The 505,096-nt window shown below is 47.0% G+C and overlaps 8 protein-coding genes, 3 long non-coding RNA genes and 1 other non-coding gene across 38 annotated transcripts; 9 read left to right on the forward strand and 3 right to left on the reverse strand.

Moving 5' to 3' along the window:
* The first annotated feature begins 5,787 nt into the window (after nt 1-5,787).
* On the forward strand, nt 5,788-115,490 carry TRAF3 (TNF receptor associated factor 3). Of its 3 annotated transcripts, XM_023627716.2 has the most exons (13): nt 5,788-6,079; nt 45,371-45,502; nt 57,345-57,469; nt 80,867-81,128; nt 83,240-83,291; nt 85,795-85,899; nt 86,960-87,127; nt 94,211-94,291; nt 97,092-97,166; nt 98,792-98,884; nt 103,053-103,193; nt 108,186-108,360; nt 109,295-115,490. In XM_023627716.2, exons 4-13 carry the CDS (start codon nt 80,884-80,886, stop codon nt 109,864-109,866), a joined length of 1,707 nt encoding a protein of 568 aa, XP_023483484.1. In that variant the 5' UTR covers nt 5,788-6,079; nt 45,371-45,502; nt 57,345-57,469; nt 80,867-80,883; the 3' UTR covers nt 109,867-115,490.
* A 7,358-nt stretch (nt 115,491-122,848) lies between these two features.
* Nucleotides 122,849-132,862, forward strand: AMN (amnion associated transmembrane protein). 2 transcript variants are annotated; one of them, XM_023628444.2, is made up of 12 exons: nt 122,849-122,941; nt 123,748-123,866; nt 123,936-123,980; nt 130,042-130,129; nt 130,685-130,902; nt 131,063-131,200; nt 131,369-131,477; nt 131,603-131,685; nt 131,887-132,064; nt 132,154-132,340; nt 132,488-132,581; nt 132,660-132,862. In XM_023628444.2, exons 1-12 carry the CDS (start codon nt 122,899-122,901, stop codon nt 132,735-132,737), a joined length of 1,380 nt encoding a protein of 459 aa, XP_023484212.1. In that variant the 5' UTR covers nt 122,849-122,898; the 3' UTR covers nt 132,738-132,862. The 2 variants fall into 2 exon arrangements, with proteins under 2 accessions (XP_023484212.1, XP_023484213.1); XM_023628445.2 differs by lacking the exon at nt 132,154-132,340.
* A 2,482-nt stretch (nt 132,863-135,344) lies between these two features.
* CDC42BPB (CDC42 binding protein kinase beta) lies at nt 135,345-268,870 on the reverse strand. 4 transcript variants are annotated; one of them, XR_002803706.2, is made up of 38 exons: nt 268,155-268,870; nt 221,270-221,361; nt 215,076-215,159; nt 211,330-211,425; nt 199,298-199,446; nt 190,342-190,435; nt 187,837-188,037; nt 185,708-185,956; nt 184,164-184,243; nt 181,901-182,067; nt 181,697-181,816; nt 180,676-180,809; nt 178,686-178,928; nt 177,016-177,126; nt 175,254-175,498; nt 175,034-175,139; nt 174,530-174,654; nt 173,938-174,043; nt 170,845-170,993; nt 169,062-169,156; nt 167,138-167,217; nt 164,919-164,966; nt 163,568-163,657; nt 163,111-163,188; nt 161,415-161,520; nt 160,194-160,330; nt 159,352-159,491; nt 157,862-157,943; nt 156,385-156,601; nt 156,103-156,165; nt 154,580-154,992; nt 151,125-151,222; nt 150,955-151,039; nt 150,664-150,781; nt 150,446-150,563; nt 149,770-149,875; nt 149,595-149,665; nt 135,345-136,830 (listed from the first exon to the last, which is right to left on the reverse strand). XR_002803706.2 is itself a non-coding variant. In XM_023628441.2 (38 exons), the coding sequence occupies exons 1-38, from the start codon at nt 268,327-268,329 to the stop codon at nt 136,699-136,701; spliced, it is 5,187 nt and encodes a 1,728-aa protein (XP_023484209.2). In that variant the 5' UTR covers nt 268,330-268,870; the 3' UTR covers nt 135,345-136,698. The 4 variants fall into 4 exon arrangements, 2 of the variants coding, with proteins under 2 accessions (XP_023484209.2, XP_023484210.2); XM_023628441.2 differs by having other exon boundaries at nt 154,396-154,992; XR_011431894.1 differs by lacking the exon at nt 164,919-164,966.
* Nucleotides 268,871-287,550: 18,680 nt separating this feature from the next.
* LBHD2 (LBH domain containing 2) lies at nt 287,551-292,954 on the forward strand. The gene is made up of 4 exons (XM_023628446.2): nt 287,551-287,676; nt 289,507-289,593; nt 291,244-291,400; nt 292,574-292,954. Exons 2-4 carry the CDS (start codon nt 289,525-289,527, stop codon nt 292,669-292,671), a joined length of 324 nt encoding a protein of 107 aa, XP_023484214.1. The 5' UTR covers nt 287,551-287,676; nt 289,507-289,524; the 3' UTR covers nt 292,672-292,954.
* Nucleotides 292,955-297,567: 4,613 nt separating this feature from the next.
* On the forward strand, nt 297,568-311,815 carry EXOC3L4 (exocyst complex component 3 like 4). Of its 7 annotated transcripts, none has more exons than XR_011431826.1 (12): nt 297,568-297,706; nt 302,357-302,787; nt 303,706-304,357; nt 305,358-305,469; nt 305,741-306,067; nt 306,249-306,349; nt 306,585-306,665; nt 306,850-308,369; nt 308,934-309,053; nt 309,146-309,298; nt 309,997-310,118; nt 311,306-311,815. XR_011431826.1 is itself a non-coding variant. In XM_070249189.1 (12 exons), exons 2-12 carry the CDS (start codon nt 302,373-302,375, stop codon nt 311,496-311,498), a joined length of 2,391 nt encoding a protein of 796 aa, XP_070105290.1. In that variant the 5' UTR covers nt 297,568-297,706; nt 302,357-302,372; the 3' UTR covers nt 311,499-311,815. The 7 variants fall into 7 exon arrangements, 5 of the variants coding, with proteins under 5 accessions (XP_070105290.1, XP_014591269.2, XP_070105292.1 ...); XR_011431827.1 differs by having other exon boundaries at nt 305,741-305,863; XM_070249189.1 differs by having other exon boundaries at nt 308,255-308,369.
* Nucleotides 311,816-318,583: 6,768 nt separating this feature from the next.
* TNFAIP2 (TNF alpha induced protein 2) lies at nt 318,584-333,061 on the forward strand. 4 transcript variants are annotated; one of them, XM_070249302.1, is made up of 12 exons: nt 318,584-318,687; nt 322,497-322,870; nt 323,230-323,869; nt 326,109-326,223; nt 326,382-326,504; nt 326,708-326,808; nt 327,450-327,548; nt 328,105-328,228; nt 329,135-329,257; nt 329,472-329,627; nt 329,795-329,916; nt 331,297-333,061. In XM_070249302.1, the coding sequence occupies exons 2-12, from the start codon at nt 322,510-322,512 to the stop codon at nt 331,436-331,438; spliced, it is 2,106 nt and encodes a 701-aa protein (XP_070105403.1). In that variant the 5' UTR covers nt 318,584-318,687; nt 322,497-322,509; the 3' UTR covers nt 331,439-333,061. The 4 variants fall into 4 exon arrangements, with proteins under 4 accessions (XP_070105403.1, XP_023484220.2, XP_023484222.2 ...); XM_023628452.2 differs by lacking the exon at nt 318,584-318,687 and adding an exon at nt 320,289-320,789; XM_023628454.2 differs by lacking the exon at nt 318,584-318,687 and adding an exon at nt 320,289-320,609.
* Nucleotides 333,062-366,871: 33,810 nt separating this feature from the next.
* Nucleotides 366,872-369,309, reverse strand: LOC138920533 (uncharacterized). Its single transcript, XR_011431896.1, has 2 exons — nt 369,170-369,309; nt 366,872-367,222 (listed from the first exon to the last, which is right to left on the reverse strand). It is a non-coding gene; the product is annotated as an uncharacterized lncRNA (long non-coding RNA).
* Nucleotides 368,412-383,345, forward strand: LOC138920532 (uncharacterized). Its single transcript, XR_011431895.1, has 2 exons — nt 368,412-368,768; nt 382,306-383,345. It is a non-coding gene; the product is annotated as an uncharacterized lncRNA (long non-coding RNA).
* Nucleotides 383,346-424,796: 41,451 nt separating this feature from the next.
* On the reverse strand, nt 424,797-452,079 carry LOC102148440 (uncharacterized). 12 transcript variants are annotated; one of them, XR_011431899.1, is made up of 13 exons: nt 451,745-452,079; nt 444,367-444,707; nt 438,099-438,660; nt 437,463-437,586; nt 435,624-435,716; nt 434,553-434,653; nt 432,720-432,812; nt 431,887-432,019; nt 430,060-430,173; nt 429,458-429,613; nt 429,254-429,397; nt 428,574-428,657; nt 424,797-426,223 (listed from the first exon to the last, which is right to left on the reverse strand). XR_011431899.1 is itself a non-coding variant. In XM_070249308.1 (13 exons), the coding sequence occupies exons 2-13, from the start codon at nt 444,563-444,565 to the stop codon at nt 426,175-426,177; spliced, it is 1,824 nt and encodes a 607-aa protein (XP_070105409.1). In that variant the 5' UTR covers nt 444,566-444,707; nt 451,745-452,079; the 3' UTR covers nt 424,797-426,174. The 12 variants fall into 12 exon arrangements, 8 of the variants coding, with proteins under 8 accessions (XP_070105409.1, XP_070105405.1, XP_070105408.1 ...); XR_011431897.1 differs by having other exon boundaries at nt 428,565-428,657; XR_011431898.1 differs by having other exon boundaries at nt 428,565-428,660.
* Nucleotides 452,080-466,290: 14,211 nt separating this feature from the next.
* On the forward strand, nt 466,291-471,470 carry LOC138920535 (uncharacterized). Its single transcript, XR_011431901.1, has 4 exons — nt 466,291-466,467; nt 466,672-466,953; nt 467,058-467,129; nt 471,376-471,470. It is a non-coding gene; the product is annotated as an uncharacterized lncRNA (long non-coding RNA).
* A 328-nt stretch (nt 471,471-471,798) lies between these two features.
* On the forward strand, nt 471,799-481,476 carry EIF5 (eukaryotic translation initiation factor 5). The gene is made up of 12 exons (XM_023628458.2): nt 471,799-472,481; nt 472,616-472,823; nt 473,980-474,259; nt 474,359-474,440; nt 474,723-474,895; nt 475,460-475,571; nt 476,423-476,565; nt 477,312-477,470; nt 477,636-477,797; nt 478,119-478,283; nt 478,635-478,769; nt 479,206-481,476. Exons 3-12 carry the CDS (start codon nt 474,188-474,190, stop codon nt 479,293-479,295), a joined length of 1,293 nt encoding a protein of 430 aa, XP_023484226.1. The 5' UTR covers nt 471,799-472,481; nt 472,616-472,823; nt 473,980-474,187; the 3' UTR covers nt 479,296-481,476.
* On the forward strand, nt 475,918-476,043 carry LOC111770504 (small nucleolar RNA SNORA28). The gene has a single exon (XR_002803776.1). It is a non-coding gene; the product is annotated as a small nucleolar RNA SNORA28 (small nucleolar RNA).
* Nucleotides 481,477-505,096: the final 23,620 nt, after the last annotated feature.

The following is a 505,096-nucleotide window of genomic DNA, read 5'->3' on the forward strand; positions in this document are numbered from 1 at the left end:
CTCTAGTGAATTCCTTACAGTTCAGCTTCCCAAGGGAACTCATCACCGTCGTAGTTTGGGGGCCCCTTGGCAAGAAGAGCTGGGAGCTTGTCCCCTGGCATCCTTCATGCTTGAGGCATGAAGCCACCATGTCAAGGCCAGGGGCCCATTTGGAGGAGGATATAGTGAGTCCTGGAAACTCATCTTTTATCTGGAGTCACCCTGTCTGGCTATGCCCCAAAGCAAGAGAGCTAGTGAAGCATATAAAAGCCTGGGGAAGAGTATCTAGGCCAAGGGGTCTGCGTGGACACAGGCCTTGAGGTCCCCCGAGGGTCCCTGGAGGCCAGGGTGGGTGGAGCAGGTGAGCAAGGGGAGCCATGGGACTCGAGGTGACAACCACAGCCCCTTGGTTCCTCCTGGGGACTCGGTCACTGAGAGCAGCTCGGCAAAGGCTGCTCTGGGGGGACAGCGCTGCTGTGGCCAGAGCCACCTTGGTCTACAGGCCATGTGCTATGGGTTCTCACCCCATCCAATAGCAAGTTCTGAATGTCTGCTGTGTTTAGAACACCACCACGATGGCCACCAGATAAAAAATGACACTCTTTCTCTTTCTTTGGTTTTGAAGGTGGGAGGTACCTAATGGTTTTCCATTGTTTGGTATTATTTCTTTGGAAGACAGTCCTAGATTTGGGTCACTGGGTCAAGAGGCATTCACTTCCCTTTTTAACACTTGGGAGGTTTGTGTTTCTAGCTGCTGGCCCTCACCTGTGCGCTTGTTTGTCAGAGCCGAGCGTCATTGACTGTGATCTCGTTCATTACCTAACAAGATCATGTCCCATTGGTGTTTGAATTTGCCTGGTGCTCAGCATATGTTTACTGGCTGACGGACCATGGAGTAAGATCAAATACAGAGTTAGTATGGATAGAACACAAGCTATCAAACTTTACAGTGGCTCCCATCTCAGAGTAAAACCAGAGTCCTGTTGATGACCTGCAAGGCCCTGTATCTCCAGCCACCCCTACTCTCACCTCCATCCTCTGTGACTCTCTCCTGCTCACCAGCTCCAGCCATACTGGCCTCCCAAATGCTCACTGACCGCAAGGCCTTTGCCCATGCTGTTCCTCTGCCTGGATGCTTTTCCCACTGATATCCACATGTCCTCTCTTCCTTCAGGTCTACAGTCAAATGACACCTTATCAGCCACCTTCCGTGACCATGCACTCCATGCCTCCCTCTTTCCCTTCTCTGCTCTAATTAGCTCTTGTTATAGATTCACCTGTAATTTGTGTATTTCGTCTCCCCTCCCCCCTAAAGAAGGTAGGCCCCAAAAGGGCAAGCATTTAATTAGTTTCATGCTGGTAGAGAGCTGGGCAGGGGGTGTGCTTAGCCAGCAGGTCTTGACTAAATGACCTAATGAACCAGGGGAAGATGCTTCATTAGTTCGTTATTCAGGGGAAAGGAATGAGTTGCTTTGATCTGGCATCATGTGACAATTCAGGCTTGTCATCATCAGCCTTGAGAGAGTGGCAAGGGCACCACATTCCCCTTTCTTCATAGTGACATGGCATATTGCAATTTTGACCAATTAGAACGATTCTTCTACTTAACCCAAGGCTTAATTTGGACCCAATAACCTCCTCCCTTCTCATTTCTAATGTGTAGGGAGGAGCAGAGCTCACTTTCTTGGGTGCTGCTGGGGTAGGATGAGCTGGGCTCTCCAAAGGGGCTGCTCCACCAGCCACTGGCTTTTGGGGTTTTTTTTGGTGAGGAAGATTGGCCCTAAGGTAACATCTGCTGCCAATCTTCTTCTTTCTGCTTGAGGAAGATTGGCCCTGAGCTAACATTTGTGCCACTCTTCCTCTATTTTGTATGTGGGATGCCGCCTCAGCATGGCTTGATGAGCGGTGGGTAGGTCCATGCCCAGGATCCAGGCCCACGAACCCTGAACCGCCTAAGCAGAGTGTGCGAACTTAACCACTAACCACCAGGCCGGCCTCTGGCTTTTGTTTTTCAGTGGAGTCTACCAGCTGAGGCTGGAGCTGAATTGCTTGGGAGAAACAAAGAGACCGTAACTATGAGCCTACAGGTTGGCGGAAAGGATCAGTGACCGCACAGAGCAGGTGGACAAAGCCTCGGAGTGGGATTTTAAGGCAGGCGCCTGGATTCTCACAGTGGGCTTCAGGAGTGTGCTGTGTGGTGCTCGAGGCAAACCCTCTTCCTGGTCTCCCATGGCCTCTTCAGTAAAATATTCCTTTTTCTTGGTGGAGTTGAATCTATTTTTCAGAAAGTGTTAAAGTTCAAGGAGGGTGTGGCGCTCCAGTCAAGACTGCCCTTGGGAGGCTGGCCTCTCCCAGGACTCATGTTCTTCTGAAGGATTGGGGGAAAGTGCCAGAGATGGTGTGGTGTGGGGATGTGTGTGTCTCCCTAAAATAAGGATACCTTCTTCTCTCCGAAGGGGCCCACAGAAATGAGAGAAAATTAAAACTTTGTGTGGCTAGGTACCCAAACCTCTCACCTTCCCTTCCCTTGCCTCATTACTTGCACAAACCCCGTGGCTATACTTACACATCCACCCTTAGGCCTCCGGTGTCTCTCCATGCCCCATTTCCTCTGCATTTGTTTCTGGCCATCCTTGTCCAGAGAAGGGGCACCAGCAGCCTGCTTCTTTGTTCGTGCACCTCTGCTGTTAGCCAGGCTTCACTTGAAGGACAGGACTGGGTAGGGATGGGGGGACTGAGTAGCTTCCTAGCCCAGTCACTGCAGTGCACACTCACAATGAAGCAGGAGGGAGAGGGGTGCTTTCCCATGATGACCACCCCAACCCCCCAGGCCCCTTCCACCATCTTCAACGGCTCTTTTAAGATGGTGTTTTCAAACTTCAGGTCATGAACCAACAGTGAGTTGAGAGGGTCACGACCAGCATTAAAAAAATAAGTAGAATGGAATAGAAACTATCAGAGTACATCACATGTTTGAGATTAAGTATTGTTACATACGTGTGTATACACACGTTATACACAACTGGGTTGTGATGTAAAATGTATTCAAAAAGTTTGGAAGCCACTTGTCTGAACAATTAGTGTAACTGTTTTAGATTTTGCCATGTGTTGAGGTCCCTCCTGAGTGATATTTAATATGTTTTAGTGGGAGAAGTTGCCAGCAGATTTCAGCCCAAGTTAGACTTGTGGAGGCTGATGGTCTTTGTGTGGGGAGGTGTCACTTGAGGGCCTGATCCTTATACTCAGGGAGAGGCCTGATGAAACCCCTTTCATAGGCCTGTAGCCCCTAACAGTGTACAATGAATACTTCTTCCTCCTCTCTGGAAAACAAACAGATTGGCTTCTGAGCCTTTGGATTTATATGATTCACTCTAATATCTGTGCACTTCTCCCATAAATGCAGCAAACGGAACATGTAATGCTACATAAATTCCTATGAGAAATTTCTTTGTCCAGAAATGGTGTCAGCTTGTTGTTCCACGTTGCCATAGAGAACAGAAAGCGCTGCCTTTGAAATTCAGCGAGGAGAGCTGTGATTGGCTCTCCTTGCTGCCCATCACTGCTGCCCAGCGGCTGTAACTGCAGAGGACAGAAGGCCCGCCCTCGAAGCAGTTGCCCGGTTTGGGGCAAACTTCTTTGTGCGTTCTCCTCCCATCCTCCAAAGCAGGGGATCCAGAACCGCTCAGACAGTTGGAGAAGAAAAAGGAGGAGGAGGAGGAAGAGGGAGGAGAGGAGAAGGAGCAGGCCTCGCCAGCAGAGGGCTCAGCTGCGGGTTGTACCTGACTGGTGCTTGATACTGCTTTGGTAGAGAATAAAAGGAGTTGTAGAAAACCCCTCTGACGGTCTCTGAAACTTCTACCTTGTTGCTTATTTTAAAAGAACCAAAAATAGTCCGGCGTAGAGAATTTCTAGTAAAGTCTGATTTTGGCAAAAACTTAAAAAGATCCTTTGCAATATAGCGTGAGATAGTAGGCGGGAATGGACACCTGGCTGGCAGTGTACCAGGACTGTGGCCTGAGCAGGCCTGGGGAACTGGGGTATGGGACGAAGTCGGGACCCTGATCCTTTGAAGTCAATGTCATTACAACTTCTGACAGGCAGGAAAGGACAATCAAGTCTCTAGAGGGGAACCCACCATGACGGAGTGAGGAGCCCATCTGGAGACCTAGGTTCAACTCAGAGCCCAGGGGTCTGTGTGCGAGGGCTGGCTGAGGCTGGCCTGTCACCCTGACATGGTTGCTTGGGGAACAGCAGCCATCTCGGGTTCTCTGGTCTGAGCTCCTAAGAGCTGTGCCCTTTTAGTGGCCCAAGTGGGGGCGCCACTGTGGCCTGGCTGAGTCTAGGTAGCAATGCCACGCTGCTGTGGCTGGAGAATAAGCACCTGTTGCACTGATGGAGCCAGAGCCATGGCTCTAGCAGTCTGGTCAGACTGTCCAGGGTTCTGGAATGTTCCACAGGGGAAGCTGCAGGAGAGATGCTGGACTTCCTGCCTCTACTCACATGAGTCATTGGAGAAATACAAGAAGACTGGCTTAAGCTGGTCACACTAGTCTCAACTCTCGTCTAGGGATCTTTATAAGCCTTCTTGAGAAAAATGAAAAGTCTATTCTGTCTCCTCAGTGTTGACTTGTCCACTTGAGTAGAGATGATCATGCTCCTCGGTTGGCCCGGAATCTCCCAGAGACAGGCCCAGCCAGGCTGGGTGCAGTCTTAGAAGACTTGGGGAATCACTGAGGACTTGGGGGGCAGAGGGCCAAGGCAAGGGGCAATGACTGCCCCTGGCTCTGGAGGCTATACATGCCCCAGAAGACTTGAGGTCGAGGGAGGAGAGGGGTGCACGGGGCGGCAGAATCTCTGCCCTGGGACCCTTAGGTCAGCTGAGAACTCTGGGAGCTTATGGCAAAGTGGCCACCCTGTTCACACTTGACCAGGACACAACTTCCTGGCTGTGGGAGGAGCCCAGGAAGGAAGGAAAGGAAACTCCAACCAAACAAATGTTTAGACATCCCCCTCTCAATATAAAAGAGCAGTGGCCCAGATGGCTTGAGTCACCTTTGGCCTCACCCACTACTTGTGTGTATGAGAGGGAATGTGTGTAGGAGCAAGTGTGAGTGTGTGTGTATATATGTACATGTGGGTCAGGGAGCATGAGTGTTGGCAAGTGTGTGCACGTGTGCATGTGTGAGAGCATGTGAACATGTCTGTGACCAAGTATGTCTGAGAGTGTGAGTGTCTTGTGAGCATGTGTCTGAGTGAGTGTGGAAGTTATGTTGGATGTGTATGTCGGTGAGCCTATGTCTGAGAGTGTGAGAGACCTGAGAATGTATGTTGAATGTGCCTGTGACTCAGTGTAGGTGATTGTGTGTCTATGAGTGCAGTGTAGGTGTGATTGTGAGTGTGAGTGAGAGTGAGGGTGGCTGCCCCGATGAACCGGGTGACGCCATCGCTCCCGACCGCGAGGAAACCTGCACCTTTCGGGCCCCCACGCGGCTTGCGTGGCTTTTTGACCCGGAAAGGAGGGGGCCGCGCGGCGGCCGGTGTCGGGGACCGCGGCGGGGGCTGCGAGGAGCGAGTGGGGCGGGCGGGCGGGCGCGCGGCGGCCGGGGAGGGCGCGAGGGGCACCGGAGGCCGCCCCCGCCCGCCCGCGGCGCCGTTGCTAAGGCCGGCCGGCGGGCGCGGAGCGGGAGGGCCTTAGCAACGGGCCTCGGGCGCGCGCGGGCCGGGCGGGGGCGCGCGGGGGCCGCGGGCGCGTGGGGCCGGCCGCTCTCGCCTGCTCCTGCCGCTCCCACGCGCGCGGGCGGCGGGGGCGGGGCGGGCGCGCGCCGGGGCGCGCTCCGGCGGCCGGCGGGGATTTCCAGCGCGCGAGAGGAAGTGCCTGCGAGAGGGTGCGTGAGGGCGCGAGAGAGCGCAGCGCGGCGCGGCCGCCGCGTGCGCGAGCCGGGGTTGCAGCCCAGCAGGGACTTTCCAGCCGGCGGCGGCGGCGGCCGCCGGCCCTTCCCCGCCCCCCGACATGGGGCTGCCCGGGGAGCAGGACGCTGCGGACCGCGGCGGAGGACGCGTCCGGCGCCCCTGAGCCGGCCGAGCGGCGGCAGACCGCGGGGTAAGGGGCCGCGGCGGGCGGCGGGCAGGGGCCGCGGGCGGGGGGTGGCGGGCGGCTCCATCCTCGGCGGCTCCATCCCGCGCAGTCGGCGGCGGGCGGGCCCTGGGCTGGCCGGCGCGGGGCAGGAGCGACGCAGGCCCAGCGCCCGGCGGCGAGTGCCCGGTGCGGCGCCGCCTCCCCCCGCCCCAGCCCGGGCCCGCCCGCCCCCCGGACGCCTCAACTTCGGAAAACTTTGTCCTCGAGGCCGGGCCCCGGGCCCGTGGGGCCGGGGTTCCCGCAGCTTTTCAGGAAACGGGGAGCCAAGGCCTCTTTAAAACGTGACCCCCCCACGGGGTGGCGAGAAATCAGCATCTCCTGGAAGGCTGTGGATTTTTACGGGGTGAGAAACGCACTGATTCAGGGTGCCTACAGAGACGAACGTGCTCACCCTGCGCTGGCTTAGGCTTTTTTTTTTTTTAAGCCATTATTTAAAAGTTTATACTGAGTCATTCCTCTGCAGATGAACCTCTGACTGATTCATAATCGGAGAGCTGCAGTGGCCTCGAAGGCAGGAGGGTATTGGGATCCAGTTTTGGACATAATGCACACATTCCACCTTTGATTAATACGAAAGGCCAGAATGGGCTCCCCGAGGTGCAAAAATTGAAATGATCCGTGCCACGGTATTTAAAATTTAATCTTGAGGCGCCAGGCTGTTGCTCATGTACGCTTTGCCACGTTTTCACACTGTCACCCCATTTGGGGACGTGTATTTAATATTTAGGCCTTTAGGGAGAATTGTGTGTGGAAAATTCTTTACCATTAACTTGAAAACAGCAACAAAATGGAAATGGATGAAGTGTTGTGGACGTGCTTTGAAATTTAAGAAGCCTTCAAATAATGGTCCGTTGAAGGAAACAGTTTTTTTCCATGTTTTTCATATTAAGCTCTGAATCCGTTTTCAGAATGAGGTAGATGTGTGTGTGTATATTATTTATTCATTTATTTTTGAGGAGTCATAAAGGCTGTATTGAGTAGTGTTGTTGCCGCTTCTTAATTTACATTCACAGCATACAACTGAGGAGGAGCCATAATTTTTTTTTTTCCTAGCATTTGCTGTGGATGCACGCTGGTGAAGCTTTTGGAAATGTTCCCTGTAATCTTATATATGTTTATAAAATCCATATCTAAAGAAATGACCGGGTGGACCGTCACTTGGTGCTAAAATCTTTTTATATGTCTTTCACATCTTTGAAAATGGCCTGTTAAAAAGACTGCATCGTGTGTAGGCTGTCTGGCAAAGTAGTGTGTAGCCATTCGTTTTTCAAATGAAAGGAAATATTTGCCTTTTCACTGTTGTGACTATATATATGTATTGAGAATTAGTCTACTGATGAAAAATTCTTTGGCCAATACAAAATAAGCGTTATTAGTGTGAAAACTGGAAAATATCGCATGAGGTTGGAAATCCTTGTGAGTAGGTGCTCGTGACAGAAACCCTGACAGACCTGGGATTCCAGCATCGCTGGCTAAAATCATACCTTATCACGGAGGAGGTTTAAGATGTAAGGTGTCTCACCCAGACGCCATCTGTTCCAGCTGTCACAATGCAGAAGCCAGGAAAGCAGAGAGAGCTAGTAGAGAGAATTCCAGCATTTTTTTTTTTTGAGACATTCATGTGAATTTTTCTGTGAGGGGGAAAAAGATCAATTATTTTCCTTGGATGCTATCCATTCATTTTGGAATTAATAAGATGGCCTCACTCAGAAGGCTGTAAAGGCATGCCACTGGAAACAGGCAATAGTGGTGGCCAGTTGTTTCTGTTAATACTATCAAAATATTTCTACTCTTGTTTATGATGGGAAGAAAGTCCTTCATTCATCTGAAACATCTGAGCTGCTTCTTTCTGTTTTCCCCCATGCTTTGGATTTTAATTCTGTAAACACCTCTGTTAGAATCCCTTTAATTTTTCACTGTGCAAAGCAAGAAGGTTCTTTCTAGGGTATTGTCAGGATAGATATGCTGGTGACCTGATGGATGAGAATGATTGATCACTCTCTTAAAGTCCTCTTTTGTGATGTGAAAGCTGTACTTCAAGAAGGATAAAACTGTCACAGTGGTGTTGCAAGTCTGGGCTAGCTCAAGCAAACAAAGGAAATTGCGTTAAATTTGCCCGTCTCTGTTTTCTGCTCTTCCTATAGCAAGAGTCTCCAAACAGCAAGTGATCTAACCTATCAAATATTACGCAATAGCTGAGTTTCCTTGCAATGGTCAGTTTAAGAACTATTAAGTTAGCAGAGGAGACGTCTTATGACCAAGGCCCTCTGTCGATTCCATGGTATCAGGACCCCTTCTGTGCTTCTTTACAAGTGTTCATGGAGGAAGAAAAATTATTTGGGTTTTTTTTGTGTGGAGGGGAGGAGAGTCATAATATTGACTTCAGATGCAGAGAGAAACTGGGAAGAGAGCTACAGAGTGAGAAAGGAGGAGGTGAGGCCAGTGGATTTGGAAGGCGACCAGAGAGAGGCAGTCGAGGCCTAAGTGTAGAGGTGATGCTTAGACTTGTTCTGAGCGGGAGGAATGAAGCCAGGGTGAGAGTGCCAGATGCCTTCGGGCAGGAGGGCAGTAGAGACAGGTGAAAGGGGTGAGGTGCAGCTTGTAGCATAGCAGTAGACTTTGGGTCGGAAGGAAGTAATGGAAATAGAAGAAAATGCAGTTTTAAACAGAAAAGGAAAAAATGTAAGAAAACATTATGTGTGCTTGTGTAGCACCTTTTTTTCATAATTAGCTAAAGAATACAAAATGGCCTTTTCGTTTTAGCAAGCCATTATTGGCTGTCTCTGTTGTGTGTAATATTCTAGACGTGGTGCAGGGTAGAGAACTGACCTGCTTAGGTTGGAGAAGGTAAAGTTTTTATCATTAAGCATTAAAAGCTTTTTTTGGCCAAAATTTTTTGTCTCCCTGTGCAGACACCTTGAAGTGAGACTGGTGGGTTGTGAGATGTCATAAATACAGGTGACTGTTGGTTTCTGTCAACTCCAGAAATTAGGTTGCAATCTCTTGCTGAATTCTATGTTTCTCAAGATAAGTGGATCATTAACTGAGACTTGGGAGTCTTTTTCTCATTTAATTTAATATTCAATTAATGTACCTTGAGTTCCCATAATGTTCTAGTTACAGTGCTAGGAAGAATGAGATACAGAACCTGCCTTCTGCATGGTCTGCAGAAGTCTGGGGCATCTTGGCCGTATGCACGGTGAGGAGATGCCAGAAACCAAGGGGTATTTGAGACAGCACCAGGACTGAAGCTTGTGGCAGAAAGGGTGAGGAAAAATGAAAATTCACTACCCTGTCCTCAGGGAGCTGGCTGCTCAGCTAGAGAGTGAAGACCCACCAGGAAGAATTTAGGAAGTCATAAAATGTAGGCTAAAGTGAATTAGTGATTTGTATAGAAGACTGGAAGTATGGTGGAAATTCAGAAACGGGAAAGCTCTTGGCTGTGGGGTAGTCCGAAAAGCCTTCCAGGAAGTGGGCGTTGAGCCTCAGTGTCAGGAATGCAGGTACAGTGGAGCCATCTGGGGCCTCTTGCACGGCCTGAAGGATGGCAGTAGAGGATTTCTCCCCTCCCTCCTGTTTTGGCAAGATGGGACCTGACATTTTGGTATCCTGTTGCTTCTTGCCAATAGATACAGTGCTGGTGATGCTGCTGGTCAGTGGGTTTCCAGTTATGCTGTTTTCTGTGCTGTCCTGTAGCTCTTCCTGGGCCCTTTGTGACCAGGAGCTCAAGTGGGTCAGGCCGTCTGCCACTGTGAAGGGCCCAGTCTGTGATGGGAAACAGAGCAGGGGGCCCCAACCTGGGCAGCAGCTCATTGCTGTCCCTATTGTTTCTCATTGTGGGTAAGAAAGTCTCAAAAAATGGCGGTAAGGGAAGGGGTGTAAATGTTAAAAAACTTCTTCCTCTGGGATTCCCCCCAAACCTGCTCTATCATCCGTGCTGAAATGACCTAAGTCTCTATAATTCTGAAGAAATAAAAAATTTGGCCCTATAATTTCATGATTTACTTTTTCTAAGTTTCCCTCTATGCCGATTTTGACTCCATATATTTTTTTTAAATGAAGGTTATTTGATAACTTCTCATGAGCCCATTCTACCAAGAAAGATATCAGGGCTGCCGTTCTGATAGTCTCATTTCCTTTCCAATTTAAACACTGATTCTATGGGAAAACCCAAAATCACATTTATTGGAACTTGGTTTCTTTAAGTGGAGGGAAAAGCTTAATTGGTTAACCAAGTGGGATAGTATAATCTGTAGGACAACAGTAGCATCAAAGTGGTAATACATGAGTTTCCAGGAGTCATGACGATTGTAGTGAAGGTTTTCAGAGACTGAGTTTGTACTCAGGAGGGTTAATGATGCCCAGTAGGAGGTCTGTATACACTTGAGGTAATGAGGTACGGGTTAGGCCTGCCGTTCTTCCCCCAAGGGCCAGGAGCATGGTAGACCCTTGCACAGTGTTTGTGTCCAGGACCTGCAAGTTGCGGGGAGACGAGGGATGTGGCATGTGCCCACATGGTGGTTCCATGTGGTTTGGTGTATGTGTCTACAGTTGGGCATGCATTGTAACTGCCTCCCTTGACTGTGCTCCCCAAACCCCCACCACCCCCGCCTTCTGATAGCACTTAAACTCCCTGGTTTGTTGCATTAGGTGGCTTTTGTGATGGGAGATTTCGTTTGACATTGTAGCTTTCTTGGGTGCTTTTAATGACTTAAAAAGGAAGAATGGGAAACCAGTTCCCTTGAGTCCTTCCCTGACCAGTAATGTCCAGAAATCGCAACTTTATTCTAGAAATTAAATTTTCTTCTTTTTTGGATTAACATAGCCTGATGTTTGAAACGTTGTTATAGGGTAAATTGACTGTTCTGGTTTCAGAAGGCTTTTCTGTGTGAGAAAGGGCGTGGCATGGCTTTAGTACAGTATGTTTCAAACCCTTAATAGGAGTCCAAGCCCATGAGGTTTTCTCTTAAAATTTAGTATGATTTACATTGTACTTAGTTAATACGTCTGACTTTTTAAATATAAACATACTTTGTCCCCTAAATATTTGAGTACAGTTGTTCTCCAAAAGATTAATTATGTTTCCTTGGCTTCCTTAGGATCCCTGAGGGATCCCCTGACATCCCACCGTGTGTCCCTGGGGCTGTCCACCCTCCACCTTGAGAAGTGTGGGCACGTTGGAAGGCACCAGCCTTAAAGATCTGAATCCCAGTTCTGCCCTATGTACCTACCAGCAGAATGACCTTGAGCAGGCTGTCAGGCCTCCCTGAGTTTGTTTCCTCGTCTGTTAATCGGGCTACTAGCACCACACACATCACTTGCTTGTTATGAGTAAATATGGACAATAAAGCATTCTACTGATGTTAATTTTCGTAGTAATAGAGGATTGTGATATAGCAGAACAAGAGTGTTAAGATCTTAGAATGTAAACATATTATGTCAGATCTCGTTGATGGGAACCATAGAGATCTTCTGGTTGAGTTCCCTCATTTTGTATGGGAGGCACCTGAGGCTCAGAGTGTTTGGGTAAGTAACTCTCCCAAGCCAGATGATGGCAAAGCAGGGACTATTCGCCCAGAGTAGAGTTTTTTCCCCTACGTTCTTCATTTTTCCAAGATTTGCCCCTGGGAAGCTGCTAGGTCTCTAACTTCAACTTGGGATAATTGAGAATTATTCAATCAACACACGTTTTCTGAGAGTTTAGGAGCTATGCTAGCTGCCAAAACTAAAAAGTCAAGTAAGATGCTATATGATCTCTATCTTCAAGGAGCATTTCTTTAAGATGGGTGAGCCAGAAGAATCATTTGTTTATGGCACAATGTGGAAGGTGCCATGACTGGAGGACAGAGGCACTGTGGGAGTGTGGGGGCGCCGTATAATTTGGACGGGGGGTGGGGTGGTTAGGAGGTGTTTTCTGGGGAGAACGAGCATGAACAAGCTAGCAGAAGAGGAGGGGAAGCACGAGCTGGCTGAGTCGCAGGTCTGAGGGCCCATGAGTCTGAAGGGGTTCCCTGTGCTCTTGTTCAGGGGAGTGGGCTTGGGAAAAGGGAATTGGCTGCCTTTGTGCCGGCCTAGCTTTTGAGGTAAGAATTATCCCCATTTTACAGACAAGGAAAATGAAGAGCAGTAGGCCTTTTGAACTCCAGAGTTCGTGTTTTCATCACTGTGCTCTGTGGTCAGTTTAAACTGAATTACAATCCAGTTTTAGATTTTGTTCATGTTACGGACTTTTTAGTTTTACTTTCGGATTCTAGACATTTTAGTTTTGCTGCTATATAGTGCTTTTTAAAGAATTGTGAATTTTTCCAGCATATGTTTTTCACGTAGTCTTTCCCTTCCTCCAACATCTGTTTTGCCTGTAGTATTGACTTATTTTTGCAGCCTGTACTCCCTTCCTTCTCTCTGTTTTATTTTCTTAGAGCAGCCTTCAGTATCCTTTGGCAAATTCAGTTAAGACATTCTTTACTCCTGTGGTTCAAATGTTGCTTACATTTTGCTGAGTAGCAGTCCTAAACCTGGTTTGCTAGTGTGTGTTCTTTCCCCTTTCTCTCTCTTAATTTACATTTAAACCAGTAGTCTAGTAATAATGATAGTATGTAGTCATTATGTCTTTACAGAGTTTTACAAACATTAGCTTGTTAGTGGTGAACAAGTCCCCAAAGCCTGGTCACTCTGTAGAGAGCATGATGGTGACAGCCCAGCACAGTCAGATTTCCACCCATTCATCTGGAATTGAATTATAACTATAGATTGCTTATGGGAATATAAATTAAAGGCGAAGAAACCTCCACAATTAGCAAGGAAATAATGCTGTTGGCTATTTTAGAGAGGATTTTATATGGCTCTTCTTCTGGAAGCACTGTAAAGTTTTGAGCACAGAACCAGGAAGGGCCAGTGACGGCTGGACTGAGGTGAGGGAGCTTGCCTCATAGCTGTTTGCAGCTGTCCCAGGGATGGCTGTGAATAATGGACACAGCTGGATGCCGAGGCCCCAAGTCAGGTTCCTGGAGTGACAGAGGGGAGATTTCTTTGTTCTCACACAAGGTGGACCTTTTAGGGTGGAGGCAGTGGCATGGGATAACAAGGGCTTCATGTTTCTGGAGCCTGCCCTGCCTTCTCCAGATGGAGGGATGTTCCGGTAGTCTAGTAATAATGATAGTATGTAGTCATTATGTCTTTACAGAGTTTTACAAACATTAGCTTGTTAGTGGTGAACAAGTCCCCAAAGCCTGGTCACTCTGTAGAGAGCATGATGGTGACATGGAGAGATGGGTCTCTCATGTTGAGATGACAAGCTTCTTAAGGACGGGGTCATTTCGTCATATTTTCATAGTTTAGCCTAAGATGGTGTGCAGTAAAAATGAGGTGAATTTATGTATGGAAGGAATGTGGGTTTGAAGTCAGACCTGGTTTGAATTCTGGTCCTTCCTTTAGCTAACTATGATAGTTACTTATCCTTTCTGAACCTAGATTTTCTCATCTATGAAAAGGTAATTGTGAGGATTAAAAGTGAGAATGTGAGTGAATGTGAGAACCCAGCATGTCGTAAGTGGTATTTCCTCTCCCTGTTTCCTTTCCTGAGTGATTTCCTAAAGGGAAAACATTCGAGGTGAAGAAAAAGCACTTTTGGGAGTCTAACCTGGCCCTGGAAGACTATCCTGCAGGTGGGGTAGCAGAAGCACGTTATTGGACTGTAAAGAAATTATTTGTAACAAAGAGTAAAATGTCTGGAAACTAAAAAATCACTTTATTTGTACAAAAAGGAATGCCTGTATTTAGATTACCCCTCCATTTTTTTAGACAAGCAGTTTTGGCATATAATGATGTTTTTATTGAAGTTGTATTGGTTTATAACATTGTATAATTTCAGGTGTGCATTATTATATATCAGTTTCTGTATAGACTGCATTGTGCTCACTACCACTAGTCTAGTTTTCATCTGTCACCATACATGTGTGCCTCTTTTCGTCTTTCGCCCACCCCCTCCACCCCCTTCCTCTCTAGTAACCACTAATCTATTCTCTTTATCCATGTGTTTGTTTATCTTCCACGTGTGAGTGAAGTCATATGGTATTTGTCTTTCTCTGTCTGGCTTATCTCACTTAACATAATACCCTTAAGGTCCATCCATGTTGTTGCAAATGGGACAATTTTGTCTTTTTTTTGCATATGGTGATTTTTGATAAATTTATATTTTAGTACATTATTTTCTTCCTTTATTATTATTATTATTATTGTTATCTTTTTAGTGAGGAAGATTGGCCCTGAGCTAACATTTGTTGCCAGTCTTCCTCTTTTTGTTTGAGGAAGATTGTCGCTGAGCTAACGTCTGTGCCAATCTTCCTCTGTTTTTTATGTGGGATGCTGCCACAGCATGGCTTGATGAGCAGCGGCTGTGTCTGTGCCAGGGATCTGAACCTGTGAACTGTGGGCTGCTGAAGCGGAGCGTGGGGACTTAACCGTTATGCCACCAGGCCAGCCCCTTTCTTCCATTTAGCAGTATAATATTCTTCGATTCATTCCTGTTGCTGTTCAAGTGTCACCTCTTGGAGGAGATCTTTCCTCAACACCCTAATTAAAACAGCCCATGCTGTCACTCTCTAGTCTCTTACCTTGCTTTTTTACTTTGCAGCAGAACATTTTTGTCCATCACCTTAAACCATTTTCTAGGAGAGTGCCTGGCCTGTGGTAGGTACTCAAGTATTTGTACGAATGAACCAATAAACTATAGTCGAACCCCATTTTCTTCTATTGAGGCAAAATTTACATAACATACAATTAACTTTTAAAGTGTACACTTCGGTAGTGTTTAGTGTATTCACAGTGTTGTGCAACTACCACTCTCTCTAGTTTCAAAACTTTTTCGTTACCCCATGAAAAAGCCCTGTACCTGGGGCTGGCCCGGTGGCATCAGGGTTAAGTTTGTGTGTTCCACTTCAGTGGCCCAAGGTTTGCCAGTTCAGATGCCAGGTGTGGACCTATATGCTGCTTGTCAAGCCATGCTGCGGGGGTATCCCACATACAAAATGGAGGAAGATTCGCACAGATGTTAGCTCAGGGGCAGTCTCGTCAAGCAAAAAGAGGAGGATTGGTAACAGATATTAGCTCAGGGCCAATCTTTCTCACCAAAAAACCAAAAGCCAAACCAAAAACCAAAACCCTGTACCCATTAAGTAATTATTCCCATTCTGCCTTCCTCCCAACCCCTGGTAACCTCTACTCTGCTTTCTGTCTCTCTGGATTTGCCTAATCTGCATATATCATATAAAAGGAATCAGACGATGTATGACCTTTTGTATCTAGTTTGTTTTACTTAGCGTAATTTTTTTAGGTTCATCCAAGTTGTAGCATATATCAGTGTTTTGTTCATTTTCATAGATGAGTAATATACCGTTGTGTGTATCTACCACAGTTTGTTTATCCATTCATCCATTGATGGACATTGGATTATTTTCACGTTTCTGGCTATTGTGAGTAATGTATGTAAGTTTCTGTGTAGACATGTGTTTTCCTTTCTCTTGAGTAATATAGCTAGGAGTGAGGTTGCTGGGTCATACATTAATTCTGTGTTTAAGTTATTCCTGCCAGCAGTGTACTAGGGTTCTCGTTTCTGCACGTGTTGGCCAATATTTATTTTGTTTGTTGTTTTTTCGTTTTTTGCTGAGGAAGATTCGCCCTGAGCTAACATCTGGTGCCAGTCTTCCTCTATTTTTTTGTACGTGGGTCGCCATGACAGCATGGCTGCCGATGAGTGGTGCAAGTCTGGGCCCAGGAACTGAACTCCGGCCACCAAAGTGGAACACGCCAAATTCAACCACTAGGCCATAGAGCTGTCCCCTATTTTTTTTTGTAGTTCCATATTAATTTGAGGATGTTTTTCTCTTTCTGCAAAAAAAGTTCATTGAAATTTTCATAGGGATTGCGTTGAATCTGCTTTGGGGAGTTGTCATCTTCACAATGCTAAGTCTTTCAATCCATGACCATGGACTGTCTTTCTGTTTATTTATATCTTTATTTTTTTCAGCAAGATTTTGTAGTTTCAGTGTATAAATCTTTCACCTCCTTGGTTAAATTTATTCCTAGATGTTTTATTCTTTTGGCTGCTGTTGTAAATGGGATTGTTTCCTTAATTTTCTTTTCAGATTGTTCATTGCTTGTGTATAAAAACACAACTGATTTTTATGTGTTGATCATATTCCCTGCAACTTTGCTGAATTTGGTGATAACCTCTACTAGGTTTTTTTTTTTTGGTTCTATGGGGTTTTCTATATATAGAATCATGTCATAAGCAAATAGAGATAGTTTCTCTCTTTTTGATTTGGATACCTTTATTTCTTTTTCTTGCCTAATTGCTCTGGCTAGGACTTCTACTACAGTGTTGAATAGTAGTAATGAAAGCAGACCTCCTTGTCTTGTTCCTTATTTTAGGGGAAAGGTTTTAGTCTTTCACCATTTTTCACCATTTCACCATTGAGTATCAAGTTAGGTTTGCGTTGTTTTTTTTAATAAATGCCCTTTTTCATGTTAAGGAAGTTCCCTTCAATTCCTAGTTTACTGAGTCTTTTATCATGAAAGGTTTTTGAATTTTGTCAAATGCTTTCTGTGCATCTATTGATATGATCATGTGTTTTTTCCTTTCATTCTGTTAATGTGGTATATTCCATTAATTGATTTTCATACGTTGAACCTCTCTTGCTTTTCTGGGATAAATCTCACTTTGTCATGGTGTATAATCCTTTTAATGTGTTGTTGCATTTGGTTTGCTACTATTCTGTTGAGAATTTTTGCGTCCATGTTCATAAGGGATATTGGTCTTTAGGTTTCTTGTGGTATCTATCTGGCTTTGGTATCAGAGTACCAACAGCCTTTTGACTGTACATCATGTTTCTTCAGAATTTTGAAACCTGTGCTCCCCTAACTCAGTAGTGTATAGAAAATTCTAGGAGGGTTTTGAAGCAGACAGGAGAACTCTTTGGTGATGATCATACCTTGTCCCTCTCTGCTTCCAAGCACAAGGCTGCCCCAATGGCTGATAGCTGAGAAAATCCTGGCTGATGCTAACACCATAACTCTGTGTCTACCAGTGGAGAATGGAGGAAGGAACTCTTTTCCTGAAAAAGCCACAGATTGTTCCAGATAATGATTGCTGAGTAACAAACCACCCTAAGCATCAGTGACCTAAAACAGTAGTCTGTTGTTAGATCTCATGGTTCTGTGGGTTGATCAGGTAGGGCTCAGCTGGGCGATTCTTCGGCTCTATGTCGCATTAACTGAGGTCACTCACTGGTATTTTTCTGGTGTCTGGTCTGGAGGATCCAAGAGGGCTGTACACACATGGCTGGATGGTTGGAAGGCCCTTTCCCTGCAGAGTCAGGGCCTCTGCACATGGCCTTTCTGCTAGGGTAGTTGGACTTATTACATGGCAGCTCAGGACTCTAGAGTGATTGTTCTAGGAGAGGAAGTGGAGGCTGACAAATCAGTGTAGCATCACTCCTGCTATGTTCTATTGATTGAAGACCCTATGGAGTACTCCCAGATTTAAGGAGACGGAATGTAGAGCCTACCTCTTGATGAGAGGAGTGTCAAGGAATTTGTGACCATCTTTAATTCACTACATGTATGGGGGTTAGATTCCATAGTGCTGTCAGCAATATTTATTATATACACTTTTTGAGACAGGCTGTGGTGGGTGAAAATGGAAACCCCAGCTGTTGTACATTACTGATTTTCTGTGAGAAAATGCATTTTGTGTTCTCAACCAAGAATTCATGAATAAACTCTTGAAATATACCCATTCGTAAAATAACAATTGCCTCTATAAAATGTCTGTTTTATTTACTTAATCAGCAGATATCCTTGATCATCTATTTGTCAGGAATTTTTCAAGTATGACTTTAGGTCCATAAATTTTCCCTTCCTTTTGGTTCATTTTAAAAATTATTTGAAACCTTCACTTTCATTTTGAAGAGTATTGTGGAGTTTAAGCTTATATTTCTCTCTGTTCTTAAAAAAGCTTCGTTCAGAAAATTTTAGTAAGCCTACATAGCCTAAATTTCCTGTTCTTCACCCTAGATCATTTTAGTAAATCCCCTAGAGACTTATGAGGCTAAAGGTATGGCTGTTTATGTATAAAAGTGTGGGGTAACTTGACAACATGTGCAGAGGTGTGTACGCATTAGCTCCAACATAGAAATCTCATTTTCTGTAAAGCCTGCCTTCTCAGCCTGTCTCAGCTGATTGTTGCAACACTGTTTGAGCAGGAGCAAATGTGATGCGGTCACAGGGGAGGGAGGGAGTGGATTTAAATAATGAAATAAAAGGTCTGTGTCTGTGGCGCTAGTGGAGCCACAAGGTATCAAGACTGGGATTGATGAGGGTGGAAGGGAGGGAGCTGTGTCTGTGTTCCGTGTGTGGCCTTTGCTCGTACCTGCACAGAGAGCCCTGCCTGATGTGGTGCTGCGGTTTTAACATCCCCGGCCTGGAGGCCAGCCACACTGTGAGCTGCCCAGTGCTGTGTTTCCCAAGCATACCCTGCCTTTGTTCCCAAATACTCATCACTTCTGGGCGTCTGACCTGTCCAAAGTAGGCATGAATGAAGAAAGTCAGCCGCTTTAAGTGGTTGATATGCTGGAGTGACTGACTGATGCATGGAATTTCAGGGAGTTCTGGGAGCTCCTGAGTTTCCTCCTGTCATACCTGAGTTCAGGAACCGCTGGTATAGGTGGTCTGAGGTCTCTTACAGCAGGAAACTTTTAGACATATGTATATAAGTTTATATGTGTCTAAAAACTTTACATATGTGTGTGTATGTCTGTGTGTGTGTGTGTGTGTGTGTGTGTGTATATATATATATTTTTTTTTTTTTGGTGTAGGAGTTCCTGTTCCTCATTCTGTCCTTTTTATGAATTCCAAAAGTTTGTGGCCTTTGGCATTTCATCTGGGAGAAAATAATTGCTCTCCGCAAGTCTTTGAGGATGCTTCTTTTGGTACTGCTTACCTTTTTCATTCACCATTACCTTCAGGATTTTCATATCAGAATATGGTGACTGTTGCCCGGGGATGACCAGTAAAGGGGCTGAATAAGGGTAACGAGACTTGAAGAAGGGGCTGGTACCTGAGGCAGCGAGGATGTAAGCCAGGCTGGCAGCGGCATTTCACACAGTCATGACGTGCCCTTTGCCTGTCTCTTCACTGTGTTCTAGTTCATGTAAAAAAGGTATTGCCTTGTGTTAAGATGAATTAAGACAGTTACCTTTGGTTTTTATTTTGTCCTAGGGTCCTTGGGAACTGTGTCAGATTTTAGTCACTTAGACTTGGAGTGAAATATGTAAGATATGGTTTAACCTGAAAAAAATTGCGAAGCATCTTTATAGAGGTCCCAATTCTGCATATGAAAGATAAGGGCTCTTAAAGCTTTGACGTTGTGTTCTTCTAAGTATAACACCACAAATATAAAAGTTTCTAAATTATGTTGAGTGGTGGAAAGCATGGAGAGTATCTGTTGGTGAGCCAGGGCCTGGAGAGGTTGGGGTAGAGGGACTGGTGGCCTCCTGCCACTGAAGGCCTGTGGTGGAGGGACAAGACTTAAGCAGGAGTCGGGAATCACTGGGCTGGGCCTCACCAGTCTTTGTGACTTTGGGCAAGCTACTTAACCTTTGAAACCCTTATCTCCTTTCATGGTAGATGGAGATAATAGAGTCAGTAGTTGTGAAGATAAAATAGTAAGCTTTAAAAAATGAATTCACCAGAAAAATGAAAAATGGTATTTAATGTTAAAGAAATGTAGATTTTTCAGTCCAGAAAAGAGAAGATAGAGGATATGTCCACCAAACATTCACCATTTTGGCATTTATTTATCTGCTGTATGCCTGGCTAAGTTTAGGTGCTCAGTATTTTTTGGTGTATTTATATTGAGTATAAAAGGAAAAACAGTATTTAAATGAACACTGACCAAATTCACTTTAGCTCATCAAACTTCTGTAAAACACTCCGTGAATGCCAGTCATGCTGTTATGTTCTGGGCCTGTGTGTGTGTGTGCAAATATATGTATAAAATATGAAGTGAGACACACTTTGTTCTCAAGAAATTCAGACTGCTCACTTGAATCTAGAACATTATACTTTACGAAAGAGGCATGTATTAGTCAGCTCAGGCTGTCATAACAAAATATCATAGACTGGGTGGCTTAAACAACAGGAATTTATTTCTCATAGTTCCAGAAGCTGAAAGTTCAAGATTAAGGTGCCAGCCAGTTCAGTTTCCTGGTGACGGTTCTCTTCCTGGCTTGTAGATGGTCCACCTTTTCACTGTGTCCTCACGTGGTGGAGAGAGAGAGAGACAGGAAACAAGCTCTCTGGTGTCTTTTATTAGGGTCCCCGATTACCTCTCCAATGCCGTCACATTGGGAGTTAGAGTTCCAAAAGATGAATTTTGAGGGGGCACAATTCAGACCGTAGCGTTCTGCCCTGGACCTTCAAAATTCATGTCCTTCTCCCATGCAAAATACATTCATTCTATTCCAGCAGCCCCCAAGTTCTTAAGTCCAGTATCACCTCTGAAGTCGAAAGTCCAAAGTCTCATCTAAGTGTCAGCTAAATCAGATGTGGATGAGACTCGAGGTATGGTTCACCTTGAGGCAGAATTCCTCACAGTGAACCTGTGAAACCGCCTAAGTTATGTGCTTCCAAAATACAGTGGTGGGAAAGGCATAGGGTAGATACTCCCATTCTAAACGAGAGAAATCGGAAAGAAGGAAGGGGCGACAGATCCCAAGCATGTCACAACTCAGCAAGGCAGACTCCATTAGATCTTAAGGATTGAGAATAATCCTCTTTTGTTTGATGCTTTGCCTTCTTGACCCACTGGGGTGGAGGTCCCACCTCTGCTGGGTGGGGGGTTGTGCCCCCAAGGCTCTGGGCAGCTGCTCTCTGGCCTATTGAAACCTAGGTGATGGCCTCCCCATTTTGAAACTAGGAGACAACCCTAATGATCTCTGTATGGCCTGAAAAACAATAGAATCAAAATAAAAGGGGGCAAATTACAGGATGAGTGAGTTAGCAAGCTAATATTCAGATCAGAATAGGACTCTTCTCAGTTTCCATGAGGAATTTTACCAAATGAGTCTCTCCAGAGAACTGACGTTAGGGAGATGACTGGGCTGAAATACGCACACATAGCATATCAGAAATGACCAGAGACTGAGTGTGGAAGATGATGCTAATTTGGAATTTTGGAAGCAGAATTGGAGTTTAGGTGGCTTTAGGCGGCAGATTAGCGTTGTGGAAGGCCTGTTCAGGATCCTTCCTGTGATGGATGTGTTCAGTAGAAGCTGACAGTGTTAAGGGAACTGCAGAGTTTACACAGTGGGAGGAACAGGCTGCATAACCACTAATGTCCCTTTCAGTCTTAGGATTTATGAGCATAATTTAAAATCCACAATTTCACTGGTGTTTGCAGATCCCGCTCAGTTCATGAATTCATACCCATAGTGTAGCAACTGCCTAGGTGTTATCATGGTGTTCTACTAAATATTTGTTTCTGTCACCTGGCAGGCAGCACTACTGCTTGATTTTGCATTTGTGTGTGCTTGTCCAATAGGACTTGGCCTTTCGTGTGGTATGTCTAGGATTTCGTTGGTTTCAAGGGAGTGAAAAATGCTTATTATCCACAGAGCCTGGGATGGCTACGGTATTCCATCTCTAAGGAATTTAAAAACATTTCCTGGTCATTTTGGAAGCTTCCCAGATTCCTTTGATGGAATGTAGGGACACTGAGTGGAACTCCTGACTGGGCTTGCAAGCTGCCTTCTCAGAGTCTTACTTTATTAGTGATTTATTTCTTTTCTTTTAGTGGTTTCGTGTCAGTGTTTCTAGATCCTGGCTGCACAGTAGAATTATTAGAAAGAACCACAAAAGTTGAGGGCCCTACTTCAGACTATTTGAATCAGTTAAGATCCCAGAAATCAGATTTAATGGTTATCTTTAAAGAGTTCCTAAGGGGATGCTGATGCTCAACCAGGGCTGAGAGCCTGTGGTATAGTGGAAGGAGCACACCTCTTTCTGCCTCAGAGAATGATTCCTGGTCCATCAGCATCACCTTAGGTGCCTGAGAAATGCAGGATCACAGACCATCTCTCAGACCTGCTGATGCCAAGTCTCCATCTCAGCTGCGTTTCCAGGTGATGGACGTGCTCAAGTGTGGAAAGCCTTAGGGCTTTGAGCCAGAGAGACAGGATTCAAACCCTGCCTCTCTTCGCTCTCAGTTTGCATGAACTTGAGCAAGTTACTTGACCTTCCTGAGCCTCGGGCCCCTCCACATAAAAAGAGGACAGTAATGCAGGCACCCAGTCCTTCAGCCACAATTCTGGAGCCCCCGAGCCTCTGAAAATGGAATGGTTTTGTCATAGGTTTGGTGCCAAAACCTGACCTGAACTGTGATGTTATTTATAATCTCTATTCCACTTAATATGAATATTCCTGTATTTCACTGCAGACTGTTAATATGTTTTCTTATAGATGCTGTCCCAGACTTGGCTGGGAGAGTTATGTAATATATAATATATATACACGATGTTTCCTTTCTAAAATCCAAAAAACTCTGAACTCTAAACACATCTGGCTTTGATTTTGGATAAGGAATTGTGATACTGTAGAGACTCAGCTTATAGGTAACTGTATGTTAGTGTGTATATAAAACTCCTGGCAGTTAGCAGGCATCCAATAAATGCAACTATTAATCCTCTTGTAATTCCTCCATCTGTGTGTTTATACTTTCCCCATTGTTGCCTTTGTTTTCCCAGCACCTTTATATTTGATATGCCAGACTTTATTTTTCAGATAATTCTTTTTTTTTCTATAAATCAGAAGTAAATTGAATCTGCGACTGGGTGTCCATAATCTACTCTGTGCACATATCTGGGCTGGATGTCACAGGAGAGTAAAATGTGCATACGACATGGTCCCTGCTGGTGAGGAGCTTAGAATTAGTCCTAGAAAGAGAAAGTGTTGAAAGTTTTTTTTTAAAGAACCTATTTAATAACATTGCAAGCCAGAAGGAGAGGGTGTGTTAGAAGGCAGCTTATCCTCCTGGCCTGGCCTCCTGGCAAGCAGTCTTAGAGCATGAAAGACCCCTGTGCTTCAGAATGATAGAATCTTGGAAAGTTCACACTCAGTCTCCTGTTTGTCTCTTCAGCCAGGTGATGCAGGCGGAGGAGGCCCCGGGGGCAGTGCTGTGAGGGGGAGGGGGTTCAGGGTGTGGACCCTGGAGGCCAGTCTCTGATCTCTCTCCACCTCTGTCCCGTCATTTGTCAGTTTGATAACCGACTGCTGCGTGTACTGCAGAAATGTGCACAGATATAATTCTTGACTTGGATGAGGTGACCCTATGATGTTGGCTAAAAAAAATTGGCTAAAGATTCAGAGAATTAGTATGTTTACTTTTGTGCCTTTACAGACAGCTCCCCCATCCCTGTTTTACTGATTTTTCTCTGTAGAGACTTAGAATCTTGGGTTCTGTCAAGTGTTCTTCAGAATTCCTTTGATCCATGACCGACCTTGGTTAGGAAAATAATTGGGCCGTTTTCGGTATGCACTATTGGATGATGATCAACGTGTCCCAAACCTTCCACTGTGAGGCCCCTCTAGCAACAGAAGAGTGGATGTGGGACTCTTGGCACCCTTTTAGAGGGCCAAGGGTGCAGCATTCTGAAGCAGCCTGTTCTTAACACAGGGTTTTTGTAGTCTGTTTTGTCTGACATTCCTATGAATTGCATTTTGCTATATAATATGTGTTGTAATATTACAGACCACTAAAAATCTTCTGTGAATCAAAATTGACCCTCTAGGACAAGAAAGTGTGCCGATTATTCCCATGGCTCCCTTACATACTATTGTACTCTTGAGAAGCACAAGGAAAGGTTTTTTTTTGTTTTTTTTTTTAGGAAAATGAGTCCTGAGCTAATTACTGCCAGTCCTCCTCTTTTTGCTGAGGAAGACTGGCCCTGAGCTAACATCCATGCCTATTCCTCTACTTTATATGTGGGATGCCTACCACAGCATGGCTTTTGCCAAGTGGTGCCATGTCCGCACCTGGGATCTGAATCGGCGAACCCCAGGCCGCCGAAGCGGAACGTGCGCACTTAACCGCTGCGCCACCAGGTGGGCCCCAAGGAAAGGTTTTGACCTTCCTTGGGCAGAGCAGAATCTGTATTGAGATTGACATATCTTTAATCCCTTGATTACTTGTCTCCAGTTTTCTTTCCTTTTGGCCGTTATGGGAGTATTTGCTTTACATATATATTGAGTGCCTTTTGGTTTAGATAATTTAGGTAATTGGCAACTAGTTTTGATCTTATTATCAAGAATTTTGATCTGGATACCATCACCAGTCCTATCGGGGGCATTTGGAAGGCTAAGAGACTCACTGGATGCTTGTTTTGTGTGTGAATGCTCTTCTGAGATGGGGAGGAAAAACTTAAAACCTCAAAAACTCTGTGGTAAACTGATGTGGGAATTTGATACTTCAGATGTCTCAAGTGATTTAAAGTGTGTGAGATGTATTAACTTTTTTGTAGAGAGCAGTGTGCATGAAAACAATGACAGGTAGAGGAGAATGCCCAAATGAGACTGCCACTGCTCGTGGTCCGTGACTTCCGGGGTGCTGGAGGTCCCTTGAGTAGGGATTCACCACTGGACTGCAGACAAGCCCTCCTCAGGATGCTGTGGGGCCTTGAGCCATAACTGCCTGAGACTCCTGTTGGCTGCTTCTCCTGGCTGATGAACAGGGAAGGTGGAGGTACCAGGGAGCCACCTCTGTGATTGCACTGTTTTACATGCCTAAGAACAGCTTCACAAGGCCACATTTCCATGTGTGCCTTAAAGGGCCTTGGTCACCCCAGGCATTTTACTTGGGGAGTCTTCACCTGTAGAAGTGGAGAGGCTTGGTGGTGAGTTCCCCCACCTAGAGTGGGAGGCAGTCCTTCCAAAGATGCTCAGATTTAGACTTAGACTCTCTCCAAAGGAAATGTCAGCATTTCTTGATGTCATGGTTCCAAACCTCACCAGGATGGTTTGTGTAAGCACCTGTTTTGCTTTCAGTTTCACTAGAGGATGTAATTGGGGCCAGTTGTTTCTAAGTGAGCATTTCAAACCTAACAGAATGTGATCCCTGTTTCCTTGGTCACGTTGATAATAAGCACAGACCACTTGGTCTAGGATAGTTGTTCTCATTGAGGGGAGGTGGTACTTTTGTCCCCTAGGGGACATTTGGCAATGCCTGGAAACTTGCTGGGAGTGGGTGGGTGGGGAGTGCTACTGGCGTCTAGTGAGCACAGGCCAGGGATGCTGTAAACATCCTACAGTGCCTAGAACATCCCCCCACAACAAAGAATTATCTGCCCCAAAATGTCAGTAGTGCCAAGGTTGAGAAACCCTGGTGTAGAAGTTGTTCAAAGATGTTCTTTTCTTGATTTCCAGTGAATGTGTGACTATTAAGATATAGTATTTTTGTAAGGTAAGGTACTTTCTACAAAAATTCGGTCTTTAGCCATTAAATGAGATCTTAAGAATTAAATCTTTTTTTATTTTTTTATTTTTTTTTTAAGATTGGCACCTGAGCTAACATCCGTTGCCGATCTTTTTTTTTTCTTCCTCTCTCCAAAGTCCCCCAGTACATAGTTGTATATTCTGGTTGTAGGTCCTTCTGGTTGTGCTCCGTGGGATGGCGCTTCAGCATGATTTGATGAGTGGTGCCATGGCTGCGCCCAGGATCTGAGCTGGCAAAACCCTGGGCTGCTGAAGCGGAGCGCGTGAACTTACCCACTTGGCCACAGGGCCGGCCCCACAAAAAATCTTTTTAATGTAGTGAGATTGTACTAGAAGTGTGTATTAAAATTAGCAGAGGGAACTGGGAGGTCAGAGTGCCAGGGACAGAAGCCCACATGTCCATCAAGTTGATTTGGATAGACCCTTCCTAAGATACTGTAATTTACATTGAAACTTTCATTGACAGAGTTGGAATTTTTGAGTAAGTGCCATTAGAAAAATAAAATAATTTTCCAGCTGTGGTTCCCAAGTTCCCCAAATTTATATCTTTAACCCATAACTCTCTTTGAGCTTTAGCTTTAGCTCCATATGTTTATTTAACAACTATTGAGTGAGTCCTCAGTGTGTGCCAGGCCTCATCCTAAATCCCAGGGACGTGGCAAGAAACAGTGCAGGCAGCTCCTTGTTGTGATGAATCCTGTGTTGTGAGGCAGAGTTCGAGGACAGATAGGGAAGTTTACATGCTGATTCCAGAGTAGAGCGGGATTGGCAGGGCCGGGGAAGGTTGAGAGTGGGGCATGTCTCGTAGCTGGTCTGGGAGGAGCTTGCTGACCAGGACCTGCAGGAGGAGGCATCATTTTGTCCATGAGCCCTGGACAGGGAGTGACCAGACACAACTGGAGGCTACCTGGTGTTTTCACTTGGTTGTCCCCAATAGAACTCTTGATTCCTTCCTATCCCCCTCCAGTTCCTTAAGCCAGAAGATGGGGGAGCATTCCTTGATCCCTCTCCTTCCCTCCCGTTTGGTCCCTGGTGCTCAGTCTTGCATCCTGCTTTTTCCTCACCTGTCTGGTCCCCAGCCTAGGCCAGGCCTCTTGCCTGATGCCTGTGGCTCCTGACCAGTCTCTCCACTTTACTCCAGGCCCTTCTCCACACAGCTGTGGGAGAGGTCTTTTAGACACATAGATCGCCTCCCGCCCTTCATGGAAAACCCTTTAGTGGCTTCCCACTGCACTCAGGAAGTAGAACGTTTCTCCTCGCCAGGCCCTGCACCACCTTTCCTGACCCACCTCGAGACACTCTGGCCTCTCTCTGGGCTTCTTCCCAAAGAACCTGCCTGCCCAGGGGCTGCATCCATTCTCCTCTGGACTCCTGCCTGCCCTGCCTGCTGCCTTTGGGGGCCTGGAGCCTGCCTTCCCGCCCCTCTGCCCTGGATTCTTGTCACCAGTTTCCTGCAGGTGCCCTCAGCCCTCCTGGCAGTGCTGTGTCCTTTTATGTTGGCCATCTTTAGATGAGAAATCACTCACCTGGCTGCATTTCACTTGGAGGAGGAGCGGATGATTCACAGGGACCCACCCTTCTTCCCGCAGAGTTGGGGTTTTTGCATAGGGGATTTTTCTGTCAGTTATTTTTTCCTCACCTTTTGGAGTATTAAAAGAGCCGAGGCAGTGGTGGTGGTAGGGGGAGGGGCAGTGACTGCGCCTCCTGGGGTGTTCTCTGATCCCTACAGCTGGCTTGTATTCTACCATGTTTTCATAGAGCAAAGAAAGGTAGCTGTGTGTTGATTTTGTTAGTAAGCTTTTGAAGCAAAGCATGGTGAATTAGTAGGTCTTTTTTACTACAAAAAAGGAAATGGAAAACTAGTGCCACGGTTTTGGCATAGTTACTCCAGCATGCAAATTGGTGCTGGAAGGAAGTCGAGGTAGTGTACTTATATGCTCTGTTGGTCCTTAAGACGTGTCTGAAATAAACAAAGTCGTGTTTCATTAGATATGAAAGAATGTATACTCCAGGTGTTCATAATTGAGTAATAGTGTATTTATTTGGCCCAGTTTATTGGATGAGCGGGATATGGAAAGTGAGTACAAAAGGTCTGTTCGGCCTTGTCCCTTATTTGCCACAGGCTGATGCTGGAAAATTCTTAAGTTTCCAAATAGAAAATGAATATAAAAGAAGGCCCGTACTAGTCAGGAGTTAGAAGGATTCCCAGGTGGCCTCTGAGAGGAGGAAATAGCTGAGAAGTTATTTAAGATGATTTTTGGTGACAGAGAAACTTCTGAATCTGTCTAGCAGGTGGATCCCAGACATAGAGCCATTTTATAAGTAATAAGCTGGAAGTACTGAAGGTACATTTTACTAATGAGGGAAAAATACATACTCTAATGGTGGATTGTTGTTTCTAGAAAAACTTGAGTTCTAGTCTCAATTTTTATTGTTTTGAGCCTGTTGATAAGATTGAGGGTTTATTTTAAGCTTACACATCCCCTAGAAACTGAATGTATACCACCTGAGGATTATTTTTAGGTTTTACCATAAAATCTTTTACAGCATAGAATTTTAAAGACCTGTGTGGACAGCAAGATCTTTGAAGGGAAAACTTGGTTTGGCTTGGAAGTTCATCTAATTGAAATTAAACTAAGGAGATTCACCCCATCTAACTCCAGACAATCTTCATGCGTTCAAGAAGCTCATTGGAAGTCTCTACCAAAATAAGTGCTTTAGCTACTTGTGATGGAAAACGCTTAAATAAGCAATTTAAAATTCAGTACACCCTACTTAAAATAGATCAGTTTACAAGATTCATGGACAGAGCTCTTTATATGTATTAGTATTATTTGGTAAGTGATGTGGGGGATGGAAATAGATTTTTCTTCCCTTCAAAGAACATGTAATCTGAGGAGGGGCAGACGTGCAGACAGTATGAACTGTTAGACAAGACAGAAAAGTGCAGAAGGTATAATAGAGTAGTAGTAGTAGTAATCATGATAGAAATAGAGGCAGAAGCATCATAGAATGGGACGTCCAGAGTACAGTGTGGGAGTAATGGTGTTTAAAACAGAGGTTGGCAAACTACGGTCTAAAAATGGTTTTTATGTTTTTAAAAGGTTGTAAAAATAAGCAAAGAGGAATATGTAAGAAAGACCGTCAGTGGCCCATGAAGCCTAAAATATTTATTATCTGGCCCATCACAAAAGAAAATTCTCTGACTCTTGGCTTAAGGGGTCAGGAGATGCTTTACAAAAACTAAAATTTAAGCAGGCATTTTACCGGATAAATAACATTTGATTTTCAGGGTAGCAGGGGTGAGGGTGGGGGTGTTGCTGTGGCAGGGCCAAAGACGAGAGAGAGGACAGGAGGGGAGCACTGGTCTGTAAATCACAGTGCAGTGGCTAGGCCTGGAGCTTAGGGTGAGCTGGGCCTGTAGGGGGGAGTGGAGAAGGGGAGGGCAAAGATCATGTCTCCTCTTAAATACCAACGTTTGAACTCAGTTCTGAAGTGGGTCATGAACTGTCATAAGCTTTTGAGTAGGAGAATGTCAATGTTATAATTAGAGTTAATTGTGAGAAATTGACATAAGTATTCCATTTTTTTCTGAAAGATGCTCTCCTGAACTGTGAAGTATTCCCTCAGAAGTGATTGTATGGTTTAACAGACCACTGACACTATGGTGTTTGATGTGCAGATGAGTCCAGAATTCTTGGTTTAAGGCTGAAGGTTGGTTGATGTCCTTTTCATAACTTGTTTACATTTTCTGATCAGCAGCAGACATTTGTGAAGTTTCAGTGATCCCATAAATTGAGGAACTTGAGAGAATCTCTAGAAAGGCAGAAAAATTCTTGTTGAAGCCAATAACTGTATTTCCACTGTTAAACTTCTGCATGGAGAATTTCAGTTTTGTGTACTATATCAAAATCTGCCTACCCAGGTGTGGTTGTATTCTTTGAGAGAGAAAATGTAGAACAGGTGCCCTGAGACCTGTAGATGTTCTGGATTCCCAGTGACATAATGTCTCTGAACACAGAACCTTCACACTCATCTCTTTCCAGAAGGGGGTCACACAGGAGAAAGCTGGGTAAAGGTATCCTAACTTTATAAGTGTGTATACCCAGAGAAGATGCATGAAGATAAAAATAAAATAAATTTTCCCATTACCCCCCCCACTATTAACATTTTGGTATGTGGTCCTTGAGTCTTTTTTTCAGTAAGTATGCACTTAGATCCTTTTGTTGAGAATCAGGTTCTGTCATTATGCACTTGGTACCTTGCAGTGGAGTGAAGTATGGCCTGATAGTTAAGGGGGTGCTGAGTTGCTGAGTCCGCATGGTTCTCACTGGAGCCTCCTTGCTCCTTTCTCTCTGTATTGGTTCTCTTCTGAGCAAATGAGGGCACTCTTGACTGATCCTGAAGCCTCACTAACAGGGAACCATTGGTATGTGGACTGTTTTTTGCAGAAGTCAGACCCTTGGTCTCAGTAGGAAGGTGATGAAGGCCTTCATTCAAAACTCTTGATTCGATTCTTGGTTTCATCCAGAGTTGATGAGATGGGCTAACATTTTGAAGAGGATACTGCTCCAGCCAAATAGCAGTTGTCTTTCTGAACTGAGCCCTTCAGAAAGATCTTGTTTGCACCAGGGTCATCCTTGAGGAGTCCTGACCAGTCCTGGGAGGTCAGGGCCCCACCCCCCAACCCCCACCTGGGCTTGTCCAACTGGAGCCTCCCTCCTTCCTTTGCCTCTGAGAGTTGCCGTGGTCTCAGGGCGCAGCCACCACCCTTAGCTGGGCTTTGTGACTCTCCCAGGACACCTTGTCTGGGAGATTGGTCCCCTCAGTGTTAGCAACAAACACATGGGTCCCTGTGACTTCATTTCAGAGAAGGATCATCCTCGTGACTGACATCTGCTTACCTTCACTCTCTCTTGCTGAGCTTCCCAAGAACCACACTGCCCCCTACCAGAATTTTAGTGTCCCCAAAAGACAGGCGTGTGTGTGTGTGTGTGTGTGTGTGTGTGTGTGTGAATGTCTTTTGTTTAAGAAAAAAAAAACGCCAGTGTGTTCATGCTTAGAATGTTTAGAAAATGCAAATATTGCCCATTGCCCGCCCTACCACTGTTAATATTTTGGTATATGTCATTCATCACTGGGGGCAAAATCTTACACATTTTTACAAAAATAGGAACATACTTAAATAATTTTTAGTTTAAAAAACACCCTTAAAATTTTTTAAAAGCCCTTTTTATTCAAAAAAGAATACCCATTCAGTTACAGGCAAATTGTTTTAATAGGTAAATAAAAAGATAAAAAATATAAATACAATCCTGCCCACTCAGATCACTACTATATGGGCTCTTCTAAGCTGTCTTTGAGGCATACATATATTTTCTTTTTATAAAAATAGAATTGTTCTGTATAATACTGTTTTATAATTTGATTTTTTAAATAATAGCTTTATTGAGATATGATTCAGATATAATATTCACAATTTTAAAGTGTACAATTCAGTCATTTTTAGTATGTTCAAGAATCTCATGATTGCCACTTTGTAATTTTAGAACATTTTTATCTTCCCACAAAGAAACCTTGTACTGATTAGCTACATTTCCCATTCTCCACCTCCGCTAGCCGTAGGCAGTCATTAATCTATTTTGTCTCTATTGATTTGCCATTTCTGGAATTTCATACAATATATTGTCTTTTGAGATCGATTTTGGTCACGTAGTGTAATGTTTTTAAGGTTCATCTATATTGTAGCATGTATCAGTAATTCCTTTTATAGGCAAATAATATTCCGTTATATGGATATGCTACATTTTGTTTATATATTCCTCAGTTGATGGATATTGGGTTGTTTTCCCTTTTTGGATATTATGAATAATTTTCCTATGAACAATCTTGTACAAGTTTTTGTGAGAACTTAAGTTTTTGTATCTGTTGTATACGTAACTGGATCATATGATAAATCTATGTTTAACATTTTGAGGGACTACCCGACTGTTTCTCAAAGCAGCTGGGACATTACATTTTACATTCTTATCAGCAAGGTGTGAGAGTTTCAATTTCTCCAGATCTTCACCAACACTTATTATTGTGTTTTTTATTTTAGACAACCCAGTAGATATGAAGTGGTATCTCATTGTGGTTTTGATTTGCATATCCCTAATGACTAATGATGTTAAACATCCTTTCATGTGCTTATTGACCATTTAGATATCTTCCTTGGAAAAATGTCTGTTCTATCCTTTGTCCATTTTTAAAGTTGGGTTATGTGTCTCTTTGTTATTGAGTTATAAGAGTTCTTTGCATATTCTGGATACAATTCCTTTATCAGATATATGGTTTGTAAATATTTTCTCCCATTCTGTGGGGTGTCTTTTTCATTTTCTTGATGGTGGCCTTTGGTGCACAAAAGTTTTTAACTTTGACGAATTCCAGTTTATCTACTTTTTCTTTGGTTGCTTGTGCTTTTGGTATCATATCTAAGAAACTATTGCCTAATCCAAGGTCATAAAGATTTACACCTGTTTTAATCTGAGTTACATTGTGTTAGCTCTTACCTTTAGCCTATGATCCATTTTGAGTTAACTTTTGTGTATGGTGTGAGGTAAGGGTCTAATTTCATTCTTGTGTGTGGATATCCAGTTGTTTAGTTGAAGAGACTATTCTTTCCCCCATTGAATGGTCTTGGTCCCTTGTCAAAAATTAATTGACCACAAATGTAAGGGTTTATTTTTTGGATTCTAAGTTCTCTTTTGTCGATCTATATATCTGTCCTTATGCCAGTATTGTCTTGGTTACTTAGCTTTGTAGTAAGTTTTGAAGTCAGGAATTGTGAATCTTCCAAATTTGTTCTTCTCTTTCAAGATTGTTTTGTCTATTTTGAGTCCCTTACATTCATTCGCTTCTGTGTTTTAGGATCACTTGGTCAATTTCTGCAAACTATAACTTTCTGTCTTTCATTTATCATATCATGAATGTTTTCCTTTTTCTCAGTCTGTAATTGTGCTGTCCAGTAGAGTAGCCATGAGCCACATGTGGCTAGTGAGCATGTGAAATGTGGCCAGTCCAGATTGAGATTGGCTGTAAGTGTAAACTAACAACAGATTTCAAAGAGTTAGTGTGGGAAAAAAAGAGCACAAAATATCTCATCAATAATTTTTTATATTGATTACACATTGAAATGATAACATTTCCTATTGGGTTAGATAATATACATTACATAAGTTTACCTATTTCTTTTAACCTTTTTAATGTGGCTACTAGAAGATTTCAAATTACTTATCTGATTCTCATGTTGGACAGAAGTATTTTTTTAATAGCTTGGTATTTTATTATTTGTTTGATTATGTGATGATTATATGATTGCGTCAAAGTTTCTTGATTCAGTTCTCTATTATTGGACACTTAGGTTGTTTCCAATTTTCTCTATTTTATACAGTGTTATGATGAGAACCTTGTTGCCAGGTCTTCCTGTGCTCCTGTGATGCTGCCGGGATAGAGTGAAATGTGTTTGCTGTGTACTTCTAGGTCTAGGGCATGCAAACTCTTGTGTTAATAGTGTTGAGTAAGTGGATGCATGGTTTCGTGTTAACAAAAAATGTTTCAAAATAAGGCTGTACACAGATTCAGCAAATATTTATTGAGCCCCCACTGTGAGTCTGGTTCTTTTCCAAGAGTTGGGAACACAGTGGTGAATGAGTCCAAATTCTAGCCCTCGTGAAGTTTATGTTCTAATGGGAGAGAGGGATAGTCCACAAACCTGTATCAGTTAATGCTAAAGAGCGGCTTTAGGAAGGACAAGGAAACAGGCTTTGCGAGGTAGTGTGTGCTGGAGGTACTCTCCCAGTAGCGTCAGGAAAGGCCTTTTTGAGCAGGTAGCATTCTGAGTAGGGACTGAAAGAAGCAAAGCGGCAGAGCCATGTGAAGATTTGGGAGAAGAATGTTTTTAGGTAGAGGGGTCAGGAAGTACAAAGATTTTGAAATGGGAATATGCTTGACTTGTTTTAGAAACAGCAAGGAGGCCAGTGTGCTTGGAGTTTGGTGAGAAGTGGTTGGATTTGGGATACATTTTGAATATGGAACTGGCAGTCTTTGCTAGGGAGTTGTGTGGGGCGTGTGAGGAGGGGGAGGCCTTGATAACTTACGCAGTTGTATTGTGCCATTTACTGAGCCAGGCATTGCTAGAGGGGGATCACAGGAGGGGGGCACCGAGGGTTCAGTGTTAGACCTGTTAACTTTAAAATCCCTTTTGGGTGCTCAAGTGGAGATGTTGAGTTGGTAGTTAGATGTGCCAGTCTGGAAATCACAAGGGAGGTAGGGCTGGAGATACGTATTTGGAGTTAGGAAAAGCTACTTGGATATTAAGCAGGTTGAGTGAGAGTTGACCCCTGGGTTTTGGAACATGGAGGCGTTTGGGGCCTTCAGCAAGAGTGGTGTTGGTAAGGCTGTGGTGGGGTGGTGGGTGAAAGTTTTCAGGGGAGAATGGGATGTGTGTGTTGCCAACTCCTTGAGCTCACTCTGAATTGGACAGAATGATGGGGGTCGGGGAGCTGGGGACAGACTACCTCTTCCGTCTGCTCTGGTGGGAGTGTTCCTGGAGAGAGGCTAAGAGGGGGTGGGCTGGGATCCAGTGCCAGAGGGGAGGGTAGGCATCTCTCATAGGATCAGGAGAGAGGACAGAGTAGACTGGCAGGCCTTCCGTTCTGCAGTGGGAGGATGAGAAAATTTCAGATTGCCTCTGTTCCAAAAGCTAAGAGTGACAAGGAGGGAAGGGGTGTTGTAGGGTTTGTTATGTAATTAAAAGTAAAATTTGCGTGAATTTTTAATATTTTTGAAACCTAAGACTTCACATAAATTGAGTTCCTTCAAAATGCTTACCCTCAGGGTTCTCTCGCTTGTGCCTTTGAGGGTATTTTGGTGGAAAAGTTTGAGAAGCCACTTCATTATTGTATTCTATTGTTATGTTGTTAAATCTCACCCAAGTGAGTGTTTAACCTTAAAGAGTTTGAGATTCCCTCACCCATTTTGTTATCCTTAATAGAGCTTTTGCAGCTGCTCCAAATATCCCTCCATTTGTGCATCTTAATAGTTGCTTGGCAGGCCACTTCATTCTGCACTGGGGAGGCCAGTGTGGGAAGCTGCGGGTGTCTGTAGGTAGAATGGGAGTCCTCTCGATTCCCACCCCTTCCTGAGGTAAGAATATGGAGGAAGGCAGGGCCCCTGAAATGCAGCACCCTCCAAGGACATTTTATTGAACCTTTTTCCTGTTCTCTCAAAACACTGAACAAATACGCTGCACATCTTTTATTCTGGCAAGGTGGTTTGGTAAGCTGAGTGTAGTCCTATTAGTCAACCTTTTACAGTACTTAACAGTCAGTAGTGATTAAAAGTTATTCGGCTTCTTTCGTATTTATTGCATTGCCTGCTTGTTTTCTACTCAATTTTAGTATGATTAAGTCCAGGGGCTCCCCTACCCCCCATTTAGGTTCAACCTTCTTGGTTGAAAGTGCTGTGAACAGTTTGATTCATCTCACAGAGTTGCTTCTTGGAATGGAGCACGTGAGAAATCAGAGGTCTGGGCCCTCTTCTTGTTGACAGATGACGTGGCTAAGGCCTGCAGGGAGCTTGATTTGTAATTGGTTTATTTGTGTGACTGGGTCATGTGCCCCTTACTTCCCAGTCAACCTTGTGGACTGACCTGTACTGTGTGGCTCCTGCTCCTTCCCTCACCTGTCTTGAATACCTAGAGTCAGGGCATACCTGTTTGGGCCCGCAGCACTCCTCATTCCTAAAGGCTGACTTCCTCGGTCCCTAGGTACAGAGGCCTTCCCTGACCACCCGCTGTGCCGCCCCTCTGTAAGTGTCTGCATAGGTACCTTCTTTGCCTTTATTGCCCGACCACAGCTTGTATTTGCCAAGGAGCGCTCGTTTATTACTTCTTGGTCTTCCCTTCCAGTTGACAAGTTCCACGAAGGCAGGGGCTGTAGTCTTGTTTTCAACCTAGTATATCCAGCATCTGGTGAGGGTTATGATGCCCTCATGCTCAGAAAGTTTATAGAATGAACAAATTGTGTAAATCTAGGCTTTTAATCCAGACTGCTATCGTTGCCTGGCCGTTAAATGGGGCTCATGTGTCACCATTTCAGCCAATGCTTGTCGTATTGTCATTTAACCATCCTTCATAACTCTTGGGGCCAGAGGTGTTTTGGATTTTGGAATTTTTGAGATTTTAGAATGGAATTAGTGAATACGCCATATATCGTGAAACATCCTAGCCAGCACCTTATAGTCAAACGCTAAGATTTTTGCAGCAGAGGAAATGACTATTCACACTAAGTGGGAAAGAGACTGCCCAGTGAGTTATGAATATATTCTCAGAGCCTTTGAGATTTCAGAATCACAGATAAGGGATCGTGGACCTGTTTTAGTGAATGTCTGTTAGGCATTATGCCACGTGCTGGAAATGCAGAGGAAGAAAATATGTGCCTGTCCTCCCATATGAGGTGGGCGGCCACCATAATGTGTGTGACCAGCACACACTGAGAAAGTGCTGTGGTGCATACTGGTGTCTGCTGTCACCCCTCATTTGCTTTTGAGAAGTGTTCAGGTCAGGTGCTGACTGCTTCGGGTGTGCACACAGGGCTCTGGCAGAAAGAGCACTGCACTGAGAGGCAGGGAGTGTAGGAAGGGCTGTTCTGGATCATCCTGGATCCCCTTCCCTTGGGTCTAGCTGTGGGGCTTCAAGGAGTAGAGAGTGAGGCTCTCAATGTGTGTGACATTGTCTCCCATTTCTGCCCCTTTGTACCTCTGTCCCCTTCATTGGTATGGAATCACTCCTGGAGGCTGGGCGAGGAGCATGTCTGAGCCCCTCATCGCTGGGACTGACCTGTCTGCAGTCTCACACTCTGCCCTCTCGGCTGGGCCAGGAGTTTTCAACAATAGATGGATTTAATGTACATTTCCCGACTTTTAAAATATGAGTATAGTTTTATTTTAATCTGTTTAAGATGCATTTTTGATGTAGGTAGAAATCTTTAATTTAAAAAAATTACCTGCTTTCTGAAATGGTGCTTGCATTTTGAAAAAATGTTTAGTTGCCAGGCTGCAGGAAAACCTGCCCTTTTTTATTAGAAAATGAAGAGCCAATACTGAAATATGTCTAAATATGCATATTTCAAGCATTTAAAAAGGATATAGGACTAAATAGTTTGTTTCTGAAGCACATGTCACTCTATATTATTTCTAAAGTTTTTCTGTGACCTTTGATAAATTACATGGAATGTATTAACTCTCAGATGAACACGTATATTAAAAATTATTCTTCCATTTTAAAATTATTTGTCCAAGGTACTGGACTTAAGATTTAATGAGCCATGACACTGAATTAGAAACACACTTTCAGTCTTTAAGATTTTATAAAAGATATTATAGTTTTCAAAGAGACTTAGCAGAATGGTCTTTTGCGATATATTTGAGGATGATTAAGAATAGAGTTTGTATTGTAAAAACTTCTTTCAAGACACATTCTGGGGTTTTATGAGTGAATAATGCTGGCAGGACAAAGTGGCATCACCCAGAATTTTGTGGTTAATATTTGCAAATAGTTTACTTAATGGTTTAAAAGAGATTCCTTCTGTATTTTATAATTATCCTTTTTTGGGGAACAACCTGTAACATGAAAAATATCCAGTGGTATTATCTTTGCTACAGATGTATTATATTTATGAATTGGAAATGTTTGATTTCTTAGAGTGTGTGTGTATTGATAGATTATGTAGTTTAAAATCTTGGCATCTGTGTTGCATGTATAAACATGACGGTTTGCAAGTGTAGCTTTTAGAGTATTATAGAAGACTGAGGGCTTTTTAAAAGGTCATAATAGAAAAGTTTTGTATGTTTTAATTGCTTAAATATTTTCTTTCACTGGGATTATTTAAAAAAACACTGAATGTAATATGTGGGAAAATGTTAAATGGATACATCACTATAAGATTTTCCACACACGTTTTTTATTCACCATGAGGCACAATGGGAAGGCTCCATTAACACTTTAGATGGTATCATAATTTTGGAAAAACCATTTCACCATAGGGATGTTTACAAAAACTGAAGCTGTCTCTGCCAGGTTATGACATTGCTAGCAAGTGACGCAGTGTCAAAACCAATTTATAATTACCTGTGTTGTCAACATGCAGATTTTCTGTATTCAGTATTTAAACTACAATTTTACCATTCTGAGTAATTTGAAATACAGTAGTATAAAAGAATTAGATCTGCCAAACCGAAAATGTGTGCATATCTAAAGTAGTTTCTTTTCTTGATTTTGGTTAAGTTAGCAGAAGTATCTTCACATCTGTAATTTCTGGTAACTTAATGAGAACGCACTGAACTTTTGGGTCACAATAAATTTTCCCATTATGTAAAATATTTTACACACTGGTTGACTCATTGTGAATTGTGAGTAGACATGATTCTCTTCCTGCGGAAAATAGAAACACATATTGTAATGACGATATTAGCCAATAACAAAATTGTGCTTAGGTTACCACATTGCTGTCTGTTAGTTGGATTGTTGAAGACTGAGATAGACAGACAGCTATGGGAATGAGTTGAAAGCTCTTTTGTTAGGTTTAGAGGATGTAGCCTTTCTATAAGTCAGTTAGTTGTTTATTTTATACCTAGGCTTATTTTTGTTCTTACGAGTTTCATGTTCAGTTAATGAATGTGTTTTCTTTGACTGTATTGATTTGAAGTCTTGTAAATATATCTGGGTCTTAAAAACTCAAGTGCTCATCTTTCTTTCACAGTGGGAAGAACTCAGCAGATGAGCACTGTGTGGGGGGTGGGAGTTGATAGTTTCTCTAGCGCTGCTCCTCCCTCGTGTTTCAAAGTGCTATATTTGAACATGTATGTGATTTATATTTTACATTAAAGTTGAAATGAGTTTTCTTCTTGAAAAATTGTTGAACTCTGAGATTTTGGGGAGAAAAAGTTACCAAGAACAGTTATGAGTTGTGTTTGCTGAGGAAGTTTCACCCTGAGCTGACATCCATTGCCAGTCTTCCTCTTTTTGTATGTGAGCCGCTACCACGGCATGGCCACTGACAGAGAATGGTGTAGGTCTGTGCCCGGGAACAGAACCTGGGCCGCCGAAGTGGAGCACACTGAACTTAGCCACTAGGCCACCAGGGCTGGCCCAGTTATGAGTTATTTTGAACAGTGAGAAGTTTATTTAAAATTATTTGGAAGAGACACCCCCAAAATAATGCATTTTGGGGGGGCATAATGAAGACTCTTGTATTAACATCTTCCTTTTTTGTTTCTTTGAGATGGTGATCTGCATCTCGTTAAGTGATGTTAGTTATCAGATGTTTGGCCTTTGGCTTGATTGTGTCAACTTTTTAAAAAATAACTTTATTGAAATAGTCACATTCTATATAATTTACCTATTTTAAGTGTCTGGTTCAGTGGTTTTTAGTATGTTCACAGAGTTATGCAACCATTATCTATTTTGGACGTTTCGCGTAAGTGGAATCATACAGTATATGGCTTTTTGTGTCTGGCTTCTTTCACTTAGCATGATGTTTTCAAGATTCATCTATGTTGCAACAGGTTATTCCTTTTTGTTGCTGAATAATACTCCATTGTATGATTGTACCACATTTCATGTATTCATTAGTCCATTGATAGACATTTGAGTTGTTTCCCTCTTTTGCCTGTTGTGAATAATGCTGCTAGGAACATTTGTGCACAGGTTCTTGTACACAGCTTTTCATTTCTCTTGGGTGTATACCTAGGAGTTTGCATTGGCATTGATATGTCTTTGACCTACACTGTTCAGATTCCCGTTTATGTTTGTCAGGAGGCTTTGCTACTTGTAACTGGGTCTTCTTTGACCTTTGTTGGTGACCTGGTGACTCTTCTTTCATGCTTGAAGCCCCTGGACTCCCTGTTGCCGGAGAAACAGCTAGAATTGTAATATCCTTCTTTCCTAAGACCAGATCACATCTAATGATCACCACAGGATCTTATCAAATAAGTATCCTGTTGGATTTTTGGTAGATAATTAAGTCTGTTCTATATCCAAGCCAACTAACTCCTGTCTGTATTTTATATTTTTCTCATGTTCTTCTCCCTGCTTCTCCTTGGGGACACCCTTTGCACTTTAGCCCCAGCAGCACGGGGAGTGACTATGAATGATTTGCCTGTGTATTTTCCCTTTAGGCTGTATACCTCTCACTCCTGTGGCTTTTTCCATGGTAATTTTTGTAACTAGGTTGCCTGTTTTTGAAGTAATAAACACCTTAAGATAGAGTGATACTCTGGAGTATTTTGTTAAATGTCCAGATGAGACCTATAGGAATGTATCCATAATTTGTATCAAATTCATGTAAATGTACATTAATGATGTTAGCTAATTGCCAGCCTAAGTTAGATTATGAATTTCATTACTGCTGTTTAATAGAGGAGCAGGTTCTGCCATGGTCATTCCAATTAATGGTGAGAGCCCTTTAGGTCTCTCGTCATGTATTTAAACTGAATTAAGCTTGGAAAAATTATTGAGTACTTTGTGAATACTGGCTGTATTTTGTAACATTTATGCCTTACATTTTGAGAAGCTTGTAATTGCAGGAACCTTTCACATGCATTATTATCAGTTAAAAATCAAGTCAACTCTTTAAGGTTTATAAGATAGGTCTTACTCCTTTCCTATAGACAAGAAATCCCAGATGCAGAGAGAGCGAGTGATTGGTTGGGAGAAGTCAGTGTCAGAGGGAGACAGAGTGCCCCTTCTGCTCTGCCCCATGCTGTGGGCTGAGAGGAGGCAGGATGTGAGGAGACCAGGCCCTACCCTCTCCAGGAATTGTTGCGCTGAGTCCAAAGCACCAAACAGCTAACAGCCAAGCTGCGTTACTTGATCACCTAGTGGTGCACTTGAAAAGTTAGTTCTCTGTTTCAGCCTTACTGCTTCCTCATCTGTAAAGTGGAGATATCAGGAAGCCACTCCACAGGTGAGTGGGGACCTGGTCTGTTACAGTCCCTGGACCTGGCTCCCATGCACTGAACATTGTCTCTGCCCTTAGTTTTCAGGTGGTTGACCTGGAAGGCAGTTTGAATGCTCCTGCAGCATGCTCCTTCTCCCGCTCTGATCTTCCACCACTGGCCGTGGTGGCCCCTCATCAGTCTCTTCCCCAGTGCACACTACCCTAAAAGTAGTTCTCGTTGCTAGGGGGTGTGCGGAAGGTCTCAGCCCCAGGCCAGCTGTTGGCCCCTCCTCTCTAGGCATTATCTGTTCCAAGAGTCACAAGAATCGTGATTAAGACCCCTGCTAGCGCCTCTAGACCTTCCTGGCAATGCCCACAGGCCAGAGTGTAGGATTCTGGCTGCACTGGCCCACGGGCCCACGGGCCCTGGACGGACAGATCAGTAGGGGAGGAGTCGTACTACAAAAACTGCAGCTGTCGGGCTGGCGGGGGTGAGACTGCCACAGAGAACCAGCCTTGATGCCTGATTTGAAAGGCAGAGTTCTGTGAGGACTCTTCTGTGGAGAGTGCCCAGACTGGCACCTAAATGTGGCCAGGGGCGTTTGATAAAAGTTCCTGTGAGTCTGTTAAACCACTCTGGTGAGTCTCTATAAAGCACAATGATGGCAAAGAGAAATTTCTTCCTGCTGCCTCTTTCTACCTTTCTTTCTGATCATCCATCTCATGCTGTGAGATTATCCAGTCAGACAGGGGTTTGCACATGAGGTGCATGTGGTTTGATCTAAAATACTCATTTATTCATATCTCACCTTTTTGAGGGGAGATCAGGGTAGGAGGGCGGCAGCATTTCCATCAATCTGATCCATCCCGTTCCCATTAGTAAAGCCCCAGGGAAGCATCATCTTTTCCAGTTGGTGGTAATGAACTTTTGCTAGGTACCTAAAACAGCAGTATAGCAGGTGGTTAGTGTGTGGCCTATGGAGCCTGGGTGCCTGGGTTTGAGTCCTGGCTCTCCCACCTGCACTGTAACTTATTTTCTCTGTGCCTCAGTCTCCTCAGCTGTCAGATGGAGATGATGCTGGTAGTTACCTCATAGAGGGACAAGTGAGTTCCATGTGTGGAACAATGGTGGCCGACCTATGGGGAGCCCTCCACAAGCACCAGCTACCGCAGTGGTGTGCTGCAGATACTAAAGTGACTGCCCCTGAGGGGCTTTGGCAGGGATCAGATGCAGAAATGTCACTTCCATGTAGCATGGTAACTACTAGGAATGACAGGAGTCCAGAGGAAGGGTCCTTGCTGTTAGGGATCAGAAGGGAGTCACTGCAGACTTCCCAGAGAGAAGATTCTGGAGCCTGAGGTATAAAGGGAGTTAGGCAGATAGAGGGAAGGCAAAGCAGAAGATTCTCATCAGAGAGAACAGTATAATGTTTGCACGGATACTGCAGGTCATTTTGGACTACTAGAATGAGGGAGTGACCAGTAGATTCCTTAATTGATTTTTTCATTCACTCAGTCCTTGACTGAGCACCTGTTCATTGTCAGGCTGGGTACTAAGTGTAGAGTAGAGCAAAACACATCTGAATGGAGGCTACTTAGTCATTTCTGTCAGGAGGTAGTCACCAGAATCGCAAGAAGACTGCTGTTATTTATTGAGGGCAGTGTAGTGGTATAGCACAATACAGAGCTGTCCTGCTAGGGTCAGATTCTGCCACCTCCACTTGGTCCCCTGTGGCTTGGGCAACTGGATGCCTCAGGTACTGGATGCTCAGGTATCTGTCAGTTGTGGTGGTGGCAGTGCCTGCTCAGGGCTGCTCTGAGGATTAGATGGGCTTCAGAACAGAGCCTGCACACACGCTTGCTGAGGACTCACTGGGACATGCCAAGGAACGTGTACACTACTTTGAGCCTCTTCTCCCCTCATCTCTTCTTTTTCCCAGCTGAGTGCATATCCTTTAGCTCCTGTTAAATGTTCCTTCCTCATAGAACTTTGTCCTGGATCCCCCAACCAGCTCCACTTCTGCCTCCCTTGGTGTCCTGGCCCTCTTTGTCATACAAGTCCTCGCGCTTGGGAGGACTGTTCTCCCTTTGTTTTCCCCACTGGAGTGCCTGTAACTATCAGGACGGTGAGGTCTGGCTTACTCATGTCCTTTCACAGACAGCATGTGGTTAATGCTCACTAAATGTATTGAATGAACAGATGAAAATTAAAGATCACTTAGTAAGCATGCTACTATTTTAAGTCTCTTTTTCTGAATTTGGTTATATGGTCAATGGTTTAATATTTCAAGTGTTCTGACCACATAATGGTTTTTACTTTACTCTGAAGGTAGCTGGGTGTTCAAGGTGATTGCTGCCCACAGAGGAACTAGAAGTGCTTACTGCACTTGCGTTTTCTGGAATGAAAGTTATAGTTCGTTCCCAGTAGCTCCTCAGTAGGGGCTTTAAAGCTGATGTTAAGCAGCAGATGTGCAGGATTCTCACAGGGAGTACTTGAGCATTAAAGATGGTGTGTCATCATGCACATTTCATTAATTTCAGCATTCTTACCCAGCACAATAAATTGTCAGAGCCATCCTCCAGTAAAATCCACAAACCAGTCAGCCTGTAGGAAACAGGTTGGAGATCTAGAAGTGCCCCTCCAGGTGTTTGCAACATTTTTTAAGAGATCCTTACAAAATCTTTGTGATTTAAAAGGCAGCTTCCTCTGCCGTGGAGTCTCTCTCCAGCGCTCTTGCTTCTGAGGTTGGTAGCTTTCAGAAAGACTGCAATGCAGCGGTTACCAAAGTCTCTGTTAACATGGAAACAACTGGTGGTGAAATCTTTTGCTCCCCTTCACAGCCGCCGACTGTGGCCTGCAATCTGAAGGAGGAGATATTGAAGGTAATACTCCCCTGGACTTAGCTGTTTAGTGATAGGAACGGAAGCGATTTTTGTGAAAGCTGTGGCTAGCACAGGCATGTCCTGCAGCAGCTCTCTTAAGTTACTGATGCAGTGGGCTTCCTGGGAATGTGAGATTGAAGATGCCTTTGCAGTTTATGCACGGTAATTTTGTTTTCTTCTCTGTGTTCAGATGATGGATTATGAGAAGGTAAGGGACTTTAAAAATCATGCTTAATATGTATTAAATGTTTAAGAATATCCCTAGTGAAGATGAAGCATTATGATTGACTAGCTCTTTTCTGAACCTAAGAAATAAAAGTTTAATTTCTTGTTAAGGACAGTTTGGACATTTGAACAGTTATCTTATTTAGTGTTGACAAATGCCTTCTAAATAAATTATTGATTAAAGAGATCTGCTTTTTCTTTGGCTTGCTAAACATAGATTCCAGAGATGTAGATATGGACGTAATATATTTGTTTCTTTAACTTAAGCAATGACAGTTTTATTAATCTGGCATGGAACATTTTGTTTTACAAAATCTCCACCACATGGTGGTGGGTGATGAAATCTGATTTCCTTAGTTCTTATTTGCCTTCAGATGAGCGTTCTCGGATGTGTGGAGTGCTGTGCCGATCCTGGGGTGAGTTGGGTACTACCTCCAGCTGCTCCTCTTTGTTGATCAAAGAGGGAGGCTGAGAGTCAGAACTCAGATTTATTTTGCTATGAATTGGTGGCCTCAAACGGTATTAAATGCATTATGGGTGGTAATTTATATGTCCAACGCCGAGAAATATAATGTCAGGGTTACCGTGGCAACTGCATGCTTTCTGAAAAGCTTATGAATGGGTTCTGAACCTTGTGGCGTTTTAAGGGAGATGTTCCAGCTGAGAGCCTGCATTCATGATTAGTGTAAATAAATTCAGCTTTCCGTGTGCAGTACATCCTTTCTCTTCATTTACCAGAGTTGTCCATTCAGCTCAGTTCTTTCTCTTGTGACATCTGCCTTGGTCTCTTGGTTCCTTGCAACAGACTATGGTTGAGAGAGAGTTTTGTACTTCAGGTTGGGGAACTAGCCTGTGTGTGTGCAATATCCCAATACCTCAGTCTGTGGGTGGTGTAGACTGGGCTGGCACGTCCATGCCTCCTGAGGGCTGGCAGTCCTCGACATCCCCAAAGCATAGTTTCAGCCCTTTGTGCTGGTGTGGTTTTGGCAGAGCTTTCTATCCATCTGAAGAGCTTCTTTCCAGTAACATACCTCAGAGCTCTCTAAGAGAGCTTGACTTCAGGGAGGCAGCTCTGCCCATTTCTGTTTCCAGGATATCATGATGGTTGGTTTTGGAGAGGGAGGCCCAAGTTAGAAAGACCCACGTTCAAAATGCCACACTTGTGGAAATAATAAACAAAGGTGTTATCTTCATTACCAAAGGATTGTTTGCTGTTTGTTAGAAATGTATGTAGCATAGTTTCTTTGAAAACCAGTTGCCCTTGTGCATTTAAACTATATCAATATCTTGATTCCATAGGTCTGAAATATCTGCTTGTTAATATTTTGTAAAAGGCATCTAGACAGCCTGGCTGCCTGGGGAGCCTGTGGTCTGAGCTGCCCTGGGGACAATGATGGCTGCTGAGGCGAGAGCTCCTAAGGGAGGGCCCGGCCAGCTTCCTCGAGAACATTTCACATTTGTGTAGAATTCATTCTCTTTGTTAATAAACATTCTGATCATATAGTGTAGACTTTAAACTTGAAGGTAGAGTTAACTTTTCAGGCTCACAAGAGTGGGCATATCACCGTGACTCACCTACAGGCCTCTGTTAAGAATCTTCATCTAATTTATTCCCTTTATTTTACAGATGATGAAACTGAGGCCCAAAGAAGTTATGCCACTTGGTTAAGGTTCCAAAGCAGATCAGAACGAGATCTAGGATCAGCAACCTGGCTCCTGGCTCTCTATTCTCCTAAGGATCGCTTTCCTGACAGAAGAGGTTTGCTCTCAGTTAATTGTTTTTGCTTTCCTTTTATCAAATAGAAGCCTATCATGGGCTGGCCCAGTGGCATAGTCATTAAGTTCTAGAGCTCTGCTTTGGCAGCCTGGGGTTCGCAGGTTTGGATCCTGGGCGCAGACCTAGCACTGCTCATCAAGCCACGCTGTGGTGGCATCCCACATAAAGTAGCGGAAGATTGGCACAGATGTTAGCTCAGGACCAATCTTCTTCACACACACAAAGAGAGAAGCCTATCATAATAATGGGCATAGAGCTTTCTAACTCGTATTTTAAAAAATTCCTACGTTTTCTTTCTTCTTTCTTCCATCATTTATTGAACTTCTACTCAGTGTGCTGGAGACTTCCACAGAGGAGGGGAAGGCATGCCCTCTGCCCCTCGGGCCACGCACATGCTGCAATGAGAGATCGGTGCCCTGGGCACCAGAGCACACAGCCTGAGTGTCGAGATAAATTCTGGCTCGACAGCTACACTTCTACCTGTTTGTGGTATTTTTCAGAGGAGCTAAGTGCCCCGTGGACACCGGGGGTGAACCTGAATCATCGCCTATTAAATCAAGGTCACAATACTGTATTTACTAAGGCAAAACAACATAATGCTGTTAGGTGCAACCTACAGGTTACAACTTACTTATTACAAGTAGTAAGAGGTTCGGCTTACAAGGCTTGAAATACAATATTTTTAGCCAGATGCCAGTTAACCTAGATTTTTAATTTGCCACTCTTCAAGAATATTGAGATTTTATTGTCGAACTTACTCAGGGTAACAGATTGTATTTTCCTAAATGGCCTCAATGGTATCTCCCATCCTGTGTATCCTTCTCACAATGGGACTTTGACCAGGAGGTAGGAATCTCTGTTCCTTCCCTGTGAACCTCGGCCAGATCTGTGACCTGCTTCATCCGGTAGTATGGCAGAAGTGATGCTTGTGACTTCCAAGCTAGGTCTTAAAAAGGGTACAGTTTTTGCCTGGCTTCTCTCTTTTGGATACTTGCTCTGGGCCAAGACATCTACTTTGCTGTGAAGAAGCCCAACTAGCTCATGCAGGAAGACCACATGGCAAGGCCCTCAAGGAGCCATTCTGAGCAGCCGCCTGGCATGTGAGTAAATGGCTTGTCAAATGATTCTGGCTTTGCACTTTTCTCGCCTTCCAACTGAGACCCCAGACACTGTGGAGCAGAGATGTGCTGTCAACACTGTACCCTGTCCAGAGCCCCAACCCACAGAAGCTGTGAACATGACAAGTGGTGGTTTATGTCACTCCATTTTGGGGTAATTTATCATGAAGACTAGAATCCTTAGTGTATTCATTCACCATTATTAGATATGGCATTTTATTACATGTCAGAGATAGAAAGCATAAGAAATTCGTGGGTTTTTTCATAATTAACCTTAAAACATTTTTTTTAATAATAGATTTTTTGAGGTAATTTTCATACCATAGACTCCACCCTGTTATAGAGTACAATTCAGTAATTTTTAGTGTATTCCCAGTTGTGCATCCAGAACATTTTAGTCACCGAAATTGTGATCAGACTCTTATCTAAGTTACTCAATAGACAAATACAAATGAAAGATTAGGATTACTGTACGTTACGTTAAACTGTGGTGCTGTGTGTCTCGGATTTAGTAGGCACATGGGCCATGTTTGTTCAAATACATTAATTCAGATTGAAGAGCGATGATGGTAACCTGACAGGTTGAAGTTGGGTTTGGCTGAGCACTTCTGAAGCACCTGTTACGTGTGTGGGAGTTCATGTTGAATCTTTGATGAGAGGTGGGCTTTAAACTGGGTTTTCATGCAAAGGGAAGTAAGGAAAGGGTTTGAGGGACAGAGACCATGCTACAAGTAGGAAGAACATCTCTAGACAGGTCTCCCTGTTGGATGATAATGGAACACAAGGGTGTTTGGTGAACAGTAGACAAATTCAGGTGCTTGACAAGCCTATGCATTCTCCCCTTGCCATGCATTCCTGCTTACACTCTGCCTGCCCTCCTGCAGCACATGCCGTTTCATTTCTATACACACACATGCAGAAGTGGACATCATGGGCAGAAGCAAAGGCATGGCACAAAGAGGAAGGGACTGCTAGCAACCTAGATCGGGGTCAGCACACTTCTTCTGTAAAGGGCTATATAGTAAATGTTTTAGGCTTTGTGGGCCAATCTTGTGTCTCCTCTATTGTAGACAATATGTAAACCAGTGAGCATGACTGTGTTCCACTAAAACTAGTTACAAAATGGTGGGCCGTAGTTTGCCAGCCCTTGGCCTGGATGAGGACATCTGTGCCAGCTGCCTGGTCTTTGGTCCTGACACAGATGCGGCTTGTGCTGCCTGTGTCCTGCTCAGGTTATGAGGCAGTTAGGACATTCTTATAGTATTGAGCCCCTGCCCACTCCCCTACACTGGATGCTCCATGAGGGCAAGAGGCACATTTCTCGTTCGTTGGAGCTCCAACTCAGTACGTAACAGGAGCCTAGTAAATGTCTGAATAACTTGGAGCCCCTGAAAAGTGATAGGGCCATTGCCGATTTGGGGATGGTGGGCAAAGGTGACAGAAGGAATAAGGCCAGTAGGCAGGTCTAGTAGCATCTGGTTCCTGTTGCTCAGTAGACATGATAAAGTATGGGGAAATCTTGAAGTGTGAGCACGAGATGGAGATGACAGTCTTTTGGCCCTATATAAAGTTTCCCTTTGGCTCTGTATAAAGAGCCCAGGACAAATGTGGTGTTAATACTTAGGTTAGAGAGAATTAAATTACCTCTCTCAAAGGAGAACTGCATCAAGAGTCTTGGAAGTAACCTTTCAGGTTGCAAAAGATTTCTGCTTTTAGATCTTGGGGGACACTGATTTTTCTTGATATGAGAAATCATGTAACCTAGGTGCTCTGCCTAAGAGTCTAACTTAATCAGGCCTGTAAAGCAAGTGCCGTAGCAAACTGCATGGTGTTGAGTTCCCTAGGTAGTTTAGATGAGATGAAACCCCAAAGGGAAAAAACAACACCTTCTTTGCCTGTTCCCTACTGTTCAAGTCCAGATGAAGGAGCGTTCACTAATTTATGGTAAGTGAATCAGGTATTGGTATTAGAAGCATGTGATAAACTAAAATTGAGTTCAACAGTATAATCTCATTAAAATTGTTCTTTGGGTTAGAAGAATAAAGATTACTTTAATTGAAGGAGGACAGTATCTTGACTTGTCAAAAAAATAATATTCAATTAAAAATGACCAATTTTCATGCTTAGATAAGTCCTGTATATGTTACAAAATGGCATTTCACAGACAAATTCATTAATTAGGATTATTTTGCAGGGGTCTTCAGACCCTCAGGTTGGAGTAAGCATGCTTCCCTGGCAGCTTGTGCTCAGCCATAAGACATCTACATCATGAGGTGACTTCTGTTTTCTGAGCGACTCTCTATTGCATTGAAACTGTCCCTGAATGCAGCAGATGGAGTTGGAACATTTTACAAAGAAGGGGTTAGGATGGGGTTTGCCACACCATGAGGAGATACCTCTTCGATATTCTAGACTGTTGAAGACATAGATTGTGAAATGTTAAAACCTCGGGAAATAATCTTGCTCAGTTCCCTGTACCCAGCCCTCTGATTCACTGAAACGCAACCCCAGGGCGTGGAGGGGAGTGTCAGAGCCTAGGGCCAGGGACTCCTCTGCAGCTCTCCTGGGTGCACCTGGCCTGCCTTGTCTTTCTTATTGGCATGGGGCTGTCTGCTGCCCTTTGCTGGGATGACCACCTTCCTCTGACCTCAGCCAAGGGTCTTGTTGCCCAGAGTCAGGGAGTCTTTCTTTAACTCACAACCCACTGTCTCTAGAACATTGTTTCCCTTTTTATTCTGCCTAGGATTTTGAAAGTGTCTAGTAGTACTAGACAGTGTTGTCATTCATCCTTATGAGCTGTATGGTTTATTATAGCTTGTAGCTACAAATCTTGTAAAACAAATTCATTTCCTACATCCAGATTTGCTCATCTAAAAATTCTATTTATAATATTAGTTTAGAACAAGGCTTCTATTATGAGTCGTTGAGAAACAGCTCCTGTATCCCCTTTGGTAAAGATATTTTGAAATGTAATTTAATGCCTGGAAGTGAATTACTATGGAGGTTTAGTTTGTTGCTTAGAAAAGAAGTGTGAGGAGAAAAGTATCTTTTTTTTTTTTTTTTGAGGAAGATTAGCCCTGAGCTAACATCTGCTGCCAATCTTCCTCTTTTTGCTGAGGAACATTGGCCCTGAGCTAACATTCGTGCCCATTTTCCTCTATTTTATATGTGGGATGCCTGCCACAGCATGGCTTGGTGAGTGATGCGTAGGTCCATGCCCATGATCCGAACCGGGAAACCCCAGGCTGCTGAAGTGGAACCTGCAGACTTAACTGCTGAGCCACCAGGCTGGCCCTAAAAAGTATCTTTTTAACAAATACATTTTCTAATCTCTGGCCAGCAACCCAGTCATTTAATTAATATTTATCAAGCACTAATATTTATCAATGTAATATATTATAGTTATTTTATATGTATATCCTTGTGCTTGATGTATGTATGCCTGTATATATATACACTAATTAATATCAAGCAGGAGTATAGCAAAAAGTTTGGTAGGATTATAATGGGATTTTTTTCCTATATAACCTATAAAATGAGATATTGATGTTCAGTACTGAGCCACTTTTTAAACACTTGATTTTTCTTGTTGTATTTACCTATGTTTATAATTTTGAAATCGGAGAATTCTAGAAATAGTTAATTTCTACTGATCCTTTAGATCATGACTTAAACATCCTCTTCTCAGGGAGACCTTCTCTGTACCAACATACATGTTGTCACTGATGTGTTCGTCATGTGCTTCCCTTCTGTAGTTTTCATATCACACACATGTGCGTGCGCACACACACACACACACACACACACACAGTTACTTGTGCTGTGTCCCCTTCCCCATAGGCACTCAGCTCTGTAAGGCAGGGCCTGTCTTTTTTGTTCCTTTCTCCTTACAGGTGCCTGCCTCTCCCTAGGCACTTGAATACATGTTGAATGAATAAATGAGCACTGGGTACTAGAGTTTTCCTCTAAGTTGGTTGTGACAATCTATGTCAACCCCCTCCTTTACAAGACTGTCAGAAGTTTTCAAGTGTTTTATGATTCAACAAGAAATCTTTTTTCCTTTACTAACTTAGTATTTTTTTTAATTATTGGATACTTCTGTTTTCTCCCTCCTCCAAGAAATAGGAAACAGCTAAGAATAGATGACTTTGTGTCCCCTAAATGGATCCTTCCTTCTTTTCCCCTTCTCTGAAGTTCTTTTTCATGTAAGTGATCAAATATATTGTGAGGGGTAGCAAATTTAGATCGGTCTTTCTAATTCACATATAGAGATTTTTGAGGACAATGAGGTAGTTTTGAGAAACCAGTAAAACCTGCCCTGGTGCTTTTGATATTTTAGTTTATAGGAAATTCTCTTTCATTTTCCTCATGACAGATGCAAGACTAGGGGAAGCGTGCTGTCATTTGAAAATGAAAATATTTATTGGGCACTTGTGAGAGTGGAAAGAGATGGACCCTGGGATCAGACAAGCCTAGCTTTGGTCCCAACTGCCCTGAACCATCTCGGACTGAGCCAGGTGTTGTGTGCAAGGTGTGGTGTTGGGCACTACGGGGCCCACAGTGCGGGAAGGTGCTTGTTCCCTGCCCTTCTCCTGGGCTCTCCTGGCTTGCTGAGTCTGTCCTGGAATTGTCTAGCAGCACTACTCTAACCTGCAAATAAAGATTTATTTTCGTGTTATTCCAGTAGAAAATTTTATTAATGTGACCATTTTATTCATATACAACGCGCTAACAGTAGATTTTTTTTTTTTTTGAGGAAGATTAGCCCTCAGCTAACATCTGCTGCCAATCCTCCTCTTTTTCCTGAGGAAGACTGGCCCTGAGCTAACATCCATGCCCATCTTCCTCTACTTTATATTTGGGACATCTACCACAGCATGGCTTGCCAAGAGCTGCCATGTCTTCACCCGGGATCCGAACTGGTGAACCCCGGGCCGCCAAAGTGGAAAGTGCGAACTTAACTGCTGCACCACCCAGCCGGCCCCATAGAATATTTTATGTTCAAAATATTGATTAATTTTGGGGGAAACCTAAGAGGTTTGATGTTGCATAACAAATCTCTATTTAAATTCACTGAGTAAACTGCAGTGAGTCATAACTATATTAAGCAAAAGCCAACATTGCAGAATAGAATTTATTTGAAAGGCCGATTAAATGAAAATTTCAGGGTGACCTGGAAAGGTTTCACACTCTCGTGTGACTCTAAGTTAAAATAATATGATCAGTTGGACGCCGTTTAGGAAACTCTGTACTGGTGGGTGTAGCAATCTTATCAACGGGGGGTCACATTTGACTAGAAAGTAGATTTATTCTAGAGGTTTATGTAGCCTGAAGAATATTAGATTCAAAGAGATCCTAGAAATACCACACTAGGTATCTTAAATTTTCAACATGACTCTACCTATCTGTAAAAATATGTCTGACATTTTATATTTTATGACTGAAGTAGGTATACAGTGGTAGTGGATCTTTGATCATGATTTCAGGTGAGTAAGCCTTCAGAGAAACCTTATCACAGTGCCAAAAACAAAACCAGACTCACCATTACATTATAATTCCAGAACATGGCTTCTTTCACCCAAGAATAATTTTAACTATTACTCAGTAGCTTAGGGTAGTCATTTCACTCTTAACTAGCTCTTTTCCTTCTTGTTCAAATCCATTTGGATAATGTTTTTTCAAAAGTAAGCTAAATATTTCTAATCTGTTCTCATATTAAAGTAGCTAGAAACTAAGCAAATAATTATTTAAATGTTATGAGAAAATTTATTTTAGCCTAGCCAAGATCTCAGTATGTTCCCTGAAGTCAGAGATGGCCTAACGTGGTTCCTCTAAAGGTTCTGCCTTTGGTATTTCTGGTTGGGAGTGTCGTATATTAGTCCTAAGGGAATAAACAAACCCTGGGGCTGCCAATACTGAAATTCAAAACAAGGGAAAAGTGCTTGGTTTGAAAAAGGAGTGAATGCCTCTGTCAGGCACTATTGATGTTTTGGGGAATTTTGAGGAATGTATTTTGCTTCTTGCTGAGGAATTAAATGATTGCCCAGGATTTGAATTTACAGGTGTCAGAGCCGTTGAGAGTACTTTTGGCCAAGTCGCCATGGAAGGAGCACTGATCCTTGACAGCTGGGTTTCAGTGCTGGTGACTCTGACTTTGAGCAAATTGCTACATCTTAGTTTCTCAACCGTCCTAGGAGGGATTTGGACCATTGGATAACCTTTTAAAGATGATTTGAGTGCAAATGGAAAATCCAGTTTTACAGTATAAATCTTTATTGATTCTTATGACATCATAAGTCAGTGAGCATGCCTTTGTGGATGCAGTCACTATCTGACAATGACAGTTGTTAAGAACATAGACTCAAGAGGCCAAGCACTCTGCCACTTGCTAGTGTGTAATGTTGAGAAGTTGCTGAATCTTTGTGTTCCAGTTTCCTCATTTCTATAATGGAAAGAAAGAAAGGAGTAAGATATTTGTAGAATTGTCAGGAATAAATGAGTAACTACAGGAATAAGTTAATAATAACTAATAATAACTATGACTAGTACGTATGATTATCATGTGGTAGGTACTTTCTACGTGCTGAGGATACAAACCTGAAGGAGACGCATTTCTGTCTTCAGAAAGCTCACAGTCAGGTGGGAGAGCGAAGGAAGCAAGGCCAGTACAGGCTTTTAGGTGTAATGATGGGTGTCCGTATGGTATAGACCGGGGTTTGAGGAAAGCGAAGGTTTGCAGAAAGATGCATGGAAGTGTTTAATTCCACAGAAAGCAAGTGCCTGCTGAGCCAACAGATGAATTTCGCATGATCTCTGCGCTAAAGTTTAGTGAAAAATTGTGAGTTTAGTGTAAATTTGAATGGAGTCTTGAGGATGACGTGTTTGACAGGACAGTGGAGGGAGTAGGAGAGGAGTGAAACACAGAAGGAGAAAGGGGACAAGTGGAGCAGAGTTCGCAAGCCCGTCCTTGTAATGAGGGAGATGGGGTCTCGGCAGGGGAGGGACTGCTGAGCCATGCTGGGTTGGGTAGACTCACACCCAAGGCCAGGTTAGAAGGACAGACGGATGTGGGTGCTTCATGAATGTGAATGCAATCTGATTGTTGTTTCACGAGTTCTAGACTACAGGCGTACCTTGTTTTATTGCGCCCCACAGATTTTGCGTTTTCTTCACCAGCAAAATGATTATGGCTTGCTGAAGGCTCAGATAATGGTTAGCATTTTTTTTTAGCAATAAAGCATTTTTGATTAAGGTATGTACATTGTTTTTTTAGACACACTGCTATGGCATACTTAATAGACTATAGTGTAAACATAACTTTTATATGCACTGGGAAACCAAAAAATTCATGTGACTTGTTTTATTGCTATAGTGGCTTTATTGTGGTGGTCTGGAACCACACAATTTCTCTGAGGTATACCTGTATTTCTTCATAATAATTATGGCTTAGGGGGCCAGCCCCGTGGCCAAGTGGTTAAGTTCGCGTGCTCCACTTTGGTGGCCCGGGGTTTTGCCGGTTTGAATCCTGGGTGTGGACATGGCACCGCTCATTAAGCCATGCTGAGGCAGCATCTCACATGCTGTAACTGGAAGGACCCACAACTAAAAATACATAACTATGTACCAGGGGGCTTTGGGAGGAAAAAGGAAAAAATAAAATCTTAAAAAAAAATTCTAGCTTAATTTCATAGTCTTTGTTTTTTTAACTAAATACCATAAAGGTGGTTTTTTTTTTTTTTTTTTTTTTTTTTGGTGAGGAAGATTGGCCCTGAGCTAACATCTGTGCCAGTCTTCCTCTGTTTTGTATGTGGGTCACTGCCACAGCACGGCTTGACGAGTGGAGTAGATCCGTGCCTGGGATCTGAACCCGCGAACCCAGGCTGGTGAAGTGGGGTATGCCAAACTTAACTACTTCGTCACTGGGCCAGCCCCAGTACCATAAAATTTTTAATGAAGGAAAAAAAAGCTTTTTTTGATCATTACATTTGAAAACATTTATCTGCACCTGTGCCTTGAAAAATGAAATAAACAATGTATAGAATATGTAGAAATTGGCTTATGTATAGAAGCTCTTTTATTCTCATGTAGATGAGATGGTCCTTTTGCTTGGCTGATGCTTTCCTCCCACATTTATTAGAGAGGAATGGGAGTTGGGAATACTTAGGAAATGAGCTGGCTAATTTCAGAAGGATGTTACCATCCTGCAAAATCAGGATAGGATGTTCATTGGTTGATTTGCTTTTAATTGAACTAACGTGTTTGGAGACTGGGCATCTGCTTTCACCCGTCAATAAATTGACTTGATAGCAGTTACGTAGATGGTTGGTTTTGGTGTACCTCATAATGTAAATGTATCACCCAGATATTATGTAATTACAGTACTATTTTACAGTCACAAATCCTTTGTGTGTGTATATTTATTTAGTAATTATAAGAAAGTTTTTATATGCTTATAGGACTTTCCTGTCTACAAAGTGGGTTTGTGTAGGAACACGTACATATAAGACTGTTAGTTGCAAATAGAAGTATTAGAGCATAATGTTTCACATTGAAGCATTTTCTGGTTTCTAAGATATCTCTGAGAAATAAAACACTTAGTTTGCCAGTTCTGATAAACTCTTGTAGTTATAACGTGTTAGTGTGATTCTGCTTAGTAAGAAAGTTATTCCTGGAGTCTTCTATTTCCACACGATGTGATAACAGGGGTCAGATTTATACTCCACCAGGACGAGGGTGAGGTGAGTGAGGCACTTGCTTCTGGTGCAGAATTTAAGGGGACATCAGAAAGCTCAGTAATTGAGATTACTCAACTGAGTAATTGAGAGTAACATTTTAATGCAATACTTAAAAAAAATCAAATGTGATGCAAAAAAATCCATGATATAAAGAGTCAGGTTTTTTTTTTTTGAGGAAGATTAGCCCTCAGCTAACTACTGCCAATCCTCCTCTTTTTGCTGAGGAAGACTGGCCCTGAGCTAACATCCGTGCCCATCTTCCTCCACTTTATATGTGGGACGCCTACCACAGCATGGCATGCCAAGGAGTGCCACATCCGCACCCGGGATCCGAACTGGCAAACCCCGGGCCACTGAAGCAGAACATGCAAACTTAACTACTGCGCCACTGGGCTGGCCCCCGAAAAAGTCAAATTTTAACAAAAGACAAGATCAGATTTTTTCTTTTACCTCAGCTCCAATATGACTTGGCTCAGTACTTTTAATGATACTATCTTTATTTAAAATTTTAATATTTTGTTTCTCATGGATGTTTTGCATTACTTTTGATTTTATCTCTATTACTGAGTTTTTGGCACTCCCTTAAAAGTTGTACCTGAGGCAGGTGCCTCACTCACCTCATCCTAGTTCCAAACCTGACTCCCATCTTAAACAACTTGAAAACCAGACAAAATATGTGAAACAACGGTTTTCAGATGTTGGTCAGCATATATATGTATCTGCACAACTCTACATCTATTAAAGAGATTGAATTTTTAGTTAAAATTCTTACCTCAAAGAAAACTCCAGACCCCAAATGGCTTCACTGATAAATTGTATGAAACGCTTAAGGAAGAAAGAATACTAATCTGACAAAACTTTTTCAGAAAATAGAAGAGGAATACTTCCTCTCTCATTCTTTGAGGCCAACACTACCCTGAAAGCAAAACCAGACAAAGACATCATGATAAAGGAAAACTGCCAAGCAATATTTGTCATACACACAAAAATCCTCCTTAAATTTTAGCAAATAGAATCCACATAGTGACATATAAAAAGGATATTACATAATGATCACGTGAGGTTTATCTCAGGAATGAAGGGTTGTTTTAACATTGGAAAATCAATCAGTGTAATTCACCATAGTAATAGACCAAAAAAGAAAAACGAGAATGAGGCATAGGGATGGAAATATGGAAAACATAAAGCGAAGGAGGAAACATAGAGGAAATAGGAGGTTCGACATATGTATAATTGGGGTCTGAGAAGGAGAGGAGAAAGAGGATGATGTAGAAGCAATATTTGAAAAGATCATGGCTGAAAAATTTCCAGAAACTGTGGAAGAAGCCAAACCACAGATTCAAAATGTTCAACAAATGACTGGCAGGATAAGTAAAAAGAAATCCATACCCAAGCACATGATAGTGAAACCCGTGACTGTCTACAAAGGAGCAACAATCAACTTCTTAACACCAGCAGTGAGAGCCAAAAAGGCTTGGAGTAATAGTTTCAGTATACTAAAAGAAAGAATTCTGTATGTAATAAAAATGAATGAATATTATATAAAACATTTATGACAAAAATATATGCACACATATCCAGACACAACTATGCTATGCATTGGAAAAATGATAAATGGAGTTAGTATTTTAGAGTCCTTGCTGTGCAAGAGAAGGGTAAAGATATTAGCTAACATTGGACTTTGATAGGAACCTGCACATGTTTCCTGTGCTTTTCTCTGCGCATGTAATATACTCCATGGTAAAAGCGACTTTAAAATAAAAATAATTTGAAGGTATCTAGACTTTGTAATTTGTGTCAAACTCAAAAAACATAGAAAATCCAAACACGTGTTTATGTAGAGTGGTTAAAAGTGTTTTATCTTAAACTTCTTACTTGATCATTCTTAAGAAATTTACATTTTTGAAATTCTATTTTTAAGTTTTTAAGATTTTCCACATGAGTTGATCAAGTGTTGTTCTTACTTCCTAGGTAAGAGGCTCCACTGCGTTATTTGAAGAAGGGTAGAGTTGACACTGCTTCACTTCTTTCTTTATTGAAGTCTCTTCCTCCCTGATCAAGCTTAGATATATCTTCTTACGGCGTATGACACACAGGTATGTTACTGGAAAATTTTAATTTGTATAGATTTCCTTCTTCAGTTGTTACTTGTTCACTTCACATAAAAATTAAGTAAATTTTTAAAAATCCTGAACTTACTCATTTTTGGGTTTAGCAATTTCATTCTGTAACATGTATTTTGACATCTTCTGCATACCTGGCATTGTATTTTGGTGTGTCTGACCTTATTTTTATTTTTCATTTTCTTTAAACCAACATTAAACTTTGAGAATAATAGACATTACACCTGATGGCCCAGTGATGATTAGTGAGTTTGAAAACCAAGGGTAGGGCCAGCCCTGTGGCCGAGTGGTTAAGTTTGCACACTCTGCTGTGGCGGCCCAGGGTTTCGCCGGTTCAGATCTTGAGTGTGGACATGGCACCGCTCATTAGGCCACATTGAGGTGGCGTCCCACATGCCACACCTGGAAGGACCCACAACTGAAAATATACAACCATGTGCTGGGGGGATTTGGGGAGGAAAAAAAGAAGATTGGCAACAGTTGTTAGCTCAGGTGCCAATTAAAAAAAAAATAAAAATAAAAAAGATAACCAAGGGTAGTGGCATGCATCTCTGCCTCATAGACCTACCCTCTGAAAGCTCTGAGGCCCGTACTTCCCTAGAAGGATGCCCACTGCAGTAAAGGTGCCAGTGACTGAAGGTGGAGGGCTGCCTCAGCTGAGTATTGCATCGTTTGATACATGAACTGTTGGCTCCTTAACCATCTTTCTGTAGGAGTTTGAAAGGAAACTAAATACCCTGTGTTTTAATTTCTAGTTTGTGATTGAGTGGCATTTTGTACATGAAATTAAGAACTCTTTAATATATTGAAATATTAAAATGAATATAAAAAGGTTTTGAAATGTTTGCATCCAAAGTGAGATTTAATACGTAGCTATTTTTGATAAATTCATAAGTATCAAGAAAACTACTATTTAAAATTTCATTCATAATCACAGTACCATTCAATTTTCCCCAACAGTCTATTTTTTTAGTTTGTTTGAAGCAGGATCCAAACAATTGCAGTTAGCTGATATGTCTCGTAAGTCTCTTTTAATCAATTGATTGCTCCTCCCTATCCTGTTTTTCCTTGCGTTTTCTTTGTTGGAAAATCCAGGCAGATTGTTCTGTAGTCAGAGGCTTCTCTGTTTTGACTTTTGCCATTTCCACTGAAGATGCTCTTCTGTCCCCTGTGTTTCCTGTGACATGGTGGGTGGATGTAGAGCTCCAGTCGTGTTCGGTTCAGCCTTTGGACACAAGCCCTCCGGAGGCAGTGGTGTGCACCCTCACCAGGAGGCACACGTCTGCTCAGGGCCTCGGGACCGGTGGGCTCATTGCCTGGACTCACAGTCATTGGAGGTTGCAGAATGATCATGTTATCAATTTTATCCTTTACTCTTCCTTGATTAACTGAAATACTTCTGTAGAGAGAAATTTCCTCTCATTGACTGTTTGGTTACCCTAAGGGATGGTTAAAATAGGAAAGACAGGATAAATGCCTGATTCTTTATCAGCTCTCCAGATAATGAGATGGTTCCATAGCCACTCCAAAAGTGACCAGTGATTGTTTTAAGTATCATCATAAACTCATTAATTTATGCGCATGTGATATATTTTAGTCCATTGCAGTTATTGTTCTTATGATGCTAAAATTGTACCATTTTTGGCCAGTGAAGCCTCTTTGAGTTGTCTCCTTTGTCCTGTATCATGACCCGTAGTCTTCCTTTCCTTGCTTTCTGGTATGGTAAGATGTTTCAGGTTCATTTTGTATTTTTCCACCCCAGACCTGGAATTGGCTATTTCTCTAAGCAGTTCTGGTTCCCTTTTGTAGGAAATGATACTTTGAGACCAGAGTCTGAGGGATTCTCCTGCTACAGGGCTGGTTATTGTTTCTAGGCCTGTTTGGTAGACAGCCAGGAAAATACTTTTTAAGTGAAAATACATCGTGAGTTCATATTGATGTTTTAATTTCAAATTTAGGATTATGTTGTTTTTACTTCTTTGATTTTATGTTGATATCTCCTATTTCCTTTTTTTTTGAGGAAGATTAGCCCTGAGCTAACATCTGCTGCCAATCCTCCTCTTTTTGCTGAGGAAGACTGGCCCTGAGCTAACATCCGTGCCCATCTTCCTCTACTTTATGTGTGGGACACCTACCACAGCATGGCTTGCCAAGCGGTGCCATGTCCGCACCCGGGATCCGAACCGGCGCACCCCAGGCCACCGAAGCGGAACGTGCAAACTTAACCTCTGCGCCACCAAGCCGACCCCAGTATCTCCCTTTTCTTATAGTGAAAATCTTGTTTCCTAACAACATTAGCATCGTTACTTATTTGTTTTAACCTATAAAATATTTGTGATAGTTTTAGAATAACAATACCAGTGTATTACCAACAATATGATTCCTGAAACCAGTTTAAGATTTTATGTGGTTCTTTTTGTCCTTGGAATATATCCCTAGGGATGTTCTGCCAAATTATTGTTTTAAAGTCATTTGAACCAATTCCTCAGTAGGCCATCAGCTTGTTACACAGTTAGATTCATTTATTTTATTTTTATTTTAAGGAATAGCATCTTTTTAAATTTTGTTATAAGCTTATAAAACATTTTCATGGTTCCAAGTCAAAATGAAATATTTCAGAAATCTATCTTTTATTCCTGGTCTTTCCACCCTGTTTCTTCCCTCCTTCATAGGTAACTTTTTTCTAGTTTTTAGTTTATCGTTTTATTTCTAATCTTAGCATCTGTGTGTGTATATATATATATATATACACAATCCTCTTTCTTAGAAAATGGTAGCCTATGATACAGCCTTTTCTTCATCTTGTTTTTTTTAAAAATTAAACAGCATATCATAAGGCTCACACCGTAGCAGTATATGGCTCCTCCTCATTCTTTTTTTTTAAAAGCTGCATAGTATTCCATCATGTTGGATGTATTGTAGAAAAACCTAATTTTAAAAAATATGTTGATTTTAATCAATGTATGTTTCTCCTGCATATAAATATCATCAATTTTACTTTTTATTCACTTGCAGATTTCTCAGTAATTTTGGGACCTTGCAAGCACAGTAGTTGTCTGGGCCTGCTTTTCCTTATGTGTAAAATGAGAGGCTTGGACTAGAAGCTCAAGATGGGTTGTTTTAGCTGGAAGAGACTGCAGATGAGTAAACCGAATTTGAGAGCATCTCACTAGCAACAGAATGTGCACCCTGTAACCAGGGAGGTGGTGGTGATAGAGAGTTAGATTGGAGGTGAGGAAATCATCAGGTCTTGATTAATGATCAGGTGTCGGAATCAGAGAGGTAAGGACTGTTCTGCCTTGGGAAGCTGGCTAGGTGGTGGTGACACTCCCTAAGATAGGCGCGCGTTGTTTTGGGATAGGTAGAAATGTGTCAGATAGGAATGGGAAGCACTGAAGATGACCAATTCCGTCTTGGCTACGTTGAACACAAGGCACCTGTGCAATGTGGCAAACTAAGCGAGGCTGTCTGGGAGCTCAGAAACTGTGGTGCGCGGAGCCCTGAGGCTTGTTGGTGCAGATCTGGTGGCTGAGGCCCTGGGAGGGCATGCAGTTGCCCACCATGAGTGTGTGGAGAACAGAGGATCTAGATCAGCACCTGAGCAGCTCCTGCCTTTAAATCACAGGAGGAAATGGGAGAGTCTGCGAAAGAGACTGGGAAGGAGCACGAGCTGAGAGCCACTGTTTTTGAAATCTCATGCTTTATTCTAAAAGTTGACTTAAATATTGTAATCTACTCCTTAAAATGGCTGTATTTTGTGCTTTTCACTCATATTTTCTAGTAAAGTTGATGCTCCAGGAGGATGAACCTTATCACACACCTGCTGTCTTTGCTGCCATTACACAGCCCAGGAGCGTCCAGCCCAGGCATGGCCTCAGAGCAGCATCCACCGGAAAAGGTGCTGCCTGCTCTTTGCTGCCTGTTGAATGGACTGAGCCCTCAGCTTTTCTCCCTCCATCCTGTCCAGATGGCAGGACTCTGGCCCTGCGCCAGGAGAGGCACACAGCGTCTTTGCACATAGTTGAGGTTGAATGAATCCTTTTAAAACTCCTAAATCGTGAACCGAGGGATACTGGCAGTGCTGGGCCTTGAATAGCTATTGTTTCCCTAAAGGATTTAATACCAAGTTTTATACTGTGGTTTAATGAGGTTCTTCTCCATCGATACGCCTGCATCAGTCTCACTCTCTTTCTCTCTCCTGAGTGGAGCTTTTTTAATATGTGATTATTATCTGCCTATTTGTTTGAATAAGAATCTAGTTTCCTTTTGTCTTTACTTTCCAATGTGTTAGCCACAGGCCCTGACCCTCAGCAGAGCATGTGGCATCAGGTATCATAAGAAGAGTCAGTGTGCTGAAATGTTTGCATAAATATGAATTGCCAGAAAACTTCTTTATCAGCAGGCCACACCTGTCTGTTTCTGGTTTTCTCACTTCTGTCTTTATTGGCATCACTTGGAGATACTTTTGAATTTCCCTGCTGGGCTTGATGTGGAGCCTGTTTCTCCATCTATGTGGTGTTTAGTACTTTCTTGCTGGCAGGAGCCTTTTTTTTGTTTATCTGATGCTTCCTTTTTTTGGTTTTCCCCGGGCTTTCCAGTTCTTGGAACACCCTTTTGTCAGCAGATGTACTTTTGTTTCCAGTTTCTAAGTTCCAAGTAAAATGTAGCTCAACCTAAATCACAGAAGTAGGGAACCTAAAATAAATCACAGAGCAATGGAGGCATAGAGGAAAGTGAAAGAAGCCCAGTCCAGCTCTTTGCCGTGAGAGAGGGGCTTCCTGAGTAGCTCACTAGCAATTAAATTTTATGAAACAATTTTCTCAAATAGAGATTTTTTTCATTTGGGTAAATGTATGGCCTCAAAATATAATAAATTCATGTTTAAACATGCAGCAAACAGTAACTAATGTAATAATAGAATAATAATTCTACTCAAAAGAAACTGCAGAATCAGAGTTCTAGGACTAAGGGCGCCAGGTGCCGGGCGCTTTGGCAGGCCCTGGTCCTTGGCACAGGCCCGGGGCCTAACTCGAAGACTGCTGCTTCCTGGTGGTTTCTGGTTTGGGCTCCTCTTCCCCTCCGCAGAGGGCACTGGCTTGGGTGCCATGTTTAGTCACATACTTTCCCTTCACTGTAGTTGCCTTTGTACTCTTTGCTTAGTGTATCTGTTGTTACTATTCAGCAGAACATTTTTCTTTCTGTGTGTGGAAGCAAACATCCTCTTCCCAAACTTGATGCTAAAATGAGGATGAGAAGGTGAGGTATTGGCACTGGCCCCGGGTCCCCATTACTCACGTGGCCCGATGTGCTGACCAGGGGCACGTGTGTCCAGTCTCAGGCGTAACCTCCACTTCCCCAAATAAGGCTGTTACACGGTAGTCCGCAAGTCCCTAAAAGGTGCCTCCTCCACCATCTCTTTAACACGTTTGACTAAGTTTGCGTAATTTTTCTTCAACAACACAATAATTATTGCAAATATTACAGAATTTCATTAACCTATAATTGTCACATTAAGGATCCCATTTAGGATTAAGGTAGAATTTAACTATTTTTATAACACATAGAGGCAATTGAAACAAAGATATTTATATTTCAATCAAGAATTCCTGCCGTAGATTTCCACAGTCCCCCATTTTGGAAGGTCCCGAGATGCGACTTTGCTTATTTCCTGCCGCTTCTGGCCATTGGCCTGTCTGTGGAGCACACGTGGGATTCCCGGCCCGTCTACAGCTTGGCATGAGTGACTAGATAGAGTTGCAGATTAGAAATTACTATCACAGATATTTTAGAAGAATTTGGCATTTTAATTTTATATGTTTTGGAGCATTATAGTAAGAACTAAGAAACTTCCTTTACAGCAGTTTTTAGTTTGGGGGCCTTTGAACACGGTATTAGCTTTTGTAACTGTACTATAGCAGATATTACTATATACTGCTACTATATCTCCTTATAGTGGATATTACTATGTATGTTCCACCCTGGGATCAAGAAATGACTCACTCCTGGGGCCGGCCCGGTGGCGCAGCGGTTGAGTGTGCACGTTCCACTTTGGCGGCCTGGGGTTCACCGGTTCGGATCCTGGGTGTGGACATAGCACCGCTTGGCACGCCATGCTGTGGTAGGCGTCCCAGGTATAACGTAGAGGAAGATGGGCGCGGATGTTAGCTCAGGGCCAGTCTTCCTCAGCAAAAAGAGGAGGATTGGCAGCAGTTAGCTCAGGGCTAATCTTCCTTAAAAAAAAAAAGAAATGACTGACTCCGGTGGATGCCCGGTTGGCTGCACTGACACTCAGGATGGTTCATGTTTTAAGCTGGCACTTGTCCTTTGGCCACTTACTTCTCCACATTTAATTTAAAACATTCCCTGAAGCTTAGTTTTTCATTGCCTTCTAATATCTTTACTTCTCTCTACTTTTAATTTTTCTATTAAAATACATACAGTGATAGGAAATTCTTTGGATCTAAATATGGACAGAGTTGTATTACATCAGATTCCAATGTGATAGCTTTTTTTTTTTATGTTGTTACTGCTATTTTAATTTTTCTGCTGGGGTTGGTGAGGAGAGGTTATCAAGCTGTAGGTGATGAAGAGAGATTGGTGTCTAAGAACTTATATTTTTTATTTTTCATTAAAAATTCCCCCTTGTTTTTTTGGTGAGGAACATTGGCTCTGAGCTAACGTCTGTGCCAATCTTCCTCTATTTTGTATGAGAGATGCTGCCACAGCATGGCTTGATGAGCGATCTGTAGGTCCTCACCTGGGATCTGAACCTGCAAACCTGGGCTGGTGAAGTAGAATGCATGTACTTAACCACTATGCCACTGGGCTGGCCCTTCACTTTTTTTAATTAAGAAAAAATTCACATTTTAACCATTTAAAGTTTAATGGTCCCAAAAAGAAACTCCGTATGCACTAAGTCACTCTCTGTTATTCTCCTCTTGCCCCAGCCCCTGGCAACCACTAGTTTACTTTCTGTCTCTGTGGATTTGCCTATTCTGGACATTTCATGTAAACGGAATCATACAATATGTGACCTTATGTTTCTGACCTCTATCACTTAGCATAATATTTTCAGGGTTCATTCATGTTGTAGCATGTATCAGTACTTCATTCCTTTTGATGACTAAATAATAGTACATTGCTTGGATATACCATATTTTGTTTATCCAGTCATCTCTCTCTCTCTCTTTTTTTTTTTTGAGGAAGATTAGCCCTCAGCTAACTACTGCCAATCCTCCTCTTTTTGCTGAGGAGGACTGGCCCTGAGCTAACATCTGTGCCCATCTTCCTCTACTTTATACGTGGGACGCCTACCACAGCATGGCTTTTGCCAAGCAGTGCCATGTCTGCATCTGGGATCCGAACCGGCAAACCCCGGGCCGCCAAAGTGGAACATGCACGCTGATCCTCTGCACCACTGGGCCAGCCCCTATCCAGTCATCTCTTGATAGGCATTTGGGCTCTTAATACTTTTTGTCTGTTATGAATATTGCTGCTTTGAACATTCATGCACAAGTCTTTGTGTAAACATATGTTTTGAATTTTCTTGGGTATGTACACTGAGTTAGAATTCCTGGGTCATATGGTTAATCCGTGTTTAACTTTTTGAGGAACTGCCTCAAAAAGTGCTCAGTGACAGCACCGTTTTACATTCCCACCAGTAATGTACAAGGGATCCAGTCTCTTCATATCCTTACCAACACTTGTAATTTTCCATTTTTATTATTACAGCCAGCCTAGTGGCTGCGAAGTAGTATCTTATGATGGTCAGGTTTTTTTGAACATTAGTTTTTAAAAATTTTCATGAAATTCGTACAACATAAAATTAACCGTTGTAAAGTGGACAGTTCAGTGGCATTTAGTACATTGACAGTGTTGTGTAACCACAACCTCTATATGATTTCAAGTCATTTTCATTACCCCAAAAGGAAACCCCTTACCCATTGAGCACTTAGCCCTCATTATCCTTCCCCTCAACCCCTGGCAACCACCAGCCTGCTTTCTGTCTGTGGATTTACCTATTCTGTGTAATTCATATAAATCTAATCATACAGTATGTGACCTTTGGTTTCTGACATCTTTCACTTAGCATAATGTTTTCCGGGTTCACCCATGTTGTAGCTTGTATTATTACTTCATTTCCTTTTTTTGGCTGAATAATATTCAATTTGTATGGATATACTACATTTTGTTTATTTTCATCTGTTAATGGGCATTTTTGGTTGTTTCTGCCTTTTGGATATTGTGAATAGTGCTGCTGTGAGCATGTGTGTACATATGTTTGTTTGAGTACCTGTTTTCAGTTCATTTGGGTGTATGCCTAGGAGTGGAATTGCTGGGTCATACAGTAATTCTCTGTTTAACTTTTTGAGGGACTGCCACACTGTTTTCCAGCAGCTGAACTGTTTTATGTTTCCACCAGCAATATATAAGGGTTCCAGTTTCTCCGCATTCTCACCAATACTTGTTATTTTACCTTTTAAAAAACATTATAGCCATCCTGGTAGGTATGAAGTGGTTTTGATTTGCATTTCCCTGATGGCTAATGATGTTGAACATCTTTGCACGTGCTTGTTGGCTATTTCTGTCTCATCCTTGTAGAAATGTTTATTTTACAGCCTTAGCCCATTTTTTAATTGGGTTATTTGTCTTTTTGTTGTTGAGTTGTTAGAGTTCTTTATATATTCCGGATACTAGACATTTACTAGATAGTGATTTGCAGATATTTTCTCCCATTTTGTTGTTGTCTTTTCACATTCTTGAGAATGTCCTTTTATGTACGAAAGTTTTCAAATTTGGTCAAGTCCAACTTACCTGTTTTTTCTTTTGCAGCTTGTACTTTTGGTGTCATATCTAAGAATCCTTTGCCAAATTCAAAGTCATGAAGATTTACCCCTATGTTTTCTTCTTGGAGTTCTACGGTGTCAGCTCTTATATTTTAGTTGTTGATCCATTTTGAGTTAGTTTGTTTATATGGCGTGAGGTAGGACCACGTCTAAGTTTATTCTTCTGCCTTTGGTTGTTCAGTTGTCCCAGGGACTCTTTTTTTCCCCGCCAAATGGTCTTGGCATCCTTGTCAGAAATTGTTCGGACATAGATGTATGTGTTTATTTTTGGACTCTCAATTCTATTCCATTGGTCTGTATGTCTATCCTTATGCCAATATTACACTGTTTTGATTACTGTAGTTTTGTAGTAAGTTTTAAAGTAGTAAGTTTTGAGAAATGTGAGTCTTCCAACTTTTTCTTTTTCCATATTGTTTTGGCTCTTTAGGGTCCCTTGCAATTCCATATGAATTTAAGGATCAGACTTTTCATTTCTGTAAAAGAAAAGCCATTGGAATTTTCATAAGGATTGCACTGAATCTCTGGATCACTTTGGGTAGTGTATTAGTCAGGGTTCTGCAGAGAAACAGAACCAGTAAGATGTGTGTGTGTATAGAAAGAGGTTTTTCTTATAAGGAATTGGCTTCACACAGTCATGGAGGTGGGCAATTCCCAAGATCTGTAGGGTGAGTTGGAAAGCTGGAGAACAGGAGAGGCAGTGGCTTAGTTCCAGTCTGAGTCTGAAGGCCTGAAACCAGGAGAGCCAACGGTGTAGTTCCTGTCCAGAGGCAGACAGACAGGCTTAAGATCCAGGAAGAGCTGGTATTTCGTTCAAGTCCAAAGGCAGGAAAACAACTGCTGTCTCAGTTTGAGTACAGTCAGGCAGAAAGAACCCCCTAACTTGGGGGAGGGTCAGCCTTTTTGTGCTCTTCAGGCCTTTGACTGATTGAATGAGGCCCACCCACACTGGGGAGGGCAGTCTGCTTTACTCAGTCTACCAATTTAAATGTTAATCTCATTCAGCACCTTCACAAACACCTAGAATAATCTTTGACCAAATATGTAGGCACCTCTGGCTCAGTTAAGTTGATACATAAAATTAACCGTCACAAATAATATTGCCATTGTAACAATGTTAAGTCTTCCAATCCATGTAAGTAGGTATGTTTTGGAACAAACAAATGTCTTTCCTAAATGTCAGGTAGTTTCCAGTGAACAAATCTTTCACCTCAGTTAAATTTATTCCTAGGTATTTTATTCTTTTGGATGCTACTGTAAATGAAATTGCCTTTTAAAATTTTCTGTTGGATTATTCATTGCTGGTATATGGAAACATAACTGATGTTTCTGTGTTGATCTTGTACCCTGCAACTTTGAGGAATTCATTTATTAGCTCTAGTTGTTTTCCTTGTGAATTCTTTGGGATTTTCTTTTTCTTCTTTTTTTTTTTTATTCTTCTCCCCAAGGACCCCCAGTACACAGTTGTATATTCTAGTCGTAGATCCTTCTGAGTGTGCTATGTGGGATGCCACCTCAGCATGGCCTGATGAGCGGTGCCATGTCTGCACCCAGGATCTTAACCGGCGAAGCCCTGGGCCGCCACAGCAGAGCACACGAACTTAACCATTTGGCCATGGGGCCAGCCCCGGGATTTTCTATATGTAGGATCATATCATCTGTTAATAGAGAGAGTTTTGCTTTTCTGTTCTAATTTGGATCCTTTTATTTCTTTTTCTCACCAAATTGCTCTGCTAGAACTTCCAGTATAATGTTAAATAGCAGTGGTGAAAGCATGCATCCTTCCCTTCTTCCTGATCTTAGGGGAAGGCTTCCAATCTTTCACCATTAAGTGTGGGTTTTTCATAATATCCTTTATCATATCAAGGCAGTTCCCTTTTAATCCTAGTTTTTTGAGGGTTTTTATGATGAAAGGGTGTTGGATTTTGTTAAATACTTTTTCTACATCAACTGAAATGATCATGTGGGGTTTTCCCCCTTGTTCTATTAATGCAGTGTATTACATTGATTGATTTTCTTGTATTGAACCATCCTTGCCTTCCTGGGATAAATCCTACTTGGTCATGGCGTATAATGCCTTTATTTTATTTGTTTATTTTTTATTGCAGTAACGTTGGATTATAACATTATGTAACTTTCAGGTGTACATCATAATATATTTCAAATTCTGTGTAGATTATATCATGTTCACCACCAAAGACTGATTACAATCCATCACCAACACACATGTGCCTAACCATCCCTTTCACCTTCCTCCCCCCTTCCCCTCTGGTAACCACTAATCCAGCCTCTGTTTCTCTGTGTTTGTCGTTGTTTTCATCTTCTACGTATGAGTGAGATCATACAATATTTGACTTTCTCCCTCTGACTTATTTCACTTAGCATAATACCCTCAAGGTGCATCCATGTTGTCACAAATGACCGGATTTCATAATTTCTCATGGCTGAGTAGTATTCCATTGTGTATCTATACCACATCTTCTTTAGCCATTTGCCCCTTGATGGGCACCTAGGTTGCTTCCAAATCTTGGCTATTGTGAATAATGTTGCAGTGAACATAGAGGTGCATGTATCTTTATGCATTTGTGTTTTCAAGTTCTTTGGATAAATACCCAACAGTGGAGTTAGCTGGATCATGTGGTAGATCTATTCTTAATTTTCTAAGGAATCTCCATACTGCTTTCCATGGTGGCTGCATCAGTTTGCACTCCCACCAGCAGTGTATGAGAGTTCCCTTTTCTCCACATCCTCTCCAACACTTATTGTTTCCTGTCTTGTTAATTATAGCCATTCTTATGGGAGTGAGGTGATATCTCGTTTCAGTTTGGATTTGCATTTCCCTGATAGTTAATGACACTGAACATCTTTTCATGTGCCTGTTGGCCATCCATATATTTTCTTGGAGAAATCTCTGTTCAGATCGTTTGCCCATTTTTTAATTGGGTTGTTGGGCTTTTTTTGTTGTTGAAACAGATGAGTTCTTTGTACATTTCGGATATTAACCTCTTATTTGATATATGGTTTGCAAATATCTTCTCCCAATTGTTAGATTTTCTTTTCATCTTGTTGATGGTTTCCTTTGCTGTGCAGAAGCTTTTCAGTTTGGTGTAGTCCCATTTGTTTATTTTTTCTCTTGTTTCCCTTTCCCAGTCAGACATGGTACTTGAAAAAATCCTGCTAAGACCAATGTCAAAGAGCATACTGCCTGTGTTTTCTTATAGAAGTTTAATGGTTTCAGGTGTTACATTCAAGTCTTTAATCCATTTTGAGTTGATTTTTGTGCATGGTGTAAGAAAATGGTCTACTTTCGTTCTTTTGCATATGGCTGTCTGGTTTTCCCAAGACCATTTATTGAAGAGACTCTCCTTTCTCTATTGTATGTTCTTGGCTCCCTTGTTGAAAATTAGCCATCTGTATAGGTGTGGGTTTATTTCTGGGCTCTCGATTCTGTTCCATTGACCTGTGTGTCTCTTTTTGTGCCAGTACCACGCTGTTTTGGTTACTATAGCTTTGTAATATATTTTGAAATCAGACAGTGTGATACCTCCAGCTTTGTTCTTTTTTCTCAGGGTCCTTTGCCTATTTAGGGTCTTTTGTTGTTCCATATAATGCCTTTAATATGCTGTTTGATTTGGTTTTCTAGTATTTTCTTGATAGTCTCCTTCATTTTTGAAGGATAATTTTGCTGGATATAGGAGTCTTAGTTGATTTTTCTTCTTTCTTCCATTTGAATATGTCATCCCATTATCTTCTGTCTTCCATGGTTTCTGATGAGATAGCAACTCTTAATCTTATTGAGGAAATTCTTGTGCAGTCATGCACTGCATAATGATGTTTTGGTCAACAATGGACTGCATATACAATGGTGGTCCATAAAATTACTACCATATAGCCTAACTGTGTTGTAGGTTGTACCGTGTAGGTTTGTTTAAGTACACTCTGTGATGTTCACACAATGCCAAAATCACCTAATGATGCATTTCTCAGAATGTATCCCCATTGTTAAGTGATGCATGACTATATGTGAGGAGTCGCCTCTCTCTTGCTACTTTCAAAATTCTCTCATTGTCTTTCAGCAGTTCAATTATCATGTGTATTAGTGTGGATATTTTTAAGTTTATCCTACTTGGCATTTGTTAAGCTTCCTGGATGTGCAGATTAATGTTTTCCATCAAATATGGGAAGTTTTTGTCCATTATTTCTTCAAATAGTCTTTCTCTCCCTCCTCTCCTTTCTGAGACTCCCATAATTTATATATCAACTTAAGTGGTGGTGTCCCACAGGTCTTTTGAGGCTCTGTTCATTTTTGTTTATTATTTTTTCCTTCTGATACTTAGCCTGGATAAACTCAATTGACTTATCTTCAAATCTCAATTGATCTGTCTTCAAGTTCTCTAAATCTTTCTTCTGCCTGCTCAATTCTGCTGTTGAGCCCCTGTAGTGAATTTTTCATGTCAGTTATTGTACTTTTCAACTCCAGAATTTCTATTTGCTTCCTTTTTTAAATTTATCTTTACTAATATTCTCTATTTTGTGAGACGTTTTTCTAATGATTTCCTTTAGTTCTTTGGACGTGGTTTTCTTTATCTGTTTGGACACATGTAAAATAGCTGATTTAAAGTCTTTTAAGTTCAGTGTCTATTACTTGCTTTTTTTTCCTGTGTATGGGCCATACTTCCTTGTTTCTTTGCATGCTTTGTAATTTTTTGTTGAAAATTGTACATTTTGAATATTATTATGTGGCAGATCTGGAAATGAGGTTATCCCCTCTCCACAGGATTTGTTATTCCTGCTTGTTATAGTTGTTTGTGTGATGACTTCTTTGAGCTAATTTTGTAAACTCTGTCTTCGTTATCATGTGTGGTCACTGAAGTCTCTGTTCCATTAGCATAGTGGTCAGTTAGTGATTGGACAGATATTTCCTTAAGTGCCTGGAACCAAAACTATCTCCCAGGCTTTTCACTTGGGGTCTGTGTGAGTGTTTGGGTATGTTTTCAACACTCAGCCAGGCAGCTCACAACTCTGCCTTAGCATTCACTTCCTGCTCGTGCAGAACCTAAAGGTCAGCTAGAGGTGAGGGCCCAGGGCCTTCTCAGGTCTTTCCTGAGCTTGCACACAACCCTGGTTATTTGCATGGCCTTCTAGATTCCTGGGAATATGTTGGAGCTTTTCAAAGCCCTTATCTCCCAGCTTTTCTTCTCAGCCTTTTGGCTAGTCCATCATTTGCCTCAACTGTTATTGATTGCCTCAGGCAGCAGCAACTAGTACATTTGCCTGTAAATGTTTTCAGTTAACCTTTCCCCGAGTAGCACCTTAGCACTGGGAGAGTTCTGAATTTGGTGAGGTAAAGGCAAGCCCTTTGAACCAGTCTTCTACGGAGCTACAAGACAGGTTAAAACAAACCACCAAAATTCTTTGCAAATGACGTCTGTCCTGCTCCCCGCGCCACCCGATCCCACCACCAAGTACTTGTACCAGGATTGCGGGCTGTTATCTTCCAGGCCACCACTTCTCAGGGTGTGGAGCCAGGTACTGTAAAATGCCACTGAGCTCACTGTTCTTTCTGAGATTCAGCTCGTTTCTCTTGGCTAAGTGTTCCTCTGATTGCTGCAAGTTTGTAGTTAGTTTCCAGAGTTTTGAAAAAGTTGTTTCTGACAAATTTTGCCATTTTTTTCTTGCATTTATTGAAGGATGGGTTTTTGGAGTTCCTTAGCCATTTTTGCTGACATCATTCACTAGTCTGTTTTTGATGTGACCAATTTTGAGTTTGCCTAATTTATGTACACCCCACCTGATTCAGAAAGGATTTATGGTGGCTTACAAAGATAAGTAATATAAAAGGTACAGTAAATTATTATTGTTAATATTTGTTGTGTGTCTGTTGGTTGGAGAGCATTGTAATAAAAACTGTGCCTGCCCTTGTTGCTATTGAAAACTTTGTCCTACAGATAAAAATTTTGTTTCCTTTGGTGATCTTGAGGTTTTTACCCTTCCTGTTACATAGGTAGGAGGGAACCTGAAGCAGATTCATCTCAGTGGTTTCTTCTTCATGACTTTGTATGTGGTCTTAAGGTGATATACCACATTCGCGGCCAACTTCAGGAGTGCTCATTATTGTCCACCTCTGAGTTGATTGTGAAAAATTTGCCTCCACTAGTGGTTTTCCTAAATCCAAAACTCCCTTTTCCTCAGGACACAATAGGTGAGTATTTTTCTTATTTTAAGACTTAAAGACATTATTCCTATTGTCCAGTTGTTTTAGGAGGTGATTAGATGATTCTTACATTTCAAATGAAAACTGACTTCTTGTGGTGACAGTTGAGGGCTGGTAGAGCTTGGGATCATCAGTAGACCTGAGTATCTCTCTGTCCACGAGTCCTGACACCTGCCGAGGTGTCTAGCTCCTGCTTTCCTTGGACTGGCTAAGGCCTACGTTGGTCATCTCACTGATACAAAAGATCACAGGCCTGCCCGCTGGGCTCTGCTCAGAGTTTGTGTCATTTCTATCTCAAGTAAGCTTTTGTTTAGGAAGAATATTTACTTTGAGCAATCTGAGTCTGCTTCATGTTGTTAGTGGCTCATTTGCTAGTTTTATTTGAGCAGATTATCCTTCTTTGGAAAATGATTTTATGATAGAATTAGAGCTGCTTTCTATTTTGGTTTTATGTATACTGGGTTGTCCCTTTTTCATCAGTATCACCCGTGTGCTAACCTGAATATTTTTAAAAGACCAAGATATGGATAAATTTGACTACCTTAAAATTAAGAACTTTTCTTCACTAAAGGACATAAATAAAGTCAAGCCACAAACTGAGGGGAAGACATATAACTAATAAATATGACTAATATAGTAATGTAACTAATATGATGCATATAACTAACAAGGATTAGAAGTCAGAGTATATGAATAACTCCTACAAATGAGTATTGTAAAAGACAATAACCCAGTTAAAAAATGACATGAAGACACAGTCAGGCATTTCATAGAAGGAAAAACACAAGTGGCCCATGAGAGTATTGAAAAGATACTAAACCTATTTAATTACCAAAGAAAAAAAAAGATACCACTGTATCTGGTAGGTTGGCAGAAATTAAGATGTCTGGTGATGCCCAGTGTTGGTGAGGATGCAAATGATCAGAAACTTGTGCTGCTTTGCTTTGGAGAGCAGTTTGGCCCTGGCTTGTAAATTGGCCAGGCGTGCACCCTGCAAGCCCGCGGTTCCTCTGTGCTCTAGACGTAGAGTCCAGGGCAGAGACTGGCAAGCTCTTTCTGTAAAGGGCAAGATGGTAAATATTCTAGGCTTTGTGGACCACATACAGTCTTGTCACATAGTTGCCTTTGTTTTATTTGTTTGTTCAACTCTTGAAAAATCTAAAAATCATTCTTAGCTCAAGGGCCTAACAAAAATAGGCTACTGGCTAGATTTGGTTATAGAGCTTGCTACAGGGTATATAGCGTGCTAAACTCTGGTTTCCTGATCTAGAGTATAAACCCTAGAGAAACATGTAAGGGCCCCAAAACACATGTGCCAAATGTTCAGAGCAGACTGTTCGTAATATCAAAAACTGTAGCAGTGTGATAAGAAAATGGACAAGTACAGCATGGAATATTATACAGCAGCAAAAAAATCAAGTATATCTACTATATACAGCAAACATGGAGAAATATTTATAATACTGATGGCAGAGGACTAAATATGGTATATCATTTTTGTTAAGTTAAAAATGGGCAAAAGTTTGTTTTTTAAGAAGAAAAATAGGGTGGCCCAGTGGTGTAGTGGTGCGCCCTGCTTCGGTGACCTGGTGTTTGTGGTTTCAGATCCTGGGCCTGGACCTACACCACTCATCAAACCATGCTGTGGCAGGTGACCTACATATAAAATAGAGGAAGATTGGCACAGATTTTAGCTTAGGGCCAATCTTCCTCACCAGAAAAACAAAACAAAAAAATATATCTGATAGCAAGTGGATCATAAATACAAAGCTCAGGCTGACATTTACTGTTGGAGAGGCAGAAGGATGGCTGAGGAAGAGCACATAGGCAGATGGTGATTATTAAGTGGGTGACAGGTTCTGGAGTTCATGTTTTTGTTGTATTCTGACCTTACATGTATATTGCACGTAATCTTCTGTATGTATCAAATATATCACCTAATACCTTTTTTGAAAGGCAAGGAAAGATACCAGCCGAGGAATTCTAAGAACCCACCCACTTGTCCCTCTTGAAGCGATACTTCCTGTACCAGAGCTGTGCTGATCACCTGGGAGGAAAGGAGGCAGGTACCTCAGCAGTTGTGTGGTGACCACCAGCACAGCCCTTAAAGAGCTGTAATGAGCCTTTTTTGTTCTGTAACAATAGTGAGATTGCTGATACTGAGTGCATACTGTTCCTTCCCCATTGGGTCCTGGCACCCTTGTCAGAAATCAATTGACCGTAAATGTAAGGATTTCTTTCTGGACTTTCAGTTCTGTTTCATTGATCTGTATGTCTATCTTTATGTCAGTGTCCTGATTAATTTGTAGTAAGTTTTGAAATAAGGAAGTGTGAGTCCTCCAGCTTTGTTCTTCTTTTTCAAGATTGTTTTGTCTACTCTGGGTTCCTGCATTTCCATATGAATTTTAGGTTCAGCGTATTAATTTCTGGGGAAAAAAACCCAGCTAGGATTTTAATAGGGGTTGAGATGAATCCATGAACAACCCATGAACATGGAGTATCTTCTCATTTATTTAGATCTTTAATGACTTTGAACATTGTTTTAAAATTTTCAGTATATACATCTTGCCCTCCTTTGGTTACATTTATTCCTAGATATTTTATTCTTTTTGATGCAGTTATAAATAGATTGTTTTCTCGATTCCATTTTTGCATTGTTCATTGCTAGTGTATAGAAATACAATTTTTTTTTTAAAGATTTTATTTTTTTCCTTTATCTCCCCAAAGCCCCCTGGTACGTAGTTGTATATTCTTTGTTGTGGGTCCTTCTAGTTGTGGCATGTGGGACGCTGCCTCAGCGTGGTTTGATGAGCAGTGCCATGTCCGCGCCCAGGATTCGAACCAATGAAACACTGGGCTGCCTGCAGCCGAGCCCGGGAACTTAACCACTTGGCCTCGGGGCCAGCCCCTAGAAATACAATTTATTTTTATATATTGATCTTATATCCTGAACAAGTTCATTAGTTCAACTAGTTTTTACTTGATTCTTTAGTATCTTCTGTGTATAAGATTATGTCATCTGAAAATAGAAGTAGTTTTACTTCTTCCTTTCCAATGTGTATGCCTTTTATTTCTTTTTCTTGCTTAATTTCTGAGAAGGGGCTTTTTGAAAAAAGGCTTTGAGCTGTCTAAGATGAGGAAACAGCCCCATCCTTGTCAGACTTCCTGACCCCAGTTGGCAGGAGGATGTATCTTCTGTGTATTCAGTGCTGAAGAGTTTGCAGAGAGATTCTACATGTAATATCTCACAGATGCCTGATAATGCTGTGAGAACTAGGGGTAGTGTCTGCTTTTCATGTGAAAAGAAAAGGTGAGGTTCAGAGGATAAGTGCTGTGCCTGAGGATCCCCAGGGAAGAAACACTGGGCCGGCCTTCCCACCCAGACTGACTCAGTGCCAGATGCCGGGCCTCCCCCCGAGCCCCAATCCCAGGTTCCCCTCCACAGCCACCTCAGAGTGCTGTATCTGCTGCCACTCCTTGTCCGCTTCTACTAGAATTGGAATTATGCCACAAGTCAACTCAGGAAGCCCGATTTCCCCAAAACAGATGATATCTTCCTCTTTTGAAGATCTGCAGCTCTCTAACTCTCAGGTGGTGTTTCTCACTCTGCTGATTGTTACACTGTTGACTCTGGAGCGCTCATGACTCCCTCAAAGATCTATCAAGGCGGGGACAGTCTCCTTCATCCCTGTGTCCCCTGATAGTCGAGGCCCAGAGCTGTGTACATTGTAGGTGCCCAGTGTGTTGACTGAAATAAAATGTGATTGGTTTGGCAAAGCTTTGCAGAGTTGCTTACCTGAGGAAGGGTTCTCTCACGCGTGTAGAAGGGCAGTGGGTGTGCCCTAGAGTGTTCCGGGGCTGTGCCTGCTGACGGGCTCCACAGGAGAACCCTGATGTTTGCACAACAACATGGCCAACAGCACTCTCCAGAAAACACTGTCCAGGCTGAAACAAAGTGGGAAGCATCAGGGTTTAAGTGAAACAGGCTGTTGTCCTCCAAACTAATATTTAATAGTTTACTAACCATTGGAGGAAATATGCAATGTACAACCTTTTTGGAAGGCAGTTTGGCAACAGTTATAATATTTTATAATGCACATCATCTTTGACCCAACAGTTCTGTTGCTGTATGCTTACCTAAATGTACAGAGATACATGTTTAGGAATGTTCAACGAAGATTGTCCATAATAGCAAAAGATCAAAAGCAGCCTACATCTCCATAAGCAGCACTGGTTATATAAGTTGTGGCAAACCGTACAGTGGAGTGCTATGCAGCCCTTCAACATAATGAAATGGTCATTATGTGCTGGTCTGTAAAAGTGCCCAGGATACACTGTTGGTGACAGAGAGCTGTGGGTTAGTTTGCATGTGTGACACAGTTTGTGTAGAGGGAAAAAAAGAAAAGACATGTTTTCTTATATGTGCATTTGCTGTTTCTAGACATCTGCACAGGTGCACAGACTGCCAGAAGGGAGTGTCTACCTCTGGGTAGTTGCAGGCAGGGTACCTGGTACTTAATCTTTTCCCTTTACACTCCCATGTCTTAGTTGTTTGTTGTTGTTTTCTCTGAGAGAATATACTCTTGTAATATAAATGAAAATCCTGTCGTACCCCCTCATGTGTCATGCACTCTCCACAGCACCAGGCATATATAGTTTCAGTTTTAGAGTCTTATATTTTAAAGTATATGACACCAGGGCCTGGCCCCATGGCTGAGTGGTTAAGTTCGTGCACTCTCCTTCGACAGCCCAGGGCATCACCAGTTCGGATCCTGGGCGCAGACTTGGCATCGCTCATCAGGCCATGCTGAGGTGGCGTCCCACACAGCACGACCAGAAGGACCTACAACTAGAATATACAACTATGTACTGGGGGGCTTTGGGGAGAAGAAGAAGAAAAGAAAAAAACGACTGGCAGCAGATGTTAGCACAGGCACCAATCTTTAAAAAGATTTAAAAAAATAAAGTAAATGACACTATTTATAAATATCACAAGTTAACCCAACACAAATGGAACCATTTTGAACTGTTGCTTTGTAATACTGTTTAGATTATAAATTGAGATATAATTCACATGCCATAAAAATTACCCATTTAAAGTGTGCAGTTTAGTGGTTTTCAGTATAGTCACAGAGTTGTGACGTCATCACCATTATCTCTTTCCAGAACACTTGCATCACCCCAAAAAGAAACCCTGAACCCGTTAGTAGATGCTACCCCTCCCCCAGCCCCTAGCAACCATGAATTTATTTTCGGGCTCTGAATTTGCCTGTTCTGGACATTTCCTGTATAAGCAGTTTTCTTATGCTTCTTTTTCCTCACCTGTGACTATTGGGTGAAGGAGGTCTGGTGTTTTCCTATTCCTGCTGCCTAAGCACTACAGGGCCTCTTTCCCTCCTTCCCTGGCGGCTGATTCTCCAGCCAGCAGCTTAGCTCAAGAATGGGCCATGCATGGCACAGGATGCAGGGATGCTGGGTAGGGTTGTGAGAGATACCCGGTAGCCCATTCTAGAGATGCCCATATCAGTGCCCCACATTACAGCTAAGTCCTGACAAACCTGCCAGCTGTGAGCTGTCCTCTGCCCTTTAGGGCAAGGCTGCTGTGAGGTTTTTCATTTGTGTGCTTGGGATACCTGTGTATCTCTCTGCTTATCTTAAGTAACCTGTAAAAACAAAGGATCCAAAACTATATTCTTTCTTGTTTGTACAGAGTGTGACATGTTATAGGTAAATGAACATTTATTATTTATCATTAGCTTAAGCTATTTGTCCCTCATATTTGAAATAGGAATTCGCCTCCTAAGAATCAAACATTTCTCATTAAAAACTGTTTATTCTATAGGATAAAATACTAAACCAAAGTTGAAAGTAGTTTATAATCTAAGCAGGGGTTTTCAAGGCATGAAGCTGAAAGATTAGATTTGAAAGCTGAAGAATTTCCTTTCTCTGGAAGAGTTGGTTCTCACAGAAATACAGTTTAATACGAGTAACTCAGACTACACCTCTTCTTCTGTTAACTCTGCAATCGTGTATTAGCCCCTTCTACCCATCAGGCACTATTCTAGGTACCTGGGGTTTGTCAGTCAACAAAACAGATCAAAATTCATCTTATCAGGGAGCTTATGTTCTGCTGAAAGGAGAGAGACAATGAAGAATAAGTTTGCAGTCCCAGAAGGCAGGAATGCCGTGGAAAAGGCACAGCCATGGCAAAGGGGGTCGTGTGAGTGGGGTCAGCCAGGATGGGCCTCCTTGAGAAGGTGGGAGGTGCATTCCAGGTGGGGGTGCCTGGGGGCTGGGAGTGAGCCTAGAGCATCTGCAGAACCATGTGCCCAGCATGGAGGGCAGGGAAGGGCGTGCATGGCCAGAGGTAGGGTGGCTGGAGGACAGCAGATTGACCCTTTTCTCTGACAGGCAAGGTTAGCATCGGCACCTTCCTACTTAGCATCTTAATGAACAGGTTCTGATCAACAAGTTTGTGAGCAAAAGGTTGCTGGCCTTTTGAGGTCATTTTGAAAATTTTGGGGGGGTTTTACAAATAGATTTCACAGAACACTCCCACACTTTGCCACAGTAATGTTCTATTTTATTAAAACTAACCTGAGTGTGGCTAGAACACCAATTCATTTATCTGTCAAATGGTCTGCTGCTGGCGTTAGTTCCTGTACATCCCTAGCCTTGAATTGCCCATTCTTTCAGCCTCAGAAGAGGCAGTGTGAGGAACAAGGCTTGCAGAGAGTGGGCCCTGCACCAGGTCCACCTCTGAGTGCCCTGTGCTCTGGGCTGAGGGGCTGCCTCCCGTTCCAGCAAACGGGGTGTGCAGCCACACCCTAGCACCAGCTCACGGCGAGCCTCACACTGAGGAGAGAAGAATGGGGATGGCGGATAGATGCCCAGGACCTCCTGAGTAAGAATTTGGTCCTTATTCTTGTAAGTATTAGAAGTAGATTGAGCAGGAATACAATGTTGTTTTGAGAGAAACTTCCTCTGTAGATGCACCAGACACACTACTGTGCACCTCAGCTGGCACGGCTGCTCAGGCTGGGATCTTTGTGGCTCATTGCCAGGAACTGCTTACTCTGCCTATTGATGGGAACTTGAGGTGGGAACAAACCATCTGTGCACTTGTTACCACGTGCAGTAGGAGAGCCTGCCCAGGTGGGCACAGGAGACTTGTCCAGTGCCAGTGTCCCGTCCACTGGCTCTGACCCTGGGCATGAAAGTACCAGTAAATCCATGATGGACCCACCCCAAAGCTCTGTAGTGCACAGTGCAGCACCCATTGTTGTAGAGTTAATGAAGTGAGGTGGGGCTGAGTGGGCACAGGCAGAAGGCAAACGCCAGTCATGACCTGCCAGATCAGGGCACTGTGGGTACACTCTCGTGGGGTCTCATTGTGGAAAGAGTAGCACTAGGAGTCTGCAGACACCATCAACCAGTAAGTGCTGTTCTTGGAATGAGAGATGGAGTCCTGATCACAAGCTTGACTGCAGTGCCGTCGGAGTGGGAAAGGTCACTTCTGAGTCATACCATCAGATTGTCCTCAGGCAGTGAGGCTAACTAGGAAATAAAATTGGCTAAGAATGGCTGTTGCTTTGGTCAGACTATCAGAATGAAGACATAGAAACAATCGAAGTGCCCATCGACTGATGACTGGATAAAGAAGATGTGGTATATACAATGGAATACTACTCAGCCAGTAAAAAGACAGAATCATCCCATTTGCAACAACAATGGATGGACCTGGAGGGAATTAGGTTAAGTGCAATAAGCCAGACTGAGAAAGACAAACACCAGATGATTTCACTCGTATGTGGAATATGAACAAACACACAGCCAAAGAAAACAGTTCAGTGGTTACCAGGGAAAGGGGGGTTGAGGAGGCACAGGGAGTGAAGGGGAACACTTATGTGGTGAGAGACAAGAAACAATGTACAACTGAAGTTTCACAATGATGTCAACTATTATGAACTCAATAAAAAATATATTGGAATGATGCATCCAAATTGAAGTTACAGCACAGCAAAGTATTATCTGTATTTTAAAGAACCTTAAAATACAATTTACACCCTTTAGAAAGTCTTTTGAGTAGTAACATTAACAGTAGTATTTGGGTGAAGCAGAAAGGAAGGAAGCACGTTGGGTCGTCTGTTGTTCCCATCACGTTAAAATCAGGAAAGGTTCTTGTGTGTTACTTAAAACTGAAAGAAAAGACCTCCTAGACTCTTCGGCTTTTCCAGAGCTGTGTTGGTAGTTTCCTTGTGCAGGACGATGTGATTGCACCTTAACTCAGTTACTGTTATTTTCCCCCCACAGAATTTCTCTTTCCTAAGATGGAGTCGAGTAAGAAGATGGACTCCCCTGGCGCCCTGCAGACTAACCCGCCGCTAAAGCTGCACCCTGACCGCAGCACCAGCACGGCAGTTTTCGTCCCTGAACAAGGAGGTTACAAAGAAAGGTTTGTGAAGACAGTGGAGGACAAGTACAAGTGCGAGAAGTGCCGCCTGGTGCTGTGTAACCCAAAGCAGACTGAGTGTGGACACCGCTTCTGCGAGACCTGCATGGCTGCCCTGCTGAGGTAGGCGCCCCGACCGCCCTGGTTTGGGTTCACTGTGTATTTCAGCTTCTCCAGTCTCGCTCTTCCACCCGCTCCTTCATTTACTTCTCTAAAAAATAAACTCAAAAGGTTGAAAGCTCTAAAAAAGCCCCAGTAGAATTCTCAGAGCCCAGCTTGTGAATCATTTAGGGAATGATTAGGGGATGATGTGAGTGGGACCTCACATTTGAGTTTTCTGAGGCCTCTGTGACCTGCCACCTGGACTGCCCAGCCCTGTCCTGAAGACTTCTCTCTTCTCTTCCCCAAAGCACCTCCTGTGAAGTCTCTCCTGTGCCTACTGCCTTCCTGATGGCCCTGGCCACTCTGTCCCTGGTATCCCCGATCCGTGTTGCTGAATTTTGCCTGAGGAGCTCACAGTTCATGTAGGAGACACATCCATCAGCAAATGACATAGGAGTCCTTAAAGTGCAGGTGCTCTTGTGGGGAGAGGTTGAGCCAGCAGGAAGGTCAGCAGGAAGGACTGGACATGTCCCTCACCCGAGTAGGAATCCAGTCTGTGCGTGTTTACCCAGCACACGCACTGAGCCCTTGGAAGCCCTTGTCAGCTGAGTATTGATGCCGTTTTAGAATCATAAGGGGAGTCAGCGAGGCAGACTGGAATTTTACAGCAGAAATAACATTGGCCAAGAAAGCATCTTCGTTCATCTCACAGATATTTTCTGGGCATGGTGCTGGGCACGGGGGTCACACCAGGACATGCTGAGACTTGCTCCCCATCATCAGGGCACACGGGCCTCGGAAGGCTGCCCCACTTCTCTTCCTGATTTGCCACTGAGGACACAGCCCTTGATGGCCATACAGCAGCCAGCCTCCCTCTCCTCCCACCCTCTCCTGGGTGCTTCTGGCTGTGGTCGTGTCCACTCATCTCAAACAGTGGGCTCAGTTTCACCCACTTGTGAGTAAAATAACTCCTGAGTCGAGCTTAGTGAAGGCAGAGTAGACTCAGAGCACCTGATTTCCCTTAACGTGTGAACCTGGACTGCAGCTCTGGGCCAGGGGGAGACCTGCTTGTCCTGCTGGGCCCCAGGGGAGGGGGGATCCCAGGGGCTCTCCTCTTCTGGTTTCCGCTCTTTCTCTGCTCCTGGCTCTCCTCCTGTTCTATATTTTCCAGGTGTCAGGGGATCCCACCCAGAAGATTCTTAGCCCTGGGGTCTAAGGATATGAAAAGATTGACATGGTTAAAACAATTTAGCACAAGCTGCATATTAATGTAGTCTAAATGAGTGAGCTTTTATTTTGAAATTTTAATTTCTTCCCCCATCAGCCCTCAGCTCTCCTGCCCGCATCCAGGCTTGTGGAGCCTCCCGCTGCTGCTCACGGCGCCAGCACAAGTGTGCCTGACCTTGTCTCCTGCTCTCTGAAGCCTCCACTGACGTTCCCTGGCCTGGACTCCTGGAGTCCTTGGGCTGTCTAGGACAGAGGCCATGGAAGTAGAAAGGGCTCAAACTTAGTTTTTATTTTTAATCTTTAGGAGGTAGTTTCCAGACACAGGATGGGGTAGAAATCAAGTCCAAAAAAGACAAAGTGGGAGCAGTGGCTCATGTCCTGAGTTTGAGGACTAGAATAATACAGGAGACTAGGGTTTCTTTAGACAGGTTCAGTTTTAAATTCTTATACTGTTAACATGGGTGGAACTGCATTGGCCTTTCAGTATACCACGAAGAAAATTAGTTTGTGGAGAGAATACTGGCTGTGTTTATAAAGCAAGACCATTTAAAGGCTCTCCCAGTAAGCTCTGGACACTCACACTGAAGAGCGCCTCCACAGAGAGCTAGTTTTAGTTTCTGAAAAAAAAATTCACTTTTAATTGAAAGGGGCTTTCCAAGTGGGACTAATCTAAGTTGTTCTGCTTAAAAACTTCCTTATGAAAAATTACCATTAAAAAAATTTAGCCCTTTTCTCCCCTGGCTTTGTATTTAAACTAAATTTGCCATGGCATCCTGAAGCTCTGGTTGTTGCTCTGAACCTCACAAGGCAAGTTTGACCATAAGGTGAGCTGTCCACCGCATCTCGTGGGTTCAAATGAGAAAGGGGCTTCCACCTTAACGTGTTTGTTATGTGTTTCCTCTCAGCTCCTCAAGCCCAAAATGTACTGCGTGTCAAGAAGGCATCATTAAAGATAAGGTAGTCTTGGGTTTTTAATGAATTATTTTGTCAAATGTTTTAAGCTGGTAGTACTTTCCACATAGTTTGCATCCAGCGCTCTGAAGATCCAACTGTATCTCAGAGTTTGTCAGCTGGTGCAGCAGGGTCAAGGCAGAGGACCGTGTCGTGTAAGCACCTGGACAGACGGGCAGATCTGCTCCATAGCTGCCCAGCTCTGTAACCTCGGGGAGTGCTTCACCCACTCTGATCCTGTCTCCTCACCTGTAACAGTAACGGTATCACCTCCTAAGACCCCCAGGACGTGTGGGAGGAGTCCAGGAGTTGGTGTAAGTAAAGTGCAGAGATGTGTGCTGTCATCTAGGGTCTTTACCCCAGACAGCTTGTACTCACCTCTTAAAACGGTGCTAGTCTGAGGGGTGCTATTGAATGTGCTCTTTGTCTGCCCTCCATGCAGTATCTTGAAGTCATTAGACACATGAGATTTCCGTCCCTTCCTGCTCCCACGTGATGGTGTGTGCCAGTAAGAACTCATGGGTGTCAGTGCGGGCTCTCAGAGCATAGTGGGCCACCCGGGTCGGCCACCAGCTTCCCTCCTGGGGCTCTGATCCTCTCCCTCTCATGGCTTCTCTGTGGTCATCCACACACTGCCAAAGCCTGCCAGGCATACATTTAGTTTGAAACAACTCGTTCTTAAAGTACTTAAAATATTAATAAAAATGTATGGTTCCAATATTTTGATTAATGAATCTAAAAGTTTTTTAAATGTAGGTCATTAAATTGTACAATAAAATTTGTGCTCTGGAGCTCTCCTGTCTAAAGCACTTTGTAGACTGAGTTTGTCGTCAGGGCAGCTCGGTGAGTGCAGTGACTTGAGGGTTGCTGGCAGTAGGTGACCCTGGGCTAGCAGAACAAGGGTGTCTGATGTAACCTACCCTGGACAGTTTAAGCGACGGAAATGGCCAAATATCCATGTACCTTTTCTTCCTTAGTGTTTACCTGCTGCTAAAGACTTCAGTAACAGGTATTGTTTTTAAGAAAGACAAATTACTTAACTTTACTGTTTATCTTAACATGAGAACTAACCTGTTAACTTGTTAATACATATCTAACCAATGTGATTGCGAGAGAAGGCTGAAACAATGGACTAAGGTGATTTTTTTAGGGTCTCCATTTCATTATTCAGAATTGTTATCCTTATTTTTCAATGGCATTGATAGCTTAAGAAAAGTTACTAGTTTTGCTGAAGAATCATAAATGAGAATGACTAACATCCTAGCTCTTCATGGGAAAGAGGGGCCCCAGGAGACAGATCTACCCCTCAGCAGGTCACTGATGGTGGGACCCACCATGGGGCCTTGGGTCTACTAAATGGGATAGTTGCAGTAAATAATATGAGATCTTTTTAAGCTCTAAAATTCTATACTTATAATTATTCTGATGTTTTCAATCTATGTTTTTTATCTATAAAGTTAAACTCAAATGACTTAAGAAACTTAATGGCGCAAAAAAGAAGCTTATTTCTTACTGATTAAAAATACCTATTTTGTTGACTTTAGTATCATAAATTATGACCTTTTAAAAAGAGTCATGTTTATAAAGGATTAGATTTGACTCCAAATTACTTTATTTTTAACTCTTAACAGCTGTTGATTCTGTTTCTTTGCCTGAGAAAGGCATATTAAGGTTCCTGTCTCTTTTTCCACTGTTCTAGAGTGTTAATATGTGGGAGTTTCTTAGAAGTGCCTGAGGACTAAGACGGTGTAAAACGTGTTGTTAGAAGGAGCGAGTGTACTTGTTTTCTAAGGGAAAAATAATACTAAAGGAAGGAAGTTTTTCATTTTCAAACGGAAACATTTTCACTATTGGATTAACCTCAGTTTTTGCAATATATATTTAAGAGAGTTTTTCTTTTAATAGCAAGCTAATGTCTCCTTTTTGGTGAAGAATGAGTTATGAGTTACATAACCTTAAGAGAAGGAACCAAAATAAATGTTCTTCACACCATCTGTAAGCTATCATCTTTTACAGTAATTTCTCTGTTTCTCTAGCAAACATAAAAAGCCTAAAAAGGCATTGAGTTGTAGCACGTTCTACACTTGTCCCTTGATAGGAGGTGCACCACCCATGGCCACCTTCGCAGTGCTGGCTCCTGGAACTCCCCAGAGTCCAAATGTGAGCTTGGTCCTGCTCTGCCCCCTCCTTGACGTTGTGTCATAGTTCATCCAAAATGTTTGAATGTCCCAAAATGATCTTTAATTTCGCAGTATAACTTGTTTTCTTTTGGCTTATTTAATAGAAGATGGTAGTTAAGGTTGTATTATTTAAATTGTCTCTCTTAGTAGGGGTAACTCCTTCATTCTGCTCATAGAAATTAGAAATTAAGATGGTCCTTAATGCTTTCTGAGGTCCACTTAAGAGGTGCTCTCGTGATTTTTTTAAAGTGGTTTTGCCTTGCCCTAAGTAGCGACATGTGGAGATTAAGAAATATTAATCCTCTAAAATAACTGTCTTTCAATTTCAGGTGTTTAAGGATAATTGCTGCAAGAGAGAGATTCTGGCTCTTCAGATATATTGTAGGAATGAAAGTAGAGGTTGTGTAGAGCAGTTAACCCTGGGACATCTGCTGGTAAGTACTGAAGTGACAGGGTGGGTTTTCACATTAAGAAATACAAGTCGGGGCCGGCCGGGTGGCGCAACGGTTAAGTTTGCACGTTCCACTTCGGTGGCCTGGGGTTTGCTGGTTCAGGTCCCGGGTGTGGACATGGCACCACTTGGCAAGCCATGCTGTGGTAGGCGTCCCACATATAAAGTGGAGGAAGATGGGCACAGATGTGAGCTCAGGGCTAGTCTTCCTCAGCAAAAAGAGGAAGATTGGCAGCAGATGTTAGCTCAGGGCTAATCTTCCTCAAAAAAAAAAAAAAAGAAATACAAGTCATTGGTCAGCATGATGTGGCTCCTTGAGACCATGATTACATTAATCTTTCAAAATACATCCAAGTATGAAAGTAGTCAAAGCCATTTAGTTATGAAATGTTATTTTTTATGACGTCACTGGATGAATTGTCACCTGTTTTTTAAACACCCTCACCCTGTTTAGAACAGAAAGAAGTCTGAATTGAATTTTAATTTTGGAAGGCCCATTAAATCTTCTCTTTTTTTTACCATGAAATTCTACATAACTTCTTAAATTTTTTTAATTCGTATCATATTTTATCCTGAAAGGATATTTGAATTGGAATAAAACAAAGTCCTTAGCAGATAACCATCCAGGAGGAAGAGTTGACTTTTATCCTTTAAAAGCAATGTGGTTTGAGTAATCCCTAAATAGAATATGAAATTCAGTGTCTCTTGATACATTTGTCACTCTTCTCTGTGAAAAACTGGCCTAACGGCAGATAGAAACATTGCTGCAGGATTTAATTGCATAAAGGCCAGAATCTGGTATTTCTGATTGAATTTTTTGCCAGTTAAGAACTTTGACTGGCCCTGTGCTGAGTGGTTAAGTTCGCGTGCTCTGCTTTGGTGGCCTAGGGTTCACCGGTTCAGATCCTGGGCGCAGACCTACACACCTCAAGCCATGCTGAGGCAGCGTCCCACATAGAAGAACTAGAATGACTTACAACTAGGAGGTACAACTATGTACTGGGGCTTTGGGGAGAAAAAACTTCAAATCCTCTGTCTTACAGGTGCATTTAAAGAACGATTGCCAGTTTGAAGAACTTGCGTGCGTTCGTCCTGACTGCAAAGAGAAAGTATTGAGAAAAGACCTGCGTGATCACGTGGAAAAGGCCTGTAAATATCGCGAGGCCACATGCAGTCACTGCAAGAGTCAGGTTCCAATGATTACGTTGCAGGTGCAGTATTTTCTTGTTTCACCTACTTTCCCTCTATCCAGATGTAATTTGTCCACAGAATAGCTTTTTAAATGACTATTCTAACAGGAATAAAGAGAAAAGATAGCAGTAAATATCAATTTTCATCTGACTTTATTTCAGAGTTAAGCTTTATTTGTTTTGCCTGTTTTGATTTATGTAATTGAGTTTCCATTGCCTTGATTGACTGTGAGTGCCCAAAAAAATGAAGACTAATTATTTAAAAAAGATAGAATTTTTCACTTGTCCCAGGGAATGGCCTCAAAATCTTATTGGATTGTTTCATCTTTTCCAACTCTGTGACGTAACTGTCACTCAACAGGGTAATTTATCCTGCAGTATTGAAGTGCAGCTGTCTGTCGGGGGAGAGATGAGAATTTAACCTTTTTTCATACATCGATTATCTGGCACAGTTGTACATTGTACGCATGTTAGAATCAGATCACTTGTCTGTAAATTAGAGAGAGAGGTTGGGGGTGGAGGACAAACTATAAAAACAATCAATGGTGTAGTAACCCTCAAATATTTGTCCATTTGTTGAACAAGTATTTACTGAGTACCTACTATGTGCTGGGCACTGTGCTGGGAGCTGAGGGCTCAGTGGTGAAGCTCACTCTTCCAGTGGGAAGAGATCGTGAACAGGCAACCATATAATGTGTGGCAGTGATCTGTACTAAGCAGAAAAATGAACTGGCCTCAGGGGAAGGGGGGGATCAGGCTGGCTCTCTGAGGTGGTCGGGGCCCAATGTGGGAAGAGCACTTGGAGCGGAGGGAGCGGCAGGGAGCACACAGGCTCTGAGACAGAACTACTTGGCAGTGGATTCACAGACTGGGAGAGGCCAGCATAGCTCCTGTGCAAGGAACCAAGGTGAGGTGTGAAGGTGTTGGAGGCAAGCTAGTTGCGGGGGGGCGTTGGCAGGCACTGGGCATCCTTGAGCACAGGAGTGACGTTGTCAGAGTTCCATGTTGGCAGGTGTGACAGGTGGACGTGGAGGGTGTAGTGCTGGGGGTAAGGGGAAAACATGGAGACGAGGCATGGTGTTGGCTTGGACAAGGGGAACAGGGCAAGGGAGGGAAGAGCAGTTATACTGGGGTAGGCTTTGAAAGTAGAGCCAGTGGGATTAGCTGATGGCTCAGATATGGAGGATGAGTAAAGGATGATGTCCAGCATTTGTAACTAGAGCAGCTGGATGAGCCATAGTGCCCTAACAAGGCGGGGCTCAGCAGAGGATAACAGGCTTGGGGGGAGAATTGAGGAGTGATCTGGGCTGCAGATATGTATTAATCAAGGGTCCTTGCTGCTGTGGGACTGGAGCGAGTGGAGAGGAGTGCCAAAGTCAGAGGACAGAGGCCTGGGGCACATGAATGCTTACAGTACTAAGAGGGGAGGTCATCCAGCAAAGGAGCATCACGACAGTGGTGTCCCAGAGGCAGGGGAGCTGGAGGGCCTGGTGGGGTAGGTGGAGCAGATGCTGCTGAGAGGCTGAGCAGGGAGGGGCTGAGAATTGACCTCTGAACTTGGCCAGATGATGACTGATGGGATCCTCAGAAGAGAGCGGACTCTGTAAGTGCAGCCAGGGTGTGAGGGCCACAGTCAAATTCCTGATAGATGTTCTAGCATCCATCCACTTTTATTGACCAGAGTTTAGGAAAAAGTTTTTGTGTTTCTGTATGAAATGAGATGAGCTCTACTTTATAATCCCCATATTTACCTCACTTTATATAACTTTCCTATGCCTGTCACTTTCTTCCATTGTGAAACCTTTTTCCTGTATGATTCTAGACATTTCCAGTTATTAAAAACTTTTAAGAACTATACCATCCCCTTTGGAAAGTAGCAGTAGTATTTGTCATAATTGAATAATTTCTTCAGTAATTAAATTGAAGTGAATGAGACATGTACGTAATGAGCAATACTCCAAACCTTATGCATGTTAGTATATTGCTATCAAAGTTACACTTTACAAAGATCAGTTGCCTTTATTTGAAGAATAGAATCCAGGAATTAATTTTCATTTGAGAAGGAATTGTAGAATGTGTCAATTAAACATCACGTGAGTAACTGACTCTGAACGCCAAATGAGGCTGTAAAGAGATTGGTTTTAAAGGCATAGTGGTTAAGCTCTACTTCAGCAGCCCAGGTTTGTGGGTTTGGATCTTGGGTGCAGACCTACTCCACTCGCCAGACATGCTGTGGCAGCAACCCACATGTAAAGTGGAGGAAGATTGGCACGGATGTTAGCTCAGGACTAATCTTCCTCAGCAAAAAATAAAATAATAACATAGTATATGGATTCACAAGATATTTATTGAGTGCTTGTTGGGCACCAGACCCTGAGCTACTTGCTCAGGACGCACAGAATAAATGACAGTCTCCTCCCTTCATTTCATGATCTGGTGAGGGAGATGCTTGGATACACTGTTGAATACATTGTAGTTCGGAAAGAAATGTAACTGTGCAGGAAGAAAGCACCAATAAGGAAGGGCCAGTTAACTAACCTGCTTTGGTGAGGAGACAGCATTTGAGTTGATCTGGGTCTTACATTTGTTGACTGCAAACAGGGGAGAGAGACATAACAGGTGTAGACATAGAAAATGATGATTAAGTTTGGAACCTGAGTTGTGTAAATTAATATTCTTTATTAATCTTACTACACTCTTGTGATGATAACTGTTTTTGAACTGTTTTAAAGGTGTTGATACTGAAATGTATCTTAAGCCGTTTTTCCTTTCTGTCAGGGCCTGTAATGATTGTACGAGGCATGCCTGTTGGAGGTCACAGCTAGTGCACACCCTCCCCTGACTCTTGAAACCCTTAGCACTAGCAAGACAGTTGCACAGTCACTTCCTTACAGCTGAGGAAGGTTCCAGGACTTGCCCTGGCCTCCTGTCCCGTCAGTGGCATGATTCGATTCCCTAGTCTTGTTCTTTTAACTCTAACACACAGTCTCATCCTCAGGCGTTTAGTTTATTTTTAGAAAGAGCGACCTGTCTAACTTAGGCAGACCTGAAGCCCCAGGTGAGCCATTTGATGTCAGATACATCAAATGTTGACGAAATATAGATTGATAAAGCTTTGAAACTCTGGACCATTGCAGTTCATGTGAGAATTTCTGTTCTGTGTGTTAATCGTGGTATTGGCATTATATCAGCTGTTTTCAAGTTCTTTTTTTTTAATCTATAGGCCAGCATAATTTAAAGTATCAGGAAAAAATCGCTTCTTTTACATTTAGTCTAGAATAATTATTGAATATCAGTCTCTTTAAACGGTTCTTTTCATTTGTGAAAAGTCAGAATTATAAAGATCTCATGGGAAAATATATATATATATATATATATTTTTTAAAGATTTTATTTTTTCCTTTTTCTCCCCAAAGCCCCCCGGTACATAGTTGTGTATTCTTCGTTGTGGGTTCTTCTAGTTGTGGCATGTGGGACGCTGCCTCAGCGTGGTCTGATGAGCAGTGCCATGTCCGCGCCCAGGATTCGAACTAACGAAACACTGGGCCGCCTGCAGCAGAGCGCGCGAACTTAACCACTCGGCCACGGGGCCAGCCCCGGGAAAATATATATTTTAATGGGAGTATATATAGGTACAGCCACTTTGGAAAACAGTTTGTCAATATTTTATTAGGTTGAACATTCATGTACTCAACTAATTAGCAGTTCCTTTCCTAGATGTGAGAGAAGACTTTTGCACATACTTACCAGGAAGTATGGTCAAGCATAACCAGAGCAGCGGAAATCTGGAAACAACCCAAACGTCCATCAGCTGGAGAATGGACATACCCATTGTGGTGGACACAGGGGACTGTGTGTGATGTGGCAGGGAAAATATATGACAGTACTATCATACAGCCTGACAGTTGAGGACCCACAGCTGTATGCAACACATGGGTCAGACTGAGAAGCATAGTATTGAGCCAGGTTGCAGAGGAATCATAGGGTAGACTTTAATAAAATTCAAAAGCAATCAAAATGGAACAGTATTTTGTCTGGCACACATATCTGTGTAATGAAACTTTTTTTCTACATAAAGGAAGTAGAAACACAAAATTCAGGTTTGTGGTTTAGTGGTTACTCCTTGGGGAAAGTTGAGGAGGAGATAGGAGAGGAACACGCAGGTAGATGGAAGTTACTAGTTATGTTCCTGTCCCCAGTGGGTGTTCACTGTGTAGTTATGCTTTATGACTCACATCTGTGTTACATCCATTCTGTGTATGTATCAAAGTTAGTATTTAATTTTATAGACAGGACTGATTTTATTAATATACAGAGAGTTCTTACATACGAATAGATTATAAATTTTTTTAATGGGTGTGTTGTTTTCCTTTGGCTGCTGTAACAAAGTACCACAAAGTTGGCAGCTTAAAACAACAGAAATTCATTCCCTCACAGTTCTGGAGGCTAGAAATCCAAAACCAAGGTATTGTCAGGGCTGTGCTCCCTCTGACGGCTCTAGACAAGACTCCTTCCTTCCCGCTTCCTAGCTTTTGGTGGCTGCGATCCTTGCGTTCCTTGTCTTACAGCTGCATCACTCCAGTCTGCCGCCACGTTCGCATGGAGTCTTCCTGCTGTGTGTCCTCTTCTCTGATAAGGACACCAGTCAATAGATTCAGGGTCCACCCTAAAGCAGTGTGACCTCTTCTTAACTAATTATATCTACAAAGACCCTATTTCCAAATAACGTCACATTCTGAGGTTCCAGGTAGACGTGAACTTTGGAGGGGGAGGTGGGGTCACTATTCAACTCACTATGGTGGACAAAAGCCATGAAAAGGCAATTCACAGGAAATATAAATGATTAGTAAATATCAAAAATATTCTTAACCATACATTATTAAAGAATTGCAGGGGCCGACTCCATGGCGCAGCGGTTAAGTGCGCACGTTCTGCTTCGGCAGCCCGGGGTTCGCCAGTTCAGATCCCAGGTGCAGACATGGCACTGCTTGGCACGCCATGCTGTAGTAGGCATCCCATGTATAAAGTAGAGGAAGATGAGCATGGATATTAGCTCAGGACCAGTCTTCCTCAGCAAAAAGAGGAGGATTGGCGGCAGATGTTAGCTCAGGGCTAATCGTCCTCAAAAAAAAGAAAAGAATTGCAAATCACACTCATTGCCTTTTTCACCTCTTACATTGTCAAAGATTGAAAAGTTTGATAGAATTGACAAGGGTGCAGGAGCATGCTTTCTCAAGATAGTGGGAGTGTGTTTGTGTAGGGTTATTGGAAGCAGCTTGGTAATATCTATCAAAATCCCATTTAAATACCTGTACCCTCTGATACCTATAAAGCCTACTTCTAGAAACTTATTGTTCAGATATTTTTGCACAGATCTGCAAGGATACACAAAGATCTTGATTGGTCTGGCCCTGCCGACCCCCAGCCCCACCTCCCACAGTCCCCTGCCCTGCCCTCCCACTGCCCCTACCCTTGCTTCTTCTGCAGAGCTCCCCCTCTGGGCACCCCCATCACCTCTGCCAGCGCCCTGAGCTTCCCTGTCCCCTTGCCGCAGTGGTTATTGTCTATTTGTGTGTGTTTCTAGCTGTCCTTGTCGGGCTCACCCCAGCACCCTGCGCATGCCTGGCCTGGTGAATGAAGGTGGATCAAGGGCAGGTTCAGGGAGGAGGGGTAGCATCTTTGGAGCGTTTGCCAGCTTCCTCTCCAGGCCCGTGACTGACTCAGTCCTCAGAGCTCCCCTGTAAGGGAGGTCTGTTCACTCCCTCGTTTACAAGTAAGGCAGGGAGGTGAAGCCGTTTGTCCGAGGTTTCCCACTGCAAGGCAAAGAAAGCCTTGAAACCCGAGAACTCATAGGGAATTTGAGCACAGCCAAGTAGAATGGAAAGCTGGTGCTCCTATGTGGTACCCCCTTGTGGGAAGCCTCCTGGTCAGGTTCAGTCCAGTCAAATGCCTTCTCCTGAGCTCTGAATGGACTTGCCCTCAGGACCAAGCCCAGGCGCAGAGCAGCTGTGCGCTGTAGGTGTTATCTCTGAGCTGTTGCAGACCCACAGTGCACCCACTCCTAGAGACAAGAGACTTAAAAACACACCAAAGAAAGCTGACTGGTGCCTGGCTGCAGGCCTCCTCAGAGGTAGGCCACCGTCCTTGGCCCACACCTGCCCAGGCAGACTGAGGTGCTCAGCGAGTGCTCCCCTCGTTGTTCAAGTGAACAACAGCGTAGCTGTGGAGTCCCAGACAGGATCTGAAAAACCAGATTAGGGGAATTGGAAGAGTCCCAGGGCCACAGAGGAAACAGGTTTCCTTCTTGCTTAGTGCTGCCTCCTACAGGAGACTCTCCTCCCACGAGTTGTGTTGTGTAGCATGCAGTTACCTCTCTGGTTCTGCCTGTGTTAATCTCTCTCCAGTGGCCCTTTGTCATGTGTCTGATGGTGCTCTCCAGGGCCCTTGGGTTTGATGTTTTGGGAGTTATTGCCCTCGCTTTGCTTGTGGACAGGTGCACTGGACACGTTCCCGTTAGGTGCCTCTGGCATTGGGTTGAACATTCGCCATCATCCAGGCTCTATAAAGTTGAAATTTGTCGCATCCGGAGAAGGGTTATACCAAAATTTATCAATGTTTTCTATGTCCTAAAGATAATTTAGATAAGATTTCGGGACAGTAACTTAAATACCGAGTAGATCACACTGTTTTCAGGTATTTGAGAAACGTCATTTCCAGACCCCAAACTAAGAGGCCAAAGGAAAACTGTGTTTCTCTCCAGCCAGCAAAGACTGGACACCAGGCTGAGTCCCGGCCTGTCATCTGCCAGCGGCGTGAACGCTGGTTAGGGCCAAGCCTACCTGAGCACGCGTGTCAGGGAAGCTGCTGTGTTCACGCCACCTCTGGCAACCATGCTCCCACAAGTTGCCCTGACTTGTCAGATTTGAGTAGCTCTTTTGAGATGCCTTATTTTGAGGCACTCAAACTATTTGAATGTAAGGTCTCATCCAAATGTAATGTGAGTGTCCTTTGAGTTCACATAGAGACAGTGGGGACATTGGTGGAATCTGAAGGAAGGCGGGTTGTATGTTTCAACGTTGACAACGCTTTCTTTTTCTCCTCCAGAAACACGAAGACACTGAGTGTCCCTGTGTGGTGGTGTCCTGCCCTCATAAGTGCAGTGTGCAGACCCTTCTGAGAAGCGAGGTAAGGGCCTTTTCAGGCGTTTGTGCAGTCCTAGGACTAGTGTGCCAAGAGACTCCACTCTGCCCTTGATAGCTGAAGTCAAAGGTTTTCACAGTTCACAGTAGTGATATGTGTAGTAGAAAAACAATGAAAAACCCCATACTATTTTTTGGAGTCAGAAATTTCAGAAGCAAGCAATTAAATGCTACAAAGTGGTAAATTCAGAACAAAATATTATTAGGAATTGAGAAAAATGGGATTATTTTATAATGCAAGCAAAGGTGACACTTTTTGAAAAGGTTCTAAAAAAATCCTATTTTTAAATCTGTAAAACAGGAATTACTGTAAGGTTATCTCAAGAAAATAAGTTAAGTTAGAGATACTCAAGAGCTGTTTTGGCCATGCATGCTGTGTGGAGATGGCGCTGGGGAGCAGGTGGGCACAGGGGCAGCTCCCACATTTCAGGGGCTACCGGAAGCCACCTGTGCAACCTCCCAGAGGCCATGCGTATTAAACTGTCCTCAGGTACACTTTCTTTAAGGCAAGTATATTTTGCATTAACTTCATGTGATCAGGATATATCCAGATGGAAAAATTCCCAGGATTCTTAATGTTTTTGCATCCGATCCTCACCTAGAGACCCTTTGGTTGCTATTCGGGGAGCTGTCTGGGCACCTGTGGGCTCAGTGGTGCACATGCCCCCCAGTCTCCCAGCTGGTGCCCTTTGTCCTGGGTGCTCTGATCTGACGAGTCTGCTCACCTCAGCCTTTTTCAACATTCTGGAATTTTACCACTGTATATCGGGGAGGGCAGGGTCAGTCTCTCACATCCCCACTTAGCAAGAGGACCTGTGTGTGGCTAGGGCCAGGGACACAGGGTGCTGAGAAGACCCCCGAGAGCCACTCTCACCTGAGGTACGTCCTCCCTGGAAGTTGACTCTGCTGGGTGAAGCAGGAGGATCTTGGCTGGTGACAGTGGTCCCTGGGCCCTGAACGTGCCTCCAGGAGTGGTGGGGAAGTGCATGTAGATTATTTCCATAACCAGAAAGTCTCTGTTAAAGTGAATGTATGAAGAGTTTGGACTGGTGAAATAATTTCCAGGGTTTTATACACTTTCCTAAATTTTTACTCTCTCAGGGCTATCTGAATTAGGGACAAAAGCTGCCTCCATTTTGCCTCTACGTTGTTTTTATCTTAAAAAATCTTTAAACTTGCATTATCTTGGGTTTCTGGTGAAAGGTGTTATTAGTCTGTAGATTGCTTTTGCTTCTGTTCCAAAGCTCCTGTAAATTCTGTAGAGCACTGAGAGTAATGATAATAAAGCCAGTTTAGGAAAAAGTATGACCCTAAATTTATAGTAGTGCACTGAAAATAATGTCAAACTCAGTATTTTCCCGATCTTAATGTTAGGAGCATTAGCTGTTTAGATCCACGACTATATTCATGGAACTAAAAGAATGTATTTTAAAACTTTTAAGTTGAAATTTCTGCGCGCATAGTCTCCTGCTGCGTTTCTGTGCCTGTCACCTGTAATACACCTATTGGGTGCTTTCCTCCAGGTGTAAGCCAGAGCTTCCTGGCTGGGTTCAGAGGAACATCAAGTGTGCTAGGCTGCTAGATCTGTGACCACCATGGCTCTGCCGGGCTCAGAGACTTTCCACCAAGGGTGGCCTTGGCAGTGGTCAGCTGGGTCTCTCAAGCCAACCCCATGGCCTCAGCCCTCCTCTTTAGCAGTTGCAGCAGGACGCGAGCAGTCCTGTGATCCACTTGCCTCTGTCCTACTACTCTGTCCTGGTAGACAGAGGAGACATTGTGGAAATTAACTACACCTGCCAGAGTGACACATCCCATGAGCCTCTGGGAGTGCATGTGGGCTGGCACGTGGAAAACCTGTTCCCAGGGTCACTGTGCACTGTGCTCACACACCCACTTTCCTAATTCAGGGTCTGATTGTCTTCTGTATATAAGATCTATCCCTGGAGTTTTCTGATGAGAACTTCTTCACTAAAGAAGAGAGTATCCTTAAATTATATTAGCCTAATGCATAACACTGTTTTTAAAATGTAGACATTTCAATTCCCTTTTCTCTTGAGGCGGCATTATAAGTGGTTTTTATTTGATGATATGCTAGCATTTAAGCTGAACAAAGGGGTTTTTCCTTGCAAGATGAGTTATCCTTTCCCAATCCCTCTTAATTTTCTTTTGTCAATTAGAGATGACAATGTTAAGCTTCATGTTGTTAGAATGACCTTAGAGGTCTTTAAGAAGCTACATGAATTTATGGCCATACAGAGGGGAAAAAAGTCTTTCAGAAGGAAAAACTCATCTCCAGTTATCTTAAGTATTGAGAGTAATGGTACATCGTGTAAGCTTGCTTTGAAAATATATTTATTTTTGTGCACTGTATATTAGGTGTGTGACCCAGTTGCATCCTGAATGCTTTCTATTTTTTGTGTTTCATGCAATTTTTGTTTATAGTCTTTAAATGTGCATTTCAGTTTATGTTTTTTTTTCCTTTCTTTTTTAAATTCTGGCACTGCAGATGGCATGTCACATTTTGAACAATTTGTTCTAAAGAAGCTGCAAATTTAAGAAATGTTATAGTAAATGTATTTCTGTATATTGGTGTATATATGTGTATACACGTGATGATACCGTATATTTACTGCATATAAGTCTAGGAAGCAGATGATATATACACACCTGTAGCTGATAAACACCATTCGTAATAGTACAACCCAGATGCTATCTGTGCCCTTAATATGTTTGAACATTTTCATGCAAACGTTTGTGCCACAACTCACGTCTCTTTCCCGTTGCAGTTGAGTGCACACTTGTCAGAGTGTGTCAATGCCCCCAGCACCTGTAGTTTTAAGCGCTATGGCTGCATTTTTCAGGTCAGTATCCGACATTTGTCCTTCCCAGTCACTGACATTCTGCCATGAGAAAAAGTTATTATATTAACATTTTAACATGCAAGTTCTGGACTTTTAGTCTTTGTCATGGAACCGAATCACCCTGTTGCATGGGTGACAAAAGCCGCATGTAGCAGATGTGGGTGCTCGCTTTCCATTCCAGTGGTGTTTCGAGACATCAGATAGACACTTATGCTGAGAAGGGAGTCAGTACATTAAGAGACCTACAACATCTAAAACCAGCTAGTAAATGGGACAAATAGGACTGACATATGGTGGGGTTTCTAGATAGACTGTTATGGAAATTGTTACTTGAATATAAGTAAGTATCAAACTGAATGTGGTTTTAGCAGCGTGCACATTGTACACAGTCGTGAGGATCACACACCTGTGTCCATGAATACATTTTATCTACATGCCACACCTCCTAGAAGAACAGTGTGGAGAAGACGTCTCTGTCACTGCCACACCTATGCTGTGAGAAACCTATTTCTAGCTTATTGTTATTTTTTTTAACACGTCTGAGATTGCTAGTGATTTTGAACTGAGTTTTCATTTAAATATATATCTTGATCTTAAAACTGTCAAAGGGCAGTATGTATTACAATTAAAGTATTTTATATTTAATTTTATGTATTATCAATACATTTTTATGAAATCAGTACAGAGATACTGTCATCTTAGTATTTTCTTAGAAAATAGAAAGCCTAAGAGTGAGAATGACTGATAGCATTCCCTTGGCTTTGGTCTCTAATGAGCCTGAGCCCTCACCACCGTTATGTCGTATGTAGTACCATTCATTCTGTGTATGTGTATATATATGTTTTTATATAGCACCACTTATATCAACATATATATATGAATATTCTATGTACAGAGTATATGTTTTGGAGATCATTAAAATGCTTTCTGTGGCTTCTTAATTTTCCAATATCAAAACAAATTATGCTTTCATACCAATTATTTCCTTAAATATATGAAGTACTATTTCATGTGCTTATTACCAACTCTGAAATGGTCTACATCTTATGTACTCTGTAGATTGTTTATGTTTTGTATGTAACTTTCTAAGTATACTTAGAATAGTGAGGAACAATACATTTTCTGATACAGTGTATTTCACTAAGTCATTATTTAAGTAAATTATTTAGAATCCTACTTTGATTACATGGTAACTAGATTATTGTAACAGTATGTAGCTGTATCTGCAGATGTCTAAACATTTTCCATTTATATTTTTAATGAAAAAAATTATAAAGGAACAAAAATATGTCTAAAACTTAATTTCTAACTGTTACAAGTATGAAACACAGATAAGAAGGCACTTGATGAGAAGCTTGAGGAATGAAGAGCATGAACTTGAGATTTTTCTTGTAGAACTTCAGTGTCCTGTCTTTGAGCTGCTCTGTCCTCGCCAGCCTCCTCACCTGCACACAGTAGGGTAGGGGCCCCTGAGCATGACCCTTCTAAGGCGTGGAGATTCCCTCTTAGCTTCACATGAGCAAGTCTCCCCTCTTCGTGTTTAGTGCTGGTTTTAGATCATCTGTTAGTCTTTCCTCTCTAGTGGAGAGAAGTTGGCTTAATGCATTGCATCTTTGTTCTCACAGGGGACAAACCAGCAGATTAAGGCCCACGAGGCCAGCTCCGCGGTGCAGCATGTCAACTTACTGAAAGAGTGGAGCAATTCCCTAGAGAAAAAGGTACGCCACACCATTTCCTGCTTTTGTTGGTTTTAATGATTTCAAATTATTTAAAGAACAAAACCTTTTTTATACTTATTATAGTTTTTGGATCAAAGAAACAGCATATCAAGATAGTGTCAGAAAAGTAAGTTCTCTTCACATGATCTTGAGCTTTATAAATGAAGGTGTTTGTTTTTGTTTTTTTGTTCTTTGTTTTTGAATTGCCAGGCAAGTGTGCAGTACTTTTTTTTTTTTTAATCACATTGTGGTTATTTTAGCATTGAGCTAGAACAAGGATTGTCAGATTTCCAGACCTCCCCTTCTCTGCCCCAACCCTGTTTTTTCTGGCTTTGGTTTTATTTCCCCAACCCTTTGTTTTTATAAATCAAGTTTTATTGGAACACAGCCACACTCATTCAATTCCAATTTGTCCACAGCTGCTTTTGCATTACAACAGCAGAGTTGAGGAGACCACAGAGCCCAAAATATTTATTCTCTGGCTCTTTACAGAAAAAGTTTGCCAACCCCTGATTTAGAAGGTTACAAGTGTGAGACGCTTTATCGTTTTTTGTCTTTTCTAATAGACAAGTAGGGAAAAGTCATTCCTTTATCACTAGCATTACTGTTGATTTTCTCGGCTGACACTTTATGGAAGTGTGGTGGATGGAGCAAGTCCACTTCCCAGACACGCGCGTTCTCTTCCTAGGCTTCTCCTCAAGAGGCCTCAGTGATGGGGCTGTGACTCCTTAGCAAGCACCTTCCTGATATAATACTTCTTCCTGGGAGAGTTGGTTGTGTGGTGTTCAACTCAGCAAGGCCTTCTTTTTGTGAGGAAAGGATGAAAACCTCTAAGAATTGATAGAGAAGTTGTTGTTACAGGATCTCTCATTGTGGCTTATTTACAAAAATCAAAACTTAATTTGATGTTCAACAAATATTTATTGAGAACTTACAGTGGGGGTGTACTAAGATGGATTAGAGCAGCCGGTGGAATGATGTTTGTTTTCCAAATATTTGACTATCTTAAGTGTGAAATCCAAGCAATTTAAAATGTAGATGTACTTGAAAGAATCTGAAAGTTTAAATCAAAACATTTCTATTAAATCTGACATAAAATAGTTTTTTAATATAAATGCTTAAGCTGGAGATAAGCAATGTTAGGATTGGTATGTTGTATGTACATACACAAGTGGAACAGAAGGCAGCTTCTGTTTCACGGTAAAACGAAATTTGTATTAGATAAATCATTCATGATTTTTCCATGAACACATAGTATTTGCTCTAAGTTCAGTGAAGGTTTACCTATTAATCTTTTTTTCCAACCGTCTTTTTGAAGAATTTATTCTGTTTCTGCCTCTTTGAAAATTATTGGCATGGATCTCAGGGCTTTTTGTCTGTCATAGATCCTGTGTTTCTCATTTATTTAAAAGGTTCTTCCTTTCATTTAAAATGAATTGGTTTTGTTTCAGCTGTACTAGTTATGTAACAGTTTAGCGGGTCTCAAGTGTGTGGTTGTCCAGTGGGACGGTTATGGAAGGTGCTGTCACTAAGTTGGCTCCCAGGGATGAGATTGTGAGACGCGTGTGGAGGTTTATCCCGTCAGTTATGCTCTTCTCCTACCCTCCCACTTGGTCATGCTTTCTTCACTCAAAGTGAATGGGTTACATCATTGGACACACTGGGACATACCAGAGTGGCCTGCCTGCACATGGTCCACAGCAGCTTCTCACTCTGTGAATTCCTCATGTGTGTGTAAACTATCACCAGCCCAGCCATACTGAACTCCTGCAAGGATGGGCTGTGTTGCCATGCATTGCCATTGACAGATTTGAAATATTTGCTCTCCTGGGTGTTGCTCAAGGATTAGTCTCTCCCTGATTCTGTCCATGAGAATGACCCTCCTTCAACGCCCCCCACGGAGCCATGCAGGTCTGCCAGGCCTCAGCTCTGTGCATTCTTGTTTGTGTTCATTAGAAGGTGCCTGTCTGTCTCCCCACTGGGCCCAAAAGCAAAGACTGGACAAAGAATGGAAATATTTGTATTTTCTTAAAATGGGAATGTATTTCTCATTATAGAATTATTCGCTTGGAATCTCGTAGGTTATTTTGTTCATCTGTAATAGAAAATAGAATATTTGAACTGGTTCAGAAAGACTGATCGTCACATTCTCCGATGGTCATACTAAAGAAAACTGTTGGGTAAAATCTGAACTTCAAAGCACCCATCGTATTTTAGGAAAGCTTAAATCAAAGGGAGATTTAGAGCTCCCACCAAAACAGGCTGGGGTGCAGGATGTGCTCAGTGAGGAGCGCCTTGGGGAAGGACGAGGAGGCCCCGTCTGCGTCTGCTATGTGGGTGTTACTCCGTGCTTCTGGAAACACGCCTGCCCAGTGGACTTCCCGTGCACGTGACGCCTGCCTAATAGACGAGTGAAAGCAGGCACCTACAGGTGCTCGGCGTTGAGTTCTCTGGTTAAAGTGTATAAATAAATAAAAGTAAGTTTAAATAAGGGAAGTCCCTAAATAAAGAAATTAAGAGTTTGATATGGCATGATGTGTTTTCATCAATGTGAGATACTGCTGCTCACCCTCAAATAGCTTAATATGTTGCAGGAAAAAAATGCTAGATTTTGGAGATATTACTGGAATTTTTATCAAAAGAGTTGGGATGCTTACATGATCTCTCTTTTTTGGGCATGAGAGTAGAGTCTGGGAATTATGCCCAACTTTGACAGATGGGAATGAGTGAATTGTAACTTTAGAAAAGTCAGGAACACTGCTGTGATGCTGCGTGTGTCTTGACCTGGATTGGTGCCAGTTGATCACTTGCAGGAGCCCATGGGCATTTAAGACATCATATTTTAGGAAGAAAAGTCCATTTATACTGAGTAAAATCCCAGGAAAGTAAAGTATCATTTTGCCCGGGAGACATTGCAAGTTTTGTATTCCTTAGTAAATGCATGTTCTAAAATGAAACAGACTGTGATTGTATCCAAAGGCACTGCTTGCCTGAACAGACTGAATATAGAAAGGATGCCTATCTTTAAGCTGGTTCTTCTTTAAAGGGACATCATCAAGAATCAGTTCTTTGTCACACCTGGTTTTGTCCTGAGATGCCTTTGGGCCGTCACCGCAGTAACCATCACCTCACCTCAGTGAACGTCATCATGGTCCTCAGGTGTTAGTGTTATTAGAGAGGCACATTCAGTCCATCATGGAGCTCTCCATCTTGAGGGTGGCAGCTGCAGCCATGCATAGACAGGGACATCATTGGTGGAGGGAGCCTTTCCGAAATGCCCCTTGTGGAATCTCGTGAGAAGGAAGGCCTGTAGGAGTTGCCCTTGAACTCCTCACCCCAGGGGCTTTTAAGACCAGTGTAAATTGGTTCTTGGGAGCTAACTGTTTTTCAGAAAAATATTTTTAAAAGGTCAAAGGTGGGCTTGGAACTGCTCCCCCAGCAGGCCCTTCCTTGGACTGAGGAGGGGTTGAACACAAGCTTTGTGGAAGGTCTCCTCAGGTGGCAGGCCTGGCACACCCACTCTGCAGCGCCATCTCTCTGTTTGAGGGTTATAGGTTGGCGTGAGGATTAAGTGAAGCACATGTGTAATTTTTTATTCTCCCCATGCTTTCTAATTGTGTTGGAAGAGATTTTCAAAGTGTGAGAGATGGCCCATTGGTGGATGTGAAATAATTTAGTGGGTTGTGACTACCATTTTTTAAAGTAAAACAAAATAAAATAGAAAATATCAGGGTGTATTGTAATACCTTTGTGTTGTACTATGGTTTTGTGATACCTATTTTATGTACACAGACCACACACAAATGTAGGTACAAATGGGATGAAATGTAAGTATGTGTATCCTGCTATGCTTCCTGGTCAAAGTTCAAAAGCCACTCTGGTAAAAGATTTATTAGTTTTCAGCAAAAACTTAAAAAGGTTCGCATTCATTCTGAAGTTCAGTCAGCTGTTGCACTTTGCCTCATTGAATTACTACGAGAGATGAGAGAGATGCAGTTTGTAGGATTCCCTGCTAGATTACCAGGGCTTCCATTCCCTGGGTAAACTCCTTCCAGTGAGCTAACAGAAGGCTTATGTTGTGAAAATTTAATTGCTATCTTAATTATTATTAATTAATACTAAAACCTCCTTTTTGCAAAATTGCTCAATTGAAGAATTTCTTTTTCAGGTTTCCTTGCTGCAGAATGAAAGTGTAGAAAAAAACAAGAGCATACAAAGTTTGCACAATCAGATATGTAGCTTTGAAATTGAAATTGAGAGACAAAAGGAAATGCTTCGAAATAATGAATCCAAAATACTTCATTTACAGGTAAGAATCTTAAGACTATGGCTGGACCAAAGGGCAGAGGGACGCATTTGTGTTCTCCTTCAGGACTTTCTCAGTGAGATGCTTGAGCGGAAACCCTGACCTTTCTCGGACAGAGGCAACTTTTTTCTCTTGCTTAAGTGGACTCGGGAAAGGCAGCCTGGGTAGCGTGGGCCCGGCCTGGGGGCCCTCCCTACCTTTGCCCTCGAGAGCCAGCTCCATCACCGCTTTCTGTGCCTTTGAGTCACTGGTGGTGAAATAAGACTTATGGTCTGGGTTTTTAAAAATTAGCTGTTTTTATTATTTCATATTGTTCATATGTTCATGTGTAAAGTTTCACTTCCTAAAGTGAAATGAAGCCAAACTATTTTGTTGTGAATTTTTGTGTGACACACATACTCACCCCACTTTTTTCACCATAGTGATCCAAAGATGCCTCCAAAACAAACTCGTAGACTTTGCTGCTCTGAAAAAGGTGATTGTATAAATAGGCCTCATTAAAATGCTGCTCCTCGTTTCCGTTATCAGCACAGGTCTCCATTAGGCACTTGTTAGCGTCTTATTTTTGTAAGTACTATCTACACATTAGCTTGCTCATAGTGTACATTCATTATAGTAATTCCTGTGTATCACACACACCCGTGAAAGAATCACTAACACGTTGCCAAAATGGTTTTTCAGTGCTTACACTTAGGGTGTGTTTCCCTAAATTATCTGGAAGAGAAAATATGTCTCATAGCTCAGAGTCACAGCATCTTTGGGAATGCCTGTCCTCCCATTTTAACATCAGAGATTAGTCATAGTGCTTTGAATTGCATACGGATTTATTAAATTTGTTTCATTTGTATTAAACTTTGTGGTTGTCCAGGGACAAGGAAAAGCACAATAAAACATTAGATTACATTAGAAAAGATACAAGTCGTTAGTATTGAATCAAACCAAAAAAGTAGTGTTAGCTAAAACACCCACAAACCTTCTGCTGGGCATCACCTGCAATTTGCTGAGTGCCCATGGAGGTGTGGGTCAGAATGTCCAGACAGAGACCTATCTCCACTCAGGTGGCTCCGCTCACCTGCGCTGTCTGGTGAGCATTTCTAGCTCTTGGAAACGTAGCTGCCGTGTGTGACTTGGGCCTCAGAGAGGTGCCATGAAAGGCCAAAGAAGTTAGTGTTATGCTAGAAAACCACTTGTTAAAAATATCAGCAATAGAAGAAGAAATGAATAAGTGGTGAGTTCACTTATAACATCATTTATAACAACAAAAAATTAGAATATACATAAGGAAGTCATAGAAGCACTTAGCCGAAACCTCAGAGATTTTATATGCATTCGTCTTCTCCATTTCCCCCTCTTCCAATATGAAAAGTTTGAATTCACTTTAATTTACTTTTTAGTAAAGTTTAGTCATTCCGCTGTTTCTGATTTATGTCTTAAAGCTTTTGTGATTGAATAAATCAACAAGACCTAAGTCAGAAAGAAAGCAAGGAGCCAAAGTCCGGGAGCCCAGAGAGGTGGAGAGGGAGCAGCCACCCACCACTGTCAGGCTCTCCTTGACTGGTGATAAGTAGGAGGGTGCTGACCCGCCAGTCCTCTCCTCCACAGAAAGAAGAGCATGGAGGAAAATAGGCTGTGTTTAAAGAAAGGGCCTCCGATCAGACTGGATGCTCAACTCCTGATTTCCTTAAGTGCAGGAACAAGAGACTGAGAGGTGCTGAGAACTCCTCAGGGTGCTTACCATTTCAGTAGAGTGGTTTGCGTAGAACTGCATCCAACTGGATGATTTTATGAAAGGTGAGATTTAGTTTTACCTTTGATATCACTGTGGAGTTGGCAACATTTGGCTGGTGACAAGAGAAATTCTGGACTGTCAGTGTTTCTGAAAACATTGATTGAAAACCTCTGTGGACAGGATGCCTGGGGATGTTGGCTGTACATGAGACACATTCGGCCAAGAGGCACTTTCTCTCCACTTCTTCCAGACTCTTCTCCACCTCTTCACCCAGAGCCTGGGTCAGACATGCACCTCTTATTTTTCATTCCTCACCCTGGAACCCTCCCAATTGCCTGGAAAAGAATTTATCTTAAACACTGTACTGTGGCCCAGAAAGCCTTATATGACTGAGCACTGTTACACCTTTCCAATTTTGCCATGTCCTCCAGAGGGTAAGGGACCTTCTCTCCCCTTGCCTTCCTTTCCTGACTCTGGCTCCTCCTCAGATGCCTGAGATGTTAGTGTAAACACCTTCTCCTCTGGGAAGTCTTCTCCCACCCCTGCCATCCTCGGTGCTCCCTCAGCCCCTGCATTGGTCCACCTTGGTGGTGACAGACGTGTTGATCTGTTGTCTTCTTCCTTGTCTGATTCTCCAGTAGACCCTAAAATTGGAGCGCAGAGTTCCTGATGGCCCTGGACAAGGTGGACAGGGATGCAATCAGTTGGTTAAAGGGAGTGGAATTTAGGAGTGTTTGCTTTTGCTGGCCCAGGAAGGGTAGTTTCTTAATATTTTACTTTTTAAACAACCTGTTTTCCCTAATTAAAAATACAGCCTAGCTGTTAGTTTAATTCCCACGTTCCTGTTGTTAGCAGGAACTCTATGAACTGGTCACTCTCTCAGTCAGTGGGTCTGCGGGACGGAAGTGGAGCAGCGCGGGGCTGAAACGGAAGGACCAGCAGCGCTCCGTCCATGTGGCCCCTTAGCTCGGCCCATGAGCACCACCTGCATTGTCTCATTGGACAATGATTGGTCCCCAGGTCCCTGTGGCCCAAATGGTAAGAAGTGACAGAGAGATGGTGGTTTAAGCCCTAAAGTGCACAGTGCATGAGACTAATAAATTGGTGCTCTCTGATAGCACATCTTTTGATTAGGATTTATGTATGTAGTGTGAAATCTCTGCCATTTATCTCAGCTCCTGAGTTCTTTTTTCTAATAAAATCCCACACCTGCATTTAAGATTGATTTTTATAGAAACACTTCGGTGGCTGAGTAAAGATTGCTCGCCAAGAATGAAATCCTGTTTGCTGCACTTTACAGAGAAAACTTGATTTAGATTGGCATTCTGCTTTGAAACCATATCATTTATACAAATTTTGAAAAGTCTAAAAATAGCGTATTTTCCCTTGCTGTGCGTGGAGCTCCGTTAAGTAATTTGGTTGAGCCTTGTCTGTGTGTGCGTGTGTGTGTGCATGTGCTCCCGTGTGCACGTGTGCTCCCTCCTGCCCCTGCACCGTGTGCCGACTGTGTTACTGGGTTGTAGTCAGGGGCCTTGCTGCCAGGACAGTGGCCCTCATTTCAGACTCCGCAGTTCCGTTCTTGAGATCACCGTGTGCCTTCCTGCCACCGTCCCGTGCACGTCACAGTCTTGGAGAGGAGGCAGCGCAGCGTCATCCCTTTTTTTGCCTCAGGGGCATGAGGCCCACGCGTGATGAGTGGCTTGTCCTGGGCCATCCTGCAACTCATGGTTTACTCCTGGCTCCATCAGGTCACAAAATGGCATCTCTCAGAACTGTCATTGATTATTTCCATTTTCATTAACTTCCCTGTTTTACTCATTGGTATCCACATTAGCTTAGCTTACAGTTTTAGTAGGTAGAGTACGTGAGCACAATTAACAGACACTCATGAGAATTATGTCATGGATTTGGATGTTCATTAAGGTCAATAGTATTGTCCCCAGAGAATAGGCTTTGTGAACTACTTAAATATGCCTCTAGCCATATATATTTAAAAATAAAGTGACATCAGAGCAGAAAAGTATTCTTTAGAGAAGTCATTTTCACTTTTTAAATGTTACCTAATATCGAGGTTTCTTGGAAAGAAGAGGAAGAATAACACTGTGCTTTTACCCCAAATAAGTAACCCAAACCTACCATGTTTGTTCCTTCATGGTTATTAACAGCCAGCAAAGGTGCTGAAATGTAAATGTTTAAAAATAGGCTTCCAGAAGGAGAAGTGAACGCAGCAGGTCCCCGGGGCTCTCCCCTGTGTGGCCGCAGCTTCAGAGGCGGCCCCGTCACTCCATAGCTTCACTGGGGACTAGACTACCCAGACTCATGAGCTTTCTTTCAAACATGCAAATTCTTTTTGAAAGTAAAAACCCTTTAGGTCTCCAGCTTCCTCTAACAGATGAGCACACCTGTCCTTTAAAGCAGACCGGGCACCCTAGCTGGGGCACGCACCTCGTCCCTCCAGTTACTGTTATAAATGTAAAATGGTCTGTGTGTTTCTGGAAAAAAGGTTTTTTGAATTATTTAAATTAAGATAGCATAAAGTCAAAGCTCGCCGTCAACAACCACATGTTCATCAGCAGTATTTCTGTGCCCCAGTGGACACGGGGTGCTGGGCATTGAGCAGGTGGAGGAGGCAAAGCCCCCCTCTCATAGGCGTCAGGGCCCTTGGTTTCACCCAGAGTCTGAAGACCTGCCACCAGGGCCCTTTCCTGCTGCCAAACCCGTGCAGACCGTCAGATCACTGGAGCAGGTGGCAGGGTGGTAGCAGCTCTCTCTCCTGGGTCCCAGAGAGGGTTCTGGGGTGCTCTCCACAGCCACAGAGACAGCGGCCTCTCCAGCCCTGGTTGGGGGGCGGGCAGCCAGGTAGGAGGCCCATGTCGTTTCGCCACTGCTGATGGCTCAGCCCTTTAGGAGATGGAGGCCTTCAGACAGAGCCAATGGATGTGATTCCAACATCCTGAACTCGAGACCCTAGGACAGAGTGATGGGGGGCTGCCTGCCCTGCACTTGGCAGGGTGAGGCCTCTCTGTGCCTCAGTCCCTCCTCTGGGAAGTAGGGACTCTTGGTACCTATGTCCCCTGAGATACATTGTGGGCATTAGACAAAATGCCCTGTTGTAGAGCTGGCATGGGGCTTCTGAGCTGGTCTCGTCCAGACCGGCTCTCAGCTGATTGCTCTGTTCCTAACTGGCTGGTGTTTGGTGGTGGTGGCCCAGTGTTTTCCGAGAGTTCTAACTGTGTTTTGCCTTTTTGATGCCTTTGGTTTGGAAGCGAGTAATAGACAGCCAAGCAGAGAAACTGAAAGAGCTCGACAAAGAGATCCGTCCCTTCAGGCAGAACTGGGAAGAAGCTGACAGCATGAAAAGCAGCGTGGAGTCCCTCCAGAACCGCGTGACAGAGCTGGAAAGTGTGGACAAAAGTGCAGGGCAGGCAGCTCGGAACACAGGTGAGGGTGGGTGGGACAGGAGCAGGGACAGGTCTGGGAGGGACCTGGGTCAGGTGACATGTGTCTTGGACTACTCTTGGCCAAGTCCTGGGACCCCAGGTAACTGCTGTGGCTTGACTTGATGGGGTAAGTGGTCCATTAGGCACCTGCTGCCTTAGAGCGGAGCTTTCCAGTACAGATGACACGCATGCAGAGGTGTGATGCTTCTCCTGCTGAGATGTCTTTGGCAGAGACGAAAGCATTTCCCACTTAGTCTTGTCCCTTCCGTGTGAGGCCTGTGTGGTAGAGAGTGGGCTTGCGGTGGACGCCAGGTAGAGAGTAGGTCTGATGGTTAGAGTGTTCTCGGCCCAGCTTGTGAAGGCTCAGGGCACAGAAGGTGACACATAGGTGAGGCAGAAGACCCAGCATATTCAGCCAGCGTGTTTCTGATACCTAGAAGCATCCTGGGGCTTGCTACTTTGGGGACTGAATGAATATTCTGCATATTTGCATGAAAAGGGTTAACGGTGACAGGAACAGGGATTATCTTGACTCACGTGGGGTTGGATTAAGCAGGCAGAGGACGTGGAGTGGAGTGGACAGAGGAGCATCTTCAACTCAGGGCACAGGTGACTGATCATCGAGGCTGGAGAGCAGGGGGATGTCAGCAAGAGGACAGCCATCCCCTGCCCCCAGCTGTGCTCCAAGGGGACAACGTGGGATGTGTCCCTCAGGGTGTTGCATCTCAGCAAACCGTGGCTATGGGTGTTGGGGGCCCACGTGGTATAGGATCGGATCTGAGGCCTTTTTCAGGACATCTACATGGCATGTGTCCTCTACCCGATAGCCACAGTGGTTTTATGTTGCTTAATTCAAATGCTGGTGGGGATCAGCTTCTCCAGCCTTTCAGGTATTCACGTGTCTCCCTCACCCCGTCTCTCCTCGCCTGCGCTAGGCTTGCTGGAGTCCCAGCTGAGCCGGCACGACCAGATGCTGAGTGTTCACGACATCCGCCTGGCTGACATGGACCTGCGATTTCAGGTCCTGGAGACCGCCAGCTACAATGGCGTGCTGATTTGGAAGATCCGAGATTATAAGCGGCGGAAGCAGGAAGCTGTCATGGGGAAGACCCTGTCCCTTTACAGCCAGCCTTTCTACACCGGCTATTTTGGCTATAAGATGTGTGCCAGAGTCTACCTGAACGGGGACGGGATGGGGAAGGGGACGCATTTGTCGCTGTTTTTTGTCATTATGCGTGGAGAATATGATGCACTGCTTCCTTGGCCGTTCAAGCAAAAAGTGACCCTCATGCTGATGGATCAGGGCTCCTCTCGCCGTCACTTGGGAGACGCGTTCAAGCCAGACCCCAACAGCAGCAGCTTCAAGAAACCCACCGGGGAGATGAATATTGCCTCTGGCTGCCCAGTCTTTGTGGCCCAAACTGTGCTAGAAAATGGGACATATATTAAAGATGATACCATTTTTATTAAAGTCATAGTGGATACTTCGGATCTGCCTGACCCCTGACAAGTCACTGGGGAGGTGGATTGAGCAGAAGGCAACTCCTCTGGGGGGTTTGAACCGGCTGTCTCCACCGAGGTCCTCGCGCTCAGAAAAGGACCTTGTGGAACGGAGGAAGCGGCAGAAGGCGGCCGCGGGCCGGCGGGAGGAGCCACGCGTGAGGATAGACCTGACATGTTTTCTATAGACTAGTACTACTGCACTCTGAAAAATTATTTATCCTTCAACAAGAGAAATACTGCTGTCAGAGAAGGTTTCCATTTTTATTTTTAAAGATCTAGTTAATTAAGATGGAAAACATATATGCTGAACAAAGAACCATGATTTTTCTTCCTTAAACTTGAACACCAAAAAAAGAAAACACACACACACACACACACACCTGGGGTAGCTGGACATGTCAGCATGTTAAGTAAAAGAGGAATTTATGAATTAATAATGCAGTTCTGATATATTCATTCTAAAATTCAAGAGTGCAATCTTGTTTCAAATATAGTATATTGTCTATTTTTAAGGCCTCATCTGGTCTCTGTTTTAATAATTTGTTTGTCAGAAGACCCTGCAGTACACTTAGGTCTTTTTTGAAAGTCTCTAAATTCAGAATCATTTTTTAATTTAAAGTTCTAAAATAATTATTACTGCAAGCATTTTATTTTAAAACGTTGATAGACTGATATTTCTTGGAAGAAAATGTAAAATATCTAACACTGGTTATCACTTGTGATAGGAAAGAGAATATTCAATCTGTTGTTATTTCTCGTTAGAAATGTAAACCTTCAATATCTGTCGTAGTTAATGACACTACTTCAAAATTATTATGAAAGGAAAATTGCTCATGGATGCTGTGCATCATTTTCAGATTTATAATTGTTTTCACCCTAAAATAGGGCATTAGTTGAACTTTGGAGTTCTAAACAAAATCCTGTAGGTTTTTAAAATTCTGCCCCATGTGTTCAGACAAGCTCTCTATTGCTGACAGCAGCGACCTTCAGTGCCCAGTGTCCGGGGTGGGCAGGTGATTGTGCTGAAGGAGGCCACAGCAGATGTGTTTCTTCATTCTGTCATGTTGCTGCATTTTGTTAACAATCTCCAAAAGCGACATCTTTGCATAGAGATGGTGGCATACTGTACATGTGCCTTAGATGTGACATGCTGCTTCTCGACCCTAGCTTTGTGTTCACTGTAATTCTAGAAAGTGATAGTTCAACCAGACTTTTCTCTCGACTACTAGATCTTTGCCTCTTCGAGGTCCTCAGACAGTTCCATACCTGCTGAGGTACCCAGGCTCCATCGTCAGCTTTGGGAGCCTCCACTGCTTAGTTATCAGATTCCAAATCTCTAGGCCCCAAAAGCGAGCCGCCTAGTCCCTGCGCTGGCTTGGTCCCAGCCCCGAGGCAGGAGTGTGTCTCTCTGTCCCCACCTGGGCTGTGGGAGCCCACACCACTCGAAGCAGAGCCCTCTGAGCATTCCAGAGACCGCCGCTCTGGGGGGCCAGCCCAGGCTGACTGACAGGCATTCTGGAACCACCACTCTCTTGAGAAAGGTGGTCCCGGGTTCCGTCGTCCCAGCCTGCGCCTACCCAGATGGCATTTTCTCAACTCACTGTTTACCTTCTCTCAATGGTCCAACTGTGATTAGAAGCCGGAGCCCTGCCTCCTGTGCCCCTTTGCTATGCACCACGCTTCATGGGTGCTCTTACCACTGATGGGTGCTACACGTGACGGGTGCTTCTTAGGCAAAACCAATGTGTGTGAACCACCGCATCTGTGCCACTCATCCAAAAGACGCGCCCACAATTGGCCAGCTGGGCTGCGCACCTCAGACTGCCTGCCTCTGGGCTCCCCCGATGGTGGCGCGGGGACGGCTGGGTTGGTGCCCAGTGGCCCACCATGTCTCTGGTGCTGCCATCTGCCTGGGTGTGCCTTCGCCCCAGTGCCTGCTGGAAGTGCCCTCCTGCACACCGTCCCCATGCTTCCATAAGTGACCTCGTTGGTTCCAAGCACCTGCCACGCCCTTTAGCAGTCAAAACCCCCAGTTGTCTTCATCTGCTTTCCTTCCTTCACTCCCCTGGGATTGCTTTGAGGGCGAATCGGCATCATCGGTTCTGCCCGTTAAGGAGTCGTGTGTCCCCACTCATAGAGGAAGAACTTCCTGCAGGTGCTGTGGAACCACTGTTCCCTCGAAGGTGTCCCCAGCCTCCTCCAGGCCTTGCTCCAGTTCTGTCTTGGAGCCCAGAGGAGGGAGGGCGCCTGGCAGTCCCTACCTGGCCTCAGGTGGCTTTTCTGAGGCCAGGGATTACCAACAGGGACATCCCTGCGACTTCCTCCCCCTTCACTGAAAGTACGGACAATATCAACAAACTTAGGATAAGCGACATCTTAGTCTGGTAAAAAACAATTCTTTCCCTCCCCTGGGCTGACATCCTGCTGCGGATGGGCCACCTGGCAGCGCTCCTGGAAGCGTCCGACCCTTGGAGGAGGCTTCTCCAACAGCCCCTCCCAGATGCTCCTGTGGGAGACGGTAGGCCCTCCTGGCCTCCTCCCGGGGAGCCCGTAGGACATGGCTTCAGTAGCTGGCACCGTCCCCTGGAATGAGGACGTGACACGGCAGAAGCTTCCTCCTGTGGCTTGATAGTGGTAATGGGGTTGGATGCCTTTGGCCTCTGTTCTGTGCACAGTCCCCTCTTGTGTGCCGGGACTTGCTGGAAAGCAGCCTCCTGGAGGACTTGAGTGTGTGACATGCCCTGACTGCACGTGCCTCGCATTGCTCCACCCGACTCCTTGGTGTCCTTGTTTGGTGCTCGCCTCATTTGTGGTCTCTGCGCGGCCAAGGCCCAGTTGCCTGGCCTGGAGCGGTCGGCCCTCCCCACTTCACAGGGTCCCAGCGACAAGTGAAGGGTATCGTATGTGGTGTGTACTAGGTGCGCTTTTCCCATTTACCAAAAGTGACAAAATTCCCCACAGGATGAAACTGTTCCTATACTTTAGAGAAATCAACACTGAGTCTTGTGCACAAATTAAGCCAGTCGGCGTCCCCGTCAGCCTCGTCCCGGAGATGAAGACAGCATCTCTCCCGGCCTTGGGTGGGTCTCTGGATGGGCACTGGGCTCGCCCCTGGCCGTGGAGGCTGCTGGGGTGAGAGATGCTGGCACTAGGGGGCTGCCAGGCGAGGCGGGGACCTGACCTCCAGGGCTGGGGTTTGAGCAGGGGGAGCTTGGGTGTCTGGGGCTGGGTGTGATGGTATGGGGCCAGCTTTGGGGGGCTCGGCATGGTCGGCGCAAGTGAGGGCCCCTTCCCACAAGGTTGGGCTCAGGAGTGGGCCAGGCGGCATTTGGCCTTGGGGACTAGACCAGCCCTGGGTGGGCTGGAGTTAGCGTAACTAGGCCTTTTTTACAAGTTGGGTTTTTCAGTTTCCCAGGTTTGTAGGTAACACAGAGCAGACAAAGAGGGATTTGTGTAAATTGTTCTAAGACCTATCAAACAAGAGGGTGGCGCTGACCCCCAGAGAGTGAGTCATGGGTGCACGTCCACTGTGCGGGTGGACAGAGGAGGGGCTTGGTGGCCGCTGTCCAGCCCCGGTTCACAGCCCGCTCTCTGTGAGATAGAGCAGGGTCTGTGAGGCAGCGCGCGCCGGCCCTAAACGCTGAAACGGCTGGGTGAGCGGGAAGGCTCTTGGCCAAGCAGCCCCTTCCCTCCCCTCCCTCCTCTCGCCTTCCCCGCCCTGTGACCCCAGAGGGCTGAGTGCGGGAAAGCCTGCCCTCCCTGGTGGCCACCTCTACCAGGCCCTTCAGCTACCAGCCCAATGCCAGTGGGCCCTCTGGCAGAGCTGATGCCCCCAAGGCTTCCCCTAGACCGCCGCGGCCCACCTTGGTGAGAACAGGGGACAGCCAGCCCCTCTCCAGACAGCCTGTCTCCTCCAGGGGCCTCAGCTGCCCGGGGCCGGGGCCACATGTCCCGGTTGACGCCCGCAGTCCCGACGTCATCAAGAGTACCCCCTTCACTCTCGGCAGTGTCGTGGTGGTGGTCACCCGTGGCAGTCCTGGCATCTTGCAGCTGGTGGGCAACATCAGGCAGAGGAAAGGGTGTCTGGATGGACCCTTAAACACAGTAGGGTCCCAAGGTGGGTCCTTTCCTCGTCAGCCCGAGGTGGGCGGGGGGAGAGGCAGGACCCCATCTTGCACCCTGGGGGTGCCCTGCCTCCAACAGCCGGGGACCACACCTCCTTCCCCTTCTACACATGAGGGAGTGCTGCAGGGGCTATCGTTCTGGCCCCTAGCATCTCCGCCGATCTCCAGGGGCTTGGTCAGGAGCTCAGACTCCTCGTGGGGCCTCTTGCCCAAATCTCAGCCCTCCAAAAAGTGTCCCTCTGCTTGGGGTAATTATCAGTGCTGATAAGGGCTCAGGCAGAGCTATAAAATACTATTTTTTACTTCCAATCCAGATCTTTCCTTACTAAAGTGCAGAGGAGAGCTGGGGAGAATTCCGGGAGCTCCTTTGCATTTGTGAGGTGAATGAGGGGTCTGTCACCCAAATCTACTTCTCAGCCTAAGACCATGGTTCTGTCTTCCGTTTGCAAATCTTGATAGTTCTGTTTTCTCCAAAGTAGAATGTGTCCACTAGGGTCCAGGTCAGATGAGGACAATGTGAGGCTCCAGTGTCGGCGGGTGACCTGGTCAGCATTACTGTCTATCTGGGCAGTGCTGGTTGTCACCAGGGAGCCAGGGCCAGTGGGGGAAGGGAAGGGAGGCAAGACCCAGAAGCATCCTAGGGGCGTTTTCCGCTGGCCTTGGGTGACCAAGTCTCGAGGTCAGTGTGTTTTGAGGAGGCCCAGTGGCACCAGGCAGTGCTTGCATTTCATTTCTCCTGCTCCTGCTGTTTCTTGAGTCTGTCTTGTGAACTCTCGCAATGAAAAGGAGGCAAGAGTCCGGGATGGCTGTACCACTCCTGTAATTAGTGGTGATTGCTTTTTATAACTCAGTCCCCGTAGACAAGGAAGATAACCTTCAACAGCAAATTAAATGACTTAATTGATAAACACAAAAGCCGGCATTATTTCCAAGGATTTCTATAAGAATTACCTGTAGAGTCCCATCTGTGATGAAGGAAGTGTGTAAATCCGTGTAGACAATCGTGTAACATTTTTAGAGCTGCATTCTCTCTGATGGCACACCTCTTCGTTCAGTTCTGTTACCCAAAACAAAGACCAAAGAAGGCCGATCTCTCATTTGACTCTCTATTTTTAACCTGCCTGTTTTAAAATTGCCGTCCGTAGTAACCACTCGCTGTGAGGACCCATCTTGACAGTCCAAGTGATTGTGACCAGTGATTTACGTCCTGTGTTTTTTGCTCTTCTAAGAAAAAACAGCAAAAAGACAGTATAAGTTATTGCTCAGCAATAATCATGTTGTTAATGTGAGTTAACAACATGTCTAATTTTCTGATAGCATTATTATGTTTTATATTTTTGTTTACTGTATACTGTGTGTGGTTTTATTTGGTATTTATTTGTGTTTTGAGGTCTTGCAATGTTTTTGTGTTTCTGATGCTGATAACTAAAGTTTGTAAGAGTGTAGAATGCCAAACTTTGAAATGCTAAACTGTCTATTAGAGGAAAATAAATCTGACTAAGGAGTCCTGGTTTCTTTATCACACTGTCTCTCACAGGCGTCGGGAACGGCTGCCTGGCAGTGACCCTGGGCCTGGGGTGAGGGCATCTCACTCCTGCTGGGGCCTCCCAGGCTCTTCCCTCAGAAGGGGCCTGCGCCAGGGCCGGCCATCTGGGCAGCAACCTGTGTGGTCACACAGGGCCCCACGCTCAGAAGGGCCCGTACTTGGAGCGGTGCTCTGCTGTCACCGCCTTGAAATTCTTAATTTTTGAAAAAGGGGCCCTGCGTGCTCATTTTTCACTGGACCTGCCGTGGTTTCCTGGCCGTCCTTTCCGGCGATGGCTCTGACCTAGAGGGAGTCCTGGGGGGACCAGTGCCCCCAGCAGCTGCGCTCTCAAGTCTATGGCTTGGTCCAGAGCAAGCAAGGTGGCCCTCACCTTCCCGCCAAGACCCTGCCTGGGCGTCTGGCACCGCGGAAGCGGGTGAGTGGGGCCCGCAGACCTGGGGTCCTGTCCCAGTTCCACCACTTGATCAGCCATGGGACTTTGGGCCCTTTGAACCTCAGTTTTCTCATCTGTCAAATGGAAGGACAGCATGTGCCTCCTTTCTGAAACAAGGTGGTTATTAAAAAGCCATACCAGTGCTGACACTGCAGGTGGTTGTTGGGGCTCTGGTGACATCTTCTAAGCAGCTGCTCATAGTAGGAAGGTCAGAGGGAACAGGGCTGACACTGCCCCCTCCCCAGCTCAGCACCAACGTGGCTGGTCTCACAGTTCCACAGGTAGTCACATGGGTCAGGCCCGGGAGCAGGAAGCACTGCATCTCCCTTGAGGTCCCCCCTGAATTATCAGATGTCAGGGCTGCTTTCCAACACTGGTGCAAAGACCCTGGGAGCTGCCTGCCCCTCCCCCTCTGCCGCTGCTCCTCCAAGTGTCACCACTGCAGCCCCACTTGGCCACTGGAGCGCCATGCTCAGCCTCACCCCCCCTTCTCAAGTCACAGCTTAGGGCCAGGGCCAAGGGGAGAGGCCGTCAGCCTCCCGGTGTGGCCCACTAAGCAGCTGGAAGAGGTGGGTCCAGGAACAAGTCCCCAAGGGCTGCTCCCACCCAGGGTCTCGGGCTGGCCTGGAGGTCATTCATGGGCCTCTCCGTTTGCTCACAGTCACCTAGTGGCCACACTGCTCCCGTTGTCCCCAGGCTGATGGTGGCCTGAGGGCCCCACTGAGAGTCCTCCTCACCCCACATCCGTGGGACTGCTGGCAGCACGTGACGGGGAGCCATGGCCCCCCAGCTCTTCCTAACATGGGCTCCCATCACCCAGGAGCTGCCCCGAGAAGGAAGCACAGCCTCGTCCGTCCCTCTGGGGGGTCCCGAGGCCACACACGCCTGTGGTGAGGGGCTTGCGCTCCATCCATCTCCCTGGACACTCAGGTTTGGCTTCCCATGGCCGCCTTGACCACACCAGGGTCACCGAGGGAGATTCTGGGTGGCCCACAGCCACCGAAGTCAGAAGCCCTGAGGACGGCCCTGCCCACCCGGCCGGTGCACAGTGGGGACGGCCTGGGGGCTGGGCAACCCGAGGCCCAGAGCCAGCAGACATGGAGCCACGTGTACGGGGGATCTCCAGCCCCTTTTGAGGGGCCGTCAGCAGGGATTTCAGAAACTGGATCCTTCTCTCACCTTCTGGAGGTTTTTTCCTGAGTCCTGCGGGAAGGGAAATGGGCATAACCCAGCAAGAAGAGACACCGGCTGGTTGCGCCTGGGCTGAAGGCGCTGATGGGACACTGGGCAGAGCCGGACACAGAGCTGGCCATCTGTCCAGCAGCAGGAAGCAGGCATGAGGAGAAACAGGGTGTCCTGAGGGGCTCCTCCTGGGACCCGGTGTCCTGCCCCACCGGAGCCCAGACCTCCCACGGGACTAAGGTGGCAGTGCGTCAGACCAGCTCGGGGTCGGCCCTGGGGCAGCCCGGCTCCACCAGGAGGCCGCAGACCAGACCTGCGGAGCAGCCAGGCGGCGGGGGACCCTTGCTGCCTCCCTCAGCACGGGGGACAGGGACCCTGCGAAACGACACTTCTTCAGGGTGAGCTGGGAACTGGCACGGAGCGAGAGCCGCGCTCAGCCCGCGGATCGACCAGCCATGCCCCGAGGGGCCGCGTTCTGAAGGTCCCTTTCAAGTCCGAAAAGCACGGCCGGGAGAGGGGGCGCAGCCCGGAGCCCTCCCTGCTCCTCGCTGGCCTCCCGTGACGGCTTAGGTGGCGCTCGGACCTGCCCGCGGGCCCTGCAGGACGGTCCTGGAGTCCCAACCAGTGATGGCCACAGACGTGGTCGCTCGCGGGTGTCCTGGAAACGGATGCTGTGTGACCCAAGTCCCGAAGCCACAGCATGTGTCGCCACCACCACCAGGAGAACCGAGGCACTACGTTCCCACCGCCCTTAGAGCGAGGCTCGCTGCTGAGGGCCCGCGGGGCCGGTGTCCCTTAAGGGTTTCAGGGCTGCTTGGAGGCCTCCAACACGTCCCCGCTTCCTGGACAAGAACATAGACACCGAGGCGAAGCTCTGAGTGCCCCCAGCCTCAGGGTCGGCCTTGGCGGGGGGCAGAGCTCGGAGTCCACGCGCTGCTCCCCTCGCCCAGGCCCCAGGGAGCTGCGGCGCCCGTCGGCACTGGCAGGGGCGAGGGCCGGATCTGAGGGCGAGAGAAGGCTGGCCCGGGGCAGGGGGGTGGTGTTAGGAGCGAGGACACTGCGGCAGGCCCCAGCCCTGGGCACGTGGCTGAGGTTTTCCTCGTCTGTAAAATGGGACTAAGGCGGTGGCGGGTGCACAAAACCCGTGTGAAAAGCACCCTGTGTGTGTATGTGGGAGGGACGTGTGCCATGTGTGGGGGCCACAGGCCTGGCAGGAGACACCCTGTGGTGACCTTGTCCCACTGGGTCGAGTGGCTGGGCCCTGGACCTGGCCTCAGGTCATTCAGCCGGGAGGTCTTGGACCCCCGACAGGCACCCTATGGGTGGTGGATGACACGGTAGCCATGGCGCTGGGTTCCCCCTCCTCCTGTGGAGTTTGGGGCTCGGGCACCTAGTTGACACAGCTGCCTGTGACAGCGTGGGGGACCCAGCCCATCGTGGCAGCCCTCAAACTCTGTCCTTACCTGGCCCAAGTCTCATGCACTCACATGGCCTGACCCAGGCAGTCCCAGGGAGGGACAGCGAGGGCTCTGGAGCCCTGAGCCAGTGTCCCTGACCTCGGGCTTTGGCTCCTCTTGACCCAGAGACCTGTGAACTCCCCCCACATACAGCCGTCCCCTCAGTATAAAGGTGGGAGGCACAGGTGACAAATTAAACCTTCCACCTGGAAGGAGGACGGGGGAGGGCAGGCAAGACAGTGACGGGAACCCCTGGCAAGAACCCTCCCCATCGTGGCCTGGGGATCTGGCGGCCAGCTCGGGGGCGGCTCCCAGCTCGGGGGCAGCTCCCAGCTCAAGGCTCCCGAGGCCCTTGGCTTCCCCCGACGTCCTCCTCTTCCCATGGTCCGCAGATGGAAAAGGGGTGGACAGTGTCCTGGGACTGAGCCCCTCGTCTCCTGGGGCTCCCCTCACCCCCTAGGCCAGGTGGCAGCATGAAGGGGTGCCAAGCCTCACCTGGCCCTGGTGCCCTGTGAGGTGGGCACTGCTACCCTGGCTCTGCAGATGAAGGATGAAACAGAGAGGCTAAGAGAGTTGTGCAGCCTCACGCAGCATTCAAATGCAGGACAGCCTGTGTCAGAGCCTGGCTCTATCATTGCTGGACATGACCAGGGGTGCCCCACATCTCCCCCCAGGGCTGACCAGCAGCCAGCTCAGCCCCATCCAAGCCAAGTGGAGACGCCACAGTTCATACCCTCCTGTGTTCCGCTCTTACTTGCATCAAATCCAGCCCCCAGCAGTCCCCCAGCCTCACCTCCTAGCTTTCCCTTCCTCTATCCCTCCCATGTGTGGGCTTCTCACCTTCCTTGCAGGCTCCCTCATGCTCCTGCCTCAGGACCTTTGCACTGGCTATTTCCTCTTCCTGTAGATATCCCAGGCCTCGGCTTGATGTCCCCCTCACAGAGGCCTACCTGGCCACCTTGCCTAAACTGCTCACACAAACCCTCACCTTACACTCCAGCCACCCGCTGCTTCATGCTGCCTCAGAGCCCCGATCAGAACTGAGGGGTGCATCTTGTGTCCATCGTCCTTCTCCCTGTCCAGCAGCAAACTCAGGAAGGCCGTGCTCCCGGGCCGCCTGCAGGCCTGGCACCAAGCACGTGGATGAATGAAAGGCCCAAAGAGAAACCTGGAAGTTGGCAGGGAAATCACAGGGCTGAGGATCAAAGGTCCCTGAGCCCGGCTGGCAGGGGCCCATGTGACCAGCCTCCCTTCCTCCCGGGTGTTTTTTTGGAGCATCTCTTGGGCTCCAGGCCGTATACCCAGAGCGTGAGCAGGGCCACATGGGGCACGTTGTGGCAGATGCTGACAGTTGGGAAACAAGACGGCCTCTGTGGGGGGGTGACTTTGTGCAGAGACCTGAGTAAAGGGAGCCCTGCCGGGAGGGGCCGCCCTCTCATCCTCCACCGCAACCTCCCCTCCCACTGTCCAGGAACGGAGCCATGCACACTGGAGCTCGGGTCCCTCCAGAGGACACTAAGGCCCAGAGAGGTGCAGGGACCTCCCCAAGCCCACGCAGTAAGTCAGGGACAAAGTGGGGGAGAAGGAGCTGGGGAATTGATTTGGGCTTAGAGCTGTTCCCACAGAGTTGAGAAGGGAGGGATTCCCCAGCTCTGGGAGTCCACGTGGGGACCTTGGTGTGGGCAGTTCTGCCCATCCCCATCCCCACCCCCAGGGCTGCAGGGCTGTGGCTCATGGTGCCCCCACACCCGGGAGGGCGGCCGTGGCCAATCAGAGCACAGCAACCCCGGGCCACGTGATTGGTGCAGAATTGGAAACAGGAACCTATCAGAGACCTCATGAGACACTGCACAATGGCCCAGCCAGGGAGGTGGCAGTCCAGCTCTCCCAGGCCACCTTCCCTGGCTGGTGGAGAAGGTTGTGTGCAGAGGGAAACCAACACAGTGAGGGCAGTCAAGCCAAGACAGAGCAAGACAGACATACAGACAGACACAGAGACCAGACAGCCCAAGCCCCTGGATCCAGCCTTGCCTGAAGCAGCTGCTTCACAGGATTTCCTAGTTATGGGAAGAAACTTTCTTTGGGACTTTGCATTGCTCCCACTTCCCAGTGAGATCCTGACCACTTCGAAAGTGCATGCCCGCATGTGAACCTGGGTGGCCGGGGCACATGTGCATGCCGTTTCTGTGAAGGCTGGGCACCTGCAGGGCAGTCCAGCCATTCCTCCCTGCACGTCTCTGTTCCTGAGGCGTTCTGGGGACCCTTTGGCAGCTCTGGGCCAGGGCTGGCGCCTGTCTCCTGCCTCGGCAGGGGCTCCTCTCTGAGTCATCCTCTGACGACAGGACCCACCTCCAGCCTCTGCTCAAGGGTTCCCCTTGCAGTCCAATACCCCATGGCCGACCAGCTCCAACCCCTGTTCTGCCACCTTCAGTCCACGCACCGCACTGGCTGCAGCTGCAACCCCATCCTTCATGTCTCAACTTTAATGCCACCTCTTCTGGGAAGCCTTCCCTAACTGCCCAAGTAGTCTCACTGCCCTCTCCAGACAGCACAATCTCTTTGGGAGTGGCCTGCCTGGCCTTTCAGGCTTGGCCACAGTGCTCTGGGCACCGGCGTGAAGTTCGCTGAGCCCCTCCAAGCTCCCTCACTGAGAACCAGATGTGGGGTGGTGGGAGGAGGGGAGGGGAGCGGAGCCAGACTCCCTGGGGTGGCGTCCCAAAGAGGCCCCATAGACAGAACTGCCTCCTTCCCGGCGAGAAGCAAGACGAGGAGATCTGACCCCACAAGAGCCCCTTTGTCCTGGTCGAGGCTGCCTGGAGGATGGAGCTCCTGCCAGCCCAATGGGTGGGCGGGCCAAACTCCAGGACCAGGCAGACCTCCCCCCGTCCTGGTCCCAGGCTGGGCAGGGCTGGCACCGCTGAGCCACTGAGAGTAAGTGCCTAGGTCCCACGAGGGTAAAGGGTGGCGCGCACCCGTGTGCTCGCTCCCTCCTGCCCAGTCGGAGGAGCCACTGCCCCTGCCCAGAGCTTACAGAGGCAGGCGTGCCCCCAGCGGCGGGTTCCATCCTTCTTGCATGAAATATCTTGTGTGCGGGAGAAGCAAAGGCCAGTCAGAGTGAACGGTGCTGAAGACGGGAGGTCTGCAGGTGAGGGAGGGCATGCAGGAGGGGGCAGGGTGACCTGGAGGGAGGAAGGCGCCGGGGCCCCCAAGCCCGAGCAGTTCCTTTTACCCACAGTCCAGCCTCTATACACGCGCCTCCATCACCTACCCTTCCACCCGCCCTTCTGTATTCACTCATCTACCACCAGGTCATCCTGGACGCAACGGCCCCCCCACTGTTCCTCCTCCTTCCATCCACCATAACCAATAAGGCATTCTCTGCTGGACCCCATCCACAGGTCACCCATCCGTCTCTCTATTGATTCACCTAATAATCAATTCACCACCCCACTACCCATAACCCCACTGTCCGTCATCCAGTTTACCATGCAGAACCTGTCTGCCCACCCACTCGCTCTCTATGGCCCAGAATGGATTCCACCATTCTTCATCCACCTGCCAACTACCACCCACAGCCACCCTTCCACAATCTACTCTCCGGTATGCATCCATCCACCGATCCCATCCACCATCCATGATCCATCTGTCCACTTATCATCAACCATCCAGCACTATCCACTATCTAGCCACCATCCATCATTCACCAATACCATCCAGCATCCACCTAATCACACACCACTCATCACCCACCCACCCTCCCTAGATTACTGTCCACGTACTTATTCACTCACCATCTCCCATCCACCCATTCTTCATCCATCCACCAGCTAGGGCAAATACCCTTCCCCACTCACCGTGCACCCACTATGAACCATTCCCCACTCATCTACACATGTCCTTCTGCCACCATCCACAGTCCATCCAGGCCAGGAGGCAGGGGGGCCCTCCTTGGAAGAGTGGACACCCAGCCCCACCAGTTGGGTAGAGGGGCTGCACCCAAGACAGAGACGGGGGAGCCCAAAGGTTGTTTCCTCCCCCCTCAACACACCCACGTCTTGGGGCAGGCCTGTCCTGACGAGCCCCTCTTCCTGAGCACCCAGGGTCCTCAGGTCCTGGAGGGCGGAGTGTGCGGGGAGGAGCGAGGTGGAGCCGACTCCTCCGAGGGGCCTGCAGAATCGGCCAGGCGGGTCTGGAGGTAAATGTGTAACCGTCCCGGAGGCCCCCACCCCACCCCGCCCGGTCACGTGGGCCCCGCGGGGCAAAGTCTCCTGGAGGCTCCGCGGGCCCAGGCGGGATGGGCGTGCTGGGCCGGGCCCTGCTGTGGCTGCAGCTCTGCGGTAAGCGGGGCCCGCGCCGGTGGGGGCCGCACCGTGCGCCGCGGCTGGGCCCCGGCCCGACAGGCCCGGCGGGTCAAGGTCCCCCGAGGGGTGGGCGGCGAGGGCTTGAGGGGCTGCGAGACTCGAGTGCGCGGCGGGGCGCGCCAGGAGCCCGGGCCAGCCCAGCGCTGGGGCCTCGGCTCCCGCCCTCGGCGCCGCCGGCCCGTCTGCGAAGTGGCCGCGTCCTCAGGCCCTGCCGAGAGCAGCGACTGCGCGCGTGAGGCTGCCGGGCTCTGCAGCCTGCCTCAGTTTCCCCGTCCCCGAGGGCGCGCTGGCCCTCCTGCGTCGCAGCCCGGCTGGCGCGCCTCTTCGGTGCCCGCCGCCCAGCGCCCGGGAGCTTTAGAACCTGCAGCCCCATCCCCGTCCCGCTCTCTTAGCCCCTCGCGGCCCCCTCAGGACATAGCTCCCGTTCAGAGCCGCCCCCAGCCCCTCTTCTCAGCAGAGGCTTCCGCCGCCCCTTCCCCTCCGTCCTCGCTCATCACTGTCCTCACCGGGCCGGGCCGTCGCCAGCGCCGGGCAAACTGGGGGAGGCGGTCTTGGTCGGCGTCCTGGAGGCGGGCACGTTTGCGAGGGCTCTGCGGTTCCAGTAGAAGTTAGTCGGCGAGCGTCGGGGCCGGGCTCCCGCAGGGTCTGGTCCGACGCGGGGAGGGACGGGGGCCCGGGCGTGCGTCGCCGCGGGGACCCCATCTGCGCCCCGACTGTGGGGCGCCTGGGCGAGAACCCGGGTGCTGCGGGCCCCGGGGACCACTCAGTCGCCCCCTCCCCAGCGCTGACCCGGGCCGCCTACAAATTCTGGGTCCCCAACACCGACTTCGACGCCGCCACCAACTGGAGCCAGAACCGGACCCCGTGCGCGGGCGCCGCCGTCAGGTTCCCCGCGGACAAGGTGCCTGCGCCCCCCCTGGGCTCGGGTGGGGCCGCGGGGTCCGCCCGCTGACGCCGCTTCCTCCTGCAGATGGTGTCAGTCCTGGTGCGAGAAGGTCACAGCATCTCGGACATGGTGAGGCGCTGCGGCTGCGACGCGGGTCAGGGCGGCTGGCGGTCGGAGCCCGACCCGCCTGGCACGCCCCTTCCTTGCCTCCTCACCGGCCCCCACCGCAGGGGGGACCGTGCAGGCCTCGGGCCCTCGGCCTCTGGAGGGGCTTCTGGGAGGGGACACTGGTCCTGCGGTCCCAGCCCAGGCTGTGCCCCAGCCTTGGAGGCAGGTGCGGAGGGCGCCTCGGGTCCCCAATGCCCTCTGCCTGTGGCCTCCGCCTCCCACCCCCCCACCCCCGCCCCGCCACCCAGTCTGTCTTCCCTGAGGTTTGCGCTGGGAAACCCCCCCTCCCTAACCCCACCCCCACCCCCACCCCCATCCCCCAAACCCCTTTCCTGTCCTGGTGCCAGAAACTCCATCAGAACTCCAGGGGAGCTTTTTCTCAAACTGCTTCACAGAACGTTAGCGTCCAGAGGACGGTGGGAATTAGGAGGGAAAAAGAAGTTCCATAACCACGTACGTTTGGAGCTGCGCTTGCCTGGAGCCTCACAATGTGTTAAGGGCTCTGATAAGGCCTGTGAGAAAGGCTGCAGTCATCAAAGGCGCGTGTCAGAAGCAACCTACCGGCCAAGTGCAGCCACATGGCTGGAGCTAAAGACGGTTTTTACGTTTTCAGTGCTTGGAGGGAAAGTCGAAAGAAGACGACTATTTCGTGGCACGAGGAATTCAAATCTCAGGGTCCATAGTTTTATCGGCAGAGCCCCGCCCATTCGATCACTAGCATCGATGGCCGCGGCAGAGTTGAGTGGCTATGACCGTGCGCAAAGCTTAACATATTTACTCTCCAGCCCTTTACAGAAAGGGCCCCCATCCCTGATTTGGAGCGTCGTTTCCCAGACCCCCAGGGTCTCAGAGTCCGCTCGTGGGGAAGCCCCTCCCCAGAGCCGCTGCTCCCGGGGTTGGAACGGATCGTTGTCCCGTCGCCTGTGGACCTGCCAGCATCGGTCACACCCTCGTGAGGGTCGCTGGCCCCCAGCAAAGGGCGGAGCTGGGGGCTCTGCGCGTGGGTTCCAGGGTTGGGATCCTCAGCGGAGGCCACTGGATTTTGTGTGGGTGAGTGGGGGCGGCCCATTGGCCCCGGCCCCACCCAGTCTCTTGCCCTGATGCAGGATCTGGGACGCAGGCCTTATTTCCCCTCCGAGGCGGCTCGGGTAATTGACGGTTTTTAAAGCGGCATTAATTCTGGGAGCCTGGCCCCGCGCAGGGCCGGACTGGTGAGCGCAGGGGACCCCTTCCCTGGGGAGGAGACATCAGGCAGAGGCTGGGTGTCCACTGTGCCCGCAGATCCGGGTTGGGACGCCCTTCCACATTTGTCCAACCCAAAGACTAAAGTGCGGCCGAGGGGGCGGCGAGGGGGCGGAGGCAGAGGCCTGGGGGGCAGCGGCTGGATCCAGCGATCCCGCCCCCACAGCCCGTGCGCCACCCAGGCAACCGGCCCGCGCCGCGGCGAGAGCGCAGGGGCACCTGGAGCAGGTGGGGGACTCCCCAGCAGAGGAATCAATTGGGGGTGGGGTGTCGGGGCCTGGGGGCCCCTCCGGGCCCACTTCGTTACTTTGATGATCTCTTCCTTTGGAAAAGCTTGGGGATCTTAAAAGAGACAAGGTTCTTTCCTTCCTTCCTTCATTTACTCATCCATTCATTTCCTGATAGGTCCCTCCAGCCAGCCCTTCCTGCCATTCCCAGCTGCCCAGACGGGAGCCCCTCCTCCCTTTCTGGGGACCCCTGGGCACCGACCCATGGGACACTGCCTCACGTCCCCAGCCGCCCCACACCGCGCCGCCCCCGGAGGACTCGGGTGGGAACAGTCCAGGAGCCCAGGGACAGGGGCGATGGCCCCGGGGTCGCAGCCGGCGGAGGCGGAATGGACTCGGCGCCGCCCGAGGCCGCCTCCCGCGCCCGCTGCACCGGGGTCCCCTCCTCCACGACCCCCGGCGCTCAGCGTCGTCCGGCTGCGGAGACGTCGCCTCATAAGAGGTGCAGCGACGTCGGTGTTTTAATTTCTGTTTCTCAGACTTGAAGCTTCTCACCCTGGGATTTTCCTTTTTCTGCACCCCCCTCTCCTGGCCCATTTCCACCCTCCGCCCGGTGTTCTCATTTGAAAGGAATCTCTATTTTCTGTCCGCGGGTGGGTGCGGTTTGAGATCCTGCGGAGCGCGCCCTTGAACGGACGTCGTGATCCGTGCGACGCCGGATCCGCCGCCTTAGATAGAACCAAGCTTTTGGTGTTTTAAGAGTCCCTTCTCTGCTCCTCTGTCACAACCATAATCAAATCTATGTCACGTCTGTTACGTCACGGTTCCACCCTTAGGGGCACATGTTTCGGGCGGCCTAGCTGTGAAACCAGCCGCACGTTTCTCCTGAGAATGAGCGCAATTGCCACATCCTGCTCCAAACCCCCAGCCCTGCCCCTTGGCTTTGCGGCGCTGCCGTCACGGCTCATCAGACGCCCGGGGTGTGTGCGGGGCCCTCTCAGAGCGCTGCCTTCAGTCTCTGGTCTCTTTGCCTGTCCTGCGGGCGCCGCGCGCTCCCCACGCTGTGGATCTGCGGGACGTCTTACTACCCATTGGGGCAACTCCCCCTTCACCCTTCTGCTACAAGGTCAACTGGTTCTCTGTGGATCTGATTGATGCAGAGAAATTGTAGAGTAGGTTTATCAGGAAACAACAGCAACACCACCAAAACCTTGGAATTTTGATTGGGAATGAACAACGGCTTTTTACAGTCAGGTCATCCATTCAGGAGCATACACCATCTCTCCAAATATTTCAGGTCATCCATCATAAAACTCTTTACTACAATTTCTTTTCTTTTCTTTTCTTTTCTTTTTTTACTAGAGTTTTAAAGTGGTCCCCATAGAGATTTTGTATAGTGTCAGTTAATTCATAAATACTTTATAGTTTGGTTTCTTTCTTTTTTTTTTTTGCTGAGGAAGATTTGCCCTGAGCTAATGTCCATGCCAATTTTCCTCTATTTTTTTTAGTATGTGGGCCACCAGCACAGCGTGGCCACTAACAGAGTGGTGTAGGTCTGTGGCTGGGAACCAAACCTGGGCTGCCAAGGTGGAATGTGCTGAAGTTAACCACTAGGCCACCGGGGCTGGCCTCTATGGTTTGGTTTCCATTGTGAATGGTGCTTTATTTTTGAAAATTATATTCTCTAGTTGGCTATTTTTGTAAATGACAGTTGTTCCTCTTCCCTTCCATTCCTAACCCCTTTTATTTCTTTTTCTTTCCTTATAGCATTGTCCAGGGCCTCTTCCCTTATGTTAACAGAAGTGATGAAAGGGGGTCCTCGTCTTGTTCCAATGTGACAGAGAAGGCATGTTGTTTCTCCATTGAATTTAACGTTTGCTGTAGGGTTTTGGCACATAAACTTTATTAAATTGTGGGAATTCTATTCTATCGCCAGTTTGCCATCAGCTTTTTAAAAAATCGTAAGTATGTTGTTGGACTTCTTCAGTTTTTTTCTACATCAATCGAGATGTGATTTTCTTCCCTCCTTTAGCCTGTTAATGAGGGTTTCTGAGGTTGAACCATCCTTGCAGGACTGATGTCCTCCTGGCACCTTCCTGCAGGTGCTGGTCAAAGTGTGCCACTTTTTCAAACGCCCCACTTCTTCAGGACACTTGATTTCCCTCTGTCATACTAGACTGATTTTGCTGGCACAGGACTCTCCACTGCCATCTGCTGGGACACTAACACACACGCCACTGGGAAGCTGGGCTGGGAGCTGTCCCCTCTCCTTCCCTGCAGTCCTGGGACATGACCCCTATGACCACCGTGTATTTAAAAAATGCGTTATTGGATCTAGTCAGCCAATATTTTATTTAAGGTTTTTGCATCTTTGTTTATAAGTAAAATGAGCTTATAACTTTTCTATCTTGTATTGTCTTTCATCTGGTTTTGGAATCAAGATTACACTGGCCTCATAAAATAGACTAGGCAATTTTCACTCTTTTTTTTCCCCCCCAGAACAAGTTCTGTAAGAAGTTACTTATTCCTTGAGAGTTCAGTATACGTCACCTGTGGGTTTGGGGAAGAGCAGGTCTTTGACTAACAGTTGAATTTCCTTAATGCTTTCCAGTCTGTTTAAATTCTCTATTGCTTCTTGTGTCAATTCTGACATTTTAAGTTTTTCTAGAGATTGATATATTTCATCCAGGTTTTCAAGCTTGGCAGTCCTTTTAATTTCTTAAAATTTCAATATCTGTATCTTCCCCCAGGAGCAAGCAAGTTCTTACTGTACTCCTGGCCCCCTTTGGTCTCTCCCTCCCCCATCACATTTTAGTTCTAGCTTTTAAAAATCTAACAAGACCAATAAACTGTACTAAAGCATTTCATCACCCTGACTTCCCATATCTCTTTGTAGCTTCTGGATTTCTTTCATTCCTTCTTCCTCCAAGCGTGTTTTCAGAGTAGGTGGTTGTGTGGCAACCATTTTGAAGTCTTTTAGCCCTGCGGATATTTTTTATTATGCTCTTGCGTTTGAATGGAAGGTTGGCTGGATATAAAATCCTAGATGGAAAGTTCTTTTCCTTTAATATATAAAACATTACTCTATTGTCTTTTTGCATCCATTGCTGTTGCCAAGAAACCTGATTTCTGGATTTTTTTTCTTTGCTGGGTGATCTGTTCTTTCTCTCTGAAGCTTTTAGAACGTTCTCTTTGTCTTCGATATGCATAAACGCACCGTCCTGTGTCTGGGTGTGGCTCTCCTTTTTTCCTGTTTGGCACTTAGTGAGACCTTTCAGTCCCAGGTTTCCTAGCTTTCTTCAAATCTGGAAAATTCATCTTTGTTGTTTTTTCAATTATTTCCTCTTCTCCTCCACCTTTGTATCTGAATTTGGGCACTTGGATGTCGAGCCTCCTGTCTCTCTTGGTTTCTCTCTCTCAGTCCTTTCCTGCTGTCTTCTGGAGAGTTCCTTAACAAGAACACCCAATCACTGGGTGTTCTTCAGCTGGATCAGTCGTCATGTTTTTCTCAGCTATTGTGCTCTTCCTTTCAACTATTATACTTTTCATAATTTATTTATATTTCTCCCTTTGGTTCTTTTTAAAAACAAGTTCTTGTTCATGCTTCACACTGTTAATACCTCCCCTGTTCCTGAGGTATAGCGTGTCCATTTGTCCCCATGGTTCGCCCCTGGCTCCTGTGGGTGGGGTTGCCTTGTTGTCACAGCGCTGCACCCTCAGGTGTGGAGGTAGTTGGCCTGTGACCTCGCATTCTCCTGGTGTCAGCCTCCTGGTCAGGTCCAGAGCTCAAAGATGGAATGAAGAGCAGGCCCTGCCCAGCAAATTGGGACACGAGGCTGGGCCGTGGGTGGACGGCCCCTGATGAGGCTGAACCCCTCATGATCCTGCACTGAGCGGCTCCCCGTGGCCCAGCCCTCACCTCCAACCTCAATCCCGAGGGTCAGAAGGAGGAGGGCCTCGGAGGGGAGAGGAAGGGAGGGGGCCCGGTCAGTCTTCCCTCTCCTGGCCTTCTCGCCGTATTTCCTCTGATACCTGAGGCCTGGGCTGTGGCCGCACTTCTGTGGTGAACGGGCTGCCGTCGTGGACCCTAGGCCTGCGGGGAGGCGGGGGCGACTCCAAGGCCCCCTACCCTCTCTGTCACCCCTGGAACCCCTCCCCAGAACCGTAGCTTCCTTTCCTTCCTCACACGGTTCAGGGCTGCCTTGAGACTCCCCAGCGGCTTTGGTTCCTGGAATCCACGAGCCCCTGGCTTGTACAGTTTCTCAGGGGTGACGGGGGAGGGTAATGGCCCTGGAAAGTGTTACCAAGTCCCAAACTCCACGCTCCCAGGTCTCAGGCTAGGTCCTGCTCGTTGGCCTGCGGCCCTGCTCCCTCTGGCCTATTTGACCCTCAGCCAGGGCGAGGCGCCCCCAGGCCCTGACCTCCACTGCCCACTCTGTGGCCATGGTCTAGGATCTCCACCCCAGGGACGGGGGGCGGGGGTGGGCGCGGAGCGGGAGCCTCTGGCGCCCTGGACCTCCGCGTGGCGCCGCCTCAGCCTGCGCTTCCTGCAGCTCCTACCGCTGGATGGGGAATTCGTCCTGGCCTCAGGAGCCAGATTCAGCGCCCCAGACGCCAGCTCGGACCCTGACTGCAGCGCAGGTTAGGGGGCCGGGCCGGGGCGGGGCCAGGAGGGAGCGCATTGGTGGGCGGGGCCTGGAGGGCAGGGCGAGTTCCGGGTTGGGGCGGGATCAAGGGCGGGGCCTGGATGGGGCGCGTCTTGAGAGGCGGGGCCAGACTGAGGGCGTGTGTAGAGGCGGGGCCTGGGTGGGGGCACATCCTGGTTGGAGGGCCTGCCTCCCGCGGTAGGGCCTGGATGGAGGGTACTTGGGGGCGGGGCCAGATTGAGGGCGCGCTTGGGGGCGGGGCCTGTCCTAGTTGGCCGGCGCGTCTCAGGGGTGGGGCCGGGATGCGGGCTGCGTTTTGGGGGCGGGGCCAGGCTGAGGGCCTGCCCCGATTGGAGGGCGTGTCTCGGAGCGGGGCCAGGTTGATGGGCGTGGTGGGGGCGGGGCCTGCCCTAGTCGGAGAGCGTGCCTCGGGGATGGGGCCTGATGGAGGCGCGTCTCGGTGCGGAGCCTGGGTGGAGGGCGTGCCTTGGGGGCGGGGCCTGGTTAGGGGCGTTTCCGGGCGCAGCTCACGGGACACGTGCCCGTCCAGGCGCCCCAGCGCTCTTCCTCGACCCTGACCGCTTCTCGTGGCACGACCCGAGCGTCTGGCGCTCCGGGCACGCGGCGCGCGGGCTCTTCTCCGTGGACGCCGAGCGCGTGCCCTGCCGTCACGACGACGTCGTCTTCCCGTCCGACGCCTCCTTCCGTGTGGGCCTCGGCCTCGGCGCCCGGACCGTGCGCGTCCGCAGCGTCTGGGCGCTGGGCCAGGTGAGCCGGGCGCGCAGGGGCGGGAGGGGGCTCGGGTCTCATCCCCCGCCTTTGCCCTGGCAGTGCCCCTCCCCGGAGCGCTTCCCTCCCCTGCTAGTCTGGAGAACTCAGATGTTGTCTTCTCCTCGGGCTGGCCCCGCTGGGGACGCGCCACTCGCAGACGTTCACGCGCGACGAGGACCTGGCCGCTTTCCTGGCGTCCCGCGCCGGCCGCCTGCGCTTCCACGGGCCGGGCGCGCTGAGCGTGGGCTCCGAGGCCTGCGCCGACCCGTCGGGCTGCATCTGCGGCAACGCCGAGGTGAGCGCGGCCCGCAGCGGGCGGCCGGGGGAGCGCGCGAGGTGGGGTGGGCGCTGGGCCCGAGGTCGGGACTGTGCGGGCCTGCTCCCCTCCCGGGACGCAAGGCCGTCTCTCGCTGCGGCCTGCTCCTCGTCCTCTGCGCGCTGACCCCCGCTTGCCCCCTTCCAGGTGCAGCCGTGGATCTGCGAGGCCCTGCTCCAGCCCCTGGGCGGCCACTGCCCCCCTGCCGCCTGCCACGACGCCCTCCGACCCGAGGGACAGTGCTGCGACCTCTGCGGTGAGCGCCTCCGTCTGGCTCCTGCTTTCTGGGACGGCCTGGCCACTCTGGCTCACCCCACCCCAGCCTCAGTTTCCCTGTCGGTCCCGGGGCTCTCGGCGGTGACCCCTGCCCTCCTGTCGCAGGAGCCATCGTGTTGCTGACCCACGGCCCCGCCTTTGACCTGGACCGGTACCGGGCGCGGCTGCTGGACTCCTTCCTGGCCCTGGTAATGAGGCCGCCCCCAACCCAGCCCCTACAGCCTCTGCAGCCCCCGCCTGGGACTTCCCCCTGAGCAGAGATCCTGGGACCCCATCCGCCTCATAGACTCGTCCACTCTCCGCTTGCCTGTCCACCATTGTCCCTGCCGCCAACGTCCCTGCAGGTCCGAGGGGCGGAATACCCCGGCCAACACTGTCCCCCCTCCCAGCCCCAGTACCAGGGGCTGCAAATGGCGGTGTCCAAGGTGCCGCGCACGCCCCAGTCCCGCGAGGCCACGGGCGTGGAGGCGGACACGGAGATCCAGGTGGTGCTGGCGGAAACCGGGACCGAGACGGGAGGCGCGGGGCGGCTGGCCCGGGCCCTTCTGGCGGACGTCGCCGAGCACGGTAACCGTAGGCGCCCCCTTCCCGGCCCCCAGCCCCGCCCAGCCCCCCCCCCCTCCCCGGGCAGACTGAGCCGGCGCCCTCCGTTGCAGGCGAGGCCCTCGGGGTCCTGTCGGCGACGGCCCGGGAGTCGGGTGCGCCTGTCGGGGACGGCTCGGCGGCGGCGCAGGGTGGCCCGGCGCCGCGCGCGGCGCTGGCGGGCGGAGTAGTGGCCGCCCTGCTCCTGTTGCTGGCGCTGCTGGCGGGGGCGCTGCTGTTGCGCCGCGCCGGGAGGCTCAGGTACGCGGGGCGGGGCTCAGGTACGCGGGGCCGGGGCTCAGGTACGCGGGGCGGGGCCGGGCCGTGGAGGGCGGGGCTCAGGTATGCGGGGCGGGGCCGCGGGGGCCGGGGCTGCCGCAGGGTCTCACGCGCTTCCCGGCTCTCCAGGTGGAGAAGGCGCGACGAGGCGGCTCCCGCGCCGGCCGGGGCGCCCCTGGGCTTCGACAACCCGGTGTTCGATGTGGCGGGCTCTGCGGAGCAGGTGAGGGGGCGGGCGTGGTTGAGGCCTCTCCGAGGCAGGGCTCAGCGCCCGACGCCTTCTGACTCCGCGCCCCCGCAGCCCCCCGCCCCGCAGGCAGACGCTAGGAGCACCAGCCGCAGCTATTTTGTGAACCCGCTGTTCGAGGCCGAGGCTTGAGCTGCCGCGTGACCCGCCCGCCCCGCTCCTGCCCGGCGTCTCTGGCACCGCTGCTCCTCTTCTCGCCCCCCGGCCCCCGCCAGCCAAAGATAAAGTGGTCTTGCCCAATAAAGGGGTTTCTTGCACCTGCTGTCAGCCGTGGACACACCACCTCCTGCACCCACAGCCCTTTGCCCCTGCCTCGGGGGGTGCCCTCGTTGGTCACACAGTTGAACGGGGAGTGGTCCTCCACCCCTTCCACCCGCCTGGCCATCACCTGTAGGGTGGGGCAGCGGGGCGCTTCTGATTGGTGAAGTTGCTCTAGGAGGGGGCTGCCCCTGGTGCTGAAGGAACCCATGGAAGGAGCCCGGACCACACCGGGCAAGAAGTGACTGGAGCAGGGAAGGTGGGGGGAGAGAAGCAAACCCCAGTGAGGCACCAGGCGGAGCTGGAGCGAGGTGGGCTGCCCAGGCCCAGGCTGCGCCCAGATGGGACAGAGAAAGGGCCAGCCAGGTAGACAGGGAGGTCCGCCAGACAGGGCAGATTGGGCTCCCCAAGGGGAGCCCCAGGGACAGGGTAGGTCTGTCCCCTCTGCTGGGGGCCAGGGGCAGAGCTGCCCCCACACAGTGGTGGAGCACATCCCGGGCAGGTGGCATCCTGCTGGGTGGGCAAGGTGTTTGATGTCCATCACTGCAAATCCAGGCCTTGCCCTTCCCTTCTGAGGGTGGCTCTGTCCTGCAGGGTCGGTGCCAGGGCTGAGCAGCCCCGAGTAGGACACCCACCCAGCACTCCACAGGGCAGCAATGAGAAGGCAAATCATAGGGCTGTGTGTAAGGTTGTACTGACAGGTGCCCAGCTTGAGCTGTCCGGGGTGACCCTTCTGTCTAACCAGCATCTGGCTCTGGAAACATCACCAACACCCCTGCCCCCGGGGTAAGCTCTCTGCCCGCTTTTATACAGTGGATTAATTTGCAGGTTTTAAAGCTCTGGTCACCAGAAGCTGTGCTTTCTGTGGCCAGCATCCTTTTTGCCACGCTGACCCCTGCTACATGTGGTTGCCACTCTTGGTGCTGTGTAGCATTCCACTGTGAACGCCACCATTCCTTCTACTACGACAGTTAGTACTTCATTTGTTAAAAAGGGCTGACCTGGAGTGCCTGTTTCAGAGGCTTTACAGTCACTGCTTGCTTTAAGCCCAGCGCCTGCCTCAAGCAGAGCCGATGTCAAATGGGGCCCAAGATCTATCCTATCACTGATCGGAAGCCCTGGCTGCCTCCTGCCCTACAAGGCTGCTCACCAAACACTTGTCATGCTCATTTGTCAGTTTTTCCAGCTGCTGTGATTTTGTTCGAATGGCTCTGAAAGGCTCTGTGCCTGGTGTGGTGACTGCTACTCCGACACTCCAGGCCCCTTTCACGGGCAGATAGGGTTGCTGTCTGTCCCCTGGGAGGTTGGAGGTGGCGTGGCTTACCAAGACAATGGGAGCAGATGGGATGTGAACCCCTTCTGGGTAGAGCTTTGGGGCCTGGGCTTCTAAAATCTGCCACATTCCTTCCCTAGCTGTGACCATGGAGGCCTCACACATCGGCCTGAGGTCCCAAGTGACTGCGCTGAGCAGACTGACAGGCCAGCGTGGGCTGTGGACTGAGACAGAGAGAAGCTCCAGGCTGCGGTGCTGAGGCCTGGGCTGTTTTAGCCATGCTGACTGGCACAGAGCTGCAGGGGCGCCACGGGTGTTTCCCGAGCATCGTCCCTACCAGGGGCTGGGCTGGCTGCTCTCCAAACTTTATCATATCCTCACATCACCCTCTTTGGCAGGTGCTGTCGCTGCCGTCCTTTTACCAACAACGTACCAGGGGTCTCAGGGCAAATATGACCCAGCCCAACACAGGCCACTCCCTGCCCTGAGGGAAAGTGACCTGCCAGGGCCGGTGCTCCCAGTATGATCACCCAACCAGCCCCTCCCCCCTCAATCGCACCCCCTGGTCCTGGTGACTCTGGCCTGTCCCATTCTGTCCCCTAAAACTGCTGAGGTGCCAGTGTGCTTGTGTGTGGTGAGGGCCCTCCATGCTTCTCTGAGCAGCCCCACGGATGGGAGCCCCTTCTGTGCAGCTCCCCTCATGGGCCCTCACTGTGCCTTCTTGGGGCTCATGGGCATGTCACCCTCTCCCACCCAGCACTGGGCACCCAGGTCCATCCTGGGCCTGGCTGCAGGCCACACCCTGCCCACTGCCCTTGAGGGCTTGCACTGCTCTCAGGCTGAAATCCTAACCCCCGGTCCGGCTGCTGCAGCTACCCGGAGGCCCAGCAGGGGCGCTTAGCCAGACGGGCCCTCCTTCCACCCGTGGCACACAGCTGACCCCGCCTACCACGATACAGGGTGCCCCTCAGGAGGTCCCCCCCTTCATGTCCTTAGCAGGTGAGAGGTCACAGCTCTGGAGGCCAGCTCCTGCCACATGGACAAAGGCACCTTTTGCATGACCCCCTGAGCGAACGACCAAGAACAGCTTCCAGAGGCACGACGGCTCCTTCACTGCCTCTTGGGGAGGGATTCCCAGCACAGGGAACCACTGGGGGGCCCAGACACTCTCAGAAAGATGGGTCATCACATTCAGACAAACCACTGAGAACTTTAAAACTGCCGTCTTCTGCTTTATTGACAGGTAAATTGTTCAAAAATGTTCTCACAATTCAATAATTACAAAGACTCAGACTTACATTAAAAAAGTAAAAACCAGAACCCCCAGCAGGTGCCAGCCCCAGCAGAAGGCCCAGGGGGGCGGGTGGGCAGGCAGGTGCTGGGTGTGTGACACGCACAGGCAGGCCGTGGTGCCCACGTCACTCAGTGCCGACTCAAGTTTAAGTGCACGTCTCAAACAGCGTCGCCAAGCACGTCGACCAGTGGGAGAGGGGAAAGCCTGTCCTGGGCCAAGGGCAAGCTGTGTCTGCTGGCCAGCTAATCACAAGCCTTTAATGAGACAGGCCACAAACCTGATTACTCACATGTGGTACAAGGGAGGGTGAGAGTAAATACGTGGGCAGTGTCGCCGCGCCACGGGCAGGGCCAATGTGCAGGAGTGTGTCGGGTGAGTCTACAGGATCCATACGGGGACTAAGCACGGGGCTCCATGCAGGGGCGGGACTGGGCAGGGCGGGGGTGTCCTGGTGCCTGCTGCTGGGCAACCTGGGGCTCTGGCCTCCTCTTGGCCCAGCAGGCCTTGGGGCCTGGCTGCACCATGACACTCACCAGTTTTACGGCAGGAGGCAGAAGCTGTGGAAGCGAGTGGGAAACAGAGCACAGCTGACTTCACAGTAGTAGATACTGATGACACTTCATGGTTGTGACCAGGAATGCACTAACACACACAAGGGACCCAGGGCAGGGCAGGCGTCACTTGTAATGGGCCTCTGTCCACCGCTACAAGATCAGCAGAAGGACTTCTGCGGCTGACTATGAAATGGCTAAATGAATAAAAAGGCCACAAACTAACCTCCATTTCCTCTGTCTTCAAAATTCTAGTGACACTGGGAATGATATACAACTTCCTACTATTCTCCTAAGGTCCCAGGAAACAGTTTCAGGGAACAGACTTGTTACTGAGGCCGTGTCCTGAGCCGTCTGCTTCCTGAGCAGAGCCATGCTGGGTCTACCGGGTTTCTGCAGAAAGGGCCGGCGTCAGCAGGGCCCCACATGCCTTCTCAGCTTGTTCTGGGCAGGAGAGGCTGTGTGGTGGTCCTTCATGTGCAAACGGAACAGTGTCGCCTCACAGCTGTGCAGATGAATGGATCTGGTCTACTGCCACGAATAACGTGGCATAAAACTGATCGTTGTTATAATAAAGGTTTTTCTTCATCTCCATATCTACAAATTGATTCTACATTTCCTTGGACAACACTGGAGGGTCAGCTCAGTCTTGGCACTGATGTTGGAGGCCACCCCTGGCTCCCTGGCCTGTGGTGGCGAGGCAGTGAGCCAGCGGCTTTAGGCGTCATAGGCTGGCTGCTCCAGGCCTTCGAGGGGGAGCTGGCTCCTGTGGGGGGAGTTGGGGCTCGGCGGGCCACTGGGGTTGGAGCTGTTTGATGGAGTTGAGTGTTTGGTGGAATCCGAATCGGGCTGTGAACACAAAGAAGGTGGACAGCTTGAGAACCAATTGCCCCGGGTCTGTCAAGGGGTGTGCTGCCCAGCTAGATGCGGGCATTTGTGGGGGACAGATGTGGCAACTGCGCTCTCTTTTCTTGTTATGAGAACCCATACTCTCTCCACAGGCTTTTCACATGGTCCTTAAGCTTGCTGGTGAGAGATTGTAAACCAAGGCCCAACCCCACAAACGACTTAGGAATTTTAATTACAAAAAGGAATAAGCAAGTCTGCAGTGAAGAAAGCAGACACCACACAAAAAGTGACCAGCAGTCACCGACACGACACTCTGTCATGACAACAGCACTAGGGATGGAGGAACTCTCTTAACAGGATGAAGGTGTCCATGAAAAACCCACAGCTAACTTCATACTCAATGGTGAAAGACAGAGCCCCCTAAAGTGAGGAAGACAACAAGGAGGTCTGTACTAGAACTGCTGGTGAGAGCAATCAGGCAAGAAAAAGAAAAAGGCATCCAAGCTGGAAAGGAAGAAGGAAAACCATCTGTGTTCACAGATGACAGGATTCTATATATAGAAAATCCCAAAGAACTCACACAAAAAACTAAACAAATTCAGCAAAATTGCAGGGTTCAAGATCAATATGCAAAAATCAGCTGTGTTTCTAATGCATCAACAATGAACAATCTGAAAAAGAAATTAAGGGAACAGTTCCATTTACAACAGTATCCAAAAGAATAAAACACAGCTAAGAATAAATTTCACCAAGGAGGTGAAAGATTTATACAGTGAAGCTATGAAGTACTGCTGAAAGAAATTAAAGAAGACACAAATAGGGGCTGGCCCAGTGGTGTTGTGGTGAAGTTCATGTGCTCTGCTTCAGTGGCCTGGGGTTCGTGGGTTTGGACCCAGGTGCCAACCTACACACTGCTCATCAAGCCACGCTGTGGTGGCATCCCACATTCAAAATAGAGGAAGACTGGCACAGATGTTAGCTTATGGCCAATCTTCCTCACCAAAAAGAAGAAAGAACGAACGACACAAAAAAAGGGAAAGACATCTCATGTTCATGGAGTGGAAGACTAAATATTAAGATGTCAATACTACCCAAAGTGACTTACAGATTCAATGCAATCCCTAGTGAAATTCCAATTACTTTTTTTTTCAGAAATGGAAAAGCCAATTCTCAATTCATAATGGAATTAAAAGGGGCTCAGAAGAGTCAAAACAATACTGAATAAGAAAAAGTTGGAGGACTCACACTTCCCAAACTTACTACTTCAAAACGTACTAAAAGTAACAATAATCAAAACAGTGTGGTATGTACTAGCATAAAGACCAATGACCTAGAACTGAGAGTCCAGAAACAAATCTATACATCTATGGTCAACTGATTTCCAACAAGGGTGCCAAGACCATCCAGTGGGGAAAAGAACAGTCTTGTCAACAAATGGTACTGGAACAACTGGATAATCACATGCAAAAGAATCAAGCAGGACTCCTACCTCACTCCATATATAAAAACTAACTCAAAATAGATCAAAGACCTAAATATAAAAGCTAAAACCATAAAACTCTTAGAAAAAAACAGGAATAAATCTTTATGACCCTGGATTTGGCAGTAGATTCTCAGATATGACATCAAATCATGAGAAACTAGGCAAAATGGTGGGGTGAGCTGACCCAGGACTCTCTCCCCTCCAAAGTACAACAAAGGACTGGGAAAAAACCCCCTGAATTTCAGCTAATGAACCTAATGCCAGGACTCATAGACCTACAGTATCAAAAGACAGAGGACGGACATCCTGCTGCCGGCCTCGGAGGAGCTGGAACGGGGTAGGAGAGAACTTTGCTCCCTCCCCCAGAGTCTGGGATCGCTGTGCGGGTCTGGGAAGGAGCAGGGGAGGGGCTGCGCCACTGGGGGATGGTCTAGGACTCCCGCTGCCGGTAGAGTGGAAACCCGCTGACGGGGGAAAGCTTCCGTGCACGGGGACCCAATAAACCCAGGGCCCCAGGAGACCAGAGAACAGAACTCATCCAAATCCAGATCACCGAGCGAGAAAAACCGTCCCTCCCTCCCGGCAAAGCCAGTGGGCGCAGCCATCTTGCCCAAAGGCGAGAGCTCAGAACATGCAGCTCTCGACCCCCATCTAGTGGCGACAGGCTGTAACTGCAACCGAATTCTACCACCATGCAAAAAACCCGCTCCTTTACCATCCAGCAATTTATAAAAGCCCCAGACCAGAAGGAAAACAATAAAAACACAGAATTAAGTCCTGAGGACTTGGAAATAGGTAAACTAAGTAAAAATGAGTTCAGGGCAGCTATAATCAAAAAACCCAATGAGGTAGAGAGAAAGATAGAGAAACAAGCCAAGTTCTGGAGTTACTTCACAAAAGAGATTGAAATTATAAAGAAGAATCACAGAATTACTAGAGATGAAAAATACAATGGACCAGATAAAACAGAATACAGATTCCCTGAATGCCCGGGTAGACTCCACAGAAGATCAAATTAGCATAATAGAAGATAGACAGGCTGAATGGGTCCAGACAGAGGAAGAAAGAGAACTAAGGATTAAAAGGAATGAGGAGCGTATTAGAGAGATAGGAGATTCAATGAGGAGAAAGAATTTAAGGATCATAGGAATTCCCAAGAACGTGGAAAAGGAAAATGGAGCAGAAAGTGTGCTTAATGAAATTATAGAAGAGAACTTCCCAAATCTAGGGATTGAGGGAGAAATGTGTGTAGAGGAAGCTTTCAGATCTCCTAGATTTGTCAATGTAAAAAGACCTACTGCAAGGCATATAGTAGTACAAATGGCAAAAATGAAAAACAAAGAAAGAATACTCAGGGCAGCAAGACAGAAGAGAATAACCTACAAAGGAGCTCCTATCAGACTTTCAGCAGATTTCTCTGCAGAAACCTTACAAGCTAGGAGAGAATGGAGTGACATATTCAAAACTTTAAAAGATAAAAATCTTCAGCCAAGAATACTCTATCCAGCAAGAATATCCTTCAGCTATGAGGGAGCAATTAAATCTTTTCCAGACAAACAAAAGTTAAGGGAATTTGTAACCAAAAGTCCTCCACTACAAGAAATTCTCAAGAAGGCTCTCATACCTGAAAAAAGAAAAAAGGGAGAAAGGGGTCACAAACCAGAGACTAGGGAGACAGATAAATAGAATCAGAATAGGACAGCAAATATTCAACTATAGCATTAGGATAAAGGTAAGGAAACTACCAAAGCAAAGACGATCTTATCACTCTAACTACAAACTCATAACACAAATTAGAACAAGAAATGACAATAATAATTTAGGAGGGGAAGAGCAAAGATACTAAATCAGTCTAGGCCAAGTAAGTAAGAGACCACCAGAGAATAGACTATATTATTCATGAGATTCTAAATACAAACTTCAGGGTAGACAGTAAACTAAACAATAGAACAGAGACATAAAACATAAATAAGCAAAAATCTAAGAAAGCCAGCATAAGAAACTGCAGTATCAAATGGGTAGGATAAAGCACACAGGAAGAGAAAAGCAGGAAAGCCAGATAATGAGCAACAGATTGACAGCTTTAAGTCCACATGCATCAATAATCACTCTCAACATAAACGGATTGAACTCTCCAATAAAAAGACACAGAGTGGCAAAATGGATTAAAGAACAAGATCCAACAATATGTTGCCTTCAGGAAACACACCTCAGCCCCAAGGACGAACACAGGCTCAGAGTGAAGGGGTGGAGGACAATACTTCAAGCTAATAGCAAGGAAAAAAAAGCAGGTGTTGCAATTCTCATATCAGACCAAGTGGATTTCAAAATAAGACAAGTAAAGAGAGACACACAGGGACAATATATAATGATTAAAGGGACACTTCATCAAGAAGAAATAACGCTTCTAAATATCTATGCACCCAACATAGGAGCACCAAGGTTCATAAAGCAACTATTAACAGACCTAAAGGAAGATGTTACAAACAACACAATAATAGTAGGGACCTCAACACCCCACTCACATCAATGGACAGATCATCCAGACAGAAAAGCAACAAGGAAATAGTAGAGCTGAATGAAAAACTAAAACAATTGGACTTAATAGACATATATAGATCACTTCATCCTAAAAAAGCAGAATACACATTCTTCTCAAGTGCACATGGAACATTCTCAAGGATAGACCATATGTTGGGAAACAAGGCAAGCCTCTACAAATTTAAAAAAATTGAAATAATAAGCATCTTCTCTGATCATAATGCTATAAGGCTAGAAATTAATTACAAGAGAAAAGCTGAGAAAGGCACAAAGATGTGGAGACTAAACAATACACTACTGAACAAGCAATGGATCATTGAAGAAATTAAAGAAGAAATAAAAAAATACCTGGAAACAAATGAAAATGATAACATGCCATACCAACTCATATGGGATACAGCAAAAGCTGTATTAAGAGGAAAATTCATTGCAATACAGGCACATCTTAACAAACAAGAAAAATCCCAAATAAGCAATCTCAAATTACACCTAACTGAATTAGAAAAAGAACAACAAACAGAGCCCAAAGTCAGCAGAAGGAGAGAAACAATAAAAATCAGAGCAGAAATAAATACTATTGAAACGAAAAAGGCGGTAGAAAGGATCAATGAAACAAAGAGCTGGTTCTTTGAGAAGATAAATAAAATTGACAAACCCCTAGCCAGACTTACAAAGAAAAAAAGGGAGAAAGCTCAAATAAACAAAATCAGAAATGAAAGAGGAGAAATAACAACAGACTCTGCAGAAATACAACGGATTATAAGAGAATACTACGAAAAACTCTACGCTAACAGAATGGATAACCTAGAGGAAATGGATAAATTCTTGGACTCCTACAATCTCCCAAAGCTCACTCAAGAAGAAGCAGACAATTTGAACAGACCAATCACAAGGAAAGAGATTGAAACAGCAATCAAAAACATCCCAAAGAATAAAACCCCAGGACCAGATGGCTTCCCTGGGGAATTCTACCAAACTTTCAGAGAGGATTTAATACCTATCCTTTTCAAGCTATTCCAAAAAATTAGGGAGGATGGAACACTTCCTAACACATTCTATGAGGACAACATCATGCTGATACCAAAGCCAGACAAGGACACCACGAAAAAAGAGAACTACAGGCCACTACCACTGATGAACATAGATGCAAAAATTCTAAACAAAATTTTGGCCACCAGAATTCAGCAATTCATCAAAAGGATCATACATCATGATCAAGTGGGATTCATACCAGGGACACAGGGATGGTTCAACATCCGCAAATCAATCAACGTGATACACCACATCAACAAATTGAGGAATAAAAACCACATGATCAGGGCTGGCCCCGTGGCCGAGTGGTTACGTTCGTGCGCTCCGCTGCAGGTGGCCCAGTGTTTCGTCGGTTCGAGTCCTGGGTGCGGACATGGCACTGCTCGTCAGACCACACTGAGGCAGCGTCCCACATGCCACAACTAGAGGAACCCACAACGAAGAATACACAACAATGTACCGGGGGGCTTTGGGGAGAAAAAGGAAAAAATAAAATCTTTAAAAAAAAAAAAAAACAAAACCACATGATCATCTCAATAGATGCAGAGAAAGCATTTGACAAGATCCAACAGCCATTTATGATAAAAACTCTGAACAAAATGGGCATAGAAGGGAACTACCTCAACATCATAAAGGCCATATATGACAAGCCCACAGCCAACATCATACTCAATGGGCAAAAACTGAGCGCCATCCCCCTGAAAACAGGAACGAGACAAGGATGCCCTCTATCACCACTCTTATTTAACATAGTACTGGAGGTCCTGGCCAGAGCAATTAGGCAAGAAAAAGGAATAAAAGGAATCCAAATAGGGAGGGAAGAAGTGAAACTCTCGCTGTTTGCGGATGACATGATCTTATATATAGAAAACCCCAAAGAATCCATTGGAAAACTCTTAGAAGTAATCAACAACTACAGCAAAGTTGCAGGGTATAAAATCAATTTGCATAAATCAGTAGCATTTCTATATTCTAATAGCGAACTAACAGAAAAAGAACTCAAGAACACAACACCATTCACAATCGCAACAAAAAGAATAAAATACCTCGGGGTAAATTCAACTAAGGCAGTGAAGGACCTATATAATGAAAATTACAAGGCTTTTCTGAGAGAATTGGATGACGACATAAGGAGATGGAAAGACATTCCATGTACATGGATTGGAAGAATAAACATAGTTAAAATGTCCATTCTACCTAAAGCAATCTACAGATTCAACGCTATCCCAATCAGAATCCCAATGACATTCTTTACAGAATTAGAACAAAGAATCCTAAAATTTATATGGGGCAACAAAAGACCCCGAATTGCTAAAGCAATCCTGAGAAAAAACAACAAAATGGGAGGCATCACAATCCCTGACTTCAAAATTTACTACAAAGTTACAGTAATCAAAACAGCATGGTACTGGTACAAAAACAGGTGCACAGATCAATGGAACAGAATTGAAAGCCCAGAAATAAAACCACACATCTATGGACAGCTTATCTTCGACAAAGGAGCTGAGAGCATACAATGGAGAAAAGAAAGTCTTTTCAACAAATGGTGCTGGGAAAACTGGAAAGCCATATGTAAAAGAATGAAAATTGACCATTCTTTTTCACCATTCACCAAAATAAACTCAAAATGGATCAAAAACCTAAAGGTGAGACCTGAAACCATAAGGCTTCTAGAAGAAAACGTAGGCAGTACACTCTTTGACATCAGTATTAAAAGGACCTTTTCGGACACCATGCCTTCTCAGAGAAGGGAAACAACAGAAAGAATAAACAAATGGGACTTCATCAGACTAAAGAGCTTCTTCAAGGCAAATGAAAACAGGATTGAAAGAAAAAAACAACCCACTAACTGGGAAAAAATATTTGCAAGTCATATATCTGACAAAGGCTTAATATCCATAATATATAAAGAACTCTCACAACTCAACAACAAAAAATCAAACAACCTGATCCAAAAATGGGCTGGAGACATGAACAGACATTTTTCCAAAGAAGATATATGGATGCCCAATAGGCACATGAAAAGATGCTCATCATCACTGATCATCAGGGAAATGCAAGTCAAAACTACACTAAGATATCACCTTACACCCATTAGAACGACAAAAATATCTCAATCTAATAGTAACAAATGTTGGAGAGGTTGTGGAGAAAAAGGAACCCTCATACACTGCTGGTGGGAATGCAAACTGGTGCAGCCACTATGGAAAACAGTATGGAGATTCCTCAAAAAATTAAAAATAGAACTACCATACGATCCAGCCATTCCACTACTGGGTATCTATCCAAAGAGCTTGAAGTCAGCAATTCCAAAAGTCCTATGCACCCCAATGTTCATTGCAGCATTATTTACAATAGCCAAGACATGAAAGCAACGTAAGTGCCCATCAACAGATGAATGGATAAAGAAGTTGTGGTATATATATACAATGGAATACTACTCAGCTGCAAAACAGAACAAAATCATTCCATTTGCAATAACATGGATGGGCCTTGAGGGAATTATGTTAAGTGAAATAAGACAGTTAGAGAAGGATAATCTCTCTATGACTCCACTCATATGAGGAATTTAAAAATGTGGACAAAGAGAACAGGTTAGTGGCTACGAGGGGAAAGGTGGGGTTGGGGGTGGGCACAAAGGGTGAAGTGGTGCACCTACAACACGAATGACAAACATTAAGGTACAACTGAAATCACACAAGACTGTAACCTATCATTAACTCAATTTAAAAAAAAATCATGAGCAACTAAATAAAAAACAGGTAAACTGGATTTCATTAAAATTAGACACTTTTGTACATCAAAGGACATTATCAAGAATGTGAAAAGACAACCCACAGAATGGGAGAAAATATTTGTAAATAATATATTTGACGGAGGTCTAGTATTCAGATTATATGAAGAACTCTTACAATTTGACAAGAAAAAAATGAATAACCCAATTAAAAAATGGCAGAAGACCCGAATAGACATTTTTCCAAAGAAGGTGCACAAATGGCCAACAGCACATGAAAAAGACACTTGCCATCACTAATTAGGGAAATGCAAATCAAAACCACAATGAGATAAAACTTCACAACCCCTAGGATGGCTATCAAAAAAAAACCCCAAAAAACAAAAAACAAAAAAAGAAAATAACTGAATAACTGTTTGCAAAGACGTAAAGAAATTTTAACCTTCATACATTGCTGATGGGAATGTAAAATGATGCAGCTGCTGTGAAAATAATTTGGTAGTGCCTCAAAAAGTTAGACACAGAATTATCGTATGACCCAGAAATTCCACTTCTAGATACATACGCAAAAGAAGTGAAAAGCACTTAAACAAGTGTACACTTAAACAAATAAGTGTACACATATGTTCACAGCAGCATTATTCATAATAGCCCAAAGGTAGAAACTGCCCAAATGTCTATCAAAACGGACTGATGAATACATGAACTGTAGTATATCCATACAATGGAGTATTATTCAGCAACAAAAAGTAACCACCTACTAACTCATGCTACAACAGGGATGAATCTTCAAGACACGACACCAAGTGAAAGAAGCCAGACACGACAGGCCATGTAACGTATGATTCCATCTATATGAAACGCACACAAGAGGCAAATCCATACACAGAACAAAGACTGGCAGTTGCCAGGGGCCGGGGGAGGGAGGAACGAGGAGAAGCTGTTTAATGGGTAGGGGTTTTATTTTGGAGTAACGGAAATGTTTCAAACTAGATAGAGTTGGTGGTTGCACACCATTGTGAATGTACTAAACAGCCAGTGAAGTGTTTACTTTAAAATGGTTATATTATATGAATTTCACTTAAATTCAAAAGAGGAACAAACAAGGTCAGTGCAGGACAAACAGGTTCCCTGTTCCTCCGGAGGCAACACCCAGAGAAGGACACCACGTCCTCAGTATAGTACTCCAGTCTGGGACACACAATCTGAATCTCAAGACAAGGAAATGTCAGACAAACTCAAACTGAGGAGCATTCTAGAAAATAATAGACATGCTCTCTGCAAAAACATCATCATCATGCCAGAGAAAGAAAGACCCAAGGACTTATTGTAGAATAAAAGGGACTAAAAAGGGCAGCTGAACGCAATGTGATTGGGGGCTGGGTCCTGTACCAGAAAAAAGCACTTGAGGGCATTATGGAAACAACTGAAAGAACTGGAACATGCAGATTATTTTTATCAATTTGACAGCTGTACTCTGTAAGAGAATATGCTTGCTTTTAGGTAAAGTGGCATGATATATGCAACCTACTGATACAGTTCAGGAAAAGCGTGTGTTTGCGTGTGCGTGTACACATGCATGCTTATACATACTTATTTGTTAGTCCCTTGGGAGAACTGAGTGCCTGGGAGAGAGCTGTGGGGACTTTTCAAACTGTTTACCCAATTCAAAAACCAGAAAAGCCTTGACTGTGGGACATTTTGCAAAAGAACTGTACTTTTCATAGCAAATTCAATGTCATGAAAGATAAAAGGCTGGATACAGACTAAAGACGACTAAAGAGACATGACTACTCAATGCGATGCATGCCCCTTGAGTGGATTCTGGATTTAAGAAAGCTCTAGAGGACCCCACTGGGACAGCTGGGGGATCTGAATAGGAACAGTGCATAGGATGATGGTAGAGGAGTGACGTAAGCTCTTGAGAGTCGTCACTGTCATCGGGAGGTGACACCCTGGCTCCCAGGAGACATGTGCAGAAGTACTTAGGGGAATTGTGACGTTGCCCCTTGCTTTCTGCTACTTCTTCCCCCAAAAATCAAACAGGGAAAAATGCATTAGGTAAAGCTTATAGGGGTTGTTCACTTTACGAGTCTTGCAACTTTTCTGGAGGTTTGAAATTTTCAAAATTGACAAGTGAAGGGAAAAAAGTAAAATAACAAAAAAAAAAAAAAACCCAAGACCTATCTCTAAAGCCATCAATCTCAGGCAGTTTTAAGGGAGGTCTATGAAAGCTTCCAGGAAAGAAAATCCCTGTATTATAGCAACTAAGAGATGCAAACTTCCTAAGTGAGAGTTCAAGCAGGCACAGCCCTGAAAACAAGGCTGGCTAAGGAAGGCACAGAAAAAGAAAAGCACAGGTCAACTTTATTCATAAACACAGACGTAAAAATTGTCAACAAAATGTTCACAAACTGAATCAGTGTGCTAAAAAAGAATAATACGTCATGATCAAGAAGATTTATTCTCAGGATGCAAGAAAATCCACTCTCAAAAAAACCCATGAAAGTCACTTTGGAAAACATTAAAAAGCATCTGATTAATATCCATCACCCCTTCCTTATTGAGTCTTCCCAAGCTAGGAAGAGAAAAACACCTTCTCAGTCAGGTGAAAAGGTATTAGAAATGACAGGCAGCATCACTGCTAGTGGGAAACCCAGGCAGACGCACAGAGCCTATGGCGCCAGGGATGCAAACCTGCACGATTCAGGAGCCCCGGCCAGCATCCTGAGAGGCAACATTCACATTCACACACACACACACACTCACTCATACACACTCACTCACACTCCATCACAAACACACACACCCCAAGGTCAAAGAACAAAACTCCAAGGCCATCAACTGAATACCAGAACCAGTCAGAACTCAGTAAAGTGGCTGGACACAGAACATTGCAAAGTTACCAACTTGTACAGACACCAGCAATAACCACCAAACAGGGAGTGGAAGATTATACTCTACTCACAATGGCAACAAAAACCTTGAAATTCTTAAGAGTAAACTTACTAACCACCAACATGCACGACCTGTAGGATGGAAACCATTAATTGGAGAGACGCTCAAAGTTCCTGCATAGGAAAGGTCAAGATGGTGAATATCCCCCAAATTAACCTATGAATTCAACGTAACCTCAGTGAAAAGCTCAACTCAATTTTCACTTAATTATTAGGGAGCCAACAAGCTGGTTTTAAAGTTTACTTGGAAGAGAAAATAAAAAGTAGCTAAGAAATTGTTGAAAACAGGGAGCAAAGAGATTTGCTCTGTCAGATCTCATGTTACAGGTGTACTGGCACAGGAAAATAATCCATCCACTGGTGGAACAGAGGTTCCAGAAATAAAACATGTAAACAAAGGAATTTTAACATGTAATCAAGACATTTCAAGATGGAGGAAATTAAATGGTGCAGGGCCAGTGTGCCATCCACTTTAGAAAGACACAAGCTCAGGTCCTTGCCTATACTCACACAGACACTCAGACACTCACTCTTTCTCACACAGAGACATTTTCATGATACAATGACAAACAGAAAAGAAAACCCTGTCAAGCTCTCAAAAAGACAAGAGAATATTTATCTTAATTGAAAAAGATACAAACTGGACTGCATAAATATTAACAATTTCTGTGTAATAAGACACCCTTAAAAGACAAAATTAGAAGATTAGTGATACTGGGAAAAAGTATCTGCAACAGCTAACATCCACAACTTATAAAGAGTTTCTATAACTCAGTAAGAGAAAAAGCGCAATGACCCAATGGTAAGACGGTGAAGGTGCAGACCTTGAAGGAGGAAACGGCCAATTCACATTTGAAAAGATGACCAACCTCAGTAAAAATTAGGAATTTTTTTTGCCTTATTAGTCCAGCAGCTAATGTGAATACACAGTGTCCATGCCGGTGGTGCAGTTCGGGGAGAGTATTCAGCTCCTTGCCTGCCTCCTACAGAAATGCTCCGAAGGGCAGAAAGACCCTCGGGCACTCACTTTTGGGCTAGCCTCAGTGCTGGGCGTTTCTCACCTCATCTTCTCAAAAACCCTGCAGGCAGGAGCATTCTCACCCCCATCTCACACATGGGAAACTGAGGCACACCTCTACTGCATGAGGATGCTACCAACCACAGCAGGGTCTGGAAAGCCCAAAGAAAACCCGAGCCAGTGGCGGTTCTCCATGTTAGTCCCCCGCACTCTCATCCCAGTGGCCTTCAGAGGAGGAGGAGGGGGAGGAGAGGCCAACATGGAAGGCTCTCCAAGACGCACAAGGCCATTTGTACTTTAAAAAGAACGTACCTACTGGTACGTTACATCTAAGTGTATAGAACTACACAGAAAAGTCTAGAAGGAAGTTGGCTGGACTTTTCACACAAAGGCTTTCACTTCTCAGTCATGCAGAGTGATAGCCTAACCCACGGTCAGTGCCCAGGAGGAGAGTAGGGGCCCCAACACCTGCCCGCAGCCCCTCTGTGCTCAGGTACTCTCGGCAGCATTCTCTCTGGCCCAGACTCAGGGCAGCCACAGCTGGGGGCAGGGGAGAAGGGAGCAGGGGAGCCAGGTGACTCAGAAGCAGAGCCTGGAAGGAGGCCTGGCACAAGGCCATGGGGGCCTTGGTCTGACCAAGGGACTGTGCTGCTCAGGCCACTACACGGAGGTAGGAACCCACATCTTTTTCCCGCTGGGCTCAAGACCAAAGAGCCCATGTCACCTTCTCCCTCCCTCAGCACAGCCTGAAAAGTTGTGAGCGGGGAGTTTCAGGGGGCCTGGTGACAACCACCCAGGCCCCCACATCATCAGGCTGCTCTTCCTTCTGCGGGTGGTGACTCAGCTGCACTCCTCCCCAACCTCCTTCCAGAGCCCATGGGCCCCATATGGCTGCACCAGGAAAGATGAGCATCTTTCTCCAAAGGATGCTACTTTGACTCTCCTCCTGTATGGAGCTTCAGATACCTGGGCTGCATCCCTGTAACTGGCAAGTCTTACCTCTTTGTCAAAGTCCTGGTCGGGATCGGACATACTTCTCAGAGGCACAGCCACTCCAGGCTCTGATCCACCTATGGAACAAAGACGGCTGTCATCTTAGGGAAAAGCGTCAAGAGCTGAACCCAAAGTCTGGAGTCTCAGTATCCCAGGCCCCCGCCCTCAGTGCCCTCTGTACCTGACGAGGGCCACGAGATGTAGGGCTTGTTCCTGGGCAGAGGCTGCCGGGACAGGCTGGCAGGAGCAGGGCCAGGCCTTTCCTCCTGGGCAGGGGGCACAGCACTCTGGGCAGAGAGAACAACCTGTGAGCACACTCGGGGTGTCCTGGCTGGAAGCACAGGCCCCAGGGCAGAGCCATGTCTGACTCCAGCTGACCCAGCAGGCAGGCCAACTTTGTGGTGCAAAGTCTGCAGCACAGACCACGGCCAGGGCCCTGGGACCTCAATGAGCAAGACAGGGGTCTCTGGACAGTGATATCAGGTCAGTTTTGAGCTAAGAATTGGCAATGGCAATTTTAGGTCAAGTCAAATCCTATACGAAACACACTTTTTTAAGCAAAAAAGAAAAATTATGCTCCCTGATCGTACTAAGATGTGATTTAGAAATCACTGTTGATAGCCAATTGCCTTATGAAACACTAACAGACTGAAATGGTGACAGACACCTAACAAATACAAACATCCCCAATGTTCAGAGCTCCCAGGAGCAGAAGGGGTGAACTTGGGTGACTCAGAAATGCCTGCGAAGGAGTTCCCTCAGACAGCACGGGAGAGGCCAGGAAAGCCCTGCCAGTGTCACAGACACAACTCTGCCCTGCAGCAGGGGTGCCCCACCCACCCTCCCGTTGAGCTCACCAGAGGCAGGTCCATGAGCACCTGCATCCCGTCACCAGGGCCCATGTGAGCCACGTGGTTGAAGTTGGTTGGGTTGGATATCATTTTGGATCTCAATTCTGGGTCTCTAAGCATCTCTCTGGGGAGAAGAAAATATTTTTGAGATTCACAATATGTAAACTCTTGGCTCTACCACCCGCCCTCCTTGGTGAGGCCGCTGGCCGGGATCCAGCTCTTACCGCCGCTGCTGCAGTCTCTCCTCCTCCGGCACCTTGAACACAAATCGCCTCTTGCTTCTGGTCCTGAGCATCTGCTTCTTGCTGTTATCGGAGGTGTCGGGCACGTTGAGAACTGCTCCTGCAGGAATGAAGAATGACGCCTGCAGTCACGAGCGGCCTCGTGTGGGATGGAGAGGGTACAGGGGTGGGGAGGACAAAGGGTGTGAGGGGGAAGGGCCGTGCGTGTCGGTGACAGACAGATGACAGGTAATCCCTCCTTCCCTCCACGTCTCTCTGCTGAGAGAGGCCTACCGGAGAACTTGCTCTTGAAGTAGATCAAGCGGGGAGGCTCACAGTTGAGGAGGTTGAGGGTGCCCTCAGAGTTCAGGGGTCTTATCTGTGTTGGAAACCAGAGAGGGACGGTAGCTGCGCAGCCGGCGGCAGAGCGGCAGGAGACTGCCCGCCCCGGCCCGGGGCCTTACCCTCCGCAGGCCGATGGTCTGAACCCACTCCATGGTGCGCACGTCAAAGACATCCACGCCGTACTCGCTGTACACCGTGACGTGCGAGGGGCTGCAACCTGGCGCAGATGGGGCAAAGCAAGGTGAGCAAGCTAGGCTGGACCCAGATTGGCACCCTCCACCTGGGAGGGTGGCGGCAAGACCCCGACCCCTTGGGACTTCAGAAGGCGGGCCGCACCTCCCTCGGCTCGGGTGGTCCCAACTGGGTTGAACCGTAGATACTGCCCCACTCTCACTCTAGAATGAACCTTCACTCCAAAGTTCAGACAAACACACCAATGCCTAAGTGCTTCACCATCCTCTGTAACTAGAGAGCATTTTAAATACCACAGCATAGATGCTGGCAATGACGTGTTTATCTGATATGATTATTGCAAAAGCTCATTACTCCAGGCTCCACACATCTAAAATTCAGGTAGGGCCCAAACGTTCTGTTTTATGAGGCAAATTCCTTAAGAGATGCCAAGAAGTCAGGTTTCCAGGTAAACATTTAAAATTTCCACACCAAAACTACCGCTAAGCTCTGGGGCAACAATGTTGCCCATATGCGCACCACACTCACACACTGGCCTTCTCTCTGTGAAGCTGGCCCTTTCGGAAGGTTTTCAGGCATCCCGTTTGCAGTCTGGTCTGAACACACACCTGAGTGTCAGCAATTACTTTCCTGCAATGAGCTCTGGAGTTGGTGCTGCCTCTCCTTTCTCGTTCTAAGTGATGGTACACTGTCAGGTTGTGACAGAAAACCTACTAACGTACCAAAGACATGAGATCAAAGACTGCTGGCCCATTAGGCATTTGAAGTTTAAGGGGACTTTCCCCACATTTAGAACAGTGGTAAAAAATATCTGGGGTTCGGCTTGGTGGTGTAGTGGTTAAGTTCGCATGCTCTGCTTCGGCAGCCCATGGTTCGTGGGTTTGGATCCCAGAAGCAGACCCACACATCGCTCATCAAACCGTGCTGTGGTGGTGTCCCACGTATAAAATAGAGGAAGGTTGGCACAGATGTTAGTTCAGGGACAATCTTCCTCAAGCAAAAACAGGAAGATTAGCAACGGATGTTAGCTCAGGGCCAATCTTCCTCACCCCAAAATAAATAAATAAATAAATAAATTTTAAAAATCTGAACTCTGTGAAAGAGGGAAAGCAGCAGTGGACGTCTGCTTCTCTTTGGTCATCCTGTCAGGGATGACGAAGTCATGGTATGAGGCACGCTGATTGTTGTTACACTCAACCTCGCTGGCTGTCATGAACATCCCTGGCATTATTCTGCAGAAACGCTGAGCCATGCAGATGGCTCCAGTTCAGCCCTGGTATCTGGTCCTTCTACCTTCAAGGGTTCAAAGTGAATCTTTATCATGTCACTCTACTAACTGAAGATGAATTTTTAAAAAGCTTTGCAATGTTGCTATTACCGATTCCAAATGGGCTACGTGATCAGCCCTTTGCTTTTGAATATAAAAAAGAAAAAAAATGGGATTTGGGAAGTAGACAATAGATGCTGGAACTAGTCACCAAACTTCTCAGAAGTGACATTTCAGACAAACCATGAGACCTTTTTGAGTGGTACACGCAAAAAAGATGGTCAGAGAAACCAGAGTCCCTGAATTAACTTCCAACCTGGGGGCTTCTGGGCCAGCTCCTCCTACTTGTGAATGTGTGGGACTTCATCTGTGAGGAGCCAGGAAGAGATCTGTGCATACGATTTGCTAGATAAAGTGATGAACTAAAATGTCTAGGCTAATGAAAAATCTAAACTAAAAAGTGAGTACCAATGGAAAGAGCATGGGCTGTGGAGTCTGACAGATCTGAGTTGGAACCCGCAAGTCACTTCACCTCTGTGGCCCTTTGACTACACCTGCCCTCCATGGCCAGAAGGGAGTGAGAGCACACATGAGTGTTTGGCACAGCGCTTGGAACAAGCAGGCCATAGAGAATTTTAGTTCTTTATCCTGAAAGTTACTTATTTTTTGCCACCTCTGAAATTGATTTGGCGTCTGTACTGCATATACGGGAGGGAAAAAAAGACCCACAAAGGTGGAGAGAGAACTGGAATCAGAGAACACAAGAACATGAGGCAGCCGCACTGGGTCACTCACGGCTGAGATTATAAACACACTGCACTGCAGCCTTTTTGACATTCTACTTTTCAAAAAGTTAGAGTTCTAGAGGAAAAGGCCCTGTCAAGCAGGGATCTCGTGTGGTTTTGAGGCCATGCCTACAGAGGCTGCTCATGAAGATGATGGAGAGTGGCAGGCAAGAGACCAGGAGGAGCAGTGTCAAGGCCTGGCTGCACTCCTAAGGGCTCTGGGTGGCCTGCACCAGGGCTAACGCAGGCGGGAAACATCCAGTGAGCTCCTGTGAGCTGAAGGTTGGCAGCCCACCTAACGGGACTGGGCTCCTAGTCCCAATGCCCTTGTGTACTCTGCCAGTTTGCAAAGGGCAGTACTTCTAGATAATTAAGGAAAAGTACGACACCCACCCCCCATCCCCACAACCCCATCCCCTGCCAGCTCAAAAATCCATGTGCCCCTGTTGCTAGTCTAATTACTCCCTGCTTCCTGTCTGACATTCTGGTTCGACAGTGCAGGCTACCTCGATATACTGACCAGGTTGGAATTTGAGGTTTAGGGTCTTTTTAAAAGTAATTAGACAGCAGGCAGGAGGGAAGTGCCCCCTGTGGAGCCCAGATGCCAAGGGCCTTGCTCACCAGGCTCTCAGGCCTTCATGACTTCCGCCCAGCGACATCATTCATATGGAAAGCCACTTAAACTAAGCAAATTAAGAAACTCAACTGTTTGCCAGAATAGCTCCTACCACGCTCAGAAAAAAGTTTGTCCCAAGGAGGACTCTACCCTGGACATCAGAGCTGAATTTTTTCTGGCCACCAAAAACCCTTAGTTTGTTTTTATCACTGTAAGTTTATAAATTACTGCCGTCAGGTTCTTCGGGGCTCCTGCAAACCCTTGGAGAGAGAAAAGCGCTGGCAGGTGGGAGGCTGGCTCAAGAAGTCAGGCCTGCGGCCGACCTGCGAGCCCACCCACTGCAGGTCTGAGATGTGGTGTTAGGACCATACCTTCTATTGCAGAAAACGACGGAGCCCACCTCTCCTGACGCCTCTCTAATTACTTAGCTAAGGGAACTGGAAGACAAACCAAAGCAAAATAGAACACATGCTGACTGTTGATGTGAAAAGCAGCAACAGGGATATGGCAACAGAAAAACATATACATACTACAGGCAACAGGCGCTGCAGGCCACATGAGCTCCTGCATGCGTGACCTCCGACCTTGTGGGTCCACGTACAGTCCCATGTGGCTGAAGCAAAGCAGGTACTCCTCACTTTTGAGCTCCACAGCACAAAGGGCATCAAAAGACTGTTGTGAGAGGAACGTAAGCGAGGGGTCATTGGGATTTACCAGGTTTAGAGCCTGCCCATCTCCCTGGGTGCTCAACAGAGAGAACCCAGAAGGGTAGCCAACACAGAGCTTGTCCTTGACCACGGCCATCCACTGTACATTGCCAGGGGCCCCAATTTCATTGAACTTCCTGTGGAAAGGCTTAGTTCTCAGGATCTCATAGCAAAGGACCAGCCGTTTCACTGCTACAAACAGGCAGGTGGAAGAGCTCTTCTTCAGTGTCGCTGTTGCTATGAGCTGACAGCCTTTTGTTTCCGGAAGCTTGATGTCAACATTACTTTCCCCGCCATCAAAGGAAGACCAGGGACAGAGATGGACGTGGTGGTTCCGGCCGCAGAGGAGGACGGCGATCCTTTCTTTGGGAGCAAGCTCAATCTGGTACACTTTCTTGTAGTCAGCAACACGGAGGATCACTGCAGGAAGGAGGCCGAGGGTAAGGACCGACCATCAGTATCTCAAACCGACTCAAGGGCATCTGCTAAAGGCCCAGGAGTGCCCCTCCGCTCCCTTCCCAGTGCAGTCAGCCGGGGGGAGAACAGCCTCACTGCACTCTACAGTAGGTGCCTCTGCCTCCGCCAACCTCACTGTCATGCAGACTACAAGGGCTGCCATCCTAACACCTCTATGTCTCTGCTCCGTGTCCGCTCACATACACCCTGGAGGCACAGGGCCCTGGTTGTGCCTTTGGGGAACAAAAGGCTGTCTCCAACCTCACTGAATCCTCAGATAAACTCTCTGAAAGCACTCACCTGCTCACCGGGCCCCTAAATTAACCCAATACCCCCGATACCCTAACTGGACCATGGATCAGGACCTCCACTCAGGGCTCTCCAGGCCAGAGGCCTTGGTCTGCACCCCCTCCTCCATGTCGTCCAGTGTGCTGAAACACCAGGCTCATCAGGAAGGAAATGCTGCCCTCCACAGATCAGCTCCTTATTCCTTAGGGGAGGCTCCCAGAGCCTTGTGCAGGGCCCAGGGCCAGTTCTTGGCTCCGGGGTTTCTAGCTCTAGACCCTGGGCAGTGAAGAGAGGAGATGTGGGGATAATTTTGTCTTTTCTTGCTGGGAAGAATGAAATGTCAAAATTTGAAGAAAGGAAGCAAAGTTTTACTAAGGCCTCAGTGCATCCAGGAATTCAGTAAGCGTTCCTCCTCAGGGAAGCTCTCCCTGCCCCCAACTCCCTACTGAATCCTCTCCTTGAAGAACTTAATGAATGCAACATGCTCTCGAGACTGGTCTTTGTGCTCTACTGAACCTGCGGGGTGGGAGCCTGGGCCCCAGCCTGAGGCACTAGTGGACACTCAACAGACGCTGTTGAATGTCTGTCTTATCTGTTGCAGGTTATTTTTCTCAGCTGTTTGCCTTTCCCTTTCTTTATAAAGTGCTCTGACACGGTGACTTGATTTACATGTCCAGTGAATCCATCTGTACCCGTACAAGTGCCTACTATTGATGCTGTGCTGGTCTGCACTAACCAGGCGTGACCCGAGACATCACAGGATGGACAACAGCCCTGCTCACTCACCATCGCGGGTCACCTCTATGACATAGAGCCCTTCTTCCAAGCCAACTGCAATCCTGTCTCCATCTGTAGAGGCGAGTAAGAACAACATAAAGAAAACCAGTACTGTCAGCACAGATCACTGGCTTCTTAAAACGTGGAGAAACCATAAATTCAAGTGGACAACACAACTGTGATCTTAATCTGTTGGAATGTTCAGATCAGGCACTATGGTAACATTTGAAATACTCCGCTTTTTCACACTTAAAGAACATGGCGCCTCCCCACTCGGCATCTGAAACGTACCCACGATGGCAGCTGTGAGGACGGCCTTGATGAGAGGCAGCGAGCTGTCGTAGGCCTCCTGTGGAATATGCACGAGCTGATTCCTTAGGCGGTTCTTATGAAGGATAGACTGGAGTCCTTCTAGTATCCCAACCCACTTCCTCTTTTCATTCTCATTTTCTGTCAGAATGAGCAGTGAGCTGGTCTTAGAAGGTGTACCTAAGAGAGAGGCTGTCACCTTAATGACAAAAAACAAAACAGACAGAGAGAAGAACCATAAGACAACCAAACCACACTAAACAGATGGCCACATCCTTGGCCGGGACATCGTTTCAGCTAGAGGTGAAGAACAGGAAGGGTGCACTTTCCAGAGCGCTCTGACTCAAGGGCGATCATCAGGGTTAAAAGTCTTGACTCTGGGTCTTTGTTCCGAGTTGCCTGTAGAGGTGAGCTCTGCTGCTGCTGTAAATGGGCAGGGGCATAGGTACAGACATGGCACCCTGCTTCCCCTCCTTGTCAGATTTTAGTTAATTCTGCCCTTGCCAAAACTGTGTTGTAAATGTCCATTTTAAAACTGCTTTCTTGAATGCTCTTATTATAATTAAAAAACAAATTCTCAGAACGCATCCAGGGAAAACAGGATCTCAAATAAAAACACTCTGCCCAAACATACCTCCCCATGAGCATTCCCTGAGCACTCATCAGGAAACCTGGAGAGTTCTATTTGCCACAAAATGATCATCTTTTAAGCACACAACGATGGCAATTTTCTATATTGTATACAGAGGCAGTTTCTGACTAGAGATGCGATTTAATAAAAATGATTCATAGACTTAGTTTTGCAGACAATCAAAATTTTACTATATTTAGAAAAATTCCTAGCAGAGGGGGTTGGGAGGTGATTCTTTCCCTCATCTACAACCTTCTAGAAGCTTCCTAATGCCACAATATCTAACACTGACTCAGCAGGGGAACTCTCCATCTCAGTCAAAAACATGCTGATGAGCAATGCCTACTTATTTTTTCCTGTTTTGCTCCAGTTAATGATCAGTAAATCCTAGGGAGGAAGCTGAAGTGGTACATTTCATCTATAATCAACCGTGAGGTGCTTCCAGCATCAAGCACACTGTGACTACAGTAACTGAGATAGAGACCAAGAAGCATATAGGATGGAAAGGGAGGGCCAGTGACGTGGAGGCACATGGGGCCCTGGGAAGAAGCTGGCAGGGAGGCGCCCCAATAAGAGGGGCACCACTGTGTGCAGACAGGGGTCTGCTGCTCAATGAGGGTGAGGTGTGAGGGCGGGGTGGACAAACTCAGTGTGTGGGAGGAGATGTGGAGCAAGACAGGAAGGTGAAGAAACGGGTGGTCCATTCTGGATGTGTACTAGCCCCTTGCTATGGCACAATGAAATGCTCAGAACCATTTTATTTTAACCACGTGATTTTTTTTTTTTAATGATTAATGAAACATCTCTAAAAAACAGAAAAAAAAATACCCTGAATATGCACGGAATATCTCGGCGTGAAGCATGTATGACATCTGAAGCCAGGACTGAGCTCACGGAGAATTCTTCATCTCTGGTAAGAAACAGAACATTCAAAACATCGGGAAAGAAATGCGCACACAGGGCCCTGTCCTCCACCCTCTGGTACTACATATCTTATGAGAGAGGACACTTTCATGACTCTGTTTTCCAGAATATAAGGGAGGCCCCTTGCCTCCCCCTAGATAAGAAGAAGATGCTTACACCGACAAAGCCAACAAATGGACTCGAGAATCCTGCATGTGTTTCCATAATTAGGGATGTTTGAAAATAAAAGCCCCTTCCCTGAGTCGCACTGTGTCAGACTCTTCCACGGTTACAAATACCACATCGGTGATGCAGCCTGTACTTGGCTACAATCAGGCAGCCACTTGGTAATCACTTTTGAAGAAGGGGAATAAAATGTGCTGAGATAATAATGGAATATCTCCAATATGCTGTATGTCCAACGCGCTGTCCCTGGGACATCTGCCAGCAGCCTCTGCACTGCAAGGGCAGGGCACACCTGTGCACAGCAAGGGACAAGCAGGATCACTTGCGGACTTTTCCAAAATACTGGTGCCCAGCCGTTCATCCCGCCCCGTGGCCTGGGGACACGGAAAGCGGAAACCGCTGTGGAGGTGATTCTGCTACACCTTTGTTCTTCAATCAATCATTGGGGGTCCTCAATGGCACCCTCTGCAGCCCGCCTTGTCCCCCAAGAACCAATGCTGGAGATCAAGGCTGCAGGCCAGGGCCTACCCGAGGGCAGGGGCCAGCATGTTCACGACACTCGGAGCAGGCGCTGTTCTATGTGGCACTCGGGTGGAGGACAGGGACAGGAGAGGACACGGTGGCAGCACCACAGCTCTAGCTGCCAGGCCTGTGCCAAGCATGCCTCGTCTACGAATTTGTTTAACCTTCACAACAACCCTCTGACCTTACTATGCTATTGTTATGCCCATTTTACAAGTGGGGAAATGAAAAGTTAGACATTAACCCTAACAGAAGCCAGGAAGCAAGGAAGATGCTTTGCTGTCTTCAGATGTTTAATGCTAGGAAGGCATCTGAGGAGTGATGAAAGTGATACGAAACGGTGCCACACAGCAAACATTATGGCCACACAGAGCCCAGGGCTCTAAATTTCTGTCACAAAGAGTACTGTCAGGTACTAAAAGGCAGACTCTCTTAGGCCATGCAATGTGTCTCTGGGATATTTTATCTTGCTCTTGGGGCATGTAGTTTTCTTATGTTAACTGGTTATTTGGCATATTTTTCAGTGCAAAAATATCCAAAGCAGGAAAGTTTCTACATGCATTTTAAGTACCTGTTTTTGGAATTGGACAATAATTAAGGATATGAAGGTAAAAATGAGCTTAAAGATTACCAAGCAACAAACTCTCATTTTGGCAAAAGATAAGTAAGTCAAAACACAGAACAAGAACAGATCACACAAAACAGACCTGAGATCCAAGACTTGGCTTGCGATGACACCAGGCTGGGTGGATTTTCCTTCAGGCAAATCGTACAGAAAGAGCTTACAGTCACAGACCACAGCGTAAGCCCGCTGCCATCCTTTCTTCACCCCCGTAGGCTTTGGGACCTACAGATAAAGTGACCAGGGGTCATTGGGCCAGAGATGCCCGTCACAACCTATCAGGGCAGCAAGAAGTGGAGGCTGCATGCTGCGGGCCCTGGGAGACTCCTTGGAAGGTGTCCGCGGTCTCTTTCCAGCTACTGCATGGCTGGTCTGCTTCTCCGGGGACAGCTCCCCCATGCCCTGTCCCACGCTGGTGGCAGAGCTGCGTCTGGGCCCAGGAAGTCTCAGGACACTGCTAGGGAGGGGCTCTGCACATGACAGAAGGCGATGTACGGGACAAGGTGGACAACTGAGCAAATGGTGGACAACTGAGCAAACAGGTGCGTTCCCACCAGACATGGAGCATCTTGGAATGCTGTAGCTAGACAGGCACTCAGAGGCCATCTGGGCACAGCAGTTTTCAAACAGCACTTGGCTTTGGAACCCTGTCTTTAAGCACAGCCCAGGAAGCAAGGACAAAGGGCTCCAGCTGATTTTGAGGATTTCTGTGTGGAGTCTTTACAATCTTGGGGTCTGACCTCGTTTTCCAGGAGGGAAGGCCTCCCAGGACTGACACGAAGGTCACTTCACACAGCAAAGGGACTGCTTTCAGGAGCAGCTGAGCATGGTTGTGGATCATCACAGCCTGAGAGCTGAGCTGAGGGAGAATCGCACTTGCCTGCCTGAGGGAGTGGTGGTATGGCTGTGCTTCCTCGCACGTCCTACCTTGACATAGCCCTTGTAGGCTGTTCCTATGCCTCTCTGTACATCCACACCAAGAGGACGCTTGGACTGCTCAGGAGGTATGGGGCACACCTGGGGAGCGCTGTCTTTGCAGGATACATGGCAAGCAAATGAGCACACTGGAAGAGTGAAGGAACAGCACTGTCAGAACCTGCTTCCTCCAAAGCAGAAGTTGTGCAGAACAGATGCCATAGGGGCGGCCACTTGATAATTCCGTGTGTCACAGGAAACAGTCCAGATGCCCAATAAAGTGAAGTTTCTGGAACACAGTTCCCACAAAAGCTCAGGGACTTTGGCACTGAATGACTTTTTGACATGCTCACAGGAGTGCGTACAGGGGAAGTGAGGAATCATTAGCATGAAAGCATCATCACAAAGCTCTATTTCTTGTTCCCCCAGAAAGCCAGAGACTCATTCCACAGATATGTTCCAAAAATGCCTGGATAGGAAACAACGTGCAGGTCTGTGACGGGGCAATGGTTTCAGTGACATACAAGGGTCCTGGCAGCCAATCGAAAGTCTTGCTGAGTTTAAATAACAAAGGAAAAGGCTTCTGCTATCATGTAAAATGAAGGAAAACACAGCTGCTTTTGCAGAGCATCTCCACCCATTGACCAGAGGTTAGCAATGTACGCTCAGAGTTGGCTCCAGCCCCAGGATTGTCACTTGTCATTTTGTGATCTTGGCCAGCTGCTCACCTGTGAGACAGGGCCATCATAATTACACTGTACAGGCTGTGGTGCTCAACATGAGCAGAGCGCCCAGCATAGGCCAAGAGCACAACAGAGGTTTAAAAGGCTAATAATGATACAACTAGAAAGAAAGAGCCAAGTGGTGGTGCTTATCTCTAGATGACCTCATAATGGACAATCATAAGTTCTTTTGGCCCTCTGCCTTTCCTCATTTTCTAGAATGACCATGGACATTTCATTTGATGATAAACAATTATCAAGAGATAAGCTGGGTCACCCCGAGCACTTCACACTCTCCCACTGCAGCAAGGATTCAGAATTTCAACTCACAAACCTTCACCGAGCATTTGTAAAACTAAAGAAAGAGACAATGCCCTCAGCTAACTCACAGTCAGGCTTCATTTCAGCTTTACCTGCCTTTAAAATAACTGCTCTCCCCACCCACCCTCAGATGGCTGGTGTCCCCAGGGCAATCGGGTGACCTCCCAGCAGCCTGCAGGCTGACACTCACCGTCGCAGGCGTAGCCCTGCCGGATCAGCCCCACCATCAGGGAGGTGCAGTGGCTGCACTGAGTGGGGCTGGAGAAGGACTTGATGCTGAACTGGTGAGCTTTTGGCTGGAGGAAGAACATCAAGAAGTTGAAACACGGACTCTGAGAACAGGTGACTGACTTGCTTGTGACTGAATTTATAAACAACTTGGGCATGATCTAGAAAAGTTGAAAACGTGCAATCTCACTTTGAGGTATGTTTGCTCCCTAGCAGAGCTAACCAGAGTAGTGGTTAACACCGACCTAGGGAGCTTGAGGAAGAAAATAAGCCAACATATGCTTCCTTCAGTGAGAAGTCTTGTTACCAAAAAAAGCAAGGTTGGCTGGGCCACGGGATGTGGCAGCACAGCCAATGCTCATTCTGGCATAGGCAGCTTGCCTCCTAGAGGCTCCTGGGGGCTGGCTTGGGGCCACGCTTTGGGGTGGGCTGCCACCCAGGGCAGTCCTTGCATGTGAGACCAAGAGCCATGCAAGAAATGAACAGCAGTCGTGTTCCTGACAGCAAGACCCTGGAAAGCCCCACTGTCCCTTGTCAGGAGAACAAACACATTGCAATGCAATTGACAATAGAATGAAATGAGAGGCTGAACGGAGGAGCAAGCTGTAGACCACATAGGTCAGTGTGTCTATAAAGCTCAAACATAGCAAAATGAAAGGATTTACCACTCAGGGGCACATAAACATGGTGGAACCATTTGTAAGAAGCAAGTGAATGATCAACACAAAAGCCAGAGAGCAATCTACACAATCCCTGACTCTACAAGGATCGAAGTCCAAAAGCCAAATCATTAGTTACAGTCATGCGCCACATAATGATGTTTCAGTCAATGACAGAGAACATATATGATGGTGGTCCTATAAGATTAGTGTCATATAGCCTAAGTATGTAGTAGGTTATACCATCTAGGTTTGTGTAAGTACTCTCTATGATGTTCACACAACGGAACTGCCTAATTACACATTTCCCAGAAAGAATCTTTATCGTTAAGTGACACATGACTGTAGTCTCAAATAAAATCAAATTTCTCATCTGTAGTTAGCATCGCTGTCTATGGTTGAAACCTTGAAAGAGGCCATGTCTACAGTAAAGGGGAAAAAAAGCATCTAAGTACATAAGGTCAAGTGACTGTGAAGCTTGAAACCTACGGCCTGTCACAGCTGGAACTGTACGATATGTGCTGAAGGTGGATGTACTGGGGTGCATAGCTCCCCAAGACACATTTATGAAAAGCTAAGTTACACGACTGTACATTCAGTGTAGTTCCATTTATGTTGGGGGGAAATTCTTTCCCACAAATCACACCTTTCTCTGAAGTTCTAAGTGCAGACAGAAAAATGGAAATAAATTTGGAGAAGGAACTTGATAGACACATAACACAGAGTTACCACTGGAGAAGGGAACATGGTCTAGGAATGAAGAAAGGGGACTTGGGCAACTGAACTCAGAAATTTTTCAATTAAAATGTGTTCACGTATCAGTGGTTTAGTTAAGAATACAGGGTCTCGACACCTCCTGGATCCCATACTGTTCAGAACAAATCATTAACAGGACATAAGGGTCTTACTGTATATACAAAAATAGTAGGTCTGCCTTATTTACACAAAAGTTATCTTCTAAAACTGGGAAGGTGCCACAGGTGAAAAGTAAGCCCCTACCTTTGGTCCAGCCAGAGCAAGGGCCTGTGTGGTGGGCAGCGGCACAGCGGGCGGCCTCTGGGGGGCCCGACCCATGTCCTAGGAGACAAGCAGGGACAGGTGAGCATCATCCTAGCTCAGCACTGCTACATGTCAGACCCTGCTTGGGATGCATTCCTCTCTAGCACTCATCAATAATGAACAGTTCTGCATTTTTAATTTGCTGCATTGTTGAGACATCTGTCAAATCAACCTTCATCTCGCTGACACACTGAGGGTAATTCTGAAATATAAGTTGGGCTTGAGCCTGGGAAGAAGTTCTCGCCACAAGCTGTGAGGCAGGATTGGGTGAGCTGCCTCGGCATCAGAGCAGCTTCTGTTCATCAAGGGTGGTGAGAGGTACATGGCGTGGTGGGAGCAGGGGGGAGCAGACCCAAGGGAGGGCTCGTGGAGTGTCAACAGGGCAATACTGTCTTACTTCTTGCTGTTCTGTGCTTGCACCCACAGAAATGGATGGGGACACTTCTGGTTTTGGAGCTTGTGTTTCTTGCTCACTAGCTGAGCTGGTCTGTGAAAACAAAGGCAAAGAAACAGTGGGAATGGAAGAACGTTTAGACTCTAAATACATGTTCTTTATTTAAAAAGTGCATTCCATTGGGGACCTGAGGTCCCAGCACAGTTCTTACTCCTGTGATGTCCTGTCATGGACCCCCACTTCACTCACAGCTGTCCTGCCTTCCTCTTGATCACTGCCCCTTGGCATTCTAAGGCTGGAGTGGTGACTGCATGGGCAGGTGGAGTCTGACAAATCACAGTTATCTCCAAAGGCCAGAGGCCACTCAGCTGTACCCTCTCACTGCAGCCCTCACCTTCCATTCTCCCAACCCCGGCCATTTAAAGGTTAGGGACTGAAAAATGCCAACTCTCCGAATCAGCTCACTCAGAAGTGATTTTATCTATACCCAGTAGCCTTAAGATAAAGTAGCCAAATTGAGGGATCAAGAAGAAATTCTAACATCAACAGAGTTCTGTGGGCCTATGACCATAAGAAAGAATTCCTCTGAAAGTTTTATAACACAAGGAAGCAACATTTTCTTCTAACTCAAGGTTCCCAAATTAATTTCACAATCTGAAATTGAAGCTAAAGTTTTGAAGCTAATTTAAAGCGAAAGCTGCAATCTAAAACCATTTAAAAATGACCTCATTTTAACGAGTGTTCCTGAAACAAATATCTCCTCAGCAAAGGCTATTACTATTTACAGACGTGAATATACCATTTATGTACGCTTAGTAAGTGTTAGGACAGGAAACAGTAGACTGTGACACAGCAGTAGCTGGGTAGGTACCTACAAGAGCAGTTTACAGCTGTATCTTGTGTTCCACATCGAAATCCCAATGAACCAAATCAGAGAAACACTTTCCAACAGCCGCAGTTAATTAGGCTGCTGCATAAGGAGTCAAATTCAGAGAGGAAGGCAGTGCATACACAAAAAACACATGCACAACTGTGTACTGCACTATTTGAATTTGTAAACAAAGTCACAAGGGAAAGGCTAGATCAATTAGCTAATTATGAAGGCTACATTTGAAAGCAAATTTCTCCCATAAATAAGGTATGTTAAATGAGTTAGAGTTCCACCCTTAGAGAAATGAAGAGCAAAAGAATATTAAGTCATTTAATTTTAGCCATGGAGCAGCCACACTAGTTTCCTTTAGTTGGTTAATTAATCAAAAGGATGCAAATAAGGAAGAGGAGACATCCACATTTAGAGCACTGCTCCACTGACAAGAGCACGGGGTGCGAGAAGCCAGCATCGGCAGCGACTTACTTCTTCCCAAGAGGCTAGCAGGGAGGATGTGGAGGAGGAGACAGAGTCCTTGGTTGTGACAGACAGGAGGAATAAAAACTTGTATGAAAATATACTGATTCAATCACTGTGGCAAACCATTTCTAGTATTAGGTAACATGCTTAATATGGGGAAAGCGGAATAGAAGCTTCTAATATAATGAATCTCAGGTTTGGAAACACCTCCTGACAGACTCAGCCTCTGACCAAGGACTTTTTCTTTCTATCAGTAAATGTCCTTCCTATTTAAATCACAGAGGTATTAAAGAGGGACTACAACTAAACATTAAAATGGTGGGAGTGCTGGCTACACCACATGAGGTACAAAGATTACAACCTCTACTCTGTGTTGAAACTGCTCCCTTGGCTGTTCACATGACGGGACATCTGAGTTGGAAACCACCTGCCACACAGATCGCCACTCTGTCCACTAATTTTATAGAAAAGCCACTGCTTTCCTGGCCATCTCCACCCTGTTATCAACCACAGCCTTTGGTTCTTGGGAATCTGTATTCATCCTTCACCATAACAGCGTCTGGCATAGAACTGAGAGGAAAAGGCCCACAACTTGTGCGGCAACAGGTTTATGAAAGAACTGGCGCGAATGTAATGTTTAAATATATGTGCTTCTTAAAAACTGAAGACTTCAGGGAAAAGACAAGCATCGCGAATTTGATTAAAAAAGCCATTTCAACAGGTGAATGAACACAGGAGTGCGTCCAGAATGGTGTGAGCAATACAAACCCTCCTAGGTTTTGTAATAAATGATCTAGGCAAGGATCACTGATGTAAGCTAACCTACTGGTGGAAGGCTGCTGGTGGACAGACATCCAATGTCATCTGCTAACTGCTCACCGGGACCCTTTCCAGGGGTGGCATCTGGCAGACACCACCTCAATCTAATGATGAAACTTAGCATCACCAATCCTCCATGCTTGGGAAGTACACATCATCTCCAGTAGAAATCACGCCAAGATGCTCAACCCATATCTAATCAAGAGGAAATACCAGACAAATCCAGAGAGTAGGACATTCTATAAGACAACTGGTCTGGACACTACAAAAATATCAATGGTAGAAAAAAAGGGGATCGGGGGATGGGGGCACTGTTCCAGATTAAAGGAGACCAAAGAGACATGACAACTAAATGTAGGTCACGAGCTCTGGTTGGATCCTGAACTGGGGAGGAACAGCCAGCTGTGTTCTGTCCTATAGCACCAGTGCAAAATGTCTTTCACATGATGATAATGACACTGTGGTTAGGCAGGAGAATGTCCCTGATCTTAGGAAATAAACTTATAAGTTTAATAAACTTAGGAAATATTTGGGGTCACTGATGCCTGCAACTCACTTTCAAAGAGGCCAGAGGAAAAAAACGCCACGTGTATATGGAGAGAGCAAGGTAACAAAGGTAGCAAAATGGCAGATGAGAGATACATATGTATGTTGATTGTACCATTCTCTAGACTTTCCTAAAGGTTAAAATGTGCTAAATGAAAAGTTGGAAAGCTAACAAAAACAATGACAAATACCTCATCAGAAATGCCATTAACGAGATTTGCTTTCATTATTTTTATTTTCTGGCTTGCTAGTAAGGGTCCATCCCTTATTGTTTTGGGAAAAGAGAGAGAGGCTCTACTGCCTCCAAGGAATACCATTAAGAACTCGCAGTGTGCAAAGGGAGGAAGTGGGATTCGCTCAGCACCCAGTGGCTGCTTCTCTCCACGCAACTGGAGAGGCTGCTCTGCGTTACTCCTTGGGTGGGTCACCCTGTGTGTAGACAAGCTGCACTGAATTCCAACAAGAGGACCACGACAAGGTGCCTGGGGCCAGACTGTTCTTTTAAACAACCTTTCTCCACCCACTGCTGAGGCCAAACTGTACAACCATAGAGAAGTCACTGAAATGGTAAGATGACTGGCTTATTTTTCATTTGCTGTAGTGTGAGAATTTGGATTAAAAAAATACCTGAAATACTCACTAAACAGGCAGAGGAAACTTCTCTAGGAACATTTCAAATATCTTAAACGTCTCTAACCTTAAAGATTTAACATATTGGGTCAATTACAGGGTCAGTGACTGAGATAAACTGTCAGATGTTAATTTACTGGTGTGTTTGTGGCCCCACTGGTAGTTAAATCATATTATACTATTTCTAACATCATAAATTAATTTGCCACTTTTTAAAAATAATTACTTACTCTAAATGTCAGATCATGTGCAAGAGGTGCAGTGTTGAAATACTCAAAAATAGAATCTTGAAAATCTGGAAGTTTGAGTCCTGCAAGAAAGAAACAAAGACTAGTCAAGGTAAAAAACCTAAAAGACTATCTATCTTATGCTTAGATGGGAAGACTCAGTGTCACAAAGATGTCAATTCTCCCTAAGTTACTGATAAATTTGACATGATTCCAGTAAAAACATCATTAGACTTTTTCCTGGAGCTGGACAGGCGAATTAAAGAGCTCACCTGGGAGAGTAAGCAGGGAAGACGACCTCAGAAATTTCTAAAAACAAGGGGGTATGGATGGAGAGCTACTAGAGACTAGAACAGATTCAGCAGAGCCCCTCTAATTCGAATCAAGTGGTTCCTGCCCATGAAGAATAAACAGGGTAGAAAATGCAGAAGGAGACCCAAGTGCCCACAGCAATCTCACATACATTAAAAGACACATGTGAAATTGGTAGGAAGTTTTTAAGAATTGGTATTGTACAACTAACCAGCCATAGGGAAAACATCAAAGTGGATCCATTCCTCAAACTGTACATCAGAGCAAATCCCAAATGTATCTGTAAACTAAATTTTAAAAATGAAACCATACAAGTATTAGAAGAAAACATGGGGGCTGGCCCAGTGGTGCAGCAGTTAAGTGCGCATGTTCCACTTCTCGGCGACCCGGGGTTCGCCAGTTGGGATCCCAGGTGAGGACATGGCACCGCTTGGAAAACGCCATGCTATGGTAGGCATCCCATGCATAAAGTAGAGGAAGATGGGCATGGATGTTAGCTCAGGGCCAGTCTTCCTCAGCAAAAAGAGGAGGATTGACAGTAGTTAGCTCAGGGCTACTCGTCCCCCCCCCCAAAAAAGAGAAGAAGAAAACATGGACATGTTACTTGAACAACCGGGGACTCAAGAATATCTCCCTATGACTCAAAAAAGGGAAAAGACTGATAAACTTGACACACAAATTTAAAAAAACCCTTATGCTTGGCCAAAAAAACCATGATAAACAAAGCAAAAAGACAAAGACAAACTAGGAAAAATATCTGCAACTTCCATCAAAACCAAAGGCTCTAGTCCTCAATATAGAAAAAGCTTCTAAAAATTAAGAGAAAGAATTAATCCTAATTTTTAAAAATGGGCAAAAGATAGAAATACATAAGTCATAGAATGAGATCTACAAGCAGCCCTTAAACAAATGAAAGATGCTCAATCTTGCTCATAATAAGAAAAATGCAAATGAAGGCCGTACTGTGACGCTACTTCTCACCCACTCAGAATGCGAAATCATACCCCGTGGTGAGGCTGTGGGCAGGAACCCTTGCGCACTGTGGTGGGGACACAAATGTATCAACCTCTGGAGCAGAATGGGCCAACATCTAGCATAAGAGTATCCATGTTTACCCTTCAACCAGCAATCCTACTACTGGAAATCTATCCCCAAAAGACAGTGAAATACATGAGATGTTTTATGCACATGGCTACTCATTGCAGCACTTTCTATGATAGCAAGAGACAGGAACATCCAACATCTATGCACTGGGGCTGGCACGGGCCACCGCAGAGCGCTGTGCGACTGGGAAGGGCCCTGGACCATCTTGCAAGCTGCGGCACTGCCAGGTACAGGATGGAGCACAGAGCAGGCCTCTGTGTAACTGGGGGGCACGAAAGTCTAATTATACATACATACGTATTTGCTTATATTTTTAAGATGAAACGAAAGGATGAACCAAAAACCAAAAATGGAAGACAGATTTGGGGAATCTATCTTCAAATGTACCCTATTTCAGAATTTTGGCTTTGGAATTATGTATTTTCTTCATATAACTAAAAACTATTAAATCTAAAATAAAACCATTTCATTAAAAAAAGGTATAATTCAGGTGCTTATGATTTTAATTTACCAGTATCTGCTCTAAATTTTTCTTCCATCTTCTTCTTCAGAATTTCCATTTCTTCTAATAGTTCTCTATTTTTGGCTTCAGAATCCTTTAGTTTACTGAAACAAAAAATAAATGGCTTTAAGTGCACAGAGAACAGGTCATCCACGTGCTAGTTCAGAGAGTGTCAAGATGTGAGGACAGGGGTTTATCTTCAGTGCCTGGGAAAGTGCCAGAACAGGGCAGGTCCCCAACCAACACTGTTGGACAGACACACGAATCCACTCCTGGCACAGGTCAGCCTCTCTACTTAGCATCTTACGGAGAGTATGAATATTTCGGAATTATAAACAAACATGGATTTAAAAAATCATGGTTTATAAAAGGATATCTCATGAAGTCCTACTGGAGTTTTTGACCTTATCTCTCTCTCTCTCTTTTTTTCTTGCTGAGGAAGACTGGCCCTGAGCTAACATCCATGCCCATCTTCCTCTACTTTATATGTGGGACGCCTACCATAGCATGGCTTGCCAAGTGGTGCCATGTCCGCACCCGGGATCCGAACCGGCGAACCCCGGGCCACTGAAGTGGAAAGTGTGAACTTAACCACTGCACCACCAGGCCAGCCCCTCTTTATCTCTTTCTAGATGAGTCTTCTGTCCTCTGAGGACACATGGCCCAGATTACTCAGCCATCAGACCTGTAAATGTCTTTCCTATAAATGGCAAGATGCTGCACCAAAGAGCACTGTCACTGCCGCCTGAGTGCTGGAGTCTTGTGGTTCCTACGCTTTCGTGGAGGGGACAGAGCAAAGTCAAGCTGATATAGTTAACATCTGGCCAAGAGGCTAGCAGTACTGTCCAGTGCCAAGAGTGGGGGATCTGCCATCAAATCCTGGCTCTCCACTTATTTAGTGAGTGACATTGGGCAATTACTTCACCTCTCTGCACCGCGGTCTCATCTGTAAAATGTGGATAGTAAGAGTGCTTGCCTCCTAGGGGTACTGCAAGGGTCATGTGATTTAACAGAATAAAGTTCTCATGGTGGTTCCTGATACAGAGGAAGTATAATTAAATGGTAGCTGTTACTATTATTAGTTTTTTTAGTGGGTAATCCCGTTAGTGACTTGTCAATTCTGGGTCCCTGCCCTCTCATGGAGAAGTGTCAGAGCTTCTCCTTTCCCTCACATCAACAGCTGCTACTACAGGCAGGGAGGGTTGGTTCTTAGGAAACAGCAGTTCGTTATTGTATCCTGAGCGTGTACAAAGTATCTGCAAATGGTAGACTCTCATCAAACATCTGTTGAATTAACTGCTGTGTAAAAACGGTGTTCTTATAATGGCTTGAAGTTGGAAAAAAATTCCAAATAGGCATACCATGTTCAACCTTTATTTTAAAATATTACTTTTAGCTTAAAAGGAAAAAGTCTACGTTGATGAACTGAACAGCACTAAGATGAAGAGGAAGGCCAGAGAGGTGCCTGTTGGATGTGTGGCTGTGAGTCTTGCCACCCAGCACAGGGAAGACAAGCACCCCACTTCCACACATGGAAAGGGACACCGACACTTCCAAACCACGGACTCACATCGCTGTCATTATTTCTTGAAAACACTAAGCATAACCTCCCAGTAGGTGAAGTGCGTTTGCACATTCATCAAACCAATACTAACTGAGCACCTACTAAGTGTCAGAAATGTTATCCTGCTGAAAGCACTTTCCAATCAAGGGACACAATAGCTCAGGGGGGGGCCCAAGGTCACACAGGCCCTCAGTTCCTGACTGCGAGCCAGACCACAGTTCCAGATACCTTTCAAAGGAGAGATTCGTGTCTTTGACTTTCCTCAGCTCCTCCTGAACAAGCTGCTTGGCCCGGATCTCTGCTTCAAGAGCAGACTGCAATTCTAGCCGTGCAGACATGTCCAGCTTCTGACTACGACGAACTTTCCAAAGGGGATCCTGTAGACATTAGTTCAAATAACAAAAACATGCTTTTAAGCTAGTTATTTGCTTAACAAAATTAATGCTAACAAATAAGTAATTCATCTTTTTCTAATCTTAAACTTTTATTATATTTAAACAACTCAGATATTATCAAAGTCTATCAGACTCAATTTTAGTTTTGATATTTTACGACTTTCATTCTTTCTTACAGGTCTTCTAAAGAATAAAATTTACTTTTATTCTTTTTTAAAAGAATAAAACTGATCCTACAGCATAATTTTTTTCTTTCCTTTTTCTCCCCAAAGCCCCCCAGTATATAGTTGTGTATTTTTAATTGTGGGTCCTTCTACTTGTGGCATGTGGGATGCCGCCTCAGCATGGCTTGATGAGTGGTGCCACGTCCACGCCCAGGATCCAAACCGGCGAACCCCTGGGCCGCCGAAGCAGAGCGTGTGAACTTAACCACTTGGCCACGGGGCCGGCCCCTATCGTATAATTTCTATACGGTTCCACCAGACTTTTACAAACTGAAGATATATTATGGGATCACAGTTATCTTATTTTTCCTATATCTTGAAACATTTTGCTATTTCATCATCCTGGGAATTATGTCATTACTCCTCAATTATTCCTACGTAGGATAAAAGAATAAAATAACAAGAAAAACGAGGAATGATGGAATGACCCAGAAGGATGAAGCGACAGTGAAATAAACCAGCCTGATTACAGCATTCTTCCATTTTCTTTTTTTTTTTTGGTGAGGAAGATCAGCCCTGAGCTAACATCTGTGGCAATCTTCCTCTACTTTATACGTGGGATGCTGCCACAGCACGGCTTAATGAGCCGCGTGTAGGTCTGCGCCCAGGATCTGAACCTGTGAACCCTGGGCTGCCAAAGCAGAGCACATGAACTTAACCACTATGCTACGAGGCCAGCTCTGCTTTCGTTTTCTTATTGAGTTGCCCAATGTATTTCATCAACTTTCAAGAGGTATAAAAGAAATACGGAAACATTATCTAGGCAGACTGTTTTTTTAAGCTTTCATTGGAGACAGCTGAGAATTTTCATTTTCTATCCATAACAGTAAAGAGAAGAAAACCGACTGAGGGAGCCGTTTCACAACTAGCAGACAATCAGAAGTGGGTGTGGGGGACAGAGAGCAGTGTTTTATCTAACAATGATGGTGACATGGACCAAATGAGAGAAATCCCCAGGGAGTCTTCAGATGACCCTGTCCTAGATGAATTTTCTCAAGAACCAGTAAGCGAACAATACATTCCTAAGGACAAAAAGGAAATATATCCTCATCCAGTTAGTCCTTCAACAGGAAGAACTGTTCACAGTATTTTGCAACAAGACTCTCAACTATTCCATTTTGCTAAAAGAAGCCATCACAGTATTCTTTCATCTTTTATGAGGTTTGTACACAAAATTTACTTACTGCAATTCATAAGTGCCAGTGTATATGTAAACACGATTGGAAGAAAAGATAAAAGTAGAAATGAAAAAACTGTATTGATCATTCTAACTGGTATTTATAAATCTAAAAATCTAAAAATGAAAATGTTTTCTGGGGGCTGGCCTGGTGGCATAGTGGTTAAGTTTGCACACTCTGCTTCAGTGGCCTGGGGCTTGCCAGTTTGGATCCAGGGTGCGGACCTACATTCCGCTTATCAAGCCATGCTGTGGCATGCATCCCACATATAAAATAGAGGAAGATGGGCATGGATGTTAGCTCAGTGCCAGTCTTCCTCAGCAAAGAGGAGGACTGGAGGTGGATGTTAGCTCAGGGCTAATCTTCCTCAAAAAAAAAAAAAAGAAAAGAAAAGAAAAAAAAGTTTTCTAATTATGGAGCAAAGAACATGGCTGTATTCTTCAATAAAATTATGAGCTGTCAATGTTTTCAAAAGTATTGTGTTTTGATGATGGAAGTGCAAGAAGAATGAGAGGTAATGACACACTAGAACCTATCAGAGACGAATTTAAAGCCAGCATTAGTATCTACAAGATTCAGTATTTACAAGATGGATGTGTTCTGTGTTCTCATGTAACAGGGGATGAGCAGTTAGCTACATTTTTTTTTTTAAAGATTTTATTTTTTTCCTTTTTCTCCCCAAAGCCCCCCAGTACATAGTTGCATATTCTTCATTGTGGGTCCTTCTAGTTGCGGCATGTGGGACGCTGCCTCAGCGTGGTTTGATGAGCAGTGCCATGTCCGTGCCCAAGATTCGAACCAACGAAACACTGGGCCACCTGCAGCGGAGCGTGCGAACTTAACCACTCGGCCACGGGACCAGCCCCGCAGTTAGCTTTTGAAGGTGCTCCCTTTTTGGTAAATATACCTTCAAATCAGGAAAGCTTGGAATAAAAATTTGGAATAAAAATAAAACTTAAGTTTTAGCTTTAATTCTAATGAAGTTGTCTCACTCCGCCTTTATTCTTACTTCTATGTTATTCACAAAATAGCTTACATACATATATTTTTAAAAGGGTAAACTGGACCCAGAACAATGGAGGAGAAAGGAGGGATATGTGTGGCTGCCGCCAAGGAACAAGTACTGGGCTGAGTTGATGTTCCATTCAGCCCAGAGCTCGCCACACTCTGGGTGCTCAAAGACACACAGACCACTGACTGGACAGATGGATGGATGGAGGATCAAATTAATAAAAAAAATCTCCTTGAGGGCAGAATCCAGTCCTACTAATTTAAGATTTCTCTAGAGAGCCTGGTACTCAATAATTATTTGCTAAATGAATGAACGTTATCAAAAGAATCTGTGCTCTCCCAATAACTGACAAAATGTTAAAGCTCCTCAAACTGGGTTAACTTTTACTGGTCACAAAAGAGTCACATCACTGGAATTACCTGCATGATACTTAACTGCTGCACTCATATTAAAGATAAAGTCATTAATGAATTCCATAGGAATAAAAATCCAGGTTTTAGAACAAAACCTACCAGTGTTCTTGATCCGAGACTAGAACTCCTCAAAGTCTCAAGCTCTTCAGTCATCTTAGAAGCAAGAGCTTGAAGGTAACCCCGGGCATCTTTCTCGTCGCTGACCCTAGAGGAGGGAGCAGATGTTCTGTGAGGGAGAGAAGCCAAAGACGATGACTGTTTCTTGCCTTACTAAGGACAAGTGATAGGTCCTATTAGCCAAAACACCATTCTCCCACGACGAACAAATGTCTTTATTAGCAGAGGGCCAGTCCTGGCTTGCTCTGTTGGTCTCCCAGTCCTTGTGCTGTGCGGTGTGTGCTTTGCGAAAGCTGTGCCTCCACTTCACCCAGAACACCCGGGGGTGTGCACAGCCTGAGCCACACCTTCAGTGACTTGGTGGAGCGGTTTCTCCACCTTTAGCCCAGTGTGATGCCCCCAGACATTAGTGATTCAGGGGAAACAGTTGTGTACCAAGATCTGTACCGAGACCTTAGAGAAACAGCTCGAGGTAAAGAGACAGAATCAGATAGGCAGAGGTAGGAGCTGGAGAAAACAGCTGGAACAGCATGAGGCAGTCTCTCGGAGGTGTGCCAGCTTGTCGCACACGTACCACTGAATGATTTCCGCAATCTGAGCTTCCCAGTGGGCAACTGACTCCTTCTTGGCTGCCAGACCCTGCAGTTCCTCCTCCTGTTGTCTGTTTTGAGCTGTGAGTTTATCCACAAAGGAACAAAGCTGAAATTAAACAAGTGGACCACACAACTCGTTATTGGGCATCCTTTAAACATGACATTAGTGTTACTAAAACTGTAAGTTCTTCTGAAGATTCTGAAAGTTATCTTTGTTATGAGATTTTTCCAAATTAAGTTTCTGATATGACTTTTTGACTATATCTAACTTAAGCCACATTTCAATACACATCTGAACATAAAAGTGGTAAGAGAGAGTGTTTTCAGGTAATTACCACCTTTTAGCTAAATGAAAACATCCCACTTAAAAGATCAAACATATTACTTCATTTAAAGATTGAAATATTTAAATACCAAACTTCCAAGACTCAAGAATGAAAAAATTAGAGCTTTCCCAAAGTGATACCCCAGATATTTTAAATTACCCTTTCATTTTCAGCAGTTAATTTCTTGTTTTCCTCAAACAGCATTGCCCTTTCTCGTTCATATTTATCTTTCACGGTACCCACTGCCTCCTCCATTTCATTGTGCCTGAGAGGGTAAAGGAGACAGGAAGTTGGAGAAGGTCCTAACTCAGCCGGCACTCCCATCTCTGGCTTGCATACAAGCCTGCCTTTTCTACAGTGAGGGGTTCGTGACACTTACCGTTCTCGTTTTGACTTCTCTAATTTATCTTTTAACATTAAGATTTCTTTCTGCAGTGCCAGCTGGTGGCTTTCGGAATCATGCACCTCCTTTTTCACATTTTTCACTTCTAGCACATGGGAGGCCTCACGCCTGACCAATTCTTCTTCATAAAACAAGACTTTCTTCTCAAGCTCAGATTTTATCTTGGAAATCTCCTGCTGATGTTCTAAGGTGGCACCTTGGCCCCGGCCTCCTTGCTTCATCTGAAGATAAAGATTAAAATAAACGACAAATCTCTGTACCCTCTCTGGAGAGTCATGTGTCATCCCTACCACGTGCAGGTACTTGTAAACGCTATTTCCTTTGCTCTCCCAACAACAGGCACTGTACTAAGCGATGTAGCTGGCCTCAGTCATGTGGTCCTTCTAACAACTGCAAGGCAGATTTTAGTGGGTGAGAGTATCTGCCTTGCAGAATAGATGTGCCCAGATCTGCCTGGGACCCCAGAGGCTCTGCCTCATGCTCTGACCTGAATTGTCTTCAAAGTCTCGTCATGCTGTTCATTCACTCATACAACAGTACTCTCTTGAGGGATGACTACATGTCAGACACCATTCCGGTAATAGGGTTATACCAAGGTCTCTGCTCTCATGGGGCAGAGGGGGAAAGACTGATAACAAAGCAGCAAGTAAGCAACAAGACGGTAACACAGGTAATGTGATAAAGAATGGGGGGGGGGGTGACACAAAGGGGATGGTTAGGGAGGAAGCATGAGGTGGTGACAGATGAAGGGAAATGTCAGGCTAGAGCTTCAGCACGGGAGGAAGAGCAAGGGCAAAGGTACTGAGGTGAGAAGCAGCTAGGTGCGTCTGAAGGAGAGGAGGATGTCACAGTGGCTGGAGTGAGGCTATGTGGGGAAGTGCCAGGAGAGGAGCTGTCAAGCGAGGAGGTTGGGTTATTCGAGAGCTGCGAGAAGCCACCAGAGAGCACTAAGGACGTGATGAGCTCTGATTTCAGTTTAACAAGCTCACTCTGGCCTCTGTGTGAAGAGCAGACTACAGGGGACAGTGAGAGGGACAGGAGACTCAGTCACAAGGGAGCGGGAGTCCAGACAAACAGTGCTGCCAGTGGAAGCAAAGAAGATGGAGATAGACCCCTTAGGGATATGTACTGGGGGAGAGGTGAGGATTCGCTGATGGGCAAGGCGGGAGGGTGGGAGAAGACCCACTGCCTCCATCTCACAGACAAGGAAACTGAGGCTCAGAAAGTGGAGCCCCGTATCTGAAGTCACCCCAGGCTAACAAGGAGCCCCACCGCCTTCTCACCTGTGTTCTTGCCACTACAGCCCCTCCCCTCGCTGTCCCACTCCCTCTGGCTTCACCTTGCTGCCCTCTGGCCAAGACAACCAGCCTGTCTCTTCCACCATCAGCAGCAAGACACGAGCTTTAAGGAACTTTTCCACGAATGGATTCTACTGAATTTAGAAACCCAGGATATACAGAAGTATTAGCTGTTAGTCTACAAGGGCTTACTATAAACTGCCTGCAGCTTTTATATAGGGAAAGAAATGAATGAACTTGGTTTTCAAAGTGAAAAGCTATCATGAAGGCAGGTTCACGTCCTACCATCTCTCCCTCTCCTGTGTCTCATCTGGAGCTGTCTTGTGTCAAAGGTCACCCTAATAAACACATGAATCAAGACAACTTCCACCATAACAGAGTTAGTAATGAGAACAGTCTGTCCTCTCTCAGTAAGAATAAAGACCCTAACCAGGCACTACCTTGAGGGCCTCAAGCTCACTTTCTATTTGCTTGGAGAAGTTCTCACTGTGCTCTCGAAGTTTGCGCTCCTTGGAGGCCTCGGCGATGGCATCCTCGAGCTGAGCTTCCAGCTACAAAAGGAACATCCGTCCTTTATTAACACAAAACAAGCCCACTGCGTCAGCTAGATCTTTACCCAAAAGGAACCCTAAGCGGACAAAATTTTGAAAGATCTTTGTAATTCTTCACTCTCAGTAAGATTTTATTACAAGTGAAAAGCTGAGAAATATACTTCAGGGCTTAACTAGGAGGGCTGGTTTGTAACAAAACAAATTTAAAATCTAGTTTAAATTGATAATTTGAGATTAAATTTCAAAAAAGGATACTGGTTTGTGAAAACAAGTACCTCTGATACGTGTAGAACATGGATTCATTTTTTAAACGGAAAATTACACACACACACAAAAACACAGAGAGGTATAATGAAGTCCATATACCATCACCAGCGTCAATAGTTAGCAACTTGGCCCAGCTTGCTCCATCTACAGGCCTACTTCCAAAAGCCAACCCCAGACGTCTATTATTTCATCCAGAGGTGGAATGGTATTGCTTAATTACGAGTTTCACTAACTTGAGTTATAGGTGGCTACAACTACGAATGCATTTGGATTGCAGAATAAACTATCTAAGAAAAACACAAATAGGCATTTTGAGGCCAAATGACAAAGAGCCTTGAATGTGAAAAGAACAAGGGCATGTTCTTCTGGGCATTCTGCAGTTTACCAAGTAAATTTTAATAGAATTTTAAACTAAGAGTTGCTTAAAATACGTTGCCTGTTAATAGTAGAACATTCAGAATATCTGGGACAGCATTCCTCAAAGTGGAGTTCTGAGGGCCTAAGGCGTTTGTAAGGCCCTTCCTTTTTCTAACTGCCTATCTGTAGGAGCCGAGTTTTCTTCATATATTTTATCCAAAACAACATATCACGGCAGACTGAATGCAGAAACATACATGAGAACTTGGGTGTCTTCTATTAAGCCAGATATTAAAGAAAAGTACAAAAATATTAAAAATGCCAGTCTTCTCACTAATTTTTAAAAAATAGTTACCTTCCATAAAAAATGTTATTTATGTTAACATGTAATATGTTTACTGTTACATTGAAAAAAATTCTCAGTTTTAATTTCCAGCATGGTAAACATTAAGAACTATAACCCACACAAACAAAAGCTCTTTGGGGGGCCTCAATAATTTTTAAGAGTGTAAAGGAGTTCTGAAACCCAAGTCTTATAAATGCTGATCCAAGGCAGCTGACGTAAGGTCTGCGAGGCTGGAACACGTCCTCCTCCCTTTCTATCCTCTGACGTGGGTGCTCAAGTTTCCTCCAGCCACACTATATCACAACACGAAGTATTTTTATTATATTTGTGGTGTGAGAATACTCTGCTTTAAAAGAGAATTTTTAAAAATCAGTACTACAGAAACTTCTTTTTAATAATTTCACAAACAGATATCGAGGGCTGAGAACTACAAAATAAATGCTTGGCAGATCAACTTACTAGGCCTCACATAAAATTTAAGACACACTTTAAAGTAATTTATGTAATACAGCCCAAGTTTTCAGAGACGTTTTATTAAGATCATACAAAAGTCCAATCAATACAATCCCTGAAACCTCTAAAAAGCTACCTCTTTCCTGAACTTATCGGATTTGCGGATTTCCTGCCGCATCGAGTCGATTTTCTGCATGGCCACCTCCATTTCTTCCTCTTTGTCCCGGAGCTGCCGAGAAACCTTTTGCTTCTGGGAGCGGAGTTCTGCCATGCGCTCATTGAGCTCCGAGAACTCCTGCAGGGCCAGCTTTCGCTGCTGGTGGGCATCTTTGAGTTCTCTGGCTTGGGATTTCAACCGTTCTGAAGCTTCAACCAATTGCTGAACAAAAAAAATTACAGATGTTTTCCATTTGCTTAACACAGATCTGAAAAGCTGGAAGCTCAGTCTTCCACTATATTAAGGAGTTAAAAGTAACAGCAAATGCTGGTTATAGACCACAGCCACGGATCCAAGAATCCACCTTATTGGAAAAAGTCCTTTGCTGTGCCATAGCACAGCCACACGTGCAGCCTGGAAGAAGTCTACCTGCGCTCAGGTGCTGAGCATGAACCCACTCCAGGAAAGACCCTCCTCCCAAATGGAGCAGCCTGCTCACAGAGGCAAGTGTGGCTCAGAAATTTCAACCTCTGGGGCCAGCCCCGGTGACCTAATGGTTAAGTTTGACATACTCCACTTCAGCAGCCTGGGTTCAGTTCCCAGGCGTGGACCTACACCACTTGTCTGTTAGTGGCCATGGTGTGGCAGTGGTTCACATAAAAAAGGAAAAACAGAGGACGACTAGCAACAGATGTTAGCTCAGGATAAATCTTCCTCAGCAAAAAAAACCCCCAAGAAACTTTGACCTCTTCTCTGTCATCTACACAATCACAAAGGAGGATGAAGCATGAATTTGGTCACCATTCTAGTTACTTAAACACAGCAAAATCAGAAAAGAACACATTATATATGAAAACGCTTAAGATTTTAATCAAAGTAAAGAATTGTATAAAAACAATCAATAGCTAGCTAACCCTTAACCAGAGCCTGAGGTATGGATGCTGGCTGTCCCTCTGGGTGTACTGACAACGCAGCCTCACCATGATGCACTGATCACCTCACCTCCCTGCAGCTGACCCCTCAACCATCAGGCTGCTCACCCACTGCGGCAGCGGAATCTGAGGAAGTTGGCAGGGCAGCTCCCACCACAGGGAGAAGAGCGTGTCCCCCAGGGCCCTCTAGGTCTGGCTCAGTGCGCGTTTCTGTGACTATATCAATGAGGCTCCTCCTCTCCTACACAGCACTTCTAGGCGAAGAATTGCAAGTGGTATGACACCATGGTGAACTGAACAATCAACCTGGCTTTGAAATCCCGCACATTCTAGAGAACAGATCACAAACTACAGGTTCAATGACTCAAGTGTATACATGAATGTATTTTAGAAAACATGATCCTAACTGTGGTATGAATATATTGTTGTCTGAGCACAGTTTGATGTACATTACTGAAAATCAAATTTATAAAGGAGTTATGAGGGAAATCACCCCCATTTTAATGAATAGTCTCTTCTGTAGTGCTCTGTCATAGGTAAGAGGTCACTGCTGAAAGAAGGAGGGCAGAGGCCACTCCTGGGGCAGCCTGGTTGAGCGTGAAGGGCAAGGACTCTGGCGCCAGATCCAAGCACGTCAATCTAGGTAGGTCACTTACTGTGGGAGCTGAGATGTAGGGAAGCCCCTCGAGTCTCCTGAATCCCCATGTCCTTACTCTCACATAGGGGAGATACCATTTACTCAGCAGTGCTGTGGTGGAGACTAAAGACGATGGCTGTAAAGTTTGTGCTGGTCAAAGCCACACCTACACCGCACCTATGACCAGGAGCCCAAGCTCTGCCAGCTGCCTCAGAGGCTGTGCAGCAACTGGGCACAGCAGGACCCTGAAGCCAGTTTTGCTCCTTCTGATCTGCAGGCAGCACAGGCCACTGCACAGATGATGGTTTTGGAGGAGGTCCTCAAACCTCTGCACGCATTCAATTGTACACAACCGTGCAAATCATTTAAACTTTCCTCACACAAACTTGAGCCTCACTACCTTGTGAAAGTCCTCCTTCTCCTGTCGCACCATGCGGTACTGCTTTTCCAGGCCTTTTAGTCTATGTGTAGAGTCTTCGTGCTCCTGACGAAGTGTCACAGTGTCCTCAAGTTGTCGCTCAAGCCTATTTGAATCTGAGCAAAAGAGAAAATAAATCATGTTCCCTTATATGCGAAACTTTATCTGACTTACTGAAGAGAATTATTTAATAATTTCTAACACCTTATCATTGAGAAGATTTTTTGACTTTCTCACACACACAGAAGTGTCACACTCACAGCCACCTGCATACGTGAACACACTAGACTTGATTCTGACCATCTGTTTAACAGCTCTCTCCTGGGACTGTGAGCCCCACGGCAGCGTGCACCCATCTGTCTCAGTCCGTGCTAACGTGTGTAAGCCAGCACAATGTAACCAAAGGGTGCAACAAGGTTTTAGTGAATAATCAACTCAATGAAGTCTTTTTCGGGATCAGGATGGTAGGGTTCCAGATAGAAAATGGAGAGAAGGCATCTGACTCAGGTTTCATTTGGAGATGACAGTCAACTACAGAACCAATTCATGTGTCAGGTTAAAGGTTAAGACCTAAAAGTGATTTGAGTCTTTAGGAAGCTTTGATAACCACAAACACAAAAGACAGATGGTGACAACAGGTCTAAGCACCTAACACACTGAAAAGTAGGCAGAGCCATCGATGAAAGCCTTAGAAAGAAAGAAGTTATGGCAATTCTGTCTCAGAGCTACAAAGAGGAAAGCTGAGAGAAATGCAAAATATTCTGAGTTTATGGATAAAATATTAGGAACTGATTCTAACTGTAAATATAAAATTTTATTATTAGAGCTAAGATAGGTGGAAAAGTAATTTTAAATAAATTGACAAAATACCAAAACTCTCAATAGGTTTGCTAAAGCTTAAGCTTTTTTCTGCTTTTCGACCTTATGAAAAGGACTGAAAATTTTCTTTGCAGAGATTAATGCCCAAGAACAGAGACTAAGCAGCTATACTTACAACACTTACCTGCTATTTTATTCTTCAAACGTTCAATTTCCTCATTCAGCTTTCTGATTTCTTTCTCTCGGGCTGAGCTGCCGGGGGCCCGAGTTGAGCTGTGGAGGGACTGCACGGTCTGGGTGGACTCTAGGGAGGGGAGAGACGGTATGAGTGCAGGCCCACGGGGATGGTGGGCAGTCCAGAGTTGCAGAATCGACTCTGCCCACTCACCTTGCAGCTTTCTGCTCAGCTCTAGCTTCTCTTGTTCCAGTCTCCGTATCCTCCTTTCATAAGCTTCAACCTGCAAGCTGTTCTCTAAATCCCGCTGCACACCCTCATCTTTGGTCAATGTGTTGGACTGCATTATACTCTTCAGAGAGCCTCGATCAGAAAAAGAGCTGCAAATAAAGCAACAAGGTTTTCTGATCAATTGAAAATTTAAGGTGATTTCATCAACATTTAAAAACTTCCTGGGGTAAAAGATCAGTCTTTTTAAATTGGCAAACAAAAACACCCATGAAAAGACTTTTTTGTTTATGGAGCCAAAATCAGACAAGAGTCTTCTTTACTGCAAGACTGGATGACAATGGGAAACTGAGAAGGACATGCCCGCAGAGCCAGTCAAAGAAAACGGCTCTGCAAAGGAGGGGAAATGTAATTTCTAAATCATCACTTACACTTACTGCAAATGCAGAAAGAGAAGGTATTTTGTGCAAGGAGCAGGGCTTGAGGGGCCTTGCTGGGCTGCAGGCAGAGGCTTCACTGGACGATGCAGTGTGGCTAGACCACCATGGGCCATCGAGAGCTTCCTGGTTCTGCCACCACCTGGGGACAGTTCCTTCAACCCTCTGCAACTCATCTTCCCTGCAGACTAAACAACCTGCAAGGTCCCCTCAATTCCAGCACTCTGATCAGCATAGCTAAGCCACTCACCAATGACCACAGTCAACTTGACAACACACTTGTAACTACTCACCAGCCAAAGATGGCTCTCTCACTCAGAACCTAATTCTTGGACAGTTTCAGAAGCTATTTATTAGCTCCTCTTGCTTTTTTTTTTTGGTGAGGAAGATTGGCCCCAAGCTAACATCTGTGCCAACCTTCCTCTATTTTGTATGTGGGATGCTACCACAGCATGACCCAATGAGCAGTGTGTAGGTCCATCCCTGGGATCCGAATCCATGAACCCTGGGCTGCCGAAGTGGAGTGCACAAACCCAACCACTACGCCACTGGGCCAGACCCTTTTCTTGCTTTTAATGTGACAATGATGTCAGGCGAACACTTCTGAGTCCTAAACTGAGTGCAGTAAAGACACACACACATTCACAGAAGGGCCTGGCCAGTGTTTCTGAAAGGTGGCCCAAGAGCACTATGCCCTGCCAGCACTGCGGGGGTCTGTTCCAGGAGATTCCTGGGCCCAACCTGCCAAACCAGAGGCTCAGCAGGTGGGCCTAGAACCCACAGATTTGACAAGCACCTAGTGAGCTGGAATGTACCAGAAAGGTCAAAAGCCTCTGCACGAGAGATTAACAAATCGATATGCCCTTCACAACTTGAAATGCTTCCTGTGGGGCAGACGGCATGAGCCATCACTTTGGCTTCAGTGCTGTTTAACTCTGGCACCTCACACCAAAACAGAGCTTCCACCAGCTTGAGCAGAAGGAACCCTCTCTGAAGGAATTTCTATCAGTTCAGGTACCAGCTGCTATAAGATGCCATGAATCAAATTTTGTGAGCTTTCTTCAGGCACCATGGCAGTTTCATTTGTTTTATTTTACCCACCTTTCTTCCTAACCCCTATCCTTTTGGCCCAGTTTCCTTTTAAAAGCAAGGTAGAAAACCGCAGGCAACACAGGTTTGCAAGAGGTCTATGCAAGACACAGGGTGACAGATACAAAGAGTCTCAGGGGCTGGAGTCATATGTGGGGCTTATGCTCTGAGGTCTTCAGATTTTTCATTATGCCAGGGACTGTACTCCAACCCCACTAACGGAAGCTACAGAGCTGCGGATAAAATCCCTATGAAAGCAAGCAGAGGGCCCTAATGAAAGACGGCTCTTAGCTGAGCATGACTGGAAACTGGTGCTGTTGGTTGCGTCTACTGATGTTCTATCAGAACAAATTTTGCCAATGCTGATGGCCTATAGGCAGGAGCCAGCAAACTACGGCCTGTGGGCCGAATCCCCCAAAGTCTGTTTTCGTATCTTCCATGAGCTAAGAATGGTTTTTACATTTTTAAAAGGTTGTTAAGAAAGAAGAATATACAAGAGACCACAAAGCCTGAATTATTTACTATTAGGCCCTTTATGGGAAAAAGTCTGCCACCCGGCTTTACGTCATCCTGTGCAATACATTTTTAAAGGACAAATCCATCCACAGCTCCCTTGAGCATGGCCCTCCCAGGGCTCTGATGCTTGCACAGAAGCACACCCTCAGACTGTCCACCAACCTCAAGGGAAGGCTCTGCTGGGGGAATGACGAATCTAGACATACCTTTCCGTTGTGAACGTAAAACCGATGAATGGCAAATGTAATCCAGAAAAGCCTGTATGAGAACCAGGAGGTAATATTTCCTGTATAAGAACACGGACAACATAAATGAAATTCATGGTTAAACAAATGGGAAAAAAAGGAGGAAAGAATGTTACCATAATGGCGAAATCAAGACAGCACTAGGGAGAATTGCATGGCCTTCTAGAATGTTGATTCCATGGTGTCATCTGCATGGGAGCTTAGCATTGGAAGATTTATTTCTCATTCCTGGCTCTGCCCATCATACAATACAGTTAAGAGGATAAACACATAGCTTTTGAAGATGATAATGGTACAGGACAAACTTGAAACAGGGTAGTGATTTTCAAACTTTTAAAGCCACGGCACCCACTGCTCAACAGACCCTGAGCAGAGATGAGCAGTGGGACACAGGTGCAGCCCTCAGACGACGTGGGGCAGAGGCTGGGAGCTGTCAAGTTCTTGGCCTGAAATAGAGGCCAAAGGCAGAAAGGAGGTTTGGAACCAAAAGGTAGACTATTTTAGATAAGTTTATCACAACTCTATTTTTCAGGTTGAAGATTCTTCTTTATTATAATTTATCTGGGAAATTTCAGTGTGAGAATAATTTCTTTGGAGTCTAGGGAAAATCCTTTCAACAAGAATACCTTTCTCAATGTGGTCTAAAGTTCAGGTCTTATTTTAGTGAGAGAAATTCTCTAAATTAAGGAGTAATCAAGAAGATTTTTCTTTTATTTGGTTAAAGCTCAGTTTCTCTATCCTCAAACCAAGAGACATGTATGGATTAAAAAAGTGGGGTTTGATGAGACCAAACTAATTTTACTACATATGAGCAAAACTCTCTGGAACCAAAGGTATGCTGACTAGTGCGTCAGAGGCCAGTCAGACCAGGTCAGACACCAGAGGGTCCCAGGCCAGGACCCAAGTTGGAAAATCCACGATCTCAAATGTCAGTAGAAAGACTCGAAATCTGCACATCATCCCTGTCATTCCTGAACGCCTGCCATACAAGGAAACAGACATGCAGAGGCTGAAAACAAGTGACGGAAGGAAGAGTGAACATGCTCTCATGTGTAGGGACACAGTGAGAAGGACTGGAAACTGAGAGGCCTACACACCAGCTGGGGGGCTGCAGGCTAAACTCCTGGCTGGGTCTTTATATCCAGAAGTGGTGAGAGGGCTGTGGTGAAGCTCTAACATGATAATGCATGCGATAATGCTTTGAAAAGGTACAAGCTGCCATGAAAATAAGAGCATAAGTATTTGTGATGAATTCCAAAACAAAGCAGCTACTTAATTCAGTTTTACTCAAATTGATTAACCCAACATTTTTAAAAAGGGATATTAAGAACAAAGCTGAAGACTGGACTAAAAGGTGTATTTTCTTGAGACACTTGCCAAATTTTTCAAAAATCGGTATAGTTCTAAGATTTATTATCTTGATAAGCAAAACCTTCAACATAACACTGCAAATATTCAGGCCTACTATGATACAATATTGAGAATAAAACGGTTGTTACACTTACAATATTTCTTAGCACATCATCATCCACATCGAAGTTGGATGTGTCAGAAGGACTGCTCACATCAGGAATGTAAGGTGCTTCTAGGTTTCGTATATTTTCCCAATTTAGTCCTTCAAAGAACGCATGCTTTTTGAAGTCCTCTATTCCATTCTGCCCTAGCCGGCGCTCTCTGCTGCAGATTAGTCTCTGAATGAGGTCTTTTGCTTCTTCAGATACATCCGTGACATGGGAAGGGAACTGAAATCGCTCCTGAGGGGTGAGGAGGCAATCAGTGGACACATGATGAAAACTTACTTAGAAAAGTCCCGGGTGCACAGACGCCACACGAAATAAAGTAGAAACAATGGCTCCAAAGCAACAGCGTGTTTTCCTTCATGGTGACTAAACACAAACGAAATCCAATGAAATGGAGCTCCAGACAGGCAAACAAGGAAACCATCGGTCTGGCCAGTTTTTATTCATGGCAGACTTGTAGCACATTGCATGTAAGTTAAAACAAGGATAAATTTTCACCTATCAAACTGGCAAAGAATGTTGACAAGTTGTGGGTGGGATCAGAAACTGGCACAGCCTTTTCAGAAAGCATTTTGCCAATATCTATGGCAATCCCACTTCTAAAAATTTATTCTAGAGAAATAAGCCACAAAGAGAAAACATAACATTTTCATGACAGCATTATATCCTGACCAAGAAAACTCCAAATTACCTAAACGTCCATCAAAAAGGGACTTGTTAAAAAAAGATATGGTGCACCCACAGAGAAAGGTCTACCTCTGTGTGCTGAAAAGAATGACAAAATATACTGACAAAAAACCTGGTTATGTGTGACATGATGCCATTTATTTAGATACAGCGCCTACCTCACCAGCTTCAGTCTGCAAGGCCACACACCCAGCATGGCCGAGTGGGCCTGAGTGCCAAGCCACCACTGCTGTCTGGGCCTCACTTTATGGTCTATGACAAAGGATGACAACGGCCCTACTTCACAGGGCTGTTGTGAAGAGTAAATAAACGAATGCACAAGAGCACGAGACCAGGGCCCCATAGGCGGCAAGCACTCAGTCCCAGTCGGTTCTCAGCGTTTGCGAGTCCTATTTGTTACCTTAATCAGTCTGTTGCTGAGCAGCGGATGGGTGATTTTTGACATGTACTGTATGTACTTTTACATTGTCTGAAGTTTTACACTAAGTATATATTAATTTATAAATGTAAAAACTTATTTCTATTTTGGGAAAAGTGTTTTAAAAGTATAACTTGTTTTGACTTGGAGTTAAATGGAAGACCATTTACCACTTTAGTGTTGATCTGTTCCCTACACAGGAATTAATGGGGGACAGATGAGCATGTGAGGGGGATCACTTCTGAAGTATGTGCATGAGTGACAGAGCAGGTTGAGAAAGAAAGTTATAAGAATATACTGGCCAAGAGGGTGAAAGTGGCATTAGAAAGACATATTTGCTTACAGAGTGTAAGAAAAAAAAGAGATGACAAAAACATTAGAAAGAAGAGGAAATAATAAAAAAGGAAACAAAGGAAAGAGAACAAAGGCAATATTGAAGTGAAAAATCAACAGGTGGAAAAGGGAAAAGAAAAGACCCAGGATCAACAAAGGATTAATGACGTTATGTTGAGCTAGACATGTGATCTGTTTATAACTGATTTTTGGAAAAACAGATTTGAGAATCAGAGCTGGCATCTCACTGATGAATCCAGACCCACAGGTCAAACTGCCCAAGTGGTCTCCCCCAAGGCCATCCCAAGGCAACTCACACTCACCACAGCCACCACAGCTGTCTGCGTCTTTCTACCAAAGCCCCCTTCTCCTGCAGGGACCCTGACCCAGTAATATCATCACCCTCCACCAGAAAATGGGATCACCCTCGAAGCTTCCCCGCCCCTCATGCCCCCATCTACTGTGTCAGCAAGCTGGGCCAATTCTACCTCCTAGACCTCTCCCGACTCTCTGGACTCCGGTCTGGCTGCCACCAGCCTGCTCCAACCCTATCACGTCTTCCAGAACAACTCTAACAGCTTCCAAACTGCCTTCCCTCCTCTAGGTTGCTCTCTCTGCCTCCAGGCCTGTGCTTTGGTACTAGAGCAAAACAGGATGTGGAAATGCAACGTCTTACTTCATGGTTCATGATCTTTCCATAGGTCTCCACAAGTGATTCTGCATAAAACGGTGTTTCTCCATACAGCATTTCGTACATACAGACGCCCAGAGACCACCAGTCACACTCGGGGCCGTACTTGCCCATGCCGTCCTCCATCGCCTGCAGAATCTCCGGTGAGATGTAGTCAGGTGTGCCCACGGCCACAGAGGACTGAACCTTAGGGGAGAGGGACGTACTGAAGGGAAACCCTAGGACATCTCTAATTTCAAATTTCTAATTACTTTCTCTAAAACAGGGACAACAGATAATGAAATAATCATGGAATAAAACTGGCACATGATCATGATTTAAAAACCTAATAATTCAAAATTCAATGCACATCAATGTTCTCCTGCAGCACTAAACATTGGGCAATTTCCAGAATGCATGAGATTCTCTTGCACGCTCAGTCTCTCGATGCCCAAATGCCCACCACAGCCCCTAAATGGCATCGCAGTCCCTCACAGGGTGCCATTTCCCACATTCTCTGTCACTACTCAAACTGTGGTCCAGGGACCATGTGTGTCTAGGCCAGACCTTCTCAGACTTTCATGTGCATAGGGGCCACCTGGGCTCTTGTAAAACAGAGATTCTAAGATGCTCCCAGGGGATGTTAAGGCTGCTCACCCGCAGCCTACCCTTCGGTCTCCCACATGAGAGCATCTGGGAGTAGGTCCAGGCACTAGCTGGGTGCTCAGGCATTCCCTAGACAGAGAACTGGAAGGCTAAGGCCCTTAAAAGGGAAAGAACAGTTCCTCGGCTATTGACATTAGCAGGAATGGGCCTCAACACAGGGACACCTCTATGGAAAGCTGCAATCAGTGAGGGCACCAATTATCACAAAGAAAGACAGGGAGACTAGGTAAGCTGAGAAATCAGATTGGTCTTGGAATACACAGACAGCATGAGTCTACAAGACTGAGGATCAGGTAGGACACGGAGACAACTATCAAGAAGGCCTGTCCGGGGAAAGGCCAGACTCTCTGCTGGGTCACCTGTGAGGAGAGCCACAGGGTACAAAGCAGCACCCCGGAGTCAGTCTGAATTAATCAGCAGGGAGCTCTGCTTCTGTTATGTGACCAGAGTCACTCCTCTGCACCTTGAGATACCTGGCTGCAGAAGCTCTGCAGTGGATGGCAGGAAGACTGGTTTCTTAGGTGGTAACACAGGGTGAGTGTCCACAGGTGATGGGAGCGATACGGAGGTAAGAAAGGTAACCAATGATCTAGTCCAGACTGAGGCTATTGTTCTTGTTATTAGGAAACTGGATTTGAGGACAGCACCAATCAATCGATCAATCTATCTATCTGTGGTCAAGACTTTTAGAAATAAGAAAGTCTGTAATGGTGGAAAGCAAGCGAGTCAATCACTTCACTCCTTTTATTTTTTTGAGGAAGATGAGCCCTGAGCTAACTACTGCCAATCCTCCTCTTTTTGCTGAGGAAGACTGGCCCAGAGCTAACATCCATGCCCATCTTCCTCTACTTTATATGTGGGATGCCTACCACACCATGGTGTTTGCCAAGCGGTACCATGTCCACACCCGGGATCTGAAGTGGCGAACCCCGGGCCGCCGAGAAGCGGAATGTACGCACTTAACCGCTGTGCCACCTGGCTGGCCCCTCTTCACTCCTTTTAAAACACTGCCAACTGATGGCAGTTTTATGGGCTCTTTTACTGCCGCCTGAAAACTCACTAGTATGAAAGGAAGAGATTGCTCTCCTCTGGAGAAGTAGTTTATATTAGACTTTATGATAAGTGGAGGCTTTAAAGAAGAAAAGACTCTCAAATATCTAAGACTAAACCGTGACAGTGATGACAGGAGAGAGTGTAGACAATCCCTTAACACAGTGAAAGCAGCTTGCTGGAAAGATCTGCGGAACTGGACTGTGAGCAAGTTAGGGCAGCCCCACTTGAGGCAACTCTGCTATGATGCTGCTCTGACCGAGGCCCAGGCCTGGGTCTCCCAGTGATGGCCGGTCCAGGGGCACCCTCCTGCTCATCAGTGGGTGTGTCAGCTGGCCCTCACAATACTGAGTATCAAGGGTCCCTGTTTTCTAGACCTATAAGATGCACAGAGAGAAAACCCCTGACTGACAGGAAGTTACCTGCCCCCAGACAGAAATGAGGATGTACCATTACACAGTTAATGTCTGTCCACTTGATCAGCCTGGATAGGGCATTTTACAAAAGCGCCCAAGAGCTGCCTCTCTTTCAATGCAGTGTTGGCATGCTTTTAGCTGCACAGGGATCTGAGGAAACCTGACAACTCCCCATTTTAGAAGGGATATGTGTTACTTTTGTAAATATAAAAACAAGAGAGATGTTTTAAACTTAAACAGGAAATTTCAACTGTCTCCTAAATGGAGTCACATTAATAAACTCGGCTTCTTAATTGTATCTCAAATCAAAAATCTAAGCCCCTTCTCAATGCAAGCAAAACCCAAAACCAAATGGAAAGTCTCCAACAAAAATACCTACAGTTCCATCATCATTCATCTTCAAACAAGATCCAAAGTCGGCCAGGCGGATATGACCATTCACGTCCAAAAGGACATTGTCAGGCTTAATGTCTCTGTTAGTAAAATAAATACATAAATTAACCATTTCCATGCATTTCCAACACATTAGGTAGGTCAAAGTTCTTAACTAGTAGTGGTTCAGCTAAGGAAATGCTAATATCATGTCATGACAGCTATAACAATCTAGGAAAAATGTCTCCCCACAATGACTTAGTAGCATATGGCAGCACCACCATCACCACTCATTCCAGTGCATCAGCTAATCCCCGATTAACCCGGTGAGACACCACTATGACTCCTACCCACCCAGGTGGCTAACCAACATTTCCTGAGCATCTCTTTTGTGGCAGGTACCACTCTCAACCCCAGGTAACCAGATGACATGGCACCTGCCTTCATGAAGCTGCACACTAGCTGAGGTGTCAGAAAATGAACATGCAATGCACAGATATGCATGTGATCTCAGGATCACAAAGCACAATCCACGTGGCAAGTGCTGTGAAAAAATACGAAGAAATATAAAATGAGGTAAAGGGAGAGACTGTGACGCATGGGGCAAGTCAGGTGGCTGTTACCACTGAGGAAGAGACCCTCGAGCAGAGACTTGATGAGTAAGGGAGTCAGGCAAAGACCTGCGGCAAGACTGCTACAGGCTAACAAATCACCATGTATCCCCCTAAATTGTATTGTATAGATAAAGACACAAAGGCTTAAAAACTGAGTACAGGCATACCTTGCTTTATTGTGCTTCGCTGATGTTATGTTTTTTACAAGACCCTCCCTCCACGAGCAAAAAGATTACAATTTGCTGAAGGCTTAGATGATAGTTAGCATTTTTTAGCAATAAAGTATTTTTTAATAAGGTATGTGCATTGTTTTTTTTCTGCTGAGGAAGGTTTGCCCTGAGCAAACATCCATGCCAATCTTCCTATTTTTTAGTATGTGGGACACCAGCACAGCATGGTTGCTAATAGAGCAATGTAGGTCCGTGCCTGGGAACCTAACTCAGGCCTCTGAAGAGAACCGCACTGAAATTAACCACTAGGCCACCAGGGTTGGCCCTGCATTGTTTTTTTATACATAATGCTATTCCACACTTAATAGACTACAGTATAGTATAAACATAACTTTTATATACACTGGGAAACCAAAATATTCGTGTGACTTGCTTTATTGCGATAATCACTTTATTGCAATAGTCTGGAACTTAACCTGCAATATCTTCAAGGTAAGCCTGTAATCTGCCCAGTTATACAGGAGCAAGTGGAGAACAGGAAGGTAAACTCGAGTCTGTCTCACTAAACCCATGGCCTTACCTACTGTTCTGTGTACTTGCAAGCACTTGGTAGGGAGTGGGGCCAGCAGGGGTGGACTTTAAAGTGCTAGCCTTCCTTCCTGGCAGAATAAGCTTATATGACCAGACAGCATATAAGGGAGTATAAACTTTAAAAGCAAAAAAAGACGTTTACCAAGGAGTACAAGTATGTTCCCAGCACCACGACTCATAATAGCCAAAAAGTGGAATCCATCTAATGTCCACTTGCAGAAGAATGGATAAATAAATTTGACTCTCCTTATATGATAGAACACCATACCTCAATGAAAACAAACGGGAGTACCAACTACTCCCAAAAATAGGGATGAGTCTCATAAATGAATGCGAGCAAAAGATGACAATTCTTACCCAAAAAAAGATGCACAAAGCAAAAGACAACTCTAGCACAGCACTCTAAACTGAAATAAATATCCTTAAATAAGCACTCCGGAATATGAAAGAGAAAACAAAACAATCCCTCAATGAGTCAGAAAAACAAAAACTAAGAACAGAACAAGACAAAAAAAGGGAGAAATGAAAAGAGAGTTGATTTAACTCAGGGAAGAAATAGAAGAAAGAGAAAGAATCTTATCAGAAGATAAGACATAATTTAGAAGACTAAATTTTAAGATGCCCAAAGGAGAAGAAATTCAAATAAAAATCTACTGAAAGGCATTTAAGAAAGGGAGGAAAAGTTCTAGAAGAATAAAAATGAGACAAAGAAAGAAGTAAAAAGGGTCAGAGGGAAAGTAGTTGGAGACCCAAATGGAAGATGGGCAAAGAAGGCCCAACATATACATAATTGGAGGCCCTGAAGAAATCAAAACAATAAAACATGACTAATATCTGAAACTATAATCCAAGAGAAGTTTCCAGATATAAAAAAAGACCTGAATCTACAGACTGAGGGGCCCATCAAATTAAGTTAAAAAAGAACTCTCAGTGTTTTGTTTTTTGGAGCCAGACAAGTTGATATTGAAATCCATATGGAACAGATAAGAATAGCTGGAAAAATACTGAAGAGAAAGAGGTATGATGAGGGGACTAGCCCTACATGATTCAAGCCTCCACAATTAAAGCAGTATGATCCTAATGCATGGAGAGACAGAAAGACAACAGAATAGATAGAGGAGAACGTCCAGAAACAGACCAAATACATAAAGAAATTAAGTATATGACAAAGATGTTATCTCCAACCAATGGGACAAAGATACATTTAAGTAAGTAAGTTGGTGTTGGGACAAATGGAGAGCCTTTTAAAGATAAATTGTAAAGATAAAGAGATCCACTGCCTGTACTTTATATAAGAATAAACTCCAAATGGATCAGAGATCCATATGTAAAAAACGAAACCACATGAAAGAAAAATTAAACTATTAGAAGAAAACATGGGTTCTCTTTTTCTCTGCAGGTAAAAAAAAATATATATATATATATATACACATATATATTTATTTCTATCTATGACTCAAAATCCAGATGTACTAAAAGAAAAGACCAATAAATTTTATACATAAAATTAAAACCTGACTGGCAAAAAATCAGAGTAAGTAAAAAAAAAAAAATGGCAATCTAGAAAAAATATTTGCAATATATGTTACAAGGGCAAATATTTAAAAATTGAAGGAAAAAAGTCAAAAAATCTATAGAGAAATGGGCAAATGACACGAAATAAAACAATTCACACAGACACACACATGAAGATATAAAAATGATGTTCAATTTCACAAGAATGGCAAAAAAGAAAACTACAACTATGCACCATCTCTAACCCAACAGATGACAAAAATTCAGAGGTTTAAAAATACACTCTGTTGGGGGCCGGCCCCACGGCCGAGTGGTTAGAGCTCTGCGTGTTCTGCTTTGGTGGTCCTGGGTTGGGGGGTTCGGATTCTGGGCGCGGACCTACTCCACTCATCAGCCATGTTGTGGAGGCATCCCATATACTTTTGTACTTCCTAGAGGAAGACCGGCACAGACGTTAGCTCAGGGCTAATCTTTCTCAAGCAAAAAAAGAGGAAGATTGGCAACAGATGTTAGCTCAGGGCGAATGTCCCTCACCAAACAAAACAAAACACTATGTTGGTAAGGCTGCAGGAAACAGGGGACCCTCATACACTGCTGGCGGAATACGACAAGACGTAATCCCTATGGAGGGAAACCAATGGCATCTAATAAAACTAACATGTATTTAATAATATGCTATGCTAATATGCATTTTATTTTTCTGTTGATCCAGTGATCCGACTTCTGGGAATTTACCCTAAAGATACACCAACAATAAAAAATACATACGCACAAGGTTATTCATTACTGCATTATTTATAATTGTGAATTACTAGAAGCTACCTAAATGCCTAGCCACAGGAGAACGACTGAGTAAACTATGGTACCTATGTATACGGAGTACCGTGCAAATGTAAAAAAAGATGGAATGACTTCTGGAATATATTCTTCAGTGAAAAAAACAAAATGCAAAAGTGCATATTTAGTAAGCTATCTTTTGCTTAAGAAAAGGAGCAATAAGAAAACATATGTGCTTATCTTTCATACCCACATGAATGACAAAGAAGACAGGACCTGGTTACTTATAAGGGGTGAGGATGAGGTAGATGGGATAAGGTGGGGAGTGTCATTTCTCTGAATACAACTTTGTACAGTTTTGGTTTTATTGAAACATGCTAATGTTCTACATACTCAAAAAATGAAATTAAACCAACAAAGATGGGAAGGGGAGCCTAAAACGGGAAACTAACTGAAACCAATGAACCCAACCATATCTCCAATGAATAACATAACAGCACTGAAGAGGGGAAACTCTTTTCAGTAGGTTTGTTTTCACTAGTAGTATGGGCAAAGCAATTCTGAAGCTATTTCAGATAAATGAGAGGATTGGGCAAATGAGTCAATGTGCTCATGCTGCTTGAAGCCACAGGTGTCACTGCAGAGGGGAGACAAAAATATGGAATGGGAGAAGCCAGAAAGTTAACTCATGATCCCCAAATTATGTATAGGTATATGTGTATGTACATATATAAATATGTGTACATACATATATTTCAGTAACTCTATCCACTGAAGGGGCCTAGAAGCATACACGCCTGTGGTAATGAGCACATCTAGCCCCTACATCTTGGTCTTTAGAACCACTCCCCACTAAAGGGACTAAGGTTCCTCAGAGAAATGTGAGTGGGAGTAGAGGGGGTACAAGATGAGCCAGAAACTAAGGCAGTTCCTAAAAACTGATGAGGGCATGTCACAAATATGGGAATCAGCTAGAAGGGGGTTCCACTGGCCAAATATGGGACAATTTGGGCACAAAAATAATTAAGACAGTGATAAATTATAAACCATTGGGAGAAAAAATGATCCATGTATCCATACAGATAATAAACAGGCTACAGGAGAGAAAGGAGGTGCTTCAATGTGGAATGGGTGCTGGAATTCAGAAATCATCATTTTGCAATCACCATAGTAAAGACTGGCCCAGGCAAATATTGCCAATGGATACTAAACCTAGGGAGGAAATTTTGAAGATGAAGGAGATATCTGCATGATCTTAAAGTGTCTCTCTGAGGATTACTTTTAGATATGAAGGGAAAAAAGTACTAACTATACAGTAGAAAAAGTACTAAGTATGCAGTGGAAAAATCACTACTTCATACTACTTGACTCTGAGAAGACAGCTGGGGGCAGGGGTCTTCAGAAAGGCTGTCCCTCTTTGTTTTTTGCCTTACAGGGGTGTTCAATTGCTAACCATTTGAATGCACTACTTCTGTTTATTTTTGTTTAATGGCATCGGGGTTATTTGGTCAGTGTGATTCTATATTTAAAATAAAATACCACCAGTAAATGTCATTTAAAAAAAAAAAGTGGATTGGCTATTTGTATGCTGGGTGGTTACAAAGAAAGGCCCTGTCAGAGAACACGACCGGAGGCTCTGCAGGCTCAGAGCAAAGACTGATCCAGGGCTCCCACCAGCACTGCTTCTTAGCCGGGCAGGTGGTCCCCACAGCACCAACTGAGACAGCAGTCAAGCCAAGAGGTGATGGTCCCCATGGGCCACCACTGTGCTTGGGAGTAGCCCAGCCCATTCTCCCTCCAAAACCCAGTGGTGGCAGTGTTTTCAGCAGTCAGGCACATGGCTGAGAAGTCACCCTGAAAGTGCCTTTTCTCTCAGTTGTTGTGACCCTGGTTAAAAATAGTGGTATTGGGGGGTGAGGGGTGGGGCAGGGTTTAGAGCCATGGACAGACTGCAGCCTTTGCCTTCCTTTCCTGTTCTTTCCCTGATGCATTGAAAGCACAGGTCCATCCTGTCTATCACTGTTCCATTTCTGAGTGATACATGGCACCAACTTCCAACGATGCCCCTTGTGGAGCTTCCTGCTGCAAACCCAACAGAGGGTCTGATTCCCAGAGAGGTCACTGAGGATGGGCTTCAGCTGCAGATCCCAGATCCACTACCTGGGAGGCAGCTCCACAGCCACTCTGACCACCTCATCTCTCCCCAGATCTCTTTCTTGTAGTTCCTCTACTTTACCTTCCACCTCTTTTATTAAGCTTTCTGTTTTTTCTAGTTTTTCTTTTCCAAGACCTTTTTTGTTCTCTGAATATTCCATCTTTTAAAATTGTACCTGCTCCTATTTCATTCATAAGATGCACTCTGTTCTCTCTGGGGATGCCATGTTCTCCATCTGCAACTCTTCGTGCATCTGTTACTCTTGGTCTCTGCCTTTGCTGGTATCTGAGGCTCATCTCTCAGCAAGGGGCTGCACCCACCTGCATGGCATGCTCGCTGGTCCTAGCTTCCCAGTGCTCGCTGCACTAGTGAGCTTCTGAGGGGTCCCGCTGCCAAAGCGAGGTAGCAGCTGTTCTGCGTGCAGAAGCCCAGCCAGCAGGGTGGTGGGCACTGCCCCAAGTTGCCACGGCCCACATCCAACCACAGAAAAGAGGCCCAAAGCTAGGGCCTAGGGTCTGAACCATGCTTGTTTTAAATCCATCAGTGTACCACTCTCATGCCAACAAATCTCACTTATTTCTGGCCCCACCAAATGTGGTTTAAACTTACTCACAATGTACCTACCTCAGACTAGGTTAGCACTGGCTTCCTATAAAACCTGAGTTTGTGAATCTTCTAGCAAAAATGCAAAGCTTGCTGATTTTAGACTGGGTCATTCGAGCTGAGTTGAGTTTGGGGGGCAGAAGTGGTTGAATTAAATATTTAATGTCACCTACTACCCCAAAGTTCAAATGACAGAGCAAAGCCTCTACGTGGACAACTAAGAAAACGAGGAGAAAGCTTTCTAATTAGGGGAAAATGGGAAAGAATAAACTACTAAAAAGGTGGTCAAATTAATGTCACTGGAGATCTATGACAAATACAAAGACATTTATTTCTCTGTTGTGAAGTCTGTCAAGAAGACAAAGTACAAAATCTAATGTTAAAGACAACTACAATAAATGTTATAAAGCAGGCAAAACTACATTAAAGAATACATAGGGAAAAAAAGAAAATGCACCGTCCCAAATCTCATCACCTCAAAAGAAGCAACTGTTATTTGGGGGCAGCTCCCTTGACTCACTGTGACACAGGGGACCTCCGGCACAGTGCCCTGGGCAGGAGTATGTGGCCTGAGGCAAGTTGTTTAACCTCTTTGGCCTCAGTTTCCTCCCTGAGGAACGAGATAACACTCATGGCAAGTCTTGAAGAGCTGTCACTTTAACACTGAGTGCCACCACCACCCTCGGAGACGGAACTGCATTTGCTTAGGAAAACCACCTGACAGGCTGCAGAGGCTCAGCCCCAAGTGGGTCTGCAACCGACCACAATGCCAGGGGAGCACTGGCCGGAACCTCTCAACAGCAACACTGAATGTCTGTGAACACCTTCACAGTCCTAAGAGGAAAGTGATTTCCAATTTAAAATTCCATACTGGATAAACGATCAGTCATGTATGTGGAAGGAATTAAGACCCTGATCTCAAAAAAATTCTCTCACATGCTTCCTTTTCCAGAAACTATTGGAGGATATGTGCTACCAAATCAAAAGAACAAACCAAGAAAGAAGACTCAGAAAACAAGGGATCCGATCCCAGGGAGACAGGAAGGGAATCTCTCCACTTGAAGAGAACTCTTAGAAGGAGAAGAGTGCAGGTGAGTCTAGAGAACAAGCAAAGCAGAAAGGAATGGCAAAGCTGGAAGAGACAGCTCCAAGAAAATAGCAGACTGAAGCAACCTGGTGTGTCTGAATGCCCAGATGGATGGAATCAATGGCCAACACCATTTCACCAATGTAGACTCTTGCCATATCTTCTGGAAGCTTGTCTTTATAATTTAGTCACAATATTTGGGGATAATTAGTCATAGCTATATAGAAAAGTAAGCTAATGAAAAAACAAGGCAATCATTAACTTCAGAGGAAACAAAAATTCGCATAAGAAGTATAAGTATCGTATACTACCAGGCTCATATGTAACATTTACATGGTCATTATATTATAAACACCAAACACTGATTTAGCCAAAAATTATTTTACTAATTCGGACGAGGTAGGCCAGGGAAGTTTGGGAGCGTGTGGGAGAGACAGAGAGATGAACTATGTAAAAGAGTTAAATCTTCAGTTTAATAGATGTGATCTAACTCATCCTCCTCCGCAAAAAAGGGAAGAGTGATATAAAACCGTTATTTAGAAATACGAAGGCAAGTACTAGAAGAAACAGCTGAAAAAGCTAACAAGAGTTACCTATGGCAAGTAGAATCAGGGCGGGGAAGGGCTGGAGACTTGTGTTTTGTTACAAGCCTTACAAAACTATTAACTTTTTAAAACTATTGCCATGAAATTACTAGGAAAAAAATAAAACCAGTAAAACAGACAGATAACCCCTCAGGACTGAATTGTTGTCTTAAATAGCAGAGGGAGATGGATACAAAGGTGACGCCTCGGTGAGGCACGAAGGCCATTACTGTCGCAGCAAAGAGGGTAGGCACCGCAGAAGGGACCAGGAGAGCAGCAAGGCCTGCCTCACACTTCTACCCACCCTGATCTTCTGCTCTGACACCTCACCCTGCCTGACCCTCTGCAAGAGGCAGTTACACACTCATGCAGTTCAATCCTTTACATGCTGCTGTGAAGTGAGCCCCAAATCCTCTGCCCACCTTCCTTCTGTGAGTATTTGTGGGGTGAATGAAGTCACGGGGCCCATGGGTTCAGTGTGGAACAGAGAGAAGGTGAAGCTGAGAAAGCAGAGACACAGAGGGATGGGGACCCCATGCGGGCTCTGGGGGGCAGGTAGGCATCTTGGGGACCAGATATGGCAGGGAGAGGGTGAGCCAATGTTAGGTAAATCTCCATGACAAGGTGGCTTCAGCTGACAGGAGTTATAGCACCACAATAGTCCCAATAAAGCTGTCTTTCCTGGGTGCCAGGCACTGGGGTTTAAAGGCAGTAACCTGGGTAAGTCATTCTGTGCTGTGAGAACTCGCTCGCTGTGTGACTTCTCAGGATAGCCTGGAAGCTGGGGTCTGTGACCCTGGGAACTCAGGAAGGACTATTTTGACACATTAAATGTGCTTTTCATAAAATATATAAGAAAGTGATTACCTGTGCACATAATGAAGTTGATGGATGGAATCAATGGCCAACACCATTTCACCAATGTAGAATCTTGCCATATCTTCTGGAAGCTTGTCTTCAAATTTACTGAGCAGGGTCAGTAGATCACCACCCACATAGTAATCCATGACTAAGTACTACAAATTGGGAAGAGAAGGGGAGAAAATACAGTATTTAGTTACCACTAAACCTGACAAGTAAAGGCGAAACATTCCATTGCAGAAGTCCTGTGACTCTTCAGGTCTGGATCAATGGCTTCCTACTTGCTCCTCTAATCTAAGATTTCCCCTCTCAGAACACATACCCTAATGTATCAAAATACTGCCATAATTTTAAGTTATGCATTTGGCAGAGAACAGACTTCAATAAATAATACATTTAATCAATGGAAAAAATGATTGAAGGGTTTGATGTTGGAGAAGGCAATTCTAAAAGCTAGTGACCCAAAGTAAAAGCATAAATAATAATCCATCAAGTTCTATAGGGTTTAAAAATAATTCTCCAGGGATGATGTCAGCATCATGGCAGAGTTGACTTCTTCCCTTTGTTTTTCCCGTCTAAGTTACAACCAAACAGACATTCATTAACCAGCAGAGGATTCCCTGCACAGCACAACAGGACGTCTGGGAGAGTCACACAGCCATGCATCCGAAGATGGGTGGACTGGATCCCCAAGAGACAGTGGAACTAGATGAGCACAGTCCTACCTCTGCCCCTCTCTGGTGGCAGCGATCTAAGTCACAGGACTTTATACAGTGGCTAGTGAGACTGTTAGAGGAGGTGGGGCCCACCCAAACATTTTTGCAGTTGTAGCCTGACCCACAGGAGTGCCCACTGTGCTGCAGCAGGCCCACCCATGGGAACACTCCCCACCAAGTAGCACAGCTCAGCCCCCACGAAGGAGCCCCCACCAAGCACAGCAGCTCAGCCAAGCAGCCCATGAGCACAGAGCTGGCCCATGCACACAAGAAAGCGTGCCCCCTCCCCTCCTGCCTAGTGCACCAGCTTGGCTGGTCCCTTGCTGAGCATAGTGGTCCACCACCAGAGCGACTTGCTGACAGGGCACAGAGGCCCAGCCTGCATGTGTGTGTGTGACTGGCCAATTGGCTGTGGCCAGCATGCAATTGCAGAGAAACCCTACCAGCACAACTTTCAGCAGATGGGGCGGGATCAGAAAACAGCTCCTGCCACGAGCCCCATGGTGGCAGGAGGAATCGTGTGATCTGACCCTACCACAAATGCACCAGCAAAGGATCCCTTCATCAAACACCATGAAGAACTACATTAACACTTCAGAGCAGAAAGAAAACGACATATCTCCAGAAACCAATCCTGAACTCACATCAATGTACAATTTAAATGTCAGAGAATTCAAAATAGTTATCATAAAGAAACTCAATGAGTAGGAAGAAAACTCAGAAAGACAGTTCAACGAGCTCAGGAATAAAATTAATGAGCAGAAGGAATACTTCACCAAAGAGACCAAAACTCTAAAAAAAGAAAAAAAGCCAAACAAATTCTGGATATGAAGAACACAATTAATGAGATAAAAAATAACCTAAAATCAATGAAAAACAGAGCTGATGTTATGGAGGACAGAATTAGGGATTTAGAGGATAGAAAGAAATGCTTCAGGTGGAGGAGAGAGAACTGATTTTAAGAAAAAGAAGAGGGGGCTGGCCCCATGGCCGAATGGTTAAGTTCACACGCTCTTCTTTGGTGGCCCACGGTTTCACCGGTTCGAATCCTGGGTGCGGGAATGGCACCGCTCATCAGGCCATGCTGAGGCGGCATCCCACGTATCACTAGAAGGACCCACAACTAAAATATATACAACTATGTACTGGGGGTCTTTGGGAGAAAAAGGAAAAATAAAATCTTAAAAAAAAAAAAAAGAAGAAGAAATTCTTCAAGAAATATCCAACTCAATTAGGAAAAGCAACGTAAGGATTATAGATATTTCAGAGGGAGAAGAGTGGGAAAATGGAGCAGAGAGTTTGTTCAAAGAAATAATTGCTGAGAACTTCCCAAACCTGGGAAAGCAACTAGACTTACAAGTACATGAAGCCAATAGAACTCCTAAGTACATCAATGCAAAAAGACCTTCTCCAAGGCATATAATAGTAAAACCAGCAAAAGTCAATAACAGAAAAAATATTAAGGGCAGCGAGGCAGAAGAAAATAAGCTACAAAGGAACCCCTATCAGGCTTTCAGCGGATTTCTCAGCAGAAACTTTACAGGCTAGGAGAGAGTGGAATGATATAGTCAAAATACTGAAAGACAAAATTTTCAGCCAAGAATACTCTATCCAGTGAAACTATCCCTCGGATACAATGGAGAAATGAAAGTCTTCCCAGATAAATAAAGCTGAGGGAGTTCATCACCACTAGGCCAGCCTTACAAGAAACATTGACAGGGGCCCCCCCATCTGAAACTAAAAAGCAAAGGTTTACAAAATCTTGAGCAAGGAGATAAATAGACACACAGAATCAGAAAATTGCAGCTCTGTATCAGAATAGGTCAGTAAACAATTATAACATAAAAGACAAAGGGTAGGAAAGCATCAAAAATAACTATAAACACTTCAATTTAGTCATAAATTCACAACACAGAAAACAACAATTTGTCACAGCAAAAACTCAGAAGGGGAAGAGGAAAGAGATGGAGCCTGCTTAGGCTAATAGAGATAAGGGCCTATCAGAAAATGGACTATCTCATCTATGAGATAGTTTATAGAAACCTCATGGCAACTACTAAAAAAAAAAAAAAATCAGAGCAGGGCCACAAATTATAAATAAAGAGGAAACTGAGAAAACTATCACAGAAAATCACCAAACTGAAATGGCAATCAGAAATAAAGGGAAAAGAAACAATGGAAATATAGAACTGGCAAATAAGAGATAAAATGGCAGTACTAAGCCCTCATATATCAATAATCACTGTAAAGGTAAATGGATTGAATTCTCCAATCAAAAGATACAGAGTGGCTAGATGGATTAGAAAACAAGGCCCAACAATATGCTGCCACCAGGAAACATATCTCAGCTCTAAAGACAAACAGGCTCAGAGTGAAGATATGGAAGATGCTACTCCAAGCAAATGGCAAGCAAAAGACAGCAGGTGTTGCCCTACTTATCTCAAAGCAGACTTTAAGATAAAAAAGACAACAAGAGACAAAGAGGGGCAGTATATCATGATAAAAGGGACATTCCACCAAGAGGACATAACACTTATGAATATATGTGCACCCAACACAGGAGCACCAAAGTACAGAAAGCAACTATTAACATACCTAAATGGAGAAAGCGACTGCAACACAATAAACGTAGGGGAGCTCAACACCCTACTTTCATCAACAGATAGATCATCCAGATGGAAAGACGACAAGGAAAGAGTGGCTTTAAATTAAACACTAGACCAGATGGACTTAGATACATATAGAACATTTCATCCCAAAAAAGCAGAATACATACTGTTTTCAAGTGCACATGGAACATTCTCAAAGATAGACCATATGCTGGGAAACAAGGCAAGTCTCAATAAATTTAAGAAGACTGAAGTCATATCAAGCATCTTTTCTGATCACAATGCTATGAAACTAGAAATCAACTACAAGAAGCAGGCTAGGAAGGACATAAATATGTGGAGACCAAAGAACATGTTACTGAATCACTATTGGATCAACGAAGAAATCAAAGGGGAAATAAAAAAATACCTGGAGACAAACGAAAATGAAAACAACATACCAACTCTTATGTGATGCAGCAAAAGCAGTTCTAAGAGGGAAACTTACAGCAATACAGGCCCAGCTCAACAAAGAAGAAAAATCTCAAAAAAGCATCTTAAACTACATCTAATAAACCAGAAAAAGAACAATCAAAACCAAAAGTCAGCAGGAGGAGGAAAACAATAAAAATCAGAGCAGAAATAAGTGAAATAGAGGCTAAAAAAAAGGATCAATGAAACTAAGAGCTGGTTCTTTGAGAAGATAAACAAAACTGACAAACCCCTAGCCAGATTCACTAAGAAAAAAAGAGAAAAGGCTCAAATAAATAAAATTAGAAATGAAAGAGGAGAAATTACAATGGACACCACATAAATACTAAGGATTATAAGAGAATACTATGAAAAACTATATGCCAACAAATTGAACAACCTAGAAGAAATGGATAAATTCTTAGAGTCATACAACCTCCCAAAATGAAATCAAGAAGAAATAGAGAATCTGAATAGATCAATTACAAGAAAGAGATTGAAACAGTATTCAAAAACATCCCAAAAAACAAAAGTCCAGGACCAGATGGCTTCTCTGGAGAATTCTATCAAACATTCAAAGAAGATTTAATAACTATCCTTCTCAAACTATTCCACGAAATTGCAGACGATGGAACACTTCCTAACTCATTCTACGAGGCCAACATCACTCTGATACCAAAACCAGACAAGGACAACACAAAGAAGGAAAATTACAGGTCAATGTCACTGATGAACAGACATGTCACTCTGATAACAAAACCAGACAAGGACAACACAAAGAAGGAAAATTACAGGTCAATGTCACTGATGAGCAAAAATCCTCAACAAAATATTGGCAAACAAATACAGCAGTACATTAAAAGGATCATACACAATGATCAAGTGCGATTTATACCAGGGACGCAGGGAGGGTTCAACATCCACAAATCAATCAATGTGATACACATTAACAAAATGAAGAATAAAAATCACATGATCATCTCAACAGATGCAGAGAAAGCATTTGACAAGATTTAACATCCATTTATGATAAAAACTCTCAATAAAATGGGTACAGAAGGAAAATACCTCAATATAATAAAGGCCATATATGACAAACCCACAGCCAGTATCACACTCAACGGGGAAAAACTGAAAGTCATCCCTGTAAGAACAGGAACAAGACAGGGGTGCCTACTCTCGCCACTCTTATTCAACATAATTTGAGGTTTTGCCCAGAGGAATTAGACAAGAAAAAGAAATTAAAGGTATCCAAATTGGAAAGGAAGACGTAAAACTCCTGCTGTGTGCAGACAACATGATTCTATACACAGAAAACCCTAAAGAATCCACCAGAAGGCTATTAGAAATAATCAACAACTATGGCAAAATTGTAAGGTACAAAATCAACTTACAAAAATCAGTTGCATTTCTATACACTAATAGTGAACTAACAGAAAGAGCAGTCAAGAATACAATCCCATTTACAATTGTAACAAAAAGAATAAAATATCTAGGAATAAATTTAACCAAGGAGGTGAAAGACCTATACAGTGAAAACTATGACATTATTGAAAGAAACAGAAGACATAAAGAAATGGAAAGATAATTCCATGCACACGGATCAGAAGAATAAACATAGTTAAAATGTCCATAATACCTAAGGCAATTTACAGATTCACTGCAATCCCAATCAGAATCCCAATGACATTTTTCACAGAACTAGAACAAAGAATCCTAAAATTTATATGGAACAACAAAAGACGCTGAACAGCTAAAGCAATCCTGAGAAAAAAGAACAAAGCTGGAGGCATCACAATCTCTGACTTCAAAATATACTACAAAGCTATAGTAATCAAAATGGCATGGTACTGGCACAAAAACAGACACACAGATCAATGGAACAGAACTGAAAGCCCAGAAATAAACCCAGACATCTACGGACAGCTAATCTTTTTTTTTTTTTTGAGGAAGATTAGCCTTGAGCTAACATCTGCCGCCAATCCTGCTCTTTTTGCTGAGGAAGACTAGCCCTGAGCTAACATCCGTGTCCATCTTCCCCTACTTTATATGTGGGACGCCTACCACAGCATGCCCTGACAAACGGTGCCATGTCCGCAACCGGGATCTGAACCAGTGAACCTCAGGCCACCGAAGCAGAACGTGCAAACTTAACCGCTACACCACCGGGCTGGACCCAACAGACAGCTAATCTTAAACAAAGGAGCCAAGAACATACAATGGAGAAAGGAAAGTCTCTTCAATAAATGATGTTGGGAAAACTGGGCAGCCACACGCAAAAGAATGAAAGCAGACCATTATCTTAAACCATATACAAAAATTAACTCAAAATGGATTAAAGACTTCAATTTAAGACCTGAAACCATAAAAGTCTTATAAGAAAATATAGGCAGTACACTCTTTGACATCAGTCTTAGCAGCATCTTTTCAAATACCATGTCTACTCAGGCAAGGGAAAAAAAAGAAAAAATAAATGGGACTACATCAGACTAAAAAGCTTCTGCAAGGCAAAGGAAACCATGAACAAAGTGAAAAAACCCACCAACAGGGAGAAAATACGTGCAAATCATATATCCAACAAGGGGTTAAATTTCCAAAATATATAAAGAATTCATACAACTCAACAATAAAAAGACAAACAATCTGATCAAAAAATGGGCAGAGGATATGAAGAGGCATTTTTCCAAAGAAGATATATAGATGGCCAATAGGCAAATGAAAAGATGTTCAATGTCACTAATTATTAGGGAAATGCAAATCAAAACTACAATGAGGTGTCACCTCACACCCATCAGAATGGCTATACTTAACAAGATGAGAAATAATAAGTGTTGGAGAGGATATGGAGAAAAGGGAACCCTCATTGACTGTTGGTGGGAATGCAAACTGGTGCAGCCACGATGGAAAACAGTTTGGAGATTTTCCAAAAAATTGAAAATAGAAATACCATAGGACCCAGCTATCCTACTTTTGGCTATTTATCCAAAGAACATGAAATCAACAATACAAAGAGATCTATGCACCCCTAGGTTCACTGCAGCATTATTCACAATAGCCAAGATGTGGAAGCAACCCAAGCATCCATCAACTGAAGAATGGATAAAGAAGATGGGGCACACATATACAATAGACTACTACTCAGCCATAAAAAAAAAGACAAACGCGTCCCATTTGCAACATCATTGATGGACCTTGAGGGTATGACGTTAAGTGAAATAAGCCAGATAGAGAAAGACAAACACTGTATGACTTCACTCATATGTGGAAGATAAACACATGGGTAAAGAGAACAGATTAGAGGTTATTAGAGGGAAAGGGGAGGGAGGCGTTGGGAGAAAGGGGTAAAGGGGCACCTATGTAATGGTGACAGATAAAAACTAGACTATTGCTGGTGAGTACGATGCCGTCTATACAGAAACTGATATATAATAATGTACACCTGAAATTACACAATGTTATAAATGAACATGACCTCAATAAAATAAAAAAATAAGTAAAAAATAATAATTCTCTAGGCCCTCATGTCACACGAGGAAGACACTGGACCAGAGAAGGGAGGTAAATTATATAAAATCACATGAAACTAGCAGCTCTTAATAGAAAGACAATATCCTGAAAAAAACAGAAGATAAATACTTATGGGTTCACCCCCAAGGAAGAATCAGAAAATCTATTGCTGAAGTAGAAATGAGAGCAATCAGAGGAAACATGCCCGAGGTGCCGGGTGTTCTACTAATGGAACTGAGCCAGTCCCTTCCCTTAGAGCTCATTGCCACTGGCCGGCGTGTGCCACTGGAGGCTGCACAGCCTCTCTGTGCAGCACTCCGAAGACTGTGACAGAGGAAGCCCAGGGGCTGTGCAGACTCCGATGGGGGCATCTCACTGGTCAGAGACCATCATAGCGAGAATCAGGGTGCAATCAACACCCCCACTCCATGGGCCACCAAGCCTCAGAGGTTGCTGGAGAAGCTGGTGGTCCCTGCCTTGTAAGAATCACCTTCCTTCATGCCAGTTTCCTCTTAAGAGATGGATGCTCTGGTCTAAGCAGTTAACTTTTAACTAACCAACACAGAGAGGAAATACCACTGTCTTGTTTACTTGGCCAGAGAAACAATCATTTAATATTTATTGAGAATCTAATAATAACAGCTACCATTCAGTGAACAACTATTACATCCTGTGCCTTCAGTCTCTATGATTTTCGGTGATTTCTGCCCGTTATCTCTGTTAAAGCTCACAACAGCCCTCGTCACAGGTAGTATCAGAATCCCATTTACAGGCGAGGAAACAAGAGGCTTGATGACAGGCCCAAAGTCACCCAGTTAGCAAGTGACAGAGAGAGGATTTGAACTGAAGCAATCGGATTCCAGGATCATAACCTTAAAAATGACACTTAGTGTCTTCTAAGAAAGTTAACTGGTCACCATGTGGCTGAGTTTGTCTGAGAAAGGGAGAGGTCCCTGTTCTCATATAGAATTTTTTACCAACAACCCTCTCATCCTGCCTCAGAACTCAGCTTTCAAGTCCCACCTCGATTGACCCTTCCTCTGAGAAGCCTTTCCCAGTCTTCCCGCCTTGGTCTCTTGGCACTGTTGCCTGTCCCTTCCAACAAGCAATGAAGTGTTTTTTTGTTAAAGGTTGGCACCTGAGCTACTATCTGTTGCCAACCTTGTCTTTTTTTTTCCTTCTTCTTCTTCTCCCCAAAGCCCCCCAGTACACAGTTGTATATTCTAGTTGTAGGTCGTTCTGGCTGTGCTATGTGGGATGCTGCTTCACCAAGGCCTGATGAGTGGTGCCATGTCCACAGCCAGGATCTGAACTGATGAAACCCTGGGAAGCCAAAGCACAGAGCGCAAACTTAACCACTTGGCCAGGGAGCCGGCCCCAACAGTAAATTTTAAGGGCAAGAGTCCCGTGTTAATCGTTTTCTCTCTCTTCCACACCGGGCACAACTCCTGTTACACCGAAGACTCTCAATGGACATTCACTGAGTTAGTTTTCTCTCTCATTCCTTCACTTGCTCTCTCAATAACAAACTTGTCCACACCCCTCTAGGTGACAGGTCCCTCTACTATGGAGCAGACATCTGTGAAGGGAGGGAGACCATAAGCAGCATGGAGATGAACACAATTTTAGAGAGCCGTAAGTGCCAGAAAGAAAACTAAACTGTATGGGGTGGTAGAGCATGACTGGGGACTACCATGCATGGACTATGAGGCAGATGGCCAAGGCCTGAACAACAGACAGAAGCCAGCCATGGCATGGGCCAAGGCTTGTGTTTTGAACAAAGGGATGTGTGAAAAGAGGCTAAGAGGAGAATGAGTGTGGCATGGTGGAGAAATGGAAAACAGTGACTATGGCCAAACATGAAGAGTAGGGAGGGGACTAGGCTGGATCCCACAGGCCATGGTTAGAAGCTGCTGGAGGCTCCTGAGCTGGGAAGCTCCAATCCCATTCACATTTAAAAGCTTTCTCTGACTGCCCTGTCAAGAATGGACCAGAGGATGGACAGGGGGCTGGGAAGCCACGATGTGGTCCAAGCCAGAGGGGAGGGTGACAGGCCCTGGGGACGAGGTCGAGGGAATGAGGACAGTGGGTGGATACTGTAGAAATCTGGAGGAAGAGACCACAGCACCTGCTGGTAGACGCACGTGGGGTGAGGGGAGATTAGATGCATGAATACCCAAGACTCCGGCCCCTAAAGAAAGCAGTAGGAATGAGTCAAGCACCATATCTAGCTGAGCCTCAATGGCTTCCACGGCTACCTAGAAATCTAAAAACAAAAAACATATTACAGCAGTGCTAAATATGATGCGCTTCTGGAAAACAAGTTTATAGGACAAGTAAAACGCAAAGGCTTCTAAAGCAGACAAGTAGAAACTTACTTTTGGAGTCGGAACTAGACCAATTATTTTCTGTCCCATAATGCAGGATTCTGAGTTAAGTCAATAAGGCAACACCCCTTTTAGTTACTAGTGAAAGAGCTTTAATTTTTATGACATGCCAAGTTTAGATACCTACAATAGAACTTATAACATGAACTGGCCCCGCAGGGGGGCCAGAGGCATCCTCATTTCCACATTACGAGGAATACCCAACACCAGCCTGCACCCTTGTGCCTCATGAAGTGCTCAAGCTGAGTGCTTTCTACGCCTGCCTCGTTCATCCTCATGACCATGGCATAAGGCGGTAACTGCCACTGTCCCAGAGAGGTAAGGAACTTGCTTAAATGTACCACTCGTGGGTGGCAGAGGTAGTGGCCAGACTTGGTCTGCTGACCCCAAGAGTGGGGCCCACGTTCACATACACAGGAAAGCGGCAGAGCCCTCACCCTCCTTCTCCCCTCAATTTTCATTGTATTTCTAACTGAACTCCAAAAACCCAAGAAGATGGCTTCACAGTATTTCCTAATCAACTGCCTTAACTCAGAATAAACCGGAAATGCTTAATGTTTCAGACAGCAACAGACTGACTTCAGGAAAAATAGCAGAAACAAAAAATGCTGTTTTCCTTCTGTTCAAAACCATATTGCCTAGCCCTCCTTAGAAACTTGGTTTAGTCCTTATCAAAATAGGAAATGAAATGGAGACAGTCCACTCGGAGCAGGGACAATGACGCAGAAGCAAGGGGGTTTATGTGGAGATATCTGGCCCCACAGCATCAGGACTCTGCTGCCTGCCAGAGGAGGGGCACTGGGCACCACCTCCACCAGACAGGCCCAGGCTGGGGTCCTGGCACAGTCCTTGTATCTGTGCAATAACCTTGGGCAAATGATTTCACCTCCCCCTGCCCCAGATACTCTATTTATAAAATGGTGAAAATCATGAATGCCTAACTCACTGGGTCACTGGGAAGACTGACGAGATAACCCATAGGCCTGTGCTCAATAAACACCAGCTGCGCCTGTCTGTCAAAACAAATACATATTTTAAAAATTCTAAATAAAAAGTGTAACAAACCATTTTAACTAATCCTGAACGTTTGAATCTTAGGGATTTCTTTGATGTTTATAAGAGATTATTTTAAGATGAATAAAAGAAATACAACATTACTCCGCTTGTTGTAAGCAAACGGAGTACATTTTTGAGCATGGACTTATAAGTCTGTTGTTAAAGAAAGAGAACACGGGTTAGGTCCCTGCCCTGAGGCTGTGGTGACCCTTGAAGCCCTTTGCAGCCACTGTTGGGGAAATAGTATTGGCAGAGTGCTGGCTGGAGGAGCGACGCTGGGACTGGCTTCTCCTAGGTCTGGACAGGCCGCTGTCCACCCAGAGCTCCATAGTGTGGACTATTTTAGGGTTAGGCAAACCTGGAAAGTCATTCTCGGAATTAAAAGTCTTAACAAAGCAGTTGTGAATCACTCAGTGCCTGAGCCAGAGGCCTGGTTTCCCTTTCTCTTCTGAACTGTCTTGTGTCTGTTTTACTGGGCATCCATGCTCAACTCTGCGCACATGGGTGAATCACAAAGCTATTAGTCAACGCTGAAAGCAAGCCCCAGTACAAGTCAGAAGAATAAAGAGATGGCAAGAATGTGGAAACCAGGAGTCATTCAAAAAACTGTGTCAGAAGGCCTCCTAGAGGCCAGTTCACCCACTGGGGAGTGTGTGACCCAGCACAGTGTGACCTGACCCGGCCATGAAGGAAACAGAGGTGGAAACACGCACTCACTGTACAGGGCTGAAACATTTTAAATCTCCACAGCAGTTTCCTCTTCTTAACATAATTCAAGATAGAAAATGTTTTAAACTCCCCAGTTTACTTAGATGTAATAAGCCCAATGAACAAAAAATCAGGTTATCTAGTGATTAGAGAAAAACAAAGCATATAATTTTACACGCCTATTTTATAAAATTCTACCTGATGATTCCTACATTAAAACAAACCCCTTGGGGGCCGGCCTTGTGGCTGAGTGGTTAAGTTTGTGCGCTCCGCTTCGGTGGCCCAGGGTTTCGCTGGTTTGGATCCTGGGCACGGACACAGCACCACTCAACAGGCCATGCTGAGGTGGCGTCCCACATGCCACAACTAGAAGGACCCAGAACTAAAATATACAACTATGTACTGGGAGGATTTGGGAAGAAAAAGCAATTGGGAAAAAAAAAACAAAACACCCAAACCTCTTAATTTTATCTAGTCAAATATACATTTAAACAACATCAGTTCCATATTGTCTTATTCATTTTTTAGTGACAGCACAAAGGAATCAAAAAACTTCAGTGAAATGCCATTTGACAGTCTTTAAGGTCTTGGCGACCCAAACATACCAGATAATTTTCATCTTGAAAGGCATAGTGCAACGTGGTGATCCACTGACAGTCGCCGTTCACCAGCACGTCACGTTCTTCTCGGAAACAAGCAGTCTGTAAAGAATTAGGGGGAGAGTTGGTCTGTGTCCATCTGGAAAAGCACCTTGCAGAGCAGAGTCCTGAATATAGGGGGTCCCTGCTGTGACAGAGGCTCTGGAGACAGTGTCATCTGCCTTCCAGGCTGCAGGGAGACCGGCCTCTCTTACTCACCTGAAGTATCATCTCTATAAAGGCAGCTCCCACTTGCTCCTCAGTCATCACCTGCACCAACTGAAAGGCTGAGCACTCTATTCTTTCATGCTCCTGTACACACACATGCATGCACACGGGTGCCACGGGCTGCTGAGAACTCACTTTAAGGCGAGCCTTGCACCTACCCCTCCCACACATGCCATTTCTAAGGCCAACACTTGAGATAAAACCCGGCTCACAGGTGGATGTCAGCAACAGCTTCCTAGCTGGGCCCTTTCCACTCAGCATTGCTTGACTTCTCTTTACCATGTCAGCCTCCTCAGGGTAGCCTGCGGCATGGCCATCCACATGTCTGCCCCTCTGTCACAGACCTACAGTTTAGCAGCCACATGGCTGGCAGGAAAGGGCACACACCTGTGTTATTCACAGCATACTGATGCACATGACCATAATAGGATTCTACTATGAAGACCTATGGCATGTACCATATGGGTAAACGGCTACCTTTTAGCTGCTACAGCTTTTTTTTCTAACACACAGGTGACCTCTGTATTTAAAAGTAACCAGGTATAATTATAATAAAACATCCTCTTTACTGAAGACATAGTAAGACTTGAACTCCTTCTTACAGGCACTACTGATGAAGGAGCTACTATGCAAGGCAGTGAAGCACGTGTCTCACCTGTTCTCTCATTTGAGTCTGACAGTGACCTTTAAAAGTTGCTTTTTCCACAAGTTTTTCAATTCTAAACCTTTTTTTTAAGTTTTTCTTTCAAAAAGAAACGACTGAGGTAGTTATGTCCCGATTCTACTAATCAGAAGTAGACAAGAGGACTCAGATGGGCCAACAAACAGCTTACAATGTCCAAATGTGCAGAGACAAGTGGTTCTGGAACCACCATGACCTAGTAAAGGGACGGCTATAAGAAAACCCGAGTGCTGTCCTGGGGCCAGGCCAGGAACCTACAGCATCTGGACACTGTTTCCACAAGATGTTTCATGTTCTCGAGCATCTACCTATAAATGTTCAGAACAAAACCCTTTCCTAATCTGAGGATCGCCTGCATGGTGACCCACATAGAGGAAATATATGCATTATTAGGCAGTGTGTTTTGTTTCAAGAGCAGACAGAAACTTTCAAGCATTTTTTTTTTTTTTAAAGACTGGCACCTAAGCTAACAACCGTTGCCAATCTTCTTTCTTTATTTCTTTTTTTCTGCCTTATCTCCCCAAACCCCCCTGTACATAGTTGTATATCTTAGCTGCAGGTCCTTCTAGTTGTGGGATGTGGGACGCTGCCTCAACGTGGCCTGACAAGCGGTGCCATGTCCGCGCCCAGGATCCGAACCCTGGGCCACCGCAGCAGAGCGCGCAAACTTAAACACTCGGCCACGGAGCCGGCCCCTCAAGCATTTTTTTAACAGCCAAAAAAGATGAACTAAAAGTTGAACCTGGTCTATAAATTATAAACCTAGACTGCTCAGCTACCTTGCTACTGCCACCTCTTGTTGACTTTATGCTTTTAAAGAAGATTTTTAGAAGTCAATATTATTTAATGTTTTAAATAAGCTTATTAAATAAGAATAAAAAGAAATTACTTCAACCAGCATTATATCAATATATATATTTTTATATATATATCACATACATATATATCCCATAATATATTCTATGATAATCATCATAATTAGCAGACATTCTAGACTTTTCTGAGTATGCCAATTAAATAGGATCTGTGTAACCAGATTTAAATTAAATAAGCAACATTTACTCTTTTAAAAAGCACTCATTCACCAAGACATTTGGTGAATACTTATACGATAAGGTGAGAATCACCTCTCCCTAACCATTTTTACAATTTAAACACACATACAGACACACACATTTCATTCTGCAGGTTAACATAACAAGTTACATTAAATATGGCTCTAACTTCTTTCATAAATCAATCACTCCTGTAAAAATATAATCTTGAATGGAATCTGCTACTAGTATTTTTTCCCCAAAATCCTTATTCTCCCCCTAAACTTTCAGGTAACAGCAGCTACTTTTTCTCCCACAGAAGAACTGCTTCAACGGTTTTCCTGTCTTCGCCAAAGTGCCAGTGGTGCCATGGAGAAGGGCTACTGAAGCACACAATGAGGAAAACGATGGCGTGAGGACAGAGAGGAAGAAACCGGCAGAGCAAAGAGGCACAGAAGGTTCAGTCATGGGCCACCAACATTTTGAGCCCAGGTGACTGCAAAAAGGGTGATGACTCAGTTAACCAACATGCATTTATTGAGCAATAAGACCTTCTGCGGGGTGCCATGGCAGGAAAGAAGAAATGTGTATGGATGGGGAAGAACAAGAAGCCATAAATGATTTACACATGATGGACTTGAGATGCCAGAGGGATGCTGAGGTGAAAATGCTCACCAAGTCAGTGAAAATCCAAAGCTCAGGACAGCAAACTGACCTAAATAAATGGTTTGTGTTGTTATCTGCTCAAAGTGGCAGCTATCATCGGCAGATAAGAACTGCTGAACAAAAGAGGAAAGGGCCACCTCAAATTACAAGGAGGATTTACAGCAATAGGAGGAGAGAGGCTAGAAACCAAAGAAGGAATTCCTGGAAGGAGGAGGCGTTCAATTCTAGAGGGGAAAGCTGCAGGCAAGCAAGGGGCCTGTTGAGCAGCTGTAGAGAGAAGCAGCGGCGGTGCTGAGGAGAGAAATGAGCCAGAGTGAACCACTACCACAGACGGCAGCCGGGGCAGAGAACGGGCACTCAGCACATCTTGGCATGGGGGGGAGTCCAATGAGAGGACTGGATAAGTGATAGAGCAGATCAGAGCACACAGCAAAGGGGTTAACTGGCAACATGTCCTTGGAAAGGAAGGATTCTTGGTTTTCTGAGGCAAAATGGAAGAACATAGAAACTGTGAGGCATGGGAGGGGAGTGTGGAGATGACCAGAAGAAAAGCTTAGGCTTACCGAGCAGACCTCGCCTGTCTCAGTCAGGGGCTGAGGGTGGGGCTGGAGAGAATGGAGTTGAGGGCATGAAATAGCCGCCATGGGCACGGACACAGAACTAAGAAAAAGTGGATCAAAGACTGGCATGCAGTAGTCATCTACTTTTATTGATAATCCTCATTCTCTATCTAAGAGAGAACATAAAAACATTTCTGTACTTAAGTAGGATCCAAATTCTGTAATTCCTTTTGCATATGGAGCAGAACTGTGATAAATGCCTAAAACTTCCATGAAGGTCTTAATTTGCCCTTACAGTAAACAAAAATCTGACCGATATACTCGAGGGGGAACTCTCAAGTGGAGCACCTGATAAAGGAGGAAACACCGATGCAGAGAGGAGCAGATGTCTGGGAGGAAGGCGAGATCTTGATGACAAAAAGCAGCTCACTCTTGTCAAGGCAGGAAGGCCCAGATTTGTGAGCACTGTGTTTCTTACCCAGCAGGGCTTAATCGTTACTCCTCTCATACAAAACCCTGATTTATTTAATACTCTGCACTTACCTCTGCTCTTTTAAGCATTTCCCACTTGTTGAGGATTTTCATTGCATAAATTCGTTCAGTGTTCTTCATTTTGACAACAGCAACCTGAAATACAAATGAGAGTTTAACAAAAATCTAGTTAATGGAACAAAAGGCCAGCACATTTTCATATAACTACAGGGAAATCTTAATTGCCTGGAAACCCTCGAAAACATGCTGTTAAGGAAAGTAAAGTTTTCTACATAAATAACAATTTGCCCTTTTAAAAAGGGCAAAACTTGATTTTAGCCACTGCAACTTGAATGATCTCATTTGCTCAGTTCAAAAAACTTCACTGCTGAGTGATGGGTGCACAGGGGTTCACTGTCCTCTACTTTGGGGTATGTCTGGAGATTTTCATAATAAAAACTCTTAAAATCGTCAATGGCTCCCAAGCTTTGCCCCCTGCATTCAAGGGTTCCATCCCCACACTCATTCCTACTCGCCCCCATTGATGCTCATTTCTCCCTCTCACTCCTACTGCCAGCCGCTGCATGTGCCAGTTCTTGCCTCTAAGATCTTTTCTTCACAGCAGTAGTGACTAACTGTGTGGGCTCTGGAGTCTAACCTGGGCAAATTCACTTCTTTGTGCCTCAGTTTCTACAACCAGAAAGGGATAACGGCAGGACTGGCCTAAGACTGCCACAAGGATCAAATGAGTCAATACATTTAACATGCTCAGAATGGAGTTAGGCACATAGCACTCAGCATGTTGGCTGTCAGCCATATTCTTCAAGGTACAACTCAAATGCCCCTCTTCCAGGAAGTCCTCTTGGACTTCCCAGTCCCTGACAAATCTCTAACGAGCTCTTCCTTCCTTATCAACACCAGGTGTGATGTCTGTGCCATCATACAACACATTATACCCATGTAAAGCTATGATTCATTGGCTTAAGTCCCCATGACAAAACCGTAAGCTACGTATTGGCAATGATACTACAGCCACACAGCAGGTATGGAACAAAGAGTTCTGAAATTGAATTATCTACGTCCTTGCTTTCTAAACAACACGATACAGTAACATCCTCAAAGTAATCACAAGAGCTAACATGCATTGAGCACTTTACATGTGCCAGGAACTATGCTAAGCAATTTATGTGCATTCTTTTTTTTTCTTAAGGGAGATTAGCCCTGAGCTAACATCTGTTGCCAATCCTCCTCTTTTTGCTGAGGAAGACTGGCCCTGAGCTAACATCCGTGCTCATCTTCCTCTACTCTATACGTGGGACGCCTACCACAGCATGGTCTGCCAAGCAGTGCCATGTCCGCACCCGGGATCTGAACCGGCGAACACCTGGGCCACCAAGAAGCGGAACGCGCAAACTTAACCGCTGCGCCACCGAGCCGGCCCTATCTTCATTCTTTTAGTTAACCTTCACCATAGTCCCAGAGAGTGCTTACTTGTAATATCCTTATTGTACAGATGTGGAATTTGAGGCTCAGAGGGGTTAAATAACATGGCTAAGAAGTGGCAAATCTCACTCTTAGGCTTAAGCTTTCAAAGACTAAATTATTAATATAATATAGTCATAAGTAATATAATCACAATTAAATATAATCTCCCCTGGGCCTGATGATGGGAGGCCGCAATGAACACACCCTGATGTGATCCCAGAGCCTGCTGAGGGTCAAAGGCGTCTTCCCTACATACAGGGCTTCCAGCCAGGCTCCCCTTGACCACTGTGTGGATCAAAATCACCCTCCGGTCATCTCCCTTCATCATCTCCCTCAGTGCCACCCTGGTGCTCCTCTCAACACAGCACACTTAAGCTGCTGTTTACATAGTATTTACTATAGAAATGGTCTAACTTAGAAGGAATGGTAGAGTTAATAACTTTTAAGAAAAATAAATTCTGAGGATGATAAGCCTCATGAACAATCCAGATCTTGCTGAAAATGAGGCCTATTAAGGCACAGACTATTTCCAGAAAACATGCAAAATAACTCTCATAAAATACACAGAAGGGAAAAGAATGTATTTGTACATGGAAAATACTTGTCAAATTAAGAAAAAGTAGAAAGGAAATGTAGAAGTTTAATGTAAAGAAATCCCCAAACCCTATATATTGAACAAGCTTTCTCCATTGAACAACTCATAAAGCAAACAATTTGTAAAACTCTTATTTGGTTTACTAGAAACTTCTTCCTGAGCAAAAACTCAGTCTTAATTGCTTCAAAGAGAGATGATGATCTTACAAATTATCTCCAAAATTAGATGTTTCAGTGAAGAAATCAAATAATTTTACAAAACAATAAAAAGTGTTTCTGGGACACACTAAGTGTAACACCTGATGCGAGCTCAGATCTGGTCCTGGAGGGACAAGGACAAAACAAAAACATGCAACAAAGAACATCATTGGGCCAACTGACAAAACTAGTGTAAGACAGTAGATCAGACAAAAAGCATTCTATCAATTTTAAATTTAAGAACTGTGGTTATGAAGTTGAAGTATTAGGGTAAAGGGTCTTGCTTGACATAGGCAACTTACTCTCAGCGGTTCAGTAAAAATTACACACTTCACACACACACAGAGCAGGGGGGAGAGAGAGGCAGATGGAGAGAGAGACAGAGACAGAGAAAAGAGCACAGCAAATATGATAAAGCAAATGAGATAAAACGTTGACAAAAGGGAATCTGGGTAAAGGGTTAGACTGGTGTTCTTTGAATCATTCTATTCATACAACTATTCTGCTAATTTGAAATTGTTTCTAAACAAAGCTTCCAAAGCTTTGTTTCTTTTTTTTAAGTCATTCTAGGAACAAAAGAGAGACAGCCGGGCAGAGTGGTTGGGCACAAAGACTTTGGGATTCGAGTCTAGCTCCACTAGAGGCCACCTTAGGACCACCAGTACCCCCGCTCCAGACAAGTTTCCCATCTTTCCAGTGGAGCAGAGGTGCAGCCAGCGGCTAGAAGGTTTCAATGTGCTCAAGCTTGTGAAGGCAGGAAAGGCCCATCACGCTGAGCAGGGCAAACAGCACCGTCAATCAGCTGCTAGCTGCTGTCATGTTGAAAGCATACCTCTGTATACTGCACCACATTAGCTGGGGAACTGCTCTCCAGAGGGGTGCCAGGATCAAAGGAACTTCCTGGACTGGTTGTCCCCAAGATACTGAGGGGAAGAAGAAGGTGTTTTCAAAGCCACTGTGCTCAAGAAAAAGGGCAATTCCCCAAATATTCTAAACCTTGTTTAAATAATAATCTAGAAATGTTTCTCCAGACTGTGTGGGGGAGGCAGGTTGCAATTTTGAGGTAGCAGATTCATATGCTTACTATGCATGATGCACAATTATGTTGTCCATCAAGTTCTCCACTCTACAAATTCTTTCCAGGGTGCAGGGCTTTCCAGCAGCCCATCCCATGGTCTCAGGACCGCAACTACACACACCTGTGCTCCACTGCAGACACACACACACACACCCACACACTCTGACCGCCCCTGGCTTGTCATTAGGAAAAAGCAATTCAATTAGAACCATATGTCAAAACACACTTCTGGTCCCAACATTGATAAAGAGTGTCTTCATTTCTGTGATCTGTTTGGTGCTGTCAGAGACAGAGAAGTTGAAACTGGGGACACTTGAAATATATGATTACAAGAATACCCCAGGGAGGCAATGATGGTGGTAGTAACACTAGCTACAGAATCCAAAACTCTAGAAATGGCAGGGAAGGATTGGCGAGCAGGTACAGGGAACCAGAGCAGGTACGGAACGGCTGGGCGGCTGGAGGAGTTGGCTGAGGAGGGCCGGCATGCGGAGCCCAAGCCATGGGGTAGGCGTACTTGATGGGAAGGCAAGGACGTGTTTCTCTTAATTTGGGAGGCACTTGAAAGGTGATCGATGTTATCGTCTTTGAAACTCAGAAAAGTGAGTTTTACATTAGGTTCTTTGGTGAAGAAGAGCACTAAAAATAACTGCAGACTATTTTGGTACAACAATTTTCTCCTTTTTCTTTCACTTTCCTCCTGAAGGTCATCCCCTCTTGCCCTCTTCCTGCCGCTCTGAACACTCTCAAATGGGCATGATGTAACTGCAGAGCTCGGCAGGGGCCTGGGCCTTGCTCATCTCCACCCCAGAGCCTGGCATAGCTTCCAAGACAAGGAAGACCCAGTCGGTAAAAGTATACACTGAATTGAACCAGGTTTTAATTTTAAAAGGCTTTCTCTTTCTTCTCACTAAACAACAAAACCATACTTACAACATCATATAACCTACCTACAGCTCAGAGATTTGTTATTTCTATGTGGAACTCAATTTTTTCCCATGGTTCCTTTAAACAAGTTTCCCTGTTTGTGACAATCAGGAGAGTCGCTCCTGGGGATGGATAGAGTCCATGTGGGGGTGTCTGGGAGGCAAGAGGAGGGAAACTTAGAAGTTCCAGGGGATAGAAATGCTCTGTATCGATTGGGGTGCTGGTTACACAGGTGTAAGCATCTGTCATAACTCAAACTGTACACTGAGATCTGTGCATTTTATATGTAATATACCTCAATATTTTTTATTTTTTTATTTTTTAAAAAACAACCTCCCTGTCCCATTCCAGCCCTTAGTAAGTTGAATTTGGCTGGGAAGTCCTGGATCCAGGGTCATTCAAGGTCAAAGTGGAGATCCAGTCAGCCTGGGATGGGCCTGGGAGGGGCTGCCATCCCAGAGGACAAGGCTTCCACTAAGCAGGACCCCAGTGGTGCTGCTTCCCCTCTGCCCGCCCTTCACTCTTAAGGGTGGGCCGGGGGGCGGGGTATGTAGACAGGGCTGGGAGTGAGGTATGAGGATGAGAGTCGAGGGTCTGTCACAGGACTTGGGGCTGGGGTCTGATCTGAGGCCAGGACAGTTCCCAAAGAAGCGATGAGGGCACAACACACAACTGCCTCCACTTGCTCAGGCAGGCCAGAGCTTTCTCACTCTATCTTTTAAGCATTTTCTTAGGCGTATTTTCTTTTTGTGTATTCGCTAAAGCCCTACAGATAAAGCAGGGGTGTCACCAGGTGCCTGTAGCAGACGAATCATCAAAAATATTGAGATGTTTTCTAAGACAGATTATGGGCCTTGTTTCAACTCAGTAGTCACAAGAGATACTTCAGAGCAAGGAAGCTCTCTCTTTGCTTGCTTACTTTCTCATCTACACAATATAAAATGCACGCCCTGCAGAACAAAGGCCATCTCACATTTTGTAGCACTTTACAGTCATGTCCAGTAGGTTCACTGTCAGGCAGGGCACACACGCTGCTGTGATGTGACACAGAGTTTTATTGTTGGACTCTTCCTCAGTAACCGACAAGCACAGTTCTCCAGCCTGGGAGAGCTAACAGTAAAACCGAAGTATAGGAGTTAATACATTCAAAGTTTACGAGGCAAAACTGTGAAGACGACTAACTAGAAAACCACCTGATACTGTCTGCTGAGGGAGCCTGAGCCTCTGCTTGGCTGGGGCAGAACCACCCGCCCCCTGCCAGGGAGGGTGCTGGACGTGAGCCTGGAGGAGAGCGCCACCTGCAGAAGCTGTGGCCTCCCCGTTGAAGCTGTCTAGCCCAGGGAGGAAGGACAACATGCCCAATACAGAGTGGAGGCAGCAAACGTCCTTCGTGAGGGGCCTAGTGTGCAATGTGCCCTCCTCCCTTGTGCATGCAAGCGGACTCGTTACGAGCACGAGGACTGACATGGGCAAGACAAATAATGCAAATGACTGTCCTTATACCCTCTGTGCATTTTTTAGAAAATGACTGCCAAGACATTTTTCAGTTAACGAGTGGATTTTTTAAAAACTTATTTCTCTGTAAGAAACTATTTTGGTCCAGACATTACTTAGAGTAATAATCATACTCCAATATTACTATTAAATAATAACATTGTAAATAATATTGCTATTATTTACTAAATATTAAATAAGTAGTAAATACTAAATAAATAATATTACTATTATTACTAAATAGTAAATAATATTACTATTAATATTTAACAGTAATAAAAATAATAGTCATAAAAACCCTATCACAAGCTTCTGTTTTTATTTTTCTCTTCTTAATTCTACCTTTCAGATTTTGTCCACCAAGAACTCTCCAAATGACACCAATAATTACTTATCCCAAAATCAATATATAGGACCATAAAAATGCTAGATGGGAGCTGTTGCTGTTTTGGCAATCTATGCAAAATTAACAAAATAAAGTTTATCTTACCTCACCAAAAGCACCTCTTCCAATTACTTTAATTATTTCGAAGTCTTCTCGATGAAGTTGCATGTCCTTCACCAGTTGTGTAAATGGTTTAGCTATAAATTTAAAAAAGTAAAATTAACAATTTACTCTAATAAGCTGATACTATATCAAAATTTAATTGATTGGGGTATTACACTAAGTTATACTTATTTAGAAAAAATGTTTACTTTTTAAATGACTATTTTTAAAATGTTTAATATCTGGGAAGATTTAGAAAGCCAGTATTTATGCTAAATTAATGCAGCTGTTTATTATTAGCACCTATACTTCAATATCTGTTACAACAAATCCCACCACAGGAAGATCCCCTGGGAAAAATCATTACAGCTAAGATCTACCTATTGAACAGTGACTGCCAAGTGCACCCCTGCCTGTTCTGTGGCAAGGCTCGCCGTAATTGCTGTGAGGAACACCAGTGCCAGGGGAGCGAGCTCTGAGCTCTACCTGTCGGCTCAGCCAAGGGCATTGGGGAAACTTGAGACAGTCTCCAAGACAATGACGGACCCCCCCTAGACACAAGGAACCGTCCTTGACAATCAGTGGAGCCTCTCACAGTAACCTCAGTCAAGGACTGGGAGAAGCACTTCATATTGCTCCCTGTGTTCCACAGACCCACTCTCTGAGATTAATTCTATTATTATCCACATTTTAGGGAGGAGAAAGTGAGCCACGTTTCTTTGGAGAGTGTGTTGGGTTGGTCAGTGTCCCCTTAAAATCTGTCCACCAGGAACCTGTGAATATGACCTTGTTTGGAAGTCTTTGCAGACGTAATCAAGTTAAGACGAGGATACAAACAGGAATGGGATAGGCCCTAAATCCAACATGACTGGTATCCTTATAAAATGAGGGAATTTGGACACACAGGGAAAAAAGCCATGTGAAGATAGAAGCACAGATTGGAGCGATTCAGTTACAAGCCAAGGAGCACCAAGGGTTGCTGCCACCACCAGAAGCTGGTAGATAGGAAAGGATTCTTCCCTAGAGCCTTCAGAAGGAGCAGTGCCCTGCTGACACCTTGACTTTGGCCTTCTGGCCTCTGGAGCTGTGAGAGAAAAAAAGTCTCTTTTAAGCCCCCCAGTTTGTAGTAATTTGTTCCAGCAGCCCCAGGAAACTGCTCCAGAGAGTCTGCTTATTCCTTCCCAGGAACACAGAGCAAGTGGCAGAGCCAAGACCTGACGCCATGCAGCTCAACTCCACAAGCAGCACTTTCTTTTTTCTTTTTTTTTTTTTTAAAGGTATGTTTGTTTGGGGGGTTTTTGGTGAGGAAGATTGGCCCTGAGCTAACATCTGTTACCAATCTTTATTTTTTTCATCCCTAAAGCCCCAGTACATAGCTGTATATCCTAGTTGTAGGTCATTCTAATTCTTCTATGTGGGATGTCACCAAAGCACGGCTGGATGAGCAGGATGTAGGTCCGCACCCAGGATCCAAAGCAGCAAACCCCAGGCCGCTGAAGCAGCGTACACAAACTTAACCACTCGGCCACGGGGCTGGCCCCACAACACCCTCTTGACCACTATCCATCTTCCCCTCAGTCTAGAACCCATTTAGTTAATCATATCTCTTACACTTGTTCTTATTTTCACCTTCAGGCCTAAATTCACATGTTTTATGCTAACTTTCATTTGTCCTATATACAGTAGCTCTTTTTCAAATCCTCCACTACACAGTTTTGCAAAATGGTCTCATTGGGGGAAACAGGGCAAAGTGTACAAGGGCCCTTTCTGTATTATTTCTTACAACTACACGTGCACCTATAATAATCTCTTCCCACCCAAAAAAACCTGCAATCTGACATTTTATGGACTTCTTTTAATTGAGCTCCATATTATTAATCTAATTCTATATTTTTTATCCTTAAATAGTTGTTTAGTACCACTAAGGTTTGATCACCATGGTTCACTGATCCAAGGAGCAATAGCCAGAGCACCAGAAGGTTCTTGGCACGTACTGATAGCGAGTTACTACCACCATCACCGTAAATGCCCATCAACACAGAGATTAGGAACAGAATAGACAGGGCCCGAATTATTTTTTTTAGAAGGCCAGGCTAGGGGCTGGCCCAGTGGCATAGTGGTTAAGTTTGTGTGTTCTGCTTTGGCAGCCCAGGGTTTGCAGGTTCAGACTCCTTATGGACCTACACACCACTCATCAAGCCATGCTGTGGTGGCATCCCACATACAAACTAGAGGAAGATTGGCACAGATGTCAGCTCAGCGACAGTCTTCCTCAAGCAAAAAGAGGAAGACTGGCAACAGATGTTAGCTCAGGGCCAATCTTCTTCACCACAAACATCAACAAAAGAAAGAAAATCCTGGAGCTAGAACTTAAAAGTTCATCTTTGGGGAGTGACGTCAGCATCACGGCAGAGTGAACTTGCCTGGGATGCTCTCCCCTCCAACATACAACAAAAAGGAGCAACCATATTCCACCAGAAAATACTCTAAAAACACAAAAATCCTCAGAGAGACACGCAACCACATGAAGAAGGGCAGAGAGGCTGGAGCCCCCGTCAGAGGAGCTAGAACCAGGTAAGAGAGAACTTCGCTCCCTCCCCTAAAGACTGTGGTTGCTGCTGGGGAGGATGCGTGAGGGAAGGAGTGGGGGAGGGGTCACATGTCCGTGGATCACCCAGGACTCCCTAGGGTCCTTGTAGCCTAGAGGGAAGCCCTCTAATGGGCAAAAGTTTTCTGTGGGGTGACCTCATCAAGCCAAGAGCCCTGGAGACCAGATAGTGACAGGTGATCGGAAACCTGGGACTGCAGCAGGAGAAAGCGCCCGACGCCCGACCTATGCAGCACCATCTTAGCTGAAGGCAGAGGGCTCAAAACACGTGGCTCTCGACCCCCACCTAGTGGCGACAGGCTATAACTGCAACAGAATAGTATCAGAATGAGAAAGACCCTACCTTCCAACATCAGGCACTACATCAAACCTCCAAACCAGAGAGAAAACGACAAGCACCCAGAACTCAGTCCTGAGGACACAGAAATATGTAAGCTAAACAACAATGAATTCAAAATAGCTATCATCAGAAAACTCAATGAGCTAAAAGAGAATATAGACAAACAATTCAACAAGATCAGGAGCTACTTCACAAAAGAGATTGAAACTATAAAGAAGAATTAATCAGAAATATTAGAGATGAAAGACACAATGGAAGAGACAAAACAAAATATGGATTCCCTGGATGCTCGTGTGGATATCATAGAGGAGCAAATCAGCATAATCGAAGACAGACATGTTGAAACGCTCCAGACAGAGGAGGAGAGAGAACTGAGACTAAAAGAAATGAAGAATGTCTCTGAGAAATATTCAACTCAATGAGAAAATGCAACATAAGAATTATAGGTATTCAAGAAGGTGAAGAGAAAGAGAATGGAGCAGAAAGCGTATTCAAAGAAATAATAGCAGAGAACTTCCCAGATCTAGGGAATGAGAGAAATATGTGTGGAGGAAGCTTCCAGGTCCCCTAGATTTATCAATGTAAAAAGACCTACTGCAAGGCATATAGTAGTAAAACTGGCAAAAATGAATGACAAAGAAAGAATACTCAGGGAAGCAAGGCAGAAGAAAATAACCTACAAAGGAATCCCTATCAGACTTTCAGCAGATTTCTCTACAGAAACCTTACAAGCTAAGAGAGAATGGAATGACATATTCAAAACTTTAAAAGATAAAAATCTTCAGCCAAGAATACTCTATCCAGCAAAAATATCCTTCAGATATGAGGGAGAAATTAAATCTTTCCCAGACAAACAAAAGCTAAGAGACTTCATAGCAACGAGACCCCCACTACAAGAAATCCTCAAGAAGGCCCCTCATACCTGAAAAAAGAAAAAAAATGGAGGAAGTGGTCACAAAACACAGAGTAAGGAGACAAATAGGTAGACAGAATCAGAATACGACAGCAAATATTCAACCATAGCATTAGGCTAAAGGGAAGGAAGACACCAAAAACAAAGACAATCTTGTCACTTTAACCACAAACTCACAACACACGTTGGAATAAGATATGAGAAAAATAACTTAGGAGGGGAGGAGGAAAGGGACTGAATCAGTTTAGACTAAGGAAATAAGAGGCCATCAGAAAATGGACTATCTTATACATGAGATTCTGAATACAAACTTCAGGGTACCCACTAAACTAAAACATAGAACAGGGATACAAAAAATAAATAAGGAAAAAACAAAGAAACACAGCATAAAAAACTGCATAATTCAATGGGTAGACCAAAACACACAGGGCAAGAAACAAAGGAAATGCAGGAAAACTGGAAAACGAGTGATATAATGACAGCATTAAGCCCTCATACATCAATAATCACCCTCAATGTAAAGGGATTGAATTCTCAACTAAAAAGACACAGAGTGGCAAGATAGATTCAAGAACAAGATCTAACAACTTGTTGACTCCAGGAAACACATCTCAGCTCCAATGACAAACACAGGCTCAGAGTGAAGGGGTGGAAGATGATACTCCAAGCTAATGGCAAACAAAAGAAAGCAGGTGTAGCAATACTTATATCAGACAAAGTAGACTTCAAGACAAGACAAGCAAAGAGAGACAAAGAGGGGCAATATATAATGATCAAAGGGACACTTCATCAAGAAGAAATGATGCTTACAAATATCTATGCACCCAGCACAGGAGCACCAAAGTAACTAAAGCAACTATTAACAAACCTAAAAGAAGATATTAAAAATAACACAATAGTAATAGAGGACCTCAACACCCCACTCACATCATTACACAGATCATCCAGACAGAAAATCAACAAGGAAACAGTAGAATTAAATGAAAAGCTAGACCAGTTGGAGTTAATAGACATATATAGAACACTCCATCCAAAAATAGCAGAATACACATTCTTCTCAAGTGCACAGGGAACATTCTCAAGGATAGACCATATGCTGGGAAACAAGGCAAGCCTCTATAAATTTAAAAAAAATTGAAATAACAACAAGCATCTTCAATCATAATGCTACAAAGCTAGAAATTAATGACAAGAAAAAAGCTGAGAAAGGGACAAAGATGTGGAGACTAAAGAATATGCTACTGAACAAGCAATGGATCACTGAAAAAATTAAAGGAGAAATCAAAAAATATCTGGAGACAAATGAAAATGATAACATGCCATACCAACTCATATGGGATGCAGCAAAAGCTGTATTAAGAGGGAAATTCATTGCAATACAGGTACACCATAACAAACAAGAAAAATCCCAAATAAGCAACCTCAAATTACACCTAAATGAATTAGAAAAAGAACAAACAGAGCCCAAAGTCAGCAGAAGGAGAGAAACAATAAAAATCAGAGCAGAAATAAATGCAATTGAAACAAAAAAGGCAGTAGAAAAGATCAATGAAGCAAAGAGCTGGTTCTTTGAGAAGATAAATAAAACTGACAAACCCCTAGCCAGACTTACAAAGAAAAAAAGACAGAAAGCTCAAATAAACAAAATCAGAAATCAAAGAGAAATAAGAACAGACTCCACAGAAATACAATGGATTATAAGGGAATACTACGAACAACTATATGCTAACAAAATGGATAACCTAGAGGAAATGGATAAATTCTTAGACTCCTACAATCTCCCAAAGCTGAGTCAAGAAGAAACAGACAATCTGAATAGAACAATCACAAGGAAAGAGATTGAAACAGCAATCAAAAGCATCCCAAAGAATAAAACCCCGGGACCAGATGGTTTTCCTCGGGAATTCTATCAAACTTTTAAAGAGGATTTAATACCTATCCTTTTCAAGCTATTCCAAAAAATTAGGGAGAATGGAACACATCCTAACACATTCTACATGGCCAACATCACTCTGATACCAAAGCAGGAGAAAGACAGCACAAAAAAGGAGAACTACAGGCCAATATCGCTGATGAACATAGATGCAAAAATTCTCAAGAAAATTTTGGCAACCCGAATTCAGCAATTCATCAAAAGGATCATATATCATGAACAAGTGAGATTCATACCAGGGACACAGGGATGGTTCAGCATCCATAAGTCAATCAATGTGATACACCACATCAACAAATTGAGGAATAAAAACCACATGATCATCTCAATAGATGCAGAAAAAGCATTTGACAAGATCCAATAGCCATTTATGATAAAAAAAAAAAAAAACTCTTAACAAAATGGGGATAGAAGGAAATTACCTCAACATCATAAAGGCCATATATGACAAACCCACAGCCAACATCATACTCAAAGGGCAAAGACTGAGTGCCATCCCCCTGAGAACAGGAACAAGACAAGGATGCCCACTATCACCACTCTTATTGAACATAGTACTGGAGGGTTTGGCCAGAGCAATTAGGCAAGAGAAAGGAATAAAAGGAATCTAAATAGGGAGTGAAGAAGTGAAACTCTCGCTGCTTGCAGACGACAGGATCTTATATATAGAAAACTCCAAAGAATCCATTGGAAAACTATTAGATATAATTAACAACTACAGTAAAGTTTCAGGGTACAGAATCAACTTACAAAAATCAGTTGCTTTTCTATACTCCAATAACAAACTTACAGAAACAGAACTCAAGAATATAATTCCACTTGCAATTGCAACTAAAAGAATAGAGTACCTAGGAATAAATTTAACCAAGGAGGTGAAGGACTTATACAATGAAAACTATAAGGCATTACTGAGAGAAATTCATAATGACATAAAGAGATGGAAAGAGATTCCTTGCTCATGGATTGGAAGACTAAACAGTTAAAATGTCCATACTACCCAAAGCAATCTACAGATTCAATGCAATCCCTATCAGAATCCCAACGACATTCTTCATGGAAACAGAACAAAGAATCCTACAATTCATGTGGGGCAATCAAAGACCCCAAATTGCCAAGGCAATCCTGAGAAAAAAGAACAAAGCTGGAGGTATCACAATCCCTGACTTCAAAATGTACTACAAAGCCATAGTGACCAAAATGGCATGGTACTGGTACAAAAACAGGCACAAAGATCAATGGAACAGAACTGAAAGCCCAGAAATAAAACCACACATCTACGGACAGCTAATCTTCGACAAAGGTGCCAAGAACATGAAATGGAGAAAAGACAGTCTCTTCAATAAATGGTGCTGGGAAAACTGGACAGCCACATGCAAAAGAATGAAGGTAGACCACTATCTCATGCCATACACAAAAACAAACTCAAAATGGATGAAAGACTTGACCTGAAACTATAAAACTCCTGGAAGACAATATTGGTAGTATACTCTTTCACACTGAACTAAAAAGGATCTTTTCAAATACCATGTCCTCTCAGACAAGGGAAACAAAAGAAAAAATAAACAAGTGGGAATTCATCAGACTACAGAGCTTCTGCAATGCAAAAGAAATGAGGATCAAAACAAAGAGACAACCTACCAATTGGGAGAAAATATTTGCAAATCATATATCTGACAAGGTGTTAATCTCCGTAACATATAAGGAACTCACACAGCTGAACAATAAGAAAGCAAACAACCCGTTCAAAAAGTGGGCAGAGGAGATGAATAGACATTTTTCCAAAAAAGATATACAGATGGCCAATAAACACATGAAAAGATGTTCAACAATCACTAATCACCAGGGAAATGCAAAGCAAAACTACACTAAGATAGCATCTTACACCTGTTAAAATGGCTATAATCACTAAGACTAAAAATAACAAATGTTGGAGAGAAGGGAACCCTCATACACTGCTGGTGGCAGTGCAAACTGGTGCAACCAATATGGAAAACAGTATGGAGATTCCTCAAAAAACTAAAAATAGAGCTACCATATGACCCAGCTATCCCACTACTGGGTATCTACCCAAACAACTTGAAATCAACAATCCAAAGTGACATATGCACCCCTACGTCCATCACAGCACTATTCACAATAGCCAAGACATGGAAGCAACCCAAGTGCCCACCAACCAATGATTGGATGAAGAAGATGTGGTATAGATACAATGGAATACTACTCAGCCAGAAAAAAAGGACGAATTCATCCCATTTGCAATAACATGGAAGGACCAGAGGGAATTACCTAAGCAAAATAAGCCTGTCTGAGAAAGGCAAACACCAGATGATTTCACTCATATGTGGAATATAAACAAGTACTTGGACAAAGAAAACAGTTCAGTGGTTATCAGGGGAAGGGGGCTGGGGGGGCACAGGGAGTGAAGGGGAACACTTATGTGGTGACAGTCAAGAAATAACATACAACTGAAATCTCACATTGATATAAACTATTATGAATTCAACTAAAAAAAAGTTCACCTCTGAACTATATAATATGCTTCTTTCAAATATCATCAAAAATAACCATTCCCAAAATTCCTAATGGAAATACGTATTTTCAACAACTACTGCAGACTACAACCTCTCTTAGTATCTTTTGGGGGAACCAAATGGTACCTTTCATTTTACCACGAAGCAAAACAATCCCAACAAATCTGATTTGTTCTATTTTACCACCAGAAGAGAGAGTCTGGAAAAGAAAGAAGACTGATCAGGTATGAACGAGCTATGCCACAAGCCACACCAGAGTGCACACTATAGAAATGCTCACTCTGGCAGTGGTTCAACACATCATTCTGGACTCTTTTACAAAAACCCCAAAGACCCACAAAATTTGCTAGCCACTGTTTTAAATGTGCAAACTGAACAGCAACATTCATGGAAATCAAAGAAAATTCTACCAATAATTGTATCATGAACCACTTTAACTTGCCTACGTTCCCATTCCAGTTCTTGCTTACAGACAAGTTTGATGTTTACACAGGATATTTTTTGTATCCTGCTTTTATTTCTCTTCTTATATTTTTCATGTTTCTACACTACTCAATTATCATTTTAACAGTTACATAATATTTCACTAAGTTGACACACCAACAATTTTAAATCGTGTCTACTGAACACACAGGTTAAATGCTTAGTTTTTTAAATGATTTTCTTGGTGAATAAATTTTCAACGAACATTTTCATAAACACAGCTTTTTTACTAGTTTAAATTAATTTTTAGGATGAAATTCCAGGACTCTCCAAAAGGCACTAACTTTTTTTACAGTTCCTAAAATCTGCCCTCCAAACTGTTATCTCCTGAGTCACACCACGTGAGTTGCTGGTTCTACCACCAATTCTCCCCAATACCCTACACTGATGTCTCACCTCCCTCTGAAATTGATAGTTCTTTGACGCCTGGTGATGCTAATATTCTCCCATGTCCGGCTGTACGCACTATATGTCAATTATCCATTCATGACATTTGCTCATTAATCATGTCTTGATCTTTTTTTTTTGTCTTGATCTTTTTTAATTGACTATATAAGTACTCTATTTTGGCTTTGTCAGACATAATAGCTGTAAACACCATTCCTCCAGTCTGTTGCCTCTTTTCATCTGAATTAAGTTACTTTTATTTTATAGAAATTATCAGTTTTAATAAAAGCATCACTTTAAAAAACTGAATTCATTTTTCCTTTGTCATTTTATTATTAAGGCTAGGAAAGTTATCAACTCTTTAAGGATCTGACATTCAATCCTATTTTTAGCTAAATGGCTTTTTAAAGTAGTTAATATTATTCATGTGTTGTTTACAGTATTTTGGAGTATGGTGTGAAGTGTTTATCTTAATTTCTAGTTTGAACCATCTATATGTATTGATGTGATCCCACGCTACACCACCTAGTTCTGTTTACCACCCCTGCCCTGAGCAGGAGGAGGCCAAGTGCACTGTGGGACGCAGGGGAAAGCCCTAGCTCCCATTCAGGAGATTCAAGTCCTAAGTGCGCCACTTGGCAGCCTGCCATCTTAGAAGAGTCATTTGATCCTCTGTGACTAAATTTCCTCATCCATAAAATGGGCTAAAGGTCTCTCCCACCACCTCAGGGACCCATCAGCAGTGAGGACTGAGGCAGAAAAGAGTGAAGAAAGTACCTTATGGTAAGGCTGTGACCTAAATGGCCTTCTCATGATCTCTCCTCTTTCCACACCAATTATCCTAGAGTTATTTGATCTTCCTTGTCAAGTTTTCCTCCTACTCTTTTGATAAAATGTATTTTGTTGCTTACTCATTTTACACAGTTATGTACAAATTTCCCTGAAATGGATGGACACGGATTTATCAGGGCCAGTCTGATAATGGGAGAAAAACTATGGAAACACTCGAGATGAGAACTTGAAAAGATAAACTAAGAATCAAACAATAGGAAATCAACTAGGTGAATGAAAGCTACTTTTCAAAAATGGCGCTAAAAAGGATCTGGAAGGAAAAGTCTAAAGGAAAACCATATTCTAAAAAAAATGTAGGGGCCGGCCAGGTGGCGCAGCGGTTAAGTTCACACATTCCGTTTTGGTGGCCCGGGTTTTGCTGGTTCGGATCCCGGGTACAGACATGGCAACGCTTGGCAGGCCATGATGTGGCAGGCGTCCCACATATAAAGTAGAGGAAGATGGGCACGGATGTTACCTCAGGGCCAGTCTTCCTCAGCAAAAAGAGGAGGATTGGCAGCAGATGTTAGCTCAGGGCTAATCTTTCTCAAAAATAAATAAATAAAAAATTTTTTTAAAAAGTCAAATATTTTCAACCAGTTCTGAGGACATAGTGAAAATACTGTACTGGTCTGTAACAATTATTAAGACTGCATCAGCTAAAAACACAAGAGAAGATCCGGTCCTAGCGGCAGAGCACCCCGCTAAACCACAGGGTATTGAGGCCATGGAATCCTCTGACAGGAGGGGACTAAGAAATATGGACAGGACTCAAACAGGTGAAAAGGAGAAAGAGTGCCATTTCAAATGGGGTGTTAGTCAGTGGTAACACAGGAACAAAGTGACCCCACCATCTGGACTGGAGTCAGAAACCACACCAGTTATTTAAACAAAGAAAATTTAACACAAAGGACTGTTGTCTAGGCGGCTGAGAAAGCAAAAAGGGAGCACTATATTATCATGGAGACAGCAGGAGCAGGACGCAGCTACTGCCTGTACCTCAGGGGAACCAAAGGAAGAACCTGGGGTTTTTGAAACCTGGGCAAAGGGTTCTGTACAGCCGAAACCCCAACCACTGAGGGTGGGCTGCAGCAGCTGGGACTGGGGGAGTGTTAGCCAATTGATGCTGGGGTCTCTCCCAGTGTGGCGAACCACCAAACTGGAATCAGGGGCCAACTACTAGAAGGCACTTCACTGCCAGCAGGGGAAATGTTGCTACAGTGTCATTCCAAGGACAAGGAAGCAGGCAGGAAGCTGCAAGTCCCTTCTTCCTCCTCCAGGCCCCTCCAGTCTCTCTTCAGTGCCCCTTTTAGGCAGAAACCAACAGAGAGCAGGGATCAGAGCCCAAATGAGGTGATACTGGAGTGAGGACGTCCATGCGGGGGAACAGGGTGAGAGGAGGGACAGGAGATTCATTAAATGCAGGAGGACTGATCAAATAAGCAAACAGAGTCAGGATAATGGGAGCCAGCTTCCTCATTGTCAGGGAAGGGAGTTAGTAAAAGGGAGAAGAAACCCTATAGTATTGGATTAGAAGTGGAGCCATCAATTTGAACTCATGGTTTTCAATATATGTGGATACAGGAAAAAATGTAGACATAAATGGGTGCATCCAGACATACAGTCCTAGCTCTGTCCACTGAGAGGCCTGGAGGCAGCAACACCTCAGTAACAATAAGCATATTTAGTGCCAGATCTTGGTTTCTAAATATCATTCTCCAGCAAAGGAACCAGGGCTCCTGGGTCAATTCTAGAGCTGGATCAGGAAAGTACGAGGTGAACCTGGAACATCTTGCTGTGCCAGAAAATAAGGAAGCGCTCAAAGAATGATGGTGAATCAAAATAAATACTACAGCCACATACTATAACCCATTAAATAAAAGGGGAAACCAGGAGTCCATAGGATATTAATAAATTTAAAAATCTGATGAGAAATGAGATATTTATATAGCTTCAAAGTACATCTAAACAAAGTATTTATTGTTCACAAAGGGAAAAAAGTGATTTTACAGTGAAGTCTGGCCGATACTACCTAAATCAAGTGATCAGAGTGAACATCATCAGTTACGTGACAAAGTGACACTGTGTATGACCGAATAGGACACAGAGAGAAAAACACAGTGTCACTTCTGTGATTTTCCTGCCAAAGTAACATAACCTGAATTTAATCATAAGGAAATAGGACTAAACTTAAATTGAAGGAACATTCTACAAAATGGCTGGCCTACAATGTTCAAAAGTTTCAAAGTCGGGGCCAGCCTGGTGGCGCAGCAGTTAAGTTCACACATTCCACTTTGGTGGCTTGGGGTTCGCTGGTTTGGATCCCGGGTGCAGACATGGCACCGCTTGGCAAGCCATGCTGTGGTAGGCGTCCCACATATAAAGTAGAGGAAGATGGGCACGGATGTTACCTCAGGGCCAGTCTTCCTCAGCAAAAAGAGGAGGACTGGCAGCAGATGTTAGCTCAGGGCTAATCTTCCTCAAAAAAAAAAAAAAGTTTCAAAGTCAAGGAAAGACTAACGAGCTGTTCACACTGGAACTGAGAAGAGAGGATGAGGGGATGCAGTGTGTGGTTCTGCACCAGATCCTCTGCAATGAAGGAGAATCAAAACACTGGTGACACTTCAGTGGGGTTTGAAGATGGGATGGCAGCAATGTGCCAATAAAAATTCCTGATTTGGTGATTACAATGCCCCTGTTTGCAGGAAATACACACTAAAGTATACAAGGATGATGGGATATCCTGTGTGCAACTTACTCTCAAATTGTTGGGGAAGTTCTTTGTACTGTTACTTGTAACTTTTCTGTAAATCTGAAACTGTTTCAAAAAAATTTTTTTAACATTTTTTAAAGATGATCTGTTACTATTTGGAAAACAGGCTGTGGAGGGGCAGTGTGGAAGTAGAGGGGGCTGAAGGCACTACCTCCCAGCAAGAGAGAACCTGGTGGCTTAGGAAACGACAATGCTGGGGCCCCTGGAGGTGAGGATGAAGAGGCCACATCCAGGCCCTGCTCTGAAAGTAAGGTTGTCTGCAATATGGGGTGAAGCAAAGATAAGACTCCAGGATGACTGCTAGGTTCTTACCCTCAGCAACTCAATGAATGGGGTACCATTTAGTCAAACGGGAGAGACCCAGGGATAAGCAGTTTAGGGTGGGGAAGAAAGCAGTGATGGAGTAATGGAGTCAAAGTACTTCACAGTCACTGCTACAAAGACTAAGATAATGAAGAGACCAAAGTGATTTTTCTTATAAGATTCTACTGCTGTTTCATAGTTTCAAAAAATCATCACTTCAGAACCACTAGCTGACATGCGGGTGGAGGAGAGGTGAGGGGTGGGAGGGGGAGCCAGTCTATTGCTAGGAAACTGGAGACAGAGCTTACTGGGAAGAAGCAGGGCATTAGCATTTTTTAAACAATTTTTCACTCTGCCAATGTTATTTCACCAACTTAATCTAGAGACTGGGATGCTTTTCTGAATACAAAATGTTACAGGCGAAATTCTATGAATTATAACCACTGGAGTGCAACATGGCTTGTCACACACTTAAAACATTCAGGGTGCAAAGCAAAACAACAACCAGAACACCATTAGGGATTCATTTTATTTTATTTTATTTTACTTATTTATTTTTGTGAGGAAGATTGGCCCTGAGCTAACATCTGTTGCTCATCTTCCTCTTTTTGCTTGAGGAAGACTGTCGCTGAGCTAACACCTATGCCAATCTTCCTCTACTTTGTATGTGCAATGCCACCACAGCGTGGCTTGATGAGCGGTGTGTAGGTCCATGCTCAGGATCCAAACCTGCAAATTCTGGGCCGCCAAAGTAGAGCACGCGAACTTAACCACTACACCATTGGGCTGGTCCCAGGGATTCATTTTAAATATCATTTACACCAAGACTCTCTTAGAAGACAGACATTATAGATAGCTTGAAGAAAACGGGCCAGATGTAATGCTTGAAATAATGCTTGATTCTCATGGTGAACTTGAAGATTTTGAAGGTCAAACATAACTAGGAAGAGTTAAATGACCTCTCCTTCACATTCCATCAACAAACACTAAAAGCTGCCAAGTCAGCAAATATTCTCTGGGCGCCTACAATGTGCCAGTACTAGAAGACTATGCTAAGAACATTTAGGCATGGCTGCCCTTCAGCTCAGAGACATGGGTCCCAGGCTGACCAGCTGGCCCCTGTGAGGCTCTGAGTTCCAGTGACTGCTGGGCTTGATACCCATTCGGAGTCCTGCACCATGCACACTATGCACACTGTTACTGGCAGCTGCAGCCATAGCAGCTGGTCACCACCTCAAACCACTCCCCAATAGCTGCACCCCCTCAGTCAATCACAAAGCCACCTTTTCCTGTTCCTCTGATGCAGACCATCATGGCTCAACTGGTCTCCTGCCTCTCCAGCCCCTGCAGCCCCATAGCATCATCTTTTCCAAAGCCAACATAATCACGTCACTTCCCTGCTTACCATTCCTCCAGAGCTTGCTGCATGTCCAGGTCCTGCCTGCCTCTCCTCCACCCCAGCCTCACCCCACTTCACTGCCATGCTCCCCTCAATCCTACCATACCTGGCATCTTTCAGCTGCTCAGGCTCTGAATCAACCCTGAATCTTCCTAAGTAGAGCCCTCAGTCTCCCCAAGGAGGGACATCACCCCAACTGCCACCTCCTACGCATCTTTGGTGTCCCTGAGGCAGGAAGCGGTCTCTGATTCGACTCAGCTAACTCAGGAGGCTGCCAATCCTCCAATAAGTAGGCCTCACGGCTGTGTTTGCGTGTCACTGCTGTCCTCCCAGCTGGACTACAAGATCCAGGAAGGCAGGATCTACCTCCACATGGTTAAGCCCTGCTCCCCAAGCCCCTAGGCAATAAACACAGCGGACTGAATGACCATTCCCAACTATGAGTCATGAAGAAAGGTTACCTTTTCTACAGGGCAGGCTTGCATTTTTCCCTAAAGTAAGAATATATTCAACAACTTGGGATATCTTCCACCAAAAAAGACTGAATAAAGCTTTAGCCCTTAGATAGCTAAACTTTTATTAGAACAAATTTTTTCCTAATCTCTTCATTCTTCCACAAGCCAAGATTGTCTCCTATAGAACTTCTCTTAATGCCCTAAAAGGCAATGAATTAATTAATCAAACACTGGCAAATATGAGATCCCAACTGAAAGGAAAAACTGGAGTCCAGTGTTCCCTTTAAACAGGAAAAAGCTTCAGCAGGAAGAACTGGGAGTGGAGGAAGATCTTTGGCTGACACTGACAGAAAATCACTGTGAAATGAGAAACTGATGGTTTGTTTATCAAGAGAGGAAATAAGATCAGACCGGCTGGAAGGAGTGCCCAGGGAGGGACAGTCTGAGGAAAGAGGACTGTGTCACAGGGCAGCAGCCCACAGGAAGGCAGACGGGAAGTCCCAGTTTGCTCTACTCCAACACCCGCCGTGGCCTCCCTCTGGCCTTGACCAGCACTGCTCACCCCTGTCACTCAGTCTCTCTACTGTTTCAGCCTCAGCTACTCTGAGATCATACATTTGGAATTGGAAATGGCCTTACAGATCATCCAGTCCAAACAGTACATTTACTAATGAAGAAACAGGAGCCCCAAAGGCCATGGGACATGCAGAGGACATGAGGGACAGATCTCCTCCCTCCCAAGTGAACAGTTAGCTCCACTCCATAGCATGGTTCTCTACTCCCAGGAAGTCCTCCCGTGGTATATGCCAGCTACTGCTCTGGTTCTGTCAAGAGATGACACGAAGGAGACCTGCTGCTGCCCAGTGTAGTAAGTCCACAGCTGCTTGGGTGCAGTGAAGGGGCAGCTCTGGAAGAGATCTCGTGTAGCGGAAGAAGGGGCCAGAACAGCACCCCAGGGATCAGAGAGTATGGCCACAGGCAGAACAATAAAGCAGATGAGGCATGAATTCAACCTCTGCTGAGCATCCACCATATAAACACCCAGTGAGAACAGAAGAACAGGGCCAGAGCTGAGAGTCGGGTTCTGTGCTAGCAAGTGGCAGGAAAAGCAAACATTTTTTTACAAGTACCAGCTTAGAATGAGTTTACAGTTCCAAAATGGCTTGAAATTTATTCTCACAGTTCAGACTGCTGATGCATCTACAAAAGATTAACACCTATTATAAAGTTTTTGAAATACATGCTTAAACTACATTAAATGGGTTTTGTTTTAATAACTAAAATATTTTGTTAAATGACAGAACACTATCCTTCATAGGGAGTCACAAATCTTTCTCATTATGAATCACTGGTTTGAGAAAGCAGAATCTTCCAAGGAGCCCTGTTAACTCCCAAATAAAGTTCTCCAAATGTGAACTTCTCCACATAGGCTGATAATCAGGAACCACAATATTGTAAAGTGAACGTACTTTGAATTTTAATTTAATGCAACGTAAGATTTTAGAGGATGGAAAGGGAAGCTCTTTAGTAAGACTCTGACTCAGAAGACAAGTAAGGTATGGATTGAGTCAGTGAAAATCTGAGAAGCTGGGGTGGTGAGGCTGCACTGAGTGAACAACAAACCAGGAAAAATCTCATTCCAACAGTCTGCTGTCATAAGAAGGCCGGTCTGCCCCACCTCGGCTAACTGTGCTCAGACCTAGTTTTGGGACTGACTCCAGGGTCACCTACACATTCCTTCATCTTTGCCTCCACTGGATAGTTGATTGATTGCTTTCCTTTTTTTTTTTAAAGATTTTAGTTTTTCCCTTTTTCTCCTCAAAGCCCCCAGGTACATAGTTGTATATTCTTAGCTGTGTGTCCTTCTAGTTGTGGTATGTGGGACGCCGCCTCAGTGTGGCTTGATGAGCGGTGCCGTGTCTGCGCCCAGGATTCAAACCAACGAAACCCTGGGCCGCCTGCAGCAGAGCACGCGAACTTAACCACTCAGCCACGGGGCCAGCCCCTGACTGCTTTTCTTAATTCGTTTTCATCTGGTCCATCTTGCTTTGTTATTACTGAAATAAAATCCTACTGGCTCATTTCTGTGTACACTTAGAAGTGTTTCTCTTCCTGCCCAAGAGTGGCATGTCCCACTTGAAGCCCCTAATCAAGGAGGCAGCGACCCCAAGACAGCGAGTGTCCCCAACCAGCTGCCATGGCACTGTCCTCTGGGATTCCTTTGTCAAAGCAAAGAGCCTGTGTAAAGTGAGTGACCTTCACAACATGTCTCTCTCTTTTTTTTTAATTGTTTAATTTTTTACTTTATTTTTATTTATTTATTTTTTTTAAGGAAGATTAGCCCTGAGCTAACTACTGCCAATCCTCTTCTTTTTGCTGAGGAAGACTGGCCCTGAGCTAACATCCGTGCCCATCTTCCTCTACTTTATGTGTGGGACGCCTACCACAGCATGGCTTGCCAAGCGGTGCCACGTTTGCACCCGGGATCCAAACAGGCAAATCCTGGGCGGCGGAAGCGGACCGTGCACACTTAACCGCTGCGCCACTGGGCTGGCCCCATGTCTCTCTTCTAAAGCCAGTTCCCTTGCTGATGTGAACACAAATACAGGTTTAAGTTTAAAAAAAAAAACAAACAAATTTAAGCATATGATGGAATGACAGGAAGGAGAGAGCCAAGAAAGTCATATATACAAGTCAAAAAAATCCAACAAAGGTACAAGCAGAAGACCACATTATGCTTTGGTGCTTACAGCAGAAAGACAACCAACAGCCAGTTTCCAGGCCATTTCTTCTATGAGTCATTAGAAGCATCCTGTATATGCACATTCTAAATTTAAGGAAAAGGAAAATCAAAAGTACAGAATGAGTACCAGTTATCAAATGGGAGGGTAAAGCTCCCCCAAGATCACGGAACCATGACTATGTAGAAGGCACAGCCTCGTGGGCAGGCCAACTACTGTGGGGCTGGATGTTAAACCCAGACACCACTGGGCTGCTGCCTGAGCCTGGTAGATTTACCTGGCTTCTCTGTCTCCTCACCTACTGAGAATAACAGTCCTTATCCAAGAAGCCATTGGGAGTATTAAATTAGATAACCCCCACAAAGCATTTAGCACTGTGCTCAACATATAGTAAGTTCTCATTAAAAAGTAGCTACTCCTATTATTATTGGGTGACACTGTTTTCTAACCAGTTATACTAGTACTATTTATACGTCATATTTAACAATAAGTAAGCAAATTATATCACCAAAATTATCCTAGAATCCAGCTAAATTACCTACTAAGAACTTGTTACAAACAAGTTCTACCAGGCAGGTTACACATGGATGACACCTATGTAGCACTTAGTAACTGCCACTAAGTAGTCCTGTAAACCAAGTGCCCCAAGAAGAGCCCCACGCAGCCCTAGGGGATGGACTCTTTTGAGGAAGGCCTAACATAACCCATGAGCATGCCTTTCCGAGCAGGGCTGCCACAAGGCAGAGGCTCCTGGACCTGCGAGATTAGGGAAGTATGGAAGGTTTACCTGTGAAGTCCAGACCACCCTAGTCTCCACTCTGTCTCCCCGCCCCAGTGAATGAGCCCTCACTGAACTCGACTTACACCAGCATTTTTACCGACTCCCCATCATGCATCAGATGGCAGTGCTGACTTGTGGAAGGGTGTTCTGATCCTTCTAATGACCTTCACATTTCGACATGCATGGCTACTCTTTTTCACTGACGCCCAGTTTAAGAATTTCTTTATATATGTAAAGTATGAAGGGTCAACTAAAGTGAAACTTTTGCCTCAGGCAGAGACTGTGGTAGGCATCCGCCAGGTCAGGCTGCCGTCTGCTTCCAGAACTTGTTCAAAGGCTTATCATTAATTACACTGCAGGGACTGGCCAAACACGTGAGCTGAAGACACGCTTGAAAACAGCATAGTCAGATATGTTACCCTACTGCTTCTGGAGAAAATGGGACAAAAACTTTTTGAAAGACTCTTATACTTTTCTAGTCGGTAGAATTTTTAATGTAAGAGTCATAGTTCTTTCTATTTTGTTTGTTTGACCTCATTTTAGTAAGACAGGTACAGAGCCAGGTCTCTGCATTTCCCAGTGCATCTGCTACTGAAACCACCCGCAGCACCTGAGTGGCCACAAAAAAAGGTCAGGCAACGAGTTTGCACCAAATCTAAGTTACCGCTGGCCACCCACCCCAGCAACGCTGCAAGGTCAGAAGCATTAGCCCCCTTTTACAAGTAAGAAAACCATGGACCTGTGCCCTGATTGCAGAGCTTCTTGAACTCGAGGCTGACCCGACGTAATGTCTATGATCTGCGCCTTTCAGACCACTGGGGGCAGGTTTCTGGGGACTGGTGGGCTACGCTGTCTCACCTCTCTGCAGTCAGTGCTGAAGCCTTGTCAGAAGGGCCATTTCTAGTAATCTGCCCCTAAGAGGTCAGCTGGGTTACCTTCTTGCTTTTGGGATGACACTAGCCAAGACAGATATAAGGAAAAAAACATTTTAGGTTTTTGTTACCCTCTAATGTACCCCATTCCAAAATTTAACTCTGAAAAATCATAATTTAATAAGGCAACTTGTCTGTTTCTTTCAATTAAGTTCTTATCAATGAAGAACCCAATCATAGAGTGAAAAGATTTGGTAAACTGCTTCTCCTTGACTACAACAATCACAGCTTCTTGTTCCTTTCAACACTGTTCAGTTTTCTAAGGCCTTTCAACCATCTTTGCAGTTTTTCTTCAAACATAAGTCTTTCAACCCTTCTTTACCTATATTGCTCTTCAAGTGTAACACTTCTGAAGAAATTTCACCCTACTATCTGTAATTATTCACCAGGAAAGTCAACTCACAAAGCCCCGGCTATGTGAGCAAACAGAAGCTGAGGCTGGCTACTAGTCCTTTGCTGCATACATCTGGACCACTGCTGGTCACAGGCGCCTGTCAGTGGCAATGCACCTCTGTTGTAAACAGTGTCATCTCATGTTGACCCTCAAGCTTTGTCCTGGAGCCATTTCTCAGTCTTGTGGGAGGGACCTTGCTTTCTTATCCATCTCTAACATGCCCTGCAAGATCTGAGGAATCCAAGCCTCCAGTCCAAATTCAATTCAAACCCTATTTACTGAGGAAAGCCCGACTGGGATCCCCCACACAAGGCTACCTCCCTGCCATTCAGAGTCCTCTTGGCTTAGCAGAAGGCAGGAATAGAAAACACACCGAATATAGCACATGGACAAATAAGGTAAGAACTAAAAGAATTTTACGAAACAAGCTGTACTGATGAATTTTATCCCAATAAAGATGTTAACAAAGAGAAAAAAAGAACTAGCTGTTAAGGTACAAGGTGGGGAACATTACAATCTTTTTTTTTCCCTGAAGGGGATGTGGAGGAGAGACAAGAGGGAAAAACGAGTAAAAGGTAAATCAACCCTGAAGTCCTGCTACTGCATCAGACAGAAGAGTGTGCGTGCGTGTGCCCAACATGTGCGCACACACCCATGAGCAGGACAGTTCAGAAAGGAGCAGCCTGAATGAAGGCATGGAGAAAGGAACCACAGAGCGTCTGAAGGAACAAAAAGTACAGCTCAGCTGCAGTATCAATGACATGTAGGGATAGAGAGAGAGAGGTGGCTAAGAGTGGGACAGGCCACCATCAACACAGGCAGAGCATCTTTACCTCCTTTGAGAGGCCACAGCAAGGAACCCAAGGATTTATTTGTACAGAGGTATGATATGCTCACAGAAGTTTGTGTTGGCTGAATAAACAATTAAATGAGATAATATGTGAAAGCATTTCGTAAGTTACAATACTGTATAAAAATGCTTGTCACTGATACAATAACGACTACCACCTAATCAATAAGGACCCAAAAGGCTTTATTTACAAGGTTCTAAAATATATCAGAATCAATTAAACAAATATTTATTAAACATTACTATTTTCCAGGAACTATTCTAGGCAGTAGGGATAGACCTGTGAACAAACAAAAATTCCCACCTTCATGGAGCTTACATTTCAGTGGAGTAACAGAAAGGAAACAACATATATAAGGAACAAGTAGATCATAAAAAATAGTAAATCCTTTGGATAAAAGAAAAAAGCAGGGAAATTGGGAATGTGGTGGGGGCAGAGAGGATAGTTACAGTTTACACAGTCACGGTGGACCAGACAGAAGCCATGGAGGTGGTGAGAACAGTCAGATTCTCATTATATTTTGAAGGTGGCGCCAACAGGATTTCCTGCTGGACTGGACATACAATGTGAGAATTATCAAAGGTGTTGGCCTAAGCAACTGGGAGGATGGAGTTGTCAACAAGTGAAAGAGGGAAGGCAGGGTTGCAACAGACTGCGGGGTGAGCTAGCATGGGTCCAGCAGTCACAGGAGGCAGCTGGAAACCCAAGGCTGGACTCAAGATGGCAACCTGGGCTGGAGCTGTGAATGTGGGTACTTGGTATACAGCTGGCATCAAAAATCATAAGCCCGGATGAGATCACCTGGGGAGTTAGCACAGAGGATGGATCAAGACACAGGGATCAAGGACTGACTCCTGGGGAGCTTCAATACTAGGAGGCTGGGGAGAAGACCAGGAACCAGCCAGGAGCTTGGAAGAGCAAACAGCACAATGCGCAGGAGACCAAGGACTTCTGTCCTGAAGGAGGGTAAGACTGAGAATTAAATACTGACTTTTGCCATGTGGAGGCCATAGGTGGCCTTGACAAAAGCAGAAGTTTTGAGGGAGTGGTAGGGGACAAAAGTCTGATTACAGTGAGTTTGAGAATGGGAGAAGAAGGAGTGGAGATAATGACAACAGACAACTCTGAAGAGTTCTGCTGCTAAAAAAAAAAAAAAAAAATGCATGGATTAGATGCTTGAAATAATTTTCACCAAATGTTTTGGTAAAAAAAAACCAAGCCGCTGACCTTGGAAAGGAGGTAAAGCTGATCCAATCCAAATCTGTGCTTACATCACATTGATCAACTAACCCAACTGAGCACAGGTATGGGGATGTGTGTGAGTTTACCACCATCACAGAGATTATCAACAAAAAGTTCATTTTCACTGGTTTAGATGCTAACAAGAAACCATACTTCTAGGGTTACAAAATAAATGTCCCAAGCTTCAACAAGCAATCTGCAGAATACAGCCATTTCCTTAAAATGAACATTAATGGCACTCAATACTTTTAAGACTATGCGCAGTCACTGGGGGGTGTCTCCCTGGATGGGCTCACTCACCTGCTTCAGGCTCCTATCACATGTGCCCATACTAGCTTCTTATGACTTTTTTTTTGGAGGGGGGGGTAGAATTTAATGATTTTACTCACTGGTTTTTAATTCAGTTTTTCCTAATCTTTCTCTACTGAATTTTGAGTAAAAACTTTAATTTTGATGAAGAAAATATATTTATAAACATACATACTGCTTCAGCAAGTCAACTACCAGGATTATATACATATATTTTGGTAATACAGATTTCACAGCATGCCAAACCGAGGTATTTAAGACACTCTAGGATAACAGAGTATGTATGTGTGGCTTTTTGCTAGTTCAGCAATACAGTATCACAGCTACCCCAAAGATGGTTTTGTAATTGCAAATCTTACTTTGTTAACTAGGTATCTAGGAATCTTAGTAACTGACCAATTTTACCCTTAGCATTCTATTTAGTTACTTTAAAGGCAAAAAGCAGCCCACAGTGCTGGGCACTCTGTGGTTACAGATGACGCCCCACAGATTAGCGGGGCAGTTCCCTGCACTGCGATGGGGACGCCTTTGGAGTGCTTGGCCTCCACCAGGAAGAGGAACACAACAACAAGCCTGGCTGCTATGCTGCAGCAGGATGAGAAATCAAGGATGAAGTCCTCACCCCCTCCCAGCACAAAGCCAGGGCCATCCTAACTAGACATGGGAATGCGCTCCCACACACCTACAGCTGGGCTGTGACCTGCTAGGGCAGGAAGGAGGACGTGGGCAACAGCAAGGAAGGGAACTGTCTCCAGGTCTTCCTCCCAGAATGCCCCTCTACCATGCCTGTTTCATGGAGACTGAAGGACAAAAAGGAGCTCTGAAGCTCTAGCCACTAGAGTCCTCTAACAGAGTAAGTCCTAACTTAGGCTTCCTGGTTCCCCAACCCTCGAGTCTGAGCTTTGCTAGCACATTTCTAGAAGATACTAGTCACAGGGCTTATATCAAAAGACAGTGACAAAATGCAACCTAAATGGAAACTGCACCTAAGAAGGGCATAGGAAAAGTAAAACAAAGTAAGCAGTTTGCAAAGCATGAGCAAATTAACACATTCAAAGGAAGGCAACTTAATTTCAGTAATCAGTAATTTGGCAGAATTTTTAGCAACCAAATAATATCCAAATATGAATTATGATTAATTCAAACTAGTGACAAAGTCCTATTTAAGAAACATGAGAAAATAGGATCTCGACTTAATGCTTTAAATTTGTCTTTTACTCGGTCTTCCTCCCGAAGTATCTCATAAAATACTAAATCCACTCCACTGCTAACGGCAGCTAGCACTTTCTGAACATCCACATATGTATCAGGGATGTCATATAATAATCTCTAAAACCTGCAGGATAGATGGCATTATCCACTTTTGATAAATAAGCAAACTGAGAAAACATAAAGCCCAAGTTCATATGAATGCTTTGTATTTTTATTCCCTTGTTATTTATCTTTCTTTCTCACATACGCGATTTTTCATATTTCTTATAACATTAAAAATTTTCAATTTTAAAAACCAGAGGAAAAAATTAACTCCACTTATTTTTGTTGTTGTTCTTAACTTAATCATCTAGTAGGCAGCATATTATCAAAATTTGTTGTGTGCCACTGCTGTGAATTAAGAAAAGTCTGGTGTCTTTCTGTACAGTAAAATCACAGCTGTTCTAATTTCATGATTAGTACATCTTCTGAGGAACTAAGAATCAATGATAGCCATTTTAGTTAAAGGTGAATTGTATAATTCAAATTCTTTGAAAACTAGTAAGCCAAACAAACAATTCTTTCACTCTCCTCTAAACAGAATATTTATCACCCTTCCATTCTCTCATTTGTATCTCTTAAACTAACATATGTGTACCCTATGACCCAGTTATATCTACCAAAAAGATACAAGATGTTCATAGCAGCTTTATTCATAACTGTCAAAAACCAGTGACAACCCAAATGTTCACTAACAGGGGAATGGATGATCTGTAGGATTCATGCAGTGGAACACATCACATCAACAAAAAAGAATGAACAACTGCTACACACAACACTGATGAACCTCAAGGACACAGTGCAAAGCTAGAGAAACCAGACACAAAACACTGCATGACTCTACTGCAGGAGGCTCAAAACAGACACAGCGGTAAGATAATGCAAGAGGGAAAGAACCGTCTCTTCAACAAATGGTGCTGGGACAACTGGACAACCACATGCAAAACAATAAATATGAACCTCTACCTCATACCATATACAAAATTTAACTCAAAATGGATCAAAGACCTAAAAGTAAGAGCCAAAACTATAAAACTCTTAAAAGAAAACATGGGTATATAAATCTTTGCCACCGTGGATTAGGCAATGGATTCTTATACATGAAACCAAAAGCACAAGTGAGAAAAACTTAAAAAATAAATTGGATTTCACCGAAACTAAAAATGTTTGGACTTCAAAGGACACCACTATGAAAGTGAAATGACAAGCCACAGAATGGGAAAAAAATATGTTTAAATTTGCAAATATGTGCAAATTCATATATAAGGGACTTGTGTCCAAAATATACAAAAAAAACTTACAACTCACTAATAAAAAGACAATCCAATTAAAAAATGGGCAAAGGATATGAACAGATATTTTTCCAAAGAAGATATACAAATGGCTAATAAACACATGAAAAGATGCTCAGTATCACTAGCCATCAGGGAAATGACAATGAAAACCACAACGAGTTACCACTTCACACCCACTAGGATGGCTAGAATAAAAGAGACAGACAATAACAACTGTCGGCGAGGAGACAGAGAAACAGAAACCCTCACACACTGCTACTGGGATTGTAAAACGATGCAGTCACTTTGGAAAACAGTCCAGTAGTTCCTCAAAATGCTAAACATAGAGTTACCACACAACGCAGCAATTCCACTCCTAGGTATATACTCAACAGAAATAAAAACCTATGTCTACGTCTACACAAACACTTGTACACAAGCGTTCATAGCAGCATTATTCATAGTAGCCAAAAACCAGAAACAACCCAAATGTCTATCAACTGATGAATAAATAAACAAAATGTGGTATATATCCATCCAATGGAATATTAAGCAATAAAAAGGAAATACTGTTACATGGTACAACACGGATGAATCTTACAAACATTATGCTAAGTGAAAGAAGTCAGTCACAAAACACCACATATTTTATGATTCATTTATATGAAATGTCCAGAATAGGTAAATCCATTGAGACAGAAAGTAGATTAGTGGTTGCCAGGGGCCTGGGGAAGGGGGAGAACGGGGAGTGACTATTAATGGGTGTAGGGTTTCTTTTAGCGGTGGTGAAAATGTTCTAGAATGAGATATGGTGATGGTTGCACAACTCTGTGAAAAGACTAAAAATCACTGAATTGTACACTTAAAAAAAACAAGCACAACTAATCTGTAATACTGGTCACCACAGCGCCTCCTACTGGGGGAAGGGCAGCAAGAAGGGTTCACAACAGAGCCTGCTTGGGTACATGATTCATTCATTCATTCATTCATTTTTTTCTAAAGGTTTTAAGGATATTTAAAGAAAACTGTTGAAATGAAGCAAAAGACACGGCTGAGAGCAGCCACTAGAGTTAGACTTAGTCACCCATGGCGTCGCAAATACTTGATCTGAGCTCTGGTTTCCTCATCAGTAAACTAGGAAGAATGTCAGGATTGAGGGTTTTCAGGACGGTTAAATGAGACACTGGATGTAAAACCACGAGCACAATGCTCACTGTAACAGCACGCAGAGCCGTTATAATCATGTTGTGATCATACATTCATCACAGGAGGACTCACTGCTCTCTCATCATCCTAATTCCTTTTTCCACAGAAACTGCAGGGTGGGCAGCCTCTGGTGTCAGCCCATGCTCAGCACCCAGTCCCTCATCCCACACCTCTGGTGCTCTCCTGGGACACCAGCCTTCTCTCCTTTGTTGCCAGGAGCCTTGCCTGGGAACAGCTACCAGAGTGCTGCCTGCCAGCTGCTCCAGTCCTTCCACCCACATGTTTCATTACTTTCTTTCACCAGCACTTAGCAAAGGGCCACTCCCTGGCCAGCCATAAGGATACTAAGTAATATACACAATATGTATGTATTTTATCTGAATGCAAGTACATGGAATTCTTAGTTTAACAGGATTATTTATTTTTAAACTCATTCACCTGGAAAATACTAGAAAAAATTTATGCCAGGGATTTTTTTAAAAAATCTAGCACACATCCTGATACCAGAAGAATCCTATTTAAGCTCCTAAACCTTCTGTATAGAAACCATTTTCATCAATGTTCATAATAATTGCCCAGAGCCAAATATTGAATAATCCAAGTGCTACCTGGCAATCGCCCTGAATTGGATGGTCAATATACAAGGAATACTATGACATAAAAAAAAAAAAAGGGATAAAGGAGGCCTTTTATGGCCAATCCTCTCTTATTCAAAATTCACTCAAGCTTTTACTGTAGTTAGTGACTGTATTTTTGCATGACAAACGTCTCTGGAAGGAAAAAAACTTTCTACCAAAACTATAAACATCTTCTAGAACCCAATCCTATGCCAAACACCTGAGGCTACAAAGAAATGCTAGACTGCAGCGCCCAATGGCCGGACCCGAATATGAGAATGAAAAGAATATTCACAATGGCAATAGCAACCCATTCAGCAATTCCAGTATTTAACTGGCTTTCAAAGCTATTGCTTCTGAACCAGAGAAAAGAACTAAGCCAGCTGCCCCAAGAGTGATGCACTCACTTTCCTTGCAAAAATGAGAAATGAGAAGCAGTGGCCTCTCCCCCTGAAGGACGGCCAGCTATTACCTTTGACCAGCTGTCACCCACTTCAGCCTCAAAGTGGTCAGCGCTTCCGGGTACTCCAGGCACATTTTCAAAGCCTTCACACTAGCCAGTGAGTTTAAAGTAAAAACAGTGCCTTATCAAAATGTGTATGAAGGTAAAGAAGAATCTAGCTTTTTGGTTTTTTTTTTAAAGAGGCTTATAAGGCTGTTTGAGGAGCAAAAATATTTTAGATGTGACATAAACGGCTTCACTCATTTTCAATGCTATTTATTTGAACACTGTCAACTAAATGTATCCAGACTGGATGCACACTATCCACACGAAATGGTATGTCACACTATCCAAGTGATCCCACGCATTTCTGAGGTCCTGCTTTTAAATAAGAAAACCCTCTGTGCTTGCTATTTTTTCAGTAATACAAAAGGATCAACATAAAGGAAATGAAACACAAAGGAAAATAATCCAGACACTAAGCAGACAAGGGGGGGTAAACGTCCTCCTTCATCTTTTATCTTTTGCTCACCATCCACAAAATAAGTTAATGAATAAATAAGAAGGAAGGAAGTAGGTTTTTTCCTGAGGAAGATTAGCCCTGAGCCAACATCTGTTGCCAATCTTCCCCCCGCCCTTTTTTTTTCCTTGAGGAAGATTAGCCCTGAACTAACATTTGTGCCAATCTTCCTCCACCTGATATGTGGGTCACCGCCAAAGCATGGCTGACAAGTGGTATATGTCCATGCCTGGGATCTGAACCTGTGAACCCGGGCCTCCGAAGCAGAGCATGCAGAACTTAATCACTATGCCACAGGGCCAGCCCTGGAATGAAGCTGTTTTATCCAAGATTTTTTTAAAGCGTTACTCTGGTTTCATCTGACCATTGGTAAGCCTGTCCTCTTCCCACTACATGGCTAGAGATGACACACTAAAAACAAGGCGCATGACAAGAGCTTTCCACAAATCAATAAAATTTTATTGAAAGGTTGGCAAATGTTTAACATTTCAAAAAAGGACACCTAGCTCTGTGAAGTCTGCATGTGCATGCTAAAAGAGCTGTCAAAACGGAATTCTCCTTAAACAAATCCTTCAGTAAAAATGAAAGATTTATATTACAACTGTTGTTTGATCACAAAAATCACACTCTTCCAGACTGTCTCGTGATTTTGAGTAAATTAACTGTTTACACACTCCCACACTTAGGTCTTTCCCTTAATGCTCTCTGGGCAGGAGACTAAGACTTCAAAAGCACAGCCTTTGTTTGGCCTTATTTGCAGGTACACTGCCCAACCTCTTCAAATTTTTAGAGCTGTATTTAAGTAAAAAAGTAAGAGCTGAAGGTACCGGACAGTATAGCATCGCTCTCAGACTCAGACAAGTATAAAGCGATTTTTCTTAAGTTCAACTAAAAAACCAAAAAGCTTCAGATCACATTTTAGAGTCCTCACTAATGTCAATTTCAAAGTGTCTCCAGTGAACAACTACTATGTCATATATGAGACTTGCCTCATGTTATAAGAGAAATACTACAAGGCCAGCGTTTCTCTCCAAGCTGTTAGTCATCCAGGCTGAACAAGCACATAAACCAGCCAACAGTGATAAAGTCAGCTTCCCTGTGCATTTAGAGCAGGTGAGCGTTTCTGACACAAACGACTGGAGAGGCAACACTCACTTGTCTTTCACTTCTCCTTGCCCCTCTCTGCTCTGTCTCAGGACATGTCTGAGATCCGGTTTCTCATCCTCCCCATCCCCACTCGGAGCCATCACTTCCTCCAGTGCAGACAACACTCACAACCTCCTAACTGGCCTTGTGGTCTCATCCTGCTCTGACACAAGCCCACCCCAGTTTAAGAAGAGAATACTGAGAGTTAGCACGACTTCCCTATTAGAACAGTTCTCACAAATCGAGACACACTGAAAACCAAAGGCCCTGCTTCTGAACCTCTGTGGGCTCTGCAGCGACTTTCAGCGAGATGAGGAGTGTCTTAGGAAGGTTGATACGCTGGCAACCCTTTGGTGAGCACCTGACCAACACAGAGAAGATGCTGAGGGGCTCAGTGGCAGCGTGGGGAAGAGGCACACCAGGCAGTCCAGTCTGACCCAAGTTTCCCATCATGAAACCCAAAGCCCTAGGGTTGGCAGGCAGGCCTGTCCATTGTCATCTCTCCAGCATGCCCCTGGCTTTACCTGCCACCAGAAGGGCTTATCCAGCCCTCCATCCTATGCATACAGTGCCCCAGAATTCCAGGGCCTGCTCTCAGACAAAGCCAGTCAGAGCAGGAGGCCTTAGCACATGTCCCCCGGTGAACACCACCATGGAAAGGCCCCCGCTGAGTAAGTGGGCCTGACAAAGGCGGGGGAGGGGTGTTAAACTAAGATGTGAGAAGGTGACTAGGAAGGCCAGCGTGGGTACAGAGGGAACAGCTACCACATGTCTTTGAGGAGACAGAACTGGCTATAGGGGACTGTGTTTGAAGTTTTGTGCAGTGATGTGTAATAAAACCTCCTTCTCCATAACCCCAAGAATCATTCAGAAAATATCTGATGGTATTTGGAGTGAGACATGGAGGCTGCTTAGCTGCCACACGTGTGGCAATGAGGCAGCAAGTGCCTTTCAGGTTACATAGTTGTCTCCATCTCCTTCTGTTTCCCAGATTGCTTCTACCCTCTGAGGATTGCTCTCACTCCTTAATCCGGCCCTGATCTCCTTTCCCAGCTTCGGGTCCTCCCACTCCCACCCTAATAACCTCCACTGAACTTCCCACCACTGTCCAGTCACTTCCAGCTCTCCCTCCTTCAGGCCTTTGGGCCATGTTGTCCACTCTGCCCTCCCCCTTCATCCAGCAAACTTCCATCCTACTCTCTGACCAGATCAAATGTGACCATGTCACCTCAGCAAGGCCTTTTTCATTTCCCCCAGACAGAGGAAGCCACTCTGAACTGTGGGCCATGCAGCATTTTCTCCATTGCCGTAGCAGGCAGCACTCACTGGCTGTTGGAAGAAGCTGGTGAGAGAAACTAGCCTACCGGCCATCCAGCACAAAAAGGGGGGCAGGGGACATCCAGTTAGGAAGGGGACAGCATCGGAGAGCTCAGGCCCCAGCATCCTACACTTCAACCTGTACTAATAAACTCAGAACACAAAGCTAGCAAGTGCCAACAAAAGGCAAACTAAGAGAAACTATCAGAAACATAGAGTATAGAAAAGGCGCTAATTTCCCTAATATAAAGAGTTTTAAGAAAGTCATAAGAAAAAGCTGATCAAGCCAATGTGAAGTATGGGGAAAAGAGAAGGATTTTAGCTAAACAGTAATCAACTCTAAATCTTCACAGCGTTCATTTAAGATGCCTGATGGGGGGCCTGGGGAAGGGGCACACAGAGGAGGGGAATCAGACGCAGGAGCTTGGGGAGGAAAGGCAGTCCTCACTGCCATGCTCAGGGGCCGACAGGAACGGAGGCAAGAACTGGCCTCCCCCAGCAAGCCTTGGCATTACTGCCAGGAACATTAACCACAGACCCCAGGCACAGCCAACCCAGCACCCAGCCCACACTCAGGATCTTAAGCCAAGTCAAGTACTGATGGAAAACATACCTCACAATGGTTTAAAAAAATTACATTTCAAATGAAATAATATTTAATGTTTTATACAACTTAATCCCCAAATAGTTCTATTTCCCACAAAAAATATTAAGCCAATAGTATAGGAATGATTTGTCAAAGGCCAAATTTGTCCAGCTAAGAAAACAATAGAAATAATTAAAATTATACAAGCAGGACAGAACAAATGGCCTGGTTCCTTCGACAAATAAATTGAAAATGAGGGGAAAAGGAGGGAGAGGGAGCCTATAGATTAAAAGAGAATTAAAGAGATATACAATCTACATGCCATGTGCAGACTTTACTATGGCTCCTATAGAACAAATCGACTGAAAACAAGAGGAAATTTAAACCATGACTGAGTATTTAACAGTACTGAGAAATTACTGTTATTTTTTCAATGTCGTAATGTTATTATGGCTATATTTTGTAAGAAAGCCCCATCTTCTTGAGGTATATATAGAAATACTTATAAATGAGATGACAGATTTGCTTCAAAATAATCCTTTGTGGGCATAGGTTGGATAAAAATGAAGACTGACTGACCATGATCTGACAACTGTTGGGGCTGGGTGATTGGAACGGGGGCTTGTTATTCCATTTTTTAAGGTGTTTGAAATTTCCTACAAAAAATATTAAAAATTTGGAGTAGGAAATATTATCAAATGCTATCACTTTTATTAATATTGGTTACAAAAATAAAGAATATCAACATAGGAAAATTCAAGCCACTCAAAAAAAGGAACAATGACATTTTCATATATGAGGTCATCTACTACTTCATTATATCTAAATGGAGGACAGCTGAAGGCACGACATGGTCTATACTAGGCTACAAATTTTTGAAAAGTGAGTTTCCTTTCACAAATACTCAAACCAGGAAGACTGAATCCATACTGCTACAAGCTCTTGCCATAAACCGCAAAGTTTTCCTCAATGGACACATATCCAGGCATGAAAATCAGCTACATGCCCAGTTTATTTGTTATGAGTTTGTTTGTTTTATTGCTGGCATTCCTTCTGGCTCATAAAACAGTTTTATGAGCTGCCAAAAATTCTGTACAAACTGTGCAAAGCTGACACGACTAATGGTTTCAGTATTCAGCATAACAGATAAATAACATGAACCTGATTAATACCAGGGCAGGAGTACTTTGAACTCTATTTTCAAAGGACTATCTCAATACTCTCATTGCTAAATGTTTACCTAAAGACTCCCTTTCCAACGTGGGGCTGGACAACACTTTAGGGAAAATGAAAAACATCAGTTAAATTTCTCCAAACTTTATTTTAAAAAAACACGTAAAGTTCATTTTACTGGAGACTATTTTCCTCAGATAATAAATGCAATATTTTAAGCAGCATTAAACTTGCAATACAATCAACAACAAGAATTACCGTGGCAGGGAAATAGACCATTTCCCCAGAAAAGGATGTAGGTGGTGCCGTGAAGCGGATATTAACTGAGAATGGATGGATTTTTAAAGTGTTTATTCTTAAAATTAAATGAAGTTGTATTTATATTATAAACCAATTGTTATGAAAATATTACTGAGGAAGAAAAAATATAAAATTTGGTCAACTGAGGATCTAGCAGTACTCAAAAATCCCACCATTCAATAGGACAACCAGTAATTCTAGATTAACTTTAGGGAGGTTTTCTAAATAATCCATGATAAATGGACATCCAAGGACTACTTGTCTTTGAAGGAATAAATCATTAGAAAGAAAAATTTTAAGGTGAACAAAGAACTGACCCTGAGGAAACAGACAAATCAGGAGAAGAAAACTTTAAAAAAATTCTAATTAGTTATCCTTAGAAAAACAGGAACTTATATTCACCTACTACCCACCAGCCCATCATGACCATGAACCAATGTCTTCTTCAAGAAGGAGGTATTACCACCCTAGAATTCCATACTTGGTCAAACTATCAGTAAAATGAGGGCACAATGAGACATTTTTAGACATTCAATAACTTGGAAGATTATCACCTTTGATCCCTATATGGGGGAATAAGTTTATAAATACAGACATATACATGTGAATATGTGTAACAGATACACATCCCCCTGCCATGAAAAGACTCTAGCAAATCATCAAAAAAACAGTCCAAGAAAGAGTGATGTGGACATAAATAGTAGCAGCTGAATGTGAGCCAGAAGCAGCAGAGGAAGTCAGGAAGAAAGTAAAAGGAGCTCTTCAGTACTGAAACCTGATGACGCTCCTGCTCAAGGCACAGGACTGGCGCCGTCTCTCTGGGTCCAGTGACTTGGTCTTACAGTGAGTAACAGTTATGCAACCATAGTCATAAAAATGCTATTTATTAGTTTCCAATTCTTAAAACCAACTTAGACAAAAAAAGGGGAGACTCCATTATATCACAGAACATAAATGCTATAAATTTTGACAACATAAAATTGATAATTTCCCTAATTAATTTGAGTGAAAATAATTTAAAAACGTAGCCACAACTATAAAGGAAATTAATTATTTTATATACAATTCCATGTTAATAAACCAGAAATTACTGATAAAGTCGTGTTTCTTAGAGAATGTTAATTATAAATCAACCAAAAGACAGAAAATCCAACAGAATACTAAGTTTGAAAGTTGTCTAAGACCATCCCCCACTAAAGGACACTGTATTCACTGTATTCAGTTTTGTACATAAATACTATAAAACTTCACCCTGTAAAATATTCTTGAACACAAGACTGGAAGCTTCACAATTTTTCATCAAACTCTATAATCCTGATACCAATATATTCCAAAGATAACATACAAAAGTTAAAACCACAGACTAACTACAGACTATCCTTCAATTGGGAATATAAATTACAAATTAACAAAACATGAATACAACAGGCTCAACTGTGCAGATAGAGAATAAAACGCCATGGCTAAGTGTGCTTTACCATGAGAATGCATGAATAATTCAATAGCATTATATACATTAATATAAATAATAATAATTAATAGTCTATCAAAGACAAAAATCACAATCCTCTTGATATATGCAATAATATTTCAACATTAATTTCTCATGAAAATCTTAAAGTGACTATGAATAGAAATGTATTTTGACATTAAAAAGTCTTCCAAATCGATATCCAATTTTAACAGAAAGTCTAGAATATGCTCTCAAATTTAAAAAGTAAAAGAACATAACACAACTAGGGGGGAAAAGACCTTTACTTTCTATGGCATACTTCTTCCGTATTGTTTAAATTTATCAAATCATGAGCACACATTATTTTTATAACTAAAACTATTTAAAATAAAAATAGTACTGGCTTAATGTAATTTCTGTGATTTATGTTCTGATATTTTTAATACCAGGTATGGAGGGGAATCCTAAATCACAAAGAACTGTGATTTGGAGAATCTGTGACCACCCTCCACAAACTACTACAGAATTTGAAGTTAAGGAAGACTAACTCAAGAAGTGTCCGGAGAGGAATTTTTCAAGAAAAACTGACTAATGATACGGTAGATGTTCTTGATTCAGAGAAATCATTAATTCTCTCTGAAGAATTTTAACAACAAAAGCAATTTCAGGTAGTAGTACTCTTCATTAATAGCCCAAAACTGGACTACGCAGATGTCCATCCAGAGCGAATGGATAAACTGTGGTACGTGAATACAGTGGACCACTACACAGCAACAAGAAACAACTAAGGGCAATTACACTCAACAACATGGATGGATCTCAATTACTTTTACTTGCCATTACTTTTTTATTGTGAGAAAAATATAAAATTTGCCATTTTAACTATTTTTAAGGTTGGTCAAGGAAAAAAGAGACTCAAATTGCTAGAACTGAAATGAAAGAGGGGACATTACTGCAGATCTTATAACAAGATTATTAAGAAATACTATGAACAACTATATGCCAACAAATTAACCTAGATGAAATGGACAAATTCCTAAAAAGAGAAAAACTACAAAATTGACTCAAGGAGAAAGAGAAAATCTACAACAAGCACAGAGATTGAATTAGTAAGGAAAAAACTAACCACAAAGAAAAGCTCAGATGCCTTCACAGCTGAATTCTATCAAGTATTTAGAGAATTAATACTAATTTTTCACAAACTCTCAAAAAAATAGAAAAGAGAACACTTCCTAACTCATTCTATAAGGCCAAAGTTAGCCTGATACCAAAACCAGATAAAGACATAAAAGGAAAAAAAACAACACAGAGTAATATCACTTATGAATATAGATGCAAAAATCCTCAACAAAGTACTAGCAAACCAAATCCAGCAACACAGAAAAAGAATTGTACACCATGACCAAGTGAGATTTATCCCAGGAATGTAAGGTTGGTTCAACATACAAAAATCAATTAACATAACACACCATATCAATAGAATAAGAAACAAAAGCCACATAGTTATCTCAACAGACAGAAAAAGCAGTTGACAAAATCCAAAACCCTTTTATGACAAAAACACTCAACAAACTAGGAATAGAAGTAACTTTCTTAACCTGATAAAGAGCATCTATGAAAACTCACAGCTAACAGCATACTTAATGGTGAAAGACTTGGATGCTGTCTCCCTAAGATTAGGAATAAGACAAGAAGGTCCACTCTCGACACTTTTATTCCACATTGTATTGGATTCTAGCCAGGACAATTAGGCAACAAAAAGAAACAACATACAAATTGAAAAAGAGCAAAACTCTCTCTATTTGCAAGTGACATGATTTATATATAAAAATCCTAAGGAATCCACTTTAAGAAGTTAAAATGACAGATTTTGTCATATATACTTACCACCAATAAAAAAGTAAAAACTAACAGGTTAAACTCTGAAAACTACAAAATATATATTTTTTAATTTAAAATATCTAAATACACGGAAAGACATATTGTGTTCATGGGGAGGAAGACTCAACATTGTTAAGATGGCAATACCCCACAAATTGATCTACAGATTCAATGCAATCCCTATCAGAATCCCAGATGGCTTCTTTATAGAAATGACAAGCTGATCCTAAAACTCATATGAAAATTCAAGTAACCCAGAATAGCCAAAATAATCTTGAAAAAGAAGAGTTGGAGGACTTACACTTCCTGAATTCAAAACTTATTACAAAGCAACGGTAATCAAGATAGTATGGTACTGGCATAAGGATAGGCATATATATCAACAGAACAAAACTGAGAGCCCAGAAATAAACCCATACATTTATGGTCAATTGATTGTAATAAGGATGCCAAGACTACTCAATGGGGAAAAAATAGTTTCTTCAACAAATGGTGCTGGGAAAAGAGGACACTCACAAGTAAAAGAATGGATACAGACCCCCATCTCACACAATATACAAAAACTGACTCAAAATGGATCAAAGACCTAAATGTAAGAGCGAAAACTATTAAACTCTTAGAAGAAAACGTAAGTATAAATCTTTGTGACTGTGGATTTGGCAATGGATTCTTAGATATGACACAAAAAGCAACAAAAGAAAAGTTAAATTGGACTTCAGCAAAAGTAAAAACTTTTGTGCTTCAAAGGAAACCATCAAGAAAGTGAAATGATAACCCATAGTATAGGAGAAAATATTTGTAAGTCATACATCTGATGAAGGATTCGTATTCAAATATATAAAGAACTCTTATAACTCAAAAACAAAAAGACAAGCAACACAATTTAAAAATGGGCAAAAGACCTGAAGAGACATTTATTTCTCCAAAGAAGATATACAAATAGCCAATAAACACAAGAAAAGATGCTCAACATCATTAGTCTTTAGGGAAAAGCCAATCAAAACCACAAGATACTACTTCACACCCACTAGGATAGCTAGAATAAAAACGACAAATAATAAGTGTAGGCAAGGACGTGGAGAAATTGGAACCCTGATATGCTGCTGATGAGAATGTAAACTGGTATAGTCACTATGGAAAATAATCTAACAGTTTCTCAAAATGCTAAGCAGAGTTTCTGAATGACCAACAACTCCACTCCCAGGTATACACCCAAGAGAAATGAAAACATGTCCAGAGGCCGGCCCCATGGTTGAGTGGTTAAGTCTGTGCACTCTGCTTCATTGGCCCAGGGTTTTGCTGGTTTGGATCCTGGGTGCAGACCTAGCACTGCTCATCAGGCCACACTGAGGCAGCATCCCACATAGCTCAACTAGTAGGACCTGCAACTAGAATATAAAACTATGTACTTGGGGGATTTGGGTAGAAGAAGAAAAAAAAACTGGCAACAGATGTTAGCACAGGTGCCAATCTTAAAAAAAAAAAAAAGAATCTTTTATTTTAAAAAAAAGCACATGTCCATACAAAAACTTGTACATTAATGTTCATAGTAGCATTATTCATAATAGTCAAAAGGTAGAAACCCAAATGTCCATCAACTGATGAATGGATAAACAAAATGTGGACTATCCATAAACCAAAATGTTATTTGGAATAAAAAGAAATGAAATACAGGTAGAACCTTGAAAACATCATGCTAAGTGAAAAGAATCCAGTCACAAAAGACCACCTATTATATGATTCCATTTATAGAAAATGTCCAGAATAGGCAACTATATAATGACACCAGATTAGTGGTTGCTTAGGACTGGGGGGGGGAAGCAGGGAGTTGGGGGTGAAAGCTAAAAGATACAGGGTTTCTGTTTGAGGTGATGAAAATGTTCTGGAATTAAATAGTGGAAACGGTTGCACATCTCTATGAATATACTAAAACTACTGGATTGTACAATTTAAACAGGTAAATTGTTTGTGGACTATAGCTCAATAAACCTGCTACCCTCCAAAAAAAGAAAGAAAAGAAATCATCTGGTAGTTGTAAATAGCAGAGAAACCTTTCTTTTCCACTATAATAAACCTAATCAGTTTATTTTATTTAGTTTAGAATTAGCTGTGTAATTCAAGTTTCTCTCATATTGCTGACTGACATCGATTCTTGTTCAATAACCCCCTTAACATGTTATTGCACAAGAATTATCAAAACTTCTTAAACATAAATCTTGCTTTTAAGAAAAATAATTAAATATTTGGAGAGGGAAATATATCTAGGCTTATCACCTTGGTTACATAAAAGCAAAATAATGCCTGATGTTTTGAGAAACATTTCTTGTCCTAATACAGTCTAATATAAATGCCATTCTGATACCTTAATTAACGGGAGAAATGAGAAATAGAGCATTCCCAATAATTTCCCACTTTGCTGCTAGTTAGACAATATATGCTAAACACTTGAAAGCAGTGCTTCATCAACATTTTCCCAGATTCATTTTAAAGGTACATCAGCAAGTTGATTTGTTAATCCACTTAAAAACTTTTCAGCAACCTGATTTCAAATATTTAAGGTTAAAAAAGAAATAAATCCATTTGTGACACAGCTGCAAAATTATTTTTCAAGGATTGCTGCATACACATTAATTATGAAATCAACATCTTCCCAAAAGTGAAGAATGAATGCAAATGCTATTTCAAGTTTAAAATACCATATAAGCTAAAAAAATAAATTCAGCCCCTTGATTTAAATTTTTTAAACAAAATGAGAGAAATTCAATGATTTCAATTCAAGTCCTACACATGAACAAGGGTCAAGGACAACAGAGCAACAACCTTAAAATGTTATTTGGGTGTCATGGTAAGGGAGGTCTATTTACCTTTGGATTCTATTTCTGTCTGTTACTTACGTTTTCGGAAAATTATGAAGGGCAAGAACATTTCTTATTCTGCTCTTTATTTTCAATTGGTGCTTTCTTCCTACATACCAAAAGCTTTGGAGTTAAAAAGATCAGTTCCATGTCAAGAGACACAAAGTTTATACACACAGTCCCTCAGTCACAAACCCCCAATCACAAACCTCTCCATGATGCACAGCTCCCCAGGCACAGCCCTGCTTCAACCCATACCCACCCTGGAGGGCCGCTCTCCAGCCACCTGACAAAGCAGACACTTCCCAGGCACCCATTTTTTCTGCTTTCAACACACCCGTCATGTAATTTCCCCTTCTTCCATACTTTCTCCCTTCTCTCTCTTCCAGAGCTGTGCAGTACTAGAGAAAAACTTGCCCTCCCTTACTCCCGTTTCTCCTTAGGGGGAAGCTTTCTGATAAATGAGTAAGTATAAGAATAGAAGGGGCAATACATCCAAATCAAAGAAAATGGTAACTCTACACTCTGACTTCATACGGAGGTGGAAACAAGGGTGCCTTTAAGGTAACTACAGTGTAGAGAACACCCGCGTTACCTCTGTGTCATCTGGAAGCCTTAAGAAGATGATGGCATACGAATACAAGGGCATTTAGCCTCAAGGATAACAGGAGAGCTGTGGGAGAAGAGGAATTTTGTTTTGTTCACCACTGCAGTGCTGGCACGTCTTAAGTCCTTAAAAGAGACTTGCTGAATGAATGACAGGAGATGACAGCAGACTAGAAATGTCAGCATAATTGGGCACAGTAGGAAAAACAAATGGACAAGTGATATTTAATTTATTTAATATCCAATTTAGCAAAAACCTGTAGGTTAACTGCATGTGCAGTAGGGGAAAGGCAACTCAGGAATCATCAGCAGCACCAGATTCTCCGAAGGCCTCAAGGGTGACAGACAGAAAACAGGACTGGCTTCAAGTCTACAGGAGAAGCAGTTACACCCCAGATCTCCTCCCACCTCCACCCCCAGCCCATCAGCTCTCCTGCACCTTGCCCCACCTCGCCAGAAAGCTGGCAGCTAGGCATATACCACACTATTCCCCACCACCCAGGCAGGAGACTAGAAACCCCTCTCTGGGGAAACAGGTCCCAGAGAATCACTTTAGCAACTTCTGGCGTGTCCCTCAAATTGACAAGGTCCCTGTCCTATTTCCTAATGGTGAGACTCAACATTTAAAGTTTGTCCACGCACACAGGGAGTTTCCAATCAGCCTACTAATAATTACAAAAAGACAGCCAATAACTGCCAGACATTTGGAGAAAGGCTTCTGATGTCGAAGCAAAAACCAAAGTGGGAAAGAGGAGAAACGGACTTAGAAAAAAGAGAGACAAAACAGGAAACAAAAGAAAATGTCTATATAACAAATGTGTGCACATAAATCAATAAAAAATTAATAAGCAAAATGAAATGCTTAAAAAAATGTACTGCCTTCATGAAACAAAAACACGATGTTATAAAAAGGATGCTGAGAAGAAAAAACACTTAGAAATGAAAGATATAATGTCAGAAATAAAAATTCAATGTAAGAACCAGAAGATAAAGTCAAGGACCTCTCCCAGAAAAATAAGAACAAAAAGATAAGTAAATGGAAAAAAGTAGGAGAAAAGGAAATAAGCAGAAGATCCAACACCTGAATAATAGGAGATCAAGAAGAACAGAACAGAGAAATCCGAGAAGAGATTATCCAGAAACAATACAGAAAAGCTTCCCAGAGCTGAAGGACCCAAGTGTCCCCACCAAAAAGACCCACCAAGAAACAGCAGGGATAAACAGAAGAACCTGAAAGCTCCCAGAGATAAACTAAGTCACACAAAATCTTGGAGATGACAATGGTCGCAGGCTCCTCATTACCAACAATGGAGGGTAGACACCAATGGAGTAAAGCTTTCAAACTTCTGAGAAAAAATGATTTCTAACCTGGCATTCAATACCAAGGCAAACTGTCATTCAACTGTGAGGGAAGAAATGAGATTTCCAGACAGGCTAGGTCTCAAAAAGATTATCTCTGACAAATTCTTTGTCAGGAAGCGGCTATAAGATACACTCCACCAAAAGGAGAAAGACATGGAATTCAGAAAGGGGAATTCAACAGAAGAGAGAAGCAAAAAGAATTCCCATAAGGAATGACGAGAAACCCCAGGATGACTACTAAGCAACACGCCCAGAGAACAAACGGCCCCGACTCAAGAGGCAAATCAAAGGCCCTGCAAGGGATGAAAACGTTAGATTACTCGAGGAGTCTGACTGGCCTGAGGTGTTCTATTTAAAACATGGGACTCAACTCACGGCTGTAAGTTTGCATCCAAGCTAAAGGAAAGAAAAAATAACGCACTCCAATAAAAACACAAAAATAATTCCCTGTCTTAAAGACAGGGAATTAACTACATCCTATGTGGCTTAGCTAAGATATTTACTGAATGATTAACAACATAAACACTGAATATCAATTTAAACAAAAATTATTACATAACCATATTTGGAAAAAAGGAGAGAACTGGGGGTGTGTGTTTTGGGCAGTTGGGGGCGGGGAAGAAAAGATGTAAAAGTTCTATAGCCTTCTCTTCTGCGGTAAGAAGTCAACAGATAACGTCTAAAATACAAAAATCAGAAATGAACAGTACAAGTGCACTATATAGAAACACGAAATTTGAGGCAGGAATTGCTAAATAAATAACCACCAATATCCAAGATTCTTCCCCTCTTCCATAGTAATATAACATCTTCCCCCTGCTGCCTGGAATGTGGATGGGATGGCCACCATCAGGAGTAGACAGAGCAGGAAGGGGCCCAGGTCCCTGAAAACTTCTTGGAATGAGCTGTTTACTAGCCCTAGACTGCTGACATTCCAATTTCACATGAGAGAGAAATGACCTTCATCTTGTTTAATTCACTGCTATTTGGTTCTCTGTTAGTGGCAGCTGAATGTGATCCTAAGACAGATGATTCTAAGTAGAAACAGAGGGGTTAAAAGTGGTTGCTTATGGAAGTTAGAACCCGGAGTGGGGCAGGCAGGTAGAGGGATGACTGTTGTGCATTACAACTCTGCAGTACTGCTTGACTTCTCAAACTAAGTAAACGAACTACTTTAATAAAGGTAAAATTATATTTAAAGAAAATCACCCCATAGGCTATGGTCAGAAATGCTGTTAATCTTGACTTCTAAAACTAAGATTAGATGTGTAAGGTCAACTTTAAATTCTAACACTAGACCATGGATTTCAGATCTGATTTATTAAAGACAACAGAATATGAAGTCATTGAAGAAGTTTTTGAAAGGCGGACTGATAAAATGAAAAGCAGTGTTAAGGCTGATCTGGCAGTGGTGTTTAAATCTTCAAGTGAGAAAGACATTTATTTAGGTCTGCAGGTTTGAGAGCTTTGGCTATGCCAGTGATAACAGGAATGGAAAGAAAAGGCTAAAATAAAACAGATACTTCAAAGCAGGTGCCAGCAAGATGGCCCAAGGTTGACTACATACGGTCCAGTGAAGGAGAGAAGCCCTGGCTAGAGGGTTGCTTGCTCAGAAATGATCTAGCAAAATGTCCAGAGCCTGGTTTACCCAGGGGAGAGTGGGGATGGGGGTGGAGGGCAAATCATGTGATCTCTCAAATTCCTAACAGTTTGCAAACCCAAGACTGATTTTGGAGGCTAGAGGAATCATCATCATCCCAACAACAGTAGGAGTCACCTTAGAAAAATAAGTTCCATATGTCTTGAAAGAAGCTCCCATACAAGGATAGAATTTGACTGAAATTTATGATTCAATTCAAATTTCTCTTTGAATTTCTAATTCTTTCCTAAGGGTAACAAAATCCAAAGTCTCCTACCATATAATTGATCCTTTTTGCAAAATTTTAATCTAAAAACAATTTTGTTGCCAGCTATCTACCAGTCAATAAAACTGACCAAAAACCGAATACACAACACAGATTGTTTAAAATCATAAAGTGGGACCTCTATGGCATAGTACCTATTTTTGTTGGTTTGTTTTACAGAAGTTGTTTCTCCAGTAGATTGTAAGTCCATATATAGTCTACACTGTCAAAATACTTGTGATTTTAAACATAAGGAAAGTGTATTTTCCTCTCATTCATTTTCATTAGGTGGAGAGCATTGTGTGAGCTTCCCACAAAGTTAACATAACCTTAACATAGTGTCATTCTGGGATATTCTAAAAATCCGAGAATCAAACTTAAACTCGGGACAGTGACTAAAAGGAGTTATGTGATGGGGGTTAGGGTAGTGTGATTACAGGGTTTTTGTGTGGTTTTTTAAATTCTTTCAAAATATCCTTTATCTTTTTGACAAAAAAAGGGTAAAAATCTATATTTGGTCTCCTCCAGCAAGATCCTTTTACTTTATTAATCTCAAAAATATTTTTTGCCTCTTTACCAAGAAAAGCATTCAATAGTTTTGCTGCACTTAATATAGTTTGGAATTAACAGTCCTGTTGGCTCACATGTTTATCTAGCATCACTGACATCAGTGCACACAGATTTCTAAGGGCATCAGGCTCTGCAGATGAGGCAGAGCAAAGGCAAGAGGAGCTGCCTGTCAACTCTGCCGTATTTGGGGTTTTTTCACCTTACGTACATCCAAGTATTTTGCTTAAACAGCAATCCACTGTACGTCACAAACTTTTTCAGGTAGCTCATACAGATTTTCAACTGTGAACACTTCACTCCAATTTCATTTATTGAAAGTCTAGATTTAACACAGACACTGCTGTTCACTTCAAAGGCCAATAGTCAATGGAGCAGGTTTTAGGAGAGAAAAGGTAAGACTGGCTTGTTAATGTTTAATGGTTTCAACTGTCCCGTCACATGCCATGTAGTCAGTATTACTATGGATTTCAGATAACTATTTACAAATCTAAATTATGTTAACCTAATTTTATTATGCAATTTCAATATTTCCCTACAATTTAGAGCTTATTATTCAGAAGGCCTTGTTTCTTAAATCTGTTATTTAAAAAAGTCTTCCCATGTTATGCGAACATTCTATCTGGACAAACCATTAGGATTAAAATGTATCTGCGATGTTTGGCAAGAACAGTTAAGCCTGAAATTATTAAATTTGGTAGTCATCCCACTCACACCTAGGGCCAGCATCCCCATGCTGAAAGTTACAGGAATTCACATGGATGAAAGAGAACTCTGAGAAGGTACTGCTACATTCCTAAGAAAAAAATCACAAATGAGGAAATTAATCAGAGGGCTAGAAAGACTAATTCTATTCCTTACAGAGGAAATATGCGTCATGAGAGACGATGGCCCGGACTGGGACTCAGGAAGCCCACACTCAGGTCTGCCTCCAGGAGGCACGCCTACACCAGCAGCGAGCATGAGCCCTGCCAACTGGTCTGCAGGCCATGCCGGGCCAGAGCAGAGGGCCACTGGTCTATCCAATGTCAACAAGCTGGGAGTGCAAACATCAGCTCCGTCCACATGTAACACCAGCCATTATATTTAAACCATGAAAAAAATATTTAAAACACGTACAAGTATTTTTATGAAAGGTGAAAGACAACAACTTCACCTCATTTAGTTGTCCATACTTGTTGCTGTTTACTTGCAGAAATTTCAAAGAGTTTCATATGCTCTGCTTCAAATGGTATCAAATTTGCATTAAAAAATAGCTTAGAGAAATACACATGCAAAGCAGGAGATTTCCAACTTTTAATTAAGGTCTGGGATTTCACAGAGGAAACCAATCAAACTATAAACATAATCAAGGGAAAATTAAAGACAAAAACTTACAATGAAGGCTAGGATGACTCTTGTCCCATCCAACCAAGTGAAAATAAGAAAATAAGGGCGAGAAACAGTCTTTTCTTTCTTTCTTTCCTTTTTTTTTTTTGGTGAGGAAGACTGTCACTCAGCTAACATCTGTGCTGACCTTCCTCTATTTTATGTGGGACACTGCCACAGCATGGCCTGATGAGCAGTACTAGGTCTGCACCTGGGATCAAAACCTGCAAACCCTGAGCCACCAAAGCAGAGCACATGAACTTAACCACTATGCCACCAGGCTCGCCCCAGAAACAGCCTTCTTTTAAAACTTAAAAGTTTTATTACCTATACTTTGCAAATTTCATCAAAGAGTCCCCAATAAGTCTCAAAATCTGAACTGAATCAGGCATTTTTCTTCATTAAGTTTCAAGAATTCTACACAGCTGTCATTAGACACCTAGTAAGATTTGGAAGGTGGGGAGAGGCTGGCCCTCTGCATGACAGGACGCAATAAATACTTCAGAGGTTTCAAACCATGCAGAGAGTGAATCCAAAAACTCAACAGTCCACAGGCTGATAGCCTATATATATGTTTCCCGGGCAGTTTTCCTGAGCAGAAGAAACTCCACTTGAAAGTCAGGGGACCTAATAACGCTCCACAAACAATTCCATTTGCATTCTTTGTCTTCCAATAACAATAACTAGGCATTCCAAATAACACTAAATAATGATTGCACACATATCTTAACTAGTAACACACCACTGTAGAGTTACAATGGTGCATAGGTTAACACACATGAGATCAAATACTACTTCTAAACTACGTTAATAATTAAAATGCTATCTTAAATTTAAGTCCATTTTTCTCTGCAATTTAAAGTTGACACTTCTAAGCAAACTGAGTTCTTAGGATAACATAATTTATTTGTAATGATAATTTCCAAAGAGCCAAAATCCAATTTTCAAAATATTTCTATATTATAGCACCCAGCTTCTGTTCAGATATGGAAAGGTCAAATCTCATAAAACAAGACCTCTACACATGCTGAGAACTTCCTCCATTGAAACCCACCAGTTCAGAGTGGCTGGTACTGTCTGGTGGTGAGGGGGCTACACAAGGACCACTGGTCCACAGAGGGCGCAGCCTTCAGACTAACCCCTGCTGAGGCGCTGCGCAGTTCCCAGGCTGGACCATATCTTACCAGCTAACCCAACCTTCCCTCTGCTTCCTCCAGCATCACGCTTTTACTCACATACTGAGCACCGAGTTGAACCTGATGGTGGAACTGTCTGGATTTCAAGATCAAATGCTCAGAAAGGAATGGCAAATACAACATCCAGAAGGCTGGGGTGTAACAGGCACCAAAGACCTCGTTTTCAAAGCAACTGTGAAGTGAGTTAATTATTCACTCGGAAATCATGTCGTTAATAAAGGACCCTAGAAAGCCAAGACTCTTATTTTACTGATACTACATGTAACCAGGAATGGTGCTCCCGTGCAAAATAAAGCACAACAGGCTGTCCTGGGGCTCTGGGGCTCCTTCTACTGCTGGTCTCACAAGACGTGTGTTAACATCTCACTAAAGAGCAAAAGACAGAAGCCCTCTAGAGAATATCACAATTTAAGTTTTACTCTGTAAACAAAATTCCAAATTCTAGTTATCATTGTGGCATAGTAGGAGGCCTCACTATGTAATACATTGGTTTCTTCATGTAAATATCAACTTTATCAGCCCCAAATATTAGAAATTACTGGTTCAAACTGCACAGTCCTAGTCTAACGACACAAATGACCTGAGAGTAAAATTTTCATAGGTTTGGCCTGAACCCTGAACATAAGCATTACATCTTCCTATTTAGTCATTTTAGGTGAGTCTGAGGGTCTTGACAGCATGCCCGTGTTAGGGGGAGAGAAAGTAAGACGGTTTCACTTTACACTTGCAGCTGTCCTCAGGATTCTAATGATCATTAAATGGCTTAATCAAATTTTTGTCCTAATAAAACATAAGTTAGTTGATCAATGATTATAGTGTTACAGGTCTTTGAATTAACTAGAGAAGGCATGCAAACATCAGATGAAGAAAGTTTTTAAGGGACTTCCATATAGTGACAGCTCCAGCTCCTCCCTAAACGTTACATGGGTCTGGGACAATCACACTGAAAAACAATCAATTTGCTTTTGCATGGCACATTCAAAACAAGGCTCTTAATCTTAAAATTCCCTTGGAGGTGCTACAGTGAGGGAGGTGTTCAGATCCTGGACGTAACGGTGTTGTAGACAGCCTGTCACCTAGGAGGGGCCGTTAGAGCTGGGCTCCCAGGAGATGCACCAAGACGGGGGGCCATGGGGCGGTGGGGGAGGTAGACGCAAAAAGCACACGCGGCTGCCCCCACAAGCCAGCAGAGCGTGTAGGGGGGAAGGAACTCGCGCCGACTCTGGACCCCAAAGCGAGGTGCGGGGGTGGGGGCGGGGGCGGATATCCCAGGGAGCGCTGCAGGAAATGATATCCAGACTCGGAGGGTGGATCTAGGAAGCGGCCGGGGCGATGGCCCGGCGCGGGGGGGGGGGGGGGGGGGGGTGGGAACGGAGGATGTGGCTCCAAGGGGCAGGATGAGGGGGCGGGACGAGCGAACGCGGATATGCCAGGGCCGAGGAGGAGGGCAGGGAGGGACCAAGAGCCTCGAAGGGACGAGGGCGCAAGGAGCAGCCGGAGAGGGATGGGGCGGCGGGTCTGGGAGCAGTGACTAGGCGGGATGAGCGGCGGCCTGAGGGCAGGAAGGAGGAGGAGAAAAGGGCAGGGTGGGGAGGACGGCAAGCCCGGGCGGGAGTCGGAGGGGCTGAGGGTCAGGCCCGCGCCCCGCGCGCACTTACCCCACTCGAGGAACTCGGCCACATACTTGTCGCGGCGCAGGGCCGAGTGGCTGCACTCGGTGTACAGGCAGACGAGCACGTCGAGCAGCGTCTCCACGCTCAGGGCGCTCTCGTTGCGCCAGGGCCCGTCCAGGAGCAGCTGCTCCAGCTTCTTGAGCCGCACCTTGGCCGACATGGTGCCGCGCGGCCCGCTCCGAACGCGCCGGCCTCTCGCCGCCCGCTTGGCTAGTCTGTCAGGGCCAGCCCTCGGGGGCCCGGCGGCCGCGAGCCCCGGCAGCGCCTCGTCCGCTTCGTCGCGCCCGGGCCTAGGCCGACATCTTGGGCTCGGTCCCGGCGGCGCAGCGTCTGGGGCGCCGGGCCCCGCGGGTCCATGGGCCGGTCTCCTCCCCTCGGCGCCGCCGCCCTCCCCGCCTGGCGCGGCCCGCCCTCGTTCGCCCCCGCCGCGCGCCCCTCAGCCCCGCCCGCGGCCGCGCCCTCCCCGCCGTCCACCGCCCGCCGCCGACCTGGAGCGGCGCGGAGTCGAGCGCTGCGCAAGCCCGGCCGGCGCCCGAGCCCCGACCCCAGCCCCGACCCGGCGGCCCAGCCCCGCGGCCCGCAGCCAACCAGGGCGCGGCCAGCGCGGGCGCAACCAACCACCGCGGGGCCGGCCGCCGCCGCGCTGACCTCAGCGCGCCGCCCCGCCCCCGCGCTCCCGGCTCCAGGCTCCCGGCGGGATCGGACCTCGCCGCTTGCCGTAGGGAGACCGGGATGCTGGGAAGGCCGGGGCGGGCGGGGTCGGAGGGGAGCGACGCCCGGCGGGGGCGGGGCCTGGAGGGGTGGGGCGAGCGAGGAGCCAGTGCGCCGCCGAGATTGCGAGCCCGCGCGTGCGCAGAGGGCGCCCGGGCGGCGTGCGCGAGCGCTTCTTAGACCGGGCATCTGGGTGCGCTGCCCGCGCTGGTCCGCGCGCACATCCCCGCTCCTGAAAGGGGCCCCGGGGCTCGGAGCAGCTGCCGCGGGCCCTTGCCTGCCTGAGACCTCGGGGCCGACGAGCCGAGGTGGGCGTCGAGAGCCGCCCCGGAGGCGGAGCTTTGCCGGCCTCGGCGGCGTGACGGACTGTTTTAAAACCGGGGCTTGTCCGAGTTCGGAGCGGCCTTCGAAAACGCGGGCCCACCTCTGACTGGACGGACGGGAGGCTGAGGCCGGGACAGGGCTGAGGGCTGCTGGAGAGGGCGACCCAGCGGGCCACCCAGCGCCGGCGAATCCGTGCAGCCCGCTCAGTGGCCGCGTCAGATTCCACTGTCCTGCTTACCGCTCCCCGCAAATGAACGCCTGGGGGCGGCAGTTTAGTAGAAGCCGCCGGCTGTCAGCCTCCAGGCTCCGTCTGCCTAGCGAGTCACCACTTGCGCTGAGATTGTTGAGTTTCGGTGGCTGGGGAAGGAGGATGATGGAGAACATCCCCACCCAGACAAACCTTTGGTGTCAGGACAGGAGGGGCGGCTTGGAACTCGGGGAGATCGCTGAGGCCAGGCGGGTGGGAGAGGGCTAGGAGCCGGTGCAGGGCCGTGAAAGCCCGGGAAGGGGAGGAGGAAGGGAGTTCCAGCAGGAGCCGGGGCGGGGCAACGAGTAGAGTTGAGCGGACAGATGGAGGTTTCAAGGCGGGAAATTAAAGCAGTTTTAGTGACCGTGGCAAAACTAATCTATGGAGATAGAAATAATAGTGCTACCTCTGTGGAGGAGGTATTGACTGGAGAAGGGTAGGAGGGAGACTTCGGGCTGCTAGAAATGTTCTATAATCTGATTTGGGTGGTGGTTATGCAGGAGTACACGTAAGTAGCACTCTTCAAACTGTACACTTAGAGTAGTGATGTCACCGTCTGTATATATTGTACCTTAATTTATAAAAAGCAGGCAAAAACGATCTTTTTTTAATTTGTTTTCCTTTTTCTCCCCAAAGCCCCCCAGTACATAGTTGTATATTCTTAGTCCTGGGTCCCTCTAGTTGTCGCATGTGGGACGCCGCCTCAACATGGTCTGATGAGCAGTGCCATGTCTGCGCCCAGGATTCGAACCAACGAAACACTGGGCCGCCTGCAGCGGTGCGCGCGAACTTAACCACTCGGCCATGGGGCCAGCCCCCAAAAAACAATCTTTGGTGTTAGAGATCAGAGTGTTGGTTACTTTTCGGGAATTATGAACTGGGGAGCTAGGAACATTCTGTATCTTGACTAGACCCATCTTGTTACATGAGTCTATACATATATAAAATTATTCAAACTGTACTCTAAATATTTGTGCACTTTACTATATGTGTATGATACCTCAATTAAAAAGTTTTAAAGAAAAAAAGGCTGAGCAGATCACCTAACTCAAAACTAAAGATTTCCTACTGGTTTAGGATAAAGACCAAATTCCTTACCTTGGCTTTTAAGTAGGAGGATCAGACATCTGAATTTGTCTGGGACAGTCTCTGTTTTTTTGTCTTTGTCTCTGTGTAAGTATAACCATGTCCTTCATTCCCACAGTGTCCCCATTTGGACAGTATATTCTGGCATCTCCAGGCCCAGCAGACTTGGCCTGGCCCTGTTCAGCCTTCTAGCCCTGTCTTTACCCTTTTTTCACATTGGTTTAAAGAAAAAAGGAAATTTTATTGTTTTATGTCACCAAATCCCCCACCCCCTCTCTCTAACAGGGACTGTGGCTGTTGGTCTCAGGTCCCACCGTCACAACTTGTGCTGAAAAGCAAGGTCGGCAAACTACAGCTCTGCGGGCCAAATCCAGCCTGCCACTTGTCTTATGAATAAAGGTTCACTGGCGCACAGCCATGCTCATTTGTTTACTTACTGCATATGGCTGTTTTCATACTATAACAGCAGAGGCAGAGACTAAAGGGTCCACAGCGCCTAAAATATTTATTTTCTGGAGGCTGGAAGTCTGAGAGCAGGGTGCCAGCATGGTCAGGTTCTGAGTGAGGGCCCTACTCCTGTTAGAGGGCTGTCTTGCCGTATTCTCATGCAGCGGAAAGAGGTAGCTCTCTGGTCTCTTGTGAAGCAATAATCTGTTTTGTGAGGGCTCAACTCTCATGATCTAATCACCCCCCAAAGGCCCCACCTCCAAATACATGATGTTGTGAGTTAGGAGTTCAGTATAAGAATTTTGGGGAAAAAATGTTCAGCCCATAACAGTCTCCTTACAATAAATTCCTTCTTGGGCTGGCTCCAGTAGGTTTCTGGTCTTTGCAACGCAGCAAGCTGGACTAAGCCTAGCCTTATCCCCAGCACCCCGAAACATGCATAACATAGGATAACTTCAAGCCACAAACAATATCTTAGTTCAGAAATTAGAATGTCCGGGTCTATTGAGGGAAACCTCTGAACTTAACTTTAAATCTTCTCCTCATGCCCGACACAGGCCCTTTAAGTTCTGAGATGAACACTGGGGACAGGGGTGTCTTCCTTGTTCCTTCCCCGGCCTCTCTCAGCTGACCTCACCCTGCTTCCACCCACCTGTGGCTGCTGCCAGGGAGGAGGGAGAGGTGTTGGTGAGGGCTACAGTCTCACCTCTGGTCTGGCAGAGTGTAAACTGACCCCTTCCCTCCTGGGGACATTCGTGGACTCCTCAGCAGTTCCCTGCTGCTCCCTCTCCTGAGCAGATGTGTCACTTTTCTGATGGCTGCAGAAAAGTGCCCTCTGCCCGTCTATGGGGACCACTGAACAGGACCTAAGATAACCCATCTATGCAGCTCACATCTATCCATGCAGCTCATGTCTCGCACCCCTCGCCCTGACAAACCTTCGGGAGCAGGCAGATCCCAACATAGCAACACACTCCCAGCTGTGCCTCCAAAGCAGCTTGTGAGCCTGTCTTTCCCAGCTAAGAGTCCATTCCCAGGCCACTGTACCCCCAAATGGAGGGCCACGTCTTAAGCTCTCTGAGGAATCCCTTCGAAGCCACACTCACTAGGCTTCAGGTGAAGGAAGGAGTGCCCCCACGCTCTGTACCCTGGCGGACCACGTCATCAAATCCTCTCTCTCCCACTCTCTCACCTTTTATTCCGGGGTGTGGGATGGGTTCCCAAGCATTTCCCATGACAGTCTACATATGATGATCTGGCAGCTTATTTGAGAATTCCACATCTGTTATCTCTTGATGGCCCTTAAAATTTCAATTTAGTGTTCTCATTCATTTACAACATGTACACTGGACACAGGTCATTGTCCCTTTGCTGGGAAGTCCTTGTGTTTGCCTGGCACCCTGTCACCCCTGAACCCCATTCCTTATGAATCTCTGCTCTGGCTCTCCTCTGATCATGGGATCCTAGAGAGGCTGTCACAGGGGGTGGACATGTCACCCAGGGCCAGCTGGTCAGCTCTCCATCCCCCTGATCAGGAGTCATCATATGACTCATCCAGGCCAATCAGAGAACTTTAGGATGTTTTATACTAAAACTGGAAAGAGAATTTCTTGTCTTTTCCTTTAGGCCAGGGGCAGGTAAATTTTTTCTGCAAAAGGCCAGATAATAAATATTTTAGGTGTTGTGGGTCCTATAGTCTCTGTCTCTGCTGTTATAGTATGAAAACAGCCATATGCAGTAAGTAAACAAATGAGCATGGCTGTGCGCCAGTAAACCTTTATTCATAAGACAAGTGGCAGGCTGGATTTGGCCCGCAGAGCTGTAGTTTGCCGACCTTGCTTTTCAGCACAAGTTGTGACGGTGGGACCTGAGACCAACAGCCACAGTCCCTGTTAGAGACGGGGGTGGGGGATTTGGTGACATAAAACAATAAAATTTCCTTTGTTCTTTAAACCAGTGTGAAAAAGGGTCTTGCCGTTTGCACCCAAAAGTGCCCTTTCAAATCACAAAGAACAAATGAAGGTAATCCAAAAGAAAAATGGGCAAATAATATGAACTTGAAGATATACAGAAGAAGAAACAGAAGATCAATAAATATATGAGAATATGCTCAATCTCATGGGCATTAAAATGCAAATTAACTTATGCTTCCAACCAAGGTGGAGTAATGGGGGCCAGATTTACTCACCTACCTGAAACAATGAAGAAAAAGAAAGGAAAATAGGCAAAATACATGAAACAACAATTTTTCATGACACTGGGAGCCAGGCAACAAAGGACAGTGATCCCTGAGACACCATAAACAAAAGACGTGATCTCTCTGACTGCCCAGTCAGGGAGGGGGACTGAAGTGGAGCCCAGCAGACTGCCTGAGATGAGGAGGCAGAGCTGACAGTCTGGGGAGACCAAGGCAGCTAGAACACTCAGGACAGAGTACCGTAAAGGAGTGAGCTGCACAGAGAGAGAACTCTAGAGATCTTCAGAGAGGCCCCCCGTATCCAGCAGCATACTGACCAGCACTTGTGTGGGAGGAAACTACCCAAGGCTGGGGAAAGAACTAGTCAACAAGATTAGAGGAAATGGTGCCTGGTACTCACACAGATTGAGAATAGTGTTGTTTTCCAACAGCCAGACTAGACAAACTCATAATTCACCAGCATTGGATAGAATCCTCAGGAAGGTTGTGACCTTGGAGTGGGAATTAGCTCTACACTGAGCACTGCTCCAGGTCTGCCTGACAAATCGTACAAAGAAGACCCAAAAGTATCAAACTGTTTCCGAGTAATTTAATTGCATCCCAAAACAAAGCTCAAGAAAATTTACAGGAACACAAAAATATCCAGCACCCAAAAAGGTAAGATCACAATGTCTGGTCTCTAATCAAAGGTTACCTGGCATTCAAACAGGCAAGAAAACACAAGCCATAACGAGGAGAATAATCAATGAATCGAAACTAACACAGAATTTACACAGATGTTAGAATTATCAGAGAAGGACACTAAAACAGTTATTGTAACTGTATTCCATATGTTCAAAAAGTTAACAGAATCATGAAAGACACTTTTAAAAACTCTAATAGAACTTTCAGAGATGAAAACTACAATTTCTGACATGAAAAACATATGTATGGGATTAACAGCAGATGAGACATTACATAGGAAAAGATCAGTGAATTTGAAGGCACAGCCATAGAACTGATCCAAAATAAAACAGTAAGAAAAAAAATTTTCTAAAACAAACAGAGCATCAGTGAACTTTGGGACAATATCAAGTGGCCCAATATATGGCTAATTGGAGCCCCAAAGGAGAAGAGTGAGAAAAAGAAGGGACAGAAAAAATATTTGAAAAAATAATGGTTGAAAAACTTCCAACCAATGAAATTGGTTTCCAATGAAAACTATAAGCTCACAAATCCAAGAAATTCAATGAACCCCAAGCACAAGAAACATGAGGAGAAAAGAAAAGTACACTAAGGCACGTCTTAATTGAATTGCTCAAAACCAGCAATTAAAAAAAACAGCCAAAGGGCAAAAAAACATTACAGAGGAACAAAGATAAAGGTGACATCTAATTTCTCACTGGAAATGATATAAATGAGAAGACATTGGAGCAACATCTTTAAAGTACCAAAAGAAACCCCACCAAAAACATGCCAACCTAGAATTCTATACCCAGCAAAAATATCTTTCAAAAATGAAGGTGGAAATAAAGATATTTTCAGACATTCAAAGCCCCACCATGAAGACACATGAGGTGCCTGCCTGAATGGCCTCTTTGGATCTTATAGACACGATCATTACTTGGGCCAGATTCTCTGATTCATTTATTGGATATCCTCTAAGACTGTCAATTTTGAGTGGAACCCAGAGAACAAATGGGCTCTTCAGCAGGTCCAGGCTTTAGAGCCAGCTGCCCTGCCACTTGTGCCTCATGATCCAGCAGCCCCTGTGGTTTTGAGTGTGAGTGGCAGATTGAGATGCTCTGTGGAGCAAGTCCCAATAGGAAAATCACTGTGTATACACTCAGGGTTTCAGAATAAGGCTGTGCCTTCTTCTGCCAACAACTCTTCTCCATTTCAGAGGCAGCTCCTGGCTTGCTGCTGGGTCTTAGTAGAGACTTAATGCCTGGCCATGGATAGTAAGAAACTATGCAACACAAGATGTCCATCACAAAATAGATGTTATTGTATCCACTAAATCATAATGCTGGATACGCATACAGCATTCCATTGTAAAATGAGACTGGGTCCAAACCAATCTGGAAGGAAAAAGTAAACTTCATGAATAGTGTCTTAGACTCTGTGGTATCCGCTCCTACTGTTTTACCAACTCTTCTTAACTCAGAGCTATGGGAAGTGTTGTGATCAATCAATATAGGATGAAAAAGCATCAGCCTGGTTTAAAGATTGGTTTGCCTGAGGTGCTGGCTCCAGCCAGTGGTGGATGGCTAAGACTTTGCACACATTCTCAAGAGAAGCCCTGAAAGACAGTGGTGAAAAGAAATTCTCCCAGAATGCAAAAATTTGACGTTGATTCGTGGGCAGTGGCTAAGGGTTGGCCAGCCAATCAGAGACTTGGAAAGAATATAATTTTTCTGGGAGATCTGGGGGAAAGACAAGCAGATGGATCTCTCAGAATGGGCACAGAGTGGCAATGGGAATGAATGCTCACCAAAGGGCATCTATTGTGGAGGAGGCTCTTGATATTGCGTGGACAAGATAACCCATTCTGAGGACATCAGCCTCTTTCCTCCCCTACCCCATGGCTTGCTCAACAGGCCATGTACAAGCGACCAAGGAGGGAGAGATGGAGGCTTACCAAGGACTCAGCCACATGGACTTCCCTCACCAAAGCTGACTTGGCTTCCATTATGGCTGAGGGACTGCCTTGTCAACAGCAGGGACCCATACTGAGCTCCTAATATGGTGACATTCCACAGGAGGACCACGCAATTGCCTGGTGGCCAGGTGGATGACATTGGACCCCTTCCATCATGGAAAGGGCAGTGATTTGTCCTTGCATATTTCAGGTCAGGACATGCCTTTCCAGCTGTATCACTGCTACCGGCACCACCATTCGTGGACTTGCAGAATCCTTTATTTATCTATCACCATAGCAACTCAAGCAACATCACGTTGGACTGAGGGCCTCATTTTATGGTGAAGGAATTATGGCAGAAAGTTTATGCCTAAGAAATTCCCTGGACTTACCATGATGCCGTCACCCAGAAGTAGCTGTTTTGAGAGAAAGGTGGCATGGTCTGCAAAAGACTAGTTATGGTGCTAGATGAGAGCCAACACCCTGTGAGGTTAAAGCTGTCTCACAGGGTGTGGTGTATGCCTTGACCCAGCAGGCATTCTGTGGTGCCATCCCCCCACAGCCCAAATGCCTGGGTCCAGGAACCAAGCAACAGAGGTGGGCGTGGCCCTTCCCACTATTACACCAAATAAAACACTGGAGGAATTGTTGTTTTCCTTCCTGTGACCTTGGGCTAGTGTCCAAGAAAGGGATGCTGCCATCAGGAAGCACAGGCATGCCTCCCATGAATTAAAGCCAAGGCTGCCCCCTCCCCCCACCGACTAATTCTGCTTCCACGTGCTGATGACCAGGAGGCAGAGAAGGGGTCACCAAGCAGCCTGGGATGTTGATCCCAATCATCAGAGGGAGTTTGGATTGGGTCTACACATGGGGCAAGATGGGCTATGTGTGGGGCCCGGGGGTTCACTGCGGTGCTTAATGGTTCTTATTGGGAAAAGGAAGGGAGCTCATTAACAGGCCCATAAAGGACTCAGGTCCTGAAAGAGCAAAAGTTTGGGTCACCCTACCAAGGCTTAAAAAACAAGTGCTGCGGGGCCAGCCCAGTGGAGCAGCGGTTAAGTGCGCACATTCTGATTCTTGGTGGCCCGGGGTTCACCGGTTTGGATCCCGGGTGCAGACATGGCACCACTCGGCAAGCCGTGCTGTGGTAGGCGTCCCTCATATAAAGTGGAGGAAGATGGGCATGGATGTTAGCTCAGGGCCAGTCTTCCTCAGCAAAAAGAGGAGGATTGGCAGTAGTTAGCTCAGGGCTAATCGTCCTCAAAAAAAACCCAAAAAATAACCCAACCAAGTGCTGCTGAGGAGCTGGGAGAGGGGGAGAGGGTGTGGGTCGGTGGTTAAAGAACATGCCGGAAGCGGAAGTGGGGGCTGTCGCTGCATGCCTCACAGGGACTGTTTCCTTCTCCCTCATCTCCACCCCCTACCTCGTATGAAGAGATCTGCCAATGTCCAATGTCTTAGGCCTTAGGGTGGTACACTCCCCCATTGTCATCACCCAGGAGGATCAGAGGCTGGTGGGACATCGTGAGCCCTGGGCACTGAGGACACATTTCCCCACAGCACAGGGTGGATGCTGAGGGTGGGTAGTGTGCCTCTGCTCCTCCCGGTCCACTCTCCACCATTCTCTGCCTGCTTTGTGCTCTAAATGGGCTGTACCCATGAGATGGGGAACTCGAGAGAGTGAGACGGGTATCTGTTTCCCGCCTCCCCCTTCCCCATCACTGCAGCCACAGCCTGCCTGGGGCCCCTCCCCTTGAAGCAGCTGTCCCCAGGTTCTGGCCACCCTTCCCTCTTCCCCTAGAGGACCCAGAGGTGGCAATAGCTCCCCACCACTGCCAGCCTTGGGATCTCCCCCATCCCCTCTCGCCTGCTGCAAACCCTGCCCATGTCTTGGTAACTAGGCCACTTTTTATACGCTCCTTGATTTCCCTGCTTTCCTGTGCCCATGCTGAGACTCTGACTGATATATAGTCATATCTACAGCAATATTCCCATTACCGGGTTATTTGCAATTAGAATAATGAAATCCTAAATGTCCATCAAGAGACATATAGATAAATAATGGGACATAATATGGAGTTCCATGTAGCCACTAAAGAAATGATGTAGAACCATTAATTCAATCAGCCCAAAGCTGCTGAATGCCAGCTATGTGCCAGCACTGTTCTAGGTGCCAAGGATACAGCAGCGGCCAAGACAGACACCCAAGTGTCCACTCTAATCTGGAGACAGACCACAGACCAGTGCACAGAAGAGTAAAAAGAGAATTTGGGAGAGTAGTGAGGGCTTCGAGGAAAGTGGACATGGTAACGTGATCGAGGGGGAAGGGGATGCCGCCTTATAGATGGGGACACAGGGAAGACGCAGGGAGGCCTCTCTGCGCCAGTGACATTGTCGCTGAGAAGTGAACAAGAAGGAAGCAGCTGTGTGAGGCTTTCCAGGTAGAGAAAACCCCAGGTACAGAACAGGAACAGAAAGCAGCCAGTGTGGAATGGCGGTGAGGTGGGCAGGCCTGGACTGCAGGGGGAGCGGTGGGGGGCAGGGAGGCCTTGGCTGACGGGAGTTTCTGCAGAGGCTCCGCCTTCCCTGCCAGTCGCTGCCTGGGTCCTGTGGCCGCTGTGACCCTGCCAGTGGTTCCTGAGGTTTCCTGCCTCCTGACTCTCTGGACCATGGCTCTTCCTGAAGCATGTTTCTCTTCCTCCTTCTCAACCTCTGAGCTGACAACGTGGAGGACTTTGAAGGGCACGGGGATGAGCTGGTACCCTGCCAGGATCAGACACAAAGAAAGTGCCCCCATAGATGTGTGTGCATGAGGTTGTAGGCAGGGAGCCTGAGAAGTGGGCAGCAGTAGGCAGGGAGTGAGGGAGGGTCAGATGATCCTCTCTCAAGAGTGCTGCCTCTTGTTTCCTTGGCACCTTGGGTGGACCTGGGTGTGAGTTTGCATGCCCTGCCCTCCTAATCCCCCCATGCATGTCCTGGCAGGAAATGCCCCATTGCCACCAGGAATGTTCCTTGCATCCAAAAGCACTGAACCGAGCAGTGCCCAGCAGCTGTCCACAAGGGATGTTCTGCGGGCTGGGTGAGAGGACTAAGACTAGAGGAGCCAGACTAAGCCTGTGACCCCAAGCTCCTCGTCTGAAGGGGAGATGGAGACCCTCCATTGCAGAGTCTCTGTGAGGCTTTAGTGAGGTCGTGGGTGCAGCCTGCAGTCATATCGGGTGCATTTTGTGCTGACAGTCCTACAGTTGTACTAACAGATAGTAGTTGATGACCACTATGAAGACAACGGAAGGTGAGGGCCTGTGTGACCTCACCCCTGCCCTGCTGCATGCACTCCCCTACCTGGCAGCCTCCCCCACCCTCCACTGCCTGCTGGCAGCATCTTCCCAAAGGCTGGCTCTGACCACATCTCTCTCTTGCTCAGAAGCTTTCCATGGCTCCCCACTGCCTCAGGGATAAAGGGGACCCTTTGGACCCTCTGACCTAGGATTTCCCCTCCCAGAGGAAATTACTCGCTGCCTAGAAGGGGCAGGTGTGGAGGCTGGACCAGGAAGTCAGGGAAGGGAGTCCAGAGTAGGGGAGCCTTTCAGGAGTACACCGAGGCTTCACAGCAAGGACTGCAAACACTCTAAGTGCCCTGTGCACAGCACTTTGCAGACCAACCGCCGAGAAACCCATGAGATAGGGACAGGAATCGCCCCCTTTTTCAGAAGAGCAAACTGAGGCTCTGTGGTAATGGCCGGGCCTGCCTCTGAGCACCCTGGCCCATCATGTGCTGCCTCTCCTCCAAGCAGCAAGGTGCCTCCTTCTAACGGGGGTCAGCATCCTCTTCCTGGGAAGAAAGAACCGCCCCATAAGGAATACTAACCCGTGTGACCTGTCTGTGCCAAGCCCTTTCCACACAGCCTCTCCCTCATCTGCACACAGCCATTTTCCCCTCCCCATTGTGCAGATAAGAAAACTGAGGCTTAGAGTGGGCAAGAGACCTGCCCAGTGGTGCAGGGCAACACAATGGAGGAGCCAGCACTTCCTCTAAGAAGCCTGTGCGGCCAGCAGAGGCCTGGATGTTGCCGCTGAACACAGAGGCATCTCCAGGCTGCAAGACTGACATGTTCTGCCTGGGGTGTGGACAGAGGAGGCCTGGGAGGGGTAGACTGAGGACATTCCTTTTCCTCTGGCCACCCCTTTCACCTTGGGGTTCTCAAAGTGTGGTCCCCAGACCCAACCAGCAGCATCAGCCCCTGGGAACCTGTTAGAAATGCTCCCCAGACCTATGACACTATGAGAGGAACCACTGAGGCAGGGGCCTCTGTGCGATTCTACTGCACGCTCGAGACTGAGAACCACTGCTGTGGCTCTAGACGGATCCCCTCAGCCAGTTCCCTCCCAGGCCTCCGCTCTGGGCCATGATGGGCAGTCATCTCCTGCCCACTCCCCCCTCCCCTAGGGCTGGGTGAGAACAGGAGAGAGGGAGCCCAGGGTGCAGTGACCCTCAGGGTGGCATCTAGTTTGGACACTGCCTGGCCAGTCCACTGCGTCCCCTGACTGAGCCCAGGGGAAGTTTACACCCATTAGCAAATTATCCCTCTTCTGCTAAATAGGTATGATAGTCCCCATCTGGCAAGGCTGTGAGGGCTAAATGAGACAACACACAGGGTGGGCACAGAGGGTGCTCCATAACGGGCCAGTTCATCATCATTAGAATTGCTATTATCATCCCGGGTCTAACCTGCCCCTCTCTCAGAGCTAGAGGATAATCTCCCTAAACCGACCTTCAAGAGCTGGTGCCTGCGGCCCCCTACTGGCTCTCCGAGGGTGAGGGAGTGGGGACACCTGGCCTCTCCCCACAGGGCCTGCTGACTGGGCCGCCCCCTCACAAGTTCTTTAGACCTTTCCTCCCCCCCGCCCCGGGTGCCCAGCGCAACACACTCCTGGGGTGCAGGGCTTGGGGCGTGTGCTCCCACTCGCAAGGTGTGCCTGGTGCGGGAGATATCCCGCTGCGCATTTGGCGAATAGACGCAGGAGGAGGTGGTGGCCCGCACTGCCCACATTTCTATGCTATACGAATGGATGTATGCATAAATGGGCACACATTTTAAACTTTGTATTTGTTACACAAAGGTGGCTCAGGCTGGCCCAGTGGCACAGAGGTTAAGTGCGCACGTTCTGCGTCTCGCTGGCCCAGGGTTCACCAGCGCGGATCCCGGGTGCGAACATGGCACAGCTTGGCAAGCCATGCTGTGGTAGGCGTCCCACGTATAAAGTAGAGGAAGATGGGTACGGATGTTAGCTCAGGGCCAGTCTTCCTCAGCAAAAAGAGGAGGATGGGCAGCAGACGTTAGCTCAGGGCTAATCTTCCTCAACAACAACAACAAAAAAGCAAAGGTGGCTCATGACAGTCATAGCTCATCTACCAGCACATCCTGGAGAAGGAGCTGTCACCACCTCTGTGAACAGGAGCAGCAGCTCGATGGTGTGATGGTGGGGTGGCCACATCTGGCAAGACCTGGGGAGTCTCCGAGGCTGGCCAGCTGGGTCCTGCCTCTGCTCCTGGCAGTCATGAGTGCTCAGGGCACTCTAGAGATTAAAACTCTGACCCCCCCCCCTACCTCCACCAGCCCCAGACCATGGGCCCTGCCCAGCCTGCCTCTCCCTGCACACAGCAGGATGAGCTGGGGTGAGACAGCTGGAAGGGCCAGGGACAGCACTGTCCCTTATGGAGGGTGCGCCCAAGGTGAGGTGAGCAGGATGACCTTGGCCCCCTGTTGACCTGGGCAGGCGTGACCTTAGACAGCTCCCTTCCTCCCTGGTGTCTTGGTCAACTCTGCAGCAGCAGTAGCAGCCCCAGGTCACTTGCTGGCACCGTGGTCCCCACACTTGGGCTGCCTCTCATTTCCACTCCTATGTGTCCCAGGTCACCTGTCCTTCAACAGAAATTGAGCACTGCTCCCTCCTCCCAGACCATCGGCATACAGACCTCACCTCGGATGGGCCCGCCGAGTCCTCCAGACCCTTCACCCTCCCCTTCCCTCCGGAGTCGACCTCCCTGAGTTGGGAGAGCTAGCGCCCCGGGGCGGGGGGGCGGTGCCTGCTGCAAAATGGGAGCGAGCCCCGTCCTCCTCCAGTGAGCAGGGTGCAGAGTGGCACTGGGCGCCGGCCCAGATCCTGGCTGGCTTTGCCTCCAATCTTCCGTCCCATCCTCTCCCTCCGAGCCTCAGTTTCTCTGGCTGTGCTAGGGGTAGAGGCTGCAGGCAGTGGTGCTGAGTGGGCAAGGACCAAGACAAGAGTTGACCAAGACACCGGAGAGGAAGGGAGCTGACTAAGGTCACGCCTGCCCAGGTCACCAGGGGGCCAATGTCATCCTGCTCACCTCACCTTGGGCCCGCCCTCCATGAGGGACAGTGCTGTCCCTGGCCCTTCCAGCTGTCTCACCCCAGCTCATCCTGCTGTGTTCAGGGAGAGGCAGGCTGGGCAGGGCTCATGGCCTGGGGCTGGTGGGGGTGGGGGGTCAGAGTTTTAATCTCTAGAGTCCCCTGAGCACTCATGACTGCCAGGAGCAGAGGCAGGACCCAGCTGGCCAGCCTCGGAGCCTCGGACAGGTCTTGTCAACCGGGCCCCTCTTCTCCGGCTCGTGCCACCCAGAATCCCCACCTGTCCCCGGGAGAGAAAGAAGAGGGCCAGCCTCAGAGAAACCGGGACGGAGAGACAGGCTCCGAGGTCCCGGCGCAGGGAGAGCGCGCGGCGGGCGCACTGGGCGCGGGCTTCACCACCCGCGCCCCGCCGGAGGGGGTACGAGGCGCAGGCCCGCCGCCGCAACCTGCCTTTCCAGCGTGCGGTTCGGGGGCGCGGGGAGTGGGGCTCAGGGGCGGGCACCCCAGGGCTCTCGGCCTGCGCAGGGCTGCCCCCCTCGCCCGCCGTCGCTGGTCCCAGGGGAGCGGGCGTCTGTCGCCCGGCGCGGGAGGTGGAGCTCAGCCAAGCTCCGGGCCCACCTTGAACGCCGAACCGGGGCCGACGGAGCCTCGCCGCGGTCCCATCCTCCCGCGGCCGCCGGGCCTCGGGCCCCCATTCAACCCGTTCCCCCGAGTTAGGCTCAGTCCCGCGGCAGTGCAGGTCAAGGGAGGGCGGCTCACGTCTGGGGACAGGCCTGGGTCCTCCTCTCCCCACTCCAGCCTCACTGGGAGGACAGATACCCCCCAGCCCCAGCATCTGTCCCCACACTCATCCTGGGGCACATCGGGGGTCTCAGGAGATGCCATGGTGGTGGCCGATGGCAACGCCGTCGGCTCTTGGGGTCCCATAGACCCTGGGAAGGGCGCCCTGCTCTGTGCCCCACACTGGGTCCGGCACACCTGCTCGCCCCTGCTCCCTGGGGCTGCCTCTGTCGGTGTAATTTTCTTATTATGGCGCTTTTAAAAACTTTGAAGTCCGATTATTTACATTAGAGAGAAACGTCCAGAAACTTTGTGCAGTCAACCAATCTTTAGGGGTTGGAGATTTAGGATTGGAGCAAGACAGTTGAAAATCCCTGTCTCAGGCCTTTCATTCTAGCGGAGTGAGACAGTCAGTAGGGGAGGGGGAGGTTTTCTCCAGCGGGACCTCCCTCTTCCCTCGTGGTCAATCCATATGCTGGGGGCGTCCACTCTTCCCCTGGGGTCATTTACTTAGGACCCAACGCCCAGCCCACCAAGGACAGAAGGGCTCAGTCCTGTCTCACAGAGAATTAGCACGTGAGGACAAAGTTTAAAACGACGGTGCTCATATCGCGCTTCAAAATATGAAATGTTTCAAATTAACCCTATTTTCTATTGTCACTTTGCTCTGCCATGCCACCGGGAGTCTTGGGTGTTTTACCCCATGACGGCCACAAGAGGGCGCAGAGAGCAAGCCTTCCTGGCCCAGAGCCAGGATTCCGCCCGCCGTGAGTACCCAGCCCAGGCACGCTGCCCTCGCCTCTGTTCAAGCTTTGGAGGGTGCTTGTGCGGATGAGGGAGCTGAGAAGGGGATAACTCCAGCTCCACCGCGGCCAGGGAACCTCAGAGATGGTTGGTCCTTACTCTTCATTTAGTCCACCTCATCCTCCTACTGCATTGGCAGGAATAGAGGCCCAGAGAAGGTCAGGGCCTCCCAAGGACACACGGCAACGGCTGGGAGTGACCAGGACTCATAGCTCCTGCCTCCAGATCTGCCTGTCTCCTGTGGAGAAGGGTCTACAATGCAGGGCAAGAGGGAAGGGGAAAAGCAGAATAGCAGACTGAAGGCCAAGATGGGCCCCAGGGCTGACTCTGCAGGCTCAGATGTGAGCCTCCAGGCCTGTGTTCAAGGATACTCCCTGTCCCCAGCCTGCTGCCCCACCATCAGAGCTTTATGCCTCTAGGGCCTTCAACACTTCCTGAAAGCCCTGTCAGGAGCAATCCCCGGCAACCACGAGACCATTGTCAGCTAACAGCTTGGATAACAACCAACACCTTAGGTGACAGCTAGCACCCTCGTTAACGAGGAGGGAGAGCAATTCCTGTCCAAGTGGAAAGGAGGTGGAGTGGCCTTTTGGGAGGTGGGGTGAGGGAAGGGGGCCTGCCAGCATAGGCTTTCCTGACACAAGGTGTCTGAGCGTCGAGACGGTACAGTTGCAGCTACAGTGACCACTCCATCATTGCTGTGTGAGGCTAAGGCGAGCCCCTGTCCTTCTGGTTCAGGTACTCTCCACTGGAGAAGTGTATTTGTATGAGTAGGGGGCTCCCTTCTCGGAACGAGGCTGACTGGGGTGCTTGCCTGCCTCCCAGAGCTCCCAGGCACCCATCCCTTAGCTGGGTATTCCCAGCCTTGCATAATCTCTGCCAACCTCTGTTTCCAGTCTCACCTCTCTTTACACCCAGATCATCAGGTCTCCCATGCTATGATGCCTAGATCGTCCCTCCGCTGATCCTGCTGTGATGCCCCCTCCCTGGTCCTCCTCCCAGGAAACTGTGCAAAGAGCTCTAGCCATCCCATGGGCACAGATGGAGGCACTGAGATTTAGACATAATATCTCTCTATCTGACCTGTTTCCCCTTTGTGAACCATCAGGATGTAAATTCATCAGATCATGAATTTTGATGATCCTAGAACCCAGCACCAGCACTGCGTAATAATGTTTAATATTAATATTTATTAATAAATAAATGTTTAGTTTATGAATGAGTGGGCAAAAGAATGATGAGAGGATGGGTGGATGGATAAATGATAAAAATGAGTGATAGAGAGAGAAGTTGGAATGGTTAACTGATGTTTATGTCTATGGATAGCATAAGGATATAATATAAGGATAATAGATGAATGCATGGCAGAGTGATTGATGGTGAATTACCAGGTAGATAGATGGTTGGTAGGAAATGAATTATTGGATAAGGAGGTGAACTAATGTGTGAATGATGGATGCAATGGCAGAATGTATATGTGTGTGTGGGGGTGTGAATGGGTGTATAGATAATGGTTGAATGAGTACTGGAAGTATGGTAGATGGTAGTGCTAGATGGTGGATGGATGGAAGATGGTGGATGAATCTATGTAATGGTAGTCGGTTAAGTGATAATAAAATAGACGGCATATTGATAGAGGATGGTGGATGGACATGAATAATAAACTGACGGATTGATGGACAGTGAAAGAATCTATAGATAGCAGATGAATTGCAGGTAGTAGGTGGTGGATGGTGGATGCTTGGTGGGTGGATAAATCATGGAAGTATGGATGGATGGTGGATAAATAGTAAGTAGATGGTTGTGATAGATCTATCCATAGAGAATGGAAGCATAGATGGTAGATAAATGTGAATAGATATATGATTGATGGATGGATCATGAATGGTGGACAATAGTGGCTGGATGGCACATGAATGGAGAAATAGATGGCAAATAAATGGATGGTTGCTAGGTCTATGGATAATGTTCTGTGTTCTGTGGAAGTATAGATGGAAGGTGGATAGTAGATAGATAACGAATGGATGGATTCTGGATGGATAAATGATGCTTAGGTAATGAATGGATGATGGTTAAAGGATAGATGGCTACATCTTGGAAAATGGATACATGAAAGGTGAATGGTGGATGGGCAGATGATGGAGAGATGGTGGATGGATGGTAGGTGGTGAGTGATGCCTGGAAAATGGGTAGTTTAATGTATAGATGAAAGAAGATGAATAGGTGGCAAGTAGATGGTAAATAGATGATGAATAAAGATGGATATTGGATGGATAGTGAATAATGGATAAGGGCTGATGCACAGATAAATTGGTGGATGGATTATGGTGGATGAATGCTCACTGCTATCTTTCTACTCTATTCCTAGCACCTAGAATAGTGCTTAGCACATAGAAGGCACTCGATGCATTTTTCTAAAGTGGATGAATATGGATGGATGATAGATGATACTTGAATGCGTTTTGGACGAATAGTGAATTATGGCTGGATACTGGATGGATGGATAGAGGATATTGTGAGATGGACAATGAATGGATACATATGTAGTGGATAGGGATAAGAGATGGATGGGTGGTAGATGATTGGTGGATGGTAGGTGGCTGGTGGATTGTAGTGCATAGAAATATGAACGAATGAGGGATGGTGAATGACTGGTGACCGAACGGTAGTTAGATGAATTGTGGCTGATTAGATGGGTGGAGGCTAATGGATTGGTGGTGGATAAATCCAGATAAGTGGACAGTAGATAGATGGTAGATCGATGATTGGCAATCAGGTATGTGGTGGATGGATAAATGAATGGTAGATGGATAGATAGTTGTTAAATATTAATGGAAACATGTTAGACAGTGAATGATGGATAGACAGGTGGTAGATGGGTGGATGGTGAATTACTGTTGGACTGATGGGTATTTTCATGGTGTATTGATGCTTGGTCAATGGTAGGGGTGGGTGGTGAGTGGATACATGCATGGTGGATAGATAGGGGATGGTGGATGGTGATTGGGGTTGGATGGTTAATGGCTGTTGGATGGTGGATATTGGCTAGTGCTTGGTGGATAGTGGATGGATGTTGGATATTGGATAGTGGTTAAATGGTGGATGGTAATTGGTTGGAGGAAGTTCGATGGTGGATTGTGGATAGGACAGATGTTGGATTATTGATGGTAGATGATGGATAGTCGATGGTCGATGTTGGATGATGGTTGGATGATTACTGAATTGTAGGTGATACATGAATAGATAATGCATGACAGATGATGGTGGTTGGATAAGTGGTTGCTGAACAGTGGATTGTGGATATTGGGTGGAAGCTGAATGTTAGATAACTGTTAGTGGATGTTAGATGCTGGATGGTGGAAGGGATGTTAGATGCTGGTGGGGCAGAGCAGAGGTTATGCACCTTGGCCTCAGGGGTTAGGCATGTACACCAGACTCGATGAGACTGATTGTCCCAGGGCTCTTTTGTTCCTTTTTGGGAATGAGACTGGGGATGAAGATGAGAGGGGAGCAGTGTGGAGACACCTCTCCCCCGATATGGGCCCTCCCACTTGGTGTTTTCCTTGTTCTCTTCACTCCTTCCAATTGGAAGGTGTCCTTTTTCTATGTATCTGATCCCATTGAATTCTCCCTCTGAATTCCTGAACCTCAGATTTGAGGCTCAGGGCCTTAAGTGACCAGGATCAGGTTCTGGGGGATGCGGTCTTGTCAAAGGGAGAATGAGGCCGGGGTGCTACTGGGAGCTGGAGCTGGGAGGGCGGAAGCGCGGCCGCGCGCCGCTCGCAGAAGGCCGTGAGTGTGAATGAGGGGCCGGGCCAGCGAGCGCTTGTGGGCGGAGAACGCCGAGGAGGGTGAACAGGGCTAGCAGCTCCCGGGTCGGCCAGGTGGCTTGGACCGGCGCCAGCATCCAGCGCCGGCGGGTGAGTGTGAGTGAGGCGTAAGGGGCGCCCCCTCCCCAGCTTTGCCCGGCCTGCGTCTCCGCTGCGCCCTGGCGGTCAGGCGCGGCGTGGGTGGGAGAGGAGGAACAGGATTAGGGGTTTTGAATTGGAGTTCCCTGGGGAAGCGGAGGACTTGGGGACCACGGTCACCCCTTGGCTGCTGGACGCCAGGCTTTGGGCAAGAGCAGTGCCCTTGGGGGCTGCGCACAGTCATACGTGGCCCTACACACCTGGGAGCCCGCGGAGGTGTGGGTGGTGGGAGCCCTCCATGTGCGAATGCACCCTCTGGCACTGGACACTGGTGCGGGGCAGTGGGGCGGCAGCCGGTAAGCACTTGCTCTCTGCCTGCCTGTCCTGTCCTGTCATGTTCCCCCACCTCGAATGCCTCCCCACCCCGACTCTGGCTGGGCTCAAGGTGACAGCTCCATCATCTGTCTCTATTACCACTCCTCTCTCCTCTGTCTGTATCGTCACTCTGGGTCTGTTTCTATCTTCTCTCTGTATCTCCCTTTCTCCAGCTCTATCATCTCTGCTTTGTCTCTGTGGCCAGAGGTCTTTTCTGACTCTCCTTGTGGCTCTTTCTTGAATCTGTCTGGATCTCTGAGTCCACTCTCCTGGACTCTGTCCTGGCTGCTCTGGGCTCTAGCCGGGGTCCTGGGATGGGATCCCAGGCGGGGATCCCATGGAGGGACAGACCTGGGAGCAGCAGGGCACCAGGGACCTTTCACAGTTTTGGGATTGGGTGGAGGCGCAGGTGGGTAGGGCTCAGGTGCCCACTGCCCTGGGATGCCTGGTGCAGCGTGTAGCCCCCTCCCAGCCTCCCTGGTTGTCGGTGGGACCTAAGCTGACCTGTGCTGGGTGTTTGGTGAAAGAAACCTCATTTCCCAGAATAGCAGCCCTCCCCTTTAGCTGGGTGCCCGCAGGACCTCTGCCTCACAACCAACAGGACATTACAGGCATTCCATCCTGCTGGTCACTGCTCTTTCTGCCCAGTCCCCTCCCAGCACTCCCCTGCCCCTTGCCTATGGCCCCTGCTGCCTCCCAGCCAGTGCCAAAGTTAGGTGTCTGCCTGCCAGATCCCACCCCCTTTTCTGCCACTGGCTCAGTGCAGGGGGAGGGTCTGAGGCTGGTGTCCATGAGTCCCAGCAGGGCCTCTCTTCCCAGAGCCATTGCTGTGCAGTCTTTGGCCTGGCTCCCTTGCCGTTGTGCCTGGCCTGAGTGGGCATGGCCAAGTTCAGGCAGGATGTCAGTTCCCCTTGGGCTGTGAGTGTCGAGGGCCTGGCCCTGGGTGTATGTGGGGTGTTTGCTGTCGGCAGGGGATGGGAGGGGACACTGGGCACCTTTGCCTCTGGCCAACTCACCCCCAGCCAGTGCTGCTTCCAGCCTCCTGTCTCAGAAACCCATCTGGGCCCCTGCCTCTCTGTGCCCCCTCCTCGATGTTCCCTGCCTCAGAACACTATCTCTCCTCCCTGCTGCCCTGGCTTCCTCCTGCTCAGCTCTTAGGCCTCAGATCAGCCGACCTTCTTCCAGGAAAGCTTCCTGGGTCCTAAGGCTGGGTCGGCCTCTTCCCCTCCTGCCCCCGCCCCTCTTCAGCTCTGGGCACATTGTGTGGTGCCTGTCCAGTGCCCTCTCTGATGGTGGGCTCAGGCGGGGAGCAGCAGTGATGGAGGTCCAGCTGGAGCCATGGGTGCTGGGCCCGGGGTGGGGTAGTGTGGGTGTGGGCTGGAGCAGCCTGAAGCTTCCGGGACGAGGGTAGGATCCAGCACCTGGCCCATAGCAGACACCTTGTTTCTGCTTTCCATCTCCTTGCAGCTGGATAGCGGCAGCAGCATGAGTGCTCCCCAGCCTGCCATGCCAGAGCTAAGCCCAGCTGAGGAGGCTAGAGGCCCAGCAGGGAAGGTATGTAGTTGGGGCCCTGGGGTCTGCCCGCCCTCAGCCCTGTGGGACAGGAGGGAGCTAGTCTCAATTTAACCATCTGGGTGGGGGAGGTGTTGCTCCTCTGTAGAAGTCAGATGCATAAAGCAATTGAGGGTGAGCTGCCGTGGTGTACTTAGCACCCCTTCCGGACCCTGGGGACCCCAGGGCTTCCTCCCCAAGGCAGTTTGCTCTCTGCTGGGTGAGGTAATGCCAGAGTCCCCTGCTCTCAGCTCTAGCTTTCTGGGGAGGGGGTGTTAATGCAGCTAAAAAGTGGGGTCCCTACACAAGGGGTGCAGTCTTGATGTTCTGAGTTCTAGAGTTGGGCCATTCTCATTGTCGGCATGGGGGCAGTACTGGGGCCAGAGACGGAGACCAGCCTAGAGTTACACAGGGGGTTCTGGAGCTTGGGGTTGCAGACACAGCCTCCTTGGCAGGGCAGATGGAGGGCGTGGACACCAGGCCTTGGTACTCCAAGCTCTGCCGGCCTGGACCTCCCTCACCCAGTGGCACACTCTGGGCAGAGGAGCGCCCCTGGTTGGGGGTCAGCAGGGCTTCCTGGAGGAAGGCAGGAAGGAGGATGGTGGGTGGGGAAGGATTCCAGGAGGGGAAGGAGCCCCTGGACTGGCAGTGCCAGCAGGCGGGTCCAGGCGTTGGGGACCTGTGTTCCTCGCTCTGCTGTTCCTCTGATTCCATAGATGGCCCAGCCAAATGACACCTCTTCTCACACTTCAGGGTCACCTGGCGTAGTTGGTTAAAATGAGTCTGGGCTGGAGCCCAGGAATGTGCATTTAAACATGTTCAGATGGTTCTGCTGCAGTGGTTTGAGGGCCATTTAGCAAAGTCCTGCTGGCTGTGTGCCTGCCTTTCCTTGAGGCACTCATGCCATTGGGGAAAGGCAGATATGCACCACACAAGGATCCTTCTAGGTAAAAGAGATGGGAGTTGGGGAGCTCCAGGGAGGGGACTGCCTGAGAAAAGACATAGAGCTGGGATGCTGCAGGCAAGTCAGGGCTGCTGTGGTGCTGGGGCTGGTGGTCTGTGCACCCGCGGCTCTGGCTTCCACCTCGGAAGGCCTCGAATGGAAGGAGGGGATGCTGAGGGCACCAGGAGGGCTTAGGGAGGCGCCCCCGCATGCTCTTGTGGGCACTGAACAATGAGCCCAGAGCAAGATGCTCAGGTTGCCATGGCAACAGCTTCCCAGCTCCTCTGAGCTGAGGAGCAAGCTAAGGACCCAGAAAGGAAGACCCTAGGAAGGGGCTGAGCAGGATACTGGAGGCAGCCGGGGATGCACTGAAGCCCTGGGCTCACTCACTGTGTGACCTTGGCCTCCCCAGCCTCAGGCTTCTGTCTGTGAAATGGGCCTAAGAGCTGAGCCCAAGTGGGTCCTATGGTGCCCCCAGAGAGCTGCGACCCCAGGTACTGAGTACTCCAGCCCCAGTGGTGAGATGCAGGAGGGGCTGGAACCCTCTGGGGGATAAGCAGGCATGCACACGCACACACATGCTTGCTCCTGCCCTGGAGACTGAGCAGGGAGCCCCTGACCCTCCCAGTGGGCAGAATGCAGGACAGGTATGGGAGGGAGTGGGGGCCCAGGGTCTGGTATTGTCCTGACCCCTGCCACCCTTCCTGCAGGCTGCAGTGGGTGCCCGGGAGAAGGGCCCTCGGCTGGGCCAGCGGCTGCCCTCGATTGTGGTAGAGCCCAGCGAAGTAGGTGCTGTGGAGAGTGGGGAGCTGCGTTGGCCCCCAGAGGGTGCCCAGAAGGGGTCCACCCACAGCCAGGCTGTTGCTGGTGAGTGAGGGGCTGCCTGTAGGGGTGCCGAGAGAGAGGAGTCAGAAGCAGGGTCTCCTTCTTGCCTGCTTCTGCAAGCAGGGCCCTCCACACCCCAGCCTGCTCACACCCCACCCATCTGCCCGCCCTTGACCCTCTCCCTGTCACCATCGCCCCTCCCACCTGCACACAAGGTCACTTCATCCACTGTTGTGTCCCCAGGCCTGGCACACGGGTCTGCGTTTGTTGGATGAATGACAGCCGTTCTCACCCCCAGCATGAGTCCTGCCTCCTCCTCCCTCTCTCATGATTCATCACCTTTGGGACAAGTGTGCATTGCCCACTAGGGCCTGGAAGGGGTGAGGGTGTGAGTGCTGAGCAGGCCCAGCCCTGGCACCTTTGAGGTGGGGAGATGGGCCAGCCCCGTGGCAGGCTCCTGTCCCTGCTGCAGGTGCCCTGGTTAAAGGCCAAGAGGCTACCAGAGCTGGGGAAGCTTCTGGGAGGAGGAGGCGTGGTGAGGAGAGGGGTCAGCCAGGGCCAGGTCTGAGGCACGAGGAACAGCAGGCGGGGTAGTGGGGGCCTCTGTGGGGGGGCACATGATGGGTGAGCTGTGCCCGGGAAGTTCTTTCCCCTGAAGTTCCCTGAGGAGTCTGTCCCCAGGTGAGGAAATGAATTCAGCCTCAGCTGGGGCTGCTTTGGCAACCTGACTGCCCGCTCCCCTCCTTAGATGTCAGTCTCTCCTGGCTCCCCCGGCCCTGGCAGCAGCCCTTACTGGTCAGCCGCCCCCTGCAGTTCGGGCCCAGAAGGGGCCTGTCCCTGCCCTAACCCCCACCTCTCCCCAAAGTCCCCTCAACCTCTGTCAGATTCTGTCCAGGGCCACACCTTGTGTAACCACTGGGACTTGGGCACTGGGGAGGTCCCCAGGTCTGCCCTGGACCCCCCAAATCTGCCACCCCTTTACTCTGGTGGGTATGCCAGGCGAGGGGTGCTCCTCTTCCCAGAGCCAGGCCTTGTCCTCCCTCCCTTGCCTAGACCTCACATCCAGCACCCCTCCCTCCTTCACCATGGGCAACTTGTGGCCTGCCCTGCCCTGGTGCCTGCCCTGCCCGGCTGCAGCCCCTACGCTCACAGATTCCCTTGCAAACATGTGGTAAGCGCAGCCCCCACCACATGGAGGCCTTTATGTTCCTGCAGCCCCCTCACTGAGTCTGCCGGGACTGCCAGGGAAGGCTCCGGATGACGCCGGCAGCGAGTGTGCCTGCTCCAAGGACCAAGACCCCCCGGCCCAGTGAGAAGACAAGGACATAGCCAGATTCTGCTGTCCCAGGGCTCTGCCCACCCTGCCCCTGCTCTCTGACAGTTGAGAGGGCCTCAGCCCCAGGGTGGCCCAACTGACTCACAGAGAGGGCTGGGCCTGCCCAGCACCCAGTGGGCAGAGCCAAGCCACTGCCTCTGGCTGCACCAGACTGGCCAGAACCATAGCCACTGCCCTCTCCCATCCACGGCCCAGGGTCTGGGTCACATCCCTCCTTCTTCCATGATTTGAAGCTGAAATAAATCTCTTCCTGGTGGTCAGTGGGCACATTTGGTAGGGTTTCGAGGGGCTGAGGACAATTTTGGTTCTGCCAGTGGTGTTTCAGGCAAGGGCCTCGGCTCCAAGCCCAGGCTGACCAGGCTGAGTGCCAAGTGAGTGACCACTTGGGTGGTCTACACGGAGGGTGGCTGGTGGGGCTTTCCAGTGGCTGTGGCATTTGCTCTTCTGGCACCCCTGCCTAAGACCCTCTGCTCTGCTCTTTTCTACCTCAGCCAAGCTGCACAAGGCAGGACCAGCTTTCTCCAGGCCCTCCTTGGGGCCTCCAGTGCTGGCTGGACCCTGAGGGCAGGAGTCCTTCCTTTCATCCCCCTCCACCCTGGGTACAGGAATGGTATGTGGGGTGGGGTGCCCTCTTCTGGGCTGGATCTCATTAAATCCTTGCAAAGTCCCATTTTACAGATGAAGAAACTGAAGTGTGAAGTGAGGTGACCAAGGCTAGTCCTAGCCCTGGCTATAACAGGATCCCTGAGGCTGGGAAGCCACCAAGCTAGCCTCAGAGCCCATGTGGGAGACTGGGTGGGCAGGCCCCTCTTCCTGCCCCACATGAGGGTTCTGTCTCTCCCTGGGGTCCAGGGACATTGCCTCTTGGCTCTGTCCCACTGCCCAAGGGGAGCCCTGCTGGCTGGTCGGGATTGGCATGGGGGGCAGATACCTGATCACCGCCAGGGCCTGCCCCCTAGCTGTGCCTCCCTTCCTCCCTTCCTCCAACCTAGCCCCCTGCCCTGGGCCAGCCTGACCTGGCCTGAGGAAGCTCAGGGTCTGGCCTGGTGGGGGGAGCCCTGCACAAATGTTAGCTCAGCAAAGTCCTTGGGCCCAGGCAGGGCGGAACAAGGCCGGGTAAGTTTGGAGGGGGAGGCGGGAAACACAGGCCCCTCTGTTCTTGCTAACCTCCAAGATGAATAAGACATTTCTCCAACACACCTTCCCTCTAAAAATAGCCCACCCCCCAAATTCAGGAGAGGTGGGAGGCGGAGGTGTGGAAGTTTGCCTGGCAGCTTGTTTTAATTTTAACTCCATGGCCCCATGGGCCCGGTACACAGGCCCAGGATGTCTCCGTGGGCCCTTCCCTGTCTATAGCTTAAGAGAGGGGTTGGGCTGTCCTTCAAGGTCCTTCCTGTCCTTCCCCTCCTGTCCTTCCTGTTGTTCCACAAGGGGGGCGTGGGGGAAGAGGACAGATATTTTACAGGAAGCATTGCCAGGATTTGCTGACACATAGGATGTGGGGGAAGGGACCTGAGGAAGCAGAGGTGATTTCTGGGTTCCTAGTGTGCAGTGTGAGGTGGGAGATGGTGTCATTTACTGAGATCTCATCCCCACCCTCCCAGGCAGTCTTACATTCATTTAAACACAACTTTCCCAAGGTCCCAGTGCTGACAAATAGCTGAGCTGGTTGGCCTGAGACCCAAGCATGAGGGGAGACCAGAATGCCACTCTGGATCTCACCATCTAACAGGGCAGTTCTTGAGTAGAAATGACCCACAATCAGAGCTGGGGGTGGGGGGTAAGACCCAGGGAGGCAGTCCAGTGCGGGCGGGCAGAGCATCTCGACCCTGCCGATCTGCTTGCCCCGCAGAGCGCGGGCCCCTATCCCACAAGACCCGGCCCCTTTAAAACCAGCTGGGCCCCAGTCCATCCACTGCCACGCGCCAGACCCTAACCATGGCGCGTGCGCAGTAGCCGGGTAGCCGTACCAGCGGTGCTAGAGATCCATGCCACGCCCACTCGATAGCCCCGCCCCGAATCTCCCGAGGCCCCGCCCTGGGAACGCAGGTGCTGGGCGACCCAGGGAACGCCGGTTGGAATCATCCTGTGGCGCTCACCCCGCACCCCCCAAGCCCCGGCGTCAGTTGGGGTCATTGCGGAAAGAACGGACGTCACTGTCCAGTGCCCTTCCCAGCTGGGCCACCTAAACTCTGCAATATTCGTCTCGGAGAGATTGAGGCTCTGAGAGAGGCAGTCCCCTGCCAAGGCCCACGGCAGGTGAGGCGCAGAGGGTGGAGCCCAGGCTTCCTGTTCTTCGACTGGCCTCTGCCCTGGACCAGGCAGGAGTGTACGTAGAATTCGCTGCCTCTGGCATCTACATTTGGCCTGTGTTAGCCTGGCTTCCCAGGAACCCATAGGACAGGAAACCATCTGGTCCTTGTCCCTGCCCCTTCTGACCGGGGAGCCAGGTCCTCCACTGAGGTGAACCCATTTGATTCCAACAACAACCTCATTTTATGAGGAGTAAACTGAGGCTCCGAGGCAGAAGTGCCCCTCCCAAGGTTGTGCAGCTCAACTGGGGGAGGTGGAATTGTACTCTCCATGGGGTCCTCCCTGTGCCACTCCCTCTCAATTGCCCCCTCTACTCTGCCTTCCCCTGACCCTGGCCAGGCCTGTGCCTGAGGCTCCTCTGAGACAAGGCTGGGACTTTTCCAAAGAGATTTTACTGAGAAAGTTGGGGAAAAACAACATAGGAATAGAATAAAAGAACCATCCCGGCCTCATGCTGAAAAGTGGGCACGGGCTTGGGTGGGTGTGGGGTGCAGCTGGGAGTCGGGGAGAGGTCTGGGAGCAATCCCCCAGACCCTGGGTGCCACTAGCTTTTCAGGGACCTGTCTCCTGACTCGAGGTGACCCATAATTGGAGGTCCCAGGACTCTGATGTACCCTGTGAGCAGGAGACCAGGAGGGTCAGCTGGCAACGTCCACCAGGGCCTGGCACCATGGGAAGACCCAGTCCTCGGAGGTAGAAACCTGGGCTGGAGTCCTGGCCTCTCTCTCACCAGCCGTGTGGCCGTGAGCAGGTTCCTATGCCTCTCTGAGTCAGTGTCCCAATGCAACATGGGTAGAGAACATGTACCTGACAGGGGTCCCAGGGCTCCCAGCAGGATACAGCTGCTCCAGGACTCCTACTGAAGAACGTGGGTGGTCACCTTGGGTGCAGGGAGTGAAGGGGGTCCCTTTCTGACTCCTGAGTTGTGCTTGCCCCTCCCATCTCTTAGTCTCTGACTGTTGGAGACATGTGGAACAGGAGGTCAGTGGGCAGGTCAGCCTGAGCTGGGGGGGAAGGGCCATCCAACCAGCTGGGTGCCTCACGGGCTTCAGCTGGGATTCCTATGACCCCACCTCACAGAGGGGAACTCAGGGCTCAGGGAGAAGGCTCAAGTGGTAAACCAGAGGGCTTCTTGGAGGAGGTGCTGGCATCTCTGGGTCCGACTTGGCTGTCTGCAGATGGCAGTTGGGTGCTATAGCATCTCAGGTGCCTTCCAATCTTTTATGGGCTGGATTTTGTCCTCAAAAAATTCTCCTGTTGGAGTCCTAACTCCCACTACCTCAGCAGGTGATTGTATTAGGAAATAAGGTCTTTAAAGAGGTGCTTAAGCCAAAGAGAGGCCATTAGGGTGAGTCCTAATCCAACAGAACCAGTGTCCTTATAAGAATTGGAAAGCAGGACACAGACACACAGAAGGACGACCATGTGAGGAGACACAGGGAGAAGACTGCCGTCTACAAGCCAGTGAGCAAGGCCTCAGCAGAAACCAGCCCTGCCAACACCTTGGTCTAAGACTTTCAGCCTCCAGAACTTTGAGAAAATAAATGTCTGCTGTTTAAGACCCCCGCCTGTGGTACTCTTACGGCAGCCCTCGTACGCTAACCCACAAGCTTGTCTCTGCTCTCCTCGGCACCCTGCCCAGAGCACCTCCCCTGCTCTGCCCCACGCCGCGGTGGCTCTAGCCCCGTTGGGACAGGCCTGGATCTGTCCTCTCTGGATTTTCCCTAAGTTTCTCTCTTGGATGCCAGAAGCGGAATCCCCCCATGAAGGTGTGGGGCCAGGCTCTTCTGGGAAGTCTCAGTGACCCTCCCCTCGAAATGCCTCCCACCTGGCCCACTGTGGAGGAGTAGGGACCTGCCTGAGGCCCCGCCTCCACACCCTTGCCCATGGGCTGACCTCTGCCCAGAACGCCCTCTTTCCTCACCCCGAGTGAAATCCTATCAGTCCTTTAGGGCTCCTCCCTTCTCCTAGCTCCTGAATGGCCTACAACATCTGTTCCCTTTGCTGTCACTGTGACCACCCCCCCAAGGCCCATGCTTCTGCTCTGCCGGCTCTCAGTGCCAGGCAGGGACTCTCAGGACAAGCTTGGCAGCCACATCTGGTGCCAGAATCTCTGCCAAGGAGGGAGGGGTCCTTCTGGGCTCAGACGCTGTGGGCTGGGTGCCCCCCCACCCCCTCACTTCCTCAAACCCTCCACCTCCCCATCCCCCCACTCCCCACCCCCCCAACCCCCTGCTCTGCCCTGGCCAACTGGGGCCTGCTCCCTCTGGCCTCAGTCTGACCACAGGAGGGCTGGCAGTCAGAGTAGTCCCCAGCAGTGTTCACTCCCCACTGCCTGGAGCCTCTGAGCACTCCAGTGCTGTCCTCCTGGTCCTCCCCTCCTACGGTCACTGAGTCACTGATCCTCGGCCTGAGCTTCCGGCTGCCAGGAGTCAAAGGTTGGAGTGATTGCTCTGGAATGGGAAGGGGGTGGGAACATTTTTGAAAGTGAAAGTACGTGGAGTTGAGGTGGAGGGTGAGGCTGGGGTGGGGCGGGTGGGTCCAGGGGTACTGACCACGGCTGGGAAGTCCCAGCTGTTGGTCACTCCCTCTGGCTGCTCCAGCGGGCCCTTCGCCTGGGCTCGGCTCTGAGGGCCCAGCTCGGCCAGCTCCTCCTGGTGGCCCCTTCTGCCTGGCCCCAGTGCCTACTCACTCAGCAGGTATGTGTCACACAGGTGGAGCAGGAGGTTGACGGGGGTGCTGTGGGCAGTGGGCGGGGACTCAAAGGGCTGAGGACAATTCACGTTCTGCTAGTGGCCTTCTTGGCCAAGGGCCTCAGTTCGGAGCCCAGGCCAGTGTGCCAGCTCAAATACAGTGGACACACACACAGAGAAAGCAGATAAACAGACCTGGACATAAAGACATGCATGCAGGCACAGACAGACACATGGACTCATGGAGAGAACCACTTGCAGACCCTCTGAGGCACATACAGGGAGACACACTCAGGCCAACACACAGATCTGCAAAGCCCAGACACGCAGAAGTGTGGACACGCCCGTGGGCTTACATTCCTACCTTAGATTGCTTATCGATTTATTTTCCTTGGGCACCTGCCATGTACCAGCCCTGGCTAGTGGCTAGGTCAGGCCCACTCCCTGTCCTGGGGTGCTCCTGGTAAGGGGGTGGATGACCCACACCCTGTAACTGTCCCTCAATTATGGGAGAAGGTATGCCCGGGACTGAGACCAGGAGGGGAGGCTGACCATGGTTGGGGCTCAGCTGATCAGAGAAGGCTTCTTGGAGGAGGAGCCTCTTTTGCTGAGCCTTGAAGGAGCTGGCAGAGGTAACAGCCTGTGCAAAAGTGTGGAGGAGAGGTGAGTGGTTAAGAGTGGGTGGCGAGTGAGTGGGAGATGAGGCTGGAGGGGTTGGTTAGGAAGGGCCTTGAATGCTCAGGTAAGGAGGAATTGCCAATCTTCCTGTTGTTTTTTTTTTCTGCCCAATGCCCCAGTCATAGTTGTATATCCTAGTTGTAAGTCCTTTTAGTTCTTCTATGTGGGACGCCACCACAGCATGGCTCGATGAGCTGTTTGTAGGTCCATGCCCAGGATCCGAACTGGCAAACCCTGGGGTGCCAAAGTGGAGCATGCAAACTTAACCACTCAGCCACTGGGCCGGCCCCTCCTGGAGGGCTTTATTTTTCATTGCTACTGAGAAGAGGAGCCTTCTAAGTGCTTTTTCTCACAGGCTTTTCTGGGGTACAGGAAAGCTATTTTCTAAGCAGATGATCATGTCACCTATGAATGATGACAGTTTTATCGGGTCCTTCCCCATATTTATACCTCTTATTTTTCTTGCCTTATTGCCTTAACTAGTTCTTCCAGGCAAATATTGAATAGTATGATGAGAACACACACGCTTGTCTTCTTCCTTAATTTCAGGAAAAGAGTCTTAGCTTGCGAGGAAGGGTTTCAAGGGAGGTGTATGTTTTGGCAAGACCCTGCTTGCTCTGAGGAGACAGGATCAAGGGTCCAGGAAGGAGAGCAGTCAGGACCTGTGATCAGGTGATGGGGGCTGGCAGGTGGGAGGTAAGAGGGAGACACAGGCCTGCCAGGTTATGGCCCAGGGTGCAGGCAGTCACCTGCCCAGGGGGCTAGTTTGGAGCTTTGAAGGAGGGGGTGATGGCCCCGGCCCAGGGTAGGTGGGGAGGGTGGGAGACCACTGAAGGATGCCTGGGAGGGCAGGTCTAGGAAAAGGGGGTAGAAGCTGAGGCTGAGGGTAGGCGCAGGGGAAGCCCAGACCTGACTTCTTGGTCACAGATGGGTGGCCCTAGATGGGAGCTCCCAATGACCACGTCTTCTGGGTGGCATTCCCACCCCTGCTGCTCTCCCTGCAGTGGGTGCATTGGCCTGACCTGGAGAGTGAGAGGCCCAGAGCTCAGATGGGCCTGGGTCTCCTGGGCCTTGAAGCTTAGGCAGCGCAGAGTCTCAGGCCCAGAAGCCAGGGCCTCTGGAGACTCAGGGCAATGGGGACAGAGAGCCAGAGAAAGAAAGAGAATGAGAGAGAGGCCCCACAGGGCAGGGGCCCAGGTAGAGTCAGCAGGGAATCCAGTCCAGCAGACATCAGCATAGCTCACTGCCAGGCCAGCCAGGGCAGCAGGTGACCCTGACACTGATGGTTCAGTCCTCCTCCAGGCTGGCTCTGGGGCGACAGGGAGGGGGCAGAGGGACAGAGGCTCCCAGGCCAGTGAGGAGGGCCCCATCACCATAGAGACAGTCCCAAATGCCTCCTGAGCAGACAGGTGGTGCGGCATAGCCCAAGGACTCCTCAGAGGTGGGGGCACCTGCACCCCCGGGTCCTGAGAGGTCAGATTTGGAGAGCGAAGAGGGGGAGCCAGGAGAGGGAGCAGCCTGAGCGGAAGCCGGGAGGCTGGACTTGCCAGGGACTGAGAAGTGGCTGGAGGGGTGCAGGTCAGGGAGGCCCAGAGGTGAGGCTGCAGAAGGTTCAGTTTGGGATGGGAGGGCTTCAAATGTCAGGCTGTGGGGCTCGGTCTTGGCCTGTGTGCTGTGAGGAGCCACGGAAGCATTTAAAGCAGGGGAATGACCAGGCTGACGTGTGCTTTGGAAAGGTCAAGAATGGCTTGGGAAGCTGCGGGAGGAGGGTCAAGGGGGCTGAGGGACCAGCTGGGGGCCTCGATGGGCCTTCATTGTAGCTTTGGTTTGGGGTGAAGGTGGCTGGGCAAGCTGGGTGGGCCCAAAGTCTCTGTCTGTGTAATGTCCCACGAGACCCAGCAGCCAGCTGCTCCTCCTTCCCCCAGAATCTGCCTCTAGGCCTCCTGGGATACCTCGAAGTCTGACCTCACTCCTGGAAACTGGGAGCTGCCCCCACCTCGGGTCTCTCTGCTGGGAGAAAGGGTTCCTTGGGCAACAATTCTGACCTGCTGGTGCTGGGAGACCGGAAGTCCAGCCTCTGTTCCTGGGTTTCCAGACAGACCTGGATTAGCTTAGACTTGCCACCCCTGAGCTGTGTGGCTTAAAGCAAGACCCTGACCCTCTCTGAGCTTATTTCTTCATCTATGAAATGGGGTGAACAACATCCTGCAACTTTGTTGTCATGGCGATCCGATGTGTGCCAGGCACTGGGCTGGGCACACAGTAGGTGGTTACGAAGTGTGAGTTCTCCCCAACCAAGACAGGGCCCAGCTTGTCCTTTCTGCACATCCCCCTGGTGACAGAGCCTGGAGCACGTCTGAGTGCAGCACAGGCTGGAATGCTTCTCTTCATCACCACTCCTGCCCCTGCTGGGTGCTGAGGGGCACTGGGGGGCAGGAGTGTGGGGGACAGATGGCTCCTGTGACAGCTCCCCACCATGTGTGGGTTGATCTGAGCTGGGGGCAGGGTCCTGGCGCCAGGGGAGGACCATGACCTGTGGCCGGGGCGGGGCTGATAAGGCCCCCATCAATCACCTGGGCCTGCCCCTCTCTCAGCGAGGCTCCTTCTAGCTGCCGGTCACCTTTGGGAAGAGGAAGGTAGGCCTTGGCCGATCCCTTGCATGTCTGGCCCCTGGACAGACATCTCACCGGAGGGCGTGAGGGGTGGGTGAGGGTCTGGGCCCTGCCCATTCAGTGTCATCTCACCCCAAGCAAATTGAGGTCTGAGGAGAGGTGGTTCCTGCTCAATGGTGCCCCAGGGTCAGGTGCTGACTCTAGCCTGGCCTTTGTCCTGGGGAGGGCCTGGGAATGGGCTGGGGGCTCTGCCTCTGCTTGGTCACTGACTTCAGCAGGTCCTGCCCTTCTTTTGGCCCCAGTTTCGCCAAGGCTAAAGTGAGATCTTGCTGGCCTAATACCCCACCACCACCCCAACCCGCCTTTCCACAATGGGGTAGGCAGAAGGTCCCAGCAGGCCAAAGAGGTTCTCTCCTCTCTCCCACCCCTAGCTTAACCTAAAGCCAGAAAATCAAACGTAGCCAGGTCAGGCTGAAAGGGGGTGTGGGCAGAGCTGGGTCGTGGCGGGGGGCAGGGCCTGGGTGATGAAGGCTCTGAGCTTCAGGTGGGGCAGGGGCAGCCCCTGTTCCACAACCCCATGCCCTAGAGATCCCCTCCCCACCTCCTATGTGGGAGGGGCCAGAACACACCTTGGGGCTGGGGAGGAGATGCAATGCAGAGAAATGGCATTGAGAACCCCCAACCCCTGGTTAAATATAGACCTGTGGCCCCTCCCACCCCTCTGCAGGCTGCAAGGCCCTGATAAGCTGCAGTGGCCTGAGCCAGGGCCCTCAGCCTGATCCCGCCTCCTTCCAGGTCTGAGGCACTGGGGAAGGGGCTGCTCTCCCACCCGGGTCCCTGAGCTCCCCTTCGAGCAGAAGCAGTTAGGCCTGAAGAGCTGAATGGGGGTGAGCTGCGGGCTCTGGGGGCAGCAATGCTGGGGAGGGGTCATTTTAGGCCCCAGGACCTAAGTAAGGTCCAGGAAGTCCTGGATGTGGTTGCTGGGCCCAGCCCCGGGGAATATGAGATGTGGGTTGGACTGTGCCCCAGAACCTGCATGTTCATTTCCCCTCTCTGGCTCTCGATGGGAGGGTCTGGCCTGGCAGAGCTGGTGCGGGAAGGCGGGGGAAGGTGGGGGAAACTAGTGTCAGGTAAGGCTGACTGAAGGAAGTGGTTGTCTACCTCTCGGCACCAGCTGCAGCCTGGTACAAAGAAGGCTCTGGCCACGAGAGCTGCCTGGTGACAGCCTGGGGGCACCTCCTAGGGGAAGCTTCCCTAACCAAGCTGCTGAGCCCCACCAGGCCCCACAGGGCTCTCAACGGTTTCAGTGCCTGCTCCCTGGGGCTGGGCGCCCCTTGGGCTTCCTGAACCTCCTTTGCACCCCCAGCTCTCCTGCTGCCAAGATGCCATCACCACGGACAGTGACCTCTGGGCCGGAGTTGCACAGCCCCAAGCAGCCTGCGGAGCCGCAGACCCCAGTGCAGGGCACTCGGCGGGCAAGCAGTGTGGATGCACCCAGCACCCACCATGAGGACGGGCGGCTTGGCCTGAACACCTTTCGGCGGGCCTTCTCCCGGGTGAGCCAGCGGGCCTCGGGCCAGGCCCCTGAGGAGGCCTGGGGCCTGCTCCGGAGCAGCTCCCGCTTCCTGTTCCGCTCCTTACGGCGCGCCCTGAACGACGGCCCAACCGCCGACCAGTCCCAGGCCACTGCTGTGCCAGGGGCAGCCCATGGCCCGGACATGCCCTCAAGGGTCATGGACGGTGTCAGCCAGCGGTCGTCCACTGGGATGGGGCCTGAGGAACTGGAACCCAAGGCAGGTGAGGGCTTCACAAACAACACTACACATGGGAGAGAACCGAGGCCAGAGAGTGGAGCAGCGGAGCCCAGGCTTCCCAACAGGCTCTCCTCCCTAGCTCCCCCACACCCCGCCCCCTGCACAACTGCATTTTACAACAAGGAGAGCGTCTATTGGTCAGAGGAGAAAAGCGAGGCTCAGAGAGGTTAAGTGACTTGCCTCCAGTCTCACAGCTGGAAAGTGGAGAAACAGAATTTGAACCCAGATCTGCATGACTTCTAGCCTCTCCATAGCCTTCCGCAGCCTGGCTCGTGGCCAAACCAGAGTGCTGGACAAGGCACTAGCCCTCTCAGATCACAGGGTCACAGAGGATGCATGGGAGCCATGGCTGCCAGAGGGGAGGTCAGGGGGGCTGCCCAGGAGGAGATGCATTGGAGTTGGGCCTGAAGGGGGGGTGCAGGTGGAGGTAGAGGGCTCCTGGGGCTTAGGGGCTGGCCAAGAGCAGGGAACAGCAAGAAATGCTGAAGCTGGACACTGGGACAGGAGCCTGGCCATTGCAGGACACGCCCAGCCTGAGCTCTGACCCCATGGGGCCTGCAGTCAGCACTGCCCTTGAGGCCACCTGGTCCAGCTCCCCAGAGCTGGGGTGGGAGTGGGAGCAGGGGGGAAGGCAGGAATTAGAAGTGGGGAAGGCAGGCACTGACCCAAATTGCTGTTCTCAGCCAGGCTTGGGGCCTGGGGTTCTGCCTCTTCAAAGGTGATTCCGAAGGTCCGTCCCGGCAAGTGGGGCTGTAGCTCCTGGACCAGGCCTTCAGTTGAGCTCCAGGGGGAGGCAGCCCAGCTCTGGATGAGTCAGAACGGGACCCACATGCCTTAGTTTGGGCCCAGGTCCTGGGGCAGTCCCCCACACAGCCGCTCTTCTCGCCCATCCTTGCAAAAGGCAAGTCTGTGGCCGACCTCATCGCTCAGCGGCAACTGCTGGCGGCCTTCGAACAGCTGCGGCACCTGGAGACGCGGCTAGTGGCCGAGAAAGCCTCGCGCACCTTCGAGCAGGACCCCACGGGCTTCGCGCGGCGCGCCATGGACGTGTGCCTGCACTACGACGGGCTGGCCGCGGAGATCGGGGCCGTAGTGCGCGAGACGCTGGGCCCGGACGGCGTGGACGCGGCCGCGCTCGCCGAGCTGGCCCGCGTGGTGCGCGCGGAGGAGGAGGCCCACCCGGCGCCCCCCGCCGACGGCGACTTCCTGCTCACGCCGCGCCGCTGGCGCCAGCACTGGGAGGATGCGGTGCGGCGGAGTGCGCAGGAGCGCGTGCAGCTGGCGGGCGCCGGGGAGGCCCCGGGGGCGGCCGAGGGGGCGTCGGGCCTGCCCGGGCTTCTGGACGAGCTCGGCGGCTTGGTTCGCCGTGACCTGCAGAGAGTGCAGCGGGAGGTGCAGCCCGCTTACGCGGCCGCCGGCTTCCCGGTGTGGGAAGCCTACCTGCGCGCCTTCCACGCCGCGGTGGCCCAGCGCCTCCAGGAGCTCGCGCGCGACGCCCGCGGCTGCGAGCAGCTCTACGTCCTGCTGCACTGGGTGGCCAATGTCTACGGCAGGTGAGGCCCCGGTCCGGGCGCCAGGGAGGGCAAGGAGGGGCTGGCACCGCCCGCCTGGCACTGCCTACAGGGAGGCCTTCGGGAACCAGCTCTGAGGAGCGCTAGGCACCTTTCTTCCTTTCCTCCCTGGGAGACGGCTGGCCGGCAGTTGGGCGTCGGAGATCTCGGGGCCTTTGACATTCTTTCCTCCGCGTCCTAGGCCACAGCGCGCTCCCGCCCGGGTTTTCCTAAGGGGCTGCCTATGGGCCTGTTCCTGAAGCTGAAAGTGTCCTAGGGGAGGTTCTCACCCAGGCAGGAGCCCGGTTAGAGGGCCTGTGCTAGTCCACAAGGTGCCTTTGAGCGAGGGAGAAACGAACACCCCTCCAGGCAGGACACAGCCATGGGCTCTCGGCGCTTGACGTGGGTTCACCCACACTCTCCCCTTTGGACCGGCACCTAGGCGCAGGCCCAACCCGTTGGCAGCTTCCACCTCCGGGTCAGCGCTGTGTGATTGTGTGATGGGGGCGGATTCCTTCTCCTGCTGACTGCTTCCCCAGCCCCACAGGCAGAAGAGGTGGGAGGAGGGAGCCTAAAGTCCTGGTCTCGTTAATTTGCTGTGTGGCCTCAGACAGGTGTACGCCCCTATCTGGGCCTCCTTGGTGTGTGCTGGGTAGTGGCGGGTCCCTGAGCTGTGTGGTGCTGGGGAAGCCTAGAGCTCACTGTTGGGTGTCCCCTGACTGTGAGGATAGAGGTCACTCCCGAGGCTGGCCGAGGTCCATCTGGACAGCCGTCCTTATGCATTTTGTGCACGCACAGCTGATTGCAAGAGTGCCAGGAAATCCAGCGGTCAGAACCTTGGGGCGGATGTTTGGCATGGACGCCTAGTGGGGGGCGGAACGTGTGAACAGAAGTCCAGGTTCGGGGCTCTCTGGTGATGGCGTTAGGCTCTGAAGGGAGTGAGGGGCAGCCGCTGTCGCATCAGAGCCCCGCCCAGGCCCTCAGCCCCTGCCCTGCCTTCCAGTCCTGACTTCCTGGGCACCTCGGACCTAGCTCTGCCCGCCGAGCCTCTGCCCCCGCTCTTGGCACCCGAAGTGTGGGCCCGACTGGAGAGCGACTACGCCAGCTCCCTAGAGGTAAGGCCGGGGCGGGGCCGGGCCGGAGGGGGCGTGGTCCAGGTTGAGCGCGGCTGCCACGCCACTGTAGAGAGGCGCCTCTCCCAGCATCGCTGCAGCGGTGCCGGCCCAGGCTCGGGCCGGAGCCACTCCTTACCCTGTGGGCTTGGGCACGAAGCTGTGCCCCGGCAGGGTAGCCCTTGTATTCGAGGGCGGGCGGCCGAGCTCGGGAGGTAGGGGACACCAGAACCTCCTTTTTGGGAGGGTCTCACCTCAGTCCCCTCCCCGCTAGACCAAGATCACTAGCTGCTTCGATGGCATCCTGCAGCTAGAGCAGAGCCGCTGGGCAGCCTCGGAGGCCTCGGACGTGCTGCAAGGCCGCTACCACACGCCGCTGTCCATCGACGTCCATATGGTGCTGCCCGGGAGGAGGGATGTGTGTTTGGGCCTCAGGCGGTGTTTGGTCCCACTCGCAGTGGGGACACCCAGAGCTATCCAATCCAATCTTAACCTCCCCTGCCCATTAGACGGGTGCCTGAGGGCCACGTGGGGCAGGATCAGGGGCTCCCGGGTCGCACGGGAGGCTGGGAGCTCCAGGGCACAGCTCCCAGCTTGGCAGGTGGGTGTGGGTATGGGAAGTCGGGAGGGTGGGACCCCAGGTTGGGGCCGCTGGAACCTGGAGCCGAGACAGTGAGACAGAGTGGGACGGGCTGGAGAGGTCGCTGGGCTACTAGGTAGAGGAAGCAGGGGCGTCGGAGTCGGGGCTACGATGCCCCCTCAGCACGTGACATCGTTTGCAGCTCGTGGCCCAGCAAGTGAAGGTGTCCGGCGCCATCTCCGCGGAGCTGGAAGCCACCACTCTGAGGATCTGTGCCAGGGCGCTCGGCCTCTTCGTGCCCAGGTGCGGGCGCATCCTAGGCCAGGGTGGGGTGGGTGGAGAGGCCGGCCAGGGTGTGGGTGGTGATCGTCCGGGGGGGCGATCCTATTTACTCAGAGTCCGAGATCTCAGGACTGGTGGGAAGGAGGAGCCTTTTCATCAGGCCTGGGGTCTGCGTGGTGACCTGAGGGAGGGCGGACCTGGGGCCATAGTGTGGCCGGGTAGGGTCCTGAAGGCCTCTGCGGTACGCCACCCCCAGGTTTGAAAAAGTTTGCCTGGAGTCAGAGTTGTTGAGTGAGCCGCACCTTGGCGCCAACATCAACGCCTGCGAGGAGCTCAGGTGGGTCTCTCCCGCTCCTCCGCAGGGGCGGGGCCCGGCGCGGCCAGCAGGGGGCGCGCGAGCTTCGGGAACCAGGACGCGGAAGGCTCCCGCCACGGCGGGCAAGCCAAAGGGAGAGGAGTCTGGACCCAGGCGGTTAAGGGCTGGGTCCCTCCCCCACTGTGGTTGCGCGCGGGCTTTCCAGGGATGGCCCCCTTCCCCGGCCCCGCTGTGAGGTCCTTCCTCCGCCCCGTGGAGCTGAGGCCCTGGAAGCGATGCTGGGAGTTTCAAGGCCGAGCAGAAGCGGAGAAGTTCCAGCCAGCGGAGTCCCCGCCTGTTGCCTCCTTGTCGGTCCCTGCCACCCTGGGCTCCGGTTCTTTCCTCCTTCAGCCCAGCCAGCCTTCGTCCTTTTTAGAGATACTCTGTCCTCCAGCAAGCCCACCTTGACTCCACCCTCAGGGCTATGCTTGGGGTGGGGCCCCAAGTCCATCTTACCCCCCACTCCTGGAGGCAGAGGCCCTCCCTTTGGGCTAGCAGTGGCTGCCCTCCTTCTGTGCCTTCAGCCCTAGGCCAGCCTCGGTGTCCTCCTGTTGTGGATGCACCAGCTGCTGCAGGGCAGCCAGCAACCTTGGGCACAGACTCTGGGCCACCCTATCTGGGTTCAGATCCCAGCTCTGCCACTCGCTGGCTGTGTGCCTTGAGATAAGTCACTTCCCCTTTCTGTGCCTCCTTTCCTCATCTGAAAAATGGAGATCAGAGCACCTGCTCCCCAGGGCTGTATGGGGAGTCAGTACCTTAGAGGACACAGTTGGTATTCGCTCTCTAGGAGCATGTGTGATGTGCCCGGCACTGGGCCAGTGCTTTCCCCGCCTGATGTGTTTCATCCCAAGTGCCATGTTCCCATGTACAGATGGGAAAGTGGAGGCTCAGAAAGGAAAGGCCACTTGTCCACAGTCACACAGCCAGTACCTGCTGGACCTGGGACTTGAACCAGGCCTGTCTGAATGCGAAGCATGACCACGATGAAGCTCTGCTTCTTTAACTCTCTCCCATCCCTAATCTGTGCCACGCTGGTCCTGGCCATTGGGGACCCCGAGGCTGAGCTGCCCCTTGGTAGGCAGCCTCTGGCCCAGCCCCGGATGGAACTTCAGCCTGTCTTTCTGTGTCCCTGTGCTGGAGGCTGGGCATACCTGGTTCTCAGTGTCCTCAACAGTGAAATGGGGACATTATCACCTTTAGGGTGGCAGTTATGAGGCTCAAAGTAGGGCTCCTGTGCCAGGCATGGCATGGCCATGCTGCACTGTCCCTTCACCAAGAGGGGACAGAGGTTTGGACCGGAGCTGCTTCAGGGGAGCTCTGCTATGCAGTGGGGTCACCACCACCACTTCACTGACCTACCCCTCTAGGACCGGCTCCCGTGGCATCGTGCTGTCCCCTCACTTGACTCTGCTCCGGGGCTACGACACAGTGCAGCCCCACGGGCTGCCTTTTACATTATAGTCTAAGTGAGTGGAGTTGGTGTGGCAGCTAGCCTGCCTGGCTGTTTGCCTGGCTTTGTCTCCCAGCCTGCTCCCCTTGCCCCCTTGGTCACCTGTCCTGGCCCCTCCCAGGACCAGTCTTCTGGCTAGGTTCCCGGGAACCTTTGAGGAGTTGGAGAAGCCCCTCATGGTTGCCACTTGCAACTTCCAGAAGCGGCTGCTCCAGGGCTTGCAGCGTGATGTGCAGGTGGGTGGGATGTGCCCTTCTCTCCCTACTTTCCACACCCAGCAGGTGCCCCAGGTCCCCCTGTGCCCTACAGCCTGGGGGCCCAAGTCACAATATTCATTTACCCCAGGGCCAGTTTCAGGGGTGGTATGTTGGGGGTGGGCAGGGGACCCAGACAAGTTCCCAGCTGAGCAGGGATGGTGGGGAAATGCCGACCTTCTTCAGTCTCCACCTCTCAGAGATGGGGGTGGTCCATGGAAGCAGGCTCCTCACCCAGCCCCAGGGCTCCCCTAAGCAAGATCTGACCAGAGGCTCAAACTTGAACCCTGTCCACTGGAGCCCAGGGCCTAGAGGAGGTGTGCCTGAGAAAAGCCTAGTGACATTCGTGGCTAGGAGAGAAGATGTCACCAGGGTGACATTAGAAAGGAGTCAGATAGCCCCCCAAAGTTTCTTCCTGGTGACAGATGGTCCCTTGGCCTGAAACACCCCTGTCAGGACACAGGCATGGGGCTCTGAGGGGAGGGTCCAGAGGAGGCCCTGATGGGGACGATATGGTTAGAAGACCTCCCACCCCTCTGCCCCAAGCCACTCTTCAAGGTCCTGTGCACCAGGGCCTGGCTGACACAGGACGTGCTGCTGCCCCTCATGGACAAGGTGGTGGCCTTTGCCCTCCACCTTGAACACGTGGCCCCACCATGGGCGCAGGTATCTCCAGAGGGTCGGGCCCTGGTGGGGGTGCCCAGGGCTGGGGTGTTGATCCTGACCCTGACCCTGACCCTGACTCCTGGACTGCCCAGGAGACTCTGCAGGAGGTGCATCGTTACGTGATCCGTGAGTACTTGGCGCAGGTGCTGAGGCCGCGCGATCGGTTCCGGGGCATTGAGCGCATGACTGCCTCCCAGAAGATGGGCCTTGAAGCCCAGGCCATTGGTGACACCTTCCAGGGCTTGGTAGGAGCATCATCTGACTGTCCTGGAGCGCTCGCTGCCTCTGGGGACCTGGGACCCGGGGGCCCTCCACTAGCGTCCCCTATTCTCATTTCAGCTCGGCTCCTGCAAAAACCCGGCGGGGTGGGCTTTGACAGGAGGGTTCTCCCCACTCTCCACCCCCGGAGAGGGGTTGGGAGTTCTGGCACGGCTAGGCAGGGCCAGGTGGGGGGCGGTACTTTGCAAATATTTGCATACAGTTTGTGGGGTTGCATAGAGAAGGGGTGAGGGTTGCAGCCCTATCTGATGGGCAGGGCCTGTGGGAGGCCTCTCCTCCACCCCAGATCCCCTGCCTTTAGAACTGAGGCGCCTCCTCTCTGCACATATGCCCCTGTTCTGGGCTGCTGGTTGCACACACACTTGCTGTAAGATTCCAGAAGGACTTCCATGCTGGGGCCTCGGTTTACCGTCTGAGCAGAGATGAGAAGACACCTCAGCCACTGTAGTGGGGAGGGAAGATGAATATTGTGGTGCTGTGGCTGAGTTCATGTGCTGAGGCCCTCGTCCCCTTCCCCTTCCACGGTGTGGGAGGTAGTCACGGTGGGAATGTGGTGGCTGCAGGAGGGCTGACTGGTGTACTAATGGAGAAGTTTCAGGAAGGGATGTCGAGGGGGCTCCTAGGGAAGGTTACCAGCCCCCCACGTGTCACCCTATCTCCACAGGGCTCTGAGGCCACGTGGCTGGGCCAAGCTATCCCATGTGTGGCTGACATACTGGGTGAGACAGACAAAGACAACATCCAGCGCCACCTGGAGACACTCATTGGAAGCTACCCTGATATCAGGTCCGTACCCCTCCTGCTCCCCCACGGGGTTCCAACTGACTGACCACCACGGGGGCCCTGAGGTCGAGAGATTCCTGCCTTGAGAAGGGTCCCTGTGGCTATAGGTGGACAGGTGAGGAGCCAGAGGGAGGCGCTAGCTTGTTCTGGTGGGAGAGGGGGGCCGCTCCCCCATAACCTATTCTCAGCCATCCTCATTCAGTAGGGTGGTGGGATGGGGAGACCCCTGGAGTCTGATGGGGGATGGGTGCCTCTCCTGGGGCATCCGATGGTGGGGACGTGTCCTTGCCCTGGGATTTTGGGGGAGGCACAGCCCCCACCTCTGGGAGAAAGCCCTCTCTGGAAGCTGGAGACACCTGAGACCCAGCCAGGCGGGAGAAGGCTTTGACACCAGGGTGTGTGTTGGGGCGATTGGTGAGTCATCGAATCCGTGGAAATCCCAGCCCCAATCTCTCCATGGCTTTGGAGATTCCGGGATGGGGAGGCCACAGAAAGCCCCGGGCCTAGCCCCTTCCCAGCTCCACGGTCGGCCCTGGGGAAAATTCCCTGCCACCAGCCTGGACTGCCTCTCTGCCTTTGGCTGAGAGTGACTGCCCTCTCACAGGGCCTCAGGGTTCCCCTCCTGCTTCCGCCAAGGCAGGCCCCGCCCTCCCTGGCTCCTGGGGGTGGAGCTTCAAGCCCCATAGGGTACTCAACTTCCACACTCCTCATCTGCCTCCTGCCTCCACGCAGCCTCTCTCCTTGCTGCCTGGCTGTGGCTCCCTGCACAGTGCTTGGGGGAGGAGGCCTGACTCCTTTCCTTTCCAAGGCTGGCAATGACCCCTGGTCTGGACCTCCCGCCCCCAAGCTGCTGCATCCTCCCCCCACACACACTCCATCACCTTTCTTGAACCTGTTCTCTGGTGACTGTGAACCAGTACCTCTGCACAGCTGTTTCCCTTGTTGGGCATGCCCCTTCCCCTTTCCACGCAGCTCTGCACCCTTCTAGACCCACCCCCAGGGCATGCTGCCAACCGCTCCAGGAGCACTGTTCCCACTGGCCTCCCTCATTCCAGCCTGTCTCAGACAAGGTTTCAGGAATGCCGGGTGCACTCATGCTTCCAGCCCAAGCCCAGAGGTCCCCTCACTCTGGGGTTTGGAGTATCACTGCAGGTGCTGGGTCTACAGTGAGGGCCTGCATGTCTCTGCAGGCAGGACCACGTGCTGGCCATTCTGGCACTGCGCCGACTGGGCCGCCGTCGGAACCAGCGCCTCTTGCAGCACGCCCAGAACCTGCTGAGGGTTGCAGCCAAGGCAGGGGGCTCTGGGGCCGCTGTGGGCCATGTGCTCTTCGAAGAGATTGAGGTGCCCACCTCCGTGGACTTGCTAATCACCTGGATCTAGCGTGCCTGGGCCTGAGAGGGGGCCACCCTGGGTGAGAGGGGCTGCCGTGGGTGGAGGGTCAGCCACCTACCGCCCCTCAAGCTAGGAGCCCAAGAAGGCACTCAGCCCTGCCTCCAACCTTGAAGCCCATAGCCATGGACTTTTCTTCCTCGGCCATGCAGGGCTGCTGGGCCAGAAGAAACAGCAATGCTGGAGGCATTTCAGGCATTTGTGGGGGAGTGTTCCCTTCAATTCGGCCTCCCTGCCTGACTGTCCAGCAGCACCCCCAGTCTGAAAGAAAACAGAGTATTTATTTTTAAAATAAATGTGAATTAAAATGGTGCCTCACTAAGGAGGTGGGCAGGACCAAGTTGGCTGGGAGCAGGAGGTCTGGGCTCGAAGGTTCTGTGATGACTCCATTGGTGGATGGCCCTTTCCTGCCCATTGTACCAATGAGGGAACTGAGGCAGGTCCAGAGCTGGGAAGGCCCAGGCCTATGGCTGCAGAGCAAAGCAGGCTTTGACCCTGGGATTCTGGGTCCACTGACCTCATGTGCCAAGTGAGCCTGGCCCAGCAGGGGTGGGCACTGCTCTGTCCCATTCTAAGCAGCCCTGGGCCCCTGAGAAATAAGAAAAGGCCAAGACTTGTTTTGCAGGTTGAGGTATTTGGGTTAGATGTGAGGGGGCGTTCCCAGCCGTGAAAGTTGTGGGGCTGCCGCAGGGCAAGTGTCACCCATGGAGTGTGTGTATGGGGGCTGACCCTGCTGGGCTGAGCTTTGGAAGCAGGGCTGCAAGGAGACTGCTCCACTGTGCACCTGCACATAGCCCCCATGCTTCTGTACCAGGAAGCTGGCACTGAAATTGGGCTCCAGCCCCTGGGCAAGGCTGCTGGGAAACCCATTTGCATTGGCAGCCTTGGGCTTGCCAGGAAGGCTGAGCGCTGTCTGGGGAGACTTACAGGGAGATGCCGAGGCAGGTAGCGACAGGTGCCTTCCCCTCTGCCCTTCCACAGCAGGCCCCCACTGTCTCTCTGGGCCTGACCCTGAGCATGGCGGAAGTGGGGGCAGGTAACTGCAGGTGGGCCAAGGTTCAAAGAGCCCAGTGGAGTTGAGTCTCCCAAGGACAGGACAAGGGCCCTGGAGGGCTGCAGGGCTAGGTGGGTGGGGGACATGTCTCTCCCAGCTCCCTCTGGGCCTACTTCCCCATACAGTGGACAGCCAGTGGGCAGTGCCGGGCAGGTCTGCCCCACCGCTTACATGAAGGCTGGAGCACAGAGCCAGGTCTCAGTCTAGCTGGGGTCCTGGGAGGAGTGGGAGCAGATCCCAGGGGCAGCCCCCTTCATCAGTGCACCTGGGCTGGGGACCAGGGGTGGGGCAGGCAGAGGCCAAGGGAGTGTCCAGACCTCCCTGAGTGGGGAATCCAGCAGGGTGGGGGTGGGGGTGGGGGTGGGGGTGGGGGTGGCAGGAATGAGGAAGAGGAGAGGTTGGGGTTCCCACACTCCAGGCTGGGGTGAGGGCAGGGTATCTGTGAGTGCTGAGACTGACAGGCAGTCCTTATGGCAGTGGGGAAACTGAGGCCAGCAGAGGGTGGAGGTCAGCACTACTTCCCACCAGGCCCCAGCACAGGTGGCCTGGGATCCTCACAGCCAGGGTGAGGGGAGGTATCAGAGGGGCACCTCTTTCCCTGGGGCGGGGCATGCGATTGACAGGTCAACTTGACCCCACACGTAACCCCATGGCCATAAGTGGCCTGAGTGAGAGTCGCGGGCCAGGTGGGGTGGGATCTAGGAAGACTTGATCTGGTTTGGTCCTGGCCAAGTTCTCCTCAGGGAGCTCCTGCCATCCCACCCCATGTTTGAGTCCCATGCCCCTCATGGAGGCCCCCTCCTGCAGCACCTGGCCCTGCCTGAGCCCCTTGGCTGCAGGCCGAGGGTCCTGGGCTGGGTTTCCAAGCCAGGCTACAGAGGAGGGAGGAGGTGCAGTCCTAGCTCTGCTGCTTTCCAGCCTAGAGACTGTAGGCTAGTTCCCCTACCTCTCTGTGCCTTCATTTTTCCAGCTGTGAAATGGGGGTGCTCTGTGTCTACCAGGCTGAGGAGGGGGAGGTAAGAGCCAGCTCCAAAGCCAGGCCCTTGTTGTTGACCCCATGTCCCCAGGGGCCTGGCCAGGCCATGATCTGCAAGAAAAAGCTGAGAAGACATTGGGTGCAGGGGAAGGGGAACTCTGAGGGTCAGTGAATCCCCAGGCAGTGAGGTCAGCGAGTGGGGAAGGCTGCCAGGAGGAAGCTGGGAACAGGCGCCAAGGCCAAGAGCCTCCTGCATGTTGCAGTGGGAAAGATGTAGGCCGAGACCCGGGGCCATCTTCCTGAGTGTTTCTAGGCCTGGAGACAGGAAGTCAGGGTTTTCCTGGCAGGAACCTCCATGCCTAGGTGGGTATATGTGCCCCTGTGTGTGTTCCTGTGAGCCCAGCAGGGCTGGGGGCTGGGGTCAGCTTCCCAAGACCAAGTTGGGCTGAGCAGGAAGCCAGATGGCAGCTCCTGTGAGTGTGCAGTCAGACCTGAGAGTGGCCAGGGACCGGGGGGACCCTGGGCTGCTTCAGACCCAGGGCTTTGGCCATTGGCCATTCTGCCCTGGGGGCTGGAGGCTGTGCTCAGGACCCTCGCACTCTGCCTGCCCACCAGGTCCTATAAGGCCTTTCAAAGAGCCCAGAGTGTTTCCTTGGCCATCCTGTTTTCCAGGCCAAGCATGGGGGGAGGGCACTGGCTCTCAGGGCTGCTTCCGGACTTGTTGACCAGGTTGTCTGGCTGATAAGGAAGCATGTGTGTGTTCACATGTATGTGTGTTCCCGGAATGAGCCAGCCCCTGTCAACGCACAGGGGTGGAGGGGCCTTGCCCAGCATCTGTGTTCCTCTCGTGGAGCAGGACATCCTCTTTGCCCCTAGAGCTCAGGTCCTGGGTCCCACCAGCTGATCCCAGGTACCATCTCTGCCTGGCCACCCTCTTCCCCGCTGCGTGGCTCCCTGCAGAGCCCCTCACCACTGCCTGGGAGGGGCGAGGAGGCTGCAGGCTCCAAGGGCCACCCTCCATCCCCACTCTCACTTTTTCCTTTGCTACCACAAAGTCCCTTTGGGAACTCCAGCAGGCCAGAGGGCCCCCTCCCTGGGGTCAGTGTCCGTCCACCATCCATCCTCAGGCCCAGGGCGAGGGGCCAGGACTGGGCTACCCCCAGTGACACTGTGCTTCCCCAGCCAGTCAGTGTGGAGTGCTGGGCATTGTAGTCAGATGGGCTGTTGCTGAAGGCCAACTCCTCCCAGGCTGGGGGCATCAGGCCCCACCTTAGGGGGCATGAGCTGGGAGCCAGGAACCTCCATGGGCGAGTGCCACCAGGGTCTCAGCCTGGCCTCCCTGGGCCCCTGCTCTAGTGAAATGGTCGGAGGCACTGGATGAGTCACACCCACTCCTGGGTCCACTCCCCTCCCCTGGGAGCCTGGGGCCTAGACTAGTCATTGCAAAGACCTTCCTCCTTCCAGGCATTCCCACACTCTGCCTGCACGTACGCTCATCCACCTGTTAGCAGCTTTTAAAATTTATTTGTTAGATGTTTTCATTTTTAACTCTAATAATGTTTTGGATAGAGATACGTTCACATAGTTCAAAATTAAAGAGGCACAAAAGTCTATAAGGTGAAAGGCTCCTTATTCCCATCTCCCTCATGTCCTTCCCCAGAAGCAACCAGGGCTCCTTGTAGGACGCTGGAGTTTGTAGCGATGCTTACCAAGGAACACACATGAAGAGTGAAATTGCAGGTGTTGGTGGAGCACCTACTTTGCTGAAGGTGGCTGGGCTGGGGGACAAGGCAGTTCTGGAGCCCTGTAAAGGCAGATGATGGAGAACCCAAGGCTCTTAGATTGACAGAATCCCCAAAAAGTGGAATCTTCGGATCTTGGGAAAGAGGAATGTCATGAAAAGTCCTGCCATTTCTGGGGCACCCACCATGTGCCGGGCCATGCTCGGTGATTTATGGCTTTTCTCCTTCGTGGGGATTCAGTGCAGGGGTTAAGAATTAGCCTCTGGATTCAGATACCTCTAGGCTGGGATCCCAGCTCTGCGCCTTCCTAGCTGTGTGACTTTGGGCAACTTACTCCAACTCTCTGGGCTCTATCTCCTGGTGTAATATTGGGAGCATTACATGAGAAAGTGCAAATGTGCTGGATGAGGACCTGGTTTGTGGTATGCACTCCCCTACGTGTAGCGGTTATTGCTGTTTATAGGCACAGTCTCATTTAAGCCTTCCCTGGAAACCCTGAGCATGCGTCAGCTTCATTTCCAGGAGGGAAAACTGAACCTTCATGGGTGAAGCAGCCTGTCTAGAAACACAGACATAAGTGATAGAGTTCCACAGGGGCCGGGTGATCCCCACGCCCGAGCCCCCACCATTACGCTGCATTGTCCAGAGACCAGAGCTCCCGGTGTCCCCAGCAGTCCGTTTCTAGGAAGCAGAATCGGCAGACCTGTAGTGGTTTGGGGCAGCCTCCCTCCCCTCCCTGCCCTGGCCCAGGCTTACTCAGTTCTGGGATTACCACACAGCTCCTGCCACGTGACCTGCCTCTGTCATTGGGCGGGATCCAGTGGAGAGCGAGGCTCCGTGGCTGTTTTTCTGGAAATCATGCCGGCTAGGAGAAGCGCCTTCTGTGCTGCCCTTTCCCAGGGCAGCCCCAGGCCTGAAGGGGCGGGAGCTGAACTTGGCCATCTTGCATCACCACCAAAAGGCATTGTGAAAGGCCAGGCCATTTTAGGAGAGAGGCTGGGCCACCAGGGCCAGCAGGGGAATTCTGTGATGCCTAGAAGGGTGGCTTCTGCAGGAAGCCCTCCTGTACTACGCTTCTTGGAAGGCTGCTGGAATTGGGGTCCTGCTGCTTCGTGGGCCCTGCTTTCTCCCAAGTGGCCCCATCTCTAGCACGGGAAGTAGGCTAGGTTCGTTGAGCACCTGTGGAAGCCGTTTCCCCTCAAGCCTCAGTTTCCCCATCTGTCAACACAAAAAGGAGTGTGTGGCCTGGCTTCCTCCCCGGAGGAAGGTGAGGGGCTGTTAACAAGTAAACAGCTTCATGTGGGGGTAGGAATGGGCCCCTGCCTATTGGTGTATCCTGGTCTGGTGAGGGCCCTTGTGGGAGGCGATGCCCTGTGAAGGTGGTTCCTGGTCAGCTGTCTTGGCCATCCCGTGGTCCCCGGGGAGGTCAGCTGACTCTGGCCAACGTCTGCTGCAGCTGCAAATGACCCTGAGCAAGTGACTTCCCCTCTCAGGGAAGGCTGGGTGGCTACGGGGACCCTGGCCTCAAGGCCTCAACCTTTGTATCCACTTACGTCTCTGAGACTCAGTTTCCTCATCTGTCAACAGGGGATACAACAGCTCTATCCAGTGCAGTTAGGGAGTGCGGCATCCCAGGGAAACAGGAGGCCTTAGGAAGGGTCGGAGGTCAGGTGATGGCCTGAGACGTGAGGGAGAAGCAGAATGGGAGAATGCGGTTGGCGCACTGGGAAGTGCAAGTCATCTTGCAGAGGGAAGTGGGCTGGGGTTGCTGGGGGACATCCTGGAATGCCTTGGTTTCCCAGGTCTAAGGAGCCCACCCCACAGTCAGCACTGCTCTTGTGACCAAGGCCACTGGCCAAGCCTTCTGGCCAAGTCCCCCTGGTGTAGCCAGGCCTGGTGACCGCAGTCCCTTCGTTCCTGTGCGATCTTGCACCTGGCCTTTGCGCCTGTTGGCCCCTGCGCCTGAATGCACTCCTTCCACTTTCCACTTCCCCCTCTTCCAGGGAGCTTGTGTCAGCAAGGCTCTCAGGCAGCCCCAAGGTGGAATAGAGGGAGGAACGTTAGTCACGCACTGCCCTGTATTATTCTCTGGCCCCACCCACTGGGCTGCCAGAACTGGAGGCGCCCCTCCTGCTGCCCCACAGGGTGAGGGTGAAGACTAAAAATTAATTGACAGAACAAGGTCATGACAGACAGTGGGAAATCACTGGGGGAGAAGCAATATAGCATGGTGCTCAGTGAAAGGGCTCCCAGAAACACCACTGACTGGCACCTGACTGGACCTATCTGTGCCTCAGTTTCCTCATTTGTGAAAAGGGAATAATTGAGGAGTACTCATTTCATAAGATTGTCTGATGCGATCAGTTCACGCTTGCAGAGCACCTGGAGCCTGGCACTTGTGGAGGTCAACAAAAGTCAGCTGTCTGCCCAAAAGAACTGAAAGCAGGGTGTGGAAGAGATCTTTGTACGCCCATGTTCATAGCAGTGTTATTCACAGTGGCCAAAAGGTGGCGGCAACCCGTGTCCCTCAACAGATAAATGGATAAACAATCAAATATTACTCAATCTTAAAAAGGAAGGAAAATCTGACACATGTTACAACTTAGACAAACCTTGGCAACATTATGCTGAGTGAAATAATCCAGTCACAAAAGACAAATACTGTTCTGATTCCACTTCCAAGAGCTCTTCAGAGTAGTCCGTTTTATAGAGACAGAAAGCAGAATGGTGGTCCAGGGGCTTCGGGGGGGGCGGGGGGGGGAAGCGCAGTTAGTGTTGAATGGGGACAGTTTCTGTTTTGTAAGGTAAAGAGTTCTCTGGATGGATGGTGGTGATGGTTGCATAACAGTGTAAATGTACTTAATGCCATTGAGTGTATACTTAACATGGTCAAAATGCTAAATTTTATGTTATGTATATTTTACCACAATTTTTAAAAAAATCAGCTGTCGTTTCTGGGCAGAGGGAAGGGAGGCAGAGTCACATGTGTCGTGTTCTCCAAGGCCCTGTGTTGTGTGCAGGTAGCTGACCATGGCTCCTGGCCAGGTGCTGGCATGTTTGACTTCTGGGTTGACCTGGAGCGTCTACTGTCAGTCTGCTCCCGCCTGCTGCCCTCCCGCCAGGTGGAGCCAGGCTGCTGCCCCAAGCCTGGCCCCTGGGAGGTGGGGAATGGGCAGCAGCTGGCCAGGAACACTCCCAACCAGCAGTTGAGGCTCATTTCCTGCTGACAGTGGAATTCTTGGCTGGCCTGTGACTCCCTCTGGAAGTGTCTGGCTCTTGGGGACGGTTTCCTCATCTGTCAAGAGGGAGTAAGAACAGCTCCTGCCCTGTCGGCCCCACTGACTGTCATCACTTGGCCCTCTCTGCAGCCCCATTTCCAGAGGATTTCCCTTGTGTTGGGGGCTTCAGGTACGTGAGTCTCTTGACCTCATGCCTGAACTCAGGGGAAGGGGAAGTGACTGGTGCAACCACAAGGGGAAGGCAGCTCTTCCCAACCCTAGGCTGCTGCTCAGGGTGAGGCTGTGCAGAGGACGCTCCGGCCAGCGGGTAGCTGGGGACGAGGTTGGCGGCTCAGCACCTGCCCTGTCATTCCTGGCCCTGCTGATCAGGGTCCCGGGCTCTGAGGGGATGGTGGGGTCTGCAGGCCTAACAACCTCGCCCTCCTCCCCCAGCCCCGGAGAGCTGCAGATTCTCCAGCGATTTCCCAATCTGTTTGGGGTTAGGAGAGGAGGCCTGGCAGGAAAGTAGGGGGATTGCACAATGAGGCACAGAAGGCAGCCATGGAGGCAGCAAGCCAGGCCCCCTGGGTTCTTCTCATCGCCTCTGGCTGGGTGAACCCAGGGCGCCTGGCCTTTACTCTCCCCATCTGTGCATGGAATGACCCTCCCAACCCAGGGGTGCTGTGGCTCTGCTGGCTCTTCTGAAAAATGTCGCCCCCCGGGCCTCAGGAAGAGAAGAGGTGGAGTCCATCTTACTGCCACCTCCTGAATCCCTCCTCCCCCTCCCTGCAAGCCCCCCAGGGACAGGATCCATGTCCAAGCCCCAACCTGGCACTTGGCCACCACTCCCACAGAGGAAGAGGAAGTTCTCAGTCCTCAGGGGCACCCCCAGCTCCCCCCACCCCACCCACTTGGCCATCCCTCCCAGGCCTCAGAGATCTGTGCCCAGGCCCATGGAGGGGAGAACCAGTGGGGAGGGGGAGACCGCTGGGTGAATTTGTGTGCCAACAAAAGAGAGGGAGGAGCAGAGGCTCTAGCAAGGAGCGAAAGGGAAGCTGGTGCCCAGTTGGGAAATTCCTGAGTGACATGGTCCTTTCCAGAGGGCAGAAATTTATAGAATGTGAAATAGGGAAGGGGGTGAGTCCCTGATGGGCGTCATCCCATGACCGACCCAAAGAAACAGGGCATAGATGGAGAAACTGAGGCCCAGAAAGGGGTGTGACCTGCTGAAGACCACGCTGAATGAGGACAGAGCTGGGCCAAGTGATCTGGCATTGTGATGAGTGATGAGCCATTGGGGTCTCAGCCTTGTGCCATCCTGGCCAAGCCCCGGTCCCAGAAAGGGAAAGTGCTTCAGTGGAAATCTTACAGGCCTGGGTGTGGTTTACAACTCTGCTATTTACTGCCTGTGTGACCTGGGGCAAGTCACTTCACCTTTCTGAGCCATTTTCCCATTTCAAGCAAGGCTTGATAGTAAGAGTGTATGCAAGGCACCCAGCACGGGTGCTTTGTGAATAACTGACCATCCCTGCAGCCCCCTTTCTCTTAGGGCGCCTCCTCCAGGAAGGCCCTCTGCTCGTGCCTCTGTGTGGCCATAGAGATACTCAGGGTGGGAACACTCTCCTCAGAGGGGCGATCCTCAGGGTGGCTAAGCGAGTTAGGGTGGGACCGTCCCTATCGCCCGGAACTGGAGTGAGTGCTGGCTCTGTGACGCGGGTAAGTGGTCCTGATCGCGGGGGGCCCCTTCCAGGCAGCCAATCAGAAGCCGTCGTCGGACAATGGGTCAGCGCCAGACTGATGCCTGTTGGCCCTGGATGCTGCTCCCCGCGCCCCATGCACCCCGGCAACGCTCCGCTAGCCCTGCCTCCGCGCCCCCACCACCCCGCCCCGGCTGGTGGGAGGTAGTGACCCCTGCCTGCTGGACAGGCCCAGCACCGCCGCGGGGGCCGCGCGCGACACCGGACCCAGGCAGCCCCCGCCACACTCTGCCTTGGCCTCCGCCCGCGGGTTTTCCGCGGCTGTGGTGGGCGGGGCGGGCCGGACGGGGCGGAGTCCGGACTATTTCAGGCAGCGCCCGGCTGTGCCGTGAGAGGGACAGCGGGCCCCGACACAGTGAGTGACCTCCGTCCGCCGTGCGTCCGTCCTCTCTGCTCCGCGCGCCCCCAACCCGCCGCGACCCCGAGGCCCCCGCCGGATCCCCCCGCTGGAGCGGCCGGCGCGGCGGAAGGGACCACAGGGTTGGGGACCCAGGCCTCCAGCAGCCCCACTTCTAGAGAAACTGAGGCCCCTGCGGTGAGCTGCTGTGCGTCGGGGCGCAGACGGCCCGGGTTTGGCGCTCCCAGCTTAGGACTCTGTCTTGCAAAAGGCAGGGAGGGAGGGGCTGTGGGGAAAGGCACAGGGGTCTCCCTTTCTTTCGCAGTAGGAATGGGGGGCGGCTGACCGGGTGACATAGGCCAAGTCACTCCGCCTGCCTGTACCTGGGTGTCCTCCCCTGGGGGATGGGTGCCTATCTGGCCCAGCACAGGAGGAGCCAGGCACAGAGGCTGTGGGAGGCTTTGTGGACCTCAACCCTGACTGGGAAGGAGGGTGAGGGGTGTGTGTGCCTGGGGAGCAGCTGGGAGGACTGGAGGGGGTGCCACTGTTGGACCCCAGGCTGTGGCCACACAGTATGACTCTGAGCAGGCCCCTTCCTGTCTCAGTGTGCCCAGCCAAGAGCCCTGGCTTAAAGGGATGCCTCTCCTGTCCTCTGCTGCACCTGGGCACTGAGGTGGGCCTGACAGACACAGGGACACAGGACTTACACCCTGACTGGGGCCCGGATAGGTGCTGGCACTCGGCTGTGTGATTTTGCCACATCCTCTCAGCAGCACTGGGAGGTGGAGGTCCTCCTCCCCATTTCACAGATGGAGAAACTGAGGCCTATGAAGGAAGGGGTATCCAGTCCACACACTAGTGAGTGGCCCAGCTGAGCCCACAGCCATTTCGTTTCTCTTTCCACTGCACCAGCTGCCTCTGACAGTCAAGGCCTGGGACAGGGCCAAGGGGCTGCTGCAGGACCTCAAAGGGTGGGGAGCATTTGGTGCCACAGAGGCCAGGAGGCAGCAATGCCATGTGGGGACCTGCAGGAGCCGGGTCTGGAGGTCAGATAGAGCCTAGCATGTGTGGGGACCGGGGAGGTAGGGCGCAGTGCGGGCAGAGGGGAGGCTGGTGGGCAGCACTGCTGATCAGGGTGGCCCTTTCCTTCACCCCACCAAGAGAACAGAGGTGGGGCCTGGGCGCAAAAGGTGGGGCTGAATAGCCTCAGCCAACTGGCCACACCAGCTCCTCGGGGTGTGTGACATGAAAATGGGATGGACTGGGAGGGGAAGCTGGGGCAGTGGGTAGGTGGGCAGAAGTGCCCAGATCTTGGCTTTGGGGCTCCCTAGAGCACCCCCTGGTTGGTCCTGGAGTGGAACTTCCAGCCCAAATGGCACAGGGGAGGCAACTGAGGCCCAGCAGTGTAGGACTCTGCCTAGGGCACCTGGTGAAGCCAGTGGGAGTGAGGAGCTACCCAGGTTTCCTGGCCCCCAAGTGGCTCTGGCCAAGCTTGGGATGAGCCCTTGGAAGCATGGGACAAGGCAGCTGGGCTGGTGGGGAGGCAGTAGGGGCTATGAGAGTGCAACAGGGCTAATCTGAGCCTCCATACCTGCTATGTGCTTGGGGCAAGCACCCCCCACTCCCCTGCCTCAATTTCTCCTTCTGAATGCTGGATCATCCCATCTGCCTTGCAGGACTGTGGCAGGGGGGAGTCAAAGTCACCGTGTTGCATGAGGCATGAGTTGGTGCATTTCTGTCGGTGGAGTATGGCCAGAGCTCTGGTGGTCATATGGAGGAGAACAGATCAAGCATGCTCAGTGCTGTCACCATGGCCAGCCATGTGCTTGGGCCTGGAGCTGGGAGCTGGGGCCTGCCTGCTGCGACAACTGACCCTTTCATTCCTTCCTCCCCTCCAACCTACAGGCTGAGCAGGGTGATGCTGAAGATGATGACCTTCTTCCAAGGCCTTCCAGGCCAGCAGCCTGTGCCAGGGACCCTTGACTTTCCCAGAAGGCCCCAGAAGTTGTCCTCCACGTCAGAGGCCGAGTCAGAGGCCTCCATGTCAGAAGCCTCCTCTGAGGACCTGGTGCCACCCTTGGAGGCTGAGGTAACCCCCGATAGGGGCAAGGAAGAGGCTGTGAAGAAGAAGAAGAAGAAGCCAAAAGGACTAGCCAACATGTTCAGCGTCTTCACCAAAGGGAGGAAGAAGAAGGGGCAGCCCAGCTCAGCAGAGCCAGAGGGCCCCCCCGAGTCTGCGCCCGGGCTGGGTGGCCAGTCGCCAGGCCAGCTGCCCACAGGTAGGCTGGGGCCCCAGGTTGGGTTGGGTTCTCGGGTCAGAGCTGGCCAGGGCCTGGGCAGGGCTGGGCTCATCGGAGTGGATGGCCCACGCACCTAGGACACGGAGAGGGCAGGAAAGATGGGCCTGGAGGTGTCTCAACTCCGGCTTTCACCTGCCCCCTGGGATCTTGGGGGCTGGGAGTAGGCCGACCGGGCTTCAGTTCTGTATGGGACACCGACACCCCTGTTTCAGTGAATCACTCCACCTTTGGGGTCTCAGCCTGCTCCCATGTGGGTGCCGTGGGAGGTGACATTCCCCGCCGCCTTGCTGTGGGTCCCCGGGCCCAGTGCTAATGCGGGGTTCTGGTTCTGGCCGCAGTGGAGGAGCTCAAGGCGGACCTGGAGCGCGGGCGGCTGGAGGCGGCGCGGCCGCTGCTGGCGCTGGAGCGGGAGCTGCAGGCGGCGGCGGCGGCGGGAGGCGCCAGCCAGGAGGAGCTGGTGCGGCGCCAGAGCAAGGTGGAGGCGCTGTACGCGCTGCTGCGCGACCAGGTGCTCGGCCTGCTGCGACGGCCGCTGGAGACGGCGCCCGAGCGGCTGCGCCAGGCGCTGGCCGTGCTGGCCGAGCAGGAGCGCGAGGACCGCCAGGCGGCGGCGGCGGCCGCAGGGTCTGGGCCCTCAGTGCTGGCCGCCACGCGCCCGCGGGGCTGGCTGCAGCTGTGGCGGCGCGACGTGGCGCAGGCGGCCGAGGAACGCCTGGGCCGGCAGCCGGCCGAGGGCTCCGAGGGCCGCTCGGAGGCCGAGCGCATCTTCCTGCACATGGGCCGCACCATGAAGGAGGACCTGGAGGCCGTGGTGGAGCGGCTGAAGCCGCTGTTCCCCGCCGAGTTCGGCGTCGTGGCGGCCTACGCCGAGAGCTACCACGAGCACTTCGCGGCCCAGCTGGCGGCCATGGCGCAGTTCGAGCTGTGCGAGCGCGACACCTACATGCTCCTGGTCTGGGTGCAGAACCTCTACCCCAAGTGAGCCTGCGGCGCCGGGGCTCCAGGGTGCTGGGCTGGGGCCTCCTCCGGAGGGAGGGGCCTGGTCTGCGCGGGGCGGGAGTGTCACGATGTTCAGGGAGCAGGTTTTTAGAGAGGTCACTGGGGGCAGTCTCCGGGTGGGAGAAGGCCAGGAGGAGGCCTGGACTCAAAGGGGCAGGACCTGCACTGGGTCTGCTTTCACTCGGAATCCTTAATTTCCTAGGCCTCAGCCACATTCTGCAGTTGGTGAACTGAGGCACAGACAATGCCAGAGACTTCATCATTCATTCATGAGCTCCTAGTCTGGGGAGGGTGTGAGGCAGTGACAATCTAGAGCAGGGCTGCGGCAGAGGAGGCCAGGGTCTGAGAGAGCCCAGGGCAAGGTCAGTTGAGGAAGCCAGCCCAGAGGAGGAGGAGCAGGTATCAAATTCTGCCACTGACAGGAGCCAATGTCCTGCTCTGGGCAGCTTACGGTCTAATAGAAGTGAGGGAGTGAGGCACAGAAGGAGGCAGAGGGAGTCATCTTCCAGGCCTGAGGCTGAGCAGAGAGACGTCCTGGGAGCTGTGCAGAGCTTGTCAGTCTTTGGATTTATCCGGCAGGTTATGGGGGTGCTCCCAGGCAGGACAGTGAGCAGGGGTGGAATAGGGCCATGTAGCCTGTTAGAAAGATCCCCGTTGTGAAGGGTCTCCCAGTGAGCCCATGGCAGAGCTGGGTTCTGGCCACCAAGGCCTGGAGCTCCTCAGGTGGGAGGCTGGCTGTGCCAACAGAGGGTACCTGTACCAGCTGAGTACGGCCTCAGACAGCCCCCGGAATCTTGTTACCCAGACTCCATGGATCCCTGAGCATGCCTGTCATTTGCACAAGCTGGATGGGGAGACAGTTGTATTGCTGTGTGGAAATGCCCAGGGCATGGGAGGCCAGGGGTTCCTATAGGGGCTGCCCCCAGCCTGAAGTGTAAAGTCTGCAGCAAGCCTGGAGGTGTAGACAGTGTGAGCAGTGTCTGAAGGTCTCAGAAACCCATCTGAGTGACAGATGGGCTCAGCTGGTGCTGGTGGGTCAGCCTCCACTGGGGGGCTGGAGGAAGGACCCCATGGGGTCGGGGGTGAGGAGTCAGCAGGGCTAGGGAAATTGGCACAGGGCAGGGCTGCAGGAGAGACAAGCCAGCCCTGAGCCAGTTCCTTCTTCCTTGTCCTGACTCACCAGGAAATGCCAGGCACCAGCACCTCTGAGGTCAGCCTTCCTGTCCCAGTGACCTAGGGGGCTAGTCTGGGGCCCACTCGGGTCAGTGCAGCAGGAAACGGGGGCCAGCTGAGTACAGAGCCCTGAGGAGGGGGAGTCCAGGAAGGCATTGTCGAGGCCTGTCTAGCCAGAAATGCAGGGAGCAAAGGGACGCAGCTGTGTCCAGGCTGGGACAGGGCACAGAGGGCCATTCTGGAACTTCCAGGCAGACAAAAGCTCCAGAGAAAGTCCGGGCTGGGCAGTCCCCGGTGGCTTAGGGATCCCACAGAGGCACCACAAGAGTGAGTGGAGACGCCTCCATGGAGCAGTTCAGAGGGGAGAGGGGGCAGCCCTTCCTGCTCAGACTGGCACACCTTCTGGGGGCAGCAGCGCCAGCCTGGGGGGTTGTGTGGCACAGGGCTGGCAGAATCTAAGCCCGCAGAGCTGGAGGGCAGGGAGGAGATGGAGTGGAAAGGAGGCCGAGAGAAGGCGACTGGTCCCCTGGCTGCTCCCTTGAGGAGCTGGGTTTTATCTGTGTGAGAGGGGAGGCCTTAGAGCAGGGAGGAGATCAGATCTGAAAGGTGGTTCTGCCTGCTGGGCGGAGGAGGGGTTTTTGGGGACGAGGGCAGAAGCAGGGAGACTGGGGAGAACGCTCCTGCAAGGAGCCAGGTGAGAGAGGGTGGTGGCTGGGCATCGGGCTGGGGTGGCTTGAGGCTGATCAACTGCGGCGGCGGGGGCGGGGGGTGGGCAGTATTTTGGAGCAGAAGAAGATGAGGGGTGAGAGAGTAAGTAAGAGGAGACACGACGATCCCAAGGTGTTTGGCCTGAACCAGACTGAGCAGATGGAAGGCTGCTCATCGGAGGCGGAGAAGCAGGGATCTTCTCCGAGGGGAATGTGGGGAGGAGGGCAACATAGACTTCTGGGCCTGCCAGGGACCCAGGCTGAGGAGGTGGGCTCCTGCTTGAGTGATGGTGCTGCGTGGGCGCAGTTTTCCTCATGCCAGCCCCCTCTGCCCACAGTGACATCATCAACAGCCCCAAGCTGGCGCACGAGCTGCAAGCACTTGGGCTTGGGAGCCTCCTGCCCGCCGGGCAGATCCGGCAGCTGGAGGCCACGTTCCTGTCCAGCGAGGTGGTGAGTCTAGCACCAGGGCCGGGACAAGGGAGGGACGGGAAGGAAGCAGGGAGGAGACTCGGGGACAGACCGGACGTGGGCAGGGAGCCTGGCAGGGACTTCCATGTGCGCAGGGTGATGGGCTCCGTGCTACCCTGACCCGCCCCTCCTCACCCCAGGCCAGTGTGAAGGAGATGATGGCCCGCGCCCTGGACCTGGAGTCGCAGCGCTGGGCCCAGGATGTGGCCCCCCAGAGGTTGGACGGCCACTGCCACAGTGAGCTGGCCATTGACATCATCCAGGTAGCACACCCTGCCCCTCGTGTACATATACAGCTAGTGTGTGAGCAAACCGTGTAGGGCACAGAGCCCACACCAGTCCATCCTTGTGTGCACACACATGCCCGCCTCTCAGCACCCCCACCTTGTTCCAGTATACTCCCCGCTGCCCCTGCCCCAGCTCTAGTCCTGGTGGGCCCCTGCTCAGCTCCCCCTCCCCTCTCCAGATCATCTCCCAGGGCCAGGCCAAGGCCGAGAGCATCAACCTGGAGCTGGGCCTGCAGATAAAGCACATGCTGCTGGTGGAGCTAGCTGCGTTCCTGAAGAGGTGGGTGTGTGTGCTCGTGTGCACAGGAGGGGGTCCCTGCAGCCACCTCTCTCAGGGCCAGCACCCTTCCTTCGTGCCCCAGGTGGGGATCCAAGCTAGATCAGCACCCGCTCCCTGCCCCTACAGTGTCTGTCATTATGAGCAGGAGTCCTCTCCCCCCTGTACCACCCACCCGGGCACCAGGTGATCTGACCACCCACCTCAGGAAAGCTCCCAGCTGAGCAGCCTCCAGCTACAAAGACGATGCCCCATGAGGGATGAGACCCTGGCCTCCTGTCAGGTGACACCCCCAGTCTCCACCCCCACAATTCTCTTGGCTGCCACCCTCCTAACCTCTGAGGACTCCTCCCTCCACCCTCCACCCACTCCAGTCTTCCAGCTATAGAGGGGGCCTGGGAGAAGGAGTGGGGGCAGCGGAGCAGGGCTGGCACCCTCTTGAGAGCTTTGTAGGGGCCCTGGCCCACCAGCCTTGGCCCTTAGCGTGTGAAGCCAGTTACATGGTGCTAGGGCTAGCGGCCTGCCCTGGGCTTCAGGGAGCCCATAACCGGAAAAGTGCTTTGTAAGCCCCATCTGGTAGGCTGGAGGCTGCTACTGTCTCAGCGTTTGTGCTGGTCCTGATGTGCCCCTTCCCATTTCACCAGCTACCAGCATGCCTTTGGTGAATTTCTGGAGAGGTGCAAACAGCTGAGAAATTACAGGGCCAATGTCATTGCCAACATCAACAACTGCCTGTCATTCCGGTGAGAGCTCTGGGAGGGGGTGCGGGAGTGGCAATCACTGGGCCGGCCAGCCCGCTGGAGAGAAAGGGGAGCGGAGGTGGAGGGGAGGGACAAGGGTGGGGTAGGGAGTGGGAGGTGCAGCTTAAGCAAAGATGGAAATTAAAATGAGCAAGGCCTGTGAGGAAATGAGCAGGGCCTGCAACCGCAGCAACAGCTGGGAGGTGGAGCATTCGTACAAAGGATTTGCTCCTTATAACAACCTCATGAAGTAGGTACAGTGATTATGGACATTAAGCAGATGAGCAAACTGGGGTGTGGAGAGGCTGGGCAACTTGCCCTGGGTTAGAAGAGGATGTGAGGTAGGCATGTGCTGGGGCAAGAAGGCTGGGCCCTGCCTCGGGAGCATGGATGGGATGACCTGGACTTGTTCCTGCAGGGAATGGGGAGCCATTGAGGGTTCTAGAGTGAAGAGATGGCTTAGGAAGATTTGCCTAGGGTTAACTGGCTCTGTGGGTATGGAGACTGAAGGCTGGGCAGGGCTGGTATGACCTCCCTGCCTCCCTCTGTGTCCTTCCAGGACATCCATGGAGCAGAAGTGGCAGACATCACAGGACCTCCCGAGCCACCTCCTGGGCCCACTGAGTGAACTCAAGAGTCACAGCTTTGACACCCTGCTCCAGAACCTGTTCGGGGACCTGAAGGTAGCTGGAGCCTCCTTCCCTGTGGAAAAGGCTGAACAGAGAGCTGGCGGGACAGTGGCTGGGAGGGTGCTCCAGCGGGGAGGAACAGCAGATGCAAAGACCTGGCACGTAGAAGGCATGGATGCGGCCAGCTGTCAGGAGGCTGGTGCTGTCCAGGTGACGGGGCCATGGAAGGCTCTTGACCTTGCCCCTACCACTTCAGCCTGGGGCTTGGCCTCAGAGAAGAAGCTTCAGTGCCCCTCCCCCACTTAGACTCAGCCCAGTTCCCCAAGTTTGCACACTTTTCCTCCACCTCTCCCAGAGCCTCCTGCCCAGGCCCGGTCCCTGTGCCTGACTCCCAGCTCTGAGCCTTTGGCAGCCACTGCCACATCCTCTGTGGGCCAAGAAATCCACCGAAACCCCCTGGTTCCTTTAGCAGAGGGTGAGGCAGGGGTCCCTGGAAAAAAAGAGGAGGGGTTCCTTGCCCACCCTCCATGGGAGCCCACCTTGTCCCCACTGCCCAGGGCAGGAGACTGTGGGTGGCCAGTGGTGGTGAAGGCCGGGCTGGGACCCTGAATGAGTTGGCACCAGTCCTCACAGGCCCAGCCAAGCACAAGGCCTTGTTTATGCAGGAATTTATTTATTTAAGAAGGGGAGGTAGAAAAGGCCTCAGGGCAGGCGGATGGCTGTCCTGGCTCTGGAGTCCAGCTGGTGGACCTTGGAGTGGGGCACACAGACTCTGCCTCCACTTGCTGTCTGTGAACAGGGACCTGAGTTCTGCCCGGTTCTCTGGGAGTCCTTGAGATCCCCTCGCCCCTGCACTGGGCCACATGTGGCAGTGTGCGTGTGTCTGCGTGTGCATGTCTGGGGCTGGCGGCCCTTCCCCTGCAGGGCGTGACCAGACATGCTGTCCCTCTCTTGTGGCAGCCACTGTTCAAGAAGTTCACGCAGACCCGCTGGGCGGCCCCCACACAGACCCTGGAGGAAATCCTCTCCACCGTGGGCAAAAGGCTGCCCGAGTTCTCAGAACTGCATGACTGTTTCCGGCAGGTGAGGAGGTGCTGGGCTGGCGGCTGGGCCTGGCGGTGGGGGACAGTCTGGACACACACCCACAGACACATGTACTCGTACACAGACACACACGTATGCACTCCTTTGCTCTGGCATCTGCCCCTCCCTGGACTCCTGGCTTTGAGGCTTCGAGGGCAGTGGTGGCTCCCTGTCAGCGGATGGCTCACATGCCCCTGCCTGCTCGCCTCCCCAGGAGCTCATGGAGGTCGTCCACCTGCACCTGGTGAAGGAGTACATCATCCGCCTCAGCAAGCGGCGCCTGGTCCTCAAGACGGCAGAGCAGCAGGAGGAACTGGCGGGGCACATCCTGGCCAATGCCCAGCTCATCCAGGTCTTCTGCACACAGAATGTAAGCCCCTGCCTGCCCCTCCCAAGCCCCACTGGGATGGGCTGCCCCTCCCACAAGTCCCCTCTGGGCCTCTTGAAACCTGCTCACTTCTGACCTGAACCTCTGTGGGCCCCTGGGTGCCCTTCTGGGAATGGGCAGCCTCCTTCCAACCAGGCCTGTGCCTGCAGGGCTCCCCGGCGGCCTGGCTGCATCACGCCCTGCCCACGCTCGCTGAGATCATCCGCCTGCAAGACCCCAGTGCCATCAAGATCGAGGTGGCCACTTATGCCACCTCTTACCCAGACTTCAGGTGAGCACAAGGGTACCACAGGACCTGGGCAGTCAGCGTGGCCTTGCTGGACCCCACTGGAATCAGCCCCTCCTGGGCGGGTAAAGCTCAGATGGTGGCTATGACACTGCAGTCTCGGGAGCTAACCTTTGAAAGTGATGACTGACTGACTGTGCCAGGCACACGCTGCGGTCTTTACAGCACTTCAGCCATTTGATCCTCACTGTGACCCTGTGAGGCTGACCCTTTCCATCCCCATTTTACAGATGAGGGCTGGAGAGCTTAAGGACTGTGTCCAAGGTGACACAGCTAGTGAGTGGTAGTGCCAAGATGACAAAGCCAGGTAGTCTGGCTCCATCACCCACAGCCTTAGCCTTACGTGATACATGATACCGCCCCTCAGAGGGGAAATGGAGGCCAGAGATACCAAGGGTCTGCTAGAGGCTGTGGCAAGTCAGGCAAGCTGGGGTTTACCACTCAGCCTAAGGATCCTCGGGAGCTTGGATCTGGGCCCTGGGCCCTGCGGCCCCCGTTCCAGAGTGGAGGCCTAGCCCCTGGCTGCCTGAGGACCTGCTGAGCCAGGGACATTGTCTCTGGGCTGAGTCCTTGGACATGGTAGGGAAAGTCTGAACAGACCTTGAGTTGGAATGACCCAGTTTAGCCTAGTCCAGCTCCTTGCTAATCCACTCCACCCATCTACCCACCTATCCACACACCTACACATTCACCCATTCATCCACCCACCCATACAAGCACCCATCTACCCACCCATCTAGCTATCCATCTGCTCACCCACCAATCCACCTATCCGTCTATCCATCTACCCATCCACTCATCTATCTATCTATCCACCCATCCCACCAACAATTATTGAGTGGTCTCCTGCTGGGTGCCAGGCTCTGTTCTAGGCACCAGGATGCAATGATGTACAAGAAAGACCAGGTCTCAGTCCTCCTCACATAGCTTAGAGCTTACTCAGGTTAGCAATAGTGAAGTAATGAGTCAAAGAAATATATTTGCAAGTTGTAAAGATTGTTTAACCAAGGTGGTGATGACAGGAGGTGCTGACTTTAGAGATGAGAAAGCCTCCTGGGGGGTGACATTTTAGCTGAGACCTAAATGGTGAGAAAGAACTGCTCATGTCAAGAGTGTGGGGAAGAGCATTCCAGGAGGAACAGCCAGTGCAAAGGCCTGAGGTGGGTAGGAGCTTGGTGTGCTCTAAAGACGGACAGATAGCCAGTACTGCTAGAGCATGGTGGGCAAAGGAGAGTGAGGGCCCCTCGTGGGCAGGGGGTTGGCTGCAGGGCCCTGTGGCTCCAGCCAGGAGTCTGGGGAGCTGGGAAGGGGGATGAGCAGGGAGTTGGTGACAGGGCTGGACTGATGGCATGCTCTCCTTGCCAGCAAAGGCCACCTGAGTGCCATCTTGGCCATCAAGGGGAACCTGTCAAACAGTGACGTCAAGAGCATCCGGAGCATCCTGGACATCGACATGGGGGTGCACCAGCCCTTCAAGTCCCTATTTTCACTTATAAAGGTTGGTTAGCTTTTCTCGCCACCTGACCTGCTTGTGAGTGCCCAGAGAGCATCGGACACCACCCCACTTGGGGCAACCACCCTGCATGGGAGCCGTTCAGACCAGCACTGGCTTCCCAGCCCCTCATGGGCTTCCTGCCTTCTGCTGCTTCTGCCCAGCCCTGGCCAAGGTGCAGGCCCCTGGGAAGCTGGAATTGGACAGGCCTCAGTTTGTTTACCTGTCCAGCGGGAGTGGAGCACCCACTGTGGGGAGCCATTGAGGCAACACCTGAGGAACTCTTTGTAAATGACCGTCAATCATGCGGGCACTAAAGGAGGGAGACAGGAGTGAGAGTGGCCAGAGGCCAGACATCCTGGGTCACCTCCTGTCCATGGGGCCCTTCCACAGTCTGCCTCTTAACTGTCCTCCTCATGGCTGGGTCTGAGCGCCTTCCCAGCTGCCCAGGGCCAGGGGCCAAGCCTCGCCCATCCTGCTTCCTTCGGCCCAGGCTGTGAAGAGCTGGCCTCCTCAGGTCTGCAATCAAGGCAGAACTGGAAGGGAAAGAAGGAAAAGATGAGCTCTTATCTGGGGTCTGGAAAGGGGCGTGTGGGGTCATGTGGTGAGCTGGCGGCAGAGCCAGCATCAGAGCCCCCTCCAGATTGCCCCCCAGCCCATGCAGCTCAGACCCCGACCCCTCTCTGCATTCCCCTCGGGCTTCCCCTGAGCATGGCCCAGGAGGCCCAAGGACCTTCCCAGGTTCAGCCTGCTCCCATGCAGGGACAGGCCCAGCCTCCTTGAGTCCTCCACCTGGAAGTCAGGCTGAGGTCTGGGCAGGCAAGCTTGACCTCTGACCCCTTGGTGTCTCTATTAGTTTCCTATCACTGCTGTAACAAATTTCCACAGACTTAGAAGCTTAAAACACGAACTTGTCTTTCAGTTCTGGAGGTCAGAAGTCTGACATGGGTCTAGTGGGCTAAAACCAAGGCGTCGGCAGGGCTGGTTCCTTCTGGAGGCTCCAGAGGAATTTCCTTACTTTTGCCAGTTTTTAGGGGCCGCTCATATTCTTGGCCCCTAGCCTCCTTCCATCTTCAAAGCCAGCAATGGCTGGTTGAATCTTTCTCCCATCGCAGACCTCGGCCCTCCCCTTCTGCCCCACTCTTCTACTTTTAAGGGCCCTTTTGCTTCCCTCTGGCCCACCCAGATCATCCAGGATCAGCTCCCTAGTTTAAGGTCAGCTGATTAGCAACCTTAATACCACCTGCAATCTTAACACCCCTGGGCCATGGAACCTAACATAGTCCCCTGCCCTGGAGGGTGCCTTGTTCAACCCCAGGAAAACATGGTTCACTTACCCTCCCAGGCCTCTGCCTACTGAGGCCCTCAGCATGAGAAGGGGCACTTCAGACCCAGGCGTGCCCCAGCCACAAGGTACCCAGATGGGGTCTCGAGCCAGCTGTCTTGGGTTTGTCCCCCTCTTTCAGGTACTGCGGCTGGGAACTGGCCCGTGTAAATGGTGCACAAAGGCTCTTGTACAGTTGTAAGAGTTAGTGTGTTTAATGTTAATATTATTTTTGATAGTACTGCTTTTGTATATGTGGACTCAGGAGAGGATCTGGGTTTTTATAGCTTGATATAAAGCTGATTTCCAAAGTGGCTGTGGAGTGGTTTATTTTGGGAGCGGGGATGGGGCATCAGTGGCTTTCTCAGCCTCTTGGAGTCTGGGCAGACCCTGTTCTCCCAGGCCCTGTGTCGAATCCCCAGGGAGTCCAGCCCCACAGCCCTCCTGCCCCCTTCTCACCTGCAAGCAGGAGCTTGGGAAGGGTCTGCCTGTGGGGCATGGCCAGTCCCTCCACCCTTCTGTGCCTCAGTTTGCTTACCTGTGAATAGGGGATCGTGAGCAGGTTGGCCTCTCCCACAGTCCTTTACTGAGGATGAGGAGGGTGGACTCCAGGTAATTATTTCAACTCCATGCATAGGGCCCAGTGGGAACTAACTTCTTATTCCTGGAATTTAAGCTACAACTGTGATGGGGGAGCCCACCATCTGTATTCAGAGATGGCCCCCTCGCCAGGGAAGGGCTCTGCTCTGCACCCCTATCCTGGCCCAGGATTTGGGGAAGGCCGGAGTCCCCGGGGAGGGAAAGGGAGTTCACTCCGCAGAGCTGCGGGAGGGCCAGAGAGCCGCTGTGGAGTCTGGGGTCCTGCAGGAAGGGCTGGACGTCAGCTCCCTGCAGAGGGGCCTGGAGAGGGGAGGGGAGGCCCTTTCTGGTGAGTTCCATCTGTGGGGCCTATGGGGATGGGCTGAAGCCCGCGGCACAGTGGGAGCAAGGAGGGAGGAGGATGGCAGCCCCGGGAGACCCTGGTCGGGGGCGCCCCCGCAGCTGGGTGCGGGGTCCTGGCGGGTTTGAGTCTCTTGGAGAACGACGGCCTGGTGGGTTTCCTGCTTGTTCCTCCGGCAGAGGACCGGGGTGGGGGTGAGGGGTCAGGGAAGGGGACACAGAGCGCCCCTCCCTCATGGTACCGCCTGGACCCGCTGGGAGGAGAAACGGGGATCCAGGACCCGATGGGAGTTCTAAACGGATGGGGCAGACATGAACGGACCCACGGGGTGGATTTAGGCCTGAACGTGCCTAGCTGTGGCTGGGGAGGGCGGGAGTCCTTGGAGCGCAGCAGGCGGCGGCAGTGACCCTGGAGCCAGGCAACTCCCCTGGGGCCGCCCACGCGGCTCCTCTTGCCCACTGCGCCCACCACCCGCCCTCGGAAGGCCGCCGGCTCCAGGCTGGGCAAGCTGAGCTCGAGGAGGAAGGGGACGTGGGCGGCGGCGCCTCGGCGGTTCCTGCTGTTCCTGCCGTTCCTGTCGCCGAGGAGGGAGGAAGAGGCGCAAGGTCCCCCGCCCGAATCCCCAGCCCAGGCCAGCACCTTGGGTTCTACGTGAGTAACTTCCTCCTTCCTGCAGGAAGACCCCATTAAGGGAAGAATTTGCCCCAGAGTGGAAGAGTGAGTCACCGAGCGCAGGGGACAGAGGGAAGAGCCAGGACAGGAGGCCCTCTGCAGTCATTTGCTCTCCGTTTGTACAAGGACTTGGGGGCCCCAACCTCCCCTCCGCCCCTCCACTTCTGTAAACAGGAAGGGAAGCCACAGTCAATCGTGTGATGAACACTGACGGGGGTGGGGTGGGGGGGGGGTGGGGGGGGGGGGGACCTCCAACCCTCCCCCAACCCCTGCGTGGGAAGCGGCAGCGGGGAGGGCAGGCCAAGGCCCGCCCTGAAGGGCTGACTGTGCTGGGAGCACACAAGAAACACGCAGCAAGTAAATAAATAGTTCGGGTTCAAGTGCAGGGGCTGATGCAGTGGGGGTGACTCAGTGGAGATTAATTCCAGGCAGCTCCAGCTGTGGCTATGGGGAGTGCTCACTGAGGAGGGGACAACTGGTTGGGGACCCCAGACTCGACAAGGCCGTTTGCACAGACCTGGACAGAGCAGGGCAGGGGAAGAAAGGACAGGAGGGAGGAACTGGGAAGGGTCTGTGTTCTAGAAAGAGCTCCCAGGGCTGGGGTGGGTGAAGGTGGGGACCAGAGCCAGGCTCACCAAGGAGGCAGGCAGGGGGCCGAGTGGGGGGGGGTGGGGGTGGGGGTGGGGTCTGAGGGCCGTGGTGGGGGCTGGGAGTTGGGGCTCCCTCTAGCTGTAAAGGGAAAGCATTGGAGGGTTTTGAAGAGGGACTTTGGGGCTGATGTGCTGTATGACCTGAAAAGACCCCTCTGGCTGCTGTGTGGAGAATCAGGGGCAGACAGGAGTCCAGGAGATCCCTTAGCGGGTGCTGGGGTTCCCTGGAGGAGAGATGATGTCATAGATGAGGGCTGTGATGTGGAAGGAGACAAAGCTGGCTCTGGGGTGGGGTGTGAGGGAAGAGCAAGTCTCTGAACCACTGAAAAGACCCTAACCGAGCCAGAGGGACAGGCTGCTTCCTGGATGGGGAAGGCCTGGGGGGAGGGGAGAGCACCCAGGAGAAATCTGTGGAGTTAAGTTTGAGAGGTCTGCAGAAAGAGGGTGTGGCTCATTAGACTGTCTGAAACTCAAGTGGGTAACAACACTCTGGATGTGAGGCTGACGGCCACCAGGCGCTCTTGCTCACCACGCTGGGAGTGTAATTTTGCACAGCCCCTCTGGAGGACCATTTGGCAATATGCACCTGTGAACTAGCCATCCTCCTTCGAGGGCTGTATCTTAGCGATACTGTAGCATCCATGCAAATGATGCAGGTACCAGGCTCCTCACTTCGATTGTAGAAGGAAGATGTTGGAAACTCCCTGAATGTCCATCAGGAAACACCAGGGGAATGATCACTGTGAGCCCGAACAGTGGGCTCCTGTGCAGCCGTGAAAGATAATGGGAAGTTCTCTCTGCTCTGATGGGGACATTGTCCCAACACATAATGTTAAGGAGAAAAAAGCACAATGCAGAACAGTTTATGGTGTGCTGACTTCAAATAAATAAACGTGGAAAGAGATATACACATTTGTATTTGCCCCTGTGTGCATTAAGGCAGCCTGGAAGAATACACCAGGAACTAATAATAGTGATTGTTTGTGAGTGTACGTGCACAAAGGTGTGTGTGCGGGGGTGGGGAGGGAATGAGAGAGAAGGAGGGAGGGGAAGGCGTTGGGGAGGAGGGAGTTTGGAGGGAGGCAGAGGTTGGGAAAGAGATATTTCACTGTACATTCTGTTTTAATTTTTTATTATTGACCATGTGAATGTTATATGTCAACACTGTATAATCTGACATTTAACTCAGAAATGGCAGCAGGCGTTTCTGGAGAAGAGAGGAGATGAGACTTGCGCATCTCGGGGATGGGATTGTCCTCCGATGTTGAGCGCCCACTTGAAGTGGGTTTGTCAGCAGGCTGAGATTTTCTCCAGCCAAGTTCGGTGCTCAGGTGCCAGCCTGGAGTCCCAGGGTTGAGTTAATGGAGAACGTGGTTTGGTCAGGTGATCACACCAGGAGATGAGCAGAGCTAAGGTGTGAGACGGGCTCACCAGGAGAGGTTATAGCAATGGACCTGGGGTCTCAGCTGCTAGGAGGGTCAAGGGGATGTGAGAGAGTGAGGGGCTGTGAAATAGCACTGGGTCAGAGGACACGGTCTGGGGGCGGTAAAATACTGCTGTACAGTCGCAGGAGTGAGCGCAGGGACAGGAGGCTCCTGTGGCAGATGTTAAAAAACAAAATTCAGCTGAGTAAATTTGGAGATCTAATTGGCCTTATCAAGGGATTCATGAGTTGGACAGCATCTCATCTAGCAGGCACTACTCGGAGGAGTTATACAAAATGGAAGGCTTTTACAGAAGGGAGAGTGGGGCAAGGAAGTCATTAGTTAGCAAAGGGAAAATGAAAGTTCATTGGAGGAAAGTAGGAGTTCAGGGTGATGATGGCTTCTCATTGGCTGAGCTGTGGCCTTTTTGGTTGGCTGTGCTTGTTGCTGGGTAAGAAGAAAACCTTCCTTCCTCCTGCCCAGTAGTGAAGTAGAGACACCTTCCTGTTAGAGATGGAGGTGGTCTTCCTGTTTGGGGTAACTGACCAGAGTGGCAGGGCTGAGAGCTCCCCCTGCAGGCCTTCCCCACTCCGATTTTAGTTGCAGTTCCCTTTATCAATCTTCACACAGAGGAGGACCCTTGCACTTGAGGTGGTGGAAATGCTGCAGTTATTGATGAGGACACAGTGGGGGCGTGACCCTGAGAGAGTGTGGCTGCCATCCTGGAAGCCGAGGGCTCTAGGAACCAAGAGGCAGTATGTGGATGCTGAAGCTTCCAAGAACGCTGACAAAGTGGTGGAGGGGGACAGTGGGCAGGCACTGATGTCCTCTGATAATGCTGGGAAGAGGCCCAGAGGAGAGCAGACAACAGCAACTGTGAAGAAAAGGGAAATGGCATGCCTGTCAGCGTGGGTGGGCACTGATCAGCCTCAGCCCCTGGCTTCTGTCCCTCACCCTAGGACAGTAGACAGTCCTTGGATTAGTGGATGGATCAGGCTTGTGACAGTCCCTGCCGTAGCCTCACCTGGGAAGACTGCATCGAGGATGGCCCCAGGGAGGAGGGAGCCTGTGCCTTGAGTCTCTGAGCCTTCCAGGTGGGCGGTACAGACACTGAACCTGCATCAGGACTGTGGTGAATCAGATGGTCAGTGCTCCTGTATGGACAGTTACTGTCCCTGCAGAAACACTGGGGACCTGGGACTGTCAGAGGTCAGTAAGATGTGGGGATGTCTAGCTAAGAGCTCCAGTAGTGTAGCTGCTCCTGTTGGGTGGAGGGAGTGTTGGCTGAGGGCTTGGGGCTGGCCCTGGAGGCTGACCCACAGCCTCTCTCATGCAGGTGGCCCTGGTGTGTGTGCAGATGAGTGTGAACCGTGGGAGTTGTCAGGGTCAAGGAGGATGGCTACAAAAGCTAAGGCCTCATATCTTCCAGAAGGCTAGCCTGAGCTTGTTCACACAGCGGGGAAGGTTCTGGCAGCAAGAGAGGGCAAGCCTGGAGCACAAACATTTTTCTAACTTCTGCTTTAGTCACATTTGCTAATGTCCCAGTGGTCAAAGGCAATCACATGAGCAAGCCCAGATTCGAGGGCTGGAGAAATAGGCTCCCTTTCAATGGGGGGAGATGGAGTATATTGTCGCCCCCCCACACACACACACACAATCTGCCCTCTGACTACACTCATGAAAAATATATTCACCCCCATTCTAAGATCTCCCGAAGTCTCACGCAGTTATGGATCAGGCTGGCCATTCGTGATCTCGTGATCTTCCACGGGGCTGAATGTGGATGAGCTCCTCAAGTGCAGCTCTTGGGGGCAGCAACTGATCCAGACCCCGTGAACTAAAAAGACAAGTCACATGCCTGACACGCTCCACGGAGAGTAGGGGGACAGGGACAGGATGACCGCAGTTAGCAATGCCGTTCAAAGGACAGGGATGGGCGGCAACTCAGAAGGCCAGCCGCTGCATGCCCCTGACCCCCTATTCTGGGAGAGGGCAGTATGTTCCGTGGGGTGGTCTCCAGTCATCCGTCCTCTTGACCCCACATCTCTGCCCTGTGCTCATGGCTCTGCCCTTTCTGAGGGGCCTCCCGTGTTGGTAGCTGGGGAACCTCCTCAGTCTTTGCATCATTCAGGGTCCAGTCAAGAGGTGGGAACCACGCAGGGATTGGAAGAGGGAGCGTTTAAAGAAGGACGGTAGCAGGGGACTGGAGTAACAAGGGATTGGCTACTGAGGGTGAAGAGAACTCTAGAGATAGAGGCTTGGCAGATACTGGGCACAGCCACCACCCTAGGGCTGAGGCCGAACTCCAATGACAGAGCAAATCCCCAGGAATCTCCTCACCCCCGGAGCGGTGCTGAGGTTCGGGCCTCATTGGAGAGCATGCAGCCTTGGTAAAGTTCACTGAAGTGCTCTGCCAGCAGAACTTGCTGCAAGGCCGGTGCCCGGGAGGCCAGGCAGGTGCTGTGCTCAGAACCTGCTGCAAAGCTGCCTAAGGAGGTGGTGGGGGAAGCAGTCCCTGGGGAGGCGTGCGGGGGGCCAGCCAAGAAACACCTGTGAACCAGAAACCCCTTCCTCCTTTCTCCTCCCTGCAGTGCCCTCTACTGACGAAGCTTAGCACTCCACCAGGAGGCTGGGGAGAAAAGTTCCAGAATCCCCAAGCAGGGTAATGAAAGAGGAATTTGGAGCTGAGAGGCAGTAGACTGATGGCCGCCAATCAGCTGCCAGCTGCACCCTTCTACACATATGTAACCCTTGTAAAAATTTCCACTAAACACGACACATCATACTTCCTACAAGGGAAGACGCTCTCCCCCTTCTCCAAAATGAGGAGACACAGTCAAGAATCACTGTGTCCGTCGAAGCTATATGAATTACTCCTCAAATTCAGTCACGGTCCATTAAATGTTCTGTTAGCTAAAGACTGAATCGTAAAGTTAACCTCCAACAGATTGCATATACAATACAAATGTCAAGGAGAGAAAAGAGGAAAATCGTTAACGTATGCAAATAAACACATTAAACAAGCAAAAAGGAAAGCAAAGCTACACAGCCCTTGTGTCTGTAACAGCTTATGAGCTCTGGCTTGAGCTCTGTGGCTTTCTTCTCCCGTTACTCATTCCACTCCGGTCTTTCATTACTCATCCGGATTTTCCCCACCCTCAGCCAGAACCTCAGCTGGTTGGGGATCTTTAAATGACAAAATGACTTGAACTTTCATTCCAGAAGGGTCTGAGTCCTTAATCATGCTGCCTTTTCCATTGCAATTTTCCATTAACTGTTACTGTTGGGCGTGCAAGTAGTAACAGGAGCTGCAGAGAATCCCCTGCTTTTCGGGAATGATCCTCCTGTCCTTACTGTGCAGCAGCAACACAATTTCCCCCTTAACAATTGGACTCCATCCCTCCAACCAGTAGAGCAATCCCTTTTTAAGGCCTTTTGCTTCAGTGGCATAATGAGCCCCAAATGGCCAGGTGGCAGAATCATCTTTTGATTTCATGAAGCCACTGTGTGTCCTCCAGCTGAAGTATTCTCCCCTCAGGGACTAAGACCCTCAAATCAGCAGAGCTCAAAGTTGGGTGTAAGAGTGAGAGGACCCACTCGACCTCCACCCCTTGGTTCCTGGACCCGTGTATTTTGGCTGTGGCCACGTAGTGGTCTCTGGTTCAAAGCATGTGTGGAATCCTGGGAGACAGAGACTCATCCTTCCTGGATGTTGTGTCCCAACTGGCACTATACCCGAGCCTTCAGTAAGTCACTCAGCCTTTCAGTCAGGCTGGCCACGTCGTGATAGGGAATGTGTAAGACCACTGAATTCCCTGACCATGAGCCCAGCTGCTGCATTTCCTTGGAACGGAAATGAATTCCTTGGTCAGAAGCTATGCTGTGTGGAACACCATGGTGGTAGATAAGTCATTCCATGAGTCTGTGACTTACGGTGCTGGCAGAAGCATTATGAGCAAGGAAGCCAAATCCATATCCAGAATATATCTTTTCCAGGGAGGATGAATCACTGGCCCCTCCACGATGGAAAAGGTCCAGCGTGATCAACCTGCCACCAGGCGGCTGGCTGCTCTCCCCGGGGGGCGGTGTCATCAGGAGCTAAGGGCTGAGCTCTGCCGTTGTCAGATAAGGCACTCGGCAGTAGCCAGGGCAGCCTGGTGAGAGGGAGTCCGTGTTGTTGAGCCTATGCATAGTCTCCATCCCTGTCAGCATAACTGCTTCATTCGTGGGACTATTGAGAAAGCACTGGGGTGGCTGGGGACCAGAGGCTGTTCTGGGTTGAATTGTGTCCCTCCAAATGTATATAGAAATCTTACTGCCCAGTACTGCACAATGTGACCTTATGGGAGATAGGATCTTTACAGAGGTCATCAAGTTAAAATGAGGTCGTTAGTGTGGGTCCTAGTCCAATATGACTGCCATCCTTATAGAAAGGGGAAATCTGGGGACACACGCACAGGGAGAATGCCATGTGGAGATGAAAGTAGAGACTAGGGTGATGCTTCTAAAGCCGAAACATACCAAAGATTGCCTGAAAACCACCGGAGGTTCAATGAGAAGCACGGAACAGATTCCTCCTCACAGACCTCAGAAGGAAGCAACCTCGCCAACAACTTGATCTTGGACTTCTAGCTTCCAGAGCTGTGAGACTTACATTTCTGCTGTTCAAGCCACGCAGTTTGTGGCACTTTGTTACAGATGCCCTAGCAAACTAGTAGAGGTGGACAGACATCTCTGCAGAGCTTTAGTCTTCCACCTGATTATAGAGAGTCTCTTCTGAGGCGGATGCCCCTTGGTGGGCCTTCATACAGCACACAAGTATCTTTATAGTCTGTACCAATTCTGAGAGGTCCATCTACACACTTCTTCCCCAGATTTTCTTGTCACCAAACTCCCAATTCTGTTTTTCCCAAGATCCTGCCCATCCAGCCAAACTGTTAGCAACTGGCTCTAAATTAGCAGAGATCTGAACCTCTGGCCATCTCTCACTCTAGACATAGGGGACAACCAAATGTATTGCTCAGCGTTCTGCCACCTAGGGGGATGTTCCCGCACCGCTGTCCTCCGGGTCACCTCTGAGTGCGGCTGTAGCGCTGCAGCTGCTCACGTTCAGGTGGGACTAGCATATTCTGTAGACCGTCTGTCAACCAGGCTTGAGTTTTTCGTGCTCAACAGCCCAAGAGGCCATAGGCATGGACTGAGGGAAGGGAGGCAATGCAACAAGAGTTGGTGTTGAGGAGTCTGAGCCACCTTCTGTGCACATTACGTGTGCCTCCTGGACCCGCCCAAGTTCAGTCTCTCACATGCTGTTTCCATATGATGACAGAATGCTGCTGCCATACCAAACCTATGGCTCGGTGAGTCTGACACTTGGCTCATGCCGGGAAACTCAGGCTGAATGGTCACTGGGTGCCCCATAATTGGACATTCAGTCTGCACCAGATCCAAAATGAAAGCCAGAAGCTGTTTCTCAGAAGGAAAATAGTCATCTGCAGAATAGAGCATAGAATTGCTCCAAAATTCTAGAGATTTGGCTGTGATTTCCATATTTCCTATGTCATGGATGTTTTGAGCACCACTGGATGTGGTGGCCTAGGTGGTGGAGTGGCCTGAACCTGCAGAGCCTTCTCTTGCTCTGGTCCCCTCTTGAATCTGGCACCTTATGGGAGACTCTGTCGATGAGTCACAGTAGCACACGTTGCTTCCAAAATCCCAGAAGGCCTACCAAGCTCTTGCCTCTTTTTTCATGATAGGTGGTGAGAGGTGTGACAATTTGCTTTTCATCTTAGAGGGGATATTTTAAAATTCTCCAGACCAGATAACTCCCAGAAACTTACAAACCACAGGCCTCTTAATTTGGGGGAGGAGGATGTAGCTTATCGCCCACCCTCTAATTCACACACATCTTATTAAGGCATCTAAAGTACTTGCTATTTCCTGTTTCTCAGATCCAATCAGCATAATGTCACCAGTGTGGTGGACCAGTGTGATGCTTTTTGGAATGTTAAGATAAAAAATGATCAATTCATAGAGCTGGAAAGTAGAATGTACTTGATGCCTGTATAATGCTGTGTAACACTGAACCGTATACTTCAGATTGGTTAAAATCGAAAGCTTTACGTTATGTATATTTTACCACAATTTTCAAAGAAAAAAGTAAGTTAATCATAGATTAAAATAAAAGATTTTCAAGTTTTTATTTGACCACATTAAAAAAAAAATCATTGTATTAGGACTTTGATGCTAATAGAATAGTAAAAAGCTTAAGCAGCATTGGCATCCCCTGGAAGATTTTTAGAAATGCAGAATGCCTGCCTCAGACCTACTGGATCAGAATCTATAACTGAACAATCCCTGGTGACTCCTATGCAAATTAAATCTTTTTCACAGCTTTTTTTGAAACACAAGTTACAAAGAGTAAAAAAAGTTAATAGAGATCTCTGTGGACTATATTGTGGCTGAAAGCAGAATTTACACAGTTCTGAGGCAACATTATGACTGTATGCTGTTGGCCCTGCCAGGCAAAAGCAAACTGTTTTTGGTGGTCCTTGAAAATTAATATAGAGGGGGCAGAAGAAAGAATCCGAAAAGCAGAAGGAAGGAAATAATAAAGATTGGAGCAGAAATAAATGAAATATGGAATAGAAAAACAATAAAGAAAATCAATGAAACCAAAAGTTGGTTCTTCAAAAAGATCAACAAAATTGACCAAGTTTTAGCTGGATGGACTATGAAAAAGAGACAAGATTCATGGGGCTGGCCCCGTGGCCGAGTGGTTAAGTTCGCGCGCTCCGCTCCAGGCGGCCCAGTGTTTCGTTGGTTCGAATCCTGGGTGCGGACACGGTGCTGCTCATCAGGCCACGCTGAGGCGGCACCCCACATGCCACAACTAGAAGGACCCACAACGAAGAATATACAACTATGTACTGGGGAGCTTTGGGGAGAAAAAGGAAAAAAATAAAATCTTTAAAAAAAAAAAAAGAAAAAAGAGACAAGATTCAAATCACTAATATCAGAAATGATAATGGAGACATTGCCATCAATTCTACAGAAATAAAAAGGGTTATAAGAAAGTAGTATGAACAACTGTATGTCCAAAAATTGGACAATCTAGATGAAATGGACAAATTCCTAAAAATGCAAAACCTACCAAGACTAAATCATGAAGAAATAGGAAATCGAATAGAACTGTAATGAATAAGGAGATTGAATCGGTAATCAAAAATCTCCCAACAAAGAAAAGCCTTGGACCTGCTGGCTTCACTGGGGAATCCTACCAAATATTTAAAGGAGAACTAACACCCATTCTTCTCAAGCTTTTCCAAAAACTTGAAGAGGAGGAAACCCTTCCTAACTCATTCTATGAGGCCAATATAGCCCTGATACCAAAGCCAGACAAATACACTATAAGAAAAGAAAACTACGGACCAATATCCCTTGTGAACATTGATGCAAAAACCCTCAACAAAATACCAAAAAAATGAATTCAGTAGCATATTAGAAGAATTATACACCATGACCAAGTGGGATTTATTCTTGAAATGCAGGGATAGTTCAACATACAAAAATCAATGTAATATGTCACATCAAGAAAATTAAGGAAAAAACCACATGACCATCCCAAGTGATGCAGAAAAAGCATTGGACAAAATTCATCACCTTTTCATGATAAAACACTCAACATAATAGGAATAGAAGAAAACTACTTCAACATAATAAAAGCCATATATGAAAAACCTACAGCAAACATTACACTCGATGGTGAAGACCGAAAGCTTTTCCTCTGAGATCAGGAACAAGGGAAGGATGCCCACTCTCACCACTTCTTTTTAACATGGCACTGGAAGTTCCAGCCAGAGCAATTAGGCAAGAAAAAGAAATTAAAGGCATCCAGATTGGAAAGGAAGAAGTAAAATTATCTCTGTTTGCTGATGATATGATCTTATATGAAGAAAACCCTAAAGACACCACAAAAAAGCCTTAGAACTAATAAATGAATTCAGCAAAATAGAGGAGTACAAAGTCAATACACAAAAATCAGTTGCGTTTCTATACACAAACAGTGAGAAATCAGAAAAGGAAATTACAGAAACAAAACCATTTACAATAGCACCAAAAAGAATAAAATACTTAAGAATTAACCAAGGAGGTGAAAGATATATACAATGTAAGCTACAAAACATTGCTGAAAGAATTACAGAAGATATAAAAAATGAAAACACATTCATGTTCATGGATTGGAAGGCTTAATATTGTTAAAACGTCAATACCACACAAAGCAATCTACAGATTTGATGCAATTGCTATCAAAATCCCAATGACATTATTTACAGAAATAGAAAAACCCATTCTAAAGTTCAATCAATGTAAAACATGTAATCGCGAGGGCCTCCAAATAGCCAAAAAAATCTTGAAAAAGAAGAAAACTGGAGGGCTTATGCTTACTAATTTCAAAACTTAATACATAACTATAGTAATCAAAACAGTGCAGTTTTGGTATAAAGATAGACATAGACCAATGGAATAGAATGGAGAGTCCAGACATTTGACTTATATAGTCAATATATTTGTCAATAAGTCGATATATTGACTTATATACTCAATATATACTTATATAATCAAATGATTTTTGACAAGGGTGCCAAAACCATTAATGGGGAAAGGACAGTCTTTTCAACAAGTGGTGCTGGGAAAATTGGATATCCACATGCAAAAGAATGAAATTGTACTCTCACTTAACACCATATGCAAAAATTAACCCAAAATGGATCAAAGACCTACATGATAAACCTAAAACTCTAAAACTCTTAGAAGAAAATGTAGATCAAAAGATTCACAACATTGGATTTGGCAATGATTTCTTGGATGTGACACCAGAGGCACAAGTAGCAAAATAAAAAATAGAAAATTAAAATTTTTTTGTGCATCAAAGTACACTACTCACAGAGTAAAAATGCAACCCACAGAATGGGAGGAAATATTTGCAAACCATACATCTGATAAGGGATTAATATCCAGAATATGAAGAGAACTTCTAAACGTCAACAATAAAAAAAACCTACTTGATTAAAAAATAGACAAAGGATTTGAATAGACATTTCTCCAAAGAAGACATATGAATGGCCAGTGGGCACATGAAAAGATGCAAAATATCACTAATCATTAGGGAAATGCAAATTAAAACTACCATGAGATACCACCTCACACTCATTAGAATGGCTACTACCCCCCCCCCAAAAAAAACTACAAGTGTTGGTGAGAATGTGGAGAAGCTGGAAGCCTTGCACACCGTTGGCAGGAATGTAAAGTGGTGCAGCTGCTGTGGAAAATGACATGGTGGTTCCTTAAAATATTAAAAATAGAACTACTATATGATCCATCAATTCCACTTCTGGGTATATACCCAAAAGAACTGAAAGGAGGGTCTCAAAGAGATATTTGTACACCCATGTTCATCGCATCAGTATTTACAATAGCTAAAATGTGAAAGAAACCCAAGTGTCCACCGATGAATGAATAGATAAACAAAATGTGGTATATCCATACAATGGAATTAAAATTGAATTAAATGGAATTCTACTTAATTAAAACGGAATTAATTATTTAGTCTTAAAAAGGGAGGACAGTCTGCAAAATGCTGCAACATCGATGAATCTTGAGGACATCCTACTAAGTGAGATAAGCCTGCCATAAAAAGACAAACACTGTGCGATTGCACTTAGATGGAGTACTTAGAGCAGTCAAAATCGTAAAGACAGAAAGTGTAATGGTGGTTGGCAGGGGCTGAGGGGAGGGAGGGGGGCAGTCACTGTTTAATAGCTATAGAGTTTCAGTTTTATAAGATGAAAAGAGTTACGGGAATGAATGGTGGTGATACTTGCACAACAATGCCAGTGGATTTGACATCACTGAACTGCCACTTAAAAATTGTTAAGATGGGAAATTTTATGTTATATGTATCTTACCACACACACAAAAATATACACATACCTTGTATAATGCACGTATAACGTGTAGAAACTGTTGGCATACGATTGCATTTTTGTTGGGCGTTCCATAAATGACCTACGTAGGCACAACCTGAGATTGGCAAGCAGGTGAAGATCAAAATATGGTTGTCATGACTCAAAAAGCTGATTCGGAGAATGTGGCTTTCACCTGCAGGCCATGGGCAGTCCAGCACTGACGTGGACGTGCCCTGGATGTGAGCAGCTTCCCTAAGACAGATTCCTTCCTTCGAGACAGATGGAGATGAGAGGAACAAATTTAACAAAAGTAAAGCAGAGGGAAGAGGGTTAGTACAGTGCCGATTGCTAGCCAGGTGAGTGCCTCCTGCCCCTGAGGGGAGCAGTGGGGGAGGGTAAGAGAGGCAAGGTCACGGTCGTGGCTTTTATAATGGTCCCCAAATAGGGAAGAGGCACGCACGCCACCCTCTGCTCTGCACACACACTTCCCCTTTTACCTCATGTGTGGGAGTAGTGTCCCCATCACAGCAGAGAGAACTTCCCATTGTCTCTCACGGCTGCACAGGAGCCCACTGTTCGGGCTCACAGTGATCATTCCCCTGGTGTTTCCTGATGGACATTCAGGGAGTTTCCAACATCTTCCTTCTACAATCGAAGTGAGGGGACTGGTACCTGTGTCATTTTGCATAGATGCTACAGTATCGATAAGACACATTCCTCGAAGGGGGAGGGCTGGTTCACAGGTGCATATTGCCAAATGGCCCTCCAAGGGGCTGTGCAAAATTACACTCCCAGAGCGGTGAGTGAGAGCGCCTGGGGGCCGTCAGCCTTGCCATTAGAAAATGTCAACTGAACGAGCTAAGAGAGCAGATCCTCTGTGCCTGGGGCTGGGTGGGCACGGAGGGCTGGGAGGGATGGACAGCAAAGGGGCATGAGGACTTTTGGTGACGAAGGGTATGTTCATTATCTTTATAATTGTGATAGTTTCATGAGTATATACACACGAAAATTTATCAAACTGGTTACTTTAAATAACTTTAAATATGTGTAGTCTACTGCATGTCAATTACATCTCAATAAAGCCTTTTTTTCAGACACAAAGATACGATACTTTTTTTTTTTGTCCCAACAGATTGTCAAAAATTAAACAAGATAATTGCCTTCAGTTCCAGCAAAATTGTGAGGGAACTGGCTCCCTATCAGCGGAAGGATGAATTGGCATAGATCTTTTTGGAATTAATTGTTGCAGTATCCATTAAGAAGTGGTTTTATTCTTTGGAGAAGAAATATTATACGTGCTCCTTATTCAGCTGTTATTAATTAAGATCCTATTAATTTATTTCACTTCTTGTCTTGGTAAAATTGAGGTCCACAGTTCCGTTTTTTACTTCTCAAGCCAACTAATGAATTTCCAGAGTCTGGCCTTAAAAATGAAAGTCTACATAGTTAATAAAAGGAACCTAGAAAGAGTTTAAGATGTTTCCTTTCCCCTGAAATCACGGAGGGAAAGATATCGTTCTGAATTATAAAACTGATTGAAGAATTTGATTTGATAAGGTGTTGAATTAAGACCATTTACAAGAGCGTAAATCTTGTTTTCCTGTACAAAACTGGGGTTTGTCTGAGTATTCATAACTGCTGCCAACTTGCTCATTTCTCAGTTACAATGAATCTGTTATTTAAGCAGAAGGGTCTTACAATGTTTCTAAAACTTGAGAATTTGTTGCCATGGCTTTTGAGAACAATTTCAAACACGGAACTCTGCTTGCTTGTCTTACTTGATAACTGTCGCCTGCATAGTTGTGTGTAATCACATTTCTGAATTCCTAAACAGTGCAAGTACCTGGGAAATTTCTTAAACAAAGAGAAGACAGTTTGCATCTCTGCTAGATTTCTTATCTTAATAAAGAAATTGAGAGTCTTGTCTCACCCTAAAAAAGATCTTTGGAGAAACAATTTTACTTCTAGGGAATGTATGTATCGGAAACAAATGGACAAATGTCATTATATATACAAGGATTCTCATTGTAGGGAAAACTAGAAAATCCCAAAATACCAAGCAGAGGGAAAGAGACAAACAATTACACTACACATGACAGTGTGGCCATTCAAAAAATGAGCCAGGTGCATTTTCACGGACTGGCAAAATGCCCATGACATGACATTAAGTGAAAAATGCAAATTTACAGAACAATATCTAGGGCAGGACTGCTAGGTAAATACAGCTGTGTTCGCATGCCTGGGGTGGGGGTGGGGGGGATGAGAGATGAATAGGCTGAGGGGGAAGCAGGGAAGCTCCAGTTTGTACTTCACATAATCCTTTAACGTCTTTGGGATGGTGGGTGGCTCTTCTTTGCTCAGATTTTTGGGGACCCCCCCCCCCCAGTATTCTGTACAAACAGCGTTGGGAAAGCATTTGTTTAAGACCTACTCATGTCTGTAGTGCATGAGCCTATTGGGATTATGAGTAATTTGAAATTTCTTATTTTGATATTTTATTTAGTTTGGACATCTTCTACAATGAGGTGCTTTTGAAACTAGAAAATAATTTTAAAAAATAAAAGTCGATATAATAGAGGAAAGGACGCCTAGGATTTTACTTAAAAATGAGACTCGTCACGTTGGCACATCTGTGATGAGGCCAGAAGGCGGACGGGCCCCTGAGGGTGGGGCTGGGACTTCTCCCGAAGGGATGGCCAATCCTTCTGCCAGTTACTCCTTGAGGAGCCGGTCCGGGCTGGCGCTGAGGGCCTGGGAGGCGAGGCCTAGGCTCGGGGAGGAGGCGGCGGCGGCGGCCCGCTCGGTTCCTGAAGGGCCAGGGCCGACCTAGAGCTTTGGCCAGGCCCCAGGCCTGCAAATCCCAGAGCCCAGCCAGGTAGGGTGCGAGGGGCGCGGTTATGGCCCCCCAGGACAGGCAGGAACGTCTCCTGGCCCTCACTGCCTGGTCTCGGCCCTGCTGTGGGGGTTAAGAGCCGCTTGTCTTAGTCTGGGGCAGAGCCGCCCGCCTGAAGGAGGAGCCCATGCTGGGGGCCACCAAGTACCCTGGCAGGTTTGCTCAGGAAGCTGTCGTTGGGGTCACGGGGTCTGAAAGGGGAGCAGGGTCGGGCTTGGTCAGCAGAGGGGCTCCTGGACCCGGAGGGCGGCCGTTTCTCAGGGCCGGGCCGAGTCTGGAACTTGGAGGTGGGGAATAGTCTCCCAGGACCGGCCCTGTCAGCCCTCCTGCACCCTCCTGCTGCCCTGACCTTCTCCCCGCTCCGTGACATAGACCCGGCCCTACTGTGTGCAGGAGCGCTTGGGGCCTTCCCCAAACCCGCCAGGGGCGCACCTCAGCTCCGAAGCCCGAACCCCGCACGGGGGCAGGGGCAGCCGCGGCAGATCCCTGCCCCCCAGGTCTCTCCCCTGAGAGCAGTGACTGCCGCGGTCCCTACAGCTTTGTGTACAGCTGGAATCTGGAAGAGCAGCAGAGGAAGGGGAACTCTTCTCATTTTCCAAAACGATCCAACGATTGTTCCAGAATCGTTTTTCGAGCGCTGAGCTGCCTTGCGAACTTCTAGATCGGCTTAAAGACGACACAATGTTGGGATTGCCCAGGAAATGGGAGCTGGGGCGAAGGAGAAACGCCAGGTGGGCTGAGGGAAGCGTGCGGAAGAAGGGGCGGCGAGGCGGGGGCCGGCCCCTCCCCTTGCCCTGGGGGATGGGGGGGTGTCTGTGTCGGGGCGAGCCGAGCTGGGGTCAGCGGGCAGAGCACAGGAAACAGGCCGGGTCACCCACAGCGACGCCCCGGAGAGTGGGCGCGGGGCTGGGAGCGGGCCGGGCCTGCCTTCAGTCGTTACTCCCGTGTGAAATCCCTCCCCCACGAGGCTTCGGAAAGGATGGGGTGATCGCCCCGCCGCTGGCCAGCGCCAACGCGCTGTAAATCCCTGGCTGACGTTACTCGTTCTGGATGCTGCCCTGATGACGCCGCCCTGTTCGCATTACTCATCCCTCAGATCCCTGGCCCTGGGGACCAGGGCACCAGATCCAGACCTCCCAGCCTATCCTGTGTGCTCTGGGGCTGCCCGGCAGATGGCAGTTTCCTCCAAAGGTCAGCAATCCCAGCGACGTCCCACGAGAGGTGGGCAGCTCCAGGGAAGGGCGCGGCCACCACAAGGAGGGCCTCAGTCGGACAGCGCCTCCAGAGATGGCCCAGGACTGTGGGGCTCTCAGCCTCACGGAACGAGTGCCCCTGGATGCTGGGGGGCGGTGGAAATCGTGGCTGCTAAGACAGCTGGCCGCGGTGGGGGTTAGCGGGGAGAGGGAGAATGCCGGGGGAGGGGGCGGGGGGGGCGGCTGCCAGGAACCCCTGCCGCAGGGGAGTCTTCAGAGAGCAGGGTCCCGTGGGAGAGAGGACACAGGCCATCTAGGCTTTGCAGGAGGCTGTCCAGGGGGAGGTTGCAGACCCTGGCCTGGGCACTTTGATCTGGAAGCTCCAGCAGACACGCAGCTTCTCTTCCACCGAGCTGGTTCTGTCCCCTACTGGTGGCAGTTAGGAATGCACCGCTCCCGGGCATGTCCCTTCCTGTGCTTCACCCACCGCCTTCCTTACTCCTGGTGGAGTCAGCGATTTATGACCGGGTTCTCACAACAGAGGAGAGGCCACTCAGCAACTGCCAATGACATCGAAAATCAGTCCAAGGAAAAGCATGGAATAGACCGTCACACTTATTGCTAAGGTGCCAGCTCAAACAGTTTTGGAATCTAAACTCACACTTTTTTACATGAACATATAACTTTTTTAAAAAAAAAGATTTTATTTTTTCCTTTTTCTCCCCAAATCCCCCCAGTACATAGTTGTATATTCTTCATTGTGGGTCCTTCTAGTTGTGGCATGTGGGACGCTGCCTCAGCATGGTTTGATGAGCAGTGCCATGTCCGCGCCCAGGATTCGAACTAATGAAACACTGGGCCACCTGCAGCAGAGTGCACGAACTTAACCACTCTGCCAGGGGCCAGCCCCCCATATAACTTTTTTTTTTAAACATAAGTTTAAAGTGTTTATAAAGAAGTAATTTCTGGCATATTGCCAACATTGATGTTTTAAAATAAAATGGTCATGTCACGCTTCTAAATGTATCTAATTGAATCTAAATACCACAGTGATTTAAACAAAGTTATTGAGATATAACTTATGTTCAGTGGAGTGCACAGGTCTTGAATGTAATGTTTAGATCTGTATAACTGGTCAAAGCAGATCAAGACAGGGACATTTCCCTGACCCCAATATTCCTTTGTGTCACCACCCAGGCAATAGACCCCCTAAGAGTGACTTTCTTGTGACTTCTGTTACCATAGGTTAAGTTTGCCTGTTTTTGACTTCATTTAATAGAAACATACATAGTGTTCTCCTTTATGTCAGACTTCTTTCACCTAACACTATCAGATGTATCCCTTTTGTTGCATGTATCTGTAGTTTATTTTTTTCATTGTTGCAAATGATTCCACCATATGACTACACCACAATTTTTACTATGATTTATTTACACATTCCAGTGATGGACATTTGGTTGTTCCAGTTTGGAGTAATTATGAAAAAAGCTCCTATGAATGTACCCACACATGTTTTGTGGGACATAAGCCCTCATTTTGTTGGACACACACACTCACACCCAGGAGTAAAATTGCTAGGTCCTAGATATACATATGTTTAGCTTTATTAGGTACTGCCGAGTATTTTTCCCAAATGGTTGTGCCCTCGTGTTTGGCTCTCCACCATGATCCATTTAAAATACACCTGATTGCTCTTGTTTTTCTTTCTACATCTCCTGGACTCGGGCTAACAGAAGTTATATGGACAAAATTAATCAGGAAGGCTACCAAAGACATAAGCAACATAATCAGTAAGGTAAATTACCTTATATATATAAAAAGTTTGCAACCAAGTACAAGAGTATACTTACTTTTTTGAATGTGCATTGAACATTCATGACTATGCATCAGTCATACCTTAGCTCACAAGGTCACAAAGAAAGCCTCAAGAAGACCCATAAAGTAGAAATAACATGAACACCTTTCTCTCATCACAATGCAGTAAAACTAGAAATTGATTTTTTAAAATGTCTTTCCAGGGGCCGGCCCAGTGGCTCAGGGGTTAAGTTCCCACGTTCCACTTCTGGCAGCCTGGGGTTCGCCGGTTCGGATCCTGGGTATGGACATGGCACCGCTTGGCAAAAGCCATGCTGTGGTAGGTGTCCCACATATAAAATAGAGGAAGATGGGCACGGATGTTAGCTCAGGGCCAGTCTTCCTCAGAAAAAACAGGAGGATTGGCAGTAGTTAGCTCAGGGCTAATCTTCCTCAAAAAAAAAAAAAAAAGTCTTTCCATTTGGAAATTTAAAAAGACCTCTTTATTACATAATTAGGAAGAATATAACTAAAATTGAAGAAATTCTAAAAATTAATGATAATGGAAACACTATGTACCAGAATCTATTGGAAACAATTACAGAAAGAAAAGATCACAGCTTTAAATACTTTTATCCAATAAAAATTTCAAAATGAAAATAGGTAAATGAAGTATGGCTTAGTCTGGGTTTCCTAGAAAACAGCCTGAGCAAAGGTGCTTGTATTGATGCTTTTCAGGGGAGACGCAAACCCTGGGAGGGTGAGGCATAGGAAGGAAGAGAAGGGGAGATGGGGCACAGTGTGAAGAGGTTCATTGACGTGCTGGCTACCATTGCACAAGGAGTCACAAAAGGACAAGCACATTGCTTGCAGGTGTATTTGCTTGGCTCGTGGGACTTGTTTTGATGGACTGGAAGGAGAAATTTTCCTCTGCATTTTGTTGGAATGAGGAAGGGGAGGGAATTATCTGCCTAGATCCTGCCCATCTTTGGTTTTCCATTGACAAGCTTGCCCTACAAGGAGGTAACTTTCCCATGCTTCTAAGTCGCTTCATCTGGTCCGTCAGTGGCGAGTCGGTGCAGATCCCACAGCTTGGGGTGCATGATGTTTGTGTCCACTACAGTCCTCCCTCGCTCCACTGGGCCTATTGGTCTCCTCCTACTCTGCCTAGCTTCCACGCTATATTATGGGGCCTCCTCTTTTCTTTTTTTCTTTGTTAATGAGAACAAGCTAGTGTCATTCCAACCAATCACAGATTCCCTTTCAAGGTGGTGGCCAGTGATCTTCTCTTGGAAGTCTCAAGATGAGATGTCCCAGTGAATCCCCAAGTTCTAGACAACCTCCCCCACCCCCATTGTATAGGAGCAACCCTAGCTCCTCATGGTAATCAGAATCTGTTACCTTTTTGTCCACTGGTCCACTGGCATGAGGAGCTCCGTGACAATTAGTGGAAAACTTACCAGTGATACTCAGTAGCCAAGTGATAATTAGCAAAATTTGTGATGTCCCTGGCTGAAGCATTCTCTCCTGGGGGAGTCCCCCAGGAACTATAACTTGGCAGAGTTTTAGGGACAAAAGCACAATTTCCACAAGTGGGTCACTGGCCCACATCCATCTTTTTTCTTCCAGTTTGCCATCAGGAGCTCCCCATGAGGCCACAGGTGTGGGTGTAGAGAGGTGATGGTGCATCTGTTGATATAATTTGTTCATGTCTTCTGGACTGGCTTGAGCCTGCTTCTGAAAGTGCCCCCTCCAATACATGACAGATTGCTCCTGTGCATGCCTGCCCTCTGCCTCTGTTATGACTCACTGGGTCAGATGACAGCTCAGGATGGGGAACTCTGGTTGCATAGTCACTTGTGTCCATGATCCTCTGCTGGATGTCAGCTAGAGCCTAATAGCTTGCCAGGAGCTGTTTCACAAGTACTGGTAAGGGTGCAGACCTGCCCCATACTCTAGAGGGCTTTGCTGCAACTCTCTTATCCGGGCTCCCCAGAGAATCCAAATAGTATTCAATTCTACTCCAGATACTTCTGTTTCCATTAGATCTGCTGGATCTTGTGGCTCAAGATGCATCCTGAACCTACTGTAAAGCCCTCTCTTGTTCTGGGCCCTATTCAAAACTGGAAGTCTCTGGATCACTCAATAAATGGATGAGTATTTGTTACCTCCAAAATACAAAGAGCCCCCTTACACAGCTGTACCTCTTATCTAAGTACATAGCTCTCCCTCTTTTTCAGTGGTAGGAGATGCAAAAAGCATCAACTTGTACTTCACATTAGAGGAGATGTTTCAGCCCGCCCAGACCATTGGACCTCTGAAAACCTCACTGATGTAACGCTCCACTAAATATTCTATGGGGTTTAATTTCCCATCATCTGGTACATCTGAGACCTACTAGCGTATCCAAAGTACTTCCCACTTCCTGTTTAACAGGTCCAATTAGTATGATGTCATCAATATAGTGGACAAGCATGATGTCATACAAAATATCAAGATGATCGAATCTCTGCAGACTATACTGAAGCAGAGAGCAGTAGAGTTCACATGGCACTGAGGCCCTTGAGACACCGTCAGTATGAGGTGCGTCTGAGCTTACATGGAACTGTCCATTATATTTGTGGCCAAAGACAGAGTGGGCTGATGGTATGTGACGGGGCATTAGAGGTGTTAGCTACAGGCAGCCTCTTGTGTCACTCAGATCCTCTCATGCCACACTTTAAGCCCAATTTTTCAGTTCCTTTCAACCTGCACAAAAGGTTTAATGCACAAAAATTAGGAGAATAAGTTTCTGGTGCAATTGAACCTGAGATTGCAATTGCTATTCATCCTTTTCCTCCTCCGCCACTCCATTCTAGATTGTCCTCACCTTCAACAATAATTTTAATTGGTCTAGGTTGCTTGCTCGGTAGGCTGACCGTGACTTTCAGACTTGAGGAGTCTGAGCCTTTAGTTGCCTTGCTCTAGTCAAGATGTGGCTGCTGCAATTGCCCGGTCACCATTTTCACTGAGTATGTCAGCACCAAGAGACGCCCCAGAGAATTGCCTGAGTTCCAGACATATTCCTCTCTGTCTTCATCACATAGCAACACGGTAGCTTGTCGTGATAATTAGGGTCAATTACCCCTACCAACAGAGTAACTCATTTCTTTGCCTGCTGGTCCATCAGGATAAAGAGTTCAGAGTGACCAGATGGTAGTCACAGCTTCAAGTTCAGTGGAACCCTACTGCTCCCGGAGGGAGAGTCCACCTCCTGGATAATAATGTAGTGGAACCTAAGTTTACAGGGACTGGAAGCACAAATTCTTCACATGGGGTTCTGGGAGTGCTGATGAGAGTGGCGATTCCCACTTCCACCCAGTACGTTCTGGTTGTTTGGATATAGTGCCATATAAGGGCCATTGGTTCAGCGCTTATTCCATATCCTGGTGGACAGAGCCCCAACCCTGCAGGGTGATGTCCCAAATTTGGTGCCTTAGATGAAGGTAATTCCAATATTCTGTCTGGCCAGCTGTTACAGGGTGATACGATCTGTATTAGGAATAGAGGTTCCTGCAGTCCTAACCCGTTGTCACACCTCTTTTGCTGTAACATATGGTCCTCACTCTGAAGCAATGTTATGCAAGGTCTTTCGGGCATCTGGTAAACCTTCATAATGTAGAGCTGGCCAGGGAGCCATGAACATAGAAAAAACTCTATATCCAGAGTAGGTGTTGATTCTGTTGAGGAAGAATTTCTTCCCCTCCTGATTGGAAGAGATCTGATATAATAAACTGACCAAGTGAGTGGTTGGACTTCTCGAAGAACAGTACCGCACTGAGGGCTCCCGTGGAAGGTGCCATCTCTTCTGCTGACAGGTCGGCATTCGGCAGCACCACTGCTGAGATAGGTCTCAGTGAGAGGAAGCCCTTGCAGCACAGCCTCCATCTCTGCCACCATTGCTGTTCTGGTCACGGTCCCATTGTGCAAGTGCTAGGGTGGCTGAGGACAGAGGCTGGCTGACTTCTGCTGGATGAGTCATCTTGTCCACCAGGTTGTCAAGTACTTCATTAAGGCGGGGGGCTCTCGGGTGGGCTCTGGTGAGACATAAACCTCGGCTTACTTTCTGCCCACTCTCTCACATTCACATGCCTCTTCCCCAGACCTCCTTATTGCTAGTCCTCCAGTCTTGCTCCTTTCTTCTCCCTCACCGAACAGCCAACCATTCACCGCTGCCCAGGAATCAGGTACATCCTTAGCTCACCCCTTGCCCCTTCCCCTAAGTCAGATGACCATGTGTATTGCTCACAGCTCTGCCTACTGTGAGGATTTCACCTCACCACTGTCCCTTAGGGACAATCCTGAGTGTGGAAGCGATCTATTATCAGCCTGCACCAAAGTATCAAGTGATTCTATTTGTGAAGCAAGCCAAGTTTTGTCCTCTTCTGTAAGCCAATCTTAGGAAATCTCTCTTGAAGGCATAGGTCTGTGTTGAAGGAGAGGTGTTAGTGCGACAGAGCTAGGTAACGTGTGTCTGGGTCACCTACTCAGGTAACTTATTTGTGCTTTCTGCGTATGATCTTGCACTTACATTTTCCGTTGTCTGATGAATTGCTCCCGGGCCCACCAGACTCTAAGACTCGGTGGATCTTCTAATATCCCATCCAGAGAGGGCAGTTATGGCCACACAGTCACGTAATGTTGTAGGGCCAGGTGCTCAGACTCTGCTAGGATCCAGCGGCATGCCAGGAGCTCTTTCTCAAATTGCAAGCGTCTTTCTGCTCCAGATGTCATGACCTCGCTCTAGAACCCTAGGAGCTCTGTCCTGTGACTCCCCTATTAGGCTTGCCAGAGATTTCGCATAGCATCTTTGTCTACTACAGATATTTCTAGTACCATTGGATCCACTGTGGAAGGGCAGCTTGCCCTGCAGCTCTGGGCCCTACTCATGGTGAAGGGACAATGTACAATAACTTGTCTTTTATCTTACAGGGAATGTCCCCACATACTCTAGAACACTGGACCCCTAAAAACGTTATCAATGTATAGGACCCAGAATTTATTTAGGGTTTATGTCCTGCCCTCTGGCACACACGTGACTGAATCGTGCATCCAGAGTACTTGCCACTTCCTGTTCAACACATCCAATTAGCATAATTTATAAAAACAGTGGTCTCGCACACTACTCAGCTGACTTCAAGGCCTTTGTGGAGTACATTGTCACAAAGAGGGGAGAACTGAAATAGTCCTGGGGACAGTAAATGTGTTCTGCTGTCTCTTCCATGTAAATGCAAATAATTTGATCCTCTTTACTGATGGGGATTGAAAAGAATGTATTTGCCAAATCAATCGCTGAAATGCAGTGCGAGAGGCCAGGCTGATCCGTTCTGGTAAAGGTAATACACCTGGCGCAGAAGCAGTGATCTGGGCTCCCACTTGGGTAAGGGGACAGTAGTCCACCGTCATCGGGCTTGATCATCGGGATATTTCAGGGACCATATGGATGAACTGGACAGGGAGACATCTCAAGGTGCTGGAAAAGCAAAAAAGTGCCCAATGTTTAACAGAGGACATGTCAAAAGGACAAGCAGTCTACTTAAAGGAGGCTCTTACTGGTAAACTATGGGACTCTTTTAGCCTTAAAGGAATCATAACTGTAATTAATTGTAAACCATTTGACAAATAAAATCCATGAGTTGATAGTTATGCTGAAGAAAAGTGAAAAAGAAAAAAGAGAATGTTCATCTTTATAAAAGAATGCCAGCTAGTGAGTGCAGAAGTAATGCAAGAATTAGAAAATCATCATTTTTCAACTTTCAATAAAATAATTGCTTCCTGCAAGGATCACGCATGGATCAGGTCTCTGCAACAGGGTGCTACATAGCAAACAAGCCCCACGTTCAACAGCAACAAGCATTTATTTCTCATTCACAAGTCTGCAGTTCTCATGGATGCTTGGTTGCTGGGCTCATCTCCAGGCTGTGGGTTGGGTTCAGTTTTGCTCCACGGGTCCCTTTCTTCTCCTTGACCCAGCCTCTACCGGGGCAGGTACTTTTCACAGCAGATGGCAGCAAGGTGAGCCAAATTACACAAGCGTATTAAATGCCTCTGCCTGTGTCATGTCTGCTAATGTCACATTGGCTAATGCAAGTCACGTGGCCAAGCCCAGAAATATACAAGGAAATGCATTTCCTCTGCTCTAGTGGGAGGTACCATAAAGTCACGTAGGAAAAGGTCTGGATGTGTAGTTTTAAAACTGGGAATGAGTAAAGAATTGAGAATGATGATATACCAAAGATGTGAAGAATGCTGAAACCATTAGGTGAAGTTGTTGAGGAATGGAATATCTGCAAGATGCAAAAAAGTGTTAGCACACCAATACTTGCTAATTTCAAAAAGAAAAAATGTACCTTTACCAATGAGGAATATAGCAGTCATCACCTTAGCCAAGGTGGCAGTCAAATCAGCGTCACTGAAGGCGAGACAAGGTGAGAGAATGTGCCTCCTGACGGGATGCAACAGGAGCTCCACAACATCCACCTCTAAAGTACTTTCGCCAAAAAGAAGTAACCTGAAACTAACCAGGCCCTAGACCTGCCTTCTGTACAGGAAATATAGGGGAAAGAGGACCCAGCTACATGAGAACAGGAGAGAAAACAAATTGGTCTAATCCAGAATGAAACCTTCTACAATTCAACCCACACAGTTTCTTCAAAGGTCTATTTCATTTAAAAAAAAGATGAGGGTTTTGTTCTAGATTAAAAGATGCAATGCATGAACCTTAATTGGATCTTGGTTTGAAAAAAAACCCACAGCTATAAAATACATTTTTAGGACAACTGGGAAAATATAAATATGGACTGACTATTAGATATTAGGAAATGATTGTTAATTTTCTTAGACTTAATAGTGAATTTGTATGAAAACGTCATGTTTAGAAGGTGCGCGCTACGATACTTGGGCCGCAGTGTCATAACGTCCACAATGTCAAGTACTCCAGCAAATAGACAAAGCATGTTGTTGAGTCTAGGTAGTGGTATATGGATCCTTGTTGTACTATTCTATTGACGTGTGTATGTTTGAAAATATTCATAATAAAAAGTTGGAAAAATTCAAAAAGATACATGAACAAGTTATTTGTTAACAGTTGGAAATATTATATCCTTCCGCTCCCTCTTGAACTCATATTTATATTCCACTTTCCACTTGGAATTTAGCCGAATGTGACTTTTTTAATGTCTTGTATTGACTACCTTATGATATTTTTGTTATATATATATTTTTTCCCCATGACTATAAAGCTCTAAAATTTTAATAATTTCTGAATTGCGCCTGGATGAAACAAGAGCTGCCACCGTCGGCGTTTCTGACCACACTCATCACTCTACCCTTCCGGAGCCCCCATCCTGGGAGCCAGGCAAGTTTGGGCAGGGCGGAGGGAAGCTTCTGTCAGCACCCTCTCCAGCCGCCCCTCCCCCGCCCACTACCGCCATCTTGGAATTTAACAGCTCAACACAGGTCAAAATACCGGCTTCTGACACTGACCTTTTCCCTTAACGGAAATATGTGTGGGTTAACCCGGGCTGAGATCTGAGGATGACCAGATGGAAGCTCCATCTGAATCACGTGGGTGAGTTGTGCCTGAGTTTGGTGTCCTCAAGTTTTGTCACCGGGTGGCTGGTGACAGCGAGTTTGGGAGGCACCACAGAAGGAAAATGCAGTGTGAGGAGTGCTTTCCTTGCCAAGAAGGAAATGGGCAAGTGTGAGAGGGAAAATTGAAAGGAAGCAGTGCCGCATCTCACACACACACACACACACACACACACACACACACACACATACTCAAACCAGCTCCTGCATCCCTGACCAGCCCTGCAACTCTGTGGTTGGAATGGACTGTGGGCCCAGGGAGACCTCAGGGGTCGCCCAAATCAGGGGGACCGAGCCTGGGCCAGGGCCACCAAGGGAGTCCCTTCCCGCCTTGAATCCTTCCGGATCTTGTCCTAATTTCTACAGGGTTCTAGAACTAAGCCCAAGGTTGGGAGCATTAGGGACCAAACGAGGTCCCTCCGCACTGGGAGGAGGTCAGAGGATACCCTTGGCCACAAGGAATGGATGTCTCGTTGGGAGAAGAAGAGACCCCAGGGTCCTAAACTAAGATCTGGGTGCGGCGACGGGCAGGGACTCTAGGCTCTGGTCCAGGCCGGGCGGGCAGCGCTGCGGGAGGGGCCCCGAGGGAGCAGGGAGGGGTCACCGCGCGCGGACACTGTTTTCCCCTCGGACCCTCTCCCACCGCAGCTTCTCTCCCCACCCCAGCGGGCACATCTCCCTTCTGCGTCCCCAGGATCGTCTTTCGCGACACCCTTCTCCGCAGTCCTCGGTCCTCACGGGGTGGTCCCGAGCCCGGGACAAGGACTGGGCGTGAGGACTCTCGGACAGAACGGACCCCGGGACCCCGAGCCCCTGGGGACCAGGCCGGGAGGACGCGTCCAAGGTGAAGCTGGGTCCCGGCAAGGGTGGGCTCCGACCTGCCTGCGGAGCCTCAGAGTCCGTCCCTCCCTCGTCCCCAACCCGGGCGCCTTCCCTTCCTCCCGACCGTCGCTACAGCCCGTGCCCCGCGTTTCCTTCGCCGCCGCCGGCATGGAGGCGCCCCTGCCACGTCCCCACGCGTCCCCCCGACACGCTGCCTCCCCCGCGTGACTCGCGAGTCCCGGGCGCGGCTCCGATGGGAGGGCCCGAGGGAGCTCCGGTGGGGTGCCGGGGACCGCAGCGTGCGGCGTGGGCGCCAGTCGGTGGCGACTGGTCCCCGCGCTGGTCGCGCCCAGGTCCCTGGGCGCCGAGCCCCGGGCTGCTGTGCACGCTGTCCCTGCGCCCGCCCACGGCCCGGTGCTCTGCAGCAGGAAGCCGGTGACCAAGGTGGCCTTAACGCTTCCCTCAACTTGACAGCGGAGACACGCTTCTTTCAGGCTCCAGGCCCACGACCTCCGTTTTCTTAGAGCATTTACTTTAGAAAACTTATTGTAAATTCCTTCTCTGCCCCTTTGAAATGCAAATCTTTTTAGAAAGCCTCTTGCCAGGTTTTCCATCCAGGACCGTTTTTTTCAAGGACCTGGAAGGCAGCCCTTCGAGCGGTAACCATCAGACGGGGCGTGGCCGAGTGGTAGGTTCACTCGCGCTGCTCTGGCGGCCCAGAGTTTCCCTGGTTCGGATCCTGGGCGTGGACATGGCACCGCTCGTCAGGCCATGCTGAGGCGGCATCCCACATAGCTCACCTAGAGGCACTCACAACTGGAATGTACAACTATGTACTGGGGGGCTTTGGGGAAGAGAAGAAGAAGAAAAAGAAGGAGGAGGGGCAGGGGGTGGAGGAGAAAAAAAGATTGGAAACGGATATTAGCTCAGATGCCAATCTTTAAAAAAAAAAGACAGTTAATCACCAGGGAAGACAAGGCCCACCTCAGCGTCCGTGCTGGGAGGGGCTGGCCTCCAAGGGCCTCTGCTTTGCTCCCATGGCAAAACCACCTCCTGTCATAAAGGTGTGAGGCCTTGAATTTTCCTTTGGATCAAGTTAACTGGCACCCCACATCCCACATTCTCATTAGTTTTCCGCTAGCTCACCCTAGCCCTCAAAAACCCTGCAGCTCTTTGTCTCAGTGGAGTTGAGTTCTGAGGGAGTCCTGGCCTCCCTCCCCTATGGGAATAGTCCTGAAAAAACTCTTCCTTGCCTCTTTAACTTTGTGGGGTGCCATTTATGCTTTGACAACAGGGTCTCCTGGAGGCCACTGGTGCAAGTGTGAGTGGGTGCTGGGGGCCAAGGCAGACTGGACACTGAGTGGGGGCAGTCATGCTGGGCCCTGGAGATCAGAACTACAGGCAAGGCCTAGCAGATAAGAGCCTGAGACCAAGTCCTTCATGCTTGTATTTCTTTAGGAAGGTGCCCCCAGGGTGCAGGGGTGAGGGGCTGGGGGAGAGATGAGGAAGGAGGGAAGCAACACGAGGACTCATGATGAATGAGCTGGCTGCACTGGGATGTGGGGAAGTGGAAGCTTTGGGAGAGGCCGTCTGTCAGACACTGGGACAGAGAGGAGGGGAGGGTCATGATAGGAATCATGAAACTGGCTGGCTGCTGTCAACTGCTTTGGAAGCTGAGAGAGAGAGAGGGAGAATATGCAGGTGGAAAACTATCAGGTCTGGTTGCTCTGATAGTCAGAGGACCTCTGGGCAGGTCCTCATCTTGATACCGGCCCTGATATCAGTTCCCCCACATTAAACCCAGCATGTATGGGTTAAAACCAAAGCACTCATTCCCCGCTTACTCCCCAGCTTCCTGGCTCCAGAATCCACTGTCCTCCATGGAGACAAATGGCCAAGGATAACTACCTGGATTCGTTATCTCCTCCTTGAAAGGAGATACAGGCTGGTGGGAAAGCTGCTGACCAGCAAGGTCTCAGGCTCCCTCCTCTCTGCAAGTAGTCTCAAGGCCAAAGACAGGCTGGTGGGAAAGCTCCAACCAGCAAGGCCATAGGCTCCCCCTCCCCTACAGACAACCCCAAATAAAAACCCTTCCTTTTAGCTTTTCAGGGAGTTTGGGATTTCAGCATTAGCTGCCCTTTCTCCTTGCTCAGTGCTGTGCAATAATAAAATTCCTACTTTCTTCCACTACCCCTGGTGTCAGAGATTGGCTTGCTGCGCAGCAGGTGAGCAAACTCACTTCAGGTTCGATATCAACCTTCTGCACCAACCATGCTGGGAACCAGGCCAGGATCGAATTTTAAGGGGGGCAGAGCTGAAAATGTGACAATGCACAGTCTGGACAGGCCTCCTACATCAAAGATGGGGCTCTGATAGGAACGGAAGGACTCTTAGACCTGGGGTGGCGATGTTTGGACAGACGAGCCTGAGACTTTTCAGCCCCTAGAGTCCCCTGGGACCGCCCAGCTTGCAGAGCAGCTCCCTCCCCTCTCCTTTCCCACAGGGGCTACAGGGGCTTCACCTGAGGCAGGGGCCTCGAAAGATGCTGCTGGTCTCCCTCCAGGTCTGTCCCTGCCATGTCCCATCACCTCCAGGATGGTAAACAGGGTCAGCTTTGAGTCTAGCCCGGCAGGGAAATACAGTCTCTGCTCTGGGAAGAAAGTGCTTCCTCACGCAAGGGCACTTGGCTAAACAATGCTGCCTGAACCTGAACTGGAGGAAGTGGCACTGGGAACTGAGGGCATTGAAACCGGCAGGGGGCCGGCTGGGGGCTGGCTATAGAATGGATAGAAATGAACGAGTGCAGATTTGTCTATTTCTCTCTGTGATTCCGTTTTTGCTTCATGCATATTGAAACTCTCTTACAGGTGCATAAACATTTAGGATTGTTATCTTCTCTTAATTAATAGACCCCTTCGCTCTTTTTATCTCTGATGTATTCCTTTCTCTGAAATCTATTTTGTCTGATATTATTAAAGCCACATTAGCTTTCTTTCGATTTGACATAGCATATCTTTTTCCATCCTGTTCCTTTTAACCCGCTGTGTCTTTATATTTAAAGAGGGTTTCTTGTAGGTAGCATATACTTGAGTCTTGCTTTTTTTACTCCCTCTTGACAATTTCTGCCTTTTAATAGGGAAGTCTAGACCATTTGCATTTTTTGTAGATATGGATGATGTAAGTAGGTAAAGAAGATGTCCTTATCTACTAATTCTTTTATCTTTGTTGTTTATGGGTCCACTTTGGTTGATTGCTTTTTCTCCTCATTAGGGGTTCTATTTTCATACTTCTGCATGCTTGATACTTTTTGATGGGAAATAAGATAATGTGAAGTTTACCTTTTTGGTACTGGATATTCTTGTATTCTAGAAATATTCTTGGGGTTTGTTCTGGGATGCTGTTAAATTGTCTGGAAACACTTTGATCCTTTTGGGACTTGCATTTAAGCTTTTTTAGTGGGCCCCAAGCAGCATTTAGTCTAGGGTTAATTTTCCCTACTCCTGTGCTAAGATCCTTGTTAGTACCCTCACCAGGGTCATGTGAAGTATGAGTTTCCCACTCTGGCTGATGAGAACAGGTAACTCTCCCCTGCTTTGTGTGAGCGCAGGCACACAGGATAGATAATAGTCCTTTGTCAGATGTACATTTTGTAAATATCCTCTCCAAGTCTGTGGCTTGTCTTCTCATTCTCTCGACATTGTCTTTCACAGAGTGGAAGGTTTTATTTTTAATGAAGTCCAGCTTATCAATTATTTCTTTCATGGATCATGATTTCCGAGTTGTATCCAAAAAGTCATCACCATACCCAAGGTCATCTGGGTTTTCTCCCTATGTTACCTGCTAGGAGTTTTATACTTTTGCGTTTTATGTTTAAATCTACGATCCATTTTGAGTTCATCTTTGTGAAGAGTGTGAGGTCTGAGTCTAGATTTGTTTTTTTTTCATATGGCTGTCCAGCTGTGCCAGCACCAGATATTAAGAAGACTGTCTTTGCTCCATTGCATTGCTTTTGGTACTTGGTCAAAGATCAGCTGACTATGTTTATGTGGGTTTACTCCTGGGATCTCAGTTCGATTCCATTGATCTATTTGTCTGTTCTTTTGCTAGTACTGCACTGTGCTGATTATTGTAGCTTTTCATTGTCTTTTTAAAAAATACATTTTTTACTTTGGTAAAATAAAAATAATGGCAATCCCCTCTGTTGCTAGTTGCTGAGAGTTTTATCATGAATGGGGGCTGGATTCTGTCAAATGCTTTTTCTGCATCTATTGATATGATCATGTGATTTCATCTTCTTTGGTCTGTTGATGTGATGAATTACATTAATTTTCAAATGTTGAACAGTTTTGCACACTTGGAATAAATCCCACTTGGTTATGGTGTATAATTCTCTTTATACTTTGTTGAATTACTTATATTTTTTTGAGAATTTTCCCATCTATGTTCATGAGACATATTGGTCTGTAGTTTTCTTTTCTTGTAATGTCTTTGTCTGGTTTGGGTATTAGGGTAGTCCTGGGCTCGTAAAATGAGTTAGGAATTATTCACTCTGTTTCTTTTTTTTTTTTTTTTTAAGATTGGCATCTGAGCTAACATCTGTTGGCAATCTCTTTTTCTTCTTCTTCTTTTTCTTCTCCCCAAAGCCCCCCAGTACATAGCTGTGTATTCTAGCTGTAGGTCCTTCTGGTTCTGCTATGTGGGATGCTGCCTCAGCATGGCCTGATGAGCAGTGCAACATCTGTGCCCAGGATCCCAACCGTGGAAGCCCTGAGCCGGGAAAGCAGAGCACCCAAACTTAACCACTTGGCCTGGGGCAGGCCCCCGACTCCGCTTCTATCTTCTGGAAGAGACCATAGAGAATTGGCATCACCTCTTCCTTACATGTTTGGTAGAATTCACCTGTGAACCCACCTGGGCTTGGTGCTTTCTGTTTTTAAGTCTGTTCATTATTGATTAATTTCTTTAACAGATAGAGGCCTACTCAGATAGTCTATTTCTTCTCCTGAGTTTCGACAGATCGTGTCTTTCAAGGAACTGGTCCATTTCATCTAGGTTATTAACTCAATCTTTTAAAAAATATGATTAAAAAAGAAACCACATTTAATCCGCTATTTTATACGCTTCCAGTCGGAAGACTCTTGTGACTATGGATTGTTCCCACCTAGTTTTCTCCTTCTCCTGTGTCCCCCGCGTGGTTTTCTCTTCCCTGGCTAAGTTCTCACAAGCTGCTGGAATCGGCAGTGGAACGGAATCTGGCCCGGGCAATTAACTCAGGGCTTTGAAAAAACCCAGAGCCGGAACGATCCGGTATGAAAGGAATACAGGAACCCTTGCAGACTGTACCCGGGTGAGGACTCTTTTCTGCCGCCAGGTGGCGCGCCGCCACGTGCGAGAAAAGGGAGGGTCGCGTCTCGGTCCCTCTCACCTTGCAGGACCGTTTTCTGGGTCCGCAATCCCATGAAGTCCAAAGAGACTCCTCGGAACTCCCGGACAGGTGATCGTGCTGGTCCCCGCCCATCGGGAGGTCACTGCGAAAGGGGGGAATGGTTTGCGACAGGGTTCCTCCCCACAGGGTGAGTCAAAGGGAAATCGAGATACCCCAGCTTAGGAGCCCTGGGCCAAGCACACTGTGCGGCAGCCAGGAACACGCTGCAGCCTCCTCGTCTGCAGACCCCGCCCCAGGCTGGGGTGGAGGGCGGTGGATTCCCCCCCAACCTCCGCCCCTGCCGGGCTCGGGGAGGGGTCCTGCGGAGACTCCACCAGGCTGTGAGGGGGTGCGGGGCGCCGGGCACCGACCGCGCCACAGTCCAGGCCCTGAATGAACTCGGTCCCCACGAGTCCAGGAAAGAGGTGCTCCCACGCCCAAAAGGAGGCCCCATGGCTCCCTGAGCACCCGGGGCCTTAAGATTCACTGGCAAATATTGTCACGGTGACTTTGAAATACTTTGATTTCCTCAATTTCTCAACTTGAATTATTATTCAAATTTGTTATTAACTGAAGTCTTTAAAAAAAACTTTTAAAAACATTTTATTTTTGAGACAATTATAGACTCACAGAAAGTTGCAAAATAGTGGTCCCATACCCTCCCCCAGCCTCCCACAATGGTGACAGCTTACAAAGTATCAAAACCAGGTATCGATGTCGTTTTTAGAAGCAGCTTTATTGAGATACAATTCACCTGTATCGAGAGTACCGCTCCAAGGTTTTTAGTGCATTCACAGAGGGAGACGTCTCTTTAAAACAAGGTTATAGTGGAGACTAAGCTGAGCCTCGACGGTGGTACTAATTACTTTGCTCGGGGTTTCATTCTGTTCGCAGTCTTTCTCCTCAGATGGTGTCTCGAGGTGTCCAGTGGCACCCTCGGCACAGCTGCACGTGACCACGGATCATATTGCCCTGGGTGGACAGAGGAGTGCCTCTTCCTCCAGGGACCCTTTGCCGTGTGCTTTGCATCCACCGTGTTTTGAGATTTACACATACCATCTGAAAGAACTTTTAATAAGTTAAATAATTTAATTCACAGTTCCGTGAGATTTGCATGTTTTAATCTCATTTATAACATTGCATGAGCACTAAGGTCTTGATTTCCATGTAATTCTAAATAGTTATGACTTATGTCAACTGAAATTAAGAGTCCAGGTGATCTGAGTGAAGTTTATTCAATAATCACTGTGAGGAGTTCAAACCCCCGAAAAACGGTTCGACAGTGTTCTGATGGAACTGCTCTGAGGTGTGCGAGTTTAAGTGCAGCTTATATCTCCTTCACACAACAGTGGATGAGCAGGGAAGAGGAAAAAAACCCCTACAACTAGATTTCATATATGTCAAAAAAAGGATAGGGTACATCTGTTTTTTCCTCTAGATTATACATTAAAGATAACACAAACAAGAATTTCTTGGTTATAGATCAAACAAGTTCAGGGATGCTGACGTTATCTATGTGTGGAGGGAGGCAAGGACCAGGGTCATTATTTATTCCTTCAGTCTCCAAGAAATGCAGCTGTGGATGTAGGCGCTAGGTGCCCTTTATCTTTCCCCGTTGCCGATTTCTCCGGCTGGCGTCTTCGTCCTGAGACGAGGGACTGCAAGGTCACTCTGACCCAGGCTGAATGCAGCCGGCATGCCTGCTGCACAGGGCAGCATGGATTTGATCGTACTCACGTAAGCCCGTGCAGTTTGCTTGCTGGATTCACCTGTTAGACCAGGGAGAGCGATCCCAAAAATCTGTCCACACTTACTTAGTGAAACCTTTTCAAAAGAGCATTGTATCCTGGGTAATGTAATTTTGTATGGAAACAGAGGTCTGCCTGTCAGTTTTGTAATTGACATCTAGTTGAAAATTGAGTGCAGATAAAGTGTTTTAAAACTTTCTGGGGTATCTGATTGGTTTCCTCTCCTTGGGCAGTTCTTAGCTAACAATTCCTTTCCCTAGCAGCCCCAAACCTACAAAGCAGAAGCTCAGACTCTCCAGACTTGGGCAGAAAGCCTCAGGAAGAGAGCCCACAGAGTGATCAACTGGTCCCAGTTTGCCTGGGACCTAAGGATGTTCTATGCACTGTTTATAGAGAAGCACATTCTGTGACTGACCACCACACCGATGTGAAGATGTATCCTGTTGTCACTTAAACTTCATCTCTGAGCCTGTGCCACCAGGAAGGCAGGAAACTCAAGCTCAGTCAGTATGGGGGCCCTTCCCCCTCCAGGGCTGCCCCAGAATGAGGGAGGTCCAGTGGTACCCAGAACACAGGGAAAGGGAAGTGTCTCCACTTTCCGTCCCAGCCGGCAGATCCCCTGAAGCAGGTCCTAAGTCATCTGCTTGAGCCTGAGGCTGAGCGAGGGCCAGGTTTACTCAGGTGGACAGTCCCAGGACTTTCTGCCCAGCCCCCAGTGTCCCAGGACTTTCTGCCCAGCCCTCACTGTCCCACCACCCAGCCCTTCTCTTCTGAAATCAAAGAATAACAAGAAGATTGTGTAGCTGGAGCAGGAGCCCCAGGGAGACCAGGCCAGGGGAGTCAGACATGGAGGAGCCTCTTTCTAGGTAAGGTGACCCCGAAGGCCCTTGCCCAGGGCTTCCTCAGTTTATGCCTCCTGCTGGGTGAATGGGTGCAAGCTTTCATTGTCAAAAGTGACCAGGTCTGGACAGTGAGTTATGTGGCCACTCCAGTCTTAGGTCAGGAGGGCACAATGGAAAGCCAGGGAGGGTTTAAGTGGGGCAGTGAAACGTGATTTACATTTTATAAAGTTCCCCGGGCTCTGCTCAGCGACAAGAGGGAGCTGGAGGGGCCGAACGAAGGCACGCGGTGAGGGGCCCCAGACACAGAATGGGGGCCAAGAATCATTTCGGACCCTCAGTCTGAAGTTCTCTGACAGCCTCCCCCTTCCCTGGGGTCCTCCCTGCCTGGAGAGGGGCCCCAGCTGCGCAGCCCAGCCAGGCCTGACCTTGAGCGAGGCCATCTGGCTTCCGGCCACGAGGCTGGAACTGAAATGGTGGAGAAATCCCTGCATTTCCCGGGTTGACGTGGAAGGGATCAGGTTACCTTCTGGTCCGCAGACAGAAGGGGGCTCTTCTTGGAAGGGGGAGCAGGGGGCAGGGACTGACGGAGGGGCCCAGGCTGGTCGTCCAGTGGGGTAGGGGAGAAAGGCCGAGCAGGGCCTGGCAGCTCGGGGACCACCATGAGCGAGGTCTGGGGAGAGGGGAGGCCCGGGACCTGGAGCTGGTGGGTAAGGCCGGCGCCAGGCCGCCCGGGCGGGGGGCGGGGCAGACGCCGCGGGAGAGCGCGGGAGCGCGCGGCGGAGAGGTGCGGGGTGCCGAGCCCCCGGACGCCCGTCTTGGCAGCAGGGCGCAGGTCTCGGCGCGAGCGAGGACGCCCACCCCTGCCCGGCGCCAGAGCCCGCGCCCGCCCCCCGGGGCCCGCTTCCCCCGCGGTCTCCTCCCCTCCTCGCCCCTTCGCCCCTCCTCCCCCCGCTCCGCTCCCCCGCCCCCGGCCCCCGGCCCGCCCCGGCAGCCCGGCCCCCGCCTCCGCGCGCCATTCCTCGCCGTTCTCCCGCCGCGTCCCCGCCAGCCGCGTCTCGGCCATGGCGGGCCTGGTGCCGCGACCCGCCAAGGGCTACCGGGTGGTGCTGCTCGGGAGCGTGGCCGTGGGCAAGACGGCGCTCGCCACGCAGTTCGCCTGCGGCAGCTTCCCCGAGCAGTGCGAGCCGTCGGTGGAGGAGCTCTTCAGCAAGGTGATCGAGGTGAACGCGGCGCCCGCCCTGCTGGAGATCGTGGACACGGTGGGCGCCGAGCACCTGGTCACCCTCAAGGACCTCTACATCAAGAACAGCGACGGCTTCGTGGTGCTCTACAGCGTGTGCAGCGAGGCCTCGTTCGAGGCGGTGCGGCCGCTGCGGGAGCGCATGGGCCGGCTGCGGGGGCCCAAGGCCGTGCCGCTCGTGCTGGTGGGCACCAAGGCCGACCTGGACGCCGAGCGCCAGGTGCTGACGGCGCAGGGCCGCGCGCTGGCCCGCGAGTGGCGGTGCCCGTTCCTGGAGGTCACGGCCAAGAGCAAACTGATGGTGGACCAGGTGTTCACGCAGGTGGTGCGCGAGATGGAGGCCCTGGCCCCGCCCGAGGAAGAGGTCCCGGCGGTCCCCACAAATGCCCAGGATACGTGGCCATCGGAAAGATTCATTGGCTAATAGGCAACGGTTACTTTTTAATATGTTCGTCGCTTTTCGTGATTTCTGCAGCTCAGTATTCCTACTCTGCTTTTTAAAAGAAAGTTTATCCAGCCGTGAACAAGTGGTTACTGCTATATACTAACTCAAACCTGTGCTTCCAGCTGTCTGCAGAGCTTCTTCAATATTTGGTGAAAACTTTGCAACTTTGTTGAACTCTGACAGTGCTATAAGAAGAAACTAAAAGTCGATTTTTTTTTTCCTATATGGAGAGAGTACTACCCTTTTCTTCAAGTGGAACCTGTTACGGGATTTTTTTTTTTTTTGAATAATTAACACCTTCGAATGTCATCGGACCTTTGAAACTGGTGGAGGAAGATGAACTAAAGCGTTTAAGCTTTCAATTCCATGAGGTTTTCATCTGTTTGCCTCTCATGTACAGCCTTGCATTGCAGCAGTAATATTTTCCTTTCCGTGTATTTCTAAATATAGTTGTGACACACATAGCACTGGTTTTAAAGGGATATTGTATGCCCTGGGAGGGGAGAGGAACAGCTGTGTATCACACCGAGACGGCTCAGCTCTGCTGTCAGTTTTGTAATTGGCATCTCATCAATTTCTGCATCTGTAAATTGAGTGAAAATAAAATGCCTTTAGAAGTTGATAGTTTTTGATATTTGTCTTTCAAATACTTAAAGCTCCAATTCCTAAACTTCCTGTACAGAGTCTCTTTGCTTTTCAGTTATTTTCCAGGAAACAAGATAGTAAATAGAGGAAAAATGGCACCACGTCTCCTTGCGTGTTTTTGCAAAAGTGCTTTCAGCAGCCAGTGTTTTTTCTTGTTTGCTGAGTAGGATATTGTGTCTGAATACCTGCGTAGTTTGACAGTGACACGGGTCCTGAATAGGAGCAAGCCATGGAAGGATCTTTTTGTGTGGCTTTCACATAATGATATAAGAGACTTTTCTTGCGCTGGTTTAAAAATATCAATGTCTTATCATTTTAAAAATTTGTCTTGGATAGGAGTTGCCTGTGCTTACTTCTACAAGTTAACAATTTTACCTTACCCACTGCCACAAATTTTTCAAATTTAGAAGCTTAACCGCCATTTGAACATCCTTTTGAAAGAAACAAACAAGAAAGCTCAAAACTATGCCTGTGATCTGAAATAGTTAGTTTTGTTAAAGGAGAGTTACTTATAAAGTGATGGTTATACGAGGCTCTGGAAGTTTTATTTATACTGTATGTGATGTTTGAATAGAAGGATGGATTTTATTTTAACATAAAAAATAGGTATATTTCAGAACCTAAGAGTGCCTGTAAGCCAACTTGCCGTGAGAGAGGGCCAGGCTGGGAAGTCTTCCTCTCCCCACAACAAGGCGGGAGGTAGGGTTGGGGGCACTTGCTTTTGAAGCCTTGAAACCCAGCTAACTTACTCCCCTCCTCTGACCCTCTATCTTCTGGGTTCACTCCTCCTAGCACTGTCTCCTCACACCCCCTTCCGGGACCATCATTTTTCAAGGGGACATTTCAAAGGCTGGGAGGCAAGGAGAGGGCCGTGGGTGGAGGCAGGAAGTGCCTTCCTGGCCTCAGCTGTCTCTGTCCAAAGGTGCCCCTTCCTCCTGCTGGAGCAGGGCAAAAACCCAAGGCTGTTCCTGGACTGGGTCTTGGGCTGTGCAGAGAAAGCACGCCGAGGCTGAGCAGTGTCCTGTCCCCAGCCTTGAGAGCTGGGCCCCAAGACTGCAAGCTGGGTGACTGCCATGGCCCTGCCCTCCCCCCACCTCCCGCCCCCGTTTCTGACTCTCCACCTGCCTGTGCTGAGGCCTCCGGGGAGGTCTTGTGTCCCTGGATCCCAGTCCCTCTGGCTATCAGACTCAATCCAGGAGAAAACTCACAAATAGCCATTTTGCCTTTAGATTCCTAGGACCACCTCAGACACTCCCACTCAGATCCAATTTCAGCTTAGAGCTGGGGGTGTTCCCAGCTGTCTGGTCTACATGATGAATGACCAGGCCCACATCATCAGCTCCTGTGACCTCAGGAAGATGTATGAAGCAGCTCTCTGGGTGTGTACGCACACACACACACACACACACACAAATATTCGTGAAGTTAGAGAACTACACACTGGATTTTCTTTCTCCTCCTATATTCCTAATTTCTAACTTGTATATGTTACACACAAGTTGCCCACAGTTCCTCAGGAGTCAAGCGAGGCCTCAATAACTCTAACATGAATTTCCAAGCAGCAAATGTGCCCACGTGTCAGAGGTCTGAGGTACCCAGGGAAGGCTGGTTGTCTGACTTGTTAGCTTGCAAGTGCTGTGACAATCTCTAGCCCTCCGCGGTCTGACACTGAGCTGCAGGCTGTGCATGCTCTGCCTGGTCTCCTCTCCGTAGTCTCCACAGTGGTTGTAACGTTCACATGCCCACAGGCAGGGTGAGTGCCCCTGAGGCTCCGAATGCTCTGCAATCAGGGGAGGGGCAGACTTTTTTCCTGCCAATGTGTTGCGGCTTTGATGGGTATTATTCAGATTGCTGGTGATGAGAGTTCTTCTGTAGAGTTTTGAATGATGTTTGATTTCCTCTTCTGTGAAATGCCTGCTCTTTTTGCCAGCTTTTAAAATTGTGTGCTCTGTCCTTTTCTTCTTGCGTCTTGGAGATCTTGCAGCACCTCTGTGGTGTACGGCCACTGAGAAGCCCCCCATGATCTCTCCCTCCTGGTACTCATGCCCTTCTGTGATTCCCTCCCCTCAAGTATAGGCAGGACCTAGTGACTCTCCTTTAAGGAATATAACATGACAAAAGTGATAGGGTGTCGCTTCTAAGATTATGTTACAGAAACGCTGATTTCTGTCTTGCTCACTCTCTCAGCCTCTCTCGCAGAGCCTTCGTTCTGGGAAAAGCAAGCGGCGTGTTCTGACTAGCCCCACGGGGAGGGCCAAGTGGCAAGGAACCAATCTCTCCAGCCAGCAGCTAGCGAGGACCTGAGACCTGCCAACAGCCTCATGTATGAGCTTAGGAAGGTGACCCTTTCTCACTTGAGCCTCGAGATGACGGCAGCCCCAGCCAATCCCCTGCTGGAGCCTGTGAGAGACCCCAAGCAGAGGACTCAGCTGAGTTGCCCCGAGGCTCCTGACCCAGAGGATAATAATATGAGTAATAATAATATGAATAATAACATGAATTCATAATAATAATAATAATATGAGATGATAAATGTGAATTGTTTCACATAAGTAAGTTTTAAGGTAATTTGCTATGCAGCAATAGACAACTAACGCAGCATTTTGGTGCCTGGAAGTGGGGTTCTGACATATAACTATCTGAGAATGCAGGAGTGACTTTGGAACCAGGCTGTGGGCAGAGGCTGAAGGATTCTGAGGAATGCTAGATGAAGGCTGAGTCACCTCGGACGGACTATTAGCGGAAAGCTGGACTGTGAGGATGCTGCCAGTGAGGGTTCAAAAGGAAGTGAGGAATAGGTGTCCTTGGTATGTAATGGCAGAAAGCTTAGCAACATTGTCATCTGCAGCATGGAAAGCAAAAAAATGTGCCTATTGAAATTCACAATCCAGCTAGCAGCTTGCCAATCAAGTGCAGAAGGTGCTGCCTGGTTTCTTCTGCTGCTTATAGTAAAATGTGAGAAGAGAGAAATGAGTTGAGAGGACTGGTAAACAAAAAGGAACCAGTACTTAATGGTTTTGAAAATTCTCAGTTTCTCCAAATGGTAAAAGATGCTAAAGTTAAGAAATGACTTCCACGTGAATTTCAAATCTAGAATTGGTCTAAAAATGCAGCCAAGGGTGTAACTGTAAAACCTTTTTTTAAGACCTCAGAAAGATCAAAGGTGACACCTCAGAGTACTATTCAGTCACAAAATGGGTCCACTAAAAAGATTAAAACGAGCCTCACAGACCCTCTAAATCAAACAACAGGGCCTCTAGGAGGCTTAAACATGGCCCCTCAGCCATCACAGTAGGAGCCTGAGACAGAGCAGGGCTTATCTCAAAGACCTGTGTGGGTGCATCTTTCTCTAATGGAGTAAACCCAATTCTCAAACAGATTTGTGGGCACATTTTTTCTCTTATGGAGTTAAACCAAGTATCATAGGAGATACACAATGTTTTTGAAAGTATTATATCAGCAAAAACACTACCAACTTGGACTAAAAAAGATAGAGCCAGTTCAAAATGAAAGGAGACTTTGGACCTCCCTTCCCCAAATTTTACTGCAAGGAAGCAGGCTGAGAAAACTGCTTGGTTGCAAACATGTGCTATCTTTTATTCAAAAAAAAAGAAAAAAGATGACTCAGAGGGCAGAATAAAGAGCTCAGAAGACAGAGCCTGAAGCAGTGGAGGATTATTTTCAGGACTTTAGACCTAATCAAAAAATTTCTTGGTTGGGTTTCAGGGTCCGGCCCCATGGCCAAGTGGTTAAGTTCACATGCTCTGCTTCAGTGGCCCTGGGTTTGCTGGTTCAGATCCTGGGCATGGACCTAGCATGGCTCATCAAACAATGCTGAGGTGGCATTCCACATGGAAGAAATAGAAGAATCTACAACTAGGATATACAACTATGTCCTGGGGCTTTGGGAAGAAAAAAAAAAGAGGAAGATTGGCAACAGATGTTAGCACAGGGCCAATCTTCCTCACCAAAAAAAAAGTGATATAATGTAAGAAAAAATTCTTGGTTGGGTTTCAGAATTGCTATGGTCCAGTGACTCCTTCGTGTTTCCCATTCCCCTGCTTTATAAACAGGAATGTCTAGAGCAGTTATCCTATTACAGTTCCACCATTGTGTATTGGGGGGCTGTGTGATGGGGGAGAGGCAGATAACCTGTTTCTTAGTGTCGTGAACCTACAGACCAAGAGAAACTGCATTTGAGGAGCTGTTTACTTAAGGAACCACACAAAGGAGGCTCATCTTCACCTAGACTTGTTTTAGATGACGATTGGGAACTTTAAGCAGATCAAACATGGAAGATTACATTAATTCATTTTATAATATTAAACAAACCTTGCGTCTCTGAGATAAACTCCAACTGGCTGTTATTTGATATAAATATTTATATATTTGATCAATTGATTTTGCTAAGACTTTGTTTCATATTTTTGCATCTATGTTCATGAATGAGACTTGCCTGTAATTTTCTTTTCTTATGCTGTCCTTCTTTGCATTTGGTATCAATATTAGGCTAATACATGCAAAAAATCTAGTGGGGGGAGTATTTCCTCTTTTTCTATTCCTTGGTAGGCTCTGTGTAAGATTGGAATTGTCTGTTCTTTCAACATTTGGTAGATATTGCCTGTAAATGCATCATTTTGAAAAGATTTTTGATGTCTTTGATGGTTACAGGTTTTTAATTTTCTTCTTGATTTAGTTTCTTAATTTGTATTTTTCTAGGACTCTATACATCCTATGTCTTTTCAAATGGATTGGTATAAAATTGTTCATAACAACCTCTTGCAAGACTTTTAATAACTGCTGCAGTTTGGTTACATTCTCCACTTTGTTCCTAATATTGTTTATTTCCGCCCTTTGTCTCTAGCTCTTTCTCTAGCTCTATTTCTATCTCTGACTTACTCCAAAATTCACAAAAGGAAAGGTTGATCAATTCTCAGAAGCAGACTCTAGGATGAGTGGAGCATGCAGGATGCTCATTAAGAAATGCCTTTGGATAACACCTGTGGGAGGAAGGGGACGGAGGCAGGAGGGCTGAGGGAGAAGCTGAGCTGCACTGCAGCCCTAATGACAGGCTCGGTCACCCCACAGGGGTCTCGAGCTAGACTGGCCCTTCAGTTGTTCTAGGTTGGGTCAAAATGGCCAGATCTTCATCCTCCCCCACCAGATCAGTCTCTGGATATGGTGAGTCCCAGGAGAGGGTGTGATGCTGAGCAACGCTGCTCTCTGCAGCTCAGGCAGTCCCTGCAGGGCTGCCAGCTGCAGGCTGCCGACCAACAGCTGAGGCAAGAAGCCTCCTGACGGAGGACCCGGGCAGCACACCCCTAGTCCACCATGGCGATGGGGGCGTCTGTGAGTCACGTCTTTATTTTCCTTGGCTTGCTTTCAGTCGAGCTAACTCGTTCCTCAGGCTTATCTTTTCCTCTTATAACTTTTCTACACTTACCCTGAAGTGGCCAACACATGCCAATTTTTTGTTTTTTCTAACTATTTACCTTACTGCATATATGAGTTAACTCAGGAGAAAGAAACCACACCAATTGTTTTAACAGAGAGATTTCAATATAAAGAATTATTCACCAGGTATTAGAAAACGGAAAAAGCAGAAAGGTGGCAATACTGCATCTCAGAGGTGGTGTTTCAGGCAGGAGCGGCCGTGCCTAGCATTGAGGGAACAGAGGGAAGAGGTGAGATTATCAAAACTTAAAAGCTTAGAGAAGGGGCCCTGCAGGAACTGAAGCCTAGACCTCTGAGGAAGGGCCGTGCCCGACCAGCGCTGATGCCTCAAGAGCTTGAGGGGGGCACCGCACGGGCTGAGGTCCAAACCCTCTAAGCACAAGGCCCAGCAGACTGGTGCTGGTATTTCTCAGGAGGCGCAACGAGGCTGCCTCTTACGGGTGCGAGAGAACTGCAGACCGGAATCACGCCTCGCCTCACGGTGCTGCGCCGTCTCTGGCACACGGAGCGGAGCAAGTTCACTTTCCCTCCTCCAGCCATCCGGCCCACATCTATCCCATGGTGACAGCTTACAGTGGACCGTCCTGGTTAGACAGACTAGGAAGAAGGACCTGGCCACCCACTTCCCCCGAAATTGGCCATGAAATCCCTATGAACAGCAGTGGTGCATCGTCTGACAGAGCGCCAGATGATGAGAGGATGGCACACAAAGGATCGGGCGGAGTTCTGCTCTGCTGTACGGAGGGGCCCTAGGAGTCAGAATCAACTAGATGGCGCCAACAACAGCACCTACTTTGGGGAGACTCTAACAAGGAGCTAGCTGGCAAAGGGGAGGTGTGGTTTGCAGAGACCCTGCCTCAGCATCACAAAGCAGAGGGCAGAAGGGTGGGTCTGAAGATGAGAGAATAACAACCACCACAGTGTGCCTCTTCGGCTGCTAAGCACCCACACGCACTCTCCTATACACACAACAGAAACAACTTTGCACTTCTGCTGAACAAGATGCAACTATTTATTCTCAATTGAAAATGCTCTCACCCTCTCCCCAAACTGAGGAACACAAAGCGCCAACAGTCATTGCCTTCATCCCTGGGGGCCAGTTACAATATCTATCTCAGGACTGCGTTAATTACTCCACAAATTCAGGCACAGTCCCATATGAATATCCTGTTGCCTAACGTCTAAATTTTAAGGTTAACCACTGCTAGCAATCCTTCTATAAAATAATGGGAAGACTGAGCAAAAGAGGGTATCAATTTTATGCATACACATCCACAAAAAAGGCAAGGAGACAAATATTAATGGATGCTACCGCCATTGTGTCTGTAACTGGTCATGAGGCCGTACTTAATTTTTAAGTTGTGATAAAATAGGCGTAACGCAAAACTTTACCATCTTAGCCACTTTTAAGTGTAGAGTGCAGCAGCGTTGAGAACAGTGACGAATCACTTAACGGTGGAAATACATTCTGAGAAACACGTCGTTAGGCAATGTCGTCGTTGTGTGAACATCATAGAGTGAACTTACACGGACCTAGATGGTGCAGCCTACTAGACGCCTAGGCACGGCACTAACCTTATGGGATGACCGTCGTGTGTGCGGTCCACGTGACTGTATATTCATGTTGTTGTGGACCAATCCCCGAAACTTTTTCATTTGTGAAACTGAAACTCCATAACCCTCAAATAACAACTCCCCAGTTTCCCCTCCTCACAGGGTGTGGCAACCACAGTTCCACTTTCTGTATCTCTGAATTTGACTACTCCAGATACCTCACGTAGGCGGAGTTGTACTGTGTTTGTCTCTTTGTGACCGGCTCATTTCACTCAGCATAATGTCATCAAGGTTCATAATGTCGTAGCATATGTCAGAACTTTCTTTTTCAGGCTGTATAATATTTCATCGTATGTATCCATCCACGGACATTTGGCTTACTGCCACCTTTTTTTAATTGTAAATAATGCTGGTATAAACATGGGCATGCAAATATCTCAAGACACTGCTTTCACTTTTTTGGATATATACCCACAAGTGGAGTTGCTGGATTATATGGTAATTGTACTTTTAATTTTTTAGGAATCGCCATACTGTTTTCCACAGCAGTACATTTCCACCAGCACCAACAGTGTAAAAGTGATCCAATTAGCCCACATCCTCGCTGCCACTTGCAATTTTCAGGTTTTTTCCACAGTACCCATTCTGATGGGCGTGAGGTGACCTCTCACTGTGGCTTTGATGTGCTTTTCCCTGATGATTAGTGATGTGGAGCATCTTTTCATGCACTTATTTGCTATTTGTATTTCTGCTTTGGAGAAATGTCTATTCTAGCACTTTGCCCATTTTTGAATCAGATTGTTGGTTTTTTGTTGTTAAATTATAGGAGTTCTCTATATATTTTGGATATTAATCTCTTATCAGATCTGTGATGCAAATATTATTTCCCGTTCTGCGGGTTGCCTTTTTACTTTGTTGATAATGTCTTTTGATATACAAAATTTCTAAATTTTCATGAAGTCCAATTGTCCAGTTTTTCTTTTGTTGCCTGTGCCTTTGGCATCATAGTCAAGAAATCATTGCCAAACCCAAAGTTGTAAAGCTTTTGACCTATCAAAACATAGGTTTAGTTCTACGCTCGTACACTGCACAACGATGTTTCAGTCAACAATGGGCCACATATACCATGGCGGTCCCATAAGATTGGTACCATGTAGCCTAGGTGTGTAGTAGGTTTGGGTAAGTACTGTAGAGGGGGAGAAAATTTTCCTCTAGCCTCCTAGGTTCTTCTGGCTGGTCTAAGTATTAAATTGACATGCAATAGATTAATAGGAGAAAAACAAACAAAAGTTTATTAACATGTATACAGGAGAGAAATCCAGGAAAACTGAGTAACTCACTAAAATGGCCAAAGTTCTCACCTTAAATACCATCATTAGGTAAAGACAAGAGAAGATGTTGGGGGTGGGGAGAATCAGGAACTTCAAAGGGAAGGAAGGCAGTTCACATGTAAGTGAAAAGGAGCAAACTATGGAAGACAAGTGTGTGGCCGCACAAAAACAGAAGAACAAACAGGCTTTTCTAGGTTCCTCCCTGTCTACCATCTAGTTCGTGTTATGCTAAGGTGACAGCTTCCTTAGACAGGTTTTTTTAATCTGAATTCTTTTAGGCAGTGAAGAGGGAGGTAAGAAGAAAACTTTCTGAGTCTTTTGTTTCTTAAAATTATCAGCCTAAAGCAATCCTCTTGTTAAAGGGACATATTTTGGGGTGGCAAATTTCGTTCCCCTTCAGTACACTCTGTGATGTTTGAACAACAATAAAATCCCCTAACAGCACATGCTCACAATGTGTCCCCGTCATTAAGTGATGCATGCCTGTATCCTATTTCCTCACTCTATGTTTGTCTTTATGCCAGTGCCACACTGTTTTGGTTGCTGAAGCATTGCAGTAATTTGGAAATCAGGAAGCGTCTTCCAGCTTTGTTCTTTTTCTAGATGACTTTGGCTATTTTGGGTTCCTTGAGAGTCCATATGAATTTCAGGACGGGTTTTTCTATTTCTGAAAAAAAAGCCATTGGGATTCTGATAGAGATTGCATTGAATCTGTGATCACTTTGGGTAGTACTGACATCTTAGCAATATTAAGTTTCCCACTCCGTGAGCACGGGATGTGTTTCCATCTGTTTGTGTCTTTAATTTTTTCCAGCAGTGTTTTGTAGTCTTCATTGTACAAGTTTTTCACCTGCTTGGTTAAGTTTACCCTAGTATTTTATTCTTTTTGATCCTATTGTAATATGTAAATGAAATCATTCTCTTAATTTCCTTTTTGGATTGTTCATTGTTAGTGTATGGAAATGCAACTGATTTTTGTGTGTTAATTTTGCATCCTGCAACTTCGCTGAATTTGCTACTTCTGATACTTTGTGTGTGGAATCTCTAGGATTTTTTACATATAAGTTCATGTTGTCCATGAACAGAGATAATTTGATTTCTTCTTTGAAGTTTGGATGCCTTTTATTTGTTTTGCTTTCCTAATTGTTCTGGCTAGAACGTCCAGTCCTATGCTGAATAGCAGTGGTGAGAGTGAGCGTCCGTGTCTTGCTCCTGACCTTAGAGGAAAAGCTTTCAGCCTTTTGTCACTGAGTGTGACATCCACTGTGGACTTTTCATATATGGCTTCTCTTATGTTCACATAGCTTCCTTGTCTTCCTAGCTTGTTGAGTGTTCTTATCATGACAGGGGTTTGGGTTTTGTCAAACGATTTTTTTTTTTTTGCATCAGTTGAGATGATGTTGTGTGGTTTCTTCCCTTCAATCTGCTAATGTGGTGTTTACATCAATTGGTTTTTGTATGTTGAACCACTCTTCATTCCAGGAATAAATCCCACTTGGCCATAGTGTATAACCTTTTAATGTGTTGTTGAATTCTGTTTGCTAGTAGTTTGTGGAGGGCACAATTGATTTTCTCCCCAGGTTTAATGAGATATAATTGACATATAAAATATGAGTGTAAGGTATACAATGTGATGGTTTGATACACAGATATATTACAAAATGATTATCACCATAAGGTTAGTTAACACATCCTTCGCCTTACATAATTACCATTTGTTCTTGTAGTTGTGATGAGAACGTTTAAGGTCTACTCTTAACGACATTCAAGTATGATTTTTCTAATTTCCCTCTTCCACTACCCATTCCATGTCTTCTTTCTCCTCAGCGAGGACCTCAGCTGGTTGGACTTCTTTACCTAGTAGTGTGACCCAAGCATTTATTCCCAAAGGATCTGAATCCTCAGTAGGTTTCTGTCATTTTTTGGTTGATACTGTTTTCTGTAACCTTTTACTATTGTAATGGAAGTACCAAGAGGTGTCTCAAAGAACCCCTTTGGTCCCTGGGTATAACAGTGAGAGGAGGCAGCTCCTCTTCCAGCCCTTGGCTCCCAAACTCCTCTACAGTGGCTGTTGGAGAAACAGAACCATGTATTAGTCACTGATTAAAGATTATATCACAACCTGGAAGATGGAGCCTCATCCTTTCAGTGTTGTCCCCCAACTGATTCTAAAATGAGTCTTCAGTAGACCGTTCAGACTTTCTATCAGGCCAGCTATTTTGGGGTGAGTGAATAAAAAGTAGGACCATTGAATTCCATGGGCATAGACTATCGCTTCACTTCTTTTGCTGTAAAATCAATCTCTTCACCCAATAAATGCTCCGTGGGACACCAGGAAGGTCCACGAGGCATGCTGTAGGTCTGCGGGTGTGGTGACGGAGGCGTCACAAGCAGGGAAAGAACTCACATCCAGAATAAACGTCTGTTCCAGTGAGGACAAACTGCTGCTCCTCCCATGATGGAAGAGATCTAACATAATCGACTCTCCACACAGTCACTAGCCATTCCTGCAGGAAATGACACCATATTAGTGGCTCAGCATCAGTCTCTGCTGTTGGCAGGTTAGATACACTGCAGTGATGATAGCCAGGTGAGACGTGGCAAGGCAAAGTCCATGATGTTGAGCCCATGCATAGCCTCCATCCCTGCCTCCGTGGCCACTTTGTACATGGGCTCATTGAACAAGCACTTGGATGGCTGGCTAACGAGGCTGACCACTATGCACAGAATGGACTGTCCTGTCCAACTGATTTTTGAGAGCCTCCTCTGCAGTAGATGGGTATTCACATGTGACAAAGTATCCTCACAGTCTGTGCCTATCCAGAGAGGTCCAGCCTCATATCTCTTCCCCAGATCACCTTATCACCAATCTCCCAATCTTGTTTTTTCCAGGTCTCTGATGATCCAGCCAAGCCATTAGCAACTGTCTGTGAATCGATGTAGAGCCGTACCTCTGGCCATCTTTCAGTTCAGGCAAAGTGGACAACAACCAAATGTAGTGTTTAAAGTAATGACCACTGGGAGGATTTTCCTTCGTCACTGGCCTTTGGGGCCACCCCTGAGTAGGACTGTGGTGCTGAGGCCACCCACTCCTGGACCACCTGTAAGCCGGGATCAAGGTTTTTCCTCCTCAATCAACTAGTCACAAAGATCTCCCTATGCAGTCACAGGTTCGGACGATGCGTGAGGAGACACTGAGGCAGGAGCAGGGGAGCCCACAGCCCATCAGCACGCTCTGGCAGGTGCTTTAGGTACATGGTCTGTCTTCAAAGGCACGGAAGACAACAGTCTTACCGAACGTTTTGCCGCGGTGGCACAGGGCTCACCACCTTCCTAGCCTGCATATATGCACATCTGCTGCTGAGAGAGAGAAAAGCAGCCCCTAACATCTGGGAGCTGGCCTGGCCCTCACAGCTGACCACAGCCTTCTCCTGCAGAGCACAGATGAAAATACAAATAATTTCAAAATCACAAAAAATAACCAAACACTTCCCCCCTCTTGGCTACTATGGGTGACAACTGCTCCTTCACCAGTGACAGCCTTCCTTCTTACTAGATAAGTCTCCCCACTTCTGACAGTATCTGATCCAGAGCCAAACGTCGCTTCCTTCAACTTTCACCAGAATCACCTCATACCAGCCCGGATCCAAATGGTCTCTCCCACCTTCTGACCGAGACACGCCCTGGTGGCCCACGGTGTGTGTCCTGCCCTCACTGCAACGAGTTGTGAAGTCAGCTTGTTAACCGACAGGTGTGCTCCTGTGGCCTTTAGCTGCAGGGCACTGACACTTCCCATGTGTCATATGTGGCGTTGAGGCCTGGTCATTTCCGGCAGCAAGTCCTGTGGCAGTCAGAGTGCAGAACACAGAGCCACTGTAGGTAATCTAAGCAAGGGTTGGCTTAACAGACGTAATCAAGTGCTTACAAAACCACCGGAGGAGTTGAAGGAGTAGTTTCTGGGCTTGGCATGCGGGAATGACTTCCAGAATAATAGCAACTGCATGGTGGGGGGAGGTGTCGTACCTCTGGGTCTGTCACTGGAGTCATGTTTACAAAATAACCAGAGTTGCCACTCCAGCTTCTTGCAGCCAAAACAGAGATGCTTCTGCTGCTACCATCACTGTTGTCCCTGCCTGCCAGCGCCCAGGCAGCTGGGACGAGTCAGTGGAACCTGCTCAGAAAGTCCCCACCTCTTCGTGATCTTGCCTGTCAGCAGAAAAGAGCAAAGAGCCACAAAGGGCCTGCCTCCACCCTTTTCTCACTTCCAAATCTCCTGGAAGAGCATGCAGTTGGTAGTATCGCAGTCCCACCCAGCCCTGAGATGCAGGCAGCCAGGGTCAGGCAGTTGTCAGCAATTCCCTGAAGGTGGCCTCGAGCAGCTGCACTACCCATTTCCAGATTTCTCTCTCTCTCTCTCTCTCTCTCTCTCTTTTTTTTACAAAAACAAACTTTTGTATTTAGCCCCACTGGACCCTGATCTGAACTTCTGACTGTAGCCGGCAGGAGCAGCTGTGTGACTTGTTCCAGCTTGCTGCTCCCCTGGCCTTCCATCGTGGGACCCCCTTGGCTGCTTCCTTCTTGGTGGGTTTCTTCTCTAACTTGGAACCCCTCTCCAGCCCGTCGCCCAAGCCCTGGGCCCAGGGCCTCACCCTAGCCGGAGGCCCGCAGAAGGAGGCTGCCCTGAGGTGGCCTCAGCAGGGTACACAGAGCCTTGGGGAGCCTGACAGGAGGGGGTGGCCCTTTATCCTCCCTGGGCCCCCCTGAACAAGCTGTCCTTTCTCCTCCTCAGCCCTTGGTCCACCTGTCCCTCTGGGGCCTGAGTCTGGGACTTGCCTGGGGCAGAAATGGGCTTTTGGGGTTACCTAGGAAAGGCAGAGGCGTCCAGGCAGGCCTGGGGAGGGCAGTATGGGGGTCACTAGTCAAAGGTGGCTTCAGATGAAACGGGGGCAGATACTCAGTCCTAAAGGCAGAAAGGCCCCTGAGGGCATCTTGGGGAGGGAAGGAATTAGGGCGCCGAGGAAGCCAGAGATCCATCGTGCAGGGGGTGACCCGGGGCCCCTGACTTGGGCTTCCCAGAAGGGCCTCTGGTGCCTTCCCGGAACCTCAACACACGAGGTCAAGGGCTTCCGGGGGCAGATCTCGGTCCCTCCGACACCCTGTCACATTCGCATGTGGCGAAGTCACTCTCTGCTAGTTGGGGCCGCCCCCATTCCAGAGAGGACTGCAGGTGACTGGCGAGGACAAAGCCTGGCGGAGACCGAGGGCCGCCTGCAGTCGTGGGCGGCGGGCGGCGCATTCCTGCGGGCGGGGACCGGTCCAGCCCGCGGCGGGGAGGGGAGGGCGCGGGGCGGGGCTGCGGAGGAACCGCTTATTTGGAGATTCGGTGCATTTTCCCGGATCGAGTCCTGCGGCGCGGAGGCGGGGAGCCAGGGGCGCCGGACGGCCGGGGGCCGGCGGAGGCCGGGGAGGCAGAGGGCGGGGCGGCGCCAGGAGGGGCCCCAGGACCCTAGTCCCTGCGCGGTGTTTGCGCTCCGGCGGGGGAAGGGACAGCTTTGGGACAAAGACTCCTTGGGAGGCAGAGAAGGAGTCTCCACCCCACTCCCCCGAAAGGCAGCGGGCTTTGGGGCCTCCAGGGTGACTAGGAGGGAGGGGCGTGTCCCCGCCTCCGTCTGACACGGAAGGAGGTCCCTCCTCAAGGTGTAAGGTGACACTGCGGGTGGAGGGGAGGGAGGCCTCTGCAGCAAACCGTCCGGGGCCCACTCAGCGTGGGCGGAGGGAAGGAAGTGTTTTGGGTTCCAAGGCTTCGAAAGTCGATACTCCAACCCCTGGTAGGGAGAGGGCGGGAGGGAAGGCTCAGGGCCCGCCCTGCCTCGGGCTGCGAACGGAGGGGTAGGCGGGTAGAAGCCGTCTCCTTATTGAAATGTCATATAAAATACTAATAGCGCTTTCCTTGCCAAAGTTGTTTAGCTGTTACACATCAAATACGGAGGTGAGGTTTGCTGGGGTTATTTTATATTTGGAAGCGTGCGGCTGGTTCAGCTGGCGCAGATGAAGGGCAAATCAGCGCAAACTGAGACTTTTGTAACGAGCTAAAAAGAAACCCTGAAGTTACAGAAGGTGAAACCTTCCAGGAGAGGGCCCCCCATGCCAGTAGCAAAAAAAAAAAAAAAAGTGTGACAAAGTGCTTATCTTTTATAGGTTATTTTTCTGTACCAATCCTGAAACTACTTTTAAAATATCCAAGAGCTCAGACTAAATAGGTGGATCTGGTAAATGGCTGTTAAAGTACATTTGTAAAACTCAATACTGCTTTTTTTTTTTTTTTTTTTGAGGAAGATTAGCCCTGAGCTAACTACTGCCAGTCCTCCTCTTTTTGCTGAGGAAGCCTGGCCCTGAGCTAACATCCATGCCCATCTTCCTCTACTTTATATGTGGGACGCCTACCACAGCATGGTTTTGCCAAGCGGTGCGATTCCGCACCCCGGATCCCGGCTGGCGAACCCCAGGCCGAGGGGAAGCGCAACATGCGCGCTTAACCGCTGTGCCACTGGGCCGGCCCCCTGTACTGCTTCTGATTTCTCTGTTTTTGCCCCTACCCTGAATGGAATTCCTGGGAAAGAGGTTAAAAAGCAATTGTGAAAAGACAAGAAAAATGCAGCTAGTTAACACAGCTTTAAACTTCAGACAGACCAATGTAAAATCACTTTATTTGCCCTGAATTTACCAATGCAGATGTCTGCTAAAACCAAAAAGCACAAAACTGGCATACAGAGCTGAGTTCCTGGGTCTGGATACACGATTAACATCCCGGGCCTCAGGCCCCTCCTCAGGGCCTTCCTAAGGAGACCGTGACTATATTTAGAACTATACAGAAAGGGCCACAGCTGCAGCTCAGGGCTGCAAATAAATCTTAAAATACGTGAGGCCTCGTAGAATCACAAGCTTTCGCTTCAGCTAAATTGTGGAGGGAAAACATTAATGCTAACTCTCGGCACGTGTTCCGGGTACTATCCCAACTCTACGGGAAGGGGTGCTCTTCCTGATCTTTGGGGCCTTCTGACAGTTGTCCCCACCCCCCACGAGGAACGAGTCTCAAAGCATGAGAGCACCAACCGGGAGAAAGAGTTTGCAAAGAAGTACAGTGACCTTTGGTTTGAGGCTCAATGATTCTCGATTTTTACTTTTTTAAAAAAAACACTAATTAGGTAATTCTGAGCTCAAATATTTACTTCTTACAAGTATAGAATGTGGTTAAGAAAGTCAATTAAAATATTTTTTAAAAGCTACCCTTTGCATTTAGGCCATTGTTAAGAGCTTAGAAAGTTAAAGGCAGATTGATAGGACCAGATTTAATACTGGTGCAGACTCAACTGAGCACCCTGTTCTCTGCCCATGGATCTGGGAGTCCAAGGCCTTGGCATGGGCCAGTCCCCTACCCAGCTGGCCCTAAGGCCCACATCTGGGGGGCATTCAAGTGGTGGCACAGGACCTCACCACATTCAGCACCAGGCCAGCCTCCACTGCCTGCTGGACCTGCATGCACATCAGGTCCTCCTGGGCCTTGCTCTCTGTGGCGGCCTTCAGGGTCCAGCCCCGTCCCCAGCAGGCTCCAAGCCATCAGCCTCTCAGCTCAGCTTCTGGGTCCACCTTGTCACCCTCAGCACCCATGACCCCCCCAAGGCCTCCACCACCACCAGATGTGCTCACCAATGTCTGGGTGGCCTGCAAGGAAAGAAGAGCTCATAGAATTTTATACTTGGTTAAACTATCATTCAAGAATGAGGATGAAATGAAAATACTTTCAAAGAAACAAAAATTGAAAGTGTTAGTAACATTGTGATTAAAGGGTGCACTTCAGGAGAAAGGAAATGGAATCCTATCTGGCCACATGCCCAGTTGCTTGAGCAGTGCAGGATAGGCTGTGGAGAGACTGAAGAAAAGACCCAGAGACAGTGGACAAGGTATAAGGGCTTGTTGGAACTTATTTACAAGCAGTGTCCAGTGGCACCTGGCTGGATGGAGTTACTGCTACTGTGAGCAGAGAGGGGGTTGCTTATATAGGCAAGGAACAAAGGCTACGTGCTTGCCAAGAGGGACTGTCTTTGCATGGCCGACATTCCAAGGACCAGTAGCCCACGTGGAAGGGGTCTGTGTTCCCTCAAGATGTGATGTTCTTTGAGAGTGATGTCAGGATCATGGCAAAGTGAGTTCTCCTGGCAATCTCTCCCCTCCACCACACAACAAAAAAGACATTCATACTCCAACAGAGGACATCCACATAACAGAAAAGATGTCTGAGAGACCCATGCAACCACATGTCAGAGGGTGGAGAGGCTGAAGATCCCCTCAGAGGTGGTGGAACAGGGTAAGAGAAAACTTCACTCCCTCTCCAAAAGACTGCCATCTGGGAATACAGGTGGTCTCCCAGAGGGAAGGAAGGGGAGAGGGGATGCCCATTCACAGAATATCAAAGACCCCAGAGGGCCCTCCCAGCCTAGGGGGAAGCTGCCTAGAGGGGTGAAAGCTATCTCAGGGGGTGACCTCATCAAGCCAACACCCCAGGAGAGCAGATAGCAAGAGCAGAGCGAGTAAGCCCAAGAGAGCAAACAGAAGAAAGCACCCTTCCCCCCAACCTGCCCAGCTCCAGCACCAGTGCCTGGGATCCCAGTGGAATGCAGAGGGCTCAGAATATGCAGCTCTGGACCTCCACCCAGTGTCAATAGGTGGTAGCTGTGACCAAATAATACCCAGGATGCAAAAGAACAAAGCCATGCCCTCTAGCAGTATCAAAAATTATATTAAATTTCCAGACCAGAGATAAAATGACAAGTACCCAGAAATCAGTCCTGAAGACACAGAAATATGTAATCTAAATGACAGAGAATTCAAAATAGCTACCATCAGAAAACTCAACGAGTTAAAAGAGAATGTAGAGAAACAATTCAATGAGTTCAGGAGCTACTTCACAAGAGAGATTGAAACTACAAAGAAGAATCAATCAGAAATATTGGAGGTGAAAGACAATGGAAGAAATAAAACAAAATATGCATTCCCTGAACGCTACAGCGGACATCCTAGAGGAGCAAATCAGCATAATCGAAGACAGATGTGTTGAAATGCTCCAGTTAGAGGAGGAGAGAGAACTAAGACTAAAAAGAAATGAAGAAAGACTCTGAGAAATATCTGACCCAATTAGGAAATAAAACATAAGAATTGCAGGTATTCAAGAGGGAGAAGAGCAGGAGAATGGAGGAGAAAGCTTGTTCAAAGAGATAATAGCAGAGAACTTCCCAAACCTGGGGAAGGAGATGGAAATCCAAGTGAAATAGTCTATCAGATCTCCTAAATATGTCAGTGTAAAAAGACCTACTGCAACGCATATAGTAGTGAAACTGGCAAAAATAAATGACAAAGAAAGAATATGAAGGGCAGAAGAAAATAACCTACAAAGGAACCCCTATCAGGCTTTCAGCAGATTTCTCCACAGAAACCTTACAAGCTAGGAGAGACTGGAATAACATATTCAAATCTTTGAAGGACAAAAACTTTCAGCCAAGAATACTCTATCCAGCAAAAATATCCTTCAGATATGATTGAGAAATCAAAACTTTCCCAGATAAACAAAAGCTAAGAGAGTTCATAGCCACAAGACACCCCCCCGCAACAAGAAATCTTCAAGAAGGCCCTCATACCTGAAAAAAAAAAATGGGGAGAAAGGAGTTACAAGGCCCAGAGTAAGGAGATAAATAGGTAGACAAAGTCAGAAAATTGTAGCTATGTATCAGAACAGGTTAGCAAATACTCAAGTATAACATTGAAGACAAATGGAGGGAAAACATGAAAAACAAAGATAATCTTGCCATTTTAACCACAAACTCACAAGACAAGGTGGAATAAGATGTGACAAAAACAACAGAAGGACAAGAGGAAAGGGACTGAATCAATTTAGTCTAAGGAAATAAGAGGCCATCAGAAAATGGACTATCTCATCCACGAGATTTTTGAATACAAACCTCATGGCAACCACTAAACAAAAAAGCAGAACAGAGACACAAACAATAAATAAGGAGAAAACTAAGACACACAACATAAAAAACTACATAACTCACTCGGTAGACAAACACATGGGACGAGAACAAAGGAAATGCAGGAGAACCGGAAAATGAGTGACAAAATGGCAGCATTAAGCCCTCAGATATCGATAATCACCCTAAATGAAAATGGATTGAATTCTCCAATAAAAAGACACAGAGTGGTGAGATGAATTTAAGAACAAATCCCAACAATATGCTGCCTCCAGGAAACACATCTCTGCTCCAATGACAAACACAGGCTCAGAGTGAAGGGATGGAAGATGATACTCCCAGCTAATGGCAAACAAAAGAAAGAAAGTGTCACAATACTTATAGCAGATGAAGAAGACTTCAAGATAAGACAAGTTTCAAGAGAGACCCAAGACGGGCAGTATATAATGACCAAAGGGACACTCCACCTTCCAAACACAGTGCTATGAAGGTAGAAATTAATTAAAGAAAAAAGCCGAGAAAGAGACAAAGATGTGGAGACTAAACAACATGCTATTGAACAACCAATGGAATATTGAAGAAATTAAAGGAGAAATCAAAAAATATCTGGAGACAAATGAAAATGAAAACATACCATGCCAACTCATATGGGATGCAGCAACAGTGGTCTTAAGAGGGAAATCCATCGCAATACAGGCTCACCTTAACAAACAAGAAAAATCTCAAATAAGCAATCTCAAACTACACCTAACTGAATTAGAAAAAGGAGAACAAACAAAGCCCAAGGTCAGCAGAAGGAGAGAAATAATAAAAATCAGAGCAGAAATAAATGCAATTGAAACAAAAAAAGGCAGTAGAAAGGGTCAATGAAACAAAGAGCTGATTCTTTGAGAAGATAAATAAAATCGACAAATCCCTAGCCAGACTTACACAGAAAAAAAGAGAGAAAGTTCAGATAAATAAAATTAGAAATGAAAGAAGAGAACTAACAACAGATACCACAGAAATACAACGATTATAAGAGAATACTACAAAAAGCCATATGACAACAAAATGGACAATTGAGAAGAAATGGATAAATTCTTAGACTCTTACAACCTCCCAAAGCTGAATCAAGAAGAAATAGATAATCTGAATAGACCAATCACAAGTAAAGAGATTGAAACAGTTATCAAAAGCATCCCCCCAAATAAAAGCCCAGGACCAGATGGCTTCCCTGGAGAATTCCACCAAACTTTCAGAGAGGATTTAATACTCATCCTTCTCAAGATATTGCAACACATTCTACAAGGTCAACATCACTCTGATACCAAAGCCTGACAAGGACAACACACAAAAGGAAAACTACAGGCCAATATCGCTGATGAACATAGGTGCAAAAATCCTCAACACAATATTGGCAACCTGAATTCAGCAAGACATCAAAAGGATCATACATCATGATCAAGTGGGATTCATACCAGGGACACAGAGATGGTTCAACATCCGCAAATCAAAAATGTGATTACCACATTAACAAATTGAGGAATAAAAACCACATGATCACCTCAATAGATGCAGAGAAAGCATTTGACAAGATCCAGCAGCCACAGTGCAGATGCTGTTTCCAAGCCAGAAGCCAGGAAGCCTCCCCTTGGCCTGGCCCAGCTATAGGAGGAATTTTCAGGAAAATCTTAAACCCTGAAATTAGATTAAGATGCTCTCTTATTGTTAGTGCTCCCAGGCACGTGGAAGAAACCACTGAAACTCTTCTAGAGGAAGAGAACAACCTAAGCTTCATATTATTTCTACAAGCGATTTATCTTCTATGTAATAAAAGGTAAACAGGTCCATGAGGAGACAAGACAATTTTTTAAAAACCAGACAACAGAAACAGAGACATAGAGACCCAAGGTTCCAGTTCAATCAGACACAAACTTTTATTTGTTCACACACACACACACACACAAACAACCTTGAAAAATTTAGCAGACAACTGGAAAGTGTAAAAAACACATAGTATATATGGAAAAGAGTCGAACAGAAATTTTAGAACTGAAAAATAAAAAAAATTAAATAATCCCAATTGACACAAACTTTTATTTGTTCACACACACACACACAAACAACCTTGAAAAATTTAGCAGACAACTGGAAAGTGTAAAAAGCACATAGTATATATGGAAAAGAGTCGAACAGAAATTTTAGAACTGAAAAATAAAAAAAATTAAATAATCCCAATTGACAAAATAACTGTAGATGAGACACTGCTAAAGAGAACGTCAGTGAACAGAGATTCCAGAATAAAGTATTCAGAATAGATTTTAAAAAGTAGTGAATAGAGGGGCCGGCCACATGGCCAAGTGGTTAAGTTCATGCGCTCTGCTTCGGCAGCCCAGGGTTTCGCTGGTTCAGATCCCAGGCACAGACATGGCACCACTCATCAGGCCATGCTGAGGTGGCATCCCACATGCCACAACTAGAAGGACCTACAACTAAAAATGCACAACTATGTACTGGGGGGCTTTGGGGAGAAAAGGGAAAAATAAAATCTTTTTTTTTTTAAAGTAGTGAATAGAGAGGAGAGGTGAGAGACAGAGTGTAGGTGGGAAAGTCACACCTGAGTGTAAATAATTTGAGTCCCCAGAGAAGACAGAGGTTGGACAAAGAGAAAAACATTTTAAGAACTAATGAATGAACAATTTTGAAAATGGATGAATGACAATATACAGATACAAAACACAGATTTCAGCAAAATAAATAGAAAGAAATCTACATTTGAGTTACATCAAAATGGAATTATAGAATACCAAAGACAATGACAGATCTGAAAGTTGTCAAAGGAAAAATAGGGAGCAGTAGTTAAAATTTTTTTTTGGAAGATTAGCCCCAAGCTAACATCTGCTGCCAATCCTCTTCTTTTTGCTGAGGAAGACTGGCCCTGAGCTAACATCCATGCCCATCTTCCTCTACTTTATATGTGGGACGCCTACCACAGCATGGCCTGCCAATCGGTGCCATGTCTACACCCGGGATCCAAACTGGTGAACCCCAGGCAGCCGAAGCGAAATGTGCGCACTTAACTGCTTCGCCACTGGGCCGGCCCCTTAAAATCTTTTTTTATTTATTTTTTTCCTGAGGAAGATTTGCCCTGAGCTAACATCTGTTGCCAGTCTTCCTCTATTTTGTATGTGAGCCGCTGCCACAGCATGGCTACTACAAGTGGGGTAGATCCACATTTGGGAACCAAACCCATGCTACCAAAGCAGAGCACACTGAACTGAACCACTACTGGGGTGGCCTGGATCCCTGACTTTTTAACATGTAATTCAGAGGCCACTGGGAAGAAATCTTTAGCATATTGAAAGAAAACAATTGCCAATGTAGTTTTCTTTAAATATATCTTTCAAAAATGAGAGCCAAATAAAGACATCTTCAGCAAAAAACGATATGCCCTAAAAAATTCACACTAAAGCAAATTCTAAAGGATATACTTCGAGCAAAGGGAGAGTGATACAAAAATAAAGAGCAAAGAGAGTGATCAATATGTGGTCAAATCTAAATGAAGATTGCATATATAAATGCTAATAATTATACTGGAGTATTAGGGGTTAAAAACAATATATAATTAAAAACATAACAATAGTAACAACTTAAGTTTAGAGAAAAGATATGAAATTAATGTTTCTAAAAATCCTAGGTCTAGGAAGATAGAAAGGCTTTGATTAACTTTCCACTTTGATGAGCTGTGTGAATATTTAAAGTTTTAGTGTAACAGATAGAAAAGAATAATCAAAACAGTAAAAAAAATGAAACGAAAAATCTACAAGAGGACAAGAGAGGTGAGAAAAAGAAAATAGAATGGGGAGGTCAAATAGAAAGCAAATATAAGACATTATATTTAAACCCAATTCTAATCTAATTGCATTAACTATAATTGGAATAAATTCTCAATTTATAAAACAAAGATTATCAGATTGGATAAAAGGAAAATCAAACTACTGCTGTTACCAAATACATTTAAAATGTAAATGCACATAAGGGTTGAAGCAAACAATGGAAAATGAAATGTGATGCAAATAGTAACCAGTAGTAACCATGTCAACGTTCAACATAGTACACTTGAAGGCAGATTTGGAAGGCTGAGGGAAGCAGTCTCCATTCTGTAGCTCACACATGGAATTGCTGAGAGGCTGGCTCGCCTACTGATGTGAGGCTATAGCTGGGCCTGCACCTGCTCCACCTCCCCCTAGACCCTCCAGCTTTTTGTCTCCTAGACCAGGTGTGTGTGTTTAGCACTGGGATGAAGGACCCCGACTTCTGTAGGATGCCCTCATCACCCAGGTCAGAGGCAACAAGAACTGACACGGATTTCAATCTGTACTTGGATTTCAGTCTGTCCTGGTTGCGTGCTAGCTCGTGTCAAGGAATTTCAGTCTGCTCATGAATTTCCCTTCCTGACAAACTGCCCTGTGGACATCCAGCTCCAGCATCAGACCTGGAGACTCCTCACAAGTGTCCCCATTCTAGCCATCTCGTTTGAATTCTGCTTCTAAGATAAGGCCTGGATAAAACAGCTGCCTCCCCTTGAGGGAGCCTGGCTGGAAGAAGGAGCTGTTTCCTTCAACATTTCTTCTGGATGCTCTCAGTCGTTCCCTCCAGGGTCACTGCCTCAGGAAGTGGGCATTTCTTGACAAAGTCAGGTGTACAAATTGTCATCGCTGCCACTTTACACTATGAATGTTTCAGAACATCTCTACTAGGGTCAAAATATCCGGTTACTAACTTAAGGTTTCTCTTAAATAAATATATGTAAGAGAGAACAGACAGAAGTGCTACCTGGATTTGTGGTGACTTGTTTAAGGAAGCTTTATCTATTCTAAACCAAATTGTGAATTGTCTTGTTTGTTGCTCTGGAAGGTTTTCACCAATTTTTCACCAAAGAGCAATGGGCCTTTGCCATGGTGCCAGGTGCGCCCTTTGTCAAAAGGTGGAGGAAGTGCTTAGTGAGAGGCCTGGGGACCAGCAGAGCCCTGGCCCCAGGGGCTTTCTCAGGGAGGTGGGTTTTAGGAAGGAGTTCATGGGGGAGCCGGGAAACCAGAAACTGATTCCCTTAGAGCTGACGTACCTGACAGCCCTTGGAAAGTTCTGGAATACCTCAGAGTGAAGACTGAAGAGAAGACATGGGGGGTGGGCAGAGGGCAACAGGCATACTTGGAGTTGAAAACTCGGACCCAAGTGGAAGAGCCTGAAGTGATTCCGAAGGATGCTTCCTTTATTCAACCGCTCAGTCAATCAACAATAATGAAGCGCCTCCCACGGTGCAGACGCTGTTTCCAAGCCAGAGGCCAGGAAGCCCACGGAGCCTCTGCCCATCCTGGCTCCTGGGACGTCCAGGCTGCAAGGGGGAGGGACCCAGGCGTCGCGACCCCGGGCTCTAGCTCCTTTTGCGTCCCCGCCGCCCTGGACTCCGACGGGAACAGTGCCTTCGGGGTTGGGGTCGCCCTGGGACACCGCCCTCCCCTCGGGCCGACCCTCTAACGCCACTCCCTCCACCGGCCCAGTGGGGCGCCGCTCCCTTCTCCGCCCTGCCGCCGAGATCGTCTTTCCCCGACATCCTTCTCCCGCCCCCGGTGCCCGATGGTGGTCCAGGGCCTGCGACCGGGTCCGGGCATGGGAACCCCCGGGCGGATCGGACTCGGTATTCGGAGTCCCTGAGACCCAAGCACGGGAGCGGGGCGGCCAGGAGCGGAGCTGAGTCTTCCTGGGGGCGGGGCCGGGGGCGTCATTCAAGGACCCCCTCCTGGTCTGCGGAGCCTGGGGCGCCCCCGGGACTCCCAACCCCGGCCCCTTCCCTTCCCCCCGACCTGTCGCTGCTGCCAGTGCGGCGCGTTCTTTCTCCGTCTGCCGGAGAAGAGGCGCCCCCGCCACGTACCCGCGTGTCCCTGCCAAGTCCCCCCGCGGGTCCCGCCCTCATCGAGGCCCCCCTGGGCCGGGACGAGCGCATCCGGCGGCGGGGAGGCCTCGGTGGGGCCGCGCGCGGGGTCAGGGCGGACCAGGCGCGCACCCAGGTGGGCGGGAGGTGGAGGTGAGATCCCTTGTCACCGATGGAGCATCCCCGGGACAGGCCTCGATGCTCGGGGTGGAGGAGCGGCCCGGCCTCGGCCTCGGCCTCCAAGATCCTTAGACGGAGCAGCGTGGCGCCCAGCCGGGTCTCCACGAGCCTTAATTCTGCGCGCTTATAGCTTTCCAAGCTCTTGGTAAATGCAAGAGTTAACTCTTTTAAATGGATTTTCTTGGGACTTTCCTTCTGGTATTTATTAAACATGTAAGCTTAGCATTACCCATCTACCAGTGCCTTTGAGAAAAGGTTTAATAGAGAATACACTGGGACTTGAGAAGCGGTACATGAGTTCATCTCGGTGGTTCCTGGTGCCTCACCCTGTGACTTTGTTTCTGAATGGCGGCGCTGGAGGACAACGGCCAGGACACACTTTCTCATCATCCTTGAGAAGCAGAATATTGCTCTTTTCTTCAAAGGCAGGGTGTGATGAGTTTTTGTGATTATGTTTGAGAATTAGATTGTGGAGGTGAAGTGAGTAGTTGAGCTGTTACTTCCTTGAGTTTTTCCCTAATACTTAATCTCATTTACGGTATGAATTTCAACATGCATCCTTTACTTTCTGTGCATTTTGACAAATACATGTGACCTTAGCCAAGCCTCAGAGAGGGGTGTTGTCTGGTCTTTCTGCACATGCAACATGAGTGCATATAAAATTATTTTCATGTTCTATTCATAAAAGTTGTCTTGGGAAAATTATTTTGCAGCCACTCTCCTATATGCTTTGTTGCAATATGCTTTTCAGTTACCTACCATGAAACATACATAGTCACAGTAGAGACAAAATCAGTTCGTAGTGGTTTCTGTAAATGTCCTTTTGAAAGTGTTGCCTTCATTTTCTTTATGTGGTCATTTTTTTTAAAGATTTTATTTTTTCCTTTTTCTCCCCAAAGTCCCCCGGTACATAGTTGTATACTCTTCGTTGTGGGTCCCTCTAGTTGTGGCATGTGGGACGCTGCCTCAGCGTGGTTTGATGAGCAGTGCCATGTCCGCGCCCAGGATTCGAACCAACTAAACACTGGGCTGCCTGCAGCGGAGCGGCAAACTTAACCACTCGGCCACGGGGCCAGCCCCCTTTTATGCAGTCATTTTTATGGCACCCCAGGTGTTGAAACAAAATGAAAACATAAAAACCAGATCAACAGACTACTCAATGGCACAGAATTTTTTTAGAAGTACTGCTAAGATATTGAAAGTCTTACTAACTTGGTCGGGTTTTAGTTCCGCCTGTTTTATCTGCAGAAAGTTATTCACTGAAGTTCACCCACCTACCGATTTTGACGGTAGTAGCTCAGTCATTTGAAAATGTTTCTAAATATAATAAATGAGACAACTGAGAAGGTATATTTTAATTTTAATAGCTAAGGAACTTTAAGAGAAAATGCCAGTAATGGTTATGAAGGGGAGTCGCAGGTCATATACACATATGATGGTTTCCACCCTCCCCAAATGGAGAAAACAAAAACGATCCCCCCCACCTTCCCCAGTAAACAAGGAAGTTTGTTACTGACACCCTGCAAGATCTCAGTTCCCAACGAAAGGCTGGGGCTGGCCCTGGGTCTTCACAGCCTTTCCCTCTCTCTCCACCGGGAAGGGGAACTGACCTCAAAGCCTGGAACAAGAGTCACTCCCCCATCTTTCCCGGACTAGCCCTGGGCCTTCCATCTTCAGGGACCGCCCTTGGGGAGAGTCACCTCCCACCCGGGGGCAGATCGCCCCTCCCCCACCTTGGGGAGAGAAACTTAATCACCTTTTGGGGTGCGGACTGAGGTCGCCAGCGGCCCCTGCTGAGCGGGCCTCCGGTGCCCTGGCCCTCTAGGCCGGCCCCTCCAGATATCAGGCCTCACTGGAGGAAAGTGCGCCGAGAAACGAAACGGGGAGACCTCGGCCTTGTGCGGAGAAGAGCGTGGCTCCCCACCTGTGGCTGCGGGGAGAGGGGGAGGAGGGCTCTGCGACTGTGCGAAGCCAGCGGATGAACTCGCTGGCCCTGGTGGAGCGGGGCCCGGGGAGTCTGGAGTCCTGCCGGCTGCTGTCGGGCAGGATCCCTGACTAGTTACAGCCTTCAGGCCTTCTCTCCCCGCTCCCCGTCCAGAGGGGCTCAGGGTCTGAGGGGCATGCCCTGCAAGGTCCTACCGCCCATCTATGCATGCAGAGGCCAGGGCCCTGGACACGGGTGCGTGTCCTTCTGTCCTTCTCCACTGTTCTCCAGCGCCAGAACTGTGTCTCTCTCGCCTCTCTGTCAGGCTGGAGCTCCTAGGACAGGTCCCCTGTGACCCAGCTCTGCCTCCCCACTGTAGCACAGGCCTCAGCCTCGCTCACTGGCCTCTCCCTCCCCCACCCAACCTGGGCCCCTGAATCAGGCCCTTCCCTGCTCTGCCTTCAAGGAGAGCCCCTCTGCCTGTCCCGGAGAAGGTAACGAGGTCTCTGCAAGGACAACCCAGGAAATGTAGGGGTTTCTCGGCCATTTCAGATCCACTCTGGAGGCAGAAGCCAGGCTGACCTTGCCCAAGGTCAAGCATGGCAGGTGCAGTTGGAGCCCCTCACCCTGGCAGGGAGGGCCCCAAGCTTAAGGGCAGGTGAAGGGGAGCCTGCAGGGGCGCTTCAGACTGAGTCCCAAGTCACTCCTGCGCCCTCTGAGCCTGGGGTCCCTCGAACCCCTGCCCCCACTCCGACCCCCTCCAGCCTCCTTTCCTCATGGGATCTTTATAATGTAAGTCATGACATGTCACTCCCATTGTCCTTTGATAAAGTCTTCTCCTCACCAGGGCCTATATGGAAAGGCCCTTCTGTGTCTGTCCCCCTCCCCTCACTTTTCTGATGGCATCTCCTGCCAGGAACCCCCACTCAGCAGCCCTGCCCACCCCAGATCTGTTCCATGAACCCATCTCGTCGTGCCCGCCCTGGACCTTTGTACCAGCTGTCCCTTGTGCCTGGGAGGGTCCTGCTCTGTGATCTTTGTGTGGTTGGCTCCTAGGTCTTTGAAGACTGTTCAAACGTCTCTTCCTCAGAGAAGTCTCTAGCTTCTCCCCCACCTCAGCCTGAGCCCCCTCCCCACAGCTGCTCTTCCTCAGATCATCCTACCTTATTCCTTCACCAGCATCCCCACCTGAGGTTTCCTTGTTCCTGGTGTCCCTCCACCACTGTGCCCTCCCCCACCTGGCCCAGGTGCTCTGCAGGTGCGGGAACCTTCCTGCCTAGTCGCTGTTCTACCAGGAGTCCAGGGCAGGCGTGACTCGGGGTGACAGCACTGTGGGCATGGTGAGGGATGCATCTGTGGTCAGGAGAGGACTGAGCCACAAGCGGGTGTTCTTGTATTTCCCATCCTCACACTCCCAAAACATCAGCCAGCTTCTCCCTCTTTCTGGTCTTTTTTCTCGTTAGTTCAGCAGCATCTAAAGCAGGAGCTACGTAAAGCCAGTTGGTACTTTACCTCTGCCAAAATCCTAGTCCCAACCCACAGAGGACCCTCGTGTTCCAGTGGGAAGGGCCTCGGCCGATGCTGAGAGAGAAGAGTCTCAGCCAGGAACGGGCCAGCCTGGATGTCCCCCAGGCTGGGGATGCTCTCGCTGACCCCTCCCAGCCCTCCGAGGAGAAGGGCAGAGTGAGGGACCGTGGAGGATGCACCCTGGGGAACTCTCTGCCCGGTCAAACTCACCCTGTCTCCTCAAATGCAGCTGCGTCAGGCCCTGGCGGGCCCACACAGCCACGGGCCAGGCAGCGGGCGAGCCCTTCCCCGGGGTTCCCCACCTCTGTCATCCTCCCCTGTTCTGGCTCAATCCTTGGAGAGGGCGGGGCTCAAGACTGACTGCTTTTATTTCTTGCTCCCTGACTGGATGGGGACCCCAGTGTTGAAAGTCTGTTAACAGAAGATGAGGGACACGTCTTGCCTCCATGTTTGAGGGCTGAGTCCCAGAAACTGCTTCCCTGCAAACCTCTACAAATATGCCGTGCAAGCACACAGACCTTCCTCTCTTGTGGACATTTAATACCACAATTGATTATTTATTAGCAACCAAGAAAAACTTCGTTCCAGTATTAGTTTGCTAGGGCTGTTATACCAAGGCGCCACAGACCGGACGGCTTAAACAACAAATCCATCCCCTCACAATTCTGAGGGCTAGGACTCTAAGATCAAGGTGTCGGCAGGGCTGGTTTCTCCTGAGGCCTCGCTCCTTGGCTTGTGGATGGCCGTCTTCTCTCCATGTCCTCACATGGTCGTCCCTCTGTGGGTGTCTGTGTCCTGATCTCCTCTTCTTATAAGGACCCCCGTCATGTTGGAGTAGGGCCCACCTTACTATCCATGTTTTACCTTAATTGCCTCTTTAAAGAGCCTGTCTCCAAATGCAGCCACATTCAGAGGTACTGGCGGTTATCACTTGAATACAAAAGTTTTGGGGGATACAATTCAGTGCATAACAATTCCTCAAAGAAAAATCTTCTGCATCTCATCCTCTAGTTACAATGTAGCCAAAGAAGAAACCAGTACAAAGACACACTGCCATTGTTCTTTAAGGAACACAGTTCACTTTAGGGTTCACAGACTTCTCAATCAATTTCCAAGGAAAAGAGGCATCTTATCATCAAAAAAAAAAAAAAAAAAAAAAATCACAAAACACCGTGAGAGAGCAAGCAGAATCATAGGAAAGAAACTGAAGAGAGTGGATTATCAGACAACAGAATGTAATTATATTTTTTATTTTTATTTATTTATTTTTTTAAATATGCGTCATGTTTATTGATTGGGGTATATGATGACAAACATTTGGAGACTACAAATATGATAATTTTTTTTTTGTTTTGGGTGAGGAAGATTGGCCCTGAGCCAACATCTGTTGCCAATCTTCCTCTCTTCACTTGAGGAAGATTGTTGCTGAGCTAACATCTGTGTCAATCTTCCTTATTTTGTACATGGGATGCCACCACAGCATGGCTTGATGAGTGGTGTGTACATATGCACCCGGGAACCGAAACTGTGAACTCTGGGCCGCCAAAGTGGAGCACATGAACTTAACCACTACGACACCGGGCTAGCCCCTATACTTTTTATTTTTAAAAAGATGAAGAGTTTAACATTTTAGGGAAGTGACTCTAAATCATGACCATGGAGAGCTATAAGAGATTCGAGTAGGCCTTCTAGAAATGAAACTTATAATAAGAATTCAGCTAATATTAAACACTCTGGTATAATAGTCAATTAGACACAGCTACAGTACAGAACAAAACTAACAATTCAGAGATATTGTTGTCTCTGCAGAAAATCTCAAAGAACCTACAGATAAATTACAATTAATATGTGACTTTAGTGAAGGTGCTGGGTTACAAAAATTTGCTTAGAGTGAGGATTCTGGGAGGGTGGCAAGTAGGAAGCACCAGGAATGTGTCTCCCCACGGAAACAACGGTTGCACTGGCAGAATCTACCCAGTGTAACTATTTGGGACTCTGGAGTCTACTGAAGGCTTTCCACTCCCAGGGGAGGGCTTGTGCGGAAAGTTACAGTTAACTTCAGACATTTTCAGTTCTCAGCGCAGTAGCTGCCCACGCCCACCCTCAGTCCTCCGGCAGATAGCTGTGCACACAGGCTGCACACAGCTTGCAGGAGCCAGGGCGGCAAAAGGACCCTGTCTTCCAAACATCTGTACTGTGATCACTGATTGCTGCACCTGATTTCAGGGATCAGGTGCAAAGATAGGTGGCCGTTTTTGTTGCACCCCACATGCTGTGTCAAGCCTCTCTCCCTCTAGCTGAAGTGACTTCCAGGGAATTTAAAGATCCAGAGCCCTTCCCCCCTTCATTTTTCTCTTTTTCCCCTTTTGGGAGCCAGACATTAAAGACTGGGACATTCAAAAGCAACTACATATACAGGGAAAGTTAGAAAGTGACCACACATAGCCAAAAAAATACAGCCTCAGAAGAGACAAGAGAAGACCTTAAGTGTGCACCTCAGGCTGACCCTTGGAATAGGGACACCTTCAACAACAACAACGAAAACACAAAAAAACCCAACAAACCCTGGGGAAGGGGGAGAAACTGATCTCCAGAGGTACCACATTAGACTCAGATGTCCAGTTTTCAACAACAACAATAAAATCACAAGACATGCAACATGAAAGTACAGCCCATTCAAAGGAAAGGAAAAAATAAGACAGAAACTGTCCTTGAAAAAGACCTGATGGCAGATCTCCTAGACAAAGACTTTAAGACAACCATCTTAAAGATGCTCAAAGAACTGGAGAAAGTCAAGAAAATGACATATAAACAAAATGGAAGTGTCAAGAAAGAAGTAGAAAACCCAAAGTGAAACCAAAAAAATTCTGGAGGTAAAATGTACAGCAACTGAAATGAAAAGTTCACTAGAGAAATTCAAAGGCAGATTTGAGCAGGCGGAAGAAAATCAGCAAACTGGAAGATGGGCCAATGGAAATTGTCAAGGCTGAAGAACAGAAAGAAAAAAGATTGAAGAAAAGTGAACAAAGCGTAAGGGACTGTCAGAAACCATCAACTGGACCAATAGACACATCATGGGAGTCTCAGAAGGAGAAGAGGAGAAAAAAGGACAGGATATTTGAAGATATAATGGCTGAAAACGTCCCAAATTTGATGAAAAATGTGAATATAAACATACCAGAAACTCAATGAACTCCAAGTAAGATGGGCTTGAAGAGACCCACACTGACACGTTGTAATCAAACTTTTGAAAGACGAAAAACAGGGTCCAGCCCAGTGGTGCAGTGGTTAAGCATGCACGTTCTGCTTAGGTGGCCCTGGGTTCGCCAGTTCAGATCCTCGGTGCGGACATGGCACTGCTTGTCAAGCCATGCTGTGGCAGGCATCCCACACATAAAGTAGAAGAAGATGGGCACAGATGTTAGCTCAGGGCTAATTTTCCTCAAATAAATAAATAAAGACAAAAAACAAAGAATCTTGAAAGCAGCAAGAAAGAAGAAAATCATCACATACAGGGATCCTCAGTAAGTCTCAGCAGATTTCTCCCTAGAAACGCTGGAGGCCAAAAGACAGTGGGCCAATAGATTCAAAGAGGTGAAAAAACAATCAAGCAAAAAAAAAAACCCCTGTCAACCAAGAATCCTGTATCTGGCAAAACTGTCCTTCAATAGTGAGGGAGAATTTTAGATGCTTATAGACAAGCAAAGCTGAGGGAGTTTGTTAACACTGGACCTGTCCTGAAAGGAATACTCAAGGGCGTCCCACAGGTTAAAATGACAAGACATCAGACAGTAACTCAAAGCCATATGGAGAAATAAAGACCTAAAATAAAGATAAATACATGCATGGGCTGTTATAAAAGCTAGTATTATTGTAACTTTTGTTTGTAATTCCACAATTTTTTTCTATATAATTTGAGCTTAGTGCATTTAATTATTTGTTGTTTGGGGACACACAATGTATAAAGGTGTAGTTTTGTGACATCAATAACTGAAACCAGCAGGGACGGAGCTATAAAGGAGCAGCTTTTGTATGTTATTGAGGTGAAGCTGATATAAATTCAAATCGGAGTGTTATGACTTTAGGATGTTAAATGTAATTCCCATGGTAACCACAAAGAAAATCATAATAGAGTACACACTAAAGGAAATGAGGATTTTAAGTGTTTTACCACAAAAAGTCAAGTACATACAAAATATGACAGTAATACAGGAAATGAGGAACAAAAAGCTGTTAAGGCAAAGAGATAACATAGCCAAATGACAAGAGTCCCTCCTTATCCGTAATTACTTTAGATGTAAATGAATTAAATCCTCCAATCAAGAGACATATTGGCAGAATGGCTAAAAATACACGGTTCAACTTTACGTCTACAACAGACTTGCTTTAGATCCAAAGACACAAATTGATGGAAGGTAAAAAGGTAGGAAAAAGATGTTCCACGCAAATAGTAACCAAAAGAGAGCAGGGGTGGCTATACTAATATCAGACAAAATAGACTTAAAGTAAAAAAATGTTACAAGATGCAAAGGACGTTATGTATTAAAAGGTTCAATACAACAAGAAGATATAACGGACATAAACGTTCATACCTAGTGACAGACCAAACTGTGTGAAGCCAAAACACAGAATCGAAGGGAGAAACAGCTGTACCATAGTTGGAGACTTCGATACCCCACTCCCAATAATGGATAGAACAACCAGACAAAATAGAAGAATTTACCACCACAATGAGCCAACTATGTTTAACAGACATATACAGAACACTGTTTACAATAACAGCGTAAACATTCTTTTCAAGTGCACACGGAACCTTTTCTATCTTAGACCACAATGTCTCAATAGATTTGAAGAGAGAGATATATAAAAGTATCTTCTCTGACCACAATGGGATGAAATAAGAGATCAACAACGGCAGGCAAACTGGAATATTCACGTAGCTGTGGAAGTTAAACAACATACTCTTAAATAACCAATGGATCAAAGCAGAAATTGCAAGGAAAATTAGAAATTAGAGACAATTCAAAATTAAAGCACAAAATGCCAAAATATATGGGATGCAGACAAAGCAGTGCTAAGGAGATATTTATAGCTAGAAAAGTTTACATTAAAAACAAGAAATATTTCAAGTTGACAACCTAACTTCGCAACTTAAGGAACTAGGAAAAACTAAACCCAAAGGTAGGAGAAGAAATGAAATATAGAACAAAGATAGATGAAATAAATAGAAAAATAGAGAAAAAAATAGTCGGTGAAACAATAAGTTGGTTCTTTGAAAAAACAAAACTAACATTTAGCTAGACAGACTAAGAGAAAGAAAAGACAACGTACCAAAATGAAAATGGGGACGTTACTACCAGTTCTACAGAAGTAAAGAGGATTGTAGGAGAGTACCATGAACATTGTATGCAAACAAGTTGGATAACCTCAATGAAGTGGACAAATGCAGCCAGTTGGAACATGAAGCCGTTTTTTGAGATGTTTTATTCCAATTTCTACAAGTATAACCAGTTAAACCAAGGATTAAAGATTAAGAAAAAGGCTAGTCACCAGCTCATAAGAGAATAAATGCAACTGAATCAGCTTGCTTGGTCTTTGGTCTCAGCTAATTAAATGTCTTTTTTGATTGAGCAGTATACTATAATATTTGGACTAAAATCCAGGGAATCATGTCTCGGTCTGCTGTTTGTGTTCATGCAATTGTGGCAGATGATCCTGAGAAGCCTGTGTCCCAAGGCATTCCCTACAGTTTCAACAGTTCAAGACATTACTATATTCATTGGGGGCTCATTGAGTATTTCCTTCCAGAAGATTCCAACTCTCATCTGTAGTTTGAAGCAGAGGCTTTCAGTAGGTGTGAGGGAGAAGCAGAAACTACCTATTGATGACAATTACTGAGAGTCATTAATTCCTATTACAACCCACAAAGTCAGAAAGGAAGAGGACGGAGTTATCTCTTGACAATAGGATCAATTTAAGCATTTAATCAATGACTATCCCGGGAACGGACATTGGAGGAACTTCCAGATCGTTTTAGTTTATCCCATAAAATACGTTTGATCGTCACCATTGACAGCTGTTTTAGACCTGGAAACTACTTCTTCAAAAGTCAGTTTGGACTTGACTTTGAACAGCAACATGAGTAGGCTTCTATTGAAAGGTACACAATTGCTGAAACATTCTTATCAATATTTTATTTGAATATACAGAACCAAGGGATGTTGACATTTGATTTGCCAGGTTCTCTGGTTGCCGTCATGATAAACAGGGCAGTTGCAATAGCGCTGAGTGAAATTGAAATTAAACCTGGACAATACCAAACAAATCAAGTTACTCATCAGCAGCCTTTGTCTCCTGCAAGGAGAGAATAAATCTTTGATGTAGCCCACTGGCCACCTGGGAAATCCCGGGGAAAGACTGTTGTAAGGACACTGTTTGGATCTCTTTTTACCTTGAATTTGGGACAGGCAAGATCAGAGCAGTGAGAGGAAAGTGGCGCAAGACAACTCTTGAGGGCCTGAAGCCAAGAAATGGTTCTTTTTATTCTCGACAGAGATGAAACAGCAAATAGCTACAAAAACTAAAAGTTTTATTTTTGAAAAGCTAAGGACAATTCAAGAACATAGGAACAAATATCTTCCCTCTTTTGTAAAGAGCAGGCCATTTACTCAAAGATTAACTTGTCATGTGACAGGTACAAAAAGTCAGCGGGGGTTTTCTAACATCTAATGTATTGTATTGCTGTGAGAGATTCTTAAGCCTTTAACATCTTATATATACTGAGCCATCAACACTGAGCCAACTTGGTTAATTTTAACACTATTTTGCTTTTTTCAGGCTTTCCTGTAGGAATTGGAGATCAAGACACTATGATCACTTTCCTTAGATCTTTTGGCTTACTGAACTCCTCAGATGGTTCCCCTCACCTTCTGTCACCTTCAACCCAGGCTTGAGGACAGTTAGTCTCTCCCTTTATTTAATTTTTATCTTTTGTTTTTTATTGAGTTCATAATAGTTTACATCATTGTGAAATTTCAGCTGCACGTTATTTATTGTCTGTCACCACATGAGTGCTCCCCTTCACCAGCTGTGCCCACTCCTCACCCCTCTTCCCTGGTAACCACTGAATTGTTTTCTTTGTCCATGTGTTTGTTTATATTCCACATGTGAGTGAAATCATCTCATGTTTGTCTTTCTCAGTCTGGCTTATTTCGCTTAGCACAATACCCTCCATGTCCATCCATGTTGTTGCAAATAGGATGATTTTGTCTTTTCTATGGCTGAGCGGTATTCCATTGTATATACACCACATCTTCTTTATCCAGTCATCAGTCGATGGGCACTTGGGTTGTTTCCATGTCTATTGTGAATAGTGCTGCAATGGACATAGGGGTGCATATGTCACTTTGGATTGTTGACTTCAAGTTATTTGGGTAGATACCCAGTAGTGGGAGAGCTGGGTCATAGGATATTTCTATTTTTAGTTTTTTGAAGTATTTCCATACTGTTTTCCATAGTGGCTGCACCAGTTTGCATTCCCACCAGCAGTGTATGAGGGTTCCCTTCTCTCCAACATTTGTTATTTTTAGTCTTACTGATTATAGCCTTCTTAACAGGTGTAAGGTGCTATCTTAGTGTAGTTTTGATTTGCATTTCCCTGATGATCAGTGATGTTGAACATCTTTTCATGTGTTTATTGGCCGTCTGTATATCTTCTTTGGAAAAATGTCTGTTCATCTCTGCCCATTTTTTGATTGGACTGTTTGTTTTTTTTGTTATTCAGTTGTGTGAGTTCCTTATGTATTATGGAGATTGACCCCTTGTCAGTTATATGATTTGTAAATATTTTCTCCCAGTTGGTGGATTGTCTTTCTGTTTTGATCCTAGTTTCTTGTCCTTTGCAGAAGCTCTTTAGTCTGATGAAGTTCCACTTGTTTATTTTTCCTTTTGTTTCCCTTGTCTGAGAAGACATGGTATTCAAAAAGATCCTTTTGAGTTCGATGTCAAAGAGTGTACTACCTATATTATCTTCCAGGAGTTTTATGGTTTCAGGACTTATCTTTAAGTCTTTGATCCATTTTGAGTTTATTTTTGTGTATAGCATGAGATAATGATCTACTTTCATTCTCTTGCATGTGGCCGTCCAGTTTTCCCAGCACCATTTATTAAAGAGACTATCTTTTTTCCATTGTATGTTCTTGGCACCTTTGTTGAAGATTAGCTGTCCATAGATGTGTGGTTTTATTTTTCGGCTTTGAGTTCTGTTCCATTGATCTGTGTGTCTTTTTTTGTACCAGTACCGTGCCGTTTTGATTACTATGGCTTTGTAGTACATTTTTTTTTAAAGATTTTATTTTTTATTTTTTTTCCCCCAAAGCCCCCTGGTACATAGTTGTATATTCTTTGTTGTGGGTCCTTCTAGTTGTGGCATGTGGGACGCTGCCTCAGCTTGGTTTGATGAGCAGTGCCATGTCCGCACCCAGGATTCGAACCAACAAAACACTGGGCCACCTGCAGCGGAGCGCGCAAACTTTAACCACGCGGCCACAGGGCCAGCCCCTATAGTACATTTTGAAGTCAGGGATTGTGATGCCTCCAGCTTTGTTCTTTTTCTCACGATTGCTTTAGCAATTCAGGGTCTTTTGTTGCCCCGTATGAATTTTAGGATTCTATATCCATGAAGAATGTCATTGGGATTCTGATTGGGATTGCATTGAATCTGTAGATTGCTTTGGGTAGTATGGATATTTTAACTATGTTTGTTCTTCCAATCCATGTGCATGGAATCCCTTTCCATGTCTTTACATGGTTATCTGTTCCTTTCAATAATGTCCTATACTTTTCATTGTATATGTCCTTCACCTCCTTGGTTAAACTTATTCCCAGATACTTTATTCTCTTTGTTGTGATTGTAAATGGAGTTGTATTCTTGAGTTTTCTTTCTGTAAGTTTGTTATTAGAGTATAGAAAAGTAACTGATTTTTGTAAGTTGATTTTGTACCCTGAAAATTTACTGTAGTTGTTAATTATTTCTAATAGTTTTCCAATGGATTCTTTAGGGTTTTCTATATATGAGATCATGTCTGCAAACAACAAGAGTTTCAATTCTTCATTCCCTACTTAGATTCCTTTTATTCCTTTCCCTTGCCTAATTGCTCTAGCCAAAACCTCTAGTACTATGTTGAATAAGAGTGGTGAGAGTGGGCACCCTTGACTTGTTCCTGTTCTCAGAGGGATGGGGTTCAAGTTTTCCCCATTGAATATGATGTTGGCTGTGGGTTTGTCATATATGGCCTTTATTTTGTTGACGTAACTTCCTTCTATCCCCATTTTGTTAAGAATTTTTATCATAAATGGCTGTTGGATCAAATGCTCTCTCTGCATCTATTGACATGATCATATGGTTTTTATTCCACATTTTGCTAATGTGGTGGATCACATTGATTGATTTGGGGATGTTGAACCATCCCTGTGTCCCTGGTATAAATCCCACTTGATTGTGATGTATGATCTTTTTGATGTATTGCTGTATTCAGGTTGCCAGTATTTTGTTGAGGATTTTTGCATGTATGTTCATCAGTGATATTGGCCTGTAGTTTTCCTTTTGTGTGTTGTCCTTGTCAGGCTTTGGTATCAGAGTGATGTTGGCCTTGTAGAATGTGTTAGGAAGTGTTCCATCTTCCCTAATTTTTTGGAATAGCTTGAGAAGGATAGGTATTAAATCCTCTCTGAAAGTTTGGTAGAATTCTCCAGGGAAGCCATCTGGTCCTGGGCTTTTATTTGGGGGGATGCTTTTGATTGTTGTTTCAATCTCTTTACTTGTGATTGGTCTATTCAGATTATCTATTTCTTCTTGATTCAGCTTTGGGAGGTTGTAAGAGTCTAAGAATCTATCCATTTCTTCTAGATTGTCTATTTTGTTGTTATATAGCTTTTCATAGTATTCTCTTATAATCGTTGTATTTCTGTGGTATCTGTTGTTAGTTCTCTTCTTTCATTTCTAATTTTATTTATCTGAGCTTTCTCTCTTTTTTCTGTGTATGTCTGGCTAGGGGTTTGCCAGTTTTATTTATCTTCTCGAAGAACCGGCTCTTTTTTTCATTGATCCTTTCTACTGCCTTTTTTGTTTCAATTGCATTTATTTCTGCTCTGATTTTTATTATTTATCTCCTTCTGCTGACCTTGGGCTTTGTTTGTTCTCCTTTTTCTAATTCAGTTAGGTGTAGTTTGAGATTGCTTATTTGAGATTTTTCTTGTTTGTTAAGGTGAGCCTGTATTGCGATGGATTTCCATCTTAGGACCACTTTTGCTGTATCCCATATGAGTTGGTATGGTGTGTTTTCATTTCCATTTTTCTCCAGATATTTTTTTATTTCTCCTTTACTTTCTTCAATGATCCATTGCTTGTTCAATATCATGTTGTTTAGTCTCCACGTCTTTGTCCCTTTCTCAGCTTTTTTCTTGTAATTAATTTCTAGCTTCATGGCACTGTGTTCAGAAAAGATGCTTGTTATTATTTCAATCTTCTTAAATTTATTGAGGCTTGCCTAGTTTCCCAACATATGGTCTGTCCTTGAGAATGTTCCGTGTGCACTTGAGAAGAATGTGTATTCTGCCATTTTTGGATGGAGTGTTCTATATATATCTGTTAAGTCCAGCTGGTCTAGCTTTTCATTTAACTCCACTGTTTCCTTGTTGATTTTCTGTCTGGATGATCTATCCATTGCTGTGAGTGGAGTATTGAGGTCCCCTACTATTATTGTGTTATCATTAATATCTCCTTTAGGTTTGTTAATAGTTGCTTTATGAACTTTGGTGCTCCTGTGTTGGGTGCATAGATATTTATAAGTGTTATTTCTTCTTGATGGAATGTCCCTTTGATCGGTACACACTGTCCCCTTTGTCTCTCTTTACCTGTCTTATCTTGAAATCTACTTTGTCTGATATAAGTATCGTGACACCTACTTTCTTTATTTTGCCATTAGCTTGGAGTATCATCTTCCACCCCTTCACTCTGAGCCTGTGTTTGTCATTGGAGCAGAGATGTGTTTCCTGGAGGCAGCATAGTGCTCGGTCTTGTTCTTTAATCCATCTCGCCACTTTGTCTCTTTTTATTAGAGAACTCAATCGATTTACATTTAGGGTGATTATTGATATATGAGGGCTTAATGCTGCCATTTTGTCACTCGTTTTCTGGTTCTCCTGCATTTCCTTTGTTTGTTATGCCTTGTCTTTTGGTCTACCAGTTGGGTTATGTAGTTTTTTATGTTGTGTTTCTTAGTTTTCTCCTTATTCATTATTTGTGTCTCTGCTCTGCTTTTTTGTTTAGTGGTTACCATGAGGTTTGTATTCAAAATCTCGTAGATAAGATAGTCCATTTTCTGATGGCCTCTTATTTCCTTTGACTAAACCGATTCGGTCCACTTCCTCTTCCACTCCTATGTTATTTTTGTCACATCTTATTCCACCTTGTCTTGTGAGTTTGTGGTTAAAATGACAAGATTATCTTTGTTTTTGGTGTTTTACTTCCCTTTATCTTTAATGTTATACTTGAGTATTTACTAACCTCTTCTGATGTATAGCTACAATTTTCTGATTTTTTTCTACCTATGTATCTCCTTACTCTATGCTTTGTAACCCCTTTCTTCCTTTTTTTTTCAAGTATGATGGCCTTCTCGAGGATTTTTTGTGTGTGGGGGTGGGGGGGAGTCGTGTGGCTACAAACTCCCTTAGCTTTTGTTTATGTGGGAAGGTTTTTATTTCTCCATCAAATCTGAAGGATATTTCTGCTGGATAGAGTATTCTTAGCTGAAAGTGTTTGTCCTTCAAAGATTTGCATATATTATTCGAGTCTCTCCTAGCCTGTAAGTTTCCTGTTGAGAAATCTACTGAAAGCCTGATAGGGGTTTCTTTGTAAGTTATTTTCTTCTGCCTTGCTGCCCTTAGTACTTTTTCTTTGTCATTCACTTTTGCCAGTTTCACTACTATATGCGTTGCAGTAGGTCTTTTTACACTGACATATTTAGGAGATCTGATAGACTATTTCACTTGGATTTCCATCTCCTTCCCCAGGTTTGGGAAGTTCTCTGCTATTATCTCTTTGAACAAGCTTTCTGCTCCATTCTCCTTCTCTTCTCCCTCTTGAATACCTATAATTATTATATTTCATTTCCTAATTGGGTCAGATATTTCTCAGAGACTTTCTTCATTTCTTTTTAGTCTTAGTTCTCTCTCCTCCTCTGTCTGGAGCATTTCAACTTGTCTATCCTCGATTATGCTGATATGCTCTTCTACGATGTCTGCTCTAGCATTCAGGAAATCCATGTTTTGTTCTATCTCATTGATTGTGTCTTTCACCTCCAATATTTCTGATTGGTTCTTCTTTATAGTTTCAATCTCTCTTGTGAAGTAGCTCCTGAACTCGTTGAATTGTTTCTGTACATTCTCTTTTAACTTGTTGAGTTTTCTGATGGTAGCAATTTGGAATTCTGTCATTAGATTATATATTTCTGTGTCTTCAGGATTGATTTCTGGGTACTTGTCATTTTCCTTCTGGTATGGATATTTGATATATATATTTTTTAAGATTTTATTTTTCCTTCTTCTCCCAAAGCCTCCCTGTACATAGTTGTATATTTTAGTTTTGGGTCCTTCTAGTTGTGGCATTTGGGACACTGCCTCAGCATGGCTTGATGAGTGGTGCTGGGTCCATGCTCAGGATCCAAACTGGTGAAATGCTGGGCCACTGAAGCAGAGTGCATAAAGTTAACCACTGGGCCATGGGGCTGCACCTATAATTGTTGATACTGCTAAAGGGCACGGCTTTGTTCTTCTGCATTGTGGTATTATTGATTGCCATTACCACCTATTGCCACTGGGTAGGGGTCAAGCGCTGCATATTCTGAGCCCTCTGTGTTCCACAGGGATCCCAGGTGCTGGAGCCTGCTGCTGGGCGGGTAGGGGGACAGACATATTCTTCTTCTGCGTGCTCTCAGGGGCTTCTTGCTCTGCCCTATCTGCTTTCTTGAGGTGTTGGCTAGATGAAGTCATTCCCCCAATAGCTAGTCACCTCAGTAAGGGACTTTCCCCTAGGCTGCGAGGAACCTTAGGGATCTATGATTTTCCCATGAAGGGGCATCCCCCTCCCCCTTTCCTTCCCTCTCAGAGGCCACACGCAATCCCTGAATCTCAGGCTTTAGGGGTGGGAGTGAAGCTTTCTCTTACCTCTTTCCACCTCCTCCAAGGGAGGGCTCCAGCACCTCCACTTTCTGATGTATGGCTGCATGGGTCTCTCAGACATCTTTTGTGTTGTGTGGATGTCCTATGTTGGAATATGAATGTCCTTTTTGTTGTATCCTGGAAGGGAGAGTTCACCAGGCAAGCACACTCCACCATGATGCTGATGTCAGTCTCCATGCTCTTGGATTAGAAGAATTAACATAGTTAAAATGTCCATACTTCCTAAAGCAATCTACAGATTCAATGCAATCCCTATCAAAGATCCAACAACATTTTTCACAGAAATGGAACAAAGAATACTAAAATTTATACGGAACACAAAAGACCCTGAATAGCCAAAGGAATCCTGAGAAAAAAGAACAAAGCTGGAGGTATCACACTCCCTGATTTTAAAATATACTACAAAGCTAAGGTAACCAAAATAGCATGGTACACAAAAACAGGCACACAGATCAATGGAATAGAATTGAAAGCCAAGAAATAAAATCACACATCTATGGACAAATAATTTTCAACAAAGGAGCCAAGAACATACAATAGAGGAAGGAAAGTCTCCAATAAATGGTGTTGGGAAAACTGGACAGCCACATGCAAAAGAATGCAAGTAGACCGTTATCTTACACCATACACAAAAATTAACTCAAAATGGATTAAATACCTGAATGTAAGACCTGAAACCATGAAACTTCTAGAAGAAAACATCAGCAGTACACTCTTTGACATCAGTCTGAGCAGCATATTTTCAAGTACCGTGTCTGATTGGGCAAGGGAAACAAAAGAAAAAATAAACAATGGGACTACATAAAAATAAAAAGCTCTGCACAGCAATGGAGACCATCAACAGGACAAAAAGACAACCTAACAATTGGGAGAAGATATTTGCAAACCGTATATCTGATAAGGGGTTAACATCTAAAATATACAAAGAACTCATACGTCTTAACAAAAAAACCCTAACAACCCAATTAAAAAATGATCTGAACAGACATTTCTCCAAAGAAGGTATACAGATGGCCAACAGCCATATGAAAAGATATTCAACATCATTAACTATCAGGGAAATACAAATCAAAACTACAATGAAATATCACCTCACTCCCATCAGAATGGCCATAATTAACAAGGTAGGAAACAATAAGTGTTGGAGAGGATGTGGAAGAGAAGGGACCCTCATACACTGCTGGTGGGAGTGCAAACTGGTGCAGCCACTATGGAAAACAGTATGGAGATTCCTCAAAAAATTATAATAGATCTACCATATCATCCAGCTATTCCACTGCTGGGTATTTGTCCAAAGAATATGAAAACAAGAATTCATAAAGATACATGCACCCCTATGTTCATTTCAGTGTTATTCACAATAGCCAAGACTTGGAAGCAACCTAGGTGCCCATCAAGGGAGGAATGGATAAAGAAGACGTGGTAAATATACACAATGGAATACTGCTTAGCATAAAAAACGATGAAATCTGACCATTTGTGACAACATGGATGGACCTTGAGGGTATTATGCTGAGTGAAATAAGTCAGAGGATGAAAGTCAAATACCATATGATCTCACTCATAAATAGAAGATAAGAACAACAGTAAACAAACACACGGAGACAGATACTGGATTAGTGGTCACCAGAGGGGAGGAGGGGAGAGAGGAGGGCAAAAGAAATGATTAGGCACATGTGTGTGGTGATTGATTGTAATTAGTCTTTGCGTCGTGAACATGATGTAATCTACACAGAAATCGAAATATATAATGATGTACACCTCAAATTTGTAAAATGTTATAAACCAATGTTACTGAAGTTAAAAAATAAAATAAATGTCCTCATCACAAGAAAAAATATTTGTAACTATTTATGGTGATGGATGTTAACTAGAGTTACTGTAGCGATCATTTTGAAATATATACAAATATCAAATCATTATGTTGTACACCTGAAACTAACATAATGTTATATGCCAATTATACATCAATTAAAAAAAACACAAAGAAAAAATGAAACAGAAATCCTTGAGATGAAGAACACAATGAATAAGTTAAAATCAGTCTAGAAACTTTAAACAACAGAGCTGACATTATGGAGAACAGAATTAGTAATTTAGAGGACAGAAATACAGAAATACTTTAGGTGGAGGAGGAGAAAGCCCTAAGACTTTTTAAAAAATGAAGAAACTCTGAGAAATATTGGACTCTATTAGGAGATGCAACATGAGGATTATAGGAATTCCAGAGAGAGAAGACAGGGAGAAAGGTGCAGAGAGCTTGTACAAAGAAACAATAGCTGAGAACTTCCCAAACCTGGAGAAGGAGATGGACTCACAAGTATACAAACCCAATAGAACTCCTTATTACATCAATGCAAAAGTACCTTCTCCAAGGCATATAATAGTAAAACTGGCAAAAGTCAATGACAAGGGAAAAATATTAAGGGTTGCGAGGCAGAAGAGAGTAATCTACAAAGGAACCCCTATCAGGATTTCAGCGGATTTCTCAGCAGAAACCTTATAGGAGAGGAGATATTGGAATGATACATTCAAAACACTGAAAGACTAAAACTTTCAGCCAAGAATACTCTGTCCAATGAAACTATCCTTCAGATTTGATGGAGAAATAAAAGCTTTCCCAGATAAAGAAAAGCTGAGGGAGTTCATTGCCACTAGATCTCCTTATAAGAAATTATCAAAGATGCCCTCATACCTGAAACAAAAAGGTGAAGGTTTACAAAGCCTCGAGCAAGGAGATAAATAGACAGACAAAATCAGAAAATTGCAGTTCTCTATCAGAAGAGGTTAGCAAACACTTAATTATAACCTAAAAGATAAAGGGAAGGAAAGCATCATAAACAACAACGAACACTTCTTTTTTTTAAGGATTGGCACCTGAGCTAACTGTTGCCAATCTTCTTTTTTTTCTGCTTTTTCTCCCCGAATCCCCCAAGAATATAGTTGTATATTTTAGTTGTGGGTCCTTCTAGTTGTGGCATGTGGGACACCACCTCAACGTGGCCTGATGCCATGTCCACACTTAGGATCCAAACCAGTGAAACTCTGGGCCGCTGAAGCAGAGTGCACAAACTTAACCACTCGGCCATGGGGCTGGCCCCCAAACACTTCATTTTAATCACAAACTTACAACACAAGACAGAATAATTTGTGACAACAATAACTTAGAAGGGGAAGATGAAAAAGATGGAACCTGCTTAGGCTAATGGAGACAAGAGGCTATCAGAAAATGGACTATCTCATCTATGAGATCATTTATACAAACCTCATGGTGCCCACCAAACAAAAAGTCATAACAGAGACATAAATCATAAATAAAGGGAAATCTGGGAAAACCATCATAGAAAACCACCAAACTGAAATAGCAGTCAGAAATACAAGGGAAGAGAAACAAGGGAAATATAGAACAACCAGAAAACAAGAGATAAAATAGCAATATTAAGCCCTCATATATCAATAATCACTCTAAGTATAAATGGATTGAATTCTCCAGTCAAAAGACAAAGAGTGGCTGGATGGATTAAAAAACAAGACCCAACAATATGCTGCCTCCAGGAAACACATCTCAGCTCTAAAGACAAAAATAGGCTCACAGTGAAGGGATGGAAGATGATACTCCAAACAAATGGCAAACAAAAGAAAGCAGGTGCTGCCATGCTTATATCAGACAAAGCAGACTTCAAGACAAAAAAGACAATGAGAGACAAAGAGGGGCAGTATATAATGATAAAAAGGGACATTCCACCAAGAGGACATAACAGTTATGAATATATATGCACCTAAAACAGGAGCACCAAAGTGTATAAAGCAACTATTAACAGACCTAAAGCGAGAAATTGACAGCCACACAGTAATAGTAGGGGACCTCAACACCCCACTTAACTGATAGATCATCCAGACAGAAAGTCAACAAGGAAATAGTGGATTTAAATGAAACACTTGAGCAGATGGACTTAATATATATAGAACATTCAACCCAAAAACAGCATGTGGCTGGAAGTTTAGTTTTGGTTCTTGGTGGGAGGCCTCAGAATTTCCCCACAAAGGCTTCTTGTTTCCTCACCATGACTCCCCAGAGAGAACAATCCAGGAAACCAAGGCAGCAACTGCAATGTGGTTTATGACCTGACTTCACATACTTTCACTTCCACCACATCCTATCAGTCACACATGCCAGCTCTATTCAGTGCAACAGAGGGAAGCACACAAGCTTACAGATCTCAGGAAGCCAGGGTCACTGGGGCCATGTTCGAGGCTGGCTGCCACATCACCTGTTCTCTTTACTCTCTACTTCTGGAAGTCAACGTGAAAGATGTTGGACCTTCTCCTTCTGTCCTCCACATCTCTTGAACTATGTCATGTGTGCCTTTTTCCATCCTCTATTCTATATCCTAGGTATTGTTAGACCTTTCTTCCAGTGCACATTCCTTTCTGCCATGTCTAATACAATGTTCTACATGTCCAGTAAGGATTTGATATCACTGAGTGCACTTGTTTGTTTCTAGAAGTCATATTTAGTTCTTTCTCATCTGTTTTTTTTCCCCTCTGGAAGACTTTCCCTGAGCTAACATCTGTTGCCAATCTTCCTCTTTGTGTGCGTGTGTGTATTTGTGTGTGTGTGTGTGTGTGCATGTGAACCACCACGCCAGCATGGCCACTGACAGATGAGTGGTGTGGTTCCATGCCCAGGAACCAAACTTGGGCTGCTGAAGTGGAGTGTACCTAACTTAGCCACTAGGCCATGGGGGCTGGCCACAGTACTTTCTCATCTTTATGGTATTTTTTATATAGAATTTAATAAATGAGAAATATGATACAATATTTTCTTTTTAAGTGTCCATCTTTACATTTATGTAGTCATCCTGTAGTTGGAAGTCCCAGTGGCCTCAGTGCACTGTTTGTCTGAAAACTCTCACTCAGGACACCTGTGTCTGTCTCTGTTCAGCTGCTAGTCTTATGGGATTTCCTTCATGGGTAACTTGTTGCCTTTCTCTTGCAGCTTTTAGGATTCTCTCGTTATCTTTAATCCTTGACACTTTTAATTATAATATGTCTTGGTGTGGGCCTCTTTGGGTTCATCTTGTTTGGTGCTCTCTGTGCTTCCTGCACCTGGATGTCTGTTTGCTTCCTTAGGTTAGGAAAGTTTTCATCTATTATTTCTTTGAATAGATTCTCTGCTCCTTTGTCTCTCTCTTCTCTTTCTAGGACACCTATAATACAGATGTTAGTGTGCTTGATCTTGTCCCAGAGATCGCTTAGACTGTCCTCGTTCTTTTTAATTCTTTTTTTTTTTTTTTTCTGTTCAGCTTGGGTGATTTCCTCTAGACTTTTGTCCAGCTCACTGATCCATTCTTCTGTATCATCTCCTCTGCTACTGATTCCCTTTAGTGAATTTTTCATTTCCAGTACTGTACTCTTCATTTCTGATTGGTTCTTTTTTCATATTTTCCAATTCTTTGTTGAAGTTCTCACTGAATTCACCCATTCTTCTCCCAAGATCAGTGAGCATCTGTATAACTACTAGTTTGTACACTTTATCAGGTAGATTATTTATCTCTGTTTCATTTAGTTCTTTTTCTATTTGTCCTGTTCCCTTATTTGGGACATATTCCTTTGAATCCTTTGTTCTCTTTTGCCTCTTCTCTCTGTTTATATCTATGTATTATGTAGATCAGCTATATCTTCCAATCTTGGAGAAGTGGCCTTATGTAAGGGATGCCTTATAAGGCCCAGCGGTGTGCTTCCCTTTCATCCCCAGTTCCAAATGTTCCAGGAGTATCCCCTGTGCATGTTGTGTGTGTCCTTCTATTGTGGCGAGGTTGCTCTTACTGCAGGTGCATGGGGAGGCTAGGCTGTCCCCCAGTCCAGCTGGTTGTAATGCTCAGCTGCATGTGGCTGCTACGGTCCCTTCAGTCACCTTATTGGGTGTGGGGAGCCCCAGCACAGTTGGCTACAAGGTCCAATAATATATTCCTGCTGCAGTTTTTCTGTTAAGTGAGTAGGCCCCCAGTGTGGCTGGTTGCTAGGCTCAGGTCCTTACAATTGCTGTAGACCCCTGGCCTGCAAGGCTATTGTCAGTTTTCTCAGTAGTGCAGTTGGGTAGGGCTGGCCCCAGGCAAGGCAGTACACAATTGTTTCAGGTGTTGGAAGCTTGGGCCAATCCCCTACGTGGCTGTTTGAGAAGCACAAGTCTGCTGCAGCTGACAAGCGCCCCCGCCACAGACCCACACACCCCATCAATGCAGTCCTGCCCCATATGCATGCCCCAACCCACTGAAACAGACCCACTCATGCTGCTGCAGTGGTCCCATACACCCCGCCTGTGTGGGCCCACAAGTTGCCCAAGGGCTAGCTTTTGGGTGGGGCCAGTCCCTAAGGTGGGCTGCCCACAGTGGTTGAGCTTGATTAAATCAGTGCTCTAGTGGGTGGGGCAGACCTCTTCACTAACAGGCCAGGGGAAGAACTACAATGGTGTTTGCCAGCCTGTGTGTCAGTTCACCTGCTCTAGGTCACAATAATGGCTGCCACCAATGTCTCAGTCCCTGAGAAGGTGGTCCCAGCTGCCTCCTGCCTCACCAAGATGTGCCCAGAGCCTATCAAGTGAGTCTCTTTTCACCAAAGGATTGTACACCTTTCTTTCTGGTGATTTTAGGTTACTTTCCTAAATGTGTAAATTTGGGGGGGGGGGGGAGCTTTAAGAACAGACTTTTCTTTCTCTTATGTTCAATAGCTTTTCTGGGTGTAGTCCCCATTGTTGCTAATACTCAGAAAAGCCAGATATTATGACACTCGTCCTTGTTGTGCTGCATTCAAAAGCTGCTTATTGTGGCAAAGTTCTCCCACTTACATGCCCCACTCCTCTGGGGAAAACTTCACACCTTAAGATTGCTCCTGGCCATGAAGAGCTGTGGCTAGAATGTGGCTTTTTCCTTTCCAGAAAGGAATTTCTGCCTCTTCCACCTCAGTCAGCACTGTCCTTTGTTGTAGAGGTTCTTTCTATCCAGTTTTCAGTTCTCTCTCAGGAGTAATTGTTCCAAGGATAGTTGTAAGTTTGTTGTGTCCGTGGGAGGAGGTGAGTTCAGAGTCCACCTACACCATCATCTTCCCAGAAATCCCCTAGAAGTTCATTTCTATGTCACCAATTTCTTGTCTTTTTTTTTAAAGATTTTATTTTTCCTTTTTCTCTCCAAAGCCCCCTGGTATATAATTGTATATTTTTATTTGTGGGCCCTTTTAGTTGTGGCATGTGGGATGCCACCTCAGCATGGCCTGATGAGCAGTGCTGTGTACATGCCCAGGATCTCAACCAGTGAACCCCAGGCCGCTGAAGCAGAGCGTGCAAACTTAGCTACTTGGCCACGGGGCCAGCCCCTCTATGTCACCAATTTCTGATCTTACCTTTATGTTTCTTTCTATTTTTCAGTTTAACATACTGTTCTTCTGACTTCTCAAGAGTGATGTTTTTCTAATGCACATATCTCACACTTAACAAGTTAATTCATTCCTGAAAACTCTGATTCTAAATAACAAGCCATTAAAATTTTTAAATATTTCTATCAATTTAATGGAAGAAAATGCTCTATTCTATCCCAATCCAAGATAGTCAAACAATTTTCACATGTAGAAAAACACATTGGTTGAACAATGAAAAACGATTTTAAAAAAGTAAGGAACAGCTTCAATAATTTCAAAGTAAATAAATACCACTTGTACATAAAATTTAATGTAATGAAGGATTATTTTGCCCACAAAGGTGGTACAGAAGACTTAATGACAGGTGGTGGCTGATGAAGGCAGGTGCAAGGGAATTATTCTTCAGAAGACACGTTCTTGCCACACCATTTTCTTTACCAATGTTTCAACCACTGGGAGAGGCTTATCTTTATCTTTCACTGAAACTATACTTAAAAATAAAGTTATTGCTGGGGCTGGCTCCGTGGCCAAGTGGTTAAGTTCGCGTGCTCTGCTGCGACGGCCCAGGGTTCAGATCCTGGGCGCGGACATGGCACTGCTCGTCAGGCCATGTTGAGGCGGCGTCCCACATCCCACAAATAGAAGGACTTGCAACTAAGATATACAACTGTGTGTGTGGGGAGGAGGTTGGGGAGATAAAGCAGAAAAAAAAAAAAAGATTGGCAATAGTTGTTAGCCTAGGTGCCAATCTTTAAAAAATAAATAAATAAAAAACAAAGTTATTGCACACACACAAAATCGATAAGGCAAAATAAGGCAAAATACAGGAATGCTGTCAAAGACACGGAAAAAAACCTCACCACCCAGCAGATGGGAGAGTGTGGAAGAGGCGCCCACTGTGTCCCCTCACCTGGCAGGTCTATGAGAAGCAGTACATTTGGGGTCTTCCAGACAGGGGCACAGTTCACATTGGCTCCCCACGACTTTCTTTGACTAGAAATTGCTATGATGACCAAATTGATGGGCATGTCTGTGCCCAAATCAAAGTGTCAAAATGTCACTTTTATGGCAAATTTATTTAGTGTGCTTGGTAGTCACATGAAAAAGGGGGTGCTCACTGAAAGCGGCTTATCTTTTCCAGATGGTTTGGTGGAAAGTCTTCAACCAAAGCCGTGTTCCATCAGAGGAACCTGTGTAGCCCATGCCCGTCCCCTCATACCTTCCCCGACACCAGGTGCTGCCAGCCCTTCATTTCTGTGGGACTGATGGGTGAAGAGCTGTAGCTTAGGGGGGTGGGGCAGGCTGTAAAGATGCTCTACATACTTTTCCTGTTCTGTCTGTTAACACTGGGGCTCCCACTGGGCTGTGTGGTTCCGATCTCAGGTTCAGTATGCAGCCTTGAACAGGACAAGTAGGAAATGAGTGTGAGAAGGGTAGCTCTTCATAGGATGCAGACGAGGGTAAGGGGAGACCACCAGGCTCAGCTTAGCACAGTGCCTGGAACCTAATCAGTGCTCCATTCTAGTGGGTGATGGTGACAACAAGGGGATCTCAGAGGGGCAGCTCCTCACTCTGTGCCCTGGGACCCTGAGCTCCCCCTGCCCCTATCTGCACTCTGTTTCCTCCTAGATCATTGAACACAGAATCTTCGTCTCAACACAAGCTCCATCAGTCAGTCATTCAGTCAGGCGACAAGCAGGGGAAGGCAGGGTTCAGGCAGCCTCAGGGCGCAGAGGGAGTGAGATCAGGCTGGGAGGGAGAGCTGGGTGCCTTCCTGCTCTGCACTGGCTGGGACACTGTGGTGGGCTGAACCATGGCCCCCAAAGATACCAAGTCCTCATCCACGGAACCATGCCCATGTCCTTATATGTCAACATCTTTGAAGATTTTATTAAATTAAGGCTCTTGAGATGGGCAGATTATCCTGGATTATCCTGAATTATCTGGGTGGGCCCTAAATGATATCCTATGTGTCCTTACTCAAGGGAGGCAGAGGGAGATTTGACATACACAGAGGAGGAGGCCATGTGAGGACTGAGGCCACCTCAAGTGAAAGGACCGGGGCAGCCACCAGAAGCTGCAAGAGGCCAAAAAGGAGCCTCCCCTGGAGCCTTTGGAGGGAGCACAGCCCTGCCGACACCTCAGTTTCAGACTTATAGCCTTCAGGATGGGGAGAGAATAAATTTCTGTTTTTAGAACCACCCAGTTTGTTACAGCAGGAACATGAAGCTAATACAGATACACACTCTTCCTGGTCCCAGGAACGTTCCCTGCCCCTCACCCCCCGCACATGCACACACGCGTGCACACACACATGCACACACACACACACACACCCTGAGGTCCCAACAAAGCCTCTGCCTCAGTCACTGCCCCGTCCATCAGCCTTGATGATTCACAGGCGTTCCTGTCCATTCCAGAGATACGGGTCTCTTAATTTCAAACTTTGCAAGTCTCTCTCCCATCCTCTTATCTCTTTCTAACTTGTCCGTGGTGTCCATTGGCAAGAAGTGCTAGTTTTGATGGAATCAGATTTGTCATTGTTTTTTGCCTTATGGATTATGCTTTGGGATCTTTGTGTAAGAAATTCTTCCTTGCTCAGATGTTACAAAGATTCTCCTACACTTGCTTCTAACTTCAAATTGTTGCCTTTTACATTCGGGTCTTGATTCTCTCTGGAGCCACCTCTGCGTGCAGCGTTAAGTCAAGGCCATGTTTACTTTCTCCATGTAGTGATCCAGTGCCCAACACCATTTCCCACACAGTTGGCTCTTCGCCTCTTGGTGGTAGTGCCCCTGAGTACGAGGTGAGGGTCTCCTACCCCCCAGCCCCACCTCCAGCTTCCTGCCCTCTTGTGCAGTTAGAAGAAACTGTTCTCTGACCATGAATTCGTAGGGTCTTCCCATCAGGTATTCTCCATTTTTATGGTGACTTCACTGTTTGGTGACATGGGCCTTCTGTTGTAGCGTAGGTTTACTGAGCTTCTCCAAAGATCTACATGGCATTTTGATAGAGATGACTTTGGATTTTTAGCTTATTTGGGTGATATTGTCATAAAATTATCAAACCACCCAAGAGCAGGATAGCGCTCCAGTCACGCGGTCACCTCAGCGGGGTGAGCCCCACGAGGAAAGTGAGTCCGTGGTAGGGGTGGGTGGGGCGCACTGCCTCTGGGTGAGGACATGCATCTTCTGGATGCTTTTGGCTACAGCTCACCAACTCGGTGGTCCTGGGATTGGTTAATTCCCGGGACCAGGGGAGCCCAGGCTCCAGGTCTCTCCTCCACGATTCTTGCGGCATTGCCCTCATAGTGGAAAGATGCTGAACAACTCCTCCATCGTCCTGCACGGAGAAGCATGAGTCCCTCCTGGGGACCCTTTCAAGTAGCCCCCAGATGTCCCCACCAGCCCCTTGTGACACCCTCATGTCTCTTTCTCTGGCCTGGGTCCTGTCTCATCCTGGCTACCCATCTGGAGCTGGGAGAGGCACCAGGAGGGGGCAAGGGGCAGGCTGCTCGGCCTGGCTTCCTGTTCTCCCTGATATCTTAGGACACTGTGAGGTCACAGTGTGGGCAGCCCCAGGTCACAGGCAGCTCTACATGATCTCTCTGGCTGGCAGGAGGGAGAGATCAGCAGGCTAGTTCCAGGATGGTGGACATGAGACTGCCCTCACGGCAATGTGACCCTGGGGCTGCGGGTGGGGATGACAAGGATTCCTCCTGACCAGCTGCTGCCAGGCAGGGAAACCCTGTCCCAGAGCAGCCCAGATCCCTGCAGAGGCTTGGCCCAGACGCAGGGCTTCAAGTGGCCACACTCCGGAGCCTCTCCAAGATTTTGGAGAGTTTGCCAAATGCTTAGGGACAGTGAAGGGGCTCCTTCTTGGTCACTGCCTGGGGTTCCCACATCCCCCATCCTTTGGCCCAGCCCCAATCCACCCTGTTATCTTGGGATGACAGGGGGCCTGAGAGCACCCTGGACGTGAGGTCTGAGTTCTCTGAAGCCCAGACTGGGGCCAACCTTTGACGGGGGCTAGGGTTGGGAGCCGCCTCTGGGACTCTCAGTCAAGGGGGGGTGGGGAGAAGGCTGCCCCTGAGATGCTGAGTCCGTGGGGGAGGGGGCTGCATCAGGCAATCTGGGTTTTGGTGCCCTCTGGTGGACGCTGGGGCACCCTACAGACCACTTTTCAGGCACAGGAGACAACTGAACACTCAGGAGACTGAGGGGTGGGGCAGTCCTGGGTTTGTCCCAATATCAATGCTGAAAAGCAGGGTGACCCTGAAGTCACTCTGCCCTCTGATCCTCAGTCTTCTCATCTGTAAAAATGGTGACAGATCCATTTCAAAATGTTGTCAGGGAGGAGACAGAGCAGATGAGACTATGCAAGTGACACAGCAACGACAGTTCCCTCCTCTGTCTCCCAGACAGACAGACAGAGGGGCTGAGTCCCACAAGCAGAGGGTCACGCCATCCTGGCCAGTCCCCTCCATCCTCTGCCAGCAGCTGCCAGGGCAACCGTCCCACAACGGGGTCACCCTTGATGGAAGCCCTTCAGTTCCAGCTGCCACAGGACCAGGGTCCAAGCCTCTGGCCTGGACAAGGGCTTGTGAGAACTCGTCTGACCCCACCATTCCCTGCCCCTCTACCCAGCCTCAGCCATGCCGACCCACCTCTGGCTCCCACCTCCTGGCCTTCACCCCAGCTGATTTCTCCCGTCATTCCCTCCCTACCCTTCCTTTGTCCTCTGGCAAATTCCTACCCTCCTTCTCACCTGACGGGAATGGGGCGTCTGTCCCTCCTTTGAGAAGACTTCCTGGACCCCACTCCTCCAACCCTTGACAAGAGTGCCAAGACAATTCAATGGGGGAGAGAATAGTTGTTCAACGCACAGTGCTGAGATAACTGGAGAGCCATGTGCAAAAGAATGAAGTTGAGCCCTACCCCACGTCATATCCAAAATTACCCCTGACGGTGTCCAGTGGAGCAGCTAAAACTATAAAACTCTTAGAAGAAAACAGGAGCACATCTTCATAATTTTGGAGTTGGCAATCATATCTTAGATATGACACTAAAAGTGCGAGCAACAAAAGAAAAAGATAAGTTTAAAATTTTTGTGCTTCAAAGGACACCATCGAGAAAGTGAAAAGACAATCTACCAAATGGGATAAAATTTTTGCAAATCACATATCTTTTAGGGACTTGAATCTAGAATATATGAAGAACTCTTACAACTCAGCAATAAAAAGACAAACAACCAAATTAAAAATGGGCAAAGGATCTGAGTAGACAATTCTCAAAGAAGATACACAAATGGCCCCTCAGGGAACAGGAAAAGATGCTCAACATCATTAGCCATCAGGGAAGTGCAAACCAAAATCACAATGAGATGCCATTTCATACCCACTACGATGGCTATCATGCAAAAGTTAGACAATGAAAAGTGTTGATGAGGATGTAGAGAAATTGACACCCTCATATATTACTGGTGAGAATGTAAAATGGTGCAACCATTTTGGAAAAATAGTCTAGTTTCTCAGAGAGTTAAACATGGAGTTCCATTTGATCCAGCAATTCCATGCCTAAGTAGAACACAGGAGGACTGAAAACACAGGGCCACACGCAAATTTGCACACAAAAGTTCACAGCAGCATTATTCATAATAGCCCCAAAGTGGAAACAACTCAAATGTCCGTCAGTGGATGAATGGATAAACAAAGCATGGACTATCCATATAATGGAATACTGTTCAGCTCTAAAAAGGAATAAAATACTGATACATGTCACGATATCGACGAACCGTGAAACATGATGCTAAGCGAAAGAAGCAAATCACAAAAGACCACATATTACACAATTCAGTTAGAAAAATGTCCAGAAGAGGCACATCTATACAAACAGAAAGTAGAGTAGCAGTTGCTTAGGGCTGGGGGGAGGGTGGGGAAGAGGGATTGGGGTTAATAGCTGAAGGGTACGGGGTCTCTTTCTAGGGTAATGAAAATGTTCTAGAATTTATTGTGGTGTGGCTGCACGAGTCTGCGAATATACCAAAAGCCATCAAATGGTGCATTAAAGTTAAGTGAGTGACTTGCGTGGCATGTAACCTGTATCTCAATAAAGTTGTTACATGCACAAGAAAGGCACACGATGCAGCCAGGATGGGGAGGAACTTCCTTTGGGCTCTAGCTTTCTTCTTAGCCCCTCTCGTCCTCACTCTCCCTCCAGGGTGTCTTCCTTCCCACCACGTTCCAAGCCAGGAGTGTCTTAATCTGTCCTTGGCCATCCCTGTTGCCTTCCCGTTCTTCTGGGTTGATCACTGACTGTGCCGGCCTTTCATCGCCCGGTGTCTGTGATAGCTGCAGTCAGTTCTCAGAGTTCTTTCTGATTGAAGAATCCAGAATTGAGAAGGATCGGCTTTCTTCTAGATATCAGGCTGCCATTTGTGAAGTGGCCATCCAGTGGCCAGGGGCGCCCAGATCCTTAGCTTTAGCTGGGTACCGGGGCCACGTAACTCCCACAGCCCCAAGAACAAGCAGATTCCTGAAACTAGAGCTCACATCCACGTCTGCTAGGGCAGCAACGGTGCCAGCAGGCCCTGTGGAGACAAAGACAAACACGGCGGGCCCTCTGCCATCGAGACCTTGGCTGAAGGAAGACTGTGCTGAGTGTCTCAGAGAAAAGGAAGTGGGCAGTGCAGATGGGGGTCTAGGAGCCAGGCCTTGAAGGAGGAGAATTTCAATAGGGAAGGGCATTCCAGGTAGGTGGAACAGAACATGCAATGACGTACAGACAACATGTGTGAACCATATGAATTAATCATTTTTATGGGGGAAAAAACTGATCAAATATCAGCAATTTCATATAAGTCAATCTAAGCAGGCACACAGGGAGATGAGCCCAGTGCAGCTAGACCAGTGGTTCTCAAAGTGTGTTCCATGGAATCCTAGGGTCCTGAGATCTTGCAGGGGATCTGTGAGGTCAAAGCTCTTAATACTAAAGCATTACTTGCCCTTTTCACTGGGCTGACATTTATACTGACATGACACTGGTGCAAAGCCATGATGGACAGAGCTGCTGGAACCTCAGCTCAAATCAAGGCAGTGGCACCAAGCTCTACCCGTGGTCATTGTCACTTTACTACCATGAGCGCACGGAAAACCCAGCGTACTGAGAAAGCACTAAAAATAGTTAATTCTATTAAATCTCCACCCTTGAGTAAGTACACATCTCTTTAATATTCTGTGTGATGAAATGCAAAGAGGGAAGGAGAGCAGCTGCCCTGAGGAAGAGCGCCCGTGCGGCCAGGTGTCTGAGTTCCCAGCTGAATCAGCCGCCTGTTTGAGGGAGTACCACTTTTACCTAAAAGAACGACTAATGGACAGACTACGCCTATTCAGGCTGCAGTTGTGGACAAGCATCTCCCTGAAAATGAGTGATGTGAGCTGGCACTTGAAGGTAAACAGCTGACAGCATTTGTTGCCGATGAAAAACTTGAGCTCTCAGCAAAAATGAGGATTTTGGAAAACGTGTGTCTGCCACTGTCAGCCTGAGGTAAAGACATTCCTGATGAGATTGATGGCGATGTTAACAAAGGTGCTTTTTGGATGACATGTAATCAAATATGTCAACATCTAGAAGATATGCATCACCCCATGACCCAGTATTTGCCAGGTGACAAACACCCCATATAAAAAATCTCCCCCGGGTCAAAGAGCCACTCAAAGTACAAGCTGGACCAGTGGGTTTCACTGCAACAGAGGACGCACATTTCATAAAATTCCTCAAGATGGTTTCAGAATCCATATGCTAAGTAATCTTTAATAAACTCCCACCTGTCCAGTTTTGGGGTGGTTTCAAAGGAGAATATCCACAATTACCTTAGAAAGGCATTAAAATACCCTCCCTTTTCCAGCAGCGTGTCTCTGAGAGGCTGGGCGTTCCTTACACACTGCAGCCAACACTGCTCGGATGCAGAGGCCGGGATGAGACCCTACCTGTCTACCGTCTCCTAGTCAGCCAGACAAGAGCTGGCAAAACTGTAAACCGGTGACACTCATTTCACTGAGTTTGTTGTTACTGTTTCAAAAAATTCTCATTTTTCATTTAAAAATCATTATTAATGTTAACACATTATGAGTTTATCATTATTTTAAAAGAAATATTTCTAAATGAATATTATTTTTATATAAATACTAATTTATTTTCAAATCTATTCATATATAAATAATATAGATTATCATTTACTTTGTTTATGATTTAATTAACACCAATATTTTTCCTTTAATTGCGATCTTTTTTTTTTAATTGCAGTAACGTTGGATTATAACATTATATAACTTTCAGGTATACACTGTAATATATTTTGCATTCTGTGTAGATTACATCATGTCCACCAGCCAAAATTAATTATAATCCATCACCACACCTGTGTACCTAGTCACCCCTTTTGCCCTCCCCCTCCCCCCTTTCCCCATGGTAACCAACAATCCAAGCTCTGTTGCTATGTGTTTGTCATCGTTTTTATCTTCTACTTATGAGTGAGATCATATGGTATTTTAGTGATTTACTATTATTTTTAATGAATAAATATGGTAAATGAACTAACAAATATTTCTCAGCTTTAATTTCTAATACAGTAATCACCAATAGACATCAGCGCGTAAACTCCAGTTGTATGATTGCTCAGCTTTGCTTCTATAATTGTTGGGAGTAAAGGGGTCCTGAGACCACAGTGTTTGAGAACCACTGGCCTAGAGCATGAGGTGCTGGCCCCAGGCTGGCAATGCAGGGTCCACTTAAAGCAACTGACCCACACTCCTGCTGTGCCCCTTAGCCTGGCTCCCTCTGCATCCCCCAAGATCCTGCCCCGGCCACCCCACCCGGGGCTGGACTCTACCCTACCACCTTCCCTGGAGATGCACCCTGGAGCCTCTCACCCTAGTCGCCTTAAGTTCTGGAGAAGTCTGCAGCAGAATGAGGAGCGTCCCCTGATCGCAGTCTCCTCCTCCACAGCCGTGGATCTGCCCTGTCTGCTGGGGAGGGAGGAGAGAGCTTCTGTGCACCTGTGAGCCCCGGGTCTGTGAAGCTGTGAGTGCCTAGTGTGTGCACCTGTGAGTCTGGGTTTGCATACCTGTGAGCTCCTGGTCTATACACCCATGAGCATGTATGAATGAATTCGAGGCAGCATCTTCCTGGGAGGCTGGAACACTAGGGGGTTCTCCAAGTCCTGACCCACCCTTCCCCCACGAGGACCCCTAGACAGTGCCTACCAGGGAGCCCTGGGAAGTGTGGGAAGGGGTCAGGACAGGAGCACTCTGAGGGTCCTGCTCAGTCACGTTTATCAGCAGGGGGAAGCCCTCCCTTACAACCCCCCGATGGTCCTGCACTGTCCACTACCCTGCTGGGGACTTTGGGTGAGTCCTTGCTCCTCTCTGGCCTCGGTTTCCCTATCTAGGAATGGAGGGCACTGAGCCATGTGACTCCAGCCAATGGTTCCCAGTCCCTGGCAGTGACTGACCCACCATACTTGGGGACCCATACCCTCTAAGCAATGCTGCCCCACCCTGGCTCCTGGCAGGCTCACCCCTCGCCCTTCCTACCCCTTGCCCCCCATTCTGTCTCGTACCTCAGATAACCAGGGAAACTGTCACTGAAGGAGGCCAGCCGCTGATCCACAGTCTGTCTGTCTCTGCTCTCACTGAGCTGGAGGATGTACTCCTGTAGATTGTCCAAAGCCGGGCCCTGCAGGGAGCAGGGTGAGAGAAGAGACCTGGAAAGGGAGGTCAGAGGCCCCCACCCCCCACGCCCACCCAAGGGGTCTGTGGCTCACCCTGTGCTCCCTAAAGGTGGTGCCCAGCTTCCAGATGTCCGTTTCCACCTGATCACGGAGGTGCCCCGAAGTCCTGGGCACCAGCCTCCTGAGATAAGCAGCCAGGGCCTGGACGTACTCCCCAAAGACCACCATATTCAGACTCCTCACAAGGCTCTACGCCCCGAAAAGACAAAAAGATGGGAAGACCCAAGTGAAAGCAGTCCCAGGGCACAGTCCAGCTGGCCTTGGTTGTACACCCTCAGGGACATGGGGCGGCAGGGTGTTACAAATCCCCCCCATCACAGGTCTGTCCGGGCCTGTACCCCCCACCCCACAGATCGAACCCCTAACCACTTGGCTTTTCAGAGGTTGCCTGCCTCAGCTTCTTGGGGTGACCTTCAGCAAGTCACATCACCTCCCTGAGCCGGCCTCCACCTTGGGAGACCAAGGGCTGGCCAGGGTGACACGAGGGCCATCCAGCCCAGCCCGTCTTGGGCCCTGGGCCTCCGTGTTGGCAAGGGTTCCCACACCCCTTTGACACCTAGCCCACATTGGGGAGGGTCAGGATCCCAGTGGCCATGCAGAGCTGATCCCCAGGGTGTCCCCCCTCCCCCCACTACCTCGTATGTGGGAGTAGGGTGCATGTTGGGGCAGTGCTCCAGGCTCTGCCACAGGGACCGCAGAGATTGGACCAGATCCTTGTTCTTCTCTCCGAAGTGACAACTCAGCAGACTCTGAGGACAGGAGGGTCGGATGTCACCGCAGCCCGAGGCGCCCAGGCTGGCTATAATTTCTCCGGCCCTCATCCTTTCCCCCTCCAGCTCTGTGACACCCACCTTTCTCTGCTGGACCCACAGTCCTGGACCAGAAGGGCCCACACCGAGGGAGCCAGAGGTTTGCCCACTTTCTGCCCCAAAACTCTGTCCACCCTTCTCCTGCCAACTCCTGGGAGGGCCCCAGGTTCAAACAGCAGCCCTGGACTCGAGCTTCTCTCAGAGCCCTCCCGAGTCCCTCCCCTCTCTCCGTGACCACCGAGGCATGGCAGGAGCCCCCGACGATGCTTGCTCCCCTCAGAGCTAAGCTCCAGAGACATGGGGTGGCGAGAACCACAGCTGCTCCACCCACATGCAGCCCTAGTCTGCTCAGTTCTCAGTGGATGCCAAAGGTGGGTGGGTGGGGGAGGCAAAACCAGCCTGCTGAGTGTCTACTCAGGGGACCTGAACAAGTCCCATTCCCACTACGACCCTCAGGGCCCAATCTGTGTGATGCAGCCTCGTCAGCATCATCTAGGAAATGTGAAGCCAAGTCCATGATTGGCCGTGGCTGCTGGGACCTCTGGGTGGAGAAGGAGCCTGGGCCTCCATCTGGGCCCTGAGAAGAATGTTGGGATTGATGGGCAATGTGTGCCACACCTCAGCGTGAGGCAAGGGCAGTGTGCGTGCTGTGCTTTTCTTGTCCCTAGAGGAGATGAACTCTCTAGGTCTCTCCACCTCTGGGTCTTCCCATGCCACCCTGAGCCAGGTGCTCAGATCTCTGTAGAAAATTCAGTGGCGGCTGCCTCAGAAGCTGGTCCCCACAGTGGAAAATGGATCCTTGGACAAAGCTGCAGCAATGCAGACCCACCCTCACCAGCACCTCCCATCTTCCCAGCCAGGAGGCCCCTGTGAAGAGAGGGCCAGTGTGGGCCTTGCCCTCAGCCAGAAGTTGAATGGATCCCGGGAGGCCTCAAACCCTGAATTTGAGTGGGAAACTCACCTGTGGTTCCCATATCCTGGGGGACCCCTTGCCCTCTCAGGGCTTCATCTCCAGGGTCAGGCCCCAGGCATCCACGGGGAGCCCTGAATCCTGGGCAAGGCCCTGCCTTGAAGGCAGCCACAGCTCAGGGGAAGGCAAAGATGAACGGGCATGGAGGCCCTGGGAACTCAGTGCAGGGGGCTTCGCCTGCCTAGGGATGCCCGTGGCTCAGAGCTGGGATCAGGGGGAGGGGGAAGGGAGTCGGGCCTGGAGGAGCGAGTGCCAGGCCTCAGCTGGCCTGGCAGACTGAATGATTTCACAGGAAGAGAGAAGAAGGAGCAGGTCTGGCTGAGGTGACAGAGGGACACAAATGTGGACCCTGCCCAGGGAGGTGCCCTCGGTGAGGATGGAGCCAGGCCTCATGAGGGGCTGCAGGCCCACCCCACCCCTCTCCCCCAGACAGGGCCCCTCCCTCGGGCCAGACAGAAAGCTGACCCTGTCCTTCTGCTGCTCCACACACAGGACTCAGGGCTGGGGAGGGCAGGAGGACTGACAGAGACATCTCCAACCAGGTTCCATCGCTGGCACTTTGCCATGTCCTGTCCCAGTAAAGGCTCTGTTGGGCTGGACGGAAGCCAGGGAGACAGGCCTCCTGCCCAGCTTCTCTGGGAGCAGAAATGACCCCAGGCCAGGGCTGGGGTGTGGGACATCACCTGGCACAGGGCTCTGACTCGAGGCAGGAGGTGGTCCCGGCCATGGTCCTCAATGCCTTTGATGGCACCTTGCACAGCTGGGTCCAAGCGTGCCCAGGGAACGTGCGCCCTGCTCAGCCACCACCATGTCTTCCTGTCAGGGGCAATAGAAGGGGCCCATGTGGCCTGGTCAGGAGCACTGTGGGCCCAGCCACAGCCCCAATGCTGCACGCCCTCCCGTGCTGGTGCCCCTCCATGTTGCCTCCCAGAGGAAAGACGGGAAACAGATGCTCATTTCTGTTGTTGTTGTCTATTTCACCCCCACTCTTTTTCCTAAATTTTATTTTTTGAGGACGATTAGCCCTGAGCTAATATCCACCTCCAATCCTCTTTTTTGCTGAGGAAGACTGGCCCAGAGCTAACATCCATGCCCATCTTCCTCTATATGTGGGACGCCTGCCACAGCATGGCACAATCATCGGTGCGTAGGTCTACGCCCAGGATCCAAACTGGTGAACCCATGGTCTCCGAAGCGGAGCGCGTGAACTTAACTCCTACAACACCAGGCCAGCCCCACTAAATGTATTTATTTATGGAATAAGCGTGACATCCATGTGGTTAAAATACAAAAGGAAAACTTCCTCTCCCCAGAAGCAGCCAGTGTTATTGGCACCTGGCCTTTCCTGAACCCAATCCTGCAATTCCGTACACACATGTGTGTGTAGGGTAGGTTCTTCCCCCTTTTCTCACAGATGGCAGCAAATCAATGGTCCACATGATTGGCCCACAGGGTCCAAAGCCTGGCTGCCTAGCCCACCAGCTCAGCTGGCCCCCTGCCCAAGCCTGGGACATACCTGAGGATGCAGCAGTTTTCCAGCACATGCAGCTCGGGAAAGGTGTGGTCACTGGCGTTCTGCTGGATGAAGACTTCAGCCTTATCCTTGTAGCTGCGGTGTGAAGAAGATGCTGGCCCCTCCCACCAGGCACAGCCCCCCAGGTCAGCCCCACCCAGCCAGGCCCTCAAAACTCTCCCTTCTCATCTCAACTGCTGCTTCTCTCATAGAATCACAAATGTGGGTGATGATAACCGTGATGGAGACTATGCAGCGAGGATTTACTCGCGCTGGCTCTGTGCCAGGTGCTGCAGCCAGATGCTTCCTGAGGATCTTTTCATTGAACGCTCTCCACGACCTTTTGGGGTAAATGCTTCCAGAAAAGGATGGGAGCAGGGTTTCCCAGTGGTCTGGAATCACAGCTAACCCTGCATTCTAGAGGCCCAGCCTTCCTGGCTGGTGAAGGAAAAGGTCAGGAAGAAGGCAGCGCTCCCAGAGCCGGGCTGGCCCCCTGGGAGAGTCTGAGTAAGGCCTGGGAGTGCACACAAGAAGGGGAGGTAGCCCCATGCCCACCTGGGCCATCACAGCTGGCCTCCCTTCCCCAGGCAGAGAGTGAAGAAAGGTGGCAGAGAGCGTACACACTCCCTGCTCCCTAAAGGCAAGGAAGAAGAGGTGCCCTTGAGCGTCTAGTCCCAAGAATGCGGATCAGGGTCTCAAACTGGCCACTGAGCAGATTTTCTGAAACGTTGAAAACCCGGCTGAATTCACCTAAAAATCCACTTCTCTGGCCTCTCTTGAGTAACCCACCTGGTGTCAGCACCTTTGGAGACCCCATCCCAGGTGAACACAGCCATCTGAAGACCCCAGACACAGGAGCCTCCTGACGCAGCCTCACACAGCACTTTGTCCGAAACTAGCTTCTTAGTAATTCCCCACAGCCCCAAGGACTCCACAGCACCTCCTCTCACCCAAGCCCATTAAGACAGAGGCAGAGTCCCCACCTAACCCTGCGGCTGGGACAGAGCTGGGTGAGCAGCTCAGGGATTTGACAGCAAGTCCTGCTGTGAAAACCAGAGGGAGGAGAGGGGGCGCTGGCCCCGGCTGCTTGTTTAAGGGAGCACCAAGAAGTTGAGTGACTGAGATAAATAGTAATTTACTGCGATTTATTTTTTTCCCCATGGAGGAAGATTGACCCTGAGCTAACATCTGTGCCAATCTTTCTCTATTTTGTATATGGACTGCCACCACAGCATGGTTGACGAGTGGTATAGGTCTGCACCCAGGATCCAAACCCGCAAACCTGGGCCACCAAAGCGGAGTGTGCAGAACTTTAACCACTTGGCCACAGGCCGGCCCCTACTGCAATATTTTTAAACCTTGAAATCTGTGCCAAAAAGTCCATGATGAACAAAACACCAAGTTTTAAATCAGGACAGGATCTGACGCAGCACTTTCACGATGCTCCTCCCTGGTTCCCCCAATCCCAGCCCTGCTGTCCAGTACAGGAGCCCCGCGCCCCATGTGCTGTTCAAATGTTGAATAATTAAAATTAAATAAAATCTAAACTTCAGTTCTTCCGTGGAACTAGCTCAACAGCCACCCAGATCTGGTCCCTCCATGTTGGACGGTGCTGACATGGGACATTTCCATCCCCTGCCTCCAGAGCCAGGGCACGAGGTGGAGCAGGCACGACTTGGGGGACCTGAAGCCAATCCCGCCCCCTTCCCTGCATCGGGAACTGGCCAAGGCGTGGTGGCCAGCGGCTGGTGGGCTTAGTTAGCTCTCTGACTTGAGTTAGGTAGACCCAGCCGTGCATGCTCCCCTGCTCTGAGCAGGGGCCACCTTTTCACTTACCTTTCCAGAAACTTTGAAAATGTTTCCAGAACCATGGCTTGAACCCGTCTGGTGACGGATGGCCCAATGTGTCGGACTGCATCTACAGCTTCTTTCAGTAGCTGTCAGTCAAAACAAACAGGCTTTCAGGGGGTCCCAGGGCCGACCACATAGCCAGTGGACGCTGGGAGGATGTGGTCCTCCCCAATTTTGTACCTGTGCCCCACCCCTTGCCCCCCTGCCATGTCTGCCTACTGCAGATGCCACGCCATCCACCAGGCCCATGACCCAACACATCTCGGCAGGTCTCTCTCCCTCACACCCCTCACTGTGTCCTGCAATCAGCCAACCTGAACAGCATTCTCACCCACGTGCTAGGCTTCACCTGTTTGGCCCGGAGGCTGCCCCAACCCCACCTGAGTGCCAGCTCCCCACCCAAGACTCTGCACAGGGCATCTTGGCATAAAGGTATTGAGGATGCCTAAGGTCCCCCCCATCTCCTTTTCTCCCTCCAACCCTGAGCAGTCAAGAGAAGCATCAGAAACCCCCAAACCCAGATCCTCTAAAAAAGGCCACCCCCCACAACACACACACACACACACATGCTGGTGGCCTGTCTTCCTGCCGGGCCAAATATCCGTCACCCCCATGGGCCACATGACCGTCTCCTTGAGGCTCAGTGCCCACCTTGCTAGAGTCCCGCCCACTGCAGGCACCCATCTCTATGTAGGTCCTAACTGAGGCCCAGCAGTCAGGTTCATAAGCTGAGAGCTTCCAGGAAGAGGCCTCTCCCCAAAAGATACACCCTGCATCCCAGCACTGGGACCCCACCATCACAAGCCAGGTTTCCAAGTTGAGTGCTCTCTGCTCCCCACTTCTCTGCTTGATGCCCTCAGACACCACACATGTACCCCAATGCTGTCATTGCTCTAATGCCCCAGAGCCCCAATCTCCACCCTGCTCTGTCCCCTCCTGGCTGCACCCTGCCCCTGACCACCCATCAGTCACATTGCCCCTCCCCAATGAACCCGGCCCTCAGGAAGGGCCCAGGACCCCTTGTGGTGAGTTTGAAAGGGGCCACCTGGCATTTACCTGGTAGATTTCAAGGAACACTGAGGAGGCAGACTCGGTCCACTTTTTCTGATCACAGATCAGAACATTTTCTAGACACTTTTTCAACTCCTCCTGCCCAGAACACAATAAAAACAACTTTTATCCCAAGAATCTGCTCCAAAGCACAGCCAGATCCTGCCCCTCTACAGCTGTGGCTGATGCTGCCAACTGAGGACAGGAGTGGGGGTAACAACTGGCGATGGCCTGGAGCCCCCACCAACCCACAGCCTGAAATCCGTCCGGGAGGTACTCAGTTTCCTGAGCAGTCCTCTTCTTTCGTGGCCCCCATCCCTCTGTCCCTCAGGGCTGGTCTGTGAAGCACCTTTGAGATACTCCCTCTCTTTCATTCCTGGCAAGACAGCTGCTTCCCACTGTAACCCAGTCACTGGATCGGAGATGACGAACGTCTACCTCTCCTTGGGAACCATGGCCCTCACAGCAGCCGTGAGCTGGCAGAGGTGCCCGGAGACCTACAGTCTGAGGGGTGCACGGGCTGCGGACTGCTAGGACAGGACCTGGGCCAAGCGCCTGGGGTTTACCGAGGGCTGTGGGAACAGGGCTGGGCCAGGGAGGCCAGGGCACTGGAGCCTAGCTTCTGGCCAAAACCCAAAGAGTAACCCCTCGGGCCCACCCACAGGCAATGACAAAGGCTTTCCCTGGCAGGCTCATGGGGAAGCCACCCTCCCCACATGGGGCCCGGGGCCCAGCTAGTGCACTGCAGTCTCAGAGAGAGCTGCCAGCAAGGGCTCGGCCGTGTCTCCCATGCATGTCTCTGTTCCTAACCCAGGCACCTCCATCTGGAGGCCTGCTTATGGGGGCCCCTGGCCAAGCACTCAGTACTTTTCCACTCCTAGCCTTCCCTCCCCCATGCACCTGATCCTCACCAGGCAGCGGTCCTAGGGGGGTGCAACAGGGGAGCGGGTGCTTGCTGGTAGCACCTCAGTAAGATGCGAAAGTCTGCACTGTTACTTCGTTCTGGCTGCTTGTCTGAATTGACCACTTGGACACCCCACAGCTGAGACCAGCTCCTGGTGGTCAGAGTGTGGAAGAGCAGAGAGTGATAAGCCCTGTCTCCTTTAACTCAGCCCAGATTATGACTTTGAAGACTCATGGGGAGCCATGAAGGACCAGGAGGCCACAGACCCAAGTGCTTCAAGGAGGCAGAGCCCTGAGTCTGGCCATCCTGTCTTGTTAGCCCCTGAGGAAGAGGCTGGAGGCATTTATATACCAGTTCCTGGACAATTCCAGTTAAATCTACACCTATTCTTTATCTCACTGTCACAAAGCTTAGTTTCTAAGCTAAGAAGGGCAGAGAGCTTCCCCAAACCCGAAAAGCTTTTTCCACTAGTCCGCATGACCATTGACACATCTGTGACCTGAGACTAGAAATCCTTGTTATAGGAAACCACATTGGTTGAAACTGATCACGGTAGAAAACTGTGATGTCCCCTTAAGTCCTGTGTTTGCCGTGGATGAACTGTGTGTGCCCACCTGGGGACAACCAGCTCTCCATCCAAGGCTCACCAGTCTGCCATGTCACTCACTGGTGCATACAGAGCCAGACGCATACTGGTCAGGGCAGCAGCATTGCATGCTGTCCGTGAAAGCCTCGTGCCCCGGCCCACAGCACACTGTTATCTCCCACACGTGACAGTGGTCAAAGGCCAGAATCAGCACCCTGCCCCCACTCCTAGGGGTGGACGTGGGCTCTGGCTCAAGCCCACCACCCATGGCCCAATCTGGCCCCTCCCCTACCTACTGTCCCCCAGAAGCAGGACAAGGACACCTTGGTGGCAGATGCCCCTGGAAGCCATTTACCTGGATCAGCCCCACCAGCTTCTCCTGCATTTGGAATATCCAGGTAATGAACATCATTGAGTCCAAGAGGTTCCCGGCCATGGACTTCTGGGAGGTGGGACCTACTCTCTGAAGCATCTCCCTGCTGAATTTGGAGGAGCCATGAGTGCACAAGGCTGAGCGTGGCTGGGGAGGGGGGGGGGGGGTGGTGAGAGGGGCTGGGGTAGAGAGGACAGCTCAGAGCTAAGGACAGTGGACTCCAGGCTGGCAGTGCTGGTCCTGTGACTGGAGAAGGCAGCTGGGGTTGACAAGAGGGAGCAAAAGACTCTACTGGGGTAGACAAGCCTCAGGGGTCACACACAAGCACGGGCCATGAGCTCCCCATACACATGCATGGACACAACCTAACATGCACACTGACACACACTACCACACCCATACACACACTACACAAAGAACACACTGACGCACACACACTACCACACACGAATGTGCACACACTGTCCCCACGGCCGCTGAGTCTGGCCTTCCCTCATGACACTCCCGCCTGGGCAATCCTTCCAAAGGCCTCTGTGTTGACCTCAGCCCTGGGCCTGAGGGCCCTCGCCACCAGGCACTGGCCTCGTCCAGGACCCCAAGGTCCTCAGGAGGACTCACCCCAGCTGCCCAAACAAGGTCGTCTTGCCCCAGTTGTACAGCTCAAAGTAGGCTTCCCTGTCGTGACTGTAGGAGGAAGGGAGCTCGGAGAGGCGGCTGAGGAGGACCTCCTGGAAACACGTCCTGTAGATTTCCCAGAGGGGGGCCCCCATCCGGCCTGCCCTCTGGGACCCTAGGCTGTGTCCCACAGCTTTGTCCAGCTCCTTCAGGTACGGGCGCAGCTGGGTGCTTGGCTTCATAGTGGGCAATTGGTCCTCAGCATCTGTTCTCAGGAGCCTCTCCAGATGACTTCCCCAGAAAGCAACTCCACCATCCTCGAGGGCGCTGGCCTCCCAGCTCTGGGGGTTGTCCTCCACCCACTCCACAGTGGCCACCACTGCCTGGAGCTTTAGCTCCAGCTTCTGGCTGTACCCAATGCCTCCCAGAGCCTCCTTGATGACCTGCCACATGCTCTCAGCCACAACCTTGTACTGGAGACCACAGTCCTGCCCTTCCTGTGACAACTCCGAGATGCTCTGGCAGGCTTCCAGGAACTGCCCCTTCTGTACCAACTTTTGGAAATCTGGAAGAAAGGAGCCCAGAAATGATGACTCAGAGAGGCCTTGGAAACACGGAAATCAGGTGAGGTGGGAGAGGGGCACCTGCCCAAGGGGATTCCTCAGTGTAATTCTCACTCGCATAAGGGTGGGTTTGGGCCAAGCTGTATTGAACTCACCCATCAGGGGAACCAGCAAGAGGCCAAGGCGGCCAGTTTGAAGAAGCTTTGGGAACAGGGGTCTATGTAGCCAGTCAGATCGGAAGGCCACAGATTTCTTACTATGGTTGCAGGAGACTGGTAGGCTTTGCACTGTGTCACCTTCAGAGCAGAAAATCACAACACTCAGAGCTTTCTTCTGGTGAGCCTCTGAGCTCCCAGGCTATTCATGATCTGAGCCTTTATCAGCTGTGGGTTGTTAACCCAACATTCTGAGATAACAAAGCTATGTCCCCCACCAGAGGTCCAGAGAACAGAGGGTTCATTCAAGCCCAGATTGGAATTTGCATCTCTGGCATGTTCCCAGGTGGTGCTGATGGTGCTGGTCCCCGGACCACACTTGGGGAACCACTCCTCCATCTGGGTATCAAAGGGCAGTCCATATTCCACCTGCATCCACATCTGGGATCAACCAGATAGACAGGCAGAGAGAAAGAGAGAACGCAATCTTCCACAGAACCACCCTGGGCGGGGCCTGATCCACAGGAGGGTGGGGTGCAGGCGGGAGTTCAAGGCAATTCTTTCCCCCTCACACGGTGCCTGAGGCTTCCCAGTTTCTGCCCCTTCTGCAGACAAGGAGGCAGCCCAGGCCTGAGCAGTAGCTGGAGGCACAGCCTCCAAGATGGGGTGCCCAGGACTTCTCCCCGGAAGTTCAGAGGAAAAGGGCAACCTCACCCACATCGGTCAGTCCACACAGGGACAAGCGCCTGAGAGGGACCAGGGGACCGAAGGCAGAGGCCCCCTGCCAAGGCTGCTGCCCAGTCAGGGCCTTGGTTCTCCCCTGGACAGGGTGGTGGCCTCCTTGTGGTCCCCGTGTCTCCATTCTCACCTCTTCCCTCTATCCTGCTGCTGCCATGCCCATAAGCAGTGACCAGGCCACCTGTGGAGCTCTGTCCAGGGCCCTGCTTGAGGCCACCATGCCCTCCCCCTCCTGACCTGAACACATCATTTCTCCAGAGCCCCCAGCGCTACCTTGTGACCCTGGCCACCCCTCACTGTTCAGGGCAGGCACGTCACCCAAGCAAGGCCAGTCGAGGCTCCACCAGGACTCCCTGACATGGCCCAGAGGGTGGTGGCGTACTTGCCAGCACAAGAAGGCATCCTGGCCAGGGATGGTGGAAAGGGTCCCCAGGCCACCTGCACCCCTTCCTGCCCCTGTGCTGGGCTGTCCACCATCCTTGTATTTCATCAGTCCCCATTCTTGAAGCAAACATGACAGATGGGGGGCCCTTGTGAATTCTGGAGCTCTGGTGTTATTCTCTGTGCTTTTCTGAATGTTCTTAATTTCTCAGATATTTAAAAAGGAAGAAAGTTCATGTTGGGGGTTGAATAGTGTCTGTCCCCAACCCAGATTCACTTCTTTCCCAAAACTGCAAAATGTGACCTTATTTGGAAATAGGGTTGTTGCCAGTGTGATTAGTTAAGATGAAGTCCCACTGGAGTAAGGGGGGCCCTTTATCCAATAGGACCAGTGTCCTCACAAGAAGAGAAAACAGAGACACAGAGAGGAAATGAGGCCGCGTGAGGAGGAGGCAGAGACTGGAGTGTGCATTCATAAGACAAAGGTTGCCAGCAGCAGCAGAAGCTGGAGGAGGCAGGAAGGACCTGCCCGTTGAGCCTCCAGAGGGAGCACGGCCCTGCCCACACCTGGATGTCGGACTTGGGCCTCCGGGACTGTGAGCAAACGAATGTCTGTGGTCTTAAGCCCCCTGCTTTGTGGCAATTTGTTACGGCAGCCACAGGACTCACCCAGCCCCTTCAGCTTGCGCTGGGCCAAGTTCAGACTCACCTTACCAAGTGCAGTTCTTCTACTGTCTGAAACGCTTCTCCTGTGCCCCACTCCCCGAGCCAAAGCCCTGGCCTCCTAGCTGGCCCTTTCTGTGCAACCTGTTCACCAGGTGAGTCTCAACACCCGAGACTGGGCCTCCCCGCCACCCTCAGCCCCTGACCCAGGATGTACCTGCAGCACTGGCTTTCCAAACTCGCTGGAGGCCTCACCTGGAGACTGTCCCCTTCCCACCCCACACCACCACACCACAACAGAGACATTCCCAGTTGTCTGTCTTCCTCCCCTAGGGACCTCTCCCCGGACCCTCTAACCCAGCGCAGGGCCTGCACACACACTTCCACCACCCTTAACACCAATCCCTGGGAGAGGGGGAGAGAGGGAAGTCACCTGGGCCTCGAGGGACCTGCAAGTCCTCGCCAGAGGAGTATCCCTGATGGCAGCCCAGGAGAAGGGCTGGTGTGGGGCAGCCCTGATGGGAAGGGACGGTTGGGAACAGGCTGTCGGGACCGGGGAGTAGAGTCATGAGGCGCTAGAGCCGGCATCAGGGTGTGAGTGGGTAGACTGAGAGGGGCCTGTGATGGGGGCACGGGCTGGGAAGCCCTCAGACCTGAGGGGGAACAGCTGCCAGCCTGTGCAGTGTGGACGGGAGGGACCACCCCCTGTCCTGCCAGGGCCCCTCGGGGCTGCACCCTGAATGGGACCCTCGGGAGGGCAGAGGGGCTGAGAGACTGACTGCAGAAGCAGTCACCACCCAAAGGGCAATGGCCCAAGACCAAGGGCTCCGTGGGCATCTGGATCTTTCCAGCATCTGGCAGGTTTCAAAAGCCTCAGCTTCTCATATTTAGGATCAGGGGCAGCAGCTCATGAGAGGTGGTGGTGGCCGTGTCGCTAATCAGCTCCCCATGAGAAGCACAGAGATGCCAGGAACTGGGCTTGCAGCAAAACAAAACGGAGAGGTTTGGAATATGCTGGATGGAAAAGGATGACACCCCAGTTCAGGGAGAAGCGCTCGGGGGCTGGAGACACTCCTCTCCCTAAACGCCGTGGGCGTCAGGCAGAGCGGGGGTGGTCTGAGGATGCCCTAACTCAGCAGGCTGTGCCAGGCAGGGAGGGATCTGAAGGGGAGAGCTATGCTCTGGATCCCAAAGGAGTCTCAGCAAGACAACCCAGCCTGTAGCTGCAGGAGGAAGGCTCTAGAGAGCCTCAGAGCCAAAAGAGGAATTGGGGTTAGGGCGTGGGGTCCAAGGCACTTAGAACACTTAGACATCAGTTCTTATGGACTTTATGAAAAGGCATTTTTGAACTTAAACTTCTCCCTGGAAATTGCAAAATGGAAGGGGAGTTATATTCCAAGTTGTGTCTCAAAGGGCCTTTCCTTTGTCAAGGGCAAAGGCCTGCCCTCCCCTTGTCTATTCCTCCTTCCTGATAGCTGGAATGCATATGTGATGACAGGAGCTGGGCAGCCATCCTGGGCTATGAGGCAGGAGCCCCATGTAGAGGATGGCAGAGAAGTACAATAAAAAGGTCTGGGTCCCTGAGCACTGAGGAGCCCTGGACCGCCTACCCAAGTCTTTCACAAGAGAAGCAAATTTAATCTTGCTTAAGCCACTCTTTTTTGGGGTCTGTCAGTGAAAGCAGCTGAATTTATACCATAGTAACACAAAGAATTATATTATTATGTACAAAGAATACTGTACAAAGAATAATATAAAGAGTTATATCATAATACTACAAAGAGTGGAATACGGGATGGAAATTATTTTAAACCAAAGCAAGACGGCCTCCAACAGCATTTAACTATTTGGGGGGTGAAGATTCTCTATCCATCTCTAGTAGATAGATCCTTGTTGATAATAATTAATTAGATTGGCCTTGAAAATAGGAACTGTAGCTCCTGGAATCTCTGTGATGTTCCAGGCTCAGGGTCAGCCAGGCATCATTCCCCTTCCTTCTAGAGCTGCGCCATCCAGCACACCACCACGAGCCACGTGTTGATATGAAGCGCTTGAAATGTCCAGATGGAGCTGTGCTGTCAGTGCGAAACACACCTCAGATTTCAAAGACTTAGTTGGGTTAAAAAGATGGAAAGTAAAATATCTTAATTTTAATATTGATTGAATGTTGAAACTTGTGGAAATGCTATTTTAGCTATCTCGGGCTAAATAAAACACATTACTAAAATTAATTTCTCCTATTTCTTTTTATATGTGTTAGTGTGACTATAAAAACCTTCACATTACCTGTGGCTCCTGCTCTGTTTGCACAGACAGCGCTGTTCTAGAGCACGCTCACCCTCTACCTCTGACACTGTTTATCCCATGCCAATCTGGCTCTCTTCTGACTAGGTGTCATGATCCCCCTACCCAAAAATGACTGAGGCCCTTACAAGGTCCCTGAGGGACCCTGAGGGCTCCCAGACTTCGCGCAACCGTGGCTGCATTTCTAGGATTTGTCAGCAAGGACATGTGGGGAGGGGATCAGACATAGGGTGTCCACCACTGCTTCCACACACGCCCTGGCAACTGGGTGACGACAGACTGGCCTGTCCAGCACCTACGATGCCCCTGCAGACAGCTGCGGACAGCTGGACTACTCTGGACCAACCGACCATCTTCCCTGTATCACAGGCCAGCGACACGTGGGGCCAGCAACAGCCGCCATGGGTAAGGAAGTGAAATGACCCTGGGAAAGTGATGGTCCTGGCAAGGATGTCCCATTGTCACCAGGCATGGGGCCAGCGAGGGTTTGGGAAACCCCTCAGAGATCCTATCACCTGTGAATCGACTGATAAACACTGTCCCTGTCTCAGTGACAGTGCCAGTCACCGCTCAGATGCCGGAGACATAAAGGCAGCTGATTACCTGCCATCCGCCCGTGACCCTGGGCTCCCACTGCATTCTGCAACTCCCCACTGACCTCATCTACAATCTGAAGTGTTTTCACTTCAGGGAAACATTCTCCAGATTACAAACGCACCAGCTGCTCCCAGAAAACCCACCGGCTCCCACAACCCGTTAACAGACCAAGCCCTAACCAGCAGGGCAGCCCCGGCCCTGAGGCCCCACTCAAAGCCATTCAGTGGGCTTCCCTGGACACAGACCCATGCTGGGCCCTGGGAACACAAATGTGGATCAGACACTGATCCCACACATAGCCCCAACCTCCAACCCAGACTCCTCTTCTCTCACTCCTGTGGCCCCAGAGCCTGGGGCACAACCTAGCACCCTGCTCTGGTTGCCAAAATTTGAACCTTGACTCCCTCACTTGCTATGTGTCCCTGGGCAAGTGACTCAACCTCTCTGAGCCTCTGTTTCATCAGCTTTGACAGGAATTCGCATGGTAATCCAGGGTGAGATGCATCTGACAAGCATGATGACTCTGGGCAGGTTCACTCCCTGCTGGTACTCTTCTTATTCCCCGCGTTGTGTCTCTGGGCCCCCATGGGCTCAGCCCCCCCAACCCCCACCCCAGCCCCATCACAGCCCATAGCATGGGGAGTTGTCAACATGCCAGCCTCCCTCACCACGTGGGGTCCTCAGGCTTGGGAAAGAAGGGTCTTATCACTCCACCTGGTCCCCTCCAGGCCCTCTTAGATCGACACCCACAAGGTGGCATGCAATAAATAATGAATTAATGACGGGATGAAAAAGTGATCACGGGAATGAATAAACAAAACCACAAATGGGGCAGAGACTTCCTGCAGACACAGAAGGGGAGGCTCGTACCTTTGGGAGTTTCTTTCTGATGAATAGCAGTGTCTGGTTTTCTTTTCCTGGGGACTTTCATAAGCCACCCACTGAATTTTGAAAAACGGTCTTTGGGCTGTTGAGGCTCACTGGGCAGAATTTCTTGAAGTTCATTTTCTTCTTCCTTCTGCCTTGATTTCTTCTTTCCCCAGCACACTGTCGTTTTGGGTCGTTCCATCTCGCTGCCTCTGTGCCTTGCGGTGGCCAGGCCCCCAGTCACCCTCTCAAAGGCTTCTGAGTCACTGCACTTTGTGTTCAGTCTCCACCAACAGAGACAAGTAGAGGGAGCAGGCTGACTGCCAGAGAAACTTCCTCTGCAACTGAAAGTATGGAAATTAATGTTGTTGGAATTACCCAAATTTCACTAACCAGGGCTGCCCCTCCAAGCAAAGATGGGAGTGGCAGTTCTGTTATCCAGCCCACGAATGTTTCCCTGATGCCTTGGGTCAACCCCAGGACAGAGCAAAGGCCATGCAGTTGGGCATACCACGTGAAGCCGGTGATCACAGTGGACCACCACCACATTCCTACCCCACCACTGCTGTCAAAATGTGAGAATGCGCTCTTGTACAGGTTTTTAAAAATCTGTCACTAAAGAAGAAATTACTCATAGCTGTAATTGCTTTCTTTTTTAAAAAAATTGTGATAAACTTTACACAACATAAAATTTACTGTTTTAACCATTTTTAAGTGTATAATTCATTAGCACTAAGTAACACACATTGTTGTGCAATCACCACCACCGTCAACCCCAGAGCTCTTTCCATCTGGCAGAACTGAAACTGTACCCATCAACACTGACTCCCCACCCCCAACCCCCAGCCCCGGGCACCCACCATTCCTCTTCCTGTTTCTATGAACTGGAATACTCCCAGTGCCTCATACAAGTGGAATCATGCAGTATTTGTCCTTTTGTGTCTGGCTTATTTCATTTGGCAAATGTTCTTGTATAGTGACAAAAACCTACAGTTTTTTCCTCCCTGTGTAGGAAAAACCCAGCTCTTCCTCCAGTGTTCCTCCTCTGTGAGTCTCCTTTACTCTCACACAGAACACTTCACTTCTGACACTTCTAGTCACCAAATGTGGGGGAGGGGGGTTCCCCACATCAAGCAAGTCTCTGTAGCAACAGCTGGGTGTCCTACGATTTAACTCAATTCTGACACTATCTGCCCGGACACAGCATCAGATCCCACAGGTCAGGGCTCAGTTCCACAAGTCTGCCCCCACCACCCTCACTTTAGACACCAGTCACAAATCCAGGCTGCCACCTGTACCTCTTGTCAACTGGCTATAGATCGGAGGTCCCAACAACTCCCTCCTCAGGTTCAATTAACTTGCTAGTGTGACACGGAATTCATGGCAACACTTGCTTATATTTGCCGGTTTACCGACAGATGTGATAGAGGATACAGATGAACAGCCAGATGAGGGGATACGGAGGGCGAGGTATGAGGGAAGGGGCGTGGAGCTTCCATGCCCTCATGGGCGCACCGCTCTCCCAGCACCTCCACCTGTTCACCAACCCAGAAGCTCTCAGAACCCTTTACTATTGGGACTTTGGGGAGGCTTCCTCAGGCAGGACGACCAATGGTTAACTCCACTTCCAGCCGCTCTCCCCTCTCTAGACAAGTTGCGGGGGTGGGGGGCCGGGTGCTGAAAATTCCAAGCTTCTAATCACCGCTTGGTCTTCCTGGTGACCAGCCCCCATCCAGGCGCCCACGCAGAGTCGCCTCATTACAACCAGAGGTGCTCCTAGCATTCTTGTCACTTAGGAATCTGCAACGGTTTCAGGAGCTCTCTGCTGGGAACCGGGAGCAGAGATCAATATATATATTTTCTTCTCTCTCATAGTCCTGAAGATTCATCCATGTTGTAGCACGTGGCAGAATATCTTTCCTTTTTTTAAAATATGAAAGAATGAGTTGACTTTTTTACCAATTTGTTTTTTCAAATTATCTCATTGTGGTAAAAAACACATCACACAAAATTTACCATCTTAACCACTTTCAAGTGTACAGTTCAGTGGCATCAAATACATTCACGTTGTTGTGCAATCACCACCCCCATCATCTCCAGAACTTTGTTCCTCTTCCCAAAGTGAAACTCTGTCCCCATAAACAATAACTCCCCATTCCTCCCTCCCCACAATCTGCCAACCACCTTCCTACTTTCTGTCTCTAGGAATTTGAGTATTCTATGGACGCCATATGAGTGGAATCCTACAGTCTTTCAGGTTTTGTGACTGGCTTATTTCACTCGGCATAATGTCCTCAAGGTTCACCCATGTTGTACCACAAGTCAGGATTTGCTTCCTTTTCAAGGCTGAATAATATTCCATTACATGGATTTACCACACTTTATTTATTCATTCACCCGTCGATGGACACTGGGGTCGCTGCCACACTTTGGCCACTGTGAATAAAGTTGCTATGAACCTGGGTGTGTACACATCTTTTGAAGTTCTGCTTTCTGTTCTTAGCTGTGGCTCCTTCACTGACAATGCTATTATCACTGCTGTGGCTTTCACAGCTTCCCTCAGCTTGGAAGCTCTCCCTGGCCCATGCCCGGGGGCTGGCATCCTCATGTTAGACAGGAGAAACTGAAGCACGATGTTGACACCAGCACAGACTTTCCGGGAGGCCTCAGGGATAGGGTGCCGCCAGTAGCACTGCCCAAACTCTGGAGCAGATCCTGTTTGATGTGGTATGAGCAGGGATCCAGCATCATCTTTTTCCATGCGGACAAAGTGTGTTCGAGCTGGAGTTACGGAACAGCTCCTCCTCTGCGCTCTGACCTGACACGCCACCTCTTGTGCATGTGTCCAGCATTTAAACTTAGACCTGCCTCAACCCAGGCTCAGTCCTTAACCACTAACCCACACTGCCCCTGGGACACACTCAGGGCTCCTATGTGAGTTTCCGGCTGCTGTAACAAATTCCCACAAACTTAGAGGCCTAAACCACACAAATTTATTATCCTATGGTTCCAGAGCTCAGAGGTCTGACACGGGTCTCTCTGGGCTAAAGTCAAGGTGTCAGCGGGGCTGTGCTCCTTCTGGCAGGTCTGGGAGAGAACCCATTTCTTCTTTCCCATCTTCTAGATGCCTTCTGCACCCCTGCTCATGGCCCCCTTTCCAGTCGTCACATCCAGCAACAGCAGGCCTCGAAACACCTCCCTCTGACCTCCACTCTGCCTCCCTCATCCCTTGTTAAGGACCCTGTGCTGACATCAGGCCCACCGGGGAATCCAGGCTCAGCCCCTATGTTAAGGTCGGATGGTCAGCAATCTTAATTCCGTCTGCGACCTTAACTCCCCTTTGCCTGGAACCTAGCGTAGTCATGGGTTCATGACTTAGGACAAGGCTATTTTTAGGGGGACATTAGTCTGCCTATTGCATACCCCTTTACTACAGCCTTCTCTCTCTCTCCTCAACTCCACAGGATGACCTCTGGAACATTCGCCGTCTCCACACTCTCATTCATCCCTCCTCAACCGCTCCCCAACCCAGTCTGAAAGGTCTGGGTCTTCTTCGTCCCGGGCCCCATAGCACAATCCCATAGGCCTCATCCTTAGGCACTCAGGCCAACTCAGCATTCTAGAACATCCCTCTCTTTCTAGAACAGTGCCGAGGTTTCTCAGGACTGCTTGGGCTTATCTGTTTGTCCCTGTGTCCATTACTTTCTGCTCATGGAGACAGATACACGCACGTGTCTGCACGTCACTAAGAGACACACAGCTTAGAGAACACACCAAGTTCCCAGGGATTTTGGCATTGTCCTAAACATGTACAACGATATTCCTCCACATGTTGCAAAGTAGGGTTTCTGGTGAGCGCTGAGTGTTTTTCATGGATGATCTCCTTTCCTCTTCACGACAGCCCTATGAGGTAGGCACTAATTTACAGATGCAGAAACTGAGGCTGGGCGATGAGACAAGATGACTCGAGGTCCCACAGCTAGAAGGTGCTGGAACCAGGACACAAATCCCTACAGGCAGCCTCTTGTGCTGCTACTCCTAGGTAGAATGCTGGTGAGGGGCTCATTGACCCCATGTATCCTTTTTTCCTGATCCAAAGGCTTTTGGGCTATGGATACTAAAGCTTGCTGTATCCAGAATCCGGAGCCAACAAGATGCTCAGGCAGCCTGAAGGAAGTCCATGCAGGAGGAAGCTGGGCATACCTCGACTCCAGAGTTCCCCCAGCCACAGCACAGACAAGCAGGTGACCTCGAAAGCCAGAGAGCCTCAAGAGTCCCCCGTCTGGGCTGGGCTACACACAAGCATCAGCAGTGTTGATGAGGCCCTTGGAGGAGGTGGGGGGTGGGGGAGTGGACGCACAACAAAAGCCCACCAGCTGGGCTGGGGCAACAAGAGAAGCCACGGTCCTTGACTGTCCCTATCACAGCACGAGACCTGGCTCCCGCAAACACATAAACTCCGGGCTTAGGACACTCTGGGGGACAATGCCAACACAGGGCCCAGCAGGTGTGTCCGCCAGGCTAAAGAGAAGCCACCTCACGGGGAATCCCCTGAGTGGTCTCATTTCCCCCAGGAAGGAAGGGGCTTAACTTTCAGTTTTGCTCGCTGACAGTAATTCTAGAGTTTCTCTGAAACCACGTGGGTGATCTGTTATTTGGCTTCTGCACAAACACAGCTGTGGCAACCCGAGACAACACACACCCGTGTCCTCGCAGGGTTTGCAGCCTCTTAAAAAACTGTTCAGGGTCCTGGACACGCTGGACAGCTGCCCTCTGAGTGAACTGACCTCCTCTAGTTAAGAGCTGGGAGGTGGGTTACGCAGGCCCCTTTGTGACTCAAGCCCACCCTCAGACTCCCTGGGAGGAAAGGCAGGTTTCTTCCCGTGGCCTCTTTCACTTCCCTGCTGCTGGGCACCACCCCTTGCGGGGGGCAGGGAGTCTCTGGAGAGCCAGAGCCAAGCCACCTGCCTAGAGCATCAGAACTTCAACACGAGTGAACCCAACTAGTAGTCACTGCAAAAAATCCAGCTTGGCACTGACCACATGACTCCAGGGGCTCCTACCCGAGCCCTCCCAGTTCTCTCCCTCAGCCCCTCATCCTGGAGGCTGCTAAGTCCTTTCCAATGAGGTTCACCAGATCAGATCAAAGTAATCCCTCTTCTTCCCACATCAGGTGGGTGGAACATAGAACACTCCTGACGTCCATCCAGTGGTTCCCATGCATGGGAAAATAGCCCCTGCCACACTAGGGGAGAGGGCCAAGGGCCAATGTGGCAAAATCCATCCACATTTTAAATGGACGTACCCTCGAACCCAGCAATTCCACTATGAAAACTTACCCTTCCAATATCCTGACAAAAGGATGCAGATTTGCTCCAAGAAAAGGAGGATTACAGTGTCTTTATAAAAGCTGGATCCACATGCACTCTGAAATGCACCCAGAGGAAGCAATCTAATAAGTTCTTTACAGCAGCCAGTACAGCTGGAACTCCTACGGACACTGACAGCAATGAGATTTATCTCTGAGAAACACAACTCAGTGGAAACAGCCGACAACAGTGAGAGTGGCTTCTAGAGGCCACCTTTGTTCCTTGGCTCATGACCCACCTTCCTCACCTTCAAAGCCAGCAGCGTCACATCTCATGACCCTGCTCTGTCGTTACCTCTCTCCCTCTGACCACACCTGGGAAAGCTTCTCTGCTTTTAAGGACTTGTGATCCGATTGGGCCACCTGTAACCACGTCTGCACTGTCCCTCCCACCACGTCAGGGAACATATTCACAGGTTCCAGGGACTACGGAGGGAATATTTCTGGGGTGCCATTATTGCGCCGACCACCATAACACTCTCTGAGGATTGCTCGTGACAGTGCATAGAGAGAGTCGCCATTCCTTTTTAGAGTCACACGGTCCTCCATTTTGAGGTGGACGATGGTTGACTCCACCATTCCCTCCAGTTGGAAAATAAATGGAACTTTGTCTTGAGTCCACTTTAAGGTAAGCTCAGTGGAATCCCAAACACATACTTGATATTTACCAGTTACTGATTGTATAGTTGGAATAAATATTTTTAGCAAATCGTAAATTATTCCATACCCACAGGGTAAGCGTTTTTAGGATAGAAAAGGCCTAAGTAGAGGCCAATCAAAAACAAGACCACATGCCCAAGGGAATCCTAGAGATCAGGGCTGCCATCAAAGACTGGAATCGACACCAATCTAACTCTGGACAGAGCTAACCCCGCCAGCCAGCCCCCAACCCCGCCACTCCTACCTCTTGATACAAAATCCTTCCTCCTACAAGCATATCAAAATCTGACCACTTTTCTCCATCCCACTGCCAGCCCCATCCAAGCGCCTTAACCACAGAGCTGGACCATGACAAGGGTGCCCCAAGGGCATCACCGGGCTCACTCTTGCTCCCTTCCTGGAGCAGACTGTTGTGTTCCAAGGCAAATCTGTGAGGTGTGGAGGCAGGGACCCCAGACTCAGGAGATGAGGAAGGGGAGATGAGATGGCCTCTTCCCATGGCAAAACACGCACAAATATCTCAAGCGAGATCCAGCAACATTGACTAGTGTGGGCCACTAGTTATTCTAATAGAGAAATAGATAAGTAAAACACAATATTGACAAGCTTGGTTATTTGGTCACCTAAATTAGAAGGAAATCAAATAAGGAAATGATTTTAACAGAAAATTAGTAAAGATTCAACTCATGAGATTTTTAAATTAAGACTAAAAACAACTTTATGCAACTCAACAATGAGTGAAACACACACACGCACCCAGGCACATTCACACACACACGGAGGATTTATTAAACCAAGTAAATGACAAAAGGAGAAATGACAATCTGATGTCAAAAGAAGTAGAAAATCTAAACATCAGACTTATTACCAGGTAACTCAGTACCCAATGTTCATGATGATGCTCCGGAATAATCAACAACAACAAGGTAAACTACATTTAGCAAGCTCCATTTTAAGTAGACCAAAGTTTCAGTAATTTAGAAGGATTTTCATCCAGCCTGGTGCTTTGATATTCCTGTCACCTGGGAAGAGCTCAGTTTCCGTTGGAAGGGCACTCCTCTGGCTCCTGTTCCTGGTTGTGATCAGTGAAGGGAAAGAAGAGAATAATACAAACACAGCAGGGAAAGGAGTGGGTGGAAAGGAAGCAGCACTCACAGAGGCACCTGAAGGACTGAGAAGGGAACACGATGAGATGAGGGGAGACTAGATTCAGAAAGGGGAGAAACAGAGTGGGGAGCGAGTAGCTGCCCACAGGAGGATCCTCCAGGCCCCAAGCACCAGAGAACACTGGGACATCCTCCCAGCTATTTGCCACTGCCCACAGCCCTTTGGCTCTGATGTAACCCTGCTTACCTTTGACGAGTGTGGCCTCAGCTGCTCTCCCCTAGGGTTGATTGTCCTGGAGCCACATCTAGAGGCCGGAGCTGTTCTGGCTTGGCCAGGCCTGGAGTCCCCGGCAGGAATGACACGCTCATCCCACACTCAACAGCCACACTTCACTGGACAGGTTCTAGAACACCTCACAGCTTCTTTACTCCCAGCCACAGAATGGGGCTGACAGGAGCACATGACCTGGGGTTGCTGCCAGAAGTACGGGAAGTGATCAAAGTGAACCACATTCTTTGAGCCTGGTAGATCACCCCATTAGCTCTAACAGGGTCACTCCGTGATCACAGCCGCGTGTCCCCACCTAGTGGCCATGGGTGGAAGTGTCTCTTGGTGTTTGGCACATTGCCCACCTGGTGGCACCTTTCCCCAGGTGAGGCCCAGAGAGTGCATCCGAGGTCTTCTTCTCAGAAAGGACGTGAAAGTCTGATCAACAGGGGAAATTTTCTGAGTGATGTTTCAATAAACATTTTGAAGGCTCAGAGTTCCTTCAAGAAAAATCCTTTCCAAAAAAAACGTAACACAGAGTGAGGCAGAGAGTGGAATGACAATGATTATTATAGCACCCAGGGTACCCCTTATTCACGCCAGGAATAGTTAAACACCTTTGTGGTTGTCTGACATTCAACACCTAGGACAGTGATTCACATTGTGTGCTCCAATCTGCAGTAAGAAACGCATTTCAGGTGTGACCCAATACATGCTCACAAATATATATGAAATAACATTTACTCCTGCAATGTGTCCCCCCTTTTGGTATTTTCTATTCTCTGCTACTTAGGTTTACCAAATTTAGCGATAGAAATACAGGACTCCCAGTTAAATTTGAATTTCAGATAAGTAACGAAGACTTTTAGTATGTGTACATCCCATCTAATATTCGGGATATATTTATACTGAAAAGATTATTTGTTCTTTTTCTGAAATTGTCTTTAACCGGGTATCCTGTATTGTAACTGGCAACCCTAATTCTATTCCATGTTTTTGAATGTTGGTCACAGTCTCCTAACCCAACGTTACAGCTGAGCAGTAAGGTGCAGGTCCCAGTTTGAAGACAGTACCTTAGGTGACAGGACCATGAGCATCTCCTCCCAAAGCCAGAGCAGGAATTCAGATTCCAGTGGAGCAGTCGCCACCTCTCCCTCTGAGACCTGCCCGCCCTTCCACTGCAGACGTGTCGCTCACCCCCAATGGTCCGTGCATGCCGCTGCAGTAAAAAGGTCTGGGGGTTTTTGAAAGATGACTTTTGTGCACATAAACGACCAGTGGCAGGTACTTTGTTTTTTAAATAACTACCCGATTTATTAAAGTACTATATTTAAAAACCTAGTTTTTCCTTAAACTTGAAGTCCAACTTAAAAATCTTATTAAGCTGTTTATGGATCCAGTCAAGTTTAACAATCATTTAGAGGAGGGTTTGACTGATGTTCGGTCTCAGTTACAAACTAGTTTAAGTAAAAACTCTTAAATCTTTAAAATGATATATTTAATTGCTTCAAATACTTCAACTGAGTAACTAGCAAAAGAAACATTCCCTAGTAATATGATGGGTCTTCAGTAGTGGCACAGAAGAGATGCTTCCTCTTCAACCACTGGCTGACCATGAAGATGCACGTCGTGGAGAGAGAAGACAGGCGTGCACACACACGTGCACGCGCACTCACACACGCATGCACACACGCACAGGCGGACCAAACAGTGCTAGAGGGGCGCAGTGCTACCCTCTTTGGGAACCTGTCTATAATGACCCCTAGTCCCCCTCTTGGCTCTCAGGAGAAAATAATTCTTTCTGGACACAGTTACGTGTCATTTAACGATGGGAATATGTTCTGAGAAACGCGTCGTCAGGTGATTCCGTTGTTGCGTGAACATTATAGAGTGCACTAATACAAACCTAGATGGTACAGCCTGATACACCCCTAGGCTCCACAGTACTAATCTTATGGGACCACTGTCGTGCGTGTGGTCCAACATTGACCAAAATGCCCTTATGCAGCACATGACTGTAAAGCATTTTTTGTTCCCTTTGGAGGAAGATGAGCCCTTTGGTGAGGGGTGGGGCTGAGAAGAAGGATGGGGGGAGCACATTTACAACTGGAGATGTGGGAGGAACCTATCTCCTGGGAGCACAGGTCAACTGCATTTATAGTGAAGATCATCAGCCTTTAAAACGCCTCAGGAAACTCAGGATAGTGGTTACCCTTTGGGGTGACAGGCCAGGGCCTGAGGGAGGCTTCTAAGTTTGGGTGTAAGGTTCTGCTTCCTGATGTGGGTGCTGGTTCCCCACAAGGGGTCAGTTCGTGAATATTCTTTGGGCTGCATTCTCATATGTGTGCTTCTGTGCATGTTTATCATACTTCAATAAAACGTTCCAAAAATTGCTTTGCTAGTCAGTTAAGCTTCTCTTCCTCCAGATGCCAGACTCATAAGCCAAAAGTTCATTTCACTGCAGGCCCAAATGGAGCAGGCTTTTATACAAGAGGGTTCCAAGAGTTTTACCCCGAAGCATGAATTTATCCCAGCAACAAGCATCCCCGATGTTAACTCGTCACAACCAGCAGTTCTGCAGCCGGGTATCATCCCAGGCCCTGGACTCTCCATGGGTCCCTCAACAGTACGCAGGGTGCAAGGCCGAGTTCAGCGCTGGACAGAGCCCATGCACAGTGTGCCCAGGAGTGGGAGGGAGTGGGCAGCAGGGCAAGATGCAGGAGGCGAGCCAGCCGCCCAGGAGGGTGCGGAGGGGGCTGGGGAGGCCTGAACCATAGGCAGCAGGGAGATAATCGTCATCCTAAATGGCACTTTATAGCTTCCAAAGCTCTCTCAAGTCAGTTTTCTCTCTGGATTCCTACAGGAACTCTGAGAGGGAAACAGAGCAAGTGACATTATTCCCAGCCCATAGATAAGGCCACCAGAGCCGAGACAAACCAGTAAGGAGTCCAGGACTGGAATCCAGAGCTCCTGACTCTCTGACCACAGAACTGGCGACGGCAGTGATCAGGTAGAATGCCACTCACGAGTCAGACAAAAACCTGTGCTCAAACCAATCAGTGTTTGATGGAAAGGCGGGAATGAGGCAACCTTGTGCCCCCGACCACCACGGTGCAATCTAAACTACCAGCACCGCCAAAGAAAGGCAGAGCCCGAGCCTGGGCCCAAGCTGGTCTTCAGGAAAAATGAGGCAAGTCCGGGACAGCTGAGGAAGTACACGCTGTAGGACAACTGACAGCTTCTTGAATGAGTCAACAGCATACAACTAAGGGGTGTGGTGACAGTTCTAGAATCAGAGACCTTAATGACGTAAGCACACAATCCATGGATCTCGTTTAGATCCTGATCTAAATAAATTAACTGTAAAAAGGCATGTTTTGGACAGAGCAATTTAGGTGTAGATGCGTATAAATGACATTCACCATCAGGGTCCAATGGATCCAGTTTTCATTTTTCTAGTTTACTTTTTGAGCAATTCCAACAATTTGTAGGGAATGATATTTCATGACTGTTATTCTGTCTTAGACACCTTCCAAAGAACAGAGGAAAAAAAAGTGTTACTTATTGTTTTAAAAAATAGAACTAAACCCATTCTGTCCTGCCTTTACTGTATGGGTTCATTCAAGCCTTTTATAAATTGAAGATATATTTATGGGATCTTAAGAACCTTACTTTTCCTGTGTCTTGAAATATTTGACTATTTCATCATCCTGAAAATTATTTCATCATTACTCATCAAGTATTTCAAAATATGCTAAAAGGGGCTAAAAAACAAGAAAAAGAAGAAACTATGGAATTTTCTAGAAAGACAATACAAAAGTGAAATGAGGGGCCGGCCCACTGGCGTAGCGGTTAAGTTTGCATGCCCTACTTCAGTGACCTGGGGTTCACTGGTTCAGATTCCGGGCACGGACCTAAGCACTGCTTATCAAGCCACACTGTGGCAGGTGTCTCACATATAAAGCAGAGAAAGATGGGCACAGCTGTTAGCTCAGAGCCAAAACTCTTCAGCAAAAAGAGGAGGATTGGCTGCAGATGTTGGCTCAGGGCTAATATTCCCTAAAAGAAAAAGTGAAATGAATTGTCACTGCCCATCATCCTTCCATTGTATTAGGACATTGCCCAAGGTATCATGTCAACTTTCAAGAAGATATCAAAGAATTCTAGAGATAGATGTTTCTTTCTTCCGCTTTTGCTGAACACAGTTGAGAATTCAGAATTTCTCATTTTCCACCCAGAACAGTAAGGAGAAGAAAACTGACATTTTGCCATTACCAGGCAATCAGAAGTGGGTGCAGAGGGACCGAGAGTTGGTGCCCTGTCCAGATACTAACAATGATGTTGAAATCAACCTAATGAGAGAAATCTCAGTGAGTCTTAGATGACCACGTCCTACATGAACTTTTCCAAATTCATATTTCTAAGGATAAAAAGGAAATATATTTGCATCCAGTCAGTCAACAGGAAAGACTTCACTCAATATTTTGTAATAAGAACTTGGATCATTGCATTTTTCTCGAAAGACATATGACAGTATTCTTTCACATTTTTTGATATTTATGAACAAAATTTGATGCAGCTCCTAAGTGAATAATGCTGAAGGCAGATGTGTTCTAAGATATTGGAAGGAAATAGTGATGCAGAATTTTTTAAATTAATTAAATTGATCATTCTAATGGATATTTTTAAACCAACAAAGGAAAATATTTTGCAATTATGGAGCAAAGAAAATGGCATGCTCTCTTCAACAGAATTATGGGTGTCAAAGATTTCAAAAGTTTTTTCCGAATAGTGCATTTTGATGATGCCAGTGTGAGAAAAAGAACCAAAAGTAATAGTGCGCTAGAACCTGGTCATGGTGTACTGGAAACCTGGAGTCAGCTTTTGCAAGGTGGACATGTTACAGGTTCACACACAAGTGACAAGTAGCTGGCTGCAGTCAAAGGATGCTATCCCTCTATTCTTACAGAATTCTGTTATTTGTAACATGACTAAATGTAAAAAATGTAAAAGGCCCATTGGACCGAGACAGCCCATGGTGATGTTGAGGGGGAGGAATTAACTTGACCCTGTAAGGTGTAATGATGGCAGTACGGTTATTTAAGACAACCTTCTTCTTTTTTGAGATGTGCAGGGATAAGATGTCTGGCCAGCTTATACTCCAAGGTAAAAGGGGGTCAGGTTGGGGGACTCGATGACACAGTGAGGCAAAGTGAGGACGGCTCGTGAAGCTAAATGGTGCAGTGTGAGAGTCTGCTGTCTGTGCTGCTCTTGTGAATGGTGGACATTCCTATAAGAAAAAGTTTCCCTTAAAAAAAAGAACAGAGGGCTGGACTGGTGGTGCAGCAGTTAAGTTCGCACGTTCCGCTTCAGCTCCCCAGGGTTTGCTGGTTCGGATCCCAAGTGCAGACTTACACACTGCTTGTCAAGCCATGCTGCGGCAGGCGTCCCACACATAAAGTAGAGGAAGATGGGCATGGATATTAACTCAGGGCCAATCTTCCTCAGCAAAAAGAGGAGGATTTGTGGCAGATGTTAGCTCAGGGCTAACGTTCCTCAAAAAAAAGAAAAGGAAAATGCTTCAGCAACAGGGTTATCACTCTACACAATTTGGAGTGCAAATAACATGCCCCAGCCAGGCCCCCTTCATTGGGAATAATGGAAGCCCAGATGGCCAGGCTGTCCCAGCAGCCCCCAGTCCCCAAGGCCCTAGCCCCCACTCCAGTGTGTGGTCAAGGTGGGTTTTATCTACACTGCTCAGTAAACCGGCCTCGGCAAGGTAAGTTGAGGCCAGAGTACACGGAATCCCAGCTCTTCTGCTGGCCAAAGTGCTGGCCCTGACCTGAGGACCTCTGGGTGGTGCTAAATGAAGATGGTTCCAAGCAAAAATGGCCAGGACCATTCAAGGTAAAGCTCCATCATTTCCATCATTCAGCTACTTTCTCAGGGCATCCCCCCTTCCCAGGCAAAGACTGTGGAGCAGATTGTGCAGGACCAAGGCTGGTAGGTGCCCAAGAGCTGCTTCAGAGGCCAAGGCTTGGACTGCCATGGGAAGGCCTGGGCCAGCTAGGGAAGCCGGCTCTAGTGGGGCCTGGTGGCAAGAGGAGTTCTGGGCCCTCTGCTCTGCCTACTCTGCCAGGCCACAACAGTGGTCCCAGGGTCAGGCTCAATGACGGGACTTCAGGTCCAGAGTTCCAGACTCCACCGGTTAGCCCCTACATTCCCACGCCCAGATCCTGCAAGGGTGCCAAGGGATCAGGCAGCCAGGTCCTGAGCAGTCTCCTTCACAGACTCTCCTCAGAACGCCTCTAAGATGCAGAGCAGCTTTCCAAGATAAAAAGTCTCCCTGTGTGATGGGGCCTGTGGATGGGGCCAACTCATGCTGGTTTTAGTGGCTTATAAAGCACAGGAATTTATTTCTCACAGTTCTGGAGACTGGACATCCAAGATCAAGGCACCAGCAGAGTCAGTGTCTGGTGAGGGCCCACTTCCTGGTTCACTGTGTCCTCACATGACAGAAGGGACAGGGAGCTCTCTGCGGTCCCTTTTGTAAGGACGCTAATCTCATTCATGAGGACTCTACCCTCATGACCTAATCACCTCCCAAAGGCTCCACCTCCTAACATCATCACCCTGGGGGTTAGATTTCAACATACAAATTTTGGGGAAACATAGAGCATTGCCCTTCATTCAAATAACCAAGGGAAACTTGACCCAAGTGATTCTTCCCAATGCTCTTCCAAGCTTTCCCTGATCGTTCTAGAGAACTGCTAAAAAATTACCTACCTTAAGGAGAGGACCACGTCCACGCACACCTCACATCCACACACACAGATGGAGTTCACGCAGTGCCCCTCTGAAAGTTTCTCAGACTTTTGGCTGTGACCCACTGCAAGAAACATGTTTCCACTCTTGTCCAGCGCACACTTGGGTAGGTGTTGAACTGAGAGTTTGGAGACGACAACAGTAGAGAGGGGGGTGAGCTCAAATGACCAGACCCTCTTACCAGGGGCCAAAGGCAGAGATCTGGCGCCTCCTCCCCCACAGCTATTTTGAAGGGGCTGCCTCTCTGGGAGGAAGGTGTGGATGCAGCCTCCCCCTTCCCAAGGCTGAGAAGGCCCCTCTCTCACAAAGTCAGTAGAAAACAGGGCTGGTGGCCTGCCTCTTTCCTTGCCCAGGAAGAAAGAAACATTGCGAGGGAGGAGCTTCCACCTGGGACAAGAGAACTTGCGCCTTGAGCTCTGCCCAGAATGTTAAGTTCAGCCTTTGGGGAGTGGTTTCTCCCAGGAGCCTCATTTGCCTCCTCTGAGAGTAACACTCAGGACTGGGAGACTTTACTAAAGTCACTCCCACCTTCACTTATCCCACAAATGTTTCTTAAGTTACCTAAATACCCGATACGCTAAGCCAGGCTGTATTAGTTTTATAGGACTGTCATAAAGCACCACCCACTGGGAGACTTAAGCAACTTATTTTTTTACAGTTCTGGAACGGAAAATCCAAGATCAAGCTGTCGGCAGGACTGGTTTCTCCTGAAGCCTCTCTCCTTGGTTTATAGAGGGCCATCTTCTCCCTGAGTCCCCACACGGTCGTCCCTCTGTGCCTATCTGTGTCTCAGTCTCCTCTTCTTATCATACTGGATCAGGGCCTACCCAGTGACCTCTTCTTAATTTGATTACATCTGTCAAGACCCTATCTTCAAATACAGTCACATTCTGAGATACTAGGGGTCAGGACTTCAATCTGTGAATTTGGGGGTGGGGTACAATTTAGCCCATAACATAGAGGCTGGATCTTAAAAAAAAAAAAACAAAGAAGGGGCCAGCCCCATGGTGTAGTAGTTAAATTCACACGCTCCGATTCAGCGGCCCTTGGCTTGCGGGTTCGAATCCCTGGTACAGACCTAGCACTGCTCGTCAAGCCACACTGTGACAGCATCACACATAAAATAGAGGAAGATTGGCACAGATGTTAGCTCAGTGACAATCTTCCTCAAGCAAAAAGAGGAACATTGGCAACAGATGTTAGCTCAGGGCCAGTCTTCCTCACCAAAAAAAAAAAGAAGACAAAGAAGACAGAGTCCCAGGATCCTCGGGGTCTCAGACCCTAGGAGACATGAACACAGCCCAGCCCAGAGCAGAGCCCAAACCCTGGCAGGACCATTGAGGCAGGAGCTCTGGCTGTGGCCCACAAGAGGCACAAGAGCCTCCCCTCACCCAAAACCACTGCAGAGAAACTCCAGCTAGGCTCAAACAAATCCTCTGTGCGTGTAGTGGATGTGGTATGTGCTGCAGGCCACAAGTGCTGCATGTGGTGGCTAAGTCACCTGTGCTACCAGTACCTGCAGCTTCCACCCCACCCTGGTCCACAGGCAAGCCTTTCAGGGGCCATGCTGTACTGCCCTTCCATGTGGCACATGGAGGTTTCAATACTAGATCAACACCCAGAGAGTAAAAATAACAGCCCAGCCCAGAGCAGATGTCAAACAAATGAGCTCATGGCCAAATCCCTTCCCCTTTCACCCCTTGCTCCTGCCCCCCTACGAAGTCACCCGCTGTCTGGGCTGCCAGTTTGATTCAGCAAACACTATTCTTATAAACAGCTGACCCAGATTCTCAGCTTGAATTAGGACATCTCCCAGGCAGTCCAGGATGTACAGGGATGAATTAAATGTTGCTTAAAAGCATGAAAGCTTGAAAGCAAACTTGGGCAGCTCTCTCCAGAGAGGACAATGGTGTGGGACCATCCAGGGGCCACGGACCCCAGGTAGGACCCCATCATGGTTCACGCGCCTTGTGCCTCTTTCCCCAAGCTTGATGCTGACTCATAGAACCATTGCAGAAAGATCTGTGTTTTAAACTTTAATTAACCTACATTCTTTCCTAGATCTTGTGACCTGATTTTCCATCCTCTCTCTGCTGGGTAGGAATAGAATCACTTTTTGCTTTAGCCCCAACAATAGGTGTTTGACCCCCAAAGCAAAGGACATAGGCATCAGGAAGCAGGCAGGAACTGGTGACAAATGCATGGGTTAGAGTCGCTGTTCCCCTTGACCTTTGCATCCAGAATCACGGAGGTGGGGATGAGGGAACCAGTCCAGGCTGGTCATGCCCAGGAGAGTGGCGGCCATGAGGATGAACATCCCCAGCTCCAGGGAGGGTAACTGGCCCAGAGTCCCAGCTGGTGAGCTCTGAAATTCATTCTTCCCATGGCTGCTCCCAGTGACCCAATGCAGCAAGGATAAGAAGGCAGCCCTGCTCATGGGAGACAGGAGCTCCTCTGATGGAGGATTTGCCATGGCCAGACAGAACTTCCTTAGGCTGAAGGCCCTTGAAGATGCAGCCAGCCTCCCTTTTTGCCCTCAGAATCCAAGCTGCATCACCATTCCAGTGCTACCAGCCCTCTGCATCTCCCTCTTCATTTTCCCTCCCACGGGCATTTCCCACAATAAAACTGCTGCTTGTGGGAGGACCCAGATTAACACAGAGCCCAGCTGCCACGCCCCCCACCACCTCCACTGCCCTCCCCTTCCATTACCTGACAACTGCCTGGCCTCCCTGCTCCACCCCTGCTGCCAGTCTGCCCTCCATGCAGCAACCTGACTGATCCCTACCCGCCACTGTGGCTCCCATCCCACTCCAAGTTAAGGCCAAAGTGCCCACCCCGTCCAGGCCTCACATGCCTGGCCCTGTTCCTCTCTGACCAGACATCCTGATGCCCCATCACTCACTCTGCTCCAGCCAGACTGGCCCCCATCACTTTGCACCGCTGTTCCCTCCACCGCAAGCTCTTCCCAGACTTGCACGTGGCTAACGCCTGCCCCTCCTTCAGGCCTTCATCTCTCCTTCCCGGTGAGATGGGCCCACCCTGCTCCCAATGCAGGCTCCCCTCTCTCTCCCCCTGTTCCATTTTCTTCCACAGCAATGATCACCTTGTAACAGAATAATTTCCTGATTTATTAGACTGCACTATTCGTTGTCTGCCTCCAACTAGGATGAGGGCAGGATGTTGCTGCTTCTGCTCACTAGTGAAGTCCCAGGCACCTGGAAGGCCGCCTGCCTTCAACAAGGGGATGAGGTGGAACAGATGAAAGAAAAGCTAAGAGACGTTCAATCTTCATCTACCAGGGGTTTCAAAAGGGAAAAATAGAGAAGAGAGAAAGAAATAATAAAATAAAATTTTCCAGAATGGAAGAGAGAAGTAAATCCTCACTGTGAAAGAGGACACCAAATCCTGAGAGGGACAAAACCAAACCAAACCAAACAGATTTTATCCAGAATATATAAAGAACTCCTGAAACTCAGTGAGAAAACAAACACCAGAATTTTTTAAACGGTGGACAGATTTGAACAGACACTTCACCAAAGAAGCTATACAAATGGCAAATAAGCACGTGAAAAGATGCACAACATCATTAGTCATTAAGGAAATGCAAATTAAAACCACAGTGAGATACTACTGTACACTTATTGAAATGGCTGAAATGAAACACATGGACCATACCGAGTGCTGACAAGGATGTGGAGGAACCAGAACTCTCACATATTGCTCGTGAGAATGTAAAATGGTGCAACCACTTAAAACAGTTTGGGAGTTCCTTTAAAAATCAAACACACACCTCCTTAATGATCCAGCCATTCCCCTCCTAGGTAACTACCCAAGAGCAAGGAAATACATGTCTGTGTGAAGATGTGTATACAAATATTCATAGCAGCTTTACTTGTAATAGCCGAAAACTGAAAACGACCCAAATGTCCATCAAGAGGTGAATATAAATTGTGGCACACCCACGCAACGGAGCCCAACTCAGCACTCAAAGGAGTGAGCCATGGATGCACGAATGAGTCTCAGAATAATCATTCTCAGAGAAAGAAGCCAGACAAAACTCCGGGAAATACAAACTGATCTTTAGTGACAGAAACTAGACCAGTGGTAGCTTGGCGGGGGCGTGCAGAGAAGGACAAGGGGGAGGCTCAGAGAGGGCATGGGAAACTTTGGCCACGATGAGTCTCTTCACTGTCTTGACCATGGCGATGCTTTCACAAGTGTACACATATGTCAAAACTTATCAAATTTACACTTTAAATACGTGCAGTTTATTGTATGACAGTTACACCTCAATAAAGCTGCTTTTAAAAAAACGCAAAATCTGATTCAGTAGGTCGGAGGCGAAGCATGAAATTCTGCAGTTCTACAAAACTCCCCAGTGAGGCCCATGCTGCTGGTTCACAGACCACACGTGGAGCAGTGAGTGTTAAACAGCATCTCCGAGGCAGAGGAAGAGAATTAGTGAACTGGTGGAACGTACTAGATGCTCTTTTGACCAGGTGGGTGGTGACCTTGGCCTCGGGCAAAAGACAGCGGACCGGACCGTGGGAGAATAAAATAGGAAAAGGGGCTGCAGGAATTTTGGGCCTGCTTCTCCCTGCATTGCCTCAAGGCAAAGAGGGCCTGGCTGGCCTCACTCTTATAGCTACTCCAGGAGCCTCAGGAGTAAAACCAGGGCCAAGCAGAAGCCCTGAGCTTGAGAAAAACTGAGGGAAACCAACAAACTCCTGGCAGTCCCTTCTACAGCCTTCCCCCAACCTCCCTGCCAAAAAAAACCAGGGCTGAGAATTACAGTCTGAGACGTGTCCGTTCCAGGTGCTGCTTCTCTCTGGAGACAAAGGACCACCCCCTGACCCACAGAGTTGTTCCAGATTTTCTCATGCCCAGGCTGTCCCCCTGGGGTTCATCTACCACCCTCAAGTCCATTGGCCTCCCCTATATGTGAAGCCTGACAGATTGCCGTAGCTGATACTCCCACAGGAAAATGAGCACAAAGAACAAAATATCCAGACACTGGCAGAGCGTGATTGTTTCAAAAGAAACCCCATGGGGCCGGCCTGGTGGCCAAGTGGTTAAGTTTGCACAATCCGCTGCAGCGGCCCAGGGTCTCGCTGGTTCAGATCCTGGGCGCGGAAATGGCACTGCTCGTCAGGCAATGCTGAGGTGGCATCCAGCGTGCCACAATTGGAAGGACTCACAACTAAAATATACAACCATGTACTGGGGGGATTTGGGGAGAAAAAGCAGAAAGGAAAAAAAAAAAAGAAGATTCGCAACAGTTGTTAGCTCAGGTGCCAATCTTCAAAAAAAAAAAAGAAAGGAAACCCACAGCCTGTGTTAAAGATTGTACCAGAAACACAAGATTAGAAAAGATGGATTGAAGGTTTGAAATTAGCTACTAAACATAGCAAATAAGATAAGGGGAGAGATTAGCAACACAAAATAATAATAGGAAAATATTTTTAAAAAGAGCTAACAGAAATACTAAGTATGAAACACAGAGTTGAAATTAAGAACACAAGAAAGGGTACGAAGAGCAGACTGGATAGAGCTGAGGAGCAAATCAGCAAATGGGAAGATCAGGTGGAGGAAATGTCCTAGGTGGGATGTGCGAAGCAGGCTAGAATGAGGCAATGAGGAATGGCAGAGACTATGGTAAACTCGAGAGCCCCAGTATAAAGGCATTCACATTCAACTAAAAAAACAGAACAAAACCCAAAACTCCATGCAGGCCACTACAAAACATGAAGGGGGTGTGTCTGGTCACTATCACCTGCCTGGCCCTTGAAGGATTTGGGTTTACAACTCTTGCTTTAAGGGGCTAAGGAATTTCCGACATTGCACTTGATTTCATTACCACTTACACACTACTGAGGGGTGATCTCAATTTTCTTTGGTATCTACTTGCGTTGCTGAGTAAATTTTAGATTTAAATCTTTTTTTTTCCCTTTGGTAACCCTGTAGAGTTATCACTCCTATTTTACAGGATAATAATAGTTCAAAATGTTAAGACTTGCTCAAAGTTACTGAGTTAGTAAATCAGAGAGCTAAAATTATACTTGCCAAGGAACTTTTTGTTTTTGAGGAAAATTAGCCCTGAGCTAACATATGCCACCAATCCTCCTCTCTTTGCTGAGGAAGACTGGCCCTGAGCTAACATCCGTGCCCATCTTCCTCCACTTTATATGTGGGACGCCTGCCACAGCATGGCTTGCCAAGTGGTGCCATGTCCACACCTGGGATCCAAACCAGCAGATCCCAGGCTACCGAAGCAGAACGTGCACACTTAACTGCTGTACCACTAGGCCAGCCCCAAAACCAAGAAACTTTTTAACTTGAAAAATTTAGAAAAGCACAAAACAGAAAACAAATTTCATACAAATATATATATATATATGATTTGTAGAAATATTTATGATGTACATCATATTTAACTCCAGGAATGTGAATTTTTATATATCCATCATCGTTTTGTATGTATATATTTATATGTAGTCACTTAGGTTATTGTAAGGTTTTTTTCTTATTGTGGTAAAACATACATAACATAAAAATTATAATTTTAACCATTTTTAAGTGTATAGTTCAGGAGTATTAAGTAATATACATCATTGGGAAACCCATCAGGATCATCCATCTCCAGAACTTTTTCATCTTCCCAAACCAAAACTCTGTCCCCATTAAGCACTAACTCCCCATTTCCCCACCCCCAGCCCCTGGCACTCACCATTTTACTTGCTGTCTCTATGAATCTGCCCACTCTAGAGACCCCGTGCAAGTGGACTTACACAGTATTTGTCCTTTTGTGACTGACTTGTTTCACGGAGCATAATGGATGAAACTCCAAGACATTATGCTCAGTGAAAGAAGCCAGTCATGGCTTTAAATTCTGACTTTGGTTTTAAGGCAGCAAAGGTGTGTGTTAAAAATAGCTATGAAGTTTGTAAATATCTAGCAAGAGAGTATGGAATGCGAGTGACCTAGCCCGAAAGACTTCTTTCTGCATGAAATACCCAAACATACAAGCAGCCTTTATGAGTGACACTAAAAAAGGAACTCTGAGCACAGGCTCCTGGCACATAAAGCTCAGAATAGCTGCGCTTTAGTTACCAAGTATAACAGTACAAAATGTCACGCTGGGAATACTGAATGTGGGAGTTGATTGCCCAAGAAAGAAACCTCTCACCTAATTTAAGGAAAGTCAAAATGAATCCATTCTTTCGTTCAGAACTCTACATTGCAAAAGTCCCAACTCGTACTAACAACGTTAACTTAGACATAGATCAGTATCAGAAAATAAAGGTTATTTAAAGCATATTGTTATGGTTTCTGGATGGTTCTTCCATCTACTAGAGAATGCAATAGAGACACAGGAAATTGACCCTAAATATGGAGTAAATTTTGTTTAAATGGAAGTTTAGAAACATCATCCTCCAAATCAAAAAAATAATCATACCTTTTATACATCACACCTGAAACCCCTACAGTTGCCCTGGGAAGTTGACAGAACAGCAGGGGCAGCCTGTTTCACCTCACAGGGGCACGACAAATGAGTAAGTACTTGGTTTCACGATGGCAGCTAGGATATAGGCTAGCTTCCTGCTGTCTGTACCATAAGGGGAAAAGTCTGATGGGAAAGGGAAAGCAGCTTACTGAGCTTCACCCGCCCGCCCACTAGCACTCCCTGTTTTGTTTCCACACACCAGCTCTGCTCCCTTGGTGAGTCTGGCCAGGCTGTGTCACCTCTCCATGCCTCAGCGTCCTCATCTGCAAAGTGAGTAACAACAGAATCTACCTCGGAGATGGATTAGATGGAGTACTGCATGTGAAGCATTGAGGCCAAGGAACCACCTCATTGTGCGTGCTCCAGGAAGGTAAATTGCCACTGTGGTGCTTGCTAACATTTTAGGAGTCTTGTCTCCCCAAATGGATGGGCATGTTTTAAATTTTGGGTTGTTCAAGGTGTTTTTTTTAAATGTCTGTTGTGAGTTGAATTGTGCCCCCCCAAAAAGATATCTTGAAGTCCTAACCTCGAATGAGGTGAATGAGACCTTATTTGGAAATACTGCTTTTTGCAGGTGTAATTAAAATGAGGTTAGACTGAATTGGGGACTAGGGTGGGCCCTTCATCCAATACGTCTGATGTCCTTGTAAGAAGAGAAGAGACACAGAGATAGGCACACACAGAGAGAACACCATGTGAAGACACAGAGGGAAGAAGGTCACGCTACAGAGGCAGAGATTGGAGAGATACAGCTGCAAGCCAAGGAACGCCACGGACTGCCAGCCACCACCAGAAGATAGGAGAGAGGGCATGGCTCTGCCGACACCTTGATTTTGGACTTTTGGCCTCCAAAACTGTGAGAGACTAAATCTCTGTTGTTTTAAGCCAAGCAGTTTGTAATACTTTGTTACAATAGCCCTAGGAAACTGATACAATGTCTTAAATGTCTAAATTTCCTAGAGCTGGCACATAGAGGGCATTGGATATATACTGCATGAACAGATGAAGAGATGACTAAAGACCAGCACAAAGGTGAGGCAGGCAATGGGCGTGAGTAACCAGGCAGGTGTGGTGAGTACATGTGCACATCTGGATGGGGGGGACAGTGCACATGCCCCACCTTAGGCTCTGAATGACAGAGACTAGGCTCCTGGAAGGGCTGCCACATGGGAATATGTCCCAGTATAGCAGGGCTTCCAATTTCCTAAGGAACCAGAAATCTGGATTTTTAGGTGAAATCTCCCAATTTCTTAAATGTTGGCTCACAAATAAAATAAGTGTACCAGCCAATAAAACCCCTCCAGTGGCCCATTTGCATTTCTAAGGTTGGGCTCAGCCCTGGGGAGGATGCACAGTGGCTGACTGATGAAAATCAGTGACATACGGAAAACTCATCCTCAGTGCTGGCATCCTGCCTCCTCTCTGATCTGTCTGAAAAAGAGCATTAGAGCAATTGAAATCTGACTAAAGGAAGAGAAGCAAATATCTAGAACCCAGATGTGCCAAGCAGGATAAATAGTCCCTATCCAATGGAAAAGCCCTAAAGCTGAGAGGCTGGACACCTGACCCTAACCTTGAGATAAATCCTCTCTTTGAGCCTCAGTTTCCCCATCTGTGAGAGGAAGGGATAACATGTGCACTTGCTACCTCCCTGAGGCATTAGGATGCCAATGAGAGAATGTGGATGACAAGGCTTTGGCATCAGTGTGGTGTCATCGGGACCATAATCATAATTCTAATGGGCATGGTCAGTATGATGCAAAGTCTCCCGACAGCCAGTCCCATAACTTTACCATTAGGCTGGGTCACCACTGCTGCAACACAGTCAATGGGACATAGATTTTGTTCTCCTTGACTTATATTGATTCACAGACAGACTGTCTGAATTAGGGCACCTGGAATATTTCAAAAGAAAGCTACTGAGACTATGGTGAAGGAGAAAAGGGTATCTCCAAAGTCTTGAGGTCTCTTGACTTTAAAGCAAAGTGTGATCCTAGGACCAGCAGCACCTGCATTATCCGGGAATCTGTTAGAAAACGAAATTCTGGGCCCCACCCAGACCTCCAGAATCACACTCTGGGGAGGGCCCAGCAATCTGTGTTTTAATAAGCCCTCCAGGGATCCTGATGCTCACTCCAATTTGACAATCACTGGCTTGGGGAAAACAGGTCATACACAGATAAGCAGGACAGGTGCCCTTTAAGAAATACAGAGCCAGGGCTGGCCTCACGGTGTAGTGGTTAAGTTCCACATGCTCCGCTTAGGCAGCTGGTGGTTTGCAGGTTCGGATCCCAGACATGGACCTATACAACCCATCAGCCATGCTGTGGTGGCGACCCACATACAAAGTAGAGGAAGACTGGCACAGGTGTCAGCTCAGGGCTAATCTTCCTCAAGCCAAAACAGAGGAGGATTGGCAGTGGATGTTAACTCAGGGCGAGTCTTCCTTACCAAAAAAATAAAATAAAAATAAATAAAAATTTAAAAATAAATACAGAGGGGCCGGCCCTGTGGCGCAGTGGTTAAGTTCAGTGTGTTCCCCTTCGCGATCCTGGGGTTTGCAGGTTCGTATTCTCGGCATGGACCTACAGCACTCATCAGCCATGCTGTGGCAATGACCCACACACAAAGTAGAAAAAGACTGGCATGGATGTTAGCTCAGGGCTAATCTTCCTCAGAAAAAATACAGAGAGAGCCCAATGTGGCTGTAGATGTTTGTACTAAAAACTAGATCCAGGTGACAACTCTACCCAAAGTGGCAGCTGACTCAGCTATGAACATACTAAGCTGGCCTTCCGGGTGATATAGCTTCAGGGCTTTTCTCATTGAATAGGGACCAATTATCCTGCTTGGCACATCCAGGTTCTAGAAGTTTGCTTCTCTTCCTCTAGTCAGATTTCAAATCCTGTAGTGCTCCATTACAAGGCCACAGCCTACAGCCCGTCAGCAGTCAGTGAGCTGACTGGCATGTGGATGCTTCACCTGGGTAGATAAAATGTGCCAGATTTCCAACAAAAAGGACAATGTATGGCAGACGTGGGAACACGTTAAGATGCTCTCTTGTAGAGGTTTGCAAATGGCTGTCAGGAATCAGAGCAGGAATCCCACACTCTCCTGCTCAAAAGTTGTTTAGCCCAATGAGGAAGGGGCACAAGTAAACACGCAACTGCAATAACGTGCCTCAAATGCCAGAAGGGAGGGGTGGGCGGCTGTTCGTAGAGGCAGGAAGATGTCCTGCCCAGAGGGGCTGAGATTTCACAGAGCCGGCAAGCTTCAGCTGGGGATCTACCAGGCAGGTATTAGCCACCACTTGTTTACATGTGGCCTCCGTGGGCAGGGCCTGCTATGTAGGCAGGGCCTGTATCCTAGCTGCGTAGCAATTCAGTAATGTTTATTGGTATGGGTGCATTAGATTATCAGGGCTTAGGACAGAGCCCTCAACACAGCCAACACCCTTTACTGCCTCTGTACTCACCAGATAACCTTCGGTTCCCTTCCAGCAGCTCTGAATGCCTGCTCTATGCATAGCAATGTGACAAGTTAGTGCTAGAAGAAAAACGAAGCATGTGAGTAGCTCATCCTCACACAGGGGAGACAAGAACTTAAGTAACTAATAGTGTGCAGCTTTAAAAGCACGCTGCAGGTTAGAGAAAGCTGAGAAGGATGTCAGAGGAGATCATCTGGCCAACCAAATGGCCCATCACAGACAGAAATGCCTTAGAGCCCTCAGTGGCCTGCAGCTCACAAACAAAAGGCTCTCAGTCCACGAAGACTTATCTTGCTCAACCGGGCTAATTCATGCTGAGCAGACTCACAGACACTAACGTCTAAACAACTCTAAGGCCAATTTACTAATTTACCTTTTCAGCATCTATTCATGACTACCATCCAGGGCATGCACTGAAATGCATAATTCAGGCACACATTCAACAAGGATTTTATAAGCACCAAGTGCCCATTATTTAGCAGACTGTGGGCAGCTAATTGAGCAAATAACACAGCCAAATGAGGCAGAGACCCAGAAATGGGAGGAGGAATGAGCTTGGCGTCAAACAAACTAGAGTTCAAACACTGTCCACTATTTATTAGGTAACTTTGGGAAAATTACTTAACCTTCCGGAGTCTCTTTCCTTACCTATAAAAAGGACATAACAACACTCTCTCACATGATTGTTAAAAAATTACATTGGATTACGTATGTAAATTGCCTAGTTTTATTTATGTTTATATTTATCTGGAGAGGCTGTGTCACATAATGGTTAAGGGAACAGACTTTGGGATCATACAGATCTGATTTAACTTCTAGCTCTGCCACTTAATAGGCATATGATCTTGAGAAATTTACTTAATTTTTTCCACTAAGCCTCAGTTTGCTCATTTGTAAAATGAGAATAAAAATTCCTCAGAGGGGCTAAGAAGTAAATAAGATAGTGTATTCAAAGTACTTAGCAAATTCCTAGGTTATGAGAAGCATTCAACAAATGGTATGGTTAAGAATAGTATAATAAAAAGTTGTCAGTGATTAGATACAAATCAGTGGTACAGATACTAAAAATTAAAGTTTAAATTAGTACAAACTTGTTTAATGAAATTAAATACGGGGCCATCAAATATACCAAAAAAACAAATCACCTTGTATTCAGTTATTTAAAAACTTTTCTAAGGAGGCAGGCCTCTTGCCTCAGACTAGTTTCATGCCCATATTTTGCAACAGAGTTTGTAAAACAATGTTATTTGCATGCAGCCATGCAAGAACTCAAACGTTTCAATACTGCTAAGTCATGCTCCATGGTGAACCAGAAGCAGCATCTCTGGGATCTACCTTTCTAGTTTGTTGGATGGGAACCCATAAAGCATTATGCATTTGGTCTAACAATTATACACCCATGTACATACTGTGTGATTGTAATGAAAGCCCCTGCAGTAAAAGACACAAATCACTTCCCTCAATTCTGGATCGTTCCTTTGATTTATTCTCTCAACCGACACTGCCAATTTTAAAATGGCTTATAAAGCTGATGAATTATGGAAGAGTGATCTGGAACTGATAAAAACCAACCTTCCAATTCTAACCTTCTTACAAATTCGACTGGCCTCAAAGGGCAGCCCCTTATCCACCTCAGCCTGTCCTCAACCACATCGCTATTTCATCCAGACCCCGGAAACCACACCGCTGCCATGACGGCCGGTTAGAGACCACAGGAGAGCGGGTTAGGACCAACAGCTCAGCTTATTTGGGTCTTGCTCTATTACAGTCTAGTATGTTTTCAAATTTCAGGGTGGACTCTAGGAGCGTTTTTACAGTCGCAACTGAAACTTTTACACAAAAGTAAGTTCCTGGAAGAATGTGTTTCTGTATCACCCCAACAGAACTGAAATAAGAGGCTCTTTCTAAATTGTAGTCATTTTCAAGAGAATACACTGGAGCCTCAGTAAGAACACCTGCTTTGGGCTGCTGTGCCCAGCAAGGAGTCACAATTTATGAAATGGAGAGGTGGATTCCACGAATGATAACCTGATGTGATGCTTTTTTTAAGCAAACTGATAGTGGAGCACGAGAACGTGGACACCCCCTCCAACAAGAGCTTTCAGGAGGCCCTGGAGTTACGAACTAATTTGGTGTTTTCCCCTTCAGAAAACGGGTGGACGGGAGCAACCACCTAAGCTAGGCTCGTAGGCCGGGTCCCGCGGAAGGAGCCTCACAATGACCCCGTAACGGTGACTTGGCGAGTCACGGTCGCCGCGGCCACGCAAACCCGAGCTTCGGAGGGTAAAAGGCAGCACCAGGGACGAAAGCCCCCGGCCCTCCAGCCCTCACCCTCTGCCCAAGCCTAGGGAGGGGGGTGGAAAAACAACTTCTCCAAGGCCCGATAACGGGCGTGCCCGGGGCAAGGAAGAGGCAGAGGAGACCCTGAGCGAGGCTGCGCGCATGCCGCGGAGGGAGCTCAGGCAGGAACGCGGCCTCGAGACGGGCGACGCCGCGGCCCGGCCCGGAAAAAAAAAAGGACGCCAACCGCCATCTTCCCGGAGCGTCTAAACCGACAAGGCGCGGCCCCGCAGCTCATGCCCACAGCTGCGGCCCGACCGCTCTCGCGAGACCGCGAAGGCTTCTGGGAAAGGCGGGGGAGGGGAGGGCAGGGGAAGGCAGGAGAAGGAAGCCGGGACCCCGGGCTGGGGGCGGGCTGAGGCGGCGAGTGAAGCCTCAGGAAGTAGAAGGGGCGGGGAAGGACGCGATTGACGCGGCATGTGGGCCAGTGAAGAGCGAGCTCGGGCGGGCCTCTAGCCAATGGGCTGTGCGGCCTGGCGCGGGGGGCGGGCGCTGGGGTCGAGGGTAGCTTGAGCGCGGCGGCGGCGTTGTTCAGTCTGAGCGAGAACATTCCAGAGGTGAGTCCGGTGGAGAGGCGGTGGCCCCGCGCCCCCTCCCCAGTCCTCCCCGCCCCCTCGACCCCCGCGGGCCGCTGGCTGGCGGGGAAGGCGCCCCGACGCCCGCGGCTCACAGCGCCGTCTCTCCGCGCCAGGTCGCCAGGCCCCGGGCGCTGAAGGGTGTGGACCCCGGACGTCGCTGGGACTGCCCCTCCCCGCTGCTCGGCGGCGCCTGGCCCGGCCGCTCTCGCTGCGCTGCCTCCGCCGCCTCCGCCCCTCCTCGGACTCGGGTTCACACGCGCCTCACTTCATCCCAGTCCCGGGCGAGCAGCGTTGGGTTTATGTCTTTATTTGACGAAAACGGTGAGTGCGCGGGCGCGGGCCGGCGGGGAGATGGCGGCCGCACAAGATGGCGGCGCGCCGCGTGACCCGCGCGCGTGTGGCGCAGTTCGGGCGGGCGGGTGGCGGGCGTTCCTTCCCCTCTCCTCTCCTCCCTTGCCTGCTTCCGTCCGCCCCGGCCGTCTCCCCCGCCGCGCCCCCGCGTTCTGCCCCTGTCCGGGCCGCGCGGGAGCGCGCCGCGCGGGCCCGCCGCCTCCGGGGGCTGAGTCAGGCCTAATTGCTGCATTCGTGAGTCATCGCCCGTGCGGGGCGGGGCGGGGGCGGCCCGGGCCGGCGCCCCTCGGCCGGTTTCGTTTCCCCCCGCCCCACTTCTGCGCTCGCGGAGGCCGGGCGGCGCACATGGCGGGGCTGCCGCGGCCCGGTCCACCCGCCGCCGCGGAGCCCTCGCGAGGGTGCGCCTCCGCAGCCCCGCCTCGCAGGTGGTGCCGGGTCGGCCTTTACACACCGGAACGGAACGCCCGGTGGCCATGGGGACGGGAGCGAAGGTTAACTGTGTTTGCGTAGGGGAGAGAAAGGGAGGAGAGGTCGAGGTCGGGTCTTGGGCGATCCTCGAACGCACTCTGCTCACTCCAACAAGATAATGTTCCGGTGTATTATGAGAGTGGTTTTTTTTTTTTATTTTTGAAGTAAGCATTTGTTGCCTAAGTAACAGTTTGGTTATTTTTAAAGGACGATTTCTGTAGTTTTCTGTCTCAAAATGATGGCTACTATGGGAGGGGGAGAGTATTTGAGAAGTGTTTTTGGTAGTACGGGCTCGGTTTGGGAGAGAAGTCATGTGTTCATTTTCCAGCCGTTAAAATATGGGTACTTCACCGAAGCACACCGTTGACATGCCGACTGTCTTTGGTCTGATGGAAACTCACAGTAGCTGAAGCAGCAGACTTTGGTTTTTTGAGTCAGGCATGTCCCAATCGGAGTCACATCTTAGTCAAAATGGAGGCCTTTTATGTTGCTACAGGTGTCTTGTGTTATATGGGAATACTAGCTATTTTTCACATGAACTGAGATACATTTTAACACCGGAGAACTCGAAATAATTAACAAGAACGCGAAGGGAGGCGTTTCCATGCAGGAATTATGTTAAATATGTTGGGGTTGTGTGTCCTGCTTTCTTTTTCAGAGCTGTTGCGCAGCCATTGGTACCTGTATTGGGGAAACATAGCATACAAGCAAGAAGCTTACAGCCTCAGTGGCGAAAATTTTTTCATGTCAGAGACCGAGAACTCTTGCAGTCGTTTATGTCATCCCTTCTTCTCCAGACAGAAGATACCAAAAAGTTGCAATCAAAGATCTCTTCATCTTATTGATAAAGCCACTAATAAGCCAAAATGTCTGTCAACGTCAACCGCAGCGTGTCAGACCAGTTCTATCGCTACAAGATGCCCCGTCTGATTGCCAAGGTAATACTGATGGTCATTGTAATAGCAAGTCCTAAGTTCTTTTAGCGATTGCATCTCCTGGGGTGGACAGTGGAAAATTAAAATTCTTATTTCTTTTAGGTTGAGGGCAAAGGAAATGGAATCAAGACCGTTATAGTCAACATGGTTGACGTTGCAAAGGCGCTTAATCGGCCTCCAACGTGTAAGTAATGGGTCTTAGAGAAGTCTGAAGAGATATTTTAGCGATATAGTCTAGATGATCTTTGATCTGCAAGTCTTGCCTGAATTGAATCCTAATTAGCCTAAAGATTAAGTGGAACCTTGGGCTTAAAACCAAGTGATTTATTGCCATTAGTACATGTAAGTACCCGAGCAACACATTTTTTAATCCAGTAATTTGGAAACAGTGATGCTTGCATAAGTGTGGATGTGTAGCTAAAGATTAATTTAGATAACTAACGAATCAAACCATTTTTTTAAATAGATCCCACCAAATATTTTGGTTGTGAGCTGGGAGCACAGACCCAGTTTGATGTTAAGAATGACCGTTACATTGTCAATGGATCTCATGAGGCGAATAAGCTGCAAGACATGTTGGATGGATTCATTAAAAAATTTGTTCTCTGTCCTGAGTGTGAGAATCCTGAAACGGATCTGGTGAGTGCCTTTGAAGTTTCTGTCAACAGGGAAAAAAAGTATATCTGCTTTTCTGATTAGTCTTGTGATATCGCCAAATCGTGTTCCTGAGAATGCAGAGCAGACTGAATTGGAAATAAAACACAGAAGCTCAAATTTGAGATGTTTCCATACTGACTCTAATTGGTTTTTTGGTTTTTTTTTTTTTTTTTTTTTTAGATTTTATTTTTTCCTTTTTCTCCCCAAAGCCCCCTGGTACATAGTTGTGTATTTTTAGTTGTGGGTCCTTCCAGTTGTGCCACATGGAACGCCGCCTCAGCGTGGACTGATGAGCGGTGCCATGTCCGCGCCCAGGATCCAACCCAGTGAAACTGGGCCGCTGAAGCGGAGTGTGAACTTAAGCACTCGGCAACAGGGCTGGCCCCTCTAATTGTTTTTTTAAAGTAGATTACTTTGTGAAAGAACATTCTTTTGTCTGTTAAGCTGGTGTTTTAGGGGTCTTCTGATGGTTAGATCACACTATGTTCTTCACAGACTTTTTATCATATATTATGGATGACATACTTGTTTTTACTTTTTTGGCAGCATGTCAATCCAAAGAAGCAAACAATAGGTAATTCTTGTAAAGCCTGTGGCTATCGAGGCATGCTTGACACACATCATAAACTCTGCACATTCATTCTCAAAAACCCACCTGGTAAGTCTTCATGATGAATTTCTGAGGTCTTAAAGCAACTGATTGTTGGAAACAAAATAGTTTCTTTGTTGCTATGAAAGTGGAATATAATACTTATAATCTTTGTATCATTTTATCAAATCTGACTTCATTGAGAGATGTACCGTTAAAGGTGAAAAACAGGCTGCCGATTAAACTCTCTACCATACCATCAATTTTTAAGACATGCTAATTAGGGTGGATGAAATAGGTATTGTAGAGTAGAATGTGTGATGGGATCCCGACAGAGAATCTGCATCTAGAATACTGTGTTGTAAGCGGGGCGGGGGCTTGGCTGGTTAAGTATGGAGAGCTCTTAGAGAACTGCAAGCAACACTCTGTGGCAGATGATTGAAAATGTCTGACACAATTTGAGCTTGCTATAGCAAGAAAGTCTAACCTATTCCGGTGTTCTCTTCTCCGTGAGACGAGCCGTTATATAGACTCAAACAGTGTTCTAGCTATTGGCTGAAGTACTTGCTGAAATATGCTCTTGTTCAAGTTCGTGAGGGATGGAGGAAGAGGGTCTTGAGTGCCAATCTTACCCAGCTACCTAGTCTTTTGAGGTATCACTGCTTCATCGTAGTCTAACCAAATTGTTAATGCTACCATATTTTGGGAGGCTCCCTTCTTAGTCTCAGTTTCTTACCTATGAAGGTACAGTGAATGAATTTGGTCTGTGAGTCTTGAGTTAGGGGTAATGTTGTGTTTGAATGTGGTGTCTGAGTGGAGGGTTTTGAAGCAAAATGGCCGGGCTTCAGATGTTCTGGCAAACAGTGTGGTGTAAAATAAGCCATGGTACTAAACTTTTACTTCCCTTCTGTTTCTGATAGAGAATAGTGACAGTGGTACAGGAAAGAAAGAAAAGGAAAAGAAAAATAGAAAGGGCAAAGACAAGGAAAATGGCTCCGTGTCCAGCAGTGAGACGCCGCCGCCGCCGCCGCCAAATGAAATCAGTCCTCCTCCACATGCTGTGGTGAGTGCACGGTTGATGGTATGGTAGGCACCAAAATTGTGTAAAATATGTTTGGTTGAGGTAGGCAGAACTTCAAGGTAACATTGCAAAAGTATTTTGGGTTCCAGGTGCTGTTTGGTTGATTGAATTAAGGTGAACCCAATTTGTTTTCACAGTAAATAGATGCCATTAACTTGAGAAATCTGAGGTCTGTTTTCTAAAGATTGGCACCTGAGCAAACATCTGTTGCCAATGTTTTTTTCTTCTCCCTAAAGCCCCCTAGTACATAGTTGCATATTCTAGTTGTGGGTCCTTCTAGTTGTGGCATGTGGGACGCTGCCTTAGCGTGGGCTGATGAGTGGTGCCACATCGGCACCCAGGATCTGAACCAGTGAAGCCCTGGGCCACCGAAGCAGAGCGTGTGAACTTAACCACTTGGCCACAGGGCCAGCCCCTGAAATATTTTTTACATTTTAAGGCCTTTGGCGAAGCGTTTTTGTTTTTATAAAGACATTTTTTTTTTTAAGATCTTTTTTATTTTTTCCTTTTTCTCCCCAAAGCCCCCCGGTACATGGTTGTATATTCTTTGTTGTGGGTCCTTTTAGTTGTGGCATGTGGGACGCTGCCTCAGCGTGGTTTGATGAGCAGTGTCATGTCCGCGCCCAGGATTAGAACCAACGAAACACTGGGCCGCCTGCTGCGGAACGCGCGAACTTAACCGCTCGGCCACAGGGCCAGCCCCTGAGTGTTTTTGTTTTTATAAACAGGAAGAAGAGGAGGATGATGACTGGGGAGAAGATACAACTGAAGAAGCTCAAAGGCGCAGAATGGATGAAATCAGTGACCACGCAAAAGTTTTGACGCTAAGTGATGATTTGGAAAGGACTGTTGAAGAACGGGTCAACATTCTGTTTGATTTTGTTAAGGTAAAACATTTGTTTCAAGAACGGTTCAACATTTTCTTGACTGATAAATCACCTTCGTGCCAGCTTTGGGCTTTTGGCTAGATATGTTACTTTAAGCTGGGTACTTGATAGCTTTAGAGCGAAATGTGCCTCTTATTTCACTGAATTGTTTGCTTTCGTTTGCAGAAAAAGAAAGAAGAGGGTATTATTGACTCGTCTGACAAAGAAATTGTTGCTGAAGCAGAAAGACTGGATGTAAAAGCTATGGGCCCTCTTGTTTTGACTGAAGTTCTTTTTAATGAGAAGATTAGAGAACAAATTAAGAAATACAGGCGCCATTTTCTAAGAGTAAGCAAATTGTTTTACGTTCATACATGAGATTAGAGCTGTGTGAGCTTGGAAACAAGCAGCACTTTCTCGCTGCTGCTTTTGTCATCCTGAAAATGGAGATAACTGACCTTCCATGTATGTAAGTATCTGAAAAATGTTGTGCATAGTCCCTTATGGATAAAGTAACACAGAGGTCTTTGTGTATTGACCTTTTTGAACCACTGTTTTGGGGCCACAACCTTAATGAACAATCCTAAGGCAATGAATATACTTGGATATTAGAATTGTCAACTTAAAACGTCTAAAAAGCTTGTTAACGCCAAGATAATCTATTTGCAGTTTTGTCACAACAACAAAAAGGCTCAGCGGTACCTTCTTCATGGTTTGGAGTGTGTGGTAGCAATGCATCAAGCTCAGCTAATCTCCAAGATTCCACATATCTTGAAGGAGATGTATGATGCAGACCTTTTGGAAGAAGAGGTCATCATCAGCTGGTCAGAAAAGGTGGGGAATGTATCAACAATTTGCTCTTCAAGATCAAAGGTATTGAGACAGCTGTTGGGCTTCTTTGGAAGAAGTACCTTAATACTGAGTCACTTCTGTCTACATTAGAATACAGCCCCTGTGCTTGACTGGTATAATTTGTAGGTGATTCCTACCATGTCAGCCTTCTAGTAATAACTGTTGAGACTCCTTAATATTCGTTTGCCGAATTATGAATACGTTTTTTGTTGAGGTTTTAAGATTAGGATGTGACCCAGTTCCCTCGAAGAACTCAGTATGGGCCGTTAGTAGATAACTCAAATTATTTTTTAGATTCTTCGAACTAAGAAAATTGTACTGAACACTTTTTAGGCCTCTAAGAAATATGTCTCAAAAGAACTTGCCAAAGAGATTCGTGTCAAAGCAGAACCATTTATTAAATGGTTAAAGGAAGCAGAGGAGGAATCTTCTGGTGGTGAAGATGATGATGAAGACGAGAATATTGAGGTAAACAGTGGGGAGAGTATTGAATACTGTGTTAATGATGGGTATTTGAGAATTGTAAAACAGCAATCTTGGGTCGTTTCAAATTTAAAATTTTCAGGTTCAATAAAATACAGTCTCAATAATTTGGAAAATCATATTAATAGGATGGTAGAAATCTCTCCTACCCCCAGACATTATGATTCCAAATAAATTTTGTCTGAGTTCCCAAAGGTTTAATTAATGCAAGTGAAGTAGAGGGTGCTGGTAATCTGTAAAAATGAATAAGATACTGTTGGGCTATGGAGAGGTTTTAGTTTTTAAGTAACAAAAACTGTGACATGAAGAATGATAGCTGTGTCAAAGTAATTTTTCTTCTTTGTTGATCATTAATTTATATTGCTATTTTTATAAGCAGATTTATTGGGATAAAGGTTTGTGATAACATTTGTTTTGTCAGGTGGTGTATTCAAAGACTGCCAGTGTACCGAAAGTTGAAGCTGTGAAGTCTGACAACAAGGATGATGACATTGATATTGATGCCATTTAAGGGGTGGGTGCAGCCCAGCTTAACTAGAATGCTGCGAATCTTTCTGCGTCATCAGCCAGAAGTGCAACATGTATGTGTAAAAGCTAAAATAGCTTAACATCATGCTACACTTTCTACTAAAAATGTATTGCTGTGAGTGGTCTGTAATTAAGCCCAACGAGACATCTAGGGAGTCCATACACATACCAGTGAGCAGATATAGTTTGCTTATTTATAGCATGTTTCTTTTTGAAAAATTAGTGGTGGACACATTTGGATCACATTTATACAGTTATGAAAATAAAGATTTGATTTTGGTCATTCTTCAGATTTTTGGCTCTGAATGACTTAAGCTGAAGTAATTGGCTCCTTTAAGAAATGTTGCACCATCATTCAACCTGAGGATTCTTGGAGCCTGTTAGATATTGTTAGGTGCTGAGGTTGTAATGAGGTCTTTAGCAGAATGTAAACTTAAACTTATTTGTAATTACTTTATTCAGCTGTTAAGAAATATAGTACTTAGAGGTTTTATGTCTCGTCCCTCACATTGGCATCTGGTAGGTTACATTCTTCCCATGCCAAGGTGAACTGATAATTAAATGACAGTGCAACACCTTTATCTTACAAACAGTAAAAAATGACTTGAGTGTCCTATAAATAATTTTGAGAGCAGGTTTTGAAACTTGAATTGTGTTCTTTCAGTCCATGTACACTTGGCCCAAATTGTAGTCTTTGAAGTCATGTGCATTGCACGTTGGATGAGCCAGGGGAATTATTACATTAACAAATAAGCATTTTATGTGTATGTAGCTGTTGCTTTGTACTGGGAGAAAACTCTCTAACTTCGGGGTGTGATTGAATACTAAACTATAAGATTTTATTTAGGGTAAGGAGGAAAGGGTGCACTTAATCTCTAGTAAAAACTGAGCATAATTTTTCACCTTTTACGGTTTAAATTACAATTTGAAAATGTTAAGACATTGTATCTTTTGTTCAGTGGATTTACCCTGATACTGTGGTTTGTTCTTTAATGCATTCTGTATTTGGACACATAGCTTATGCTTTTTAGGTTTTGGTTGCTGTCTTGCCAAAATAAGTGTTACTATATCTCAAACTTGAGTCCCGTCCCCGCATCCTGTCATCCCCCCCGCTCCAATGTCTTATTTGAAGAGAAACCTAAAGCTTACTTCTGAATCAGAGCCTATGTTTTGGTATAGGACTTGCAGTGTTTATTTCGTGTTGAATATAGCCAGACACCCAAGAAGTCTGTGATGATGGCCTCTGAATGCAGGTGACTAGGGCCTGACCCAGCCCAAACAGGACTTCAGATTTAGAAGTAACTTCCTTCTGAATTCCTTGCCCAGTTGGCTGATCTAAACGCACTTGCTATGGGTTCTGACTATATCTGAGAAATCATCTTCAAGGTAAAAACTTGTTGCATTTATTCCTTTACACAAAAAGTGCACTATGGGAATCAAGAATCCATGGGCTTAATTTTGCTTGGAGCACTGGCTTACATCATTCACCTCTCTGATTTATGATTTCTTTGTGATTCATCTCACAGATTATAATGAGACCTTAGCAAATGTATGTAAAAATTTTTTCACATTGAAATTAGAGAAACTTTTGATATAATAAAACCTCATTAGCTTGATATTTTAAGGAATATTAAAACCCAGCAGTCTTACTGGAGAAATACAAATTGGTCTCCAGCTGCCTTTTGATACATTTTGATGAGAATGAAGCAAGAGCCATATACATGAGAGAAATGTGCTTTGACACACTAAAGAGAAGAGATTTTCACAAATTCACATCTCACCTAGGCTTCAAATCTTTTTGGCACAATGTGAATTTGTTTTCATTAACTGAAATTCTACAGGAGATACTGGTGACCCAAGCCAAGGCAAGTTGTGCTCAATACCCAATGTCAAGCTAATAAGGTTCTGTTATAGAGCTGCTTCCCCTGCCTCCCCCCCCGATCTGAAGGAACGCATTTTCAGGGTTTCTAAACACTAAACAAAATTTTGGCTTAGACCAGTGCTCAGTCTAGTGCCAAACTTCCAATGGAATTTGAATCCACATAAGAATTTTATTCACAGAGGCTATGCTAATAGAGTAATCCTTCACTTTTGCTCTATTTAACTGTCTTAAAATTTCCTGTTTCAGACTGCTACATTACTTGATTAAACAATGTTAAAATTATATTTTGTCTGTTTTAGTATTAAAGTTAACCTTAATTTTTCTTTGTAAGATTGGAGCATTGAAATCTTCCCTGTTTTATAGCTGCTGCTTGAGATACGTGTTGGACGTCTCCTTCTGCAAGTTGCCAGCCTTACTCAAAGAATAGAAGTTGCTCATTATCTTGAATCAGTGGCTTTCCTTAGGTCTTGTGTTCCTAGTCTATAACTCAAATTGATTACAAACTGAAAAGGTTTGCCTTAATCACATTGATTGAAATCTTTATGGGTGTTTACTAGGGAATTCTGGACAACAAGTGTGTAGTAATATAACTGGATATAACATGTATCTCTAGTTAAGAAAGAGGGAAATAGGGAAGATTGCTTTCTACACAAGTCTTTTCTGAAGTTAGTGAACTTGTTAGGTACCAGTTTGAGTCCTAAAGGTTCAAACCTGGGTATGCCTCCACATTCCCAATGTTTACTCCAGTGTACCAGGCATTAACTAAAAGCCTTTGACGTGGAGATAACTTAAAAATGAAAGTCAGTCCCCAACGAGTGGGAAGTCCAGAAGGATGTTGGTATAAGTGAGCCGTCTGCATTTTATATCTGTCAGCATGCAAGGTTGGCCCAGTCTCTGCATTGTCATTTTGGTGGTTTTTCAAATTCTGGCCTGTATGACCACTCCAAAGCTCTCAGTACCAAGAAGAGGCTACACTTGTGTCACTGCCTCCCTCCAGCTGTCTTATGTGTATTGTGTTTCTCTGAAGGGCACAGAGTCATGCAACAACAGTCCCCAGTACTCCGAATTGACTTTGATTCCTGAGGATGACACTCCGTAAGTGGAGTGACATGGGCAAATGACTTGTCAGAGGTGTATGGATGGCTTGTGCACAGCCTCCAGAGTCTGAGTCGGTGAGCCTTTGTTCATAGGAGGTTTGGAACTGGGGCTTTGTCACCCACAGTAGGGCTTTGTACTCCAACCCTAACCCCCATCCCAACAAAGAGGTCCTTTTGAGGAATCAAATCTCTGGTACTTTACAGTTAAAAAATTGGACCATTTCTGAGTGTTACAATATATGGGGGTAGTTGCTTGAGAGTTGTTCTTCCTCACACCCTAGACCAGTAAATAACAGTGTTGGGCTCTCAGAAGCAAACAGTAAGACCTGAGTTACCCCAGTCCCAGACATTTGGTTATCCATTCAATGAGCTCCATTTAAGGGGAGTATTATACTTGGGCTTTGGAGTCAGACCTGGCTTCTGGCCAGGGCCTCCCTGTAAAAACTAGGAAACTTATCCATGTCTTCCTAATGGGAATGGTAACCCCTGTGTGCAGCACTTAAAATCCTGGCAAGCCTTAAGCTGTGATCAGTAGTAGAGGTAATGCCTGGCTGGGCAGGTAGGGTGAATTGCTGCCTGGATAAAGGGGATGGAAGAAGACACAGCAGAGCATGTGTTGGGACCTTAAGGAGGGTGTATGGAGCAGGGATCACTGTAGACTGAGGAGAGCAGTGGATAGCTAAAAAGAATGAGGTATATGGCTGGGGAACAGTTTCAGGGTGCTACAGTGTTTGCCTTAAGTAGCCCCCAATGTGCCATGGGTGGTAGCTACCAGCAGCACTCGTTCTGCAGTGATATTCAGACCAAGCCAGGTCAGTGTCTGAGGACAGACCATGGCTCCTGAGACCCCGTAACAGCTGCGGATAGCACCCTGGAACCAGTAGCCAGCCCAGCCTGTCACCTGTCACCTGTCTCAACAGATTGAGATAGCTGAGAAGCTCCCATCACCGTCATCATGAGGCAGCACTGAGCTGGTGCTAGAAACTGATTCAGTCCGACTGCACACATCTTGGTCCAGGAAAATAGACCCCAAAGCTGATGGTGACAGCATTGTGGACCTAGGTAGGAATCCTGTGAGGAAGAATTCAGCCTGCCTGTACGGCTGAGGGGGCTTCCAAGGTGACCTGTGACCTGCCGAGGTGAAGAGGAAGGGCTCCCAAGCATCAGGAATGGCGTAAGAGATGGGTGAGGACTTGGGTGCAGGGCCAGGGGGTAAGGCTGGGCTGAGACTGGTCCAATGTTCCTGACACCCAGGAAAGGGATCCTTCCAAGGTACCCAGTGGATTTGATGGAATTAGGGGTTAGGTAACATGCACTACACAAGGAAGAAATAAGCCCAGAGAAGATAACTGGCCCAAGGTCCCACAGCACACCTACATAGGGGCTAGACCCTGTGGCTTCTGACTAGGCTAACTTTGTCTTCCATACAGCCTTGAAGTCCCTGTTGCACTGTGAAGGACTTAAGACAGGATTTTCTGATTCTTGGGGTGGTTAGATGTAGGGAAGATAGCTTTTCAGGGTCCTGGCTTGATCTTGGGTGAAGATGCAACAGAGGGGTCTGGAGCCATCTGAAGTGATCACCTCCAGACTGAAACAGCCCCAGTGAGGGAGCAGGATGTCATCCCGTAGTGTACCCCACAAGATGTTTTGTTTGTACAAGCTTTTGTTTGGGCAAGCTTGCTGTTGTTTTGTCCCCATGCTAGAGGAGTTCCCAGATGAAAGCAGGCACATGACAGAGGTGAAACTTGAGGGAGGAAACAATTGATGACTCTTGAGGACAGGCTTGTGACAAAAAGCCTTACAAAAGAGGAAACTTCTGAAAAGATGAGTAGGAATAAGGCCAGGAGAGAGAAGTGGGGGAGCACATCTGGAAGATGGAAGTTGCTTTCTATAGTTGAGTGCAATGGGTGATGGAGATGAGGCTGGAAGAGACGTTACGACATCCTCTGCAAGCTGTCGACTGAACCCTACAAGCTGTAGGAACAGAATCACTTGGGTCCTGCTGCTGTGGCAATCGAGGCAGTAGGGGACTGTCTTATGGTTGATAGAGCCAGCAGCTGCTGTGAGGAGTTGACTGGTTAGACAGGGATGCACTTGAGCCTGGAATGGTTGGGGAGCTCAAGCAGCATTGGGTGCAGTGTCCCGCATGGGAGGGATTAGCAGGCTCAGGCCCTTGTCCCACAAGCAGCAGAATTTCAGCACCTAGGAGTGATGAAACTTTTTCCTCTTGAGACTGGGATCTACTGTTTGTGGTTTGGGTAAATTCCAGCACCCAGCCAGGGGGTCCTTGGAAGATCAGGGCCTGAGTGAAGACAGGGTTTTTCTGTTCTGGCTTCCCAGATTGTAGACAGCCATTTGTGTTTGCAGTGTTGGGGGCCTGAGACAGTGAAGAAAAGCATCCTCAGATGTGACCACAGGCCTTATGTATTAGTCAGATTCTTTCAAGAGTATTATAACTTTTTTTATCGTGGTAACGTTGGTTTGTAACATAGAAATTTCAGGTGTATATCATAATATAGTTTGTTTTGTGTAGACTACATCACGTTCACCACCCAAAGACAGACTGACATCCATCGCCACACACATGTGCCTAATCACCCCTCTTTCGGCCTCCTCCCCACCTTCCTCTCTGGTATCTGCTCAAATTCTTTTAATAACAAGTAACCCTAAGTCATGGAGCCAGTTGGGAGGAGGAGTGGTTTACCAAGGGTTCACATGGTAACAGATTCACTGGGAACCTCACAATAGAAGTCTGGCCTTGTGAGGACTCGGGAACACCAGCAGGTCCAGCCTCATGGGCACATCGTACCAACCAGGGCTCTAGGCACCTGGGCAAGAAAGAGCATCCTTCCAGGGCATTGCCTCCATGCCCCTTCCTCTACATCCTTTTTCCCCTACCCATACGCTTCTTGGTCCTTTACAACCACCCACACTCAACTTCCTTTTGATTTGGCTTTCTCATGGTCCCCCTTGGCTATAAGCTTCTGTTCCCACTGCTTAATGCTCAGTTCTTCAGACTTCCCAATTCAAATTTCTGAGAAGGTATGTTTGGTAGGCTCTACTGGTCCTCAACATTTCTATCAGGTGGATTGTTCACTTCTGGCTGCCACGAGCTCCATTGGCAGCTCCCGTCAGCTGTGACCAAGGAGGGCAGGGTGTCATGAGGGATTAAAAATGTGACTGCCAAAGGCTGCCTCAATAGAGGTGTGTGATTGGGGCAACAGAAACTCCTGGGACTTAGAGATATCTGGAACACGTTGCATTCACTGGAACCTATTTTCTCTGTAATTAGCAGGCTTTGAGAACATCTGCTTAGCAGCTGCCTTGTATAACCAGTGGACAGACAGCAAGTGGACACCACCCTTCTGTGAGTGTGAGTGCCCAGCACTGGGATAAGTTACCCTGTGTGAGAGGCAGAAAGACAGGACACAGGCCCTGCCACAAGGATTTTACAGTCTAATAGGGAAGACATGATTTCCCTTCAGGAAGCCATTAGAGGTTACCTGATAGAGAGGTGGTCTTGCACAGTTGTGGTTTGAGTCTGTGTGAAAGACTATCAGGGAAGGTTTCCTGCAGGGATGCAGAGTGGAAGAGTCACTAAGTTAGATAATGTTCTCTGAGCCACAGGGAGCCCCAAATGGTGGAGCTGGACAGAGGCTCAAGAGGAGCATTTTATGTAAAGGGAAATCAGCAGGCTTTGGTGACCAGGCTAGACATAAGAGACATCAGGAGATGGACAAGTTGCATAAAGCGAAGATGACGGTTCAGCTCGGGACCTGATGAGTTTGAGGTACCTTTGGCATATCTAGGTGGAGGGGTCTGGGAGGCAGCTGGCTGTGAGTCTAGAGCCGCAAGTCCTGATTTGGGAGCCATGTCTGTCAAAGTAATAGCAGAGTCCATCTTGGAAAGTTTCCATTTTTCTCTCCCCCATAGACTGACTTCTCCAAGGGCAGTGGCAAGTCTGGCTTACCTGTACCCCAAGTACCCAGAACTGGGCTCGCACACAGGAGGTACTAGGGAATGGCCAAGTGCCTGAATGGGTGCATGGATGGGTGGATGAATAGGTACATGGTAGATGGGTAGGTGGATGGATGGATGTTTGGGTGAATGAATAGGCAAGTGGATAGATAATTGGGTGGATGGAAGGATAGGAGAGGGATAATTCACTGAATGAGTGGATTAGTGGGTGGGTGGGACATTGGGAAGCAAAAGTGATTTAGAGGGGCCGGTGCCATGGCCAAGTGGTTAGGTTCGCGCACTCTGCTTTGGCGGCCCAGGGTTTCACTGGTTCGGATCCTGGGCACAGACATGGCACCACTCATCAAGCCATGCTGAGGCAGCATCCCACATGCCACAGCTAGAAGGACCCACAGCTAAAAATGTGCAACTATGTACTGGGGGGCTTTGGGGAGAAAAAAAATAAAATAAAATCTTTTTTTTGAAAAAAAGTGATTTAGAGCATGTCTTCTCCTCCTAGCCAGTTCATACTGTATAATTCTGTATGACCAAGAGAACATTGTTCTTTTCTCCTCCTTTTCTCTGTTCCTTTTCATGAAGTCTAACCTGTTTACAAGCCAGGTTGCCTCTGTTTTCTCTACTCTTTTCACTGCTTACCCTGCCCATCTCTTCCTTCATCCCACCACCACCTGTACCCCATTGACATCTTTACTCTCTCCAGTCCACTTACCAGTCCCCATTACCTGCATTATCACTTTTCTTTAGTGTGGTAATTACATGGATAGTCCTCTGAGACCTCCCAAAATGTGCATTGCTCTTAGGAGCAGCATCCTAGCGAGCCCTGTCCCAGTGGAAAACCTGTACACTCACCCAAACCTGAGAGTCCCCAAACTCAGCTCTCACCTCAGCCCACCCCAGTTCAGTTCAACCTAATCAATAGGGTTAAATTATGACCAAAAAGAAGAGGAAAGTAATCAATAGTGGAGTTAAAAGCACAGTAGAACTTCTGACTTAACAGGAGGAAAGAGGAGATAAATAGAAACTCGGCCAAGCTAGCAAAAGAAGGAAACGGGAAAAAGGAAACCTCAAAAATGTATGAGAGACATAACAAGGAAAGACTAAAACCAAGTGTGAACAGACCAAAGTCCCCTATTTAAAAAAAAAAAGGTGAGGGCTGACCCTGTGGGCAAGTGTTTAAGTTCACACACACTGCTTCAGTGGCCCGGGGTTTGCCGGTTTGGATCCTGGACACAGACCTACACACCACTCATGCTGTGCTGTCGTGGTATCCCATGTAGAAGAACTAGAATGACTTACGACTAGGAAATACAACTATGTGCTGGGGTTTTGGGGAGGAAAAAGAAAATTGCCAACAGATGTTAGCTCAGGGTCAATCTTCTTCACCAAAAAGCATACCTTAGAAAAAAAAGTTAAAAACCCAAAAAACATTGGGTTAAATGCTGGAGACTCCATTTCAGGCCTATGTTGTACTCCTTGTTCTGAAGGCCCCAACCACTAAAAGGCAGTTTATGCAAAAATTAAAATTTTTTTAAAGATTTTTTTTATTTTTTTCCTTTTTCTCTCCAAACCCCTCCGGTACATAGTTGTATATTCTTTGTTGTGGCTCCTTCTAGTTGTGGCATGTGGGACGCTGCCCCAGCATGGCCCGACGAGCAGTGCCACGTCTGCGCCCAGGATTAGAACCAACGAAACACCGGGCCGCCTGCGGCGGAGCGCGCAAACCTAACCACTCGGCCACGGGGCCAGCCCCAAAAATTAACAAAATTTTAATGGGTTGCACTACTCACCAAAAACACAGAAAAATATCATAGGTGAATAGGGAAACGAGCGTCAACTGGAACAGAGACCTTTGTGGAGCAAGCAAATGTGAAAGACAGGGATGCCCTGAAGGTGAACACTCGAGCCAGCAATGAAATGCAGAGACTAAGCCCTGGACACTCCCTGAGGTGGTGGGGATGAGCCCGGGCTCCCACATTAAGCCAGGGACCCCGGGAGGCTGAAGCAGACCGAGGTCTGTGACATCCCTGGCTCCCATCTGAAGCAAGCCTCCCTCCCTCCATGGCCCCTACTCAATCTGACATAAAGTTCAGGAGAATAAGAGCTTACAGTAGAAAAGTACCAAGCAAAAGGACAAACCATTTAGAAATGAAAGTCAGGAAAAACACAGCAGCTTTAGATTCTCCCTAACTCTTCAGATCCTCATCAGGATACGTTATATTAAATACCTGTACTTTAAGCATTTATAGAAATGGTTGATGGGCTTTTTTTTAAAGGGCAATGAAAAAGAGACAATGAGGAATGTCCAGGCACATATTAAAAGAACTGCATAGAACTTTAAGGGGAAAAAAAAAATGTGAGTTATGGCTAAGATGTGGGTTGAACCCAAGTAGACCCCAATCCCTCCCAAAACTTCACTAAGACATCAGTAAAGGGATAACATTAAAAATCATAGAGGATTGTGGGAGGATGGTGGAGTAAGAAGAACCAGGCATCTGTCTCCCCATGTAGACAACAACTGAAGTGACAGAATCTGTCTCATGTAACTATTTTGGAAACTTAGAGTCTGTTGAAGGCTTGCAACTTCCAGGAGAGGAGTTGGACAGTAAATTGCAGTTAATTTTGGTTAATTTCAGATTCACTTAGACTAGTAGCTACTCATCCTCCACCCTGAGCCTCATGGCAAGCAGCTGTGCACATGTTCCTAGAGCAGCCTGCACACAGCTTGCAGGAGCCAGGGTGGGCCAAAAGAACCCTATCCTCCAAGTATCAGGAATCTGTGCTCTGATTGGTGGTTGCTGCTTCTGATCACAGAGCTGCAGACAAAGATGAGGGAAGCCATTGTTGTAGCACCTACCCCACATTGTTGCAAGCCCATACTTCTTGGGCTGAAGCGACTTCCAGGAGATTTAAAGAGATGGCTCCCTCTCCTCTGCTTCATTTTTCTCATTTTCACCTTTGTGGAGCCAGACATTAAAGGTTAGGATATTCAAAAACCGCTAGATATAAGAAGAAAATTACAAAGTGACCACACATGCCTAGAGAAAGGCACAGGCCTGGAAAACAACTGAGAAGACCTCAAGTTTACACCTCAGGCTGACCCTTGGCCCAGAGAGAGCCTGTAACAATAATAATAAACAAAAACATTAACAAAAACCTAGCAAACCCTGGGGAAGGGGTAGAATCTGATTTCCAGAGTTAATGCATTATTAGATTCAGGTGTCCAGTGTACAACAATTTCTCAAGACATACCAAAAAATGGGAAAGTAAGGCCCATTCAAAGGAAAAAAAATAAATGGACAGAAACTGTCCTTGAAAAAGACCTGATAGCAGGTGTGCTAGCAAAGACTTGAAAGCAACCATCTTAAAGATGTGCAAAGAACTAACGGAAGATGTGGATAAAGTGAAGATGATGATGTCTGAACAAATCGGAAATATCAAAGAGAGAAACCAAAAACTCTGGAGCTGAAAAGTACAATAACTGAAATTAAAAATTCACTTAAGGGATTCAAAGGCAGATTTGAGCAGGCAGAAGGAGGAATCCGCAAACCTGAAGATAGGACAATGGAAATTATTTTGTCTGAAGAACGGAAGGAAAAGAGATTGAAGAAAAGTGAACAGAGCCTAAGTGACCTGTGGAACACCATGAAGAGGAGCAACATATGCATTGTGGGAGTCTCAGAAAGGGAAGGTGGGAGGCAGAGAGAATATTTGAAGAAATACCAGCTAAAAACTTCCCAAAGTAAATGAAAGACTGAGACTCAATAGACATCCAACAGGCTCAACAAACTCCCAATATGATAAACTCAGAGACCCACACCAAGACACATTATAATCACACTTTCAAAAGAGAATCTTCAAAGCAGCAAGAGAGAAGCAACTCATCAGATCAAGGAATTTATTTTGTCCTCAATAAGATATTCAGTATATTGCTCATCATAAACCTTGGAGGCCAGCAGGCAGTGGGTTGATATATTCAAAGTGCTAAAAGCAAAAGTTGTCAACCAAGAATACTATATTGTCAAAGCTGTCCTTCCAAAATGAGGGAGAGGGGCTGACCCGGTGGTGCAGTGGTTAAGTTCGCACGTTCTGCTTCTCGGTGGCCCAGGGTTCACCGGTTCAGAACTGGGCAGCGGACATGGCATTACTTGGCACACCATGCTGTGGTAGGCGTCCCACATATAAAGTAGAGGAAGATGGGCATGGATGTTAGCTCAAGGCCAGTCTTCCTCAGCAAAAAGAGGAGGACTGGCAGTAGTTAGGGCTAATCTTCCTCAAAAAAAAAAAAAAATCTAAAAAAAAGGAAAATGAGGGAGAATGGGGGCCAGCCCAGTGGCACAGCAGTTAAGTTTTCATGTTCTGCTTCGACGGCCCAGGGTTCAGGGGTTCAGATACCGGGTACAGACCTTTGCACTGCTTGTCAAGCCGTGCTATGGCAGGCGTCCCACATATAAAGTAGAGAAAGATGGGCATGCATGTTAGCTCAGGGCCAGTCTTCCTCAGCAGAAAGAGGCATATTGGCAGCAGATGTTAGCTCTGGGTTAATCTTCCTCAAAAAAATAAAAATTAAAAAAAATTAAAAGTGAAGGAGAAATTAGGACATTCCCAGATGAACAAAGGCTGAGGAGATTTGTTACCATTAGACCTGCCCTGCAAGAAGTACTCAAGGCGGGCCGGCCCCGTGGCTGAGTGGTTGAGTTCCTGCGCTCCACTTTGGCAGCCTGGGGTTTCACCGGTTCGGATCCTGGACATAGACATAGCACCATTCATCCAGCCATGCTGAGGTGGCATCCCACATGCCACAACTAGAAGGACCCACAACGAAAAGTATACAACTATGTGCCAGAGACCTTTGGAGAGAAAAAGGAAAAATAAAATACTCAAGGGACTCCTGCCTGGTGAAATGAAAGGACTCTGGCCAGTAACCCAAAGCCATAGGAAGAAATAAAGATCTCGACAAAGGTAAATACATGGGAAATTATAAAAGCTAGTATTGGGCCAGCCTTGGAGGCATAGTGGTTAAGTTTGGGACACTCTGCTTCAGTGGCCCAGGTTCAGTTCCCTAATGTGGACCTACACCACTTGTCTGTAAGTGGCCATGCTGTGGTGGCAACTCACAGACAAAAAGAGGAAGCTTGGCAGCGGATGTTAGCTCAGGGAAACCTTCCTAAGCAAATAAATAAAATAAAAGCTAGTATTATTGTAACAATGGTTTATAGCTCCTCTTTTTGTTTTCCACATGATTTAAGAGAATAATACAGTGAAAAATTAATCTGAAAGCTAGTATTATTATAACTCTGGTTTGTAACTGTACATTTTATTTTCTGCATAATTTAAGAGACTAGTGCATTTAAGAGAATTATTAGTTTATGTTTTGGGGAACTGCTCTATATAAAGATGTAATCTTGTGACGTCAACAACCGATAGGGGCAGGGACAGAGCTGTAAAGGAGCAGAGTTTTTATGTTAGGGAAATTAAGCTGGTATAAATTGACATTAGAATGTCATAACTGTAGGATGTTAAATGTGATCCCCATGATAAACACAGAAAATATAGAATATAATGAAAGGAAATGAGAAAAGAATTTAAACATTTAACTACAAAAAAATCAGCTAAATGCAAAAGACAGTAAAGCAGGAAATGAGGGACAAAAAAGCTATAAGGCGTACAGAAAACAAATAGCACAGTGACAGAATTGAGTCCCTACTTACCAATAATTACTTTAAATCTAAGTGGCTTAAACTCTCTAATTAAAAAATAGAGATGGGCAGAATGGATAAAAACACATGCTCCAACTACATGCTGTCTACAAAAGACTCACTTGAGATCCAAACATGAATAGGTTGAAAGTGAAAGGATGAGAAAAGGTATTCCATGAAAATAGTAACTAGTAGAGATTAGGGGTGACTATGCCAATATCAGACAAAATAGTCTTTGTATCAAAACAGTTTACAAGAGACAAAGAAGGATATACTGTATGTTAATAAGAGTTTCAATTCAGCAAGAAGGTATAACAGTTATAAACATTTACAAACCTAATAACAGACCAGCAAAATATATAAAGGAAAAACTGACAGAATTGAAGGGAGAAATAGACTTCTACAACAATAGTTGGAAACTTTAATACCCCTCTCTCAGCAATGGATACAATAACTAGACAGAAGATAAGTAAGAAACCAGAGGACGTAACACAATAAACCAATTGGATCAGATACATACATTGCACTCTATCCAATAACAATATACACATTCTTCTCAAATGCACCTGGGACATTTTCTAGAATAGACCATATGTTAGGACACAAATTACATCTCAATATATTTAAAAAGACATCATACAAAGTATCTTCTCTGACCACCATGGGATAAAGTTAGAAATCAACAAGAGAAGTAAAACTAGAAAAAAAAATTGGAGAAATTAAACAAAATACTCAAATATTCAATGGCTCAAAGAAGAAATCAAAAGGGAAGTTAGAAAATACCTGGAGATGAATGAAAACAAAAGTACAACATATCAAAACTTATAGGATCCAGCCAAAGCAGTGCTAAGAAGGAAATTTATAGCTATACATGCTTACATTAAAAAACAAAAAGGATCTAAAGTCAGCAACCTGACTTTACAACTTAAGGAACTAGAAAAAGAAGAACAAACTAAACCCAAAGCTAGCAGAAGGAAGAAAATAAAGACTAGAGCAGAGATAAACAAAATAGAGGGGCTGACCTGGTGGTGTAGTGGTTAGGCTTGCACGCTCTGCTTTGGCAGCCCAGGGTTCACTCGTTTGGATCCTGGGTGCAGACCTACGCATCGCTCATCAAGCTATGCTGTGGTGGCATCCCACATAGAAGAATTAGAAGGACTTTCAACTAGGCTATACACCTATGTACTGGGGCTTTGGAGAGAAGAAAAAGATAGAGGAAAAATGGCAACAGATGTCAGCTCAGGGCCAATCTTCCTCACACACACACAAAAAAATGAAAGAATAGAAAAATAATAGAGATAAATCAGTGAAAGAAAAAGTTAATTTTTTGAAAAGACCAACAAAATTGACACACCTTTAGCTGGATGGACTAAGAAAAAACGGGAAGACTCAAATTACTAAAACCAGAAATGAAAGTGGGGACATTACTACTGATTCTACAGAAATAAAAAGGCTTATAAGAGGGGGCCGGCTCCGTGGCCAAGTGGTTAAGTTCACTCACTCCGCTGCGGCAGCCCAGGGTTTCACCAGTTCGGATCCTGGGCGCGGACATGGCACTGCTCATCAGGCCCTGCTGAGGCAGCGTCCCACATGCCACAACTAGAAGGATCCACAACTGAAAATACACAACTATGTACTGGGGGGCTTTGGGAGAAAAAGGAAAAAATAAAATCTTTAAAAAAAAAAGGCTTATAAGAGCACTACGCACAATTGTACACCAACAAATTAAATAGCCTAGATAAAATGGACAAATTCCTAGAAACACAAAACCTACCAAGACTAAATCATAGAAATACAAAATCTGAACAGACCTATAACTAGTAAGGAGATTGAATCAGAAATCAAAAGTCTCCAGACAATAAAAGCCCTGGGCCTAATGGCTTTATTAATTCTACCAAACATTTAAAGAAGAACTAATACGATCCTTCTCAAACTTTTCCAAAAACTTGAAGAGGAGGGAACACTTCCTAACTCAGTCTGTGAGGCCAGCACAACCCTGATACCAAAGCCAGAAAAAGGCACTACAAGAAAAGAAAACTACAGGCCAATATCCCTTATGAACGTTGATGCTAAAGTCCTCAATGAAATACTAACAAACCAATTCAGAAGCATATTAAAAGGATTATACATCATGACTAAGTGAGATTTATTCCTGGAATGAAATAGTGGTTCAACATACAAAAATTGGTCAGTGTAAAACATGATATTAAAAAAATGAAAGAAAAAAAACTACATGATACAGCTTGGTTAATGCAGAAAGAGCACTTGACAAAATTCAACACTTTTTCATGATAAAAACACACAACGATCTAGGAATAGAAAGAACTACCTTAATAAAAAATACATGAAAAACCCACATATTGGGCCAGCCTGGTGGCCTAGTGTTTAAGTTTGGGGTGCTCCACTTCGGTGACCTGGGTTTGGTTCCTGGGCATTGACCTACACCACTCGTAAGCCATGCTATGGCAGCAACCCATATACAAAAAGAGAAAGATCAGCCACAGGTGTTAGCTCAGGGCAAATCTTCCTCAAGCAAAAAGAGGAAGATTCGCAACAGATGTTAGCTCAGGTGCCAATCTTAAAAAAAAAAAAAAAAAAAAGGAAAGAGGCAAAGGGAGTTATGAGAGAGAGACACACAGAGAAGAAGGAAATGTAAAAACAGAAGCAGAGATTGCAATGATGCAACCACAAGTTTAGGAATGCCAACAGCCCCCGGAAGCTGGAAGAGACAAGGAACAGAGTCTCCCCTAGAGCCTTGAGAGGAAGCACAGCCCTGCTGCCGCCTTGATTTCAGACCTCTGCCCTCCAGAACTGTGAGAGAATACACTTCTCTTGTTTTAAGCCATCGAGTTTGTGGTGATTTGTTGTGGCAGCCCCAGGACACTAAAACAGATGGCTGTAATAAAAAAGACAGGTAATAACAAATGTTGGCAGGGATGTGTGGATGTTGGAACCTTCATGAACATACACTGCTGGTGGGAATGTAAAATGCTACAGTAACTTTGGAAAATTGGGCTTGCAGTTCCTCAACAGATTACATATAGAGTTGCCATATGATTGAGCAATTCCGCTCCCTAGGAATATACTCAAGAGAAATGAAAACATACGTCCACGTGAAAGCTTGTCCCTGAATAGCAGTATTGTTCATAATAGTAAAAAAGTGGAAACTACCCAAGTGTCCATCAACTGAAGAATGGATAAATAAAATGTGGTATATACATACAATGGATTATTATTTTGCATTATGTTGTTTCCTAATTCTTAGTGCTTTATAAGAGCTCCTTATATAGTTAAGATGCTAATCTTTTGTTAATTATGTGCATGAAAATATCTTCTCCAAGTTTGTATTATGTCTTTTTCTTTATATCTTAATGTAGTTAAAGTTGATGTAATTTGTTTTTTCCCGGTTGCTGACAAAATTGAGCATCTTTTACATATGTTTACTTGCCATTTGCCAGCCTATTTGTGAAGTGCCTTTTCAATTCTCTTGCCTATTTTTCTACTGGGTTGTTTGGCTTTTTCTTAAAGATATATAGAAGTTCTTTGTATATTCTAAATACAAGCCTTTGTTAGTTATATGCGTTACAAATATCCTCACCAGGATAATTCTTGTTTTTGTTTGGTTGTCCATTCTTTGAATATGCCTTTTGGTGAACAGAAGTTCTTAATTTTACATAATCAAATTTATCAGTCTTTTCCTTTAGGGTTATTTTTATGCCTATTTAATAAATTGTCCCTACTTTAAATTCCTGGAGATACTGTATTCCGTATATTATATTCTGCAAGCTTTATATTTTGTCTTTCATATTTAGATCTACAATTAATTTTTGCATATGGTGCGAAGGATCAAGTTTCTTTTTTTTCCCTTCTGTGGGAATATCCAATCGTTCAGAACTGTTTATTTAAAAGACTCTTCTTTCTCACTGTCCTGCAGTACTCCCTTTGTTGTAAATCAGGTCTCCATGTATGTGTTGGTCTGCTTCTGAGTTTTCTTTGCTATTCCACTAAACTGTTTTCATATTTATACACTCATACCACACTGCCTTATTGGCCAGACTTTATAATAAGCTTTGGTATCCAGTGAAGCCATTATCCTCCCTTGTTCCTCTGCTTTAAAAAGATTTTGGGTATTCTTGGTCCTTTGCATGCCTATATAAATTTCAAACCAGCTCATTAAGTTACACAGACATCTACACACACACACACACACACACACACACACACACAGCCCTTCTGGCTTGTTTTTTGAGATTGGATTGAATGTGTAGATCAATTTTATAGAGGAATTAATATGCTTATAATAATGAGTTTTTTGATATATAAACATAGTATTCCTTTTTTTTTTTTTTGAGGAAGATTAGCCCTGAGCTAACTACTGCCAATCCTCCTCTTTTTGTTGAGGAAGACTGGCCCTGAGCTAACATCTGTGCCCATCTTCCTCTACTTTATACGTGGGATGCCTACCACAGCATGGCTTTTGCGTTTCCTGGGTTTGGTCCCAACTTTGTATGCTTCCTGAGTGCAGGGCTGGTTCTCCAGGTAATTAAGTTCCTGCAGCACAGAGAGATTGTTGTCTTTTGGACTCTGATTTTAAATATCAGGTCATCGTCTTTTTTTTTTTTTTTTTGAAAGATTGGCACCTGAGCTAACAACTGTTGCCAATCTTTTTTTTTTTCTGCTTTTTCTCCCCAAATCCCCCCAGTACATGGTTGTATATTCTAGTTGTAGGTCCTTCTGGTTGTGCTATGTGGGACACTGGCTCAGCATGGCCTGATGAGTGGTGCCATGTCCGTGCCCAGGATCCGAACCAGCGAAACCCCAGGCTGCCAAAGAGGAGCAGGCAAACTTAACCACTCGGCCACAGGGCTGGCCCCTCTTCTTTTCTTTTCTTTTTTTTTTTTTTTTAATTTTCTTCAAAATTCTATGTTGAAAGCTTTTTTTATTTTTTTATTTTTTATTGAGTTATTGATAGGTTACAATCTTGTGAAATTTCAATTGTACATTAATGTTTGTCAGTCATGTTGTAGGTGCACCACTTCACCCTTTGTGCCCACCCCCCACCCCACCTTTCCCCTGGTATCCACTAAACTGTTCTTAGTCCATAATTTTAAATTCCTCATATGAGTGGAGTCATACACAGATTATCTTTCTCTCGCTGGCTTATTTCACTTAACATAATTCTCTCAAGGTCCATCCATGTTATTGCAAATGGAATGATTTTGTTCTGTTTTGCAGCTGAGTAGTATTCCATTGTATATATGTACCACATCTTCTTTATCCATTCGTCTGTTGCTGGACACTTAGGTTGCTTCCACGTCTTGGCTATTGTAAACAGTGCTGCAATGAACATTGGGGTGGATAGGACTTTTGGGATTGCTGACTTCAAGCTCTTTGGATAAATACCCAGTAGTGGGATGGCTGGATCGTATGGTAGTTCTATTTTTAATTTTTTGAGGAATCTCCATACTGTTTTCCATAGTGGCTGCACCAGTTTGCATTCCCACCGGCAGTGTATGAGGGTTCCTTTTTCTCCGCAACCTCTCCAACATTTGTTGCTATTAGTTTTAGATATTTTTGTCATTCTAACGGGTGTAAGGTGATATCTTCGTGTAGTTTTGATTTGCATTTCCCTGATGATCAGCGATGATGAGCATCTTTTCATGTGCCTATTGGCCATCAGTATATCTTCTTTGGAGAAATGTCTGTTCATGTCTCCAGCCCATTTTTTGATTGGGTTGTTTGATGTTTTGTTGTTGAGTTGCGCCCCTCTTCTTTTCTTATTCAAGCACAGAAAGCTATGCTTTTCTCTCTCAATACTGCTTTCCTTGTATCCCACAAGTTTTAATGTGTAAATTTTTCGTTATCATTCACTTCTACTTTTTCCTTCTTGATTTCTTTGACCTATAAATTATTCCTGTGTGTATAGGTTTCTGTTTTTAGGGGAATTTAGGGGCTTTATTGTTGTTCTTGTTGTTTGTATGTTTATTTGCCTGCCTTAGGTCTAGATTTGAGAGTTTGCTTTAACAGAATCTCTTTTGAGCTACAGAAACCAGTTCCTGCTTATTAATATTCCAGCATATCAATTATTCATCCAGGCTTGGACACATTACACACTCCGAGTCATCCATACTCCTGCCCTCTTTGTGAAAGGAGGCTTTGAGTCCGGCGGCCCCACAGGGAGGGTGTGTAGGTGGGACTCAGGGCTGACTCAGAAGGCCAGCCCTAGACAGCTCATGTCTGAGGTCGCACCCACCGGAACAGAATCCTGTTCTAACAGTTTGGCGGGCTCCATGCTGCCTTGCCATGCCCAGCTCCTGAGCTGTCTGTGTGAGGTCAGGGATTTATCAAGATGAAAGGCTAGACCTTTGAGAGTTTTGCTCTTTCAATTCTGCCATTGTGTTTGACCTGTAATCATACTGGCAACAAATATTTTCCAAATGCAATCGTGACAACTGCTTCCCAGTTGATGTGTGCTGGGGAATATGATGAACCATTGGAATCATTGGGATCAGCAGATGGGGAAATGGAAGCACAGGGTGGACAGAAAGGGCCTTAGGCAAGGCCACTCAGCCAGTCAGGTGCAAGGGCAGGGTGGAACTTTGTCAGCTTCTCACATGGAATTCATAATGAGGGACAGAAGGCTGGTTGGCTGGCCGTTAATTATGCACTGACTTCAAGATAAAATTAAATCCGTTAACAGCAAGTGAAGAATTACCCTCCTTTATTTAAAAACCACAAAAACAGTCAGTATCAACTGCCCACAGATTTTAGCCACACTTTTTTGGTTGTCTTGTCACTTCAAGTTGGTGACCTTGGGCAAATTAGTTAGTCCCACTAAACACTGAGTGTAGTAGGCTGAATAGTGGCCCCCAAGATACCAGGTCCTGATCCCTGGAACCTATGAATGCTGTCTTATAAGGCAGAGATCTTGCAGGTGTGATTATGTTAAGGATTCTGTGATGGGGAGACTATTTTGGATTATCCAGGTGGGCCCTGAATGCCATCACAAGTGTCCTTATAAGAGGAAGGAAGAGGGAAGTTAGAAGAGGAGATGGCAATGTGACTAGACACAAGGCAAGGAACACAGGCAGCTACCAGAAGCTGGAAGAGGCAAGGAACAGATTCTCCCCTAAAGCCCATGGAGGGAGTGTGGCCTGCCAACACCTTGATTTTGGTCTTCTGGCCTCCAGAACCATGAAAGAATAAACTTATGTTGTTTTAAGCCACACAGTCTGTGGTCGTTTGTTACGGTGGCCATAGGAAGCTGATATCTGAGACCAGGGAGAATACCATCGTGGGGCACAGAGAGATGCTGTGGATGCTGCATGACTGCACACCGGATCCCCATGGGAAATCTGCAGCCCCTGCTCTGTTGATGTGGGCTGCTGGGGTTTTCCTCCATCCAGACCCAACTGATACCGCTCCCCCCAACCAGAGAGAGTCTTCTAAACACCCCAGGCCTGGCAAGCCCCAGGCATCCTCTGAGAGGTCTTTCAAACTCCTGCATCATCAGAGGTAGAAAAGATGCTGGCCCCTCTCCAGCACCTCTGGCCTCCACTTCCTCCTAGTCAGCTGGGTTAACCACGTGAGCAAACTCTGGGGCTCCTTCCAGTTCTGACGGATGAGTCAATCACTTATCATTCATTTTCATTTTCTCACTGCCCAAATTCAGGGGCACCAGATCCTGAAGTCTATACAAGCCCGCTGGTGCCTAGGCCAGCTAGTGCTGGGGGTATGATCTGGGACAGGAGATCTGTGAACTTGCTGGTGAACTCAGACACTCTCCAGACCCCATGCAGATTCCAGGGCACAGAAGATAGCATCAGGGGCCTGCAGCAGAGGCCTGGTGTCAGCATTTGCCAGCTGGGGGAGTCTGGCAAACTTATTAACCTTTAGGAGTATCAGTTTTCTTATCTGTAAAGTGGGAACTCACTCATTCCAGGAGAGGCAGGAAGATAAGAGGAAACCCAGGCAGGCTGATGAGTCTTCTCAGATACCACAGACAGCTGAAGGAAGGTGAGGCTGGGAATGCCTGCAGGAGTGAGCAACCTGGGAGTCATTGGGGCCCTGGATAGGGATGTCAGGAACTGACAAGTCTGACCTCAGCAGAGGTTGGAAGAGAAAGGAACCAAAGGCAGAGGTTGGGGGACAAATGAGGGTCCCTCATTTTAGAATACAGAGAAAGGCAGCGGTTTGTGGCTGAGGGGAAGTGACTGTAGGGAGGGAGGTGGTGCAGAGGAGGGAGGGACTGAGGATCCAGGGAAGGTTCAGTGAAGGTTGTGGGAGGGCCCCAGGAAGGACTTAGGCCCAGGCTCCCCACTGGAGCACCTCCTTTGAGACATGCAGGGAGGTAGAAGGAAATGACCCTTGTTGGGGTGCAAGGGTGTTTGGGGGTGCTGGAGGGAGGTAGGGTCTCCCAGGTCATGTGGCATCAGGACAGGGTGTGCTGTGAGGGCTCTGGGTGGGTTGTCGCTTCTTCTCTCTCTGACTTTCACTGTCCTCTGGGGCAGACATGGCCCATCCCAGCGTTTGCCTCTCCCCCACCACCTCAAGGAGCTCCAGCCCAGAAGTGGGTGGAGATGTCTAAGGCCAGGGGGCACCCCCTTCCTCCCTGGGGGGGGGGGGGCTCACCTGCAGGAGGAGGTGGAGGGAATCCTAGCCTTACATGGAGTTTGATCCAGAAAGTTAGGAATCGACCTGAAGTGGATTCAACAGAACACCATTGAAAACAGGTGTTATCACCTCCTGCTGAGTTTACATTCTTCAATAAATGCAGTTACAATAATAATAGTGTTGCAAGAGGTATTATTGTCTTCCTCCCCATCCTATGTTTGTTAGATGGAAATTATGACTCAAAATAAGTCCTGAGTTACTACATTTGATGTCTGCTAGGCACCTCAGATACAACATGTCCAAAACGGAACTGAATTTTTTATTTCTATTGCCATCCCCCAGCCCTCCTCCTCCAACCCATCTCTCCCCTTGGTAAATGGTACTAGGAGTCAGCATCAGTTCCTCTTTTTCTCTCTTTCCAAACATCTAGTCCATCAGCAAGTCCTGCAGTCCCGAGGGGAACAAGCTCTCCCAAATCCAACCCAGTGTGAACCCCCAGTCCTGGCTCCTCCTTCTCTCCCAGACACGCCACAGCTTCCTCACTAGGCTCACGCTTCCCTCTCGGCACCACGCCTAGCCAGAGGGGCCTTTTATTTTATTTTTGACCAATGTTTGTTTACTATTTTTATTTTATTTTTTAATAAAAATTGAGTAGATCTGCAATTCTCCTCCTAGATACATACCCCCAAAGAACTGAAAACAGGTACTCACATAGGTACCTGCATGCGCATGGTCTTTACAGCACTCTTCACTATAGCCAAAAGGTGGAAATAGAAATGTCCATGAATGGATGAGTGGATCAACACAATGTGATCCATCCACACAGTGGGCTATCAGTCAGCTATGAAAAGGAATGAAGTATTGACACGTGATACCACGTGGATGAACCTCGAAAACATTATGCTAAGTGAAAGAGACAAGACACACAAGGTCAGATATTGTCTGATTCCCTTAATATGAAATATCCAGAATAGGTAAGTCGTAGAGACAGAACACAGATTGGTGGTTGCCAGGGACTGAGGGGTGGAGGGGACGGGAGAAATTGCTTAATGTTTGGGGGAGTGTTACTTTGGGGTGATGGAAATGTTTTGGAACTAGATTGAAGTGGTGGTTGCACAACATTGGAAGTGTACTAAATGCCCCTGAATTGTTCCCTTTAAAATGGTTCATCTTGGGGCTGGCCCCGTGGCCTAACCCAACTTCTCTGTCAGTGGCCATGCTGTGGTGGCAGCTCACATACAATGTCAGCTCAGGTGAATCTTCCCCAGCAAAAACAAAAACAAAAACAAAAACAAAAAAAACTGAGTAGATTCAAAATAGTATCTCAAGTATCCATCAGGAATGCAATCCACAAATGCTCCTATACCTGCCTCTTGTTTCCCTCTCTCCTGTCAAAGATAAATCACTGAACCACTACCCTGATTTTTATGTTTATCATCCATTTGTGTTTTTTTCAGTAGTTTTATCCCATATGTTTGCATCCTTAGACAATATGTTGTTTGTTTTTGCATGTTTTCATTTCTGACCTTTGCATAAATAGAATCATGCTTTATATAGTCTACGAACTGTTTTTGTTACTCAACATTACGTTCCTGCAATTCCTTCATGTTGTTGTGTGTAGTTGTAATAAAGTTGTTCTCTTTGCTATATACTATTTCTGTGTGTGAATATGCCATATTCTTTATGCATGTAATAATAAACATTTAGGTGGTTTCCAGTGTTTTTCTATAACAAATGACAGTGTGATAATATTCTTATGTGTGTCCCCTGTGCCCGTGATCAGGAGCTTCTTTGGGGTAAATATTGTGGATGGGATTGCTGGGTTGTGGGAGATGCACAACTTCAACTTTACTCATTAATGCCAGATTGTTTCCCAAGATGTCAATTTTGTTCATTTTTGCCAAAGAACCAGTTTTTGGCTTTGTTGGTCCTCTATGTGGTGTTTGTGTTGTATTTCATAATTTTCTTCTCTCGCCTTTATTATCAATTTCCACTCCCACTGGCAATGTCTAAGAGTTCCCTTTGCGCTGCATGCTCAGCAACATTTGCTTTTGTCAGACTTGTTCGTTTTTCCCAATCTGGTGGCTGTGAAATGGTCACTCATTATGGTCTTGGTTTGCATTTGCATTAACAAATGAGTTTAAGCCTTTGTTCTTGTATTTATCTGCCACTGTGAAGGGCCTGTTCCTATGTCTTGCCCATATTTCTATTAGGTTATTTATCTTAGTAAGTTGTAGACATTCTTAATGTAGTATGGATATGAATCCTTTATCAGTTATTTCTTCTCTCAGTTTGAAGTTTGCGTTTTCATTCTCTTGATGGTGTTTTTGGAAAACAGAAACTGTTATAGGGTAGAGGGGAACTTTCCATTCACTGTATATCCCTTTGCACCTTTTAAATTTTGCACCATGTGCATCTATTGCCAAAAGAAAAAAAATGAATAAAATTTGAATTAAGATGAAAGAGCTAACTCTCTATCATTTTACTCTGATTTTGTTACAGTTATCATGTCTTGAAATTATATTATTCATGAATTCTTTTACATGTATCCTGTGACACTTGAGGAAGAACTTTTTTGGTTCACAGCTATATCCCCAGTGCTTAAAACACTGCTTTTCATAAAGTAGGTGCTCAGTCAACCTTGTGGAAGGAAGGAACAAAGGAAAGAGAAAGAAAGGAAGGAGAGGGTGGTTGCCATTAAAGGCTGACGTGACATTTTCTGGGGGTCCAGTGGCTCCAAGGCTGGGGCAGGAACACAGGTAGTGGAGGAAATATTCTTTCCTCGAAAAGAGCTTAGACTTTATTGTTTCTGAAGAAGTTACTATTTGTATTTGGGAGAAGTTCTTACTTTAATACATCAGCCCTGAAGGAATGGGCAGATAGGAGGCTCCAGGAGAGGTAGCGGGTTTTATTCACCCACTCATCCCTTCTCTCCCCAGTTCTTTTGTTTTCCACCTGTCTTTGCAGCGAGCATGGTGTGAGAGCCACCGGACTGGAATCTGAGGGCACTGCCTCCTGCCTAGGGGAGCTTGAGCAAGTCTCTTGCCCTTCCTGAGTCTCCATGTCCCTGTCTGCAAAACAGATGCAGTAATATGAACACTAACACCTTATCTTGTATTGCAGGACTCCTTACCAAGCACTTTTGCATCCATTACCTCCCATAATGAGCTCAATACCCAGTGAGGAAGGTGAAATTGGATGAGGAAACCTGAGAGGAGGAGTGATTCTCCACCTTCTAGCCATGTGTGGCCTAATAGCCTTGACCTGTGTCTCCAGACTCCAAGTCCAGTGCTCATCCCAGGGGAGAACTGAAAAATGCAGCTGCCCAGGAAGGCAGGTTCTCTCCACTGGGGAATGGTGAGCTCTGCACATATGTGCTGGCTGCTTTACGGGCATTATCTTTGTGGATCCCTACAGCGACCGTGAGTGGAAGGGACTATTATTCCCATTTGACTGATTAAGAAACTGAGCCTCCGAGACAGGAAGTGATTTGCCCAAGATTACCCAGCATTCAGGATCATAGCCAGGGTTCGAATCCAGGGTTCAAACTCCAGAGCCCTTGCTTCTCTACCACCTCTGTTGTCTCTACAGACCTCTGGATATGGTTCTAAACAGTGAGCTTTCCCAGCTCAGAGCAGAGTGGGCAGAGGAGAGGGCCTGCTACAGAGAGCTGCACTCTCAGGATCTAGCAATGATACTCAACAGAAGGTCATACACATGTGCATGGAGATCTAGATCTTTATCTGTAAACTCCAGCAGATCAGAGAATAGAACATTTCGATAGCCTGGGGCCATTAAGTGTAGAGGCAAATGGCCCTTTCTATCCCATCTTCCTCAAGGCCATCCCAATATTGCAGAGCATCATGGGAACTGATAAAGGGGTAACTATGAATCCTTGATAAAAACCATTGGCCTCTCCCTCACAGGGCTGTTGGAGAGTTAGTGGTCTTAGCATAGGTGGCTGGTGCAGAGCCAGGTACACAGCTGGAACTCAATAAATGCACTATGGCCTCAGGCAGTAAAAATCAAGGATGCTGGGAGTAAGGGAGAGCTCACTGGGGACTAGTCTGGAAAGGCTCCATGGAAGAAGTGAGATGACATTGCTGTATAATGACAGGGAGAATTCAGATAAACAGGAAAGCTGTTCCAGGCAGGAGAAAGGCAGGAGCAAAGTCTTGGACATGAGAATTCCTAAGCTGCTTGCTGGCTCTCACAGAGAGCAAGAGTGGCCCCACTGGGGTGAAGGGGACCAGAGTAGTGAATTAAACAAATAGCAGCCAGCCTGCTCTGACGCCTGATATGTTGGGGATCTGCCTGGAGGGTGGAGTCTGAAATGGAGTTCATATTTCCCAGATCCTCCAAGCATCAGTGGCCTACTTGGGGACACACCTGGCTCAGCCCCAACTTTTCCCCTGCCTCCAGGCATGATGACCCCAGGGGTCCTGCAATTATCACATTCCATCCCTTCTGCTCTCTGTGGCTTTGTTTATTCTCAGTGCTCAGTCCTCTGTCTGCTCC

The sequence above is a fragment of the Equus caballus genome, chromosome 24 (assembly GCF_041296265.1).
Source record: "Equus caballus isolate H_3958 breed thoroughbred chromosome 24, TB-T2T, whole genome shotgun sequence".
Classification (NCBI taxonomy): Eukaryota; Metazoa; Chordata; class Mammalia; order Perissodactyla; family Equidae; genus Equus; species Equus caballus.

Excerpts from the sequence above, each read along its gene's own strand:
- EXOC3L4 (XM_070249189.1), top strand. The coding sequence starts at position 302,373 with ATGCCATCACCACGGACAGTGACCTCTGGGCCGGAGTTGCACAGCCCC. Across the intron at positions 302,788-303,705 it reads GGAACTGGAACCCAAGGCAG|GCAAGTCTGTGGCCGACCTC; the intron begins GTGAGGGCTTCA and ends TCCTTGCAAAAG. Across the intron at positions 305,470-305,740 it reads ACTACGCCAGCTCCCTAGAG|ACCAAGATCACTAGCTGCTT; the intron begins GTAAGGCCGGGG and ends CCTCCCCGCTAG.
- LBHD2 (XM_023628446.2), top strand. The coding sequence starts at position 289,525 with ATGAGTGCTCCCCAGCCTGCCATGCCAGAGCTAAGCCCAGCTGAGGAG. Across the intron at positions 289,594-291,243 it reads CTAGAGGCCCAGCAGGGAAG|GCTGCAGTGGGTGCCCGGGA; the intron begins GTATGTAGTTGG and ends CCCTTCCTGCAG. Across the intron at positions 291,401-292,573 it reads CCACAGCCAGGCTGTTGCTG|CCCCCTCACTGAGTCTGCCG; the intron begins GTGAGTGAGGGG and ends ATGTTCCTGCAG.
- TRAF3 (XM_023627716.2), top strand. The coding sequence starts at position 80,884 with ATGGAGTCGAGTAAGAAGATGGACTCCCCTGGCGCCCTGCAGACTAAC. Across the intron at positions 97,167-98,791 it reads GCTATGGCTGCATTTTTCAG|GGGACAAACCAGCAGATTAA; the intron begins GTCAGTATCCGA and ends TTGTTCTCACAG. Across the intron at positions 103,194-108,185 it reads CCAAAATACTTCATTTACAG|CGAGTAATAGACAGCCAAGC; the intron begins GTAAGAATCTTA and ends TTGGTTTGGAAG.
- LOC102148440 (XM_070249303.1), bottom strand. The coding sequence starts at position 444,565 with ATGGAACGACCCAAAACGACAGTGTGCTGGGGAAAGAAGAAATCAAGG. Across the intron at positions 434,654-435,623 it reads TGTTCCTTGAAATCTACCAG|CTACTGAAAGAAGCTGTAGA; the intron begins GTAAATGCCAGG and ends TTTGACTGACAG. Across the intron at positions 428,661-429,253 it reads AGTTTCCCTGGTTATCTGAG|CAGACAGGGCAGATCCACGG; the intron begins GTACGAGACAGA and ends CTCCCTCCCCAG.
- CDC42BPB (XM_023628441.2), bottom strand. The coding sequence starts at position 268,329 with ATGTCGGCCAAGGTGCGGCTCAAGAAGCTGGAGCAGCTGCTCCTGGAC. Across the intron at positions 221,362-268,154 it reads GGCCGAGTTCCTCGAGTGGG|CTAAACCATTTACACAACTG; the intron begins GTAAGTGCGCGC and ends TTAAATTTATAG. Across the intron at positions 149,876-150,445 it reads TGCTCATGGACCTGCCTCTG|AGTGCTGTGCCCCCTGCCCA; the intron begins GTGAGCTCAACG and ends CTCTCTGCCCAG.
- AMN (XM_023628444.2), top strand. The coding sequence starts at position 122,899 with ATGGGCGTGCTGGGCCGGGCCCTGCTGTGGCTGCAGCTCTGCG. Across the intron at positions 123,867-123,935 it reads TCAGGTTCCCCGCGGACAAG|ATGGTGTCAGTCCTGGTGCG; the intron begins GTGCCTGCGCCC and ends TTCCTCCTGCAG. Across the intron at positions 130,130-130,684 it reads GGACCCTGACTGCAGCGCAG|GCGCCCCAGCGCTCTTCCTC; the intron begins GTTAGGGGGCCG and ends GTGCCCGTCCAG.
- EIF5 (XM_023628458.2), top strand. The coding sequence starts at position 474,188 with ATGTCTGTCAACGTCAACCGCAGCGTGTCAGACCAGTTCTATCGCTAC. Across the intron at positions 475,572-476,422 it reads CATTCTCAAAAACCCACCTG|AGAATAGTGACAGTGGTACA; the intron begins GTAAGTCTTCAT and ends TGTTTCTGATAG. Across the intron at positions 478,770-479,205 it reads ATGAAGACGAGAATATTGAG|GTGGTGTATTCAAAGACTGC; the intron begins GTAAACAGTGGG and ends TTGTTTTGTCAG.
- TNFAIP2 (XM_070249302.1), top strand. The coding sequence starts at position 322,510 with ATGCTGAAGATGATGACCTTCTTCCAAGGCCTTCCAGGCCAGCAGCCT. Across the intron at positions 328,229-329,134 it reads ACCTGTTCGGGGACCTGAAG|CCACTGTTCAAGAAGTTCAC; the intron begins GTAGCTGGAGCC and ends CTCTTGTGGCAG. Across the intron at positions 329,917-331,296 it reads ACCTCTTACCCAGACTTCAG|CAAAGGCCACCTGAGTGCCA; the intron begins GTGAGCACAAGG and ends TCTCCTTGCCAG.